Source organism: Bubalus kerabau, chromosome 20 (assembly GCF_029407905.1).
Source record: "Bubalus kerabau isolate K-KA32 ecotype Philippines breed swamp buffalo chromosome 20, PCC_UOA_SB_1v2, whole genome shotgun sequence".
Classification (NCBI taxonomy): Eukaryota; Metazoa; Chordata; class Mammalia; order Artiodactyla; family Bovidae; genus Bubalus; species Bubalus kerabau.
Genome location: NC_073643.1, coordinates 57,033,602 through 57,530,000, shown reverse-complemented (window position 1 = coordinate 57,530,000; position 496,399 = coordinate 57,033,602). Strand labels below are relative to the sequence as shown.

The 496,399-nt window shown below is 46.5% G+C and overlaps 3 protein-coding genes across 29 annotated transcripts; 2 read left to right on the top strand and 1 right to left on the bottom strand.

Moving 5' to 3' along the window:
* The first annotated feature begins 17,931 nt into the window (after positions 1-17,931).
* On the top strand, positions 17,932-18,984 carry LOC129634850 (60S ribosomal protein L5-like). Its single transcript, XM_055557223.1, has one exon. It carries the CDS (start codon positions 18,001-18,003, stop codon positions 18,892-18,894), a length of 894 nt encoding a protein of 297 aa, XP_055413198.1. The 5' UTR covers positions 17,932-18,000; the 3' UTR covers positions 18,895-18,984.
* Positions 18,985-47,288: 28,304 nt separating this feature from the next.
* Positions 47,289-210,003, top strand: VGLL4 (vestigial like family member 4). Of its 19 annotated transcripts, none has more exons than XM_055557382.1 (7): positions 47,289-48,830; positions 62,550-62,626; positions 163,140-163,334; positions 173,317-173,506; positions 203,931-204,153; positions 206,920-207,040; positions 207,372-210,003. In XM_055557382.1, exons 2-7 carry the CDS (start codon positions 62,563-62,565, stop codon positions 207,635-207,637), a joined length of 1,059 nt encoding a protein of 352 aa, XP_055413357.1. In that variant the 5' UTR covers positions 47,289-48,830; positions 62,550-62,562; the 3' UTR covers positions 207,638-210,003. The 19 variants fall into 19 exon arrangements, with proteins under 19 accessions (XP_055413357.1, XP_055413366.1, XP_055413351.1 ...); XM_055557376.1 differs by lacking the exon at positions 47,289-48,830 and adding an exon at positions 49,064-49,220; XM_055557383.1 differs by lacking the exon at positions 47,289-48,830 and adding an exon at positions 49,651-49,904.
* A 755-nt stretch (positions 210,004-210,758) lies between these two features.
* Positions 210,759-484,079, bottom strand: ATG7 (autophagy related 7). 9 transcript variants are annotated; one of them, XM_055557371.1, is made up of 20 exons: positions 483,985-484,079; positions 461,773-461,945; positions 461,253-461,307; positions 450,434-450,551; positions 448,668-448,745; positions 444,807-444,923; positions 443,419-443,568; positions 430,021-430,109; positions 428,325-428,446; positions 423,642-423,732; positions 422,735-422,879; positions 411,062-411,220; positions 405,076-405,270; positions 403,430-403,633; positions 402,874-402,989; positions 397,425-397,500; positions 386,994-387,134; positions 380,476-380,556; positions 334,169-334,291; positions 210,759-210,986 (listed from the first exon to the last, which is right to left on the bottom strand). In XM_055557371.1, the coding sequence occupies exons 2-20, from the start codon at positions 461,930-461,932 to the stop codon at positions 210,954-210,956; spliced, it is 2,253 nt and encodes a 750-aa protein (XP_055413346.1). In that variant the 5' UTR covers positions 461,933-461,945; positions 483,985-484,079; the 3' UTR covers positions 210,759-210,953. The 9 variants fall into 9 exon arrangements, 7 of the variants coding, with proteins under 7 accessions (XP_055413346.1, XP_055413344.1, XP_055413343.1 ...); XM_055557369.1 differs by lacking the exon at positions 210,759-210,986 and adding an exon at positions 240,530-240,867; XM_055557368.1 differs by lacking the exons at positions 210,759-210,986; positions 386,994-387,134 and adding exons at positions 329,189-333,383; positions 339,912-340,046.
* Between the last annotated feature and the right edge of the window lie 12,320 nt (positions 484,080-496,399).

The window sequence follows — 496,399 nt, the reverse complement described above, 5'->3', positions numbered from 1 at the left end:
TTCCATAGTTCATCAGGCACTCTATCTATCAGATCTAGGCCCTTAAATCTATTTCTCACTTCCACTGTATAGTCATAAGGGATTTGATTTAGGTCATACCTGAATGGTCTAGTGGTTTTCCCTACTGTCTTCAATTTAAGTCTGAATTTGGCAATAAGGAGTTCATGGTCTGAGCCACAGTCAGCTCCTGGTCTTGTTTTTGCTGACTGTATAGAGCTTCTCCATCTTTGGCTGCAAAGAATATAATCAATCTGATTTCGGTGTTGACCATCTGGTGATGTCCATGTATAGAGTCTTCTCTTGTATTGTTGGAAGAGGGTGTTTGTTATGACCAGTGCATTTTCTTGGCAAAACTCTATTATATAAAATATAAATATAGATATATATAATATTATAATTATATATATAATATATAAAAGATGCTTACTCCTTGGAAGAAAAGCTATGACCAACCTAGACAGCATATTAAAAAGCAGAGACATTATTTTGTCAACAAAGGTCCGTCTAGTCAAGGCTATGGTCTTTCCAGGGGTCATGTATGGATGTGAGAGATGGACTAAAGAGAAGTCTGAGCACCAAAGAATTGATGCTTTTGAGCTGTGGTGTTGGAGAAGACTCTTGAGAGTCTCTTGGACTGCAAGGAGATCCAACCAGTCCATCCTAAAGGAGATCAATCCTGGGTGTTCATTGGAAGGACTGATGTTGAAGCTGAAACTCCAATACTTTGGCCACCTGATGCAAAGAGCTGACTCATTTGAAAAGACCCTGACACTGGGAGGGATTGGGGGCAGGAGGAGAAGAGGACGACAGAGCATAAGATGGTTGGATGGCATCACTGACTCAATGGACATGGGTTTGGGTGGACTCTGGGAGTTGGTGATGGACAGGGAGGCCTGGCATGCTGCGATTCATGGGGTCGCACAGAGTCGGACATGACTGAGAGACTGAACTGAACTGAAGATTAACAAATGTATAGAGACGGAAGTGGGTGAGTTATCTGGGGCTGGAGGTGGGTCGTTGGGGAGGGAGGGGATTTGGCAGTGACAGCTAAGAGGTGAGAGGTTTCTTTTGGAGTTATTGAAAATGTTCTAGGGACTTCCCTGGTGGTCCAGTGGCTAAGACTCCATGCTCTCAATGCAGGGGGCCTGGGTTCAACCCTTGGATAGGGAACTAAGATCCCACATGCCACAACTAAAGATCCCGCAATGAAGATCAGCGATCCCAAGCGCCACAACTAAGACCCAGTGCAGCCAAATGAATAAAACTTAAAAAAAAAACCAAAATGTTCTAAAATTGATTGTGGTTATGATTGCACAACTCTGAATATACAAAAAACCATTGAATTATACTTAAATTCAATGGTTTAAGTTCATTAAACAGTAAATTGTATGGTATGTGAATTATATCTCAATAAAGCTTTTAAAAACAAAAGAAAGATTGGTCTCAAGAGAAGGCCCTTGAGATAGCCTCAGAGGAATGGTGGGGGTTACAAAGAGAAACAAGAGAGATAGGACAGAAAGACCGGAAGAGTTAAGGAGTTGACAGAAAACAGGACTTTGGCTTTCTTTTTTTCGCCTGAGAATTTAGAGATTTGTTTGAGGGTCTCAAACCAGAGATGCCTCTCACCTCTAAGCCAAGCAAGCCAGATTTTAGGACACAGAGACAACTCAAAAGGGGTCTGTTCCATTTGCTTGCCCTCCAGTGTGATGCCAAGAAGTGCCTGGATATGACAAACTATACCGCTTCCAGCCACCTGCTGGAAGATAGGATTCTTCAGCCTGTCCCGGAGCCTGTGTTGTCATCAGAGAGGCTGCTGGGACCTTTGAGTTGAGTGCCTACACATCTCACCACATGAGGAAGCAAGACTAATACAATGGCCTGTCGTGACATCCAGCGACATCCGGTCTTACCACAGTCGTAGACTGAGAGCCCGGTTTCTCAAATCTCTTACAGAAGCTGGAGAAGCCAATATGATTCTTGAGACTAGAGGGACTTTTAAGAGAGAATTTGCAGGGACGACGTATTTTCCTCTTTTGCCACAGATAATCATCCGGCTAAAGGCCCCCAGACCTCCAGTCCTTGGGCCAGTACGACAGACGGTCTGTGGATGCAGCTGCCTCTGTGAAGAAGGAGGACGTCACACTGGGGATGTAAGCCCTGGGGGTGGGGGGTGGTGCCCTGGGGAACAGACCCAGAGAAGGGGATCAGCCTGTAGGAGGTGGAGGTGGGGCTGCTGTCAGGGACACCCCCTGGAAGGAAGCGGGGGCAGCGGGGGCAGGCAGAGGGAGAAGCCGGGCTGGGACACGGCCACAGTAGAGGCCTCAGCTGGTCTTCCAGGGGTGCTCTGCGACCGGGTGGCCTTGCAGAGTGCTCCCCCATGGCAGGTCCAACAGGAAGCCTCAGCCGGGAGCAGTCAGCAGTTCTGACAGTTGAAGGGAGGTTTCTTTTTTTCTTTTTTCTTTTTTTTTGGAAGCTAATTACAATATTGTGGTGGTTTTTGCCATACATTGACAGGAATCAGCCACAGTTGTACATGTGTCCCCCATCCCGAACCCCCCTCCACCTCCTTCCCCATCCCACCCTTCTGCGTTTTCCCAGTGCACCCGGTACACCCTGTTTCATGCATCAAACTTGGACTGGTGACCTATTTCACATATGGTAATATACATGTTTCAGTGCTCTTCTCTCAAATCATCCCACCCTCACCTTCTCCCACAGAGTCCAAAAGTCTGTTCTTTATCTCTGTGTCTCTTTTGCTGTCTCGCATATAGGGTCGTCATTGCCATCTTTCTAAATTCCATATATATGTGTTAATATACTGTATTGGTGTTTTTCTTTCTGACTTACTTCACTCAGTATAATAGGTTTCAGTTTCATCCACCTCATTAGAACTGATTCAAATGTGTTGGTTTTAATAGCTGAGTAATATTCCATTGTGTATATGTGCCACAGCTTGCTCATCCATTCGTCTGCCGATGGACATCTAGGTTGCTTCCATGTCCTAGCTATTGTAGACAGTGCTGCAATGAACATTGGGGTACACATGTCTCTTTCAATTCTGGTTTCCTCGGTGTGTATGCCCAACAGTCGGATTGCTGGGTCGTATGGCAGTTCTATTTCCAGTTTTTTAAGGAATCTCCACACTGTTCTCCATTGTGGCTGTACTAGTTTGCATTCCCACTGGAGGGATGTTTCTGAAGAGAGATCTGAATGGTGCTGGCTTCTCCTTTTTCACTGTAAAACCTCAGAGCCCCTGTAATACAGGACAGACATTCAAATATCCACTGTCTATACTTTTAACACATCTCTTTAGCACTTTTCTTCAAAGATCTCACAGGCCTGTGCAACTCAGCCTGGTGTCCACTAGACATGGGGGCATAGTGCCCTTGACATTTGTCTGCTCCAGAGTGAGATGTGATGTGAGTGTAGAATTCATGCCAGATTTGAAAGATTTATTGTGGAAAAAAAAAAAGAATGTAGAATGTCTCATGAGTAATGTTTGATATTGATTACTATTTATTGTATATTGAGATGGTAAAATTTTGGACACCTTGGCTGGCACACCCTGGTTTCTTTCTGAATTGGGATGAAGGCTGTTCTCTCTTCATGGGATGGCCAGGAAGAATGCTACTCATTTCCTCTAGTCACCCATGCCTTGCCCGTAGGAAGCCCTCAGAACAGTTTGTTGAGCAAAAGGATGAAGCGGGAACACCCCTCCTTGCCTTAATTCCCTCTTTCAGATGTTGCTGTGCCATTCTGTTGATCAGCTTCATCACAGATGGGAAAGAAGAGAGATTGTGGGTACATCAAGTGTGTGAAAGAAAGAGTAGCTTACTGGGGCGTTGTGATGTCATTCAAGGAAAGCAACTGGGTAAAGATCATCCAAACACAATGGCTTTGTGCAGTCTTTGTGCAGAGGCTTAACAGCTATAAACACATCTCTGAAAGCTTTTTCATGGGCATTGTCTGACTTAAGCCTCGTAACAGTGCTGTGAGGTGTATATCATCCTCATTTGCACATGAGGGAACTCTCATCTCCCATCTGATGGTTGACTGCTCACAGCCAAGTCTCTCTGGTTTAGATCACCTGCCTAGCCCTGTGGGATCTGAGGTTTTGATCCTCCCCTGTTCCTTGGCCAATTACATAATTTCATATTGAAAAATTGATGGAAACCAAATGAGTAGGGACCAATCTATGTTTTAGCCCAAAAACCTTGATTGAAAATTTTAACCAAATGCATTTATATTGTGAGCTAAATATTTATTTAGACTTGATTCGATCCCTACTACAGGAGACTCCATTTCAGTTTCTTTTGTAACCACACTCTAGTTGTTTGACACCACCTTTTTATGCATCCTTCATACCTCAAACATAATTTTAAGGTTTCCTATTTGGGAGGACCAGATGCTGAAAGCCATTTGTTTTTCAAACCTTGGAGCTCTTCCAGAACCTGAAGCTGATCGAAGCATGTCACTGAACTCACTGGGAGGTGGCCTATCTTCCAGTTGAGCAGGTGAGGGAGGGGTTGGGGTCATGTTTTCACTGCTTTTGTGAGGAGCACGGCCACAGCCAGCACAAGCGCAGAGCTGCCAGCGGCTTCATTTAACTAGAGCAGCAAACATACGTTTTCCAGATATTTTTATTCAAGACCAAAAAAAGCAGATTTTTTTCCAGTGAAAGAATGAGAGTTTTCGAAATGTTTAACTCATTTCTAAATGTAAAATACTTTTATTTTTAAAATATGCAGTAAGCATATTTTATGATGTTTCCATCAGAATATTTTTATGCTTTTTTAAAAAATATTTTTATGATGTTTCCCTCAGGTTTTCATGTGAACTTTAAGCTACAGGATTATTTTCTGCAATTACATACGTACATACAATTATGTAGCCACCTCTCTTCTCAGTTTCTTTCCTTTTTACTCACAGAAGAGAAAGCATTTCTGCTTTCCAGTTTCCAAATGATATTTCCACATAGTATTAAGTTATCTAAAGAAAGGAGCTTCCCTAGTGACTTGGACTGTAAAGAATCTGCCTGCCATATAGGAGACGCAGGTTCGATCCCTGGGTCGGGAAGATCCCCTGGAGGAGGAAATGGAAACCCACTCCAGTATTCTTGTGTGGGAAATCCTGTGGACAGAGGAGCCTGGCGAGCTACAGTCCATGGGGTCACAAAGAGTTGAACACAACTGAGTGACTAACACTTTTAGTTTTCATCTAAAGAAAATACCTACACTTTCTATGCCTATTGCTATCAGAAGCTTAATTATTGACTGAAAGTGACTGTGTGGCTTAACAGGAAAGACGTGACCTCTGGGTGGTCATCAAACCTAGAAAGGGGTCATCAAATCCCACCCCTTCTTCTTTTCAGCTAACTGGCCCCAGGAGATCCTTTATCCTCTAAAAAGTTGGGTTTCCTCTTCTAGTAAATAGGGATAATGCCTACTTCTCAAGGGTCATCATGAGGCTCAAATTACCTGACTGTGGTGGCATAAAGCTGATGTATAACGTCCTCTCTGGTGCGCTGCAGTGATGACGAGGCAGGGTGGTGTCATGGAAAGAGCTCAGCATCTGAAGATGGGAGAGGAAGGAAGACAGCACTCTTTAAGTACCTGCTGCTCTCCTGCCCCTGCACGTCACATAAGCTACATCATTTGCCCTGCAGTAATCCTGCCAGGTGAGTGTTAATATTCCCCCTTTGCACTCTGTTCTTTATACCTCTTAGATTTAAGGTCAAGTTTCCATTTTGCCAGTTGCTATGTGGCCTTGGGGCCAACATTTATTCTAAGTCTCAGTGTTGTTGCTGTTCTTTAATCTGTAAAACTGCAGTGATGTTAATCCTGACATCACATAGTAGCACCTCAACTGCTTTTTTGGAGACACCCAAACCCAGCAGCTCCAACACTTGGGCCATCTGATGCGAAGAGCCGATTCATTGGAAAAGACTTTGATGCTGGGAGAGATTGAGGGCAGGGGGAAAAGGGGTGACAGAGAATGAGATGGTTGGATAGTATCACCAGTTCAATGGACGTGAACTTGAGCAAACTCTGGGAGAGAGTGAGGGACAGGGAAGCCCGGCATGCTGCAGGTAGCAAAGAGTTGGACATGACTTAGCAGCTGGAACAGCAACAACAAAAGCCTTCTTAGAGCGAGACAGACCAAAAATAAAAAAGTAAAAGTTCAAATGGTTACCTTTGGGATCCAGGGGGATAACGTGCATAGTAACACCTCGCTGTCAGTAGGAGTTGAGTAAAGACATCTGGATGTGAATCAAGTTACTTGCACCAGCACCCTGGCTTGACTTTGTTTTAAAGTGTCTCAGCACACACATCTAAAGAACCCGCCTGCCAGTGCAGGAGACATAAGAGACATGGGTTCGATCCCTGGGTCAGGAAGATCCTCTGGAGAAGGAAGTGGCACCCCACTCCAGTATTCTTGCCTGGAGAATCCCATGAACAGAGGAGTCTGACCGGCTGCAGTCCATGGGGGTCACACAGAGTCTGACATGATTGAAATGACTTAGCTCACACATCTCTTAAAATCTGTAGCAGTTTATACAATGGAGACGGGACCACAGAAAGGCCAGATCCTGGCCACCTTGCTGAAATGGTAATGCTGCCTGAAAAACATAGTTGAAGAGTAAGTTGTACACATTGATGGCAGAAAACGCCAGGATGGTGGCAGGAATTGTGATCCTGATGTTGAATGTCGGAGGTCATTCAGAGACAGCAAGGAGAAAAGTGTTCTGGCTCATGGCCTGAACCTCAAAAAGAGAAAGGTGGGGTCCACGGGCAGCTGTGGGAGTCAGGAGGTCACAGGCTCCATCCCCTGGGCCAGTGGCGTGTAGTCCCTTCACGGCAGGTGCCTGCCCCACTCTGTCCATGGCCCAGCTAGTCCGTCTTGTGCCCTCCCGGCCAGCTGGTCAACAACCACCCTAGAACTCAATGACTGCAGTCATTGTTGGTGGAGGGCCGGTCTGTGTCAGCCTGGTTTGATGGAGAACTTTCCAGGTGCACATTTAAAGGGAAGGAACATCCTCTGACTCCCAGGGAAGAGAAACAGACAGCTCCCCGCTGGGATCTCTAAGGTGCTGAGAGAACTCTCCCGCGCTCTGTTCATCCAGAAAGTGTTCCTGCCTGTAAGTTGAGCCTTCATGGAGTCGGAACCAGGGTGCTCAAAGCTGTTTTCAGTGACAGAGCACCTGGAAGTCAGCTTCCTTTGCAGGAGGTGATGAAACACCTGCATTTCTATGTCTCATAAGAACCGTGGTTGAACTCAGAATACACCGATGAACTTCGCATGTAGTTGGGCCAGAAACATTCTGCTTGATTGAACATGCACACTTATGTGAAACAAGCAAACCACAGCCTCAAGCAGACTGGCTCACGGAGGAGACGAGCTGCTGAGGCTCCAGACAAGCTTCCCCAGACTCTTCTTCCAAGAGTCTCCACTGCGTTCATTTCATTTTCAGTATTCATTTGCCAAGAGGTTTGGATGCTCTGCTAGTATTTGATAGTAGTCATCAAAGAAAAATGTCGGGAGAAAAAGTTAAAATTGACTAAATTACTAGTCGTTAGCCTGGTGGGCTGCCGTCTCTGGGGTCGCACAGAGTCAGACACGACTGAAGCAACTTAGCAGCAGCAGCTTTTTTATTAGCAAATCAGAAAGAAAAAAATATTGTATTTGGGGGACTTTGCAGTCAGAAAGACCTGGGTTTAAATCAAGAGTATTCGTTATTGGGACAGTGGGCAAGTTAGTCAATCTCTTGGAACCCACTTCCTGTTCTTTGAGATGGAGATAATACCTTCTTGGCAGGATTATTTTCCAGTTTAGCGTTAGTGTTTGTAAAGCACAGCACCTGCTCCATAGTATAAGGCTTAACAAATGCCAGGTATTGTTAATACTCTTGACACCAGAACACTTTGTTCAGCTCCTGGAACACCAGTGTTCCATTAGGAGGGAAAGGCTGAGCTGGAAAAGGCCTCGAGGATAATGAATTGTATCCCCTAACTGCTGCCGCCCCCCACCCTGCCCCCGCCAAAGGAAGCAACACAGACTCAGAGAGGAGCCCCACGGTCACACCGCAAGTTTGCAGCTCATCAGGTATAGAATCCCAACCTCAGCTGCTTCCCCGCCACACTGCGCGGATGCCTTCTACAAACCCAGCGGCTTTCGAGAGCAGCCCTTACTGCGCCTCAAGGCCGCCAGCTGTTGCCTGCGATTTCTTCTCCTCTGGCCACCCGCCAAGGGCAGAGGATACGCAGTGATTCCCCAGGGGACCCGCGACCCGTCCCCGCTCCCCAGCTCCTGGTGGCCGTGTCTGTTAAAGGCAACACTCCTCTCCAGGCTGTGCCCACACGTCTGTGCATCTCATTCTGTTTATTCCTCCCACTGCGGCTTCTCTCTGTTTGGAGAGTTTGTCAAGGAGGCTGCCTGCCCTGGCGCCAGGGCACGGCTCGAGACACTGCTATCGGGCCAGGCTGCAGGTGGGAGCCGGCTGCCCGCCTGGGGCTGCAGACAGCAGGTCTGGGCAGAGGGCAGGGGATGAGGGGTGGAGGGAGACCTGTTGGCACTTGCCTGCGAGTCTCCAGGGAGAGAGAGACATCTGGCACAGGGCAGGCAGAAGCAACACAGAGGAGCCCAGGTGCACCTTAGGGACCATACAAAGACATCACTATCTTGAACACCATCTTTATTATGTAAAACACAAGCCCTAAGCTTTAAAAGGTGTCGGTGGGTGCTCCCCCTCCCACCGCATTTCTGTTTCCCTTCTGGGTTCACAGCTCAACAGCGGCGGCCGGCCCGCCAATCACCTCCCTGAACTTCTCTTATGTCACCAGCAGCCAATCAGAGGCTGTTGAGTGTGCGATTCCCGGGTTACTACCCGGTGGGTTGACTTAATCCCAGCCAAGACCGAAGAAGCTTGACAGTTTTCGTCAGCAGGCTGAGCCTTTTAAATGGCTTTCTGAAAGCCTGCATGTTTTTCTAGGGTCACTTAGAAACCTTCTTGCATCTCCACCCGCCTGCTGACACCTCCGCATACCGAGATGGAAAGCTGGTTTGTAAAGCCTGCAGCAGAGACCGAGTGCAGCCCTGTTTCCTCCTCTGCAGCTGCCAGCTCTGGTCCAGGACCACCTGGGCGTCCCACCTCTGGGTCCCCGGGGGTGCCCTGGATCACATGCTTCTCTAAATCACCCAGACTAGACCCTTCTGTCCCACACCAGGTTATGCTTTGCCAGGACTTCCTACCTTGTCATCCAGGCGCCTCCTTCCCTTGTCGGGATTGTCCCTGGTTTAGGGTCCATATGTCCCACGTGGCTAACACAGGGGACAGAAGGGGAACTCCAGTGGCCTGAAGCAATGCTGTGCTTCGGCAGTCTCGGGATTCCACCTTGCCTTGTGCCGGTTGCTGGCTGGGGCTGGACTGGGGTGGGAAGCAGAGTCCTGCTCTCTAGCCCACCCCATGCTAAGGACCTATCTCTTCTGGAACCCTGATGGTAGCCTCTGCTTCAAATAATACTCCCCTTGTTTGGTTTTGATTTTCACCACAAATGAGAGAACTTCTGGATACTTAGGCGTCTACTTGCTTTCATTCTTCCCCTGGTCTGATCTAGCAGTCAATAAACCATGGCCCTCCAGACAAACAGGCTCCTCCTGGTCTTGTAAATAAAGCTGTGTTCGGACACAGCCAGTCTCGTACATTTAAGTATTGTCTGTGGCTGCTCATGCTACAGCAGTGGCGTCGAGAAGCTGGGATGAAGATCATGTTTTGGGAAGGCCAAAAATATTTATGATTTGACCCCGCAGAGATTTTGCCAACCTCTTAAGTCATCTAGCAGGCTGCCCCCACCCCTGCCACCGCAGCTGATCTCTTAAAGCTGAGAGTCAATTGCACCATTCTTTTGTTTAAACAAAAAAAGTCTCCCAATTTACACTGTGTAGACAGAGGCTCCCTCCGGCAGCTCCACACAGCCAGGCTCTCACCCCCACCCCTCTCGAATTCGCACCCTCCGCCTCTGCACATGATCAGCTCTGATGTCACGCCTTCGCCCAGCCTACAACACCCTTGTGCTTTCTCCATCTGTCAGGCCTCTAGACATCCTTTAACACCCAATTCATATGTCATCTCCCCTATGCACCCTTCCTGGATGCTCAGCAGAATTAATGGCTCCCTGCTCTGTGCTCTTTGGACAGACAACTGCCATTGTGCTGACCATATGGGATGGCAGTGATGTCTTTATGTGTTTGTCTCCCCCGCAAGACAGTGAGCTGCTAGAGATCAGGGACCCTGTCGCATTGCCTTTCTGCCCCTGCCAGGAATCAAGATGAATCATCCAGATGATAAGTCAGAAACAGACCTTCATAAATGCGCCAGGAACCTGACTGCAGCATCTTATCCAGGCCGCTTCTCACGGTTGATGGTAGGGTTCTTTCCTATCTCTGGTAGCTGGAATATCATAGGTGCTCCAGAAAATGTCTTAATGAGTGAGTGTGTATATATATATATATTTTTTTTTTTTCTTCTAATCTAACATCAAAATGCGGTAAACACATTGTTACATTTCCTTTATCATCAAGTGCCTTCAGGACTTTGAAAAGTAGTTTGTCTCTACCCAAAGATATACAAATGGCCAATAGCACATGAAAAGATGCTCAGTATTATTAACCATTAAGGAAATGGCAAATCAAAACTACAACAAGTCACTTCACACCCACTAGGATGGCCGTAATCAAAAAGGCAGGTAGTAAGTGTTGGTGGGATGTGGAGTAGTTGGAACCCTTGTACACTCTGGTAGGAACGAACCATGGTACAGATGCTGTATAAAAGAGTTTGCTAGTCCACCGAGTTACCAAATGACCTAGTCCCATTCCTGACTATGTGCTCAGGAGGGATGAAAACACACCTCTGCACAAAAACACACACAGCAATATTCACAGCAGCATTATTCATGATAGCAAAAAAGTAGAAATGCTATAAATGTCCACTGACTGAAAAATGGATAAGTGTGGTGTCTCCCTTACAAAGAAATATTATACAGCCTTAAAAAGGAATGAAATTCCAATATTGCTATGAGATGGATGACCCTTGAAACATTATACTAAGTGAAAGAAGCCGGTCACAAAAGGCTGCAGAGTGTAAGATTGCATTTATATGAAATATTCAGAATCCGATCAGATCAGATCTGTAGCTCAGTCGTGTCTGACTCTTTGCGACCCCATGAATTGCAGCACGCCAGGCCTCCCTGTCCATCACCAACTCCTGGAGTTCACTGAGATTCACATCCATCAAGTCAGTGATGCCAATCCAGCCATCTCATCCTCTGTCATCCCCTTCTCCTCTTGCCCCCAATCCCTCCCAGCATCAGAGTCTTTTCCAATGAGTCAACTCTTCGCATGAGGTGGCCAGAGTACTGGAGTTTCAGCTTTAGCATCAGTCCTTCCAAAGAAATCCCAGGGCTGATCTCCTTCAGAATGGACTGGTTGGATCTCCTTGCAGTCCAAGGGACTCTCAAGAGTCTTCTCCAACACCACAGTTCAAAAGCATCAATTCTTCGGCGCTCAGCCTTCTTCACAGTCCAACTCTCACATCCATACATGACCACAGGAAAAACCATAGCCTTGACTAGATGGACCTTTGTTGGCAAAGCAATGTCTCTGCTTTGGAATATGCTATCTAGGTTGGTCATAACTTTCCTTCCAAGGAGTAAGCATCTTTTAATTTCATGGCTGCAGTCACCATCCACAGTGATTTTGGAGCCTAGAAAAATGAAGTCTGACACTGTTTCCACTGTTTCCCCATCTATTTCCCATGAAGTGGTGGGACCGGATGCCATGATCTTCGTTTTCTGAATGTTGAGCTTTAAGCCAACTTTTTCACTCTCCACTTTCACTTTCGTCAAGAGGCTTTTGAGTTCCTCTTCACTTTCTGCCATAAGGGTGGTGTCATCTGCATATCTGAGGTTATTGATATTTCTCCCAGCAATCTTGATTCCAGCTTGTGTTTCTTCCAGTCCAGTGTTTCTCATGATGTACTGTGCATAGAAGTTAAATAAGCAGGGTGACAATATACAGCCTTGACGAACTCCTTTTCCTATTTGGAACCAGTCTGTTGTTCCATGTCCAGTGGAAAACAACAGAATGGGAAAGACTAGAGATCTCTTCAAGAAAATCAGAGATACCAAAGGAACGTTTCATGCAAAGATGGGCTCGATAAAGGACAGAAATGGTATGGACCTAACAGAAGCAGAAGATATTAAGAAGAGATGGCAAGAATACACAGAAGAACTGTACAAAAAAGGTCTTCATGACCCAGATAATCACGATGGTGTGATCACTGACCTAGAGCCAGACATTCTGGAATGTAAAGTCAAGTGGGCCTTAGGAAGCATCACTACGAACAAAGCTAGTGGAGGTGATGAAATTCCAGTGGAGCTATTTCAAATCCTGAAAGATGATGCTGTGAAAGTGCTGCACTCAATATGCCAGCACATTTGGAAAACTGAGCGGTGGCCACAGGACTGGAAAAGGTCAGTTTTCATTCCAATCCCAAAGAAAGGCAATGCCAAAGAATGCTCCAACTACCACACAATTGCACTCATCTCACATGCTAGTAAAGTAATGCTCAAAATTCTCCAAGCCAGGCTTCAGCAATATGTGAACCGTGAACTTCCTGATGTTCAAGCTGGTTTTAGAAAAGGCAGAGGAACCAGAGATCAAATTGCCAACATCTGCTGGATCATGGAAAAAGCAAGAGAGTTCCAGAAAAACATCTATTTCTGCTTTATCGACTATGCCAAAGCCTTTGAGTGTGTGGATCACAATAAACTGTGGAAAATTCTGAAAGAGATGGGAATACCAGACCACCTGATCTGCTTCTTGAGAAATATTCATAATAGGTAAATCCATAGAGACAGAAAGTAGACAAGTGTTGGCGTAGGTTTAGTGGGGATGGAGTTTGGGAGAAGAGTTTGAGAGAAGAAGAAGTAGCTGCTAATGGACAGGGAGTTTCTTTTTGGGGTTGATGAAAATGTTCTGGACTCAGTGGCGATAGTTGTACTGCTTTGTGAATATACTAAAATAATTGAACTACACACTTCAAATGGGCTTATTTTATGGCAGCGGATTGTAAGCATGTATGTGTGTTTTAAGTACTCTTGTTGAATAGAACTAAAATTGGTGCATTCTACCAATTCGTTATCCTGGTTGGGAAATGGCACTGTATTTTTTTCATTTGCTATAGTTGATGTACAGCATTATATAGGTTTTGGGTGTATAACATAGTGATTCACAGTTTTACAGGTTATACTCCTTTGATAGTTACTATGAAATAGTGGCTTTCCCCCCTGGTGTTGTACAATATATCCTTGTAGCTTATTTCATATAGAATAATTCATACCTTTGAATCCCCTACCCCTGTTGCCCCTTCTCCCTTCCCTCTCCTCACTGGTAACCACTAATTTGTTCTCTGTATCTGGACGTCTGTTTCTTTTTTTGTTGTGTTGCTATATTTACTAGTCTGTTGTATTTTTTTAGATTAAGTATTTGTCTTTCTCTGTCTGACTTATTTCATTTAGCATAATACCCTCCAAGTCCATCCATGTTGTTGTAGATGGCAAGATTTCATTCTTTCTTATGGCTGTGTAATATTCCAGGGTGTGTATGTGTGTGTGTGTTTATCACATCTTTTTTATTCATTCATTCATTGATGGACACTGAGGTTGCTCCCATATCTTGGCTATTGTAAACAATGCTGCTATGAACATTGGGGTGCAAATATCTTTTCAATGTAGTGTTTTTGTTTCCTTCAGGTATATACCCAGGAGTGGAATTATTGGGTCTTACGATAGGTCTATTTTTAGTTTTCTGAGAGATATTCATACTGTTTCTACAGTCACTGTGCCAATTTGCTGTCCCTGTAATAGTGCACAAGAGGATTCCCTTTTCTCCCCATCCTTGCCAGCATTTGTTATTTGTATTCTTTTTTATGATGGCTATTTTGACTGTGTGCGGTAATCTTGCATTGTGGCTTTGATTTGAGTTTCTCTAATGATTAGTGGTGTTAAGCACTTTTTCATTTGCCTGTTACCCACTTGCATATCCTCTTTGGAAAAACATCTATTTAGGTCTTCTGCCCAGTTTCTACTCAGATTGTTTATTTATTTATTTATTTATTTTTATGATGTTGAGTTGTATGAGCTATATGGATATATTGGATGCTGCTGCTAAGTTGCTTCAGTCGTGTCTGACTCTCTGCGACCCCATAGATGGCAGCCCAGCAGGCTCCCCCATCCCTGGGATTCTCCAGGCAAGAACACTGGAGTGGGTTGCCATTTCCTTCTCCAATGCAGGAAAGCGAAAAGTGAAAGTTAAGTCGCTGAGTCTTGTCCGACTCTTAGCGACCCCATGGACTGCGGCCCACCAGGCTCCTCTGTCCATGGGATTTTCCAGGCAAGAGTACTGGAGTGGGGTGCCATTGCCTTCTCCGGGATATATTGGATATTAACCCCTTATTCATCATATCATTTGCAAATATGTTCTCCCATTCTGTAGAGTGGCTTTTCATTTTGTGGATGGTTTCCTTTGCTATACAAAAGCTTTTAAATCTAATTAGGTCTCATTTATTTCTTTTTGCGTTTATGTCCTTTGCTGTAGAAAACAGATCAAAAACAATTGCTTTATGTCAATGTCAAAATTTGATTTATGTCAAAGAGTGTTCTGCCTATGTTTTCATCTAGAAATGTTATGGCTCTGGCCTTACTTTTGGGTCTTTCATCTATTCTGAGTTTATTTTTGCATATGGTTAGAGAATATTCTAATTTCAGTCTTTTACTTGTAGATATCCAGTTTTTCCAACATCATTTATTGATGAGATTGTCTTTTCTCCGTTGTATATTTCTTCCCTTATCTTAGTTTCCTTGACCCTAGGCTTGTGGGTTTATTTATGGAATTTCTATCCCGTTCCACTGACCTGTGCCTCTGTTTTTGTACCGGTGGCATACTGTTTTGATCACTGTAGCTTTGTAGTAGAGTCTGAGGCCAAGGAACTAGGTTCCTCCAGCTCTGTACTTCTTTCTCAAGATTGTCTTGGCTATTCAGAGATCTTTTATGTCTCCATACAAATTGTAAAATTATTTCTTCTAGCTTGAACTGTAGTTTTGCAAGGTGTTACCACTGGGTAAAAGATACACGAGATCTCTCTCTTTTATTTATTACGACTGCATGGAACCTACAGTGATCTAAAATACAAAGTTTAATTTAAAAACATACTGGATCTTTTCCCTGTTCCTCTCCTCCCAAAATAAGAATGTCCCAGGAGCAGCATGTCCCTGTTCTTTCAATGATGTTGCTATTTGATGGCATCTCTCACTTGTTGGAAACCACAGGCCTAATTCACTGACACTATGAATTTTTCAGGAGCTGACCAAAGTATTGGATGCACCAAAAATGTTTATTGACTCCAAAAGGTGGAAAGAAAACCACAAAATCACTGACAAATGTTTAGATGTCTAACAAACTATGATCTTACATCAAACATCAGCTGTAACTCAACTCGGCTAGTGTCCTTCTGTGTGTGTGTGTGTGTGTGTGTGTGTGTGTGTGATACATCCTGAATATTTAATGTGAGGTATAGTTCTCCAAGCCAGGCTTCAGCAATATGTGAACCATGAACTTCCTGATGTTCAAGCTGGTTTTAGAAAAGGCAGAGGAACCAGAGATCAAATTGCCAACATCCGCTGGATCATGGAAAAAGCAAGAGAGTTCAGGAAAAACATCTATTTCTGCTTTATTGACTATGCCAAAGCCTTTGATTGTGTGGATCAGAATAAACTGTGGAAAATTCTGAAAGAGATGGGAATACCAGACCACCTGATCTGCCTCTTGAGAAATCTGTATGCAGGTCAGGAAGCAACAGTTAGAACTAGACATGGAACAACAGACTGGTTCCAAATAGGAAAAGGAGTTCGTCAAGGCTGTATATTGTCACCCTGCTTATTTAACTTATATGCAGAGTACATCATGAGAAACGCGGGACTGGAAGAAACACAAGCTGGAATCAAGATTGCCGGGAGAAATATCAATCACCTCAGATATGCAGATGACACCACCCTTATGGCAGAAAGTGAAGAGAAACTCAAAAGCCTCTTGATGAAGGTGAAAGTGGAAAGTGAAAAAGTTGGCTTAAAGCTCAACATTCAGAAAACGAAGATCATGGCATCCGGTCCCACCACTTCATGGGAACTAGATGGGGAAACAGTGGAAACAGTGTCAGACTTTTATTTTTCTGGGCTCCAAAATTACTACAGATGGTGACTGCAGCCATGAAATTAAAAGATGCTTACTCCTTGGAAGGACCAACCTAGATAGCATATTGAAAAGCAGAGACATTGCTTTGCCAACAAAGGTCCGTCTAGTCAAGGCTATGGTTTTTCCTGTGGTCATGTATGGATGTGAGAGTTGGACTGTGAAGAAGGCTGAGCGCTGAAGAATTGATGCTTTTGAACTGTGGTGTTGGAGAAGACTCTTGAGAGTCCCTTGGACTGCAAGGAGATCCAACCAGTCCATTCTGAAGGAGATCAGCCCTGGGATTTCTTTGGAAGGACTGATGCTAAAGCTGAAACTCCAGTACTTTGGCCACCTCATGCGAAGAGTTGACTCATTGGAAAAGACTCTGATGCTGGGAGGGATTGGGGGCAAGAGGAGAAGGGGACGACAGAGGATGAGATGGCTGGATGGCATCACTGACTCAATGGGCATGAGTCTGAGCGAACTCCAGGAGTTGGTGATGGACAGGGAGGCCTGGCGTGCTGCGATTCATGGGCTCGCAAAGAGTCGGACATGACTGAGCAACTGATCTGATCTGATCTGATCGTTTGAAACCCACAGGTGACCTGGTTTAGAATCCCGTCTTTACCTCTTGCAGCTCTGTGGCTTTGGCTACGTTTCTTAACTTCTTTGAGTCTCGACTTCATTATCTGTGAGAAGAAAGTTACAGAATCTGCTCCACAACAGTGTTGTGAAGATTAAAATTACATGTATAACTAGTCCATGCGAAAGCCTCAGTGCGGCACGTGCCCCATAGTAAGGCAGTTGTTACAGTAACACCCGGGATGCTGATTGACACTCTGTTGTTCCTTGACAGATATTTGTAGGTCACTGGGGCTGATGCTAAAAGCCTCGAGCCCAGTAGGTCCTTGGTTTGCACTTGACAATGGCTTTGTGCTTAACCAGAGCCAGAGGGACCACTTCTGTTGCGGGCCCTGCTGGAGGAACACCTGAAGCAGGAAAACAATGGCCTGGTAACAGTGGAGGCTCCAGCTAACATTGTTTTATGAAAACTACAAAAACGGTGTGGAGAAACCTCACGAGGGGTGGAGCCAGCTAAGATTTGCATCCTGAGGTCAGCTGGTGGTTGACTGTGTCACAAAGCATTTCATACAAATCATGATCCGACAGCAACGTGGTTTTCCTTGCTGAAACACAGGATACCTGTCCTTTAAAAGCTATTTTTAGAAATCTGTGATTTGTGGTGTCTGACCTGTAAAAAGGCTTGCATACGACTTAAGTCAAACATGGTGATACATTTACTCAGTCGTCTTTATTGAAAGGCGTAAGCTTATGTGCCGTGGGACCCCGCTATAGCCTTAAAGCAAGGCTGGGCTTTCATGTTGCGTCACCTCTGGGATCACTGTTTGGGACACCTCTGCAAACGTGTGTCAGGGGCTGACACCTCACTGAGCACCAAGGACATAGAACAGCAGCTCTGACTCTCACAGGACCAGACATATACGTGTAAAAGACAAACAGTGATAAAGCAAAACAAAACAATACAGAATGGAAAAAAGTGGACATCTTCAAGGAGTAAACATCAGTGATTCTCTGAATGTTTTATCTTGTTAGAGATAATGTTGCAAGAAAAATGATCATGCCTTTTCTCCCCCGGAGCCGTGCTGGTTCTGCAGCTCTGTGGCAAGCCGCGGAGTCTGGGTTCTGATCCGCAGGATGGGGTTTGTTAAAGTTGTCAAGAACAAGGCCTACTTCAAGAGATACCAAGCGAAATTCAGAAGAAGGCGAGAGGGCAAAACTGACTACTATGCTCGGAAACGATTGGTAATCCAAGATAAAAATAAGTACAACACACCTAAATACAGAATGATTGTTCGTGTAACGAACAGAGATATCATTTGTCAGATTGCTTATGCCCGTATAGAAGGAGATATGATAGTTTGTGCAGCTTATGCTCACGAACTCCCAAAATATGGTGTGACGGTTGGCCTGACAAATTATGCTGCGACATATTGTACTGGCCTGCTGCTGGCCCGCAGGCTTCTTAATAGGTTTGGTATGGACAAAATTTATGAAGGACAAGTCGAGGTGACTGGAGATGAATACAATGTGGAAAGCATCGATGGTCAACCTGGTGCCTTCACCTGTTATCTGGATGCAGGACTTGCCAGAACTACTACCGGGAATAAAGTTTTGGGGGCCCTAAAGGGAGCTGTCGATGGAGGCTTGTCTATCCCTCACAGTACCAAGCGGTTCCCTGGTTATGATTCAGAAAGCAAAGGATTCAGTGCTGAGGTACACCGAAAGCACATCATGGGGCAAAACGTTGCAGATTACATGCGCTACCTGATTGAAGAAGATGAAGATGCTTACAAGAAACAATTCTCTCAGTACATAAAGAACAACGTAACTGCAGACATGATGGAGGAGATGTATAAGAAAGCTCATGCTGCAATACGAGAGAATCCAGTGTATGAGAAGAAGCCTAAGAAAGAAGTTAAAAAGAAGAGGTGGAACCGTCCCAAAATGTCACTTGCCCAGAAGAAAGATGGGGTAGCTCAGAAGAAGGCAAGCTTCCTTAGAGCTCAGGAACGAGCTGCTGAGAGTTAAACCAAACCACCATTTTCTATCAAGATTTTTCAGTAAGACAATAATAAACTTATTGAACAAGCCAAAAAAAAAAAAAAAAAGAAAGAAAAATGATCATGAAGGTCATATTCATGTTTCTAGCTCTTGAAAAGTATTGTTTTAGAAAAACAATAGAACAGTAGAAATGCGCTGATATACTAAGGCAATACAGAGATCAGAAATGAAAAGATCAGGGTTGTGTTACAGGCTCTGCCACTTACCTACTGTGCAACTTTAGCCAAGTCCCTTAACTTCTGTGGACTTCAGTTTCCTTATTGGTTAAAAAAAAAATGAATAATAATAGCCACCTCACTGGTTTGGTGTGAAATTAAGTCAGAGAGATGGAATCTGATTCATTCATTCATTTATTCTTGGCTGTGCTGGGTCTTTGTTGCTGTTTTCTGGTTTTTCGCTAGTTGCAGCAAGTGGGGGCGACTCTCTGCTGTGGTGTGTGGGTTTCCTACTGTGGTGGTGGCTTCTCTTCTTGTGCAGCATAGGCTCTGTGGCTTGGAGCTTCGGGAGCCGAGGCACGTGGGCTCATAGGCTAGTACTTGCGGCTCCCAGGCTCTGGAGCACAGGCTCGGCAGTTGCGGCACACAGGCTTAGCCGCTCCCCGGCATGTCAGATCTTCGCAGACCAGGGGTCTACCCCGTGTCCCCTGTATTGCCAGGCAGGTGGAATCTTTTTTTCAAATATAAGTAACATTGTAGGAAATTAGAGAATGTTCTCAGTTGTAGGCTGTTGACAGATAACCAGGACCACAGAGTCGTACCATTTCCAAAATGCATTTGGTTTTCAGGTTTTAGGCCAAAGTTAGAACGTGAAGTAAAAATTCCGGAGCAGTAGAAGGAGACCACTCGGAGAAGGCAATGGCACCCCACTCCAGTACTCTTGCCTGGAAAATCCCATGGGCGGAGGAGCCTGGTAGGCTGCAGTCCATGGGGTCGCTGAGGGTTGGACTCGACTGAGCGACTTCACTTTCACTTTTTGCTTTCATGCATTGGAGAAGGAGATGGCAACCCACTCCAGTGTTCTTGCCTGGAGAATCCCAGGGACGGGGGAGCCTGGTGGGCTGCCGTCTATGGGGTCGCACAGAGTCAGACACGACTGAAGTGACTTAGCAGCAGAAGGAGACCACTGCATGAACCTACTTTATAAACTTCCTGTTTCGTTTTTCTAGAGATTTAGGACATTCAGGTGATAAAAGGAGAATGTGTGTCTCCACGGGGAGGGCCAATGTTCATCGGCTAACAGTGAACGTCTGACGTGCTGGGTTAGGAGGGTCGTGCGGCAGGAGAGTTTGACCCACTGTAGTGTTTGCTCTGGGCAAAGAAAGGGCAGTCAAGACTTAGGTGTTCACTGGCCTTGCATGTCTAAAGAGAGGGATACCGTGTTAGCTCAGGGAAGAGAAAACAAAGGTGGATTATGATAAATCTATAAGACGGCAATAGGAGGCTAATGGTAAGCCACTCAGCAAGCATTGAGTGAGCCCGTCTTGTGCCAGTTGCTTATTTCTCAGTGTTCTAAACAACAGGCCTTGGAGTCAGTAGTGAAAGTCACTCAGTCGTGTCTGACTCTGTGACCCCGTGGACTATACAGTCCATGGAATTCTCTATGCCAGAATACTGGAGTGGGGAGCCTTTCCCTTCTCCAGGGGATCTTCCCAACCCAGGGATTGAACCCACGTCTCCCACATTGTGGGCGGATTCTTTACCAGCTGAGCCACCAGGGAAGCCCAAGAATATGGAGTGGGAGCCTATCCCTTCTCCAGCGGATCTTCCTGACCCAGTAATTGAACCGGCGTCTCCTGCATTGCAGGTGGATTCTTTACCAAGTGGACTATCAGGGAGTCAGTAGACTGAAGTGTAAACGCTGGCTCTGCTACTTGATCTGTGGCTTCAGGCAAGCAGTGAAATCAGCCACGTTCAACTCTTCTAATCCCAGGTAATGAGTGGGCTGACGGAGGTGTGTGCAGAGGGCCTGGGAAGCTTCTGGCCAAGCTGATGTCGTAAGGTCATGCTCTGAGGCTCTCCCCTGCTCCCAACATATGAAATGGCGATAAAGTATGAAAAGAAAGAGAAAAAACATAGCCACATGAAAAGACATAATAAATACCTCTGTGGAACATAGATGGAACACAGTGATGAATGGGCCGGCAGGGCTCTGAGTGGAGGAGCGGGCAGAGGCGACCAGGAAGTAGCCTTTTGTTCAGTGACAGGAGAGGCCAGGGCAAAGGCCAGCTCAGGGCCCCTGGGGAGGGAAGAGTGTTCTCTTTGTTCACGCAGGTGCACATACACACACACACACCTGTGAAAGGTGGCTGAGAAATCCACAGCTCTTTGGACATGTGGCTTATGAAGGGGTGTTCCCTGGGAGGCGGAGGGGCTGAGGTCAAGGCCAGCCTTTCCAGTGACTTGTGCCTGGATGTGCATGTCCCCCCAGGTGGGTGGAGAGCCCACCACGGGGACCCAAGCCACCTCCATGATACTTGATTCTGGACTAGGAGCCAAGGGTCTGGACGGAGGCCACAAGAAACCTGTACAGGGAAGAAGGAAGGAGTGAAGCAGAGAGACTGGGGTGGGGGGAGGGTGGGGGGGTCAGGAGGGGAATTGCAGCCTCAAACTAAGCACACAAACCAGAATCCCAGAGTCTATAAGGAAAATCGACGCTAAGACAGAGCCAAGCAAAATACAGGCCCTTCTGTCGGAAAGCTTCCTGGGAGCGCAGTGACTTGCCCATCCAGAATGACTGCCATTGTGTATTGTGGAAATATTATCATTAGGCCCATCATGTGGGTTTTCTGCTGGGGAATGTTTTCTCAAACCTGATTTATAGAAGTCAGTTTTAGTCTAGATACTTAACCCTGGAGACAGGAGGAGCGGGAGTGGAGGTGGGGGGGGATGAATGTTTTCTGAATTACGCACTGCTCTTGTTTTCCACACACTTTCTCAGTAACCCACACTCCAACTCTGGAAGCCGGGTGTTCTGAGTCCAGGGCTGCCAACTGAGGCTCCAAAAAGACTTCAGTTGCATTTATTTCCCCTGGAGCCCAGGAGGTGGTAAGGTGGGAATTTGAACCCATGTCTGGCTGTTCTAATGCTCTTTCCACTTAAAAATAGAGACTGGGTGACATCTTTGTTTGTATTCCTGGCACCTAGCACAGTGTAGGGCACATGAAAGATGCCCAGTAAGTGTTGGCCCAAAGAAGGGAAGCCCCATCGATCAACCCACAAGCTCCTTGTGGGCGATCCCTCCTTCCACTAAACAGTACAGACAGGAGCCAACTGAATCCACACACAGGCCGGTGGATCCCTGATGAATGTCTACTGTGGGAAAAACGAAGAGTAGTTGCTTTTCCATCATTAGACTCTTTAATCTCACCCAAGCCCGCTAATCCTCACTGTTAGATCTCTCACATCGTTTAGTCCTCTCCACCCCCCACCACCCACTTCCCCACCGGGATGCCTTGGTTCCTCACCCCTGCAGTGCGTCTCCCCTCCGTCCATCCCCACACTGCAGATACCGTCATCCCTCCCCGGTAAAATCCATCACCCTGAAAACAAAAAGCCGTAAAACCGTTCCCAGCTTAACGTGACCTAGGAGTCCCTTACCATCTGCCTTGACCGGGCCTCCTCCTTGCCTAGAAGTGCCCTCCATGCGGCTCTCTACCCTTCAGGCACCTGGATTTGTCTCTGTTCCTCAGACCTGGCTGGCTCCTACCTTGGTACACGCTCTTCTTTCCTTTGGTTACCTGCTGCACTTCTGCTGCACCCCCAACCTCAGCTGGACATGGACTCTGCAAGGCAGCCTCCTCTGTCCACCCAAGACTGAGCTGAGACCCATGCTGTGGGCACCCAGGGCTCTCTGTTCACTTCCTTCCAGAACTCCTAATACAACTTTAACTATTTCTTTAATGTCCCTCTCCCCACCTGGACTCGTTTCCTAGCCCCCAGGGGCTCTCCCATCCTTCACCAGCTTCTCCTGAGCACCTTCTCAGTGAGTGGGCATGTGAGAGATGCCCGTGAACACATGTTGGATGTTGGGCTGCATGCATGATTCTCACGCCACACTGAAGTGGTGACATGCCCAGTGATTGAAGGGAAATGACACAGAATTGCTTCTAAATCGCAGATTCAGAGCAAAGATTAAACAGGCCTATGATTTACTTCTGAGTGACTTTTAGCTGGGGTTCTCTCGACGATCTGAAGAGTAAGTTTAAGAGCACTGTCATTTCCCTCTCTGCAGCTGGCAGTTAATCAGCGCCAGTGGGGCCCGATTCCCACGTGGGAAATAAACAAGGTGACATCATGGTGACATACTCCCAAGGGACTGTGCAAGCTGTCCATTCCGTTTGCTGGCTGGAAGAGTCTGTCCTTGCTCTCTTGGGCTGCTCATCATCTTTGTACAGCTTCTGACTCTATAAGGCCTCCAGGGATGGGTGACAAACTTCAGTCTCCCGGTTCCTCCACCCTCCTCACGACCCTCATGATCTGGCCCATCCTTCGGGGTGGTGGCCTCCGCTGTACACACAGAGCTCCAGGGAAACAGCGTCTCTGCACACAGGCTTTCAAACTGAGCACACTCAGATTTCCCCCCATCCCTTGGATAGCAACATCCCAGCTAACATCAAAGTGTGTAAAACTTCCCCACTTCATCCCTCTCTCATTTAGTGGTGGGTCTTATGCTTATTGAAGAACAAAGATAGATTGCAGAGTGCAGTGTTCCACACGCTATAGAGATGGATTGCACTCTGCGATCTGGGTGGCCGTTTCACCTCCTTTGCGTCAGTTCTTCTTTGAAAAAACAGGAGAGTAATGGCTCATGGGGTGTTTACAGAAGTTTTAAGCTAATAGATGTTCAGAGTTATAATTATTCCCAGCAAATAGCTAATCACTAAGTGTTAACTGTTTCTATTACTTTAAAAAAATATTCTGGGCTGTGCTGAGTCTTCGTTGCTCTATGAGGGCTCTCTCTAGTTGCGGTGAGTGGCTGCTCTTCCTTGCGGGGCATGGGCTTCTCACTGCAGTGGCTTGTCCTGCTGCAGAGTGCAGGTCTCGGGCGCTCAGACTCCCGTAGTTGAAGCACGGGGCCTCAGTAGTTGTGGCGTACAGGCTTAGTTGCTTGGCAACATGTGGGATCTTCCTGGACCACCTGTGTCCCCTGCATTGGCAGCTGAATTCTCATCCACTCTACCACCAGGGAAGTCCCTACTCTTATTCTTATACTGTACCTCTCGTGAGAGGAATTGTGGTCTGTGTATAAGGACATGGGCTTTGGAATCCAGAAGGCTGGTTTTCTATTTTGACTCCGTCACTTACTGGTTCTGTGACTTCAGGGAAGTTATTGAACTTAGAGCCTCCCCTTGATCGGAGTAGGATAGAGATGAATACCACTGACCTCAACAGTCATCGTGAATATTCACTGAGAGACTGTCTGGAAAGCACCCGGGGAAGGTCAGACACAGAGGAGACACCCAGTAAGTGATAGCTCATTTCCAGTACGTAATACACGAGCATCGCGCTCACGTTAGCCTGTCGCGGGCAGTCGGAGAGGAGGGACAGGCAGGTAGCAGCCCACGGACTAGCTAGCTGCTCAGTGGCTCTAGCATCAGGACCGACGTGTGTTAGTGTCTGGGAAAGAGTGTGTGTGTGGTAGTCACTCAGAAGTGTCCACAGACTGTAGCCCACCAGGCTCCTCTGCCCATGGGATTCTTCAGGCAAGAATACTGGAGAGGGTTGCCATTTCCTTCTTCAGGGGATCTTCCGAACCCAGGGATCGAACCCAGGTCTCCTGCATTGCAGGCAGATGCTTTGCTGTCTAAGCCACCAGGGAAGCCCAATAACATTTATTGGGAAAGAAAAGAAAAGTAAAAGGTGCTCAGTCGTGTCTGACTTTTTGTGACCCCATGGACCGTAGCCCATCATAGTCTGTCCATGGGATTCTCCAAGCAAGGATACTGGAGTGGGTTGCCATTCCTTCTCCAGGGGATCTTCCCGACCCAGAGATCAAACCTGGGTCTCCTGCACTGCAGGCAGATTCTTTACTGTCTGAGCCACTCAGGAAGCCACCTCCACCTGCAATATTGAGAAAGAGAGCTAACATTTATTGAGCACCTACTGTGTGCCAGACACCTTAAATAAGACCATTTGAGCCTCAGAAAGACTCGCAAGGAAGGGATTGTCTAGTTTCCAGATAAAAAAGTAGACAGAATGTTTGCTCAGGTCTCACAGTGAGTGAACAGCATGGCTGGAGGTCTGCCTCAGAACTGTGCAATGCCTGAAACGCGGCTCTCCTTGTCCTTACAGAGTGCCCAGGCATGGATATGACAGAATACCTTACAGAGTACCCAGGCATGGGACGGCAGTTGTGAGGGTGAAGAGGGCGTGGCCAGGAGGTGGGCAGAGGGGAAGTCACTGCAGGCGTGAGAACTGCAGGGAGAAGCTGGAGCTGCAGAGGCTCTGGGGGGTCCAGTCCTCTCCAGGAGGCGACAGAGGAGGTGGGAGAGGGGCGTGGAAGAGGGGCCGTGGAAGGTCCTGCGTGGCGGTGAGAGGAGGGCATGGGGTCGGGGCTGGCCAGTGAGGGCACCTGGTCACACAGCTCGAGAAAGGCGCCTCCTCTGCAGGTTGAAGCCACACTCCCACCTGGGGCACTCAGGGACCTCACATGCCTTTCCTCACAACCCAGATAGCTGCCCTCTTTGCATATCTCCAGTCTCTCCCTCTACCCCAAGGCTTCCTTTTGTTTTCCTGGTTTAGGCATCTGCCAAGGTCAAGAAGATCAGGGCTGGGGACTGGGGGAAGGGAGAAGAAGTGGCTCCCACCAGCCCCACTGGGAGGAAGTCAGACTTTTCCTGGTTCATCCCGGGGCAAGTTCAGAGTGCAGAGCAGAGTTGAGGGAATGGGACTGGGGTCGGGGGACGCTGAGGGGCCACTGCAGCTGCCCAGGGAGAGCTGTGGTTCTCTGGTCGTGGGCTGTCATGAGGTAGGAGAGTAAGGAAAAGAGAGATGTGAGACACCCTTAGAAGGTTGGAATAAATCAGTCACTGATTGGCTGTGAGAGGTGAGATGGAGGGAGGGACTCATTCAGGTCTCTAGGCATTCAGGTCGGGGGAGCAGGGAGCCTGGTTACCTGCTGGAGAGATGGGGGTGGAGCCAATTGAAGGGGAGGCTGCCCAAGGGCTTTGCACAAGTTTAAGGAACACCAGGGATAGAGGGGGGTGTCTAGCTGCATCTGATTCATGAGTGTGAAACCCACGAGAGCCTTTTTTTTTTTTTGAATGTAGGTATTCATTTATTGGTTGCTGCACATGGGCTGTCTCTAGCTGCCTTGGGTGGAGGCGGGTCTCTAGCTGGGGTGCACAGGCGTCTCACTGCAGTGGCTTCTCTTGTGGACGGGGCGCAGGCTCTCGGCCTGTCGTTGTGCTGCTCGGGCATAATTGCTCCGCGACACATGTGATCTTCCCAGACCAGGAACTGAACCCATGTCCCCTGCACTGGCAGGCAGATTCATAACCACTGGGCCACCAGGCAAGTCCCCAGGAGAGGTCTTAATGGCCAGCTGAGATGAATCAAGATTTCTTCCCCCGAGCAAGTCTCCTCTGGAAACTCCTGGAAAAGGCTCTTTCTCTTCCTCTGGATGTTGTGGTATGAGAGTGTGTGACCCAGACCTGCGGTAGCCATTTCACTGCCACAGGGGCAGAGCTTGGAACCAAAAGACAAATTAGGCCCCCGGGAGGGAGAGCTGGGGGAGGGGGAAACCAAGCCCCGGGTGGAGCCCGTCCCCGCCGAAGCTTCAGTTCTCCGGCTCATTACACGAGAGGGAGCCTGACTGGGGCAACCTGGATGTTAGCCTGCGCATCCCCCGAGCTGACAGTGAACCAGGCCTCTGTTTGATGTCTAGGCCCTTCAACAGGTTTTACTGAAGCGGGGTGGGCGTCTCAGCCACCATCACAACCTGTCCGTGTACTTGGAGGGTTAGAATCTGGGCCTCAGACTGTTGGAGCCTAACGTGGGCCTGATTCTGGGAAGTCTACCTTTTACAGTCTATACCGAGAAACCTACTTAGATATAGACACTCTGGGAAGTCTTTTGTCTGTGGTCACACACCAATGTCAAGATGTTCCAGGATCCAGGATGGCCTCCATAATCTTCACAACCAAAGTCAGGTCTTGCCATCGTTAGAAACCAACCTGGGAACAAGCAGAGCCAACAGGGCTCAAGCTACGGCGGGCCTGAATGGACATGGGCTCTCGCTTCATGGCCTGAGAGCTGTACATCTGTTTCAGATTGCATATTGTGTGTCTGTGCTCTGATTCCCAGCAGCTTCCCATGTTATGGAATTGATTTGCACTGCACACCACTGTCAATAAAAAGAAGTAAGTGTTTGAAAAAGAAAGACAGCCTGCCAGCAGATCCTGACCAACTGTTGTAACAACGGACTGTCTGTCCTGTGTAGCTTGAAGCTGCACAGAATTCAAGGGCCTCTCCTGGGGACCCTCATCACTGCAAGCCAAGAAAACAGGCTTTGGTGGTGGGACCCACAGTACATGACCACAGGATTCCAGTCTCTAGGTTTGTGGTCTGAAGAGCATGGACTTTGGAGACAGACTTGAGTTCAAGCCCCAGTTCCACCACAAGGAAGTTACTTAACAATTGCAAACATGAATATAATCAAACCTACTTCTTGGGTATTGAGGATCAAATGGTAAGAAGTATCATTTGAAGGTGCCCGGCAGGCCCCCTCTGGGATCTCAGATTTTTGTAATGCCAGATAACAGCCACAGGGTTGAATCTCAGGCTGTCCACCATACCATCCAAGTGACCCCTATAGTAGCTCCCCACAAAGAGAAAACTCTCAAAAATGTCAATTTCTGCTCCTTTTCTCTATCATTTTACTGTTCAGTATAAGAATACCCAAAACATTCATAACTTCAGTATGAGACATTCTAATTACTTTGGGGCTGAAGACTGAGATCTAATGTGTGAAATGTTAATACTGAATATACGTGCTCATCTGTGTCCACTGACATTCTTTCAACTGGACTGACATATCAGTTAGGTCTGATTTAGGTGCACAGCTCAAGGACTTCTGACAAATGTATGCACATATGTAACCACCAATCAAGGCATACATGATTTGCACCAGGAAGTTTCTTCATGCCTCTTTGCAGTCAGTCCCTCCTAAGCCCTAACCCAGGAAACCACTGACCACATCTCCACCATCAGAAATCAGACGTGTCTTCTCTCGAATGTCCTATAGATGAAATCACACATTTGGTCTTTTGTGTCTGGTTTCTTTTTTTCACCATCATGTTTTTGGGATTCATCCCTGTTGTTGCATGTATTAGTAGGTTGTTCCTTTTACTGCTAAGAAATAATCCCCTGTGTCACAATTTGTTTACCTATTTACTTGGCTTCCCTGGTAACTCACTTGGTAAAGAATCCATCTGCAATGCAGGAGACCCTGGTTCGATTCCTGGGTCAGGAAGATCCACTGGAGAAGGAATAGGCTACCCACTCCAGTATTTCTGGGCTTGCCTCGTGGCTCAGCTGGTAAAGAATCCACCTGCAATGGAGGAGATCTGGGTTTGATCCCTGGGTTGGAAAGATCATGCTGTACAGTTATAAACTTGGCTGTTGTGTATGCCTTTGTGTGAAAATCTAAAGCATCACTGCCTAAGTATTCATCATGTAGGATATTGGTAGATATTAGGCTTATGTGATAGGTCTGTCCAAATGAGGTCCCTGTCAGGAGGCCAGAAGTAAGACCTAAACACAAAGGCAGCATCAGTATCAATTCTTCACAGACTGAGAGTAGGCCCCCAAGTTAATATCATGAGAAGAAGAGCAAAAGATTAGTCCACAAAATCAAAGTAAATAAGTGAAATAAAGACTTTACTCAAAATGATGCACTTAATTTCAAATAAACAAAAGCAGAGATAATCAGATGGCTACCCACTCCAGTATTCCTGGGCTTCCCTCGTGGCTCAGCTGGTAAAGAATCCACCTGCAATGCAGGAGACCTGGGTTTGATCTATGGGTAGTTGAGGGACATTTGTTTCCAGCTTTTTTGCTATTATAAATAAAGCTGCTCTTTGTGTGCAAGTCTTTCAGTAACATTTCATTTCTCTTGGGCATGTATCTATCTGTAGAACTTCAGAGTTATGTGATAAATATATGTTTAAATTTTTAAATGTTTCTAAAAAAAGTGCGCAACAGTGTGTGAGAGTTTCAGTTGCTTCACAGTCTTTGCTGACACTTGATACTCTTTTAGCCATTCTAGCAGGCCACTCCAGTACTCTTGCCTGGAAAATCCCATGGACAGAGGAGCCTGGTGGGCTGCAGTCCATGGGGTCGCTAAGAGTCGGACACGACTGAGCGACTTCACTTTCACTTTTCACTTTCATGCGTTGGAGAAGGAAATGGCACCCCACTCCAGTGTTCTTGCCTGGAGAATCCCAGGGACGGGGGAGCCTGGTGGGCTGCCATCTCTGGGGTCGCACAGAGTCGGACACGACTGAAGCGACTTAGCAAAAGCAGCAGCAGCAGCAGTGGAAATGAAGTGGTAACATTGTGGTTTGTTACTAACTTTTTTAAAAAGTTGGTGGGAAAATGCATACAACGTAAACTTTTACCATCTTAACCATTTTAAGTATACAGTTCAGTGGCATTAAGTACAGTCACATTTTGTGTAACCCTTACTGCCATCCATCTCTAGAACTTTCATCTCAGGCAACTGAAACTCCGCCCTCATTGAATCCTCCTCATTAGTATCTCCTCATTCCCCCTGCCCCCAGCCCTGGGCAACCACCGCTGCACTTCCTGTCTTTGTGAACCTGGCTAGCACTCTAGTTCCTCATGTAGTGGACTGTTCAGTCTCAGTGCAGAGTTCCCGTGTCTCTACTAACACTTGTTGTTTTCTGTGTTCCTTTTTTTTTCTTCTTTTTTTTTAAAAACAGTCATCCTAATACGTGTGAGGTGCAGCTCACCGTGATTTTGATTTACGTTTTCTTAATGGTTAGTAATGTTGAGCGTTTCTTTCAGGTGCTTATTGACCACTTTTAGAGGATGAGATGGCTGGATGGCATCACTGACTCGATGGACGTGAGCCTGAGTGAACTCTGGGAGTCGGTGATGGACAGGGAGGCCTGGCGTGCTGCGATTCATGGGGTCGCAAAGAGTCAGACACGACTGAGCGACTGATCTCTGATATCTTCTTTGGAGAAATATCTATTGAATTCCTTGGCCAATTTTTAACATTGGGATGTTAGTTTTCTGTTGCTGTTGCCACTAATTTTTCAACTGTCCTTCTCTTAGTGATGTCATTTCATTTTATAGATGGGGAAGCTTTAGTTCAGAGTGGCCAAGTGACCACCATGGTACTAGTCACAGGCATTGTTCTTATGTCATCAAAGATAAAAATGAGCACTCGTTTGGATAATCATTTGAAGATTGATTCAACATATACTAAGGGCAATAGAAGTGTGACACAGGCTGGGGATACAGGTTTACAAGTTCCTGGAGGGAGACAGATAAATAAGCAGGCAATGTTAGTACCATGTGATGAGCACCACGACTGGGGAAGAACATTCTGCTCTGACTACTTGGGCAATTGAAAAGAGTTGAGCAGAGCTGGAGGACTAAGCATAGGAATGGCTGGCAATGAGGCTGGAAACGGAGATTGGTCACAGTTCCTAGTTGTAAACAACAGAATCCTCTCAAGCTTGTTTAAGCAGAAAATAAATTTGTAAAAGAAAATTAGAACATCCCCAAGAGGACCAGAGAATGGGGCTTGGAGGCCACAGAACTAGAAACAGTGCCCAAACCACCTCCACGGGGCTTTCAGCAAAGATTCCACTGCCACTGCCCTGCCCATATAGTCCCCAAAGCTCCCTGAGTGTGGTGGTGGAGACACCCAGAGCCCACCAGTGCTGGCCCCCAAGCCACTCACCTCCGCGCTCATTCTGGTCTTCACATGATTCCCCGGAGTGCCGGCTTCCTCACACTGCTCACTGGTGAATGAAATCTTGCGTGGCTGTGTCTGAAGGACAGAACCTGAGCTCCCTAGATACAAGTTGGGAAAATGACTGTTTCTGGCTTCTGTCTTCGTTAGGCAGGACTCTAAAGGAGGGGAAACTCCCCAGTCATAGACAGGGTTTAAAAAGCAGTGGGCAGGTTCACACAAACACTTGTACAAGAACGTTCACAGCAACTTTATTAGTCACAACCAATAACTGGAGAGAGTCCAGATGTCCTTCAGCAGGTGTTTAATGGTTAAACAAAGTCTGGTCGGTCCGGTCCATGGAGTATTCCTCAGCAGTGAGAGGAACGGGCTATTAATACACACAACAGCCGGGATGACTCTCCAGGGAATGACGCCGAACGAAGCCAATCCCCGAGGGCTGCACACTGGGTTACTCCATTGATATGACATTTTTAATCTGTATTTATTTGGCTGTACCAGGTCTGAGTTGCAGCACTCAGGATTTTCAGTCTTGGGCCCCCTGCTTTGGGAGAGTGGCATCTCAGCCACTAGACTGCCAGGGATGTCCTGATGTAACATTTTGAATGAGAAAATCTTAGAAAGCAGATTCGTGATTGCCAGGGGTCAGGTATGTGAAAAAGGCTCAGTGGAAGGGAGATGGGGGTGGTTATAATGATGGATAGGCTGTTCTGTATCTTGACTGTGGAGGTGTATACATGGACTCATGGACACAACTGAGTGACTTCACTCACTCACTCACCCCCTCTCCCACTCACCCCCTCTCCCACTCACACACCCAAGAGTGCAAGGGGAACTGGGAACTCTGGGGAGATGGGCGTGTTGTGTCCATGCTGGGATCCTGTTCCGTTACTGTGCTGTAGTTTCATAAATGTGTTGGCATTGGAAGGAACTGGGCAGAGGGTACATGGGGTCTCTGTGTATCATTTATTACAGCTACATGTAACTTACAATTATCACTATAAAAACATTAAGAAAAAAATTAGCAATGGGAAGCCAGAAAACACTAGGCATTTGGGAGTTTATGTTAAGAGCAGTGGGGAACTATTGAGGAATTTTAAGCAGCAGTGACATGTCTTCATTCAGCACCTATTTTCTATGCAATGGTAGGATAATGTGGTCCTGGTTTAAGCTACAAGTGTGACAGTCTACTTTAAAATAAAATTTAAAAGATCTTAAAAAAAAAAGCAAACAAAAAAAACCCTGATATGGTTTCCCAGAGTCTCCAAGAAGGCAATTTTAGGCTCAATATGTGAACTGTGATTCCTCATCCAGAAAAAAAAAAAAGAATTAATTCTCTCATTCCTTCCACAAGCGTTTCTTACGCACGTCCTATGGGTCAGGCGCGGAGCCAGGCCCTTCAGATTCTGTGATGAGTAAGACAGCCCTGCCTTTGTCAGATTGCACTGTTAGACCCTGGGGTTGGGGGGGGGGGAACAATGGCTCAAATAAGAACTTATGTGAAAATTATGTAACCTGAAAGTTGGGGACAAAGGTCCAGAGCGGGTGCAGTGGCTTCACAGCATCACGTCCCAAACTCCTACTGTCTTTCCGCTTCACCATCCTTGGCAGGTGCCTCCAGGAAGGATGAGGAGCTGAATCAGCAAGCGCCTCAGTTCCCCCGGGAATGCTCCCCCAACCCCAGGGCTGCATCCAGAAGCTTCTGTTCCCATCTCACTGACCCTTCCCATCTCGAAGGGAGCTGGGAATGAGGCACATCGAGAGAATGGATGTTGATATTGTTGTTTAGTCACTCAGTTGTGTCGGACTCTGTGACCCCACGGACTGCAGCACACCAGGCTTCCTTGTCTTTCACCATCTCCCGGAGCTTGCTCAGACTCATGTCCCAGTCGGTGATGCCATCCAACCATCTCATCCTCTGTCATCCCCTTCTCCTCTTGCCGTCAATCTTTCCCAGCATCAGGGTCTTTTCTAATGAGTTGGCTCTTTGAATCAAGTGGCCCAACTATTGGAGCTTCAGCTTCAGCATCAGTCCTTCCAATGAATATTCAGGGTTGATTTCCTTTAGGATTGACTGGTTTGATCTTTTTGCTGTCCAAGGGACTCTCAAGAGTCTTCTCCAACATCAAAGTTCAAAAAGCATCTATACTTCAGCACTCAGCCTTCTTTATGGTCCAACTCGCACATCCATACATGACTACTAGAAAAACCATAGCTTTGACTATATGGACCATTGTTGGGAAAGTAATGTCTCTACTTTTTGATATGCTGTCTTATGTTTGTTACAGTGTGTTTTTTTTTTCCCAAACAGCAAGTGTCTTTTAATTTCATGGCTGCAGTCGCCATCTGCAGTTATTTTGGAGCCCCCCAAAATAAAGTCTCACTGTTTCCCCATCTATTTGCTAAGAAGTTATGGGGCTGGATCCATGATCTTAGCATTTTGAACGTTGCGTTTTGAGCCAGTTTTTTCACTTTCCTCTTTCACCTTCATCAAGAGGCTCTTTAGTTCCTCTTCACTTTCTACCACAAGGATGGTGCCATCTGCATATCTGAGGTTATTGATGTTTCTCCTAGCAATCTAGATTCCAGGTTGTGATTCATCCAGCCCAGCATTTCTCATGATGTACTCTGCATAAAAGTTAAGTAAGCAGGGTGACAATATACAGCCTTGATGTACTCCTTTCCCCATTTGGAACCAGTCCGTTGTTCCATGTCTGGTTCTAACTGTGGCTTCTTGACCTGCATACAGGTTTCTCAGGAGGCAAATAAGGTGATTTGGCATTCCCATCTCTTTCAGAATTTTCCATAGTTTGTTGTGATCAACACAGTCAATGGCTTTAGCGTAGTCAATGAAGCAGAAGTTCTTCTGGAACTCTTGCTTTTTCTATGATCCATTGGCAATTTGATCTCTGGTTCCTTTGCCTTTTGTAAATCCAATTTGAACATCTGACGTTCTCGATTCACGTACTGTTGAAGCCTCACTTGGAGAATTTTCAACATTACTTTGCTAGCCTGTGAGATGAGTACAATTGTGTGGTAGTTTGAATATTCTTTGGCATTGCCCTTCTTTGGGATCAGAAAGAAAACTGACCTTTTCCAGTCCTGTGGCCACTGCTGAGTTTTCCAAATTTGCTGGCATATAGAGTGCAGCACTTTAACAGCATCATCTTTTAGGATTTGAAATAGCTCAGCTGGAATTCCATCACCTGTGCTAGCTTTGTCCGTAGTGATGCTTCCTAAGGCCCACTTGACTTTGGACTCCAGGATGTCTGGCTCTAGGTGAGTGATCACACCATTGTGGTTATCTGGGTCATGAAGATATTTTTTGTACAGTTTTTCTGTGTGTTCTTGCCATCTCTTCTTAATATCTTCTGTTTCTGTTAGCCCCATACTGTTTCTGTCCTTTATTGTGCCCATCTTTACATGAAATGTTCCCTTGATATCTCTGATTTTCTTGAAGAGATCTCTAGTCTTTCCCATTCTATTGTCTTCCTCTATTTCTTTGCATTGTTCCCTCAGGAAGTCTTTCTATCTCTCCTTGCTGTTCTCTGGAACTCTGTGTTCAGATGGGTATATCTTTTCTTTTCTCCTTTGCCTTTTGCTTCTCTTCTTTTCTCAGCTATTTGTAAGGCCTCCTCAGACAACCGTATTTAGTGACAACTAACTAGTTTCATCCGCCCTTGTGTGTGATGGACATACAACACATGGCCTGCAGAGCTGCAGATCCAGCCTTGAGGCAATTAGGGAAGACTTCACAGAGAAGGAGGTCTTTTTTTTTTTTTTTCCCCCAAAAAAATATTTACATGTTTATTTGGCTGTGTGAGGACCTTTAGCTGTGGGACCTTCAATCTTCGGTACAACATCAGGATCCTTAGTTGAGGCTTGAGGGACTTTTAGTTGCGGTATATGAACTCTTAGTTGTGGTATATGGAATCTAGTTCCCTGACCAGGGATTGAACCTGGACCCCTGCACTGGGAACAGAAGTCTTAGCCACTGGATCACTAGGGATGTCCCAGAAAGAGACCTTTTGAAGACATGCTCGTAGAGGGACCTGCATTGCAGGCACCAAGCCTGGGAAAAGCACCTGTCGTGTGTAAGACAGAAAGGAAAAGCTAGTGATGTTGGAGCATAAGAGTGTTTTAGGAGGGTTGGGAGAAAAGGCTAGAAAAATGGGCTGAGACCAGAACAGGAAAAGCCTTGAATGTCATGCTAAGAAGTCTGGACTTGGTCCTCTAAAGCAGTAGTTATCATCTGGGGATCTTGTTAAAACACAGACTGCCGGGCCCTGCCATCAGACTTCCTGACTGAGTCTGTCGGGGTTGGGGCCTGAGAATTTGAGTTTCTTCCTGCTGATGAGGGGACCCCATATGGAGAGACACAGGTGTCAGGAATAGGACAGAAGTTTTCAAGCAGGGGAATCGTACGATCAGTTTTCTTTAGAAGGCTCTTCAGTGGAACTAACCCAGGGACCGAGTGACTTCCTGCGGTGTCAGTCCCTCAGATACAGCAGCTCCCTGGGTCAGGAAGATGCCCTGGAGAAGGAGATGGCAACCCACTCCAGTAGTCTTGCCTGGGAAATCCCATGGACAGAGGAGCCTGGCAGGCTACGGTTCATGGGGTCGCAAAAGAGTCAGACATGACTTAGTGCCCAAATCACCACCACCACCATATTTGAGTGACAGGGGAACAAAGACATTGTAAGTCAACTCTGAGAGTCCAGGGGAATTTTCATTCATCAGTGGGGGTCCACAGATGACTTAAGGCTAGGCCAGGATTCTGGGTTAGAGTCAACAGAAAACGTCTCTGGTTAATATAAGCAGAAACAGAGTTTATCTGGTGGATCTTTGTGGTCAAAGAAGAGATGGGGGGCTAGAAATTCAGAGTCAGAATGTGGTCAGGAGCTTGGGAGGGGAAGAAACCCTGATTGTCCTGGCACTGCACGCACCACTTCAGCACAGGCGCTCATCCCAGGACTCTTGACACGGATGCCACCACCAGCCTTCACATCACTCTCCCAAGAGTCAAGTTCCTAGGCAGGAACATTGCTCGTTCCCCCACCTCCTGGCTGCCAGGGAGGGGTCATATGGCTCCTTTTGGCTTCTGTAGACCCAGCCAACGGAGGAAAAAAACGTAAAAAGTGAAAGTCACTCAGTCGTGTCCTACTCTTTGTGACCCCAAGGATTCTCCAAGCCAGAATACTGGAGTGGGTAGCCTTTCCCTTCTCCAGGGGATCTTCCCAACCCAGGGATCGAACCGGGGACTCCTGCATTGCAGGTGGATTCTCTTCAATGCCAATGGAGAATCTCCTCCAAATAGGATCCACCTCTAGATGTTGGGGAGCCAAAACCCAGTGCAGTATACATACTTCCCCACAGACCAGAGGACATGGGCCCAGTTCTAGGATGTCCGCATTAAATAGGACAACTTCAGGGGCATAAACTAGAAAGCCCTGCCCACATGTTTGCAGTTACTGCAAGCAGGGTCCATCGGCGAGGTCCCACTGTGATCAAGAGCAGAGATAAAACACACAGCCTCCACCGTGGCTATTTCTGTTTCATGGCCTCACTGCAGTGGGCAGATTCAGGAGCGAACCACGCACGGTAATTGAACAGAGAAACCGTGTCTTCCTGTGGGGGGGGGGGGGGGATTTTTTTTTTTTTCCATTTAAACCAATGTTTTCTGATGTTTATAGAAACAAGCCAATAAAAGGTCTATGGCTCAGGTTTTGGAGTTGAAATTCAGAAAATATCGTCTTTATCATGGAAGCACTTTTCTGTTCCAGTCCTCCCGGGCTGATCACACAACTGGTTTTGCTGGGAGCAGGAGCTCTGGGCAGTGTTGGTCTGGGTCCCTGGTGGCGCTGGCTTCAAACGCGCCCCCGCAGCGCTCCACATGTGGCTGCAATTAGCTGTGCGCAGAGCTACTGCAGGAGGAGAAACTGTAGGTCCTGTGTTTCGCAGCAGGAAGCTGTGACCCTTTCTCATTTTGGTTGCAAATCCTCCACTTTGAAGGTGTTTCATTTGGGGAACTGCACAGGAAGTCCTTGATTGTATGTTACTCTCTTGGCAAAGATTTCTGCTCCCGGAAATAGGAGTGTTTTTGTCCTTCCTTCTCCAGTTACATGAAGGGGTTGTGGGGCGGGCGGTGGGGAACCTGTGTTTTGGCTACTGCTTGACCTGCCCCGCCCCCCCACCACCCACCTCTCTGACCTCGTCTCCACTAGTCTCCACTAGTCTTCCCATCCTACCCCACCCTGGCCACGCTGGCCTCCTGGCTGGGGTTGGAATGCACCAGGCACTCTTCCACCTCTGTCTTTGTACTTGCTTGGTCTTTCCCCAGCACATCCTCCCCTCGTTGTTTTTGTTCAGTCCCTCAGTCATGTCGACTCTCTGCCACCCCATGGACTGCAGCACACCAGGCCTCCCTGTCCATCACCAACTCCGAGAGCTTGCTCAAATTTACGTCCATCGAGTCAGTGATGCCATCGAACTATCTCATCTTCTGTTATCCCTTCTCCTCCTGTCCTCAATCTTTCGCAGCTTCAGGGTCTTTGCCAATGAGGTGGCTCTTCGCATCAGGTGGCCAAAGGAGTGGAGCTTCAGCTTCAGCCGCTTCAGCATCAGTAGGGACGCAGGATTTGCTCCTTGACTTCCTTCCAGTTTCTGATGGTGTATTTCTTACTGTGGAGCCTTCCTGCTTCTGGTAAGACCAGCCCTCACCTTCCTTGGTATTTTCCTCACTCGCCCTGCCCTGTTTCTCTCCAGTGTACCTGACACACTACTCTTACTTCTTTGTTTGTTTATTACGTATCTTCTACGAGAATCTGTCTTCATGAGGCAGTGAGCACGACGTCTTCTTCCTTGCTAATCGCTAGTGGTCAGTGCGTAGTAGACACACAATAAACTGTTGGATGAGTGGGTGCAGGAAATAGTAAAAGCTATCATTTCACAAGTAGCAGAATTATAAACATCATCTCTAAGGGGAGTGAATTGATGCTGATGCAGTTAGTGCAGTGAGGGGCCCGCACCAGGATCAGAAGCCACAGGGTAAAGGGGAAATAGAGCATTTAAATCTTTACCTTTGACTCCTCCTCTGCAGTTCCAGCTCACGTACCCAGCAGCCTTTCCAACAGTCCCTTTTGGATGTCTTAGCTCACACTACATACATCCCAAGTGGAATTCTTGATTCCTCCTGCTGCTGGTATAAATCTGCTCCTTCCAGAACTTCCCAGTTCAATTAACGACCACCCTTCAGCTTGCTCGGCAAAAACCAAGGCATCACTTTGGGTACCTGGCTTCCCTCTAGCCCCTACATGCCATCCACCAGAACATGACAGAAATGCCCAGTTGGCCACAAAGCTGTGTCCCCTTCTCCAGATGGGGAGTGGCTGCACATACCAGGACATTTCCTAGCACCCATCATTCGGGTGAGGCCACGTGGCTCTCACTATGGAATATAAGCAGAGTGATTCAAGCCGTAGCCATGCCCCTGAGTCCTTCTCTCTGCCTCTTGTCTCCATCTGTCCGCTGGAGGAGGAGCATCCTGAAAAGATTCTGGGGCCCCAGGGGTTGGCAGAGTCTCAGGGTGAGGATCCTGGGTCCCCGAGTCACCACCTGGAAGAGAAGCCACTTGCTCTCCTAGAACCGCTCACCGTTCAGACCTCACGTGAAAAACCACCAAGTTTTCGGGCTCGTTTGATTTAGTAGCTGGCATTACTTTACCTAGTGCATCCGTCTCCAAACCATATCTCAGATCTGCCCACCTGTCTTCATCAATCTCTTATTTTATTCATAGCCTCCATCCTCTCTCATCAGAAAGGTTGCAGACCTGTCCTAACTTAGCCCCTCGCTTCCGTCCCTGCCTGCTACAGACTGTGCTCCCCTCCCCCGATACCTATGTTGAGACTGCTCCCCAATGTGAGGGCATTTAGAGCAGGGGCCTTCTGGAGGTGATTAGGTCCTGAGAGGGAGCCTTCATTAATAGGGTTAGTGCTCATATGTGAGACCCTAGGGAGCTCCCTGCCCTTTCTTCCATGTAAGGGTACAGCAAAAAGAGGCCCATCTAAGAAATAAGAAGCCAACGTTGTTCACTGTCGTTCAGTTGCTCAGTCATGTCTGACTCTTTGTGAACCCATGTACTGCAACATGCCAGGCTTCTCTATGCTTCACTATCTCCCAGAGTTTGCTCAGACTCATGTCCATTGAGTCGGTGATACCATCCAACCATCTCATCCTCTGTTACCCGCTTCTCCTCCCGCCCTCAATCTTTCCCAGCATCACGGTCTTTTCCAAAGAGTCAGTTCTTCACATCAGGTGGCCAAAGGATTGGAGCTTCAGCTTCAGCATCAGTCCTTCTATTGAATATTCAGGGTTGTTTCCTTGAGGATAGACTGGTTTGATCTCCTTGCTGTCCAAGGGACTCTCAAGAGTCTTCTCCAACACCACAATTCAAAGCATCAATTCTTCAGCCTTCTTTATGGTCCAACTCTCACATCCATACATGACTACTGGAAAAACCATAGCTTTGACTATACGAACCTTTGTCAGCAAAGCCAGGCTTTGCAGACACCAAATATGCCAGTGCCTTGACAGTGGACTTCCCAGCCTCCAGCACTGTGAAATATCAGTGTTTGTCATTTAAACCACCCAGCCTGGAAGGACTAAGACCTCCCCTCCCTATAGTTTACTCTCCACACAGACATCAGAGAGAGCTTTTAAGAACCCAAATGATGTCACCCCGGTCAAATAGCTTCCCTTTGCATATGAGATTAAGTATGAACTCCTTGGGAGAAGGCAATGGCAACCCACTCCAGTACTCTTTCCTGGCAAATCCCATGGACGGAGGAGCCTGGTAGGCTGCCGTCCATGGGGTCTCTAGGAGTCGGACACGACTGAGCGACTTCACTTTCACTTTTCACTTTGATGCATTGGAGAAGGAAATGGCAACCCACCCCAGTGTTCTTGCCTGGAGAATCCCAGGGACGAGGGAGCCTGGTGGGCTGCGGTCTATGGGGTCGCACAGAGTTGGACATGACTGAAGTGACTTAGCAGTAGCTTAGCAGTATGAACTCTTTACCATAGCCTGTCCACTTCCCCAGCTTCATCTCAAACCTGTCTTCTCCCCCATTATGGTCCAGCCAGCCAGGCCTTCACTCAGTTATTCAAATAGGGCACACTTGCTCCTACCCCAGAGCCTCTGCACTTGATGTTCCTTCTGCTTGGAAGTGTTCCGCCCAGATTGTGGCATGACTGGCTTCTTCAGGTCTTAACTCAAATGTCACGTCCTCAGGGAAGTCCACCCTGATCACACCATCAGATTGATGCCATTCTGCTGCCACAGCAGGTCATTCTCTATCTCATTCCCTGTTTTATTTTCTTCATTGACCTCATCACTATTTTAAATGATCTCTTTTGGGTTAACTTACATGACTCAGCTCGAGTTTCCTGGCTAACTGTCCTCTCCCCACCTCCCCCCCCCCAGCACCTCCCCATTAGAGTATAAGCTCCATGGGAGCCGGACCTTGTCTGTGTTATTGGTAGTCGAATCTTCAGTATCTCTAACAGTAAATGGCAAACGGAAGGTGCTCTAGACAGAAGCAAGGGAAGAAAGTAGGGAAGGTGGAGAGATGGAGGGGAGACAGGAAGACTTGCCCTGATCGGATCAAGGCTCCTCACAGCGCAACCCCAGATCCACACAAAGCTGCTGGTGAGGAGGTGGGCTGGGGAGGTACAGGCCTGGCAGCCTTTCCGAAGCAGGCTCAAAGGGTCAGAAATGATAGCGCCTACCAACCCGGTCATCACCTTCCTGTTCCTGGGATGCTCTCTCCCCCTTTGGAAGGAAAAAAAAAATACCCTTGCCCTTTTTTTTTCTCTCTGCACATAAACCTGATTTATTTTGGACCCAAACCCATTTCCCCTGCTTCCAATAAGTACTGGGAAGGTTATAGTACCTCCTCATCTGTATAATTTAGAAGGATATGAAATTGTAACTATACTATAAAGAAGATGCACTTTGTCCAGGATGACTAGTTATTTATACGAATCAAAGTCTTCAGAAATAGTTTTGTACCTTGCGGTGCCCTAAACACTAACACAGTCAGCTTCCTGGGCGCTCCAGGGCTGCATGCAGTGGGGGCACATTGGGCTTTGAAACAGGACCCTCTGGTATTGATTATGGGACTGTCCCAATGTATACAGATACTTAAAAAAAACAAACTAATACGAATTCATCAGCCCAAGCAAGTCTGACTTGGATTTCTAAAGCTGTCCTAAGCAGTCAACTGTAGGGGCTTCCCTGGTGGCTCAGTTCAGTAAATAACTTGTCTGCCAACCCAGGTTCCATCCCTGGGTTGGGAAGATCCCCTGGTGAAGAAAATGGCAACCCACTCCAGTATTCTTGCCTGGGAAATCCCATGGACAGAGGAGCCCAGTCGGCTACAGTCCATGGGGTTGCAAAAAGTACGACACGACTTAGAACTAAACAAGAATAACAAGAAAGTAATCAACTTGAAGGGTTGATCAGATGAATAATGAAGTGGAAAAATACAGCCATTAAAGAAATTTAGTGTTTTTAAAAGTACTTTATAACTTTCAAAATCCTGACCTTTTTTTTTTTTTTTTTCAGTTAGGGCTTTTTCTTTTTTGCTACTTTTACTGAGATGTAATTGACATAGGGCACTAAGTCTCAGGTGTATAGCAGAATGACTTGATTTACATATACTGTGAAATGATTACCACACTGAATGTGGTTAACATCCGTCATCTCGAACAGATTTTTCAAAAAGGAAAAAAGTGTGGGTTTCTTTTGACTCACGACGAGAACTCTTGGGATTGACTCCCTTGACAACTCTCAAATACACCACACAGCATGTGAACCATGCTGATCATGCTGCGTGCATTGCGTTGCTAGTACTCACATGTCTCATAACCGGAAGTTTGTACCTTTTGACCACCTTCATGCAGGCCCCCATCTCCTTCCCCCCACCACCTCTGCTAACCACACATCTGATCTCTTTTTTATGAGCTTGGTTTCTTTCTTTCTTTCTTCCTTTTTAAAGAAGATTCCCCATATAAGGGATTTCATACCATATCTATCTTTGTATCTGTCTGTCGGTGTACATCTTATAAGAACCTTCTAAGTAGGACTGCTCCCTGAAATATAGGTGAGAAAATGAAAGGGTAAGCAGGGTCCATGTTTTTGTTCAATGTCACACAGCTATAAAACGGTAGAACCAAGGTTTGAACTCTGGTCTGTCTGATGCCTCAGTCTCAGCAATTCTCGAGTGCCAAGGGATTCTCTATCCTCTGACAATGTTGAAACTGATGTTAAGACCCTAGTAAATTCCACCCTCAGAAGAAAAACCCAGGCTTCTTTTTGGTGAAGCTTCTCAACTCAAATGATTCTCCATCTGAGAGGCAGGTAGTTAACTGTGGCCAAGCTCTGGCTGGCCTCAAATCCAGCATCTGCAACATTCTTTTCTATGGAAAATAGCTCTTATTATCTCTGGCACCAGCCTGCCAAAGTCTGTCTTGAAGCAAGACAGCAAGAATAGATTGCCAAGCAGAATTGTTCTTATAGTATTGGAAGGAAAATTCGCCATGTGAGGACAAATCCAATCTCTGGATCAGTGTTAAACCTCACTTAGCGATCAAGGTCTGAGCAATTGTTCTGGCCATAAAGCTGGTCTTGCTTAAGGGGATCCATGTTCTGAAAAGAAGTGACCCACAGAAGAAAGCTCACCACTGACTCCTTGACAGGTTTCGCAGGGTACCTCCCCCGACCCTGGAACATGACTCTCCCTCGAATCCCACATGGGGCTCGGGGCTCAGTTTCCTACCACTCACAATGGCCCCGCCACAGGACTCCACCCAGGTGTGTGGGGGGTAAAATCCCTGCTGGGTCATGGAGGAGGTGAGGCTCACTTCTGAGGGGCTCTGAGAAGGGACAGAAGAAAGGGGACTGAGTGCTGATTTTGTGGCTGGCACTGTTAGGGACCTTCACATGCATCTGCCTAGAAAGTGTGCACGTGTTTTCACCATTCATAGCTCTGTTAGTTCCCGTGTTCCGATCCTAAGACCATAGCTCTGAAATCCGGGAAAGCAGCTCTGGGTCTGAGTTCTGACTGCCCGCCCCAGAATGATGGTGCAACGAGAGCAGTGTGTTCACTACTGTGGCCCCAGTGCCTCCAGCCCTGCCTCCTCACACACAAGAGGGTCTCAATACTTGTCTGTTAAGTTGAATTACCCCTGCGCCGCTTACTTAGCCTCTTTAAGGCTTCTGTCTCCTCATCGGTAAAGGTAGGAAAAATAAAACCTAGATCATAGGGTTTTCAGTTATACTTTACATTGTGAGATTGCTGTAGATGCATATACGGTTGTAAGAAATAACATGTAGAGACTCCAGGAGTCCTCTCCCCAGGTGGTAGCGCCTTGCAAAGAGACAGCACAATGTCACAACCAGGATGTCGACACTGATCAACCCATTGATCCTATAGGATTTCCCTTCTAGGATTTTTACATGGATTAAGTGCAACTCTGTAGGCATCATGTTTAGCAGAGCATGTGCTTCCCTAAACGTTTGGTGCAGATTTTAACTCAGCAGGCCTCAGTGAGCCTGAGAATCTGTGTTACCAGTCACCTCCCAGGGGCAGTCTGCTGTGGTGACTGGCTAAGGATGTAGACTCCAGAGTCCAGACTGTTGCTGTTTAGTTACTCAGTTGTGTCCAAATCTTTGGGACCCCATGGACTGTAGCCCGCCAGGCTCCTCTGTCCATGGGAATTCTCCAGGCAAGAATACTGGAGTGGGGTGCCATTTCCTTCTCTTGGGGATCCGTCTTCCTGACCCAAGGAGCAAGCCTGCGTCTCCTGCATTGCAGGCAGATTCTTTACTGCTGAGCCACCTGGGAAGCCCCCAGAATCAGACTGCCAAGGTTGAATTCTAGTGGCACCTTTATTATCTTTAGGACCTCAGACAAGTTATTTAACCTCTCTATGCTTGGGTTTCTTCTTTTACTTCATGTGGGTATTTCTGATCCCTACCTCATAGGGTTGTTGTGAAGCTTAAATTAGAAAATTGTCTTAAAGCACTTAGAACAGTGCCTGGGCCATAGCAAGTGCTCACTAAGTGTTAGGTATCATTATCGTTTTGTGGCTTTCCAAATGGCGCTAGTGGTAAAGAACCTGCCTGCCAACGCAGGAGGTGTGAGAGACGCGGGTGCCATCCCTGGCTCGGGAAGAGCCCCTGAAGTAGGGCATGGCATGGCAACTGACTCCAGTATTCTTGCCTGGAGAATCCCATGGACAGAGGTCACAAAAAGTTGGACATGACTAAAACAACTTAGCATGTAGCATCATTATCATCTTAGATTCTTTCTTATGCTATACTCTCTCATTGAAATAAGATGATTGGGGTTTTTCCAATGGTTACTTAGGCCCCCGGAAAAGTAGAAATTTACCTATTTTCTGTGAGAGAAGAGAAGATATTGCTAGAAGGGATTTAAAGAGCTCTTCTAGACCAAATATGGTAAATGTCTGATTCATGAATTTTTCTTCCCCACCCACAGCAGAAATTACTAATCAATCTTGACATTCTTTTCTCATTGAACCTCAACAATGGCTTCAGAGGCCTTCCCTCTGAAGACGAGGGCTCCCGGCACAGCTGGTGCTCAAGACGAAACCTGTCTGCCAAAACTGCTGTGGTCTAAGCTCCTCCCAGTAGTGGAGGTTTAGCCCCAGGGCTACAACCTGACTTCCAAGGGCTCACAATGTCACCTAGAGACGAGTCTGAACTAGAACCCACATCCAGGCTCTTGGCAGAACAGGATGGAGTGAAGACAAGAAAGGAAGACCAGGAGAGATCATGAGAGCGCAGGAGAGGCAAAGCGACCATGGGTGAGAAAGACTTTCTTTACAGACAGGTCAGTGCACGGAGAAGAACCGTAAGAGCCTCTGTTCACTGTGGCCATTTCAGACTGGCAGCCACTGGCGTTTCCCTTGTTGCCCCATAAACTATGACGTTGGATGACACAGTGAAAAAATGAAGTACTTATTGGGAACAAAGTGTGCAAACGAAAGCTGTCTTTACTAACTCTGCGTGCTAAGTTGCTTCAGTTGTGTCTGACTCTTTGCAACCCCATATGCTGTAGCCTGCCAGGCTCCTCTGTCCATGGGATTCTCCAGGCAAGAATACTGGAGTGGGGTGCCATTTCCTCCTCCAGGGGATCTTCCCCACCCAAGGATCAAACCAGTGTCTCCTGTGTCTTCTGCATCGGCAGGTGGGTTCTATACCATTAGTGCCACCTGGGAAGCTCACAGTCCTAACTGGGGAGCCTTAAAAAGTCAAAAGGAAAAAATGGCAAGGCAGAGAGACCTTACTCGCACCTAACTGAACTCCTGAGGGCCTTCCCAGTGTTATTTGCGTTCTATCAGTCTTGCTGGCAGCATCCCAGTCTTGACGGCGTGGCTGTGTGCTCCACCCTGCACCTCTGCCTCTTCCCACTCTCAGTTCTCATCACTGGACCGTGCATGACTTCATGAACCCTCGTGGACACACATCTTCAAGGGAGATCCAATTGCGGCCATTTTTGTGGATTGGTAGGAAGACAGGAATCAGGTTCTTTGAGCAATTTGATCTATAAAAGTATGAAAGAAACCAGTTACGGGGGCCGGGGGCAAAAGCCAAAAGGGGTAGTAGGGACAGGAATAAGGGAACCGACGTGACGAGGAGGCTCCTTGACGAGGAGGTCGATAAGGAAGAAGCAAACAGGGAGGAGGCACAGAGAAACCGGGAGGGAGTCTAGGGAATGACTCTGTGGCCCTTGGAGGAGGCAGAATCGTGGTTCCTAGAGCAGCCTTCTCTTGTACTTTCTTTTCCTTTTAATTTGTTAACCTGGAAAATTTCAAATCTATGTAAGGGAGAGCAACATAACAACCCTCCTACCCCGCCCCCCCGTACCCACTGCTCGGCTTCAACCATCAGCGACTCAGGGCCCATCTTGTCTCTTCTCTGTCTCTCCTCACTCACCTTCTTGATTATTTACTTTTAATAAACTTCTGGTGCATTTATAAAATCTTTGCTGTGAAACACATTCTTATCAGAGATCCATGCACAGCCGAACTTATTTTTTTTTTTAGTTACTTAAGTAGTTTTTTGTTTTTGTTTCAAGAAATTTGCCCAATTTTTCTCTTTTAACTCCATATATATATATTTTTTTTATTGTGGTAAAATATGCAAGACATAAATTTGCTGTTTTAACCGTTTTAAGCGTATAGTGCAGTGGCATCTATGTTATTGTGCAACTGTCACTTAAGTAGTTATTTTTTTTAAGTAGTTAATTTAATTTTTTTTTAAGTAGTTAATTTTAATAGTGAACCCGTGAACCCACCAACCAAAAACTAAGACTTTGACAATGACTTGTATCTAACCAGTGGTTCCTCCCACCATCTACCCCTCGCAGGTCTCCTCCCCTGGTAACCATCATTCTGAATCTTCTCATCATCCTCCCCTCACTTCTGTTTTACATAGTTTTATTGCAGGTGAAGGCACGACTGTAATTATTCTTCATGCTATTTGTAACATTACAAGTAGGATGTTATGCAGTGTGTAATCTTTGGGAACTTGCCTTTTTCACCGACTACTGTCAGGATTAGTTTCTATCGCTGCAGGCCACTGTAAGTCACTGGTCGAGGCTGCTGTCTATGTTCCCATGTGTGGATAGTCCGCGTCTGACACTTCACACCTCCAGTGCACTTCTTTCTCCCTGTCTGACAGCGCCTTGAGTGTGTCGCTCATCGGCATGACCGAGACATTCAGACTGAGACCGCCCTGCTGAGACGTGGCCAGGGCAAAGTTGCCCGAACGCTGATGTAAGGCAGGCCGTGAGATTAATCCTCGGGAAGGTCGAAGACCGGTCACCTCCATGAGAAAAGGCCTTCTCTCCCCATGCTTTATCTGCAGAGTAAGGCTCCCTCCAAGCAGTGATGGAAATTAAAGAGGCAGCTTTAGGACCTCCACACTGACCCAGAACGGAAATCATTTAGCAGCACACAAATGGCAGAGTTGTCATACAGACCAAATGAGATAATGATATGTGGGGACACTTTGTAAGCCCCAGAGCCGTTTTATACATGTGCAGTTGCCATGACTCATGCGCATTATCTGGACAAATCATTGCCCTCTTCCTCCACGACTGCGGTACCCCAGCAAGACTAGATTTAAGGAAGAGAGCCGGGGAGAGATGTGAATGTTCATTGAATCTTCTGCCTGCTCTTTAGTCCATGCAACAGCTCTTCAAGTTAAGAATTGTGTCTTTTACAGATGAGAAAATGGCTTGACGACATGCCCAGAGTTCTAGAACTAATAGAGGTGGGGTTTGGGTTCAAATCCAGGTCTCTTCAAATCCAAAGCGCCTTCTTCACTGTCACACTTCCCCAAATCTGCTCCAGCAGTCCTCACCTTTCCTAATTTGGCAGGATGAAAACCTCCTCTTTATCCTTCTCAAGATCTTAGGTCTTCCTAGTCTGAGACTACTGGTGAACTAAAATGGAGTCTTAAAGAAAAAAAAAAAATCTTTGAGAAGACCAGGAGCCTTCCCAAGCTTTAATCTGTGCATTTACATCTGGAAACCAGGAAAACAGGCACAGCTATGCTTGGGTCAGACTGTCACCTGGGTCATCCTATGTCCACTAGCCCTGTGTGGACAGGAGGAGAGTGCATTTCACAGGGCGGGTGCAAGACCCTGACTCTGGTTCAGGCAAGGCTTCCACACTGTTTAGGTCCCTGATGGCTCAGTGGATTAAGAATCTGCCTGCAATACAGGAGACACAGGAGACATGGGTTCGATCCCTGGGTTAGGAAGATGCCCTGGAGAAGGAAATGGCAACCCACTCCACTGTTCTTGCCTGAAAAATTCCATGGACAGAGGAGCTGGGTTGGCTACAGTCCAAAGGGTCGCAAAGAGTCCCACAGGACTGAGCGCATAAACACCGGGGCAATCTCACTGTAACATGGAACTATTAATACCCGTCCTGCCTCCCCAACGGGGGCTAAGATCAAGTGAGATATTAGGCTGGGGCCTGATATAACTGGATGAGGTAAGAGATGGAAAAACAGTTTGAAACCTGCAAAGCATTTCCCTCCAGTGTTAATGTAAGCTGGCATTTGTTTTTGTTATCATTCCCTCTCAGCGGAGCCCTCTTCCCAGGGCAAGCTGTATAGTAGGAGCTCCCCATAATGACTGAGGTTTGAGAACAGCCAGAAGGCACGGGCACCACGAAGCCATTTAAAGCAAACCAGAGGAAGTCCAGTCCCTGACTATTTATTTTATGAAGTTAGCGGCTGGATACGTTAAGCAAATGTTTTCTTCATTGTGGCAGTCCGCGAAAACAATGGGGCAAGGGCAGCCCGGGTTGGGGGAGGTACCCCGGGGAGGCTCAGGCCTCCACCCCTCCTACCCCCAACCCCGAAGTCTCCGGAGAATGACAGGAAAAAATTAAAGACAGGGCTTTTCTTTTCGCGGTCACATGTCTGCGCTGCTGCTGTAATCAGAACCTGCACCAATTGGAAACGTTTCACCTCCTCCTCCTCCACGCCCCTCCCCCGGCACGTTTCGGAGCCGACCCGGTGGAGGACTCCGGGGAGTTTGCCAAACACAGCAAACACTGGGGCGTGAGCGGCCGGAGGGGGCTCGGCCTCGGATCTCTCTGCCTTCCTCCTCGGTTCCCTCCCTTCCACACTGTTTTCATTTTCTAGGACTTCCTCCTCCGGGCGCGGGAGGGGGAGGAAAGACGCTGCCGTGCGCCCGGGGTGTGTGTGAGTGTGTGTGTGGAGTATGCGGTGTAACATGCTGTAATGGGAGGGAGCCGAGCGGCGTCTGAGAGCCCTGGACTGCAGCGGCCGTTCTGATCGCCGGAGCACCTGAGCACACGCCTCCCCGAGCAAGGGCGACCTGTCCCTTCAGGTACGCGCGGCGGCCGGCCCGTCCGGGCTGAGCGGCTGGGTGTGTGTGTGTGCGGGTAACGAGCCGGCGAGGCAGCGCCCCAGGTCGGCGGCCGGTAGAGCGCGGAGCCCGGGAGGCGCCGGCGTGCGCGGCGCTCGGGCGGCTGTGCCGGCGTGGACGCCGACCCCCGGGCTCCCTTGCGCGCGGGCAGCTAGGCGAGCCGGTCGGCGCGAGAGGCGGGGGCCCGCGCGGGTCTGGAGCCGAGGGCGGCGGAGGTGCCTCAGGTCCTGCTCGAGTCCGCGGGCACTCGGCCGGCTGCATGGCGGTCGTGCGCCTGGGAAGTAAAGGGGCGGCGGGTACGGAGTCGGCCTCCAGTGTGGTCGTCGTCGTCACGACTGCGGTGTCCACCAGGTGGGAGACCTTACTGTGTGCGTGTGTGTGTGTGGGGGTGCTGGCCCGCAGTGGCGGGCACCTGGGCACGCACGGGAGGGTCTTCTGCGTTCCCGCTCCCTGGGCCTTTGGAGTCCGGTGTGTGTCAGAGGCTGGTACCCAGCGCGCGCTGCGCGCCGGCTCCACGCAATCCCCGGGGTCGCGCGCCGCCCCGGCCCCCGGCGGACGTTGGCCGCCCGAGCGCGTGGGCACCCGCCGGTGAGGTGCAAGCTGCCTCCGGGCGCGCGGCGGAGGGGGGTGGGGAGAGGAGCCTCTCCCGGGCGCCCCAGGCCCCGCCCCCGCCCCCGCCTCCCGGCCGGCTCACCTGGGCCGGCGCCCCACCTGCCAGGCGCTGGGGGCGGGCCCGGGGGCGTGGCCTTGGCGGGCCCCGTGGAGCCCGGCAGAGCCCGGGCGAGGGCGGGCGGCGCCTCATTCCAGGGATTCCTCGCGCTCCCGCGCTCGCGTCCGCCGCCGAGCCGGCTCTAGGCGCGCGCCGCCCGCGTGTGCGTTTGGGTGTGCGGAGCGGCGGGGGTCAGTGCGGAGCGCGGGCGCGAAGGCGCCTGCGCGTGGGCGCACCCCTGGAGTGCGCCCCGCGGTCGCGCCCCTGCCTCTGCCCCCAGCGGGGCCCGGCCGGCCCGAGGTGGGCGCTCAGGGAGCCGCCCGGCGGTGAGTGCGGGAGAACCGGGCCGGGTGAGGGTTGGCTTGCGGGGAAATCAGGGATGGGCTGACTCGGAGCGGGACGGGGGCGTCCTCCTGGAAGGACTAGGTGGCTTGTTCTTGCGGGGCACTTCGAGGCTCCCGGAGGGAGAGCTCTAGCGTCTGGAGTGGAAGGTGTCTAGGAGTCGGCGGCGAGGCGGCGGCCAGCGCCCTGCAGCCCCATGGTCGTGGCCGCCGGCTAAGGACGGCTGTGGGGCGGGATCGCAGAGCTGGGCAGCCGGGACCGGCTCTTCCTCTCTGTATACTTCCTGCCCCCTCCCCAAAACAAGACGGCACACTCTTCCTGCAGCGAATGCAGGCCTCGCCGCCAAGCAAAGGTCTTTTCGTTTTTTGTTTTGCGTAAAGTCTCCTTTTATTCATCACTCGGAGACCTTTAAATATCTTAGGTTAGGATGACAGTACTTGCTGGGGCTATTAGTCTTTACGCGCGCTAACGGCAACTGCTCGTCTGTTTAAACCAGGTGATTTTTTTTTTTTTTTCAATCAGTTTCACTTTGATCATTGGTGCTGTGTGTTTGCTAGTTGTATTTCCTTCTCTGCGGTTAATAAGAACCAGGAGCCTGGGGGGCGGGGGCGGAGGCGGGTCTTCTAGTTTCTACCAGCAGCTGGTTGCCCCCTGTATTCGAAAGGTACTGTCTCCTGTAGTTTGACTTTTTTCAAACTCAAGCCTACTTTGATGAAAACGAAGGCTCGCATCTGTTTCCTCTGAACATTCAAAGACAAAGGCAACAAGTGTTACTTCTATTAGTATTGGAAGGTCAGTTTTGCGTTCCATTTTAGCATACCAAAAACTTTTAACTCTTTCTCTGGCGTCAGAGTCCACAGACTTGTAATGTTCATTGTTTCCTGCTTGGAGCTGATGAAGTCTGCGCATGAGCCTGCGGGGCGTAGCGTGGGTCGTTTAAAGAGCCCTGAGGGGTCAGCGTCTCAAGGCTGTCCTGGGGTGGGGCGTGTTCTTGAAACAAGTTATCTGTCGTCTGTCTCTCAATCTCAGTGCTCTCATTTAAATAATGGATTAGGAAATACTTAGAAGTTTGTTGTCTGTAGTCTGGACAATTGTGTGTGTGTGTGTTTTGTGTTTCCTGTTGCGTCTGGCTGAAAAGTCATCTCCCTCCTAGTAGAAATGATGTAACCCCCTCAATTTGTTCTTTGACTTTGGCAGTGGTTTAATCCCAGGCTGATTGCCCTGGCCACTGTTTTCTCACACTTCTGGGCAGCCAGCCTTTGCTTTCCATTTGGAAGAGAATGCAAACTAATTTTTATGTTGACCAAAACACAATACAATTAAGAAGATAATTCTGCTATAAATAACCATGAACTGCATTCCAAAACTGTGAATGTTGCAGTAGAAACAACTCCCCCGGGCGTGCTTCTGGAGACTTGAACTCAAGAGTTATCCTTGTCACCTACTCAGTTTTGTGACCAGAAGAATTTCCTGCTAGTTAACAGTTTGCGCTTCATTTTCCTCTGTAAGAGCATGATAAAATCTGTTCTGATATATCAGTTTCAGGAATTACAGGGAATAGTGTGCTTTGAAAAACATTTTGTGTTATGCTATTTATAAAAGTCTTTGAAGACTTCAAAGAGCTTCATAAACACCGTTGTTGCAACTTCTCCCTGCTGATTTAGAACTGCCACTCTACCTTGTAAAGATTGTAACCTCTCTTACAAAATGGTATCTTTGGAATGAACACTTTCCCTTTCTAATGGTCTGTTTGGTAAGAGTTCCATAGTGGGAAATTCCTTTTCACTCCTTAGGGAGCCGGCCTTGTCATCATCTTCTGGTGGTTGCCAAAACAAATCCTAAGGACGATTTTACTTTGTGTTTGTTCCAAGTGTCTCTCCTCCATAATTTTGCCGTGCTACTTTCAGTTTGCCTTAATTAAATCGTAAGTACTCATAATAAAAGCTGCTTTCCAGACTTGAGTATGACTTAAAAATGAGTCGCCATAAGTTTAGGAGGTAGAAGTCAAGTACACTGGGAAAATGCTAATGTAACTAAAATCATGACACTGTGTGTCAGTGTTAACATACCAATTTGTTTCTTGATTGTGTTAGACAAGCTGTTGCAGCTATAAGAACCTGGTGAAAGAGTTTGTTTTGTGTTGTTTTTTTTTTTTTGGTGGGGGGTGGGGGTTAAGTTTCTGCCAGGTATGTTGACTGAGGCACGTCTGTGATTCTTTTAGGGAGCCTCTCTGAAGTCTCTGTGAGCTTAAGAGAAAAGGGGATACGACTGATCAGTCTCTAGCCATTTAGGATCTGTCCACATTAAAACAGATAAAAACCCAACAACTTAGAAATCAAACTGCCAAATGTTAATAATATAAACTGGCATGGTAGGGAAGGAAGGCGTGTTTGCAGGTAGTGCTGAAATCAGAAAAATCAGTGTTTGCAGGTGTCTGAGGCCTGATAACTGGATACAGTTGATCCTCATTATTCGTGGATTTCTGTATTTGTGAATTTGTCTCCTCAGTAAAATTGATTTGCAGCCCCAAATCAGGACTTGAGGCAGTTTCATCCTAGGCACAGGGGTTCAGCATTCACTAACTTAAGAGTTCTCAGAGGCTTTACAGAACATGTCAATGGCAAATGATGAGAACTGACCATATTTCCATATCTGATGCAGATAAGGAAAGGCCTTTCTAGTGATGCAACGTGTTATGGGTCAGAAGACTTTTCTAGGCTGCTGATAGGTGGGGAGTGGAAATTTTGGCGCAGTGGGGAGCTCGACTCGTGGAAAGTTTGCCAACTTGGGCTGTAATGTAGGTCACGTCACTCATTCCTGGGGGTGACAGATCCCTAAGAGGACCTGTTAGCACTTCTGAATAGGAGATTCTCAGTATCCTAGGCAAACAAGTGACAAGAACAAGCATGTCCAGAGTAAACTGAAAATGCCTATGAGGTGCTGTGGAAGGCTGAGGTGTCGAAAATAGGTTCACAGTAGCCTAAATATGAGAAAAGAAAAGATAATTCCTGCATCTATTGGACAACCATGTTGAAAATCGTGGTAATTGGTAGTTTACTCCAAAAGTCCAGATTTGAAATTTCATTTTCCCTCCTTGGACATGGTGGTGTTAGTGTGGGCCCCCCTTACAGGCATCTTCCAGTGGGTTTTTTGTGCAGCTGGGTGACCTTCAGCCAGCAGTAAGAATTTTGCACTGGCATTGAGCAGCTTCACCCAAAGGGTGTGAAATACACGATAACCTGCGTTTGGTTTCGCAGCTGTAAGTCTATATAGGTGGCCCTCAACAGGCGCATGGTCGCTTCCGTACTGTCCATGTGTTTGCACAGCTGACACCGATGCCAAACTGTATTATAGTAGCTAAGGGTTTTAGTTATTGTTGGCCAGGTTGTCACCAGAATCATCAAGGTGACGAAATATCACCCCCCCACCCCTCCCCGGCGCGGGGGAGGGGCGTTGCTGAGGGTGCCCATAGACTCAAGCCTCGGACCACTTTAGTATCAGAAAAGCTAAGATGGTTGAGTTGAGTGCTCATGCAAAGATTTCCATCCAGAGTGGTACCTGTGATTCAGCCCAGCTGGCTGTGTTGATGACGTGTTGGGAGGTACGGATGATCAGGAGACAGAACTGAGTTGATGGCAGGCACCTGATCCTGGTTCCTGATACCTGAGATGTCCCACATGGGGAGAAAGAGATTGGAGGCCGCCCAGCCTATGGATCTGCCCTATTGAGCGTTCACGGGGTGGGGGAGGGGGGCACGTTAAAGCCTTACAAGAGGTATACACCCCTGTACTAACTTAGTTTTCTAGAACAAGGGGAGCAGCACCAACAGAGCTGTTTCTCATCCTGGGGCTTATCCCCTGAAAGAAGCCATAAGTGAAGTGAAGTCGCTCAGTCGTGTCTAACTCTTTGTGATCCCATGGACTGTAGTCTACCAGGCTTCTCTGTCCATGGGATTTTCCATTGCCTTCTCCAGGGGATCGGCCTGACCCAGGGATCGAATCCAGGTCCCCTGCATTGCACGCAGACGCTTTACCCTCTGAGCCACCAGGGACGCCTGAAAGAAGCCATACTAGGGGCCTTAAACAAATATGTTTTTAATTCCCTGGAAATAAGCATAGAACTCATAGAAGTATTGTTTATACTTCAGACATTTCAACCGTCAAATGAATTTTCAGAAAACATTCTGTGTAGAAGTAAGGAGTTGGATACAAGGGGAAGTGAGGCAAGTCCTTCTCACATTGTAGATGTATACATTTCAGGAAGACAGGTCCGTAAATCAGGCCCAGGACACGTCCCGATAAGAGAAGTTGGACAAGCAAAGGATCCATCCATTTATACTCTGTCTTTGAAAGTACGACCATTGAAAGAGTATTATGAATAAAGACTGGCTTTCTGTTGGGGAGTGTGGCATACAATTTAACGTTGTAAGAACTACAAACAGCAATGTGAAATTTTTCAGATATCGTTTACTGAACCTTCAGAGTTATCCCTTGTAGTTTAATAGCAGGTTGTGTTGAGCATGACTAAGTGGAAACCGACCTTCCTGATACTGAACCTGTTCTTGGAGTTTGAAGTCCTCAGGGCTTATGTTAATTCCTGTGCAGCTGGAGTCCCAAGAATCCTTTGGCATTGATGCCAGATTCATCTGCCCCACTCTGCCCAGCCGACTTGGTGCGAGAATCTTCTTACCTGCCTTGGTTACTGTTCATGGGACTCTGCTTCTCTCTATTCAGAGGAAGTGAAATACATCCTGGTTTTCGTGTTCCCAGGAGGGGAGGGCTTGCCTTCCTTTGCTTTCTCCAGAAATTATCAGATGGTTCCTCGTATGCATCTCAAGGTATGGGGGAAAGAGCACAGGGCTAGAAGGCTTGCTGGAAGGTATTCTTTATTTTTGGTTTTGATTGTGTGTTTTGTCAGATAACTTAAGCTAAAACAACTGCTTTCTCTCCAAAAGGTCTTGATGAAAATTAGCTGAAGAATTAGTAGCAAAAGCATTGGATGGTGAGTCAGGAGACTTGGATTTTAGAGTTAGCTTCTTTAGGAAGTCAGCTTACATTCTTAGCACCTTGGTTTTTCATCTGTAGAAAGCTATAATCTATTTGGCCAACTCATGGTGAGAATCAGTGAGGTAATGTATGTGAGTATGTCATGAAAAGCACAGCTGCACAGCTCTGAGGTGTCATCTGTGACAATGCCAAGATAGTGCTCAATTGCCTTTACTGGGCATTTTCAGTTATGAGGTTGTATCATTTAATTCCATTCACTGGGCATTTTCAGTTACATTGTTATCATTTAATTCCATTCAGTGGGCATTTTCAATTATCTTATATCATTTAACCCACATGCCAAGCTTGTGACCTTATGAAGTAGGCAGCCTTGTTAAGTTTTCTTTAAGTGAGCAATGGTGGATCCAGAGAGGTTAAATGACCCCTGCAATTGGTGCTAGGCATTTGAAGTATGGAACATCATAGGCTGAGTAAGTGCTATGCTAAGTCACTTCAGTCGTGTCCGACTCTGTGTGACCCCATAGACAGCAGCCCACCAGGCTCCCCGGTCCCCGGGATTCTCCAGGCAAGAATACTGGAGTGGGTTGCCATTTCCTTCTCCAATGCATGAAAGAGAAAAGTGAAAGTGAAGTTGCTCAGTCGTATCCGACTCTTAGCGACCCCATGGACTGCGGCCTACCAGGCTCCTCTGTCCATGGATTTTCCAGGCAAGAGTACTGGAGTGGGGTGCCATTGCCTTCTCTGAGGCTGAGTAAGTAAACGTATTGAAATATAGGGCTCAGACTTAGGTTTTCTGATGCTGAAATCGCTGTTCCACTAATTTAACAGATGGTAAAGTGTAAGAAGGAAACAGTGTTACACGAATGAGAGAGGCTTCTAGCAAGAAGACCAGAGGCACAGATCTGCGAATTGAATGTTAACAGAAAGAATGCATGTGTTGCCCGAAGTTACTGGGGCCCCAGTTGGACACACTGTGGTGGAGAAACAGCCAGGAGGTGAATTCACGTCTGCTTGATGTGCCTGAAGCTCTGCCTGCGTGTGGTCACCAGAATCTGGTGGCGATTCAGTCTGAAATTTCATTTCAGTCAGCCTCACTGAGCTGCACGGCCAGCCACATGGACCGCAGAGTGCTCCACCTTCAGTGTAGGTTGCTGCTGGGGCAGCGGCTTCACGTTGCCTTTTCTGTAGTCTCTACACAGTGTTTAGCAGACAGGAGACACCCAGTGAAAGCCTCTGACTTCTGGAGGGTCCCAGGGGCCGCACACCTGCTGCCGTGGTGAGATCCTTCATGCTGTAGGCTTGGCCTACAGTTGTGTTTATTAGCTGAGGCTGAGCTCAATGAGCTCAGGAAGTGGTCCTGATGGAGTGAGGATGGGACAAGGCCAGCAGGGATTCGGGATACTGAAGAGTGTGCATCTGGGAGCTAGATGTGCCATCAGGGTCCCAGGAGAGTGATGTCTTCCTGTTTCGGGGTTTTGGCCAAGTGATGGCGTGGCAGGAACATTGGGGGGTTTGACTGAGCCTCTCCCCACCTTCACCAGTTTCCACCTTTAGCCGAGACTCGTGGTGATGGTGGTTTAGTCGCCAAGTCATGTCCAACTCTTACGACTGCACGGACCCCCCAGGCTCCTCTGTCCATGGGATTTCCCATGTGGGAATACTGGAGTGGGTTGCCATTTTCTTCTCTAGAGCATCTTCCCAACCTCAGGATCGATCTCAGGGCTCATGCGTTGCAGGCAGATGCTTTACTGGCCGAGCCACCGGGGAAGCTGAGACTCACACTCTTTGCTGTATTACAGTGTGGTTGGGCCACTGTCACTGAAGGAGCTGTGCAGTGAGCCAAGCCTGGTGCTGGATTGTTTCACCTTGGAAATCTCCTTGGAAGACTTCCACGACATATCTTGAACTTCTGTTCCCTTGCCTGAAAAAAAAAAAAACAACTAATACACCCCATAATTCTATTCCCACAATGGGGTTCATGTCCTCTTGTGGGTCTGGAAAAAAAAAGCTTCCTTGGTGGAAACCCAGAATAATGGTGTTCACATTTAGAGCTGAGCTTTTCATCAGCACTGAATATCCCTACATTTTAGTAGCTTTATCATTGATAACCTGTGTCTGCCTGCTTAGTTGCTCAGTCACGTTTGGCTCTTTGCGACCCCATGGACTGTAGCCCACCAGGCTCCTCTGTCTATGGGATCTCCAGGCAAGAATACTGGAGTGGGTTGCCGTTCCCTCCTCCAGGGGATCTTCCTGACCCAGGGATCAAAGCCGCATCTCCTGAATTGGCAGGCGAATTCTTTACCACTGAGCCACGTGGGAAGCCCCTCATTGATACCTTTTCTTAATTCTTCACAATAAGTTGAAAGAATGTATTATTGGGGATAAGGAAGTCTCAGAAAAGGAATATGGGCTGGCAGAGAAAATACCATTTCCTGGGGCAAAAAAAAACACCAAAGTATTTGTTCTCCTCATGATGAGGTATGTTCATAATTGACAACAACCACACAAAAAAGAGGGTGAATGGACTGGACCAGAAATGGGTTGCAGGGCAGCAGATCCCTTGTAGATGGACTTCATGTCTTTATATAGAACGACATTCCTCTCCCTTTAACGGGGTTATTACTGTCTTCTGGGTGTCAGCGTTTCAAGTGATTATGTTTTTGGTGATCATGATGCTGTAAAACCCATCACGGAAATGGGAACACTTCACTGGTGGGTACTTATATTAATTTTCCGGATGTCGCGTAATCTTTTGCAAAAGTTCGTAGGTGATTTATGGGTTCATAAAGGATATAAAATAAACCAGACTCGTCTCTCCACTGTTTAAAACTTCAGACCATTCAAGGACTTTTCCCTAGGAATAAGATCTCAGCTCCGTCACACCCCGCAGAGGACGAGTGACCTGGCCCATGCCACCATCCCGCATTGCCCCCATCTCCTTGGCCATGATCCCAGCAGCCTCCTGCGTCCACAGGGTCAGCTTGGCCTGTCCCCTGCCTCCCCGTCACAAGCCTAATGGCTCTCATCCTGTGGGTCTCTCATCCCAGAGAAATCTTCTCTGTCTCAAGTAGTGGCCAGTGCCCTTTTTCTGGTGCGTTTAGCATTATTTGCAGTTTATTGTGTTCATATATATATTTTCAATGCATATGCAGTCTTTTAAAAACTGTTAATTTGACTTCATTGGGTCTCAGTTGCGTCATGAGGGATCTCTCATTGACGCACATGGACTCTCTAGTTGTGGCACTTGGGTTCAGGAATGAAGGCGTGTGGGTTAGCTGTCCGACCAGGGATCAAACCGGTGTCGCCTGCATCACGCTGCGGATTCTTAACCCTTGGAACATCAAGGAAGTCCCCTGTTCACGTATGTTTTGACAAATAGTTATTTTAATACATGAAAAGCTCTTTCACTTCTCCTAACACTCTGTGAGGCAGGAAATATCAGCGTACCCGTTTTACGGGTGAGGACACAGATGTAGAGCGACTTCTCAGGTCACACAGGAAGTGGCTGAGCCCAGGCCGACTCACAGGGTTAGTGACCCCCCGGCCCCAGAGAGTCCGCTCTCCAATCCCCACGGTGCCATCATGCTCATTTCCAGTGGGGTGTGACCCTCTCTCAAATACTGTAGCCATAGTCCTCCCCCCCGCCCCCCACCCCCGCCACGTTACTCACATGTTTCACTGGGTGTCCTGGGCTGTGGATATTGTCTGAAATGTAAATTTCAGACGTCTGTTTTGTTTGACTGTTATCTTCCGCCTTTCCTTGCTGAGGTCTTCTGTGCCTGCATAATGCCTGGTCCTTGGTCCTCATCTCCCTGCTGTGTCCCCTGTCGTCCTTATCTCATGCCTGGTTCCCACAGAAGCCTGCCCTCTGGCCCGCCAGTGACTCCTGACTGCACCCCTTCCGGTCACACCATCCTCCCGTCACCTGCTAAACCATAGCATCCCTGACCCTACTCCCCCAGCCCGCTCAGGGGCTCACCACTGCCCGCTGGTTGCCTGCTCCAGTGACTGGAAACCGGTCTGGCCAGCCGTGGGCTCCCTCCTGGGCCTCCACCCACATCTTGCTTCCCAGACTTTGCTGCTGCTCCCCGACGAGACTCCCAGTCCTGACCGGGCTGATTCGTCTCCCTCCCTGATTCTCATTCCTCCGCTGTGCCTTCCCTCAGGCTGTGGGTCCAACAGGACTGTACACGTAAGGATCAGGGTACTCACACTCAGGAAGTATTCAGACCGTGTGATCCAGGTGGCTGGGAGAGGTCTGCGAGGAGAGACTGCCCAAGGGAGAGGGATGGGAGGGAAACCTTTGAAGTGGCTTTTTTAAGGCACACACACACACACACGTTCACGGGGTAAACGCTTGAGCTGACAATGATCTCTCTTTTATCCCACACGACACATTTTACTGTTAAATTTTGCCTTTTGTTACCCTGTTCCATGTACTTCACGAACGAGGTTGTAATGTCTTAAAAGCAGGCGTGATCTCTTCTGTTCCTCTGTGACCTGTCTGCTGAACTCAATAGTTGTGTAATAAAAGTTGGTGGGTGGCATTAATAAGATTGCAGCAGATGGCAGGTGCTTCGTAGGGGACCTTTAAAGCACCTAATTTCTTATCTACCTACTTTGAACCTAAATCACTTGGGAAGAATAAGCATAAATATGTGCTCTTCCGCATGCTTGAATTCTGGACCTACTTCTGTGTGTCCTTTGGTATCTCTATGCTTCGATATTTTGCCTCTGGGCAAATACTTTGTGTAAGAGGCATATGTTAACATGTATCTTTGGGTGTTTAGAATTTTGAAAGAGTTGTCCTTCAGCTTACTGAAGCAATTAATTTAGGAATTGTGAGCCTAAATACCGACCTACAGAGTAGACTGCTTATCAGCATTTACTTAATCAAAATAAAAGACTTGCAACTCACACCTTTCCTGAATAGGGAGCTGGCTTGGGTGAACAGAGTAACTGAATTTTCGTGCGTTCAGCAAGCCTTTTCCTGTCAATGTGTCCCAGACTTTCGTTTTCTCCACCTTTGAGCAAGTTCCCGATTCTTAACTCTGGAGGTGATCTTTTCTATTGTATAAGAAAGATGAGGACTGTGCGTGTCATTCATTTTTCTCTCGAGTGCCTCTGAGTTGACTTGCTCCCTCCTTGTCTCTGAAAAAGAAGAAATTTACTATTTACGTGTCCTCCCTGCCTCTCAGGGCCTTCTTGGACTCTCCTCTTTCATGTTGAGACTGGAGTAGGTTGCCATTTTCTCCTCCGGGGGATCTTCCCGACCCAGGAATCGAACCCGAGTCTCCTGAAACGTAGGCAGAATCTTTACCATCTGAGCCACCAGGGAAGCCCCATTCATTGCGCTCTGCCCATCACATCAGATCATCCCCTGCCTTCAGCTTCCTGTTCTGCAGATTGTGTCTGTAAGCTGCTATCAGGATAACTTTCCTGGAATAGCACATCGATGGCCAACTCATTGCTTGGCTCAGAGATTTCAGTGGGTCCTTCATTGACACAAAATCCAGCCCAAATCCCGTGAAAGCCCTCTGTTCCCCAGTGACGTGGCGTCAGTCCAGATTTCCATCCTTGTCACTCACTTCCTGGCCCCACACCACTCATCTTGCTGATTTGGCCGCTGGTTCTTGAGTGTGTTCCACTTCTCTCCTTCCCTTCTGTATTTGTCCCTTCATCCTTCAGAGGCTCACCTCACCTTCTGTTTTCTCCACAAAGCCTTTCAAAATTTGTTGGAATTTCTACAGGATTTTTTTTTTTTCAATAGCACTGTTTTCGCACTTAGCGCATTTCTTCCTAATCCTTGACTTCTCTAAGTATCCCCTAAGAGATGTTTCAGGTTAAAAGAAGGGCCAATGAAATTTGAGAGATTTCAAGTATATAGGACTGCCCTCCCTACCACCTTCGCCCATGCAGAAGGCACAGCAACCCATCAAAAGCCCAAGAAGGAAAAGAAATCGCTTGATGTGGTTTATTCTGGTGTTTCCCAAACTTATTTATCATAGAAAAAAATTTTTCCTCACAAAATATGAACATCCAGTGAAACACTTGGGGGAAAAACTCTGCCTTAAACTAGCTTTCTTGTTGGCATGTCTACTGTATAAATTGAAAGCTCTTTGAAGCCAACTGCTGGGCTCTGTTTATTTTTCCTGCCTTGGTACGTAGTCAATAAAGTTTATTGAATGAAATCACATTGCAGGATCACAAGTGTATGTTTTTTTTTTGAGGCCTGACGTATGAATACTGTAAAACAAAGCTGCTCTGCTCTGTCTAGTACTAGCCCATACAGTTTTGTTCAGTCTTTAAGCCGTGTCCGGCTCTTTTTGACCCCATGGACTGCAGCACGTCAGGCGTCCCTGTCCTTTGCCATCTCCCAGAGTTTGCTCAAATTCATATCCGTTGAGTCACTGATGCTATCTAACCATCTAATCCTCTGCTGCCCGCTTCTTTTGCCTTCAGTCTTTCCCAGCATCGGGGTCTTTTCAAATGAGTTGGTTCTTCGCATCAGGTGGCCAAAGTATTGGAGCTGCAGCTTCAGTCCTTTCAGTGAATATCCAGGGTTGATTTCCTTTAGGATTGACTGGTTGGATCTCCTTGCTGTCCAAGGGACTCTCAAGAGTGTTCTTCAACACCACAGTTCAAAAGCATCAATTCTTTGGCACTCAGCCTTCTTTATGGTTCAACTCTCACATCAGTACATGACCACATACACAGTAGGTACTCAGTAAAGGCTGAAGAATGCTGAATAAATGCTGAGTGTATCTAAAGGGTGCACTTAAGGTATTTTTTCTCAGTTGAACTGACAGGATCTATTTTCCTAATAACTGTGAGTGCATGCGTGTGTGTGTATATAGTTTTAAATCTCAAACAGGAATTTTTCTAGGTTTTCCACCACCTTCAGCTCTTCTTCAGTGTTTGCTTTTATAGCTGTGCTGTAATTTAAGAAAACAGAATTAAAAATAAAAATCCAAGTTTTATTAAAAAGCGTGATAGGTGGCAGTGATCGCTACAAAATAATGACATTTTAGAATAAAGATCCCTTTTGGACTTAAAATGCCCTTTAACTCAGCAGTGGAATTCACACAATTTTCATGACTCCATTGCATATTTTAAGCTCCACAGCTTTGTAGCGTCTCTTAGCTCAGGAGGCAAAAGAACAGAGCGATTCAGTCGTTGTAATTTTTGTTAAAACTAACAAACCAACAACCACCACCACCGCAACAGAAGCGTTGCTGGCGTCATGCTGTGCTCATAGAGTAGCCTTTGTTCTAAGAAGTGATTTTACTGGGTACGTCTGGACAGGCCTGCTGTTATACGTACATGTAAACATTTATAAGCACAGATAACATGGCACGAATATTCACAACCTGCCTTCTTTTAGTCCTGACTTGAGCAGCCTCCTGGAATTGGCACGGTTCGGCTCAGTGGGCAGAATGGAGTTTAGCCCCTTTCTCGGTCTGTTCCCGAACCGCGTCTGTTGGCTTTCGTCCCGGGCCAGAAAAAGTTTCATCTTCAGCCTTGGGATCTGCATCTAATGGAGGAGTCACCATCTCATGAGTAACTGCCAGAATTCTAGAAGAATCTTTTGAATTCCTTTTAAATTCTTCTTTTCCCTTCTAGGCTCCAACCAGGAATGGAGACCCCATTGGATGTCTTGTCAAGGGCCGCATCGCTGGTACACGCTGATGACGAAAAACGTAAGTCAGGAATCCATTCTAAGTGCTTTGCACCTCTCCCCCCTTGCCTCCTGCAACGTCGTAACATCAGGTGTTTCTCCACATGGTTTTGGGGCTGCACGCTGTGAACCTGGCTTGTTTTCTTCAGAGATAACAGCTTGGCGTCCTTATTTTTGTTTTCAAGAGCCAGAACATGTCAGTCTTGTAAATGATATCTTTGGATTCTAGGGCTTCAGCTGTTAACCTCAGGAAGTCCTTTCCTCTGCAAGATGCTCTTAAGCGGGACGTGGAGTACAGATGCTCCTTCCATGTGTCTCTAGAACTTTCGATAAATAGGTGTTTGTCAATAGACTGATTGACCAGCAGAGGACTAGAGACGTGAAGACTCATCCAGAATCATCTGTCATTGGAAGTGTGTGTATAATGGGAAATAGTCGTGCAAATCCCACCTGTACAGCTGAGAGAGGGCACATACTGGGGTGGGGTATGCCCACATACTGGGGTGTGGTGGGAGAGGTGTAGAAGAGGGGAGAACACCGATGTTGGAGGGTTGCTTGCCACTGTGTTAAAGCTATTTTCCTGCTCCTCCTCAGGCACCTTTGTTTTTAAATGCTATTGTTCACTGTTGATATTTGCAGAAATGACCATTTTCTGTGGAAGCTAGGTCGAGGGTTCTTTTTTCTAAGCCCTGAAATGCTACTAACAAAAGATTTTTTGAGGTGGAACTTTCATACATGGTAAGTTCTGGAAGGAGGAGCAACTCTCTGGGTTAGTTCTTGACAAGTTTGGCAGCCGGAGCGCACGTTCCTTGAGACGTGAGATCTGCTTTTACACTCGCTGGTAGGACTTTTGTTTGTCTAAGCCTCAGCTCTCTCGCTAGTCACAGGAAATGGCAAGAGCTGCTTCCGAAGTCTTTGTGAAGATGACCTGGGCCACTGTGTGTGTAGAGCTTGCCGTAGCCTCAATTGCTGGGGCTGCTGCCGTGCCCTGTCCTGCGCGCGCTGCGTGGGGCCCTCTGGTGGGACCTGATCTACTCCTTTATGTTGTTACAGCGTCTGCAGCGTCGCCCCCTCTGCTGCCGCTCACGCACGACCATCTTTAGATGAGTGATTGCCTGAAATAGCCGTTGAAGTTTGTTTTTTTCCCCCAGCCTTTTACATAATGTACATCTGTAACTATCCCTTCCTAAGTAACTGAAGCTCAGGGATGTTAAGCATCATACCCAAGGACATTGAGCTCCGCAGTGGCAGCTCAGGTTGTAGACTTTTTATCAAAACAACAGCAACAAAAACCCCTTTATGCTGCTAAGATTGCAGCATGTGTTACTGACTTGAAGAGCTGGTTACAGATTTCTTTAAACATTACTATAGCCAATTTAGAAGCTTTTTTTAAAAAAATATAAGACAATATTTTGAGTTTCTCTGTTTTGTGATGTTGAGTTCGGATCAGTAAAACAGCATCGTGTTTGTGCATATGAAAAATAAGTGATGCCCTTGGAGTGGCTTTTGTGTCCTGAGTGTAGAGAGGGTGAGTTCCTTCTCCTTCTCTACTACGTTCTTGGGTCCCCTCCCAGAGCCCAGCTTTAGGATCTGTCTGCTCAGCCTGGAGGCCTGAATAGCGACCAGTTGTGAGAGCAGTACATGTGGATAAGGGGCATTTCTGGGTGGGCAAGGGCAGTCCTGCCTTCATGGAGCTTGCGTTGCTCGCTAGTCGTGTCCAACTCTCTGCGACCCCCTGGACTGTAGCCCACCAGGCTCCTCTGTCCGTGGGATTCTCCAGGCAAGAACACTAGAGTGGGTAGCCATTCCCTTCTTATGGAGCTTATGAACCGATTTCTGCATTGAGTCTGGCGGCTGTGAACTGTTCAGCAGGGGAGGCTGGGCGTGCTTGTGACATAGACGCCAGGTGGCTGCGGTGCCTGCAGCGTGGGGGAGCTGTTTTCACAGAAACCGAAGGATGCTGCCAAGGGAGAGAGGAGTTCTACCTTCCTCCTGCGATGAACACAGTATTAGTGCTTTAAGAGGACGGATGGATGCCTGTGTAGGTCAGAAGGATCACAGGGTAGACTTTGTTCTGGGCTCCAGTTGGTTTAAGAGTGGGCCGGCGTGGTTCTGGGGTCCCCTCTGTAATGGTTTCAGCATCTCTAGACCACTTTTGACATTTAAAGATGGGGGAAAAAAAAAGTTCAAAGATGTCTGTAATTGTTATTATTAACATGGGCAGCATTTTTGAGAAACTGTTTTGCTATGGTGCTCTGCACTTCACCCACAAGAGAGCAGAGCCCAAGAACCAGAAATTCACTGTATTTTTTTTTACCTAGCAGTGTAAGGGCATGAAACGTCAGGCATTAAGTTCACAGCCTTTCTGTGGATTTCTTCAGACCCATTTGAGCTTTTTCAGCCTGATTCAGCGCTCTCTGCCCTAGATTAATTCTGTTTTAGCTTCTGTTGTAAGTTGCTCTTATACTTCACATTCTCCTCAACTTTAAAAAAAGTCTTGTGTATGTAATCTGATGTGGGTGTCTTATTACAAGCAGAAAAATGTTCTACTACTAGAGATCAGGTTTCTAGCTCATGTGGGTGACCTCAGTGGTTCTCTTTCCTTTTGCTGCTGGGGAGCCAGAGACTTGGGCATTTTTGAAGATGCTATTGTTTTAGCATTTGGAGGAGAACAGTATCTGTTAGGAGCTGAGTACTTAATGCCTGATAGCCTTAAGGCTTCGTTATGTCTACCAGTGAAGAATCAAAGAAATACCTTAACCGTACACTGCAGAGATAAAGTCAATAGTGAAATGGTGGTTTTGTGGAAACACAATAGCTACTTATCTGGATGGCCTAGAAGGAATACGCTTACTTAAAATAATCATTTCACTGCTCATGAGACATTGATTGAATCAGCACCCTGAGTAATCCTGGAAGGTATTTAATGAAAATGCAACACGATGGCCAATTTTCCATGTGCTTGAAGAATCTCTCTTTGCAGGGATTATCAATACTGGTGCTGGGAGCACACACAATAGCGTGTGCTCGGCGTGTCCAACTCTTTGCGACCCCATGGACTGCAGTGATTTCCCAGGCAAGAAGACTGGAGTGGGTTGCCATTTCCTCCTCCAGAGGATCTTCTTGACGCAGGCATCAAATTCACATCTCTTGGGCCTCCTGCATTGGCAGGAGGGTTCTTTACCGGTAGCACCACCTGGGACCTCAACCTTTTACCAAGCCCATTTTTTAGGAGTCAAACTTTTGAGGAGAGAATTCGAGGACAGGACGCATAGGCACCGATGTTTATATTAGTAACAGCACCTGGGTGTGTCTGTACCGGGACACGGCACTTCACCATGATATGTACAGAATGTTTTCTTTTTGGTAATTTTGTTTTTATGTGTCTTGATTATGAGTTCTTTTATCTGTTGACTTCCTCAGGCTGGAATAATTTTAAGGAGCGTGTAGCTTTCTTTTTGAGGATTCTGGTGGCGGGGACAGTACCTTTGTTTCATCTAACGAATACTCATATGATCTGAACAAGCCAAATGAGGTTAGCGTGAGTGACTCACGGAGAGCGGTAGGGAAAAAAGGTGGCTTTCACAGTGTTGCTGTTGCATCTGCTCCTAGAAATTCAGTGACTCCTTGTGTGGTGAAGGTCACTGAACACTGACTAATTGATGAAGCATAAATTACCGCTATCCTTCCAGGGAAAGCATTCCTGGGAGCACTGCCTTTTTGTTATCATGGGGACTGATGCCCCAGATGTGTGGACATTTGCATTATATAGATTCTGTTTGGAGGAGGAAATGGCAACCCACTCCAGTATTCTTGCCCGGGGAATCCCATGGACCAAGGAGCCTGGCAGGCGGTATCCATGGGGTCACAAAGAGTCAGACACGACTGAGTGACTAAACAACAAACAGGGTTCTGTTTGGGGCTTCCCTGGTGGCGCAGCCATAAAGAATCTGCCTGCAACGCAGGAGACATGAGACTCTGGTTTGATCCTGGGTGGGGAAGATCCCTTGGAGGAGGAAATGGCTACCCACTCCAGTGTTCTTGCCTGGAGAATCCCATGGACAGAGGCGCCTGGAGGGCGAGAGTCGGACACGACCAGAGTGAGCACATGGATTCCAGCTCGTCTGCACACCCTTCATGCCCCAGCGGTTAGTCAAAGGTTAAATCATAAACCTATCGATTTAACAGTAAAGAGGAGTCGCGCTCGCACTCTGTCTTCTCCGATGGACTTCTGTCCTCCCGGGCGGCCAGCACTGCCTGCCAGTCAGGTCACCGTGTGTGTAGATCCTGGTGCCATAGGCGGTGCCTTCCTGTGCCCAGAGCAGCTGGGGCCGCCCCGCGTCCTTTCTCTCTCTCTCCATTCCTCCCGTCTTCTTGTCTTTGCTCTCCACACCTGACACTGTGGCTTTCCAACATTTTGGCCAGGGCCCAGAAGAAGAAAAGCTTTCACTTTGTGACCCTCGGACTCATACTGACATAACTGATAGAACAACTTCATGAAACAGTTCTTACCCTCACTCTTGCACAGTTATAGCTTGAGTTGTCTGTATTTCTTTGCATTTTACTTTGTCTGAGTAAAAATTGGGTCGTGACTCATTATGTTGACTTGAGGATCTGCAAATGAACTGGGTGGGACCTGTAGGTGAAAAAACAAGAATTGGTTTTTTATCTCCTTCCTTGGATAAACTTGTTTCTGGCTCCTCCGTTTATGTCCTGGGGAGCTTGACTAACCGCTGGGGCATGAGGGGTGTGCAGACGAGCTGGAATCCTTGTGCGGCTGGACAGGGTGACGTCATCACATTGTTCTCGGTCAAGAGCCCTGGAGGCCTTGGCACACCCACTCAGAGCGAACAGGACTGCCCCTTTAGAAGCCGTTCTGCCGTAGCCTAAGGCTGTCCTCTTCTGATTTTTAAAGTCAGTGCTCAAGAAAGCGGTCACTCTCCTTCAGTTAAGTCTGTTTAGGTCCCTCTTGTTCCCCCAAAGCATGCTCCATTGAGACTGCCCAGTAGACCCTGATGGGGAGCATGCCGATCAGATCCTTTGCAGCCTAAGGTGATGGCTTTGGTCACTGCATTTGTGCTGTGCATCCTTTGTGTTCTAGCACCTGTAGAGACACCATGTATCCAAGACCTAGGCTTTCTGTGGCCATGATTTCCAGAGAGAGGAGGGAAGGAGTCTTGGTAAGCATTCTACAGTTGCCTCCCCAGCATGGGTCCCTCCCCCCAGGTGTGAGTTACTGAGTCACTGGTCCAGTAATACTCCTCGGGGACTTCTGGATCTGCCTCTTTAACCAGGAGGGGCTGGATGCTTCTAGGTGTGAGATGAAGTAATTCTTGGGCTATTAAAGTGACCGCTTTAACCAGGTTCTCCAGTTGTTCATGGATGTGTGCTCAGTTGCGTCTGACTCTTCTCAGCCCCCTGGACTGTAACCAGCCAGGTTCCTCTGCTTTGAGATTTCCCAGGCAAGAATACTGGCGTGGATTGCCACTTCCTCCTTCAGGGGATCTTCTCAACCTCGGGACGGAACCTGGGTCTCGAGAGTCTCCTTCATTGGCAGGCGGGTTCTTTACCTGAAGCGCCACCTGGGAAGCCCCCCCGTTGTTTATAGTTCTCTTCCTATTTCCTTCTGTCTCTCTATATGTACGTATGTATGTAGTGTTTGTATATGTGTACACACACACATATATGTGGGTTAATTTGACAGCAAATGGCAGATATTATGCCTCTTTACTTTTTACACAAGTACTTACGTATGTATTTCCTATGAACAAGAACATTCTCTTGCATAACCACAGTTTGGTTATCTTTATTACAACCTGACTTAAATATACATAAGCATAAAACTGGGCATAAAATCTTTACGCGCATAGTTCTTTTACAACTTCATAGCCAGAACTTGAACCTACAATTTAAACGTAGCCCATAAAAATTCGCCACGATCCAGCAGATGACGATAAATCCAGCTCTGCTAGCGTGTGGCGCCCGGCACTGCTGCGCCGCGGTCGGTCCCTTTGACGTCACCCTGCCCGTCCAGCCGTGTGTCCTTTGCCACAGCTCCCCCACCACTTTATCTCTGCAAACTCTCGTAAAGTATTTCCCTGCATGCGTTATGGTGGCATAAACCGGTGTGCTTTTAGCGCAGAGACCTCCGTTTCATACTAGGTTTGTTTCTGTCCTTTTCTTATGAGACCCGGGGGGAAAACACAAACACACTCACCAAAATCGTGTGCCAGCATTATGGTTATATAAACGGTGGGTGTCTCATTCAGGATATGCTTATGTCAGATTTTTTTTTTTAAGTGTTCTCAGTGAAATACCAGCGCAAGTGAAAACTCCTCCCGGACCCCCCAGCATTTGCCCGTGGACCCCAGTTACAGGGTCACTGCATTATCATTCTCACAAGAGCCCTATTCAGGAGGTACTGTGCTCAGTCCCAGTTTATAGACAAGGAAACAGAGGTGTACAGTGCCTAAATAGCTTGCCTAAGGATGCTTAGCTGGTCCTGGCGCTGCTGAGGTTTGAATTCGGGAGCCTGACTCTGAAGTCTGACCTCTCGTTCCTCTACTCGGGTGTCCTCAGGTGGAAGGCATTGAAGACACAGCTGTGGATTAAAAATGAAACTGTGTATGCTCCCTCCACCAGTAAGTCAGCAAGAAGGTTTTCATTTGGAAAAGGCTTCCCAGCCAGTGAACCAGCATTTCCCGAGTGTTAGTAGCTGTGATCAGCCACACGTGGAGGATGGGTGACGGCCCCAGAACTTCTCTGTACGCTGCGCTTTCTTTCCCTGTGAGTAGCTCGGTCTGCTCAAGGAGCGAATCTCAGCTCTTGCTGACATGGGCTGCTTGCAAAGAAACAGGATGCCTCACTGCCAAAGTGCCAGGCAGAGACGAGGTGACCGCTGTCCAGAGACGCTGAGTAAGGGAATAGGTTGGACTTGAGAACCTAAGGTTTTGTGGGTCTGCGTCAGTTTCCAGACTTGTTCGAGGCGAAGGTTCTTCTCCATTCTGCTTCATATTCCAAGCGTGGACCATTTGGTGCTTATGATCAGCCTCTAATAAACATCTGTAGATAATAAAGTAACCATGGGAGTAAAGGCTCATCTCTAAGGAATTAAGTTATTGAACACGAGCAAAAATGATTTTGCTCTAATTATCACCATTACTGCCAAAAACGTACCGAGTCAACGGAATATCATGTCCCTCTCGATAATACTGTAGACTTTGCAAAACTTTTGCAGTAAGCTGAGTAGGAGGTGTCAGAGGGGAAAATGAAGCTTTAGGACTTTGGATGCCTAAATCAAGATTAAAGTAAAAAAAAAAAAAGCTTGACGTGCTTCTCCCCCCTACCTCAGTACCTTCATGTGCAATCACATGCTGCTGTGATCATCAGAATGTTGTTGTTTTGTTTAATTGTAAGGTGTGTCCGACTCTTTCGACCCCATGGACTGTAGCCCCCTGCCCCCAGCACTTAATAACTGGGTGTCAGCTGTTGCTGGGTGGTGCATAGTCCTCCAGGGGATGAAACCACTGGTCCTGGAGAGCTGTCTTCTTCTCTGGCTTCATGTTCCCACGCCTTTTGATTCTCAAAATAAGGAGACTGAATTCACTGCCTTTTGTTTGTTAGGAAGCTTTCAATTGTATATTGGCGTACAGCCGATTAACAATGTTGTGATACTTCCTGGTGCAGAGCAGAGCTGCTCGGCGTACATGTGCATGTATCCATTCTCCCCCAAGCTCCCCTCCCTTCCGGGGGCTGCCACACAATATTGAGCACCATTCTCTGTGCTGTACAGTAGGCCCTTGTTGGTTATCTGTTTAAACACAGCAGTGTGAACCTGTCGATTCTAAACTCCCTAACTGTCCCCCACTGCCGGTAACCATAAGCGCCTTCTCTAAGTTTGTGAGTCTGTTTTGTTTTGTATATAAGTTCATATCTATCATTTCTTTTTAGAGTCCCCATATAAGGGATTGGGTAGCCATTCCCTTCTCCAAGGGATGTTTCTGACCCAAGGATCGAATTTGGGTCTCCTGCACTGCAGGCAGATTCTTTACCATCTGAGCCACAAGGGAAACCCTACGTAAGGGATATCATACGACAATTATCTTTCTCTGTCTGACTTGACTTCACTAAAGGTTGGAGTTACTAATGTTTTGTGCGTTCAGTTATTTACCTTTCATGAATAGTGACAGTGAAAAGGTCATTCCTCAGTAGCCCATTTTATTACACTTTAAAAAGCTGCATGAAACAATAGGCAGGATATATTAGGAGCTTATTGAAGACACGCTCTAGATGTGGTCAGAAGCTTTCATCAAAGTGCTTCCTAGGGTGGGCATCTGGCATTTAATCAGAAGGGCTGCCCTCCAAAAACAGATTACAAATGTCTCTGCTATTTTTGTGGTTTTATATCTGACCAAATTAGCATATGAAATGTTAGCAGTGGATCTCACTGGTGGAAATAATGGCCTGTTAACTAGCATAATGGTTGTTGGAAATAGATTCTTCCACTTAATAGCTCTTTAGACACTTGAGAATACTTTATTATGTTAACTTTAAATGAATATTTTTCAACCTTTAGAAATCCTTGCTTTTTCTCAATACACATAAAAACGTTTTTGAGCTATTTTAATGTCATTTGCAATTAAATTGAAAATATCAGAGTCAAAAATCCTTGGCTGAAATAAACACTGACCTTTTTTCATTTGATACCTCCTTCCTCCGTTGCCGTCCTCTCTTCCCCTTCCTGTGCCTTGCGAAGCCTTGCCCCAATCAGCATCTTGTCCAAACATCCGCAGCACTAGCTCCCCTTCTTTGTCGGGAGTCTTTTAACCATCACGTGAGGTGGCTGTCTTCTCCACACCCCCCGATTCATCAGTGTCCTTCCTGTAAGGTGGGACATGCAGACCTAAACAGTGCTCTGTGTGTGTGTGTGTGGTCTGGGTACAGTGCACCCAGGACCACCACCAGCTTTGCCTTAGTCAAGAGTTCTTGGGGGTGAAGGGACAGAAGAGCGTGGACACCTGAAGCAGCCAAGTGTGGGAGGGGAGGGCCACGGGACCCCTGGAGAACAGAGCTCTTCCTCCCTTTCAGCGGGCAGCCCCTCACCCAGTTCCTGCCACCGCTGTGCCAGAGCTGGTTCCTGGGATGCACCTGGTGGGCTTCCTCCCATCCTCACTATCACAGTGGGAGCTTGAAATCAGCCCTGGTGGGAGTGCTGACACCAGACCATGGCTTTTCTGTTTTCGCTCCCTACAGAGCCAGTCCTTATCACTGGCTCCAGCTGACTACTTTTACATGTGAATGTGGAGCCCTGATTGTTCTAGACAAGTGAAGCCTGGATTTTATGTGAAATTTGTAGATATTTACAATTCTGTATGAGGCCATCAGGAGTTCCCTTGCCAAGAGGGAACCAGTAAGTATGAAGCTAGTGTGTGCTTTCTGGTCTAGTCCCAGTAGTTCTATTAATACAACCAGATTTTTTTTTTTAAAGCAGCTTGCATCATCTTTTCTTCCCTCCCACTTTGTAGTTGTGAATTCCTGTAGCAATTCTTTACGAACTCAAAAGGGAGATATTTAATATTAAAACAGCTCCTGGAATCTTTCATGATCTCGATGTGGAAATGAATTTCCATATTTGTATATTTTTCTTCCCTTCCAGACTTTTTATTCTTAAAAGAAAAATGGCTGCATCTTTTCTTCATCTTTTGTTTTCTTAAAGATTTATGTAGCATACTTACAAAATGCTTGTTGACTTGGCATTTTATGTGGATATAATTTGTAGAAGCAATACATATGGGATTTACACTTTTAGAGAAATCGAATCCAGTTTGAAAAATCAAACTGTTACCTCCTCAGTGGCTTTTCGATCTATTGTAACTGCTTTTTTATTGGATCACGCTCTTGATTCCTTGTAAATGAAATGAGTAAATCTTCTTTGCATTTGAAATCTGGGGAAGTTAGCATTTCTTTCTCTAGGACTGCCTTTCTCATCACATTTTTTACATACGTTTGTTTTTTTCCCCTGTGAAAAATATTGCTTAAATGTCCCTTCTTTTATGGAGCTTTACTTGTTTAACTAGGCTATAATCAGTTTTTATTAGTGAACTAGACAAGGCAGAAATCTGTTTTGTTTTGTTTTTTTTTCCCACCAATAAGTAGGAGTTGAGAACGATGATTTTTTTTTTCAGTTCCCAGCGAAGTGTTAGCTTTAGGGTGCTCTAAATAAAATTAAATTACATAGGAATGTTTCATTTTGGAATTCAGGAGGATCAACTAAATTTTTGGAGTAAAACGGTAGCCTGAACACATGTATCAGGCTCCTCTCTTACCAAAACTCTGTAAGATGATGACAAAACAGACATTAAGAAAAATCTCTACCACTGCTGGAAAACGAGAATGGGTGTCTACCTTCATTACTCCAAAAGTTATAAGGAATTCCTGGGAAACTGAAAACAGGTGGGAGTAGATTGACAAAAGGAAGCAAAGACAAAAATAAAAAATCATAAGACACAGGTGCAACGGTGAATTAAAAGCAGAACTTAACAGTGACGAGCAACTGCCAGTGAGAAGAGCCCTGGAGCAAAATTCAGGAAATTAAAGTATTCCATTTATAACAGTGACCCCCCCACACCCCTCCCCCCTCCCCACCCCAGCCAAGAACTTAGCCTGTGCTCTCGAGAAAGTCAACATCCTGTTTTCGAGGGTTCCCCTAGTGGGTTTAGGGACCTGAGCGAGGAGCAGAGCAGAGCTTAAAATCACGGTGGGCGCCCACAACACACAGGGTGCTGGGGAAGGAAGCCTGAGCCTTCTGTAGGCAGTGTCTGCTAAAATGCTTCACACCAGAGGCAAGACTTTCTTGTTTTTGGCAGGTTTGTTTTTGTCTCCCCACCTGCCTGCTGCTTGGTCCTCACTCCCATACCCTGGAAGAAAGCCAAAATTTGATGCATCCTATACTCTTGCCTAGAGCCCTAAGGTTGAGCCTCTCCGTGAATGACCTCATGCCAGAAAGGAAGCCTGCTTCACGTGCGCTTGTGGATCGGCCCAGTCTTTTATCTTAAGTATGAATGAATATCAAGGGATCGTTGAACATTTGAGTAAAACAAATTGAGAAAGAAAAGGCACGAGTCAGCACACTCGGGAATTTAGGAGGTGTGTAAATATATCAAATAAGGGCTTCTTAGGTGGCACTGTTGGTACAGAACCTGCCTGCCAACGGCAAGGAGATGTAAGAGACGCAGGTTCGATCGCTGAGACTCCGCTCTGGGTTGGGAAGAGCCGATGGAGCAGAGCAGGGCAACCCACTCCAGTGTTCTTGCCTGGAGAATCCCATGGACAAAGGAGCCTGGTGGGCGACAGTCTGGGGTCACAAAGGGTCGGACACGACTGAAGTGACTTAGCATGCATGCACACATTAAGTAAAAATAGTCTGCTATGAAAAAGATGATTTAGAACAACAAAGTTTATGCAAAGTAAAGCTATGATTATTGAATTTGAAAGATTAAAAAGATCAGCTAGGTAATCAAATAGATATGATTAAAGACAAAGTTAGAGATCTGGAAGACTGGCAACAAAACGTTGTACAATTAGGTAAAGATACTAGGATCTTACACATGTGCCAGATTGAAGTTCTGGTGGGGTGAGGCCAAAGCAATATTGAGAAGAGAAGGCATTTATTAGGAAAATAGGAAATAAGTGACTCAAACGGACAACCAAAACAATAACAGCAGAAAAACTGATATCTACTCTTTATAAAAACAAAAAGGAACCAGCAAACAAACAAACCCCAAACTTTTTTTTTTTTCTTAATGTTGTTTAGTCACTAAGTCGTGTCCGACTCTGCATCCCCAAGGACTGCAGCATGCCAGGCTTCCCTGTCCTTCTGTATCTCCTGGAGTTTGCTTAAACTCACCACCTCATGCTTTGTCACCATGTTCTCCTCCTGCCCCAAGTCTTTCCCAGAATCAGGATCTTTTCCAGTGAGTCAGCTCTTTGCATCAGGAGGCCAAAGTACTGGAGCTTCAGCATCAGTCCTTTCAGTGAATATTCAGGGTTGATTTCCTTTAAGATGGACTGGTTTGATTTCCTTGCAGTCCAAGGACTCTCAAGTCTTTTCCAGCACCACAGTTCATCAGTTCTTCTGCGCTCAGCTGTGTTTATGGTCCACTGCTCACATCTGTGCATGACTACTGGAAAAACCACGGCTTTGACTAGACGGACCTTTGTTTGCAAAGTGATGTCTCAGCTTTTTAATACACTGTCTAGGTTTGTCATAGCTTTTCTTTCAAGGAGCAAGCGTCTTTTAATATTATAGTTGTGGTCACCATCTACAGTGATTTTGGAGCCCCCCAAAATAAAATCTGCCACTGTTACCATTGTTTCCCCATCTCTTTGCCATGAAGTGATGGGACCAGATGCCATGATCGTTGTTTTTTGAATGTTGAGTTTTAAGCCAGCTTTTTCACTCTGCCGTTAGGGTGGTATCATCTGTATATCTGAGGTTGTTGATATTTATCCCAGCAATCTTGATTCCAGCTTGTGATTCATCCAGCCTGGCATTTCGCATTATGTACTCTGCATTTAAGTCAAATAAGCAGGGTGACAATATACAGCCTTGACATACTCCTTTCCCAGTTTTGAACCGGTCCGTGTTCCATGTCCAGTTCTAACTGTTGCTTCTTGACTTGTATATAGGTTTTTCAGGAGGCAGATAAGGTCGTCTGGTATTCACATCTCCTTAAGAATTTTCCACAATTTGTTGTGGTCCACACAGTCAAAGGCTTTAGCATAGTCTCAACACAGCAGAAGTAGATCTTTTTCTGGTATTCTCTTGCTTTTTCTATGATCCAGCGGATGTTGGCAATTTGATCTCTGGTTTCTCTGCCTTTTCTAAATCCAGCTTGAACATCTAGAAGGTCTTGGTTCACGTACTGTTGAAGACTAGCTTGAGGAATTTTGGGCATCAGCTTGCTAGCATGTGAAATGAATGCAGTTGTTTGGTAGTTTGAATATTCCTTGACATTGCCGTTTTTGGGATTGGAATGAAAACTGACCTTTTCCAGTCTTGTGGCCATTGTGAGTTTTCCAAATTTGCTGACATACTGAGTGCAGCACTTTCACAGCATCATCTTTTAGGATTTTAAATAGCTCAACTGCAGCTGCATCACCTCTACTAGCTTTGCTCGAAGTGATGCTTCCTAAGACCCACTTGACTTTATACTCCCAGAATATCTGGCTCTAGGTGAGTGACCACACCATCATGGTTATCTGGGTCATTAAGACCTTTTTTGTACAGTTCTTCTGTGTATTTTTGCAGCCTCTTCTTAATCTCATCTGCTTCTGTTAGCTCCTTGTCATTTCTGTCCAATGTTTCAGTTTCAAGGGAACAGCAAAGTGATTCAGTTGTATACTGAACATGTTTGTTACTAGAAAACTAGTCATCCTTTATAAAAGAAACAGTCTTGTTGAGGTTTATGTATTTGAGAAACATTTAGAGAGGTCAAGCTAAGATCAGTGAACAATAAGAGTCAAAAACTGTGAAGGTCTGTAAGCTCCTGGGCTCTGTGATAGAGAGCCCAAGTAAAGAAATGTGATCTAGCCGGTTCTGATATAATTCTTCCTCCAGTGAACGCAGTGCGGAGATTTTACAAGAGTTCATTCTTTCAAAAAATATTATCGAGGGCCAGGTTTGTATAGAAAGGTATGCTAGATTTGAATAGAATACATTGAAATGTACAAGACACAGTATTTGCTTAAAAACTAGCAGGATCGATGTTAATAAACACTTTGTTTTCACTTGCTGCTATGGCAATCAGTGCAAACTTAGCGGCTCAGAAAACCACCTGTTTATTTTATTCTATTGATTGACCTTAATTTCGTTTCTCTAAATCTTCCTGAATTAAGCAGTTTGACTTAGTACTGTAGGTTCACTTTTCCTTGTTATTTTTTTTGAACTTTCAGAAGCGTTTCAGAGATACATCACAAGAAACTACTTTACCTTCGTGTGAAAAGATCATTTAAAAAAATCTTTCTGTATTAAGTTTTGAACTTTTTTTCCTCTAAAAATGGATCAGTCTGAAGAGGTGTCCTTCCTGATAATTCAGTGTGAGGGCAGACCCTGCTTGCCTGTGTCCACAACGCTTTTGTGTCAACATATGCTTCATGAGCAAAAGGAAAGCTTTGTTAATATTTGCATCATAGCTGAGCATATGCTCCATCAGCAGCATTTTAACAAGGGTAAAGTAGTCTTGAGACTTGCTGAAAACCTAGCAGTTGTAATTGTGCAAGACTAGATGTTATTCACTTACTTTTCAAGAGTACAGAATTAAAAAATAATTATTAATTGTCCTTGAAGTATATGCATAGAACATATCTAGAGGATGAGACAAATTTTGTGTTCTTCTCTGGAATTGGATATTTTTCATGGTATTGAACTTGAATTTCGGTTCACGTTATGGAAATTACATATGTATGGTATGGATAATTTGATAAATTAACGCCCTACTATTAACAGGATGAAAGAATAGCACAGTGAAAGCTTATCAGTTAGAAGGTAGTCAAAGAGTAAAGGAATGGCCTATTTCTGGACAAGAGAGAGGGGTTTTAAAATTTTTGATTTTACCCTTAATTTGAATATTACTGGTTAATCATGGCTGTTTTTGAATAAGAGAAGAGAATGGCAGCCCACTCCAGTATTCTTGCCTGGAGAATCCCGTGGACAGAGGAGCCTGGCGGGTGACAGTCCATGGAGTCACAGAAGAGCCACTGAGGGGCTACTAACACTTGGCACTTCTTTTTTTTTTTCAAGAGAGACCGGTGAGCCACTAAATATTTTACAGCACGGTGCTGTGAAGTGCCAACGTCTTGTTTTGGCATTTGACACCTGTTATTCCACAGAAGTAATTGATGCAGAAAAATGTTACCTAATGGTATGGACCTAACAGAAGCAGAAGATATTAAGAAGCGATGGCAAGAATACACAGAAGAACTGTACAAAAAAGATCTTCACGACCCAGATAATCACGATGGTGTGATCACTCACCTAGAGCCAGACATCCTGGAATGTGAAGTCAAGTGGGCCTTAGAAAGCATCACTACGAACAAAGCTAGTGGAGGTGATGGAATTCCAGTTGAGCTATTCCAAATCCTGAAAGATGATGCTGTGAAAGTGCTGCACTCAATATGCCAGCAAATTTGGAAAACTCAGCAGTGGCCCCAGGACTGGAAAAGGTCAGTTTTCATTCCAATCCCAAAGAAAGGCAATGCCAAAGAATGCTCAAACTACTGCACAATTGCACTCATCTCACACGCTAGTAAAGTAATGCTCAAAATTCTCCAAGCCAGCTTCAGCAATACATGAACCATGAACTTCCTGATGTTCAAGCTGGCTTTAGAAAAGGCAGAGGAACCAGAGATCAAATTGCCAACATCTGCTGGATCATGGAAAAAGCAAGAGAGTTCCAGAAAAACATCTATTTCTGCTTTATTGACTATGCCAAAGCCTTTGACTGTGTGGATCACAATAAACTGTGGAAAATTCTGAAAGAGATGGGAATACCAGACCACCTGACCTGCCTCTTGAGAAACCTGTATGCAGGTCAGGAAGCAACAGTTAGAACTGGACATGGAACAACAGACTGGTTCCAAATAGGAAAAGCAGTACATCAAGGCTGTATATTGTCACCCTGCTTATTTAACTTATATGCAGAGTACATCATGAGAAATGCTGGGCTGGAGGAAGCACAAGCTAGAATCAAGATTGCCGGGAGAAATATCAATAACCTCACATATGCAGATGATACCACCCTTATGGCAGAAAGTGAAGAGGAACTCAAAAGCCTCTTGATGAAAGTGAAAGTGGAGAGTGAAAAAGTTGGCTTTAAGCTCAACATTCAGAAAACGAAGATCATGGCATCTGGTCCCACCAATTCATGGGAAATAGATGGGGAAACAGTGGAAACAGAGTCAGACTTTATTTTTCTGGGCTCCAAAATCACTACAGATGGTGACTGCAGCCATGAAATTAAAAGACGCTTACTCCTTGGAAGGAAAGTTATGACCAGCCTAGATAGCATATTCAAAAGCAGAGACATTACTTTGCTAACAAAGGTCCATCTAGTCAAGGCTATGGTTTTTCCTGTGGTCATGTATGGATGTGAGAGTTGGACTGTGAAGAAGGCTGAGCGCCGAAGAATTGATGCTTTTGAACTGTGGTGTTGGAGAAGACTCTTGAGAGTCCCTTGGACTGCAAGGAGATCCAACCAGTCCATTCTGAAGGAGATCAGCCCTGGGATTTCTTTGGAAGGAATGATGCTAAAGCTGAAACTCCAGTACTTTGGCCACCTCATGCGAAGAGTTGAATCACTGGAAAAGACTCTGATGCTGGGAGGGATTGGGGGCAGGAGGAGAAGGGGACGACAGAGGATGAGATGGCTGATGGCATCACTGACTCGATGCACGTGAGTCTCAGTGAACTCCGGGAGCTGGAGATGGACAGGGAGGCCTGGCGTGCTGCGATTCATGGGGTCGCAAAGAGTCGGACACGACTGAGCGACTGATCTGATCTGATCTGAGTGCTTTGTAGCAGACCCGGTGCTACTGGTCGGGCCCCCAGCCCCGCCAGCTCTCAGCCAGTGGGAGCCCCCCTTCCAAAGCCACGCCCCTTCCCTGGGTGCAGCGGTGGCTGATGGGTAAGGCGTGTGCTGGTCCAGCCAGCCCTCTTGGCCTCTCTCTGAAAGTCGCTGTGGCTGCATCCCAACCCAGTTTCTCCCTCAGTTCCCATGTCCTCCCTTCCCCAAGAGAGGTGATCCTGAAGACTCCCCGGCAAACTTCTGCGTGCCGTCTCCTGGTCGTCTGCTTTCTGGAGCACTCACCTTGCATTTTTGCCCTTTCATACTGTTCATGGAGTTCTGTTCATGGGGCAAGAATACTGAAGTGATTTGCCATTCCCTTCTACAGTGGACCACGTTAGATAGCACCACCGACTCAGTGGACATGAGTTTGAGCAAACCCAGGGAAATACTGAAGGACAGGGAAGCCTGGCATGCTGCAGTCCATGGGGTCGCAAAGAGTTGGACACGACTTAGTGACGGAGCAACAACACCTTGCATTAAACCCCTGCTTCCTTTTGAGGACTTCTGTGCAAACAGACGCTAATTTAGGACCTCAGGACTTTTTTTTTTTTTTTTAATACAGATAGAATTTTGATTATCCTCTTGATCAGTTCTCCCTCTAAGGCAGAGGTGCCCTAGCAATGTTCGTGATGTCCATTGATGTACATAACAGTGTTCCTGATGTTCTCTATCCTCTGCTTGAATGTAAGGAAGAGTTAATTACTTCACTATGCTGTCAGTTGTTAAACACTTCCGGGGGTTTAGACAGCTTTATTGTTAAATGGAAATCTACATCGCTGTAACTTGCATTCCTTGAGTAAGTTTCTACTTCCAGCTTCTCAGAACATTTATCCCTTGAAATTGTTCCAGTTTCCATCCTTGAGATATTTGAAGAAAGTTATCACATTCCCTTTAGGTTTTCACTCTAATCCTGTAAGAGATTGATCCCTGGGTGGAGAAGATCCCCTGGAGGAGGGCACAGCAACCCACTCCAGTATTCTTGCCTGGAAAATCCCATGGACAGAGGAGCGTGGCGGGCTGCAGTCCATGAGGTTGCAAAGAGTCGGACGCAACTGAGCACGTGTGCATACACACACACACACATATAACATAAAGCAGGGTTCACTTTATCATATTGTACATCATATCCCTAGTACTTATTTGTCTTACAATTAGAAGTTTGTACCTTTTGACCAGCTTCATCTAATTCCTCCTACCCCAACTCCCACCCCTGCCTCTGGTAATCACCAATCTGACCTCTTTTTCTATGAGTATTTGCTTTTGAAGTATAATTGACCTATGACCCTGTGTTAGTTTCTGGCACACAACATAGCGATTTGATATTTCTGTATGTTTACAAAGTGATGACCACAATAAGTCTAGTTACCATCTGTCACCATTCAAAGATACCACATTTTTATTAACTCTTTTCTCCACAGTTTCATACGTATGACTCATTTATTTTGTAACTGAAACTTTGTGTTTCCTTTTTTTTTTTTTGAGAAATATAGTTGATGTATAATAATATGTAAGTTTCAGGTGTACAAGAGAATGAGTCACTCTTTTGCAAGGTTATACTCCATTTATAATTATTATAAAATATTGACTCTCTTCCCCGTGTTGTACATTGTAGCCTTAAATCTTATTTATTTTATATGTAGTTTGTACCTCTTAGTCTCTCACCTATTTTTCTCACCCACCCCTGCAGTCACCTGTTTGTTCTCTGTACCTATGACTCTCTTTCTGTTTTCTTAGGTTTGTTTATTTGTTTTGTATTTTAGATTTCACATATAAGTAAGATCATATGGTATTTGTTTTTCCCTGTCTGGTGTATTTCAGTTAGCATCATGTCCTCCAGATTCATCCATGTTGTTCCAAATGGCAGGATTTTTTTCTTTCTTATTGCTGAGTAATATTCACATATCTATAATGTAATACCTTAGTGTATATACTTGTGTATGTTCTCACTATATATGTCTCGAAGTAATATATACAAATACGTAGTTATATTAATATGTCTTACCTTTTCACATTAGCATCATATACATATATACATACTTATGTGTGTGTATATATACATATATATGTCACATTTCCTTTATCCATGCATCTATTTTCCGATACTGAAGTTGTTTCCATATCTTGGCTATTGAGGTAATGCTGCGTTGAACATGGAAGTGTAGCTATCTCTTTGATACTGATTTCATTTTCTTTGGGTATGTACCCAGTAGTGGGATTGCTGGATCATATGATAGTTCTATTAATTTTTTGAGGCACTTCCCTTCTGTTTTCCGTGGTGGCTGTGCCAATTTACATTCTTATCAACAGTGTACTTGGGTTCCCTTTTCTTGACAATCTTGTCAATACTTGTTATCTCACCTTTTTGAAAATAGACATCCTAACAGGTGACATCTCTTTATGGTTTTGATTTGCATTTCCCTGATGATAAGTGTAGTTGAACACCTTTTTATATACTTGTTGACCTTTCATATGTCATCTTTTGGAAAAGTGTCTATTCAGGTCCTTTGCCCATTTTTAAATTGTTTTCTTTGTTGTTGGTGGTGGTGTTTTTTTTTTGTTTGTTTGTTTTGGTTTGGTTTGTTTTTTGCTACTGAGAATTATACTACTAAATATTAACCCTTTATACTATATAAAGGGAGTTACAGAATATTAATCCCCATTGTTAACTCATAATATTAACCCCTTATCAGATATATGGTTTGAAATTTTTTTTTTCTCTTCCATGGGTTGCCTTTTGTTTTGTTGATTGTTTCCTTTGTTCTGCAGAGGCTTTTTTTTTAAAAGTTTGATAATAGACTCGGTCGTTTCTGCTTTTGTTGCATGTATTTTTGGTGTCGTATCCAAAAAATATCAGTGCTGAGACCAATGTCAAGGAGCTTCTCTCTCTGTTTTCTTCTAGGAATTTTATGGTTTCAGGTCTGAATTTAAGTCTTTAATCCATTCTGAGTCGGTTTCTGTGTAAGGTATCAGATCAGATCAGTCGCTCAGTCCTGTCCGACTCTTTGAGACCCCATGAATCGCAACACGCCAGGCCTCCCTGTCCATCACCAACTCCCGGAGTTCACTCAGACTCACGTCCATCGAATCAGTGATGCCATCCAGCCATCTCATCTTCTGTCGTCCCCTTCTCCTCCTGCCCCCAATCCCTCCCAGCATCAGAGTCTTTTCCAATGAGTCAACTCTTCGCATGAGGTGGCCAAAGTACTGGAGTTTCAGTTTTAGCATCATTCCTTCCAAAGAAATCTCAGGGTTGATCTCCTTCAGAATGGACTGGTTGGTTCTCCTTGCAGTCCAAGGGACTCTCAAGAGTCTTCTCCAACACCACAGTTCAAAAGCATCAATTCTTCGGTGCTCAGCCTTCTTCACAGTCCAACTCTCACATCCATACATGACCACAAGAAAAACCATAGCCTTGACTAGATGGACCTTTGTTGGCAAAATAATGTCTCTGCTTTTGAACATGCGATCTAGGTTGGTCATAACTTTCCTTCCAAGGAGTAAGCGTCTTTTAATTTCATGGCTGCAGTCACCATCTGTAGTGATTTTGGAGCCCAGAAAAATAAAGTCTGACTCTGTTTCCACCGTTTCCCCATCTATTTCCCATGAAGTGGTGGGACTGGATGCCATGATCTTCATTTTCCGAATGTTGAGCTTTAAGCCAACTTTTTCACTCTCCACTTTCACTTTCATCAAGAGGCTTTTGAGTTCCTCTTCACTTTCTGCCATAAGGGTGGTGTCATCTGCATATGTGAGGTTATTGATATTTCTCCCGGCAATCTGGACTCCAGCTTGTGTTTCTTCCAGTCCAGCGTTTCTCATGATGTACTCTGCATAGAAGTTAAATAAACAGGGTGACAATATACAGCCTTGACAAACTCCTTTTCCTATTTGGAACTAGTCTGTTGTTCCATGTCCAGTTCTAACTGTTGCTTCCTGACCTGCATACAAATTTCTCAAGAGGCAGATCAGGTGGTCTGGTATTCCCATCTTTTGAAGAATTATCCACAGTTGATTGTGATCCACACAGTCAAAGGCTTTGGCATAGTCAATAAAGCAGAAATAGATGTTTTTCTGGAACTCTCTTGCTTTTTCCGTGATCCAGCGGATGTTGGCAATTTGATCTCTGGTTCCTCTGCCTTTTCTAAAACCAGCTTGAACATCAGGAAGTTCATGGTTCATGTATTGCTGAAGCTGGCTTGGAGAATTTTGAGCATTACTTTACTAGCGTGTGAGATGAGTGCAATTGTGCGGTAGTTTGAGCATTCTTTGGCATTGCCTTTCTTTGGGATTGGAATTAAAACTGACCTTTTCCAGTCCTGTGGCCACCGCTCAGTTTTCCAAATGTGCTGGCATATTGAGTGCAGCACTTTCACAGCATCATCTTTCAGGATTTGGAGTAGCTCAACTGGAATTCCATCACCTCCACTAGCTTTGTTCGTAGTGATGCTTTCTAAGGCCCACTTGACGTCACATTCCAGGATGTCTGGCTCTAGGTGAGTGATCACACCATCGTGATTATCTGGGTCGTGAAGATCTTTTTTGTACAGTTCTTCTGTGTATTCTTGCCATCTCTTGTTAATATTTTCTGCTTCTGTTAGGTCCATACCATTTCTGTCCTTTATCGAGCCCATCTTTGCATGAAATGTTCCTTTGGTATCTCTGATTTTCTTGAAGAGATCCCTAGTCTTTCCTATTCTGTTGTTTTCCTCTATTTCTTTGCATTGATCGCTGAAGAAGGCTTTCTTATCTCTTCTTGCTATTCTTTGGAACTCTGCATTCAGATGTTTCTCTTTCCTTTTCTCCTTTGGTTTTCGCTTCTCTTCTTCTCACAGCTATTTGAAAGGCCTCCCCAGACAGCCATTTTGCTTTTTTGCATTTCTTTTCTATGGGAATGGTCTTGATCCCTGTCTCCTGTACAATGTCACAAACCTCATTCCATAGTTCATCAGGCACTCTATCTATCAGATCTAAGCCCTTAAATCTATTTCTCACTTCCACTGTGTAATCGTAAGGGATTTGATTTAGGTCATACCTGAATGGTCTAGTGGTTTTCCCTACTTTCTTCAATTTCAGTCTGAATTTGGCAATAAGGAGTTCATGGTCTGAGCCACAGTCAGCTCCCGGTCTTGTTTTTGCTGACTGTATAGAGCTTCTCCATCTTTGGCTGCAAAGAATATAATCAATCTGATTTCGGTATTGACCATCTGGTGATGTCCATGTATAGAGTCTTCTGTTGTGTTGTTGGAAGAGGGTGTTTGTTATGACCAGTGCATTTTCTTGGCAAAACTCTATTAGTCTTTGCTCTGCTTCATTCCGTATTCCAAGGCCAAATTTGCCTGTTACTCCAGGTGTTTCTTGACTTCCTACTTTTGCATTCCAGTCCCCTATAATGAAAAGGACATCTTTTTTGGGTGTTAGTTCTAAAAGGTCTTGTAGGTCTTCATAGAACCCTTCAACTTCAGCTTCTTCAGCGTTACTGGTTGGGGCATAGACTTGGATTGCTGTGATATTGAATGGTTTGCCTTGGAAACGAACAGAGATCATTCTGTCGTTTTTGAGATTGCATCCAAGTACTGCATTTTGGACTGTTTTGTTGACCATGATGGCTACTCCATTTCTTCTGAGGGATTCCTGCCCGCAGTAGTAGATATAATGATCATCTGAGTTAAATTCACCCATTCCAGTCCATTTCAGTTCGCTGATTGCTAGAATGTCGACATTCACTCTTGCCATCTCTTATTTGACCACTTCCAATTTGCCTTGAGGGTCCAGTTTCATTCTTTTGAATGTCCAGAGTCAGTTTTCCCAGCATTGTTATTGAAGAGACTACCCCTTCCCCATTGGGTGTCCTTGGCACCTCTGCAATAGGTTAATTGAACTGTATACACATGGGTTTGTTTCTGGGGTCTCCACTCTGTTCCACTGATCCTTGTGTTTGTTTTCATGCCAGTACTCCACTGTCTTGATTTTTCTAGCTTTATTTAAAGTTTGAAATGAGGAGTGTGAGCCTCCAGCTTTGTTTTTCCCCTTTGTGGCTCTGGCTTTCAGGGCCTCTTGTGCTTCTGTACAAATTATAAGATTATTTTATCTGTGAATAATCTCTGGAATTTTGATAGAGATTGCTTTGAATCTATGAGTAATTGCTCTGAATAGTGTGAACATTTTAATAATGTTAGTTTCTTCCAATCCATAAACATGAAATATTTTTCCCTTTGTCTTGTCAACATTTTTTTTTTCAGCGTCTTACAGTTTTCAGTGTACAGATCTTTTATGTCCGTGGTTAAATTTCTGAATCCTTTATCGTTTTTTAATGTGAGGAAATGTGTCCAAATACTTTAATGGTTGTATAATATTACCATCCAGCACATGGGCCAAAACTGAGGCTCCTATATTGTTGTAGTTTAAAATTATTTCTAATTTTTCCCTTTGATACTTAATACTGCAGTGAATATCATTTATTCAGGCAGTTTCTTCATCCTTTTCCCACCCTTTTAGTGTTATTTCTTTATGGTGAGTTCCATGACGTGAATTACTAGGTCCAAGAATCTATATATGCTGTTATCTCTACTTCTGTCCTGGCTGTTCAGTTCGGTTCAGTTGCTCAGTCATGTCCAACTTTTTGTGACCCCCATGGACTCCAGCACGCCAGGCTTCCCTGTCCATCACCAACTACTGGAGGTTGCTCAGACTCATGTCCATCAAGTTACTCATGCCGTCTAACCACCTCATCCTCTGTCCCCTTTTCCTCCTGCTTTCAATCTTTCCCAGCATCAGGGTCTTTTCTGATGAGTCAGTTTTCCATATCAGGTGGCCAAAGTATCAGGACTGATTTCTTTTAGGATGGACTGGTTTGAGCTCTGTGTGGTCCAAGGGACTCTCAAAGTGTTTAGCACCACAGTTCAAAAGCATCAATTCTTCCGTGCTCAGCTTTCTTTATGGTCTGATTCTCACATCCATACGTGACTACTGGAAAAAACCATAGCTTTGACTAGACAGACCTTTGTTGGCAAAGTAAATGTCTGCTTTTTAATGTGCTGTCCAGGTTGGTCATAGTTTTTCTTCCAAGGAGCAAGCATCTTTTAATTTCATGGCTGCAATCACCATCTGCAGTGATTTTGGAGCCCAAGAAAATAAAGTCTGTCACTGTTTCCATTGTTTCCCCATCTGTTTGCCATGAAGTGATGGGACCGGATACTATTATCTTAGTTTTTTGAATATTGAGTTTTAAGCCAACTTTTTACTCTTTTCACTTTCATCAAGAGGCTCTTTAGTTCCTCTTTGCTTTCTGCCATAAGGGTGGTGTCATCTGCCTGTCATTATTGATATTTCTCCCGGCAACCTTGATTCCAGCTAGTGCTTCATCCAGCCCGGCATTTTGCATGATATACTCTGCATATAAGTTACCCTGGCTGTCCTGGGTTCTTTTCTTTTTTAAACTTTTCTCTGGTTCCTAGCTTTATCACAATAGAAATGAATTTTCAGTTAAATGACTTTTTAGTAGGTGGAATTAATAGTTTACTATTTACAGTTTATTGTTTCATATGTTTTAGTTTATTATTTCAAGTAGGTGTATAATTTTGAAAATGGGATTTTATATATCAGTTTTTTCATCATGCCTTGCTGTTCAGTTGCTAAGTCGTGTCCAGCTCTTTGCGGCCACAGACTGTAGCCCACCAGGCTTCTCTGTCCATGAAATTCTTCAGGCAAGAATACTGGAGTGGATTGCCATTTCCTTCTCCAGGAGATCTTCCTGACTCATGGACTAAACTCAAATCTGCATTGCTGTAGGCAGATTCTTACCACTGAGCCACCAGGGAAGCCCTTCGTTGTGCCTAGCACAGTATAGAAATAGGCATTGAGTTTGATTGATGGGTTGAGAAAAGATAATTTTAGAAGGGGACCTAGTTCTGGGCAAAGATGACACAGTTTTATTGCCATCAGATCAGATTGTCAGTTCTAGGCATATGAGTTCAGATTGTCAGTTCTAGGCATATCAACTCCGTGGGAATGGATCATCTCTGAAAAAGGGAAGGCTACCGCATTCGAGGCCGAGGTCGGGACCTGCCCTGGGGAGAGGAGGAGGCTGCCACTCTCTAGTGAACATGGTGATAATGGTGTGCGTATTGCCGCGTCTGATTCCGCCATCCATCCATTCGTCCAGCACGTCTCTAGCGAATGCTTGTGACGTGTCTGATGTCATGCCAGGTAGTGAGATGGAGAGCGTCATCTCTGTCTGAGCAGGACTTTGCCCCGTTGTCTCACAGCAAGTTGGTGGCAGGGACGGGGTGAGAAATCAGACTTAACTGATTGCATCATGCATATCCTCCTATCCTCTCCACTGTGCTGTTCCCAGCATGGGTCTGCTAAGTCACTTCAGTCATGTCCGACTCTTTGCGATCCTGTGGACTCTTAGCTCACCACGCTCCTCTGTCCATGGGATTCTCCAGGCAAGAATACGAGAGTGGGCTGCCATGTCCACCTCCAGGGGATTTTCCTGACCCAAGGATCGAACCTACGTCTCATATGTCTTCTGCACTGGCAGGCAGGTTCTTTATCACTAGCGTCACCTGGGAAGCCCATTTAACAAGCCAGCTTTTTCTCATTTTCAGTGTAGGTGGACATTATTAAATTGACTACTTGGAGTTCATCCTGCAAGTTTTATATAGATTGGTTGATGAGCTTGGTAGAAGTGCTGCGGATGAGGGAAAAAATTGCCCATGGCGTCCACCGCGTCTGAGGTGTCCTCACTGTTCTCCCTGCTGCCCTTCTGGAGTTAGTCTTAGAGTATTCTGGGATCTGTTAATACATTTTGGTGTAGTCTGCCTTGCATCTGGTTTGTCACCAGGGCAGTCTGCTGTCTCCCCCAGGCACCATGCTCACCTAGAGTATTTTTGTGTAGTACTTTAAATAAAATTTTAAGTTGAGTATTGTTATTTCTCTTAGTAGGTATAAATTTGGCAGTGTTTTGGGATATTTGATTATCATACTGCTGTAGAAAATAGCACATGGTTGTCATAGTAGGGAGCATTTATAAATGAGATGGCATTTCTTAGGAATATCCCTTGGCTGTTGATTTTTTTTAATGAACATATCAGTACTTAAAATTCCTTGTCATGAAAAATTTCCTACATAACAAGTAAGGAGAACATCTTAATGGATGTTTCAACTGGATTAGGAGGAGCTGTTGAGAATCACAGCTAAACAAAAAGCCCCTTTAAGAGGAAAGAAGTGTTGCCAGCGGGAATGGCGTTCCTGTGGAAAGATAATTAGTGCTTAGATCAGAATTAATACTGTGTGTCTTTGGAGTGAAAATGCCGTGATATTAAGGATTTAGCTATGGGTCTGAGGCATTTATTTGATGTGAATCTTTAAGGAGCCTCTAGAGAACAACCATCTGAGAACAGTGGCTTTCCTTGAAGCAAGCCCATAGAAATGTCAATTTAAATTGTAAACAATATGGCTTCAACATTAAGTGAAATTTTTAAACAATGACTTCTTGTGTATTCTTTCCCTCACATATATTTCTGCTCATTATTGCATTAAAAAAAAAAGTAAGAGTCTACTTTTAAAAAAAAAAATCTAATTCATCCTACTCAGAGCCACTAATGGGATCAGTAGTTTTGCTTAGGAATTGATTCTAAGACAGTAATCTGAGGCTTGCAGCATGATGCTTATGGTGGTATCACGTGATATTGAAAAGAAACTAAATATGTAACAATAAAACTACCCATATGTTAGGACACTAATTCTGCCAGAAATATGTCTCATGTATGTAGAAGCGTGCATCAGTTTTAGCTGTGGTTATCTTTTGAGCCATAATATTGGAGATATATAACCCCTTTATAGCTGGAAACTCATTCTTGGAGAAATTTCTTAAACAGTTTCGTTGGTAATTCTTATTATTGCTGCTTTCCCCCCCCCCTTCTTCTGGCAGTTTTACTCGTCAGATGTTGGGCTTCCTGGACTGGTCCTCTTATTTTTTTTTTTTCTATTCCCTTCTCCCATTTTTCCTTCTTGACTGTTTATTTTACTTTCTGGAGGACTTTTCTCAACTTTATTTTCCAATTCTTTGATTATTTTTCAAAACTTCTGCTCTCATGTTCTTAGTTTCTAGAGCTTTTCTGAAAAATGCCACCGTCTTTCAGGATTTTGTATCTCTGAGGTAACTGACAGAGTGTTGCAAAGAGTTCTCCTTCAAGCTGCATTGTCTTCATATCCCCCATTTGCTTTTGGGGTCTGATTTGGCCTCTGTCCTCCACCTTAGTGGCTTTTCTAAAACATCTGCATGTCTGCTCATGGTTAAGGTCAGAGAAGAAAGTACAGGGTTAAATAAAAGGCAAGGGAAGCCGGGGATGTGCTCTGAGCCCCACCGTAGAGGGATCTCTGGGGGCCACCTGTCTGTCAGGAGAACCTCCAATCTCAGGATCCTGGGTCTTTTCATCTTGGGCTCCCCAGAGTTTAGACCACCGGCTGGTGGCCTTCTGGGAGCCGAGTCGGGGGTGCGTTAAGTGGCCTGCCAGCTGAACTTGGCTCGGGGCTCATAGTGCTGCAGAAAACCGTGACGCTTCCTACCCAGCCCCGCTGTTCACTGTTCCTTTAGTCTGCATTTGTAAGGACAGTCTTACTGAGATGCCGAGATACCATGCAATTGGCCAGTTTAAAGTGTGCAGTGCAGTGGTGTTAGTATGTTCCCAGAGTTGACATTTGCCGCTTTCTCTGAATACGCCTTTTTAAAAGCTGAAATATCAGTATATTTGACATATGGCATTGTGCACATGTAAAGTGTACAGCGCGTTTGACGCATTTACATGCTGTCACATGATTGCCGTTGTAAGGCTAGCACCTCTATCGTTGTTGTTCGGTTGCTCAGTCGTGTCCGACTCTTGGTGACCCCAGGGGCCACAGCACACCAGGCTTCCCTGTCCTTCACCATCTCCTGCAGTTTCTCACATCCGTTGAGTCGGTGATGCCATCCAACCATCTCACCCTCTGTCGTCCCCTTCTCCTCCTGCCTTCAGTCTTTCCTAGCCTCAGGGTCTTTTCCAATGAGTTGGCTCTTCTCGTCAGGTGGGCAAAGTATTGGAGCTTCAGCATCAGTCCTTCGAATGAATATTCAGGGTTGATTTTCTTGAGGATTGACTGGTTTAATAGCACCTCTGTCACATCACATAAATATCGTTTCTGTTTCTGTGATGGGAGTAATTAAGATCTATCTTCTTAACAAGTTTGGTGATTATGATACATTACTGTTGTCTCTGTTCTCTGTGCCGTGCCTTTGATTTCCAGGACTTACTGTCTACTAGTTGCAAATTTGCACCCTAAACACCATCCCTATTCCCGGGCCCCAACCACCGGTAGCCATGACTTGACTTCTCCTTTTTTGTTTGGCTTTGTTAGATTCCACATGTAAGCAAAACCTGCATTTCTTTTTCCAGCACTTATTGCTCCCAGATATCACATTATGTGCTTATCTCTCTCTGTTTCTGGAACACCAGCTGAGTAATGGCTGGGACTGTGGTCACTGCCGAGCTCCGGCATCTAGAACAGGACCTGGTCCGTGGAGGCTCCTGACCGAGTGTGTCACCATGTGGAGTCCCACTTGGAAGGCTCGTATGGGCTTCCTCCCCTTTCCAAACCTCTTGCCTTTGGTCAGGGATAAGGAGGCTGGTTGTTGAAGTAGAAGAACGTTGAACTATTGATGGAGTTTTGGATTAAATATATTTCAGAGAGCTGTTTCACTGCTTGCTCTGGCAGTAAGTAGTGTTATTTTACTTAACCTATTTTTTTTTGTATTCCATTTTTCTTAGTGGGACCAATACCTGTTCTGCCTGCTTCCCATGAATTGATCTTGTGAAAATGCTTTAAAAAGTATACAGTGCTGTTACAACTCAGGGCATTTAAAACTGAGGGACAAATCCGTTGACTTGTTTTCAAGCTCTTCTGAAAGTTGGCAGTTTTTTTAAAAGATGATTTTGTTTATTTATGTGTTTTGGCTATGTTGGCTCTTGGTTGCTCTGTGGGCTTTTCTCTAGGAAAGCGGTGAGCAGGGGCGACTCTCGAGTTGCAGTTCACGGGCTTCTCACTGCGGTGCCTTCTCCTGTTGCAGAGCGCTTGCTCCAGGCATGCAGGCTTCAGTAGTTGTGGCTCCAGGGTCTCGAGCACAGACTCAGTAGCTGTGGTGCACGGGCTTAAGTTCCCCATGTGGAGTCTTCCTGAATCAGGGATGGAACCCGGGTCTCCTCTGTTGACAGGTGGATTCTTTACCACTGAGCCACCAAGGAAGCCCCTGGCGTTGTTAATGGCAATAGAATCCTGAAGGCAATTAGAGTAAGTAGCGTACAAGCTGAGTTCATGAATAGCAGCAGAGTCTCTTTGGGGATCAAGGCAGGCAATGGAGGGGATATTGTGATAATATTAACACGATATTAGAAAGGGTGGAGTACATGATGTTTATTTTCTGGGTGTTTTCTTTTAAAAAAGAAACTTTTAAGTGGCCTTATTTGTGTAGTTAACTTAGTGACAGCTAGAGATGGTGCTGCAATGCTCGTTAACAGCCGGCTGCGGTGTTTTGTTTTCAACCTGAGGTCAACTCACATGAACTTGAAAATGTGCACTTAAAAAAAAAATGGGGTGTAGGTAAACGGGATTCTGAGATTCCTTCTTTCCAAACAGATTATTTGGAATTGAAGTCCCTATTGAGTGACACTTACGGATAAATATTTGTCAGTAATCGTGAATCCTCAATTTGGGTTTTTTCAGGCCTAGAAGATGGAGGACTTGGTCGCCAATGCTTGAAACTAAGCCTTCCTCTCCATCCCAGCCTCCTCCGGCTCCCTCAGGGCTTTTTCTCTTCCCCTTGGTTGAACCTCATGTCGAGGTTCATTATCTGTCACTGAGCCACACAAAGCTCAGCCCTGATTAGTCTGTTTATCACATGTAACCCCCGTCTCCCGTCCGTTCCCCGTAAGCCGCCATCCTGGCGTGTTCAGTGCAAGTGTCTGCGTGCGGCAGTTTTGCTCTCTCTCTTTGCCTTTTCTCTTTTGAGTCATCCTTTCCGCACATGTGTGTTGAACACCTGTCCTGATGTTGGCGCTCTTCTGGGTACCAGGACACAGCAGCGAACAGTCCCAAACCCCGTCCCTCGTGTAGAAACATGGCCTGCCTTCCATCTGGCATGCCGCTTGTAATTGCCTCCAGTATAAAATAAAAGTATATAAGGAGACAATCTGTGTATATCCTGACAAAAGTTTATTGGTCCTTGTTCATATTTTAAAAAGTTAATTTCATGTGATAAATTTTTCTAAAAAGTTAGGCGTTAATTCTTTGACTTCTGAGTGATCGTCCACTGATTTTCTTTTGTCCTGCTTGGGTTGTTGGCATTTGAGAAAGAAGAATTTCCTCCCTCTACTCAACAGTGGAGGTTTGCTGTGAAACCTGGTAGAATAGATGAGGGCATATTTGCTGCTATAAATTCAGTTCTGTGAGTAGCGGCCCGAGAATTCACTACTGTGTTTGCTCTTTGTTTTACATTAAGAGCTCTGCATTCTTTCTTTTCTTATAGAAGTTTTTATTGGTAACTTGTTTGGTAAATGTTTATGAATAGAGAGCTTCTTTTACAATTTTTTTTGAAGGAAAAAAATGTTTTATTTTGAATATGTATATTTGCAAAGCAATTAGAGAACAAAGTAAATTCTACCATCAGAAATAACGATTGTTAAAAGATACTTTAAAGTACATGCATAGAGTGTTTTAACCACATTGGTTTGCTTTGTAATTCCTAAACATACGGAATGAATTTCCAAAGTTAATAAACTAACTTTATTTATTTAATTAATTTTTTTTTACTTTACAATATTGTATTGGTTTTGCCATACATCAACATACATCCGCCATGGGTGTACACGTGTTCCCCATCCTGAACCCCCCTCCCACCTCCCTCCCCATATCATCCCTCTGGGTCATCCCAGTGCACCAGCCCCAAGCTTCCTGTATCCTGCATTGAACCTGGACTGATGATTTGTTTCTTATATGATATTATACATGTTTTAATGCCATTCTCCCAAATCATCCACCCCCCCCTCCACAGAGTCCAAAAGACTGTTCTATACATTTGTGTCTCTTTTGCTGTCTCGCATACAGGGTTGTCGTTACCATCTTTCTAAATTCCATATATATGTGTTAGTATACTGTATTGGTGTTTTTCTTTCTGGCTTACTTCACTCTGTATAATAGGCTCCAGTTTCATCCACCTCATTAGAACTGATTCAAATGTATTCTTTTTAATGGCTGAGTAATATTCCATTGTGTATATGTACCACAGCTTTCTTGTCCATTCATCTGCTGATGGACATCTAGGTTGCTTCCATGTCCTGGCTATTATAAACAGTGCTGAGATGAACATTGGGGTACACGTGTCTCTCTCAATTCTGGTTTCCTCAGTGTGTATGCCCAGCAGTGGGATTGCTGGGTCGTATGGCAGTTCTATTTCCAGTTTTTTAAGGAATCTCCACACTGTTCTCCATAGTGGCTGTACTAGTTTGCATTCCCACCAGCAGTGTAAGAGGGTTCCCTTTTCTCCACACCCTCTCCAGCATTTATTGCTTGTAGACTTTTGGATCGCAGCCATTCTGACTGGCGTGAAATGGCACCTCATTGTGGTTTTGATTTGCATTTTTCTGATAATGAGTGATGTTGAGCATCTTTTCATGTCTTTGTTAGCTATCTGTATGTCTTCTTTAGAGAAATGTCTATTTAGTTCTTTGGCCCATTTTTTGACTGGGTCATTTATTTTTCTGGAATTGAGCTGTAGGAGTTGCTTATATATTTTTTAGATTAGTTGTCAGTTGCTGCATTTGCTATTATTTTCTCCCATTCTGAAGGCTGTCTTTTCACCTTGCTTATAGTTTCTTCTGTTGTGCAGAAGCTTTTAATTTTAATCAGATCCCATTTGTTTATTTTTGCTTTTATTTCCAATATTCTGGGAGGTGGGTCATAGAGGATCCTGCTGTTAATGTACGTCAGAGAGTGTTTTGCCTATGTTCTCCTCTAAGATTTTTATAGTTTCTGGTCTTATGTTTAGATCTTTAATCCATTTTGAGTTTATTTTTGTGTATGGTGTTAGAAAATGTTCTAGTTTCATTCTTTTACAAGTGGTTGACCAGTTTTCCCAGCACCACTTGTTAAGGAGATTGTCTTTTCTCCATTGTATATTCTTGCCTCCTTTGTCAAAGATAAGGTGTCCATATGTGCGTGGATTTATCTCTGGGCTTTCTATTTTGTTCCATTGATCTATATTTCTGTCTTTGTGCCAGTACCGTACTGTCTTGATGACTGTGGCTTTGTGGTAGAGCCTGAAGTCAGGCAGGTTGATTCCTCCAGTTCCATTCTTCTTTCTCAAGATTGCTTTGGCTATTTGAGGTTTTTTGTATTTCCATACAAATTGTGAAATTATTTGTTCTAGCTCTGTGAAAAATACCGTTGGTAGCTTGATAGGGATTGCATTGAATCTATAGATTGCTTTGGGTAGTATATTCATTTTCACTATATTGATTCTTCCGATCCATGAACATGGTATATTTCTCCATCTATTAGTGTCCTCTTTGATTTCTTGCATCAGTGTTTTATAGTTTTCTATATATGGGTCTTTAGTTTCTTTAGGTAGATATATTCCTAAGTATTTTATTCTTTTCGTTGCAATGGTGAATGGAATTGTTTCCTTAATTTCTCTTTCTATTTTCTCATTATTAGTGTATAGGAATGCAAGGGATTTCTGTGTGTTGATTTTATATCCTGCAACTTTACTATATTAGTAAATATATATAGCTGTAGTAATTTTCTGGTGGAGTCTTTAGGGTTTACTATGTAGAGGATCATGTCATCTGCAAACAGTGAGAGTTTTACTTCTTCTTTTCCAATTTTGATTCCTTTTATTTCTTTTTCTGTTCCGATTGCTGTGGCCAAAACTTCCAAAACTATGTTGAATAGTGGTGATGAGAGTGGGTATCCTTGTCTTGTTCCTGACTTTAGGGGAAATGCTTTCAATTTTTCACCATTGAGGATGTTTGCTGTGGGTTTGTCATATATAGCTTTTATTATGTTGAGGTATGTTCCTTCTATTCCTGCTTTCTGGAGAGTTTTTTTTTTTAATCATAAATGGATGTTGAATTTTATCAAAGGCTTTCTCTGCATCTATTGAGATAATCATATGGCTTTTATTTTTCAATTTGTTAATGTGGTGTATTACATTGATTGATTTGTGGATATTGAAGAATCCTTGCATCCCTGGGGTAGAGCCCACCTGGTCATGGTGTATGATCTTTTTAATGTGTTGTTGGATTCTGATTGCTAGAATTTTATTAAGGATTTTTGCATCTATGTTCATCAGTGATATTGGCCTGTAGTTTTCTTTTTTTGTGGCATCTTTGTCAGGTTTTGGTATTGGGGTGATGGTGGCCTCGTAGAATGAGTTTGGAAGTTTACCTTCCTCTGCAATTTTCTGGAAGAGTTTGAGTAGGATAGGTGTCACCTCTTCTCTAAATTTTTGGTAGAATTCAGCTGTGAAGCTGTCTGGACCTGGGCTTTTGTTTGCTGGAAGATTTCTGATTACAGTTTCAATTTCCGTGCTTGTGATGGCTCTGTTAAGATTTTCTATTTCTTCCTGGTCCAGTTTTGGAAAGTTGTACTTTTCTAAGAATTTGTCCATTTCTTCCACGTTGTCCATTTTATTGGCATATAATTGCTGATAGTAGTCTCTTATGATCCTTTGTATTTCTGTGTTGTCTGTTGTGATCTCTCCATTTTCATTTTATTTTATCTTCATTGCTGCTCCAAGGCTTTCTCTAGTTGCGTGGACCTTAGTTGCTCCATGGCATATAGGATTCTTACTTCTGACACCAGGGATCAAACCTGTGTCACCTGCATCGGCAGACAGATTCTTAACCCCTGGACCACCAGGGAAGTTGCAGTCAGTCAGTTCAGTGGCTCAGTCATGTCTGACTCTCCGCGACCCCATGGACTGCAGCTCGCCAGGCTTCCCTGTCCATCACAAACTTGCGGAGCTTGTTCAAACTCATGTCCATCAAGTTGGTGATGCCATCCAACCATCTCATCCTCTGTCATCCCCTTCTCCTCCTGCCTTCAATCTTTCCCAGCATCAGGGTCTTTTCCAATGAGTGGATTCTTTGCATCAGGTGGCCAAAGGATTGGAGCTTCAGTTTTAGCATCAGTCCTTCCAATGAATAATATTCAGGGTTGATTTTCTTTAGGATTGACTGGTTTGATCTCCTCGCAGTCCAAGGGATTTTCAAGAGTCTTCTCCAACACCACAGTTCAAAAGCATCAATTCTTTGGTGCCCAGCTTTCTTTATGGTCCAGTAGAGAGCTTTTATTTCTCATAATTGGCTGTCTCTGCAGGTCTGTGGGTTAATTAGAAAATGCACAACTGAACATGCTAGGGGACTTGGTGTCAAGAGCAGTGTATCTTTAAACCTGTTTGGTTCTCTGTGGTCTCACTTGTAAAAGGGAGGGGCTGCAGAAAGGTTGTTTGCAAGTCTTGCTCTGCTAAGAAATTTAGCAGAGCCTCAGCAAGGGGACGAGGACAGAGATCAGGATGCAGATGTGATTCTATTGCAAAACTTTGACAGGTGATATCTGTACAGACTGACTTGGAGACCCACGGCTGTGCAGAAAATTCATGTGTAAATCCTAAGAATTTTCCAGGATATTGAATGAGAATGGAGATGTTTTTAAAAATAATAGGACAGTAAAAGCTACAACAGGAAGGAAAAAAAAAAGCACTAAGTAGAAGCATATGTTTCCTCTTGAGCTGTTTTAATGCTGAGAGGACAGTCTTAGAAAATCAAGTTACTACGCAGATGCCTGAAAGATCTTTGCATCCTAAATCCCTTTGAAGTTGACCTTCTGAATTCTAGTTTTGTAGTTAAGTAGCCTTCTTGCTTAGCAAAGAGAACCCTTGCTCACTCTTCCTATGGGCTGATGATTTGAAGCCATCACAAACCTTGAAAACGCACAAAAATTCTTGCCGGTTTTCTGATACCAGCATTCTGTGACATGATACAGTGAGCCACTGGGAATATTACAGAATTCAGAGCAATACGAGAGGTTGGTGACAGGGCTTCACCTTTCAGCTATAAGATGAATGAGGTCTGAACGTCTCAATGTGAAGTGTGGTGACTGTAATTGATAACTCTGGATTGCATAGTTGAAATTTGCAAAGAGAGTAGACCTTAAATGGTCTCATTTAAAAAATGAGGCGAGCTGATGGATGAGGTAATTAGCTGGGTGGGATCCTTTCACAATATACACGTATATCAAATTACTACAATGGACACTTTAAATATCATACAATTTTATGTGTCCATTATACCTCAGTAAAGTTGAAATGAAAATAAAGAATTTAGAAAAGTTGCCAGGAAAGAAATCTTTCTCTGCTTTGTAGGAGATAAGCAAATGGCAAAAGAGATTTCATATACCAGGCAAATAAGAACAGGGACTCAGCAATTATGTCACATGGTGTAATGACATGGTAGACCAGGAGATGAAAATTGAAAGAAATTAATTAAAAAAAAAAGATCGGATTGGTGAGAATCAAGAACTTTGCTAGAATTTTAGGCAAATATCCTATTCTTTTTTTAAAAAATGCTAAGCATTTTGAGAACCTATTTTTAAGAGGCGTGTGGCTGGGTTCCTGGGCTCTGAGCCAGGGTCTGGCTGCATGGAATTTTCCCAGTTGAAGCTGAAAAGAAAAGTGAATTTTTAGATTATGTATTTTCAGAATGTGGCGCTTTTGGCAGCTTGTTGCTGTGTAGAATACATTCTCTGCCTCTCTGCTTTCCATCCTGTCCACGGGGTCGCCTGAGAGCTTGTGAGAAACACAGGCTCATGGTTCGCACAGTGGGGCTGCTGGTTGAGAGGTGACATCGTGAGCACTTTCCCAAGCGAGTCCTGTGCACACTCAAATTTGAGAAGCACAGCCCCGCACATGGGTTTATCTGGTGGTGGTAATGGTAATGAACACGCCTGCCAATGCAGGAAAAATAAGAGACGTGGGTTCAATCCCTGGGTGGGGAAGATCCCCTGGAGGAGGGTATGACCATCCACTACAGTATTCTTGCCTGGAGAATCCCATGGAGAGAGGAGCCTGGTGGGCTACAGTCCATGGGTTTAGATGACGAGCAACAGGCATGCACGCATGCTCTACATCAGGGTAAAATGTTCTCTTTATTTCCACATTTTCTTTGTTTGGGGAGAGGGGAGTAGAAGAGGCAACTCAATGGTTTTCTTTTTCCCAGGATGAGGTATCATCAACTAATTTTTGTATATACTTAAAGCTCAACATTCAGAAAACTAAGATAATGGCATCTGGCCCATCTCTTCATGGGAAATAGATGGGGAAACAGTAGAAACAGTGTCAGACTTTATTTTTTTGGGCTTCAAAATCACTGCAGATGGTGACTGCAGCCATGAAATTAAAAGACACTTACTCCTTGGAAGAAAAGTTATGACCAACCTAGATAGCATGTTAAAAAGCAGAGACATTACTTTGCCAACAAAGGTCCAGCTAGTCAAGGCTATGGTTTTTCCTGTGGTCATGTATGGATGTGAGAGTTGGACTGTGAAGAAAGCTGAGCACCGAAGAATTGATGCTTTTGAACTGTGGTGTTGGAGAAGACTCTTGAGAGTCCCTTGGACTGCAAGGAGATCCAACCAGTCCATCCTAAAGGAGATCAGTCCTGGGATTTCTTTGGAAGGAATGATGCTAAAGCTGAAACTCCAGTCCTTTGGCCACCTCATGCGAAGAGTTGACTCATTGGAAAAGACTCTGATGCTGGGAGGGATTGGGGGCAGGAGGAGAAGGGGACGACAGGATGAGATGGCTGGATGGCATCACGGACTCGATGGACGTGAGTCTGAGTGAACTTCAGGAGTTGGTGATGGACAGGGAGGCCTGGTGTGCTGCGATTCATGGGGTCGCAAAGAGTCAGACACAACTGAGCAACTGAACTGAAAGTATACAGTGTGGTGGTTTGGTATCTTCATACATTGTGAAATATGACCGCCATTAATTAGTACATCCATTATCTGTTACCACTTAAATTTTTTTTGTTGTTATATATTCTTAATTGAGATGGTAAAATGGTATTGCAATGGGTTTCTTGCAAAAAATTTAATATGTTCATTTAAAGCCTCATTACTTCATACAAACATCATTTGTGCTTGAGGCCAGACTGTAACCTCCTTAAGGATCAGAGGTGGTGGTGGTGGTGGGGTCTCCTGCCTCAGTTACAGTACTCTGCCCCTCTCAGTTGTATTGCCCATCTAACCACCCCTTTCATTCACACCACTTATATATGTGTGTGTGCTAAGGCCCTGCAGTTATGTGTGACTCTTTGCCACCCCATGACTGTAGCCTGCCAGATTCCTCTGTCTGTGGGGATTCTCCAGGCAAGAATACTGGAGTGAGTTACCATGCCCTCCTCCAAGGGATCCTCCTGACCTGGGGATTGAACCCTCATCTCTTATGTCTCCTGCATGGGCAGGTGGGTTCTTTACCACTAGTGCCACCTGGGAAGCCTATATATATATATATATATTTTTTTTTTTTTTTAATTAAAAAATTTTTGCACCACTTATATTTAAAGATTTAATGATTTGGTATTTCCTACAATTCTAATTTTGGGGCTTCCCAGATGGCATTAGTGATAAAGAATCCACCTTCCAATGAAAGACTTGGGTTCGATCCATGAGTCAGGAAGGCCCCTGGAGTAGGAAATGGCACCCCACTCCAGTATTCTTGCCTGGAAAATTATATGGGAAGAGAAGCCTGGTAGGCTACAGTACATGGGGGCTGCAAAGAATTGGACAAGACTGAGCGACTGAACAGCAAAATTCTAATTATACCTTCAAAGGATATTTTCCATCACTTAAAAGAATGCCATTAAAAGTCAGAGAATCTAGAGGAGAATGTATAGATTTCCAGAGATGCATTTTGAACAAAGAAAATTCTGTCTCTGATTTGCTTTTCAGAAAGCATTTAATTAAATGCCTGTTTATTCCAAGCCATGTGCTAGATGCCAAGGCTACAAAGATGAATCATGTTTGGCCCTGCCCTTGTGGGGCACACTGCCTGGTGAAGGAGAAGAGACATTTAAAAAGACATCACACTTCAGAGATGCAGCTGTGCTGGCGGATGAATGGAGCCAGAGAGAAGAGAGATCATTTCAGCCTGGTTGGTGTTGAGTCAAGGACAGGGTGTGGGGAGGCTGGGAGTGCGTTTGTTAACGACATTTGAGATGCAGGAAGTTTTTACAGGTGCAGAAGAAATTCTAGGTAAAGGAAGGTGTAACCTGGCATCAAGTCAGTACAGTGCATAGGTGAATTTGGAGAAGGCTGGATAAGGTCGTGTGACCAGATCGCAGGTGATGGGGTCCCTGTTGGGAGTTGAGTCCTGAGGGCAGGTCCCCCCACTGGAAGCTAAGTTACCTGAGGGCAGGGCCCTTGACTGCATCCTTGCTGCCCGCCCACTGTAGAGCAGGGGGTCCACACGTGTTTAGTGATTTAATGGGAAGACGGCTGCAATTCAGTTATGAAGGTCCTCCACTTTTTGCTAAGGTGTTTGGGCTTTATCCTCTGGCTGTTGGAGGTTTTCTAATGAGAGAGATGACAGGTTTCGGGGTATCTTGTAACTCTGCCAGCTGGACAGAGGGGTAGAGCGGTACTCTGCCACTGTGTTTACCTAAAGAGCAGGTCTGATAAAATGGTGGGGCTGGGGCTGGTGAGCCCCCAGGCGGTGCCGAGGCTGCCGCAGCCTTGCTTTTAGTAGCAAGAGGAGAACGGATGGGATCATGTCCGTAAGGAAGCGTCCAGGAGCGATAGTGGGTATGCTGCATTTTAGAAATAGTGGTTACTCTAAAGGGCTGTCTTTGGCATTTAGAAGATGAGAGTGCAGCTGTTTTGATGTTTAAGCCTCTGTTCCCCTTCAAGGTACTTCTCCTCAGCTTGGTTTGTTTGCTCCTTTTCGTTTGTCTGTTTATATCTGGAAGAAATGGATTGCTTCCTGTGGCTTTGGGATGGAAACTAGAGACCCTCATGAAATGTGCCCCAGATAGATTCCTGATTGGTAAGGAAGCTTTGCTAATTGCAGAGAAAAGAAAATGCAGCCAAGTGATAATGATATTTAGAGAGTTTTAAAGGAAATGACTTTGAAAAAAAAATTTTTTTTTGAGCTGGCTTTGATGTTTGGTCACTTCCCATTGTCTTCTATGCGTTTATTCGTGATACCACAAATCTGTATTGTGGCCCTTCTAGGTGCAAAGTCTTATAGAAAGTGAATCAGTAGGCCCTGAATGGTTGTATAGTATAGCAGGGAAGAGTAAGCAATCAGCTGAATGATGAATTGTGAGTGCGTATGTACATGTTCTATAGATACATGTATATATAAATAGGATCTGTTACTACTTACCTTTATGTCAGGTCAGAAGTAACATGAACCATGAAAAGAAGATAGATAATGTGTTATGTAAATTCAGAGGAAAGATTATCAGGAGACTCATCGATCTCATTTTGCTCCATGTTAGTCATTGAATGAAGCTCAGTGGTTCCTGTCATTCAAAATCACACTTTCTGGCTTTAGGCAAAGAGAACAGTGAAGATGAGATGCTTAGTTTAGGACTTGATGAATTTGAAAGCCTTTGTTGTTGTTCAGTCACTAAGTCATGTCTGACTCTCTGTGATCCCAGGGACTGCAGCACGCCAGGCTTCCCTATCCTTCACCATCTCCCAGAGTTTGTGCAAACTCATGTCCATTGAATTGGTGATGCTATCCAACCATCTCATCCTCTGTCATCCCCTTCTCCTCTTGCCCTCAACCTTTCCCAGCATCAGGGTCTTTTCCAGTGAGTTGACTCTTCACGTTAGGTGGCCAAAGTATTGGAGTTTAGCTTCAGCATCAGTCCTTCCAATGAATATTCAGGGTTGTCACTCAAAATCACACTCCTTGGCTTTAGCCAAAGAGAACAGTGAAGATGAAGTGCTCAGTTTAGGACTTTGTGACTTTGAGAAGCTGCAGGGTACTGAACAGAAGTGTCAAGCATGCAGGTGAAGGAGGAAACAGTGGTCCAGAGAGTCAAGCTAGAGATGTACATTTGTTTGCTGTCCAGTTTGAAGGGATTGTTGTTGAAGTGATTACAATCTCTGGGTGAAAGACTGTGGAGACAAAAGACAGATGAGGATAGCTGTTTGGAAAAGATCAGCTTCAGGGGGTGTCGAGTGAGAAAGTGGGACCAGGGAAGCACTCGGGAGGGCTAAGGTACCAGAGGAGAGCACTGCAGAGGCTTCGAGAGAAATGTTGTTATGGAGAGGGGTCAGCAGTCTTTGCCGCAGAGAGGTTACGGAGAAAGTGAGAACTGAAGACTATGTTATTAGTGATTTATGGGAATAAATAAATTTCCCATACATGTATATGAGTCTCTACAAAGAATAGAGTGGGAATAAATAGAGCTATAGCAGTGTTAACATTTTGTACGTGACTAGTATTGCAGCGAATTTCTTTGTAGGTTCGGTGTCATGGAGCTTTAGAATCTGTAGGTTTGTAGGTCTATGTTGATAACCGTTTATATTAACAGCTTGCGAGACCTCTTTGGCTCTGGATTCCAAACCTGTTTTCAATGTGAGTAGTCATACCTAAATACATGTTTTTGAAAATCTTGCATGGAGGCCAAAAAGCTTAGAGTCATTTTTGACTCTATTTCTCTCACAGACTGTCTACCAGCAAATTCTGTAGTTCTACCTTCTAATATATCCCCAATCTGACCGCATTTCACTACCGTTATTGCAACTCTAGCCCGCAGACACTCGTGTTTTCCTTTGATTTCGGCTGCGCTGGGTCGTTGTGGCTGTGCAGGCGTTTCTCTAGTTGCGGTGAGTGGGAGCTGGCCTTGGTTTTGGTGCCGAGCGCGGGCGTCACTGGTTGTGGTGTGTGGGCTCATAGCTGCAGCTCCCAGGCTCCACAGCTACAGGCTCAGGAGCTGTGGCTCAGTTGCTTCTGGGCACGTGGGACCTTCCTGGACCAGGGATTGAACCCGTGTCTCCTGCAGTGGCAGGTAGATTCTTGACCACAGAACCACTAGGGAAGCCCATATTTTTTTTAAATTGAAGTGTACTTGATACACAATATTATATAAGTTATAGGTATGCGATGTAGTGATTGACACTTTTTCAAGGTGACATTCCGTTTGTAGTTTATAAAGTATTGGCTTTATTCCCTGTGTTGTTTGTAGTTTATTTTATGCCTAAATAGTTTGTACCTCTTATTCCTCTAGCCCTACGTTACCCCTTCCCTTTCCCTCTCTGCACCAGTAACCACTAGTTTCTTCTCTATGTCTGTGAGTCCGCTTCTTTTTAGTTATATTCACTAGCTTGTTGTTGTTGTTGCTTTTTTTAGATTTCACATACAAGTGACATCATGCAGTAGTCATTCTTTGACAGAGTTATTTCACTTAGCAATATACCCTCCAAGTCCATCATGTTGTTGCAAATCACACATTTCATTCTTTCGCGTGACTGAGTAGTATTCTTCCGTGTGTTTGTGTGTGTGTCTCTCACAACTTCTTTATTTGTTCCTTTATTGATGGACACTTAGGTTGCTTCCATATCTTGGCAAGTGTAAATAACGTTATGGATGTTGGGGTACATGTATCTCTTTGAATTAGTGTTTTTGTTTCTTTTGGATATATACCCAGGAGCAGAAGTGCTGGGTCATATGATGGTCCTGTGTTTAGTGTTTTTGAGAAACACTCATTTCTTCCCTGGATTATTGCAGAAGCTTCTCAGCTGCTGTCACTGCTTCTAACCTTGTTCCCTTTCAGCCTTAACCAGAATAGTGGTCCTTTAAATATGTGAATCAGACAAGGCGGGGACATCCAGAGTGGTATGGCCTGAGACTAAAAATGTAAAGCTGATCATTTTGCTGCTGTATTCACTGTCTTTCCATCTCATGTAGAGGTAAGAGCTGATGCTCTTATGCAGTCTCTGTGCAAACTGATCTCCTTTCTGTTCCTGGGAAGCTTACTGCTCTCCCGCCTCAGGGCCTTTGCACAGGCTGGTGGCTCAGCATGGAATGATGTGCCTTCAGGTATCCTCCTGGACTACACCCCACCTTCCTTCATGTCTCCTCTCAGATGCACCTTCTCAGAACAGCCTTTCTCGTCCCCCGCCTCTCCACCTCCCTGCGGCTGCAACCCATGACTCGACTGCACTTTCATGCTCTCCTTACCCTGTGTATCTCTCACATACACTAGAATGTATGATCCATGAAACCTGGTGGTGGTTTTTTTTTTTTTTTAACAGTTTGAGGAATGTCTTTCATACTTTATCATTTTTTTTAAACTGTTGTCACTGAAGTATACTTGATTTACAATATCGTGTTTAGTTTCAGGTGTACAGCGTAGGGACTTGTTTTGTTTTTGCCGATTATATTCCATTATAGGCAGTACAAGACATTGGGTATATTACGTGTGCTCTACAGGAAATACACAAAAGTACAGTAAATACTCGTTGCTTATCTGTTGTTTGTATAGTGGTTAGTATCTGTTAATCCCTTTCTCCAAATTTGTTCCTATGCTCCCCGCCTCCCCATAGGTAACCGCCTCCCTATAGGTAACCGTAAGTTTGTTTTCTATGTCTGTGAGTCTGTTTCTGTTTTATGTAGAGGTTCGTTTGTATTATGTTTTAGATTGCACGTATAAGTGATACCATACAGTATTTGTCTTTCTCTGACTTGACGTCACTAAGCCTGCTATTCTCTAGGCCTATCCATATTGCTGCAAATGGCATTATTTCATTGTTTTCTTTATGGCTGGGTCATAATCCATTGTACGTATCTAGCACATTTTCTTAAGCCAGTCATCTGTTGATTGATGGGCCCTTGAGTTGCTTCTCTGTTCTGGCTGTTATCGATAGAGAGAGCAGGGGTTTCCGTTGCCCTGGGTTCCGTGTGGAATCTCTAGTGGCCTAGCGCAGTGCCTGGCCCCTGGCAGGCGGTCAGTGATGGCACGTGCTGACTGCGGGAATGCGCCCTCTTCCTCCCTTCAGGCTGGTGCTGGGGTGGGGTGGGGGTGGCCGTCGCCAGGTGCCCACGTGGATGGGTGGGAGCCCACGGGCAGGATGTACATGGGCGGGAAGGGGCTGCTCTCCCAGGGGCCGCATCCTCAGCTCCTCCCTCCTTCATAGCTTCCTGCCCGCTCAGAAGTTACTCATCCTCCGGGCCTTGGGCCGGCAGCGTGCTGGAAATTGGCTTTGGCAAAACTTGAGAGGTACACGAAGCCATGTTGGGATTTGAATACGGTGGAATTTTAGGGTAAAATGAGCACTCTCAGATCTCCGTCGTTTTGGGAAGCAGTGTCTGGAACTTCATTTCAGAATTGGTCGGCTATTCTAAAAAAGTAACAGGAGACATTCAAGAAAACCTCCCACAGTCGCATCAAAGGGCCTGCGCCCTGAGAAGGTTGCGGGAAGAGGCTGCTGAGCTCTGAGGGTAAATGGAATGGGAACACACTTTGGCTAATTGAGGCTGTGACTGCCTTGTGTTTGGGGTCAGTTTTGTTTTCTGAGCAAGAATTCTATGCATCGCAGGGATCTGGGGCAGTAGAGATCGAACACAGAAGAAGCACACTTTGGAAAAATCTCAGGGATTAATGTTTATTCTCTTCTACTTATTTCTGGTAAGAATCATGTTCTCTTTGAAGAAATTGTTTCCTGTAATCACCCTTGACAAGCCTGTCTCTATCTGCTGAGTCTAGACTAGAGTCTCTTTTATGTGGGAAGCCTGGAGGAGGGGATGGCAACCCACTCCAGTACTCCTGCCTGGAGAATCCCCTGCACAGAGCAGCCTGGCGGGCTACAGCCTGTGGGGTTACACGGAGTCAGACGCGACTGAAGCAACTCATTAGCACGCATGCATGCATCGCCTCTGGGCGTATCAGAAACCCTAGAGGAGTTTTTACAGATGACACTGTGTGTGTGTACGTGTACATATGTGTCTTCAGAGACGGTGATACAGTGTACTTCTGTATCTCCTGGGGTGAGACAAATGACAGAAAAGAAGGGATTTAAAAATATGATGCACGGTTATTGTCATTTGCTTGTTGCTCATTTATTAGAAATGAGAAGATACATTAAAAAACAATCTCAAAAACCTTCTGCTCACAAAATTACTCACACTTAGTTTTGACGCGCCAGCTTCAAACATTTTCCCAGACAAGTGTATAATATATCACAAAAATAGAATCCTATGTACTATTATTTATATGTTGTTAACTAGATATACAGTCATATACACTATATATATGAAATAAAAATGGAATCACAGATACATAAACAAAACTGGAGTTTATAGATATTGCCTGATTTTTTTCACTTAGAATTATTGTGAACACTTTTTTCCATATCACTAAATATAGACCTACATTATTGTTTTTTAAATTATTTTTTGAAATGTTTACTTATTTTTGGCTGTGCTGGGTCTTTGCTGCTGTGCATGGGCTTTCTCTTGTTGCCAAAGTGAAGTCGCTCAGTCGTGTCTGACTCTTTGCGACCCCATGGACTGTAGCCCACAAGGCTCCTCTGTCCATGGAATTTTCCAGGCAAGAGTACTGGAGTGGGTTGCCATTTCCTTCTCCAGGGGATCTTTTCAGCCCAGGGATTGAACCCAGGTCTTTCGCATTGCAGGCAGATGCTTTACCATCTGAGCCACCAGGGAAGCATCTCGTTGCTGTGAGCAGGGTTATTCTCTAGTTGTGGCTCTCGAGCACAGGCTCAGTAGCTGTGGCACATGGGTTTAGTTGCTCCGTGGCCTGTGGGATCTCCCCGGGCCAGGGATCAAACTCCCATTTCCTGCATTGGCAGGCAGATTCTTGACCCCTGAGCCCCCAGGGAAGTCCCTGTATGTGTTTTTTATGGCAGCTTGCCAGATATGTGGTAGGTATAATTGTACCAGAGCACAGTCCAGCGCAGCCCTTAGCAAGGGGCAGATGCTGTGCCCCAGTGCCCCTGGACCCTGTTACCAGGCAGTGGTCACCCCTGGACCACTGGTGTCCATCAGCCGCCAGTAGTGGTCCTCTCAGCCATTGGTCGGTGCCACAGTGGGCCCCACCCACAAGCTACCAGCTGTTAGTGAGCAAGGGTTAGTGAAGCCCTTCAGCCAGTGGTTGGTGGAGTGGCGGTCCTCAGCTGGAGAGCGAGGTCAGAGGCATCCTGCTTGGCCTTCTCACTGGGGCCCTCCAGCTCAGTGGGCCTTGGGCCAGCGGGCGAGCTGGGGGCCCCAGGGAACAGGCTGGGGGCTGTGTCCTGCAGGGCTCCAGGGCCCTCGCCAAGGCCTCAGGCCCAGGCCCAGGTCTTGAGGCAGCGCGAGCCTCTCCCTCCTCCCCGCCTCTGCGAGCTGATAGCATTGGCAGTCGGCCTGGGGCGGGGCGCAGTCTGCAGGACCCCCGCCGCTTCCCGATTGGTGGCCTAAGGAGCCTGAGGGCCAGTTGGGTTGGGCGCCTGGCCTGAGGACAGCTGGGCAGGGTCGGGGGACCTAGCCCTCAGGTTAGCTGCCAACTCCACTCTGCCTCTTCAGCCAGGATTTCAGCCTCAGTCCTGATCGAGGGCGACAATCATGCCTCAGGACCTGGCCTTTCTTCAGGACAGAGAATTGCATTTGTTTGGTGAAGATTTATAGGAACACTGTTACCTGATTGTGACCCGACCTCAGGAACAAAGGCTCTGATACCAAGAAGTCTGCAACAGCTACCCAAGCTGCTCCGTCCCCACCCTTCCTAGAAAAGGGCTTGGTGAAAGCTTTTGGGAAGTTTGAGGTTCTTAAGGCAAGAGCCACCCATCTCACCGCAGGGCCCTCAATACACCTGTCTCTGTTCCAAACTCACATAGCAGTTTGGGTATCATTTTGGTCTCACTGAGCATCTGGCACACAAACTTGCTTTTCGGGAACATAATCGTTTTTCTTCAATAAAATTCTGAGACATGTGGTCACATACTTTTGTCTCTGATTTGTGAAGATGTTACCTGAGTATTAAGACTAAGGTAGAGAAATCTAGTCCTATTTAGCTATACTTTAAAAGAATTGCAAATATTGGGGAAAAATACCTGAAGCTGGAACTGTCATAGCAAATTGGGAGAGATGGTTACTAGTTATTGGTATATATTGGCTTAAGCTTATTACCTGCTTTATGTACAGCCCTGGGCTAAGGTAATTGATCTTTCCAGAAATGACTTGCTTTAAGCATTAGTGAAATTGAAGTCGCTCAGTCGTGTCCAACTCTTTGCGACCCCATGGACTGTAGCCTATCAGGCTCCTCCGTCCATGGGATTTTCCAGGCAAGAGTGCTGGAGTGGATTGCCATTTCCTTGGCAGGCCAAGTTATCTGTATAGTTATTGTTCTACATGTGCTTTGATCTGAGTGTTTATTAAAATATTTGTTCTGTGATTGTCTTCCAAGAAATCAAAAAGTATTTATACTTAGTAACTGCCAGTTAACCAGAGGACTTACTTAATACTCTTTTTTTATCCCAAACTTCAAATAAATAGGACCTCACTGCAATTGCAAGTTTACTGCAATTGCTTCTTATGTTCAAACTACCCAAGATAGTTAAGCCTGTGTATGCCTTTATCATTGAGTTTAGATGTGTAGGTAATGTAAATTGACAAGATTTATCTTAATGCTGTTACATTGCTAAGTTGTGCCTGACCCTTTGCGACCCTGTGGCCTGTAGCCCACCAGGCTTCTCTGTCCATGGGGTTTCCCAGGCAAGAATACTGGAGTGGATGGTCATACCCTCCTCCAGGGATCTTCCCAACCCAGGGATCAAACCCGCGTCTCCTACATTGGCAGGTGAATTCTTTACTGCTGAGCCAACAGGAAAGCCCTTGGCCATCATTACCCTGATACTGTTTTTCTGCAATGGGTTGGTGGGCTTTAGGATTCTTGGTCAAGACTTTCTCAGATTGTAAGTACCAATCCAAAGCCTTCCCCACCATGGCTGCAAAGGGGAGTCAACCTTCAGAGGGTAGACTAATGGCCCAGGGCCTTCTCTGGCCTTTGCTAGCCTCCACATCCTCTCTAGCCTTGGTCACCAGCACAAGTCACAGAAAGTGGGCCCCTGACAGGTTTCTGTGTTCCCTCAAACAAGGTATTTAAGACACTTCATTATCTTATCAGAAATACTTAGTTTTAAAATACCATGAATCGCTAGGGTTAGATTAGAAAATGTTACACATCTGTGAATTCTCCAAGACTAGGTGATTTAAAAGTCGACTTTAATATAAAAATAAAATATTTAATATTTACAGTTAAATTTATTAAGATTTAATTTTTCAAATTCATTTTCTAAATACAAAATGAACCCAAAACTGGACCCTGTATTTAATAAGCAGATTTTTTTTTCAGCTACATGGCTAAGGTAGTAATAGTATTCATTATCTTGATGATCTGATAGTAGTTTTTAAGGAAGCTATTTCTAAACATGATTCCAATGCAGATTTACTTGGCAGAATCCCACTCGCCAACTGGATTGCAGTTATCAGATCGTTTACTCTGTGGATTGTGATGCATATGAGTTCTCTGTTCAGACAGGTCCTACCAGTTCTAATTTTTCTGAAATACACTTTGAAACTTACCTAGTAAATAGGATCAGTGCTCTGTGGGTTTTTTGTTTGTTTTTTCTTCTGTTTATTTCAGTTGTTCCTGCTAGTGAGGAACAAAGGAATCTACAGGAGAGAATTAAGGGGAGGTAATCTTAGAAGGAAGAAGTAAGTGACTGAACAATCACTACTAAAGAAGTGTCAGATCATATAGGAAGCCTTGTACTGGCCAGGTTTCTCCTGAAATATTGTGCTAAGTTGTTCATTACTTATAAAAGCATGTCAGTAACAATCAAAATTCACATGAAGGAGACTGTGAATGGAAAGATGGTGCGGGGGTGGGAGGGTGGTGGTGAGGCTGGTGAAATCCCTTTTCTTCTCCAGAGACTTGTGAGAAGAGTTGGCTGCTGAATGACTGGTCTCCTCATTTTAGGTGAAGGATTAGGCTTATCTGTGTTGCTCCAGGAGACCCCACTAGGATCTGTGGGCAGAGTTGATTTCAATTCTCTGAAAATAAGAAATGTCTAACATGAAGAATGGTCCAGCAATGGAAAGACAAGCTCCCAGGTGAGAGAGTGAGCCCCCAGAACTAGAGCTGAGAGGGACTTGGTCTTCTGTGTAGTGATTTTTTTTTTTTTTTTTTAATGCAAGCAAGCTGATCTTAGTAAAACCTGAGAAGTGATAGGACACTAAATGTTACAAGTAGATAGGGAAATTCAAATTCTAAACATTTAAAGAGAAATATGATCTCCCTAGACAAACAAACAAGTAAACCATCCTATTTAAAGTAGAATCCCAGGAGAAAGCTTTGTTGAAGTCAGCCAGTCTCAGTTTTATGATGACAAGGTATCAGATAAGTATAAATCAATAAAACGTCCTCACTTCAGTCTGTCTTACCCCTAGGGTCCTCAAGATAGCTTAGCTATAAATCCTCTACTTCTGTCTCTTTCTGTAAAGCAAGATGTATGGCTAGCCAAGTGTTTTATGTATATATTTTAATAAAAAATATTTTATTTGAAATCTTAAGAGGAAATATAAAACAAGACAGAATAATGTAAAAAGAACGATGAAGCCCTAAGAATTCACACCTGCCTGTTGTCTTAATACAACAATTTCTTGAACTGTGACGAGGAGGTGAGATTTGGAAAGCCCGCAGGTCCCTTCCACTTCTGAAATGTTAGAATTTTATAATTGGCTAGTGAAATTCCCAAACCAAATGCTTAGTCAGAAAAGTCTGTTTCCTGTCATTTAGTTAAAAGGAATTTAAAGAATTTTCTAATAAAATCTCTGATGGCTTTTGCAGTTCCTTCCTGCAATGACACAGTAGTTCACTTGAGCCTGGGTTGCGTCCCAGTGCTGTGAACATTCTCCCATCGCCCCAAAATTTTTACAGAAATTTAATATCTTTATTAATGTACCTAAGGATGTAGATTTACAAAAGAGAATATCTGTGTGAGAATTCTATTATAACATTAAAGTAACAATGAAAAACTACAACGTCTAAGAAGTTGATGATGTTAAAGGAAGTGGATTTCTGTGATTTATCCAAATGTTTTATTCACCTAAAGATATAAAGATATATTTATTAAGTGATTCATCATAGCAATGTGTGTAGAAACAAAAAAAATATGATAGTGGATAATGTTCTTGAATATTTATTACTGGTATTTTTAAATTTTGGAAAGAGCAATTAACATGAAATCTACCCTCTTCACAGATTTTTCAGTGCCCACTAGAGTATTGTTACTGTACGGACAATGTTGTACAGTAGATCTCCAGAACTTATTCATCTTGGTAACGCAGCCTTCATTTCCCTTGTCCCCTCGCAACTACTGCTCTTGGTTTCTGTGAATTTGACTGTTTTCGATTTCTCATCTAAGTCCTGTAACAGGCTTATTTCACCTAACATACTGTCCTTCAGGTTCATCCATATTGTTGTCAATGACAGGGTTTTCTACTTTTGAAAGTCTGAATTATATTCCATGTGTATGTAGGTACCACATTTTCTTATTGTGTAAAGAAACAGAAGGAAACAGGCAAGGATAAAAACTAGAAACCGTTTATGGATTTGTTGTTGTTCAGTTGCTCACTTGTGTCTGGCTCTGAGACCCCATGGTCAGCAGCACGCCAGGCTTTCCTATCCTTTACAGTCTCCTGAACTTGCTCAAACTCATGTCCTCTGAGTCAGTGATGCCATCCAACCATCTCCTCCTCTGTCGTCCCCTTCTCCTCCTGCCCTCAATCTTTCCCAGCATCAGGGTCTTTTCTAATGAGCTGGCTCTTCACATCAGGTGGCCAAAGTATTGGCGCTTCAGCATCAGTCCTTCCAATGAATATTCAGGGTTGATTTTCTTTACGGTTGACTGGTTTGAACTCCTCGTAGTCCAAGGGACTCTCAAGAGTCTTCTCCAGCACCACAATTCAAAAGCATCAATTCTTCAGTGCTTAGTTGGACCTTGTTTATGGTCCAGCTCTCACATCTGTACACGACTATTGGAAAAAAAATAACTTTGACTAGACGGACCTTTGTTGGCAAATAATGTCTCTGCTTTTTAATATTCTGTCTAGGTTTGTCATAGCTTTTCTTCCAAGGAGGAAGCATCTTTTAATTTCATGGCTGCAGTCACCATCTGCAGTGATTTTGGAGCCCAAGAAGATAGTCGGTCACTGTTTCCATTGTTTCCCCATCTCTTTGCCATGAAATGTTGGGACTGAATGCCATGATCCTCGTTTTTTGAATGTTGAGTTTTAAGCCAGCTTTTTCGCTCTTCTCTTTCATCTTCATCAAGAGGCTCTCTAGTTCCTTTTCACTTTGTGCCATAAAGGTGGTGTCATCGGCATATCTGAGGTTATTGATATTTCTCCTGGCAATCTTGATTCCAGCTTGTGCCTTATTCAGCCCAGCATTTTGCATGATATGCTCTGCATATAAGTTAAATAAGCAGGGTGACAATCAATATACAGCCTTGACGTACTCCTTTCCCAGTTTTGAACCAGTTACTTGTTCCATGTCCAGTTCTAACTGTTGCTTCTTGACCTGTGTACAGGTTTCTCAGGAGGCAGGTAAGGAGGTCTGGTATTCCCATTTCTTGAAGAATTTTCCACAATTTGTTGTGGTCAACACAGTCAAAGGCTTTTGCAAAGTCAACAAAGCAGAAGTAGATGTTTTTCTGGAATTCTCTTGCTTTTTTGATGATCCAGTGTATGTTGGCAATTTTATCTCTGGTTTCTCTGCCTTTTCTAAATCCAGCTTGAACATCTGGAAGTTCTTGATTCACGTACTGTTGAAGCCTAGGTTGGAGAATTTTGAGCGTTACTTTGCTAGCGTGTAAAATGAGTGCAATTGTGCAGTAGCTTGAACATTCTTTGGCATTGCATTTCTTTGGAACTGGAATGAGAACTGACCTTTTCCAGTCCTGTGACCACTGCTGAGTTTTCCAAATTGCTGGCATATTCTGTGCGGCACTTTCACAGTGTCATCTTTAGGAATTGAAATAGCTCAGCTGGAATTCCATCATCGCTCCTAGTTTTGTTTGAAGTAATGCTTCCTAAGCCCCACTTGACTTTACACTCCAAGATGTTTGGCTCTAGGTGAGTGATCACACCATCTTCGTTATCTGGGTCACTAAGATCTTTTTTGTACAGTTCTTCTGTGTGTTCTTACCATGTCTTCTTAATGTCTTCTGCTTCTGTTAGGTTCATATCGTTTCTGTTCTTTAATTGTGCCTATCTTTGCATGAAATGTTCCCTTGCTATCTCTAATTTTCTTGAAGAGATCTCTAGTCTTGCCCATTCTATTGTTTTCCTCTATTTCTTTGCATTGATCACTTAGGAAGGCTTTCTTATCTCTCCTTGCTGTTCTTTGGAACTCTGCATTCAGATGGGTGTATCTTTCCTTTTCTCCTTTGCCTTTCGCTTCTCTTCTCTTCTCAGCTATTTGTAAGGCCTCCTCAGACAGCCATTTTGCCTTTTTGCATTTCTTTTCCTTGGGGATGGTCTTGATTACCACATCCTGTACAATGTTATGAACCTCCATCTGTAGTTCTTCAGGCACTTTGTCTATCCAAAATGATCCCTTGAATCTATTTATCACTTCCATTGTATAATCATAAGGGATTTGATTTAGGTCATACCTGAATGGCCTAGAGGTTTTCCCTACTTTCTTCAATTTATACGTTAAGATGGTGGTATTCTGGGTGAATTTTTACTCTTGTATATTAAGCTGCTACTAATACACTGTTTCAAGAGCCATATATATTAGATTGGTGCAGACATAATTACAGTTTCAGACTGTGAATTTTAAATCATTATAACTAGGCTCATACACATCTTTATTAATCAAAATAGGAAGCATTATAATCAACACATTTTTGCCAATGAGAAATAAGTTTGTTTATTCCTGTAACATAAACATGCCTGCTTCGGGATTCGACAAACTCTTGGAAAGCATTTTCTGGCTCCTGCTGGTTGTGGAAGCATTTTCCCTGCAAAAGGTTGTCAGGATGCTTAAAGAAGTGGTAGTTGGTTGGTGAGAGGTCAGGTGAACTTGGGCAAACTTTGGGAGATGGTGAGGGGCAGGAAGCCTGGCGTGCCGCAGTCCATGAGATCGCAGAGTCAGACACAACTGGGTGACTGAACAACAGCAACAAGTGAACATGGCGGATGAGGCAAAGCTTTGCAGCCAAATTTGTTTGACTTTTGAAGCATCGGCTGTGCGACACACGGTCAGGCGTTGTCCCGGAGAAGAACTGGGCCCTTTCTGTTGGTCAGTGCCGGCTGTAGGTGTTGCGTTTTCAGTGCATCTCATTGATTTGCTGAGCACACTTCTCAGAGGTAATGACTTTGTCGAGATTCAGAAAGCTGTAGTGGATCAGACCAGCCGCAGCCCACCAAACAGGGACCATGACCTTTTACTGGTGCATTGGCTCTGGGAAGTGCTTTGGAGCTGCTTCTTGGTCCAGCCACTGAGCTGGTTGTCATATAAAATTCACTTGTCTCCACATGTCACGGTCCGATCGAGAAATGGTTCGCTGCTGCGTAGAATAAGACTTCAAAGCAACAGTTCTTGGATTTGTGTTTAGTTCATGAGGCACCCAGTTACTGGGCTTTTTCACCTTTCCAAGTTGCTTCAAATACCGAATGACCGTAGAATGGTCGACCTTGAGTTTTTCAGCAACTTCTCATGTAGTTGTAAGAGAATCTGCTTCTTTGATCCACTCTCGATTGGTCGCCGTTAACTTTTGATGGCCGGCTGCTGTGCTCCTCATCTTCAAGGCTCTTCTCTCCTTGGCAGAACTTCCTGAAACACCACTGCACCACACGTTCGTTAGCAGTTCCCGGGCCCCGTGCGTTGATGGTACGAGTTGTCTCCACTGCTTTATGACCCATAAAAGTCATAAGAAAGTCATAAGAAAAAAAGTCATAAGAAAGTCGCTCCAATTTGCTTTTTGTCTGACATCATTTCCCTAGTCTAAATATAATATAAACTGCAAGTAATAAGTCATTAGCAAAAAAAAAAATTAAAGCAAGTAATGTGCATTAGAATTATGTATAAAATAACCACATTTATTTAAGAATGTCTTTCAGTATAAAATGGCAAATTCAGTAATACAAAACCGCAATGCATTTTGCACCAACCTGAATATATATATTATATAATGTATTTTATAGTTACTCTTGTAACCTTGTTCAAAGTAAATATGAAGTTGGGTAGTACAAGTTCCTAAGTGTAGGACTTGTGAACTTTTCAGGAAGTTGTAAGCAGTGTGATCAGATTGCTGTGTGCTCAGGTGTCATGGGTAGCCTGTTACCATACAGTCTCAATTACTCAATGCCAGGTCCCCCGCTCTTGTTCCAGATTCTCTTAGCTGCCATTGCTGCCAGCCCCAAGGTTAAACTAGATGCAGAGTTTTAAACTTGAAAAGGACACTTCAGGTCCAACTCCTTTATTTAGTAGATGAGAGTGCTGAGCTGCAGAGAGAGGAGGTGACTGCCCAGGACCCCAGACTTGAGACTAGGAGCCAGACCAAGTCTGCAGGATCTTTATCACGTGCACTTTATTATTTCGCTGTGCAGAAGGGGTGAATCGGACTCTGGCTGCCTCCCTTTGAGGGAATGGTCTGCGTCCAACTTCTATTCTTTTGGAGCTGTTTGGATGGAATTTATACCTAAAATGCAATGGAAAAAGAAATAGCAAATTTATTCTCTTACATTATGGTTCAGCATTGAAAAATTAAATCTGTCATTTTGCTGGTCTCAGAAATAATATGTAAAGAAATAATGTGTACTAATAGATCTCTCCAGAGTTTTTTTTAATCGTGTGCTTCAAGTTCTAATATAATTTTGAAACCTGAGAATTGAGTTGGATGAATTAGTTGTGATTTTCACTTTTTCTTTTGCTTTTTTCTCTCCAAACTTATTTTATATCCTGGACTGACCTTCAAACATTGTTTTTATTGTATTATTCCCTCCGTTTCCCTAAAAGGAACTTATGGGACTCTTCATTACTGTGCATTACAGCAGAATCAAGCTTAATTTCCGTCTGATTTATTCCTGGTCCTCAACCTCTGGCTGACTTTATCTTTTCAGTTAAATTTTCTGTTACTTTGATCTCCCTGGAAGCCTTTGCTTCAGTAAAGTCATAGCTCATGTCATTTTGATTGCCTGAACACCTTTTGCTCTGCTCTTTTGCTTACCCAACCTTTACTGGTCCCCTCTTTAAAACCTCCTAAATACTTTCAGTGGCCCCAAATAACCTTTCCTTCTGTATTAAAACAGACAAACAAAAAAAAAAACCCAAACCCAATTTTATTTACCAGCTTTTGTTATACAATATGTTAAAAAAAGTTCAGTGAAGCAAATCCCTCCCATCTCAAGTTCCTAGTTTTTCTGAGGTAACCACTGGTAAGTTTCTTTTGGAGCCTTCTCATATTTTTCACTCATGAACACAAAATGGCTGCTTTATCTTCAGGCATCACATTTGCATTTAAGACAGTAAGTCCCGGAAGGGAGAAACAAATGATGTCCTGCGCCATATCTGACGTTGTTTGTTTAATAAGGCAAAAGCTTTCCCAGATTCTGTTTCTCTCATTGGCCAGATCTGTCTGTGTACATGACTACTCCTGGCTGTAAGAACCTCTGTTATGCAGAGTACATATTTAGTATGCTCAGCGCTTCCAGTGGAGGTAATAAGGAAGAAGGGATTTGGGAATGTATTTTGAATTAGCCACCAGATTGTGTCTACCATGCATAAAATGGTGATTATATGTTGGATTTTTGAGACGTTAACTTTACAACAAGTCATTTTGCTGTATTCTATTGTTTTGAATAATTTTCAGCTGTTTCTCTTTTGTTTTCGTGGCATATGTTACTTTAAAATTATGAAAACTACTCCTTTTTCTATTTTAGTAGTTAAAATATCTTCTATGAAGGTGCTTTCAATGTAGATAATGGAAAACTCAATTAAAATGAGTTTAAAGACAAAAGGAATTGATTAAGTCACACGGGGGACAGCGGGAAGGTAGGGCAGGGTTCAGGTGCAGCTTGAGTCGAAGGATCCTGGCATTTCCAGATTCTGGGTTCATTTCTGTGAGAGTCTCCTTGTATGTGGCTTTGTCCTTGGCTGGCTGCCTTCCTAGTAGCAGGATGGCCTCACCGTGTGCACCAGAGAAGAGTGTGTCTTTTGATAGTTCTCCTTGGCTTCTTTGCAGAAAGTCCACAGAAAACATGGGCAAGGTAACTGCTCATCCTGGAACCAACCCCCATGGTTTCCTGAAGCCTGTCCTTCAAAGACCGAATTGAGTTTTCATCCATGTCTCTGTTTCTTTTATTATCTTTTATTTTTTTTTTTTTATTATTTTTTTTTCTTTAGCCATGGACTTGATTGTTTGAATATTTGCAATTATTATTCTATACACAAATGTTAATTTCTTACAAAACTCTGTATTCCATATTGCTAGGTCACTTCACTCTTCATTTTATGTCACATTTCCATCAAGAACTATTTCCCCAAATCACCATCTGCCTGATTGTGTGTTGTTGTTGTTCAGTTGCTAAGTTGTGTACGACTCTGCGATGCCAGACACTAGTCCACCAGGCTCATCTGTCCATGAGATTTTCCAGGCAAGAATACTGGAGTGGGTTGCCATTTCCTTCTCCTGTTTCTTTTATTATCTTTTAGTATGGTGAGTGCGTGCTAAGTCGCTACGGTCATGTCCGACTCGTTGCTCCCCCATGGACTGTAGCCCGCCAGGCTCCCCTGTCCATGGGATTCTCCAGGCAAGACTACTGGAGTGGGTTGCTGTGCCCTCCTCCAGGGGATCTTCCCCACCCAGGAATCAAACCCACCTCTTTCATGCCTCCTGCATTGGCAGGTGGATTTTTCACCACTAGCGCCCCCTGGGAAGCCCCTTTAGTATGGTATCCATTTCTTGACCTAATTCCTCTTTCCTGTTTCTTCCATGAACTTTGTCCGGCTCTATGACCTCCCCTTGTCTTACTGTGTCCTCTTTAAGCTCTTATTGCAAAGAGGTTCAGTTCAGTCATGTCTGACTCTGTGACCCCATGGACTGCAGCACGCCAGGCTTCCCTGTCCATTACCAACTCCCAGAGTTCACTCAAACTCATGTCCATTGAGTCGGGAATGTCATCCAACCGTCTCATCCTCTGTTGTCCCCTTCTCCTCCTGCCTTCAGTCTTTCCCAGCATCAGGGTCTTTTCCAGTGAGTCAGTTCTTCACATCATGGCCAAAATATTGGAGCTTCAGCATCAGTCCTTCCAATGAATATTCAGGACTGATTGCCTCTAGGATTGTCTGGTTTGATCTCCTTGCAGTCTAAGGGACTCGCAAGAGTCTCCTCCAACACCACAGTTCAAAAGCATCAATTCTTCAGTGCTCAGCTTTCTTTATAGTCCAACTCTCACATCCATACATGACTACTGGAAAAACCATAGCTTTGACTAGACGGACCTTTGTTGGTCGAAGAGGTTATACCTTTTTTTTTTTTTTAAAGTCTTATAGAGAAATGTTGGTTCATAAATTTCAAATTCTTTGTAGTGTGATTTCTCTGATGTGTTTTCTTTTGTTGTTCAGTCGAGAGTCATGTCCAACTCTTTGTGACCCCATGGACTGCAGCAGGCCAGGTTTCCCTGTTCTTCACTCTGGGAGTTTGCTCAAACTCATGTCCACTGAATTGATGATGACATTGAACCATCTCATCCTCTGTCGCCCTCTTCTCCTCCTGCCCTCAGTCTTTCCCAGCATCAGCTCTCACATCTGTACATGACTGCTAGAAAAACCATAGCTTTGACTGTGAAAGTGAAAAAAGTGAAGATGTCCGTCACTCAGTTGTGTCCAACTCTTTTGTCTTCCAAGTTCTGTGTAGTCTATAGCTTTGACTACGCTGACCTTTGTCATATAGTCAAAGCTCTACTGCAAGATCAAACCAGTCAATCCTAAAGGAAATCAGTCCTGAACATTCGTTGGAAGGACTGATGCTGAAACGCCAATGCTTTGGCCACCTGATGTGAAGAATTGACTCATTGGAAAAGACCCTGATGCCGGGAAAGATTGAAGGCAGCTGCTTTAGAACACTTTGTTACCAGCCTCCATCCAGAGGGTCCTTCTCTTCCAGTCTGGCAGGAATTGATGCTGTGAAGTCAGTGTGCTCAGGTCCTTCTCACTTGCATGCTCAGTGGTGTCCCAACTCTTTGCGACCCCCTGGACTGTAGCCCGCCAGGCTCCTCTGTCCATGGGACCTCCCAGGCAAGAATACCGGAGCGGGTAGCATTTCCTCCCGGGGATCTTCCAAACCCAGGGATGGGACCCATGCCTCCTGCATTGGCAGGCGGATTCTTTACCACTGATCTGACGGGGAAGCCCTTCTCCCTCAGTATCTGAACAGATATGACCGATCAAGTAAACCACCACCACCACATAAATATTTTGAACCTGTAACGTTAATCAAACAAAAAATCCTAATGGGATAGAGACATGCTCACCTGAGCCGGGTAAAACTCACGTTTTGAAAGCAGCGTCCATCACAATTTGAAGCACAAAGGAACGTCCTTTCATAGTAGATAGAAACTCAGTAGGGGGAGGAGAATATGGCATTTATGGGATGTCTGTTAGTAGGAGCACTGTGCCGAGTGTTTGAGATTAAGCTGGGGGCCCCAGAAAGCTCTTGGTCTGCAGGGGAGGTAAAGCCACGCGTGACCAGAGCAGGCTGTGTTTAGTGTCCTGCTAAGAGTGCTGGCATCTGTGGGAGGAGCCGCCTTTTGGGGGTGGTGTCATCACCCCCCTTTTCCAGAGACGGAGAACTAGACCTGAGGTGTTAAGTTATATGCCTCAGTTCACAGAGGTAGTTCCTAGCAGAACCAAGATTGGAACCTGCATCTGACGAAGTCCTGGCTGCCAGGATTGCACATGTGAAGCAGTTTTTATCGCTTCAGTCACCTTGTCCACAATAATCGAAGTTAACTTCATAAGCCTTTGGAATAATCGATGAGTTATATTAAGTATTTTGTGTGTGTCCAGTGAAGTACTGTGTCTGGAAGGCCTTGTCCCTCAACCCTGCTTTGGGATTTTGTTCTTCTAAGGGTCCAGACAAATGCCACTTTCTTTATGAAGCTTACACGTGAGTCTCTTCAGAAAATAGGTTTTTCCCCTCCTCTGCCTTCTACTTTTTGTCTGTAATTCTCGTGGTCTGTCCCTAGTAATGAGCTCTTCAAGGACGGGGACCATATGGGCTTCATCTTTGGACCCATCCTCTGCGAGGCCAGTGGAGTGGCGCCTGGGTTAATGTGAAGTTGGGTCCATACTGTTTTTTGGGTGTCTTGCTTCCTGAGTATCTGTATATCTAGGGTTCTGAAGACAAGCACACAGTGTGTGCAGCCATGAATATTGTATCTGGCTTGGGTTTCACTTGTAGGTTTTTACCTCTTTCATGACCCTGGGGAGGGTGAATTTGTACCTAAGGCTTGGTGGTGGGAGTCAGGTGCATATGGAGAACACTGGTAGACAGCTCTGCCTCCGGGGCTCAGCAACCCTCTTTTCATCGTCTACTCACTAGAGGTAATAATCATAGAATTCTGGGTGGTACATTTTGTGTAGTGTCTTCTATCAATAGCCAAATAGCACGTTTTGGGTCTTCAAAATATTTTCACATTCGGGTACTAAGTGTACAGTTAGGCATTTAAAGCTTTTATAAGTGCCTACTGGGCAGCTGGTTCAGACTCTGTTCTTTGCGTTCAGTGCATTTACGAGTGAGAGTTGACTGTGTGATTTCTCTCTTTCATGAAAAAGAGTGGGCCACGTGCCAGATGGACAAGAGGAAAGGTCCAGAAAGAATTCATGTGTTCTTTTTCCGCTGTGGCCCCCTCAGTCTGTTAAAGCTGGCAGCTGATTCTTTCATTAATCATGACATTAAAACAGCAAATGCACCGCAGTGCTCTGGCAGAGGGTAACTGAAGGTTCGCTTCAATAAGAGGAAGAAGGCTCCTGCTGTGTGTGTCATCCCTCCAGAGGAAGACGTGTGGGTTACCTTTCCTGGTGGTTGCAGGTCACACGAGAAGTGGTTTAGCCTGTGCCCTGAGGATTCCTTCAGCGGGTCTGCAAAGAAAGTAACGCGTTCGGGTGTTGCTGTGGGGTTGTTGTTCAGCCGCTCAGTCGTGTCCGACTCTTTGCGACCCCATGAACTGCAGCATGCCAGGCCTCCCCGTCCTTCACCATCTCCCGGTGTTTGCTCAAACTCTTGTCCATGGAGTCGGTGATGCCGTCCAGCCATCGCATCCTCTGTCGCCCCCTCCTCCCGCCCTGTCTGTCCCAGCGTCAGGGTCTCCCAGTGCTGTGGAGTGGACGCCACCACGTGTGCAGGTGCCGCGGGGTGCTTTCTCATGTCTCCCTCTATCTTTTTAAAACTTGTTCTGCTGGGCATGATGGGGAAGAGAGAGCGGGGGTAGCATCTCCATCAATGCAGTGCAAATTGGCATTGCTGCCGCGAGCGCCGCAGTACTTCTCTCCTTGGCAGCCCAGGGCGCAGGACTGTGCCTGCCTCTTCCATCCTTGAGTAACCAGGGTGTCACAGAACGCTGAGAGGCTTTCAGAAGTAATAGGATTATACCCGAAACTCTCAGTAAAGTGGTTATGCTGCTTAACCCTCTGGTAACTAGCCTCCCCTGGAACTAGACGCAACTGGGAATTTTAGTTTTTTTCATTCTTTTTGGAGGGAAGAGCCAGATTGTTCTAGATAGCCCCAGTGTTCTCCCCAGAGAAATGTAGAACGGGCACTTGGGGCCTCTCACTGTTGTTGCTGTTGTTCATTCACACGTCAGGAAAATGAGCTATGCGAGATATCCTTCATACCTGTTGTGATGAGAAATGTCTCCAGCATGCTCCCCTCCCGTCTCTCTCTTTTTTTTTTTTTTTATTTGTTGCCCTGGAGGTGCAGCTCTCATTCACTCGCCACATCCCTTCAGTAAGAAAAACCAAAGGAAACTCATGAGCTCAGCAAAAACAACCCTAAATCATCATCACCATCATTTAGTATATAAAATATGCAACTCTTTTTGAGATTGCAAGTGAAAGTGGCTGGGTAAGGGTGAGGGGAGAAGGGGGAGAGAGGAACTGTCTAGAACTTGAGAACTTCAGGGCTGACTCAGATACTGTTAGAGGTGGAAGAGAGAAGAGTGTGTTTATGAAATGGGGTGCAGGCGGCCGGGAGAGGGGAGGGGAGGCCCAGGGTTGGGGGTGTGGGCAGACGTGGCGCATCTTGCTGCTGGCTGCAGAGTAAGTCCCGGACCCTGTTGGTAATGCCGGCTGCAGGACCTGCTTTTGTTTCATTTAAGTAACGCATGGGCGCAGGAGTAGTCTGTGTGATTTTCGGTATTTGACAGCTTGTAGGCTGAGAATGCTAAATTTAACTAAGTGCACGTTATGATCATCTTTGAAAAGTTAAAGAAAAGGTGTGTGCCCAGGTCCCCGTCCGGCTTGAATTACTGAGCTGCCAGGGGAACCACCGGCCTTTCCTTTCATAGAGGCCAGTGGGACGGCCTCCTTCAGCTGCAGGAATGGGCTAATTGGCAATAAAGCAACCTTTGCTCCCCCTTCTTTTTTATGGATGTTGTTTCTGTTTGAGGTTCTTTGGGGCTGGGTGGGGCGTTGTCTAGCCTGAACAGGCCCGCTTCTCGTGGGAACAGAGGAAGCTCCATCCTTAGGAAGCGTGGTGGCCGTCACCCCCGCTTTGTGGGCACCTTGTGGTGGGTCGCGGTGACCGCCGGGCCTGTGCTGGGCAGGGGAGCTTCCGTCTACCCCTATTGCAGACGAAGAGACCAAGGCCGGGAGATGACTTCCTTGATCACCACCCTGTGACGGTGGGTCCGAGCAGAATAAGACCCTGGTGGTTCTGACTCTGGGTTTGCTGTTCTCTCGTGCTGGGAGACCAGCGTGAGGTTCTGAGAGCTCAGGAAATTGGGGCTCCCCACCCCTTCAGCTTCCACCTTCCGTCTCCTCCTTTAGGGGAGGGGAACCACTGCTGGCTGCGCCTGGAGGTGGCCCTGGTCAACCGCCCACAGCCCTTTCCTGCTTTGGTTAGTCTCAGCACCCCACCTTCCTTAGGGTCCGAGTCCCTCCCCAGGCCTGGGGTTCCTGTCCCTGGGGTAGTTGGCAGTGAGCGCTTCCCTAGGAGGCCGGGATGTCACCTGTCCCACTAGCCCTGCTTAGAAGGCTGGTTCTGCAGAGCCGCCCAGCTGTCCACGCTCTCTGCCCCAGATGCCCCTAGACTGCACCCAGAATTTGGGGTGTCCCACTCCTCCTGGCTTTCCTGTGCCCAGCTTAGGTTCTAGAGTTCTTCCTTCTCGTTGGTTCTTTCGACAAATCATTCACCTACCGGGTGCCAGACACTGTGTCAGGTGCTGGGGAAGCAGTGGTTTGGAAAACCGGGGGCTGGGGGCTGTCAGAGGAGCCCACGGGCTCTGCGTCCTCCGGCGGGAGGGGCTTCGTGCCCCTGAAAACCCACCATCACCAGTCGGAACCGGACGCAGGGACCAGCGACCCTGCCCTGCTCCTCCACGGGCTGCTCTGTCTCGTGCCCAGGACCCCTCACACCGCACGCCCCTACCCACATGGGGGTAAAGAGGAATCCTGGTGTGCATGTGTCTGGTGTTTGTATAGCTGAGTGTTGCTAGTGGACAGAGTCTTAGTCCTATTCTGACCACAGAGCACCCATAGTTTAAGGAGAGAGGCTGAGAGTGAGGGGTCCATTCGCCCCTTCTGTGTCAGGCAGGACTGGAGCTGTCTGAATCTGAGTGAGGGAATCACTTCCCTGTGGGGAGGGAGTTAAGCTGTTTCTTGGGTTGATTGACTCACGTTGCGCCCACAGATCGCTCACTGGGGTGCCTGTGAACTCTGGGAGGTGTGGAAGGCAGGGGATGTGAAGCTCCGTTCAGAACCCCTAGGGCATTGCTCTAGGACCTCAGGGGCTGGAACTGTGTCAGGATGACGTGTGGACCTATTTTCAGACTGTACTCAGTGTAGTTCTTTTCCGGGTATCAATTCAAAGTATGTCTATCCGGGCCCCACCCCAGATTTCCTCTGCCAGATTTGGGGCCCCGCATCCATAGCTTCCAGGGCTTCCTGGTGACGCTAATGCTCAGCCAGGGCTGAGACCCTGTCTTCCTTCCAGTGGCTGCATTTCTGGTGAGTCTGTGACTGAGATGTCCTCACAGACAGAGCATGAGTAAGGAACATCCACAGGATGATGGCAGGGCCATGCTGGCAAATCCATCCTTGGAAAAACTGAATTGCTTGTGTTGTGAAGAGAATTTGATGGTATTGACCTTTACTTGATTTAATAGAATGTCTTCAACCAAAACATTTCATTTTATTTCATATTTCCAAAATAGAGTTGACTTTGTGGGGGGAAAAAAAATCTGAACCATCTGCTTGCTTTTTGAAGACCTTTTCATCCCTCTTTGGTGTTTTTTAGGTCAGTAATTCATCCAGGAAAATTTAAATATATACTCTTGTAGACACTGCATGCTTAGTTGTGCAGTCGTGTCTGACTCCTTGGGACCCCATGGACTGTAGTCCACCAGGCTCTGGGATAGTTCTGTCCATGGGATTTTCCAGGCAAGAATACTGGAGTGGGGTTCCATTTCCTCCTCCAGGGATCTTCCCGATGCAGGGATTGAACCCCTGTCTCCTGTGTGTCCTGTATTGCAGGCAGATTGTTTCCCCACTGAGCCACTGGGGACGTCCCATAGGTAGTGAGGCGTATCCAGAGAAAAATAAGACATGGGTCTAACTTTAAAGAGATGACAGTGTGGTGAAGAAGGTGAGTTTGTTTACCGTTGTTAAGGTACAGTTTTCTTACAGATGCATGTTAGCTCCACATTGCAAAGGATCTCGTTTCCTACCTTTTATTCAGCTGCTTTTTGCAGATCTACCATGAAACTCATCCCTTGCAAGTTAACAGTTATTGTGGACTTTAAAAACTCTTCTTACTTTTGGTTAAAAGTCAGATCCTGGGTAGAGTGGAAAACCAATGCTTCCGATCCCAGATCTACACTCTGTGTGAGTTTGGACAAACTTCTCAGCCTGATATCTGTTTCTTCATTTATAAAATGGTGATAGTTATTGTTGTCTGTCACTCAGTCCTGGCTGACTCTTTGTGACCCCATGGACTGCGGCGTGCCAGGCTTCCCTGTCCTTCACCATTTCAAACTTTGAGCAAACTTCACATGAATTTGCTCAAACTCACGTCCATTGAGTTGGTGATGTCATCCAACCATCTCATTCTCTGTCATCCCCTTCTTCTCCTGCCTTTAATCTTTCCCAGCATCAGGGTCTTTTCCAATGAGTTGGCTCTTTGCATCAGGTGGCCAGAGTATTGGAACTTCAGCTTCAGCATCAGTCCTTCTAATGAATATTCAGGACTGATTTTCTATTGACTGGTTTGATCTCCTTGCAGTCCAAGGGACTCTCAAGAGTCTTCTCCTGCACCGCAGTTCAAAGGCATCAATTCTTTGGCACTCAGCCTTCTTTATGGTCCAACTCTCACATCCGTACGTGACTACTGGAAAAACCTTAGCTTTGACTAGATGGACCTGTGTAGGCAAAGTAATGGCTCTGAGTTTTGTGCTGTCTAGGCTTGTCATCTGCTCTTGCCTGGAAAATCCCATGGATGGAGGAGCCTGGTGGGCTGCAGTCCATGGGGTCGCTAAGAGTCGGACACGACTGAGCGACTTCACTTTCACTTTTCACTTTCCTGCATTGGAGAAGGAAATGGCAACCCACTCCAGTGTTCTTGTCTGGAGAATCCCAGGGACGGGGGAGCCTGGTGGGCTGCCGTCTATGGGGTCGCACAGAGTCGGACACGACTGAAGCGACTTAGCAGCAGCAGCAGGCTTGTCATCACTTTTCTTCCCAGGAGGAAGCATCTTTTAATTTCCTGGCTGCAGTCACTGTCCACAGTGATTTTTAGCCCAAGAAAATGAACTTTGTCACTGTTTCCCCATCTCTTTGCCATGAAGTGATAGGACCAGACACCATGATCTTCATTTTTTGAATGTTGAGTTTTAAGCCAGTTTTTTTACTCTCCTCTTTGACCTTCATCAAGAGGCTCTTTAATTCCTTTAAATAGTTGTGAGGTTTAACAAGAAACAAGAGATGTGAGAACCTGGGCCTCCACCATGTGCCACGCCCAGCACGTAGTAAGAGCCCGTGTCTTTCTGTCCCTTCGGCTTGGGGAACCTGAAGACAGTAGGCAGTGGATCTCTTGAGCTGTACCAGCCATCGATTACATTGATTACCTGACTAAGGAGGATTCCAGGGAGGGTTTGCTGAGCTAGACCCTGATTTCTCAGCAGCGACATTACTACTGTTTTGGTCAGATGACTCTCAGCTCTGGGAAGCTGTCCCATGCGTTGTGGCGTGTTTGGCAGCATCCCTGGCCTCTGTCCACTAGATGCCGGGAGTCCTGTCCAGCTGTGACAACCAGGCATCGCCAGAGTTCCCCTGGGCTGGAGGATGCGACATGGCTCTGTTTGAGAGCCACCGGACTAGACCCCCTGCCTCTGTTCTGTGTGACGGGTCCTATCTCTCTGTCCCTTACAAACATTTAAGAGTTTTTGCTCTTGGTTAGAGAAGGGTGAAGTAGAACTGCAGTAAGGCTGCTCCGTACCTACCAGAGTAGTGGGAATGAAAAGATGGAAAGTGCTGGCAAGGTGTGGAGTGTCCTGAAATCCCATACGCTGCTGGCAGCAGAATGCACGCTTGTGCTTGGTCACTCAGTTGTGTCTGACTCTTTGCAGCCTCTTAACCATAGCCCCCCAGGCGCCTCTGTCCATGGGATTTCCCAGGCAAGAATACCGGAGTGGTTGCCCTTTCCTACTCCAGGGGAATCTTCCTGATGTCGGGACTGAATCAGTGTCTCCTGCGATTTCTGCATTGACAGGTGGATTCTTCACCACTCAGCCACCAGGGAAGCAGGCGTCTAAATTGGCACAAATGCTTGGAAAGCTGTTTGACAGTATCTACTTAAACTGAACGTATGCTTGCTGTAAGACCTAATGGATCTACTCCCAGATACGTGTGCTACAGAAATGCAGTCAATGCTCACCAAAGACGGGGACTAGAATATTTGTAGGGGCACAATTTATAACATCCTCCATGGAGAAACGACCTAAATGTTCCTCAAATGTAGAACAAAGTGTGGTCTGTTAGGGCACTGGAATACTACATAGCCATGAGAAGGGTGGCTCTTCACCTTCATGTAAAAATAAGGATGACATGCATAAATATAAAATTGAGTGCAAGAATTTAATCACACGGAAGTACATACCACATGATTCTATTTGTATTAAGTGGTCAAACTGATCAAATGCCCTTAAATATTAGGATAGAAGTTACCTCACAGGGTAGTTGCTGGCAGAGGCACCAAAATTCTCTATCAAAACAGGTATGGTGTCTCTTCTGGACTGGATCCTACCTAATTGGTTGAAAGGGTAATTCTGGAGGTAGAAAAAGGTGCTCAGTGAATGAAATACTGTGAAGGCAAATTGAACTGCTAGGTGAAGACTGAATCAGAAAGTGGAACTATCACGAACATTGACCTTCAGATATTAAATATTTAGGACTTTTCTTCCATTGGACTTCTCCTGTTTTTACTAGTTAGTTCTACCCAACCTGGCAAGAATATGTCTGTGGATAATTTGTAAGAATGTTAATATCGGAATAATATTTTATTTATGATGGTTCTTTGGGATTTACTGAACTAAATTTTAATAATGAAAAACCACTAAAATAATCATTTTTGTTCATAAGGAAACATTTGTTTCAAGCATATAAAGCACTAGTTTAAAACTAGCAAGAGATTTCTCCTTTTTTGAGAATGCTAATTAATTTTTAAATTTTTTAATGTGTTTTCTTTGACGGTGCCACACGGCCTGTGGAATCTTAGTTCTCTGACCAGGAATGAATCAAAACTGGGCCCCTTGGCAGTTGAGAGCACAGAGACCTAACCACTGGGCAAACAGGGAATTCTGATTAATTATATTCTCTTCCTCAGTACTGGTTCAGTCTGATTTATTTAAAACAGCAGTCCCAGTCTGCACTTTTAAATGCTATTTTTATCTTGTAACTATGTCACTTCAGTTGTGTCCGACTATTTGTGACCCTATGGACTGTAGCCTGCCAGGCTTCTCTTTCCATGGGATTCTCCAGGCAAGGATACTGGAGTGGGTTGCCGTGCTGTCCTGCAGGGAAGTGAACCCACGTCTCATCTCTCCTGCATTGGCAGGCGGGTTCTTTACCTCTAGTGCTGCCTGGGAAAATGTTCATCAAGCAGATTTCCAAGTCACTCATTTGATATCAAGTGAATTGGTTTTTGTTAGTATGTTATTTTAATTTTTACAAAGTTAAGTGAGAGTGGAACTGTTTGTTAAAAGATATGTACTGTGACTTTTTAGATTGAGAGGCTGATGGTGTTTAAACTCAGAAATCTGGCGGTTTGCTCTCCCAAAATTGTCTTTGCAACTTAATACTCACCCCTAGAGGGTGCTGTTGTATTGAAAGTTTAAATCCTGGTTTCAAAGAACCATTTTAAGTTTTTTAAAAAATATATGTATTTGTGTTTAAATCCCATTATATTACAGTACATTATCTAGTTATACTTAACAGAAGTTGAGAGTGTTTAGCTTAGAAATAGTACTATTTTATAAACAGTAAAGGTCAAGACATACAGCTTAATGGCATTTGCTATTGTGAAAAATTTTGACAAAACATTGCCAGCTTTCCGTCATCATTTCAGTGTGAGCAACTCCAAGTTAGAGAAATAAGCAATATTTTGTGATACATTTAGGAACTGTTTCTTTAAGAGAAAATCTAACAGAAAGTAATGCTTCAGGTCCAAATCCTTGATGTGTGAGGTGTTTTAAAATAACATATATTTGTATTGGTCTATGTGTTTTGTTTTGTTTTAATTCAACACTATGCTGTTGAAGAGCCACTGTTGAAGTGGCAAAGCAGTCGTTATAATCTGGTAGAGGAGAGATGCTAACATCATCTCATCATCTGCTTTATTTTAGAATTAAGTGCAAGTATAAACCTAAGAAACAGTGGAATAAAGAGATGAAGCCTAGCTAACCAGGGTTCTTGTGGGAGGTGGGATTTTTTAACTGAGCCTTTGAGGGGCCACAGAACTTTGTATTCTAAACGGTATTTAAAAGAAAAGAAAGTCTGGTTCCTTAACTCTCCTTTCTTACCACTCAATGCTGTTTGTTTTTACTTAAGCCCTCTTCTATGCTTTCCCTTCTCACCACCTTGTCGTATGAATTGATAGTAACATAAAAAATGACAGTACTTTGACCAGTGAAGCGTTTCACAAACATTATCATCACCATCATGTTGTTACTGTTCTTACTATACCGAAGAATGTATCCTCAGATACGGACATGCCGTTAACATGGTGTTTTTGCACATCCAACTTTTTGGTTAACTGATACTGTAGACCAAGTTATTATGATCAACTTGCTTTGTTCATTTGGTAGAGTCTTTTTGATTATTATCCACCTATTGGGTTGAAGTGATTAAAAAAAATAAATGTGTGGGAAGGAGAAAAATAAACTTTAAAATGAAAGCATTAGTTAAATATGTTGCTTAGAATTCTGGAAAGAGGAGAGGAGTGGAATCCACTGAGGTGGGGGCGGGAACCAAGGAGCCTGTCGGGTTATTTACATTTCCTGGGGTGTCTTTGAAGAAATTATTGTCAGACTTGACATTGAAATCTTCCCTGCTCAGCAAGTGTGCTAATGAAAGCATTTTATTTTTTAATAAGTGTCTGGAGAGTGGTTTTGATCATTTGGCTTTTATGCAGCAGCTCACAGTTTTGCTGCTGCTATTCTATACTGGTAGTCAAGTTTCTAGCAAATAGAACCACTTAACCTAGTAATTAGCCTGGGCTTCCTTCTGTCATCATTTTTCCATCATTATTCCACAAAGAGGCTGAGACACTGCCGTAATGAACATTTATGGAGCCCTTATTTTATGCTGTGGGGAGGTTGGTTTTCCTTTTCTCCCAATACTAATACATGAAATACTTAGTGGATAATAGAAGACAAAAGCATATGCGTACAGGTCCACGTTCCCTGAAAGTTTAAAGTACAGGGAGTTTCTCCTTGTAGGCTGCTTTCCTCAGCCCCCCAGATTGACTGAGATATAACTGACATATACCACTGTACTATGAAGTGAAGAACTAAAGAGCCTCTTGATGAAAGTGAAAGAGGAGAGTGAAAAAGTTGGCTTAAAGCTCAACATTCAGAAAACTAAGATCATGGCATCTGGTCCCATCACTTCATGGCAAATAGATGGGGAAACAGTGGTAGACTTTATTTTTTGGGGCTCCAAAATCACTGCAGATGGTGACTGCAGCCATAAAATTAATTAAAAGATGATTACTCCTTGGAAGGAAAGTTATGACCAACCTAGACAGCATATTAAAAAGCAGAGACATTACTTTGCCAACAAAGGTCTGTCTAGTCAAGGCTTTGGTTTTTCTTTGGCTAAGCGCCGAAGAATTGATGCTTTTAACTGTGGTGTTGGAGAAGACTCTTGAGAGTCCCTCGGACTGCAAGGAGATCGAACCAGTCCATCCTGAAGGAGATCAGTCCTGAGTGTTCGTTGGAAGGACTGATGTTGGAGTATTGACAAACTCCAATGCTTTGGCCACCTGATGGGAAGAACCGACTCATTGGAAAAGACCCTGATGCTGGCAAAGATTGAAGGCAGGAGGAGAAGGGGACGACAGAGGTTGAGATGGTTGGATGGCATCACTGACTCAATGGACATGAGTTTGGATAAACTCCGGGAGTTGTTGATGGACAGGGAGGCCTGGCATGCTGCAGCCCATGGGGTTGCAGAGTCGGACACAACTGAGCGACTGAACTGTACTATGGGCTTCCCTTGTAGCTCGGTGGGTAAAGAATCTGCCTTCAATGCAGGAGACCCAGGTTCGAATCCTGGATTGGGAAGATTCCCCTGGAGGAGGAAATGGCACCCCACTCCAGTACTCTTGCCTGGAGAATCCCATGGACAGAGGAGCCTGGTGGGCTACAGTCCATGGGGTTGTAAAGAGTCAGACACGACTGAGAAAGTGCAGATACACACCCATACACACACATGTGTGCTCATGTCTTCTTTGGAGAAATGTGTATTTAGATCCTCGGCCCTTTTCTTTTGATTTTTTTTTTTTATATTGAGTTGCATGAACTGTTTATTTTGGAAATTAATCCCTTGTCAGTTGCTTCGTTTGCAAATATTTTGTCCCATTTTGAGGGTTGTCTTTTTGTTTACGGGTTCCTTTTGTAGACTGTTCTTTAGGACAGATACCCTCATCATAAAGATCTTTAAATCTTACAAAGTTCTAAATGTTTGGAATTTTTTAGTCATTAGTTGTTAAATCTAAATCCAAAGGACATACCATGGTGTTAAGAGTTAGATATAATTTGATCCGTTGCTTTTGCTTCACCAGGGCGTATTTTCTCATCATGAGCCTGCTTTTTTAAAAGTGAGGTCCTTCCTTCTCCCTCACTTTGATTATATGAGACATATGGTCTTTGTGGGTAATTTAGAAATGCAGGAAACTTGAACAAATGCCCACACCTCCAAGATAGCCACTGCTAACGTCTTGGTGCACTTCCCAATCTTTTAAATACATCTGTGTGTATTATTTTTGTCTGTATGCGTGTGTATACTTATGAATACGTAAGCAACATTGGTGTTAGTGTATCTACTATTTTTATATTGTTTTTATTTGCTTGTTTTCAGTTAATATGTGTAGCTCTGTTATCACACGTTTTGAGTCTATTGTTATCTTCCTGTCATTATGTATTTTAGAAGGAATTATAGTGGTTCCATGCTTTTCTGTCATTGATATACCACAATTTTCATGCATTCCCCGATTTTTGGACTTCTGGCTTTCAAGCTTTCATTATTGTAAATGAAAGCATGATAAGCAGCTTTATGTAATTCTTGTGGACTGCTCTGTAGAAAGGTACTGCCTGCTTACATTTTCACTAGCACCAACACAGATGCCAGGGGCAGCTGACCTCACCAGCGTTAAATACGATTGAAATGTCTTTGTTGCTGGTTTAATCTGGCAGATGGAAAATCACTTACTTGTTTAAAACCGGTATTTTTTCCTATATTTTATTGAGATCGAATAGGCTTTTTAAAACTGTACTGCCCTTTGTCTCTCGTGTTCTTTGCTTGTTTAAAAATAATTTTTAAGATTAGATTTTTTATGGTTTTCTATTTTCAAACATGCTTTAAATATCAAGAATAGGTATCCTTCATTCACCATAGTATATGTTACAGGTATATTTTTCTGTTTTCTGTTCTGCCTCTCTATTTGGCTTTGGCGTTTTCAGATGTAAAAAAACAAAATTTATATATTCAAATTCTTCAGTAGTTTCCCCTGTGACGTCTTTCTTTAATTTTTTCAGGCATAGAAAATGTTTCCCCATTCCAAGTTAGATCTCATCTGAACATTTTCAGACAGCTTTTAAAGTTTTTTTTAACAGTAGAAACACTATGACGGTGTGTTTCGTGTTTCTTATTCTGTGTACAGTTCCACCCCGGAAATGTTCTTCCCTTTATGTTTGTTTATTTTTATTGGGGTATAGTTGATTTACAGTTTTGTGTGAGTTTCAGGCGTGCAGCAAAGTGATTCAGTTACACACATGCGTGTATATTTATAACCCCATGGACAGTAGCCCACTGACCCAGGGATGAACCTGCGTCTCCTGCATCTCCTGCGTCGCGGGTGGATTCTTTACTGCTGAGCCTCCAGGAAAGCCCTACATATATACACACACGTATACTCCTTTTCAGGTTCTCTGCCATATAGGTTATTACAAAATACTGATTATAGTTTCCCATGCTATACAATAGCTTTATGTTTTAAGCATCTGATAGATCATATTTCTTCATCCTTAAAAAAAAAAAACCTTCCACCTGATTTTCCGTGGATAAAATTTAGAACCATGCTTCGTTTCCTTAAGAACAGTCCTGTTGGTACTTCTACTGTTTGTTGCTGCTGTGTAGTTGCCAAGTCACATCCGACTCTGTGACCCCATGGACTGTAGCCCGCCAGGCTCCTCTGTCCAGGGGATTTTCCAGGCGAGAGTATTGGAGCGGGTGTCATTTCCTTCTCCAGGGGATCTTCCCGACCCAGGGATCGAACCCATGTCTCCTGCTTGGGCGGCAGAGTTTTTACCACTGAGCCACCTGGAAAGCACATTGATCCTTTAATTATGACAGTATGAGTCAGTGAATGAACCTGAGAAGCATCGACATTTTCCAGTGCTCGGATTTCTTAATGGATGTGTTGACCATAACCTGAAGCCTGATCAGAATCTAGGTGAGTGTTCCTCACATCCGAGGACTTGTCCCCAGTAGATGCTGACAGACTCCAGTCTGAGAATTGTTGAGTTAGATGATCCAGTGTGCGCTGGGAGTAAGGAGTAGGAAGGAGGGTCTGCCTTTGAGATGTGGTTATTTATTGAGGGCTGCCATGTGCCAGACTCCTGCACAAGCGGCCGTGCTTAGATGCAGAAGGCATGGCCCTGGTTTCTAAAGCCTAGGCTTGATTTGGATGGAAGCATGTCTGCAGGCAAGTGATTGCACAGAGCGGGGAGTGAGGACTTGGAGGACAGGGGTCCTGCAGGACAGAAGAGGCATGTGCTAAGTCTGGAGGGAAGAACAGGTGTTTGCTGGCAGACAGGCTGGAAGAGCCTTTCACAAAAAGGCAGCATGTGCCTGGAGACATGAAATGACACGGTTTTTGAGTGTTGCTGTGGGTAGTTCCACGCTTGAAGCAGAAGGCGGAAGATGTGGGGAGCTGGGCTGGGACAGGGCCAGGCACAGGGGCCTGACTGCCCTGCAGAACCAGCAGGTATGACCACCGCCCTCCAGCATGGGGCTTCTCAGACTGTCTGAAGATTTGCAGGAAGTGAGGTGACTCTGCCGGATTGCTATAGAAGTGTCTGCCTGTTCCCTCACCTCTTCTTTGTTTCTCTGAGCAGGGCCACACTGGTCAGCGGAACAGACACGATGAGGACTGGGGATATATATATTTTTTCCCATGGCTCATTCTTCCAAACACAGCTCACGGTGCACTTGTGGATCTGTGTCCACATGAGTGGCTGCCTCTCAGAGACTGAGACCACATTGTCGGTGACACTGAATCATTAAAGCGAAGTTGCTAAATATTTTACTTATACCTTTACCACTGGATTGTTTGAATCTGGTTCAATCATCATAGTTTAAAATGAAAACTTTTCTTCTCAAAATAAGTATATAAAATGAAGTATCTAAATCAAAGTATCTGAAAGCGGATGATTTTTTTTTCCCCCTCTGAGATAAAAGCGGTGGTTTTCAACTACATACAGAACTGCCTGGGACTCTTTAAAAGCAACCCCAGTGCTGGGCCCCAGCTCCTCAGATTATTTTGGGCTGCACCCTCAGGATCAGGACTTTTGAAAGCTCTGCCCCGATTCTCATGTGCCCGTCAGCTTTCTCTTGTGTGGGGTGCACGATTGAGAACTGATGTCAAAGAGGGTAGTACCATAATTGTTTTCCAGAATCACCTGCAAGGTTGAATCCAAACAAAAATTGTCAGTTGAACCCAACTCTGTACCTAAAGGTATTAAGTACAATAATATAAATCAGATGTGTATATTAGAGGCTACAAGAGTTTTCTTCTGACCTTCTCCATTAAGTACCATCAAGTATTTTAATTACAATTGATGATGTACCTATGTTTCAGATTCTAGACTATATAATCTAGTACAGATAAATAGCCTTATCAATTAAAGCTTGTGAAATGTTGATTGCTCTGTTGCCTACTTCACCTGCTGTTATTCCAGTTACACTGCAACAGCAACGGGCAATCTATTGGGTGTCTATTTATCTCCAGATAAGGGTCAATTAACATAACTTGCCCCAAACATGCCTGTTACCCAGAGTGCAACTGTTGCTAATCTTTTAACATACAAGCTGTTGAAATTACTTATTCAATTCTTATTTTAGAGTATTAGTGTTAGGTCTTGGTCTACAATATAGCACATCCCTTGATATTTTCTAAATCTCCAAACAGATACAGTAATATTAGTACAGAAACACTTCTCATGGTGACTTACTAGCTATTCATGGTGCCAAAAGCTAGCTGCCATCTCCAGAGAGAAAACTTTTTTTCCCCTTTATTTTGCTAGCATGATCTTCATGTGCTGAAGATTCTGAACATTCAGTGATTTACTGACTCAGTAAACAGCTTTTGGGCATCACTTGTCTGGATATTGGAATGTGACATTTAAGGTCCAGGTCCTACCAAGACAGAATGACATGGCAGCATGATACTCAGTTAGCCTCTGATACACATATGGAACAGCTTTGTTAAGTGCAAAACAAAAATAATTTTCATCTCTCCTACCCATTATGTCCCTTAGGCTTTCTATTTTGTATCTAAAGTCTTAACTTCCTTAAACTCTCTTTCTGTCTCTCTCTCCCCCTGCTTCTTGTGTTTTAGAAGGTTATAATATTAGGGAATAAAGCACTACAAGTAGTTCTACCAACTATTTTGGGAGCCATAGACCATTATTTAATCCCTCTGAGCCCCAGTTTCCGGTGCTGTAAAAAGGTGATACCACCCCTGGCCTGTTTATGTGAGCTGTTATGATGGTTATGAGAGAAGTTATATGTAAAGTATAAATGCAAAGTTGTAAAACAACTTTTAAAACAGAAGGAAAGAAAAAAGAAAAAGATTAAAAAAAAAAAAAAAAAGCATGGTCTGTGTACCACAGCAAAGCCGTTTGGGTTCCTGAAACCCAAAAGTGCAGCGGCAGCAGAGTTAAATTCCACGGAAGTTTTGCTTCCATGATGGATTTCTGACTTTTTTTTTTTTTTTTTAAACCCGGCTCCTGAGGGGGGGTGTGGGGGGGAAGGCGACTTCCTGGGTTTTCTCTTCCCTCCCCTGGTGTTGCAAAGCTGCAGGGCGGCTTCCTGTCCAGAGCCGTTCGGCCCAAGGCCCCTCCAAGTGCGGGGACCCCCCCTACCCCACGCCCGTCCCGGGCCCCCACCTCCTCTCGTTCTCCTTGCAAACACTCGCTCCATTTAGAGCTGGAGCCTGTGCAGAGAGCATCCTGCCCCTCGCGGCGCCCCGGGGATGCCAGTGAGCATGCTCCGCGCGCCGGGAGGAGGCCGGCCGTGCGCATTCGAGTCATTCCAGGCATAGCCGGCGTGTCGGCGCGGCGGACTCGCAGCGGGCTGTGAGCGGCGCGAGCGCGGCTTTGTCCTGGGAGATGGGCCGCGGGCTGCCCCTCCTCGCCCCGTTCTCCGCTGCAAGACACCCCCGTACGTTAGGCTTTTGAAAACGATTTTTCTTTTCCATTTTTTTTTTTTTTAATAAATGCTGGATTGACGATCCAGGACGCATACCGTCTGCACACGAGCCCTCGAAGGGTTTTCTTTCTGCAAGTTCGATTTGGTGTGCCTGTATCTCTCTCTCTCTCTTTTTTTTTTTTAAGGAGTTTTACTGACTTTGTTTTGATCCGAGGCCGGGCCTCCGTCTTCTGTGAAGTTTTTTAAAGAGGAGAGCCGGGAGCTCCTCAGCCGTAGTTGACTTTGGAAACTGTATATTTTTTTTTTCCCCGGGGGGCGCAAGCAAAGAGCTGGTTTTCTGTGCTAGCCCGATCAATGCTATTTATGAAGATGGACCTGTTGAACTACCAGTACTTGGACAACATGAACAACAATATCGGCATTCTGTGCTACGAAGGTAGAGACCGTCCCTTCTAGAACTGCCGCCCTTTTGGTTTTTGGGCAAGGCCACTCCTCCTCTCCCGATTCCGATCGCCTTCTGTGCATTTTGTTCTTATTTCTTGGGACTTTCAGGGTGCTCTGGAAGGCAAGCTGCGCTTTCCTCCGTACAGAGTGGTGGTGTTTGTGTCTCTTAGGCTTCAGGGTTACATTGGAGAGGGCTGAGGGGTGGGAGGCGGTGAAATATATACATTGTTAAAACCTTGGCTTTTTCCTCGCGACTCCTTACACTTTCAACTCTTGAAAGATGTATTTCTTTCCTTTTTTTTTTTTTTTTTTGGAGTCTGTTGGTGTTTTCTTTAGAGGAAGAACTTCTAGGACCCAAGCAAAAAGTTAAAACATGTCGGATTTTCTTTCTCTCTCTCTTTTTTTTTTGCTCTGATACTTAAACATACACCGTCTATTGTACAGTATTCCTGCTGTATTCCTACAGCCAATAAGCGCTTTGGATGTGCAGCTAGAGGGGAACAGAAAGTTACAGTGAATTTTTGTGTTGGGGAGCGATTGTCCCAAACAATGAAGTTTTTTTTTTTTTTTCCCTTCTATTCATTTCGGGGGCCCGGAAGGGCACCCATGTCATGGAGCACAGACTGGCTCTTTGTCTGAATTCCCATTTCCTGTACAGCTCCGGGAGGGTTCTGACATTGAGGGATGTTCCCTCCACACTCCATTCCCTTGTGGAAGCAAGCGATTGCACAACCCACCAACCAGTAAGCTAAATTAAAAAAAAAAAAAAGAAACCCTCTGAATTCTTATTGTTTATTACCTCCTACTAAACCGTGAGGTATTTCCCCACTGCTGGGTAGTATTTCAAGCTGTCTCTGTTAGTAGTAAGAAGAGAAAAGGCGATTTCTTAATCTCCTGGAACATTATCTACGTGCGATTTGAAAACGTGGTAATGGTCTGAATGTTGAGTAGTTGGAGACACTCCGGGGGAATTCTGCTGGGCAGGGGAAGTGTTTGTTTGGATTTTTGGTTGTTTTTTTTTTTTTTTTTGGTAACCACATGCAAATCTGATGCAGCAGGAGAAGTGTCCATGTTTTTGCTCTATAGTGAAACTGAGCATTTCTCAGGAAAAAGAAAACATGGAAGAAACTTGGGAGGGCTACCCGATGCACTTGTGTTTTCCATGTTAAAAAACAAAACAAAACAACTTTAGGCCTGTTGTCTAAGCACTCGAAAAGTTACCCTTTCCCCTTCAAGGAAAAAAAAAATTTCAATGTGTTTTTGTTTTTACTTTATTGGATAAACTTATATTTAAAGTTGCCTCTTTTTGTGGTTTTTAGTTTCTTTTAATCCTACTTGTACAAGGAAAGTGAATTTTGGTGAATTGCTTCCTTTGAATCTGCTATTTTAGGTATTATCCTGCTTCTACAGTCCCTCATTTAAGAGGCAGACATGTTTAGAGTGGTCTAAGCAGCAAGTGATGGGGCTTGTTTCCCCTGAAAGTAACAGATTACAGTCAGTGTAAAAGAATTTTTTTCTTTTTTTGGTGAACAAGAAATGGGAAACTTTTACGGGTACTTTCTGTGGGGTTGTCTTTGTCATTGAATAACAGGATACTTTCAAAACAATATAAAGCATAATAATCAGCCTAGGAGAGGACGATAGGGATTATTAGGAAATTGATACCACATTAATTTTTTTTATATCTGCAGGTGGTGAGGAAAAGTTTACAGAAAGCGGGTCCAGGTTGCTCTGTGGTATAGTGGATACACCCTACTCAGGAGTGGTCTCCTGGGCCCCCTCCTTAATCAGGAGGAAGAAGCTTTGCTTTTGAAAGTTGAGTAGATACGTGGGCCGATGTGCTGTATAGTCTGTTTGGTTTAAACATCTGCTGCTGTTTTCCTTATTATGAAAGTTAACATTATTTTAACACCAAAATAAATACACAGGAAATGAAGAAAAGCACAGCAAAATCTGAGTGGTGTTTATAGTGGGTTGTGTATGTCCTAGTGGTTTTCACAGCGTAAACACTGCACACATCTGCTCTGAACCCAAAAGGGTGTTTAGAAGATGGGCATACATCTTTGAAGATAATTTTTTTTTTTTTTGTAATAAGAAAAGCTGGAATAGTATTCTTCCTTCTAAATCCAACACTTTGAGAATATTCCTTTTAAACCCATCTGTGTTCCAGGGAAGTTATTCGGAAAATGGAATGTACAGTTGGTGGGCAGTGTTTGATTTCACTTACAGCCCAGGCAGGTTTCACGTCTCTTGAAACTTGGACAGATCCAATTTTTAAAAATTTTAGTTAAAAAAAAAAGTGTTGATTGTTCATTATTGCCTCGGTCCGTTTTACTCTTTTCTTTAGTTGTTTTAGCGTTCCACAAAATAAGCCATGTGTCTGCACCATCTTTCCTCAACGTCTAGCAGCTTATACATAAATAGGTCTGTTTTAGCCCGTTGTGTCATAGCATACACGGTCTTCCTAAAATCCCACATTCTGGGTGTAATCCAGATAGCTTAGATAAGGACCCTCTGCTTGGGATCGGCTCCTTGGCACCTGACTTGTACCGTAGAAATCTGGAAGCATAATTAAAAAGAGAATTAAGGGGAAAAACATGAACCACAAATAGTAGGTCTGGGTGGGGGCCTGTTGGGATAGGGGACATTGATTGTCATCAGGCAGGGAGAATCTGCTTGTGCCTGACTTCTGGAAACTACCTTCCTTGGTGATAAGCCAGTTAGCACACTGAAAGTGAAAGTCACTCAGTCGTGTCCGACTCGTGGTGACCCCTTGGACTATACAGTCCATGGAATTCTCCAGGCCGGAATACTGGAGTGGGTAGCCTTTCCCTTCTCCAGGAGATCTTCCCAATCCAGAGATCGGACCCAGGTCTCCCACATGGCAGGCGGATTCTTTACCGCCTATTAGCACACTAGGCTTAGGTATTAATGTCTTTTCAAAAAGCTCTGGTTTATTACTGAAGTCTTCAACAGTTACCCATTTCATCATTTGTTACCCTTCCTACTGTATGTTCAAATTATACCCATTGAATCCCCATTTTGCCTCTGTCTCTGAAAAGGAGCCTTCATTGTTTTACCCCTCTGAGCTCCTGAGAATGCACCGCTCGTAGATTGAAAGCGTCCTGAAGGCAGGGCTTTGTCTTGGTCACCGCTGTCCTAATCCCGAGTTCTGGCACGGTGCCTGGTGTGGCCCATGGCCCTCAGGAATCGATGGGCTCAAAACGCCACGAAATCTCTCCCATCAGCAATTGTGGTCGTTACTGTATAATTTAGCACTTAATTGTATACTGTCTCGCCTTCTTTAATTATCTGATTATTTCCAGGGCTACCCAGGGCCTTAGATGTTCCTTGCCTTGTTTTCGCCAAGGAAGCTGAGGTCCTGAGTGGTCAGTTGTCTGTCCTAGATTATTCCTCAAGTTTGTAACAGAACTGAGTGGAGGAGTGGACCCAGTCGGTGGTTTTGACTGGTCTGTTCTTCTGTACCAGGTTTCCAAAATTCTGTGGCGTGTCCTCGTTAGTTACTCGTACCCCTATTGGTGTGAGGGAGCGCGGACTGTCCTGGGGACCGTCACAGTCCTCTGCACACGGACAGCATCTTTTGGGGCGTGATGAACAGGTTGAGTCCGACCTGGATTCTTCCTTGCTCCAAAACTGGTTGCTGCTCTAGGTCCCCGTCCTGCCCACCAACCCCCCACCAATTCCGCGCGCCCCCCCCCCCCCCCCCGCCCCCCCGACCCGTCGCCATGATCAGGGAAGGTGGGAACCAGGACTCTAGGCGAGGAGCCCCGTTGGCATTGGCCCCTCCTTGCTTCCCTGGCTCGGAGCTTTGCTTGACTTTTTTTCCCCAGCCGTGCAAAGGAGGCCCTGTGTAGATGCCAGTTCCCAAAGTTTCCTCAAGGGAACAGGGAGCTGGTTGACCATGGACTCTTCTCAAGATGGCTGGTGGTTCTATTTACATAATTACTCCGCGCTGAAAGCTCAGGTCCTAATAAATGTGCTCATGGTTGGCCGTGGCTTTAAGCTGCTGTTAGTGATACTTTAATTATGGGTTAAGAGCCATTAGTGTGTAATTTGGTAGAGGAATTCTCCCCCCCCCCCCTTTTTAATTTAATGGTGTGATTTATATTGGGAGAAAGTAAGACTAGATTGCATCTTGAGATATTCTGGAAGCTTAAGAGCATTCATTCTAAGTTCCTGAACTTTCTTAAGCTGTTCCTTGTTTCAGAACATAATTATCCCCAGTTTCATCACAGGCTGCATTTAAGGTGATTTTCCGGAATTGAAAGGAAAACACAGCTTGGGAGTGAGAGACCCTGCTTGGGGGTGTGAGCAGGGCCCCAGGGCTGGGCGATCGCAGGATTTGTTTTGTTTTCTGCCAGCTTAACCAGCAGCAGTTTCATGGAGTCCTGCTTCCATTGTTCTTTGTCTAATGAACTCAGAGGCATCAGGAAACTTAGGAGCATGGGGTACCAGCCAGTGGAAAGGGGCACAGGGCAGAGCTGACGTGCGGTGGCTGGGTTCGTCCCCAGCCCCGAATTTCAGCGACCAGCTTCACCCAGGGGTGTGTCAGAGGTGGGACATCTGCAGCTGTTTTGCTGTGGAAATTCGTTCTACCATGCCTTTTAATTTGTTGGCGAGGGTCAGGAGTGAGGGGGGAAGTGAGGGGGAGGAGGGGAGGGCCGGGGGAGGCTGGGAGGAGCTTGGCTAAGGAAACAAGCCCAGGTGAGCCCCGAAGCAAGCCCAGGTGAGCCCCGGAGCTCTCTGGCCAGGATCTGGCCAGCTGGGCCTCCTTCTGCTTACAGTTTGAGGGGAGGGGGTGACCACCCCTTCTTCCTCCCAGCTCCCCTCGCCCTGCCCTCTTCTGGACGGATTATTGTACTTGGCTGTTTCTTGGAACCCGCACAAGCTTTGTTTTGGAAGGCGGATTTCTCTTCCTTCCTCCCTCCTTCCTTCCCTATTGTCTGCAGGCCTTCAGTTCCTACAGGGTGTTTGGATTAGTCAGCCTTGAAGGCAGATTTTAAAAAAAAGAAAAAAATGTGCTGTAAGGTAAGAAAGATTCAAAACCTCTCCTCAGTTCGGCTTTTTATTGTGAGGATGTTGTAGCAGAGTGGGTTGTGTCCTGAAGAAATCAGATCCAGCTTTAGCACCTCTCCATGTACACAAGGATATAAAACCAGTCTTACCAGGGCTTGTTGCTGACCGTATCTGTTTGATCTCTGCGTATCTGAATGTTTATTCTGTGACGGTTTATACTGTGTGGTCTCTATGTATATACTGAGCTCTCACTGGAGCTGAGCTGCAGTCTTGCTCAGTAAGGGCACTTTTGTCTCACAAAATAGTCCACCCTCCCCTTTTATTTTTCAATAAACTCATATATCATCCTCCTCCCCCCCCCCCCCAAAAAAAAAAAAACTTCACTCACTTTATTTTAAAAGCAGAGTTTGAAAATTTTATTTTCTGTTTGGCTGTCTGCCTTCCCAAATGTTACATGTTCTCCTAAGTTTTAAGGGATTGTTTCCATCAGTTTGCTTTCTGATCCTTTTTTTTTTTTTTTCTTTTTCTTTCTTTCTTTCCTAGAATTCTGTAGATTGTTTTAGTTTCAGGGTATTGTGTACAGGATATGTTTTAATCCTAACCATGTGAATCACTACCCGTTGAAAGAATGTTTATTTACACTAAATAAAATAGAAAATCTCTTCTTAAAGTTGTCTTTAATTTGTGACTATTTATATGATCTTTCCGAACTCTTAACATTTCACCCCCATCTGTTTGCAAAGATGTCTGTAAACATAACAAACAAGTATATTTAGTGAGTGAGTCTAGAAGACTCAGTGCTGTGCTTTGTCACCCAGCATCCATTCTCATAAACATGTATGGAATGCTGCTGCTCTGCTGAGGAATGTGTTAGGTCTCTGGGTTGATCTTTCTGTGTGTGTGTGTCTGGCTGGCTGTCCCGGTGTCCCTCTGTATTGCTCTCTGTCTCTGCGTTTCTCTCTCTCAACACTGTTTATTATGAAACATATATACACCTGAAAGTGCATAAAACACATGTGTAGTTTATAATTAAAAAAAAAAAACCAACCTTGTCATGATCACCAGGTGAAGAAACAGTCAGTCGCTCCCTCCAAGCTCTCCCCCAGGCACAGTTTCTCCCGACCCCAAGAGCTCATGGCAATCGCAACTTGCTTTACTTTGATACTTTTAACTACTATGTGCACCATTCCAAACAGCCTAGCTTAGTTTTGTCTGTTTTTGTTTTTTTCAGTACTCTCCTGTAATTCTTCTCTTGTGTCTCGTGTATGAGGTCCTCTAAAGTAGTGGCCACATCCTAAGAGGTTTTCTTCTTCCTGTGAATGAAGCCTGCTCCCGGGTGGGCAAGGGGTACCTCAGGCTGGAACATCCACGGAGGTGCCCTCCGCCCTCCTCACTCCCCTGTTTCTCCGCTGTTAATAGACCTGGTGACGCTTTGGCCTGAACTGATCTTTTTTTTCCAGCCAGTATTTTGGTCACAGTCTTCACCACCTGTTAAAACCCTCCACCATGCCGTGTGTCATGGAAAACTGCGTGTCAGAAAAATTCTGCTCAGTTTCAGAGAGTGCAGAGCAGGGAGGGACACTTCTGGAGGTACGTAGCTTAATTAGGACCCAAACAGAAACTTCGGTCCTGCGTTAATTAATAAGCAATTTGCTTAAAGGGCTGAGACTTGTCACAAGTCAGCTTTGTCGCCGCGCCAGGTTTCTTGGGATGGTGATCCAGGGACTTTCAGATAAACAGCGAAAAGCTTACATTGTTCCAGCGCTCAGACAATACTCGACATTGTATAGACAGGTCTGCCAGCGAGCAACCAAGGCTGAAACAGTTGTGGGTCAGCCTTATGCACCGTCTGAAATGGTAAATGGAGAAGGATCACCCATATGGATCGCTCTTGGCGTTTGGTTTGTGTCTGCTTTGCATGACAATCGTTGCCTGTTAATTCTTCTTGGCTAATGATTTGATTTTAATAGAGCGAATTCCAGAATTTAATGGCCCGATGCAGATGTGTGCTGCCAAGCTCTGGAGCGCTGTTTACACTGCCCCCACTCCAGCTGGACCCAGCCCGCCGCTTCCCTGAGAACAGCTGATGAGTGCCCATCTCTGGATGTTCGCCTCCTCCCCTCTCTGGAAACAAGCATATCTTTCCTTAGGTGGCAGCCCGATTAAAGTGACAAGGGATGAACCTAAACTTCCATTTCATTGTCCGCAGCTTTCTCCTGTACCCTGTCCTCTCCCTTTCTTACAGCGTGTGTCCTTTTCAGCTGTTGTTTTTCCGATGAGCCACTGATAAAAACGATTGGCTGACCCCGCAGAGAACCCTTGTTTTATTTCCCTGATGAAAAGCACTGACCTCTTTGCCATTGCTTACAATCACCCAGGAGAGTGACTCGGGCAGCTTCTTAAAGGAATATGTAATAGCTGTGCCAGGCTTGACGTTCTGTTGAGTGGAGGGGTAAGAGGGACGGAAAACAGCAGTTGTTCTCTGTCTAAAACCTAAGTGAGGTTTTCGAGCCCCGCCCTGCAGAACTCCCAACTGGGAACAGTTCAAACCAGGTACTGGAGATGATGGTAGAACCCTTTTTCTGTTAGAGGCTTTATATCAGTAAAGAAGGGGAGAAAGAAAGAGGGGAAAAGGAGCGGAGTGAAATAGAATCCCAGGATGAGCAGAAGACACCAAGTATAACTCCTGGTGTCCAATATTAAATACAACACATTACTTATATATATATATGTGTGTGTGTATGTATAAAACATGAGTGAAAGTCACTCAGTAGTGTCCAACTCTTTTTGAGACCCCATGAACTGTAGCTCACCAGTCTCCTCTGTCCATGGGATTCTCCAGGCAAGAATACTGAAGTGGGTAGCCATTCTCTACTCCAGGGGATCTTCCCCACCCAGGGATCGAACCCAGGACTCCCGCATTGCAGGCAGATTCTTTACCGCTGAGCCACCAGGGAAAGCTATGTAAAACACTACATAAATACATAAAATCCACACACACACACGTGTGCATAGTGTACGTGGTTTTATATTGTGTCTAACAGAGAATGGGAGAGAGCTTTCCTGTAGAGGTGGAGGAATCCTTAGACACCATTTAAAGAGAAAGCAGAGGGACCAACACGACTCCTTGGCTTTCCCACCTGCAGGCTCTTCAGGATCCAACTCCAGCCCTCTGTTCCTGCTCACAAGTCCCCACCTTCTGGCCTCCGGGACGTCTCAGTGATAGGTGTCTTTCCTGGTTCCCCTTCCTTTCTTCCTCTTCTGGGTCTCCCTCTTTGTCATCTGCTCACACTCAGGTCTCTCCCAACTTTAAAACGAGAAGCCCAAACCCACCCCTCAACCTTGTGTTCTCGTCCTCACTATTAGACCTTCTCCTTGCCATCCATGTCACGGTGGGGAGGAAGGTCGGTGTTCTGTCCATCCGCTGCTCAGCCGGCTGGCATCTGATATCTGTTCCCGCCACTCCGCTGAAGCCCCGCTGGGCATGGGCGCACAGCGCTGCCCTGGTGGCACATCCTGTGAACAGCTTTTAGTCCTTAGTTTGAGTCTGCGTCTGTGGTGCTGACTCCTTCCATAACCTTTACAGTTTTTCATCCCTTGGCTCAAAGACGTGCCACGTCCCCACTCCATCAGGAATGGGGTGCTGCGTGAGGCATCAGCAGGGCCTGTGTGCTCCTGGGCGTGGGTAGGAGGGTGGATGAGAGGAGGCGGGCCGAGAAAGGTTTGTGTGTAGCTTGAGGACGAATTGGGAGGAAACAGAAATAGGAGAGGGCGTGAACCTGCAGTGGTTAGGGCAAGGGGTGGTGGTAACCCGAGTTACTGCAGGGATGGAGGAGGGGGCGGCGGGGAGTGGATCTTGGATTTGGAGAGAAGCCTGAGGGGACGTGGTTCTGGATGGGAGCAGCGGAGCAAGCAGAGAGCAGGGAGGACAGGGAGGCTGCCCCAGCCTGACCCCAGCCTCTGGCATTTCCAGCTGGAGGGACGGTGCCGCCACTTGCAGAGAGAGGGAACCCCGGGCTGTGAGTTTCCCGAGTGTAGTCTCCAGTATGTTTAGTTTGAAGGACTTTGAAATGAGTATATGGGTCTAGATCTCAGAGGAGCGGGCTGCTGCTGAAGACCGAGACTTGGGATAGAGAGTAAGAGTGGTCACTGAGGAAGAAAGGCTAGAGGAAGAAGTCGCAGTCGCCCTGGGAACCCTTCCCTTAGCCTGGTCTCCGACGGCTTACTGCATCATCACTAAGAAAACGGCCTCACCAACGCCGCCTCTAATTGTGTTCCCTCTGGACCTGCGTCCATGATCCCTCACTCTGCCCTCCAGCCTTGTCCTCCACTCATCCATTGCCCGGATCCTGTCTTCCGCCAACCCCCAAGCCGCACCTGTGGTCCAGATATACGCAACCCCATCCTTTGAGCGAGCCGCTGCCTCTTGCTGAGATTCCACCTGCGCCAGGCCTGTGTCTTTCATCTCTTTGTTCTCAACACCGAGCACTGTGGTGTCTGCTTCTGTGAGAAGGGACTCCATCCACTGTCTATTCATTAAAGATCAAGAAACACTGGAGTTGTGTGATTAGCCCTGGGATGCTCAGCTAGTGGCTAAGACAAATGAGTTTGTCAATTCCTAGCAAGTTACTCGTAGGGGAAGGACAGATACCAGGGGAAAGAAGAGGTATGAAGGTTTGGTTGAGGGAAATCTTTAAGACTCAATTTCTTTAGAGAAACATTTTGAAGTGGGCTGGTTGCTTGGAAATGACTTCTTCAACTCATCTCGTTTTCTAGTTACTTCACTTTGGTTTATGAAGTGAACTGTTCATTTCTGGGGAAAATATTTAATACCAGTTACCTGCAAGGTGCTGTTTTATGTACTGGGGACATAGCTGTCAGCAAAATAGACAGCAAGAGACCTGAGATTTTGGAGCTTAACCATGGAGGTGAGAGGCAAACAATGAAGATGTAAATCAGATAATTACAGATTATGAAAAAGTGTGATTGTTACAGGTTGATGTCTCTTAGCCGACTTAATGGTTTATGATAGTTTTATCCATTTTTAACAAGTGACTGGTTTCATTTTCAGACTTTGAGTGGATGATGTTTCCCTCATTGTCTTGTGAGGGACTTAAACGTATGTTGGGGAAACTTGAAAATGATTTCCTTTGGGATCCTAGAAGTGTGAGGTCTTCTACCTGATCTATTAACTGTGGTCATAGTCAGACTGTCTCACACTATCGTACCTGTCTATTATATTGGGACCTAATGTTTATTGTAGCATTATCAACTTAAACCTCAAATGGTTAGATGGTTCATTTGGGTCCTAATAGGAATAAAATATATATTTAGAATGACAAAAATTCAGTGAATTAAAAAAAAAAAAAAGCCTAGGTAATCAATGGATTAGTTGTATGTTTTTCTTTAAACCTCTGTAGTCATACCTTGAAAGATATTGCCCTGTCTGGGATAGGTCCTACAAGACCCAAGGGGAATTTTTATTGTGAGGTCTTATTTTGTGATAGCAGAGTATTTGGGGAGGGCTAGACTAAGGCTCCCCACTCCAGTACTGTTGCCTGGAGAATCCCATGGATGGAGGAGCCTGGTGGGCTGCAGTCCATGGGGTCGCAAAGAGTTGGACACGACTGAGTGACTTCACTTTTCACTTTCATGCATTGGAGAAGGCAATGGCAACCCACTCCATTGTTATTGCCTGGAGAATCCCAGGGACGGGGGAGCCTGGTTGGGGTTGCACAGAGTCGGACACGACTGAAGCGACTTAGCAGCAGCAGCAGACAAAAGGCTGGTTTTGGACTTAATATGGGCCATGGACTGGAGGGTCCCACCTCTTTGGTTTCCTTTCTTCTTTTTTTGATACTGAGACATAATTAATTATGGTGAAATTTTGAGGGCATGGCTTCATGAATGTTTCCCCTGTGTTTATACCTTTTGTAATTACCACCCAGATGAAGACATAGAATATTTCCATCATCACAGGAAGTCCCTTCTTGCCTCCTTGCCAGGCAGTACCCACCCCCCAGCCCCCGCTGGAGGTAACCACTGTTTTGGCTGAGTGGTTATAAATTATTGATAGTTTTTCCTGCTCTTTGGCTTCATGTATATAGAATCATTTGAGTCCAGCTTCTTGTGCTCAGCATGGTATTTCTGAGATTCATCCACGTCCCTGCCCAGGTCAGGGGTCTCTTCTTTGGGATTGCCCTGCTGAAGTCTGTTACATGAGCATATCACAGTTTGCTTCTCTCTTAAGGTTGAAGGGGACATTTGCCTTGTTTCAAAGTTTTTAACATTATGAATAAAGATGCTCTAAACATTTTCTTTTCCCTATGGTAAAAAGATACATAACATGAAATCTGTTATTTTAGCCATTTTTAGGGTACAGTTCAGTGGTTTTCAGCATATTCACTTTGTGGCTCAGCCTCCAAACATTTTGATACAAGCCTTTTCGTGGACTCACGTGCTCCTTTCTCTTGGGTAAATACTTCTGGGTTTAATTGTTGGGTCATTGGGTAAGCTTAACTTTTTTTAGAAACTGCTCAACTGTTTTCCGGAGTGGTTGTACCATCTGACGCTTGCACCCGCGGCGCGGAAGTGCTCCAGGAACTCTGCGTCCTCCGCAGAGCGTGGTGTTGCCAGTCTTAAATTTTAGCCCTGCCGGGGGTCTAGGACAATAATGTCTCAGTGTTGACTGCAGAATCTGTTACTGGAGTACCCACTGTGACACTGCTCATTGGGCTGCTGCGCTGTAATACACAGTCTCTGCATTTGATGCATCGATGGTCTCGGAGGCTGGAGTATGTATATTTGTTGTCTAATTTCAGGTCAGAGGTAGTGATGCTGGATTGTTGAAAGGAGGGCTTATTTTTCCAAGTGGGTAAATCCACAGCCGTGGAAGCCAGCGGGCAGCCACATGCAGAGAAGGGAGCAAATGGCAGCGTGGCACCGAGGACTCTTTTTTGGGAACACTGTGCTCCAGTGTACTGCTCTTTGCTTTAGGTCGTGTTGGGTAGTGATTCATCCACCCACTGGCCTGTTGAAAGAAAGCTCAGGGTTTAAGCTCTCGCAGCTCCAGTGTGATTTATCTCCTGATTTGCCTATCATCCCCTTTACGCTTTTTCAATCCACTGCCCTCCCTGCCCCCCCCCCAACCCCCCCATTTAGAATGTCCTCCCTGCTTCTTTCCAGCAATGTGAGTTCTGTTCACGTTCCAGCCTCCCTTTATAAAAACTTTACCTGAAACTTTTTATAGGCAGAAATTGTACTGTAACCTGTTAAATTCGCAATCCTTGGCGAGATGCCTTGCCCTCTTTCAGTGCGTGCAGTGTTTATATTCTTTCCCTTTGAATGTCCATGGCGTTTACAGCCTGTAATATTCATTTAGCAGTTATATCACCTTGTGTTTTGTTATCTTTAATGTAAATAAAGCGTGACATTGAAAGCAAACAAACGTTACAGCTTCCATCTAAATAAGGTGTTGAAGCTTGTCTGCAAAATAGTTACCTTGGAAAATTACCACTCTTAACACTATGATGATCTCATTCCCAGAACATTGTTGGTGTTTTAGAAGTTGCCTTCATGGTCTTGAGATGCAAAGGCCATGAAGGCAGCTTTGGAACACTTTGGACAGTGGCCAGTAATTAAATATACACAGCAGACACTCATAGAGGACTCTTCCTGTCTGCCATGCTCAGTTCGATGTAAGTGTGTCTATAAAATGACGAGCTGGTTTTTCCTTTGTCATTCTAAAGCCAGTTCCACAAGTGGAGTTTGAAAATAATCTTTCAATCAGTGACAACTTTCTTTGGAATAAGTAGGCTAAAGTCATTCCAGAATGATTGTTTTGAAAATGACAACACTCATGTGCTTGCTTACCAGAAATTTTTACAATTTGGTTTTATTCGAGTATCTCTGTTCTTGTTGTGACCGTGCCAAGCACTGGGTGAGCACAGTGACTTGCGATCACACAGCCCTTATTTTAGAGGCTGAGATAACTTGACTGTTAATGCTGGGTAGACTGACAGCCTCTGGCTTTATCTGTGTTCTGGTGAGCTTCGTGCACTCATTTGAATGTTGGTGAAATTCTAGCAACCTGCTCTTCAGCTCACTTGATGGAAGATTTGAATGCTAACCTAGTTTGCCTGTGAGGGATTTTTCTGTAGAACAACTCCCACATTTCCCTCACAGACGGGGGACGATCAGAGCTCCTAGGGGCCACAGTGGTGTACAGAGCGCAGTTCAGGGAGTGTTTGTGGCATCTTTTTTAAATAAATTTATTTATTTTAATTGGAGGCTACTTTACAATATTGTATTGGTTTTGCCATACATCAACATGAATCCGCCACGGGTGACCAGCTGTGTTCAGTCTTATGGTAATGAGAAAAAAAGAAAAATCAAGTTCCTGTGCTTCCCAGGGCTTATCTTTTAAGTAGCAAGAGAATAAGAGAAACTTCTGGTGACGCTGGGACTCACGTCTCATAGGGGAACTCATGTTGTTTTGATTTTGTGGCCTGTGTGTGTGTGCGTGTGTGTTTCATGCCATTTATTACTTCGGGTGTGGAATATTTCCTTTCTGCATTTCCTTCATCTCACCTTGGTTACACTGCAGCCCTGACAGTTGCTCGACTAACCCTTCCAAGGCCCAGAGTTCACCGGACGTTGCCTTAAAACGGTAGAGAGCTGCCGTGTTGACTGTCCTCCATGTTGGCTCTGTTTCTTCTATAGCTCTTTAAAGATGATAGTTTTTTTTTTAATCTAGTATTTTTTTCACAGCTTTATTACTGAGATATAATTTACATACCATAAAACTTCCCCCGTTTGAAGTGCACAGTTGAGTGCTTTTTAGAACACTCAGACTTTCACATAAATGGGATTCTATAGCATTGTCTTTTGTGACTGGCTTCTTGCGCTTCGCATAAGGAGAGGCTCACTCTTGTTGTAGGAGGGGCCAGTACTTCATTCCTTTTTATGGTTGCATACCAGTCCCTTGGATGGATAGACCAAAAGATACTGTTTTTTAAGAGGTGGTAATAGCTCCTGGATGAAGGTTGGGCTGAGAAGTTACTCGGACTATGATGTCTCCTTCAGCTCTGAGAAGCAGAAGAAAAACATGCCATTTTGTCTGCTGATCTGCACTCGAACTCCAGCGAAATGTCCTGGTCCTAGTCCTATGGGATAGTCCCCTGGAGCAATAGCATGGTTTATTTTCAGTGTCTGAGTGATAATTTCTGCTCCCAGGAAGACCGACAGTCTCTGCCTTTGTTGTTCTGTTCAGTTTTGCTCACTCATATGTTGCATAGGGCTTCCCTGGTGGCTCAGTGGTAGAGAAAGACTGCCTGCCAATACAGAAGACACAGGTTTGACCCCTGGGTCTGGAAGACCCCCCTGGAGAAGTAAATAGCAACCCACTCCATTATTCTTGCCTGGAGAATTCCATGGAGAGAGGAGCCTGGAGGGCTGTAGTCCATGGGGTAGCAAAAAAGTCAGATAGGACTGAGCGACTAAACGACAATGTTACATAAATGGTTCTGGAGGAGGGAGGTAGATTCCTTGCCATTAAATACTTTGCACTTCAGCTGTGGTGTTTTATTGGTACACCATCCGTGTGTGTGTGTGTGTGTGTGTGGCAGTGAAACTGGATTTTCTATTTTGGATCTCTAATTTTACATGATGTCTGTTGGTAGATATATCTATATACATTTAGAACATTTCTGTATCAAGTTTTCTACATATAGATAGATAGATGGAAGGAAGGTCCGTGGCACTTTCAAAGACTTCAGAACCAAATGTCTTTCACCCTCAACCGTAATAGATAAGCAGCTCAGTGTCCTCTGGTCTTCTTGTCGGGGGTCAGATCAGATAGACTGCCTCGGAGGCCTAATTACAGGGTAAGAGAACTGTGCTGCCAGAGGTCAGGGGCCGCCCCTCTGTCCTGAGGTGGCCTTTGAAAAGCAGTCTGGGGCAAAAGAAGAAGCCTCTGGCAACTGTGGAATTTTTGGAGAGAGAAACCTTTGGAAGGCAGCATCTGATTCTTTATAAATTATCTTACTGTTTTATTTCTTAATGTATGAATATCTCAAGACTGAAATGAGATGCCTTAAAAGGCGGATCCTGGTAAAGGGCTTTTGACCTCCCTCCTCTGACACCGGTTTCCCCCCGGGGCTGTTCTCAGCTGCACCCACAGCTGGCCTGAGGGTGATCCCCAAGGCCCTGTGGCCTGCATTTCATCCTGGGGAGCCAGCCAGGAGAACTTACTCAGCTAGCTGAGACTAGTGTCTGCAGAGTATCTCTAGCTCCCTTCCCTGCCCCTCTCAGTTCTCTCAACTTGGAGAGGTTTATGAATTGAACTCCCATCAGCAGAGCTTTTATGGAGCATCTCGGTCCCATTGGAAGGATGTCAGTAAATGCATTACGGGGGACATAGGCCGCAGATGGTGTACCCGTGCTCCTTATGGGGAAACCGAGGCACCGGTGAATGTCCCCTCACTAAGGTTATGACTGCTGAAAAGGTCAACGGTTAAAAGACTTGGTAGAGAAGTACATCACAGTTTGAAAACAGGGTCTCCTGAAGGTGGTTTTAAATGTTTGACCTGTGATCGTTGGCTGGAGGAACCAGGATGGGCCTGAGTCTTGCTCTCTGGGCATTTCCTCACCAGACGCTTGAGCCTGGAGATGCTTGGTCCTTAGGTCTTCTCTTCCACCATTCACATCGCTGTCCAAATACCCCTTAATTAGTTGAAACATTCGACTGATCAGAATACTGGTTGACCGTAGTATTGATCAGTTTTGAAAGTGGAAGAAGGACAAGTTGGAGATACACGCCAGTGTGCTTGGAGACATCGGGGAGTGGCGCTTAAATGACAGATTTTTAGGGTCCCTGGACAACACTTTCATTTGGACTGGGTTAGGGCTTTGTGTTTTAAACAAGCATTTCAGGTGATTCTGATTCAGGACCACACTTGGAAGAACCTTGTACCACAGTGGAGGTAGGAGCACCGGGATGGGAGGCGATAAGGGCGGTTTCCAGGGGTCAGTGAAAATACACCGAGAAGCACTTCTGGTTTACGTAGGAGCTTGGTAGCTCATGAGCAGACTTAATCAAAAGCTAATTTACTCCCAGGTCTTCAGGAATACGTTTGTCACATGAAATCAGTTTTACCTGGTAAATATTCAGGATCAGCAACTTGGACAGAAAGCCCTGTGAAAGAGAGTATAATTCCTCTTTACGCAGCACCTATTTTTCACTCTTGACTAAAACAAAATCCCTTACTGCTTCAGCTTCCTAGACCCTTCCTCTTACTCCTTCCAGTGCCTTGACAGTGTCCCAGTTAATGATCCATGGTCTCAGTGAAGTACCCTGATAATATGGGGGTGAATGTGGACGCAAGGATTTGGATGTGGATGAGGTGGCTTCCCTTTCTCCATCTCAGATTATCGTTTCTGGATTTTGAGCACCTTTGGGAATCAGGATAGGTTTAATGTGAGAATCTTTAGTGACTGTCCATCCAGTCGATGTCCAAGGAAGGTTGATGCATCAACCATTGAAGTTATTTGCTGAAATATCAAGTGCTTAAGTTAAATGAGTCATCGAAGTCTGCACATCCCGGAGTGAGTGCAAGAAAGAAAGGCATGTCCATCAGGCCTCAGCTCTCAAGGCAGCAGATGGGAACATCTCAATTACACGAGCTCACATCTGTCTCTCTGACTTGACTGGGTCTGTGCCACCGTATGCTGTGGAATTACCCATTCCGAAATCCCTGGAAAGCATGGTTGAAGTGAGACTGACAAAGAGCTAGACCCTCAAGGTTAATGGCACAGAGAGAACAAGAGGCATGGAGAACTCACAGCGAAATACAAATGTCAGTGGTTGCAAACCACTCATCCATTTAATTTGCTGGAAGTTAATATGGTCTAGTAGACCCCAAATGAAAATGTTTCAGTATTGCTTTATTCCTTCATTAGTCTAATTCCAATTGACCTTGTGTCAAGGCTGAAACAATTTAGAAGCATACTAGCATGGGCTCAGTTTTAATGACTGTTGTCAGCGTAGTTTTAAAGAAAATAGGTTGGCAAAACACATGTAAGTTCTTAAATCTATTAATAGTGTGACATTGTGTTTCTTTGTTTTGTAAAACCATTAAAATAAGGCTCTGGGAGATGGCTTGAATTTCTGAAATGCCAGAATGTCTATGGTGAATATCACTGTTATTTATTATTTAGGAGTTTGCTACCCGGGTGTTTCTGGTGTGTGTTTAGCAATGGCTGGGGCCTCATTGTACATAGGCTGGCTTATCAAAAAGCAAGAGGGAAAGATAGTGGCTTTTAAGAGAGCATTTGTAATAAAAGTTGCATACCTTATGAAAGAGGTTAGAGGAAGAGTCAGGCTTTTGTTTCTGTGCCTGAAGGAGAAGTGTAAAAATAGATTTGAATAAAAAGACAGGAGGACCACAGAATCGAAGGACACTTTTACACATCGAATATCTGGTAGGGGACTTGAGTGTAGAATGTAGAAAAAAACTCTTACACCTCAACAATACACAGACTGGTAACCCAGTTAAAAAATGAATAGAGGATTTGGGGAGAGGGGAGGAGAGGGTGAGATGTATGGAGAGAGTAACATGACAACTTATATTACCATATGTAAAGTAGATAGCCAATGGGAATTTGCTGTATTAAAAAAAAATGAATAGAGGATTTGAACAGACACTTCTCCAGAGATATACAGATGGCCAATAGGCACATGAGAAGATGCTCAACATCATGAGTCATTAGAAAACCGCAAGTTAAAACTGCAGTGAGATACAACTTCATACCCACTAACATCAAACTGGGGGAGATGAAACCCTCCTGTGTCACTGGTAGGAATTTTAAATGGTGCAAACTCTTTAGAAAACAGTTTGGCAGTTCCCCAAAATGTTACAGACAGAGTTGCCATTTGACCCAGCAATTCAGTTCTGAGGTATACAGCCAAGAGAATTGAAAACATGGCCTCACGAAAATCTGTCCACAGATTTTACACCCATAGCTGCATTATCTTAACCAAAAAGCAGACTCAGGCCAAGTGCCCATCCCCCGATGAATGGGTGACTAGAATGTGGCATATCCCATACGATGAAATATTATTTGGCAGTAAAAACGAACGTGTTGACATATATTACAACATGGATGAACCCTGGAAACGTTATGCTGAGTGAAAGGGAAAGAAGTCTTCGTATGTGATTTCAGTTCTAAGAAATATGTCCCACATAGGCCAGTCTCTGGAGACAGGAAGGAGGTGAATGGTTGCCAGGGGGTGGAGGGTGGAGGACAGCGTGGGGAGTGACTGCTAAGGCTGTAAGTTTATTATTATTTTTTTGGTGGAGAAGTGGGGGGGATGAACTATTTCCCCCCTCAGATTGTGGCGATGGTTGTACAACCCTATGAATACGCTAAAAGCGCATTAGAATCGGGCAGCGTTAAATGGGCATGACTTTTATGGTGTACGAATTAAATCTCAACAAAACTTTTGTAAGACTTGGAGGTTTGGAGTGGAGAACGTTGTTCGTTACTGTTTCTCTATTCATTTGATTTTTAGCCAAGTTCTGTGGGTGGGCATTTGCTCACATGAAAACGTTGTGCAAAGTACGGTAAGCTGGAATCTGAGCCTCGCCGGGACCCGTAGTCCATTGGCTGGGTGTCCGGCGCTCCGGGGACCTTCCGTGCTGAGCGTGAGGCACCTGTTCTCACGGAGCTGACAGTCGACTACAGTGCTTTCCTTAAATCACTACTAGCTATCTTAGAAGAAGCAAATTGGCGTCGTGCATGCTGCAAGTTAAGACGATCCTCACAGAGAATGAATGAATGGTGTGCATGTCGGGGTCCGGTGTTTGCAGCCTGGGGGAAAGGAGAGGAGGGGGTGGAATTCCAGATCAGCCAGGGCAGGTGCGCACACGGCCACGTGTCCGCATGCAGGTGCTGCTTTCCGGCTCAAGGTTGGCCACTCTCGGCCCCTGGGGTGAAGTCCACCCTCTATTCTTGAGCATAGCCAGTGAAAGAGGCCGCTCCAGGACCTACATGCAGGGCTGTTCCCGTGGGGCTAGTCTGTTTGGAAGCGGGCAGAGGGAGGGCTCACCGGCCTGATGGGCAGCTGCCTGCGAAGCCAACCCAAATTTTTAACTCATGGTGATTGATTTTAGGGGGCTTTGGAGAGGCTGCCCCCCAACACCACCACCCATGGGCTTTCTTTTCTCCGCCTTGTCGCGTCCTGTGCTTTCACTGGGTCTCTTGTGCTCCAGAGGCTCAGTGGCACCATGCTGTTTCCCAGCGGCCTGTGCCCACTGGCAAACTCCTGCGCATCCTTCAAACCCCAGATGGTGCACTCTCGTCTCCATTAAGCCTCTCCAGAGTCCTGTGACCTAGGTCAAGTTGCCAAGCCACTTTTTGCTTCCATTTTGCTCTTCTGAAAGATGAGATTAATAGATTATTAACCTACTCCGTAGGAAATTAGAAAGATGGAATGAAATTCACATACATAAAGCTTTTGGAATCCCTCTTGCCCCGCTAAGTAAATATTTGCTCCTGAGTGGTTACCCATCCTCCTGATTACTAATCTCAGGCAGAGGGCGTGGCTGCCTCCTCTGCTTTCAGGGCATTAGCACACATGCATGTCGGTCACTAACAGTACATTCTAGGGGAAACTTGTAAATTCCCCAAAAAGTCTGCCATGTGACCACAGCTGTACAGATAAGGTTGTTCCTGTGTTAAAGGGAGTGTATGTGTTGGGGGGTGATTCACAGTCACCTCTTTTAATAGTCACTCCACGGAGTCCGTCTGAGGAAGGAGATTAGGCTAAGTGACTTAAGGGCCCCTGAAAGTATAAGCCCTTCCTTTCTTGTCCACAGCAGCATCTGTCTGTCTGTCCAGGTGCCAGACGTCGTAGAGGGAGCCGATGGGGTGAGCTGAGGGCACTGTCGTGGGTTCAGACATGGACCGGGTCACCCTGCTTTTTCTCTGCTCCTGCCCAAGGGTCTTTAGCAAGTCTGGGGAGGGTGGGGGGCCCTTTGGCCTCAGCTCAGTAAGGGTCCTGCATTCAAGTCCTGGGAAGCCAGACTTCCTGCTATGGCCAAGTCTCTCAGAACGAAGGTTTATTTCAGGACACACCTCAGGGCATAAGGAAGAACTGTTCAAATATAATTGTACAACGGCTTTAGACAACGTGCTTCTTCCACCGTCCTTGAACCTCGTTACACTGAACAGTTTTCATCTGTGGGCATGCGGACCTGATGTACACCACCTCCACCTGGTAGTCTGGGGGTTACCTCCTCCCCTGTCCCTGCAGCAAGAAAACATTTGAATCTGTGTCCTTTGTCACATTTCTGCTTTGCATAACCCCCTCCCAGGTACCTGGCCCTTGGGAGGCCGCCTCCTGCCCTGGGGCCGGCTGGCCTGTGGCCGCCCGCTGTTTGTGCACCTGAGCTCAGCTGCCCCTTTGAAGTGCAGAGCAGGCCTTTCATCCCCCTTCGTTTTTACTTAATGACAGCCTGGTCTTTGATCCGCACCATTTTCTTTCTTTTTTTTTTTTGCTTCATAATGAGTCGCTTGGAGGTGAGGAGCGAAGGTCCGCCCCCAAAGGCCACAACTTTTATGAGCACCTTGGTTGTTTGACCTTCATATCTTGAGCAAACATGCCCGAGGGAGTCAGCCCTTCTCGGCCTCTCATTGATAAAATTCGCTCACCCGATAACTGACGTAAACTTGAAAGGAGAGATGGGGGTGGAGAGGGAATGAGAAGCAGAGGAAAATGTCCGTAAACCACTACCCCCCCCCCACACACATTTGAAGCTATCTCATTCAGGGGAGCCCCCTGCCCCTTTCACACTAAGCAGCATGTGGGCCTTTCAGGTTTTGGGAGCACAGTCAATTCTCCATGCTGGTGGAATATATTTGTTCTCAATTTAACTTTTATGGCTCTTTAGATTATGATCTAACAGTCTCTTGGAACTTGGTGATATGAGAAGTTCTCCTTGGTTGGATATAATTTTTATAAGGATCTTATAAGATTTTATAAGGAAATCTGAAAGGTTTCTAGTTAATATGAAAATCTAGGGGACGAATGTGCAGTAGCCCCTGCAAAAAGCAACTCACAGATCCCCATATTCTTTGGTTTGGCTGCTGCTGCTGCTAAGTCGCTTCAGTCATGTCCAACTCTGTGCGATCCCGTAGACAGCAGTCCACCAGGCTCCGCCGACCCTGGGATTCTCCAGGCAAGAACATTGGTTTTGCTACATTTTTTTTTATTTGAAATAGAAATATGTTTTGATATTAAGTACTCTTCTCTATGTATTAAATTAGCTGTGTGCCTCACCAGTAAATCTCCACTAAGTGTGTTCTAATGCTGTCTCAAGCTGGTCAGTCCACTTTCAGACTTCAGTTTCAATAGCCTCTTAGTTTTTGGTTGGGGCATGCAAACATCTTTTAATAATAGCTTATGCAAACTGTAATTATTGAAATAAATTTATGTGTAAAAGGACTCCAAAATATACTGTGTACTGTGAAAAAAAACAACATAATTGTGTATTAGCTTGACATCAATTTAATGAATGATGGCATGTTATAATAAGATTGTTCTATTTTAACATAGAACTTACATTTCATACGAGTTTGTTTTAAACCCCTGTTCCAAATTTTTCTTTTATAAATATGGATCATTATTTGAGGTGTTTGATGTTTGTTCTTCATAAATCAGGTGATACCCACAAATAACTACTGAATGAATGTTGATTAATCGTGGATAATTGGACTCCCTTAGCATAGTCCCTGCCACTAAAATGATGGACATCAATATTATTTCAAGAAAATTTGGCATACTGTTTTTTTTTCCTCCAACAATTAAAAATCACCTTACAGGAATATTAAAAGTGCCCACTGACATAACAGAAATGTGGATATAGAAGATGAATTAGACTTTGTCAGACCAACCTGTGGAACTTAACATATGGAGTTATACTGTCTTTTTTTTTTTCACTCATATATCCATAAGCCAGAAAACAGCATAGCTCTCTGGCTTTTTCACTTTTAGTTTCTCAACATGTAAAGAAATCCAGACCAGCATGAGTGCTGGGGGAGTGATTTAGGAGCACGAGGAGGGCAGCCTGTTTTGAGAGGACCAGGCGAAGGCACCCGTTACAACACTGTCCAGCTCTCTGCCCTTCCCGCGAAATGTCCCTTGAACGGGCCTCCTCTTCCCCGTTGTGCGTGTACGACCGTTGGAGCCCTCCACCCCCGTGTGCACGACTGCCCCGTCCCTGGCTCAGGTGTGCCCATCGCGGCGTCATCAGGCGCCCCTTGTCTGTGTCACCTCTTCCAGTGGCTCCCCGCCCAGTTGTCTGCCGTGAGATCTGAACTCTGCCCGTGCCCAGAGCCCTGTACTATCTGACCCGTTGATCTCCGTAGCCTTACCTCTTAACCAACAGATGAAACAAAGCCCTTTCTTCTACTTAGATGGACCTCTCACACACAGGATACCATTCCTGCTTGCTGCCTTTATTCCCACAGCCGTCCCCAGCTGGAATGCCCATTTCCATAGTTTCCAAGTGTCGAAATTCTACCTGTTTTTCGAATTCCACTCCTGAGTATATTAGAGCTAGAATTGATGTCTTCCTCATATGAAGTGTCCATAGCTTCTCAGTTTTTCTTTTTTACCTGTAATTAGTGTATTTTTATCTTCAAATTACTATTTGAAAACTTCCTCCATTTTACTTCCTAATATGGTGATCGTTGACAGAAACTTTGTAGCAAAAGTCCTCTGTAGTCCTCAGCAATTTTGCGGGGGGGGGGGGGGGGGGGGTGGGTAACAGTTTTATTGAGATATGATTCGTATACCATACGATTCATTCATATCAAGAGCATCTCTTTTGTTTCTGCTTTTCTTCCTTACCTGTTATTTGTCTCCGTGACTTATCACTCCTGTGAGAACTGCTGTTCCTTGAGGCAAAGACCAGATCTCAAACATCTTTGTGTTTCCCTTAGTGGGGCATAGTTCTTGCTCCGAACATGGCAGGCATGAAACTTCTTTTGAAAGAACCACGTTTCTTCTTTTCTTCTGCCAGTTCTCAATCCCATACCTTCTTTAGGAGGGGCTAGATTCTAAACCACTTCGCAATTAGAAGCTCCAATACTTGGGCCACCTGATGGGAAGAGCCAACTCACTGGAAAGACATGCTTGAAAGGTTGAGGGCAAGAGAACGGGGCAGCAGAGGATGAGATGTTGTGTTGGAGAGTCCCTTGGGCTGCAAGGAGGTCCAACCAGTCCATCCTAAAGGAAATCAGTCCTGGGTGTTCATTGGAAGGACTGATGTTGAAGCTGAAACTCCAATTCTTTGGCCACCTGATGCAAAAAACCGACTCATTGGAAAAGACCCTGATGCTGGGAAAGATTGAAGGCGGGAGGAAAAGGGGATGATAGAGGATGAGATGGATGGATGACATCACTGACTCAGTGGACATGACTTTGGGTAGACTCTGGGAGCTGGTGATGGACAGGGAGGCCTGGCGTGCTGCAGTGCATGGGGTCACAGTGTCGGACACGACTGAGTGACTGGACTGAACTGAAGGAGATTGAGAATGACAGGATGTGTGGCGTGTTGTGGTGCTTCAGTCGTGTCCGACTCTGTGACCCCGTGGACTGTAACCCGCCAGACTCCTCTGTCCATGGGGTTCTCCAGGCAAGAACACTGGAGTGGATTGCCATTTCCTTCTCCAGGGGATCTTCCCAAGGCAGGGATCAAACCCACATCGCCTGTGTTTCTCCTGCATCGGCAGGCAGGTTCTTGACCACTGAGCCACCTGGGAAACCCAACAGGATGCTCACGCCCATGTGACTATGAAAGGTTACTTTTTTTAAGATAGAGAAATTCTGTGAGCATCCCCCTAACCAAGCGGTGGAGCTTACCGTCACCCGGGGTGGGACACCGAGGCATCAGGTGCTTCCCATGTGAGGCCACATGCTGTGCACAGCTCCTCTCGTTTCCCTGCCAAAAACGTTCACCTTGACTCGAATCACAGGGAAGTCATCAGACCACCAGAAACTGTAGCGCAGTTCATTGGTCTGGATCCCCCGGAGGAGGAAATGGCAACCTGCTCCAGTATTGTTGCCTGGAAATCCCATGGACACAGAGCCTGGAGGGAGACAGTCCATGGGATCGCAAGGATGGACATGACTGAGCACTCACACATGCATTTAAAGATATCATTGACACAGAAGAGGAAGAAAGACAGAAAAAGTTGCTAGGAAATTAGAGACTTGGCAGCTGTCAGCCAGTGTCTTGATTCTTGATTGGATCCTAGATTCTGTCTACTTCATCCCCCCCTTTTCTGAGACAGTCCAGTTGGGGAAATGTGAATCTGGACTGGATATTAGATAACGATGTTATGTCAGCTTTAGCTTTCTTGGGTGTGATGATGGTTCTGTGTCTATGAAGGAGACTCTTCTCACTTTGAGAAGACAGTCGAAGTGCTTGCAGTATGATGTCTGCAAGTTACCTTACAAATTATAGCAATTACACACACACAAAAAAGCTGGATATGTGTAGACAGACAAAATGAATCAAGGTAAACGGAATGGGGTATTCACTTTTCATTTAAGTTTCCAGTAGCTTTAAAATTATTTTGACACAAAGAGTTGGAGAAAATAGAAATATGTCCTTGGGCACTTGGATCCTTGAGTGATAACGCTGACAAAGATCTTCCTTTAAACTGCTTATTTTACCAGTCTTCACGGGGATTGGGCGCTTAGATCACATGGGTGCCTGAGTTCCCGTGCTGTGCTCACTCTCGGCATCGTGGAGTCTTTGAACTCTGTGTCCTGTTTTAATCCTCGGAAAATTCACTCTGGCTTCTGAACCCAGCCCGTGGAGCAACGATAAGGAATCCGGTGGATTGCCGCCTCTGTGTGGGCGGCAGAAGGGCTTTCTGAGATGCTGGACTTGGGGTGTCTGCCACACCCCAGCGACTTGCAGGCTTCCGCTGTGGCGGGGGTTCGGAGCTGGCGTGAGATCCCGTGTTGGGGTAGGCGGGCCCAGCCTGGCCTTCAGGAGTGCGTACGGCAGTCCTCGTGTGAATTCTGCGTTGGTTCCTGGGAGCCTCGTCGTCTTCCTTCAGGTCTGGATTATTTCTGGGAACGAGACTGTACCTGTTTGCCTCTCGAGAGACTATAGCAAACACGATGGTGTTGATCAAAATATCTGTAGTTTGGGAGCTTCCACCTGGCTGTCTTACAAGAGATGCTTCTGGGCCGGCAGGCCACGTTGGGGTTGGGCTTGGAAAGTGGGGGTGGCCGCACTGGTCACGAGGAATTCTGAGCACATTCTGGGGGAGTGGGCAAGGTGTCCGGAACCAGCGAAGGCATGGAGTGTGCCTGGGGGGAGGGGCGCTGGAGCCCCGGGCGCTGTGCCAACTTTCCCGTGTGATCCTTGAGGCAGGCTGGGGCTGCTGTGTGGGTTCATGTCCTTTTAACACACGTGGCGGCAGTCCAGGCAGTCAGGTAGCTGCCCTGAGATGGCCCGCCGCCTCCCGGTGGTCAGGTGGGGCACCTCCCTGACCCATTTTCTGGGGCGCTGATCTACCATTTAGTTGGCTGGACACGGCTTACCTGCTGACCTCTGGCCAACAGCGGGAGTGGCGCTGGAGAAGTCCCCTTTCATCCTCTCTGTGGGAGTCGTAGCCAAGGATGAAACTGAACAGGTGGCTGTTCTGGGGTGGAAACTTCCTGCAAATTTCCACTGATGCTCACTATGATCTGTCAGGGTAGCTGAGGACAGAGGTGCGAGAGAGGTGGGAGAGACTTGGCCAAGATCACACCTGTTTACTTATTTTTTTTTTAAGTGTTTATTTATTTCTTTGGGCACACCAGGTCCTTGGCTTCAGCACGCGGGAGCCTCGATCTTTGCTGTCACGCGGGGTCTTCAGTTGCAGCATGTGAACTCTTATTGTCTCACGTGGGATCCAGTTCCCCGACCAGGGATCGAACCCCAGCCCCCTTCATTCGGAGCATGGAGTCTTAGCCACTGGACCACCGGGGAAGTCCCAAGATCACACCTTTTGAAAGGTTGCACTCCATTTATACTTATTTTAAAACAGGCCATCAATTCTCATGCAAATTAAGTGGGAGAGGAACCTTCAAGTTTTCTTATTATTGAGTAGATTGCAAACTGATTTGGAAGAGTATTGATCTCTGGAGATAAAGTTTATAATTTTTTTTGATTGATTGATTGATTTGGAGTATAATTGCTTTACATTGTTGCCACACGGTTATTTTAAATGATGTAGAACCTGCTAGGTAAATGAACAGCAACATAGGAATGCAAATATAGCAATTTTTAAAAATTTACTTTAAAATATTTTCAGGGCTTCCCTGGTGGCTCAGACAGTAAAAGAATGCGTGCAATGCAGGAGATCCTGGGTTGGAATGGTCTCCTGGAGAAGGGAATGGCTACCCGCTCCAGTATTCTTGCCTGGAGAATTCCTTGGACAGAGGAGCCTGTTGGTCCACAGTCCATGGGTCACAAGGAGTTGGATGTGACTGAGCGACTAACACTATTTTCAATTAGTGCTTTTTTATTTGGGGGGCAGGTGTTGTTGCGATGGTCTCTGTTGCTGGACACGGGCTTCCCCTAGTTGCAGCGAGTGGGGGTGAGACTCTGCTGCGGTGCTCGGGCTTCTCATGGTTTCTCCTGTTGCCGAGCACAGGCTCTGGGACACGTGGGCTCAGTGGTTGAGGTACGTGGGCTCAGTTGCCCTGCTGCATGTGGGTCTTCCTGGACCAGGGGTTGAACCCATGTCCCCTGGATTGGCAGGCAGATTCTCATCCACTGTACCACCAGGGAAATCCCAGTTAGTGCTTTTTGATATCAGGTTGTTATTTCTCTTTACCTTATTAAAGCATCCGAGTGTGTATTTAGAATGGATATTCGGGAATTACAGAATTCTTATCCTTTCTGTGGGATTTCTTTTTACCCCTTCTCTTACCTTTAAAGAATGACAGATGTTTGAAACCATTGGAAGCTGTCTACACTGTCTACTCCTGGCGCGCCAACAGCTGGAGTGAGCCCCCCACCCCACCCCCGGCCGCATCTCTGGGACCCTCCCCTAATCTTGTGCTTTTCAGAGAGAGCCTTGGTGTCCCCTTTGCAAATATTCTTGCTGAGACACAGCTCACGCTGTGTCTGCACTTTTCCTGGTCACAAGCCAGGAAGTCCACTTGCTTTCTGCGCAGCCACCTGTCCCCTCCCCTCTCGGGCAGGTTCTAATCTGGAAGTGGCCTCGAGGAGTTACACTGCTTCACCTGACCAGTCCCACTAGGTTAGGTCGGTTGGGTTAGACCAAGTGGTGGAAGCGGTTCTGTCCCAGAGCTGTTCTGTCTTTGCATCAGAGCCAGGTCTCAGCCCTGCCCTCACCTTCCCTGCTGCCTTGTCTTCCCTCCTCCTGCCCTCCTTACCTCAGTTAGCTGGGGCTCCTGGGTCAGGGTACCCCAGACAGGGGGCTTACACAGAAGATAGCTGCTCACTCAGTTTTGGAGGCCGGCCTTTGAGATCCGAGTGTCGGCAGGGTCGGTTGCACGCGAGGCCTCTCCTCTTGGCTTGTAGATGTCTGTCTTCACGTTCACGAGGTCTTCCCTCTGTGTGTCTGCGTCCTCATCTCCTCTCATAAGGACATCAGTCGTGCTGTCTGGGTGCCCTCCCATATTACCCTGTCTCCATGTAAGTCATATTCTGAGTACTGGGGTGTTAGGACTGCAACATACGAATCTTGGGGGCACGATTCAGCCATCAGGCCCCCCTTCCTGCCCACCGTCCCCTTCCACTCTCTTTCCTGCTTCCTGCCTTCAGTTGTCTTCCTCCCAGTTCCTTTCCTTGACCTGTAAAGCATCCTGCACAGCTAGAAAGATCATGAAAGCTGAGAAATCTAAATGCCCGGTTTCTCCTTTCAGCCCTTCTGTTAATTTGCTTTGTGACTTGAATTATTTACCCATTCTTCCTGCCCACCCCCCTCCAGTCCCCGCACTGTGTGGCATGTAGCACTGCATAGCATGCAGGATCCTAGTTCCCCAACCTTGCATCGAACCCGTGCCTCCTGCAGTGGACGTGCGGGGTCTTAATCTCTGGGCCACCAGGGAAGTCCATGTCCACCCATTCTTGAAACATTGATTTTCTTGGCTGTAGGATGTGAGCTCTGCTTCCTTCTTCTCTTCCCTTACAGGACTGTAGTCAGGAGAACCCAGAATAAAAGCTCAGATTTTTAAAGGATTTTAAAATAGGATATGTACCGAAGTGGTTCGCCATTCCCTTAAGATACAAGAGGGTCCTGACAAAGTATCTTGCAGACATGTCTACAAGATTATTTGGAGTGCTTGGAATTCTAATGAAAACAGCGTGTGTTTCAACTCTGCAAGTTTTACAATGGTATTGTTACCCTTAATTATATTATTAGCAGTCACTCGTGCAGGTTGTGGGTTTAGTCGTGCCCACCCCTCCAACAGTCTCACTGAGCTCAAACCGAGCTCAGTCAGGGGTCTGGCAGAGACCTCCGCCCACGCCCACGTCCTGACTGACCGGACAGGAGTGACCTTTAGCCGAGCTGTGGGCTCCAGACGTGTGATCGGGCTGCAGGGTCAGAGCCGCGTATCTCGAGTGACGGTGGGAAAGGCACTTTGGGGGACACCCCCGGTGAGGGTGGGGTGGGGTGTGCGAGCTCTGTCCCTGGGTTGTAGAGTTGCATGCAGTCTCTGCACTGCATGCGGGCAGACGCTACGTCACATCTTTTATCTCCGCTGGCTCACCCGGGTTCCATCGTGTTGCCCAACAGCCCTCCGTTGCAGAGAGCAGTCAAGAATAGCCACAAGTTGAACCGTTGGAGCATAAGTGGCTTCGCTGTCTCCTCCCCCGCTGCTGGTCCGTGAGACAAAGAAGTATTCTTTGAGAGAAAAGGCAGACGCCCCGCCTGCCGGGCCGTGGGGTTGGGAGATGGGTTGTGACATGTGGAGCGCGCTTGTTTTATCAGGTGCCCCCCTGCCAGCAGGGTGACGTCAGCTGGTCGCCGTGGGCTGTGGTCAGACGGGAGATGGAGCCCACTGCCGAGCTTGGGGGACCGGGCAGTGGTTTTTATACTTCTTTGATTTAGGTTCCGACACGATAAAATGGATGAGGAGGAGAGGAGAACATAAAATCTCGGACACAGCCAAGATGTAAATTGTGGCAGAAAACTCTCTGTTCATGAAAAATCCTCAGAAGTTACCAGTACATGTTAGTCGCTCAGTCATGTCTGACTCTTTGCCACCCCAAGGACTGTATGTAGCCAGCCAGGCTCCTCTGTCCATGGAATTGTCCAGGCCGGAATACTGGAGCGGGAGAAGTTATAGAAGGAGACTCCTTAAACACAGACACTGTCATTTCAGCCTTGCGCTGTCTGACTGGTCTCCACAAAGCCACAGGCAGCCCCATGATTTTGATTAATCTCCCCTGAGTTAGGCCACAGTCATCAGTGCGGCCACAGAGCTGGTGAGGAAGAGGCGTGATGGGGAGCTGACCCGGTTTTGGTGCCTGCCCTCGCGTTGTCCTGGGGTCCATTTACCTCTCTGAACCAGCCCAGTTGCCTCTCCCGTGCTGAAGGTCTGAGTCAGACTCAAGGCTGCGATTTTGTGGACCAAACTGCCTTTCTCCCAGGCCTCCGTTGACTAACAGCGGCTTTCTTGTAGCGCCGAAATAAGGAAATGAAGCTGGACCGCCGAGCCTGAGAAGGGTTCTTGGTTGTTAACTACACCCCCTTCAGCTGAGAGGTGAACTGTCAGGATCTCAGTTGCATCTTTTCCTCCCCGCTCGTGTCCACTGTGCTCTGTAACAGTTGAGTGTTTCTCCATGCACCGCCTTTGGAAGATACATGTTATGGAGCAGAGATGAGAGCCAAAGGGGGGCCCTCAGGATGAGCTCATGGAACCACGGAATCTTACAAATGGAGGCTCAGGGGGTCTCCCAGAGGGTGCAGTGGTAAAGAGCCCGCCTGCCAACGCAGGAGGACCTGGGTTTGATTTCTGAGTTGGGAAGATCCCCTGGAGGAGGAAATGGCAACCCACTCCAGTATTCTTGCCTGGAGAATCCCCTGGACAGAGGAGCCTGGCGGCCTACAGTCCACGGGGTCGCAAAGAGTCGGACACGACTGAGCAGCTAAGCATACAACGTTAGGAGACAGCCACTGTTGTGAGCGCCCTGCAGGTAGGCTCTGTACTGGGCCCGGTCTAAGATGGACCATTGTGTCATGTCCCCCAAAGAAAGAAACAGTCCTGTTATCAAAAGATGCCAGCTGACAATGGACAAGGGTCAGTTTTATTATAGTGTAGGAAGTCGGGAGTCCTAGAAGCCTTTAGCCGTGGCAGGAGCATGACTCAAAGCTGTGGATTCCTGGGGCTCATCTGTCTCCCTTGATCTCTCTTCCCTTCGTCCCCATTCTGACTTGGAAAGCAGGATTTTCTTCTAATATCTCACCAGAATCATTATATAGCACATCATAAAGCTAAGTGGTTTTCTTTTTTCTTTCTCTCTGTGAAGCTTTTTTTTTAAAATTTGAAATTAGTATATGCTGACTCTTGTGAAATCTTGGGCCAAAATCCTTGCTCATCTTCAAAATTTGGAGAAATAATTAAGGAATACTTTTGATCCATTTACTGAAACCACTATCATGACTGGAAACAAGAGCTAATTTTTTTATCCATTAGGCATTGTTCTTCGGTAACAGATACCTGGATAAAATTATCTTCTATTTAACAGGCCAGATAACAGTTTGAGTCGAGCTCCTTTCGTTATAATTGTAACCTCTTAAAAAAAAAAAAGTTAAATTGACAGTTGTAGCTAAGCCAACTCAGAAACTTAAAATACCGGGTTCCTCAGACAGCTCAATGCCCTTCTCTTGTTTGTTCTTGACAAAGAAAGATCATTTCTCCTTTTTCAAATTACCAAACCATTGTGAGATTTGGCATACCCATTAGCGCAAAAGAAAAAAGCCTTTTATACCCCAAGATAAGTTCCTTTTGGTGTGTATTCTTTTCCTTCCCTGCTTGTGGTCAGAGTCTGTATAAAAATTTCATCATCTGTTTTTTTTCTGGCGGCACTTCGCACAGCCTTCGGCATGTAATAGACACTTAAACACCGTCTGATTAAAAGCTGAGCTGGAGCTTAATAGGATTCTGATGAACCCAAGTGCCTGCATAACCTCAGGCTCTTCTGCTTTGTTTTTGCTTTTTACACTTGATAAATATTTAGAAAGTTATCTGACTGTGACATAGTAGAGAGATAGCTATAATAACAAGAGGTTTATTTTTATTTCAGGGACAATTAATGGATGCTTGTTCTTATTTAACAGTGAATTGTGGAGACAAGGATCTCATAACAGTGGGATCTTCTTTCACCTACTTATAAATACAGCTTTGGGGGAATATAATTCACATTATCATACCATTTGCCCATTTAAAGCACACGAGACGGTGGATTTTAGTGTATTTACAGGGCTCTGCGGACTACACCACTTTTCGGAACATTGTCTTATCGTTCCCAAGAGAAACCCTGCCCCCCCCAGCAGTCGTGTCCCACCCCCGACTTCTCCCAGCCCCCAGTCGACTGTCTTTTATTTATTTTAAAACGAATCTACTTTCTGTCTCCACACACTCGCCTGTTCTGGACGTCCCGCAAAATGGAACCAGACAACACGTGGCCTTTCGGGTTGGCTTCTTTCACTCGGGGTCCTATTCTCTAGATTCTCCCGTGTTGTGGCGTGAATCAGCGCTTCCTTCCTTCTCACAGCTGAATAACGACATTCCATCCTGCGGATGGACCACGTTTTCAGTATCTGCTCAGCGCTGGGTATGTGGGCTTGGGGCTGTGAAGAGTGAAGCTGCTGTGAACGTTCCTGGGTGAGTTGTGTGTGATTATGTGTTTTCATTTCTCTCGTATCTCTCTACCTTGGAGGGTGGTTGCTGGATCTGTGGTTAACCGTTGGAGGAGCTGCCCCACGTGGTTTTTCCCAGCACCTGCACCATTTCACGTTCACATCAGGAAGACACGAGGGTTCTAAGCCGTCCACATCCTTGCCGGCACTTGTCTTCTGTCTTTTTAGCCCAGCCCTCCTAGGGGCTCTGAGCTGGCGTCTCACCGTGGTTGTGTTTTGTGTTTCCCTGACGGCTGGTTGGACTTCCCAGGTGGCGCTAGTGGTAAAGAACCCGCCTGCCAATGCAAGCAGACCTCAGAGATGCAGGTTTAATCCCTTGTTTGGGAAGGTCCCCCTGGAGGAGGGCATGGCAACCCACTCCAGTATTCTTGCCTGGAGAATCCCAAGGAATGAGGAGCCTGGTGGGCTGCTGTCCATGGGGTCGCCCAGAGTCGGACACGACTGGGGCGACTATCACACACGACTGGTTATGTTGAAGATGTTTCCTCGTGCTTGCTTACTCGTCATTTGTAGACCTTTTTTGGAGAAAGTTCTATTCAGATCCTTTCCTGTATTTAATTTGGGTTATCTTTCTGTTACTGAATTTTAAGAGTTCTTCATATAAATACATACTCAAATTGATCTTTAAAAAATCCTTATTCTACTATTTTTTAATCTTTAACATATCCCCAAACTCTGTACCTGGCCATCCTGGCCTCATACACACATTGTCAGGATATCGTGACCCTCTGCTGTGTGGAGCACATTGTGGTCTGTGCTCCGAGGATAGGAAATGAATACAGTGTCCCTTACTTCAAGGGGGCACAAAACCAAGTGGGAAGGGCCATAGTGATACATTTCTGTGTGTCAGGAAAAGAGGTGACTTTCAGATCGAGGAATCGAGGAAGGCAGCCTGAAGGAGGTGGCATCTTTAGTTGGCCTTATGTATCGGATTCAATACCAGAAGATTAGGGGGAGAACTCGGGTAAAGATCGTGAGTTCTCTGTGTTGTGTGGTGACTGGTTAACTTTTAGGGCTGAGATTTTTCAAAGCCTAGAAAGAGGAATACTTGGGAACACACATGGGAAGCATACTTGGGACCAGATGTTGATTGTGTGCACTGGAGCAGCCTGGATCCTGTTTTGTCAGTGCCTGGAGAGCCCCGGCTGTTGGGGTGAGGGTGGGGCCAGTGCCTGGAGAGCCCCTGGCTGTTGGGGTGAGGGTGAGGCCGTGCGGAAGGCTGAGTCTGCAGAAGGTGCAGGGACCTTGTGGGCGGGGTCACGGAAGGCACCACTGCTGTGTCTCCCTCTTAGAGACTGACGCGTGCTTTAGAAAGTCAGGAAGGGACTCCTGGGAGAATTGTTTAATCTCATGGTTTCCAAACGTATTTGACCGTAGCTTCACTTTTTTTTTAAACCGTGTAAGATCGGAGGTCCATACTTTGGGTTTTGACGTCTTAGTTCAGTATTTCACAACTAATTGGTAAAGGGCCCGCCTGCCAGTGTGGGAGGTGTCAGAAGAGGGAGTTGGATTCCTGAGTCCAGACAATCCCCTGGAGGAGGAAACGGCCCCCCACCCACTCCAGTATTCTTGCCTGGAGAATCCCATGGACACAGGAGCCCGGCAGACTTCAGTCCATGGGGTCACAAAGAGTCAGACACAACTGAAGCGACTTGGCACACAGCACAAGGTCTCAGTAAATGTTGGCTGGTTGGTTACCTAATAGATTAGAGGATTGTGGACCACAGAATTGGGTGTGAAGGAATGTGAGATGTTAGCTGGTCCGGATGGAGGCCCAGAGTGGGGGAATGTTGGTCTGATTGGCAGTGGCCATGGCTCTTGCTACTGTTAACCCGTTCACGTGTGACCTTGAGTGGGTCACACCTGTCACTCAGAGGAGTCCAGTGCTGATGGCAGGCACGTCCCCATCGTCTCTGGAGGATCCCCACGGGGAGCGGGACCACCCGTGCTTCCTTTGTGGGTCCTCTACCCGCCAGTTCCCCCATCTCCAGTGTTGTCAAAAGATCCATTCCTGTGGACCAGGGCACACACCAGCGCCTCCGTTTGATGAACTTAAACGCAGACAAGCCCAAGAACTTGTACAAGGGTGGGAGTTGGGGAGTGCAGCGGGAATGCAATTCTTACCCCAAGGGTTGTGCTTCTCGCGTCACGGCGAAGGCTTGTGTAATGAGCGACTCCTTTTTTGGGGAGTGACTCTTCCTTTGTTGCTTGGTGGTAGTTCTCCATGGCAACTACTGTTGCCACACATCTGGCATCTTAACAAAATGGCTCCCAAAGCCCAGGGGTCTACACGGAGTCCTCCTCAGCCCGCGTATCCTGCCAAGGACGTGGAGGAACACTGGGCGGAGTGCGCGCTGGCGCTCGGCCTTGTGGATGAGGCTTCGTCTGCAGTTGCTGAGTTCCTGGGGGTCTTACCGGGGCTCCTCCAGAAGTTAGCCGCGCTGCTGATGCTCTGTGGAGGAGGGGCCGACTTAGGGTATTTTCTGGTTTATCGAGGTACAGATATCAGCAGTGCTGTTTGTTTAAACCAGAAATGACTTAACAGGAAGTAGAGGGTCAACCAAAATCCTGCTGAATTTCTGAGGGTAACCAGCCAGCCCAGGGCTTGTTTTTTTTTAGGTATTTTATTTAAGATGGAAAGTTCCAGTTTGCTTCGGGACCAGAACCCTTAAAAGAAATCCTGACAGGAGGTGGCTTATGGGTGACCGTATGTTTGCTAGTTTATATCCTGCTGACTAAATTGGCAAAATTTTTATTTTTCCTGGTCAACACGAAGAAGGTGTCTTGTGTTTTCTTAACTCCCCTCACTCCCTTCCCTAATGGGGTCATGCTTGTCGTGTGTGTGGAGCCAGCGGCTGTTGGAACTGTCCACGCATCTTTGATGACACGAACATTAGTCTGGCATCAAAGGTTGCCTTTCTTAGGTTCCGCAGGCCTTTATCCCAATATGACTCTCGCACGGTGACCCAAGTGGAAACAGAAATGGTCGGGCCTGAGAGGCCAAATATCAGAAGCACAACAAAGGGGTTATTATTTGTGAGAATTTTAGGTAAACCCTCCCCTTCTCCCTCCCCCTTCCATGACTTAGAAAACTTGAAGTTTGCTCTTAAAAGTAACTATTACTCTCACTTATAAATGTTAGAAGGTACATAACCATTCTTATAATGAAAGGTTATGATTATTTTAATTCATAAGGAGGCCTAAAGTTAGCTCTTCGCTCAAAGCCTTTCTGAAACAGGAATGAAAAACACCCAAGATGCCGAATCAGATCGAAATGTGAACTCTGATGCGAGTGTCTGGCTTTGGAAATCTTTTGAGAACCACACCTGTGCGCTAGCTTGTGACAAATTACACACAGAAACTTAGTGCTGATCATAATCATAGTGTTTGTAACATGCAGGTTTCAGTGTACTCTAAGAAACAGTTTATTTCCCATTAAACCATGTATTTTTGTGTATTTTAACATTGGGGGCAAATATGCGAACTGTGAGCCCATAAAATTTCCTTATTCTTAAAAAAAAAAATAATATGCCAAAAACATAATAAAAATGTAACAAGCAAGAGAAGTGAGGTGAGTGTTTTAATGATGCTACAGTTAGGTCATACTTTTACAGAAACGCAGTTGAATACCCATGAGTCAAAAGACCTTTCATGTTTTCAGTTAACTCCTGAGATGGTTCATGGTCAGCACTCCCTAGTTACTTTACTGCAAGTTTTTATTTTAAACTAGACCCTAAAAAGTTGCTGAAGGGGAGAGGATGGTTATGTGATGTGATGATGGAGGTGTTAGCTTTGGGGGGGTGATGCTTTTGCGGTCTGTAAGCGTATCAGATCATCACGGGGTTCACCGTGAACCCGTGCAGCGTTATATGTCAATTATATCTCAGTAAAGCTGGGGGAGAAGAGAGCAATTGTGCTGGGAAACCATGTTTATGTAGAAAGTCTCATGCTTGGCAGCTCACCGCAGGCCTGGGCCCATTCTGAGCACGCCAGGGCGGCCCATCACGTTGCCAGCAACTTCCCCCCCGGGAGTTGTGGGGCGGGCGGGAGCATCTCTCCTGCCTGGTGACTGGTGACATGTCTCTGTCTCTGCGCAGGTGAAGCTGCTCTCCGAGGGGAGCCCCGGCTGCAGACCCTCCCGGTGGCCTCGGCCCTCACCGCTCACCGCACGGGGCCCCCGCCCATCAGTCCCAGCAAGAGGAAGTTCAGCGTGGACCCCGGCGACGACGACCTGGACTGTGATGGTGATCATGCTTCCAAGATGAGTCGCATCTTCGCCCCCCACCTGTAAGTGCCCCCCTTCTCTGCAGCCGGCCCGGCTCACATGGGCCTGTGGGGAGCTTCTCCGGCCGCTCTGTGCCGACTCTGAAGGGAGAAGGTGCCTGCTAGTCCCTCCCGCTCCCTGCCTGGAGGGGCCATTTAACGGGTTTTAATAACTTAGGGGAGGTGACCTCCTTCCCACGTGTCTGCCGTTCGTGTGCATTCCCCACCAGTGGTAACTTGCCTCAAGCGGCTTTGGGAGGTGATAGGGGAGACTTGCCTCCCTTGCTTGGTCCCTGCCAGGTGCTTCTTTGGGGGGGGACCGGTCCCCGCTGAGTGTCCTTAGGGGCCGGGGCAGTGACCAGAGAGGCCAGCGCCTGGACCCTGGCTGGGAAACGGGCGGCTGCCTGAGATGTAGGCATGCAGGCTCACCAGTGTGTTCGTGGCACACAGCTGAGACCTTCCCATGGCAGAGGGTGGTTTTTGTGTTTGGGTCTGAGCAGGCCGGCTCCTGCCCTCCGAGAAGCGGTCTACAGGTGGCCGGTGGTTCTGGGGCTGGTTTGGGGGGGCGCTGCTCCCCTGTCTGTGCCTGCGCCCTGCAGGCTGTACGCGAGTTGCCTCAGTGTCCTCTTCTGTTGAGATGAGAGCTGGACTCTGTGTGACATCACCACATTTGTGCTGGGAAACCCGTGTGCTTCCGTGTGCCCTATTTTTGCTCCCCCCACCCCCCCCCCCATTGTGTTTCTCACACACACACCCTGCGGACGGAGTGGATACTGCTTCGTATGTTTGCTGGACTCAGAGACCCCCCTGCTGCGGGGAGGCTGTTCTGGCTGTCACGCGAGGGTGGGTATGGTCAGAGTCTGGGGTCTCGGCGGAGGACGGAGGTGAACGGCCCTGTTCCTTTCCCCTCTACACGCGTGAGTTAGCGCACAGCGATCATTCAGGATGCTCGGCTTCCCTAGTTCTTCCGAGGATGCTGCTGTTTGCTGGCAGGAGCGTGGAGCTCAGAGTCTGGAGGGGACCTCGCGTGGTCCGAGGGCGCCGAGCGTGCCAGCAGCCCTCGGCATCTCCTGCATTCCAGCGCGCTGGATTGTGTGTGCAGTCATAAGACAGCCTGACAGTGGTATTTATCCTCGGTAAATCACTGTAGTGTTAGTCAGAGGCTGAGCCTGCAGTCTGGAGCCCTGGAATTTGCTACGATCAGGAATCCAGCAGTAAGGCTCTGCACAACAATGACCTCTTGCAAACAGGGGAGGCTCATAACTTAGATGCTCGGCGTTCAACTGTTTGCAGTTCATTCTTTTGTCACCAGGAATCCTCTCTTTCCCCAAACCCAAATAAGAGATATTTGATCTTTTTTTTTTTTTTTTTTTAAAAAAAAAAAAGGGAGTTGGCTGTGAGATAGTGTGTTTTGTGATCAAACATGCCTTAGTTAAAATCCCAGGTCTGCTACTTACCAGCATGGCTTTGGACAATCACTTCATTTATCTGGGCCCGATACCCTTCTCTACAGTGGCGTGGCTGTAAGTTCGTGTGTAGAACAGTTGTGAGCAGTAGAGTGGAAATATGCACGGAGTTGGGCACAGTGTAATAGACAGTTGATGAGAGTTACTGCTTTTATTATTACAGAGTCCATTACTCAGATATCAGGGATGATGGGAAACCAGAGCACGGTTAATGGCGAATGTGATGTTTGAAAGTCATAACTGGGTTATGGGTTCAAATTCATCCCCGCTTCCTTATTTCTCAGTGGGAGTAGGTTCCGTTCACACAGGATGAATGCTGAGCGCAGTGCCTGGCAGCTAGTAAGCAGAGCTTCCATCATTACTGATATTATTAGACTGTCAAAGCATTTAGAAAATGATCTTGTGGTTGCACATATGACCTTGATGCACCGGTTCTGTGAGGACACTGTAAAAATTTAAAGTGCCGGTAATAGACAAAGAGTTGTGGAGTTCACATGCAACTCACAATTGATGTCCTCATACCATAGGTTTAGAAGAACAGAAAAGGCAGCGCCCCCCAGGCCAACCCCCCTGGACGAAAGATGTGCAGCGTCACTTGTTCACCGAGGGGTAGCTCCTCATGTCAGGAACATTACTGAGGTTTCTGTGCCTGTCTTCTAAGAGCCGAATGACTAGTTTTACAGGCAAGTGTAAAAGATAACTTCCCTTACGGCTCCATGGGGTAGGGTAGCTAGGAAGTGCGTTGCTTGATTTGGTGAGACTTTTGCCATGCATGTTTTCCAAGAGCTGGATGATTAGTTTTGGAGGCAGGTTTAAAAGATACTTCTCCTCTTAGGACTTCATGAGGTAGGATGCTTAGTAAGTGCGTTGCTTGATTTGGTGGAACGTTTGCCATTTAAACTGTAGTGCATCCCACTCCTTTTTATTTCCCGTGCCTGAACGTTTTCTATACTAAACTGCAGATTCGTATGAAGAGGACAGGTGCTCAGTTGCGTCTGACTCTTTGCGACCCCACGGACTATAGCCCGCCAGGCTCCTCTGTTCATGGGATTTTCCGGGCAAGAACACTGGAGTGGGTTGCCATTTCCTCCTCTAGACATGTGGCGAGGAGGGGGTCTCAAAGATGTATGCTTGGCTGCATTTCACATAACCATCATATTGAGTTATTTTCCACTGGAGCGAGGGTAAGCTTGAGGCAGGGTAGGAAGCTACAGAGTATGACTAACTGTCTTCTGCTTTCTTTAGGGAAGGAAGGGGAGAGGGCAGAGGTTCCCCTAGTGATTTCTCCAGAATTTGGAAATTGAGAATTCCAGGTCGTTTGAATTGCTTATTGAAAGGGTGACCCTGAGAATATTTTTGGTTTGTTTGTTTGTTTGTTCTGGTTTTCTTTATTGCCTAAGAAAAGCGTGAAGATCATGAATGTCTTGCTTGGGAAGTGGAAAGTACTCTGTCTGCCACTTAGAAAGAAAGTGGATTAAGGTATTAGGCAAGTGTTAGGGTGGGATTCGTCTTCGAATCAATTTCCTAAATCATTTCATCTGTGACCCTGGTTTTCAAGTGTGAGCTGATGTGGACGAGCTCTCCTGTCACCTGTCTGTCATGCGTATGGACTCCAGGGCTCCTTTTTTCTTAGGTGAGTTGTAACTCCCTGATTTTGGCAGATAAGAGCCCCTGCAACTGCCTCATGTGTCCTTCTGAGATGAGCCCCTCCGCCTCCTTGAAGCCCTTTGTTGCTTTCTGGCAGACCACATGCTTACCTTGTAAGCTTTCTGCACCAGCCATTCAATCAGCCATTTCTCGGGGCCGGGCAGAGCGGGAGCGGGGGCTCCGATTCTGTGCAGTGGGGAAGGGTCTTTAGAAGCCGAGATCTGGGTGCTGAGTGTTAGTGTGATGTCACTGCCTCTAGACGTGACTTGTCTCGTGTGTTAATAGTAGACAATGGCTGCTTGTGACAGTTCACATTTCACTTTAAATCAAGTTAAAAACTCAGTTCCTCAGTCACACTAGCCCCATTTCCAGCTCTATAGCCACACGTGGCTCTTGGCTACCACATCAGACAGCACACACACAGAACATTTCTGCCATCACAGAAAGCTTGGTTTCTAAACTCAGTGGAAGGAGCTGGGGAGTCCTGGGTTCACTTTAATACTGCAATTCTAATCCAACTCCGCAGAGCTCTTCCTCCCCTCTCCCAATCCATCATCATGTCTCCATGATTCCAACATCGACTCCTTTAGTGTTCCGTCCTGCGGTACATGTCAGAGTGGCAGAATTGCTGCTCCCTTGCCATTCTGAAAAACAAACCTGCTAAGAAGAGTTTAAGATCTGTAGATTTTTTCCCCACCCTGTGCTGAGGAACTCTTTTTGTATAGAAGAACTATACAAAAAAGATCTTCATGACCCAGATAACCATGATGGTGTGATCACTCACTTAGAGCCAGACATCCTGAAATGTGAACTCAAGTGGGCCTTAGGAAACGTCACTATGAACAGAGCTCCTGGAGGTGATGGAATTCCAGTTGAGCTATTTCAGATCCTAAAAAATGATGCTGTGAAAGTGCTGCACTCCATATGCCAGCACATTTGGAAAACTCAGTAGCCACAGGACTGAAAAGGTCAGTTTTCATTCTACTCCCAAAGAAAGGCAATGCCAAAGAATGTTCATACTACTGCACAATTGCACTCATCTCACATGCTAGCAAAGTAATGCTCAAAATTCTCCAAGCCAGGCTTCAACAGTATGTGAACTGTGAACTTCCAGATGTTCAAGCTGGATTTAGAAAAGGCAGAGGAACCAGAGATCAAATTGTCAACATCTGTTGGATCATCGACAAAGCAAGATAGTTCCAGAAAAAAATCTACTTCTGCCTTATTGACTATGCCAAAGCCTTTGACTGTGTGGATCACAAAAAACTGTGGAAAATTCTGAAAGAGATGGGAATACCAGACCACCGTACCTGCCTTCTGAGAAATCTGAATGCAGGTCAAGAAGCAACAGTTAGAACTGGACATGGAACAACAGACTGGTTCCAAACAGGGAAAGGAGTACGTCAAGGCTGTGTATTGTCACCCTGCTTATTTAACTTCTGTGCAGAGTACATCATGTGAAATGCTGGGCTGGATGAAACTTGGGCTGGAATCAAGATTGCTGGGAGAAATACCAATAGCCTCAGATATGCAGATGACACCACCCTTATGGCAGAAAGAGAAGAAGAACTAAAGAGCCTCTTGATGAAAGTGAAAGAGGAGAGTGAAAAAGTTGGCTTAAAACTCAATGTTCAAAAACGATCATGACATCTAGTCCCATCACTGATGGCAAATAGATGGGGAAACAATGGAAGACTTTATTTTCTTGGGCTCCAAAATCACTGCAGATGGTGACTGCAGCCATGAAATTAAAAGATGCTTGCTCCTTGGAAGAAAAGCTATGACCAACCTAGACAGCGTATTAAAAAGCAGAGATGATTTTGCCAACAAAAGTCTGTTTAGTCAAAGCTGTGGTTTTTCCAGTAGTCATGTATGGATGTGAGAGTTGGACTATAAAGAAAGCTGAGTGCTGAAGAATTGATGCTTTTGAATTGTGGTGTTGGAGAGGACTCTTGAGAGTCCCTTGGAAGGATTGATGCTGAAGCTGAAACTCCAATACTTTGGCCACCAGATGTGAAGAACTGACTCATTAGAAAAGACCCCAATGCTGGGAAAGATTGAAGGCAGGAGGAGAAGGGGATGACAGAGGATGAGATGGCTGGATGGCATCACCAACTCAATGAATATGAGTTTGAGCAAGCTCTGGGAGTTGGTGATGGACAGGGAAGCCTGGTGTCTTGCAGTCCATGAGGTTGCAAAGAGTCAGACACGACTGAGTGACTAAACTGACCTTGCCGAGGGTGTAATTACAGTAGCCTCTTTGAAGTATTAATACCAACTTCAAAAGTTACTTTCCCACCCCTTTCAGTGTTGTGTTTATTAAAATCTCTGTTTGTTGGCACTCAATTGGAGATTTTTTCCATCCTTGTTGATTTCACTTTTTGAATATGTAAAATATTAGCATGCTTCTAGAAGCCAAGACTGTGTAATCGTATCAGCATATATGTAAGTCATTCTGCTGTATACCTTGAACTTTCACAGTGATGTTTCGTCAGTTATATCTCAATAAGACTGAAAGAAAAAAAAGTCAAAACCATACTGAAAAGTACTAGAGAAGTATTATTCCCTTCCCTGTGTCTTTCACCACTTTTGTTCCCTCCCCCTGAAGGTGATTACCCTTCGTGTGTGTGTGTGTGTGTGTGTGTGTAAATAAGCAGGTATGTGAATGTTTTCTGTCCCTTTATTTCTCACACACACAGTGTCATATTTTATATATTCACGTGAGCTCAGGTATTTTCAATGATGCATCCTGGACATCTCTTCATGCCAGGTCCTCATTGTTGTTCATGGCTGCATAGTACTTCATGGCCTGCACGTGCCAAGGTTGGTCCAGCCAGTCCCCTTTGTTCAGATGTTTAATTTTTTATAATAATACTGTTGCAGTGGATAATGTTGCCCATTTGTGACATCTTGTGTATTTGTAATACAGTTTAAAACTCTTGAGGGCTTAACAGTTGATGCATGCTAAATTTATACTGGTTTTGAGACTTGGTGTAGGCTGCTTGGCTGGTAGAGCCTGGTGAGAGCTGTGTGCTGAAGAGTGCCATCTACCCCCTTTGCACCTGTGTGTGTGAGTGATGGGTGTATGACCTGTTCACTCGGTTACCTGTGAGAGGAAGGGAATGTATATACTGAGTGCTTCCTCTGTGCTGACCCTCCCTCTGCCAGACACTGTGTGTTACCTCATTTAACCCTCACAGCCAATGTGTCCCTTTAAGATGGGGGGCGGGGGGTATGTGTGTGTGTCAGAAGCTGAACTTGAGAGGATAATGTGTCCAAAGTGACAGCAATCGAGCTGGGATTAAGCGCAACACTGGAAGCAGTCATCACGTGGTCACGTCACACCTGCATCTCACCTGAGACGGGATGACATGCCGCTAAAAGTCGGAAGCACATCGTTGGGGTGACACTTGAGCCTTCTCGTGTGTGACAGGTGCTAAATCATCTCTGTGTTGAACTGAGAATGAGACCCCCTATCCAGAGACTGTGCGTCCTGAGCTCATACCCCAGTGGGAGGAGGAGCTCTTTTTGATCAGTGGCGTGTACACGTGCAGAGTAGTTGCCCCTGGCCTCCCAATGGGGCAAAAGCCCTAAGCGCCCGCTGAGGTCAGAGCCTCGGTCACTGGCCTGGTGCCGTGAGGGCTGCGCCCGCCCAGCCCGTGTTAACAGTTCACGCTGAAGGAGACAGGGCCGCGCAAAGGACCCCCGGCCCCCCTGGTGGTGCTGCTACTCTGAGCTCCTGCCCAGGGTGACCCGTGGCCCCCGAGACTGTCTCCCCGCCACGGCCGTGCTGTCGAGGTCTCCCTCGAGTCTGAGGGAGCCGATCCCGTGTGTCCTTGAGTGCTTCTCCAGGGTAGGGTTCTCTGCTGCTGGTCTCCTCCCTTCTCTCCTCTTCCTTCTCCCTTGCTTATTCTCTTTTTTTTCCTCCCTTGGCCTTAGTCACTTCCCTCCTGACCCCATAGGAATGAACAGAAAAAGGGGAGGAAAACCAGGCTCAAAACCAGTAATTCCTACAGAGTGACCAGCAAGTTGGAGGAAGCCCTTTGAAATCAAGTTCTGGGCATGTAATAGCAGCTCTGCTAAAACAAAGAAGCCTCACTGATTACGGACTAAAATGAGCCTTTTCCCTGCAGTAGGGTTGACGGTGTAGATGGCACCTCAGTGCTCAGGAGCGCCTAGTCCAGTATCTCCATATTCCTTGGCAGCATCGCCACGTTTCCTTTGTGTCTCCATTTCTTGTATCTCTTTAGTACCTTTAGTGGGGATGTGTATGGACATGCGTTACCAAGGGACTGTTCATTCCACAAACTTCATGAACGTAAAGGAAGCAATTCCTCATTTCAATTTAAAACTAGACCCGGAGGGAATGGAGACTGCAGCGGCCACTGTGGAGAACAGTATGTATGTGTGTGTTGGTCGCTTAGTTGTGTCTGACTGTGCGACCACTGTGGACTGTAGCCCCCAGGCTCCTCTGTCCATGGGATTCTCCAGGCAAGAAGACTGGAGTGGGTTGCCATTTCCTTCTCCAGGGGATCTTCCGGGGTCTCCTGCATTGCAGGCCAATTCTTTATCAACTGAGCTACGAGGGAAGCCCAAAATCAACTGTAGTGTAATTGAAACAAAAAACTGCCCCTAGAGGAAATTGAAACGTTGGGGCTATTTTTGTACCTTGACATACTAGCAACTAGGGCTTTAAAGGTAAGCAGTCACATGTATTTATTATGTAAACAGTAATATGTATTTATAGGCAGAGCATGTTAGTGCTGTGTCCATGTCTACATAAGCCTTGGAGAGGGTCAGACTTCTCATTCCTGAGAGTGGTGCTAGATCAGGATTCCCAGGATCCAGAGAATCACAAGAGCCTTTGTATTAGGGCTTGGTCATGACCATGACTGTCTGTCAAGCCTGATTGTGTACTGAGCACTGTGCTGAGTGCTCCGTGGGCGTGATCACTCCGTGCGTCATCTCAGCTCTGAGATCCTGTGAATGCCCCTCTTTCGCAGGTGGTAAAACTGAGAGGTTGTAACTTGCTCGAGGTCACAAAGCTAGCTGGTTGGTAACAGGGCCAGGAATCAAAACCCAGGCTGGCTGTTCCTGCAGCCAGCACTCTTAGGAACCATCTTAGAGCCATACTGAAAGGCACACATGTCCAGCAGCTGTGAATTGGCTGATATAGGACATTAACGCCTTGTGGTTTGGGATGATGTGCTGTGTGTGCATTCTCAACCCAACGGAAGGATTCCGGGCAATGGCAGGCGGAGAGTAGGCACCGGGGCAGCAGTGGCTGGGTGCAGGGGCCTCGGCGAGGAAGGGCTTGTCGTTAAGTGAGAGAGCGAGGTGGGTGCATCTGCCCTGCATGGCGAGGCTTCCCTTCAGGGGTGCTGCTGCTCACCCTCCCACTGAAGACGCCTAATGGAACGGGGTCTCTGTGCAGGTGAGAGCCCCATGCGAGCCGGGAAGGGTTTCTTCCTTCATGCTCAGGAAAGGGCTCTTGGAATCGTGTTCTTGTTTAAGGTCTCTCTGTGTGCTCAGTTGCTCAGTCATGTCTGACTGTGACCCCATGGACTGCAGCCCACCAGGCTCCTCTCTCCAGGGGATTCTCCAGGCAAGAATACTGGAGTGGGTTGCCTCTTTCTCCTCCAGGGGATCTTCCCAAGCCAGGGATCAAACCCACATCTCCTGTGTCTTCTGCATTGAAGGTAGATTCTTTACTTAGTGAAGGTGAAAGTCACTCAGTCGTGTCTGACTCTTTGCTACCCCATGGACTATGTAGTCCATGGGATTCTCCAGGCCAGAATACTGGAGTGGGCAGCCTTTCGCATCTCCAGGGGATCTTCCCAACCCAGGGATCGAACCCAGGTCTCCCGCATTGCAGGTGGATTCTTTACCAGCTGAGCCACAAGGGAATCCCAAGAATACTGGAGTGGGTAGCCTATCCCTTCTCCAGGGGATCTTCCCGACCCAGGAATAGAACTGGGTCTGCTGCGTTGCAGGCAGATTCTTTACCGGCTGTTAAGGGCTTTCTACCAGGGAAGCCCTGACCCGCTGAGCCATCACCAATATTATCAGACCAATAGAAAGTGAAAGTCGCTCAGTCGTGTCCCATTCTTTGCAACCCCATGGACTATCCAGTCCATGGAATTCTCTAGGCCAGAATGCTGGAGTGGGCAGCCTTTCCCTTCTCCAGGGGATCTTTCCAGCCTTAGCCTAAAACATTCAGGCCAGGGCATTTTATAATCTGCTTTAAATACATGAAGACACTTTTTCTTTCCTCTCTCCAGATTCCATAAATCAAGAATTCTCGAAATAGAATCCCTCAAACTATGTGCGTTCTCTGTCTCCCACATCCTTCTTGGCATCGTCTGAACTTGGGAAGTTTTAGCCCCCAGATTCTATCTTCTGCTGTGCACTTTCAACACACAGGCGTGCGTGTCTTCCCACAAGTGTTCTGGGGTTTAAGAGGATATTTTATGGCCTTTAGTTTCAGTTATCCTAAATAACTAACTCTGAAATCCTCCTTAGTGTCTAGCAAGTATGTGTATTCATTTTGAAAGGAACAGGAGAAGGGAGCCTGGATCTGTAATGAAGGCTTTGGTTCAGGGAGGTGGAGCCTAAAAAGTGCTTCTGGTGGGGCTGACTTGGCCCTGCCCTGGGGGTGGGGTGGGGTTTGCTGCCTGCCTGGGGTGGAAGCAAAGGTGGTTTTCCCGCTGCTCTGCAGGCCCTTAAAGGCACAGCTGTGTGCTGCCTGCAAGTGTTTTGCTAATGAAGTGTGGTACCTTTAAAGAAAGGTCACGGGCCTGACCTGTGTTGTGTGGGTTTCTAGTTTGTCAGGCTGGAGGCATTTTCTCATTTTCACAGTTCAGCCGAAAACAAAGACCTCCTTATCCGAGCCGGGAGCCTTGCTCTTAAGAGCTGACATCAGCCTTTTCCCAGCAGGCAGCGTTTCTGCCTTAAGAGTCTTTGCCGAGAGCTGGGCAGGCCGACGGCCGCCCTGCCCTGGGTTTCTTCTGGCCGGATGAGACGCAGGGTGAAGAAATGCCAAGCGTGCCAGCAGTCAGGGCAGCAGAACCCAGCGCTGTCGTCACGGTCCCTTCTTGTCTGTTCTGCGGACCTCTGGGCGCCTCCGTTTCACAGAGCTTGTGAGCGTTGGGCCGAGGACCTTGAGAAAGGAGGACTGGTTTCCTAGAGAGGCGTTGAAGAGCCTTTGGGGCCCGTTGGGGAAGCCTCATTAGCATGTGTAAAGACACTGTTTAAAGACGACTCTAAAGTGGGGGGTGGGGGAGTGTTTTTGGGTGGATGGATTAAGTCAGAGGCGTTTGTTGAGAAGTTGAGGAAACAAAACCACACAGGGTTTGGTTCCCCCTCCTGCCCTGACTCTCCGGGTTTTCCGGGCGCTGTTTGCGTGAAGATGCTTCTGAGCTGGGGACACCGACAGCAGCCCTGCGTCCATGCGGTCGGACCATCGGCCTTGCTGCTCTGAGGACGCAGAGCCAGCCTGTCATGAGGTCAGGGCCTGGCACTCCTGCCTGAGGACCAGGAGGACTGCTCAGAAGTGGCCTCGCATGAGAGTCGGGGTGCTTCCTGGACTCTCTCCTAGGATCTCGCCTATAAACCCGTTGCCTTCTGCGTCCCTGCGTGTCCAAGCCCTGAGTTCTGAGTGTGGGGTAGTTTCTGTTTCATAAACGGCAGTGCGCGGTCCCCTAGCGTCTTTGCTAAAGCTTTGGGTTCAGGCACGCTTGCTGTCTGCTCTGCCTCCACCCCCGTCTGTCTTCCCACTCCTCTGTCTCTCTCTCTTGAAATTTCTCCCCAGATTGTCTCCAAAGTATGATTAAAGAGCTCCGTGTTGCAGTCAAGGGGTGGGTTAGGGACGTAGGTCGGAATCCCGCCAACCAGCGGATCCAGATTTTGGGCCCGCGTCTCTGGCCGCACCAGAGGCCTGCAGGAAGCGGAGTTTGCTCCCCTGCACTCTCCTCTGACTTCTCTACCTCCCGCCTGCCTTCCCTCGAGGAGAATGCAGTGACTAGCCGCACAGAGGATCCGGATGGGGCAGACCAGCTCCTAGTGGGTTGGGGCACTTACTAGGGGGCCCGTCGTCAGCTCCACCCTCTTTGCTCCCCCAGCCTGTCCCTGTGGTTGAGCCTGTCCAGGGAGGGTCTGGGCTTTTCTGTCTCCTCAGGAGTTGTATCCTCAGGACCGCTCCGGGACTTGGAGCACCGTTGCCCATTGAGGACCATCTTGCCTCAGTGCTCGAAGGATGGGGAGAGTGTTCCCCATCCAGAGTTTGGGAAGCACCCGACCCGGGCTCCGGGTTCTGCCCATGTGGTGGGCGTGAGGCTGGCTCTGAGAGTCTGGGGTGCAGGGAATCTCCAGCGTGACTCGCCATGGGATCCCCTAGTCCTTTGTCATGAGCCCCGTCAGCAATATCCTAGGGAGCATGCCTGCCAGGCCACGTGGGCGTCTTATCTGGTCTCAAAGTGATGTTACAGACGCGCGCGCACACACGAGGCCCGGGTGCCATCGGGCTTAGATTGGTGACGGTGCGATCCCTTGATTTGGGGTTGCTGGGTGCCAGCTTCCATGCTGGGTCTTCCAGGGAGAGTCCCTGAGGCCGGAGACATGGGGGAGCCCAGCCCCTTCTCCCTGACGGCGTGCCCCTCCCCGGCCTTCCGACGCTGGCTTCTCCACTCTGAGCTGTTTCCAGGGAACAGAGCATCTCCCCTTCCACATCCGCACCCCAGTCCAGGGCTGTGATCCTGAGCGTCAGCGGTCACGGAACTTCCATCCGCCCCTCCCTGGTGCCCTCACGACCCCAGGCCCGGGGGGACCCCTTGCCCGGCTTCCTCGCCCCCTCTCTTGCCCTCGCAGGCCCCCCTCCTGGTAATCTGGCTCCTGCACCTAGGCGCTCTCACAGGCTCGTCATCACCGCGTGTTCCGGGCCCTATCCTGCTTACTGCACCAAACCCTGGAGGGAACACACGGGCCAGCTCCCGGCGTGAACGCCCACTAGAGGTGGAGGGTTCCCAGGCCTTTATGCCTGGCCGGGGCTCAACCTCCGTGCCCATGGAGCTGTGTGTCCCCCGCTCCCCCCACCTGCAGAGCTGCCCCACTGGCGTCGACCTTAGAGCTTCCTGTCTCCGCCAGCGCTTAGCCAGGCCTGCCCCTGTCTCCACGGCGGGGTGTTTCCACTTGCCCTGGAGTCACCGCCGTCTCTTCCGTCTGCTTTCCCACGTGTGATCATCGCTGCCCCTGGTGAAATCTGGTCGCCCTGGATGTCCTCTGGGAGGCTCCTGGCCGTGGCCGTGGCTTAGACCCCCGTTCCCACGGCAGCGCCCTCCTTACTGGTCTTGGCACTTAAATGCTAAGGAAGGTTTCTGGAGCTTTCCTCTCTGCTCGGAACTCTGCCGGGGCCCCTAGGCAGCCCCAGGGAACTCTGAGCAGACCCCCGCCTGCAGGAGCTTCTGACCCGCTGCTGAGGCACGCCCACCCCCGTCCTCGGTCCCTGTTCCTGCCTCCTCCTCTCGGCAAGGGGGGTTCCTGCTGCGTCGCCGCAGACGCTTCTGTGTACAGAACAACACTTTGCTGCTTCTGACCCAGGTCTGTCCCACCCACACTCAGCACGGTGCCGCAGGCCTTCCAGGCACTAAGGAAGCGTTCACAAGAAACGTGTCACTCTGAATGCACTGTCGACATCCTTCCCTTTGGAAGGGATGGTGAGAATGACTTTCAAACACTTAATAAGTCCTGAGTGGCACCTCTTCTTGTGCCTGTGTTTTTTTCCTGTGAACCCTTGATGTTTAGTTCAGAGACCCACCCCCCTCACCCCTGGGACAGACTCCCATTCCCGCTGCTTCCCCTGTTTTCTTTACCGCTCCTCCCCGCTGTCTCCCCACAGTCTGCGCCCCCCACAAGCAGAAATGTGCAGGTCCCTAGTATCTGGGCACATGCACGCTTCGTACAATCTGGATCACTGCCTCTCCTTGAGATGCAGGTTTTGGATCAAATGCTCTCACCCCAGTTGTGGACTGAGAGTAATAAGCCTCCGGAGTTTACTGTGTGAATGAATCCCCCCTGCTCTTCTTTCTGTTTCTGCCTATGCACCTCGCTTGGATCCCAGTGTGGGCATCGGGTGAGATGTATGGAAGGGAGAGATCCAGTTCAGATGGGGGCCTCTCGCAGGTTAGGGGGATGGCTGGACCCTTCTTCTCAGTGGAGAGAGTTAGTTCTGTCCACACTAGAAAAGCAAGCAAACCCCTGCCCAAGTGTTTACTCCTTCTGGAGTCTTCCCAGATCTACCTAAAAGGTTCTCAAAGCTAAAATGTTTTTCAGCTATCTTACAATAGAACTGTGGTGTTTATTTGTGGGAGACCACTTTGGGTATTGGGCTCTCTGGGATCAGTGATAAAGAACCCGCCTGCCAATGCTGGAGACACAGGTTTGATCCCTGGGTTGGGAAGATCGCCCAGAGAAGGAAATGGCAACCCACTCAGTATTCTTGCCTGGAGAATCCCATGGACAGAGGAGCCTGGCAGGCTACAGTCCACGGGATAGCAGAGTCAGACATGACTGAGCAACTGAACAGCAACAACTTCGGGTGTGTTAGCCCCAGAGCAGGTTATGTCAGGCAACTAACGCGGAGGCTCCCTCTTCTCCGAGACACAGGAGCGACCTTGGCAGTAGAGACGTTGGTGAAAGGGGTGATGGCCACGTGGCTCCGTGATCAGCCTGTGTGTCTTGAGCGCCTCTGTGGAGGGCGTGGCCGTGTTTATGGGTGGGCAGTGGCTCTAGCTCCTTTTTGACAGTGAGATAAAACCCAGGCTCTTCAGGGTGACCTGCAGGGACTCCGGTGATTTGTCCTAAACGCCCTTGCCCAGAATTATTCTCCTTGGATGGCTTCCTTGGACTGTCAGTCCTCACAAGTCTCCGTGACTACGGTTATGTTAGGAAGACACCCAAACGCCCGCCTTTGTGCCAGCTCCACACGGTGTGGGAAGAGACCTCCCCAGACCCACGGTGGGCAGCCTGGGCGGCCCTCCCGCCGCGAAACGTCCGTCTTGAAAGCAGCACTGTCACTGCCCGGGGCATCTTAGCGTGTGTGGCGTGGCGCTTACCACCGTCTCCTGGGCTCCCCTTCACACCCCTGGCCGCCGTACTGTAACTGATCATTCTAAGCACGCCACCACATCTGGTGGTCATGTGACCTGCTGTCCTCCCAGCGCCCCTCCCACCAACTTTGGGAAGAGTTGGGATCCACAGACAGAAAACAACCAGTACCGTGCAAACACATGTGTCTTCACTAGTTGTGACACCCTGCGGCCCCGTTCGCTTTCTGTCTGGTGTGTGCAGTAGACAGGGATGCCAACTAACACCCCACGTGTGTTCGCCTTCAGCAGTGCCTCCGTGGGTGTTTTCTTTTCAATTCAGGGTGCAGTTAGATAGGGTTTTGTTGTCGTGCCTTCCAGTGGTCTTTGATCGAGGATAGCTTTCCCTGTGTTGCAGGGTGGGTGGTTGAGGGGCGAGGGAAGCAGGGACCTGGGCAGGGATGACCCTGGGTGTCCCTCCTTCGGAGGTCACCCTTTGGAACCAGCTGGACCCACGGCAGGGAGCCTGTCTGTCCACACTAGGAGTGATGACATCCTACGTGATAAATGAACCACGTTTCAGGATGTGAGTGGCTGTTACACAGGAGGGGTTGGGGGGGAGCGTGAGTTCAGAAATAATGGGGAAGGGAAGTCAAGTTGGAGGAGGAGGCGAAGCAATTGGAACAGGACACTGTTGTTCAGTCGCATCTGAGTCTTTGCGACCCCATGGACTGCAGCACACCAGGCCTCCCTGTCCATCACCAACTCCCGGAGCTTGCTCAAACTCATGACCATAGAGTCGGTGATGCCATCCAACCATCGCATCCTCTGTTGCCCCCTTCTCCTGCCCTCAGTCTTTCCCAGCATCAGGGTCTGTCAGGAACAGGACATGGCTGAGCAGTAAGAAACAGACGTAAATGTCCCTGCGAGCTCCAAGATAAAACTCAGCACCTTTTCCTGTACTTCTGTTGCTGCCCAAAGGCTCGTTTCTTTTTCTAGCCAACAATTCCAACACTTTTACTTAAAAAAAAAAAAAAAAAAAAGAATTAAAAAAACCCAACAACCCAGCACCTTCCCTCGTTCACAGCAGAGGAGGGGCATTGCCCTTGTCCTCTCCTCCCTAAACCTGCAGAACTCTTAATAGACCACTTTCCTGCGAGACCTCAGTCTCTTAGAAATAACTCATTCAAAGCTCAGGTGACCGCTATTGACTGTGGGAACTCATAGCATTTCGGGGAGCAGGGGAGCTGGAGGGTAGGGTTGGGCTTTGACTTTTCAGCAGCACAGTGCTCCTGCTAAGTCACTTCAGTCGTATCAGACTCTGCAACAGCATGGACTATAGCCCACGAGGCTCCTCCGTCCATGGGATTCTCCAGGCAAGAATACCGGAGTGGGTTGCTATTCCGTTCTCCAGGGGATCTTCCCGACCCAGGGATCGAACCCAAGATCTTAGATCTCAGTGCAATGCCTCTGGTGTCGGCAGGCAGGTTCTTTACTACGGCTGCCACCGGGGAAGCCCACTGGATGTCTAATTTGAGTTTCTGAGCCCCGATGTCAACTCCGTGGTGCTGCTGTGATGGAGGTGGGCGAGGATGTGGGACCCAGGCTGGTGACTGTGGGTTCTCTCACCTGAACTTGGAGCGCCTGGTGGGGCGGGGTGTCCCCAGGCGGGCCTCTTGCCCAGACTCGGGCGCCTTCCTCCTCCGGTTGCCCCTGATCCCAGGGCTCCCCCTCCTTTTCTCTTATTGAGCGCTGGTTGTTTGCCTCTTGTTTCGTTTCCAAGAAGTGTAGCAGAGTATCTTTCCAGTAGGTTCTCCACTGTGCCTCAGCTAGCAAGCCTTGTTTGATGTTGCTTGTGACCAAAAAAAAACTTGTTAACAAATGCAGACACTGAGGCTGTTTACAGGGTTGCTTTGTTTGTGGTCTTTCTGCGGCTTCTCTGGGCTTCCATTCTTGCTCACATCTCACATGGCCCTTGTCTCTAGAAGTGGGGTTTCTGGGTTGGGTGGTGCCCGTTTCTGCCTCCCTGCGTCCTGCCAGCTCATCTCTTCTGGGTTTGCTGACGGACATTCCCACGGGCAACTGTTTGCATGTGTCCATCACCCACAGCATCCCGGAGGTGACCTTTCGTTAACTGTTAATTTTTCCAGGTTTCATGGGAGAATCATTGTTCTAACTTTCCTTTTTTCTTTCTTTCTTTCTGCTACTAGGAAACTTGACTAATCTTTTCATATTTTTATTGGCCATTTGGATTTCTTTTGTGATTTCTGTCTTTTTTTTTAAGTAGCATGTGTATCTGTCTATTGGTGATGTTACAACTTCATATTAGGGACCCTCCATCAAATGAGTTAGGAAAATAACCGTCTTCCTAAGTTAAATTTGCTTTTCAACTTTACTGTGTTTTTGAAATAGATGTTTTTTTAAATTGAGAAGTGGTCAAGTCATTGAATCTTTTTTTTTTTTTTTAATGGAAAAGCCTTCTAAAGTGTTTGAGAAGGGACCAGAATGCTTCGGCAGGCGCCTGGAAACATGCGTCTGGGCTGTGTTTTGCTGGTGGGGATGACTGCGTCTGCTTGCTGCATGTTGGTGGTGGGACCAAGAGGTGCGCAGCGTGGTGTGTTTCCTTGCTTGCTTCCTTGCCCAGCACGTTCTGGGAGCCTGCTTTGCTTGTGGCACTGGGGGCTGTGGGAGTGTGTGGAGGAGTCTGCTCTGGGCCTGAGGACATTTCAGGGGTGGCAGTGTGGTACCGCCACCCCAGCGGGGAAAACAGGATCCTGGCCAGGGTTCCCGATTGTTTGCCTGTCCACCCCCCACTCCAGGACACTGAGTGTTGAGCACTGCGAGTGGCCAGCAGGCTTTTGGCATTTGCTGTAACGGTCTCTCGTTGGTACCATGAGCATGCTATGAAGTCAGACATTTAAATTCTGTTTTTATTTAACCATTTTACCAGATGTTTCCTGTGGTTTGACAGAGGTACCGTTTACTCGAAAGTTCACACTCCTGAGATCTGTAGTGTTATGGACACTGTTGCTATAGACAGTGATTCTGTCGGGGCTGGATTTGGAAGACCGCTTTTGCATCATTTTTGGGTCGAAGATGTGTTTTTCCCCGGAACGCAAATGCCATCTTCATCATCATCACATCATCTGTTACCGTTGTGATCTCCGGTTTATAAAAGGCCATAACGGGCTGATCAGCATTTATTCCCATAAACACCACGGTGCCGCCGTGGGCTGTACTTTCTGTGAGCCGGACCCAGGCATGCCTTGGTTTTGTCTGTAAAACTCACCTGGGGAGGAAAGAACTCAGGTTTGGGGGCGGGTGAAGGTCTGACCTGGCCCGGCAAGGGGACTGAGGCTGGGGGGGGTGTGTATGTCAGCGGAGGCGGGTGGTCCGTGACGCAGGGTGTGGGTGAGGACGCTGCAGACCTGTGCATCCTGTGCAGCCACCCCAGACCAGATTCTGCAGGAGGAAGTCTGTTCCTACAGACCCCAGCTCAGGGAACACGGGGCGTTCTGACCTTCCTGCTTAGAGGGGCCCTTGTGGGCCATGCTGCTCCTCTGAGCACCACCCCCCCCCCCCCAGCCCCCCAGCCTCTCGTGGGTTCCATTCAGTCTCCTTTTCAGAGACGTTTTTAAAAGGCCAATGTTCTGGAAGACCGAGGAGACAAAGGAGGAGGAAATGGCACACTGTCATCCTGACGACCGAGCTCTCGCGATCGGGGCAGTAAAGATGCGGGTCACCTTCTGGAAGGACACCCTCCATCCTCCATGCAGAAAGCGCCCAGGAGCCCCGGGCGGGCCCCGCAGCCGGCCCCCCGCCCCCCATACACACACAGCGCGCCACCTCCCGCGGCAGGGACTTTTATTCTGACGGGCCTCCCGCCCAGCCCGTCCTGCGCAGGACCGCCTGCCAAGTTTGGGAGGCCCACGGCTTTCTTGTGGGAGGACGCTGGGCTGTCTTCATGCTCTTTGGCAATGATTAAAGTGAGGTTAGTACCAAAAAAGCCCTTTCATTTTATTCCCTTATCCTTGCTTTTGCAAACCAGATGGCAACCCTGTATTTTCAGCTGTAATTGATTTAAACTCCGAAGGCAGCGAGGCCGGGCGAGGCGGCCCTGCCTCTGCTCCCTCTTCCTGCTCATCCCTCTGGCCTGCCAGGCGGCCCCGTCCCAGAGTCACATCCCCACCGCCCCTCAGCGTCCGGTTTCTTCTGCGAGGGGGCCGGGACTCTTAAAGGGGCCGCGGCCCCACTGCCGACAACACGTGAAGGCACCTGGGGAGTCCTTGCAGGAGCTGCCTTCCTGCGGTGGAAGCAGGCAGGTTTCAGGTGACGGCTGACGTGTTCGTGTTTCAGGCCGGCTGTCACGTGACTGGCTGCAGCCCGCAGCTCCGGGGAAGACGGGGTGCTTGTCCTTCCCACTCAAGTTTGGCCGCTCGGATTGCCTCCAAAAGGAGGTGGGGGTATGTTTTCAGTTTAGCGTGTATTCTTAAAGAAAATTACAAGGCAAATAAAAGCACTTGGCCACAACTGAAGTCTGGAGGCTCTGACCTCAGCTATGTGACCACTTCCCTCCGCGGGGAGGGAGAGGAAGCCCTCCTCTGCGAATGGATGGAGGGCCCGGGCGTCCACTGGAGAGGAGGCCCCTAGCGGCCTCAGGACGCAGGGCTCTCACCACCTAACTCCACGAGCAGCCCCCTCCCCCTGGCCCTGGGAGGAAGCTGAGGTTCCCATGGAGATGAGGAGCCTGCCTCCAGGGGCTCTCACCTGTCCTGTCCACAAGCCCGGCAGTTCCCTCGGGCTTGGGTTTCCGTCTGGTCATTTGGGGATCACGTTTGCAGGGCAGCAGGTTGAGGCCGTGGATCAAGGCAGATCTGTCAGCTGTTCACTAATGTTACACGAATGGTCGTTGTTACTAACACTCGCCATCCTTGGATGACTTGAAGTCATTTTTAAAGGCCCGTAGTGAAAAACGAGAACCACAAATAGGGTGTTTTGTGAGTCTCCAAACACTCAACCCTGACTGTAGTCCCTGTGTGTGTGTCCCTGGGGCCTTGGGCTCGGGTGAGCTGGCGATAGATGGATGGTCTTTGTTTATTTAGTTCTTGTGTCAAATGCTTACATTATTCCCCAGCATTTGTCTTGTGGACCACGTGGACTGTGTTTACAGAGATGTGTGTTTGTGCTGTTGTTGTGGGCCAGACCTATGGTTCTGGAAACCCATCGTTTTTGTCTCGTAGTGAGGGACACTACCACCAATGATTAGTCAAAACGTCTAAGGACCGAGAGTTCAACACAGAGTTACCATGTGATCCAGCAAGTCCTCTTGTGAGTATAGACCCAAAGGAAGTGAAGGCATCTGTACACCTGTGTTCACAGCCCCCAGAGCAACCCAGTGTCCGTCAAGGAATGAGTGGGTCCGTGCAATGGAATATTGCTGCTGCTGCTGCTGCTGCTAAATCGCTTCAATCATGTCCGACTCTGTGCGACCCCATAGACGGCAGCCCACCGGGCTCCCCCGTCCCTGGGATTCTCCAGTCAAGAACACTGGAGTGGGTTGCCATTTCCTTCTCCAATGCATGAAAGTGAAAAGTGAAAGTGAAGTCGCTCAGTCGTGTCCGACTCTTAGCGACCCCATGGACTGCAGCCTACCAGGCTCCTCCGTCCATGGGATTTTCCAGGCAAAGTACTTAAAAAAGGAACCCAGTTCTGGCAGCTGGGTTGTACCCATGGATGTACCCTGAAGACCTTATGCAAAGTGAAATGTGCCGGTCACCAAAACACAGATAGTGTGTGATGTTCTTCAGTGGGGACTCATGTTCATCGAAGCAGCGAGGAGAAGGGTGATTGCAAGGTGGTTGAGGAGAGAGGATGGAGTTCATATTTAAGAGGTACAGAGTTTCATTTCGGAAAGAGGAAAAATTTCTGGATGTGGGTGACGGGGATGGTTACACAACAATGCAGGTGGGGACTTCCCTGGTGGTCCAGTGGCTAAGACCCCATGCTCCCCATGCAGGGGCACTGGGTTCCATCCCTGCTCAGGGAACTAGATCCCGCAGGCCGCAGCTGAGGGCTGGCGTGCCACAGCTGAGAGAGCCCTGTGTGCTGCAGTGAAGATTGCAGACCCTGAGTGCCACCATTAAGACGAAGTACCAAAAAAAAACCAGTGCCTGTATATTTAATGCCACCAAACTGTGTATTTTTAAATGACTAAATATTGAATCTTACGTGTATTTTGCCACAATTAAAAAAAAAAAGATTAAAAGAAAACCTTCCAAAGACTAATGATTAACTTCGGTTCAAGTGAATAAACAGTAATGAATTTATTATGTGTTCAGCCTTTGTAGTCCATGCTCAGCTGGGTTGAAGAGTGTGTAAAGAACTCGGAGGACAGATGGTCAACTCTCAGGCTAGGATGTTTGGGGCTTCATGGTGGGGAGTGGTCCTCATGTGAGGACCTGGGGAGGGGTGTGTGTGTGTTGTTTTTTTTTTTTTTTTAATTTAAAAGGTGATTGGGAGTCACCATTCCCACTTGATGTGGGAGGTCCTTGTGAAAAGGAAAGGGGTGTGTCACTCAGGGTATTGGGTGATGGCCCTCCTGGGTTCTCTGAAGACATTTTTAGGATCATTAACTCAAGAGTTGGGGCGGGGGTGTGATGCCCTTTCAGGGTTGAACAGTCATGGTTCTCCTGGTTTCCTCTTCCGAGTGCCAGGTTTGGGATTAAATATTTGATTTTTAATAGCCAGATGCTACTGACATGACAGTAAAACTAAGCAGACACTATAGGGAAAGTCAGTCCTGAGTTCAGGAGTTTGAAAATGAGAATATTTATCAAGAAATGCATTTTAATAAGTTGGGAAGTGAAGTAAGCCTTCCACATCGGTTTTTTGCAAATCCCCTTGGGGACTTGCTTAGAGAATGGAGATTGGTGATTCGTAATTTGCCTATCAGTTGTCCATTGATTAGTAGCCTTTCTTAGTGTCCAGGAGTCCTTGAAATAATCTTGAAGAAATTCTAATCATGTTCTTACCCTGTAATTGAAGTAAAGAAAATAGCTCAGCTGTCCTTTTCCTCTGGTTTTCAGAAAGATAAGAGTTCAGCCAAGACCATGTGGCTGGCTGCTTAGAGAGAATTATTCACTAAATGCTTGAAATGTATACACTACATAATCTGCTGTCAGATGGAGGATCCCAAAGGCCCTTTAATAATCATACTGCCATAATTGATAATTATAATAACTGTTTTAAAGAATATTTGGTAGATGCCTCAGGATGTTTTATTAAATGAACATTTAATCACTTTATATACTCAATACTTAAATTCTCAAACGTTTTTAGTAAAGCTTTATAATAATTTAATTCAGTAATTTATTTTTCCTTGCAGAGTTTCTGATGTTAGTCAGGGTTGGTGGGTGGTTTTGAAAGAAAAACTGGCTTTTAAATTTTTGTTTAGTGTTAAATGAATGTGTTTAATTAGAACTTATCCTCTACTATCAAGAAGTCCATGGCTCCAAAATAAGACAAAAAGCTCATGTAATTCTATGTCCACTGCCCCCCCCCCCAAATTTTAAAAAATGGGCAGATCTGAATAGACATTTCTCCAAAGAAGACACAGACGGCCAAAAAGCACACGAAAAGATGCTCCACTCTCAGTACTGACCAGAGAAATACAAATCTGAACTCCAACAGGGTGCCCCCTTGATGCCTGTCAGAAGAGCCGTCATCAAAAATATCCAAAGAAAAAGTCCTGCAGACAGCGTGGAGAAAAGGGCTCCCTCCTAGACCACTGGGGGAAACACAGGTTGGTAGAGCCACTCGGAGAACAGGGTGGAGGCTGGTTACAAAACCAGAAGGAGAGCTACCGTCTGATCCACAAGTACCACTGCTGGGCACAGGTCCTCAGGAAACCGGGGTTGGAAACGAAACTTGGCGGCGCAGAGTTCATTGCACCACCGTTTACAAAGAGCAGAATACCGGAGCAACCAAGTGTCCATCAACAGATGACAAAGAGCAGAATACCGGAGCAACCAAGTGTCCGTCAACAGATGACAAAGAGCAGAATACCGGAGCAACCAAGTGTCCATCAACAGATGACAAAGAGCAGAATACTGGAGCAACCAAGTGTCCATCAACAGATGAACGGGTACAGGAGGTGCGGTACTTGTGTGCGATGGAATACTACTCAGCCATAAAATAACAGAGTGATGCCGTGAGCAGTGACGTGGATGAACCTAGCGATTATCGTACTAAGTGAAGTCACAGAAAGACAAAAACACGGCACCCCTCACGTGTGGAATCTAGTTTTCTTAAAATTGATACAAATGAACTGATTTACAAAGCGGAAACAGACTTACGGACATCGGAAACAAAAGTACGCTTACTTAAAAGGGAGACATGGTAGGGCAGGGATGAATCGGGAGCTTGGGATGAACACACACCCACTGCTCCTCGTAAGACAGGTAACCCAGCAAGGGCCTGCTGTACAGCACAGGGAACTCTGCTCAATATTCCGTGATAACCTCTGTGGAAAAGAATCTAAAAAAGAATGATTCTGAGTGTATGCAGCTGAATCATGCCGCTGTGCCTGAAACTAACACAGCATCGTAAGCCGCCTGCACTGTAGTAAAATTAAAAGAAAAAGCAGCCCACGGGGTAGTGTGGAGCTGCTTACTGCCAGCATCAGGGCTCCCCCGGTGGCTCAGCTGGTAAAGAACCTGCCTGCCAGTTCAGGAGACGCAAGAGACTCGGGTCCAATCCCTGGGTCAGGAGAGCCCCTGGAGGAGAAAGAGGCAACCCACTCTAGTGTTCTTGCCTGGAGAGTCCACGTGGACAGAGGAGCCTGGCGGGCTGCAGTCCATGGAGTCACAAACGGTCGGACACAGCTGAACACAAACACACACGAGTCGGACACGACTGAACACACACACTGCCAGCGTGGGAGCTGGATGCTGGGAACACGCTTGTGTTCAGGGGCAGGAGCACAGCTGTGTGGGTCGTGAAGGATGGGAGGAATTGCCACAAACCAGACAGCACAGGAGGAAACGTGCGGGTCCGTCCTTGACAGGCGTGCGCACATGATGCAGGAACTCGTTTATAATCTCTCTCTTTAGCCAGTACATCACAGTATAGCTGAGTGAAAGAGGAGAAAAAGAGCGGAAGGATTTCAGGAGACTAGACATTGCTATGGGACCAGGCTGTTGGAGGAGAACCACTGCATCTTGGGTCCTGTTGTTGTAGGTGGAGTTCCAGTTGACTACAGGTCTTGGAGTTATCCTGATTTCAGTATTCAGTTCTGTTGGCGTTGGTTCTTACTTCCTTTTGATTTTTGGTTCAAAATATGCTGTGCACATTGAAGGGAGTTATCTGTTCTTTCGATTTCCTCCAGAGTGTTATATAGTTCTGGGTACCACACTTAAAGTTGAAGGGCTTCCCTGGTGGCTCAGACAGTAAAGAATCCGCCTGCAGTGCAGGAGACCCAGGTTTGATCCCTGGGTTGGGAGGATCCCCTGGAGGAGGGCATGGCAACCCACTCCAGTTTTCTTGCCTGGATGAACCCACTGGGTAGAGGAGCCTGGCGGGCTCCAGTCCATGGGGAGTCTGGTTCTGGGTACCACACTTAGAGGTGCATGCTGATTGGGAGAGCACACAGAGGTGGGTGACGACAGGATGGTATGGTGTTGACGGGGTTAGGACCGTTGGCAGGGATGCTTGTTGGCGCAAGAGGATCCTGGGCGTGGCAGGGTGGACGCAGAAGCAGTTTTCTGGTGGCTGGAAGAAGAAATAGACTTCCTTGGGTTTTTTCCAAAGAGCAGACTGTCAATCACAGAATTATACTGGAATGTAGTCTCCATTCATTGTAGGGGGTGCCTTTCATTGGCACTTTGCAGCCGTGGAGTGAACTGAGTGAGCTCCCGGCCCTGGGGGTGTCTGAGAAGTCGCCCTAAGGGGTCACGCAGGTGCGCTTCGATTCACACCCCTCTCCCATCGGTTGTCCGCAACCACCCCACCACAAAGCTCTCTTCCTCTGACCAGGATGACGCATCCAGGCTTTTCCCCGTAAACAGTATGCGGTGTCTTCCAGCGACTTGTCACCGAGTATGGAGTCAAGGCTAAGAGTGAGCCTTCCAAAGAGTTGGAATGGAATTAGAGAGGGGGCCCAGCTCCCACCCAGAAGGGGAGTGGAGATGGCATTGAAGGTGTTTTCAGACCACCCCCTTCCTGGTGGCAGGGCCTGGGATCGCTTCTCCAGTGACCCCTGAGCCAGACGCTGCCCTGGAGCTTCACGGGTTCCTGTCTCATTCAGTCCAGTTGGTGCAGGGTTTTCCTAAGAATCTGTTTGCTTTTTGGTTGGTCCACTTATGATTTGGGTGCTCGTGCTGACTTGGAGAAGGCAATGGTACCCCACTCCAGGACTCTTGCCTGGAAAATCCCATGGACGGAGGAGCCTGGTAGGCTGCAGTCCATGGGGTGGCTAAGAGTTGGACACGACTGAGCGACTTCACTTTCACTTTTCACTTTCATGCGTTGGAGAAGGAAATGGCAACCAACTCCAGTGTTCTTGCCTGGAGAATCCCAGGGACGGGGGAGCCTGGTGGGCTGCCATCCATGGGGTCGCACAGAATCCGACACAACTAAAGCAACTTAGCAGCAGCAGCAATAGCAGCTGACTTGTGGGAACGTCTGAGCAGGCAGCGTGCAGAGGTCCGTGTGTCCGGAAGGGCCGTGTCTCCCCTCTGAGTCCCGGGCTGGCAGGTGGCTTCCGTTGTCCTGTGGCCTGAGCCCTGGGTACCACGTTTCTAGCCCGAGGAAGGCTTTCCCCGGGGAATCTCAGCGTCAGACTGAGGGTGTGCGGGAGCTGCTGGCTTGACCCCAGCAAAGCTGCTGCAGACACTGTCCATTTTAAGAGCCACCTCAGACTTCCCTGGTGGTCCAGTGGTTAAGAATCCACCTGCCAGCATGGGGAGACACGGGTTCGATCCCTGGTCCGGGGGGAGACTGCACATGCCGCTGAGCAACTGCTGAAGCCCAAGTGCCTAGAGCCTGTGCTCTGCAACAAGAGCCGCCACTGGGCTGAGCAGCCCGCACGCCTCAACTGGAGAGTGGACCCCGCTCGCCATGTGCACACAGCAGCAAGGGCCCCACCCAGCAGAAAAGCAAAGGGAGAAAAAGCAGGCGCTCTGGGCTGTCTCCGTGGGTGGATCCCCTGTGTCACCCTGCCTCTGTCCCTTGCCCGGCCGCCCCACGTCCGTAGCCCTGCCCCTGTGAGAGGCGAACCCCGTGGGCGCTGCAGACGCTGCGGCTGTCGGGCAGGAGGAGAGACAAGACGCCTCCATCCCTCCTTGGGTGCCCGGACTCTGTCCCATGCCAAGAATACGAGAGCTGCTTGTATCTTTTTTTTTAAGTGTTGTTCATTGAGAAAATGCCTAATGACAAACATCACTTACACATTTAGTAGCAGTAGGAATGCTAAGTTAATTTGTGTTTTATTGGTCTCAGCAACGCCTGCGTTCATTTGAAATGAGTGAGCGCACACATGGGGCCCACGTGACGTGGTCGGGCCGCAGGCAGGGCCGGGCGCACGAGGTGTCTGTGCGGGGCCGCCCTCCTGCTGCCAGCGCCCGCTGCCAGGCCTGGTGCGGGAGGGCGGGGAGCTTCAGCAGTCGGGCTCTCGGCGTGCACCTCTTTTCTAAAACTTTGGTTTTTCCCTCTTGTCTCAGCTCATGATGGGAAACATGCACAGGCTGTTCCAGTGGAGGAAAACTGTTCCCTTATTTACGTTGAGTCGAGCTGTTAGGAGGGCTTCCTAGGAGGTTAAAAAAAAACCTGCCTGCCATCACAGGAGACGCAGGTTCGATCCCTGGGTTGGGAAGAGCCCCCTGGAAGAGGAAATGGCAACCCACTCCGGTATGCTTGCCTGGGAAATCCCATGGACGGAGGAGCCTGGAGGGCCACAGTCCATGGGGTAGAGAGACATGGCTGAGCACAAGCTGTTAGGAGAGTGGTCCCGCGTCGCGGGTCTCAGCAGTCAGGGAGCCCCGACTCCCCAAGTGAAGCAGGTTTCTGAGCGCCGGCCCTGTTCTGGGGCTGCAGCACGTGGGCACCCGGCGGCCTGGCCCCGCATCCCCGTTGGGTGTCCCTGGTGACAGGTGTCACAGATGACACAGTCTTCCCCCTTGGTCAAAGGCAGGGCTGGGCGGGCTCCCCCGTGCCCTGCCAAAGCCGGGTGGGCTGGGCACTGCAGCAGGGTCCCGGGCCCCTCTGTGTCCTGGGGAGCGGGGTTCTGAATGCCAGTTACTTCTCAGCTGTGTCCGGCCCGTGACACCCGGCTCACCGTTGAGTATCCCGGACAGCGTCTCCGCCTCACCTCCCAGCCTCGCAGTGCTGACGCCTTTCCTCTGAGCCCTGTGCCCTGCCGGGCTGTCTCGCCCCACACCTCCCTGCTTCCTGTCTGAAACTGGTGCTGAGGGGTGACGACACCCGACTAGGACGTCGTGGTCACACCCCCACGCCCCCCTCACAAGGAGGAAGGAGGGTGACCTGAGTCTGGATGACCTGGGGGTTCGTTTTGAAGCAGGACGTGGGCTGAGGGAGAAAAACTAAGGATGGGGGAGGTGAAGGGGGAAAGCGCTTCACAGCTCTTTGTGCCTGGTGTGTAAATGCTCCTTAAATTCTGCTTTTTCAGAAGAAAAGTCTTTTCCTGCTGGGCATTTCCTCTGAAATTTCCTTAATTCCCTTTCATTCATCACATACCGTTAACTGGGTCCCACATGATTCAGTTCAGTTCAGTCGTTCAGTCATGTCTCTCTGCGACCCCATGGACTGCAGCACGCCAGCCTCCCTGTCCTTTGCCAACTCCCGGACCTTGCTCAAACTCATGTCCATTGAGTCGGTGATGCCATCCAACCATCTCATCCTCTGCTGCCCTCTTCTTTTGCCTTCAGTCTTTCCCAGCATCAGGGTCTTTTCCAGCAAGTCGGCTGTTCACATCAGGTGGCCAAAGTATTGGAGTTTCAGCTTCAATATCAGTCCTTCCAATGAACACCCAGGACTGATCTCCTTTAGGATGGACTGGTTGGATTTCCCTGCAGTCCAAGGGACTCTCAAGAGTCTTCTCCAACACCACAGTTCAAAAGCATCAAGTCTTTGGTGCTCAGCTTGCTTCACAGTTCAATCCTCACATGATACATCACATGATACCTGTCCTTTAACAGTTCACCTAGTGAATGGTTGTTTAAAACTCTGTGCTGTGCTCAGCTCCAGAGAGCGGGCAGGGCGTGGAGGGTGAGGACCTCCGGTCCCACTGGGGAGGCTGCCGTGTCCCCCGGTGCTGTGACCCCTCGTGCACACACAGGTCCCTGCTGTGTCCTCCAGCCCCGTGGTTTGGGGGTCAGGGGGCCTCCCAGAGCTGAGGATGGAGACGGGGTGAGGCGGGGGCTGCCTGGGGCCTGCCGAGCGCCCAGTTGCCGCCCTGCCTCCATCTCTCAGCCTCTCAGGCTGAGTGTTCATTGGCTCCACCTCGGGCCTCTTCTCTGAGATGCTGGCACCTGCTGCCGGCCTGGTCCCTGTCCTAAACCCAGCACGTCAGCCAGCTAGGGCAGTGTTCTGCACCCCGTGGCCACCCCGCCAGCTCAGGGGTGTTCCTGAATTATGGGAGCCCAGGATGGGGTAGGGGACACAGGGGCACTGAACTGGGTCCAGGAGCTACGGCCTGTGGACCCCAGGGCACGAGAACATTTCCTCGAAAGCACTAAACTGCTTCATTCTGCTTCCCTCCCTGGCCTAAGAACTCGGAGCCTGTTGGTTTAGCTAACTGCTGAGAATGGGAAGACAGACCTTCCCAGGGGTTTGCTGTAGCTCTGGGCCCCGTTGGTAAAGGGCAGGGAGCCCTGCGTTCACGAGGGTGCGTGCTGAGGGCGTCCCGCACGGTCCCACTGCCTGGGGCCAAGCATGTATCCCCTGGGGATGCGGAGGCCAGAGCAGCAGCTCGTGGGAGCCTGGCCCGGACGCTCTGTCCCAGAGGACGGTGTCCCCTTCCTACTCGCGAGCCCCTTGCTGCCTTCTCTGTGGCAGCGCCCTCCCCGGGGTGAGGATGGGCCCCTGGGGGGTGGACCCGGGACCCTGAGCCTCGTGTTCTCGGGCGGTCCCCAGCACCCACCACCTAGGAGGCCTCTGGGTCCCTCGCGGAGCAGACGTGTCCCTAAGGAGGGTGGAGGCGCCGCGGGTCGCAGGCAGGAAGCATGTGGTTTTGGGTCCAGGAGCACGTGACTCCCGGGAAGCGGCGGAGCCCAGGGGTGATTCACTGGGGGAAGGAAAACGACGTCTGTGTCCAAGCTCCGGGAACCGGGAAAAGGAGCTTGGAAGTGTGAGTAATGTGTAATTTACTAAAATTAACCAGCGACTTCTTCAGACGGCTTCTGGGTGTTTTCGGTGTCTTTTCTGGTCCTCGATGCCCGCTGCATCCTGCCTGCAGGGGCCTGTCTCCCCTGTTCACTCCTCCCGCACCCAGGGTGACGTGGGACAGACCCTCTGCTGCTCGGGCACCCTCCCCGGAACAAGGCTTCAGTCCCTGACCCTCCAGACCGGCTGCCCGGTTGGGCTGGGTGGTGTCTGGGGCCTCAGTTTGTGTGAGCCTCCCTGCCAGCCTTCTGCCCACACCTCCCCTCTGATGCCCGGATCGTGAGCCCCTGAGCAGGGCTGTGTCTTCCTCCCATAACCATCACAAGATAGGGACTTGGTTAGTGTTGGTGGACAGGCACGGAGCCTGAACTGCACGGGGGCTTGTCCCAGTGACGCGACCAGCCCGCGACCTCTCAACAGTTTGTGATGTGATGTCTAGAAACCTCATTTTTTGGGGAAATTATGTCAGGGAGGCAGTTGAAATAGAACATCAAACACTAGAGGGAAAGTATCAGTCGGTCGGTCGTGTCTGGCTCTGTGCGACCCCCTGGACTGTAGCCGCCAGGCTCCTCTGTCCGTGGGATTCTCCAGGCAAGAATACTTGAGCGGGTCGCCATTTCCTTCTCCAAGGGGATCTTCCTGATGCAGGGATCGAACCCGTGTCTCCTACATTGGCAGGCAGACTCCTGACTGTCTGAGCTACATTAAGGGAAAAACACCCTGTTCAGGAAAAGCCCACTCACCTCAGGTCGGAGGGCTGGTGTCGCTGCTGTGTTGGCGTCCGTGGTTACGACTGTGGAGCCTTCTGCATAAAGGCCAGCAATGTGCTCTGAATCTACACAGGGAGACGATACGTTACGGACAGGCTGGTTTCAGAATTAAGGGCTTTTTTTCCCTTTTCTTTCTCTGGTCTCATAATTCTTTGGAAGTTGCCGGGATCTGTGGGACGTGTATCGAGCGTCTCGTCTGGACTGTCTGACTTGTCTGTGATCGTCTTCATGGGCTGCAAGTTTGTCCTCTAATCGTGTCTAAGTGACTCTGTCGAGTCCACCAGAGGATGGGGGAGCGGGTGAGGACACCCACGAACTGCACAGCGTGCCGTGTTCGGCCAGGTTGTGCTGCAGCTGATGAGCTGAGCTCACGGGTGGCTTGTTCCGCCCGCACGATTCCGCACACGTGTAGCCTTCGGTCCCTGTTCGAGACCCTCCCAGGTGGCCCCCATGCCCACACGGCGGCTGAGGACACCGGCTCTGGGGATGTGCTGGCAGAACCAGACTGGTCTCCTGCATCACCGCCCCACCTCCCCAAGCCCCAGTGCCATCCTGATGGGCACAGACTGCATCTGCGGGACAGCTGCTCAGGCCCCGGGGCCTCGCCCTCACCCGCAGTTTCTCAGTGGTCATGGGCAGGGCACTGGGCATGAGGGTGCCAGGCCGAGTGGGCTCTCAGATGCCCTGGGGGGCTCCAGGGACACAGGAAGGCAGGCTCACTAGCGGGGTGAGGGGAGGGTGGCTCTCTCGAAAGCCTGCGTGGGGCACTCTGGCAGATCCAGGGCCAGAGCCAGGCTCACCAGTTGGGGGCTGTCGGTGGCCCAGGTGTGTGGACGGTCCCTTCCTGCTGGTGCCATGGAGCGGACCCCAGACCCTGCAAGGGCACCGCTCCCCAGCGCCCACGCAGGCTAGCGTGCCGGCCCGATTCCCTGCGGGCTATTGGAGGCGCCCCAAGGTGGGGTGATGACGGTGTGGTCCCTCCCCATGGCAGAGAAGGCTGGAACGATTGGTGTGAGCAGGGCCATGGCCTCCTTCCCTACCCAGAAGCTGTCAGGCGTTCCCATCTGAGCGCGTGCTGTTCTCTTTTCAGGAATAAGACGGCCAACGGGGACTGCCGGAAAGACCCCCGGGAGCGGAGCCGCAGCCCCATCGAGCGGGCCGTGGCCCCCACCATGAGCCTGCACAGTGGCCCCCTGTACACGTCCCTGCCCAGCCTGAGCATGGAGCAGCCCCTCGCACTGACCAAGAACAGCCTGGACGCCAGCAGGCCGGCCGGCCTCTCGCCCACCCTGGCCCCGGTGGAGCGGCAGCAGGTACGCCTCTGTCGGGGGGGGGCGGGACCCCATCGCTGGGCTGTGCCGGGAGCACCAGCTGTGTGGGTTACTCCGCGTGTGGGCCCCGCTCCTTAGGCTGAGCGGCCTCAGAGAAGTGGTAGTGTCTGGGGGGCTGCTGCTTCGCTGCTTCTCATGAGGAGGGAATGGCTTGGACTTGCCGTGTTTCTTGCTGTCTTCCTCAGCAGCTCTTTCGGGATCAGTGTGATGATCCCAGGGGCACTCTAACACGAACCCCTTACGAGGCCACACGGCTGGAGTTCAGTAACAGGCTGCTCTGCTCGGGGCTGGGGCCCTAGGAAGTCTGGTCAGAACCCTGTCATTGGCAGACAGGGACTGTGATTGGCAGACGAGGACTGTTTTTAATATATACATACATAAAGGAAAATAAGGGAACTAAGTTGTCAATAAACACAGACTGTTTGGTAGGAACAGAGACTTAAAAAACAGGCTCCTGGGGGAAGAGCTGATAAAGGGAGGCATTAACCGTGCAGTTCAGAAGTACGGCGTGAACCTGTGGTTCCTCTCTCTGAACCTCTGGGGCCCGGGGCCCAGCAGATCCTCAGGGTTTGCGCGAGACTCCTGGACGCGGATGCGAGCATGAGGAGGTGCCGGAGCCAAGCTCAGCCTCCAGGCTGCTACTGCAGCCCCTGCCCAGGCCTGCTTCTGACCCCATCTGTGCCCCCTGCTCGTGGGTGCCCTCAGGTGCTGGGTGAAGTTTCACTGCGGCTCCCAGGAAGGCTGATGAACAGTTGCGCTTTCTGCCTTAAAGCCCCAAATCACGACCCTGTTTGTTTCCTTTTTTTTCCTAACAAAACTGGGTATATAGACAGCTGCTTTGTGTAAGTAGTGTGTTAGAAGCTGGTCAAGCAAGATGCAGGCGCTCACACAGTTCGAGTCTGGAGGAGTCAGGTAATCAAGTGAGCCAGACTGCTCATGTATCAGCTGGGGGGAGTCAGGGGGAGCTACCAGGTAGGGAACACTCACCGGTGCTGCAGGAAGGAAGGAAGTTATAGCTAGAGGCCCCGGGCATCTCCCGGAGCCGTGGGTGCAGCCAGGCTTCGGAAGGGCGGGCCGCACCGGGCCTGAGAGCTGGACGGGAGGCCGGCCCCCTTCCTCCCCTGGCTCCAGGCCATCTCTGCATCCTTCTCTCTCGCTGCGTATGGATCGCACGGCCAGCTTGGCGTGGCTGTCCCCCAGCTCCCAAGTTCCCCCCGTCTCCTCCCGCCTTAGCCGCAGCCCCGTCTGGAGGGTGGGGGGCAGGTTACTCAGCGAAGGCATGTGGGGAGAGCACAGACTCAGCGGTTTGAACAGACCCTCCAGAAGCGACAGGATGCCTGGACCTGACCACGGCCAGGCCCCCAGACCCATCTTAGGGCGCGCTCCAAGCCCGTCAGGTCCTATTCTTCCCATTTCACAAAATGAGCTTAGAAGGTGAATGAAGGTCCTGCCTAACGAGTGGGCACCTCGTTCTCCGAGGCCCTCCGAGTCTCAGAGCCACGTTCCCTCCTTTCCACTGTTTCTGTCCCCACGGCAAGGTGTCACATCGGCTCCTGGTGGCTCTGCTCTGCTGCCGACTTGCAGAACCATCAGTAAAGCCCCGAGGTCTTTGTTCCCAGGCTGCTGCTGCTCAGCCTCACCTCTCAGCTCGGGTGTGTGCTGTTCCTTGTTAGACCCGGAGCACACGCCTGCTCTCTCAAATGGAGCCCGATCTGCATCACAGACCTGCCCACTTCCCATCCCTGGAAGGTCTGCTCTGCAGGCCTCCACAGGAGCTACCGTCCCAGCTCGTGACGGGAATGCCAGGGGTGGACAAGCCCCGATCCCCTTGCTGACCTGCTGCCGTCACTCGGCCTCGGCTGACGCCCAGCTCCTGCGAGCTGTCTGGCCGCCTCTGTCTTGTCGGGGGCTATCAGGACCCTTCCTGGCTGCAGCCTGAGAGTGAGGTTGGCTCACAGGTGTTTTCGTCCAGGTCAGGGGATGTCTGGTAGGGTCCCTGCTCGGGGGTGGCTTCATGCCTCACAGAGGAGGTACTTGAACAGGGTCTTGAAGGGCAGGTGGAGGTTGCCAGGCAGGCAGCGTGGTGGTCTTGGGGAAGGCCAACAGGGTAACGCTGGTGTGTGACTCATACACTGGGAGAGGCTCCTCCATCTCAGTCGTCACTTGCATGGTCGGAATAGAGATGAGCAGAACTGGGAGTATCTTGGAAGGTCCTAGAATGGCTCAGAATCTCTGGGGTCTGGGGGACACACTCTGGGTGTCCCTTTGCAGGGGCCCTCCCCCTGCCGTCTGCCCGCTGGTCTCCCTACTCGGTGACCGTCTCATTTCAGCCCAGCAGCCGAGCCTCTGTCCCCGGCTCGGCGACTCACATGGCTGCTGCTCAGAGCGGGCCCGGCACACCTCCTCGGCGCTTCTTCACTGTGGATTTGGGTCCTTGAGCTTCAGAGTGGGAACCACGAGGCGGGGGAGGGGCTTGACCAGATCTGCCTTTGGGCCTGGAGAGGTCTTGGGTGGGGGGGGGGCGGTGCTCGGCGGGAAAGGGGTGCTGGGGAGAAGGCCCCATGCGCACTGATGGGGGCTCTCCCGGTTCAGTGAGTGCCCGGCCAGGCTGAAGGGCACGGGGGTGGCCGTCCTGCCTCGGAGCGGGGTTGGAACTCAAGGGGGGGGGGTGGCCGGGTGGGGTCCGCATCGCCCCCCTCCCCCCTCCCCCCTCCCCGTGCTCGCCACTCACACCAGCCTCCCCCGCAGAATCGGCCCTCGGTGATCACGTGCGCCTCCGCCAGCGCCCGCAACTGCAACCTCTCGCACTGCCCAGTGGCGCACAGCGGCTGTGCGGCCGGCCCAGCCAGCTACCGGCGGACCCCGAGCTGTGAGTGCCCACGCGTGCCCCCCACCCCCCAACAGGGCGGGGGACTCAGCACCCCTTCCCCTCCTGTTCCCGGAACGGCGGCCTCGGGGCCCCTGTGGAGGGAGGCATTGTCCCAGCACAAAGGCGCCGGGCTGGGCGGGGGGAGCAGCCCAGTGGGCCCCGCCCTCCAGGCCCCCCCCAAGTCCGGCCTCAGGGTGGTCGTCACCACCGCCCTGTGTGCGTGAACGTGCGCGCGCACGGCCCCGGGCAGCAGGCGCAGAGACGGGACCCGCGCCGGGGTCACCCTCTGTGCGGTCCCCGCTCTGACTGCCATCCCCCCACTGTCCTCCAGCCACCTGCGACCCCGTGGTGGAGGAGCACTTCCGCCGGAGCCTGGGCAAGAACTACAAGGAGCCAGAGCCGGCCCCCAACTCCGTGTCCATCACGGGCTCCGTGGACGACCACTTCGCCAAGGCCCTGGGTGACACGTGGCTCCAGATCAAGGCGGCCAAGGACGGCGCTTCCAGCAGCCCCGAGTCGGCCTCGCGCCGGGGCCAGCCCGCCAGCCCCTCGGCCCACATGGTCAGCCACAGCCATTCCCCGTCCGTGGTCTCCTGAAGGGAGCACCACCCTCCGACACCACTTCCATCTGCATGGTTTGCCTGAGCTTTGAACAGACAGTGCTTAAAAAAAATGGAAAAATTGGGGGAAAAAATTTGGTGGGAGAGGGAGGGGTGGTTTATTCGCAAAAACCAAGTGGTGGGGTTTCTGTTGTGTTTCGTTACTTGCTTAGTCTTCGTCCTCGGGGCCCTCAGACACGCTGGCGGCGCCGCGCGGGGCACCTCTTGTCCACGCACGCCCGCCTCGGTTACCAAAGACGCCTGGACCAGGTCAGCGCCCCGCGAGGCCGGGTCGCCACGGCTCGCGCTTTCTCAGTCACAGGCCAGGCCACTGGCGACCCAGATGCTCTGTGCTTTTTCGTTCGCTTCTCGAGACCCGGGCGTGTGCGGCTCCGCTTCCAGCCTGCGTGTGTGCGTGCTTGTGTGTGTGCGTCTACTTGAAGAGAACAGGACTGTCGTGTCTGATTTGCACTATGGGAGGAGGACTCGAGTGGCCTGCCTGACAGCTTTGTGCGAGACGCTGGTGCTCTGAGGGCAAACTGCTGAGAAACAGAGGGTTTCAGGATGACATTTGTGACCATTTGTGTTTTTTGTTGTTTTTTAATTTAGACAAAACCGCTTTGGAAAGGGGAAGTCTCATGCAGGTTATAGGTCTTTCTCTGTCTAGATTTCAGGTGCTTGCAACTGGACTGCAGACTCTTACCAATCACGGGCATTTTACCTTTTCTGAACACTGCAGTTTGTTAGGCTAGAGCTGAAGTTGGAGGAGCCTGTAGTGCTTTAAACAGTGATGCATGTTTTAATGGATAAAAATAGCTGGTTTCTATTAACTGTATAGACAGTAAACAAAAAAATCCTTAATACTTAACTAGCTTCTTTTCAGAATGCGTTTTATTTTTGTCAGTTACAGTCCTAGATATACTTACTGCTGGTACAGTTGTACTCTAAGATTTGTATTTGATGTCCACGTTACTCCCTGGCAGGCCCTGGACGCGGGCGGGCGAGTGGCTGGTCGGCGGCTGAGTAGGATGCTGGAGCGGTGGCCGCAGGCTGACAGCATCGGCTATTTTCTGCCTCCCTGCCTGCTCCCGCGCTCCCAGGGGAGTTGGGACTGGTGTCTCCCAGCTTCCCTCTTGATACAGAAACTGCTCTGCTCCCTTGGCCGGACAGCCGATTCCCGACAATCTGACGCGGTGTTTTTGTGTGCTTCCTCTCGTACGCTGGGGCCAAGGCAGTATACATTCCTCTGACTTTATACAGTTATTACTGCATTTATTATCGTTTGCTATAGTCATAGCTACTAACTAGGAATTAGGCGAAGAAGCAAGCATGACAGACCCAGCTGTGGATGTTCGACAGCTGCTTTTGTGTCCGGGAACCTTTTCTTGGGCCCCGGCCCCTCCCGGGCGCCGCCTCCCGCCCCGCCCACCAGGGCTCTGGGTGCCTCCTGGCCTGGTCGTCAGTAAGAGAAAGATACAGGTTGGCTGGTGACTTTTACACAGTTGGCACTGGGTGACCAGGCGGGCGTTGGGTTCCTGGGGCTGCAGGTCTTTGAAGAGGCAGGAGGAAGGCGTCGCGCCCCCCCCCCCCCCCCCCAACCCCGCACGCATTTCCCTCCCACTTCACTGGGCTTCCAGGCTTTTGCATCCAGGCCCCTATATTTTCTGTAGGAAAAAAAAAAAATCATCAAGAACACTTTTTTTATATAGGTAACTTTAAGACCATCATTACGCTGTGCGTAAAGAATGTACAGAGAAATTTGTAGGTATTTTTTGAAGAACAATTAATTTGTTAATGATATGTAGCTATTTAATTTTTCCCTTTTCCTATTGTAATCATTCATATTTTTTTTTTGTTTGGAAAAAAAAGTTGATCTTTTTTTTTTTTTTTCGTCTTAGATTTGTCTGTAAAAGTGCAGGAACACAGTTATTCTATGAGAACACTGCATCTGCCTTAATAGCCACTAGTTTGTTATTGCTACAGGCTACTGAGCGTTGCCCAGGAAAACGACCCACTGCCTGCGGCTCTGTGCAGAACAGGCTCGGCGGGCGCCTGCCAGCGAGGACATCGCTGGGGAGGGGGAACCGGAGCGCCAAGGGCCGGGTCCCTGCTGGGAGGGGCCCCGGGCAGGGGGACACTCCCCGGCCTCAGGGCACAGAGAGGTTCTCCACAGAGCCAGGCCATCCGCAGTGCGTTCAGACCATTCTCTCCATGTTTGTAAATCTGTAATATACCATTCTCTGTGGCCTGTTTTTCCTGGAAGAAGAAGAGAAAAAAAAAAAAAAAAAAGGTTTGGCAGGCCATCTTTTTTTTGTACTTAAAAGTAGCCTTAAGAACAATAATAAAGTGCTCTTAAACCACAAACTGTCAGGGTGATCCTTGGGCCCTGGGGATGGTGGGGTGGGCTCAGTGCCTGGGGTCCAGTGGCCTCTGGTTTAAGCCCCACGTCGGCTGGAAAACTAATTTTCAACTCTCAAAGAGAAGCATCATTTAAAACCTACAGCAACCCAACTCAAGACTCATCATTGACTTTGCTTCCTTGCCCAAGATAAAAGGGCCCCCGCTCCTGGCTTCCATGCCCTGCTCGGTGGCGGCCACAGAGGCGCAGCCCCAGGAGGAAGAGTAAAATCAGCCTGAGTGACCCCAGCAGGGCGCCTCCCCCAAACCCTCTGACCATCCCCCTGGCTGCATGGAGGCAGACCCACCACCCACTCTGCCCCTCCTGGAGTTGGGGCCTCCAGGCGGAGGTGGGACCTGGGAGCAGGCCCTCCGGTGAGGTCTGGGCTTTCTCTGGGCCTCTGGAGGCCCCAGGGCAGGAGGGCCCCGCCCGGGCAGCTCCAAGGAAGGAGCCCGGTCTCCTTCCCCTAGTGCAGCGGAGGTGGGGAGCTGCAGCCTGCGTCCCTGGAGGTCAGCTTCCCTGGGCCGGTGTGGCCCCTTCTGTCCCACCTCCCCTCCAGCCGGCCAGGCTGGGGCCGCAGCCCCCACAAAGGCTGCTGAAAGGAGCCGGCTTCTTGCTCCCCACGGGTCTCTTGGCCACCTGCCCCCCGCCGTCACTTCCCCCACGGGGGTCCCGGCCAGGAGGAGCGCGGCCCCCCCTCCAAAAGAAAGAACCGCTCGTGAAGGGGACCAAGTCCCAGGTCACCGGCAGTGCCATAGCCAAGGTTATTATTGAGCTCAGAACCGGTGGGATGAGGAGCTGTCAGAACGGAGGACGCCAGCGGCTCCCGGCGTGGAGGCAGGCCAGGCCTCTAGCGGTGGGGACGCGGGGCCGTGTCGCAGTCCTGGGGCGGCGGCCTCGGAGCGCAAGGCGCGTGTCAGATGGTCTCGTCGTCACTCATGTCCCAGATCTGCGTGGAGAAGGGGAGACGCTCAGTGTCCGCCCGCCACGGGGCTGTCTCAGAGCCGCGTGGCTGCGGCCCCGGCCCCCCATCTCCACCGAAGCGCCGCCCTGCTTCTCGTGGAAGGAAACCAGGGAGCCGGGCACCCAGGGGCCGCTGGGGTGTGGCCGGGCTCTGCCGCGTGGATCCTGTCGGCCTTCCTGAGGCGGCCCTCGCTGCTGACCCCGAGGATCGAGAGGAGCTCAGGGGCCCCGGGGGCTCCCCACACCCTGGGAGGGGCTCGTCCCTGACCCTAGCCCCACAGACTTTCCAAATTCCTAGAATTGGTTGCAAAAGGCCACCTCCGTGCTCAGAGAGCTGAGAGAAGGAACGTGGTGTTTACAGGAGGCTGGCCTGGGAGGCAGGGAGGCGCAGCCAAGGTAAACATCGACATCCACAGCGGCTTGGCTGTCAGTGTGGGGACCATGGAGAACATACTGCAAGAAGGACATGTCCTCCGAGGACCACTGCCTGGGGCCGAGCGCTGGTGGTGGGTGTGCCTCACACATACCCCTCCCTGGTGCCCACCCCCTGCTGCCCGAGCACGCTGCAGTGAGACTACGAAGGCCCCGCTGTCTGAAGGCGCGAGGACCACATGCACAGGCTGGGCTCCCCCGGCTCAGAGCAGGCTTGGGCCTGCCCTGTTGGGTGGGACTGGGGGGGCGCAGGGGGGTGTGGGTGCCATTCCAACAGAGGCTGCACCCAACGCTGCCCCGGTTCCCACCACCTGCGGTGGGAAGAGCTGTTAGAGGGCTCGTTGTGCACTTACTCTTCGCTCTCATTCCGTGTACACACACGCCTGTGGAGCCCTCCCCGTGCCACGTGAAGCCAGAGGCTCCCTCCTCCACGACTCACGACAGCCCGTGGGATACCGGCGGAAACTGGCTCAGAGAGGGGCATCAGTTAGCCCTGGGTCACACAGCAAGTAAGGAGCGGGGCTGGGAGCACAGGGGAGCGGGGGTTAGGAGAATAAAGAGGGGGCCGCGACCAGATCAAGGTGGGCGGCAGTGACCCCGCAGGTCAGGATGTTCCACCCCCTGCCCAGGCTCGGGGCACGGGGAGCGGGTCCTGGGAGGGGGACACGACCCACTCTGTCGCCCTACTGTGTGGTCTAGTGGGGAAGGGCCTCTGCAATTAGCAGGGGAGACAGCAGGCCTGAGCATGGGTGGTGCGGAGGGGTCCAGGCCCTGCCCAGAAGGTTCGGGGGTACAAGTAAGGCACCCAAGGGACGCTGGGACTCTGCTGAAGGGGAGGTGGCATTAGGCATCCTTCTCTAAGCCCAAGATGGGGTTTCTATGAGAGGGCAGCCCATCCTCTGCCATTGGCTGCTCTCTGGAGGGAGTCTGAATTGTGAACCCCAAGAAATTTCAGGATCAACAAACATATCATAAGACTTAACATATAGATGCTAAAAAAAAGCCAAACTCACAGAACCAGAGGCTAAACAATGGATGGCAGGGCCTGGAGGAAAGGGGAGATGGTCAGGACACAAGCAGTACCAATTCCGAGGACAAATGCAGTCTGCGGACCACGAAGGGTTTACGTGGGCTACAGTCTGTGGGTTGGTAGATTTGGTCAGAGTGGTCCTGACTGTGGTCTCCAAGACCACTCTCTAGAGTATACAGGACCGCATTGCCTGTACTCTGCTGAAAGACTGCCTACGGTCTGAGGACCATGCTGCCTATAATCCCAGCACCACTCTACCTACAGACTGCAGACCAGTCCGTCTAGAGCCTGCAGGAGCCTCTGCCTACATCTCCAAGACCACTGTGCTTATACTTGACACTGACGGTAGTCAGAGTAGGCCTGTAGGTTGTAGGCAGAGTTGTCCTGATTGTCGTCTACAGAGCACTCTGCCTGTAGTCAGAAGGGGCCTGTGAATGTGCTCTTAATGAATAAAGGTGGTAAGAAATTGACAAAGATTTAAAAAATCTTAACGCTAAGTGCTGGCAAGGGTGTGAATAAACACTTGCAAGAGAAGTATAAATTGGTGCCAGAGATTTGGCAATATGTAACACAAAGCTTTAAAAATCCCTGTAGCCTAAGGAAGAGATAAATGATGTTTTTGTAAGATGATGCAAGTTTACTTAGAAAACCCAAGAAAATGCTTCGATGAGTACAGACAATAATGAGTATTCAGTAACATAGGAAGATACCAAATTAACGACTCAGTCACAGCCTTCCTGTACACAGACAGCATCCAGTTAGAAAACATGATGAGCGAGAGGAACCCAGTATAAGAGCAGGGAAAGAGGTCAAGTCCTGGGAAGTAAACCTGACGTAAAATGTACAACATGTCTATGGAAAAACTTCAGAACAGTCCTCACGAGACCTGCGTGAAAGCACCCTGGGAGAAACGGGGACGCACCCTGTGGTTCTGCACGGGGCAAGTCCGCGTCAGCAAAGATGTCCCCTTTCCTGAGTAAACGTAAATCTAACACAATACCAATTTTTAAAAAACTCCAGTATCTTTCCTGGAGCTAGACAAGCTGGTTTTAAGTTTATGTGGAAAAAAAAATAAGGGACCCTTTGAGTATGAAAAGAACAGCGAGGAGGCTCCCCTACACTGCGTTTGAACATCATCAAATCTGTAATTTAGACATTGCGGCAGCAGAACCACAGGCAGATGGGCCAGGGGAACCAAATGGCCGAGAAACAGGACAGGATAGCATGTCCAAAGACATGTGGAAATCTACTGTTTTAACCATAAAGGTCTGGGAAATGTGATCTCAAATCATTAGAAAAATATGAGCTTTTAAATGATATAAGGACCACTGGAGAGTCATTTCCAAAAACATAAGATTGATTCCACGCCTCACTGTATATCCAAATCAACTCCAAGTGGAGCAGAGACTAAAATTTTTTTTTACATCACTTGAAGGTAAAAAAACTGTTCAAATACTAGATGCAAACATGGGTGAATTTCTGCATAACCTGGGAGTGGGCAGCCTATAATTAAAGTCTATGAACAACAGAAACAGATACACGGATTATGTAAAAACACACAGGAGGAACTCTGCTGGAAAAGCTCTGGAAGCAGAGCTGAAAAGACGTGACACACACTGGGTGAAAACATAAGCCTGTACCAGCCCCTCATGTGTGAAAAAGCTCTTCTAAAATCAAGGAGGTAAAAACCAATAAACTGATTAAAAAAAGAAAAATAGGCCAAAGACACGGGCAGTTTACAGAAAAAGACTTGTAAATAGCTTCAATACATAAGGTGTTCAGCCTTACTTAGAGTAAAAGAAATGCTAAAGCTTTGTAGGACACAGTTTTCAGAACGTCTCTGAAAGATACCACCATGAAACTGAAAAGGCAGGCCACAGGCAAACAGCCACGCTGTACATAAAGAGGAAGTGTATCAAAATATACAAAGAACTCTTCCAGCTCAGTAATAAAGAGACAAGTAATCTGATTTTTTTTTAACATGGGGAAGATTCACCAGATATTTAACAGCAGAGGAAATATAGTACTGATAAGAACCTGAAAAGATGCTCAGCATCCTTAGTGTCCAGGGAAGTGCAAATGTAAACCACAACGAGATGGCTGGAGGGCACTTGCAGAGATGCTCGACATCACTGCTGCTGCTAAGTCATGTCCAACTCTCTGCGACCCCACAGATGGCAGCCCACCAGGCTCCCCCATCCCTGGGATTCTCCAGGCAAGAACGCTGGAGTGGGTTGCCATTTCCTTCTCCAGTGCATGAAAGTGAAAAGTGAAAGTGAAGTCGCTCAGTCATGTCTGACTCCGTGCGACCCCATGGGCTGTGTAGCCGACATCACCGTTAGAGACGCATGAATCCAAACCACAGTGAGGCATCGCCTCCCGCTGGCCAGGACAGCCACTGTCAAAACTCTACAACTGCCGGAGAGGGTGCGGAGAAAGGGCCCCCCCGGTACTGCTGGTGGCAGGAAACTGGTGCCACGTCTATAGAGAACAGTATGGAGGTTCCTTAAGAAACTAAAAATCGGATTACCGTATGATCCAGCAGTCCCACTCCTGGGCATATGTGCCCCGTGAGGACCATACTTCCCAGAGATACATGCACCCGCAACGTTCACCACAGCTCTACTCACAGTCCCCAGGACACGGAAGCGACCTACATGTCTATCCACAGGTGAATGGACAGAGAAGATGCGGTACTCAAAAACAATGGGATATCACTCGGTCATGAAAGGGGAATGAAATTGGATTCTTTGTAATGACAAGAATGAACCTAGAGTCTGTCATACAGAGTGAAATGAGTCAGAAAGAGAAAAATATGTATTAATGCATACGTATGTAGTCTTCCCAGGTGGCGCACTAGTGAATAACCCACCTGCCAGTCCAGGAGATGCAGGAGACGCGGGTTCGATCCCTGGGAAGACGTGGGAAGATCCCCGAGAGTGGGAAGCGGCTACCCCCTCTAGTATTTCTTCCCTGGAAAATTCCATGGACAGAGGAAGCTGGCAGGCTACAGTCCATGGGGTTGCAAAGTGTCGGACATCACTGAATGCGCGCGCACACACACATGCAATCTAGAAAGATGGTATGACTCTATTTGCAGGGCAGTAAAAGAGACACAGACGTCGAGAACAGACCTGTGGGCACCATGGGGAGGTGCTGGGACAGACTGAGAGGGCAGCGCTGACGTGCACACGGCCCGCGTGAGAGGCAGAGCTGTGGGAAGCTGCAGTGCAGCCCGGGGCGCTCAGCCCGGAGCCCCGGGACAGCCCGGAGGGATGCGAGCGAGGGGGCTCGAGAGGAAGGGGAGGGGTGCGTGCACAGAGCTGACTCCCTGCTGTGCAGGAGACACCAACACGACACTGTGAAGCAGGTATAATCCCAGAAAAAAGCCCTAAATATAGAAACTTAGGATCCAACAATCCAGCTCCTGGGCATCTATCTGGAGAAAACTAATTCGAAAAGACACACACACCCCAGTGTTCACAGCAGCATTATTTACAACAGCCAAGATGTCGTAGACATCCTCCTCCGCTGGTGGAGGAGTGTGTAAAGAAGATATGGCACATACATGCGACGGAGTATTAGTCACAGAAAACGAAATAACGCCATCTACAGCAGCATGGATGGACCTCGAGATCCTCATACTGAGTGAAGTAGGCCAGAGAACGACGAACATCACATCACCTATTAAAATATGTGGAATCTAAAGAAAACGGTACAGGTGAACTTACTTACAAAACAGAAGAGTCACGAGTAAGGGACTTACTTTCCCAAGTAAGTAGGTTACCAGAGGGGAACGGGCGTGGGAAGGATAAATTCGGACATGAGGACTGACGTATACACAGGACTACATGTAAAAGCTAGCTAACAGGGCCTGCTGCACAGCTCAGGGAACTCCACTCAGCACTCGGTGGTGTCCACATGGGGAAAGCGTCTAAAATAAGAGTGGGTGTATGTAGAAGTGACTTACATCACTGCCCCTGAAGCTAATATGACAACGTAAGTCAGCTACATTCCAGTAAACATCTTTTAAGAAAGGAAGCAAGCCACGAAGAGCCAGCGCCCCTCGCCTTCTGGAATGGCCGAGGTGAAAACCTGTGGCTGGCAACGCCGATGGTTGGTGAGAACGGAGGGCGGGGCGGCCGGAGCTCAGCCAGCGTTGCTGGTGGGGCTGGAAGGGGCACGGCCGCTCCGGGGGAAGGCCTGGAGATGGGGAGCCCACACGCACAGCTCCCCTGTGCCCCCACAGGGCACAAACACAGGCTTGCAAAAGGATTGTGCCAGAAGGTTCACAGCAGGCTTGGTTTGTAGCAGGCGCAGCCTACACCCAACCCATTGAGAGGCAAACAGGGACACCACACAGCGGACGCCGCCCACCATCGAAGGAACCCGCCTCCAAGGCACGGAGCCGCGTGCACACATCTCAGGGTCACTCCGCTGAGTCACGGGAGCCTCCGGACACAAGACTGCACGCTCCATAAATCCATTCACGGGAAATTCTGGAAAGGGCAAGACTTATCTGCGGCGACAGAAAGTAGATCGTTTGCCACACTCACCAAACTACACACTTGAAATAGGTGTGCTTTACTACATGTAAACTGCACTACAACAAAAGTGATTACAAAAAAAAAGCTACACAGACCGTTTCTCATCACTCAGACTGACTCAGATTGGCAAAAGCCCCAGAGCTTCACAGTGCGAGTACTGCGGGAAACCGCCAGGACGCAGTCCTTCAGACCCACGGACGAAAGTGCAGCGATGCTAACGGAATCATACACTGGAAATTAAAGCAGATGGCTACCTCTTAGGCGCGGGCGGAATGGACGCGCGGCTGCTTTGAACATATCTTTTTCACTTTACAATCAAGTAAATGTTTTGCATATTTAAAACACCAAAAACAAAAATAACCGAAAGCACAGGCAGGAAACCAAGAGACCCGGGTTCGATCCCTGGGTCGGGAAGATCCCCTGGAGGAGAAAATGGCAGCCCATTCCAGTATCCTGGCCTTGGAAATCCCATGGGCGGAGGAGCCTGGCGGGCTACAGTCCACAGGGTTGCAGAGGCGGACACGACTGAGCGCGCACACACATAAGATGGGCTCAGGAATGAACAGACGTTCCTCCAAAACAGACAGATGGCCGAGAAGCACCGGAAAAGACACTTGATCATCACTAGGCTTCGGGACAGCACAAAGCAAAGCCTCAAGGAGATAGCACTCTGCACCCATTCAGTTCAGTTCAGTTCAGTCGCTCAGTCGTTTCCGACTCTTTGTGACCCCATGAATCGCAGCACGCCAGGCCTCCCTGTCCATCACCAACTCCCGGAGTTCACTCAGACTCAAGTCCATCAAGTCAGTGATGCCATCCAGCCATCTCATCCTCTGTCGTCCCCTTCTCCTCCTGTCCCCAGTCCCTCCCAGCATCAGAGTCTTTTCCAATGAGTCAACTCTTCGTATGAGGTGGCCAAAGTACTGGAGTTTCAGCTTCAGCATCATTCCCTCCAAAGAAATCCCAGGGCTGAACTCCTTCAGAATGGACTGGTTGGATCTCCTTGCAGTCCAAGGGACTCTCAAGAGTCTTCTCCAACACCACAGTTCAAAAGCATCAATTCTTCGGCGCTCAGCCTTCTTCACAGTCCAACTCTCACATCCATACATGACCACAGGAAAAACCATAGCCTTGACTAGACGAATCTTTGTTGGCAAAGTAATGTCTCTGCTTTTGAATATGCTATCTAGGTTGGTCATAACTTTCCTTCCAAGGAGTAAGCATCTTTTAATTTCATGGCTGCAGTCACCATCTGCAGTGATTTTGGAGCCCAAAAAAATAAAGTCTGACACTGTTTCTACTGTTTCCCCATCTATTTCCCATGAAGGGATGGGACCGGATGCCATGATCTTCGTTTTCTGAATGTTGAGCTTTAAGCCAACTTTTTCACTCTCCACTTTCACCTTCATCAAGAGGCTTTTGAGTTCCTCTTCACTTTCTGCCATAAGGGTGGTGTCATCTGCATATCTGAGGTTATTGATATTTCTCCCGGCAATCTTGATTCCAGCTTGTGTTTCTTCCAGTCCAGCGTTTCTCATGATGTACTCTGCATATAAGTTAAATAAGCAGGGTGACAATATACAGCCTTGATGTACTGCTTTTCCTATTTGGAACCAGTCTGTTGTTCCATGTCCAGTTCTAACTGTTGCTTCCTGACCTGCATACAGATTTCTCAAGAGGCAGGTCAGGTGGTCTGGTATTCCCATCTCTTTCAGAAGTTTCCACAGTTTATTGTGATCCACACAGTCAAAGGCTTTGGCATAGTCAATAAAGCAGAAATAGATGTTTTTCTGGAACTCTCTTGCTTTTTCCATGATCCAGCGGATGTTGGCAATTTGATCTCTGGTTCCTCTGCCTTTTCTAAAACCAGCTTGAACATCAGGAAGTTCACGGTTCACGTATTGCTGAAGCCTGGCTTGGAGAATTTTGAGCATTACTTTACTAGCATGTGAGATGAGTGCAATTGTGCGGTAGTTTGAGCCTTCTTTGGCATTGTCTTTCTTTGGGATTGGAACGAACACTGACCTTTTCCAGTCCTGTGGCCACTGCTGAGTTTTCCAAATGTGCTGGCATATTGAGTGCAGCACTTTCACAGCATCATCTTTCAGGATTTGAAATAGCTCAACTGGAATTCCATCACCTCCATTAGCTTTGTTCGTAGTGATGCTTTCTAAGGCCCACTTGACTTCACATTCCAGGATGTCTGGCTCTAGATGAGTGATCATACCATCGTGATTATCTGGGTCGTGAAGATCTTTTTTGTACAGTTCTTCTGTGTATTCTTGCCACCTCTTCTTAATATCTTCTGCTTCTGTTAGGTCCATACCATTTCTGTCCTTTATCAAGCCCATCTTTGCATGAAATGTCCCCTTGGTATCTCTAATTTTCTTGAAGAGATCTCTAGTCTTTCCCATTCTGTCGTTTTCCTCTATTTCTTTGCATTGATCGCTGAAGAAGGCTTTCTTATCTCTTCTTGCTATTCTTTGGAACTCTGCATTCAGATGCTTATATCTTTCCTTTTCTCCTTTGCTTTTCTCTTCTCTTCTTTTCACAGCTATTTGTAAGGCCTCCCCAGACAGCCATTTTGCTTTTTTGCATTTATTTTCCATGGGGATGGTCTTGATCCCTGTCTCCTATACAATGTCACGAACCTCATTCTATAGTTCATCAGGCACTCTATCAGATCTAGGCCCTTAAATCTATTTCTCACTTCCACTGTATAATCATAAGGGATTTGATTTAGGTCATACCTGAATGGTCTAGTGGTTTTCCCTACTGTCTTCAATTTAAGTCTGAATTTGGCAATAAGGAGTTCATGGTCTGAGCCACAGTCAGCTCCTGGTCTTGTTTTTGCTGACTGTATAGAGCTTCTCCATCTTTGGCTGCAAAGAATATAATCAATCTGATTTCGGTGTTGACCATATGGTGATGTCCATGTGTAGAGTCTTCTCTTGTGTTGTTGGAAGAGGGTGTTTGCTATGACCAGTGCAGTTTCTTGGCAAAACTCTATTAGTCTTTGCTCTGCTTCATTCCATATTTCAAGGCCAAATTTGCCTGTTACTCCAGGTGTTTCTTGACTTCCTACTTTTGCATTCCAGTCCCCTATAATGAAAAGGACATCTTTTTTGGGTGTTAGTTCTAGAAGATCTTGTAGGTCTTCATAGAACCGTTCAGCTTCTTCAGTGTTACTGGTTGGGGCATAGACTTGGATTACTGTGATATTAAATGGTTTGCCTTGGAAACGAACAGAGATCATTCTGTCGTTTTTGAGATTGCATCCAAGTACTGCATTTCGGACTCTTCTGTTGACCATGATGGCTACTCCATTTCTTCTGAGGGATTCCTGCCCGCAGTAGTAGATATAATGGTCATCTGAGTTAAACTCACCTATTCCAGTCACCCATTAGGCTGGCTTTAATCAATCAGCCAGGCAGTAGCCAGTGTTGGCAAAGGCTTGGGGAAACTGAATGCAAGACGGTGAGGCTTCTTTGGAAAGCAGTTCAGCAGCTCGTCAGACAGTTCCCAAATCACCCAGAAACCCTACTCCTGGGTGTAAACCCAAGAGAAATGAAAGTCCACTTCCACACCAACAGTAGAGCATGAATGTTCACAGCACTATTCATAACAGTGAAAGAAACCACCCAAATGTCCACCGAGTGGTCAGTGGAAAACGGGGCCCCTCCCTGCGGTGGAGTATTATTTGGCCAAACACCTGCCTACACTCCATCTTCTTGAGAGTCTGAGGACATTGGGGAGACCGTCCCCTTTCACACGGAGTTCCCTCAAGTGCAGAGGGACTTCTGTAACCCACCACAGAGGCCGAGCCACTAAGAGAGTGGAGGCTCTTCCTGCTTTATTTCACCATGTCCTTACTGCTGAGCGAAATTCCTTCTACAGAAAGGGACAGAAGCGTGTGCCTGGACTCCCATCCTGTTAGGCGGGCATGCAGTGAGAAGCCCCACGGCCAACAGCAGGCACAGGAAGCATGGCCAGCCCAGGGCAGAGGAAAGGCCAGGCGGGGCGCCCTGGATCCCTGGGCTCCCCGCTCTGGCCCCCGACCCTGTTCAGAAAGCTGAGCCTGCATTGTTCCGGCCCCCCTGGGAGAGGACCGGCTGCAGCCTGTGCTCCGGCCAGCTGGGGGGCCTGGGCGGTCTCTGACAGGGGTGGGGGGGTCATCCTGTCCCCTAGCTGTCATCCTGCAGCAGGGACAGCCCGCCCAGAGGAGGTGCTGCTGCCCGCAGGCCAGTGTAGGGGTGTGGGCGGGAGGGGGACACCCAATCTGGGGAAGGGGAGCCGTCCAACCATCAGGGCGCACGCTGGACCACACGCACCGGAGGGCTCCAGGTCTCCTGGTCCACTCTCCCGGAGACACGGACGCGTTTCAAGGGGCCGTTCGTCACGCGGTTTCAAACTTGTGTCCCATTTCTGGACCACACTGCCTGGAGCCCGCAGACTAGGGTTTTTCTTTGGTAAACACTGTAATTATCCCGTAAATGGCACAATTATATTTGTGCGTGTGTTAAAAGTATTCATTTGTTCAATGTAAACATTTAAAATAGGCCACAGTTTTTGAAACCTAGTTTTAGAGTTTCTATTTTTCTTAAGATTAAAAATAAAAACCTGTGGCTCTCTCTGTGCAGCCCTGCTCCCCACACCCCCTGGCTGGCACCCTCGGAGGCACGAGTCTTCCCACTGGGAAGATGCGGGGGTTGGGGGTGGCGAGGGGGGTCACTGGACAGCGCTTCCCCAGCAGGGGTTGAGCCAGGGTTCTGTCCACTTGGGGGGAGAAGGAAGGTCCCATCATGGATCCACGTGGCTCGTGCTAACAGCCATCCATTCAGTCATTTCCTTGCGCACACGGTGGTCCTGCACAGACGGAAGGAGGGCAGGGGGCCCCTTCATTTCCTGCCTGTCCAGGTGGCCAGGACTTCTCTCACGAGACCTGTGGAGGCTGGGGGGCTGGGGGGCCAGGGAGGGTTCCCTGCTTACCAGCCTCAGCATCCCCCATCCTCAGCTCTGTGTTTTAGTCTGTGCCTCTGCCTGACTCCCCAGAGGACTGGGCGCTCCTGAGGGCAGGGCCCGGCCTGTGGGACCCCTGTGCTCCCAGCCCTGCTGGAGGGCCTGGCCCAATACGTAGCTTCTGAATGAACAAGATTCAGAACCGTCTGCTCCGGGAACGGAACCACTCTTCCACAGCAGAGAAAGGAGAGGGGAATGTCGGGTGTGAACAGAACACCCAAGCATCAAGCAGTAAAGAAAGGGTCTGTCAAGCCTCCTACGTGGTTGCTAGGAATATAAGTTGCTGTGGCCACTAAGGAGAACAGTATGGAGGTTCCATAAAAAAAAAAAAAAAAGCACAGAGAGAGCCACCCCATGACCCTGCGATCCCACTCCTGGGCACATACCTGGGGAAAAACATGGCTAAAAGGGTACATGCACCCCAGTGCTTGCAGCGGCGCGCTTCCAGCAGCAAGACGTGGAAGCGCCCTAGAGGCCTGCTGACAGAGGAACGGATGAAGAGGATGCACGCGTACACAATAAAATGCCTCTCAGTCATTAGAAACAATGCGATAACGCTGCCTGCAGCCACACGGAGGGACCTGGAGAGTGTCACACTGAGCGAAGTCAGGCAGACGGAGGAGAGAGATCATGCGACATCCCTTATACATGAAATCTAAAAGGAAATTACACAAATGAATTTATCTACAAAACAGAAACACACTCACAGAGAACAAACTTATGGTTACCAGGGGGAGGACGGGAGGGAAGGTGCCAGGGGGTGGACTGGAGGGAAGGTGCCAGCGGGGAGGACTGGAGGGAAGGTGCCAGTGGGGAGGACTGGAGGGAAGGTGCCAGGGGGAGGACTGGAGGGAAGGTGCCAGGGGGAGGACTGGAGGGAAGGTGCCAGCGGGAAGGACTGGAGGGAAGGTGCCAGCGGGAAGGACTGGAGGGAAGGTACCAGCGGGGAGGACCGGAGGGAAGGTGCCAGCGGGGAGGACTGGAGGGAAGGGACAGCTGGGGAGTTTGGGCTGGACATGTACACACGGCTATACTTAAAACGGATAACCAGCAAGGGCCTGCGGGATAGCACGGGGAACTCTGCTCAGTGTTGTGTGGCAGCCTGGATGGGAGTGGAGTTTGGGGAGAATGGACACATGTATGGCTGAGTCACTCTGCTATGCACGTGAATCATCACAACCTTGTTAATCGGCTCCACGCCAATATACAACTGCCTTTTTTTAGCCCTCAGCCCACTGCTTTGCCGGGCATCCTGGCAGGTGAAGCGCTTGGCTCCCAGGCGCACGGGCTGGTGCGGCAGGGCTGCGGGCGCTCCTGCAGGCAGGCGGGCAGTGGAGCCACCTTTGAGACCAGACCACTGATGCCTCATCCCCTCCCTGGGAGCCCCCAGCGGGCCCTATGCCAGGCCCTGGGGGTGTGGAGTGGTGGGCAGCTCTTGCTTGTGGACTCCCAGAGGCCTGGAAGTGGGCTTAGTCCTGGCCGGGGATGAAGCTGTGTGTGAACAGCAGTTGGGGGCTAACCCAACTGCTGTGCGGCGCTTCGCAGCACACGCCCCTGGGGAGGGGCGCCAGGTAGAGGCTCAGGCAGGTCCTGGGTTCCCATCCAGTGCTCCAGTCACACCAAGGGATAACCCTGCCCTCTCTTTCACAGTCAGCCCAGCATCTGAGTGCACAGCGCACACACGGTTTCCCCGGGTGCACCCTGGGGTCGAAAGCTGAAGACCCTTCCGCCCCTCAGACAGGGGCGACTGGTGGGAACTGCCTAGGCTGCTGGTGGAGCAGACTATGTCCTCAGGGACAACAGATGGGAGAGGGAGGGCTGCGGGTTCAGGCAGGAGGCCAGGGCGGAGGGGGAGGGCCCCCGCAGGGGACCCCACGCCCGCATGGGACAGCCGGGCTGGCGTGTCATGGACCATCCCAGCCCCTCACCCACCTCCGTCCACCTGCCTTTTGCCCTCCTTCAGGGAGATGAAATGACCCTGCAGGCCCCCTCCTCCGGGATGTGCACGCCCCCTGGGGCACCCCACCCTGGTGCCTCCCCTTCTGAAAGACAACCTCCTGCCACTCCAGCCTCAGCCCGAACACTCAAACCTCCTCTCACCTGGCCTCTGCTGGGCGCCAGATGTGGGGAGGAATTAAAGCCTGACCCTCTTCCCGGGGAACCCTGACCCCAAATTCAGGCTGGAGGAGGCGCGGCTAGAACTCGCGGAACTCAGAACTCGGGAGTGTCCGAGGCTAAACTTCTCAGCAGCCTCCCCCTTTGCCTTCCCCACGGGCACCAGATTCAGGGGCCCTCTGGGCACTGCCCCTTGGTTCCAGGAAGGAGACTAGGTTTTACTAGAAAGAAACTGTGGTGGCCAAGGCACCTGGTAGGCTGCGAATAAGGACTTCACTGCATACACCGGCAGGTGACGGTCAAAGGGACTGATAATGTGTATAAAACAGATAACTAATGAGAACCTGAGGGCTTCCCTGGTAGCTCAGATGGTAAAGAATCCACCTGTAATGCAGGAGACCCCGGTTCGATTCCTGGGTCAGGAAGATCCACTGGAGAAGGGAAAGGCTACCCACTCTAGTATTCTGGCCTGGAGAATTCCATGGACTGTGTAGTCCATGGGGTCGCAAAGAGTCGGACATGACTTGAGCAGACTTTCACTTTCAGTAAGAACCTACTATACAGCTCAGGGATCTCTATTCCATGCTGTGAAAGTGAAGTCGCTCAGTCGTGTCCGACTCTTTGCGACCCCACGGACTGTAGTCTACCAGGGTCCATCCATGGGATTTTCCAGGCAAGAGTACTTGGAGTGGGTTGCCATTTCCTTCTCCAGGTAATCTTCCCATCCCAGGGATGGAACCCTGTCTCCTGCATTGCAGGCAAACGCTTTATCGTCTGAGCCACCAGGGAAGCCCCATGCTGTGGGGTGAGCTAAACAGGAAGGAAATCCAAAAGAGCTGGCTGCAGTGGCAGCAGGAGCGGGGACTCTCCCCGGGGTTGGGGGACGACTCTGTCCGGCTGCAGCCCCCACAGCTGATCAAAGCCCACAGAGGGGCGAGGCAGGACTTGGGCACAGCCTGGGCCACACGGCACCTCTGGGGGCCTCTGTCCCCCCAACCCCCACACAGGTGCTCTGGGCTCCAGGTGACAAGAGGTGATGAGAATAGCCTTACACCCCAGAACCAAGATCCAGAGAAAAGAGCCAGCATGCTGGGCCGGCCCTCGCGAGTGCCGGGGTCGCCTGGCTGGTCCTCACCTTCCTGCTCCAGGTACCGAGAACACAGCAGACATGGGACACAGACAAGGGACAGGAGGGGGCCCTGGAGGGGGGCCGGGGGCCCGTCCTCTCAAAGGAGGCTTGGGTGGGAAGCGGAGAGAAGAGGCTGCTGTGAGTGGTACCCAGGCTGGAGGCACAGAACTCAACACCACCACCCGCTGACAGTCCCCCAGGCTGGCATCCACCTTCTCGGGGCTGCTCCGGCGTTGGGGGAAGAAGGACGTGGGTGGGCGGGCAGAAGGTACAGCCCACGGTGGGCAGGGGGCTCAAGCCACCCCTTGGGCCAGAAAAGAGAAACCGCTGGCTGGGGCTGCTGTCCTAGTCCTTCCCCCTCACACACACCCCGGGGGAGGAGGGCATCCAGAGAGCCTGGTCCAGCACCAGAGGGAGGATCAGGCAGGTGGTAAACATGCTTTCAGGCAAGTTTTAATGATACGATAAAATGATCAGAAGTGTCTGAAATGAAAGGAGAAAATAAAACTGTATGCTTAGTCTGACCCTGGGGCTTGCAGGGGAAAAAAAAGAGCCAGAAGCAGAAAGCAGATTGTGTAGTGAAAATCATGGGTGTGAGTTTCATTCTCGATTTGAGCATTTTTTTTTTATAATACTCGGGAAGCTCAAATGGTAGAGAGTTCACCTGCAGTGTGGGAGACCTGTGTTTGATCCCTGGGTTGGGAAGATCCCCTGGAGAAGGGCACGCCTACCCACTGACTATTCTTGCCTGGAAAATCCCCATGGACAGAGGAGCCTGGCACGGTACACCCCATACGGTCAGACACAACCGAGCAACTCACACTTTCACTTTATGGGGCTGACCTGTGACCTCTGTGATGGGGAAAATGTGTGGTGTGAAGAGAGGGGATCCTGACCCCCCTCCCCTGCCCGGCGTGTGGAGGTGAGGGCGGGGTTCTGGGTGCCAGGACTAGCGCTGCTGCTCTCTTGCGCTTTTTGCTCCCAGAAGTGCTGAGGAGTGAAGGGAGACAGCCTGGAAGAGGGGGCTCCCTCCCTCCGGGCATGTCCTTAAAGGAGCCCAGCATCTAAGAGCCCTGAGGGGGCTTTATGGCATAAAGACGGGGCCTAATTGAGCGCTGTTGCGGGGGTCGGTGGGGTCCAGGGATGAGGACGGGTAAGGAGCGGCGGCCTCGGGTTCCCAACCCCTCGTCTGGAAGGAGGGAGACTAAAATAGCAGGGAGTGACTAACTTCAGGGTGTGGACTCCCTGCTGCATTTGGGCAGGAGCAGGGACTTATTCTGGGGACGACGTGAAGGAAGGGGGCATGTGGGGGAAAGCAGCCAGGCCCCAGGCTTGTTTGCTTTCTTCCTGACTTCAAAACACATTTTTCAAATTAGGTGGTAAGAACACAGGGCGATTTCTGTGGCACCAAAATACTTTCTTTCAAGATATGATTTATATGTTTGACCCACATTTTAAATGAAATGATTATTGAGATAAATGGCTGTGCTGGAGGCTGCAAAATGGTTTCCATTATGTAGTTCTTCTTTTCAGGGCCTCAGAAGACTTTCTGAAGAGTGCCCCATAAAAAGGCGGGCGCTCTGGCATTTCTGTTCTCTGCCTCAGAGGGCTTTCGGGGTCAAACGCTGGGGAAGGGGAGGCGGGCGGGAGGCAAGCCTGTGAGCTCAGAGCTCCAGCGTGAGGTGAATGCAGCATCTAAACAGATGCAGGAGAAGCGACTTGGTACCAAGAGGAGAATTCGGAAACTAAATCTGCAAACGCAGGTGCCCTGGGCATCAGAACAGGGCCAGGTGCAACCCCTGCAGGAGTCTCCTGAGTGCTGGCGTCTGGGCAGGACCAGCAGAGGCCACAGATGAGACAGACGTGGACCCCCTGGACTTGGCACCAAAGAACAGGAACCTGAGTGTGGTCCGGAGATGAGGGTGGATCACAGCCGAGAAACAGACCCCTCCCCACATACACGGGTCAAACGACCTTCAACCAAGCTGCCAAAGGAACGTGGTGGGGAAAGCAGCGCCTTCCCACCACGCGGTGCTCAAACAGCTAGATCTCCTCATGGAGAAAAATGAACCTGAGCTTTATCCCAAATCACACACAGAAATGAATCTGAAGTGAATCATGGACATATATGTAAAAGCAAAAGGCATCTTCTTTAATTGATGAGACATAGATGTAGGCAAAGAATTCCTAAGATACCAAAAGTATAGACCATAAAATAAAAACTAGACCGGATTTCATCAAAATTCAAAGCTTTTTCTCTTTTAAAGACAATGCTAAAGAAATGAAGAAGCAAGCCAAAGATACTGAGAAAACACATGCGATGCAGACAGATAAGTGACAAAGGACCTCTGTCCAGAAACTATAAGGAACTCTTATGACTCAATCATAGGAAGATAAATTACCCAGTGGAAACATGGTCAAAAGATTTGAGAGACGTGTCATGAAAGAATACAGACAGTAATTAAATACATGAGAAGATGGTCAACATCCACTGTCATCAGAAAGCTGAAATAAAACCCATGTACCCACCCAAATGGCCAAAATTAAAGGGAAAGCCAGCTTTCAGAGTTGAAAACAACAGAATTCTCACGCTTTGCTGATGGAAGAGATGGCATACACCTTTGATACACAGTTCAACAGCTTCTGAAAAATGAAATATGTACCCCACAAGACAGAACTAAATTCAGATATCAATTAAATAAACTCCTATATACTGACAAAAACTTAAATATGAACTTATAATGATAACCCAACAATTCCAGTTCTAGGTAATCACTCAGACGAATGGAAACACATGTCCACACGGAGATCTGTTCAACAATCACACATCGGAGCTTTATTTTTAATAGTCTCAAACTGGAAACAAATACTCATTGATAGATAAGTGAATAAACAATTATGATATAAAATGGGATATTCTTCAGCAATTAAAAAAAAAAAAAAAAGGATAAACTACAGACCCATGCAAGGAAATGGAAGAATCTCAAAATTTTACTGAACAGAAGAAGCTACACAGAAGAGTATTCAATATATGATTCCAAAACACGACCCTAAAATTTGTATGGAACCACAAAAGGCCCCCAGATAGCCAAAGCAATCTTGAGGAAGAACAGAGCTGGGACCATCACACTCCCTGATTTCAAACTACACCACAGACTACAGTAATTAAACCAGCACGGTACTGGCATCAACACAGACACAGAGGCAGACGGAGCAGCACAGACAGCTCAGAAAGAAGCCCCTGGGTTTATGGTCAGGTACTACTTGACAAAGGAGCCAAGAATACTCGATAGTGTTTTCAGTAAATGGCGTTAGGAAAACCAGTAAACCACACGCAGAAAAATGAGACTGGATCCTTATCTTGTACCACTCACAAAAATTAACTCAAAAGGGATTAAAAATTGACACATAAGACCTGATACAAAAAACCTGATATGGAAGAAACTCCTTGACATTGGTCTTGGCAATGGTCCTTTTTATATGATACCAAAAGCACAAGTAACGAAAGCAAAAATCAACAAGTGGACTACGTCAAGCTAAAAAGATTTTGCAGAGCTGAAGAAACTATGAAATAAAAAGGAAATCTACAAATGGGAGAGAAAGCATTAGTCACTCATTCGTGTCCAACTCTTTGTGACCCCATGGACTGTAACCCACCAGGCTCCTCTATCCAAGGAATTCTCCAGGCAAGAATATTAGAGTGGGTTACCATTTCCTTCTCCAAGGGATCTTCCTGACCCAGAGATCGAACCTGGGTCTCCCTCACTGCAGGCAGATTCTTTACTGTCTGAGCCACCAGGAGAGCCCGAGAATGGAAGAAAATATTTGCAAATCATATATGAGATAAGGGGTTAATATCCAAAATATATAAGGAACTCATACAACTTAGTAACAACCACTGCCACCACCATCACCACAGAACTAAACAATAATCTAAGCAATCTGATTTAAAAAATGAGCAGAGGAACTAAATAGACATTTGTCCAAAGACATGCAGACGGCCAACAGGTACCGGAAAAGATGCTTAACATCACTCGTCATCAGGGAAATGCAAATCAAAACCACAACGAGGTATTACCTCATACTTGTTAGAATGGCTAGCATCAAAGAGACAAGTAACCGATGTTGGTGAGGATGTGGAAAAAAGGGAATCCTTGTACACTGTTGGTGGGAATACAAGTTGGTTCAGTTTAGGATGGAAAACAGTTATGGTAGTTCCTCAAAAAAAAAGTAAAGAAGAGAACTACTTTCTGATCCACTGATTCTACTCCTGGGTATCTATCCAAAGGAAATGAAAACAGGATATCAAACAGATACATGCGATCCCCTGTTTACTGCAGTGTCATTCACAAGCAAGATACGAACACAACCTACGCGCCTGTCAACAGATGAACAGATAAAGACACACACACAGTGGAGTATAGTCAGCCGAGAGAGAGGGAAATCCTGGGGGCATGGTGCTCAGTGGTGTGGGCCACACGGAGGAAGACAGACACTGTGTGATATCACATAGGTGGAATAAAAAAGGCAAACTTGTAAGGACAGAGAACGGGGTGATGGGTACCAGAGGCTGAGGGCTGGAGCAACTAGGGAGCTGGTGTTTAAGGGTACAAACTTGCAACTAGTTGATAAATAGGTCCTGAAGAGCTAACGCACAGCACAGGCATGATACAAAATGGTAGTGTTATGAACTTTGAAGTTGCTAAGAGGCTAGATCATAATTGTTCTCAACACAAACAAATGAAAATTCTGGGACATGAGAAGGGGGGAGGTCTAGCTAACACTAACACTGTAAGAAATAAATTCAAATCAACACGTTGTATACAAACTTATACAACGTTTCATGTCCATTATATCTCAGTAAAAATAAATTAAAAAAAATAAAACAAAAAATGTGGCTGCCTTTATATGAAATCTTGGGAAATACACATGGAATCCGTAATGACTGACAGAAATCAGACCCCTGACTGCCTGGGGGTGGGTGGTGTAGGAGTTCAGTGTCAGGGGCCCCGAGGAAATCTTCACCTTTCGGGGTGATTAGACATCGTCCACATTTTGACTGTGGTGGTAGGTACACACGTGTAAGTTTGTCAAAAATCACAGGGAAGTATACTTTTACATACACTTCACTCTGTGTAAATTCAACCTCAATACATTTGATATTTTAAAATTCAGCAGAAAAAGCTAAAAGGTGGGACGTTCACAGAATATAAATATATGCTGTGCTGTGCTTAGTCATTCAGTCGTGTCTGACTCTGCAATCCCATGGACTGTAGCCCACCAGGCTCGCTCCTCTTTCCACAGGATTCTCCGGGCAAGAATGCTGGAGTGGATTGCCATGCCCTCCTCCAGGGAATCTTCCTGACCCAGGGATTGAACCCAGGTCTCCCATACTGCAGGCAGATTCTTTACCATCTGAGTCACCAGGAAAGCCCAATGTTTATAATAATTGCCAAGATATACAATTTAAGAGGAATACTGTGGCTTTTCCAAAATGGCCAAGAAGGCAGAGGGTAGGCAGTTCCCAAGGGGTTGGGGGGGCCCTCCCGGGGGGGCCCTCCCACCTTTTCAGCACTCAGACTGTCTCCCAACCGCCTGACCCAGTGTAGTTTTCCAGCCACTCTGAACGTAATAGAATCACTTCAGCCCAGCGTCCTTGCTTCCACAGCTGGTTGGCAGCCCTTCTCTTAGCCTGACTAGGACCTCCCCTTTAGTCACCAATCAACACCCCGCGTTAGCCCGGGGCTAACGAGCCTGGCCTCTGACGCCAGACTTCCGGGACCACATCCCACTTACTAGCTGGGTGACCTTGGGCAATTTACCTAATTTTTCTGTGACTGTTTTCTCATCTGGAAAATGAAGACAGAAACAGCATCTTCACAGGGCTGTGTGACAAAGACTCGAAAGTGCCCAGAACAGTACCCAACATCAGGTAACACAGTATGTGCTGTTATGTGTCTGAAATTATTGGGAACACAAATTAACAACCTGAAAGAGAAAAAAAAAAAAATCCCCATTCACATCATGAGTGTTTCTTGGTCAGCTCTTAGAAGTTGTGAGTAATTGATCTCATAGAAGAGTCTAATTAAAGCTTTTCCTGCTGAAAGTACCTCAAAGCTGCTTCCTCCAGAGATGTCACTCCTTCACCTGCTTACTCACAAGAATTATGAGTTAGATCTAACTCTGTAGAGTTAGAGTTAGTGCTCCCGAGTTCAGATCTGGGCTCTCCCACTCAAAAGCTCTGTGACCTCAGGCAAGGTTTCCTACTGTGTATGAGACTCAGGTGCACAGTTATCCTCACAAGAGCTCTCAAAGGTAAACACGCCACGGGTGGAGAGCACTCACCCAGGACCTGGCGACAAGCGGGCCCTTAAGAAACGTTAAATCGATCCCAGTCCAACTGTGCTGAGGCCACGGGAGCACGGGCCCTTTCTGCTCCTGGCTGAGGATTTCCTAACGGACGTGGGATTTACGTAACACCTCCTTCATCGCTGCATCCAGATCCTTGAGGGAGAATGGGGCCTCAGACTCAGAAATCAGGAAAGAAACCGATGCTCTCTGTGGAGGAAGTATGTCTGTATGTGAGAGGTGGACCATAAAGAAGGCTGAGCGCCAAAGAATTGATGCTTTCGAACTGTAGTGCTGGAGACTCTTGAGAGTCCCTTGGACTGCAAGGACATCCAACCAGTCCATCCTAAAGGATATCAGTCCTGAATATTCACTGGAAGGACTGGTGCTGAAGCTGAAGCTCCAATACTTTGGCCACCTGAGGCGAAGAGCTGGCTCACTGGCAAAGACCCTGATGCTGGGAAAGACTGAAGGCAGGAGGAGGAGGGGATGACACAGGATGACATGGTTGGATGGTATCACTGACTTGATGATGCTCAAGTTGAACAAAATCTGGGAGATGGTGAAGGACAGGGAAGCCTGGCATGCTGCAGTCTATGGGGTTGCAGAGAATCGGACACAACTTAGCGACTGAACAACAATGACAGTAACAATCCATCCATCCACTCATCCATTCTACAAACACGGAACACCCTCCGTGTCCCGGGCCCTCTGCTGGGCTGTGTGTGTGCAGCCTCCACCCTCAGGAGGCCTCCACGTGTGTGACACTCCATCCTAGTGGAGGCGACAGGACACTGAGACACGACTGGAGCCAAGAAAATAGCTCCAAGACACGTGAGTGCCACGAAGGTGCGGTAAATAAACACAGAGTGAGAGGCAGAGCAGCAGAGGAGTGCTTGCCGTAGACAGGGATTCTTAGGAGGCCCTGTGAGGCAACATTTCAGCTGAGATCTGAGAATCGGGAAGGCGCCGGCCCACCGGGTGGACAGAAGGGGCTCCGGGTGGCGGGAATGGCAGGTGCAGAGATCTGAAGGCGTGCGTGCTCCAGGGACTGATGGCGGAGCCCATGGTCAGGGTGGGAGGAGCTCAAGGCAGAGGCTCCATGAGGAGGGGGGGCCCATCCATGGTGAGGAGTCTGGCTCTGCTCTAAGCCAGTGAGCTTAAGTGGGAAGCAGTATGATCACAGAGGGTGCCAGGAGAAGCAAAGAGCAGGGTATGTATCTGAGGTCTCATCTGGAGGGAGACCCCCCGCGGGCTGATCGTGAGTATCTAAGATCGGAGTTCTAAAATGTTAGAGCTGGAGACGATCTCACACATGGCAGGTCCCCCCAGACTCGCCTCCAGTCATGGAAGGGAGACCAAGGCCTAACTGAGGTCACAGGTGGAGCCGGGCATGGAGCCCCAGACTAGCAGGGTGGTCCTGGGTCTAGCTGCAGACCTGGTCCATGCCTGATGAAGGAGAGGTGAGGGGTCCGCCTCCCCGGATGCCCCCCACCAAGTGCGCTCACACAAATGTTTACCCTGAGAACGAGGGCGGTGGCCTCCACGGAACACAAACGCCCTCCCCGTGTACCCTGAGACTCTGCACCTCCTGCGGAATGGGGGTCTGGCTTCCCCCGCTGCGGCCCTGGAGCGGTCCTGGAAGGCACAGCCCTGCCCTGAACCCCGGGCTCTGTGGCCAGGACAGAACTGCTGTGCTGAGGGTCACTGCTGCTGGCGCAGGGGGTGGGCACGGTGGGCCCCCACCCCCGGCCCTGCAGTCTCGGGAGGCTGGCTGCCCGGTTCCCCAAGGTCTACAGGTCTATGTGGAGCTGGCTCTGGTCACTGACAGCCGTCCATAAAGACATTTCTGTCGCTACCTGACTTTCCCTGATGAGCTACTTCCAACTCACCACAAGGTGCGAAGTTCCCCTTCAGTCCTGCGCGCCTGGCCCCTGGGAACAGTCCCTCCAAACCCCCCACCCCTACAACCTGGGACCAGCTCTGCGAGGCCCTGTGGACCTGCTCAGAGGAGGCGTCTCCCTGCCCTAGCTGCCAGTTTGGGCCCGTCTGGGTGGGTGGGGGGCTCGGCGCCTCCCACACAGGACCGCCTCTTCTCTGCGGAAGAGAATAAGCTTTGGGCTCATTTTTTCTGGTAGGATCAGAAGAGGTTCTTTAAGTAGGACCGATGCATTTCAGCCTGAAAGTGAGGGAGCGAGGCGGGTGGGAGCCCTGGTCTGGGGCGGAGGGCGGCAGTTCTGAGCTGCTCTAGATTCTAGAAGGCCCCAGGAAGGCCAGCTCAAGAACGGCCACACGGCTCCCCCGGAGTCAGAACGAACAGCGCTTCATTCCTGGCCCCCCCATGTCTGCGCCAAGGACCTGGCCCCTGTGGATTCGAAAACCGAGACAGCTGAGCCCTCCACAGGGGGTGTGTGCGGGCCTCGGACGCTGGACCCGACTGGGGAGCTGGGTCCTCATGCTGGGTGAGGACCCTCATCAATGGGCCTAAGGGCCCCGCAGGGTGCCGTCCCGTTGCCACCTCCCCCAGCCTGTCTGGGGGCCTGGGAGACCCTCTCCTCCCAGTGCGCTCACCCCTCCACCGGCTCTGGGAGGGCTGGGACAGCAGAGAGTTAGGGTGACGGAAGCTGGGGCTGCACCTTAGGGTACTGTGAGAGGTGCCCCCGGGGACAGGGAGCTGGCTGAGTGGGGACGGCCCCTTCCCCAGCTTCCGGTCTGGCCAGGAGGGTAAGGCACGGCAGGCAGGCTGTCTGACAGGCGGCCCAGGGCAGTGGCCAGAGTTGAGGGACAGAGGGCTGGGCACTCCGCTAAGGCTCTGCACTGGATGATACCCATCTGAGCCCTGAAGGATGGAACATTTTGGAAGGCAGGCCAGCGTGACCTTAAGGGAGAAGTCAATAGGCCCTTTACGGAATGCTTCCTGGAAGAGCTGATTCACAAGGGAGAGGGGGATGTTAACTGTGTTAACTGGAAGCATGGGGGTGACACCAGGCAGTCGAGGCTCAGGGATGAGGAGTCGGGGGCAGGAAAGGGAGGGTGAGGGCTTCTGCGTGGGGCTCGAGAATGGAGAAGCCTCTGGGCTGCTCGCGGGTGAAGGTCCGCTGAGCTGGGCCACCCTTCCGCGGCTGGGGGCCTCTCTGAAGATCCCAGGGTGGCCAGGGACATGGCAGGCGGTGACTGGGGCCTGTCCCCAGGTGCTCAGCAGGCCCACGGGCCAGGCCCCAGAGAGAGCAACTGCCCACTGCAGGCTGGGGGCCTGCCGCACTGGAGAGGTGACAAGCCCCTCGGCACACCAGGTCACTCAGGGCGCGATCACACGGCCTGCGAAGGGAGCACTTGGGACACGGAGGCCAGTCCCTGCTGGGCGGCACGTCGCCGTGGGCATGAAGGGCGCCATTCAGGAGGGCTGAGCTTGCCCCCCCCACCAACTCCTAGCCACGGGGGTCCGGGAGGTGCCTCCTCTTCTGCGAGGGCGTCCAGGCCTCGGGGCAGCACGGGGCTTGCCGTGAGCAGAGGACGCGGGCACAGGCGGGGCCTCTGTGCCAAGACAAACAGCGTGCGAGGCGACAGGGACCATGCCTTTCTTTACCTTGGCAGCAGCCTGCCCTCACCTAAATATAGACGCCTGTGCGGAGGCTGCCGGGGCGCTGGCCCGGCCCGCCTCCCGGCAGAAGGGCTCAGGCGTCCAGGCTCTAGGGGCTTTGCACAGAGGGTTGCCGGAATCTCAGGTTCCTTCCTTCTGTGGCCTGACCATCCTCGGAGGCGGGGGAAGCCGAGAGCCCACCTGCCCGCCGGCCGAGGGGCACAGCCACGCCGACAGGCTGGAGGAGAGGGAGACCCGGAGTCCCCTCCCGCCCTGCAGCCCCCACCCGGCTCCAGGCTCCCCTCTGGTCCGTCAGTACTTTTCCAGCTTGCTCGGCTCCACGGGCCCAATTCCCGACCTTTCCTTGGCGGCTGCGCATTTCTGATGGTGGGAAATTTGGGCCTTGAGACGCGCTCCAAGTTTTTTCTAATTGGCCGTAACTTGAAAGAGTTTAGAAGTTGCAGACAGAAAAAGAAAGAGTGGTTCATTCCCTTCATTTTTTTTTTTTAAAACCTACTTTGTAAACCATGTTCAGAGTTTTCCAGCCTCTTCCATTTCTCTTTTTTCTCTTCCTCGGCCCGGTGACGAACAGGTGCTATGTTCAGAAAGCTGTGTTTTGCTTAACGGAGAAGCAAGACAATGGTGGCAGAGAAGAGGAACATCTTCAAAGAGTCAGCTCCCCTGTGACTTCCCTCCCGTGTCACCCCTCTTCTCAGAAAGCAGCTTGTGTCATGACGGTGTTTAGTCATTTTAGAGAAGTTTCTGCCTCATGCGTGTGTGCAGTGGCTACTATTACAGATTGGGATTTTTTTCCTCTGTGGTCCCAAACTACCAGGAGAAGAAGGTAAATCTAAGTTCATGTTGGGAACAACATCAAACCCAAGCAGAGGCAGAACAGAAAGCAAGCTCATGTGTGGGCCTAACTCCTTAAAAATCACACTTAAAAATCGCTTTATCTTTCTTAATAAATTATTGCAAGCTGGACTGGGGGAAGAAAAAAAAAAAGGCACTCCAGAGGAGGCTGACAATATAAATAACCACAAGAGATCATTTTCTTCGTTTTTGTTGGCGTGGGTCTTGCTGGGTTTAAATGAACACGCACAGTGCTGATGAGAGGCGCTGAGGAGGGCTGCAAGGGCGGGGATTGGCTCAGCTGGGTCCGGCCCAGCCTCCCTCATCCCTGCATGTGGTGCTGTAGGCGCTGAGCTGCTCCCAGACCCAGGGACCCCGAGTCCAGGGGCCCCAGGTGAAGGGCACATTCCAGGCTCTGCCCGTCTAGGGCCCCTTCCTCCAGTCCTCCCCCGGCCTGGGGCCTGCGCCCCTCGTCCACCCTCTGGGAGACGGTCCAGGTGAGCATCTGGTACCGAGCTGGGTGTGCGAGCCAACATGGACACCGGGGTAGGGGGGTGGGGACGGTGTGCAGACGAATGGACTAACTCGGGCTCCTTGGAAGCCCTCTCACCCTACGTACAAAGAGGGCACGTCTCCCTGCCTGCTGCCTGCCTGTCAGGCGCTGCTGGTGAACCTGCCACAGGTAACCAGGTCGGTCCCCCACCCATGGGGAGACTGTCATTAACCGTGGGCGAGAAGCCCGTCTTTCATTACCAGCTCACGTCCTCCTTGAAACCCCAGCTCGTGCTTCAAGATGAGCCCCTGCACCCTGTTCTCCTCCTCCTCTCTCCGCCCCCCACCCCCCTACTCTGAACTTCCGGCATATTCGGTGCAGATGATACGCTCCTTAAGACCAGTGTTTGCGGCATTGCACACAGCGCTCGGCACCAATACATCACAAGCCAGGCGTAAATCAACCATCAGGCTCAGTAAACGCTGCTGAATGAGGGAATAGAAGAACAAGCCTATTCTTAGCAGATCAGCGAGGTACACTCTTCTTACCACCCTGACTCTCAAGCGTCCGGAGGGCAGGCACCAGCTGCCCCCTGCGGTCTCTGTGTCCCTCACAGCGCCAGCCTTGGTGATGCACTGGTCTGCCTGATGGTATACAATGGCATTTTTGTTTTCCTAAGTCTTCAGTGATCACTTTCTATTACTATTACTATTTTCTTGGCTGTGCTGCACGGAACATGGGATCTTAGTTTGCAGACCAGGGACTGAATCTGTGCCCCCTGCAATCAAAGAGGGGGGGCGTCTTAATCAGTGGACCACCAGGGAAGTCCCAGGGATCCCTCTCTAAAGTGATAATTCTGGGGAAGATCAAATTATTAAATTTGATTAAACTTAATTTTGAGGACTGAATTAAAATGACGTCAACAAAGAGACGGGGAATACCAGGCCACCTTACCTTCCTCCTGCAAAACCTGTATGCAGGTCAAGAAGAAAGAGAACTGGACATGGGACAATGGATTGGCTCAAAATTGGGAAAGGAGTACGTCAAGGCTGTATATTGTCACCCTGCTTATTTAACTTATATGCAGAGTACATCATGAGAAATGTCAGGCTGGATGAAGCACAAGCTGGAATCAAGTTTGCCGGGAGAAATATCAATAATCTCAGATATGCGGATGACACGACTCTAATGGCAGAAAGCAAAGAGGAACTAACAAACCTCTTGATGAAGGGGAAATGAGAGTGAAAAAGCTGGCTTAAAACTCAACATTCAAAAAACTAAGATTATGGCATCCAGTCCCATCACTTCATGGCAAATAGATGGGGAAACAATGACACATTTTATTTTCTTGGGCTCCAAAATCACTGTGGATGGTGGCTGCAGCCATGAAATTAAAAGATGCTTGCTCCTTGGAAAAAAAGCTATGACCAACCTAGACAGTGTATTAAAAAGTAGAGACATGACTTTGCCAACAAAGGTTCGTCTAGTCAAAGCTATGGTTTTTCTACTAGCCATGTACGGATGTGAGAGTTGGACCATAAAGAAGGCTAAGCACCGAAGAACTGATGCTTTCGAACTGTGGTGTTGGAAAAGACTCTTGAGAGTCCCTTGGACTGCAAGGAGATCCAACCAGTCATTCCTAAAGGAAATCAGTCCTGAATATTCATTGGAAGGACTGACGCTGAAGCTCCAATATGTTGGCCACCTGATGAGAAAAGCCGACTCACTGGAAAAGACCCTGATTCTGGGAAAGAGTGAAGGCAGGAGGAGAAGCGGGCAACAGAGGATGAGCTGGTTGGATGACATCACTGACTCAATAGGCATGAGTTCGAGCAAACTCCAGGAGAGAGTGAAGGACAGGGAAGCCTGATGGGCTGCAGTCCATGGGGCTGCAAAGAGCCAGACATGACTGAGTGACTGAACAACAAAAAAAGTATCCGTGTGTTTGGCAAACAGCAAGCATCAGGTAAAGGTTAGCTGCTGCTCCTCTTCTTAGACCACTGAAAACCATTTGATGAAACTTCAAAATGGTTTGTTGTCAGGGTGGAGCTTCTTGAAAGCCGACGAACAGGCTTGTAGACCATCTCGTTGTTGGGCTCAAGCACGTTCACAAATGAATGAGCGCTGCTGGTGGCTCCAGCAAAGGACTGGGGCGAGAGGAGGGGCTGTGAGGGATGGCTTTGCCTCCCCAGGCGGGCTGCACCCACCCCCGCCCTTCACACACAGGCCGAGAGGAGGCACCAAGTGCCCAGTGACAGTAAGGCCCCTCCTGCGGCGGGCTGACCACCCCCTACTTCTCAGGCTGACTGGGCAGGAGTCCAGGCTCCCCACCCTTGTGCTCGCCCTTGCCCCTCACCCCACTACACTGAACAGGCCCCTCGCACAGCCCCCCTGGTCCCTGGGCGCCAGGATGACTTGGTTCTAATCTAGACAGGCTATAACCCAGCAGTTGAGAGCACTGGCCTGGGAAGGTGAAGCCAGCCAGCCCTGCCCTGCAGCAAGGAGGTACTCACCAGGGAGCACAGGGCAGGCAAGGCAGTTCTCATTTTTACGAGCAACACAAATGTGCCGAGTTCCTATTCATTATTAAGAAGAATCAGAGAGACCAAGATAGCGGCTAGATGGGGGTCACACATGGAGGTGGTGATGGCGGGGTGGAGGGGGGACACATTTCATCATGTGGTCCAGGTTGCACACTAGTTGGAAATATTCTGGATTTTTCCTGCATTTCTGTTTATAGCTAAGGCAAATCATTACGTCACAATTCAAGATCCAAGTTTCTCAGAAATTCGATGAAAGGAGGTCTGGAAGTGACTCCTGGGCAGAGCTGGGGCTCAGGCCATTACGAACCTTTAAATTCAAAAGGCCGCACTTCCTAAAAAGCTTATCTGAGGATGCTCAGCACATCGACTGGCAACCCATTTGGTGGAAGGACGCCCAGCCGGGACTCTTCCTGCTCAGAACGTGCTGCTGCTTGCAAGGCCTCACTCGCCCTGTGAGCAGCTCTGACAAACGAATGAGTTGTTCAGGGCAGACAGTCTGTTTCGTCACGTCTGCTGAGGCAGGAAGGACATTACAACACACCTGTTCTCTCTCCGTCTCCTTGGGGCATCCAGGTCTCATGCCCGCCTCTGTCTCGCCCGCACTAGCCAGGGCCAGAGGGTCCCCCACCGGCCAGCACCTCCCAACTCAAGAGGAGCATGCCAGAGGGAAGTCGGCGGAAAGCAGGTGGTGGAGGATGGGCACTGCGGGGGCAGAACGGGATGGGGCGGACCGAGGCTGGCTGATGGGCACACAGCCGCCCGGGCCCCACACTCCTGCTGGATGCGCACCCTCACCCAGGCCGGCTCTCAACCTGTCCTTCCTTCCATCCCTGCCCACAGGCCCTCCTGTCCAGCTCCCCAGATACTGGACCCAATAAATGATTGACAGTAAAGCAGAGATATCACGTTGCCGGCAAAGTTCATACAGTCCAAGCTATGGTATTTCCATGAGTCACATACGGATGTGAGAGTTGGACCATAATGAAGGCTGAGTGCTGAAGAATTGATGCGTTTGAACTGTGGTGCTGGAGAAGACTCTTGAGAGTCCCTTCGACTGCAAGGACATCCAATCATTAAACATCTCAATAGATGCAGGAAATGTGTCTAACATTCACTCGTAATTTTAATAAAACTACAAAGCTATAACCAAAAGGAGGTTCCTTAACCTAAAAAGCTACGGGGAATATTATGATAAATGGAGACACTTTGGAAGCATTCTTAGTAGTCAGGAACAATTCAATGAATCTGCTATTAGGGCTTTAAATCAACATTATTTTGGCAGCCTTGGCCAAAGTGGGGGGAAAAAAAAAAAAAGGAAAAGAAATGAGGCATACGAATTGGAAGAGAAGAGCCCAGACTATTGCTGTTTGCAAAAGATATGATGACCTACATAGAAAATCTGAAAGAATTCTCAAACTATTAAAACTAATATGAGACGCCCACTGTGTTGTTATACATAATCAACATACAAAAATCAATTTTGCTGAATACCGATAATAATTAGCACTTTGAAAAAAAAATGTAACCCAAAGAGTCAGGGACATTACTAGCAATCGTACTGTTTATAAATTAGTAACTTCAAATGTAGTCGAAACTCTCCCATCAAGGAGCTCCTGCGTGCAGGTCGTGGTCCAAGAATCCCCCACGCTGCCCGTGAATCCCGGAGCCGGGGCAGAGTCACCGCGTTTCTGTCAGCACCGTGCTCTGCAGTACTGGTGCTGCTGCTCAGTCGCTACGTCGCGTCCGACAGCAGCGCCGTACGGAGGACTGAGTGTGACCCTGCGGTAGAACAAGAAATACGCTAGGGCAAGAAGGAAAGGTTCAGGGACTGCTGACAGGAGCGGGATTGCTTTCGAGGGTGATGAAAATCTTTCAGATTGACTGCGGTGATGGTTGTAACAACTCTGTGAAAATACTAAAAACCACTGACCCGTACACAGGAAGTGGGTACACTGTAAGGTGTTTGAATAATATTTCAATAAAGCTGTTGTTATTTAAAAAACAAACAAACAAAAAAAAACAAACAGGGACTTTCTTGTCTGGTCCAGTGGCTAAGACTCTGCTCTTGATGCAGCGGGCCTGGGTTCCATCCCTGGTCAGGGAGCTAAGACCCAGCGCAGCCAGGTAAATAAATAAAACATAAATATTAAAGAACAGCAACAAGAAAAAGGAAAACAAAAAAGAGTTTCTCTAGGCAAACATATCTCAGAACTGACAGTAACATGTCACCTGCTTAGTACAATTTTCCTAAAGGTTTACAGTTTTGTTTTTTTGTTTTTTCCTTTTCTGCTTTAACCTCATAGTAATCTGTGGCAATTGTTGGCTCCCTTGGGGCTTTATTTTAGAGTTGGAGAGGCTGAAACACAGCACTCAGGTTGGCCTGTGGAAACTCCATGGAGTTGACTCTTGCTTGCTCTAGAAAGTGAGGAATCTAAAGACAGAAACAGTACTGGAGGATTAAAGTTGACAGCTTTATTAAGGAAGGAAAAAAGTGAACGGGATGGTTAGGTGGCGAACTCCCTGAGTTCTCAGGCAAGAGTTCTCTTTCATCTTTGGCCTAGTCAGAGTCTAGCCCAAAGAAGGGGTCAATAAATACTTCTTTAATGCATAAATGAACAAGTAAGTGGGTGACTAAGTGAACAAAGAAGGAAGGAATTTCCTAAGTGGTACAGGCGCTAGGAGCACCTTCTGTTCTAACATTTGGTCCTGGACCCAGGTTCCTGACTTAGCTCCTAAATTCCTTGTAATTTCCTGAGTGACAGGAGCGTCTTTCATCCTAATGGGGTGACTGGTGGTATCCTCCTGGACGGCTTCAAGATGGGGGCTGGGCCCCAGAAAGACCACGCCATGATCAGAAGCTTGGAACTTCCAGCCCCGCCCCTCATCCTCTGGGGAAGGGCGAGGGACTGAAGGTGGAGCTAATGAGCCATCGTGGGGGACTTCCCTGGTGCTCCAGTGGTTACGACTTTGCCTTCCAATGTGGCGGGGGCGGAGGGTGCGGGTTTGATCCGTGGTCAGGGAGCTACTAGGATCCCAGAGGCAGTGCCTCATGGGCAGAAAAGCCAAGACATGGAACAGAAGCAATATTGTAGCAAGTTCACTGGAAGCTCTGAAAATGGTCCACCTCAAAAAAACTTAAAAAAAAAAAAAAAAAGACTCTGTGCTCTTAATGCAGGGGGTGTGGGTTTGATTCCCAGTCAGGGAACTAGATCCCACATGCCACAGCTGAAAGGTTCTACGTGCTGCGACTAGGACCCAGCCCAGCCAAATAAGAAATGAATAATTAAAGAACAGATCATGTCTACATGACAGCGCCTCCATAAAAGTCTCAGAAGAAAGGTCCTTGGAAACCTTTGGAGCTGGTGGTGCTGGGAAGCGGGAGGGGCAGGAGCCCCTTTCCCCAAACTGTGCCCCACACGTCTCTTCCACTTTGTTGTCTCCGAGCTGTGTCCTGGCACCCTGAGCTCTGTGAGCCCTTCTAGCAAATTGTGAAGCTGAGGAGGGGAGTCAAGAGAGCTCTCAGTTCACAGCCAAGCCAGACAGAAGTTGTGGGTCACCTGAGGAGACAGTCTTGTAGCAGGGGGGAGAGTCCTAGGTCCTGAGTCCTAGCTCAGTCTCAGGCCTGAGCCCTTACCTGTAGGATCTGATGCTACCTCCAGGCACACGGGGTGTCAGAATGGAACTCAACTGCAGGACACCTGGCTGGTGTCTGTGGAGAATTAGAGAACTGCTTGGTGTAGGGGGGAAAAACCTACAGGTTTGGAGTACCAGAGTCTTCTGTCAGTAAGGAGAAACGGTAAGACGGTTAGATGGCATCACCAACTCAATAGGCATAAATCTGAGCAAACTCTGGGAGACAGCGGAGGGCAGAGGGGCCTGGCGTGCTGCAGTCCATGTGGTCGCAGAGAGTCACACACGACTTAGTGACGGAGTGACAACAAAGGAGAAACAGGAGTTCTTCCTTTCACTGGGTCTAGTCAGCGATCACAGTAGCTTTTTAGATCCTCCAGTCTTGTGATAGAGGCAGAACCTCTATTTTATACACAAGGAAATACAGTACAAAATTTCTCAGTACCTGGTCATCTGGTTCCAAAAAAAAAAAAAAATTGGCTATACTTGCATATTCATACCTGCTGGGTGAAAGAATGCTCAACCCATCAACAACCGACTGAGTCTCGATTCAGTACAGGGACAGAGACCAAAATCCACCCAGGATTTCCTATGACCCTCTGGAAGCCAGTCACTCAGGCTGGTGAGGAGAGGACCCTGTCCCCTCCTCATCGAATAACTCGCGTCAGATGTGAGCAGACAGAGGGGTAAAGGCCCCGTCAGGCCACTGCAGCCCCGAGGCAGCCACGGAAAACGCAGGATACATGGAGCCGGCTTCTGTGCTGTCATCTGAAGTATCTGCTCGCTGACAGACCGTCGTGGTCGGAACGATTTGCAGAGTTACAGACGCCCCACCTGGAGGACGCCAGGGTAATGGGCGGCCGCTACAGACTCGGCACGCGTGGTATTTATTAGGGAGCGTTAAGGACAGACCGTACATTCTAGCAGAAGTCTTCTGCCTTTCTGAGAGACGGGAGCAGCTGCCACCACTTCACAGGGTCTATGCCCCGCCGCAGCTGCAGGGAGCCCCAGCCCGTCTGCAGCACTCCAGCTCGCGTTTCCTGTGCCATCAGCAGCTGGGAGGAAATGCCTTCCTTTGTTTTACCTGCTTCAGGTTACCTGAGCCATGGTTAACAGGGTGGGGTGAGGTGGGGTGTGTGTGAGCCATGGTTAACAGTGGGGGAGAGCTGGGGTGGGGTGAGGTGGGGTGTGTGTGAGCCATGGTTAACGCGGGGGAGCGGTGGGGTGGGGGGGGTGTGTGTGAGCCATGTCTGTGTCTGTGTGCATGCGTGGCTCTTGTGGTGATGATACTCATGTGAGAAAGCGAGACAATGTTTCAAACTGCCTTTGAACTGAGACTTTTAACAACTGCTTTCTCTGTTTTGGCCTGGGGCTGCACGCTGGAAAAGATAAAAGCGGTTCTCTCAGCTCAGCTTTAAATCCCAGAGTCCCCAGGGCCAGCGTCCACACAAGGGGGCCGCTGGGGGCCTGTGCCACCACGGCCCCCTCCACGGCCCTGGCTGATTTTCCCTCTTCTCTTCTGGTTTTTCCATGTTCGCTGGATTTAGCAACTGTTGTTTTAGTTGTAATCAGAGGCCGAGTGCGGCCCGGCCATCGTCACAGCACAAGGTACTATGCGATCCCTCTGTCACTTGCTGGGCGCCAGCATCGCCGGAGCACGTCCTTGGGAGCGTGTGAAAGGAAATCGGTGCCAGGCCCGTGCCGTAAATCAGGCTACGCCGGGACCCCGCCCTCCCGAAGGCAACGCAACGCTTGGGGCTCCCTGAGGACGATGGAAATCCAACACCGGGGTGCGCACCTCTGCCTAGAGGTGGACTGGGAACGGGCCACGCATACGGTGACAATTAACAAGCATCCTCCCCTCCCCTCTCAAGGCCTAGAGTTGGGCGAGATGGATGGGCCTCATAGGGGGTGGGTCACTGGGACAGAAGGAAAGATAATGTTCAGGAAAGAATTTTCTGAAGATCATTGTAACGTAAATGGACACCTACCAGCAACACACCTCAAAAGGAGAAGGGAAAAGGTGCTCATTTTATTTTATAGGTCGAACACGTACAAAACGACTATCACAGCTCCTGCTGATCCTCACAACTCACGGACGCTGTCGGAAAGGACTTACGCTGGGTGTTACAAACACCAAGGAATCATTTCCTAGACCAGCGGACCCCAACCTTTTTGGTACCTGGGACCATTTCGTGGCAGACAGCACTCTCTTTTAGCTAACTGCTCTAGCTTTGAGGCTCACGTCAAGTTTCTCCCCACGCTGCAAGAAGCACCCAGCTGTCATTTGGGGTTCAGGCCACTTTGGGAATGTGAAGGCTGTCAAATGTTTACTCCAGGATCTAACGACTCCCAGATGGCCATCTATATTCCAGGTTCTGCCTGAAGTCTGAGCGTCAAAGGAAACAGTGGTAACAAAACAGTGACTTGCAGGAAGATGGCACCTTCCCTGGGTTTTCACACAAACTTTGTGCTGCATTCAGCTCCGTCACAGCACAGCTGTACCTAACCAGCCGTGCCGGCTTCGTTCCCCCGCTTCCTCTCGCACACCCTCCCCCTTCGTGCACCCCACCTGCTATCTGAGCAAGACCCCTCACCCCCCACAGCCCTTCCCCTTCCTCCTCACCCCAACCTGGTCACCAGGGCCTGGACATTCTACCCTCTGCCGTCATCCACTTTTTTCCAGCCCTCTCTTAGCCAAGCCACTGTCCCCCTGGGCCAGTCCATCATCTCCAGTCTGTCCTGCACTCTGGGGTCACTGTCCTGAAGCAGGGAGCTCATCATGTCACCCTGCTCAGAACCCTCCGGCCCTCCATAGCTCTCCATGCGACGTCCCCGTGTCACAGCTGACCAAGGTCTATGTGGCCCAGCCGTCCAGCCTCAGCCTCCCAGCCCGGCTCCGAGCTCTCCTGGGCCAAGTCACACATGGTTGGTCCTCTGCTCTCTCACCGAGTCTGGGCCCTTCCACGTGCAGTTTGGGGCCTGCAATGGTCTTCTGGCTTCCTTTCTCTTTGCAGCTCTTTCTGTCACGTCTCAGATGTGTCTCTTCCTCAAGAAGCCGCTGGAAGCCCCCAAGGCCAGTCAGCTCCCTCCTTGGACTTCTTCTGGGAGCGGAGGAAGAATCATAGTTCCTCCTTCTCCTTGGGCGCTGGCTCTGTCTCCTCAGCCAGGCAGACGCCCTTAAGGACAGGCATGGCGTCTATTTGTTCTCCACTGCCCTAAAAATCCTCTGTGCTCTGCCTTCCTATCCAACCTGTCTCCACCCCAGCACCTGGCAACCACTGAGCCTTTTACTGACTCCATACTTTTTGCTTTCTCCAGACTGTAATATTGTTGAAATCATACAGTATACAGCCTTTTCAGACTGGCTTCTTTTACTTAGTAACATGCACTTAAGTTTCCTCCCTGTCTTTCTTTTTCGGGGGGATGTATTTTTAAATTTTTCAAAATTCTTTACTGGAGTATAGTTGTTTTGCAATGTTGTGTTAGTTTCTGCAAAATGGACAGGCCATCCAGATACACATATCCCCCACCTTCTGGACTTTCTTCCCATTCAGGTCACCACGATGCATAAGGCAGCGTCCCCTGTGCTCTGCAGTATAGTCGTGCTAATCATTTTATGCATACTATCAATGGTGCGTATGTATCCACATGTCAATCCCAGTCTCCCAATTCCGCCCCCCCCTTCCTCCTCTGTTCTCTACATGTGTCTCCATTTCTGCTTGGCACACAGGATCATCCACGCTGTTTTTCTAGATTCCACACGTGTTAACATGTGATATCTGTTTTTCTCTGACTGACTTCACTGTGTATGACAGTCTCTAGCTCCATCCACGTCTCTACAAATGACCTGATTTCACTCCTTTTTGTGGCCGAGTATATGGGTCACATCTTCATCTGTTCCTCTGTTGATGGACCTTTAGGTTGCTTCCATGTCCTGGCTCTGATAAATGGTGCTGCTATGGACACTGGGGTACATGTATCTTTTTGAATTACAGCTTTCTCTGGGTGTGCACCCAGTAGTGGGATTGCTAGGTCATACGGTAGTTCTATTTTTAGTTTTTTAAGGAACCTTCATAGTATTCTCCATAGTGGCTGTATCAGTTCACACTCCCACCATGAGGTTCCCTTTTCTCCACACCTTCTTCAGCATGCATTATTTGAATATTTTTTTTATGATGGCCATTCTGCAATCCCCATCAAATTACCAACGGTAATTTTTGCAGAACTAGAACAATAGAATTTACAATTTGTATGTAAGCACAAAAGAGCCCAAATAGCCAAAGCAATCTTGAGAAAGAAAAACAGAGCTGGAGGAATCAGGCTCCCTGACTTCAGACTACACTACAAAGCTACAATCATCAAGATAGTACGGCACTGGCCCAAAAACTGAAATACAGATCAATGGAACAGGGTAGAAAGCACAAAGATAAATCTATGCACCTACAGTCACCTAAACTATGACAAAGGAGGCAAGAATACACAATGGAGAAAAGTAGTGATGCTGGGAAAACTGGATACTAGACAGCCACATGAAAAAGAACCAAGTTACAACACTCCCTAACACCATACACAAAATAAACTCCAAATGGATTAAAGACCTGAATGTAAGGCCAGACAGTATAAAACCCTCAGAGGAAAACACAGACAGAACAGTCTTTGACATAAATTGCAGCAACATCTTTTTTGACCCACCTCTTAGAGTTATGAAAATAAAAACAGAAATTAAAAATGGGACCTAATTAAACTTAAAAGTTTTTACATAACAAAGAAAACATAAATGAAATGGAAAGACAACCTTGAGAATGGGAGAAAGTATTTGCAAACAAAGCAACCGGTGAAGGATTAATCTCCCAAATAGTTTATGCAGCTCAATAGCAAATAAACAAACAACCCAATCAAAAGAAATGGGCAGAAAAAACCTAAACAGGCATTTCTCCTCTGTGTCTTTTTCATGGCTTGAGAGCTGACTCCTTTTAGCACTGAATAATATGCCACTATCTGGATGTACCACAGTTTGCTAACTCATTCACCTAGTGAATGAAGGACGTCTTGGTGCCTCCAAGTTCTGTGGGGTTTTGTATGGACACAATTTTGAAAATCATCTGGGTAAACATGGAGCAGTGTGACTGCTGGATGGAGGATAAGGGCATGCCTAGTTTTGCAAGAAACTGCCAAACTGTCTTGCAAACCGCCGTTCCCACCAGCAGTGAAGGGCAGCCCCTGTCGTTCTGCACCCTTGCCAGCATTAGGTGCTGTCAATATTTTAGATCTGGGCCATCCTCGTGGGTGTCGTAGGGCTTCTCTGGTGACTCAGTGGTGAAGAATCTGCCTGCCAGTGCAGGACACACTGGGACACTGGTTCGATCCCTGGGTCGGGAAGATCCCTCGGAGCAGGAAATGGCAACTGTCTCCAGTATTCTTGCCTGGGAAATCGCACGGACAGAGGAGTCTGGTGGGCTGCGGCCCATGGGGCGGCAGAGAGTTGGACACGACCGAGTGTGGCTGCTACACTACATAGGTGTGTGATCGTATCTCATTACTGCTATAATCTACGATTCTCCCATGACAGATGATGCAGGGTATCTTTTCATGTGCTTCTTTGCCATGTGTATATTTTATTTGGTGAGGTGGGGTATAGGGGGGAGTCATCTCAGAGCCCCAGCATCTGACACTGGTTGGCACAGAGCCAGCGCTCAACAACATCAGCTTAGGAAGTACATCTTATGCTTAAAAAACAAAAAGGAACTGTGAGCTGTCCCCACAACACACACCCCTGTGCCTTTATTCTGGGCACAATCCACTGTAGGACCACACTGTAAGACGGGCCACCCGGCTGTCAGGACGTGAGGTTTCCCATTGCTGGCACTGCCCCATGCTGACTTCAAGACCCCCCCACCAACATTCTTTTGTTCAACCTCTCTTATGGCAAAGATGGTCTTTAAGTATGGGTCAGGCTTCCCTGATAGCTCAGTTGGTAAAGAATCTGCCTGCCATGCAAGGGACCCTGGTTCGATTCCTGGGTTGGGCAGATCCACTGGAGAAAGGATAGGCTACCCACTCCAGTATTCTTGGGCTTCTCTTGTGGCTCAGCTGGCAAAGAATCTGCCTGCAATGCAGGAAACCTGGGTTCGATCCCTGGATTGGGAAGATCCCCTGGAGAAGGGAAAGGCTACCCACTCCAGTATTCTGGCCTAAAGAAGTCCATGGTGTCACAAAGAGTTGGACATGACTGAGCGACTGTATTTAAGTACACAAGACAGTTTATTGTCTGATGTTTCATGAAGCCGTAAAATCTTCGAGCAGGAGTATCCATCACTTTAAAGAAATAATTATTTATGAAGCTTACATAGTGCCTTGGGCTGCAAGGAGATCAAACCAGTCAATCCTAAGGAAATCAGTCCTGAATATTCACTGGAAGGACTGATGCTGAAGCTGAAGTTCCAATACTTAGGCCACCTGATGCGAAGAACTGACTCAGTGGAAAAGACCCTGATGCTGGGAAAGATTGAAGGCGGGAGGAGAAGGGGACAACAGAAGATGATGGTTGGAGGGCATCACTGATTCAATGGATATGGGTTTGAGCAAGCTCTGGGAGATGGTAATAGACAGGGTGACGGACAGCCTGGTGTGCTGCAGTCCATGGGGATGCAAAGAGTCAGATACAACCAAGTGACTGAACAACAGAAAAACAAAAACCAACCGACTTCTTGGTGAATGAGTATTACTACGCCTGTGTCTCTGGGACCACCTCCACCACTTTCGAGTCCCTCATCACCTATAGTTAAGATGCTGAAGAAAACTGCGCCGTGTCTCACCTCAGACACGGACACTCAGAAAAGTGGCCGGTTGTATCATGTATACATGAATTAAGATTGAAATGCAGTTTCTATCAAGTCCTCTCAGGAACACTGACCAGAGACACTTGGCTGTCTCTCTCATGGGGGGAGTCCTCTCCTCACCATTCCCCCCGGACATGCCAGCACCCAGATCACACACTCTCTCATGGGGGCTCCCCCAGAGCCTGTATCAACCTCTCCCCTCTCAGAATTCTCCACTGACACCCTTAGTCCTTTACTGCTGAACACCACACACACACACATACACAGACTAGTTGCCATGCCTGTTTAGTCTTTCCTGCAGGACGGGGGGCTCTATATGTCTCTGTGTGGCTGGCCGCGTGCGTGCGTGTGCACGCGCGCACACACACATGCGCGCGCGCGCGCACACACACACACACGCACGCTCTGACTGGTCGCCATGCCTGTTCAGTCTTTCCTGCAGGACGGAGCTCTGTATGTCTCTGTGTGGCTGGTCACGTGCTAAGCCAGAGGCTTGAGGAATCCACATCTGCCCTGAGACTCTTACACGCCGACTGGTTCGACATGCCCGACCCAGTCCCTTGTCTTGCCAGGGACAGAAAGGCAGTGGCACTTTGGGAGCTTGAGTCGTCTGACAGCCAGTGGCGCACACAGCAGAGAGTGCCCGAGGTGCAGTCAGTGCTAGAGACAAGAACGAGGGCGTTTTCTGCAGCAGGCAGGCCATCTCTAACCGCCCTCTCCCCCTGGGAAAATCACCGAGTCTCTTCTGTTGAAGGATTATGAATTGAGCACGAGAAACTGCTTATTGATCTGAAAGTGGAGGATAAAATAGGCATCTCAAGGAAAAGGACTATAAATGCCCATCTTTAAAGTTCATCTTCTTTCTCTTACCAATTCTGAAATGGGAAGGGAAAGTTGCTCAGTCGTGCCTGACTTTCTGAGACCCCATGAACTGCAGCCCACCAGGCTCTTCTGTCCATGGGGATTCTCCAGGCAAGAATACTGGAGTGGGTAACTGTTCCCTTCTCCAAGGGATCTTCCCAACCCAGGGATTGAACCCAGGTCTCCTGCATTGCAGGCAGATTCTTTAATATCTGAGCCACCAGGGAAGCTCTAATTCAGAAATGGGAAGGGAAAAATTCCACTAAAGAGCTGAAAGTGTAGGCTGTAAAGTCCTGCTTGACTTGCCCAGACTCAAACTTTGACTCCATCACTTTCCCTAGGCGTGGGAGCCTGACCAACAACTTCATCTTTTGGAGTCTCACATTCCTCTCTGTAAAGTGGGCATCAGAGATCAGTAAAGGTTGCTCAGTCGTGTCCGACTCTTTGCAACCCCACAGACTACACAGTCTATGGAATTCTCCAGGCCAGAATACTGGAATGGGTAGCCTTTCCCTTCTCCAGGGGATCTTCCCAATCCATGGATGGAACCCAGGTGTCCCGCATTTCAGGTGGATTCTTTACCAGCTGAGCCACAAGGGAAGCCCAAGAATACTGGAGTGGGTAGCCTATCCCTTCTCCAGTGGATCTTCCTGACCCAGGAATCGATCCGGGGTCTCCTGCATTGCAGGCGGATTCTTTATCAACTGAACTATGAGGGAAGCTCAAAGCGGGCATAGTAATACTTGTGAGAGCGTGGCTGCCGAGATTAGTAAGACAGAGCCTGTGAAGCACTAAACACAGGACACAGTCGGTGCTTCTAGAAGAGGAGCTATGACGTGTATTCTCACTCTTACGCACGCTACTTTTCACAAGGCATTTAAAGCATTAATACATCGCTTCACTTGATCTTCCGTTATTCTGAGATGGAACATTAATCCCACGCCAAGGCAGAACCAAAGCTCAGAGCACCCCTGGTGACTTGGTTTTGTGGTCCCTTTGGCCAGACAGCAACGCCAGGCTCTGGGGCCTGTGAACTCTGGGGTGGAGCTCCAAAATTGAAAACAGCCTCTTTACTTCCAGCACTTGGCCCAGGAAGGGAAATGGGGTCCAACACTTAGGGCTGGCCGGGGGGTGGGGGCGGAAGAGCTGGGAGGGGGTCGCTCCAAGACGCAAGCCGGCTGTAAAGTTAAGAAGACGCTCAAGGCCACTGGGTGGGGGAAGCCACAGATGCTGGCACATGATCCGAGGGAGTGATGACTCCAGATGGCATTCTGCCAACCGATTTAACGTCTACATGGTAAGCTATCAATTCTACCCCCAAGCCTGGAAGCTGCACTGCCAAGAACAGCATGGTCAGAAACACAAGTTGAAAAGAGAGCAGAATCCGTTTTTGTTTCATGTGGAGAATTTGCTGCTTTCAGCATGAAAACCTGGGAAAAGGATGCAAAGAAAGGCAAGCTTCTCCCAGCTGACGGCAAATTACTGTGGTGGGCGCGGGGGGCGCCCACAAGGAGGGGGAAGAGCGCTTAAGGCCAGCATGTCCTCCTGGAAGGCCTGACTAGACCCACGACCTCTACCTCACTTGGGGTGGGCATGCCAGGCTGGGATAGGGAGAAAAGTAGGGGACCTCGGGGGAGGCAGTCTGGTTCATAAACTTGGGGCAGGGCTGAACGTACAAAGACAAACGAGGTAATACCGTAAAATAGATGTTTAGGCATGAAGTGGGGGGAAGTGATCTGCTTGAGAGCTGGCGGATGTCTATTTCAGACAAAGCAGCCAGACTCTGAGATGCTGGAGGCCCGATGGGCGGGATAGGTGCCATTCCTGGGCCGGATGAAAGATGATCCTGAAAGTGGCGGAGGGGTGGGGAGGGGTTGGGGTGGGGTGGGGTGGAGAAGATATAAGATTTCAGGCAACTCTGCATCAGGCACGTACCTCCCTTCTGATTTCTGTGGACGCCAGCTGGCTGGGGGGAGGGGAAAGGCAGGCAGGAAGAACCAAGAGATCTCCCCAGCAGTGGAGGGAAACGGGAAGTCAGAGGGAGGGGGAGACGTTCTAGGTTCAAAGAAATCAACTTAGAAAGCTTCCTTTATAAAAATAGCCCCTGCCCAATCCTAGCCTATTTATATCACCCGTCCGAGATCACTATCGGGACCCGGGCCTGCATCACAAGACCCAGTGAATAACCCTCCCAAGTGTGGAGCGCTGGCTACCTGATTTACGAGAGGGCATCTGACACGGCGGTGGAGCAATGGAGTCAGGGACAATGTGAGCGCTGGCACCACACGGGGCACTGGCAAGTGGATCCCACTTTACAGAAATAGATAGGTTCCTGAAAAGTTGGCCCGAAAGTGAACTCAACTAATGGGAGTCATATTTTCCTAGTGAAGCACATTTTAAAACTAGAGATGGATTAGGGGAGGGATGGCCAAACAAGCAAACAAAACAAAACAGCGGTGATCCTAAGACCAAACAAAAGTCATCCTTCATTCAGCAAACTTGAACACGGCACTCACTTAAAAAGCCATTATAAATGCTCTTAAAACCCAAACGATTTGTTGGCAGACATATGCCCAGCGCCTCTGACACACAAGAGACTGCACCAGGCTTTGGGGGGGCTCCAAAGACCTCAGTGCCTGCCCCTGGGGAGCTCACTGGCAATCTGGGACTATAAAGAAAGGGATACTAAATATCCACGTTATCTCCCCCTGGATGGAGACCAGGGGTGTGTGAGGGGTCGCCTGGCCCTTTAAGTGCTATCTGGCCTTGGAACAGCTCTGTCTCCATCCTGCCAGGAGAAGCCGACCAAGCTCGCCTCTAAATATGTCTTTTCAAACCCTCCGTTTATAAGTTAAAGGCTGCTGGCCATGTGGTACTGCGTCATAACTGCTATTTATTTAACTTGAAAAAAAAGAAAAGAAAGAAGAAGAAGAAACAAAAAAAACAACGATCTGGGCACTTTATAAATAAGAAGAGTTAGGGTACTTAATAGCTTTCTGAGAAGTCAAAGGCCTGAACAACCCAAGGGGTTGTTATTTCAAACTTTAAAGGGCATTTGCTCAGGGATCTGTTTGGGAAAGGCCTGCCTCCTCCTACTCGATGCTCTCCTGCACACAGAACACTGGTCACTGGTGACAAGAACAGATGCCTCACTTGTTATTAGCTCCACAGCCGCAGATCGGGGCATGCTGGGTTTGCGCTAAGCAAGGGACAGCACAGTACTGGCACCAACAAAAACGTCTCTGGGCTAACGGTGACGATGCTGCCAGCAGCCACGGCCATGTGACCAGGACTGGGAACAGCGGCTCGAACTGTGCTACATCCCTCAGACACCGCGTGCCCCAGGAGCTGCTACCACACCGCGGCCTGTTAGTAACAGTGGAACTCTTCCTGGCATTTTTGACTTAGACCTGAAAGTGTACAGAATAAACAGTACACTTTTTTTTTTTTTTTGAAGAAACACTTTTTGTTTCATGATTATCAATGAAGCTATGGCAGAGACTGCTGGTTCTCCTAAACCCATTCTTTCTGCCTGCGATGAAGGAGGCCCGGGTTCAATCCCTGGGTCAGGAAGATCCCCTGGAGGAGGGCATGGCAACCCACTCCAGTATTCTTGCCTGGAAAATCCCATGGACAGAGGAGCCTGGCAGGCTACAAAGTCCATGGGGTGGCAAAGAGCAGGACACAACTGAGTGACTCACTTTCACTTCTACAGATAGAATTCCTTGCTGGTTCTCCCAATATCCATTCTTTCCTTCTTCCTTTTACAGACAGAATTCCTCCTGTTAGTTTTTTACTAGCAAGATACATGGCTGCCCTGGAGACTACATTTCCCAGCCTGCCTTAAAATGCAAATGACCATGTGACTAACAGTTGGCCAATTCGAGGCAAGCAACTTCCGGGTCATGCCCTTTAAAAGGGAAATCATTTGCCCTCAGCTTCCTCTCTTTCCCCCTTTCCATATTCTGGAGTGTGGACCTGGCAATGCCAAACCAGTTTTGACAAGACCTAGCAGGGTTTCTTAATTCTGAAATACACAGATGGCAAAGGGGTCTATTTACACAGAACTGTTGGCTATAAACTTGGATGGGGAAAATGCTATATAACTTTATTTTCACTAACTTCTATCTGAAGTTAATTAGTTCCTTCAGGTAGGAGGAAAAAAACACAGAAGTATTAGCAAGATCCAGGACTCTGTCAGCAACATACATTTACAGATAACCTCATATCACATTATACTTGTTACAGATTATTGTAAAATATTATATAAACTCATCAATAATGTGAAATTATAGTTGTCATTATACTTGCCCCTAGATCATTACTTGATGTCTTAACAAAGCAGATGCTGCTATATTATGGGGCTTCCCAGGTGGTGCTAATGGTAAAGAATATGCCTGAGAATACAGGAGACACAAGAGATGTGGGTTCAATCCCTGAGTCAGGAAGATCCCTGGAGTAGGGAACAGTAACCCACCCCGGGAGTCTTGCCTGGAGAATCCCAAGGACAGAGGAACCTAGCAGGCTACAGTCCACGAAGCCGCAAAGAGTCAGACACGACTGGGCGACCGAGTGCACACATGACATGAGCTTGTTTCATTTTAAAAATTACTTTGGTAATTGTATTTCAACACAATTGCTTTCCTTCATAATTCTATGTATTTTATCTTACACATTTAAAAATACTACTCTGTGAAGTGCTCTGTAGGCTTTGCCACACTGTCAGGATTTATGGCACACCAAAGCATGTCATGAAGCCTTACCTAGGGACTGGCAGAGTCTAGGGACCTGAGTTCCTTAGGACTATATAAGGAACTCAGGCCCATGGATGACCTTTGCAGAAGAGCCACCCTTCAAGTTGTGAAGCACTCCTCTAGAGCAGGGCTGCCCAACAGAATGATCACAGAGATGTTCTATACATGCTGTTCAATACAACAGCCTATAGTCAAGTAGCTAAAGAGTGCTTGAAAGGAGGCCAGTACAACTGAGGAACTAAATTTTATCTTATTTTAATGCAAACAGACACATGTAACTAGCGGCTACCATACTAGATAACACAGCTCTAGACTGTTACATGAGAAAGAAACGTATTTCTGTCTGGCTTGAACTCTGACATTGTGGGGACTCCCTGTTACAGTACTACGCTTAACCTGTATCTCAACTAATAGACAAGTTCACCAGGAGTCAATAATAACAAATATACTAGGGACAGAAGGCACATGTGTAGACACAAACTCAACAGGTAAAGAAACTCACTAATTGAAACCAAGATTTACAATAAGAATCTTCTATTTACAAAGCATTCCCATGCACCTTATTTCAGCTGACACCTCTGACCACCCCGTGTTTACTGCACCTATCTTACTCTCAAAGGGTCAGGGGACTTTGTTGACATTACAAAGATGGTAGACCCAGATCCTCCTGCCACACCTCTCGCCTTCTGGCACTTCACATGCCTCTAGATGGTAGTCCGCTGTCAGAAGTGGCCCAGCAGCTGCAGAAGACCCGCAGCCAGCACTTGGCCACCCCAGCCCACTCCTAGATGTCCATTTGCCTCTAGGGCACGCACAGCTGCCGAGCCCTTTTTCGGGCCCTGTGAGCTTTGAGATGCTGCAGGCATCTGAATTTCCCAAATTCCTGGCAAACGGCCCGTTTCCTTCGGAATCTACTATCTTGCAAGGACTTCTGAGTTCTGGGAACAGTGGCTGAAATACTCTTCTCAAGCCCAGGAAAGGGCCTGGAAATGCCACTGCCTTTTCAGCAAACTTTACTGCCAGGGTCAATTCAATGACAGCTCACTTTCTTCCTTTTGGAATCAGTTCCAAGAACGCTATTGTTTTAGAGCAACAACCAAACATAGTAACAGGTTATAATTTTATCAGTTAACAAAAGGGCCAAGTCTTAAATTCTAAACAACAAAGACACCAAAAGAAGAAAAGCCAATACTGAGGTGTGACAACACATCTGTCTATTCCCTAGCCTATAGAACTCCCACGTATCCTTCAAATAAAACCCAGTCTGTCCACTCTCATGATCACTTCTTCCACATCACTTTGCCAACAAAGGTCCATACAGTCAAAGCTATGGTTTTTCCAGTAGTCATGTACATATGTGAGAATCGGACTAAAGAAGGCTGAGCACTGAAGAATTTATGCTTTGGAACTGTGGTGTTGGAGAAGACTCTTGAGAGTCCCTTGGACAGCAAGGAGATCAAACCAGTCAATCCTAAAGGAAATCAACCCTGAATATTCATCAGAAGGACTGATACTGAAGCTGAAGCTCCAATACTTTGGCCACCTGATGCGAAGAACTGACTCGCTGGAAAAGACCGTGATGCTCAGAAAGATCGGAGGCAAAGGGAGAAGGGGGAGACAGAGGATGAGATAGATAGCATCACTGACTCAATGGACACGAATCTGAGCAAACTCCAGGAGATGGTGAAGAACAGGGGAGCCTGGTGTGCTGCAGTCCATGGGGTCACAAAGAGTCAGACATGACTTAGCAACTGAACAACAACAACCACATTGTTTTATTCTTTTTAAAAGGTTTCATTTGATTACAAGTCACAAATACATATGAGTAAAGTTTAAAAAGCCAAATAGTCCCAAGGCTTGTTACAAAAAGTAGCAGGCCTCCATCTTCCACTCTCTGTGGTGTCACCTGGTACTATTCAAGGAATGTTTTACCTCTACATGTGAAAATAATATGTCTACAGTACTGGGACAGAAGAAATATACATTTGGTCGCTCAGATGACTGGAATATATTTCTCAAACCTATTTGGTCTTCATCCACGGTTCCTAGTTCACAGCTCCCCCAAACCTTGGAATTCACGAGTGATGAGAGCAATGGGAGGATCTCAGAACATTAGATCCCTTGTCCTCAGTTTCTGAAAACTCTTGAGAACCATAAAGGTGAAATGGTCATCTGTTTGCTCATAACAAGTCCCTTCCCACCGTGACTGGTTCGCATCAGTAAGGTGACTTTCGGAAATCTCTTAAAGATGGGGTCCAGGGACTGGCTGCTAGGAGAACTAACCACGAAGAGAGGGCTGTAATTTTCCGTTCCACTCCCTGATTTCCAGCAGGGGGAAGAGGGCTGGAGGCTGAACCTTTCACCGATGGCTAATGATTTCATCAGCCGTGCCTATGTAATGACGGCTCTGTGAGAACGCAGGAGGAGGAGACGTGGACAGCTTCCACGGTTGGTAAACCAGGCTGCTTCCATGTGCCACTGCCGGGCCCCAAACTCCACAAGGACACAGCTCCTTTGTTTAGGACCTCGTTCTATGTTATGTCTTCATCTGGCTCTGGATTCATCCCCTTTAATATCCTTTGTAATAAACTGATAAGCTAGCAAGCTGGTTTCCTGAGTCCTGTGAGCAGCTCTAGCAAATTAATTGAACCCAAGGAGGGTGTTTTGGAAACCGCCAATCTGCGGCCAGTCGGTGAGAAGTGGGCTTGTGACTGGCATCTGAAACAGAGGGCAGTCTAATGTTTGCGTGCATGTTCAGTTGTGTCTAACTCTTTGTGATCCCATGGACTGTAGCCCCCCAGGCTCCCCTGTCTATGGGATTTCCCAGGCAAGAATACTGGAGCAGGTTGCCATTTTCTACTCCAGGGGATCTTCCTGACCCAGGGATCGAACCCTCGGTCTTCTGCATTGGCAGGCAGATTCTCTACCTCTGTACCAACCTGACCAAACCCTTAACCTGTGTGAGTATCATGAGAACTGAGTTAACTGCAGGACACCCAGTGGGCAGTGGAGAATTGCTTAGTGTGGGGAAGCTATCACCCCACATTAGTATTGGGCACAAAATCTTTAATGTCTGTATTGCTATTTCTTGGCTTCTTGATGTTTTTTTTTTTTCAGGTTTAAGCATTGTTGTTCAGTCCCTAAGTCATGTCCGATTCTTTTCGACTCTATTTCTCTTTTTGGTAAATGAGGATTTCGCTCTCTTCTGCTCTTAAGCACTCCCTTACCCCTGTGATCACAAACCGATGGGATCAATATCTCATTGCTATATCTAGGTGAACTGTGTAATACGGTAGGATTACTTTTTTTTTCCTTCTACATCACTGTTTTCTCTAGAGTTAACAACTGTCTTTTCTATTCGTTTGTTTCACTTTGTTTATAAGTGCTTATCCATAATTTAATCCCCAACTGTCTGCCAATTATCTAAATCCCTATATGCTCAGACACATTTAGGTATGCAGGTGATTCCACTTCCTTAACAAAATCCGTGCTGGAGCCTGGCAACCTGATCTGGTCTGTTCTAGCTGCTCTAAACGTTTCAGGCACGGCTATCGTCCGAGCCTTCCCTTTACCTTTACTCCGTTCACTCTCTCCTGCCTGCCCACTCTCTATATTCCCTGTCTTCTTCTTCCTGGGTTTACTCCTTTGTTTTTCTGGAGTTCATCCTTCAGTGGTCTCCTCAGAAAGGGTAAACAGAAGGTAAAGTTTTCTAGATCTTAGGCATTTGCAAATATCTTTAATTTAACTTCACACTCAATTTACAATTCGGCAGGATACAGGATTATAGGTTAGAAATAATTCTCCTTCATGGTTTGAAAACACTGCACCAGTAACCTCTGGTTGCCATTGTAGTTGCTGAGGAGGCAGAAACTATTCAAATTTTTAAAATTCTTTATATGTGACCTTTTCTTTCTTTAAACTGTACATACTTTTTGACCCAACTGTTCTGAAATTTCACCATGATGGGCCTTGAGGTTGGTCTCTGTTCTGGGCAGTCAGTTGGCTTCCAGTCAAGATGCTGTGTCTCTCAATTTTCGGAAATTTTATTTAATTCTTTATTTCTTCTGGTCTGTTTCCTCTTTCCTTCTGGAATCTCTACTACTTAGATTTTGGCCCTCCTGGCCTGATTCACTAATTTGCTCCCCTATTTTCCATTTCTTTCTCCTTTTATTTTAACTTCTGGAATGTATTCTGAATTTAATTATCAGATTCTTCTATTGAGTTTTAAATTTATATTTTTAATTTCTGAGAGCTTTTTAAAATTATCTGAATATCCATTTTTATAACTTTTTATTCTTCTTTCATGAATATAGTACCTCTTTCATCTCACTGAAAACCTAAATGACAGTGGAATTTTTAGTAATACATAAAATTATCATCCCAAGGCATACTCTATCTCCTTCCAACTTAGTTTAGTCTCTGTCTTTCAAGTCAGATGGCAAGAACACTTGGTTTGTGCTTCTGTTAAGGAGGCACTCAGTGTGAAGCCCACCGCGGACCTCACCATAGGGCCATCTGGCTGAGCTGTCTGTCATGTCACAGAGCGCCTTACATTTTCTGTTTAGTGCTGGTCATATTCCCAAGAGAAAGATCACCCATGCTCCTGTCTGGAAGGTATTTAAACTGGAGGACTGTGGAGTGGGAGCCCAGGGTGAGGAGGAGGTCTGACCTCTCTGTATTTGATGTGTAAACATTCATTTAACCCATCTTTGCAGTGATACATCCTATTTTCAACTTGGATTGAGGCATGCTAGTCTAGAAATCTTATTTTACTCTGACCAGAGAGTAAACTTTCAGTTTCTTAAACAAAGTTGTCCAGAGCTAGGGTGCCTACCATGCGGGAGACTCGGGTTCAATCCTTGGGTCAGGAAGATTTCCTGCAGAAGGAAATGGCAACCCATTCCAGTACTCTTGCCCGGAAAATCCCATGGACAGAGGAACCTGGTGGGTTACAGTCCATGGGGTCGCAAAGAGTCGGACACGACTGAGTGACTTCACTTTTACTTTTCAGGGTGGGGATCTAACTGCTTCTTCAGACAGACCTTCAACTCACTCTCTGTTTTAAGTCTCTTGTTTACTTTTCTTTCAGATGTGTCTACTGTCCCCATATCCTGCCTCTGGGTGGTTCTGAGGGAAATACTGGCTTTCTCTATTGGCTGGCTGGCTTAGAATTTAACATTCTTGTTGTCCATCTGTTTTGGTCAGTTCAGGTTGCTATGTCAAAAACACTATGGATTTGGGAGCTTCCCTGGTGACTCAGTGGTAAAGAATTTGCCTGCCAACGTGGGAGACATGGGTTCGATCCCTGGTCCGGGAAGATTCCACATTCCGCAGAGCATGAAGCCCATGCACCACAACTACTGAGCAAGTGCCCTAGAGACTGTGCTCCACAACGAGAGGAGCCACCGCAATGAGAAGCCCAGGCACTGCAGCTAGACGGTAGCCCCCGCCGGCCGCAACTAGAGAAACGCCCGCACAGCAACAAAGACCCAGCACAGTCAGAGGGAGAACAAAAACAAGAAACCACAGACCGGGGGCTTAACCAACAAACATTTATTTCTCATAGACCTAGAGGCTGCGAAATCCAAGATCAAGGTACCAGCAAACTTGATGTCTGGTGATGGCCTGCTTCCCCTTTCTCACTTTGCCCTCACATGGAGAACGGGCAAAGGAACCCTCTGGGTTGCTCCTTTAGAAGGGACTAAGCCCATTTAGTCCCCATTAGGGGCTAAAGTGTCAGACTTTATTTTTTTGGGCTCCAAAATCACTGCAGATGGTGATTGCAGCCATGAAATTAAAAGACGCTTACTCCTTGGAAGGAAAGTTATGACCAACCTAGATAGCATATTCAAAAGCAGAGACATTACTTTGCCAACAAAGGTCCGTCTAGTTAAGGCTATGGTTTTTCCAGTGGTCATGTATGGATTTGAGAGTTGGACTGTGAAGAAAGCTGAGTGCCAAAGAATTGATGCTTTTGAACTGTGGTGTTGGAGAAGACTCTTGAGAGTCCCTTGGACTGCAAGGAGATCCAACCAGTCCATTCAGAAGGAGAGCAGTCCTGGGTGTTCTTTGGAAGGAATGATGCTAAAGCTGAAACTCCAGTACTTTGGCCACCTCATGCAAAGAGTTGACTCGTTGGAAAAGACTCTGATGCTGGGAGGGACTGGGGGCAGGAGGAGAAGGGGACGACAGAGGATGAGATGGCTGGATGGCATCACCGACTCAAATGGACATTGAGTCTGAGTGAACTCCGGGAGATGGTGATGGACAGGGAGGCCTGGTGTGCTGCGATTCATGGGGTCTCAAAGAGTCGGACATGACTGAGCGACTGAACTGAAGCCCATTTGTGAAAGCCTCACCCTCATGACCTAATCACCACCCAAAGGCCCCACCTCCAAATACTATCACGTTGGGGACTGCATTATAACATATCAATTCTGGGGGGACAGTCTGTCTATAGCACCGTCTTTCCAGATTCCAAATTATTTGCTGCTGTTGTTTGCTCTTCCATATCTCTGCAAGTTTTAAAAGATATTCCTTTTACTGTGATTTTAGGAAGTTATAGGAGGAATAATAAAAAAATGAATATGCTTCATCAACTCTTTTTTTTTTTAGTATTCACATGATTCATGTTTCAGAAGGAAAAAAGCATATATAATTATGTATCCCTCCCACCCTTGGGGACCAGCCACCCAAGAGTCCCCTCTTAGGAAGAAGCCAATGTTACTGATTTCTGGAGTCCTTCCAGCCTACTTTTATCATTTTAGATCCTGCTCTATATTATCAGCATAATAGGTATCACTTTAGACTCTGCTTTGTTACTAAAGTACTTTTCACAATACACTAAGAACTTCTTGAGAAAAAATATAACAAGTCTAGCTCCTCGGGGGAGGATTAGAACAATGATGAAGTTTACTTTATAGTTCCTTCCACTTTATGTACATTCTCCCCTCTTTTATGGCTCAGTTCACTACCTCTGACACTAAGAAGCAATCACAAAAGCTTCTCCCTAGCTATTATTAAACTAGGTCTACAAGAAAGGACCTGATAAATTGTTGTTATGTGAATGACTAATACAGCCTACTCTGCCAATCTTCCCCAAAGTGGCCAAATTTTCAGAGGAGATGAAACGTAAGGGCAAAGGAATCAAACTCCAGCAGCTGCCATTTCGAAACTTGCCTAAGACAACAAGTCAGTTTTGCCAAGACGTGCTGTTACCAGGACTATGCTTACCAGGAAAGTAAGGTTAAGTCAGAGTGGACTCTCAATACTAGACAATTTTAAGCCAAGCAAATGCCAAAGAGGCTATCTCTTAATATTGTGAGCAACAAAGCTCAATAGGCTAATTTAAACTCTCATGTTGTTATTGTTGCTATTTAGTTGCTAAGTCATGTCTGACTCTTTTGCAACCCCATGGACTGTAGCCTGCCAGGCTCCTCTGTCCATGGGATTTCCCAGGCAAGAATACTGGAGTGGGTTCCATTTTGTCCTCCAAGGGATCTTCTTGACCCAGGATCACACCTGCATCTCCTTCATTGCAGGAGGATTCTCTGCCACTGCGCCACCTGGTAAGTGTTTTAAACTTTCTTACATTAATGCTAAATAATAGTCATTTTCCATGTAAATGATAACGGGAAACATTACTGAATAACAAAATTACCTTAAAGTAAAATTCAATAAAAACAATCCACAGATCATGCCTTCCAAAATGAGTATAAAGACATATACCCCAAACCAAGAAGCAAAATGCTGACTTCCAGCTCGACTGTAATAAAGTAGATGGTATCAGACTGACTTTCTTGCCATAATAAAAACTCAACAAATACATAAAATAATTGTTACCAGACTCAGAGAGCAACCAACACAGGACCAGCAGAGAGCAATGGTTTTGATGGAAGGACAAGGCAAAAGGTCAAGTTTGATGCTTTTAAGGAGGCTGGGATTTGAAGAGCAGGGATGCACGAAACTTAGAAAAGGAACCCAGAAATCTGCATGGAAACTTCCCTTGATACTTGGTTCACTTGGGCTGCAAAGCGAAGGGTGAGACCCCTAAAAATCTGGGAGAAAGTACATGCTGGGAAGCTGAGACAGGGTGAAAATGCCAAAAGTACTGGAGAGATGCTGGGTTTCAGCCCAAGTCAGAGTGGAAGACACAGGTGAATACACCAGACATTTTCAGACCTCCTATAAGACTATCAACCATACTGAGGATTTAAGGGGAATGTTAAAATAGATCTACCCTAACAAGCAGATGTTTATAGAACTAAAGTGAACTTCCAGTAACTTAGATGTTATTAGAACAAATTTAACAACTGTCTGAACAAATTTAACAACTCTTTAGAATACTATAACTTAATCTAGAGTAAAACTATCATTTACATTGTGTGACATATACTAAAAAATTACTAAGTATACTCCCTGGAAAAAAAAAAACCTATAAAAAAAGACTAATAATCAAGAGATAATTCAGTGATTAGAAGTAGATTAGAGATAATCCAGATATTTGATTTAGCAGACAAGAACCTCAAAATAACATAATTAATATATTAAAAAAAATAGAAAAGCTGGATGAAAAGATAGAATATTTGAACTGAGAATTTCTTTTCAGAACTTCCTAAAACAATAACTGAAATTAAGAACTCACTGAATGAATTAAAAGTGGACTGGATATAGCAACAGATAGGAATAGTGAGCCAGATATAACTCAGTATTAAGTATCCAAAATAAAGCACAAAGGAAAAGAAAAAAACAAAACAAAACAGAATTACAACTGCATCTAAAAGAGAAACTTACACTCTGAGAACCATAGGACACTGATGGAAGGAAACTGCAGACATCACAAAGAAATGAAGAGACACCATGCTCACAAAGTGGAAGAATTAATATCGTCAGAATTTCATCACTACCTAAAGCAATCTACAGATTCAGTCTGGTCCTATCAATCAGATCAGATCAGTCGCTCAGTTGTGTCCGACTCTTTGTGACCCCATGAATTGCAGCACGCCAGGCCTCCCTGTCCATCACCAACTCCCGGAGTTCACTCAGACTCACGTCCATCGAGTCAGTGATGCCATCCAGCCATCTCATCCTCTGTCGTCCCCTTCTCCTCCTGCCCCCAATCCCTCCCAGCATCAGAGTCTTTTCCAATGAGTCAACTCTTTGCATGAGGTGGCCAAAGTACTGGAGTTTCAGCTTTGGCATCAGTCCTTCCAAAGAAATCCCAGGGCTGATCTCCTTCAGAATGGACTGGTTGGATCTTCTTGCAGTCCAAAGGACTCTCAAGAGTCTTCTCCAACACCACAGTTCAAAAGCATCAATTCTTCGGTGCTCAGCCTTCTTCACAGTCCAACTCTCACATCCATACATGACCACAGGAAAAACCGCCCCTATCAAAATACCCATGACATTTTTCATAGAAGTAGAACAAATAATCCAAAAATTTGTATGAAACTACAAAAGACCCCCAAATAACTAAAGCAATCTTGAGAAAAAAGAACCAAGCTGGGCGTATCCCACTCGCTGACTTCAAACTACACTACAAAGCTACAGGAACGCTGTGCTGCGGCACCGGCACAAAGACACGCACAGAGGCCAGCAGAACAGAATACAGAGCCCAGACATAAACCCGTGTGCGTACGGCCAATTAATCTACAGCAAGGGAGGCAAGAACATAAAATGGGGAAGGGAAAGTTTCCTCAATAAATGGTGCTGGGAAAACAGGACAGTTACATGTAGTCAATGAAACTATGCCACTTGCTTACACCACACAAAAAATAAAGTCAAAATGGATTAAAGATTTACATATAATACCAGAAACCATAAAACTCCTAGAAAAAAACAGGCTGTATTATCTCCAACATTGTTTTCTTTCAGCAGTATATTTTTGAATCTATCTCCTTAGGCAAGGGAAACAAGCAAAAATTAACAAGCAGGACAATAAAAAACTAAAAAGCAAAAGAAACCATCAACAAACCAAAATGGTAACCTACTGAATGGGAGAAAGCATTTGTCAACCACATGTCTGATAAGGAGTTAATATCCAAAATAACTCATACAATTCAATGTAAAGTATGCAAACTATCTGATTAAAAAATGGACCTGAATAGATTGTTTTCCAAAAACACAGAAATGGCCAAACACATGAACAGATTCTCAACGTCGCTAATCATCAGGGAAACACTAATCAAAATCACAATGAGATGCCACCTCATGCCAGTTAGAACGGCTATCCAAAAGACAAGAAACAACAAGCGTTGGTGAGAAGGCAGAGAAAAGGAAACTCTCGTGCACTGTTAGTGGAAATGTACATTGATACAGTATGGAAAATAGTATGGAGGTTTCTCAGAAAATTAAAAATAGAACTATTATCCAATCCAGAAATCCCACTTCTGGATACTTACCCAAAGAAAACAAAACACTAATTCAAAAAGATACACATATTCCCTATATTCATTGCAGCATTAATTACAATAGACAGGATATGGAAGCAACCTAAGTGTCCATCAACAGACAAAAGGGTGAAGAAGAGGTGGTACACGCACACAGACACACACAATGGAATATTTCTCAGGTATAAAGACGAGTGAAATTTTGCCATGTGTGACAACATGAATGGACGGAGAGGGTATTAGGATAAGTGAAACAAGTTAGAAAGAGTACAAAAAATACTGTATGTTTTGGCTTATATTTGGAATCTGGGGAAAAAAGCAAATAAAACAAAAATAGATTCATAGATACAGAGAACAATCTAGCGGTTGCCAGAGGTGAGGGGGTGGGAAGATAGAAAAGAGTAAGTGAAAGGGATTAAAAGGTACAAACTACCAGTTATAAGTAAGTCACAAAGATGCCAAGTACAGCACAGGGAAAATAATCAAAAATATTGTAATAACCTTATATGGTATACAATGTATAAAATTATTAAATCTCTATGCTGTATACCTGAAACTAATACTGCAAGTCAACAATACTTCAATTAAAAAACTATATGTATTTGAATTTTATCATATACATTTTATGTTATAATCTTTTTTTAAAAAAATTCATTACCATGTTTCAAGCAAATAGCTAGCTATGCTAAAATATGGAAATTTTATACCCTTCAAAGCCAGAAGAATATGAAACTGATCAAAATGCAACAGTGATAATAAAATCAATTAGTAGCATCTACTTTTCATTGGATAACACATGAAATAAGTGATACAAAAAATGAATTGTTTTACTAAGAATTTTTAAGGTTGACTTTATTATTTTAATATGTACTTATATAATATTATACTGTTTTTTGAGGATATTATATTTCAATAAGCCACAGTAAAATGTCAACCATTAAAAAAAGAAAGTAATATAGACTTGAGGCATGATCAAATGATCTAACATTCATGTAAGTAGACTTCTATACAAGAAGAGAGAGAACAGGAAAGAAACCAAATTTGGAAAAATAATGGCAAATAATATTCCAAGCCTGAAGAAACATATCTACCCCACAGATTCAAGCTTACTGATCCTCAGGGAAGATAAATTAAAAGAGAACCAAACCGAGGGACACTACTAAGTGATAAAAATTTTAGCAAAGATAAAAATTCTGTACCCAAGGAGAATGTCCTTTAAAAAGGAATGCAAAATAAAGATCCTTTCAGAAAAACAAAAACAGTATTCATCATTTCTTGCAGAGAACTGCTCTACAAGTAATACTACAGGATATTTAATATGGTGAATGTATTATAGGCACTTCTTCAGGCTCAAAGGCAAGTGATCTGATATGGAAGTATACAATTACAAGAAGGAATCCTCAGCTCTAAAATGGTAAATATATAGATGAACATAAAGACTATTGATTGATAAAAGCAACAATGATAAAGCCTTGTGGGTTTTATTACTTACAGAGAAATAGAATATTTGGCAATTATAGCAAAAGAAACCTGGCGAAAAGGAAACAAAACACACTAGCTCAAGTTCCTCGCCCTGTTTGAAAAATGGTAAAGTAAACTGCAATAGATTAATTTGGAAATTTCTACAATAACCAGTAAAAGATTGATATCTAAAAGGTATAACAAAAATGTCAATAGAAAAGATAAAATAGAATTTAAAAATTCATGACTAGTTAAAATGAAGCCAGAGAAAAAGGAATAAGGAAAGAAAATATAGAATGAACAAATATAAAACAAATGACAAGAAAATTACACCCAATTATAGTAGCAATTACATTAAGTGGAAACAGAGTAAAAAACCTAATTAAAATAAACAACTGCAACTAAAAATACACATTAAATACAGAGACAAGTTGAAAGTAAATGATTTATACCATGCAAACAATTTTTGTTGTTATGTAAGTATTAGATAAACAGATGTTTCAGTAAGAGGTATTATGAGAAATAACTGGAAACATTTCTTAATAATTAAAGGGTCAATGAAACAGAAAGGTATCACTAAATACGTATGCATCAAACAATATAGCTTTGAAAGAAATAAAACAGTTGAGAATAAAAAAACAAAAGATATAGATAAATTTACAGTCTACAGATTGTAACACACCTCTCTAACTAACAGAGTAAGACATGAGAAATCAGTAAGGGGATATAGAGGATGTGAAATGACTAATCAACTTGAGATGTAATTTACATATACAGTATACTATATGCAATAATAGGAGAATTTAGATTCTTTTCAAGTACATATGGCACACTTACCAAAGTAGATTATAGTCTTATTCATAAAGTATACCTCAACAAATCTCAAAAGATTAAAATCAATGTTTTCTGATCACTGTGAATGAAATGCATTAAATGAATGAATGAAACTGTAACAACAGAAAGAGGAGAAAATGTCCAAATGATTGGCTATTAAGCAACACGTGTAAGAAACTCACAAGTCAAATAGGAAGTCACAATGGATAATAGTGAAACTAGGATATACCAAAACTTGTGGGACGCAACAAGGCAGCACTGAGAGGGAAATGGTAGCTTTATATGCAATGCATATAGCAGAAGAGAAGGAAGTTTAAAACTATGTATTGCCAGATTTCAAATTTCTCATCATTTGGGGAGTGTTTAGTCTAATAATCTCATAGGAGAATATGCTGGAAGACTAAATGCAGAAAGTAGCCTGAACACATACCCACTGTTAAATCACTTGAATAACAAATAATTTCTAAAAGAAAAAAATTCTTAAAATCACTAAAATAAAATGGGCTGCTCTCAGAAAACTAAAAAAATCTATGGTCTGACTTCTAATACAAAAGCCTAGAAAAAGAATCAAACTGAAAAAAGGAAGGTAAATATAAATATAGGAGCAGAAATCAATAAGAGAACACAGAAATAACAGAAAATGAAGAAAGACCAAAATAGGCTATTCTAAAATAATACTAATTCAACAAAGTTGCAGGATACAAAATCAATACTCCAGAACTAGCAGTATTTCTACATACTAAAAATGAAAATCCAAAAAGAAAATTAAGAAAACAATTCCATTTACAATATCATAAAAAAAAATACTTAGGAATAAATTTAATCAAGGCAGTGAAAGACCTTCTCTACAATGAAAACTACAAAATATGTTGCTGAAAAAAGATATAAAATTCTTTATACAATTTACAAAAAATCTTTATAAAAAAGATACAAAAATCATATTGTATACTTAAAATAAGTGAATTTTATTGCATGCTAATTGTACCTCAATGAAGATATATCTTAAAAGATGTAAAAATTGGAAAAGTAGTAAATTAGTCTGTATTCACACATGACAAATTGCAAACACTGAAAATCTAACAGAACTGAAAAATAACTAGAATATATAAGTGAATTTGGAAAAGATTGCTGGATACTAAGTCAACATGCAAAAATTAACTGTCCTTCTATATTCTTGAAACAAACAGGAATATGAGTTTTAAAAAGTGCTATATATAAAAGCATCTTTTCTGTTGTAATTAACAGCCGTTCTCATTGAACAAGCACATCTCATCTTGTCAGATACTGTACAAAACCCTTTACACATGTGGCTTTCTTTCCTGAATCTCCAAACAACTCTGAGAGGTGGGCATCATTAATTTCATTTTACAGATGAGTTAATAGAGCCCTAGAGGTGTGGGCCTTGACCAAGATTACGCAGCTCACAAGCAGCAGTCAGGCCTGGGGTTCAGGTTTATATGATCGACAAAGCCCATAGTCTTCTGATGTAAGTATCCAACCCAGGGATCCAACCCAGACCTCCAGCACTGCTGGCGGACGGTTCACCATCTGAGCTACCAGGGAGTCCTCTGATATAAGTAAGTATACACATAGGCCAAAGGGACAGATGTGAAGAAGACAGACTCACTGAAGACATTACTTCAAGGCTACCTTCTCTGTTTTCTCCTCTCTATTCCCCCACTCCTTCCCTACATTTCTCTTCTGAGACTCTCTTGTTAGATTGAGAAATGTCTATAACCCCAAGTAACTGGCACAATACCTGATACATAGTTGAGACTGAATAAAAAGTTAGCTCAATAAATGGACTCAGCCACAATTCATGTTTTTTAACAATCCATGTTTTTAAAACTGTGATATTTTTCTGGGTGGCTGCACCATTTCACAGTGTACAAATAACACGTGAGAGTTGCAGCTGTGCTACATCTTCACTACCACCTGCTACTGTCTGTCTTTTACTGTGGCCATCCGGTTGGTGTGCCATGGTTTCTCACTGTGGCTTTGATTTCCACCTCCCCTGGTGAAGGCAATGGCACCCCACGCCAGTACTCTTGCCTGGAAAATCCCATGGACGGAGGAGCCTGGTAGGCTCCAGACCATGGGGTCGCGAAGAGTCGGGCACGACTGAGCAACTTCACTTTCACTTTTCACTTTCATGCATTGGAGAAGGAAATGGCACCCCACTCCAGTGTTCTTGCCTGGAGAATCCCAGGGACGGGGGGAGCCTGGTGGGCTGCCGTCTATGGGGTCGCACAGAGTTGGACACGACTGAAGCGACTTAGCAGCAGCAGTAGCAATGACTAACAGTGTTGGGTATCTGAAAAGGTGCTTACTGATCATTGGTGTATCTTCTTTGAAAAAATATATTCAAATCATTTACTTATATTCTACTCAAGTTTTTATTGGTAAGTTGTAAGATTTATACAACTTAGATTCATTGGAAGGACTGATGCTAATGCTGAAGCTCCAATACTTGGGCCACCTGATGCAAAGAACTGACTCACTGGAAAACATCCTGATGCTGGAAAAGACTGAAGGCGGGAGGAAAAGGGGATGACAGAGGATGAGATGGCTAGATGGCATAACTGACTCAATGAATTATGAGTAAACTTTGAGTTTGAGTAAACTCCAGGAGTTGGTGATGGACAGGGAATCCTGGTGTGCTACAGTCCATGGGGATGCAAAGAGTCAGACACAAATGAGCAACTGAACAGAACTGAAGATTTATACATTATGGATTTGAGGCCCTAATCAGACAGATAAATAATTTACAGATACTTTTTCCCCATGCTGTGGGCTGTCTTTTCACATTCTTAATGATGCTCATCAAAGAACAAAAATTTTAATTTTGATACAGTCCAATTTATTTATTCTTGCCCTTTGTTTCTTGTGCTTTGGTGCCGTACGTAGAAATGACTGCCTAATCCAAGGTCATGAAGATTTACACCTATGTTTTACAGTTCTATGTTTTTTAGTTCTTACATTAAGATCAATATAAAGTTAATTTCTGTATATGGTGTGAAGTTAAGGGTCCAACTTCATTCTTTTGTGTGGGGATGTCCAGTTTTCCCAGTATCATTTGTTGAAAAGACAACTTATCATCCATTATATTGTCTTATACTTCTGTCAAAAATCAGTTGATCACAAATGTATGGGATTATTTCTGGACTCTCAATTCTAATCTATTGATCTACATGTCTGTTAGTACCACAGGCTGAAGGTGAAGCTCCAATACTTTGGTGACCTGATGCCAAAGAACCAACTCATTAGAAAAGACCCTGATGCTGGGAAAAAGTGAAGGCAGGAGGAGAAGGGGAAAACCAGAGGAAAAGATAGTTGGATGGCATCATCGACTCAATGGACAAGAGTTTAAGCAAGCTCTGGGAGAAGCGAAGGAACAGGGAAGACTGGTGTGCTGCAGTTCATGGGGTCGTAAAGAGTCAGACATGACTGAGCAACTGAACAACAACAAATGTCAGTTATTAACACTGTTGCATTGGAATAAGTTTTGAAATGAGGAGGTGTGAGACCTCCAACTTTCTTTTACCCATTCTGAATCCCTGCATTTTTTTATGATTTTAAAAATCAGGTGTCAATTTCTGTTTAAAAAAAAAAAAAGGCAGCTGAAATTTTAATAGAGAATATGTTGAATTTGTAGATCAATTTAGGGGCCACTACCACTTTAATAATATTAATTATTCCCATCCATGAACAAGAGATATCCATGGATGCCACTTACTTATGCCTTAAGTTCTTTCAATAGTATTTTATAGTTTTCAGTATACAAAGCTTATACTAACCTTTGTTAAATTTATTTATGACATTGCATTCTTTTTTGATGCTACTGCATATTGAATTACTTATTAAATTTCATTTTTAGATTGTTCATGGCAAGTGTATAGAATCAGAATTGAGCTTTGTATATTTGCCTTGTATCTCGCAACTTTGCTGAACTCATATTATTAATTCTAATACTCACTATGTGGGTCCTTAGGATATTCTATACATAATATTATGAACAGGGACAGTTTTACTCTTTCTTTCCAATAGGGATAATTTTTGTTTCTTCTTCTTGCCTGACTGCCCTGGGCCTCTGTCCTTTGGATGTGACTTGTTAGTTCTGAGAGTTTAATTTATGTTTTCTGGCATAGAAGATCACTCTAGATCTATAGTTATTTCTCCAGAAGCTCTACTGTTTATAGAGCTTTTGTTTGTTTGTTTTTTTGGCTGCACAACATAGCCTGTGGGATCTTAGTTCCCCAACCAGGGATCAAACCTATGCCCCCTGCAGTGGAAGTGTGAATGTTAACCACTGGACCACCAGGGGAGTCCCTGTCTAGAGATGTTTAAGATAGATTACCTTCTCTGGCATTACATCTCTACAATGGAGAGGGAACCCTGACATTCAAGATCATCCAACTAGCTCTGATCCATGATCAGCAAATTATTTGACTTTAACTTGGCTTTCTATGGAGAATGTGCCAACCAGAGGATTTTGATGAAAAGACTATCACACTTCTGTTATTCTCCAGTAAGTTCATATGTACCAGCTTTGGATACTCTGCAAAAACCATGTTTCCAGGCCTTCATAATTGACAGTCAGACCTTGATCCATGCTTGAAACTGCCCAGCTTGAAACCAAGCTGAGCAGTCAGCTGGCAGCCTGAGAAACCTCTCTCTCATCACGTCTGTAACAACTGGATTCTTCAAGGGCAGAGAAGCAGCTGAAGCAGGCTCAGCAAAGGCGTCCTGTCATGGTCCTTCTGTCCCCTTCTAAAGATCAATGCCAGTTAAAGCATAATCCCTCTTCAGAGTTCACTGGCTCTCTGTATTAGCTCTGAGAAAATAAGAGAAGTGAAAGGCAAAGGAAAAGGAAAGACACCCATCTGAATGTGGACTTCCAAAGAAGAGCAAGGAGAGATAAGAAAGCCTTCCTAAGTTACCAATGCAAAGAAACAGAGGAAAACAATAGAATGGGAAAGACTAGAGATCTCTTTAAGGAAGTTAGAGATGCCAAGGGAACATTTCATGCAAAGATGGGCACAATAAAGGACAGAAACAATATGAACCTAACAGAAGAAGAAATTAAGAAGAGATGGCAGGAATATACAGAAGGACTATACAAAAAAGATCTTAATGACTCAGATAACCACGATGGTGTGATCACTCACCTAGAGCCAGACATCCTGGAGTTCAAAGTCAAATGGACCTTAGGAAGCACCACGATGAACAAAGCTAGTAGAGGTGATGAAATTTCAGCTGAGCTATTTCAAATCCTAAAAGATGATGCTATTAAAGTGCTGTACTCAGTTTGGAAAACAATTTGGAAAACTCAGAAGCAGTCAAAGGACTGGAAAAGCTCAGTTTTCATTCCATTCCCAAAGAAAGGGAATGTCAAAGAATGTTCAAACTGCCACACATTACATTCATTTCACATGCTAGCAAAGTAATGCTCAAAATTCTCCAAGCTAGGCTTCAACAGTATGTGAACTGAGAACTTTCAGATGTTCAAGGTGGCTTTAGAAAAGGCAGAGGAATCAGAGATCAAATTGCCAACATCCATTGGATCATAGAAAAAGCAAGGAATTCCAGAAAAACATCTACTTTCGTTTCATTGACTATGCTAAAGTCTTTGTGTGGATCACAATAAACTGGAAAATTCTTAAAGAGATGGGAATACCAGACCACCTTATCTGCCACCTGAGAAACCTGTATGCAGATCAAGAAGCAACAGTTAGAACCAGACATGGAACAATGGACTGGTTCCAAATTGGGAAAGGAGTATGGCAATGCCGTATATTGTCACCCTGCTTATTTAACTTATATGCAGAGTATATCATACGAAATGCCAGGCTGGATGAAGCACAAGCTGGAATCAAGACTGGCAGGAGAAATATCAATAACCTCAGATATATAGATGACACCACCCTTATGGCAGAAAGTGAAGAGGAACTAAAGTTTCTCTTGATGAAGGTGAAAGAGGAAAGTGGAAAAAGTTGGCTTAAAACTCAGCATTCAAAAAACTAAGATCATGGCATCCAATCCCATCACTTCACGGCAAATAGATGGAGAAACAATGGAAACAGTGACAGACTTGATGTTTTTGGGCTCCAAAGTCACTGCAGATAGTACTGCAGCCATGAAATTAAAAGACACTTGCTCCTTGGGAAAAAATGCTATAACCAACCTAGACAGCGTATTAAAAAGCAGAGACATTACTTTACCGACAAAGATCTGTATAGTCAAGCTATGGTTTTTCCAGTAGTCATGTACAGATGTGAGAGTTGGACCATAAAGAAAGCTGAGCGCCGAAGAACTGATACTTTTGAACTATGGTGCTGGAGAAGACTCTTTCGAGTCCCTTGGACTGCAAGGAGATCAAACCAGTCAATCCTAAGGGAAATCAACCCTGAATTGAAGGACTGATGTTGAAAGTGAAGCTCTAATTTTTGGCCATCTGATGTGAAGAGATGACTCACTGGAAAAGACTTGGACGCTGGAAAAGATTGAGGGCAGGAGAAAGGGCAGCAGAGAATGAGCTAGTTGTATGCCAACATCCATCAACTGAATGGACATGAGTCTGAGCAAACTCCAGGGAGATACTGAAGGACAGGGGAGCCTGGAGGGCTGCAGTCCATGGGGTTGCAAAGAGCTGGACACAACTGAGTGACTGAACAACTATGTATTGATACAAATACTGCACCTATTTACCTTTCATCTGATCCCAGTTTGACAAAATGAGTAGAAACAGAGAAAGAGTAAATAACCAAAGCTGCCCTCTGTCTGTCAATCAGCATTTTGCTTCCTCCCTGACAGAGTGGTGGTGATGTAGTCGCTAAGTCGTGTCTAACTCTTGCGACCCCATGGACTGTAACCTGCCAGGCTTCTCCGTCCATGGGATTCTCCAGGCAAGAATACTGGAGTGGGTTGCCACTTCCTTCTCCAGAGGATCTTCCCGACCCAGGTCTCCTGTGGCTCCTACCTTGCAGGCGAATTCTTTAACCGCTGAGCCACTAGGGAAGCCCCCCTGACAGAGTAGCTTCCTTCAAACCCATCCTTTCCTTTGCTCTTTTCTGCTACTGCTGTCTCCTCCAGCCTCCTAAACAGGCCTCCAGCTCTCCCTTTGCAACTGATGCCTTTCCTGGCTGCCAAAGGCATTTTCTCACAGTCCCTACAGCCCCTCACACCTTCAGGATAAATTTTATTCAAAATGTTCCTCGGCCTAACCTCAACCCGCCCACCTTCCAATCTTTCCGGTTCATCTCTATGCGTTACCACATATGTGCCCTATCTTGCAGTTACCCGAGTGAGGCAAAATCTGTGCCTTTGAACCTGCTGTTCTCCTTGTTCGTTGTCTCTGTTCAAGTCCTACTATCTGTGAAGTCTTCCCCAGCCCCTAAACTGGAATCCTCCCATTTGACACACTATACTCCTGGTTTATGTGTATCTGGTGGCCTTTAGATAATCTGTACAGTTATAAACATATATATGAGCAGTTGCCAGCACCAAAACAGGAGCTCACTGAAGGCAGGTTGTAACCTTTCTATAGCATGATATTGGAATAAGGTGACTGGCCTAGCAACTGGAGTTAAAGAGGATACGCCTTGTCTAACCCAGAAGGAAGAAATACATCCAACCTGCCATCAGTGCAGGTGCCTGGAAGGCAGGACAGCGAAGGAAGCCAGCAGGGCAGGCCTGCAGCTCAGTGGCATCCATGTCCGCAATGATTCCTCCACCGAAAGGCCACTTCCTCTCCTGGGGTGTGTCCCCTGTCTAGAGGGCTGTGACCGGAGTTCAACGAGGCATCGTTCAGGTCGAGTGTGACCTGCCGCCTTGGCTGTACAGAGAACAGCCTGCCCGAGTCCACCCTGGGCGGTAAATCAGTGGGCAGCCCTGACACTAAGATGCTCTCCAAGAGGACCACCTCCTCCCCCACAAGAAACACCGAGTTCTCTACGTTCCAAGTGAAATCTTGAGTTTACTTTCAAGGGGGAAAAAAAACCTCCCAGGTGACTTTAATGTACCACTCTCTAAGTTAAAAACCCTGATGGAAACCAACATGTCACCTCTCAGACAAGCTCCCACTTTCATGAATCACAAGTTTCTGGAACAGAGACCTAAACCAGTCGTTTGGTGTGTTGATCGATGAGGGGTAGGTGTCAGAAAAGAAAAGACTCAGACCCTCAAGGACAGGTACTGTGTGCACAAGGACAATCGTTGGGGCATTATTTTTATCCAAAGGTTGGGAACGACCTCAGTGTTTTTCAACAGAAGAACGGATGGGTTTCCACATAAATTCATGTGGTGGCAACAGCAGAACTGGAGCTACTGATACAACAACAGCATGTTTGTCATTGCTGTTCAGTTGTTAAGTCGTGTTGGACTCTTTGCAACCCCATGGACTGCCGCCTGCCAGGTTCCTCCGTCCTCCACTATCTCCTGGAATTTGCAACAACATGGAAATATCTCAAAATACAAGCTCTTGAATGAAAAAAAAAAAAAAAGTTTAGTTGTGGAAGGTTTCTCTGACACCATCTAGATAAAGCATCAAAATGTGGAAAGCGAGGTTCTAGACTGTGCAGAGAGACAGCACCCATGCCGTCAGCACCAAATTCTGGGCGGGGCTTCCCTCTGCGGGGAGGGCGGGGGAGGGCCATGGTGGGTGGGGCTTCTGTTAAGCCCCGCCCTTCACTCGGTGGCTGAGGGTATAGTACGCAGGCTTTGAAGATCTTCACTAAGTCCTTATGCACCTCTGAAGAAATAGCCCGGAATACAGTTAGTGGTTACGAGGGCTTCCTTGGTGGCTCAGTGGTAAAGCATCTGCCTGCCAAGGCAGGAGACACGGGTTCGATCCCTGATCTGGGAAGATCCCACAGGCCGCAGAGCAACTAAGCCCCTACACCAGAGCTACTGAGATCATGCTCTAGAGCCCCGAAGTTGCGACTACTGAAGCTGACGTGCCTAGAGCCCATGCTCTGCAGCAAGAGAAACCACTGCAGTGAGAAGCCCACGCGTGGCAACTAGAAAAAACCTGCGTGTGGCAACGAACCCAGCATAGTCATAAATAAATCAAGAAAAAAAATTTTAAAGTTCCTGGTTAAGAGAAAGCTCTCAAGCATTTTATGTAAAAAGCTCCAGCCTTAGGATTGTATCCCTCACGAATTTATCAGTCTTTTCCTGGAAGGAGGTGAATCAGGTTCCTCGCCAGCCCTTGCATGGACAAAATATGATTTTTCATGAATCTTCCATCCCTTCCTGTGGCCCTGCCCTTCCTGCCTCCTCAGCTTTAAGCTGCACTCTGCCCTTTTCTCTTGGAAGCAAACAAGTGCCCCTCAGTGGCAGCACCAACTGTCCAGGGTCAACCTCTCTGAGGCCTGCGGCAGGCCCCGGAACCCCAGCTCCCTGAGGGCTTCTCGGGCTGCCGCGGTGTTGTGGAAGCACCCAGAGATGACCTGGGGGACCCCTGAGATGACTCGGAGGAGTGGGAGCACCAGCTGTGTTAGCCAAGTCACTAGGCCTCTGCTGACCCGAGTGTCTTCACTTGAGCAGAACGACCAGTCTCTGTGTCTTCCGGCTCTGAAATCGCTGGCACCACCAGCCACATCCGAAAAGTGCGCTTCACTCCCTGGGGGCAACTCCAGGGTCAGTGCCTCTCCCCCTGAACGTGGACTCTGACACTGGGGCATCTCCGTGGCGTCGGGGTAAACAAGCTATTTATTAAGAGTATTCCGCAGAAACGCTCTCCCACACGCCTGAGTCACAGTGAAAACAGGAAGCCCACACCTTTTTCTTCTGAGGACTGTCCCATGTGCCCACCACCTTCTCTCAGCTGTATAAACGCCTTCTGGAAACCCCACGGGGCCAAGGCCGATGGGCTGCTCCATGTGGCCGGGGTGGGGTGGGGTGGGGTGGGGAGGGCAGGAAGCACGGAAGCTGCTCAGAGCAAAAGAGGAGCCGTCCGAGAGCCCTGCCCCAAGAGAAGACATCTCCTAAGCCGATTTTGGCACTCCAGACCTCAGGCAGGCTTACTTACTTACGGTACAACAGTGAAACTGAACACAGGACATACAGTTAAAAAATTTTTTAATTTTTTACTAGTTTTTTTTTTTTTTAAAGATTAAAATGTCACCACATAGATCAAGATTCCAAAGTGAAGTCTTCCAGTCACTGTCCCCAGACATCTAGCTCCCCTCCCCAGGAGCAACCACTCTCAGTTTCAAGCATATCCTTTGGAGATAATTCACGCACGGACAAGCCTGTGAGCATAGGACCACACACATCTTCATACATGTGATTTCAAAAGCAGACTCTACATGTTCTGTACCTGGGCTTTTTTGTAAGAAAATTTCTTCTTTCACTTTTGAAAAGTTTCAAACTTAGAGAAAATTTGAACGAGCACCTCTATACGAGTTACCTAAATATGCTAATATTTTCCTGCAGTTTTCTCTTAATAGAAGTTTATTTTTTCCCCTTTGAACCTCCAAAAAGTATACTGCTGGTACCATGACACTTGTCTTCTGAATACACCAGGATAGAACCTCTAAGAGTAAGGGCTACCTCCTGCAAAGTGAAAGTTGCTCAGTCATGTCCAACTCTTTGTGACCCCATGCACTATACAGTCCATGGAATTCTCCAGGCCAGAATACTGGGGAGGGTAGCCTTTCCCTTCTCCAGATCTTCCCAACCCAGGGATCGAACTCAGGTCTCCTGCATTGCAGGTGGATTCTTTACCAGCTGAGCCACAAGGGAAGCCCAAGAATACTGGAGTGGGTAGCCTATCCCTTCTCTAGCGGATCTTCCTAAACAAGGAATCGAACTGTGGTCTCCTGCATTGCAGGCTGATTCTTTACCAAATGAGCTATAAGGCTGTGCTGGGTCTTAGCTCTACCTCCTATAGAGCATAATAACATGATAATTAATGAATATTAACATTAATTCAATAATATCACCTATGGAGTCTATATGGAGTCTATATTCAAACTTCCCTTGCTGTCTCAAAAATGAAACTTGCTTTTTAAAGTTAGCCCTATTGATGCTTTTGAACTTTGGTGTTGGAGAAGACTCTTGCGAGTCCCTTGGACTGACTGCAAGGAGATCCAACCAGTTCATCCTAAAAAAGATCAGTCCTGGGTGTTCATTAGAAGGACTGATATTGAAGCTAAAACTCCAATACTTTGGCCACCTGATGCAAAGAGCTGACTCATTTGAAGACTGTGATGCTGAGAAAGATTGAGGGCAGAAGGAGAAGGGGACGACAGAGGATGAGATGGTTGGATGGCATCACCGACTCAATGGACATGGGTTTGGGTGGACTACAGGAGTTGGTGATGGACAGGGAGGCCTGGCATGCTGCGATTCATGGGGTCGCACAGAGTCAGACATGACTGAGCGACTGAACTGACTGACTATATCCTGGAGATTTTTTCTGTATCATTGAAATCAAGACTCCTCAATATTTTTAATAACTAAATAAATAAAAAGAGTAACATCTCAGTGGTCCATTGGCTAAGACTCTGTGCTCCCAATACAAAGGGCCTAGGTTTGATCCCCAGTCAGGAAACTAGATCCCACATGCCACAGCTAAGACCCAGCACAGCCAAATAAATAAATCAATATTAAAAAAAAAAGATTAACATCTAAAGTGCTTACTGTGTCATGCACTTTTAAAAAGATTTTTTTTCTGCTATCCCAGGGTTAATTTTTGTGTTCTTTTTATAACTTCATAAATTTAGTGCATAATTTCTTTTGTTTTCATTCATTTTGTTATTCATATAAGAACTTTGGGGAAAAAAAAAAAAAAGAACTTTGGTGGAGGTCCATATAGTCAAAGCTATGGTTTTTTCCAGTAGTCATGTATGGATGTGAAAGTTGGACCATAAAGAAGGCTGAGTGCCGAAGAATTGATGGTTTCAAACTGTGGTGCTGGAGAAGGTTCTTGAGAGTCCCTTGGACAGCAAGGAGGTCAAACCAGTCAATCCTAAAGGAATCAACCCTGAATATTCACTGGAAGGACTGATGCTGAAGCTGAAGCTCCAATACTTTGGCCATGTGATGCCAAGAGCCAACTCATTGGAAAAGATCCTGATGCTGGGAAAGATTAAAGGCAAGAGGAGAAGAGGGTGACAGAGGATGAGATGGTTGGATGGTATCACTGACTCAACAGACATGAGTTTGAGCAAACTCTGAGAGACAGTGAAGGACGAGGAAGCCTGGCGTGCTGCATTCATGGGGTCACTGTGTCAAGAATATTTATGTGTTGAATTCTTACATTATTTTCCAAAGAGTCTAGAGTTCCGATTTTGATTTCCTCACTGACCTAAGGAGAGTTTTAAAATTTTCCTGTGATTTTAAAAAAATTTATATATATTTTTTTAATTTATAATTTTCCTTTATATGACACAGTGATCTGATTATTTTTCTTGTGCTACTTCTCCTTTTTTAGTATGTACTGTGGTTTTCTCAGTGTCCTACTATGTGGTCAGTTTTTGTGACAACTGAAAAGAAGAATGCTTACCAAATTAATCTACTTTTTTAATGAAGGAAGAGCAGTTTCTCTAACTCCTTCCTCCACATCAAGTCATGTGAAAAGTCAAACATTTTTATATTTTTGGCATGGGGGTTTGAGACATTTCATCCTCACCACTGCCATGCAATTGTGTTCATATTGGTCTTACATGGCATGTCATTGCTAATGAATGAAAGAGGCTTAGTAATGAAAGGGAACTTAAAAGGCAACCAAGCCAACCTTCACTCAGTATAGGAATTTCCTTCACAGCATATGCAAAAGATGTTCAAATGGATTTAACTTGAATTACTGCCATGCCAGGGACTTGCCAGGTGGCTTAGTGGTAAAGAATCCACCTGCCAAGCAAGAGATGTAGGTTTGATCCCTGGGTCAAGGGGATCCTCTGGAGAAGAAAATGGCAAGCTGTTCTAGTATTCTTGCCTTGGAAATCCCATAGGCAGAGGAGCCTGGTGGGCTGCAGTCCACGGGGTCACAGAGTCAGACACGACTGAGCGCCTAAACAAGTGCAGCCAGGGGCCTCGGCACACTGCTGAGACTGTGGCCTCTGGGGCCTCCGTCAGACACTCAGGGTAAAGATGGTATCAACTGCCTACCTGCCATGAGGACTGCGTCACCCAGCGCACTTTGGGGACACACAGGAGAAGGAAGACACGATACTTGTGCTCTAGGAGCTGTGGTTCCCAAGCTGCCTCTGGGCCCTGCAGTGAATTTCCACCATGGGGCATTTAAAGTTTTTGAAACATGATACACAACATCTGTCGGGCCCTGCAAAAACCACCAGGTCAAAGGAGTTTACAGCGTCCACGTTAGTTTGTGCTGCAATCACTGTGATGATCTCATATCTTTGTAAAACTAGGGGGTTTGGCAGTTGTTTTATAAAAGCAAGTGTTATGTGAAAATCCACACAGAACAGCAAAAAAGTCTGGCAACGTCCCATCTCCAAGGTTTGGGAAGCTGTGCAGTGCCCAACAGGAGTGTACATCCTGTTAATAAATAACTGGTTATTTCAGAATAAAATGATATTGTCTTTCAATATATGTGCAATTTTTTTACTCAGGTTTTGTGCAATTTAGACGCAGTATTTTTTTTTTTTTTTTTTCCCAGATAGTTACTCAATTGTTTGGACATAGCTGCTCATTAAGTTGTCTGGTCCTAACTACTTAATAAATGGAACTGTTATGTTTTTCTTTTGGCCTGGGGGCTCTGTGAAATAATTCCTGAGACTCTAAGAGCACCATGAACCAAGAAAGCTGGAGAACTCTGGCGGTTCATGGCTGAGTTTCAGAGACCAGAAGTCACACCAGTGATGAATAGTTAGGCTTCTCCGCTCACAGAGCCAGCAGACACTTCAGGAGTTAGACTGGGGAGAGCACAGCTTAGCACAGAGTCCAACCAGTGGGACAGGCCTGCCCGCTGAGCGAAGGGAAGGGCTGAATACAGACAGGAGACTGGCCTTTACAAGAGCAAAGAGCACTGGGAATGAAGATGGCCTGCTCTGGAGACGGTGAAGATGCTGTGGCTTGTAGGAGTTGGGAACTCTGATCTGGGGCAGCAACAGTGGGATGGAGTTTGGTCACAGGAGTGATACACTAAAAAAACCAGTGTTTGAGGAACATCAGTCCCAGAGCTGCAGTGGATGTACTGGCGGGATGGGAAGGCAGGAAACTCTATCACCTGAAAAAGCGATTCTCTGACACGGCCCACGCCTGACCTAACACAGAGCAGGGGGCAGTCCCTTCCTTCAACCCCAGCACGACACGGGCACCACGCTGCAAAGTTCCCCAAACTGCAGCTCCTGGTCGTAGGAACTACAATCCTTGATTGTGTGCTTGGAGAGCTGCGGTTTCAGGATCCTCTCTAACTGGGGGATGCTGGAATCAAGTTTTTAGAAATGTCTGCTTGGAGACCACTGCCTTACTTCTAGGAAAGTAGCTAAAAAGAGGGAGTAAACATTGAATGGAGAAAAAAACTACTGGATAGAGATTTGGAATCGAGTCTTGATTTGACCACAAACACACCAAAGACTGGGCCTAGATCCTGGCTTCTTTACTCTTTAAATGAGGGCTCTACGACTTGAGATGCAGAGAAATACTGAATCGCCAAAGAGGACTCAAGTCCACCTGATGGCTGAGGTTCAACCTCTCTGTGTAGCAGCAAGTAGAGCCAAAGACTGCGGTTTTAATACTTCATTCCAATTTGCATGCAGCGTTTATATCCACAAAGGGCTCTATATTATTGAAAAATCATAATCTGGGCTCCTGTAAGCTATTTTTGCTGTAATAGCAGTGAACATACATACATAAGTGCAAAGTCATTTTAGTCGTGTCCAACTCTATGTGACTCCATGGACTGTAGCCCGCCAGGCTCTCCTGTCCATGGGATTCTCCAGGCAAGAACACTGGAGTGGGTTGCTGTGCCCTTCTCTGGGGGATCTTCCCTGACCCAGGGATGAAATCTGTGTCTCCTCTGTCTCCTACATTGGCAGGCAGGTTCTTCAGCACTGAGCCACCTGGGAAGCATGTGAATGTGTACAACAGCCTGGAGCACTGGCAGAGACTTCAGGGGAACAGTATCAGCCTCAGGGCCACAGCGGCCCTGTGATGGTGAGTCACAGGCCACATTTGAAACAAAAATCCAGCCGCGGATCTGTTCAGTGTCTGGAGGGAGAAGCATGATCTGTACGACCTGCGTTAAGACAGAGTAGGAATATATCCAGGTATGACGGGGTGAAGAGTATGGAAAATCAGGTGATAGAAAAACTCAGAGCTTGAATAATTATGAACATAAGAAAGAAAGTGTTAGTCGGTCAGTCGTATCTGACTCTTTGTGACTCCGTGGACTACAGCCCGTCAGGCTCCTCTGTCCACGGGATTCTCCAGGCAAGGATACTGGAGTGGGTTGCCATTCCCTTCTCCAGGGGATCTTCCCGACCCAGGGATCGAACCCGAGTCTCCTGCATTGCAGGCGGATTCTTTACCGTCTGAGCCACCAGGGCCACACTGGAAAGGACGTTAGGAAAGTCCTCTGGCTTTTTGTTTAATTCGAGTAGTAACTTTATTTTCCTTTCTAGCTTTAGGAGGACTGGTAACCCAGTCTTAAAGAACTAGCCTGTAAAGCTCTCTGGATTCTTTACTCAAACTGGGTAGAGACCCAGGAGGATGGGGTGTGGGACCCCTATGGAAATGGGATCATCAAAGGTCAGGACTCAGTGAGGAGTCACAGAAGCAGCCTCCGGCTTTTTAAATACCCCCGGGCATCCGTCCTTTTGGCAGCCCTCAAACACCCTTTCAGAGGCACTGGTCTGGGCAGGGGAGAACACAGAGCCCGGCCTCCACCATCCCCAGGGAAGGCCAGGGCACACACGGCCACAGGGAGCCCCCAGATGCAGCGGTGGCAGACTTTGGCTGCAGCAGGGAGTCTGCGGCTGTCTCACGGAGGAGAAGGATGGGGGAGGAAGAGGACACATGCTCTCACCCTTGGGAAGCTCTCAGCCTGACTTCCCTCCGTGAGTCTATGCAAGCAAAACTCCCCCTCTCGCCCCTGCCCCCAGGTCAGCAAGCCCATTCACAGATTAGGAAGTGACCCGCGCACACCCGGGTGAGGATCGGGGTGCGGCAGGGGAAACGCTGGGAGAGAAGGCCGTATCCTGTTTAACTTGGCCTTGCCGATGCCAAGCCCTTTCCCTGTGAAAGTTTCTTTAGTTAAAAGAGTGATAACATCCTCCTTCCAGCAGCTTCTGCTGTCACAAAATGGGCTATTCTCCATTCTTGTGAAAACATGCTCCCATCACTCAGCCTTGTCCGTCGGACAGGGAGGAGGCCCTGACGGACTCTCATCTCAGGGCCGCCATGTGCGAATCGCCTGGAAGCACAAGTGTGATACACAGGGCTGGACTCGCAGGCAGCGTTACATCCTGACAGTGCAGTGTCTGCCGTGTGCAGCCTGCATCTCGCTGGTGCTCGTTCAGTTCCATTCAGTCGCTCAGTCGTGTCCGACTCTTTGCGACCCCAGGGACTGCAGCACGCCAGGCTTCCCTGTCCATCACCAACTCCCGGAGCTTGCTCAAACTCATGTCCATTGAGTCGGGGATGCCATCCAACCACCTCACGCTCTGTTGTTCAGTTAAGGGAAAATGAAGGGTGAACATGGGAAGTTAAACTAAGCCAGATGAAGAGTGTCAAGTGGCTGGAACTAAGGAAGCGTTCTCGAGTGCAGGAGACAAACAGGCCCGGGTTCGACCCCTGGGTGGGCGAGATCTCCTAGAGAAGGAAATGGCAACTGATTCTTGCCTGGGAAATCCCATGGTCAGAGGAGCCTGGCGGGCTACCGTCCATGGGGTCAGACGTGACTGAGCACGCACACACCACGCCACACTTATGAACAATGGCAGAACGGACAAGAGGCACCCAGGGCTGTTAGAAGGTCGGCCACCAGGAGTGAGAACTGAAAGCTGCAGGGAGTTCAGAGGGTTAGTGTGAGTAGAAACCCTGGGGCCACATGCGGCCATGGCTGGAAGAGTGAGCCCAGTTCCTCCTGTCCTAAGGAGGCGCCTCTCCCCCCAAGTCGGGAACTTGCCCGTCTGCAGCAGGAGCGGCTACTGAGAGGTGTGGTGTGGGCACCTGACTCTCCACCAACTGGCAGAGCAGCTGTGGGGTCGGGGCGTCCACCACCCACCTGCCTGTATGAGACCACACTGGAGCTCAGTGTCTAAGGACTTCAGTGCCCAGCTGCCCTTAGGATCAGGCACCTTACCGAGGTTTTACCCCCATAAAACCCTCCGCAGCACACGGTGGAAGGTCTGCAGCAGCGAACCTGGCTGCCTCTCCAGCCTGGGGCTTCCTGTTGCCCGCCCCCCTTTATCAATGCCAACTTCCCTTTCATGATTTCCCACCCCTCGCCTCACCCCATGTGTGTCTACCTCCGAGCCTTCAGTCACCCGGAAGATGCCCACATGTCAAGATCCAGGAGGATCCCTGCCCCGTTCCCAGGCAGCCCAGCCCAGGTCAGTGACCCGGAGCCTGGACTGTGGTTCACTGCACACAGACAGTCCTTCCCCTCTGCACGGGCACGAGCCCACCTACTCCATCCTCCCCGACAACCTGAAGGGCGGGTTAGGGAGAGACTCTTCTTTGTAATTCTCTCTACTCCTGGCTTGGCCTCTGGGGCACAAGCCACCCCCTGCCCACACACACATACAGTGGGGACAGCCGTCGGGTGTCCGAGGGCAGGACCAGGCATCGTCTGTTCCCTCCTCCTTCGCCTAACCGCTCATGCTTCTATTTGAGGATGCTCCTGGTAACAGGGTCCTCGATCCTGGTCCTCCACGACCCTTGGCTTCTTTAGGTGTAGGTTCTGGCATTCGGTTCCTAGGGATGGAGCTTCATGGGGCAGAAGCTATCTGTCATCTGCCATGCCCCTCACGCTGCTTCACTCGCGCTGTGCTCGTGAGCACTGAAAACCTCTTTTCATGGCATGGGTGCCACTTATTGCATCTCCCCCATCCTATGCTCGGGGAGACTTCTGTTTTTAAGATTTAAGGGCTTACACTCGTGCCTACTGTGTTTCAGCACTTAGCTGCAGCCTCACATCTGTCATGGTATCTTAGACCCTGATTTCAGTGTTCTTCCCTGGCTGAGCATCACCCATGCTTTTGGTGGATGGACCAGTGTCATCCCAATCTAGGTCAGGGATAAAAATGCTGAAAGAGACAGTTTTGAGGACTGAACCTTTTTGGCATATCACCTTCCCTTTAGGCCGTGAACTGCACTTTGTCCAATACTGCGCATATGATATCACAGGTGCTTAAATATAACTGCTGAACCACAGCAAATTCTGCTCCATAGCAAAGAATATTATCACTTATTTTCATGGTAATGGTGAATTCTATCTTGATTCTTCCCTGCTGGTTTCATCTTCACCTTCTCTCTCTAAGCTTCTCTCTCTCTCTAGCCCTTGGAACTCTGGGAACGTCGGGAGGCCTGCAAAGCCCAAGGAAGAAACACTGTGTCCACAGCATGTTCCTTCAGTCATTCTGTGGAGTCTAACCCGACTGGCCGCACAGCCAGTCTGTAGAGAACCCACTGTCTTAAACCAGATAACATCTGTGGATCCTCTCTGTTCCTGTTTGGCTCCAACGTCAATAAAATAATAGCTTCTTGCAGATATCTTTACTGTATAGAATAAACAAACTAAGTTCCACTTTTAAATATGAGAATTTGAGTATGGCAGGGCATGCCGAAATGGGGGTTTCTATCAGCCTCCCGTAAAATAATCCCATAGTATTCCTCAAGATGGACAACGGTAAGGTGCTGAAAGTGGCATGCAATGTTACCAGTCCTCGTCAAATGCACTTCTCACCCCCGAGAAAACACAAAACATAAGCAGGGGAAAGAAAAACTCTGCTCCGACAGAAACGGAAAGCTGGCATCTGCACATGGGGAGCTCAGTGGACACTGGACGATTCTCAGAACCACGGTCTTACCTGGCTTAGAAAACAGTCCACCGTGAGGTTTGAGCGCCAGAAAAACAGGACTCAGGTCCCAGGGGGTGGGGGGTGGGGGGGCGGTGGCTGTCTTTCTTCTCTTCCAGATTCTGGGATTGAGCATGACTGACCAGAAAGGAGGAAGACAGGTAGAGGGATGGGGGCAGAGGGTGTATGGAATGTGTGTGGGAGGGGAGAGCAGGAGAAGCATTTCTAAGATGATCTCTACTTTCTCTTTGGTCATAATAGGCAGTAATTAATTTTGAATTCTTAAATGATATTAAGGAGGTTGTGAGAGCTGGACCATAAAGAAGACTGAGCTCTGAAGAATTGATGCTTTCAAATTGTGGTGCTGGAGAAGACTCTTAAGACTCCTTTGGACAGCAAGATCAAATCAGTCATTCCTAGAGGAAATCAACCCTGAATATTCATTGGAAGGACTGATGCTGAAGCTTCAATACTTTGGCCACCTGATGTGAAGAGCTGACTCATTGGAAAAGACCCTGATGCTGGAAAGATTGGGGGCAGGAGGAGAAGGGGACAACAGAGGATGAGGTGGTTAGATATCATCACTAACTTAGTGGACATGAATCAAGCAAACTCTGGGAGACAGAGGAGGACAGAAGAGCCTGGCATGCTGCAGTCCATGGGGTCGCAAAGAGTCGGACACAACTTAAGAGACTGAACAACAACAAGTGAAACAGGAAGCAGAGTAGGCCTGAAGGGTGGGCACAGGTGGAAAAAAGCTGGGAACCCAAAGTAAGGTGACTAGTCAGATTAGTCACCCCGGGGGGCTGGGCTGGAGAGGGTTGAAGGCACATTCTGGAGTAACTGGAAATGTTCTGAATCTCAACTTGGGTGGTATTTGCACAGGTGTACAGATGATAAAAATTCCTTGAGTGGTACACCTAAGATTTATACATAACCAAGATTTAATTCTACAGAAATTACATAATTCTCAATAAAAAGGTTCAAAAAATAATACAAGGGTTGAGCAGCACTGGCCTTAGCTATTAGCTGGCATTAACTCATGGAAGCGTGTTTACAAGATGTAAAAGGACATTATTGAGAGGCTGGGAAACTACCACCAATCAAAGAAACCTTCCGCCAAGCTGGATGTTAGCGCTTGGTGAGACCACTGCAAGGCCAGGCTGTCTCCTGCAGCCAGAGGAGCAGCACAGATCCAGAGGGAAGCGGGTGACGGTCGCCAGACACAGCTTTTCAGACCTTGGGGAAGGCGGCCTGCTGGGGCCGAAAAGACACATCTTTCTTTGCTGCTGGCTCTGACTGAGGGACACAGAGGTCAAACCAAAGGGGATCAAGGGAAAGAGAGTCTAACCCAGGGGAAAGGTGGTGGGTCTGAGAAGCGAGACAGTGATGGGCCTCAGGTTCTGAGAGAGCTAGAGGCCCGAACGCTGGCCACTGAGCATCGCTGTGTTCCCACAGCCGCTGCTGGCACCTGGCCGGGGGCTCAGGGAGGGCCGTTTCCTCTCACACAACATTACTCTATTCATATCATCAACTGCCCAGCCCAGTGCAAAGGTCGGCAGGGCGGAAACCAGTCTAGAGAGTGACCCGAGAGGGGACCCGGGCAGCAGGAGGAGAGGAGGGTTTCAGGAGGTGGCTCGCAGGCTCCCACACCGTAGGATGAAGGGCTCACTGGAGTCTGGCTCGGACATCTGCCATGTTATGGTCCTGATTGTCATAAAAGCCTCACAGATGTCTGCGTGTTTGGCCCAGCAACCCCACAAGGTGGGCGTCTTCATTCCCATTTTGCGGATAAAGACGTGGCAGCCTGCAGAGAGGAGACCACTGACCCTGTCACACCACCGGCCGAAGACAGAGGCTGGAGCCAGAGCCTGCAGGCCATTTACGCAGACCTGTCTCCATTTTCGCAGACCTCAGGACAGGATCTGAATCTCTGTTCTCCAGGCTCAACAGAGCTCTGGTCATGTTCAGGCACTGCAGTACGGACGTGAAGTCCAAGGCCTGACTCGGGAGCGCGTTTACGGATCGTTAGCTGAGACTCGGTTTTTATTCCTGTTTTAGAGGATAATTATTTATTAACTAAGACCTGGTAAAGTATTCTGACAACAGGAGAAATCGGTGGAGTCATGGCCTCAGTACTTGCTATGTGAAATACAAGACATGTGAATTCTAGGTTTCTGGGGGGAGTCACACACATGTATTTCGATACAGTATATATGAAAACTTTAGCATCAGTCCTTGCAATGAATATTCAGGGTTGATTTCCTGTAGGATTGACTCATTTGATCTCCTTGCTGTCCAAGGGACTCTGAAGAGTCTTCTCCAACACCATAGTTCGAAAGCCTCAATGCTAAAGCTGAAGCTCTAATACTTTGGCTAGCTGGTGGGAAGAGCAGACTCACTGGAAAAGACCATGATGCTGGGAAAGACTGAAAACAAGAGGAAAAGAGGGTGGCAGAGGATGACATTGTTGGATAGCATCATTAACTCAATGCACATGAGCCTGAGCAGACTCTGGGAGACAGTGGAGGACAGGGAAGCCGGGAGTACTGCAGCCCATGGGGTCACAGAGAGTCGGACATGACTGAGTGACTGAACAACAGTGATATGAAAACTTGTAACATACAGCAAATAATTTTTCTTATAACTGTACACTACATATAACAAAAGCTATCATTTGAGCCATTTTAGAGTGACATGAAGTATTTTGCATGGTGGTACAACCATCACCACTACCATCTCATCATCCCAAACTGAAACCTGCACCGTTTTTCACAAGGACTCCCACTGCCTGTCCTCAGATAGTGGCTTCCAGGACTCTGCCCAGAGCGCAAGTTTAGGAAATGCTTGTTGAAGAAGAGTGAGATTTACAGGTGCGCAAGGAGACCGACTACTATATTCTACAAATAAGAGAGATTAAAGGGAATATTTTTTTCCATAACTAAAGACTGAGAGCAGTGTAGCCAAGAAGCATTAGGCGTGCTTTGTGACTTGTTCACACTTCCGGCACTGGCCCTGACGGTCCATTGTGACCAGGCCCTTCTGCCCTCTGTCGACGCCAGCAGGTGAGGGTGACACCTCATGACGGGGTGGGCGAGCACGGGCCTGGCCGGCCGGCGCCTGGGACTGGCTGCTGAGCTGTCACCGAGTGGACTGGCCCATGGTTCTCATCTGGGCAAGCCTCCTTTGATGGATTTGTGTGACTTGGCAGGGACCCTGTGATGGAAATTCACCGAGAAGCCTGGATTTCAACTCCTGGTGAACAGGGCTTTCAGAGGTTTTCTGTAGAGACGCAGCCTGCAGAGAAGGCAGGGATTCCCAGTCCCATTTGGGTGAAGCTGGAGAAGCAGAAAAGCACCGATTACAGGGCCTCTTACTGACCCTGGTGCTGCAGAAGCATGGAAAGCCTGAACACAGGGGCCCTTCTGCTGTCGCATTTCCTAATCCGGTAGAGGCACACAGCCCTGAGGGGAAAGGGCTGGGGAGGGAGGCTGCTTGTTGGAAGGAGGTTAGCTGGGTTTTCAAAAACTGACCAAGGGACCAGGCAGCCACGCATACAGCAATGGCCACTGTGCCACTGGCTGGCCTCCCCTGACTTTCTCTGGCTAAAGAATAATTCAAGAAACAAATTTTGCTGGAGAAGAAATTATCCATTTGGATCTGCTCTCTGTGGGTTTGTGACTCATCTGAGACAATTGCTGTTCAACAGCTTTTCCTATGCTTCCAGGAGGGACACGCCTTACCCGGTGCTTCAGACTCGAAACCCTGGGCTGGGAAAGGTGATTCTGAGCTGGTGGACTTGGACTGATTCAGAGATGCTTGGTTCCAAGAGAAGGAACCGATAAATATCTGGGCTTTGGAAGTAACTTCGTGATGTTTGGATTCTGGGCTGGCACCAGCCTCTGGGGTTTAAGCACTCTGCTGTCATACGCTGTGCAGCCTTTCCAAGAAAAACTCTATAAAATGAAAATACTTTATTGCCGTGGCCTTTGACTTCTTGAGAGTCACACAAATACTGTCATCACGCGCAACATTTAATTTAAACTCGGTTCACCTAAAGAAAAAAAAAATGAGTTCTGAATCCGCCCATCTCCCTTCTTAAAAGAGCACCCAGTTTTCTCTATGTTGTCACTGTTTTGTTTGCTGTGAGCCTAACTGTTATTTCACATATGTGAAAAGAGAGTTGGCATCAAGTCCATATGAACTAAACTGCTGGCAAAGGCGATGCTGGAGCTTGCCATTGAGAAGATTAGATTCCCAAGAAACTTCTCTAGCAGTGTCCAACATCCACAAACTAAAAAAGTGTGTGTGTAAATACACACATGCTCACTCGGCTGAAAGACGCTGCCGCCCTTCCTCCGAGTTCAGGTAGCGTCCTATTGGTGGTTTATGTCACCCTCAGCGTCAATATCGCAGTAGCATAAATAAATACATAACAAAAAAAATATATGCGCTGATTAAGATAAATAGGAAATAGAGAATTTACTTTATTCAAGTATGAGGTTGCCCATTTCAACTAACTTCCTTATTTGTTTAATAAATAGGATGATTCACACTTTCCCCATAAGTAAGACTGATTCGATCAGGTTTGGAGCGGGGAGGCAAGAGACGAGGGTAGGAGGCACACTTTTTAAAAAATGTTCAATTCAGGTTTTCCTTTACTTTAAAGATTCTTTTTTTCTATTAAAGTGTGCTATTTTGCAGACTTGTTTTGCCTTTGGGCTCACAGATGCAAATATGGAACTAAACCAGGAGAGAAATGGAAAATTTCATCATCCAGAGTTGTGGTAAGTGGTTGAATACAACCAGGTAGTTGAAAACTGTGCTCCCTGAAACCCTGGAACCTGAGGCCCCCGTGACAACGCAGCAATGGTGGCCTTGCCACCAGAGCAGGCGTCTTTTATCTGTGCCTGTCCCTTCTCTTCAGGGCCCTGCCCACAGATCACACTACTGGGGTCTTTGGGGCTCAAGCATGACTACAGGTAAGGTGGGACAATCATCTGAAACTCTGACACTTCTACAACGCAGTCTCACAAGGTTGGAATATTTCTAAAAGAAAGATGGAGACCCATACTTTAGGAAAACATGTAGAGAAAAGCTTGGATCTTTCAGATTTTCATATTCCCCTTCTAAAATAATCTTTGTTTTTCTTAGTCACTGGGTACCAGCTGTGGGAACACACTGATGTCTCTGACAGGACTGTTAACCACAGCTCACCCAGGGATAACACATGATCCAGGCTCAGCCAATCACATGCTGCCATTTCCTCGGCAACAGCAATTAGTCCAGGGGGTGGGTGTATGACTCAGGGCAGGACCAATCAGAATCCTTCCCTGAGACTGACTGCTTTACAAATGATGGAAGACACATGCTGCTTTCCACTGGAGTTGCTCTGCTTGGAAGCTGGGAAATCTGGGGCTACTGAGGGCCATGGTTCCTGCCACAGGGGGAAGCTGGAAGGCTATCCTCAGGCTGAGAGATGGAGAGAAAGTCTCAGAGGGACTGAAACCCAGTTCCTAACCCTGAGCCTGGTTCCTGCAGCTCTTCCTTTTAATCCTTTTTTTAAAAAATTTATTTATTTTAATTGGAGGCTAATTGTTTTACAATATTGTAGTGGTTTTGCCATACATTGACATGAATGAGCCTGGTTCCTGCAGCTCTTCCTTTTAATCCTATGCGCTGTTCCAATAATGTTCCAACTCTATAAGCCAGGAAATTTCCTCTTTGCTAGGCTGGTTAGGATTAGGGCTTTGACACAACTCAGAGTTCTGAAAAATACAGGGGCCCTTCTTAACTTGGAGATCACACTGTGACTGACTTCTTCAAGTGATTATAAGTGATTAATGGCTTCTCAGCTGACTGTTAATGAAAGCCACTTATTTTCTCTGCCAACTTTTTGTTAGTGGCATCTCATATCAAGAAATAAATGCTGAAACTTATAAAGTTGGGGGGGGAGCTTGTTTTAAAAATAAAAGCAGAATTATATTAATATACTTCTACCCATTTAGCATTTCTCAGCATGTGGGGAAACATTCATTACTGAATATGTTTACTGATTCAGGAGTTTACAGCACAAAAATTCTTAAGCACATCTTATTTTGTCACGATTGTTCATCTGCCTTGTGGAACAAAAGAGGCCAAGAACCGGAATGGGGAAGAACGGAAGAAAAGCTTCCATTCACAGGAGAGCCTGATGCTTCCTGTCCGTGTATTTAGATTCAGCGCTTCCCCTGATCCAGGGCTGAACGTCTCGGAGACGCTGGCAGGTACAAACACGCTCCCTTTTAATTATACCACCAAATTGCCGCAATAACTGATTGCCAGCTAAATAATTACAATCAAGTGGTCATTGTGCATAACAATCATTTAATGAGTGCCATCCGCAAACACTGTAATAATAGAGAGCTTTAATGAAGAAATCTGGAGAGAGGCCAGGGTTTTATGGAGGTTTGCTTAAAGGGAGAGAGAGCCATAATCTGTATTTAAGATTAAAAGAAGCCTTTAATCCATATGCTCAGCATTAAACAAGGGAGTGGAGTCATGTTTTGATCAAAAGTTACTGCGGGCATAAAAGAAAGCAATGTAAATGTTCTTTTAGGAATTAAAAATAAAAAAGGCTCCAGTAAATTATATTGAGGAAGTGTTCGTAACCATTTGCTTTGGGGAAAAAAAAAATGAAAAGGAAAAACATCTGATTTTCATTTTGGACAAGAATACTTAGCTCAAATAAAATACAAGGGAATAGGGTTTTATTTAATTTGTATAATATCACTAAAAATAAGGGAGCTGCCATTCAGGCTCCCTTGTACCAGTAATCATTCTCCTACTGAATCTATTTTTTACCCTCACTTTTCTAGGCCGGGTCTGCATCTTTGGGAGGTGTAATTACATCCTCACACAAAGTCCTAATTGAAATGGTTTTGATGATCTCAGCTCTAGCAAACAGTAGTTCTCATCGGAGGGAGGAAAAAAAAAACAAAACCAAAAATCTCACCACATAAAACTCAGATCCACTGGCAGCTACCAGCACTGCTGATGCAGGAGTATTGGCCTAACAAATTAAGACTGCGATTCCTAGAATTGCAGTCATTCTCTACGAAGTGATATGCAGCCTGGCCAATGATAAACACCAGAGCCTCCAGATTTTGCTAGTGTTGACTGCTGGGAGAGAACTAAAAGCAACATCAGTCCTCTCAAGGAGGAATAAGAGGGGAAAGCAAAAACCAAACCAAAACAGTGTCTAGAGATATAATAGCTGTAGACCAGATCTGGGCTCCAACAGCTGTCATCAGTGTTAAGCCCAGGATACAGGAGCAGCACTTGACCCTGGTGAGGGGCCCACAGAACATCCCAGCCCCCAGGAAATCCTGATGATGGCCTGGGGCCGTGGAAAGACTCCAGAGCAGGAGGGAAACACGCCGCATCTGGGATCCTTCTTGTCCCAGGGTGGATGTTCAGGACAGAACACACTGCCCTGGAGCTCCTGAGCTGCCCCAACCTGTCCAGGTTCTCGGGTGTGTGTGTGACAGAGACAGAGGAACCAGGGTTAGGAAATGGGGACAGGAAAGAGTCCTGCCAGACTGCCTACCTGGGGTCGAGGACACAGGTCAGGACAGATTTCCTAAGATCACTTCAGCTGAAGATTGATGTAGGAGAAGGTGTAGGATTTTAATTTTGACATCAGGACTTTTCCTGACATTCTTAGTTAAGGATATTGATAAATTCTCCTTCAAGAAGTCCTCGGTTTTGAACTCGCCTACACTGTGGTGGGAATGGAAGCTGATGCAGCCACAATGGAGAACAGTTATGGAGGTTCCTCAGAAAACTAAAAATAGAGTTGGCAAGTAAGACATCATTTTGCTGACAAAGGTTCGTATAGTCAAAGCTATGGTTTTTCCAGGAGTCACCTACGGATGTGAGAGTTGGACCATAAAGAAGGCTGAGCACAGAAGAATTGATGCTTTCAAACTGTGATGCTGGAGAAGACTCTTGAGAGTCCCTTGGACAGCAAGAAGATTAAACTAGCCAATCCTAAAGGAAATCAACCCTGGATATTCATTGGAAGGACTGATACTGAAGCTGAAGCACCAATCCTTTGGCCACCTGATGTGAAGAGCCGACTCACTGGAAAAGACCCTGATACTGGGAAAGACTGAAGGCAAAAGAAGAGGGCAGCAGAGGATGAGATGGCTGGATGGCCTCACTGACTCTCTCAACGTGAACTTGAGCAAACTCTGGGTGATAGTGGAGGAGAGAGGAGCCTGGCATGCTGCAGTCATAGGGTCACAGACTTAGACACAACTTGGCAACTGAACAACAAAATGATCCAGCAACCACACTCCTGGACATATATCTGGACACAACTAGAATTCAAAAAGACACTTGCACGTGCATGTGCACAGCAGCACTAATCACAGTAGCCAAGACCTGGTAACAACCGAAACGCCCATCAACAGACGAGTGGGGAAGACGTGGCGCACGTATGTGTGGAATATCACTCAGCCATAGAAAAGAATGAAATTAACAACTGAAACGCCCATCAACAGACGAATGGGGAAGACGTGGCACACGTATGCGTGGAATATCACTCAGCCATAGAAAAGAATGAAATGATGTAATTTGCGGCAACATGGATGGACCTAGAGATTATCATACTAAGTGAAATAAGGCAGACAGAGAAAAGACAGATGCCATATGATATCACTTATACATGGAAACCAAGATACGACACATACAAATTTACCTCTGAAACAGAAATAGGCTCACAGACTTAGAGAACAGACCTGCAGCTGCTGGGGGGTGGGGCGGGGTGGGGGAAGGCCTGGGAGTTTGGGATGAGCAGATATAAACTATTACGTATAAGATGAATAAGCAAAAAGATCCTACTTGTATAGCACAGGGAACTATATTCAATAACCTGTGATGAACCATAGTGGGAAATACGAAAAAGAATATATATATACACATGCAACTGAATCACTTTGCTATGTGGCAGAAGTTAACACATCACCGTCAACCAGCTATATACTTCAGTAGATAAACAAAATGGAGAGAAAGGAGTCCCTGAGCTGCAGTCTGCGCTAGGGGTCTATCTGACCGCCTGTCGGAAGCCGGGGAGCAGCCCAGAGCACCAGTGCCGCCTGCAGCATTGACCGCGGGGGTGTACCCGGTGCGGGCTGCCCTGTGATGGGTCCTCCGAATGCAGGCTCTTCACCAGCCACCTCTAAGTCACCCTGCCAAACTCCAGCGGCCTTCCACGCGCCCCCCAAGTCTCTCGGGTCACTTCAGGGAGCTGGGCGCCTGGCAATCAGGCCCTCCTGTTCCCTTCCCCTTCTAACCCCTGGTCGGTATCTCGGTTCTCTCCACTGCACCTCCTCCTCCATAAAAGGTGGCTTCAGTAAGAAAAAAAAAAAACAACCCAGCTTTTGAGGGTTTTGTGAGCCTGTGAGGACTTGATGGGAAATGCAGTGTGACTGGCACTGCTGAGTGCTCCACACGTGGGGTTGTTACTGGCACACCACTGTCTTCAGGAGAAAATCCAAAGCCAGATCCTGTGCCAGATCTGTGATAACACCAGTGATTCAAACAACATAACGTACTTCGCCCGGCCACTCACACCCGAACATCCTTGCTTCAGCCCGTCTGCACCCAGTCCAGTCCCCACACCGCAGCCGAGGCAGAGGGAAACGTCCACCCTTCCCTGTCACCTCTTGATTGATGCCGGCTCTTTCTCACGGCCCCCAAGAGCCCATGTCACTTGCTCCCCACCGCGCCCCTCACTCCCTACCACTCTCACGGTACTTTTGACACGTTGGCCACATTGGCCCCCCGCCCCCATTTCTCAGACTGAAGGAGCTTGTTTCCAACCTAGGTCTCTGCCTGGGGTGATCACTCAGCCTCCCGGCTTCTCCCCTGGGTGCTCCTAGGTGTGGCCGCCTTCTCTGGGTTCAGGTCTCAGCTCAGAAGCCACCTCTGCACAGGGACCATCACCCACCTGCCAGTCCAAGCTGGGTCTAACTCCTGACTCTATGCCCTCCTCTCCCCTCCCCACTCCAATTCACTGTAACTCAACAGCACCCTGTTTTGTTCTCACCTTTGTGCTCATCGCTACCTGAAAGTTTCTTTTTTTGCTTGTTTGTGAAACTAGATGCAAGCCCCGGGAAAACATGTCTGCCTGGACTACTACTGCACCCCCAGTGCTTGGAAGGAACCCAGGATGTAGGAGATGCTGAGTGAACATGCTGTCTACCCCCAGAACATCATCCGCAGGCCACCACCTCCCAGGCACTCAGCTGCAGCTGACCTGCCCTGCACGGAATTCAACCAAGGGGCAGACGACTGGGGCACAGATAAAAATCGAGCCTTGGCCACTGTCTTCCCAGATCAGATGTATCATGAAGGGCTTGTAACTGGGACCAATGCTTAGCAGCGACTTCACAGGACCCAAAAGGCAGTGGACCTGAGGGTGAACACGTGTGTAAAGCTATCTGGGGCTGACCAATGTTTCTGGGTTCAAAAGAAATGTGAAGACACATATATGTCTCAATTTACAGCAGAGAATAGACTAAATAGCGGATCAGCACACTGTGAAACTGGGGCCAAGGTCACATCTAAAACAAAGCCTTGGTTTAACATTTACATATGTGCCAGCTGGGTTCAGACAGAAGGAACCTAACTGGCATATAACCTTAAATTCTTAACCTCTCTTTAGCTTAAATCCCACATCTTTTAAGTGGTGAGAATGATACCCATCCCTCAAAGGGTTGCCATGAGAAATAAATAGGATGATTTGCAAAGGAGGCCTATTGATGTACTGAACAGAAAGTAGGTACTCAAAAAAAAAAAAAAAAAATCTAAATCTCCATCTGGGTGGGTGGTAGGAGCTCAGAAAACACTTCCTAGGTGACAAGCAAACGGGTGCAAAGCATGCCAGGAAACCAGCACATGAAGAGTGGCAGGGAAAAGGCAAGGTAGCCAATGGGAGACATGGAACAAGGCCAGGATCTGGGCCATGATGGTTTGTTATTATGCCTCACGTAAGAAGGGCATGCCGATACACATGCTTCACGGCCTGACCACAGTGACACGTGGCAGTCAGAGCTGAGCATCAGTAGGAAAGTCACTGAATGTGAGAAATCATGGGCTAACCGCAGGAAGAAAGTGTGTTCCTGAGAAGACTATTTATTTTTATGTTATTATTATTATTTTTTTTTTTTGTTATGTAGCTTGCAGGATCTTAGTTCCCTGACCAGGACTGAACCCAGGGCCACAGCAGTGAAATCGCTGAGTCCTAAGCACTGGACTGCCGGGGAAACTTCCAAACTGTTTCCTTTAAATCTACACAGTATCAGAGAACTCGTGGCAGGATTCCACTTTCAAAACCACTGGGCATGTGAGTATTCCGTGATCTTACCAAGAGACACAGGTCCTCATGCAAGCATGCTGTGCCCACACCTCTCCGTCTGGTACTCCAAGGCCCCGACACAAACCCGGGGGCTGCTGTACCCATCACAGAGGCTAGGGTGAAAAGTCAGTCAAAGGCAGCAGTCGACTGGCTAGTCTTATTAATCCCAGGGGACAGATATTTACCAAAAAAAAAAAAAAAAAAACGGGAGAAGACAAGCCACCTGCCTGGGATCCATCATCCCATCTAGCTCTTGGAAATAGAAGGAATGTCAGAAGTATCAGCAGCAGAAAAGAAAGGAAACGTAACCACAGCAGACAGGGAGCCCTGCCCTGGATCAGCCTGCATCACCACCTCTGGGACAGTCATGCCAGCTTCCTAATGTCTTACTGAGCTCTCCCTGACTCTCAGCCACGTGATCTGCGTGGGTCATTCACCCCACGCACCACAGTGACAGGAACACATCCTGCACCTGGGCAGGGAGAGCTACCCCTGTCCCACCGTGGTGAGCGGCCCACCAGTAACCAGCGAAGCAAGACAGGACAGTGTCGCCGGGAACAAGGCTCCCTTTCCATGAAGTTGCTGCACCTGGGGCTCCCGGTGCCAACTTGCCCTCTTGCGGAGAGAGGCTGCCTGAGAACCAAGCGATGCAGAGACCAGCCAGGCAAGGGAGGAGGCAGAAAGGTCATGGCTGACATTCTCTGAAAACTCGCATCTAGTAGTGCCTAAGGCTAGCACTATCCATGAAAGTTTTCAGTTAGTTGAACAAATCAATCCCCATGTTTGCTTGAGTCTCTTTGAGTTAGTGTCTAACTTTCAACCAAGGAGGCCTGACTGATATAGGAAGTAATCTTGTAGACTTTAATCCTAAAGGACTTCTCTAAAGAGGCAGCCTGTGAAGCACTCTTCTGAGTTCTCTTAAAGAAAAAAAAAAAAGAGTAGAACATGTGAGACACGGGGGGTGGGGGGGGGGGTGGGGGGGGGGGGCACCACTGGCTTTTCTTGCGGCAGCAATTGCATTTGACCAAACATAGACGGAACATCAATGAGACGTGTGCTGTGAGGCCGCTGTGGACAGAGGGGACCTGCTAGTGACCGTGTCGCTGACCTTCCACCCTCACCTCCCGTCAGAGTCAAAAATTCGCTCATTCTTTCAAAAATGTTTCTAGTATGTGCCAGGTATTATGGTAGGTACTGAGGACATGGAGATGCTTAAGACATGGTTCTCATTCTCAGGAAGCTAATGATCCAGGGTGACGAGTGTGAGAAGGGACCCTTCAGAAAGGATCAGTAGGTGCTTCCCAGGTGGGGAGAACAAGAGCTGAGGGGTGGCAGGGAGCACAGGTGGTCCAGGGCGGGAGGATGGAGCTCGGGAGGCAGGCTGGAGCCGGGCTCGTCTGCCCTGAGGGACTGATTGGATCCTGGAGCCAAAGCTGAGCCTCTGAGTAACTGTGTCCCTGAGTAACTGTGTGTGCCACTCAAGGTGGGGTGACCTGTGTGGAGGGCAGACTGGAGGGGGACGGAGACTGTGGTCACTGATGGGAAATGACCATGTGGACTCTGACAGAGAATAGCCAGACTGGAAGAGAAGGCAAGAGTCTACAATCCTAACTCAGAGAGCACTGAAAACCAATGGCGCTCAGATGACTTGAGAAGAACTCTGCTCCGGGGGATTGTTTGCATCTTAGAGGACAGACTGAGTCAGAGGAATCTGGAGAGAGGTCATAAGTTCCTCAGACTCTGGATCCCAGCAGCTCCATCTGGAGTTCCCTCCCCACCCCTAACCCCATCTGCCCATGGGGCTCGGCTTCAGGTAAGGCCCAGGTCTGGACCCGCTGGCAGCTTGCTGCGTGCCCCTTCACTACGGGATCCTACACCTGAATTTTAGACCTGATCACTCATGACATTTCTCTGAACCCCAACTTCCTCCTCTTCAAAATGGGAACACTCGTTTACCACAGGATAAGGATTAAACTCTTAGTGCAAAATTCAGGCTTAAATTGAAGGAGGTAGGGAAAATCACTAGGACATTCAGGTATGACCTAAATCAGAGTCCTTATGATTATACTGTGGAGGTGATGAATAGATTCAAGGCATTAGACCTGGTAGACAGACTGCCTGAAGAACTATTGACGGAGGTTCTTAACACTGTACAGGAGGCAGGGATCAAAACCATCCCCAAGAAAAATAAATGATAGAAGGCAAAGTGGTTGTTTGAGAAGGCTTTAAAAATAGCTGAGAAAATAGAGAAGCAAAAGGCAAGAGAGAAAGGGAATGATATACTCAATTGAATGCAGAGTTTCAGAGAAAAGCATGGAGAGATAAGAAGGCCTTCGTAATGAGAAGAAATAGAGGAAAACAGAATGGGAAAGTCCAGAGATCTCTTCAAGAAAACTGGAGATATCAAGGGAACATTTCATGCGAAGATGGGCACAATAAAGGACAGAAACGGTATGGACCTAACAGAAGCCAAAGAGATTAAGAAGAGGTGGCAAGAAAACACAGAAGAATTATACAAGAAAGGTCTTAATGACCTGGATAACCACAATGGTGTGGTCACTTATGTAGAGCCAGACATCCTGGAATGTGAAGTCAAGTGGATCTTAGGAAGCATCACTATGAACAAAGCTAGTGGAGGTGACAGAATTCCAGCTGAGCTATTTCAAATCCCAAAAGATGATGGAGTTAAAGTGCTGCACTCAATATCAGCAAATTTGGAAAATTCAGCAGTGGCCACAGGACTGGAAAAGAATGCCAAAGAATGTTCTAACTACCGTACAACTGTGCTCATCTCATATGCTAATGAGGTCATGCTCAAAATCCTTCAAGCTAGGCTTCAATAGTACATGAACCGAGAACTTCCAGACGTACAGCCTCAGTTTAAAAAAGGCAAAGGAACCAGAGATCAAATTGCCAATATTTGTTGGATTATGGAGAAAGCTGGGAAATTCCAGGAAACGTCTAGCTCTGCTTCACTGATTACACTTCACTGACTGTGGATCACAACAAACTATGGAAAATTCTTAAAGAGGTGGGAATACCAGACCACCTTACCTGTCTCCTGAGAAACCTGTATGCAGGTCAAGAAGGAACAGTTATAACCAGACATGGGACAACGTTCAGGTTCAAAACTGGGAAAGGAGTATGACAAGGCTGTATATTGTCACCCTGCTTATTTAACCTTTAGGCAGATTACATCATGCAAAACGTTGGGCTGGATGAAACACAAGCTGGAATCAAGACTGCTGGGAGAAATATCAACAACCTCAAATACGCAAATGATACCACTCTAATGGCAGAAAGTGAAGAGGAACTAAAGAGCCTATTGATGACAGTGAAACAGAAGACTGAAAAAGCTGGCTTGAAACTCAGTATTAAAATTAAGATCATGGCATCCGGTCCCATCACTTCATGGTAAACAGATGGAGAAAAAGTGGAAGCAGTGACAGATCTCATCTTCTTGGGCTCCAAAATCACTGAGGACAGTGACTGCAGCCATGAAATTAAAAGATGCTTGCTCCTTGGAAAAAAACCTATGACCAATCTAGACTGCATATTAAAAAGCAGAGACATTACTTTGCCAACAAAGGTCTGCATAGTCAAAGCTATGGTTTTTCCAGTAGTCATGTGCCGATGTGAGAGTTGGACCATAAAGAAGACTGAGCGCTGAAGAATTGATGCCTTTGATCTGTGATGCTGGAGAAGATTCTTGCGAGTCCCTTAGGCTGCAAGGAGATGAAAGGAAAACAGTCCTGGAAGGACTGAAGCTGAAGCTCCACTACTCTGGCCACCTGATGCAAAGAGTTACATTTTGGAGAAGACCCTGATGCTGGAAAAGACTGATGGCAAAAGGGGAAAGGGCAGCAGAGGATGAGATGGTTGGACAGCATCACTGACTCCATGGACATGAGTCTGAGCAAACTCTGGGAGACAGTGAAGGATGGGGACAGGGTGTGCTGCAGTCCATGGGGCCACAAAGAGTGGGACACAACTTAGCGACTGAACAACAGTAAGAACAACAAAAGGATTAAATACGGCAAGTTTCACAGAGTGCTCTGCACAGAACTGGCATGTGATAAACAGTGCATAGAAGCTGCCAGGCTCCTGTGGAAGACGAAGCAGGCTTCACTACGCACTACAAAGACACAAAGACATCCTCATGCCAAGCAGTGGCTTCTCCCTTGCCAGGATTTCCAGAGCTTAAACAGAGTTTTGTTGAAAGAACAAGACAGAAACACTTTTTGTGGTAGTTAAAGCACGTGGACATGACCTCTGAAGGCCCCTAAGAACTCCAGTCAGGCTGCTGAGAAAGGGGCGGGAGGAGAGGCATGTTGGTGCTACTGGAGGCAGAAATGCAGCTCTCCCCCTGCAGGTCTGGGTGAAAAGGTCAAATGGACCCTGGTTCCTCGTCTGAGAGTGCGGGAACGGCTGGGGAAGGCTTTGTGACTAAAGCAAGGGACTCTCGACGAACAGACAGGCTTGATGGTGATGCGGCTTCACTGTATCCTTAAAGCCAAATCCGTGGACATATCTTGTTTGCAGAACTTCTTCAACCAAGCCCTCTGCTGACAAGTCAGGACTTGGATTCCAATGGGCCTGGCTTAACTGTTCGTGCAAAGAGCAAACTCAGTAAGAGATGAGCGAGCCGCGATGTAGAAGTCCAACAAGACTGGGCAGCTGTGCACTGCTTCAGCGTTTCCATCCTCAACCCACTCACAAAGAGCTCTGAGTGCCAGGGGGCAGAGCTGCAAAGAATGAGGCCAGAGAGTCAAGAGCTCTTCTTGGGGTTCACATGGCTTGTGGCCTTGAACCCCACCTCTTTGGGGGGAGGGGGCTAATGAAGGCCGTGACACTCAGAGCCTGAACATTTACCTGTCTACACTGCCTCACTCTGAGTGGCCGTGGGAAACCCTGGGATCTTCAGTGGTTTCCCTCGTGCTGAGTAGATAAAAGCCAAAGAGGATGCTCTGGGCAGGGGGACTCCTCAGATGATCTGCACCAAATCCAAATGGTTAAAAATAATTTGCTAAATACCTTCCTAGATAAATTGAAACCCAAGACCTTTCTGAGTCCTGTCCAGCCCTGCCTCAGAGGGCGAGCCGGGCTGAAAAGTCCTGCTCTTTCCTTGCTGAATCCCTGAGTCAGACTTCTGCCTGTCAATCTTCTGACGTCATAAGTCAAACTGTGCCACGGAAGGCCGGGTAAGCAGCTTCAGGAAACAGAAGCCCGACTGTAAGCACACAGGTATTTCCAAACAGAAAACAACTCTGCCCAGTTGCTAACTCGGCTACTGTATATAAATTTAGCCATGACACCAGGAGGGGAATTTTTTTTTTAAAATAGAAGTCAAAGGTCAAAAGGATAAACTGCAGTAGCATGGCACTCTCTATCCTCGTCAAGACATATAAATGGTAAACAAGACATAATAAAGTCTTTGCCCTTAAGACTGGGTGCTGGAGTGGAAGACAGAAAACAAACACAGACTGCAGATGGTGATAAATGCCATATAGAAAATCAAACAGGGTAAAGGGGATAGAGAATGCCTGAGGCACTATTTTCATGTCCAAAGAAAAATATACAGATGAGGAAACTGAGGACAGCAGAAGTTGGGTGAATTGTTCAAGGTCACAGCTAGTAAGGAGTGAACTTAAACTCGGCCCGTCTGAGTCCTCCGTTATTCCTAACAGCTACACCATGCTATCTCGTTAATATCCAAAGACATCAAACAATTTGGAGAATAGATAAGGTGAGAGGCCACCTTTATTTTTTTTAAATAAGTGTCTCCTTTAGGGTCAACAGCAAAATTCCAAGAGCTATGAACTCATATGGGTAGGCTGCTGGCACCATTTTGACAGCAATGCTAAAAATATTTGAGATTCTATATGCGATATTTAACATACTTTAAACCTTAAAGCTACTCTCTGGGATGGGAATTGTGTGTGTGTGTATGTTTAGTTGCTCAGTCATGTCCAGTTCTTTTCCGACCCCATGGACTGGAGCCCACCAGGCTCCTCTGTCCGTGGGATTTCCCAGCAAAGAACACTGGAGTGGGTTGCCATTTCCTCCTCCAGGGGCTCTTCCCACCCAGGGATCAATCTGCGTCTCCTGCATTGGCAGGAAGATTCTTTACCATCTGAGTCACCTGGGAAGCCAGAGATGGGAATTACTGTTCTTATATTTCATAACAGGACACTGAGGCTCGGAGAGTGTAACCTGTTGAAAAATCACAGAGCTTTAAGTGTGGAAGCCGCAGTCCAGGCCCCATGCCTCCAAGTGCACTGCTTTTTCCATTACACCATGCTGCCTTCCAGAAGACTCCCCAAAGAGCTGCGTTTTTCTCCCACTGGGAGAAAGGGCAGTAACGATCTTGGCAGTGCAGAGAGAAAGGAGTGACTGTTTTGCTTCTCTGCCAAGTATTCGTGCCCTTTGCAATATGACTTGGATACGACATCCAACCCAGCGCTAGCAGCTAAGCATTCTAGAATTTGCTTAAGGATTTTTTTTTTCCACCTTCTCCGTATGGGGTCCAAAATTAAAAGGGGAAAAGCACATTTATGTCTCATTCAGAATTCAAAAAGTAATAAATCCTTCAAGGCCCTGGCAAGTTTCTCTAATCCACTGTAATCATGTTTCCTTGTATAACAAGTCTTGTGATGTCTGAGGCAGCGTCTCGCTATAGTAACGGCAGCCTGGATGCTGGAGCTTCTCTTCTCAGGCCTGGGGGATTACTCCATTTTCCACATTAGGAATAAGCCGCAGACTTTAGGTTCTAAAACGGAGCCAGAAACGCTGACGAGGATCCAGATGCCCTAAATATAATTAGAACTAAATTTGACTGTCCCCTGTGAAAGGCACAAATGAAAAGAATGTCGCAGCTTCTAGAACACAGATCCAGGAAGCAAAGCTATGAGTAGGGCTGACAACAGGCTTCTTATGCACTTGGAGACCTTCCAAGTCTCCCCTTCTTCACATCCTTGGCTTTGTAACTTCTACAACAGCCTCATATTAGGGAAGGGGGCTTCCCAGATGGCTCAGTGGGTAAAAGAATACGCCTGCAATGCAGGAGATGTGGGTTCAATCCCTGGGTCGGGAAGATCCCCCGGAAGAGGGCATAAAAACCCACTCCAGTATTCTTGCCTGGAGAATTCCATGGACAGAGGAGCCTGGTGGGCTACAGTCCATGGGGTCGCAGTCAGACACAACTGAGCAGCTAAGCACAGATGGGACACACATTAGAGAAGAAGGCTGTACTACAGATTCATCCTAATAAACCACATTTTCATGGAGGCAGCCTTTTCTTTTGTTAATTTACTTTGTTATTTAAAAAATTTTTGTATCAGTGTATAGTTGGTTTACAATGTTGTGTTAGTTTCTGCTGTGTAGCAAAGGGAATCAGAGGTAGCTTTTATGTTAATGATATTATTTAAACTTTCACAAGTTGATTTGATAAGTAACGGGTAATTTATCTCTATGGTCAAACATTTACTTCTGTTATTACCAGAAAGACATCTATTAAATTCCTGAATGGAAATGACACCCTCTCATTAGACCACTTGACACGAGCAGCGTGGAACAGTGTAGACATACGTGTCTCACTTCAGATTGTGAGTGTTAACTGGAATGACCGTGACAGTGGTCCCATTTTTGAGGGCTTACTATGTGCCAGGAACTGTGTTCGGTGCTGTAAGGACATCATCTTAGTGTTCAGAATCCCCTGACAAAGTTATTACTATTTCCATTTTACAGTACAGGGTCTACAGTACAGGGTCTCCACCTCAGGAAGGTCCCACCACTTGCCCAAGGTTGCACAGCTTGTTAATGGTGAGCTAGAATTTGGCTTCCCAGGTGGCCCAGTGGTAAAGAATCCACCTGCCAATGCAGGAGATGGACGAGACATGGGTTCGATCCCTGGGTCGGGAAGATCCCCTGGAGAAGGAAATGGCAACCTACTCTAGTATTCTTGCCTGGAGAATCCCATGGACAGAGGAGCCTGGCGGGCTACAGTCCATGGGGTCACAAAAGAGCTGGACATAACTGAGCGACTGAACACACAGAATTTGTATAGAGGGGATTAGACTCTAGAACCTGTTCTGGAATAAAAGGTCAAACCCTCTCCCCACTGCAGAAGAGTCATTGCTTCTAGCTACTGTCATTGAATCTTCCTGAACTAAACTTGATTTTCATAGAAATAACTTTCCTTTGTGCACTTTTTTTTTTTCCACTTTGGGGATATTTACTCAAATGGTACAATTACAACCATAAGTCCATCTAGCGTTTCCAGGTTTGGCAAGAAACATGAGTGACTCCTGGAGAGCGTACGCCTCACCCGGTGGGAGCAGAAAAGCATGGGGCGTCCTGGAAACCAGCCTGCGGGCTGGGAGTATCCCGCCTCCCGTGGGCACCTGGACCAAGGGGGCGCAGAGTCTATCAATCAGGAGGGTCAGTGAAGGGAAAGCCGGTGAGGGGAGCCTCACTGAATATGTATTATTTTTGAAATGCGCATCACGCCTCTCGCTGCTTAAATCACTTCATCATCACTCTCTTGGTGCAGTCAGGTTAGTACCAACACTTTCAGTTCTGCTTGCCCAGCACCTCCCATCTCCTGGTAATGGCCAGTATCTTCCTCCCCTCATGCCAACCATGTTCCTTTTCAGACCCCACCTCTCTGGCTCAATCTGGCTGACCCCCAAATAAGGAAGAGATGCAAGCTGGGCAGTGAGTTCTGGGTTTGGGCCGGGGGATGGTCCGCGTCAGGTGCCTGAAGCTGCCAGTGGCCACGCTTCCTGCCTGGAGGAAGACGCCCGTCTCCAGGGAGAACACCTGTTCGTGCTGCTCCAAAACTGCAGCTTCGCCTGAGGTTTGCTGGACCCACCTTTCCTTTCATTGTGTTCAGTGCCCCATGACTTCCCTTCGCCTCTGATGATTCAAGCTGAGGGTGTGTCACTTGAAGCCAACAGTGTTCTGGATAATTTAGAAAGGGTACCAGCCAGGCAGAGTCTAGATGTAGACTCTATCTGCATCTACCAAGTCTAGATGCAGATAAGGATGAGAAATACTCCTTCTGGGGTGAGAAAAAAAAAAAAAAAGTTCACTCACAATTGCTATTACAAGGTGGTAAAATGACTGGTTTAACAAAGCTGAGGGTTTAGGGGCTTTAGGGAAGCACAGATTATTGGAGACACTATTTCTTGCAGCATTACTAAAGGGGCAGCGAAGAGATGCTTCTGTGCCAGTTGGTTCACCCGGAAGCAGATAAGGACAGCAGAACTGCCATATAACACCCTAAAGGGAGGCCACTTGCTTCTGGTCAGCCACTTGAGTCCTTTAGAAGGAGGACACTGAATTTTCTGCTGCAAACTCAAGTCAGCAGCTGTCAGGGAAATGGAAGAGTTGGATAAATAGGTAGAAATCTACATACGGGGTGGAGGATGGGGAGCCAGGGCCCCTCATAAAGGCCCGGAACTCAGGTGCAGGCTGAGGGCGGGGGACCGCCCAGGGCCCCAGCAGATTTCTTACGTGGTGGGTGACTGAGCACAAGGTGAAGTGTACTAATAGCAAGGTGAGCATAGCTATTAACATATCATCTAGAGGAGTCTCGGCGAAACTAAACGTCTCTAGAATGTTAACTTCCACAGTGACAGAGCCTTCACTTTCTTCACTGCTGTGTTCTCAGAGGCTATGTCCATGCCTGGTACTTTGCAACTGTGCAATAATGTTTGCTGAACGGATGAATGAAAGAGGTTTACAAAGTTCTTTGTGTGCACTTAGTTGCTCAGCTGTGTCTGACTCTCTGTGACCCCGTGGACTGTAGCCCGCCAGGCTTCTCTGTCCATGGGACTCTCCAGGCAAGAATACTGGAGTGGGTTGCCATGCCCTCCTCCAGGGGATCTTCCTGACCCGAGGACTGAACCTGCATCTCCTGCCTTGCAGGCAGATTCTTTAACACTGCGCTGTCGGTGAAGATGTCTTACAGTGAGTCCTCAGAGGAGGAGCAGAGACTCTTAAACCGCTCCTGAAGGCACTTCCACTTAGACAAAGGCACAGTGAGGGCTGAGGAGGTTTAACACCTGAACCCACTGTGTTACTTGGAGCTGTCTCCTGGATTTTAGAACAAGAGCACCGGACGAGGTGATGTCCAAAGTGTCCTCTCGGTTGTCATGTTTTGTTTCTTGGTGATTAGGCACAGTATCAAGCTTCATGATTTTCTTAAAACCACTGAGAAGAATCCTCCTCAGGCTCAGTGTTAAACTGAAGAGCAAGTGTGGGGTGTGAGAGATGAAGTGCCGTCCTGGGCGTCTTTGCTCCGTCATTCACCGTGCAATCTCACACCACAGGCTGGGTCTCCTCACCTGCCTCTCAGTGGATGTGGGATGCCTGTCTTCACAAGGCAGTGAGAAGGGAAAATACTCTGTCAATTAGGCCAAAGCTCTCTCTGAAATCAAATCAGCTTCAAAATGACTTCGTTTGGGGTTCTTCAGCCCCAGTGGTGGGTGCCCTTTCTGACTCCATCACTGTCTCCTATGGTTGTCATACGTCTGGAGAGAACATATTTCCTAGTTTACACAGAGATGCTGGCTCATCTCTGGCCTTTCTGCATCTGCAGAAAGGCCATCTCTGGCCTGTGAACGTCCGACTCCACCTCCCCAGATCCCTGGCTTCATCCTTCTCAAAGTTCTTACTCATAGCCAACCTTGAGAAATACTGACCAATCATGACAGACTCCATTTCATCTTCTGTTCCTGGGTGAGTAACTCATCAAGACCCGAAGAGACAGCCTGCTAATGATGGCGCTGTATGCTCAACGAATATGACAGTTGCCCCAAAATCTTGGGGACGCTGGCCCTGCCAAAAGTGAAAGTCACTCAGTCATGTCCTACTCTTTGTGACGCCATGGACTGTAGCCTGCCAGGCTCCTCTGTCCATGGGATTCTCCAGGCAAGAATACTGGAATGGGTTGCCAAGACCTCCTCCAGGGGATCTTCCCGATCCAGGGATTGAACCCGGGTCTCCTGCATCGCAGGTGGATTCTTTACCGTCTGAGCCACGAGGGAACCCCAATGGCTGTCAAAACATACTCCCTCACAGGGCCCATAGACAGGACTGAATCGGGTTTGGGTTCACTGGCACTGTGATGCCTGTCTGCCCTTACCACACCACTTCATAAGCATTACCTCACTGTATGGAAATGATTTGTTAAATTTATATGTCTGTGGCTACAAAAAAAAATTTTTGGAGAAAGAGACTTAAGACTTATTCATCTTTTTATTATGTATCTTGTACAAAGAGAGAATTCAAAAGATTGTTGTGCAATGAATTAAGGAACTATGTCAATTATGTGAACCACTCCATTCTCTTCTCTTCTTGAAGGAAAATCATCTCAGAAGCCACAGGGTGCAGAGGGAAGCCCTGACCTTGAACTAGACCATGGCTGGCAAAGACACACACTCGTGCTTGCCCACGGCAGATGTGACGACTCAGCCATGAACCTCTCTCATCACGTCTGAACCAGGCCTGAGACCCCTTCTCAACACAGCTTGCCAGGCAGCCACCCTCCTGAATGAGTCGGTTGGCACCCCTGATGCAGATGAAAGATACTTGAAGACAAGGTGGTGGGTGGCGGATGTATGATGTGGCTTCATGAACACTGAGATGAGGGAAAGAATGCCTAGACAGAGCCCACACTGTTCCTTTAAAACGCAACATGCCACCTTAAAACAATGCGAGAAGAACCACTTAACTCAGTGAGCAACAACTGACCCACCCAATTGGGTAGCGTGGCTAAGGTGGCTGCCTAAGGTCTACCTGGTAATTGTTCCTTTAAATGAGACGCTCTGTCCTGAGATGGCTCGGACCCTGGGAGTTGAGCTGTGTGACTGGTGCCAAGTGAAATCTCTGCATGATCTCAGAGGTGAGAGAGGCAGCACGGTGCAGTGGGTAAGACCACAGGCCTGAGAGCGCTGTTCCTACCTCACAGAACGGTTTTAAGGATTTGATGTGTTACTATTAGATAAGGAGCTTAGAACAGTGACTGGCACATAAGTACGAAAAAGGTAAGCATCAGCTGCTATTATTTAGTGCGGTGGTCTGGTGAAAGTCCCCCCAAACAACAAGTAAAATGGCCATCATCGATCATTAACTGATGGCTATTGCCTTGGTGATATAAGAGGCTCTTCGAACAGGCCTGGCAGGCTGACAAACTGCCTGCATTCCTCATTGTCGCCGTCCACAGCCCGTCACCCTGGCTGTTGTCAGACAAGGAAGACGGGGCAGCCCAGTACCTCCCTATTCGCTCTGGCTGCCAGGAACCACGGGCTTAACACTCCATGTTCAACTCTGGGAGTTTCCCTTAGTTTATGTTTCCTAAAACAATGACTCTAAGAACACAAAACTTGGCTCTTGTCCTTTTAATCTCATCCTAAAGGCTTTTAGATTCAGTTATGCCTATGGTTTTGACTGTAACGATCTTAAATATCCTTTTTAGAATCAGGTAGAATGTACATAAATATAAGGAAAAAACATAACTGTCAGAGTCTTCATGCTGAATGCCAGCCAAGACATGAGTTTGAGGTGACATATTACATTTTTGCATATTACACGTACCACAGTCCTCTTGGAAAACAGGGCAAATCTTATGTAACATTCTGCAGAGACAGCAAAACAGACTCATTTTATGGTCGTGGTTCATCATTAAAAATGTCACACACACACCTCTACCCTACATTTCCCCAAGATCACTGCTCCTTCGACAGAAAGTGAAGCTGGAATCAGAGAAGCTATCAGCTGCGCCAAAGACAGATTGTTGTTGAAACCAGTTTTCTTCTCATCCTCTATCCTGATTCGCAGAATCAAAGAGCTCACTGACTGCAATTCTCTCACTTTACAGAGGACACTGAGACCCAGAGAGAAGCGACTAGCTTAAGGTCACAGAGTGGGTTAATGGTTGAGCTGAAAGTCAAACCTAAATCTGTCAGGCTTCTGTTCTAAGACGCCAAGATTCCTCTCTAGACAACTTAAATAGAAAATGACGGTGTTTACTTAGTCTTTAATTTTGAAATTCTTGAAATTTGTTGTTATATTATAGCAAAATAGAGGGCTTTAAAAAAAAAAATCAAGGCAATAGATCCATAAAAAAATAGATCAAAGTTCTCTGGGAAATATTTCTGTTGCAAAAAGGCTTTACTGTTAAGGCCTTTACCGTGCGTCATTCACGTAGAATCACGGGCCCATTCTAAAACCAGGAAATCGGATCGCTCATTTATCCAGTGTACACTTAATGGTTAATTACTACATAAGGCAATGTGCTGGATCCTGAGACTATACTATTAAGAAATGTCCCTGGGGACTTCCCTGGTGGTCTGTGGTTAAGACTCCGTGCTACCAATACAGCGGGTGCAGGTTCGATCCCTGGTCGGGGAGTTAAAATCGCACATGCTGTGCAGTATGGCCAAAAGATTAAAAAAAAAAAATCTTCAAAAAAATTTTGTGGCCTCAAAAAATCCTTCCTGACCCAAGCCTCCAAGTGGCCAAGAACAACTGCTACGAGGGGCATGAGCTGAAAGCTACCTGTCACTCCTGAGCTAGTACAGTCATCGCGTGTCTATTAAATCCTGCACAACGTGAGGTTATTATACTTGCTGGAACCCTGATTTCCTTCCACTAGAATGTAAACTCTTTCATGCATTTAGCACTGATTAAACTCGGAAGAACAACTCTTGTAGGTGCTGGGAGAACCCCTGATAACAACGCATGAAGGACCAATTATACCCCCAAGGAGAGACCCCGGTTGTCTCCCACGTGAAATGTCCCTTTCATCCCTGGAAGCTCAGCCCTCTGCCTCCTGCCCGTCATCACCCACGGCCGCCATCTGCTGCTGGAGAATCAACAGAGGTGCCGCGCTCCTCACTTCAAAGCCACTGCTTATCATACCCAGTGATTTACCAACTAGAGAAGGACCAGTTACTGACAGTGCCGCTGCCAGAGTACAGTTCTTCCTAGCGGAAGAGTTAGGGGAAAAAAACAACAACAACAAACTTTTGATCTCGCCTTAAGGTGGACCCAAAGGCAGCTGCAGCACCTCCCTTTTATAAACCTGGCATCGGTCCTCCCCTTTGTGGAAGCGGTTCTTCTCCAGGTTTGATCAAGGGAGGAAGAGCAGGAAGACAGCTTTTCCTCTTAATGGCTTTTACTGTGTCTGTAAACATTGTAATTGTTGGTGATAAGTGAGCAAGGGCCCTGGGAAGTCCCACGCAGGGAGGTACGGTCATGCCCCAGAGCTGACCTGTTTCCACAGCACAGGGCGCTGCACAGTGTCGTCTGGAAGGAGACACGGTGGAAGCTGAGCCTGCTTACTGCCCCGAAATACACCCATCTCGGGCCACTCACACCTGGGGCGGCTGTATACTAAAGTCCTGCATTTGCAGACGGGTCCCCCCCTCTACTCCTGGGGCCTGGAGAGGTCGGACACTGTTAGAAAAGAGAGTAGAAGCAGCTAAACAGGAAGAGGTGACAAAAATCAGGGTTAAAGAAGGAAGGGAACTTTGCAAGTCTCTGCCTCTTTGTACAACATTTTCACATCCAAGGAGTGGTTGTGTTTCTGGTTGGGAGACATGGTGGTTGGGGACTGGGTGGAGTATAAAGAAAAATGGGCTTATTTTTCCCTCCCTGCCCCCAAGAGTTTAGATCCCCTAAGGAAGGAAAGATACAGCGTCTTGGAGGCATGTTCTGAGTCTTGTGCATGTCTGTATCTCTGTAGCAGCACTGTTCTCAAGAGCTTTCTGCAACGATGAAAATGTTCTCTGTTCTGTCCAGTTCTACCAGCCACCTGTGGCTACTGAGCACTTGAGATGTGAAGGGTGTGACTTTAGGATCTGAAGCTTTTTTAAATTGAATTTCCACCAATTTAAATATGCAGTTAAAGAGCCACATGTGGCTAGCGGCTGCTGTATTGTACAGTGCGGTCCTGTAAGATCCAGCACCAGACTAGGTTCCTCATGAGTGTTCAATAAACATCTATTCAACTGAATGAGACTTTGTGCGATAAATACATACTGAGCCAGGCACTCTGCCAGGTGCTGGGGCTGACTGAGATGCTGCCCCTGAATGAGTTGGAACTCCTGGTTGTGAGCGACAGGAAACTCAACCTTGCTTCTGTTGTTCAGTTGCTAAATTGTGTCTGACTCTTTGCGACTCCATGGACTGCAGCAGGCCAGGCTTCCCTGTCCTTTACCCTCTCCCTGAGCTTGCTCAAACTCATGTCCATTGAGGCGATGAAGCCATCCAACCATCTCATCCTATGTGGCCCCCTTGACCTTGCTTTACTCAAGGCAAAAGGAGAGCTCGCTCACAGGCCGAAAGAGCAAGATAATGGCACCCTCACGGCAGCTCAATTCGGGTCTCAGAGGATAAGGCTGTGACTGTCCTCACCCTCTCCCTCTCTCACCTCAGAGAGACTCAACTCTCTTCCATGTGTGGTTTCCATGTGCAAACTGGCTCTCCACTCAGGAGCACTAGAAGGCTGCCCAGGGCCCAGAGCTCATGCTGGCAACGCCCCCAGTCCTAGCCCCGCCTCCCAGCCCAAGTCTCATTGGATCCCACGGCTGTCACTCGGTCATATGCCTATTTCTGCACCAATCATCATGACCGGAGGAATACGAGGGAGTGAGTATCCGGGCCTTCAATTACAGACTCCAATCATGAGCCAAAGGGGTTACTCCACTAGAAAAAGCACATGGGATGAGAGCAGAGGTCCAGGATGGGCTCTTAGACTAAAATCAATAGGGAAAGAGGGAATTTTGCTAAGGAGCAAAAAGAACATAGATCCATTCTAGTCTCTACTTCAAAGGGCTCAGTGTCTCTCTAGGGAAATTTTAAATAAGAATGCTGGTTGGTCAGATCTGCTGGCCAGATAGAGAAGAAAGTACTAAAGAGGAAGAGCTACATTTGGCAAGGTCTAGGTTGAAATGTTAGTAACGTTTAATGACACAGAATTTCCTCTGATGCTGTCTACTTTTTCATAGATAAGTCTCATGAAACCCGTGTGGCCAAGGTGCCACCTGTGAGACCTAGATGCCTGGAGGAGGGATGGGGGCCTGCTGTCTGCAGCCTTGCTCAGATTCGGGGTTCCGAAGTCTCCCTCTGTGCTCCCCTGTCTCCCGGCTCAGGGCGTGCTTGGGCCTCAGAAAGTCCTCCCGTGTGTGGATGCAGGCGAAGCAGACGCAGCTCGGCCCACCCAGGGAAGGGACACACATTGCCAATTCACACAATGCAATGTGAATTGTCTATTTTCATAAGGGCTACTCCGAGAAAGATTATTTGTGGGCAGGATGACTCATGGGAGAGCCAGATGAATTCGCCCCACAGAGAAGACAAAGGGCTTGGAACATCGCTGAGATGAGAGAAATTAGCCAGAACAGCTGCAGCACTTTAGGGTCTTTTAAATAGCCTCCTTCTCCACCCATTTCGAGCTGTGCTCTCTCACTCATTAAACACAGGCCGAGGTTTTCCTTTTGTTGGCTCCAAGGGCTAGCAGAGGTTGGGAAATATTCTTTTCAGCAAGCGCATCTTTTTATCCCTCTGAGCTCTCTGGGATTATCTCTTTTTTTTTTGAGATGATGATTCTGGATTACTCTGAGAACTACTCTGAAATTTCTTGGCTTTTTTCTAGGTGGGAAAAAAAAGTTAATAAAGGTTGTGGACCACACTTTTCATGTCTCAAGGACGGTCAGGGCTCAGGCCACATGGCAAGAAGGCCCATGACTCGATCTGTTCTCTTCTCCTGGGATCCAGAAAACTTGCAGCCCCCCTCAATGTCAAACTGACCACCCCTCCTTTAACTGTACAACGAATCTTCCAGTTTGAGCATGGTTCTCTTTAGGCAGGGCTTCTCTCGTGGCTTGGTGATAAAGAATCTGCCTGCAATGCAGGAGACAGAGGAGATGTAGGTTTGATCCCTGGATCAGGCAGATCCCCTGGAGAAGGAAATGGCAACCCACTCCAGTATCAGTGCCTGGGAAATCCCACAGACAGAGGAGCCTGCTGGACTATTGTCCACGGAGTAGCAAAACATTCGGACAGGACTGAGCTGCTAAACAATAACAACTCTTCAGGCATGGGCTGTAGGTACTCCATGCTTGGTAAGCAAGGAAGAGCTGTTTGTTTTCAATATCCTTTCTGGATTTTAACAGACTGCTCAGTTCAGCGGTAAGTGGGCCTTGTCCCCCGCTGGAATGGCACTGTGCTTCCTGGAGCCCAGGAGGCTGGACACTTTCAGCAGACAAGAAGTGGTCCTCCCGTGGGCTGGCAGTGGACACACAGTCAGTGCTCAGTGAATGCTGATGAATTGTGGAACACTGGTGGCAACTTGGAGATGCTACTGTGCATAAAAAATACTGAAGAGAATGGGTCTGGACACTAGTATCTGCAAATATTTGTGTTTCAGAAAAGTGTTCATCTCCTCTCTATAAACCTCAGTTCCCCAGTGCTAACAACTGTTCAACCCTAAGGTGACTCGGCTTTTAAAATGGTCCTTATTATGGATCTCAAGCCTATGTAACAACTAGTTAGCTGATTATGTAAACACAGCTTGGAAAGTGGCCCTCTGTTCCTCAAGGTTAACTCGCTGGGCTCTAACAGATCACATCAGCACGAATGAGTTCGCTTTTTAGAATGCCCTGCTCTTACTCCTTTCAGCTGTGTAATGTTCTGCCTTCTCATTCATTTTATTTTATTTTTTATGTCAAAAACTATTTTATTACAGCACTGGTGGTGATAATAAAATCAGAAATAATCTAAACATCCATCAACAGAGAAATGGGAAGACAGCACGAAGTAACATATATACAAGAGAACATGATACTAGAGTTAAAAAAAAATTTTTTTTTAATTTTATTTTATTTTTAAACTTTACATAACTGTATTAGTTTTGCCAAATAAGCATTAGACCTATATTTAGCAACATGGACAGGTCTTTAAAGCATCGGGTTGCATGAAAAATTCAAGTTGCAAAACACAGCTTGTGTAACTTATGTACTGTTTGTAAACACCTGGAAAATACAGCTCACTCAATACAAAACACAGAAGAGAGGGCACTAGTAGCAGAGGTTTCCCTTGGGAAGGCGAGGGCAGTCAAGGGGGGCTTCATCTGTAACATTTCTTTTACCTTAAAGAAAGAAAAGCTTGAAGCAAATAATACCAAGGGCAGTACTGCCTGGCATGAACGTTAAGTGTCTGCCACATTCATGTTTGTTGCTGCTTTTCAAGTTGACAGACTTTAAGGGAAGCTTCAGGTTTGCAGAACATTGAGCAGAGTTCCACGTGTTGTCTCCTCAAGCCTCACAGTTTCCTTATTATTAATCTCTCGCGTTAGTGCGGCACACTTGTTACAGCCAATGGGAACACTCGTGATACGTTATTATTAACTCCAGTCCGTATTTCACATTGGGGTTCACTCTGGTTTTATCGTTCTGTGGGTTCACATGTGCCCATCACTACAGTGTTGTACAGAATATGTCATGAAAATCTCCTTTGGGCCACCTACTTAACCCTTCCTTCCTCCTCCTGAGCCCCTGACAACCACTGATCTTTAAACTATTTCTATAGTTTCACCTTTTCCAGAATGTCATATCATCGAGTAATTACACAGTAAGCAGCCTTTTCAGACTGAGGCCTTTCACTGAGCAACATGCATTTAAAGCTCCTCCACATCTCATCTCTTTTTACTGCTGAATAATATTCCACTGTATGAATGTATCTCTGTGTTTTTTATTTTTAAATCCATTCACCTACTGAAGGACACTTTGGTTGCTTCCAGTTTGGGTGGCTATATTATACAGCTCCCCTAAACACTCAAGTGCAGGTTTTTGTGGGGACATAAGTTCCCAACCCCTTTGAATAAGTACCTAGGAGCACAATCCTGAATCATAAACTAAGAACAGACGACTTGTTTTGTAAAAAGCTGCCCGACTGTCTTCAAAAAGGCCTGTGCTATTTTATTTTACATCCCCACCAGCAACAAGTTCTCATTCATTTTAAAATTAAATTTGTTGAGATACAACTCACATGCCACATAATTCATAGACCATACGATTCACCCGTTTAAAGTGTAAAGTTCTGTGGTTTACATGTCTTCATGGAATTGAGAAACCATCACCACTATCTAATTCCAGGACATTTGCATCATCCCCCAAACACCCAGGACCCATCCTGATTTCCCCCAGCTCTCCCTTCACCCCCACCATCTCCTGACAACCACTCATCTGTTTTATGTCTCTATAAATTTGCTTATACTGGATATTTCATATAAATGGAATCTCATTCATTAAAAACAAAAAAATTCTTGTTATTTTCTGGGGCATGCTAGCTTCCATGCCAGATGCTGGAATCACAGACTGGAGTAAAACCTAGCGTCTGCCTTCTAGCTGCTCACAGTCCAAGAATAAACATTTGCAGACCTCCCAGGGCTCTCTCTTGGCCACAACAGCCACACTCGCGTTAGCTGGCTGAGGCCCGTGTACCAGTCGGACGCGCGGGCCAGGAGGCCCGTCACTTCCCTTTGGGTTCAGTGATGCTGGGTAGATGCTACCCAGGGATCCACCTCACTGGGTGCTGATCAGGCCTACAAATGTTCCCCTTTATCGCTACTGATCAAGCAGATAGACTTGACCTATCCTTTTCAAAAGACACCCTCCTTGGTAATGACTCAGGACTTTTAGCCTGTTTTCAAATACACCCAGTTTGTCATCTTCCTGCCATTAAGATCAAAGGAATGTTTCCCCTGGGTTTCCAGTAAGGTGCTTGAGATGTTCCCCTGCGATAATGACTGGACTTAGCACACATCAGAGTGGGTACACTGAGGTCTCCCTGCAGATCCTGAAATAAGGCTAGCCTCGGAGAATGGAATCAGTAGAACTGACACGTGCTGGAGGACCCTGGCCACGTGTCGAAGTCAGTCTACTGGAGAGATTGTAGAAAAGCAGTTGAGGATATGGGGGGCTTCCCACATCAATCAAAGTGACACAGGAGCCATGTCAGGAGACACATTTTAACTAAGAAAGCGAAAATCTATGCAACTCTAGAAGATTGTTCATAGGTGGTATCAGGTTCCACATGGAGTCTGAAAAAGGGAGCCCAGGGTTTCTGCAACCATTTGTTCGTGTGTCTGCCTTTGTCCAGAGATTAGCAAGATGATCTTACTGGAAAGCAAAACCCTTCAGCTCCTGGGGGATCACAGGTCCATGAGGTGATCATGAAACCTCCCAACTACTAACTGTCTCCCCATGTATGGACAGGAAGTGGCAAACAGAACAAATGTGACACTGTGTTTTATATATCAGTTTCTTATGAGTTTAGCTATTGGGAGTTAGTCTTCAAGCCCTGGCAAGATTGAGTTTCTGACCCAAAAGGGTAGGACACATGCACCGTGACGATCCACCAAAGCACCTATCCGGAGAAGACAGGTTTAGGAGAGGTGAAAACCATGGTCCAACATACAGGGCCTGCCATTTAGAACAGGAATTTAACTAACTCTAAGGCAAGTCCAAGAACTAGATATTGTAAGGTAATAGTTAAAAACCCAGGTTTTGGAGCCAAATGACTTGGCTCCGACACTTACTAGCTACGTCAACTTGGGCAACTTAGCCTTAGGCACCTTGATTTCCTCATCTGTGAAATAAAATGCTTGTGAAGACTAAATAAGATAACCCAAATAAATGCTCACTAAGACATCTGGAACACAGCAAGCTCTCAGAAGTTAGCTATCACATCACCATCGTCTGAAGGACGATCAGACCACCCTTTGAGATGGGGAGCCCCCCGGAGTTCAACTGGCAGAGATCTCTCAACTGAGGGCCAAATATAAACTCGATGTCATCGAATTTACAACTCCAGGATTTCCAATGAGCTCTAAGCCCCTAAAGCTCTTACATACAATTCAAAACAAGAATGTGGTCTCAGCAGTTGATGCGTCTTTTTTACATAAAACCTTTTCTTGCCATCCAACCGATGGATACTTTCCTGAGGACTTATGTGCACAGCACCTGTTAGCCGATGAGAATGGGAAAGGTGGTCCTTTCCTTCAAGAAGCCGAACATCTAACTGAGAAGAGGAGATGAGAGAACCAGTGATGCAAGCGCGCGTGCTGGATTCAGGCTGTCCATTCGGTGCTTGCCTTTTTATTGGAGGGACAGGGTAGTCTGTGTCCAGAATCGCTCTATTCTAAGGAACTCGAGGAGTGTGTTAGTAAACTAAGCTGCGATCAGTCACATTGCCTCTCCCTCCCTCTCTCAGTCTCAGTCTCTTCCCACTCCCTTCACGGTACAACAAAGTAGTGTGACGGCTCTGTGACCTTTCAATCTCAGACTCCCAGGCGGTGCTGGCTGGGCCACGGCAGCACTGGTGAAGGCAGACATGCAGCTTCTGTGCTTTGACTTCCTGGCACAGTAAAGGCTGCCCATTATTTACTTGTAAAGTGAAAGTGTTAGTTGCTCAGTTGTGTCTTACTCTCTGCGACCCCATGGACTGTAGCCCACCAGGCTCCTCTGTCCATGGAATTCTCCAGACGAGAATACTGGAGAGGGTAGCTATTCCCTTCTCCGGGGGATCTTCCCAACCCCGGGATCAAACCCGGGTCTCCCACATTGCAGGCCCATTCTTTACCATCGGAGCCACTATAAAGACTGCTCTGATGCCCCCCTCCTCTCATCTGTAGACTCAGTGAGAGAGAAAGAAAGTGGGCTTTCTTTATGTGACCCAGGAGGTTATTAATATTCACTGACTGAAGTAGGTTCACCCAAGGCTATTACAATCAGCATATGTAAGAAAAACCCCTGATCTTCTCTTAAAGCACCACCTCCACTCTCTAGTGACACTTTCTTTTTGTGACATTTGAACCACAGTTCCAGACTTCCTTTAGGTTCCCTGGGATCTGGCTGCTGCATTTTAAGTATATTACTCTCCCTTAACACATCAGGTAAGGGAGAGAGGCCCCGGGGGTCTGTCCTGCACTCTGGACGAGCAGCCGGGGCCAGCGACAGCAGGAGGCTCCTCTCAGTGGGACAGTCGCCAGTTTACTGATTGTTCTTTTGCCTTGAGAAATTCACAGCACCTTCGGGCAAGAGGGGACAGCAGTGTGGTGTTTATTGAAATCTACATCTGGTAGCAATTTGTCCAACAGCAACCAGCTTCCCCTCCCCCCCGTCCTTTTCTTCAAGTCAGTGATCCACAGGGGCCCATAATGCTCCACAACTGTTCATCTGTGTGAGGCCTGCACCACGTTGTTTATGTTCCTAATTACAGATCTGGGTTTATCAACAAGTTTCAGCACGGTAAGGACTTTTTTTTAGACTGCAGTGGAGACTGAGGGCTCGTATCCTGAGGCAGCGATGTGGACTCGCCGTCCCCATTTGGGCTGAAAGAGGCGGCCTCACGCTGGCCTCTGGCCCCACGCTTGGCCAGCACAGATGGCCTGAGCGGTCCCCTTCCCCACCCTATGAGGTGTGGCCTCTCGATGCTGCACAGACACTTGGGAGAAGGGAGAGCTGAGCCCTAACTGACAATGAGAAATGGCTGTGCTGTGGAGAAAGGAGCAGCCCAAGCTCCAATCTCAGGCAAAACTCCTTCTTCCTTTAGGGGGTGGTGGTGAGGGAAGCTGAGCAGCTAGTTGTTTGCTGAAGGACTTGCTGAGCAGAGAGTTCTTTTATGGAACCTGTAGTTTGGTGAGAAGATGGCGTAAATCTAGAAAGCAGAATATGTCAAGCTTGTGTGTGGGGGGGAATATCTGGTAACTGGAATGCCCATATTTACAGTGAAGACCCCAGAAAGCAGAACTGTTTAGGAGGGACAAGAACAGACAGAGCAGGGTGGACTTGGGATGGGCTTCTAAACATGTGCCCAGCTATGCGTTACCAGTCTTGGGAAGGTCTGGCCTGTTCCTCTTTGGATCCACACCCAGCGATGAAATTGGAAAGGGGTCAATAAATTATTTGCTGACCAACAGGAGCCAGGCTTAAGTATGAACAATATTACTAAAAATATACATTATAGAATATTCCGCATCCCCGTCCCTCTGTGCTCTCCCAGAACTAAGGTGAGAAGCAAGATGGATCAAATGAAGATTTCAGAACCGAGAATCAATTTAATTTTACAGTATCAAAACATGGAAACCCCCCAAGTACAACACAGAGCAGCTGTTATGTTTGCAAGTGAGAAGGGTCAGCTGTAAAAATACAGCCCCTAGGATCGAGGTCACGGGCCAAACGGCGAACACACCTCCCAGGCTCCCAGGACCCTCTGCTGCGGTCAGGAAGTCTGGGCCAGCGGCTCTCCACTTCCTCATCCCCACTTTCTCTCTCACAGGCTGAAAATTCCCTTCTCCCCGACAAAATGCACTCCTGTATCTTAATGCTTTTATAATTCAAAGTCACACACAAACTGCCGAGGAGGAGAGGTTTAGGACGGGACAAGCTGTTCAGCATGCCATTCCACGGGAGACGACAGAATTTGGGGGGTGGCGATGGTGGTGGGGGAACAACTTGATGGCTTAGCTGATCAAGGTCATCTCAGTGGTTTAAATGTTGTATTCCCATTTGGCTTCCCGGAGTCCCATTCCTACCTCCTCAAAGCCGCAGGCGCTGGGGACCCTATGGAGGGGTGGGCTGGCCATCAGGACTGCCTCCATCAGACCAGCATGCCCAGGAGATAATCTCAACTGGAAGAGGCCTGTGTGGGGTGGCAGGACAGCGGGGATACTGCCTAACAGAAGTGTGTCTCCTCACATAGAGATGAGGCTGCAAAGAGAGCTTAACAGATATGCTCAAGTTTCTAAACCAAGGGACTGATGCTTAATTGTTATTTCAAAAACTGCTTATATATAAAGATACAAACTTAAGGAGAAAGCAAATAATGGCTTAAAAGGCGCCTTTAAAACCCTGTGAACTATTGGGGAATTTTGAGTTCGTGTTGGATTTTAGGTGGTGTTATGGAATTACTGTTCTTTGTTCTGTGATGACGACAGCATTCCATTTGCACAGAAGAGTGTCTGTATGTTTACCAGATTCAAAAAAAAATTTAGGGGAGGGAGTGTCACTGTATACGGAACTTGCTTTCAAACAGTTCAGGAAAAGAGAAAACGTGGGAATACGCATGCGATGTGTACGGAAAGAAAGAGCAAGAGATAGATAAGCAGGTGTGGCGAAACATGAATAGACGAATCCAAGAGGAAGGTATTGGGTATTCATTTTACTTTCCTGTAAGATTTTATGTATGTTTGAGACTTCTCACACACACACACACAAATATCTGGGGGAAAAAATAAAATCCTGTAACAAAGAGTGAAATTTTAAAGATTCAGAGCCAGGTTGGGATTTGGATCTTTCCAATGCCCACTTCAACTTAAACAACAGACCACAGGGCACTCCTGTCTTCCTTTCACCCCTCCATCAGGGGCTGATCCTGACTTTCTCCTCCTAAGGAGCCCACAAGGGAGGCAGTTGACCAGTGGACTCTGTGGTGTTACAGAAGACTCTTGAGAGTCCCTTGGATTGCAAGGAGATCCAACCAGTCCACCCTAAAGGAAATCAACTCTGAATATTCATTGAAGGACTGATGCTGAAGCTGAAGCTCCAAAGAGCCGACTCACTGGCAAAGACCCGACTCACTGGCAAAGACCCTGATGCTGGGAAAGACTGAGGGCAGGAGGAGGAGGTGACAGAGGATGAGATGGCTGAACGGCAGTTAAAGCAAACCCAGGGAGACAGTGAAGGACAGGGAAGCCTGGCGTGCTGCAGTTCATGGGTTCGCAAAGAGTCAGATACAACTCAGCAACTGAACAATGGCAACTCAACAAAGTATTTACTGGCTCCCGGTGGCAGGAGAAAGAGTTGAATGAGGTGTGCAGAGACCACGGCTTTGAAAACGAAGGCACAGTAAGAATGGAAGAAATCGTTGTCACATCTACACCAAGTTCACTCTTACAATGGGCTCGTTGTCACAAACAGAAAATCCCCACAACCACCAGGACCCAGACAGAGAGAGGAGGAGACAGAAGCCGGGGAGCGCCAAGCATGTGCCTTGGGGCCATGCGCTTGCTTTCTCTTCAAAAATATTTAATGGAGAAAAAATTTACATGCCACACAATTCACTCGTTAATGTGAATTATTCAAAGGTTTTAGCACATTCACAAGGTGCAATCATTATCACGATCCAAGAAGGGAACACTAATCAGAAAGAAACCCTTACCCAGAAGCAGTCACTCTTCATTTCCCCCCAGGTCTCCACACACACCCCACTTCCCAGCAAAGCCTAATCTGCTCTGACTCTATGGACTGTTCAATCCTGGACATTTCATACCAATGAAATACTGTAACAGGTGGCCTTTTGTGACTGGCCTCCTTCACGCAGCATGAGGATTGCAAGGTTCATCCTTCATCCACGTTATAACATGCGCCTTTCTTTTTTATCACCAAATAATACTCCACTATGATTCCAAGCATCACATCCGCATTTGACTGGTCCGCTCACCAGGTGCGGGGCTTGTGGGTGGTTCCTGCCTTCTGGCGATTATGGTAAAGAATGCTGTTATAAACGTGTGTGTACGAGTTTCTGTGTGAACAGTAGTTTTCATTTCTCTTGTTTATACACCTAAAAGGGGAAGAACAGAGCCATATGGTAACTCTATTTAACTTTTTGAGGAACTGCCAGACTGCTTTCCAGAGTGACTGCACCATTTTACACTCCGAGCAACAGTGTGTGAGGGTTCCAATTTCTCCGTACCCGCCAACACTTCTTACTCTCATCTCTTATAGTCATCTTAGTGGGCCTGCAGTGGTATCTCACAGTGGCTTTGATCTGCATTTTTCTGACGGTTAATGATGCCAAGCATCTTTTTTTTAATGGACTAATTGGACATCCGTATATCTTCAAAAAAAGGTCAGTTTAAATCCATTGAAGTCACTCAGTCATGTCCGACTCTTTGCAACCCCATGGACTGTAGCCCACCAGGCTCCTCGGTCCGTGGGATTTTTCCAGGCATGAATACTGGAGTGGGTTGCCATTTCCTTCTCCAGGGGATCTTCCCAACCCAGGATCGAACCTGGGTCTCCCACATTGTAGGCAGATGCTTTACCATCTGAGCTACCAGGGAAGGCTGCCTTAAATCCACTGGCCACTTTTAAATTGGATTAGTGATTTTTTGTTATTGAGTTATAAGAATTCCCTATATAAATATTCTGGATATTGGTTTCTAATCAGAAAAATGAATTTCAAAAAAAAACACAACACCTTTATTCTCTAATTCTTTTCCTTTCTTGATAGTGTCCTTTGAAGTACAAAGTTGCTAATTTTCATGGAGCCCAATTCCCAATTAATCTGTACTATCCTTTGTTAGGTGCTTTCTTATTCAATGCTCACAGTTAATTGTGCAGAGTAGAGATTACTGATCCCATTCAACAAATAAGGAAAAGGAAGCTCAGTGAAGCAAATGACCCAAGGTCTCACAGGGGGCCACTGCACATGGCCCTGCCCTGCCACACGAGTGAACAGAGCAGTTGTGGCCATTGCTCGGAGCTGGGCCATGAATTCAGGCCTTCTGGACCAGGCCAGGTTCAGGCCTTCATACACTCCGGGAGTGTTACTGTGCAATATGGCCAAGTTTTAAACAGACTCCTCAGATAGTACACATTTAACATTCTAAGGATGCTGCTGTTACTTAAAACAAGGGGATCTGGCGAATCTGTCTTTGGAAGTTATATGAACACGTAGTGAGTTGGGCATGTTTTATAAACATACTCAATTGTAATGAGGGGAGGTCTGAGTTTATGATGAAGCCAAAAGTCCTGGATACCTAAGTCTGGAAAAGGAGGTAAGTTATTCGGTTGGATTGCACCTTTTAGGATTTATATACATGGTGACACACACACCAACCAATACAAAGTATGAGAAGTCATTTAAGATTAAAGGGAGATCTAAGTCTCAGAATTGTTTCTAGCAATGGCAGCCCGATATGAGAGATGCCAGAGGACACTGATACACTGTATGAGAAGGAATCACACGGACACGTTTGAAGACATTCTGATATAAAAACTGGCCATCTTTGTACTTCTCAGTCACACCAGAACATTGAATCAAAATTACTGAATTACTGGAGCTATAAAGGATTTCACATTTCTTCCAATCTCCTTAATTTAAGTGATGTAATCGATGCACCAACTGTGGACTCAAGTCCTCACAAGAACACTAGCAGAACAGGGACTAAAATTTAAGGAGGATGCAGTGTCCATGTTCTAGTTCTTATTATCAGCTGTTTGAACTCTGCTTTTAGCATTTATGGCTCTTCCCCTCTCTCCCCCACAGACCTCCAAGTGGGTTGTGCCATCCAAGACGCCTCTACTAAAGGGTGTGGAAGTGTGCCCGAGGTTCACGGTCCATCTTCCAACTGGCTCGTCCCTAATACCAGCTTATTTAAACATCTCAGGTCCATGTAGATAACTCTGACAGCAAATAAAAGGGGCTCATTTTATGAAGTGAATTCTGAAGGGATACTGCCAAGCCTTATTTCAAAAGCCAGGCTCCAGTTTCCAGTCTAAGAATTAGATGGCTTTCTGCCTGCTGTCTCTGCCTTTCCCCTCTCACTTAGGAAAGAAGGCCAAAGCTGAGCCTCGAGGGACTGCTTCATAAGGAAAAATCGATGCAGGGTACGGAGTCAGGATGGGCCAGTGCAGGTTGGAAGTGGGCTAGCAGAAGGCTTGGGAGAAGAGACGCTGCTTCGCGAGCGGGTTAGGTCAGTCCCCAAGGCCATTTCCCTCCACTGGAAACAGGTTTAAGTGCTGACACGGGGGTTTCCCACAGCTTCTACTAGCCTCCAAAGGCATATTTGTCATCGGAGGCTCTTGATGAAGCTGTACATAAATATCTGACTGTTGTTAAATACAAAACAAAACAAAACAAAAATATTCCACGGGAACCAAATCAAAACCAGCTGTGAGGGGGAGAGGCCAAAAACTGTGTCAGTGCAGAAGGCCCAGCAGAAACACTTGTTAACTGTGCTATTTACTTTGCTGAATAGTAAACTGTCATGCCAATGAAGTCGTATCACATGACTACAATGTCTTTCATATGACTCTCCAGCTATGGGAGAAATGGGCATTTTATTTTCTAGAATTCTGGATTCTGTAGTGGATGAGTCAGAATCTGAGTTTTAATTCAGAATCAGCCCATCGGCCCAGGCCTGTTCATTGCCAGTCATCAAAATTAAAAAAAAAAAAAAAAAATTATGATTTTTACATCCTATGGTATATAGCTGGTGTGCTAAACTTACTGTTTAAATGATCATTCATTAATCCCTAATTCTGCAGAAAGAAAGTAGTGCTTAGCAAAAACACAGTTCTTTTAAAGGAGTGCCATAATTGCAATCTTAAAAAATAACTGTATGACACAGCATCAAGTAAAACGTGCGTGCGTGCGTGCGTGTGTTAGTCTCTCAGTTGTGTCTGACTCTCTGCGACCCCATGGACTGTAGCCTGCCAGGCTCCTCTGTTCATGGGATTCTCCAGGCAAGAATACTGGAGAGGGTTGCCATTTTCCCCTCCTGGGGATTTTCCCAACCCAGGGATCAAACTCAGATCTCTTGTATTGTGGGCAGATTCTTTACCATCTGAGTCACCAGGGAAGCCAAGTAAAATGTAGCCTAAAATTAATGTTGGAATCATGAAACTTGCCAACTTTCAAAAATGAGAATGAACTATTTCAGGCAAGTTGGGTTATGGAATTTTGGAATTTGAACATCTCAAGCATATACCAATATAGCTTGTTTTATTAACTCCTATAAATCAGTGTTTTCTCTCTCTGGTTAGATAGAGTTTGAAACTTATTTGGCATTTCCCACAGCACAATGTTGAACTCTCAGTTGGAACTAAAGCAGTACATGTGAACTGATACTTGATGAAAAATAACCCTAAGAAGGAAAGTCACAGCAAATTTTATGAAAAGATGGCTAAGTCATTCACAAGTTTGATTAGACTCGGCCTTTTTACAACAAGCTCAGCAATTTAAAGAGTATGTGGTGAGCACGTCAAGGGCTCCGTGACTTGGATGTCTTGTGTTTCATCAACTTTAGGGTCATTTCCTCTGGTTCCAACTGGGATAAACAATCAGCTAGGAGCCATGGGGGACTGGGGTCCATCTTTAAATATGCGAGACCATTCTCAACAGGGTCTTGAAAGTAAAGGTCAGAACTCTGTGCAAAATTCCCTGTTCAGAGAGCAACATTTTAAGAGGGTAAAAAGCTAAGTGGGGCCTCCCAGAGTGTACTTACCAAGAGCTAAACTGGCTACAAAGAATCTAGCAATCTCTGCCTAAGACCCTTTCCTTATGAAAAATTTATGAGGTGGGTGTTTTAAATTTTTCAATCTACAACTTGAGATAAAATTAATTCATCACCACATATTTTTCATTTAAGTATTTTTACTGCATCCTTGGTCTATAGCTTCTCTTCACTGTACTAAATGAAACAGGAGGACTTTATCTGCTAAACCAAGCTACCAGTTCTATTCTTTTTCTCCAAGCTGTATCTCCACCCTGTCTCTAATACCATCTAGTTATTTTCACTCATTTATTCCACTACCTCAAAATCATCACAGCCCAAGATAAACTGACCTGTGACTCTGGCACCCCCTCCCCCAACTGCCAGCCCCCTTTTTGCACCTTGCTCCTCACCCCTCTTCCAACAGACCCAACCTGGCGATCTGTCTATTCCTCTCAACAGCACTATCATTAAACTAGTACAAAGGCCATCATTTTTGGATACTCGATGACGGGAGGGAGGTGAGTGCAAAAAACTCCATGGGTCAATCTCACTAAACATGGTAGATTCTGTCTTGAATCTCTCTCTCAACCCATTCTCTCTGTGCCCCTTTCAATGAAAATACAGGGATCTATAATCTCTAGTGGGATCAGTTTTGCATTCCTCCTTCATAAAGGGGCCATATCTGGGGAGACAGACCACAGATGTTAAGGGAGACGAAAAAGTTTAATAACAATGAAACATTTTCTTTCTTTAAACTGAAAGGAATTACCCTGCTACAAAATGGATGAACCTAGAAAACATCATGCTAAGTAACAGACATCAGACACAAAGGCCTTAACTTTGGTTTCAGGCTCTTGAAAGTGAAGTCGCTCAGTTGTGTCCAATTCTTTGAGACTCCAGGGACTGTACCCTGCCAGGCTCCTCCATCCATGGGATTTTCTATGCAGGAATACTGGAGTGGGTTGCTATTTCCTTCTCCAGGGGATCTTCCAGACCCAGGGATCGAACCTGGGTCTCCCACATTGCAGGCACACTCTTTACTGTCTGAGCCACAGCAGAAGCTCATTCAGCCTCTTGATGAAGGTCAAAGAGCAGAGTGAAAAAGCTGGCTTAAAATTCAACACTAAAAAAGCTAAGATCATGGCATCCAGTCCCATCACTTTGCAGTAAATAGGAGAGGGGAAAAGTGGAAGCAGTGACAGACTTTATTTCCTTGGTCTACAAAATCACTGTGGATGGTGACTGCAGCCATGAAATTAAAAGATACTTGCTCCTTGGAAGAAAAGCTATGACCAACCTAGACAGTGTGTTAAAAAGCAGACACATGACTTTGTTGACAAAGGTCTGTATAGTCAAAGTTGGTTTTTCCAGTTGTCATGTAATGAGAGGGTAACAGGCAGGATGCCTAGGGGCCCCCAAATGGAGGAAATAGGCTGCAAATATCAGACATTTTAAAAAAATCTCTCTTAAGCGGCAGGAGGAAACAAACTACAAATATCAAGATTTTTCTCCCTTTTCTATACAAAATTAAAAGGAGGTTTCTTTTAAAATTCTGTGTTGCCATGATGACACCTGGTTCTACCTGAACTTAACTTTTCTCAAACTTTGAGCTAACCAATGCATTTTTCTTATGGAAATGTTTTTTTTAAGCTATGTTAATGAACTATGTACTTCCTTCAGTCAGTTCAGTCGCTCAGTCACGTCTGACTCTTTGGAAGCCCATGGACTGCAGCATGCCAGGCCTCCCTGTCCATGTATTTACCTTAGATTGGTTTGCCTAAGACTCAGAACCGACTTGACAAACCAGTCTGTTTTATTCAACAAACCAGTATGTTTTATTCAACAAACCAGTATGTTTTACTCATGCAAATGTTCTCTTAAGCCATGTTAATGAGACTATGTTATTCCTTGGAAATCCGCCTGTCTCCAAGATATACAAGATATATATGAATCATTTTATGGTCCGGGATGACTCACCTTGTGCCCATGTTATCTCAAAATCCATGCTGCAGGTGAGAGGCCTGGTGTCACTGAGTTTTGAGACACTTCCTTTCTCTAATTAGCAGCCTGCCAGTAGGTATGTAACATCCTGCTAAAGGCTAGCAGGGGGGCACTCTTTCTGCCTGCTTCTGATGTCTATACGTCAGAAGTGTTTTCTATCTCTTTTATACTTTAATAAAACTTTATTACACAAAAGCTCTGAGCGATCAAGCCTCATCTGCTTTTGAACTGTGGTGTTGGAGAAGACTCTTGAGAGTCCCTTGGACTGCAAGGATATCAAACCAGTCCATCCTAAAGGAAATCAACCCTGAATATTCATTGAAAGGACTGATGCTGAAGCTATAATACTTTGGTCACGTGACATGAAGATCCAGCTCATTGGAAAAGACCTTGATGATAGAAGAAATTGAAAGCAAATGGAGAAGGGGGCAGCAGAGGATGAGATGGTTGGATAGTATCACTGAGTCAATGGACATGAGTTTGAGCAAGCTCCGGGAGACGGTGATGGACAGGGAAGCCTGATGTGCTGCAGTCCGTGGGATTGCAGAGACAGACACGACTGAGTGACTGAACAGCAACAACACGTGACATATCCAGGACAGGAAAATCCACAGAGACAAAAGGGAGGTTAGTGGTCACCAGGACTGGAAGGAAGGAGGAGGCGGCAGTGAGGAGTGACAGCTCAGTGGGCACAAAGCTCCTTTTTGTGGGGATGAAAGGTACTGAGCTCGACAGTGACGGTAGCAGGACTGTGCATGTAAAAGGCAATGAACCGGGCATGCTGAGGGGGCGAACTCCACGCTGCGTGACTTGTACGTCAATGAAGCTAGTTTTGAAAAGTGCATTCGGGGCTTCCCTGGTGGCTCAGTGGTAAAGAATCCATCTGCCAAAGCAGGAGACACAGGTTCAATCCCTGATTCGGGAAGAGCCCACAGGCCATGGGGCAGCTAAGACCGCGTGCCACAGCCACTGAGTCTGTGCTCTAGAGCCTGGGAGCCGCAACTATTGAAGCCCGCGTGCCCTAGAGCCTGTGCTCAGCAACAAGAGAGGCCACCATAGTGAGAAGCCTGCGCACCGCAACGAAGAATAGCCCCCCTCACCACAACTAGAGAAAGCCTGTGCGAAGTATCACAGACCCCGTGTAGCCAAACAGAAGTAAACAAACAGTCTCTGATATCAGGTAACTCCAACTAAATGCTCAAGATCTGAGTAACATATTTTAGACTCTGGCCTCTGAGACCTTTATTCCAAGGACACCCTGGCCCCCCTCTCCTGTTGCACTCCCCCACGCTTTCCCTGCCCAAATCTTTTCAGAGACAGCCTACTTATGCTATCCCAACTAACTGGAAAATCCGGTCCCTTCCAAGGAAAGCTTTTTGTTGACATAGTTACTCCTCCAGGCAGGAGTAACAGTTTTCTCAGCACCTAATATGCAAATGTCGAAGGCGTTTTTGCTGACACTCGAGTTCAGTAGTCGCGTCTCTGCTGTGCACACTGTGAGCTCATCTCACTAAGTTTTGTATTCGGTTACGAGCACACTGCCCTGCTAGTGAGTTTTCAAAAGATGTTCAGTAAAGGCTTTCTTTTTTTGCAAAACTAGCATTTGTACAAATATTTTATAAACCATGTATAAAATGATACTGTCACATACAATTATCTGGTTGAATCTTTTGCAACTGCGATGTTGATGAATGAAACCAGTGAGTCCAAGAAGAGAATTAACTGGGCATTCTTCATTGCATGGCTTCCCTGGTGGCTCAGAGGGTAAAGCATCTGCCTGCAATGTGGGAGACCCTGGGTTCAATCCCTGGGTCGGGAAGATCCCCTGGAGAAGGAAATGGCAATCCATTCCAGTACTCTTGCGTGGAAAATCCCAGGGATGGAGAAGCCTGGTAGGCTACAGTCCATGGGGTCACAAAGAGTCGGACACGACTGAGTGACTTCACTTTCTTTCATTGCATTGCTAAAACAAGTTGGGACTTTTCCATATGGGATGCAGAAGTTTGTGTCTTTATTACTGAATATCTGTAAATGTACTGAGAGTCAACTGTGCAAATCAGCACACGGCCTTTACGCGGGTATGTGGATATCTTTTGATATTCATATTTATTCACACACACCTTTTTCACAGTCAAGTAGAACAACATAGGCAAGACAATGATTTTTGCTGCCAGGAGGTCTGCTGGTAAGCATTCTTTTTTGAAAAACATAGTCCTATTTCAAGTTTTTGAAGAAAAAGAATAACCCTTTTCTAAGATAGGGGTTGCAAACTCCAATACCAGTAAGAGTCATCAACTGAAAAGCATCTTCAAAACAGAGCACCATCACTTAAGAATATCTTTCGGGCCAGAAAGCAACAGCAGTGTTCGTCTCCACGAAGGGAACCGGGTGGTGAGGGACAGGTGTAGAATGAAGGTTTCCTTCCCACGCAGTCTTTTTATGCCTTTAAAACCTTGTATCAAGCACATTATTTAATCTATAAAATTGGCTTTTTGGCTCCAGCTAACTATCACTATTAAGGAATGCTGGCCTGGGGTTGCCAGATCGGATCTTTCAAAGAAGTTGGAAATGGGAAAACTCACATTTTTATGTAAAACTCATAATTTTTAAAATGTTGGCTTCATTCAGAATTTAACACATGGGAGGCCAAACAAAACACACGTGTAAGCCATATCTGGTCACAGGCCAACCAGTTTACCATCTCTAATCTAAAACCTATGTGTGGCCATGACTGCAAAACTATAAATGTACTTTACTGGAGGAAAACTTCAGAAAGAAAACTCAGCCTGTGGATGAGGTCACTTCCCCTTCCTGCCCTACCATCTCTCTGCTGTTGCTTTCTTAAACCGCTCCTTCTCCTTCTGGGTCTTCGAAAAGGCAACTGATGTTTGACCAACTAAAACGCAAAACAAGCCAGGTTTGATCAACGAATATACCCTTTATCCTAGCATCCGGTCTGTTTCTAAAGAGTGAAACATGGTAGGCACCAGCGATGGGGTCGATATCAAGTTGCAATTCTTCTAGGCAACCAAAGAGAAGTATGTGAATTATTTCTAGGTGGGTGGAAAAATTCCCCCGCCAACTAGTCAAATGCCACTAGTCCCTCACCATCAGCCCTGCTCAGGAGACGAAGTGCAGCCTTGATCAACCTAACATTCCGAACCTTCTCTGGGAAGCCAATCACAGTGCTGGGGAAAATCTCACCATCTCTTAATGATGAGAGACGCCAGTCATCTGCTGAGAATGAGGCTAAGAGACTCTGTGGGGGCCTGATCACAGGTCCCAAGTGGAAGACTGCATCTGCTGGACGCCCAGAGGACAGCAGGGCAAGACGAAGAAGAATCGCCCTCAGTTCCACGACAAGCACTAGAGAAGTGCCATCACGCCTCATGGTGAGGTGAAAACGCTTACTTCCATCTGCTGAGAGCTTCGGGAGATTTCATTTGGGTATTTCTGTGTGGTATTCCTACACTCGGTGATAGGTCCACTCTTATAAACAGCAGTCTTCACCACTAGCTAGTCCAGTGTTGGGCTGGCCCACCATTCACTGACCCCTGGGGCCTCCCCCAGTAGTGAGGATACACAACCCCAGACGGTAATCAATGAGCAGGACTAGGGGCTGATGGTAACTCTGCAAATGTCCTACTCCCAAAGGACATAGGCACCCAAGCGTTTCTTATGTTACTTGAGGAAATGCTATGACAGGCCACGTTTTCCTAAGAGCTTCTTTACCCAGGTTACTGTGGGAGAGGGCTGAGTCGGGGGGATGTGTTGATTTAATCTCATTCATCCATCTTGAGGGATTCCCTGGTAGCTCAGACGGTAAAGAATTCCCCTGCAATGCAAGAGACCTGGGTTCGATCTCTGTGTCAGGAAGATCCCATGGACAGAGGAGCCTGGCGGGCTACAGTCTATGGGCTCGCAGAGTCGGACGCGACTGAGCGACTAAGCATCCACCTTGAAGAACTGTTTTGCCAAGTGACCAGGCAGTGCCACACATACACAGCATACTATTTTCTGAGAACAACGAGCATTTGGAAAAGCAAAATGATCATCCACCCTGTAATCCCAGTCTTTAAAAAACAAACAAACCATGACTGTAGCAACCCAGGAAATTAAGATTTGCAAAATATTCTAAATGGCAAGCAAAACAAAACTCTCTTAGGTTGTAACTGAGAAGGCAACCTCATGGTGGGCTTCAGCGGCCCAAGAGGACGGATTCGCTTGTGAAATAAAAACCAGGCGTGTTCTTGCTGAACATGGCCAGAGTCCAGTGTCTTCCCTGACTTGCATTTTGATGTATGGACATCACAGCCAACTCTGCATTGGCCACAGGCATGCTGCCCCATAGAAAGAACCTGGATGCTTGGAAATCAATAGCCCACAGTTTCTTCATCAGCAGTTTTGTGCATTTGGCACCCACCACACAACAACCTGCACACAGCAGCATCCAGCAACTGCAAAAGGCTCGTTTACTCACCACCAGCAGACTGACTTAGCAATTTAGTTCTAAGGAAAACATTCATAATTAACCACTTCCTTCCTTTTCTGTAAATCTGAATATCAAACAGGTTTTAGACACATCTGTCTTCTGAACAAGATCTTTGTCTTAAGTCTTACCTCAGCAGCCTGGGTCTCTTGATGCAGCAAGGTAAGACCGGTCAAGTCCTCTAAGAAGGAATGTGAAGAATTAAACACCTTCGCCAGGAAATTAAATCCTTCTCGTTCATACTGATCAAGAACCTGTAAAGACATTTATGAGTGAAAGTGTTAAGTCACTCGGTCATGTCCGACTCTTTTTACCCCATGGACTACGGCCCTCCAGGCTCCTCTGTCCATGGAATTCTCCAAGCAAGAATACTGGAGTGAGTAGCCATTCCCTTCTCCAGGAAATCTTCCTGACCCAGGGATTGAACTGGGGTCTCCCGCATTGCATGTGGATTCTTTACTGTCTGAGCCACCATGGAAGTATATTAGATATATGTTAAGGGGGAGGTAGGATTTAAATGCATATTAAAATTAAAAGATTTTTACTTCTAATAATCACCTGTCAAAAAATGGAACTAAAACAAGAATTAAAAATTAAATATGGGAAAAATCAATCTGTTAGGCAAAAAACTGTGAGGGTTTAGTATTTATCATTTTCCTTTTCTTAGAACGACAATACTATCTTCCAATTCAGATGACAGTATTTCTCAGACAAAATAAGTTACATGCAAATTCACTAAAAATTCTAGAAGAGTAGAGGTTGCTGATTCTAAAGTTCACTTTTTAGGAGAAAAGTAATAGGCAATTATTTCCTTGTGTATTGACAGATGAATGGATAAAGAAATTGTGGTACATATATACCATGGAATACTAGCCATAAAAAGGTATGAATTTGAGTCAGTTGGAATCGGGTGGATGAACCTAGAGCTTGTTATACAGAGTACAGTAAGTGAGAAAGAGGAAAAACAAATGCTGTATATTAATGCATATCCATGAAATCGAGAAAAATGGCACTGACGACCCTATTTGCAGGGCAGGAATAGAGACACAGACGTCAAGACTGGACTGAGGGACGCAGCAGGGGAAGGCGAGGGTGGGGCAAATGGAGAGCGCAGCACTGGCCTATATCCACTACCATGTGTGACAGAGACGGCCAGAGGGGAGCTGCGGCGCGACACAGAAAGGTCAGCTGCACTCTGCGATGGCCCAGAGGGGCGGGCGAGGCTGCTGCTGAGAGGGAGGCTCAAGAGGCAGGCGGCACGTGTATATTTATAGCAGGTTCACGCTGCTGTATGGCAGAAACACAACGCTGCAAAGCAATTATCCTCCAATTAAAAATAAATTAATACAGGAACAAACAAACAAAACTATAGGCAAAAGAAGAGCCAAGAAAAAAATTTTTTAAGAATAAAGGGAAAGGAAGGGACAAAAGGTGGGAAATGAGACCCACCAGTTAGTCAAATGCATTAAAAATGATTTTTTTAATGTAAAAATGAATTTCATCAGGCATATCACAAAAAAGTTGCCCAAACAGCCAATAAACATATGAAAAGTTGCTCAACATTACAAGTGACAGGTAAAAACCACAATGAACGGCTACTTTATAGCTACCAGAGCAGCTAAGATGAACAAGACAGAAAACACCAAGTACTCACAGGAGTATGGAACAACCACTGTTCTCATGGGAAGACAAAATAACCACCTTAGGCGTTTAATATTTATATGCCCTGTGACCAAGAGATTCTTAAAGAAGGCTGAGTGCTGAAGAATCAGTGCTTTTGAACTGCAGCATTGAAGAAGACTCTTGAGAGTCCCTTGGACTGCAAGATCAAACCAGTCCATCCTAAAGGAAATCAGTCCTGAATATTCATTGGAAGGACTGATGCTGAAGCTGAAGCTCCGATACTTTGGCCACCTGATGCGAAGAGCTGACTCATTGGAAAAGACCCTGATGCTGGGAAAGATTGAAGGAGGGAGGGGAAGGGGACGACAGAGGATGAGATGGTTGGATGGCATCACTGACTCAATGGACATGAGTTTGAGCAAGCTCTAGGAGATGGTGAAGGACAGGGAAGCCTGGTGTGCCCATGGGGTCGCAAAGAGTCGGACATGACTGAGCGACTGAACAAAACCAACAAACAAAAAAATGTGCACAGAGGTGCATCAGAAGACCAGAACAAAAGCGTCCACAGCAGCACCATTCACGACAGCCCCAACAAGGAACTACTCCAGTGTCCATCAACAGTAGGCTGAATTAACAAACTGTGGCTTATTCATGCAATGGAATAACACAGACATGCAAATGTACGACAGCTACAAGCAACAACATAGATGATTCTCACAAACTACGTTAGACAAAAGAAGGGAGAGAAGTGTACACTACAGGATTACAACACTGTGAAGTTTTTAAAAAATGAACCTGTGCTGTTAGAAGTCACCAGTGTGGTTGTGCAGTGAGGGACTGGAACTGGAATAGGGCACAGAGGAGGGTCTGAGGTGCTGGTAACTTTTTCTCTTTTATCTGGGTTCTGGTTACAAAGATACACCTGGTGAAAAACTATCAAGCACTTTTTCATATATACATTGTCCTTTGATCAAAAGATCAAAAGAGGGACTTCCCTGGTAACTTAGTAGATAAAAACCTGCCTGCCAGTGCAGGGGACAAGGGTTTGATCCCTAGTCCAAGAAGGCTCCACATGACACAGAGCAGCTAGGCCTGTGGACCACAGCTGTGAACCTGCACGCCCCAACTGCTGAGCCCTTGTGCCCTGGAGCCTCTGCAGCAAGAGCAGCCGGCACAACAAGAAACCCCCATTCGCGGCAGCTAGTGAAAGCTCACACAAAGCCACAGAGACCCTTTGCCAAAAGCAAAGGAATTAGCTAATTTTAAAAAATATCAAAAGATACGAGATCGGTAGTCTTTTTGAGGAGAACAATATAAGAACATGACTGCTTAAAAGTGATTAGCACACTTAGGAATTCAATGATCACTGTGAATTACAGAAGGCACACGGTGAACCAGAAGGCCTTGGAAATTCTCTCAAAACTCAGAGTAAATAAAGAGACGACTGCTTCAGATACACAGCAGACACTGATGATACATCCCGGAAATCAACACATGAACGGAAAGGTTGGAAAAGCAATGACACGAAATAGAGAGAAAAGAATTTTAAAAAAATGTCTCCATGCAGAAATGAAAATGTAGAAGTCCTTCAATCCAGCAATTCCACTTCAAAGACTTGTCAAAGAATCTTTGCTGTTGTTAAGGCTTGCGGACTTGTGATCCCCTCCCCCCTTACAATATTCTTTAATACTGAGAGGGTAACAGGCAGAAAGGCCAGGGGTCTCCAAATGGAGGAGACAGGCTGCAAGCGTCAGACATGTTTTCTCTCTCTCTTAAGCGGTAGGAGGAAACAAACTACTAGTGTTATATTTTCCCCTTCTCTATACAAATTTAAAGAGACGTTTCTTTTCAAATTCTGTGTTGCCATGACGACACCTGGTTCCACCTGAACTTAACTATTCTCAAACCTTGAGCTAACCAATATATTTTTCTTATGGATATGTTTGTCTTAAGCTATGTTAACAAACTATGTATTTACCCTAGACTCTGTCTTCAAGTAGGTTGCAAACCAGTATGCAAACAAACCAGTATGTTTTACTCATGCAAATCTTCTCTTAAGATATGTTAATAAGACTGTATTTGCTTGGAAACCTACCTTTCTTCAAGATTCATGTCAATCATTTTATGGCCCGTGACAACTCACCTTGTGCCCATGTTACCTCAAAATGCATGCTGTGGGTGAGGGGCCTGTGCCATTCTCTAAGTTCTGAGACATTTCCTTTCTCTAATTAGCAGACTGCTAGTAGCTATATAACATCTTTCTAAAGACTAGCAGGGGGCACTCCTTCTGCCCCCTTCTGATGTCTGTGTCAGAAGCTTTCTCTATCTCTTTCATACTTTCAGTTAAAACATTATTACACAAAAGCTCTGAGCAATCAAGTCTCGTCACTGGCCCCGGACTGAGTTCTCCTCTGGAGCCCAAGTATCCCGGCGTTTTTCTTGGTTCAGCAACAACCTTTCAATATTCAGCTATTTTTTCTTTTACAAGGTGAATATTTTAAAGAAAATCTGACGATGAGCATGTTGACTCTTCAGTGGCATGCCCACCCCATCCCCACTTAAATCCTGCTTGTCGTTGGTCAGTCGCTCAGTCGTGTCCGACTCTTTTCGGCTCCATGGACTGTAGCCCGCCAGCCTTCTCTGTGCATGAGATTTTCCAACCAAGAATACTACAGTGGGTTGCTATTTCCTTCTCCAATATTTCACTTGCATGGGCACAAAGGCTGATGTGCAAGGATACTCACAGGAACACCATTTGCAACAACAAAAGATTTGAAATAACCACCCCTTTAAAGGTGCTGACTAACTAAACTGCAGTACATTTACGGTCAAAGACATAATCAGGATGCATTAAAAGAATGAGGCATTTCTACAGTACTGATATCAACTGACTTCCAAGACAGAGATGCATTAAAAAGCAATATCCAGACCATGAATTTAGTACTGATGCTTTTAAAATAAAGGTGGCGGAGAGGAAGTAAGGGAAATGCACATATGCAGGGGCTTGTTTTTGCATATAGTATCCCTGGAAGAACAGACACACACACACCCACATGCCTGATGACAAGTAGTTGCCTTTGTATAATCTTTTACACGACTTGAGTGCTTTAAACCATGTGCACATATTACCTATTCATATAATATCATAAATCTCAAAAAAAAATTTTTTTTCCTTTGGTGCCAGAGAAAGGTCTTAAAAGAAAAGGATGAAGAACTCTAATGTCCTAATGAGGAAGTTGGAACTGGAGGGGAGCAGTGGCTCCTCGTGGGCACAGCAAGTGTGTAGGTAGGGACCAGGGAAGTGGCCGCAGTGCTAAGTTAAGAAGAACAGGGAGCTGGGTGCTGGGGAGCTCTAGGGTCTGGACAGTAAGGCCCAGGGAGGGCCAGTCAGCTCTGGGGTCAGGCGGTGAGGTCATCTGCTGCCAGAGAAGGGGATGTGGTGGGCCATGGAGCTGGAGGAGGGTAGTGATGGTCTGGGACAGCAGGGTGGAGAATGGGAGAGGGGCAGGTGGTTAGTGGTGCACAAAAGTGCTGACAACCTAAAACCCCCATTTGGGACAAAAATTTGAGTTTGGGGAGAAAGATAAATAACAAAAAGAAAGATAAATAAACAATCCATCAAAGCTTGGGGACTGGCCAGAAAGGGTCAAATAATTTGAGGCGCTAGTGAGTAATTAAAAGACAGTTGCTTCTTGGAAGGAAAGCTATGACAAACCTAGACAGCATATTAAAAAGCAGAGACATCACTTTGCCGACAAAAGTTTATATAGTCAAAGCTGTAGTTTTTCCAGTAGTCATGTATAGATGTGAGAGTTGAACCTAAAGAAGGTTGAGTACTGAAGAACTGATACTTTTGAACAGTGGTGCTTGAGAAGACTCTTGAGAGTCTCTTGGACAACAAGGAGATCAAACCAGTCAATCCTATAGGAAATCAACCCTGAAAATTCACTGGAAGGACTGATGCCGAAGCTGAAGCTCCAATACTTTGGCCGCCTGATGAGAAGAGCCGACTCATTAAAAAACTCCCTGATACTGGCAAAGATTGAGGGCAGGAGGAGAAGGGGGCGACAGAGGATGAGATGGTTGGATGGCGACACCAATTTAATGGAGATGAGTTTCAGCAAACTCTGGGAAATGGTGAAGGACAAGGAAGCCTGGCTTGCTGCAGTCCGTGGGGTCGCAAAGAGTTGGACACGACTGAACGACAGGAGTGAGTAGTCATGAAGGGATCTGAGGTTGTTGAGCACAGACCTGCAGGCGGGAGGCACGGAGAAGAGGAATCCTGGAGAGCTGGAGGAGCAGGGGGTGACTCTTACATGCCAAGGCATCAACAAAGTGCAGTCTTTGGCCGATTAGCCACAGGAAATTAATCTGACAACCCAATGCCTGGATAAAAAAGCATTTAATAACTGAATTCCTCAGTAATTACGAGATTCCTTACAAACCAGAATGTTATCTCAGGAAAAATGTGCATAGAAATTAGGTGACCCTTTTCAAAATGCCAAGAGCTCTGTGTTTAGTGACCATCCCATTTTTTTTTAAGAGAGATGACATTAATATCGCTATTTTTTATTTTTTAATTGGCATATAGTTCATTTATAATGTTGTGTTAGTTTCAGATGTACAGCAGAGTGAGTGGTTCATACGTATCTATTCTTCAGATTATTTTTGCTTATAGCTTATTATAGAATACTGAGTGGAATTCCCTGAGCTATATACAATAGGTCCTTGTTGGTCATCTATTTTATATATAGTAGCTCATGCATGTTAATCTCAAACTTCTAATTTATCCATACCCCCGTTACCATAATCATAAGTTTTCTCTGTTAATCATAAGTCTTCTCTGTCTGTGGAAGTCTATTTTGTAAATAAGTTCATTTGTATCTTTTTTAGATTCCACATATACGCAATATCATATGATATTTGTCTTTCTCTGTCTCCCTTCACTTAGTATGATCATCTCTAGGTCTATCCAGTGATCACTTATTTCTGAGTGAACTATTCAACTCATTAAGCAGCTTCTTTGTGCCAGGTTTCCAGTAAGGCAAAAAAAAAAAAAAAAAAAAAAAAAGACATGGGAATGAAAAATGGACAAAAACTTTGATAAAAAAAAAAAATCTGGAGTAACTCCAGAGATGACTCTTTGTTGGACCTTAATTAAACCTGGAGATTTCAAGCCTGTGTTTCCACAGATAATTTTGTAGTGCTACAAATCTGGACGAAGTGGAAAAAACGAATGGCCAGGGTAGAATGAGTGAAGGCCTTCCCCATAATCAGGATGTACAGAAAGTTTGATGCTGAAACATTATTAATAGCTCTGGCTTGAAAAATATGTGGAAAAACTTAACCCTCCAGGGGCATATTTAATCATGCAAGAGTTTTCCAGTATTCCCTTTATGTGCTGGGAAGTTAATCTGTGTTACGAGTATAAGCAGCTTATAAAATGTAGGAGGATTTTTTTCCTCCTCCACAAACAGCTCAATCTTAAAGCAGAAAAAAATGTGTTTTAAATTATCAAAAAAAAAAGAGGAAAAAAAGTATCACGATGAATTTGAGCACTGCAACCTGTCATAAAACATAAAACATATAATACCTCTTAAGTAAATTATATAATATGTGGTCTTATACACATTACATTTTGGAAGGTTATAAGTATTCTAAAGATACTAGGTTATAAGTATTCTAAAGCTTATAAGTATTCTAAAGATTATAAGTTTATAAGTATTCTAAAAGGTTATATAAGGTTATAAGTATAAGAAGGTTATAAGTATTCTAAAAATTCTAAAGTTTTTTTTCAAGATCTTTCTGTGTTGTTAGGTGTTGTCATTATAGACTGCCTGAACTGGCTAAATCTGCTCCTGCCCCTAAAAAGGGCTCTAAAAAAGCTGTGACCAACGCCCAGAAGAAGGACGGCAAGAAGCACAAGCACAGCCACAAGGAGAGCTACTCCGTGTACGTGTGTACAAGGCGCTGAAGCAAGTCCATCTGGACACTGGCATCTCCTCCAAGGCCATGGGCATCATGAACTCCTTTGTCAATGACATTTTCGAGCGCATCACTTGCGAGGCATCGTGCCTGGCGTGGCGCATTACAACCAGCGCTTGACTATCACATCGAGGGAGATCCAGACCGCCGTGCGCTTGCTGCTACCTGGGGAGCTGGCCAAGCACGCCGTGTCCAAGGGCACTGAGGCTGTCACAAAGTATACCAGCTCCAAGTAAATATAATATGCCTAGCCGCTGTTAACGGAGAAGGCAATGGCACCCCACTCCAGTACTCTTGCCTGGAAAATCCCATGGACAGAGGGCCTGGTGGGCTGTAGTCCATGGGGTCACTAAGAGTCAGACATGACTGAGCTACTTCACTCTTTCACTTTCTAAAGATACTAGGAGAGTTTGCTAAGTAGAGAAATAATAACTCCTTTAAAGATATGGATCCTTTCCTGATGGACACAATTTTCCTTACTTAACTACGGCAACCCACCCCCGTATTCTTGCTGGGAAATCTCATGGACAGAGGAGCCTGATGGGCTACAGTCAGTGGGGTCACCAAGAGTCGGACACAACCAAACAACAAGGCCATGCTGCTCTCCGTGGCACGCTGAACTGCCATGGGGATTGAAGAAAACACTCTGCCTCACTGTCTTGGTAATAGGGAGCTGATCATTTTTAAATATCAACTAGATGGTTGGTAACTTTGTTTCTATTTCTGTATATGTCAGTGATATAAACCAGATAATGGATAAGCAAACAGCTTCCTATGGAAATGCAGCTATCATCTTAACTAAATCAGTTGCTGTTAACTTCCTCTGTTTAGACACAGGCTTTACAATGTCAAAACTTTAAAAAGGAGGACAGTTCTGAGTTCAAGATACATAATAGCAGGGGATGATTTATGGGTGCAAGAGTGAGAAGTACAAACGATTCAGTACAAGACAGGTTACAAGGACATATTGTACAACATGGGAGATACAGCCAACATTTTGCAATAATTGCAAATAGAGTATAACCTTTCAAAAACGTATAAAAATTTTTAAAAAGTGAGTCCGAAAAGATAAAAAAGTCTGAAATGAGATTTTAAGGTTAACTAGTTGTTTCCTGTAAACTGATCTAATTTCATAATGTAAATAAAAATAGAAACAAAGTTTAGAAAACATACCAGTATGTCAAAAACTAGAGTTGCCGGGAGCCAGTGTGAGGAACTCCGCCCGTGGCAAAGGTCATGAGGAAGGAGGCTTGGCATATGCAAAGGCGGGATGGAGCCTCAGGAGTCCCCCTGGAAATTCTCGAGCATCTACCCCCAAAACCAGAGTCTGCCTACTTTCTGCTTTGTGCTCACCTACACCTCTGACTTTACGGGGGGCTGTCCCCCACTACCTCTCTCTGAAAAAAGAGTTAGCTTACAGCTCCAGTTGATAAAGTTGCTGGGCGTGATAAGCGTGTTTTAACCTACAAACTCCTCTGAAGGTTATTCCGGCCACATGTGATCGTTCACAGCGTTCCAACCATGAGAGGCATGAGATGTTCTAAACTGTCTAAATACAGATTCCTTTGAGCAGTTAAAAGATTGATTAGAAATTGCATTGGTGAAGGGTTTTTCACTTGTTGGGCCAATGTTTGCTGCTAAGTTTCCATATCCCTTACCTACTGTGTCCCTGGCAGTGTATTGATTAATATAATTGGTGTAAGTAGTAGCTTTAATGTTTGTAACCTTGGACCCTTGAGTTAATTCTTTTTCTTGTTATAGCCCACCACACCTTTGCCCTATAGGAATGCAACTTTATCTAATGCTTTTGGAGGGTGGTGCCTGACTAATCACCTTTAGAGAAAAATAAGTTTTCTGAAGAAAGGGTCTTAAAATGTTAACAGGCCTCCGGGCCAGAAGATGATGCAAATCACCTAAACTTTTGCATATGATAAGTTTGCAGGAAGAAAGCCTGGCTTACTGCATGACTCTATCCCTTCCCCCATTATCTTCTATGCATAACTTAAGGTATAAAAACTACTTTGGAAAATAAAGTACGGGCCTTGTTCACCGAAGCTTGGTCTCCCCATGTTGTTCTTTCTCTCACCTTCTGGCTGAATTATTCAGCCTCTTTTCTCCACTGAATTTCCTCACTGAGCTATCCTTATTTAACCACTCTTCATATCTTTAATTAACGCTTAATTGATCTATTGTTTCCTGATCACCGAAGCCATCTCCCCTTCGAAACCCCTGACTCCACTGTGGCTGGACCCCGGCAATAGCATTAATCAGGATAATACCTGGCATGTCAAAAACACACTACAGATAAGTCTCTTGTTCTTTTCCTAATGTCACTGTATAGTGTCCATTTTTCTTAGGAATCCAAATCTAAAATGGGTACAATGGTAATTTAGAGGATATGGGAGATTTTAAATCAAAATGTTAAATAGCTTTCAAATTTCAACAATGGAATAAGAGTTCCGAACACTTCACGGATTTTAACTGAACTTCTTACAGTGCAACACACAACTGTACTAAAAACAAAGCCAAATAATATCGTATCTTGGTGTTGTCACATACCAAACTCAGAAATCTACTGAGGTTAATTGAGCAGAAGGAACGAAACTGAAAACTGGGAGACAATATGCAATGGGCAGTAATTTGCCAACAGTGGGCAAAACTTCGTCTTTCTGAGTCTGTCTGCTCATCGCTACAATGGGTTTGTTTGTTGCTTAGTTGCTAAGTTGTGTCTGACTCTGCGATCCCATGGACTGTGGTCCACCAAGCTCCTCTGTCCATGGGAAGAATACTGGAGAGGGTTGCCATTTCCTCCTCCAGGGGATCTTCCTGACTCAGCGACTGAACCTGCGTCTCCTACATTGGCAGGAGGGTTCTTTACCACTGAACCACTGGGGAAAACCTACAGTGGGGATAAAACTCCAAGCCTATCTGTCCACTTAGATTAAAAAAAAAAAAAAGATTTTATGACTTCAATCACTAAGAATGGTTTACAAAGGACAATAAAAGTGCTATTCCTTTATTACCTTTTTTGCACTTATTCTCATGATACAATTACTATCAGCTAATAGGGTGTGACACATACAGAAAACAGAGGACAAAATGACACACAGTGACATTAGAGAAAATATCAGAGTAAGGGGCTCTGAGAACACTCTCTTCCATAAATGAGAATACTAACAAACCCTGAGGCATATTTATTTAAGAAAAGCAGCTGTAAAAATAAGGTTTGTGGCATTTTAACTTGACCAGTTCCCACCCCTTTTCCCCTTCTAGCTTGACTGTAGCCTTGAAAACCAACACACCATCACAGTGAAAACTAGGCTGGTAGCCGCGGAGGAGGCACATCGGAGCTCTGAAGGAGCTGTGACCCCATGTTCAGAAAACTGCCACCTGTTTGCCACTCACTTGCTGCTCAGTTGCTGTCTTTATTTGACTTGACTCAGAAATCACCATATGTGAAAACCTTTTTCCAGGGACCAGTTGTTGAAAAGTATCAGGAGCAACTGTTGTTCAACAGTGTGATCTGCTGAGGTGGTAAGTGACAGTTAAAGCAACAATAAGCTTAAAACAAAAAGCTTAAAAGGAAAATCTGGTGAATCCCACAATCTTAGGAATCCAGAAGACTACACAGAACTAGGTGCATGCCTTAAGTCACACATGCCCTCAGGAAAGATCTGAGAAAGCCTTAAGCTCTCACCTCTAGCTGATCAGGAGGATCTGGGCAGGTAGGAGATGAAGGGTAAGGCAGAGTCCCTAACTGCCCAGGCGAGCACTGAAGACATGGCCCACCACACACAGAGCCCCCAACAGAGAGTGGAAAGCTTACTGGTTCTGTTAGGGGAAGCACACTGATTGAAGTACAGGTGCCCCACCCTGGCCAGGCACCATAGTAACCACTTGCATGAGTTGTTTTAGGACGAGAGATCCTGATAAGGAATACGGAACTAATAAGCCACCAACCGGGTAGAGTTCGGGAAAGGCTGAAAGGAGACACCACGTGTCCATCCACTTCCCAGAATCCCTCTGGCTAGCATCCATCTTGGCTGAGCATGCGCTCCACCAGGAAAGACTCTGAATTAGAATGATTGGCCAAAGACCACCCGGAAACTAATCCCATCACCATAAAACCCGAGGAGCCATGCGGCAGAGCAGTTCTCCTGGGTTCCCTTACCTTACTGCTCTCCACCCGGGTGCCCTTTCCCAATAAAATCTCTTGCTTTGTCAGCACATGCGTGTCCTCGGACAATTCATTTCCAAGTGTTAGACAAGAGCCCAGTTTCGGGCCCTGGAAGGGGTCTGCCTTCCTGCAACGGTTCCAGGCATTTCAGGAGATCTCTGTCCAGTCATTAGATAGCCACTAAGTTAACTGAGCATAAAGGGCCACACAGGACAAAGACTACAAACCTAACGAGATTAGTTTAGAGAAGTCACTGAATAACAAACAACAGGAGCAGCAAGGAATGACAGCAAACCCTGGAGAAGGAAGAAAATCTGATCCCAGAGCTTCTGCGTTATATTGTTGAAAACGTCCAGCTATCAACAGAAAATTACCAGTTATGCAGAGAAACAGGAAAGTATGTCCCCCACACAAAACAAAAATGAAATCAGTCTATAGAAACTGTCCCTGAGGAACCTACTAGACAGACTTGAAAATGACTATTTTAAGTATGTTCAAAGAACTAAAAAAATCATGTGTAAGTAACTAAAGGAAAGTACGAGAATGCTACCTCACCAAAATACAGAATACCAATAAAGGAAAACCAAAAAAAAAAAAAGAGAGAGACATTCTGGAATTGAAAAACACAACTGAAAAATTCATGACTCTCAACAGCAGATTTGGGTTAGCTGAAGAAAGAATTACTGAACATGAAGAGAGGTCAACTGAGACTAGCCAGTTTCAAAACTCTTTCAAAAAATTGCAGAGGAAGGAACACTTCTAAACTCATTCTATGAGGCCACCATCACCCTGATATCAAAACCAGACAAAGACAACATAGAAAAAGAAAATTATAGGCGAATATCACTGATGAACATAGATGCAAAAATCATCAACAAAATTCTAACAAAGAGAATTCAACAACACATTAAAAAGTTCAAACACCATAATCAGCTGGGTTTATTCCAGGGATGCAAGGATTCTTCCATATATACAAATCAATCAATGTGACATACCATATTAACAAACTGAAAGATAAAAACCATATAATAATCTCAAGAGATGCAGAAAAAGCCTTTGACAAACTTCAGCACCCACTTATGATTAAAATTCAAAAAATAGGCACAGAAGGAACCTACCTCAACACAGTTAAATCCACTTATGGTAAGCCCACAGCAATCAGTATTCTCAGTGGTGAAAAACCAAAAGCATTCTCTATAAGATCAGGAACAAGACAAGGGTGCCCACTCTCACCAATATTATTCAACATAGTTTTGGAAGTCCTAACTATGGCAATCAGAGAAGAAAAAGAAATAAAAGGAATCCAGATTGGAAAAAAAGAAATAAAGCTCTCACTGTTTGCAGATGACATGATACCATACACAGAAAACCCTAGAGATACTATCAGAAAATTACTAGAGCTAATCACTGAATTTAGCAAAGTTGTGGGATACAAAATCAATACACAGAAATCACTTGCATTCCTATATACTAACAATGAAAACTCAGAAAGAGAAATTAAGGAATCAATCCCATTCACCACTGCAACAAAAAGAATAAAATATCTAGGAGTAAACCTACCTAAGGAGACAAAATAAATGTATACAGAAAATTATAAGGCACTGATGAAAGAAATCAAAGATGACATAAACAGATGGAGAGATATTCCATGTTCCTGGCTTAGACGAATCAATATTGTGAAAATGACTATACTACGAAATGCAATCTACAGATTCAATGCGATTCCTATCAAACTACCAATGGCATTTTACACAGAACTAGAACATAAAATTTCACAATTCATATGGAAACACAAAATTCCCCGAACAGCCAAAGCAGTCCTGAAAAGGACGAATGGAAGTGGAGGAATTAACTTTCCTGACTTCAGATTATACTACAAAGCTACAATCATAAAGACTCTATATAGTACTGGCACAAAAACAGAAATATAGACCAATGGAACAAGATAGAGAGCCCAGAAATAAACCCATGTACTATGCGTAGCTTATTTTTGACAAAGGAGCCAAGAATATACAATATAAAAGAGGCAAAGATAGCCTCTTTAGTAAGTGGTGCTGGGAAAACTGGTCAGCTACATGTAAAAGGATGAAATTAGAACAGTTCCTAATACCATACACAAAGATAAACTCAAAATGGATTAAAGACCTAAATGTAGGACCAGAAACTATAAAATTCATAGAGGAAAACATAGAATACTCGATGACATAAATCAAAGCAAGATCCTCTATGACCCACCTCCTAGAGTAATGGAAATAAAAACAAAAATAAACAAGTGGGATCTAATTAAACTTAAAAGCTTTTGCACAGCAAAGGAAATTATAAACAAGATGAAAAGATAATCCTCAGAATGGGAGAAAATAATAGCAAATGAAACAACTGACAAAGGATTAATTTCCAAAACATACAAGCAGCTCATACAACTCAATACCAGAAGAACAAACAACCCAATCAAAAAGTGGGAAAAAGACCTAAACAGACATTTTTCCAAAGAAGACATACAGATGGCTAATAAACACATGAAAAGATGCTCAATATTGCTTATTATTAGAGAAATGCAAATCAAAACTACAATGAGATATCACCTCACACTGGTCAGAATGGCCATCATCAAAGATTCTACAAACAATATATGCTGAAGAGGGTATGGAGAAAAGGGAACCCTCTCCCACTGTTGGTGGGAATGTAAATTGATACAGTCACAGTGGAAGACGGTATGGAGATTCCTTAAAAAACTAGAATTAAAACCACCACATGACCCAGCAATCCCACTCCCAGGCATATACCCTGAGGAAATCAAAACTGAAAACTACACATGAACCCCAATGTTCACTGCAGCACTATTTACAACAGCTAGAACATGGAAGCAACTTAGATGTCCATTGACTGATGAATGGGTAAAGAAGCTGTGGTACGTATATACAATGGAGTATTACTCGGCCATAAAAAGGAACACATTTGCGTCAGTTCTAATGAGATGAATGAACCTAGAACCTATTACACAGAGTCAAGTCAGTCAGAAAGAGAAAGATAAATATCGTATACTAAGGCACATATGGTAAGTCAGTGGGTATAGAATCTGCCTGCAATGCGGGAGATCTGGGTTCCATCCCTGGGTTGGGAAGATCCCCTGGAGAAGGGTATGACAACTCACTCCAGTATCTTGCCTGGAGAATCCTCAAGGACAGAGGAGCCTGGTGGGCTATAGTCCATGGGGTCGCAAAGAGTCAGACACAACTGAGCAACTAAGTACACACAGTAACTCATATATACGGAATCTGGGAAAAGATGGTACTGATGAATTTATTTGCAGGGAAGCAACAGAGAAACTGACATGGAGAACAGATTTATGGACATTGAGGGGGGGGTGGGTGTGCAAGGAGAGGGTGAGATGTATGGAGAGAGTAACATGGAAACTTACATTAGCATATGTAAAATACATAGCCAATGGGAATTCGCTGTATGGCTCAGGAAACTCAAACAGGCTCTGTATCAACCTAGAGGAGTGGGATGGGGAGGGAGATTTAAGAAGGAGGGTACCTATGTATACCTATGGCTGACTCATGCAGATGTTTGACAGAAAACAACAAAATTCTGTAAAGCAATTATCCTTCAATTAAAAAATAAATTAAAAACATTAAAAGTGATGGAGAAATTAACACATTCCAAGGTAAAGAGAAAACAGAGAATTAATCACTAGAAAACCTGCCCTGTCAGAAAAATTAAAGGGAATTCTTCTGACTGAAATTAAAGGATACTGGACAGTAACTCAAATCCACATGAAGAAAACATTTCAGGGAAAAGTAACTGTATAGATAAATACAGAAGACTAAATATATTTCTGTTGCAATTTTTTTTCCTATGTGATTTAAAATACAAATGCATAATGCAATAATTATAAGTCTATGTTATTGTAAAATATATAAAGATGTAATTTGTGTGACAGCAAGCACAAAGGAAGGAAAGAGAAACAGATATTACAGGAGCAAAGTTTTTGTATACTAATGAAATTAAGTTGATGTTAAACAAAATTACATTGCTAGAAAATAAGATTTTAATTGCGATTTTCAGGACAGCCACTGAGAAAATAACTGAAAAAATTTATTATAAAAGAAAACACAGGGCATGAAGTACAAGAAAAGTAATGTGGCATGTCAGAAAATATCTAGTTAACACAAAAGAAGGAGGTAATAGAGAAATATAGAAAGAAAAAAAAAGATGTAAGACGCATAGAAAACAAACAGCAATATTGCAAATGTAAATCCTATCTTATCAGTAATTACATTAAATGTAAACGAATTAAACACTTCAACTAAAAGGCAGACATAGCAAAATGCATAAAAAAGCATATCCAACTAAATGTTGTCTACTTGAGATGCATTTTAGATTCAAAGACACAAATAAGCTGAAAGTAAAAGAAGAGAAAAAGGTATTCCATGCACTTCCAATTATGCAAGACAAGTATTAATAAGTTCTAGAGACCTAATGACATGGTAATTATAGTAAACAATACTATATTGTTTACTTGAGTTCTGCTAATAGGATAGATTTGAAATTAAACTTCTCATACATACACACACACACACACATACATGCACTTGTTGGAGATGATGGATATGTTAATTAGCTTGACTGTGGTGATAATTTCACAATACATACATATTTCAAGACATTAATTTGCATACCTTAAATACATATAATTTTATATGTCAATGATATCTCAATAAAGTTGTCGTGTTTTGCTTTGGGGGCCATGCAGTGTGGCTTGTGGGATCCTAGTTCTCCCAATCAGGGATTGAACCCTGGCCCCAGCAGTGAAAGCACCGTCTTAACGACTGGACCATCAGGGAATTTCCTAAAGTTATTTTTTTTTTTAAATAAATGCAAATGGTAGCCAAAAGAGAGTTGGAGAGGCTATACTAATATCAGACAAAATAGACTTTAAAATTGTTAATAGAGACAAAGAAGAACATTATCTAATGATAAAAGGGTCAGTCTATCAAAAATGTATAATAATTATAATCATACATGGACCTATCAAACAGCCCCAAAATAAACAAAATAAAAATTGACAGAATTGAAGGGAAAAATGTAAGTAAACAACAGTTAGAGAAGTCAATACTGTACTTTCAGTAATGAATATAACTAGAGAGAAGATCAGCAAGGAAACAGAAGACTTGAACAAAACTATATGCCGCCTAGATTTAGCAGACGTCTACAGGATACTATACCCAGTGAGGGCAGAACACATATTCTCCTCCAATATGCACGAAGCATTCTCCAGGATATACAATGTGTTAGACCATAAAAAATGAAGTCATGCACTATATGTTCTCCAGCTACAATGGAATGAAATTTGTTATCAATAACATAGAATTTGGGAAACTCAGAAATATGTGGATATTAAAAAAACACACTGCCCCAAAGCAGTGAATCAAAGTGAAAAACCACATGGGAAATTAGAAAATACTTTGAGATGAACAAAAAAATTAACACAACATACCAAAATGTATGAGATGTAATGAATGCACTGCTTAGAGAGAAATGTATAATGGTAAGTGTCTATAATAAAGAACAGTTTCAAATCATCAATTTTACCTTTCACCCTAAGAACAAAACAAAGCAAAAATCTAGCTAAATACGAAGCAAGCACAAGGAAGGAAATATAAAAAATTGAGCATAAGTAAAATGTTGGTTTCTTGAAACATCAACAAAATCGACAAATCTTTATCTAGACTGATCAAAAATCTGAAGACTCAAATTACTAATATTAAAGGTGACAGAGGGGACAATACTATCAATAGTAGAGAAATAAAAATGATTACAACACCATGAACCACTGTACGCCTAGATGAAATAGACAAATTTATAGAAAGATACAAAGAACCAAAACTGACTTGTTGGTGAATTTTACTACACATTTAAAGAATTAACCAAACTTTCACAAACTCCCCAAAAACAGAAAAGCAGCAAACATGTCTTAACTCACTCTCCGAGGCCAGTAGTATCCTGGTGAATGAGAAAAGACATCACAAAGAAAAGCTCTTATGAACATAAATGCAAAAATCTTGAGTGAAGTACTAGCTAAATGAATCCAGCAACAGAGAAAGAATTACACACCTTGAGAAAGTGGGATTTACTCCTGGAAAGCAAGGCTGGTTCAACATATAAAAATGAACTTACGTACTATACCATATTATGATAATAAGGAGCAAAAACCACATGATCACTCGAGAGACACACGAAACACAGTTAACAAATTCCAAAACCCTTTCATGACAATGAACACGCAAATGAGGAACAGAAGAGAATCTCCTCAACCTGCAAAAGAGCATCAGTAGTCATCAATATCACACTTAATGGTGAAAGACTCAAAGCTTACTCACTAATGTCAGGAACAAGACAAGGACGCCCACTTTCATCAACTCCATTCAACATTGTATTGGAGGTCTGACCCAGGGTAATAGGCAAGCAAAAGAAATAAAAGACATCTTGACTGAATTAGGGGACTTTTCTGGCAGTCCAATGGTTAGGCCTCAGCTATTTTACTGCTGTGGCCAGGGTTCACTCTCTATATGCATGCTGTGTACAACGTGGCAAAAACAAACAAACAAACAAAGAAAACCCACTGAATCTAGATTTGGAAGGGAGACATAAAACTATCTCTATTTGCAGATGACATGATCTTATACATAGAAAGGTCAAAGGAAACCAAAATAGATTAAAAAACCACCTTAGAACAAAAATATGTACAGCATGGCTGCAGGATACAAGAGCCATATTAAAAAAAAAAATCAAATCTATTTCTGCACATATGGTAGAAGCCAACACAATATTGTAAAGCAATTAACCTTCAATTAAACATTAAAAACTTAAGAAACATTAAAATACGTAGGAATAACTGTAACAAAATAAGTATAATGCATGTACACGAAAAAGTAAAAAAATCCATTGAAAAAAATTAAAAAACAAAATAAATACAAAGACATCCCAAGTTCACAAATCACAAAACTTAGTACTGGTAAGATGGCAGTACTCCCCAAATTGATCTAATATTCAATGTAATCTCAGATGGCTTTTAGGAGGGATGGTAGATATTGACAAACTGACCCTAAAATTCATATAGAAATGCAAGGCACCTAGAATAGCCAACATAATCCTGAAAAAGAACACCGTTGGCGATCTCACACTACGTGATTTCAAAACTTACTAGAAAGATACAGTAGTTGATACTATGGCTTACTGGATGGACATAAGGATTGACATACAGATCAACAGAATAGAACTGAAAGTCTAAATATAAACCCTTTCCACTTTTTTTTTTTTTTTTTACAAAAGTGACGCCATTTAATGGAGGAAAGAATCATCTTTTCATCAAGTAGAGCTGGAACAACTGAGCATCTACTTGCAAAAGCTTGAAGCTAGAACCATAGCACAGACCATATACGAAAATTAACTGACAATAGGGTATCGGCCTAAATGTAAGAACTAAAACAAATACACTCAGAATAAATCATAGTAAATCTTCATGATCTTGGGTGGGACACAGGTTTCTCAGTTATGACAACAAAACCATAGGCAACCAAAGGAAAAAAAAAATTAGGACTTCATCAAAATTAAAAACTATTGTGCTTCAAAGCACAGGTTAACAGAGTGAAAATACAAGCTACGTGAGAAAATATTTATAAATTATAAATCTGATGAGTTTGGTGTTCAGAATATATAAAAAACTCTCATTAACATATCAATAAAAAGACAACTCAATTTAAAAATAGGCAAAGGAATTTAATAGACATTCCTCAAAAAAAAAAAAAGCTATAAAAATAGCCAACAAGCACATGAAAAGATGCTCAACATCACTGGTCTTTAGGGAAATGTAAATCAAAACCACTAGGAGATATCACTTCATGCTCAGTAGGATAGTTATAATAAAAAGGAGACAATAACAAGCGTTGACAAGAAAGAATGGAGAATCAGAGCCCTCCGACACTGCTGACGGGAACTTAAACAGTGCAGCTGTGTGGGAAACAGTTTTGGCAGCTTCACAAAACGTTAAACATACAGTGTCCATATGACCCGATAATTATACTCCTAGGTACACAACCAGGAGAACTGAGAACATTTATTCACACTAAAATTTGTACACAAATGTTTATAGCAGCATTATTCACGATAGCCAAAAGTTCTGTAATAGCCAAATATTCATCAATTGCTAAATGGATGAAAATATGGTAGATTTGTACAATGGAATAGTATTCACCCATGAAAACAGATGGAGTGCTGACACAACAACCTGGAGGGACCTTGAAAATATTATGCTAAGTGAAAGAAGCCATTCACAAAAGACCACGTGTAATCCTCTTCATATGAAATGTCCAAAACAGGAACACCCACAGAGACAGAAAGCGCTTGCCATGGTCTGGGGAAAGGCTGTGACTGGGGACAGACCTTTGTTTTGGGGGTGAAACTGTTCTGGAATTAAGATAGTGTGATGTTTGCACAAACTTGTAAATATACTAAAAAAGTCGATGAATTTTTACATTTTAAAATGGTGAATTTTAGGGCATATGAATTTAATCTTAATTAAAAAAAAAATAAAGACAATGACAGGGTATCTATAAAGCGGCCTGAGTAATGCAAAACACTACCTGGATGGCTGGTGGAAGGGAGGGAAAAAGGGATGAACTTAATCCTGCCCCCATTAATCCCTGGACTGCTAGGGCATGCTTACTCAACATGCGTCATTTCCAATTAGAGTTTTTCAGAGCTAAATAAGCACCAAGTCTAATTTATCATTTTAAAAGATTAACAATGCTTCTGAAGATTCTTGGGAAAATAAAGAAACACATATGGTGAACAGAAAGGGAGAGAAATAGAACGAGTAAGTTCACTTGAGGAGGTTTCATAACCTTCAAGTTTTAGGGACTAGAAGAGGATCAAAGAACTAGAAGAGAGCTTTTGTAGAAAAGTTAATCTGGTCACCATTCCCCGAAAAATGGGAAAAAAAAAAAGAAAAAGAAAAAGAAAATATGCCATGAGCAACTTTATCCAAATCTATAAACTAACTCTTTTTAATTCTAACATAAAAACAAAATGAGATTTTCTCAAATAATTTGACTTTACAAACTTGAGCTGGTTAAAAAAAAAATTTGAGCTGGCTAGTGAACAGGATATTATAATGACCAAAATATTTACAAATGGATGCTCTGACCAATTAAGCTACTCTTGTAAAGCTCGTAAGTTTGAGGAGGGCTTGTTTTTATTGGGGTAAAATGTACATGACATAAGTGTATCATCTTAGTGCACAGTTCAGTAGCGTCAAGTACATTCACACTGTTGTGCGATCATCACCACCATCCATCTCTAGAACTCCCTTTATTTTGAAAAACTGAAACGCTATATGCATTAAACTCCCCATTGCCCCCTGCCTGGCCCCTGGCAACCACCACTCTACTTTGTGAGTCTGACTACTCTAAGTACCTGATTCAGTGAAGTCATACAGTATTTGTCTTTTTGTGACTGGCTTATTTCACTTAGCCTCATGTCCTTTTTTTATTCATGTTGTAGCACGTTGGAATTTCCTTTCTTTTTTTAAGGCTTAGTAATATTCTATTGTATGGTCAGACCACGTTTATCCATTCAGCTGTTGATGAACACTTGGATTGCTTCTGAGTTTTAGCTTTTGTGAGTAATGCTGCTATGAACAGGGGTGTTCAGGGGTGTCATCTCTTGTCAAGGAGATAACCTAACATCTGCCCTAACACACAGCACATACAGAACTATTTCTGAACTTGTGATACTGGTTCTTTGGTCTCAGGTTTGCTTATACAGTAACATTTTGTTCGTTTGTTTTTATTTCTAATTTTGTTAGATCATTAGCACTCATTAACTTCTAAAATTAAGTCAGGGAAAAGGAACCAGGCTAGCTTACAAACTTAAGTATTAACTAACAATAACATATCATAAGAAGGCTTCCCTGGTAGCTTAGCTGGTAAAGAATCCGCCTGCAATACAGAAGACCTGGGTTGGATCCCTGGGCTGGGAAGATCCCCTGAAAAAGGGACTGGCTACTCCACTCCAGTATTTTGGCCTGGTTGCAAAGAGTCAGACAGGACTGAGTAACTGTCACTTCACTTAGCAAAGGAAAGACTTTCCCCCAATTAAAAGCAAGTAAGTTATAGGTGGAAAAAATATTTTAAAATATATGTTAAAAGTTTACATTAGGTACAAGTTGTATTTCTTAAATGACTTTTTATCCTTTAATATCTAAACAGAGGAATTGGACAAGAACTATCCTTTTTCAACATTTTCTTCTGAACACAAACAAGCTGAACTGCCTACCATTTCAGAAACAGACAAAAATCCTCTCAACTACCTCTTTTACTACCTTCCCCCAATGTCTTTAACAGTAAAAAATATCCCTGAAAAATGCATCTATTTCAGCATATGAGGAGCGGAGGAAAAAGGCACCAAGAGGGGTGTAACTGCATCTTTTGTCATACAAATCTCACTTTAAAACGGAATTTTTAGGGATGTAATTTTTCTTTCTCAGTTATCTTTTTAAACCAAATGTGTGTGTGTTTTACCTGATTCTAACATCCTGGATATATTCTTTAAAGGATCATTTGGAGGATTCCAAGACTTAAAATACATGAAAAACTTAATATAACAAAGTATAACTTTCTAAAGACATTCTTCAAAATAAATCGCAAAGCACAAAAACTACAGAGCAGAGATTCTCAATCTGGAGCCTGTGTCAGAATCCCCCGGAGGGCTTGTTAAAACACAGAGCTGGGGTCCACCCCCAGAGTCTGTGATTAATTAGGTCTAGGGTGGGGTTGAACCAGTCAATCCTAAAGGAAATCAACCCTGAATATTCACTGGAAGGACTGATGCTGATGCTAAAGCTCCAATACTTCGGCCATCTGATGGGAAGAGCCCACTCATTGGAAAAGACCCTGATGCTGAGAAAGACTGAAGGCAGGAGGAGAAGGGGGTGACAGGATGAGATGTTGGATGGCATCACCAACACTCGATGGACATGAGTTTGAGCAAGCTCCGGGAGTTGGTGGTGGACAGGGAGGCCTGGCGTGCTGCAATCCACGGGGTCGTGGAGTAGGTCATGACTTAGAAACTGCAGGACAACAACAAGGGTGGCATCTAAGAGTTTGCATTTTCTAGTGAGTTCTCAGGAGAAGGCAATGGCACCCCACTCCAGTACTCTTGCCTGGAAAATCCCATGGACGGAGGAGCCTGGTGGGCTGCAGTCCACGGGGTCGCTAAGAGTCGGACACGACTGAGCGACTTCACTTTCACTTTTCACTTTCATGCATTGGAGAAGGAAATGGCAACCCACTCCAGTGTTCTTGCCTGGAGAACCCCAGGGATGGGGGAGCCTGGTGGGCTGCCGTCTATGGGGTCACACAGAGTCGGACACGACTGAAGTGACTTGGCAGTGAGTTCTCAAATCACAGGGATGCTGTGGGGTCCTTTGAAAAAACCTGCTATATCCAAATGGGAGCATATTCTCTTGAGACTCAAGAAGCATGCACATTCCCTTTAAACTAACTTTTAAAAGTCACCTTTAGCTGTTCCTCCAAAAAGAAATTACTCTATGGGATAGTACTGTTTAGTTAGCAGTTTTGGTCAATCCCTTTAATAAATTCTTTATGGTACAAAGTTTTTAGTACCCTTCCACAGAGAGCCAGGTCTCATTAAAAGAACTTACTATCCCAAGTGACTTTTGTAATGTGTGAATTCTGGTTCAGCAAATTTCTTTTAATTTGGAGGCTGATAATTATACTAGCACATATTTGGCAAGCAAGCTCCACAGAAAAATGAGGTACTTGATTATATTATTTTACACATTTTTCTCTATCTCCATCTGCATGATCCTTGAGCTTATTGCCATAAACCAATAGGCATTGGATTGAAATAGCCCACACACAGATTTGGTTTGATACATGGAATACTTGGGGCAAGGGGAAGTTGTGCTTGATCCAACACTTAAAAATCAGGTGCTTTCACATTAAAATTCAGATATCCTCCATTCTTAAAAAAAAAAAAATTCAAGATCTGGTAACGTTATTTCCAATTTTGCAAGTAAATACTCAGCCAGAGTCGGGCCACAGCTGCCCTTCACAGAGAATTCAAGCTCTAGCTGGCCACAGTCTCCATTCATTTCCTGTCGTCTTCTCCACTGTATTTATCAGCCTAGCCTCTGTTGTTCAGTCACTCAGTTGTGTCTGACTCTTTGTGACCCCATGGACTGTAGCAAGCCAGGCTCCTCTGTCCAGGGAATCTCACAGCAAGTGTATTTAAGTGCCGGGCATAAGAGGAATCACATAGTAAGTCTCAACTTGAAGAAGTACATATTAACTGGCTCAAATTCGGCGTGGTGCTTCTTTGGACTCGGTCTCTTATGGCCTAAGGTTGTTGACCAGTGGGATCTTCGGGCAGGCCACCTCTATTCTCTGGAAATTCTTAGGAACCTGCAGGCTAGGATGAACAGTCTCTGAAAAGCAATGTGTCAGGCTGATACCCTTCCTAGGTGGCAAAAAGAACAGTGTAGATGATGGGTGTGTCTGCAAAAACCTGCATGCAGAAGGCCTATTTATTTATCATAAAAAATTTTTTTTATTGGAATTTAGTTGCTCAGATGCCTATTTATCATCTTAACCCTTTTTCATGTGAAATAACACAGAAAAGTGAAAATGGAACACAGCTTAAAATACTGTTGAGTAAACCTCTATGAGCTTTCCTGGTGGCTCAGATAGTAAAGAATCTGCCTGCAATGCAGGAGACCCAGGTTCGATTCCTGGGTTGGGAGGATCCCCTGGAGAAGGAAATGGCAACCCACTCTGTTACTCTTGCCTGGAGAATCCCTGTGGACAGAGGAGCCTGGCGGGCTACAGTCCATGGGGTTGCAAAGAGTTGGACATGACCTGAGCAACTAACACACACACACTAAACCTCTGTATAACCACTACTCAGTCAAGAACATCAGAATTCTCTACAAAGCCAGCTCCTAATCACGACACTCAACTTGCCTTTCTGAGGTAAATACTGACTCATAAGGGCTTCCCTGGTGGATCAGTGGTAAAAATCTGCCTGTAATGCAGGAGACGTGGGGTCAATCCCTGGGTTGTGCTGCTTTTCTGACTTCCTGAGATAATATTTTTTAGTAATTTGGGGTCTTTTTTCTTTTAAGGCCATACATTTTTCTACTACGTACTGTTTACCTGCATGCTATAAATTTCATTTTATTTTTTTAAGCTATAAATTTTAAATGAAATTTTATTATTTATTTTTAATTTCCATTTTATCTTTAATTTATTAGTTATTTAAGGTTATATATTTCAATTTCCAAATATATGATTCCATTTATTACTGATTTCTAGCATAATTACATTGAAATCAGAGTACATATTAGGTATCATATCAATCTTTGAAATCTGCTGAGGCTTTACAATTCAGTGTCATAAATTATTGTAAAATATTATGTGCCCGCTTAAAAAGAAAATGTACTTCACAGTTTGGTCCAGTTTGGTTCACCAGAATGTGTTTAGTAATTAATGCTGATCAAATTTTCAATAAACTTTACAGATTTTTTTCATATGCTTCTTTCATCAGTTACTGAGAAAGGCCTGTTAAAAATTTCCACTGTGATTATGTATAATATTATCTATTTCTCCTACGGTTCTGTAAAATTTTGCATTATATACTTTGCAAACATGTTATTTGTTATTGTTGAGTTGCTAAGTCGTGACTGCCAGGCTTCTCTGTCCATGGGATTTCCCAGGCAAGAATCCTGGAGTAGGTTGCTGTTTCTTTTTCCAAGGGATCTTCCCAACCCAGGGATCAAACCTGTATCTTCTGCACTGGCAGGCTGATTCTTTACCTCTGAGACATCCAGAAAGCAAGTATGTCTATTAGGTACCGACAAATTTAAAATCTATCTTCCTGGTGAATTAAAACTGATCATAAAAAAGTAACAGTGATACACAATAATGCTTTCTGGCTTGAAATCTATTTTATCTGATATTAACATAGCTACTCCAGCTTTCTTGTGATTAGCATTCATATTGTACACATTTTTACATCTTTTTATTTCTAATCATTCTGTATCCACAGATTTAATATACACTGTATAATATATAAAATCTAGACTGAAAAACCTTTGTCTTTTAACCATTAACAGTCAATTTATGTTTAATATAATTACTGATATTTGAATTCGTCTACCATCTCTTTTTGTGTTTCATATATTTCACTTGTTCTATGTTCCTTTTCTCTTCCTTTAAACTCTTTTCTCATTAGTGTTCCCTTTGTTAGTTACAAGTTACAAAAGTTTCTATTTGTTTAATTTTTTTGTATTATAACGTTTATCCTTGACTTATCCAGGTGAAATGTTAATTGACACCTTACTAACCCTCCTCCAAAACAATGTACAAATCTCAGAATAGGCTAATTCCACTTGCGTCCTCCAAATCTGTATGCTATGTTTGCCCTGTATTTAAAAGAATTCACCATGGTATTATCTTACCCAGCCAATGTTCACTTAGTTACCCACATACTTATCACTATTTCTTTTTTTTTTTAACTATACTTTTGACCACTCATTTAGATTTCTTCTCTCCTACTTGAAGACCCTGATGCTGGGAAAGACTAAGGGCAGGAGGAGAAAGGGGTGATAGAGGATGAGATAGTTAGATGGCATCACTGACTCGATGGACATGAGTTTGAACAAACTCCAGGAGGTAGTCAAGAACAGGGAAGCCTGGAGTGCTGCAGTCCATGGGGTCATGAACAGTTGGATACGAGCTGGCAAGTTAACAACTTGAAGACTACCCATTAGGAACTCCTTTTGGGCAAACAGCTGGTGGTAGACTCAGTTTTATCTATATAAAATAGCTTAACCTTCACTTTTATTTCTTTCTTTTCATTCCTGAACATTATTTTCTGCTGCGTTTAAAATTTGGGGCTGGAAGTTCTTTCTTTCAGCACACTGAAAACATTATTTCACTGCCCCTGGTTTATGTTCTACAACAGAAAAGTCAACTGTCGTGTAACCATCACTCTTCTAAACTTCATGACATTTCCCCTCCTTACTGCTTTAAGATTTATCTTTGTATTCTGCTTCCAGAAGTTTCATCATGATGAGTCTAGGTGTCAATTTAATTTTATTTATTCTATTCCGGCTTTATTGGGCGTCTTCTATCTTAAGCTTGAGGCCATTCATCTATTTCAAAAACATTAAGCAGTGATCCTTCCACTATCTCACTCTTCTCTTTTCTAGGACTCCAACTACAGGACAGGCCTTCCTCCATCCTCTCCTACCTTCGCTTTTATATATATATTTTTTATTCTCTCTCTGTGCTTCTCTTTGAATAGTTTCCTCTGATCAACTCTTATGTTCACTGTTTGCTTTCCAGATGGGTCCAATTGTCTGTAAACTTGTTCACTTTCTTTTACATATTGAGGTCTGGAGTTTTTTAATCTGCAAAGCCACAATTTAGAGTTTTCGGTCCTTGATGAAAATAAACTTTTATTTCCTTGAATACTGTAAACATAATATTTTACACTCTGCATCTGGTAAGTCCAATATCTAGAACTCTGAGTCTATTTCTGTTGTCTGTTGCTTTTGCTGATTCTCACCTATGGTGTCTTCTCTTTTTGGGTGCCTGTTTACCTGTAATTGTGGCCAGGTGTTGCAACTGAAAATTTGCAGAAATAATTGGAGAACTAGAATTATTATGCCTGTCTCTGAGAACATTTCATTGCTTTTGTCTGGTACCTATGGGCATTAGCTAAATGGAAATCATCTTATTCCAAGTAAGCATTATGGTTTCTGGGCTGCTCAAATAACATGAATTGAGCTGCAGTCAATGTGAGAGCTGGTTTGCTACCAGTTCACCCTATCGTTAGACATTTCTTCAGGGAGTCCCAAACCAAAGTAAGGAATATTTCACCAGGTTTCCCCGGTTTCACAGACTCAGACTACAATTTTTATCTCCCTAACTCTGAAAGGACGCCAAAGGTGAGCTCAGACTCGCAACTTCCTTTTTCTGATTAACAAATGCCCACAGGACAGAAGTAGCATCAGGGCTAGGTTCAGTCCTCTTTGTTTACATTCTCTGCCAAATCTTAACTCAAATCCATACAACTTACTAGTTCTTAAATGTTCAACATTAAGTACATTTTTATCCAGCCTCTTTCAGTTCAGTTGCTCAGTCATGTTCGACTCTTTGTGACCCCATGGACTGCATGCAGCACACCAGGCCTCCCTGTCCATCGCCAACTCCCAGACTTTGCTCAGACTTATGTACATTGAGTCAGTGATGCCATCCAACCATCTCATCCTCTCTCGTCCCCTTCTCCCGTCTTCAATCTTTCCCAGCATCAGGGTCTTTTCAAATGAGTCAGTTCTTCACATCAGGTGGCCAAAGCACTGGAGTTTCAGCTTCAGCATCAGTCCTTCCAATGAATATTCAGGGTTGATTTTCTTGAGGATGGACTGGTTGGATCTCCTTGTAGTTCAAGGGACCCGCAAGAGTCTTCTCCAAAGCCACTGTTCAGAAAGCATCAAAATTCTTTGGCGCTCAGCTTTCTTTATAGTCCAATTCTCACATCCATACATGACCACTGGAAAAACCATAGCCTTGACTAGACGGACCTTTGTTGGCAAAGTAATGCCTCTGCTTTTGAATATGCTGTCTAGGTTGGGCAGAGCTTTTCTTCCAAGGAGCAAGCCTCTTAATTTCATGGCTGCAGTCACCATCTACAGTGATTTTGGAGCACAAGAAAAGAAAGTCTGTCACTGTTTCCATTGTTTCCCCATCTATTTGCCATGAAGTGATGGGACCAGATGCCATGATTTTAGTTTTCTGATTGTTGAGTTTTAAGCCAACGTTTTCACTCTCCTCTTTCACTTTCATCAAGAGGTTCTTTAGTTCTTCTTCACTTTCTGCCATAAGGGTGATGTCATCTGCATATCTGAGGTTATTGATATTTCTCCTGGAAATCTTGATTCCAGCTTGTGCTTCTTCCAGCCGAGCATTTCTCATGATGTGCTCTGCATAGAAGTTAAATAAGCAGGGTGACAATACACAGCCTTGACGTACTCCTTCTCCTATTTGGAACCAGTCTGTTGTTCCATGTCCAGTTCTAACTGTTGCTTCCTGACCTGCACACAGATTTCTCAGGAGGCAGGTCAGGTGGTCTGGTATTATCTCTTTAAGAATTTTCCAGGGTTTGTTGTGTTCCACACTAGCCCCTTTAGGTGACTTCAATAAGAGAGATGCTTGAATTACATGCCTGACCACTAACTAAAGTAAAACCTCCTAGCATTCTGTTACATATTATAACCTTGGTACATGTCTTCAGCATTATGCTAGGCTTGAGTATTATGTTAACCAAGAACTTCCAGATATCCAAGCTGGGTTTAGAAAAGGAAGAAGAACTAGAGATCAAATTGTCAACATTTACTGGATTATAGAGAAAGCAAGGGAATTTCAGAAAAACATCTCTCTCTGTTCCACTGACTACGCTCAAGCCTTTGTGTAGAACGTGACAAACTGTGGGAAGCTCTTAGCTCATGGGATTCCAGACCATCTTATCTGTCGCCTGAGAGACCTGTATGTGGGTCAAGAAGCAACAGTTGGAACCCGGTGTGGAACAATTGACTGGTTTATGATCAAGAAAGGAGTACGACGGGGCTGGCTGCTGTCACCCTGTTTGTTGAATTTATATGCTGAGCGCATCATGAAAAATGCTGGGCTGGATGAGTTACAAGTTGGAATCAAGATAGGCAGGAGAACATCAACAACTCAGACATGTGGATGATACCACTCCACTTGCAGAAAGCGAAGAGGAAACTAAAGAGCCTTTTGATGAGAACAAAGGACAGGAGTGAAAGAGCTGGCTTAAGACTAAATATTAAAAAAAACTACAATCATGGCATCCAGCTCTATTATTGCAGGGCAAACAGAAGGAGAAAAGGTGGAAGTAGTGACAGATTTCCTCTTCTTGGGCTCTAAAATCACTGCAGATGGTGACTGCAGCCATGAAGTCAGAAGATGATTGCTTCTTGGCATGAAAGCGGTGACAAACCTAGACAGCGTGTCGAAAAGCAGAGACATTACTCTGCCGACAAAGGTCCGTATACTCAAGGCCATGGTCTTCCCAGTGGTCACGTATGGTTGTGAGAGCTGTAAAGAAGGCAGAATGCCAGAAATTGATGACTTCGAACTGTAGCGCTTGAGAAAACTCCTGAAAGTCCCTTAGATCAAACCAGTCAATCTTAAGGGAGATCAACCCTGAATATTGACTGGAAGGCCTGATGCTGAAGCTGTAGTATTTTAGTCATCTGATGTGAACAGATGACTCTTTGTAAAAGTCCCTGATGCTGGGAAAGACTGAGAGCAGAGCGAGAAGAGGCTGGACGGCATCACTGATGCAATGAACATGAACTTAAGCAAACTCTAGGAGATGGTGAGGGACAGGGAGGCCTGGCATGCTGCAGTCCATGGGGGTTGCAAAGAGTCGGACACGACTGGGCGACTGAACAACAGCAGCAACAGCACGGCCTTTGCTTGACAACACCTGCTCCAAGGTGAAAAGCCCTGTGATATTCTTTGAAGAGGAGTGACAGTTCTTGTTGGTAGCAACCTACCCCTATAATGCAGAGGAACTATGAAGGATGAGATTTCAAGTTAGTTTCCTTCCATCAACAGATGTATGAATAAAGGAAGATGTTTATATGTATTTGTGTGGATACAATGGAATATTACTCAGCCATAAGGAAATGAAATCACGCCATATATAGTTATTAATACACGGTTAGACCTAGAGATTATCATACTAAGTGAAGTAAATCAAAGCAGAAAGACAAATACTATATATCACTAACATGTGGAATCTGAAAAATAGTACAAACGTATTTACAAAACAGGCTCACAGACATGGAAAACAAACATGGCTACCAAAGTGGAAGGTGGGGAGGAATAAACTTGGAGTTTGGGATTAACAGACACAAACCATCAAATATAAAACAGGTAAACAACAAGGACTTACTGTATAGCCCAGGGAACTACACATAGTATAATAATCAATAATGGAAAAGAATTTTTGAAAAGAAGATAGATACAAATAAATGTATTACCAAATCACTGTGCTGCACATCTAAAACTAACACAATATTATAAATCAGCTGTTCTTCCAAAAAAAGTTATAGTTCCTGTAATGTGTTCACTCTATGACCCCGGACAAAGATTTGTCTGCAAAATTGGGTAGGGGAAATAATACTTCCTTACGTATCAGAGTGCTGAGTGAGTGCTTGGTTACTCAGTGATGTCCGAGTCTTTGTGACCCCATAGACTAGAGTCTGTCAGGCCCCTCTGTCCATGGGATTATACAGGTAAGAATACTGGAGTACTGGATATTCCCCACCCAAGGATCAAACTGGTGTCTCCTGTGTCTCCTGCATTGCAGGTGGATTCTTTACCCATTGAGCCATCGGGGAAGGTAGAAGACCAGATCAAAGAACACAAAAGAACTAGAAAAAGCCTGTAAAACTAACTAAAACTACAATTCTCTTCCCTCCTTGCTCTGCCCTACGGATGAACCACTCATGCACGGCCTAGCTAATTCATCACAGCAGGCTAGTGCTTGACTCATAACTCAGGTCAGTCATCACTGGCTGGCAACATTCCGCAAGATGCAGCATTCCAGGCGCCAATCAAGAGCTACCTGTTGTTACACCATCTATATTTTAAAAACTCCTGTATACTGACTGTGCACACATATGACGTACACACACACACTTAAATACTGTAGGTAGATAGTACTTCAGGTACCTTAATTAAAAAATGCCCACTCCAGGTGTGGTTCACATTAGAAAGACTAGCAAATGCCCAACCTTCCGGGTCAGGTTATCATGTCAACTACGGCTGTCTAAACCTACAGGAGAGGGTTCCCAATGAGAATACAGAAGGATAAATGTAACTTCTCTGATCAATAGCATTCAGTACACATAAGGTTGGCTGGAATAGTTGTAGAGGGGCAGTCAGCCTTGTATATATATGTGTGAGTTGTTAAGAATCTGGCAAACCAGGCAACCAAACACTCATGCAGCAGCGCTCTGGGCCTGGTTCTGGACATTTCACAGAGAATCCCATCACCTGACCCGATGGAAAGGTTAGCCATGTCCTGGGATGAGAGTGTGTCTGCATCTGTTTCTTCTGAACTGCTGAGGTGGAACACACAGTGAAAGCAAAAGGCTGGGGCTTCGTCTGTAAGAGGCTGAATGACTAACTTTGTGCCCGCGTGCATGTATGTGTGCTCGGTCGCTCAGTCGTGTCTGACGCTTTGCGACCCCGTGGGCTGTAGCCCGCCAGGCTCCTCTGTCCATGAGATTCTCCAGGTAAGAGTAACAGAGCAGGTTGCTGATTCCCTCTCTAGGGAATCTTCCAACCTAGGGATCGAACCTGGGTCTCCTGCATTGGCAGGTGGATTCTCTACCACTGGAGCCATCAAGGAAGCCCAATGAATGTTCTTATATATGGCAAAAGTTGGTCTGAGACTTGACTTTATTGTTACAGATCAAATGGTAGCATGATATCCTCTAATCGCTGGAAGTTATCGATTTCTACCAGAAAGATTTGCACTGTCAGAAGCAGGGAGACCGTTGGCTCAGTTCACTTTGCAACAATTATTGATGCATCCGATTTTCCAAATGAAGCCTGTTGGAACAGAACCTCAAAGCAGGACCATCACGCTGATCAAGCTGATGCACTAACTTGCCAGCCTGGACACTCTAAGAGAAAAGCTGTTCCTCTTCAGTGGGAAAACCACAGGAAGCTACAGAGACGGCCTTGGGGTGTGGGTTTTTCTGGGCCTGGGAGCCTGCCAAAAATACCATCATTCCATTTCTGGCCCCTAGAACGCAATAATACCCAAGGCTTTTTTTTTTCCCCTTTTTTTGCCTCCAGGAATTCCCCTAAACCACCTGGACGCAGTACTCTGCTCAAAATGATGTCACTTAGACAGTATCTGTATTCACAGGAATACATAGGAAGCAACTCTCGTACTTCCTTAAGTAAATGCAAAACAGACGCATCTGTGCTTTCAAAACAGCACTTGTTTTGGATCCCTAACAGCTGTATGTCCCTTCCCTTCAAATGTTTTTTTAAAAAAATTGAAGCTGAAAATTTACCCAAATAGGAGAGTGAACTATGTTTGCCATGAACAGTTTCTTGAGGAAAACCTCTGAAGCCCTCGCTCCCCTCTCCCAGCCTGCGTGTGGCTGCTGGAGGGAGGCAGCACCAGCCATGGCTCCAGCCCACGCGATATTCCCGACGACGCCTCTGAAGTCACGACCCCGAGAAGCACCTCAGCGTGCTCCTCTGGGTATCAGAATTCCCCTTTAAAAAGACAAGTTCCCCAAGGGTAGTCAAACCAACTGCTTCATCAAGGAGCTTAACCCATCTATTCTTTTTTTTTTTTTTTAATTTTTCTTTTTTTGGCTGCACTGGGTCTTCGTTGCTAGCTTTTATCTAGTTGCAGTGAGTGGGTGCTACTCTCCAGGTGCAGAGCACGGGCTTTTCATTGCTGTGGCCTCCCCTGTGGCAGGGCACAGTCTCTAGGCACAGGGCCTCAGTGGTTGTGGCACATGGTCTCAGTTGCTCCGTGGCACGTGGAGTCTTTCCGGACCAGGGATGGAACCTGTGACCCCTGCACTGGCAGGTGGACTCTGCTGTGCCATGCCACCAGCGCGGTCCCCAATCCACCCTTGAAACTGTTGAAAACATAAAGTGGACTCTTCCCCTCTGCCCCCAGATGAGTACACTGGAATACTCCAAGTGTGAGGTAAGCCTTCCACCTCACTGTCTGAGAGCTGCTTTTAATACAGCAGGTAAATGAACTGGGAGTCCTGGGCTCTCGTGTGACTTCTCTGAGTCCAGTGATCTCTCCACCTGATAGACTGGGAAGCCCCCTTGCTAGCCTCTTCACAGGAAGCCTGAAAGGGAGACTGGGAAGACATCCATCAGGGGATGCCAAGGAGGGTGGAAATGCCGCCGCCCAGGCAGCTGATGCACTCAGCTCCCGTTGCACTGGCCTCCAACCCACTCACAGCTCCAGGAAGAGGCAGGAGACGGGCCTGTGAGCAGCAGTGAGGGGCAGGGATGAGAACCCACAGACAGGGCCTGGTGCTGGCACAGAGCTGACCTCCAGACCCTCCAGGCCTTGCCTCTAAGAGCACAGCGAGACGCAGAGTTCAGGGGGAAAACAGGCAGAAGCCTTTCCCCAAGGTTCGCATCAGCTCCTCTCAAGCTGTGGGCCCAACCCTGGCCACATATACCTGCAGAGATCTCCAGGAAATGAGAAGATTCACCCCTGCCCCGAGTGCACAATCCTGGGAATGTTAAACCTCATTTCATTTTGGTTAATAAATGGAGCCCTGGGTGGATAGCCTACTGGAAAAGAAAAGAGAAAAGGAAAGAAAAAGACAATCTAACAGCCTGCATGTTTAATATTTGCTGACCTCCTAATTTTTTTTACAAATTTTTACAAAAATTGCTCTTTTTTTTTTTTTTTTCAATTCATCTCGGTTTTCTTTTTGTCAACTTCTGAAGGTGGAAAGTTTGTTATGTCTGTAAATTACAAAGTGAGCGCATTTTTAAAGGACAATGAGAATGGTACCTGATCTCCGCTTGCACAAAGGAGCAATCAAAAAACATTTACAGAAGGACGTGCCTGGTGGTCCAGTGGTTAAGAATCCGCCTTGCAATGCAGGGGACGTGGGTTCGATCCCTGGTCTGGGAACTGAGATCCCACAGGCCTTGGGGCAGCTAAGCTCGCACACGGCAACTACTGAGGCTGCCATACAACTCGAGAGCCCATGAACCGCAGTGCAACATCCTGCATGTCACAACTAAGACCCGACACAGGCAAATAAGTAGGAAAACTAAAGCGGGGGGATGCGGGGGGGAGACATGTACAGAGCGGTGCTGCATCCAGACACTTGGCATACCTGCTTCTCTTTAATCCTCACTGCCACCAAGGAAGAACCATAGGTCTTCTCCCCCTGAGGAAACTGAGCCACAGAGACTTCCAGACACTTGCCACAGGTCACGTGGCTACTAGGTGGCACTGTCTTGAGAGCCAGTGCTCGTTTCTAGTGCACGAACCCTGTCCAAGTGGCCTGTTGCCTTTCTGCCAGGCCTGTATACCTGGAGTTCCCTGGGACAGGAACTCACACGCGTTCAGACCTGCAAGCTGTCTGAAGCCTCTGCCATTCTTTAAACATCACTGACTCAATGGACATGAGTTTGAGCAAACTCTGGGAGATGGCGAAGGTCAGGGAAGCCTAGCATGCTGCAGTCCACGGGGGTCACAGAGAGTTGGATACGACTGAGCGACTGAACAACATCAACAAAAACTTGAAACATTTTTTTTTTTCAAATGGCTCATTCCCTTTATTCACGACACACAGCTTCAAGCTGCTTTTGGCCTTTTCCAAAAAATCAAACCCACCCTCAAAGGTCAAGAATTTGCCACTGCTGAGGCTATGAGGAGAAAAATATTGTGAGATCTGAAGCAATTTCCCAAGAAGAACTTGTCAACTGTTTTGAGTTACCACAGCAAAGCTGAAACAAGTACACACACCCCCTGTGCTGCACCCTCTCCCCACCTGCCCCCAGGGGTCCCTGAAACAGCCCATTTCTGGGGACTTTCAGTCCTTTTGCAGAGAGCATGATAGGGTGACGCGGGTCTCGTCTTTCAGGTATTAAGTAAGTGCCTATTGGAATATTCTCAATAATAGGGAGCAGTGAGTGATTAGGCAAAGAACACCAGATGTTGTGAAATAAAACTCATATTCCTTCAGCAGAGCCAAGTGGCACGCGTGTGTTTTTGTTCTCTTACTTATGGCAACCCACTCCCGTATTCTTGCCTGGAGAATTTCATGGACGGAAGAGCCTGGTGGGCTACAGTCCATGGGGTCGCAAAGAGTCAGACCCGACTAAGCAACTAACACACACACTTATATATACTGATCTACCAGGAAACCATTTTGCTGTCATTTATTTTTTAGTTTTTAAATCCACTTGCATTGTGATTGAAGTCAAGTTCGTCAGGTCAGACTGAACTAACAGAAAATCTGGATGTGGGCAGAGTGGCAAGCCCACGGCTGGTTTTCTGCTCAGGCTTCCTTCTCAAAGAAAGAGCAACATGGAGTTGATGTTCATGCTCAGGACAGGTGAGGGGTCTTTAATGCGACGGTGCATCACTGCCACTCACTTCAAACCCCTAGTTTTGCCATCATCTCCCTTCGGGGTCCTTCAGGTAAATGTTGACATAAAACGAAAGGGAAATGTGAAGTTCAACCTGGAGCTGGGGGAAAACCCACATTCTCTCTCCCGCCTTTGCAAACAACACGAAAATGTACTTCTGCCTGGAATTCCATTTGAAGCTGGAGTGCCAGTAAAGGTCTTAAAAATATCCATGTGCTTCAGTGACTCAAGTCAACTGCCAAGACACCTAGGCTGCCTGGAGTTCTGACTGCGGGCTGACATTCACCACGGCCGGCAAAGCCGTCCTCGGGGGGAATGACCGCGTGTCCCAGCGATGCTGCTTTCCATACGATGCTGCCCGGCGTCTGCTCACTCAGTGTCAAGACAATTCTTATAATGTAACAAACTCTGCCATGTCTGCTCTCCCACCGACTGTTCACCTTTGGCACGCCTGCAGCCCTTCCAGGACCACAGAGCGGATATCTCCCCAGTTTTAGTCTGACAGCTATAAATTTAAGATGTCTAACTTCAGTGTGTGCTTTAGCCAGCCCTTAAGATAACTCCAGGAAACAGGAACATGCAGTGTTTTCTTCCGTGTTAAGAAAAATAAAAAACCTTAATAAAACTTTTATGCTAGAAGAATTACTGAGAACTAGGAAAGGCCAGACACTGTAAAATTTCTCACTATGATCACATACGATGTGATGTAAACAAGTTATAACAACAGTAACTTCGGGAATAGGACGTTCTCAAATGGTTCTTTCACATTTTCTAGGGCAAGAAAGGCTGCAGTGATAAGTACTTTTAGAAATACCTGGACAGGATATCGGAAGACCTTTCAGAAAATAATAAAATGGAGACTTTTAAGAATCCTGCAGGAGAGCAAGCAAAAGCCTGCAAAGAGCTCACTGCCAGAATGCGTCCTTTCAGAAAATGTTAAGTCATCTTTGATGAATCCCAAAGGCTCTTTGGTTTAATATACTTTGGAAATGGTCTTCCAACACAATAACAAATCATCGAAAGCATCGACTCAAGTGAATGAGGCAGTAAAAGCTGGGAAGCGGCTCAGCTGAACCAATACCCAGAGCATTGGGATGTACCGTTTGATTCCAATTACCACGTACAGCCTCATGATAGATTGTGCCCACGAACTGGCAGCCAGAGGGTGTCTGCCCCCACACCTCAGCTCCCTGCCCGACTCAGCCCTGGGGGCACAGCCCACCTTCCCGTCCCTCCCTGTCGTGCTGCTTGTTTATTCAACTACAAAGCACTCATTCATTTCTCTCACCATTCAAAGCGTATTTCATCAGTTCCTACTACTTCCTATGAAATGGCTATCCCTTCCAAGCTTAGGAACATCTCTTGGGAAAACACGTTTAAATAAGTTGATACGCCTGACGCACAGAATTGTGTGGTGTCATTTTCCTACCTCGTCCAGAAAGATACCATCAGAAACTTCACAGGCTATCTTCTTGACCTCTGTATCATCCCAAAACGTTTCATGAAACAAAAGCTCCCAACATTTGTTGAATAATGGTTGTGAAAATAAACACCCAAATATATATTTACATGAGTTTAAGTACTCAATTTAGACAGTTTAATATATATATATAATTTTATTTCCAGCTTTCCTGATGGTTCAGACAGTAAAGCGTCTGCCTACAATGCGGGAGACCCGGGTTGACTCCCTGGGTCAGGAAGATCTCCTGGAGAAGGTAATGGCAACCCACTCCAGTATTCTTGCCTGGAAAATCCCATGGATGGAGGAACCTGGTAGGCTACAGTCCGTGGCATTGCAAAGAGTCGGACACGACCGAGCGACTTCACTTCCGCTTTCTTTTATTCCAACTGTGTCTGTACAATATAAGCATGAATGTCCATAAATGGTTTCCCAATTCAAGCTGATGGTGTCCTTATGTCTTGGAGTGGGAACCTATCCGTTCTCCAGCGGATCTTCCCAACCCAGGAATCAAACTGGGGTCTCCAGCATTGCAGGCGATTCTTTACCAGCTGAGCTACTAGTGAAGCCCTCTTATTTTAAAAAACAGCAGTTACTCCCATGTTCTTCCCTCCCCCGCTTACAAAGGTATGAGGGGTAGAGGGAGGAGGGGAGACGATGAATGTGTTACAGAAACAAGAAGGAACACGAGCAGCTGGCAGCTGGGGCTCTTTGCCCATCAGAAAACAAACCCATGGGCCACTGGAGTAGTGGCAACGAACTCCTAGAACCGAGCAGGGTCAGGGTCTCCTCCCTCCCCCACCTGGATGTAGCTCAGCCTAAAGAAAGTAGCTGACCAAGTGAGGCCACAATCTCCAAGCCGTGGAACAAAACTCAGTGGTAGAGCAGCCCAGGCGTCTCCCTTTACTACAGCTGAGGGAAAGGACTCCCCAGAGAGAGGGGGCTACTTTCCCAAGCCGCACAGAGAGCTCATGGTGGGGCTGGGGCTGGCAACACCCACACCCTGCAGTGTCTCGTCAGGAGAATGGGAATGTCATCCCAACCCCCTGCCCACCCCCAAAACCCAAAGAAACCTCAGAGCAGGGATGCCTTCCGAGGATCCACAGGCATACTTGAGGGACTTCACAAAGCCAATGAAATCGTCTACCAAATTGTGTGTGGCTTCCATGTCTCACGGGAGCAGGGTTTATACTGCCTTCATCAGTCTGAAGGAGGCCCAGAACCACGTATCAATAGCTGGGGAAGGCAGAAAGGCTAAAAGCAAATGAGATTAATTCCAGACTGAAAGGAACCCAGATTTTCAGTAACATGAAAACTACACTTGAGCTAGGCAGCCCCTGGAACCTTCTAAGGAGAACACAGCCCTAAGTTTTCTGGTCTGGTTGTTAAAAGAAATACTGTGAGGAAAAAAAAAAAAAGTGTTTGGACAGGCAAGGCGGGTCTTTGACCTTAAGTGACAGGGAAAGCAGTAAGCACTGATTGGGTGGTCTCAGAAGACCACGGGTTAGATGTAACCAGCAAGGCTGAGTTCTCTGGAATCACAGGGGAGGTTTTGGCATCAACAGTCGTCAGGGACCACGATGGAAGGTTTCTGCGGCCTCTCAAAGCCAAGGCAGCCTGCACTTTCAACCAGGGCTTTCACTGTACCTGCTGGGCAACAGCTAGCCCAGGAGGGGAGCCACAACCCGGGGAGACCTAGCGCAATCACAGCGGTCTGTGTTTTCCTCTTGTTTCTGATGTCGACATCAGTCCCAGGAGCGGGCAGAGGCCTTGCTACTTGGTCACAGGGAACTGGATACACGTCAGCCATTGCGATTTCCCTGGGAGACAGAAAATATTTTCCCCGCTCTATGGATGAGGAAATTGAAGCAAAGGGAGAACCGTCCAAGGCTTTTCAAGGAGGTGAAGAGCCAAGAGCTCTGAGGTTAGAGGCCTGCAGCTAAAACACTCCATACTGGCTCGGGCTGGATGTTTCGCCTCCTTTTGGGATCTGAGCAGTTCTGGGGGGTTGGGGAAACCCTAGTTGCTAAGGACAAGATGTGGGATACAGTTTTACACAACGCGGCCATACATATGGAATCTATCACACATTAAAACAGAAGACTCGGGGCCTCGCTGGGTAAATGAGATAGAAAAAGGGAACCTGGGGGTTACTCATCATTTTCCAAATCAGAGATTTATGTCCCTTTTGGAAAGGAGGAAGGAAAACCTGGCTGCAGCCCAGTTGTGAGTAGTAGTTGCCACTGAGAGGCTGCATGCAAAAATTCCTGGCCTGCGTTGTGGAGAGCTCTTCCGATTGGGCTCCTGCCAGTTCTTGTAAGTGGTTAAGATTTAAAACCCTGTATCAGATCAGAGAGGCCGAGAGTGTGCTTGGTGCAGCAGCACAAACTCCTCTCTCGAAAGCTGATATCAGGCTCATAACAGCAGTGCTCAGAGAGAAAAATTGCCTGCGCATACCCATAAAACACAGGCTTTCCTGATGGCTCAGACCGTTCAAGAATCTGCCGGCAATGCAGAAGACCTGGCTTCCATCCCTGGGTTGCGAAGATCTCCTGGAGAAGGGAATGACTACCCACTTCGATATTCTTGCCTGGGAAATCTCATGGACTGAGGAGCCTGGTGGGCTACAGTTCTCAGGGTTGCAAAGAGTTGGACACGATTGAGCAACTAACACTTTCACTTCAGTCTAAAATATAGGTGATTTTTAAGTCCAGAAGGGCAGACATCAACACCTGACAATGATCTGTATGGCTAGGATATAGTGAATTACTTCTTTATCCTTAAATATACTTGTTGATTTTTCTGCAATGAAAACACATTGCTTGGGGACTAAAGAAAAAAGCAGGGAAAGGAAATGTAAAAGCTAGCAACGTCGAGGGTCAACAGGAAGCCAGAGCTTATCTCATCCGACTGACTCATGTAACCGAAGAAAGGGAAGCGGGCAGAGTGGGGAGCACCATGAAAACCCCCGCCTGTCTTCCTGGGCCCCTACCCCCATGCCGGGGCTGCAGCGGCTGGACTCCTCAGGCTAGGAAACCCCCTAAGCCCAGTGCTAGGTGAGAAAGAGCCTCAAGGGCCAGAGGAAATACAGCCAGATTCCACCCAGGAACCACCGAGATGGAAACAACTCACCAAGACAAGGGGAATGAGGGAATGAGGTGTGCCACTCCCCAGAACGCCTTCAGAAACGTGTTATGTTCTCTTGCCCCGGCTGTTGCCTGTATGATTCCCCGGGCCTGGAATATCTCCCCCGTGTCCTCTCTCCCATGGATCTCTACACATTCCTCCTTATCCTTTAACGTCAGCTTAGAAGCTGCTGAGAGGCCTTCCCGGGTCTTCCCCATTTACAAAGCTAAATGGTACCAGGACACCCCCACTAGAGGATATCCTGCAACTTGCACGGCATGGCAAAACACGAAAACAAGAGGCTATGCCTTGACTCTGGAGCACATCACAGTGTTAGGGAGATTAGTATTGGTTTATAGGTCTCCCTCACTCTTGGCTCAGTCAGTAAAGAATATGCCTGCAACGCAGGAGACCTGAGTTCGACCCCTGGGTTAGGAAGATTCCCCTGGAGAAGGAAATGGCAACCCTCTCCAGTATTCTTGCTTGGAGAATCCCATGGACAGAGGAGCCTGGTGGGCTACAGTCCATGGAGTCACAAGAATCGGATGCAACTTAGTGACTAAACTGCTCTCTTGTTAGTGTTCTCTGAAGGCAGTGGCTGTTTTAATCATCTCTGCATCTCTGGCACACAGCAGGGACTCACATGTCCGCTGAGTAAACGAACATCTGCTGACAGACAGTGAGAGTCCCATTTCTCCTTCCAAACCTAGCCTTTGTCTTTTTGTCCCAACAGCGCATTAGCAGAACTTTTAGGAAACAGGTTGCTCTGGGGTAGAGGTTTTTCTTAAAAGATTTTTAAATACTTGAGTTTGATGTTGACGTTTCATACTTCTTCAATTAACAAAGAAAAAAGAAGTGAGAGAAGAAAGGTAGGATTATACAATATCAAAAGAAAAATGACAGCCGGGCTCTGCCGAAGGCAATGAAAGCACAGTTGACCGTATGATGATGCCAGAGCTGACATTCACTCTTCTTCGACCAGCCTTTGTCCTCAAGACGCACACATACAGGTGCACATACAAAGCTAATAACAGTCACTTTGGGAAGTTTACTCATAGCCCATCAACAGAAGAGCCCATCATACTGAAAACACCAGAATGAGTATAGTATTAGGGTTGCTAATGGCTAATTAAAATCTGAAGATCAGGTTTCTGGGCACATCTTGCTACATCTGGGCACTAGGCAGTCCCAGATGGTATGAGAGCTGAGTTTGGGGCCTGCTTCCTCATAACAGGCTGTCCCTGCAACATTGCCAAGGTGCGGAGTGACGGAATCGTGCAACCACGGCAAGAGTTCCCTGCCTGCAGTCTCCTCAGGCATGGCCCTGTTCCTGACTTGGAAGGTCCGAAGGAAGGTTCCAGTCAACTGCTGGGTCCCAGAAACAAGGCTACGGTTCCATCAGCACCAGAGGGGACCTAGTTTTAATCCTTGGGAAAGAGAATGGTCACAATACTCAGCATATTGCTCCCCTCCCCCAAGACTGTCTCTGAAGGGGCACAAGGAAACTTTCCGGGGTAAGGGATACACTCTGTGCCTTGACTGAAATGTACGTTACATGGGTGTATGTGTTTGCCCAAAGTATAGAATTAAGTCTCTTGAGATTTCTGCATTTTGATCTATGCAAACTATACCTAGAAAATAAGAACCGTGCACAATGATCAAATTCCAGGTGGTAGGCTTACTATCTGCAATGGGATGGACTAGCAATTTTGGAACTACTTTCTGTGTAGTTCAGTGAATCAGCCAGTGTAATGGGAGCCAGGTTTCTTACCGTGGGGGAAGGTAGTTACTAACACAGAAAGGGGGACATTCTCACTACCAAAGGGGGGTAACTTCATCATGTGCCTCCTGACATGAGGACACACCATGTCAAAAATTCATAACTTGAATTTTCTTCTCTCTCTGCCAAAAATTCATAACTTGAATCTAGTCATAAGGAAACAGCAGACAGATCCAAATAGAGGGAAATTCTACAAGATAACTGGCACAATGTCAAAGTGTTCAAGTTAAGGAAAGATGAAGAAAAGCTAAGGAACTTTTCCAGACTGAGGGAAGCCAGACAGACATGACAACTAAACGCCTGATCCTCCTGACTCGGATTCTGGTCTGGAGAAAATGCTGATGAAGGACACTACTGGTACAAATAACAACCCCTGAAACGCAGGCTGTGCGTCAGGTAACAGTATTATGCAAACATTTACCAGCCTGCATTTGATCAGTGCATTCTGCTTAGGTAAGACAGGAATCTTTTTCTGAGGAAACATACACTGATGTATTTAGCTGTAAACAATCACAATGTCTCCAACTCATTCCCAGAGTTTCAAGAAAAAGAGGAGGAAGATTTCCCTGGTGGTCCAGTGGTTAAGAATCCACCTGCCGATGCAGGGGACACAGGCTCAATCCCTGATCCGGGCACTAAGATCCCACATGTCACAGGTCAACTAACCCCATGAGCCACAACTGCTGAGCCCACGCACCCTGGAGCCCAAGCTCTGCAACCAGGGAAGCCACCACAATGAGAAGCCCTGCGTTGAAGAGTAGTCCCTGCTCGCTGCAACTAGAGAAAGCCGGAGCACAGCAACGAAGACCCAGCATGGTAAAAAAACAAAAAAGAAAGAAAGAAAAAGAGGAGAGGGAGGGAGGGAGAAGATCACATATACACAAATGCAGAAAAATATAAACAACGGGGAGATCTGGGTAAAGCAGTTCCTTGTACTATTCCCACAGCTTGACTGCAAGTTAAAAATCATATCAAAGCAGAAAGGTACCCCTCCAAATACCCTAACTTCCCCCAAATTATCTAGGTGAAAAATCTAAAGACAACAGATTAATTCAAAGTATGATGAGAAATCCTTTCAAGAATATTGGTTTCAAAATTATACTTTTCCCTCTGGTAGCAATTCCACAAAACTATTTGGCTCTGAAAACCTTAAAAAAAGAAAGAAAAGAAAGACACAAACCTTGAAATAGGGTTTTTTAAATTCCAGTGACAGATACTATCTATCATTTTAGAAAGTCTTACAAGGCAATGCACAGAAATCAGAATGAAAGCGACTCCTCACTGCCCTCCTCCCTTCAGATCCTCCAATATTTTTTCTGGAAGATGGAATAATTCACCTGGCTGCACGCCAAGCTGAAATCAACTAGGGTAAGGAACAATGTGAGTGTAGATGATCTGGCTTCCCTGACACCTAAGTAGGGAACTGTACTCTTCCCCAGCTCAGGCCTTATAAAAAGCCTATGTTTTATTTACATAAATAAGGTAATGAAGGCATTATTACTCAGCACAGTTTATTCTACCTCTCCAATCTGTCTGTTTTTATGGTTAAATCAAGACACAAGAATGGCCTTGTGTGTGTGTGTGTGCGCGCGCGCTCAGTCGTGTCTGACTCTTTGCAACCCCATGGACTGCAGCCCTGGACCAGGCTCCTCGGTCCATGGAATTTTCCAGGCAAGAACCCTGGAGCAGGTTGCCATTCTTCCCGATCCAGGGATCAAACCCACATGTCATGTGTTGGCAGGCAGATTCTTTACCACTGCGCCACCTGGGAAGCCCATTCTATTTAGTACTTTGCTTTTTAAAATCATAATAGTACTTCATGGAAGTAATATCAAGACACAAGTATGGCCTTAGTCCTATGGGGGGTGGGGAGGAGGGGGGAAGCAAAAATACTGAAAAGTACCAAAGGAAAAAATTACTTCATGGATGTCAAAGGAGAAATTTTTAAAAGTCATTTTTAGCCCCAAAGAATGTTTGAAACAAAAACAACTATGATATGACTCAGTATAAAAAAAAAAATCATGCTAATATGCATTAAGAAAAATTCATACACACAGAGATGAAAATGTAACTGCATCTGTCATTTCAAAGTATTAATGCTGGGTCTGCAGATAATAGAGAATGACATTCTCCTAAGCAAATGAGTAAGGTAGCCAAGTAAGTAAATGCTGGGATTCTACTGTAAGGAAATACATGCAGCCATGAAGCAACCTTTTCAGCAGAAAAGAAATGTGATACCCGGACCACATGAAAAGTGATCGCTCCGGGAACAGCACAGCTGTTAAAACCCAAGGCAGTTTGTATTCAGTCGTCCAGCGTGTTTATGTAAAGCAGGACTCTCAGAATGACCACTAAGAGGAAATACTTTGCTAACAAAAAAATACTATCTACACTTAATTCAAGGCTCAGAATAAGCGTGAAAGAAAAATGCAAAGCTATGCACTTTCAAAGAATATGAGGGACCGCAGCTAGTGGATATGCTTGTGATCCTTTTATAAACAGTATCTCTGGGGCTAATTTAATTAGAAATAGAACAAGGAGAAAAAAAAAAATGAGTGCTTGCATTTCACTTAGAGAACCTAATTATCTTCACCTCATTTGACTAACTAGACCTAGATAAAGCCACAGAGAAGTCTCTGACACTTGTGTCAAACAATTTCAGTATGAAAATGAATACTGCCAAGTTATTTTGAGACCAATTAGCTCAGACACTCAAAGGGAAAAAAAAAAAAAAAGGTACTGTGCTGAAGAGCACATAATCCTAAAACCTGCATTTCTGAGGACGAAAGTGCACGCAGGCAGACATCCTTGAGGCCTTGGCTCAGGCACAGAGGTATCAGACGCCCTAGAGAACCCACGGAAAGTATGAGCTCGTGGATAACCACCTACAAATGGTAACGTTTAACTCTCAACATGGACACTTGGGATGCAGAGTGATAAAACCAGAGCTCAGTCTACTTTTGAAGAAGAAAGAAAGAAAAAATTACTCGAAGTTTTTGAGCATCTAAAAATAATCAAATTTATCAACACTGTTGGTCAAATCTGAGTTAACTTTTTAGAGAAACCGGTCAAGATGGTGCTTCTCCTAAGATGAGACCTAAGTAAAATTTTCAAAGACAGCTTGTCATCTCAGAGTACAGAGACTTTACTCAGAATTCAGTCCTGTTCAGACTGATGTAGGCTACACAGCAAAGAAGTCCCAAATTATAACTGAGAGGCTGGAGTCTGGGATTAATGACCCCAATGCCTAACACTTGAACATGGAAGTCTTACCAAGAATCTTGAGTTTTAAAAGCCAGGTCAAATCACTGGGCGTTAGAAGGCTTAGAGAGCTTTCCAAAAGGAAGTCAGCTAGAACACACAGTGTATGTGTAAAAATAACTCAGACTATCTCAAGGCCTATTAAAGACAAATGAGATGCCATCACGGTAGGTTTGAGATACATCGGCCGGTTCCCGTTACAATGGGGGACACATGAGCTGTGTTTTTAGAGCCTCTGGAAAGATCAAAGCTGAATGGGCCCTTTTATTGGCTCCCCGTCCAGTCCCCTAATCTCTGTTTACTTTTTCTTTGTCATTATGTGGAACTCCAAAAGACACACCATCAGGACCGCCTGGTCTCCCTCATCCTCTGAGCAACACTTAAAAGACTGCTCTGTGATGGTCTGTGCGAGCTAGGAGCCCTCGGGGGAGGAACAAAAACGAGAAAAGTTCAAATTCGAGCCCAAATCAGCCTGCTTGCTGCAAGGACTGACACAGAGCTGAAATGATCTAATTCAGTCTCTCTCACTATACTACAAACCAAACTTTCTCAGGCTGGTTTCCCTGTGAGAATGAACACAGATAAATGAAACCATAACCCCTTCTGGTTTGGTTTTTTTTTTTCCAGACCCTCGCCCTCCCCAACGAAAAGCCCTCGGCTGGTTTCGGGGCCTCTGGCTAGGAAGGCTGACCGGGCTCATATTAAAAAACAAGTCCCGCCAATGCAGAATGACTTACTTTGGAAGAACAAGCCGTGCATTTGTCAAAGGCCAGGCTGACAGGAAGGACGTTATCAAACCGTGACAGAAATCCTCGTATCTAGAAACAAACAAACAAAAATTCACGTCAAGCCCCAAACGACACAGCTGTGAAGGACATGTGTAGTTTCTGGCAAGAAGTGGGGAACAATTAATCTGTGCTCTTCACACAGGTTATGAACAGGTTACTAACGAAAATGGAGCTCAATGTACTTTAGTATCTGTGCTAAATAAATCAGTTTTGAAGAACTATATTAGGTCCTTTATTCCATTAAGAACTGGCACAAGCTTTGCACATATCCGAGACCTAAATACAAACTGACTCCAAAACATAAAAAGCAAGCTGAAAAATCTATTGTGTTAATAAATGTCTTCAAATATATAATCAGCCAACTAGTTTATTATGGCAGTTCTCACATATGTTACAGTGAATGTAGGATAAATGTGCACTTTTAGGATATGGCATTGGATGGGGCCTCACAAGGTAAGAAGGTCTGTGAACAACAGAAGGTAGAAATGGTCCTAAATGTTTATTGAGTTACTTGCCTGACTTGGAACCCACAGAAATAAAATGCAAACATTACTAAAAGTATGGGAAAACAGCGCCACCCTGAGGATAAAATTCTGAACTACATCTGATTTCCACTTACAGGGTATCAGCCTGGGACAGAGGATGAGATGGTTGGATGGCATCACTGACTCAATGGACATGAGTCTGAGCAAGCTCCAGGAGTTGGTGACAGACAGGGAAGCCTGGCATGCTGCAGTCCATGGGGTCACAATGAGTCGGACACAACTAAGCGACTGAACTAAGCCTGGGAAATCCCATGGACAGAGGAGCCTGAGGGCTACACAGTACATGGCGTCACAAAGAGTCGGACACAACTTAGTGATAGATTTTCACTTTCAGCTATAATCACTAGATAGCAAATAGAGGGGGAAGTGACAGATCTCGGGTTCCAAAATCACTGTGGATGGTGACTGCAGCCATGAAATTAAAAGATGCTTTCTCCTTGGAAAGAAAAGCAATATAAACCTAGACAGTGTATTGAAAAGCAGAGACATCACTTTGCTGACAAAGGTCTACTGTAAAGTCAAAGCTACGGTTTTTCCAGAAGTCATGTACAGATGTGAGAGCTGGACCAGAAAGAAAGCTGAGCACTGTAGAATTGATGCTTTCGAATTTAGGTGCTGGAGAGCAAACCAGTTTGATCAAACCAGGTCAAACGAGCTGCAAGGAGATCAAACCAGTCAATTCTAAACGAAATCAACCCTGACTCTTCACTGGAAGGACTGATGCTGAAGCTCCAATACTTTGGCCACCCGATGCGAAGTGCCAACTCATTGGAAAAGACCCTGAAGCTGGGAAAGACTGAAGGCAAAAGGAGAAAGGGGTGGCAGAGGATAAGATGGTTAGATAGCATCACTGGCTCAGTGGACTTGAATTTGGGCAAACTCCGGGAGACAGTGGAAGACAGAGGAGCTAGGCTGCAGCCGATGGGGTCGAAAAGAGTGGGACACGACTTAGTGACTATACAACAATAAGATATAGTCAGGTTTCACAAACTATGATTCAGGTAATTTATTCAGATATTATACCTCCAGAACTACACTTATACCAAAAGAAGAGTTTAAACTTTATCATTTGTTATCGCTGTTCAGTTGCTCAGTCACGTCAGTCTCTTTGCAACCCCATGGACTGCAGCACACCAGGCTTCCCTGTCCTTTATATTTATCATATTATTAAAAATACATCTGATGAAATCTCTCAAGACTCCAGAGGACTCAACATTTATAAGAAGCCAAACAACACGAATCTTGTTCCCAGTTAATTTATTTGATCTTGATGACTGTCCCGTTGATTCAACTCTGGCTGAGGAGGGTGAACAATGTTGGCTCAGGCAAGCAGAGTGACTGCGCTAAGATTCAGAAGTGGGTCCCCAACTCCAAACCTGCCTGGGCTCCCCCGTCCCTCCCTCTCAGGACGGCACAGCTTGCATCTTCCATATGAGGGCTCACCACACATCTGACAGCCTCACTGGAGCACAGCGCAACCACCAACGCCCCCGCCATCCCACCCCTAGTTCTTGCTGCCTTGAGCCGCCCTAGCAATTCTCTGCTATCCGCCCCCCCCCCCAAAAAAACCCCAACAAAACCTGGCCAACTTTTTATGGAGACAGACCTCCTTCACAGCGTGGATTAACTCCACTGCAACCACCAGTCTAGCTGCATTTGCACTTATCAAGGGAAAATCTCACCTTAAAGGAAATGCCCACAGCAATCTTTTAAATGTCGTCATATATATGTGATGAGATCTCAGTGTAAAGCAAGATCGAAAGCGTGGTTGGTAGAAATGATAAATTCGACAGCTGGGATAAGTAGTTGGCCTCGCGGTGAACCTTTGAAAATGGGACAGTCGTGAGTTTCCTGTGTCTTGGGAAGGTGGTGACCATTTCCTAGGCCAGTTACTTGAGGCCCAAACAGGGCCCTGAGTCTGCTCTCGGCTTAACCAAAACCGGAGACGGCAAACCAGCAGCAAAGACTTTACCGCAGACCGCAAACGGACATGTGGACGTCCTCGTGAGATCTTGAAGTGACAGGACTGAAAAAAATTCTCAGAGCGAGTCTCCTCATATCTCACTGGCTTTCACATTAAATTTACCTAGAAAAACATTCATCGTATGTAGCCTATTTTCCATGAAAATATTCACTGCCATGGCCTATATGTCAATGGTTCCATATACGCTTCATGAAAAGGTTTCCTGTCTTTTCTTTCATATAGCTAAGATCAGACTTCATGTTGTGCAAAGGAATAGTGGTAATTTGTGAGACGACTGGAGGTGTGGAGATAAAGGCCATGGGAAGGGAGAGAGTAGAACCAATTAGGAGCAGAAAGGGAGAAAAAAGGAGAGGAAGGAAGGAGAGAGAAAATGTCAACAAAAAGCATAGATGGCCAGCGACAGAAAGGAGCCATGGTGAACGGAGCGCCTGCGCAGGGGTCCCCACACCATTGTTTAGCACCCAGACAGCTCTCTACCAGGGAGCTGTGACTCACTTTCCCAGGAAACGAAGCAGAACAATATCTGTGTGTGAGGCCTTGCAAATTGCCTATGCTGGTATCAGAAAGCTCAGAACTCCAAACTAATTGCAGTTTTAGGAAATGTAAGAGACGAAAGCCTCTTCTCACACCGGCTGTGATAGACTCCTAACAGGGCCCTCAACAGGAGCGTGAGCTCCCAACACTCTGGGGTGGCCTGAGTCTTCTAAGACTCAGCTCTGAGGTGTGCCACTTTCTCTCCGCTTCCTGTGCGTGCTCAGTTGCTCAGTTGTGTCCCACTCTTCTGTGACCCCATGGACTGTAGCCCGCCAGGCTCCTCTGTCCATGGGATTTCCCAGGCAAGAATACTGGAGTGGGTTGCCATTTCCTTCTTCAAGGGATTTTCCAGACCCAGGGTTCAAACCCACTTCTCTTCCATTTCCTACATTGGCAGGTGGATTCCTTACCACTGGCGCTACCTGGGAAGCCCCATCAGCTTCCTGTGAAGTCGCTCAGTCATGTCCAACTCTTTGCAACCCCACGGACTGTAGCCTACCAAGCTCCTCCGTCCATAGGATTTTCCAGGCAAGAGTACTGGAGTGGGTTGCCATTTCCTTCTCCAGGGAATCTTCCCGACCCAGGGATTGAACCCCGGTCTTCCACGTTGCAGGCAGACACTTTACCATCTAAGCCACCAGGGAAGCCCCATCAGGCCTAGGGTGACCAAATACAGCAGAGAATTTCTCATGCTGGCACTTACGGGCCCCCTATCTGGGCCCATCCTGCCTTTCTGATTATGCCTTGCATTCAATCTTTTCACAGGCTTCATATATATAGCTACTAAGCTCAAAGCCAACTCCCCCCAGACTATCTGCCATTGCTGGCCTTTGTTGTTCGTTCACTCAGTCATGTTCAACTCTTTACAACCCCGTGGACTGCAGCACGCCAGGCTTCCCTGTCCTTCATTATCTCCGGGAGCTTGCTCAAACTCATGTCCCTTGAGTCAGTGATGCCATGCAACCATCTCATCCTTTGCTGTCCCCTTCTCCTCCTGCCTTCAATCTTTCCCAGCATCAGGGTCTTTTTCCAATGAGTCGTCTCTTCACATCAGGTAGCCAAAGCATTGGAGCTTCAGCCTCAGCATCAGTCCCTCCAACGGATATATTCAGGATTGATTTCCTTTAGGATTGATTGCTGGCCTTACCTCATGCCAAACTGTGACTCACAAGCTCTCCCTTTTGCAAGCAGCTATATATCCAAATCTCTAGCTTCCTTAAAAGCCACTCAAGCTCAAACACATCCCTTTCATAAATCCTAAAAAGCAGAGACACTACTTTGCCAACAAAGGTCCGTCTCATCGAGGCTATGGTTTTTCCAGTGGTCATGTATGGATGTGCGAGTTGGACTATAAAGAAAGCTGAGCGCCGAAGAATTGATGCTTTTGAACTGTGGTGTTGGAGAAGACTCTTGAGAGTCCCTTGGACTGCAAGGAGACCCAACCAGTCCATCCTAGAGGAGATCAGTCCTCAGTGTTCATTGCAAGGACTGACGTTGAAGCTGAAACTCCAATACTTTGGCCACCTGATTCGAAGAGCTGACTCATTTGAAAAGACCCTGATGCTAGGAAAGGCTGAAGGCAGGAGGGGGAGAAGGGGATGACAGAGAATGAGATGGTTGGATGGCATCACCGACTCAATGGAGATGAGCTTGCATAAACTCCAGGAGTTGGTGACAGGGAGGCCTGTCGTGCTGTTGTCCGTGGGGTTGCAAAGAGTCAGACACAACTGAGCAACTGAACTGAACCCACCACTTGACTTAGGGATCATGCTTTCATTACATGAAATTCTTTTGGGTATTTATCACCAAAATACCTTGTGCAATAGTTATTTCTTTAAAAAAATAACATGGGTATTGAGATTAACATTCATGTACCATAAACTTCATCTTTTTAGAGTATACGATTCAGTGGCTTTTAGAATATTCATCGAATTTCGTAACCATCAGCAATATCCAACTTCAGAACATTTTCATCACCCTCAAAAGAAACTTGGAACCCATAAGAAATTAGCCCCCATTCTCCACTTTTCCCAGGTGCTGGCAACAACTAATCTACTTTCTGGGCTTCCCTGGTGGCCCAGGCCCATCCTGCCTTTCTGATTATGTCTTGCATTCAATCTTTTCACAGGCTTTGTATATACAGCTACTAAGCTCAAACCCAACTTTCCCCCCAATCTGCCATTGCTGGCCTTTGTTGTTCAGTCTATTTTCTATTTCTAGAAAACAGAAATCTACTTTCTATTTCTACTGATTTGGCTAATTTGCCTATTGACTATAAATGGAATCATACATGATTGGCTTCACTTGGCATATTGTGTCGTGTGTCTGTACGTCATTCCCATTGCTAAATACTATTCAGTTACATGGATACACCATATTTTGTCTGTCCTTTCATAAGCTGAAGAACATTTCTGCTGGGTATAAACGAGTGGAATCAATGAATCACAAGGTAAGTAAAATACACATTTAACAGTTTCAGGACCCAAGTGACTGCACCATATTTCTTTTCTGCAACAGGGTTATTTTTCCACCTTTGTCTTTTGAGAATAGCCATTATTCTCATGAATGTGAAGTGGTATCTCACTGTGCTTTTGATTTGTATCTAATAACTAGTAGTATTGAGCATTCGTTTCATGTGCTTCTTGACCATTTATATTATCTTTCTTTGGAGAAATATCGATTCAAATTCTTAGCCAAATTTTATTAGAATTTCTTTGATGTGGACCATTTTTAAAGTCTTTGTTGAATTTGCTACAACATTAATTCTGCTTTATGTTTTGGGTCTTTTCACTGCAAGGAACTGTGAGGTCTTAGCTCCCTGACCAGGGATCAACCCTCACCACCCCCTCCACACACACACATTGGAAGGCGAAATCTTAACCATTGGACCTCCAGGGAATTCCTGTTGGCAAAAAAAAAAAGAAAATTTAAATACTCCCTTTTTTGGCTGCGTTGGGTCTTAGCTGCTGCATGTGCGATCTTCACTGCACTGGGGCGTGGGGGCTTCAGTTGTGGCACGTGCACTCTCTAGTGGTGCAGCACGGGCTCAGGACTGAGGCACACGGTTTCAGATGCTCTGCCGTATGCGGACCCCAGCTCCCCAGTCCTGGACAGAAGCCGAGACTCCTGCATTGCAAGGCAGATTCTTAACCACTGAACTGCTGGAAAGTCCTGGCCACATTTTAAATTGGGTTATTTTTCTTTTTATTGTTGACCTGTTTAGAGTTCTTTATATAGGCTGGATTTAAGTTTCTTAGATATATAATTCTGCAGATGGGATTACAGATAATCCCATTCTGTGGAGAAAATAGGTTTATTCTGATAAAATCATATATAACGAATCACTTCTCAATGTCATGAAGACTGACTGTGTTTTCTTCTAGTTTGATAGTTTTAGCCCTTACATTTAGGTCTATGATCCACTGTGAGGTGACTCTGAGGTGATTTTTGCATGTGGTGTGCGTTAAGGGTCCAAGTTCATGCTTCGCACGTGGAAATCCAGTTGTTCCAATATTTTGTTGGACTCTTCTTCCCCACAATGAACTCTAGAAATGACCATAAGGTAAACGGATTCATTTCTGAGCTCTCATTTCCATTTTGTTAATCTATATATCTATCCTTGTGAAAGTGCTACACTTTTTAAAAATGTGGACCGTTTTAAATGTCTTGATTGAATTGTTACAATAATGTTTCTGTTTTATATTTTGATTTTTTTTTTTTGGCCAGGAGGCATGTGGAAACCCTGACCAGGGATCAAACCCACACTCCCTGCTTTGGAAAGCAAAGTCTTAACCACTGGACCACCAGGGAAGTCCCTATTCTGTCTTGATTACAGTAGCTTTGTAGTAAGTTTTGAAAGCGGCAAGTGTGAGTCTTTCAGCTTTGTTCATCTTCAAGGTGACTTTCACTATTCTGGGTCCTGTGCCTTGCCATATGAATTTTAGAATCAGCTTGTGTAGTATACTTACTTAAAATTGTATTCTTTACCTCACTTGCTTTTACAGGGCAAGACAGAGGTCAAACTATTTGCATTTGTCCATAGCACAGTGATGTGCACATAATATATACAGATTATTAATTATGAAATGAAAGAATGAGGAAACACACACATCCAAAAGAGTTATTCATGTCTGAAATATCCAGAGAAAACTACAGCCCTGGCGGCTCGGCTGGTAAAGAGTCCGCCCGCGATGCAGGAGACCCAGTTTAATTCCTGGGTTGGGAAGATCCGCTGGAGAAGGGATAGGCTACCCACTCTAGTATTATTGGGCTTCCCTGGTGGCTCAGATGGTAAACAATCTGCCTGCAATGCAGGACACCTGGGTTCGATCCCTGGGTGGGAGGATCCCCTGGAAAAGGGATCGGCTACTCACTCCAGTATTCTGGCCTGCAGAATTCCATGGAAAAAGGATCCTGGTGAGCTACAGTCCATGGGGTCACAAAGAGTTGGACACATCTGAGTGACTTTTCACTTTCATCCAAAATGAACCAAAAAAAAAAAAAAAAACAACAAACCCCATCTTCCCATCATTCACATTTTCCAAGTAATTTGAAACCCATCTCCATCAACAATGCTTTAAATTCACAGTATTACAAATGCACTGAGCTCACACAGTATGCTCTGTATTCCCTAATATCTTACAAGAAATGCTTAGAATTTAAGAAGTAGAGGTTGCCGCTTAAAATTTTAGCACCTTCCATAGATAGGCATTGAAATCTCAGAGCAATCTAAAATCCAGGCACCTGATGCAAAACCTGAATAAACATATTGCACCTGTTGAGAGAGGCCAGGCACCAATTCACAGCCAAACAAGTAACAAGGGGATGTCCTGATGGTCCAGCTGTTAAGAATCTGCCTTCCAATGCAGGGGACAGGGGTTTAACGAGCCCTGGCCAAGGAACCAATATCCCACATGCCACAGGGCGGGACAACTAAGTCTATGTATTGCAGTGAAGAGCCCGGGCAGCTAAATAAATAAAATAAAAAAAAAGCATAAGAAGTTTGCTCTATACACTCACCATCACCTGTAAGACGTCAGAAGACCTAGGGAATCTGTCAGCAAGCCTCTAGTTCTTTTCGCGTTTTCTGTGTACAAGCCCATCACATCCAGCTACTTAAGCCACATCTAAACTAATGCCTAAATGACAAGGCTTGACAAAGTGATCTCTCCATCCACACAAGGCCTCCTGACACTGCTCAAGACACAGACTTCCATTTCGGGGACTGCACACTGCTTACCCTAAACTCTTAACCGATTACTAATATCTGCTGTCAATCTTTCCTTACAGGGGAATGTGTTAAACAGCTATTTTTTAAAAATCCGATTCAACCCATAATAAAAACAAGCATATGACAGAAAACAAAAGCACGAACAAAAAATCATCGGTACTCCCACAGCATACTTACACCCATTTTCCTATTTTTTAAATATAGTATTTACATACTTAACTTCATTTTAAACAGCCTCCCCTGAATAATACTGGCTTCTCATTATTCCCCTTCCCCAGAGAGCGGGAAAACTGCCAATTTCACACACACACACACCCCACTCCACCTGCCTCTACCTAGCTTTGTGGTTAATAAGAGGTATCCTTTACTTTGCCTGCATCCCTGCATGCTTTATTTTTTTAATTTACACTGATGACATTTTTTCCCCTTTAATACTGAAAAGAACAAAGAAAATATTAAAATGGTCCGTATGAAAATCAGACCATGGGTATATTACCCTGGAAAAGGCACAAAGTCAACTTTGGGGGTGACGGAAGTGCTCCAGGTCTCGTGTGCGGCAGCGGTGGCCACAGAGCACACACCCGTCAAGACTCATTAAGCTGCAGATGTAGATGAGTGCATTTGACCACACATATATTGTACCTCAAAAAAGATCAGTTAAAAAAAAAAGTTAACCTTACTAACAGGTTCCGAACGGTACCAAATGAAAAGCATAAAGTCCGTAGTGCTCCCAACCCCTCTGCCTCAAAAAAACACAACAAACCTTCAGCATTAGTTTCCTGTGTAGCCTTCTAGAGGGAAAAAACACTGTTTTATGGAAAAAAAACAGCTTTACAATATGTGTCTCTGCTGTGCTGTGCTTAGTCGTGCAGTCATGTCTGATTCTTTGTGACCCCATGGACTACAAGCTGCCAGGCTCCTCTGTCCCTGGGGATTCTCCAGGCATTACCATGCCCTCCTCCAGGGGATCTTCCCAACCCAGGGATCGAAGGTCTCCTGCATTGCGGGTGGATTCTTGACCCTCTGAGCTCTCAAGGAAGCCTGTTTCTTTGCTACCCCCTGATTATTTAAAAGCCCCACCCCGGAAAGATGGCTTCTAGGAGGACAATTACCTGCAGCTTCCTGGCTCTGTGCCCTCTGTCACCCCCGGCCCCACAAAGGGCAGAAGCAGCTTGAGTTGAAATCCTCTTGTCAAACACCAGTGAGATGAGGCGCTAGGTCATATTTGGGTTTGGCTAACAGGTCCTAATGCGAAGAACTGACTCATTTGAAAAGACCCTGATGCTGAGAATGACTGAAGGTGGGAGGAGAGGGGGACGAAAGAGGATGAGATGGTTGGATGGCCTCACCGACTCAATGGACGTGAGTTTGAGCAAGCTCCAGGAGTTGGTGATGGACAGGGAGGCCTGGTGTGCTGCAGTCTGTGGGGTCGCAAAGAGTCAGACACGACTGAGCGACTGAACTGAACAGGGCCTTACGCTCCCGTCTTCAGGAGGAGTAAAGGTGCACGAGATGACGTACAAAGCAAAAAGCCGCAGAGCAGAGCCTGTGGAAGCTCCACGGCCTCCCTCCTACCCCAGGTGGGTGGGTCCCAGGACAGTGGGGGGCGGCCCCACCCATTAGGCGCACCTGTGCATGTCTAATTAGCCCCTCTGGCTGTGGGCGGGAGTCTGCCTGGGACCAGAAGTCAAGGCCCCTTTCCAAAGGAGAGCGAGTGTCCGTGGGAGTACAAAACTTAAAATATATGTTCAAAGACCAGGATTCGGCCTATAACATGACAGACTATGTACTTTGTCCCATAGGATGCCATCAAGAAGCCGTTTTTACAGACTGAAGCCGAGTCGTCATTCTCAAAATGCCAAAGGTCCCTGGAGGCTGTCGTGCAGTGGACCTGGAATGGGGCTGGGGATTCTGACATGGCTCCCAAGGAGAGTCTGGTACCAGATGTGGGAGCCCCTGGATTAGGCTTGTCTTCCACTTAAAGGCTCAAGGGCTCCAACTCTATACCCAGATCCACTAACACCTCCTCCGGTCTTTCTCTGTGCAGCAACCAAACCTGAAACCTGACCACGTCCCGGCTCAGCTTATGGCTTTTCAAGGGCTTTCTGCGGCCCCTGGGTACGTGGCCTGTGAGGTCCTGCCTCCCCTGCTACCCCCAATCCCTCCACAGAAATGACGGCTCCCTCCCAGCCTAGGAGGGCTGTCCCGGCATCACGTGGAAATGGTGGTGGGGGGATGGAGCAGAGGACCAACATTTATCACACGCCATCCCTGTGACATCCCTGGGGGCTCAGCGGTGAAGAATCCGCCTGCCAATGCAGGAGACACAAGTTTGATCCCTGGGTGGGGAAGATCCCCTGGAGAAGGAATTGGCAACCCACTCCAGTATTCTTGCCTGGGAAATCCCATGGACAGAGGAGTCAGGTGGGCCACAGTCCATGGGGTCACAAAGAGTCAGACATGACTAAGTGACTAAATAACAACATCCATGTGCTGGCTCTGTGGAGTGTTTTCACATACTCCCCTCACAGTGGTCTCACTACCATCCTGTGACCTCCCTCGTATTTCAGACAAAGAAATCGAGGCTAAGTGAGTAGCTTGGCTTGCCCAAGATTCCACAACCACCAAGTAGCAAAGCCAGGGATCTGAGTTCTGTTCTTTCTCTCCAAAGTGTAGGGGGAGAGCTGAAAAGCAAGGAGAAGGTAGAAAGAAAAGAAGGAAGAAAAAAAAAGACCAAAGGAACTAAGAAACAAAGAAACAGACACCCTCCCAAAACCAAAAACTCCATATGAAGATGGCTGCTATCAGGGTCTGAGTGGATTTAACTATCTTTGGTCATTTATGCCCAATTGGCCATAAAATGAATAGATCAGGAATAGGAACGGGTCCCCTGCATTGGGCCACCCCTGGTGGTATTTACACCTAAGCTGAGTTAAAAGCAGCGTGGAACCCAAGCCCACCTCGCCTGGATGGGAAGTGAAGGTCCAAGGCCAGAAACAAACAGAAACAGCTGCGCTGAGAGGCACAGCCGCAGCCACAGTGGGGCCTCCTGCTCTCACCTCACACAGGTTTCCAGCGGCCTGGCAGTACTTCTGGAGCTTGGAGTTTGCGTAAGTAAGAACTAAATCCAAACTCCGTGAGGCTCTTGGATGTTCAAACGAGTCTTAACCAAATTCAATGCCAAAACAGAGTTGAGCAATTTCGAAACCCTAGGTGCACCACAGAGGTCTTTGTTTCGGACAATGACTCCAACTACCACCACTGAGCCACTGCTCACTCTCAGACAGGCCACCGGGGAGCAGAAGCAGCAAGCTGGAAATGAGCCAGCGTCGTCCTTGGAAAAACAGTGCAGGATGGGAGTAATCCCTCCAGCCCTTCCCTACACACTCACTGCTTCCGGAGTTCTATAAGATTCCTTGTAACTTCCTTTTTAGGAGGGTAGATAAGCTCCCACTTTACCATTTTAATGAAAAGTGAAAGAAGAAGGGCCTTCCCTGGTGGTCCAGTGGTTAAGAATCCACCTTGCAATGTAGGGGAAAGTGGATTCAATCTGTGGTCAGGGAACTAAGATTCTTCACATGTGCATGCCTGACTCTTTGCGACCCCATGAACTATACAGCCCACCAGGCTCCTCTGTCCATGGGGATACTCCAGGCAAGAGTACTGGAGAGGGTTGCCATGCCCTTCTTGGGTGTGCTAGTGTTTAGAAACTATAATTTAACCTGTACATGAATCTCAGTGTATTATTATGCCTTTTCCAGTAAAAATATGAAATTCAGAAAGGATCAGTAACATCCCCAAGGTCACACTGACAAGTGGCAAGAACTTCCTCAAACCCCTTCTGTCAAATGAGCTGATGAAAATGAAATGAAGAGGCAAAGTTGGGATTCTAATTGGATCTGTATCATCATCGAGCCTTCAGGTTCCCTGCCATGTGGGCCTCCCACACAGGACAGCCTTATCAGGTGAGCAAAACTTGTGGGGCATGAGTGACCTTCTTCAACTGATAAAATTATACCTAAGCTGGAACTTCCCTGGTGGTCCCAGTGGTGAAGAATCTGCCTTCCAATTCAGGGGATGAGGGTTCGATGGCTGGTCTGGGAAGATCTCACATGCCATGGGGCTACTAGGCCTAAGCACCACAGATACTTAGTCTGTGCTTTAGAGCCCGGGAGCCACAGCTCCAGAGCCCACAGGCCCTAAAGCTCGCAACAAGAGAAGCCACTGCAGCGAGAAGCCCACGTACCGCAACTAGAGAGCAGCCCTTGCAGCAACGACGGCTGAGCACAGCCAAATATAAAATAAATTTTAAAAAATTAAAAAAAAAAATACAGACACCTTATTAAAAGGTAACGGCCTGAGAATTTGTGGGGAACAGCCTGCACAGACAGGCCTGTGCAGCTGGAGCCCACAGCTCTAGCTCAGCTTTCGTCTGGGTGGGGAGATTTCCCAGGCTGGTCCCTCCCTGGGTCCTGCCCTAGTTTGGGCTTTGTCCTAGTTTTCTGAAATTAGCTAAAAGAAAGAACTCAAGAGCCCAAAAGAACCATGGGGTTGGCAAGAGCAAACCCCTAGGAGGGGCATACCCCAGGGTCTTCATTGAGCAGTGCCTGAGGACCGAGAGTACCTTCGCACAAAGACTAAGAAGGTGAACAGCCCGTCCACAGTCAGATGAGAGCAGGACAGCTAGACTCAGGACCGTGCTGTTCAGACGACCACCGAATCGCCACGACGCTTTCATTCTCTGAGGGATGTCCAGTTAGATGACCAGGAGCTACATCAGCTGCAAATTTCCATCACAGCTGTCTCACCAGTCTGCACACCAACTGCCTGGCGACGTCAGGAGTGGCTTCTACATTTGATAACTCCTGAACTGCGCCTCCCACCAAAGAACCAGAATAGGAGGGGTCTGACCTCACAGAACTCAGTCGTGACCCCAGGAGCCAGGAAAAAGACAACCTTCTTTAAAAAATAAAATTAAATAAATAAAAGATCCCACTCATTGAGCAGCAGAGGGAACGACAGTATGCTAAGATTGACAGTGATCAATCTCTCTATAGAGTAAAGTTCTCTCTACAAAAGAAGCCAGACTCCAAAGAGCGTGTACCATATCGTTTACAGAAAGTTCAAAATGAGACAGAAGTTTCCTGAGGTGTTCAGAGTCAAGAGATGCTTGTCTCTGTGTGGGATGGAGGCCATGATAACTGGAAGAAGCATGAAAGGGGCTGTGGGGGTGCTTGGCAAGATTTCATTTTGATGCGTGTGCTGGGCACACACATGGTATTCATTCTATGATAATCCAAGTTGTACACTGCATGATCTGTGTGACAGTGTGCATTTTATATGTGGATAAAAATGACAAACTGAAAACACATTACAGACAGAAAGGGGCTTATACTCATGACTGTCTGCTTGTAGAATCCCGTCTACATACAATGGGCTGGAGGCTTTTTAAAAAGCACAAACCCATAAGCCTATTTTCTCACCTTCAAATGGTTTCTTCACGGTTTTCAAATGCAGAAAGAGGTTTTGGGGTTTTTTTCCCCCCAGGCTGGGTATCACTGAATTTTAGGGCCTTCATGAAGCCTTTTCCTGCACTTGGCCAATCTCTGGATGAGCCAAATCCTGCCTGTGGGCCCACAGAGAGACTAAGTCACCCCCAGGCCTCCCAGGTCTGACCCTGGGGAAAGCAGAGACATGAGAGCAGGAAGAGAAGCAAGCTTCCCCAGATTATACAACCGACTGGCTAGTGGGTGGGCGGCCTTGGGATTCTCCGCTTGAGGACTATCACTTTTCTACTATAACTCATTCCACAGGGGCCAATTAATAAACGCTCTCCTTTGGGGAATGGAGAAAACCGAGCCCGGGGAAAACATGGGCCGCCCTCTGTATACAGAGCACACAAAGGGGCTTGGGAGTTCCTCTCCAACAGGAAGTCGTTTGTCTGGGACTGCCAGGAAGTGGGGGCGGGGGTGCTGAATCTGCACTGCACACAGCCCAGTGTTTTGATGGAAATGACAGTCTCCTAGTCAAAGCACCGTTGCATACATGGACTCACTCCACTTCAAAAAGAAAAAAAAAAAACAAAGAGGGAAGAAATTTAAAGCCTCTAAATAGGGACCACACAACCCTGAATAATCGTAAAGTTCTTTCTCCACTGTCTTTTTTAGAAAGTGGCTAAAAATAAAGGCTTGACACTTGAAATAATGTAAGCAAGCAGTCACCCGCACGCACTGGGCCTTTCCCATATATGGCTGCGTTACCCTTCAGCCTTTGAAAAGGCCAAATGAAGAGATGGCCAACAACCAAAATAATCCTTCAGACGTTTGAAAACGAGGAGAAAGAAGTGCAAGAGTGGGTGACTGACAAACAATCGCCAGGCTCCATGGGGGTGAGTAACGCTGAGAAGGATTAGTTGCTATAGTACTTGAAAAACACGGGCACGCATTTTGAGACGGGAGCCCTTCTATAAAGACTCTTTTTTGCCCTCTGGCCTCAGCACCGAGAAAACTACAACTGTGGTCATTTAACATCAAGGACTTCAAGACGGAAACTGGTGCGGGGCGTGACCAAAAATTTAATTAAGGCCCTCCTCAGCGTGAAATCTGCAAAGGAGGTGTGGGCACACGTCAAGGGCAGCACATGAGGAAGGCGACTTGTGAAGAGGGGCGAGGGTGGGCATTCACGTGAGCACGTCCCCAGCAGAGGTCGGCTCTGGAAGCTTGCTTCCTCATCATGGGGCTCACCACGGGGTCTTCTGGGTCCTACTTGAGGGGTTTCTTCAGAAAAGGTTAACCCATTCGTGTCGCACAAATGCCCTCCTGAACGAGGGAGGCTGGAAAAGTCGCATTTGCATGGTGTTTCATGGTTTACAAAGCCTCATTGTTTTAGACAATTCTGGACACAAGGTCCAGCACCTGGTGTGGACACTGAGGCTCGGGAGGTGAGTGACCTAACGTGAGACTGGGGCGGGCGGCTTGTGCAAGTGGCCCAGCGTGGTGACTGGAAGTGAAGGGAGAAGACGCCTGAGAGTCCCTTGGACTGCAAGGAGAGCAAACCAGTCAGTCCTAAAGAAAATCAACCCTGAATATTCACTGGAAGGACTGACGCTGAAGCTCCAATACTTTGGCCACCTGCTGCAAAGAGCCAGCTCACTGGAAAAGACCCTGATGTTGAGAAAGATGGAGGGCAGGAGGAGAAGAGGGCGACAGAAGACGAGATGATTGGCTAGCATCACCAATCAATGAACAAGAATCTGAGCAGACAGCTGGGGACAGCAGGGGCAGAGGAGGCCAGTGTGCTGCCATCCACGGGGTCACAGAGTCAGACGCGACTTAGTGACTGAACGCCAGCTCCCAACCTGCAGGCCAGGGCAGCTTCCACTCAAAAAGCCTTGACACGGCCCTGGTCAGAGCGCCATGCTGAGGTTTGGATTTCGGCATACCCACTGCCTCTCTCTGTGAAAGTGGGCAAGTATTTCCTGTCTTCTGATGCAGACCCTCAACCAGAAAACGACAGGGCAAGTGTGGGCAGGCAGAGAGATAGGCGAGTGAGGTTGGCGCGTGTCACCTGCTCTCTGCGCCCATCTGGGGGTCTGTCCTCACGGCCCCCAGACAGCACTGCCGGGCACGCACGCTGCTGCCCTCAGAGACGGCCCTCCTGCTACAGAGCAAAATACGCACACGCACAGAGCTCAGAGCCATGCTTCCAAGGCCAGAAAACCTCCAAGAGCATGGTCACAAACACTGGTGCAGAGGCAGCACAAACTTAACTTTTTCACTCTCTTTCACTCTCCACAGGATGGGCCTTCCTTAGGAAGCCTCAGATTCTTTTTCTGAAAAGATGTCCCACTTTTTCGTGGCACTGTGTACTTCTAATGGTCTTACTGTGCATGCCCAGAAAGGCTGCTCTTTGGCTAAGGAGTTAATAATAATAATAAACAACAGCAACACAGCTGGCAGCATCCTTTACTGAGGGCTGTGACACCCTAGCGGAGAGGGCAATGGCACCCGCGGCAGTGTTCTTGCCTGGAGAATCCCAGGGACGGGGGAGCCCGGTGGGCTGCCATCTATGGGGTCACACCGAGCCGGACACGACTGAAGCGACTTAGCAGCAGCAGTGACACTCTAGGGCTGTCACCGAGGACTTTCTATACCCCACCTCTCCTCTCTGCCACTACCAGCTGAGGTCGGTGTTTTGGCCCATATTTTACAGATAAGAAAACTAAGGCTCCGAGTTTGGTGACATGGCCAAGGAAGGCCACCTTAATAACTACAGGGCTGGGATTGACGCTGCTCTCTGGTTGGCTCCAGAGCCTGTTCTCTCTCATTCTACTCCATCCGGGAGCCCTGAGTCAACATGATAAATACTAAATCAAGACTGGATAGTACTCTTCGTCCAGGGTTTCTTCTCGTCACCATTCTGCAGCCCGAGATCCCCTCCCGGTGCTCATAAAACACCGCCACTGATATTCCAAGGAAGCAGGAGCGCCAGGAGGGTGGAGGAGAGGTGGGCTTGGAGGACGGCATGGTAAGGTGACCCCCAAATACTTTCCTGCTGCACCACCGGGAGGGGGCCTGGAGTTGCGACTTCATTTCCACTCACTCACCTGGTGAGGCACGAGGCCGAGGGACGTTGGTGGCTCATTCATGCGGTCGTCACTGCTGCTGGCAATGGCGTAGCCCCTGAGAAAGGGAAACGGTGAGAGCTGCTCATTTCAGAGAAGTTTATGTTTAATTCCCGTGAGGATGATCGAGAGGAGGTCTGCGGAGGATTTATAAGGATAACTGAAACACCCTTTGCTAGGCATCATAAGCCAGGGAAACAAAAAAACATACAGAAAAATACTAATTTTCCTGGGAGGAAGGTAGAATAATTAAAAAAAAAAAGGCCTGTGTTTTGAAGTTAGAAAGACCAGAGCTTGTGGCCACAGGCTACTTGCCGATAAATATTAATTCTCGTTGTCTAAAAGAGTCTTGTAAAACACCACAGCACATTGCTGACGTTTTGAAACAGAAACCGTTCCAACCTTAACTTCTTGAGGTGATGCACCTGCTAGTGCATGCAGGAAGGAGAAAGAAAAGTGAGGAATTAATGCAGCACCACGGATGCGCTCCACCCCAAACCACTGTGCGGAGTCTCCTTTTGTCACAGAAGACAAGCGACACGGGCCCTGGTTCTAGCTCGTGACGACAACAAAGGTGGCCGAGTGGCCGACGTGGGGTTGGTGTCAAGGACTCGCAGCCAGCTCTGAAAGATTTTACCCCAAATGCTTCCTGTCTGGGGGCCACAAGAAAACGCAGGTGCCAGGGAGATAACAAAGATGAGAGGAAGACAAGAAAAGCTGCTTGTTTGCATTCAACTCGGAAGCAGTTATACTAGTTATGTATGCAAGGAGATCCAACCAGTCCATTCTGAAGGAGATCAGCCCTGGGCGTTCTTTGGAAGGAACGATGCTAAAGCTGAAACTCCAGTACTTTGGCCACCTCATGCGAAGAGTTGACTCATTGGAAAAGACTCTGATGCTGGGAGGGACTGGGGACAGGAGGAGAAGGGGACGACAGAGGATGAGATGGCTGGATGGCATCACTGACTCGATGGACGTGAGTCTGAGTGAACTCTGGGAGTTGGTGATGGACAGGGAGGCCTGGCGTGCTGCAGTTCATGGGGTCGCGAAGAGTCAGACACGACTGAGCGACTGAACTGAACTGAACTGATGTTACCAACACTACAGAGGCTGTCTTTCCAAGGACGCAGAAGGACTCTGAGTTACACAGTAAGTGGAATGGGCATGTCAATTTCTAACAACCGGAAAAACAAACCTTTCAAAAATTCACTTCTTCCATGTCGGTATTACAAATAGCATATCTTAACAGAGTGCTTAAAGACAGAGTTTGCAGCCAAACTGGGCCGAGCTAAATCCCAGGGTTACTGCTCACCAGCTATGTGAATTTCAGCAACATGGTTATCTTGGCTATGCCTCTGTTTCCCCATCAAAAATGGGACACAAAAAGGAAAGAAAGAAAGAAAATGGGACAGACAACAGTTCTTTCCTAATGTTTGCTATGAGGATTAAATGAACTACTATTTGTACTGCGCTTAGAATAAAGCATAACACAAGGTAAATACTATGTCAGTACTGAACATATATAAGATAAATCACAGTGTATCTGTCACACAGTCAGATGTAAATGTGTTTGGCTCCAGTCTGACTTTACCATACAACCTTGACAGCGCTGCCTCTAACAGATATCGAGAAACTCTTAAATGGTTGATTAATTTTCTTTTTCTTTCCTTTGTTGTCTTTCCTTTCCTTTTTTCCTTCCTTTTTTTTTTACATTACTCTTTTTAAATTAATTTTTGTCTCACTTTTATTTGCTAGATGAAAGATGAATTACTTCTACTGTTTGTAAGTCATAAAGGAAGATCGTCCTTGCTTGGAGAAGCAGGGTCTCTGGACCATAGCTGCGCTAGTTTCTGCGTCAATGATGTGGCACAGACACAACGTGCTGCACACAGAACCTACCAAGAGCCCCAAGGCCGAGGCGGAACGAAACACGCCAGCCTACTCCTTTCCTTTCTCTCACAAGCAAGCCTAATGCGGTAAGTGCTTAATAAATCAAAAAGCTGAATAAGCTGAAAACCAGTTTTATAACAGGTGTGGCCTTGGTAGACTCGGTGGTTAGGACCAGCCCTCCCATTGAGAAGACACGGCAAAGCTAGACGAAGTACAAAAAAAAAACCTGTGTTTGAAAGCATCGGAGAGTACCCAAGGTAGGGGAGAATTACAGAGCCAAGGTACATGAGAGGAGAGAAGCCCACAGAGGTAACCTAGGCATTTGCCAGGGGAGGTTCACCCAGAAAGCGACTGCCAGTCTCCAAAAGCAGTGGCCACTGGATCAGAGGCTGAACAGTCATCCTGACCGACTCATGGGGCTAATGGTACAGTCTACAGCTAAGGTCTGCCCATAGGGAGGAGCCATGGAGAACATCCTAGGCTTCAAGTTGGGATCATGGCGGGGATACATCCTCAGACTAAGGGAGAGCCTGAAAACAGACAAGCGCTAACTGGATAAGATGGTCTAAGATGGCAGTCCACTTGGCCCAGCAGTTTTCCAAGAAGAAATGGAAATCACAACATCTGTATAATTCTTCACAAAATGGCCAGTACTCAGTCAAATAGCCAAGCAGATGCAAAAATTGAGGAAATTTAAACACTGATTGGATATGTGATAATATTAGGGAACTGCCTTTGTTTTTAAATGTAAAAACAGTGGAGATACATACCAAATAGATACATTTTTATGACTTAAGTACTATGTCTTAGATTTGCTTTAAAGTAAGTCAGTGGAAGAAGAAAAAACATGGACAGTAGTACAGATAAATGATGACTGGTCATGTGTTGGTAATTTCTGAAAATGGATGGTGCATACAAAGGAGTTTTTATATATACACAAATGGCTTGTGTGCATGTATACACAGAACATAAATCTTTTTTCATATATGCTTTATTTTTCCATAATAAAAAGGCTTTGTTTTAAAAAAAAACAGGTATATGAGGAAATAAAAACAATAGACAAGAGGAGCACACTCATTAGAGATCTCACATTAATGGGCATATCTGATAAAAATTAAAAGGAAAACATGATTAAATGTTTTCAAAGAATAAAAAAAATCACAATTTCAGCAGAGAACAGGAAATGTGTAAAATAAGATCCAATTATTTCTAGAAATTCTAGAACTGAAACATATAATAATGAAATTTAAAACTCAGTGGATAGTTTAACAAACAGACATAGAAGAAGAGAGAATCAATAAACTGGAAGATAAGCCAAAAAGCAAACAGCCAGACTGAAGCAAAGAAAGACATAATGATGGAAAACACAGAAAAGAGCATCATCGGGTTCTAACATGCAGCTGGGGACTCAAAAGGAAAGAATCAAAGCAGAGGCAGAAGCAAGGCTTTAGGAGATAATGGCAGAAAATTTTCCACCGTGGGTGAAAAACATCAAGCCGTGGATTCAAGAGGCACTAGAAAGCACAATCAGAATAAACACAGAAATAGGTATATAATAATAAATACAGATTTAGTAAATATTTCCAAATTCTGAAAACCAAAGACAATGAGAAAATCATAAGAGCAACTGAGGGCAGGGGAAGGAGAAAATCCAACTGTACCAAAGGAGAAGCGATGAGATGAACACCTTGCTCCTCAACAAGGATAACGGCAGCCAGAGACAACAGGATTATGTTGTCAACATACGACCAACCTGGACAGCTTGTTAAAAAGCAGAGACAGTACTCTGCCAACAAAGGTCCATCTAGTCAAGGCTATGGTTTTTCCAGTGGTCATGTATGGATATGAGAGTTGGACTGTGAAGAAAGCTGAGTGCCAAAAAATTGATGCTTTTGAACTGTGGTGTTGGAGAAGACTCTTGGCAGTCCCTTGGACTGCAAGGAGATCCAACCAGTCCATCCTAAAGGAAATCAGTCCTGAGTGTTCATTGGAAGGACTGATGTTGAAGCCGAAACTCCAATACTTTGGCCACCTGATGCGAAGAACTGACTCACTGAAAAAAACCCTGATGCTGGGAAAGACTGAGGGCAGGAGGAGAGGGGACGACAGAGGATGAAATGGTTGGATGGCATCACCGACTCAATGGACATAAGTTTGGGTAAACTCTGCGAGTTGGTGATGGACAGGGAGGTCTGGCGTGCTGCAGTCCATGGGGTCACAAAGAGTCGGACATGACTGAGTGACTGAACTAAACTGAACCAGTATAGAATTCTGTACATGGCAAAAATATTTTTCAGCATAAACATAAAACAAAGGCATTTTTAGACAAAAAAAACTAAAACATCTTTGTCACTGGCATTTCTAAAGGAAATGATAAAGGGTATTCTTTCAGCAGAAGGAAAATGACCTAGGATGGAAGCTCAAGGACATAGAAAGAAAAGTTTAAAAATGGAAAATAACACCAAAATTGAATGAATCCAACTATGTAACAGTATCTTCTAGGGTTTAAATATATACAGGATATATACTCATTTTTAAATGAGTGTGCAGACACTGCTGGGTGCCTGCCCAATGTCCATTCTCCTTTCCTATCTTGTCATAGTTTTGTTCAGAGGCAATGTGCCCAGCCGAAGAGCAACATTTGTCCGTCTTCCTTGCAGTTATAAGGGTAAGGTCAAGTTATACACGAGTTTTAGAATCAATGGATAAGTCTTCCTGGAGAGCCATTTAAAGGGCGTCAGCCTCGGGGACTCCCCTGGAGGTCCAGTGGTTAAGACTCCATGCTTCCACTGCAGGAGGCACAGGTTCAATCCCTGGTTAGGAACTAAGATCCCACATGCTGCAGAACATGGCCCAAAAAAGCGGGGTGGCGGGGCGGGGGAGCCTCAGTTGAACACAACGTGCATCCTTTGGTCACTGCTTTCTTCTTAACTGGAACAGAGAAGCAACCCTGAAGGCAGAGCACTCATCCTGTGGCCACAACAGGACAAGCACAGGGAGGAAAGCCAAGAGCGGCTGAGCGCACGATGGAGACACAGTCTCGATGGTACATGGGAACCCCTGTCTTGGTGCCTGCCTCTGAGCTTCTTGCTGCATGAGAAAAATGAAGCCTCGCCTCCATCTGACTAAGTCACTGAAGATGGATCTGTTACAAACACAGTCAAATCCAACTTCTATCATACGTGATTCATGTATTGCCTTTCAAATGCTTAGAGCTACGAAGATCAAAAATAATATATTAACAGAATGAAAGCAGGAAGGTCCTAAAGCCCCTATGAAAATTTTTATCTTTCCTTATCATCAATTACCAAACAACCCTAGGAGAGTTCAGTTCTACAAGGACGCAGAGACACAGCTTCAAAGATCACATGACAAGTTTACCAGCCCAAAGGATCAAACCAGGTTTTTTTTTTTTTATTCTTGTTTTTTTGAGAGTGGAAAGAACAATACAATTCTCAGAAAAAAGTCAGACTGAGAAAAGGCCAAGGGAGATACAGAAGCTGTCTTTGTTTCAACAGCCATCTCTAAATGGGAAACTCACCCTTCTGGATGCTGCAAAACGGAAACCATCAACTCCACTGCCAGGGCCGCTGCGATCGTGGCTAGTCCCGGACGGCTCACAGTGCACTGCTGGTCCAAGGTCCGGTCTCTGGTTGACTGTGGAGAAGCAGGATTGGACGTGAGTGCAGAGTTCTGTTCCACCCAAGGTGAGCTATCAGGAGCATGCAACTCCCCCACGATAAGCTCCATCACACAGCCAGATGCTCACTGTTGGCAGAGATCAGTCAGCCTCACATAATACCATGTCTTGCGAGTCCCAAGAAAAACAAAATAGACCTGTTAGGTAACTAAATGAGGTAATACTCTAAAAACCCTCGAGTGCCCTGGAGACACTGGTGAACGGGGCACAGCTATCCACCGTCGATAATGCCAAGCAAGGCTCACGAGGGACAATGCCACCGCCCCAAATGAGACAATTTTTCTCTTTGTTAATAGACAATATTTTAAATAGTCTTAAAGGAAAGAGCTGGGTCTCTTTGCCCTAGTGGGCAAGATGGCTGTAGGAGATACTTGAAACAACAAAGAAATCCACTTACATCCCCTGGGGCCACCACATCGTTGCAGAAGTAGCAGCCAAGTTTGTAGCCAGGGATGTTGGCAAACAGCGATGAGCCCAGGAGGTCGGCAGACGCCATGGGGTAGCTGGGACACAAGTCCCCGGCTCCCTGATGCCTGGGCCTCTTCAGGCCGTGTCTCATGACAACGAAGGTGTCAAATCCCAAGGCAGCATTGATGACCAGCTGTGAGTTCCAAGGAATAAAAGACCAGAGTTAAGAGACACTTACATTTTAGGCCATGGCTAACTCCATATTGGGTCAACTTAAAAAGTCTGTTTTGTAATAAGTGTTTGTGTTCGACTGTAATTAGATTCTATAAGCTAATGTTGGTATTCGACCCTGAATATTCACTGGAAGGACTGATGCTGAAGCTCCAATACTTTGGCCACCTGATGTGAAGAGCCGACTCATCAGCAAAGACCCTGATGCTGGGAAAGATTGAGGGCAGGAGGTGAAGGGGGTGACAGAGGATGAGATGGTTAGACAGCACCGCAGACTCAGTGGACATGAATATGAGCAAACTCTGGGAGACAGTGATAGACAGGGAAGCCTGGCATCATGCAGTCCATGCGGTCACAAGGAGTCAGACACAGCTTAGCAACTCAACAACAATGCTGGTAACAGCTACCCAAGACTGAGGGCTTACAAAGTGCACAAGACTTGATAAGAGGTTAACACAAATTATCTCTGTTGGTTTTAAACTCCCAGCAAACATTTCTTATTTATAGAAGACGATGCTGAAAGTCAGATAGGTTATTTCTACACCTTGCCCAAGATTGCTTGTCTGGTAAGAGGGAAGGCATATAAAACTAAGTCTCCAGAGTTCTCAAAGCCATTCTTTGCAGCATTACGCTGTTGTTTGTCGTTTCTACAGATATTTTTTTCCATAAATCTCGTAGATTTTTTTCACGTTATATAATTCACCCTTCACACAGGTTTTCAAGGAAAGCTTCTTTTCATTTATAATAACTTCTGTTAGTCATAAATTGACTCATTCTCCCAAATGCCTGTTTACATAGAACACTGAGAAAAATCAAAGAAAACCACACCGGAAAAGACAAAAAATCACTCAGAATCTCACAGCCCCAACAATTATAATAACAGTTCGAAGTATTTATTATTTTCTCTCTCGCCCATTCCCCTCCTTTCTTTCTCCCTTTCTCTTGCCACCCTCATTCTTTGATAAACAGACATGGATATCTTCATATACATAAACATAACTGACGTAAGATATATATATATATATATATATATATATATCTCTTATTTAACTACATAGTATTTCCATCATATTAAAATTCTTTGACATTTCTATCATGTGTATGCACCCTGACCTACTGAACTATTCATTCTTTCGGCCCTTCAACTTGTCACTGGCCCGACTGTGGTGAATGAGCCAGAGTCTGCATCCTCTGGGAGCTCACATTCCACTGTGAGCAGAGTGGCCCCACCAGTACACGGGGCTCAGAGGGTAACATCTGGGCTGCATGATGGTGCGTGAGGCAGACGGTCTGCAGAGGAAGCCCTTGGCCTCGGGTCAGCAGGCCACACAAACACCCCTCTGCTCCAGAGGTGGGGGCGGACTGGGGGGCACTCCGCCCTGGGAGATGGGGGCCACGCTCTACCTTTCTTTTGCTGGCGGCGATGACGGCAGGCAGCCACCGGCTCTCCCGGGTGTCCATCAACAGGAAGACGACGTCGTGGCTGTTGATGAGCTGCTCCAGCTGTTCCACATCCCTGCGGGCCTGCTCCAGGGTGACGCTGGAGAAGTTCACGGGGTGCCCAGGCATGGGGATGCTCATGTTGAACCCTCTGGCGTTCTGGGGACACACCCAGAGAGGGGGGGCTTCTGAGGCAAAGGGATGGGTGGGATCTCAGAGCCTGCATCTCCCCATCACCTTGACCACATGGGGTCACTTACAACCTGACATCTCCCTATCACAACCACACTGCCTCAGCCTTCTGCCAGCTGAGTTCCCCACCTTCTTCACCTCTGTGACTCAGACCACCTGTCCTGGCATCTCGGGTCCCTAAGGCTGGACAGGGCAGCAGAGACACATGGATCTAGCTCCAAAGTGGCAGGGGGAGGGAGGGAGGCACTTCCCATGTGGACAAAACGAACACTGTCCAGAACTGTGTACCTTTGGCTCTTTCCTACAACCTGGGCCCAAGGAATGTCATCACAATGCCCTCGGCTTCCCCAAGGCCCTCGGTCCAGCCAAGCTGTCTCTCCACTTGTCCCCAGGTTGCCCTTCACTCTGCTTTTTAGTGTGGGACACCTCTAAACGGGATGTCACAACAGAAGAATAATTTAACAAATTCCCCTAAGATTAGGATGGCTGAGAGTCTTGCCTTAATTTTCTCAGGGGCCATATGCATTAAAAACAAACAAAACCCTCAAAACTGAAGAACTCTCCTTGCTGACTAACCAGAAAACTACACTTAGGAATGTGTAGATATTAGTCTGGTGGGGGTGCTGGGTGGCAGCAGAGTGTTGTGCCGAAGTGAAGCTTCATTTTCTGTCCAAAAGCAGGAGCTGCCCAGTGACCCGGGTTCTCAGGACTCAGGACTTTTCATGGGGCCTTTAGAAGAGCTCTGTAACTTACCTTTTGTCCCCTGCTGGCTCCACAATGTGTTGGCAGATGAACTGTGAGTCACATATGCATGCCAGTGAAGCCAGGGACACTGACGCTCCCCAGAAAAGAAAGTGTTCTAGAATCGCAAACTCCACCCTCAATCCCCTGCACAGCGCCTGCCACAGGGACGTGTGTGAAAGCACGAGCTTTTTTATTTGTCGAAACCCCTCACATACTGCGAAGACAGCTCAGGGGACACAGCAGTAGGTCCCTTTACAAAGTGAAATCTATTTTGTACATGGGTGCTATTTTCTTCGTTAAACCTAATATCTGGAATTCAAGAAAGGCACGGTAGTAATAACAGCAAAAATATCAAAAAGAATTGAGCAGGGGGGAAAAAAAGGTTGCAGGAAAAGATGCCAGGCAGAATGGACTTCACTAAGAAGGAAGGTTGAAAACAAGTCCATTTTAATGAGGACACCCCAAAGATACCTCTCAGGACCTCAGAATTCACTCCCTCATTCGTTCATTAAGTGCTGTGTATCTGCTGCATGCCTAACACTGTAATGGACGGTCAGAAAAGCAACAAGCACCGTAATAACAGCAATAACACCTTACTGTCGTCTTGACAACTGACGTGTTTTAAATGATGGTTGCTCGATCCACAAAGTTATTGCCTGGGAATTTTAACGACGCCAAGATTAAAGCATAATTACTCAACCTCAATTCTACCTTCTGAATAACTCAGACCCTCACCCCCATCTCCGTGGCCAACCTGAATGAATCTCTGCTTGCTGCAGCTCCAGCCATCAAGCCTGCGGAGGCGCACCAGCTCCCGGCCCGCCACTGAGGCCACGAGTCTGAGCCTGCAATTCAGCAGGCTGCAGCACAGTACTTCTCAGGCCTGGCTGCACATCAGAACCACCTAGAGAGCTGTCTAGATTCCTAATGCCCAGTCTTTTCCTCGGACCATTTCAACTGGAGTCTCTGAGAGCAGGCCCAGGGATGGATACTTTCTAAAACTCTCCAGATGACTCAAACGTGCAGCCAGGGCAAGGGATCATTTACAGCAAGTGAAGTACACGGACGGACCTCGCGTGTCCAGTTTGATGTGTTTTGACAAGCTGCAGATTAACCACTGCACACGCCCCCCAGGGCGCCGACTGTCATCCCAGGCAACACTCTCATACCCTTTCGCAGGCAATCCCCAGGACCTCTACCCGCAGAGTGTGAGAGCTGTATGCCCCTCACCCTCCCACCATCTAGCACCGTCAGTCTCCTAATTTTAGTCATTTCAGTGCGTGTGCAGGGATACGTCTTCAAAGGCCTGATTCACATCCTATGATGACTACTGTTGAGCATGACATTGTTCACTGGCCATGCACAGACCTTCCCTAGGAAGCCATGCTGGCCCAACCCTTCAGTCCCTTGAAAAAATTAAAAAAAAAAAGGTTTGCCTGTCTTATTACTGGGTGGCAGAAGTTGTTCATGTATCCTGGATATAGGTTATTTGCCAAATACATGTCCTGCAAGTAGTTTTAGTTTGGGCCAGCCTTTGTGTTCTCTTATTGGCATCTTTCGAGAAGCAGAAATTTTAAATTTCAATGAAGTCCTATTCATCCATTTTCTCACTTATGATCAGTATTTCCATGGTCCTAGGAGTCTCTGCCATCACAGGATCACCAGGCTGCTCTCTTCTAGAAGTGCTCTAGTTCCAGCTTTTATGTTTAGTTCTGTGGCCTCACTGGGGTGTCACCTAAGGGCTCAGAGTGGCCAGTGAGGTCTCTCCCTTCTGGATGGCTGGGACTCCAGTGCCTTGCAGCCTGTAGGGGCTCTGGAACCTCATTCTGCCCACAGCAGACTCACGGTGCTTCCTGCCCAGATTATGGAGTCCTGCCCTGAGAACGTACAAAGCCTCAAGGTGCTGCTGCCCAGATGCTCTTCTGGAACGCCTTCCCTGCACGGCTCGCACAGGTCTGATACTCTGTCCTGAAGTTTCAGCTGCCTGGCTGCTCTGAATTCTCATCTCTGTTTCCTCAGCTCACCGAGACCAACAATACCTCCTTGGGCTCCCCGTGGGCTCTGACACGAGCTAAAAAGTGCCTCTGTGCAACAAATTGGGACAAACACTTTCTGAGCCCACAGTCTCTCACTGCCTGCTGGTCAGCATCTGCTGAGTCACTTTACACAACATACCCGGGTGCAAAACCGGTAGATGCACCATGGTAGGAGAGCCAGTCCATCAGTCACTCATCAGGGTTGGAAACAGACGTCCAGAGATGGGTTTTAAAACCCTCAGTGTGGCTCTATAACCCTACATTTTATTGCCTCACCTTTGGGGGTAAATGGTAACCTCAAGCGGTTATTTGATTGATTCAAGGTCAGTTGTTTTCCTATTCAATGAATTCAACCCCAGGATTACGCGTATTATTTGTGGCTGAGCCGTTCTTTTCATGTCTTCTTCACTCAGACTAGCCTCCTGTCTGGGGCCTGGTGTAAGGAAGGTGATGAGGCAGTATCTATTGAATGAAAAACGACGCTAAATTGAACATACAAACAGAATCACATAAGCCTGGCTAGCCAATAAGTGAAATGGCTTCACAAGTTCTTTTCACGAATTTGATGCCTTGCCCTAGAACTTAGGTGGGCTCAGTGTTATCTATTATTTTTTAAACTTAATTAAATTATTTTTGGCTGTGCTGGGTCTTTGCTGCCGCACGGGCTTTTCTCTAGTTGCAGTGAGCAGGGGCTACTCTTCGTTTTGGTGTGTGGGCTTCTCTTAGGACAGAGCACAGGCGCTAGGGCACATGGGCTCAGCAGTTACGGTGCAGGGGCTTAGCTGCTTCGCGGCACGGGGGATCTTCCCAGACCAGGGATCAAACCCGTGCCCCTTGCTTTGCAGGCGGATTCTTCACCACTGAGCCACCAGGGAAGCCCCTGTGTTACCTATTATTCCTTATAAGGCATGAGGGATAAAAGCATATGAGACCAGGCTCCCCACAGTAAGGACTGCATAATCCAATAGGGAAAATGCAGTAGCATGATGTAGGTGTTGGAGAACAGGCTTGATCCTGGTGGGCTGATGCTTTCAAGAAGAGGGGAACCTGAACTCTAAGGCCCAGCATGGCCTGGCCCTTGCTGATGTCCTAGCTCCGAGTCTGTCTTTCTTGACCCCGTGCTGCAGCCAGCCCAACTTCCTTTCCGTTCACAGGGGCACAGGCTGCATCCTACCTCAGCATCTGCACAGGCCGCTCTGTCCACCCTGGTCTAGCTCTCGCCTGCGTTTCAGGGCTTAGCTTCCTCAAGGAAGTCTGTTCTAGGTCAGGTGTACCTGCTAAACATTCCCACAGCCACTGAGCTGCTTTGTGCACTTGCTGCAAGTGTAGCCATTCATGAAGTTAGTTTACTGGCCACATCCCCCACTAGACTCTCAGCTCCAGGCGAGGAAGGGCGAAGTTCGTCTGCCTTGGTCCCCAGGCCCCACAGAGAAGGCCTTAAATAAACGTATGATGAATGAGTAAGCCATAGGATAACCGAACAAATAAAACATGGGGAACTGCATTGGGTCACAGACCGTGGCTGGGATTTGAGTGAGCAAAAATCTCAGGCAGAGCTCAGATTCAAAGCCAGGTCTGTCTCTGATGATAGAATGGATTATTCTTCCTGACTATGCACTGCCCACCTCTAATAGAATTATGTGTCCATGCCCGTAGCCACATGGCTTTGCAGGACCTCCCACCAGGTAGGCAGGGTATCCGGACCAACCGTACTGAGTTGGGGCTGGTCCTGTGACCTGCTCTGGCAATGGCAATAGAGGACACTGCTGAGACTTTAAGAGACACAGGAAGTACTGGTAGCCTGACCAACTCCTTTATACTTCCACCTTCTATCATAAGGAGAGCAGGACCAGCTGACCACCGCTCCTGGAGCCTAGACTTCAACAGTATGACACAGAGCAGACTGGAACAGGACTGAAAGCCAGAGTCCGGTCCAGCCCAGCCACTGAGCCACGGCGAACCCGCAGACCTGTGAACATGAGATCAGTGTTCGTGATCATAAGCCACTTGGATGCTGGGAGTGTGTGATGTGTAATGTTGTCACAGCAGAAACGTAACTAAGAGGCCTCCTCAATGGCGGGGTGTAACTTATTCTTCTCTCTCTTGTCATCCAGCGCCTAGCTGGGTACAGAGGGCTCAGTCAGTCCCACTGAATTAAACCCAAGAGATGACATTCTTCTGGTGAAATGGACAAAATGGTCGAAGTCACTTTTAAAGCAGAGGCTGAGAATAAATGAATCTAATGCTCAGTGACTAAACAGAGAAACCTTAAGAAAGCAGGCTTCTTTTTTTTTTTTTCTATTTTTAAGCCAGTGCTGAGAGCCTCCTGTGGCACTTTCAGTAGCAGCAGATGCTTTGGGGACACCTGAGCTAACCTCTGTCACACAAATTGACGAGGCGTGCAAGACGCACAATGTCTTCTGCTGGATAACCTCAAAAATATGGCCAGATGTTGGACCAAATGAGCTGAACGACTTGCCTCTCACTGTTTTCAAAGTAAATGATGGATGTCAAGACCAAGCAGCAGCTAGAGTGAAAGGCTGAACGTTTTGCCAGACCTTCCTTGTGCAGACTATCTGATTTCATAAACCTGTACTAACCATCAGGCGTCCTGGCCATGAGGGAGGTAATATCCTACAGCGGATCCAGTATCCAAAGTGGATAAACCCTTCGGAACAAGGCAGTATCTAAAACTATGTGGACCCCCAAATCCCTCAACTCAGGGCTTTGTAACTTATGAAACATTTTGTCATACAGTCTCCATGGTGGTTTCACAGTAATATATGAGGGTTTTATTTTGTTCTTGTAATCCCCATTTCTGAGGTGAGGAAACACACAATGGGGCCCTGGCAGTAAGTGACCGATGTCTGAGTCTGTTCCCTCCATCCCGTAGGGCCTCCTTCCCACATGATTAACACTGAAACACTGACAGGCCAGGCAAAAAGCCCTGACGTTCTCAGCACCCAGCACCAACGTACCACTCCGGGGAATATCTTCTGCAGCCGGTCCGCTGCTGCCAGGGCCTTGGGCTTCCCACCCGCCAGGCAATCTTCAAATTCATACAAAGGCTGCCTCACAGGGTTGGAGTAGGAGATCTTGGCATTGTCTACGAACGTGATGTGTCTGACGCCCCAACCCTGCACGGAAAAACAGGAGATTATGGTGGGTTTCTGATGAACATTTCACAGGATGTCTCTCTGGAAATCTCTAAAAGGCGTTTGGCTTTGGGGCAGCTTGGGAACCTCAAAATACAGGAAACGCTGGAAATTGAATTGTGCAGAGTCCATTTTTGACAGATAGAACGTCAACTTCCTTTAAAAGACGAAATAATTATACACCCGGTGCCTTGCTTCCTACAGCAATGAGACTAAGAAATATGTCACTGCTGGTCTGACTAATACTTCACTATTTTTGACAGTGGCACCAGAGGAAGCTTAGGAAGGTGAGTCCCTGCTGCTGTCTTCAGAGGACTGGCAAGGGCCACCCAGGGACCTCACTCTCCCTGAATGAGTCAGTGGGCATACATAACAGCGCATCCTAAAATTCACTCAAAGCCTGAAATAGCTCCATGTATTAATAAAAGTGACTTGTAAGTTATTTCCAATTGTATAACATGATAGAAGATTTTGTACTATTTCTCAATGAGGCAAAGCCTTTATGAATATTCTGGAATGTAGGGGACAGCTCTACATTCTCAGAAATAGCTTTCATGACTTCATCCATTTCAATTAAATCTCAGAACTGAACAATTTTAAAGTTAGACAGGCTCCCTAAAATCTTTAGCTCCATTACTTTATTTTACAGATACAGAAACCGAAGCCCAGAAAAGATACGTGACTCACCGTGGGTCATAAATCTGGTTAATGGTGAGGAGGAAATGAGATGCCCAGGGTGCAGGAAAGAAGATGCCTCCTTTCTGGGGGGTGAGGTGGGATGCATCTATTTCAGCAAATCATAAAGAGTGGCCTAAGAGAAGCCCTGCTAGGACTGACTGCAGAGTCTGACTAAGAGTCTGATCTCTGTCTTATTTCAATATCCTTCCATCAGTTCAGTTAGTTCAATTGCTCAGTTGTGTCTGACTCTGCGACCACATGGACTGCAGCACGCCAGGCTTCCCTGTCCCTCATCAGTTCTCGGAGCTTGCTTAAACTTATTTCCATAGAGTCAGTGATGCCATCCAACCATCTCATCCTCTGTTGTCCCCTTCTCCTCTTGCCTTCAGTCTTTCCCAGCATCAGGGTCTTTTCCAGTGAGTCGGCTCTTCACATCAGGTGGCCAAAATATTGGAGTTTCAGTTTCAGCATCAGTCCTTCCAATGAATATTCAGGATTGATTTCCTTTAGGATTGACTCGTTTGATCTCCTTGCTGTCCAAGGGACTCTCAAGAGTCTTCTCCAACACCACAGTTCAAAAGCATCAATTCTTTGGTGTTCAGCTTCCATTATGGTCCAGCTCTCACATCCATACATTACTAATGGAAAAACCACAGCTTTGACTAGATGGACCTTTGTTGGCAAAGTAATGTCTCTGTTTTTTTTAATATGCTGTCTAGGTTGGTCATAACTTTTCTTCTAAGGAGAAAGTGTCTTCTAATTTCATGACTAAAGTCACCATCTTCAGTGATTCTGGAGCCCCCCAAAATAAAGTCTGTCACTAATTCCATTGTTTCCCCATCTATTTGCCATGAAGTGATGGGATTGGATGCCATGATCTTCGTTTTTGGACTATTGTGTTTTAAGCCAACTTTTTCACTCTCCTCTTTCACTTTCATCAAGAGGTTCTTTAGTTCTTCTTCTGTCTCTGCCATAAGGGTGGTGTCATCTGCATATGTGAGGCTATTGGTATTTCTCCCGGCAATCTTGATTCCAGCTTGTGCTTCATCTAGCCTGGCATTTCGCATGATGTACCCTGCAACTTATTTATAAGTTAAATAAGCAGGGTGACAATATAAAGCCTTGATGTACTCCTTTCCCAATTTGGAACCAATCTGTTGTTCCCTCCATCAGGGACACTGAAATTCAGTTAGTCTGACAAGTGCAGAGGCAAAGTCAACACAATCCATGATTCGGGGCTGAGGATGACGGGCCAGAATCCATCCTTTTGAAAGCATAGTTTAGATTGGCTGTGTGTTTTGAAGCCCACGGGTAACTCTGGTCTACTCACCCTGTTTCATAAGTGACTTTCACCAGCTGAGCATACCACCATGTAGGGGGAACAAAGGTATGGAAAATCCAAAAGTCATTTGTGCTTGGCTAGAGAAGGCGATGGCACCCCATTCCAGTACTCTTGCCGGGAAAATCCCATGGACAGAGGAGCCTGGTAGGCTGCAGTCCATGGGGTCGCTAAGAGTCGGACACGACTGAGTGACTTCACTTTCACTTTTCACTTTCATGCATTGGAGAAGGAAATGGCAACCCACTCCAGTGTTCTTGCCTGGAGAATCCCAGGGACGGAAGAGCCTTGTGGGCTGCCGTCTATGGGGTCGCACAGAGTCGGACACGACTGAAGCAACTTAGCAGCAGCAGCAGCAGGGTATGTTTATTTTGGGAGTATTTTTGCATTCCTTAAAGCAATGCTGAGTGGAGAGCAAGGAAGACAGTCTGGAAACTGCTAGACGGTAGAGGAAAGCTACATAAATGATAAGCTTGCTGCAGGTGAGTCACAGGCACGTGCACTCGCACACTTCACTGTCGCTTTCTTGGAATGCCATACAGTTTAATGGGGCTTCCCTAGTAGACCAGCTGGCAAAGAATCCACCTGCAATGCAGGAGACCTGGTTCAATTCCTGGGTCAGGAAGACCACCTGGAGCATGGACAGGTTACCCACTCCAGTATTCTTGGGCTTCCCTGGTGGCTCAGACAGTAAAGAATCTGCCTGCAATGCAGGAAACCTGGGTTCGATCCCTGGGTTGGGAAGATCCCTTGGAGGAGGGATAGCAACCCACTCCAGTATTCTTGCCTGGAGAATCCCCATGGACAGAGGTGCCTGGTGGGCTACAGTCCATGGGGTCACAAAGAGTTGGACTGAGAGACTAAGCACATACAGAATAAGAAGTGAAGTGAAAGTCACTCAGTCGTGTCCGACTCTGCGACCCCATGCACTATACCATCCATGGAATTCACCAGGCCAGAATATTGAAGTGGGTGGCCTTTCCCTTCTCCAGGGGATTTTCCAACCCAGGGATTGAACCCAGGTCTCCCACATTGCAGGTGGATTCTTTACCAGCTGAGCTACAAGGCTCCAGACTACTGGAGAGGGTAGCCTATCCCTTCTCCAACAGACTAAGCACATACAGTGTAATGGCTAATTGGCAAACATTAAAGAAAATTACAACACTCAATGCTAGTGAGGATGGGGTTTTAATGATTGAGAATGTAATACTGGTATTTTATTTCATTGAGAGTTCATTGATTGAGATTGTAAACTGGTATCACTCTTCTGGAAAGCAATCTGGCAATATGATTCTAGAATTTTCTACATGCTCATATCTATCATATCAACCTACTTCCAGCAATCTATCTTAGGAAATAATCCAAAATACTGACAAAAATGCAATCACCAAGATGTTCTCTGTAAAATAATTTATAGTTGTAAAAGATCGAAAGCAATGTTAATGTCTAAAAATAGGGGAATGTCTCAGTAAATCATGTTTCATCATATAAGAAGGCATATTCTATAGCCAATTTCTTGTTGCCAACATCTGATGGATCATATAAAAGCAAGAAGAGCTCCAGAAAAACATCTACTTCTGCTTTATTGACTACGCCAAAGCCTTTCACTGTGTGCATCACAACAAACTGTGGAAAATTCTTAAGAGATGGGAATACCAGACCACCTGACCTGCCTCCTGAGAAATCTGTATGCAGGTCAAGAAGCAACAGTTAGAACCGGACACGGAACAACGGACTGGTTCCAAATTGGGAAAGGAGTATGTCAAGGCTGTATATTGTCACTCTGCTTATTTAACTTATATGCAGAGTACATCATGCGAAATGCCAGGCTGGATGAAGCACATGCTGGAATCAAGATTGCCAGGAGAAATATCAATAACCTCAGATATGCAGATGACGCCACCCTTATGGTAGAAAGTGAAGAGGAACTAAAGAGCCTCTTGATGAAAGTGAAAGAGGAGAGTGAAAAAGTTGGCTTAAAGCTCAGCATTCAGAAAACTAAGATCATGGCATCCGGTCCTATCACTCCATGGCAAATAGATGGGGAAACGATGGAAGCAGTGACAGACTTTATTTTCTTAGGTTCCAAAATCGCTGCAGATGGTGACTGCAGCCATGAAATTAAAAGACACTTACTCCTTGGAAGAAAAGCTATGACCAACCTAGACAGCATATTAAAAAGCAGAGGCATTACTTTGCCAACAAAGGTCTGTCTAGTCAAACCTATGGGTTTTCTAGTAGTTATGTATGAATGTGAGAGTTGGACCATAAAGAAAGCTCAACACTGAAGAATTGATGCTTTTGAACTGTGGTGTTGGAGAAGACTCTTGAGAGTCCCTTGGACTGCAAGGAGATCCAATCAGCCTATATCATAAAGGAAATCAATCCTGAATATTCATTGGAAGGACTTATGCTGAAGCTGAAACTCCAATACTTTGGCCACCTGATACGAAGAGCTGACTCACTGGAAAAGACTCTGATGCTGGGAAAGATTGAAGGCAAGAGGAGAAGGGGATGACAGAGGATGAGATGTTTGGGTGGCATCACTGACTCGATGGACATGAGTTTGAACAAGCTCTCGGAGTTGGTGATGGACAGGGAGGCCTGGCGTGCTGTGGTCCATGGGGTGGCAAAGAGTTGGACACGACTGAGCAACTCAACTGAACTGATTCTACAGACATTAAAAAAGCATTTTAGGTATCCTTTTTAACGATATTATAAAGTGTTTTTTGTTAACTGATGAAAACAAGGGACATTTTTACATATCAAATAAAAAATTTAAATATATGTTAAACAAACACTGAAAGGAAACAAGTGATAAAGTAGTAGAAAAATGGGTCTTCTTTTTCTGCCTCATAACTCTTACACTGTAGAAATTTTCTATAATGGATCTATATCTATACTGACTTCATAATTTAAAAAGTGCTGGGAAAACCTATGTACCTAATTCTGGAAGTTAGGGAAAGAATGAAATAAATTCCCATAAAAAGATGAAGAAATGAATAAAAAGTAGATAGTAATTAATCTGGAAACAAACCAAAACAAAATTACACAAAAAAGAGATCAAGGATTTAGTTTTCTGGAAAGACAAGCCTATCTGGCAAGTCTGAATAAGAGGAAAAAAAGAGAAAACAGAAATATTCAACACTAGGAATATGGTTCAGGTGGTAAAGAATCTGCCTGCAATACAGGAGACCTGGGCTCGATCCCTGGTTTGGGAAGATCCCCCAGAGCAGGGAATGGCAACCCACCCCAGTATTCTTGCCTGAGACTCCCATGGACAGAGGAGCCTGTCTGGCTACAGTCCATGGGGTCGCAGAGAGGTGGACACGACTGAGCAACCAACACTACTGCTACTACAGAGAAGACAGGAACTTCCCTGGGGGTCAGGACTTAAGCTCTGAGCTTCCACTACAGGGATCCCACTCAATCCCTGGTCAGGGAACTAATATTCCACATGCCCTGTGGCACTGCCATACATAAGTAAACAGATAGTAAATAAAGATGGGAAAGATGGCAAGGGAATACTATATGTATTTTATATCAATTAATTTTCAAATTTAGATGAAATGATGATTTTCTAGGAAAACAACATGACTAAACTGACTCAAAAGAGCTATAAAATCTAAAAGGTCAATGACTGTAGAAACATCTCTAAACACTTCCACAGATCCCCTGCTCTCATTGCTAACAAAATTCCAAAGGCACCAGGCTGAGCTGGATTTATAACTGAATTTTACCAAACCATCAAGGAACTGATACTTCATACACTAAACCTGTCCTGCCACATAGAAAAAGGCAGAAAGTTTCATTTTATAAAAGTAGTGTAATTCAGCTATCAATGACACCAGAAAGGAAAAGAAAAACATTACTATAAACCAGTCCGACTTATTACCACATATGGAAAACTTAGCAGTAAAACATTACCAGTTGACATCCACTGTATATTAGAAGAATAACAAGCTACAAACAAATAAGAGTTTTTCCCAGGAATGCTCAGCATGAGAATACTTAGATCGTCTTGATAGATGCATTTGATGATAAAGCTTAACAATCATTTCTGATATAAACTCGCAGCAAACTAGAAAGAAAAATCTGCCTCCTTAACTTATAGAAGAACATTAGCAGAAACCAACATCACGTATCAAAACTAAAGGAAAAAACAAGAAGCTTCTCATTGAAATCAGTAACCAAATGAGGGTGCTAACTCTCGCCACTGTTCTTCACCATTTTTATGGAGTCCTAGTCAATCCAATAAGACAAGGAAAAGAAACCAATACAGATATTGGTGAGAACACTTATCAACCTAGAAAATTCAAAAGAATCAAACAAAAATCTATCATAGCCAAGAAAGTTTAGAAAGATGACTAGATAGAAGATAAACATTCAAAACTCACTATCTTTCTTATATATTCATCCCTGTAGGAGTCAACTGGAAAATTTAGTGGGAGGAACATATCTTTAAAAGAAAAAGAAGTTAAATATGTGAAAACTAATTAAAGGAGGCATGTGGGAAACCTATATAAATAAAATGCTACAAAATGATCTAAATAATTTAAGAGATATACAATGCTTCTGGAACTAAAGATCAATATTGTAAAGATGTTAATCTCTTCCAATTTATCTATATATTCATTGTAATTTGAATGAAAGCTATGAGTAATAATGCAGGAATGAACAAATAGAATGATGGAATAAAAATAGACTCCAAAAAGAGACTCAGGTATAAAGGAATTTAGAATTTAATAAAGGTGGAAAAATGAGATTTGTATCAGTGAATGAATGACATGAAAATAAATGACTATTTAAAAATGTTACATTGTTAAATTCCATAAAACAAAAAATAAATTCCACATTAATAAAGATCTAAACATAAAAATAGGAGTTCTGTAAACCATAAAGGAAAAGATTAACATATTCAATAACATTAATTTATTAATTAAAAATTAATAAATTTAAAAAACCCTTTACGTGGCTAAAGATAAATAAATGGAGAAAAATATTTGCATTACATTACAGAAAAACGGTTAATATCCATAAAAAAGGAAAAGCGTTAGGCAGAAGATGAGATGGTTAGATAGCATCACTGACTCAATGGACGCGAATATGCGCAAACTCCAGGAGACAGCAGAGGACAAGAGGAGCCTGGCGTGCTGCAGCCACGGGGGCCCCCAAAAGTCTGACATGACTCAGCAACTGACAATCCATATAAAAAGGTACCCCCAGTCAAGATACAAGAAACAGCCTAAAGGACATGAATAGAACAAACAAAATTCACAAAGGAAATCAAGTCTTTAATTAATCATTAATTAAAGAAATGCAAACCAAAAAGCTGTTTTATATTCTCTCTAACATAGCAGTTCTACTTCTAGAGTTTTTTCCTAAAGAAATTATCCCATGGACATGTAAAGGTATAAGATTGTTCATTTCAACAGCATCTCCAAAAGAGAAATATGCTGAAATTGTTTAAATGAACTGAAGCAAGTCATAACAATGGGCTTCCCTGTTGGCTTACACAGTGAAGAATCCACCTGCAATGCGGGAGACCTGGGTTTGATCCCTGGGTTGGGAAGATCCCCTGGAGGAGGGCAGGGCAACCCACTCCAGGATTCTTGCCTGGAGAATTCCCATGGACAGAGGAGCCTGGTGGGCTACAGCCCATGGGGTCACAAAGAGTCAGACATGACTAGGTGACTAAGCATAGCACAGCATATAACAAAATTCTACATGTACATAAAATGGAATAGAGAACCACAATTATTGCTCTATTGAGTTAAAAATAGAAACTTGCTATAAACAGGTTGCAATGATCCAAGCTTTGCAAATATAAATAACTAAGTAAGAGCAAAGATGACCAGTGCATCTCTGTATTTGCACACAGCTATGAAAATCACTTCATTACTTCATTCTCCAGAAAGAATGAAGGGATGGAGCCAAAGCAAAAACAATACCCAGCTGTGGATGTGACTGGTGATAGAAGCAAGGTCCGATGCTGTAAAGAGCAATATTGCATAGGAACCTGGAATGTCAGGTCCATGAATCAAGGCAAATTGGAAGTGGTCAAACAAGAGATGGCAAGAGTGAGTGTCAACATTCTAGGAATCAGTGAACTGAAATGGACTGGAATGGGTGAATTTAACTCAGATGACCATTATATCTACTACTGTGGGCAGGAATCCCTCAGAAGAAATGGAGTAGCCATCATGGTCAACAAAACAGTCCGAAATGCAGTACTTGGATGCAATCTCAAAAACGACAGAATGATCTCTGTTCGTTTCCAAGGCAAACCATTCAATATCACAGTAATCCAAGTCTATGCCCCAACGAGTAACGCTGAAGAAGCTGAAGTTGAACAGTTCTATGAAGACCTACAAGACCTTTTAGAAGTAACACCCAAAAAAGATGTCCTTTTCATTATAGGGGACTGGAATGCAAAAGTAGGAAGTCAAGACACACCTGGAGTAACAGGCAAATTTGGCCTTGGAATACGGAATGAAGCAGGACAAAGACTAATAGAGTTTTGCCAAGAAAATGCACTGGTCATAACAAACACCCTCTTCCAACAACACAAGAGAAGACTCTATACATGGACATCACCAGATGGTCAACATCGAAATCACATTGATTATATTCTTTGCAGCCAAAGATGGAGAAGCTCTATACAGTCAGCAAAAACAAGACCAGGAGCTGACTGTGGCTCAGATCATGAACTCCTTATTGCCAAATTCAGACTTAAATTGAAGAAAGGAAGGAAAACCACTAGACCAATCAGGTATTTGATTTGAATAAATCAAATCCCTTATGATTATACAGTGGAAGTGAAAAATAGATTTAAGGGCCTAGAACTGATAGACAGAGTGCCTGATGAGTTATGGAATGAGGTTCGTGACATTGTACAGGAGACAGGGATCAAGACCATCCCCATGGAAAAGAAATGCAAAAAAGCAAAATGGCTGTCTGGGGAGGCCTTACAAATAGCTGTGAAAAGAAGAGAAACGAAAGGCAAAGGAGAAAAGGAAAGATATAAACATCTGAATGCAGAGTTCCAAAGAATAGCAAGAAGAGATAAGAAAGCCTTCTTCAGCGATAAATGCAAAGAAATAGAGGAAAACAACAGAATGGGAAAGACTAGAGATCTCTTCAAGAAAATCAGAGATACCAAAGGAACGTTTCATGCAAAGATGGGCTCGATAAAGGACAGAAATGGTATGGACCTAACAGAAGCAGAAGATATTAAGAAGAGGTGGCAAGAATACACAGAAGAACTGTACAAAAAAGATCTTCACTACACAGATAATCACGATAGTATGATCACTAACCTAGAGCCAGACATCCTGGAATGTGAAGTCAAGTGGGCCTTAGAAAGCATCACTATGAACAAAGCTAGTGGAGGTGACAGAATTCCAGTTGAGCTATTTCAAATCCTGAAAGATGATGCTGTGAAAGTGCTGCACTCAATATGCCAGCACATTTGGAAAACTCAGCAGTGGCCACAGGACTGGAAAAGGTCAGTTTTCATTTCAATCCCAAAGAAAGGCAATGCCAAAGAATGCTCAAACTACCGCACAACTGCACTCATCTCACACGCTAGTAAAGTAATGCTCAAAATTCTCCAAGCCAGGCTTCAACAGTATGTGAACCGTGAACTTCCAGATGTTCAAGCTGGTTTTAGAAAAGGCAGAGGAACCAGAGATCAAATTACAACATCCGCTGGATCATGGAAAAAGCAAGAGAGTTCCAGAAAAACATCTATTTCTGCTTTATTGACTATGCTAAAGCCTTTGACTGTGTGGATCACAATCAACTGTGGGAAATTCTGAAAGAGATGGGAATACCAGACCACCTGACCTGCCTCTTGAGAAATTTGTATGCAGGTCAGGAAACAACAGTTAGAACTGGACATGGAACAACAGACTGGTTCCAAATAGGAAAAGCAGTACATCAAGGCTGTATACTGTCACCCTTTTATTTAACTTCTATGCAGAGTACATCATGAGAAACACTGGACTGGAAGAAACACAAGCTGGAATCAAGATTGCCGGGAGAAATATCAATAACCTCAGATATGCAGATGACACCACCCTTTTGGCAGAAAGTGAAGAGGAACTCAAAAGCCTCATGATGAAAGTGAAAGTGGAGAGTGAAAAAGTTGGCTTAAAGCTCAACATTCAGAAAACGAAGATCATGGCATCTGGTCCCATCACTTCATGGGAAATAGATGGGGAAACAGTGGAAACAGTGTCAGACTTTATTTTGGGGGGCTCCAAAATCACTGCAGATGGTGACTGCAGCCATGAAATTAAAAGACGCTTACTCCTTGGAAGGAAAGTTATGACCAACCTAGATAGCATATTCAAAAGCAGAGACATTACTTTGTCAACAAAGGTTCATCTAGTCAAGGCTATGGTTTTTCCTGTGGTCATGTATGGATATGAGAGTTGGACTGTGAAGAAGGCTGAGTGCCGAAGAATTGATGCTTTTGAACTGTGGTGTTGGAGAAGACTCTTGAGAGTCCCCTGGACTGCAAGGAGATCCAACCAGTCCATTCTGAAGGAGATCAGCCCTGGGATTTCTTTGGAAGGAATGATGCTAAAGCTGAAACTCCAGTACTTTGGCCACCTCATGCGAAGAGTTGACTCATTGGAAAAGACTCTGATGCTGGGAGGGACTGGGGGCAAGAGGAGAAGGGGACGACAGAGAATGAGATGGCTGGATGGCATCACTGACTCGATGGACGTGTGTTTGAGTGAACTCCGGGAGTTGGTGATGGACAGGGAGGCCTGGCGTGCTGCGATTCATGGGGTCGCAAAGAGTCGGACACTGAGCGACTAATCTGATCTGATGAAAATTACAGGGAAAGACGCTCCATAGCACTTGACAAAGTCTGCTTAATTCTAGGAATTGACCTGGGATGAGAGTGGAGGCAGATTTCTTGCTTCCACCTTATAACAAAACCATGTGTTCCCTTTATACTGAAAGACATACTGAGAAAAGAAAGGAGGGAGGGTGGGAGGGAGACAAGAAGGAGAAAGAAGGCACTCAGGCACAGTTGGTGGTCCCCTGGTATTCACAGGGGGTGGGTTCCAGGAGCCCCTGGAACCAGCCAAAGAGTCTTTTTTTTTTTTTTTTTTTTTGAGCCAATGAACTCCTGCTTGAAGATCAAGGCGGGCTGGAAAACAAATTTACTTAAAATGTAAACTTCAGTCAAAACTGAACGATAACCTGAGAGGGAAAAAAGAAAAAGAGGAAAAAGGAAGGAGGAATCCAATAAAAAGACCAAAAAAAAAAGAGAGATGTATGCTTGGCTGTTGGGGTTGTTTAGTTGGTTAATTTTTGGTTTGGGTGCTTTTTTTTTCCTTAAAAAACAAAAATGCCCTCCTACTCTTGGATGCGAAACCCACAAGTCTGGAGGGTAGACTGTGTAGTGAAAGAAGAGAAGCCACAGCTTGAGAGGCGCCATTCGACCCCTGCAAACTCACCATCAATGTCCGGGCTACATTACAACCCAAGGTGCCGGCTCCAAGCAGCAGACATTTGGCAGACACAACCTTGTCTAAGTCCAGAGTAGGGACCAATCTCCAACACATCAGCTTGAGATTGAGATCGACCGATGACTCAGCTAACCTAGAAAGGGAGAGAATCATTTATTTATGTAGCCAGTCACCCACTTATGTTCCCAATCTTGTCCTTTTTTAGAAAGAAAGTAGCTTGTATGAGAAGATAAGAAACAAGTAACAGAGGGAATCAGGATCAAAGGAAAATCAACACGAGGCTGGAGGGTAGGCGAGGACAGCGGTTACCACAGAGTGGTGCGTGCCGCCATAATCCTCAGCAACTGTACCGTGACGGGCCCCCATTTGATCCTGAGCTCCCAGGGGCCGGGTGAAACGGGAAGCCGGACTGGTTACGGGCATCATTATGTGCAGGACTAAAAGCACACCAGCCGCTTAAGAGGAAACCTCTTCCTAACACTGGATACAGAGAAATTTCTGTCCCCTCAGTACAGGGAGTACTTCCATCATCATTTCAGTACAAAACTGGTTTCTGTGAAATATTTCTTACCATGGCCTTCCCTGTAGGCTAATGGGACACAAGTCAAGGGAGACGAATAAAGGACAAAAAGGTGGAGGAAGTGCACATGTCTGAGAGGGCGGGCTTGAAGCGAGAGCGACATTTAGGATGTCAAGAAAAACAGACGCTGTTTTTCTGCCCTTCAGATATCCATCACTGATACTCATTCTCACAGCCAAACTTAAATCAGGAGGTGGCCAAGAGCGAATGAACACACTGATATCCGCCTTCCCCCAGCCCTGCCTGAGCCGGGCAATGCGCTTGGCCTGACAGAACCGGGCATGCGCCCCGGCGGGAACAGCTTCCAAGCTGTACCTTTTAGGGTCCATACACTCGCTGAGGTTCACCATCCTCGGTCCCATGCCTCCCTTCTGGTTCTTTTCCCATCCGACTGCCTTGGGACAATCTGGAGACAAATAAAACAGCGATTTCAGTGAAGGAGAGAAGAATGAAGAATGAGTCCAAGGAGCAAGATGGCTCACGCCTCGATGAGCTTTCAGTCCACATCTTTTTCAAGGAGGTGTGCAGGCCTGAATTTGCACCCACCTGCCTTGGCTGCCTCCTCGTGTCCCTGGGCCACGAGGAATCTTGTTTAGAGACCCCCAGACCCAAGCACAGTCTTCCTGAACAGGGGCTTCTGAAAGAGCCCTGGACTCTGCCCTGAGTTGCCTCAACTTCTACTGCTACTGGAGGCTGCTCAGAAAAACAAAGGAAAAAGAAGACCACACCTGGAGCGAGTCTCGGCCTGTGGAGGGGTCTTCATCTGAGGAAGCCCCGCCAGTGTGGCTGCAGCACACCTTCCCCCCAAGGTCAGCGTGCCCCTTGCGCTCCTCATCCTCACGCCACCCTCTCGCCCTGCCTCCCTGTCCACCACGGCGCGCCTACCTGTCTACAGATCTCAGTCCAGGGACTGCTCCTCTGCCAAGCTGTCCTCTCCATTAAGACTCCTCTTCCCTGGCTTCTCCCTTCTCTGCTGATCTCTTTTAACCTCTGCTATGCGGGCCTCTGCAACTCCAATTCCAGCCATTGTCAAAATGCCTCCCCCATGCAAAGCTCTGAGAGGATGAAGATCCTGTGGCCAATGGGCCTGGGAAGTGCTTCGTACCCTACCTGTGTCTCCATCTGCCCCCGCCCCCCCTGGAGAGTCCCTCCCACGTAGTGGAGATAAAGCTCGGAGAGATCTGCAGGAAAGGAGCCACTCCATTTGATTTGGCTTTGAGCTTCCCAATCTTAGCTGGCTCTCCGTAATTCCCTCCCCCCGTAACACCTATTAAAACCCCACAGGACACATTCAGGGAACTGCTGCTCTATTCCACTACTGCAAAATCCTCTCAAAAAACAAACAAACAAAACAAAACACCTTGAGTGCTCTGGGGAATACCTCAATGGAATCCTGGTTTCCTTGGTGGAAAACTGGTCTCGTAACTCCTGCACCAGGGGGCCACCCACGCTTATATGCCCCGCACCTGGGGACCTCAGTCACTTTCCCTTCCTCACTGAATTCCCCAAATTCAGAAGACAGTCTCAACTCCTTCGCAGGGAATTCACCCAGCCACCTACCCTTCCAGTACCACCTCCAGTATCTGCTTTAACTGACAGTCTCTGAAGAAACAGGAGCTTCTTGATTTAAGGTTCAGAGGTATTTTAGGACAATTGGCAGGAATTTTACATTTGTCACTACTTGTACACTGGCTTTCTTTGGAAATTCTCCTATTTTTATATTTCTATCAACACCCTATTTTCCTTTCCTTGGACCTATTAGCTTTTAACCTTTGTTTCCTAAAATAATATTGCTCAATATAACTATGGGGCCAAGGGGTGTTGATTTCCTTTACACAATTTTTTATTTCTGGGCTAGGATGACCAGTGGGAAACCAAGTAGCTTCAAAAGCTACCTGGCTGCAGGCATCTTTCACAGCAGGAAGCCAGAAAACAAATGCCCCTACCTATTCTAGTTCAGGTGCTATGGGCTGGTCCTTTTTTACATCACAAAAAAATTAAAGCTGAAATAATAGATTTTAGATCTTAAAGAGAAGAAGAACTCCAGAATTACTTTTCTGGGGAAAAAAAAGTTCAAACTTGTTACTGATTCACATTTTGTTTGATTTCCTTATTGTTCTTACATTAAATTAAAAAATGTTTCTTTAATACATGGCACAGAAATTTGACAGGAACTTTAGAAAGACAGTCTAGTACTATGATTAATAACTCCCATCTAAATTTGCTCCTATTACAGATAAGAAAGCATAAAACAAAAACAAAATGTCATCGCAAATTAAAACCTCTCTGTACTCATAAAATGTTAGAGCCATTTTAATGAAATCAGATGTACTTTAAACTTATTGATCATTTTTTAAAAATACTATGCGCTGTGCTCAGTCGTGTCTGACTCTTTGCAACCCCATAGACTGTAGCCTGCCAGGCTCCTCTGTCCATAGGATTCTTGAGGCAAGAATACTGGAGTGAGTTGCCATGCCCTCCTCCAGGGAATCTTCCCCACCCAGGGATCAAACCCAGGTCTCCTGCACTGCAGGTGGATTCTTTACCATCTGAGCCACCACGGAAGCCCCCTGCTTCCATCTAATCTACATCCATAAGACATACCCCAAACTGATGAGAAAAAAATTTTTAGGGGAAAATAAGGCTCTGTTCTCCCCTAGCTGGACAAAGAGGAGAGTTGGACAAAGCTGCACATCCAGGACAGGAACTGAAAGGAGGGGCCTCCCACTCTGCCCCTCCCTCAGCCAGCTGCAGGAATACTCGGGGTCAGCAAAGGAGAGGGAGCCTGGCTGCACCGGGAGAGCAGAAGAAGCTACAGGATGTTCAAAACTATTTCTTGTGAGACTGTCACTGCAACTATGGGAGGTCTCAGAAATGTTAAAAGATACTACCATACTAATAGCTTCAGTTCACATTACAATACAGAGTTTTATTTATTATGAAGTTTTATTTACAGCTAAGACAGAACATCAATCTGCATCAGGAACATTTGCCTTTCTTAAACTAAATCATCTACACTTGATATCAAGTATCAAGTATCGTGCTATAGAAAACTGCTTTCTCAAGTGGAAGTGCGTGGCGTATCCTGGGTTTGCCAGCTTCACCAAGCATCCGTGATATCGCGGGGATCAGAGAGTAATTCAGTGACTTTATCTTAAAAATGGAAAGAAAAGTGTCTCTCCCCAAAGGTGGTAGGCAGGAGAGGGTGCTAAATCAAACGCAAACATCCAAAGACGACGCACCAGAAACGACCCTGATGCTGGGAAGGGGAGAAGGGGGCGACAGAGGATGAGATGGTTGGATGGCAACACCGACTAGACAGACATCAGTCTGAGCAAGCTTTGGGTGGTGGTGAAAGACAGGGAAGCGCGGCATGCTTCAGCCCATGGGGTCGCAGAGAGTCAGGCATGACTGAGTGGCTAAACAGCAACAAGACAAGACAGCGGACAGACAAAAGATATCTTAAGGCTCCACACTCGCAAGTAAACAGCTTCCTCTTTTGCCTGACCAAGCAGAGATTTTAACACTCCTCATCCCCAAAACACACACTCACAGCAAGGCACACGACTCACGGACTGAAGAAAGCAAGGCGCCTTGGGGCAGTGTGGATGCCGCAGTACAGGAGCCAACTGAGCCATGTAAGTGTGTAAAAGTGCTTGGAAGAGCTTGCCGTACAAAGAAGCTGAAGGGGTCATCTTGGAAAGAGTTCTGGACTTTGGGTAAGATGGGAAATTACCATAAATTAGCATTTATGAAGCAATTACAGTACGCCCTCACAGCGACCACAGCAGTCAGGTCCCTCATAAGGGGTGTTCCACGAGATGGCTTCACTTCCTTTACTTCTACTCAAATTTGAGTTTGTTATTCTGTCTTTGTGATGTGTACCTCAAGACAGATATAGACATAAAAGCAAGACCATCTATACATAAACACACATCTCTCTCTCTCTCTCTCTCTCTAAAACATATCTGTGAGCTTGCATTTCCTAACTTATGAGGTGGGGATAAGATGAAGAACATTAAATGTGGAAGGAGAAATGGCACTTTTGCTGAGTAGTTTATTGGGAATAAGATCACACATAATATTTTGTAACAAATAAAAATGTTAGTGCATTAATACTTCATTCTTCCTGTAAGAAGGGCAAGGAATAAAGATTCTTTTGTTAACCAAAAACAAAAAATTAAGGGAAAAAAAAATCCTCAGGGCTGAAAAAACTGCCTTAGGGAATTTCCTGGGGAGAATCTCTGCCCTTTGTGCCAGGGACACATCCCCAGTGACACAGAGGCAAGAGCTGCAGCTCACCTCCACTGCCACTGTACAGGGAGGAAAGAAGAGTGAGGCCGGATTGGTTTCTGGGCTCCAAAATCACTGCAGACGGTGACTGCAGCCATGAAATTAAAAGACGCTTACTCCTTGGAAGGAAAGTTATGACCAACCTAGACAGAACATCAAAGAGTGGAGACATTACTTTGCCAACAAAGGTCTGTCTAGTCAAGGCTATGGTTTTTCCTGTGGTCATGTATGGATGTGAGAGTTGGACTATAAAGAAAGCTGAGCGCCGAAGAACTGATGCTTTTGAACTGTGGTGTTGGAGAAGACTCTTGACAGTCCCTTGGACTGCAAGGAGATCCAACCAGTCCATTCTAAAGGAGATCAGTCCTGACTATTCATTGGAAGGACTGATGCTGAACCTGAAGGTCCAATACTTTGGCCACCTGATACGAAGAGCCGACTCATCTGAAAAGACCTTGATGCTGGGAAAGATTGAAGGCAGGAAGAAAATGGGATGACAGAGGATGAGATGCTTGGATGGTATCACTGACTCAAAGGACATGAGTTTGAGCAAGCTCTGTGAGTTGGTGACAGACAGGAAAGCCTGGCGTGCTGCAGTCCATGGGGTCACAAAGAGGTGGATACAACTGAGCGACTGAACCGAACTGAATTGATTGGGTTTCTGATAAATGGTAATTATGTGCATTCTCCAAGGTGGCAAATTACCTGGGCTGAACGCCATCTCTGGAAGCTTCACTTCGAAGACGATGCTGTGGGTGACATCTCTCACCCCCTGCAGGGTGCGGTCCCGGAAGCAGACCACTTCCACGGACTGGAAACTGCCACTCCTGGTGTCAGCCCCGGATGTTTATGTTTCAGTTTTTTCAAGGAAGGAAAAGAGAGAGCTCACGTAAGAGCTTCGGCAAACCCAGCTGGAGAGGATTCCAGTCACTGTAAGCACACCCCCGACACCCTTGGCAGAAACAGCTTTCACCTCAGAGATTCTGAGCACATCCACATAGGCTTCCTTTGTCCAAGTGTCTAAAGGCTGGGTGTGGAACGGGTTCTGATTTTTTTCAGGTGAGTTTTACATAATGATTTCATATTGCACAGAAATAATTCTGACAAATGAATCTTGAATGCAGGGGGAAAGAAGCTCAAAAGACATTAAAAAGAAACCCCAAGACAAGCATGAGTTCCTCCAGTGCCCCTTCTCCCACAGGAGCTTACAGAGCGGGCGGTGGTGAGGAAGCCCACGGCTACACAGACTCACCACCAGGATAAGCACGTGCAACCCTATCCTTCTGGGGAAGGTCTATGATCTAGCTATCTCCAGTGGACATCGTTATCTAAGTAAAGCACACACAAATATAAATACCCAAATCCTAAATACACAGGAGCCTGTCTCATGCTTCCTCCCAGTCCTTAAACAGCCCCTTCAACAGTAACTCCTACTCTAACTTCTAAGTAGGGACTTCAGTTTTAACTTAGAAGGTCCAGCCTTCTTCACTCAACACTATGCTTTTTAAACTCATCCGTGTGATAAGTGTACCAGTAATTCACTCAGGCTGACTACAACACTGCATTACATGGCAGTGAATACTCCACCGTATGATCCATTTCACTGTCCAAAGAGACCTGGGTTATTCCCAGCGTTTGGTTATAAAGAACAACGCTGTGATCGGCATTCCTGTATAGGTGTCTTGCTTGCATCTGAGGGTGCATTTCTGTGCTTTATGTACCTGAGAGGGAAACTGCTGAGCTATAGATATTTCTAACTTTGGGAGATACTTCCAAACAGGTACCCAGTGATGTCTGAGGGTTCCGATTCACCCACATCGTCGACAGCACTTGGTGTTGTCATCTTTTTAAACTCAGTCTGGTAGGCATCTCATTATCTGGTGAGTGTGTGGTAGTATCTTTCGTAACAGCATCTTATTGTCTTTATTAACGAGTACTGTCTTGTTATATTTTATTTCCTGAATGACTGACGATGTTGGGCATCTTTCCAAATGTGCACTACCCTCCATTTTATTCAGTTTAGGGTCGGGAAAAAGGGAGGATGGTAGCAATAAGAAAATCCTTCCTGAACACAATGCAGCTGAAGTGGAGGCTAGAGAAGTTCAGGATGGGAATCCCCGAGCTGTGGGTCCTGCTCTACTCTATGCTGTCTTCAGCGCAATACAGTCAGAATCTGAAGGTCCGTAACAGACCTGCTTAGAGGCTCACCACCAATGGAAACTGGATCATGACAATTTACTGATTTGTTATCTGGTTTCTACACCAGCAATGACAAAAAAATCCATTTGGGAAAACAGAAATATAGACAGAGTCAGATACAAGGTCAAAAACATACAGTCAAAGACTGACAGAGACAGATAGGCAGACAGACACATACACACACGCACACACACGTAAATACCATCTGTGGGCTGCTAGGACCAAAAGGTTCCTCAAAGGCCATCCGGGGTACTGCGCTAAGTTACAGGGATCGTACACGCCAATAGTTATCTGTGAACAGAAAAGACTTCGAGTGAGGCAGGGACCATGTCAGATTCACAGCACAAACACTGCTAATCCCTCCCCTCTCCTGTTTATTTGGTTGTGCAAAAGCATCAACTATTAGACACTTGGTGAAGGGCTGGAGGAAAGAGAAGAAAGCAGAAGACAGAATGTCCTGGTGGCCCGGGCTGTCCAATTCGTCCCTTCACCCTCTGTGAGGAATCAGATTCATTTAGAAGGAAGACTAGGAGAAGGCAATGGCACCCCACTCCAGTACTCTTGCCTGGAAAATCCCATGGACCAAGGAGCCTGGTGGGCTGCCGTCTATGGGGTCGCACAGAGTCGGACACGACTGAAGTGACTTAGCAGCAGTAGCAGAAGGAAGACTGAAAGGAAGACGGGGTGGGGAGGGAGGGCAGCCAACCGTCAGGGCTCACAAAGAGAAGATCCTGTCTCAAAGAGATACGGTCTGTGAAAATTGCTAATTTTCACGTAATGAGAAAAGTCAAAGAAGGGTCACTACTGCTGTACCTAAGTGCAGAGTCACACCAAACTAAAAAGCCAGCCGCTGGCGATGCTGCTCGCCTGCTTTTCTTCCCTGCTTGCAGTCCTCTGCTTGAAGCTCCCCCAGCCCTGATCTCCATCTGGAAAGCTCTTCTTTTTAATGACGACTGCCCCAGTGGAGGCTGTTACCCTGTCTCTCTGCTTCCTGATCCCTCTGTACATCATACAGGACAGCTTTCACTTTTTCTGTCTCCTTCCTCTCAAAAAACAATGAGGTCTTAATTTCTAAATACCGTTCTCCAGTAAAAGCAATCGGGGCTCTTTGGACACATGAGTAATCCTAGGGCTAGAGCAAGAAAAAAAAAGGGGCTTCCCTGATAGCTCAGTGGTACAGAAGCTGCCTGCAATGCAGGGGACAAAGGAGAAGCAAGGTCAATCCTTGCATGGGAAAGGGATAGAGGAGGAAATGGCAACCCACGCCAGTGTTCTTGCCTGGGAAATCCCATGGACAGAGAAGCCTGGTGGGCTACAGTCCACGGGGTTACAAAGAGTTAGACACGACTGAGTGACTGAGCACACACAGCAGGGAAAACAGAAGATGAGCCTGGAGCACACTGCACATCAGACACTTAGAAAGTGCTGAATGAACAGAAGGCCAGGGGCACGGCAAGGGGCACCAGAGACACCTGCAAAGAGCTCTCAGTGGCCAAGGCTGGCACAAGGCGAGCAAGGAAATAAAGAACGTAGTACTGGACCATAACCCAACCCAAAATAAATACCTATGAGTCCATAATGACATAAACGATGAGACGAATATTTGAAGGTGAAGGGACAAGTCTTCCTTACAGATTTCCAAGCAATATATGTAGATACAGACCCTCCAGGGACAGAGCTTAATCCCTCTCCACCTTGAGTGTGGGCTCAACTTAGTGACTCGTTCCCAAAGAAAAAATAGTAGGGATAATTTTGAATATTAGAAAAACAAGGGAATTCCAGAAAAACATCTATTTCTGCTTCATTGACTATGCCAAAGCCTTTGACTATGTGGATCACAAGAAACTGGAAAATTCTTAAAGAGCTAGGAATACCAGACCACCTTACTTGTCTCCTGAGAAATCTGTATGCAGGTCAAAAGGCAACAGTTAGAACTGGACATGGAACAACAGACTGGTTCCAAACTGGGGAAGGAGTAAGTCAAGGCTGCATACTGTCACCCTGCTTATTTAATTTGTAAGCAGAGTACATCACAAGAAGGAACCGGCAGAACGAATCACAAGCTGTAATCGAGATTTCCAGGAGAAATATCAACAACCTCAGATATGCAGATGATACCACTCTAATGGCAGAAAGTGAAGAGGAACTAAAAAGAGCCTTTTGATGAAGGTGAAAGAGGAGAGTGAAAAAGCTGGGTTAAAACTCAACATTCAAAAAACAAGATCATGGCATCTGGTCTCATCACTTCATGGCAAATGGATGGGGAAACAATGGAAACAGTAGCAGACTTTATTTTCTTGGGCTCCAACATCACTGCAGATGGTGACTGCAGCCATGAAATTAAAAGACGCTTGCTCCTTGGAAGAAAAGCTATGACAAACCTAGACAGTATATTAAAAAGCTGAGACATCACTTTGCCAACAAAGATCCATATAGCCAAAGCTATGGTTTTCCCAGTAGTCATGTATGGTTGTAAGAGTTGGACCATAAAGAAGGCTGAGCACTGAAGAATTGATGCTTTCGAACTGTGGCGCTAGAGAAGATTCTTGAGAGACCCTTGGACAACAAGGAGATCAAACGAGTCAATCCTAAAGAAAATCAACCCTGAATATTCATTGGAAGGACTGATGCTGAAGCTCCAATACTTTGGCCACTTGATGCAAAGAGCCGACTCACTGGAAAAGACCCTGATCCTGGGAAAGACTGAGGGCGGGAGGAGAAGGGGACGACAGAGGATGAGATCGTTGGATGGCATCACTGACTCAATGAACATGGCTTTGGGTGGACTCCGGGAGTTGGTGATGGACAGGGATGCCTGGCGTGCTGCAGTTCATGGGGTTGCAGAGTTGGACATGACGGAGCAACTGAACTGAACTGAATCCTAAGTAAACAACAGACAAACCCAAACTAAGAGGCATTTGACCAAAATAACTGAACTCTTCAAAATTGTCAAGGTCACTAAAAACAACATAAGTCTGAGGAACTGTTAGAGACCAGAGGAGAAGGAGACATGACATGACAACAGAATGCAGTCTCCTGGATGGGATCCCTGCATGCAGGAGGATGCTAATGGAAAAACTGGTGACATGTGAACAAACTCCAGAGTGGAGTTAATGGTTATGTATTAATGTTGGTCTCTCACTTCTGACAAATGTACTGTGATGATGTAAGGTGACAACACTAGCGAAAACTCAAACAGGTGAGGGTAGCCTCTGCACTATACTTCAGCTTTCCCGTAAGTCTAAAATTATTCTAAGATAAAGGCCATTCGAAAACAAGAACAGAGGGAGCAGCTACAGAGCAGGCAGTAGCTTCCAGGTCTCCACGATGAGTTCACAGATACACAGCATATACCGAATGAAGGCAGGTGAATGGTGAAAAGATGGGAAGAAGAGAGGGAGCAGGAGCAGGGGGAAGGGGTGGTGAAAGGGTGGGTTAAAGGAGGGAGGGAAGGAAGGTGGCTGGCAGAAAACCATGAACTTATTAGCATCAGTTCAGTTCAGTAGCTCAGTCGTGTCTGACTCTTTGCGACCCCATGAATCACAGCACGCCAGGCCTCCCTGTCCATCACCAACTCCCGGAGTTCACTCAAACACATGTCCATCGAGTCGGTGATGCCATCCAGCCATCTCATCTTCTGTCGTCCCCTTTTCCTCCTGCCCCCAATCCCTCCCAGCATCAGAATCTTTTCCAATGAGTCAACTCTTCACATGAGGTGGCCAAAGTACTGGAGTTTCAGCTTTAGCATCATTCCTTCCAAAGAAATCCCAGGGCTGATCTCCTTTAGGATGGACTGGTTGGATCTCCTTGCAGTCCAAGGGACTCTCAAGAGTCTTCTCCAACACCACAGTTCAAAAGCATCAATTCTTCGGTGCTCAGCCTTCTTCACAGTCCAACTCTCACATCCATACATGACCACAGGAAAAACCATAGCCTTGACTAGACGGACCTTTGTTGGCAAAGCAATGTCTCTGCTTTTGAATATGCTATCTAGGTTGGTCATAACTTTCCTTCCAAGGAGTAAGCGTCTTTTAATTTCATGGCTGCAATCACCATCTGCAGTGATTTTGGAGCCCAGAAAAATAAAGTCTGTCACTGTTTCTACTGTTTCCCCATCTATTTCCCATGAAGTGATGGGACCAGATGCCATGATCTTAGTTTTCTGAATGTTGAGTTTTAAGCCAACTTTTTCACTCTCCTCTTTCACTTTCATCAAGAGGCTTTTGAGTTCCTCTTCACTTTCTGCCATAAGGGTGGTGTCATCTGTATATCTCGGAGAAGGCAACGGCACCCCACTCCAGTACTCTTGCCTGGAAAATCCCATGGATGGAGGAGCCTGGTGGGCTGCAGTCCATGGGGTCGCGAAGAGTCGGACACGACTGAGTGACTTCACTTTCACTTTTCACTTTCATGCACTGGAGAAGGAAATGGCAACCCACTCCAGTGTTCTTGCATGGAGAATCCCAGGGACCAGAGAGCCTGGTGGGCTGCTGTGTATGGGGTCGCACAGAGTTGGACACAACTGAAGCGACTTAGCAGCAGCAGCAGCAGCAGCAGCAGCATCTGTATATCTGAGGTTATTGATATTTCTCCCAGCAATCTTGATTCCAGCTTGTGCTTCCTCTAGCCCAGCGTTTCTCATGACATACTCTGCATATAAGTTAAAATAGCAGGGTGACAATATACAGCCTTGATGTACTCCTTTTCCTATTTGGAACCAGTCTGTTGTTCCATGACCAGTTCTAACTGTTGCTTCCTGACCTGCATATAGGTTTCTCAAGAGATAGCATCAACTGTATTCAATTTTCCACCCTTAGTACCAGGCTAGAGAATGTATGGAGGTGCGAGATGGATCATAAAGAAGGCTGAACGCCAAAGAATTGATGCTTTTCGACTGAGGTGTTGGAGAAGACTCTTAAAAGTCCCTTGGACTGCAAGGAGATCAAACCAGTCAATCCTAAATACTCATTACAAGGACTGATGCTGAAGCTCCAATACTTTGGCCATTGGAAAAGACCCTGATGCTGGGAAAGACTGAAGGTGGGAGGAGAAGGGGACGACAGAGGATGAGATGGTTGGATGGCATCACCAACTCAATGGACATGACTTTGAGCAAGCTCCAGAAGATGATGATGGACAGGGAAGCCTGGTGTGCTTCAGTCCATGGGATCAAAAGAGTCGGGCATGACTTAGGAAATGAACAACAACAAGTACCTGACTAGTTCCTCCCTGATGCCGCCACTCTTTCCGTTCTCAACATCCTAGGCTCTCCACTTACTGATGTTTTAACCCTGGGATTTTCCTGGGTGAGACGGTGAGGGCATGGTCTGAGAGACTGTTTCCTGTGAAAAGCATGAGCAGTCCAAGAAGGAGGCCCCCACCTCACACGCTCTCTGATTGGAGATGCTACCTTCCTGGAGTTTTCCTGGTCCAGCTGGCCATCACCACCATGGGGGGGCAACTCTTTATTCTGTTCCCCCATATAGACTGTGATAGATGGCATCTGTCAGGCTGACTACATTTAATAAGTCATCCTTGCTTCCACTTCACACTTTAAAAAATTTACCAAAGGCATTAATCACTCTTTCATCCAGCAAGAAAGAGGGGAGAAGGGAGAAGCTGGCATTCAATGGCTGTAACATTTGAAACAGCTTAGAGAAGAGAATGGCCTGATGGTGGGGGAAAAAAAAAGTACCGGCTACAGCCCAGTGGGTATGGTTCTAATCCTGCCGTTAATTGATTCTAAGACCTTGGGGAAGGTCTTCCCTCGCCTGTAAAATGAAATAGTAAAATAATTTCATCTCAAAGGAGTCCTTCTAGCTCCAGAATTTTAGAGCTTTATAGGCCATTAAAGAGAAAAAAAATATATATATAGGTTACAAAAAAACATAGACTATATTAAGGTTCATTTTTACCTGGTGTCTAAAGGCTCTTCAATTTTTATTTGGGAAGAACCTAGACATATCAATCCAGAATATGCCATTCATACAGAGATGCTGCATTTCAATTTTCAAATACAACTCCATAAACCTGGGCTGTTATCAAAGGTTCTGAGTTACTCTCATCTGATCTTCAGCAATTCCCGATACCTCTGTGCCTAAATTTCTCATCTACAGGGTCACTCTCATCTGCACTTGGCACGGAGACTGAGAACAAGAGAAGCACGCAACCAGTGAGAACCATAACAACAAAAATTCCATTGCAGTAAATCCATCGACCTCTTCGTTCAGTTCAGTCTATCACCGATAGTCATCTACCTTCAGCTTCAAAGTTATCATTTCTTAGCTGGCGGAGAAAAAGGAGGATAAGTTCTAGTTTATCAAATATTCTCTGGGTCTAGGTTTCATCATCTGAAACTGTAGAGCTGAGACTAAATGGTATTTAAATTATATAAATTAGAATGTGACATCAGATAGTACAAGTGGATGCTTAATTTCAAAAAATGAGCATATTTCTGACACTAAATACAAAGGCAACCAGGCAGGAAGGTAGTAAGAAAAAAAAATCCTTTTAGATAGGACCAGGAGTAAGTTTCTTAGAGCAACCTGACCTAAAAATGAGCTATAGAGAAGGAATGAACCACTAAAGAGAAATTTACCACTTATTTATAAAGGGAGGTTAGCTCAAATCTGTTTTAAAGGAACTCTTCTACCCACAGGAGGCACACATAAGTACGAAGAGCAAGCGTCCAGAGAGGAAGATGACAGAATCTATTTGACGCCAGGCTGAACACAATGAAATAGTCCTCTGATGATTCAAAAGTGACCCCAAAATCTTTCAGTGCTTTAGGAATCAAACCTACAAGCTTCATCACTGTAGGATTCAGTCCAAATGAGGCTGAGCAAGCCAGTTTAACTATTTGGGTAAACAGACTTCGTAAATGGCAGTCAGAAATAACCATTGGCTAGGAGATCTGGATTCTAGAACTGGCTTTGCCACAGATTCATTGTGTGAACATGGGCAAATCACTTCCTTTTACAAGAGAACTCAGCAGAAAGAAACAAAATGTAATTGCAAAAAAAAAAAAAAAATCTATTTAGAAGGTTTATGAAATAAATGCTCCTTTCTCCTTGGCTGAGAGCATACAATTCATTGAAGTTGTTCAGTGATGAGCTGGCTACCATCCACCCAGCAATTTGCTGAAAAAGTACAACGTGAGAAGAGAAAGAGGGCAAAATTGCCAACTTGAGCGTCTGGAGAAATTTCCACACTGCCATAAAACATGCTTAACTGACAAATGACTGTCTATTACCCACACACTCGATGTAACAGGATATGCACAAAGGGGATTATGTGTTTTAAAAGTATAGGAAAAAAGTTCCGAGATCTCATGTGTGGCGATGTCAGCGATGGAGACCAAAATGTGGATACCGCTGAATGAAGAAACAGCCCCTAACCAACAGCAGACCAATTACTGCTCCTTTGCTAGTGCTCTTGTCCTAAGATTTCACAACCTGAGAACTGAAGGCTGACGCTGTCAAAATGACAAAACGTTTCCCAAACATTCAATCTCAAAGAGCTGTTTTGGAGAAAGAACGAGACTCAGTCAAGCAAGCTTTCCCTGACGATGGGCAGTGGGGCAGCATCAGGGGCTGCATCAGCATGAACCCCGGAACAGCTGCAGCATCACCACCACCAGGACCCACACTGGAGGGCAAAAAGAGCTTAGACAAAGCCCATTTTCAGCCAGCCCAATGCATATAATACTCAGTGCTGCTCAGCGAGCACTGCTAGCTTGAGGGAGATCGGCGGTGCGGGCAGGAGTCACCAGAAGCAGCGGTGCGGGAGCTGGCCCCACAGGCGGGGAAGCCACCGGGTACTGGCCCTTCCTGGCTCTGTAGCACATGACTTCCACACACTGGAAACCCAAGAGTTGGCGGGGGGTGGGGGGCACGGTGGGAGAGCTGAGGCCACAGAAATAAGCAGACACCACGAAAGCACAGCACCCCCCAGCCCGAGAGCCTGCCGTCAGACATCGGCCAGCACACGACTGAGGATAAACCTTAACATGCCCAGCCTCTTAACCTAGTAATCCCACATCTAGAAATCTTTCCTAAGGAAACAAATAATTCAAAGTACAAAGAGGAGGGTAGGGAGGGTGGGATTTCATGCATAAAGAAGCTCCTAATAGTGAAGAATTACGAGAGACCTAAATGTCCGAAACTTGAGAAATTCATGATGATACTTATTTATTAAAAAGGATGTTGATGCAGAGTTTAGTATTATGCTAAAATAAAACATTAGTATAATCTGAGTCATTAAAATCTGCACAGGAGACTAAAAGATTTTCAGTAAATGGAGTGCTATGAAAACCCATTGTGGGCAGCATAAACCATTTTACGGAAGTCGCGGGTGGGGGGAGTTTTCTTCAAAGAATCATGAGTAAGTCTCACTCTGAAGAAACTGGGAAGAGAGGAAGTACAGGGGTGGGGAGAGGATGAGGCAGAAGAAGAGAAAGGAGACAGGAGTTCCAGGCATCAGCCCTGCAGGGGGAGGGCAGTCAGCACTTCTGAGGGGAGCACCAAGGGAGCGGGGGCCAGATTTGCACAGGGCCCGGGCCACGTGGGGGCCTCTGCATACAACACGGGGACCAGGGACAGATCCGCACAGGCCCGGGGCACGTGGGGTCCTCTGCATACCACATGGGGGACCCAGGGACAGATTCGCACAGGGTTCAGACCACATGGGGTCCTCTGCATACCACACGGGGGACCAGGGACAGATCTGCACAGGGTCTGGGACACGTGGGGTCCTCTGCATACCACACGGGGGACCCAGGACAGATCCACACAGGCCCGGGCCATGTAGGGTCCTCTGCATACCACACGGGAGAGCAGGGACAGATCCATACAGGCCCTGGGCCACGTGGGGTCCTCTGCATACCACATGGGGGAGCAGGGACAGATCTGCATAGGGCCTGGGACACGTGGGGTCCTCTGTATACCACACGGGGGACCCAGGACAGATTCACACAGGCCCGGGCCATGTAGGGTCCTCTGCATACCACACAGGGACCCGGGGACAGATCCACACAGGGCCCGGGCCACATGGGGTCCTCTGTATACCACACGGGGACCGGGGACTTATCTGCACAGGGCCTGGGCCACATGGGGTCCTCTGTACAGCACATGGGGCACACGAGACAGATCCACACAGGGCCCGGGGCATGTGGGGGCCTCTGTACACCATGTGGGGGACCTGGGGACAGATCCGCACAGGGCCCGGGGCACATGGGGTTCTGCACGCCACACGGGGGACCTGGGTTCTTAGAGCACAGGAGAGACAGCATTGCTCTGCCTCATTTGGAGAGTGACATGATCAGATCTGCTTTTCAGGAGACTTCCTGGGACGATATGGGGACGGACTGGATGGAGGCCTGAGCAGGCACACAGAGCCCACTGGGAAGCTACTGTGGGAAAGCAGATGAAAGACCATGACACTCAGGCTGGGCAGGTGGCAGAAGAAACGCAGAGGCAGCAGACAGAGGGAAGTTTAGGAGGTGAGATCCACGGATATGGTGCTGGTAGAGGATCGAGAGGCGGCCAGCTGGCTGCCCAGATTCCCAGCTCTCGTGACCGGATGGATGACAGTGTCGCTACAAGACGGCGATGCCCAGGAGAGGACCAGACCTGGGGTGAAGACCCTGAGATCAACTCAGACATACTGAATTCGAGGTGCTGGAGTAGGCAGCAGGGGGTTGGCTAATGCAGGCCAGGGTCCAGAGGGAAGTTCAGGCTGGAGACGGTGGTCAGTAGGGTTGTGGGCGCCAGGTTTCCCAGAAGAGAAAGCAGACTCAAAGCAGAGAAACCTGGGGCGATTCCAACGGCTCTCCAGCTTCTGTGTGAAGATACCACGACAGGGCTCACAGAGGAGCAGGGGCTTCTCAAGGGTCAAAGTCCCTGTTAAGAAGAGGAGGCAGGAAATAGAGCAAAACAGGAAGCTGGAGCACAAAGGCGAAGAATTCATGTCGAAAAGAATGCCTATTTCTCGAAGAACAGGATAAAAAATTTCAAGGACAGTTCATGACTCAAGGAACATGACAGAGAAAGTGGAATTATGTGAAAGCAAGTGAACAGGGTTCACACCGTGAGGCAGGAACGGTCTCGAGTGAAGTGAGAGCTAGGTTTCACAGACATCACGTCTCCAGAAAGAAAGAAAGAGTTGCTCAGTTGTGTCCGACTCTTTGCGACCCCATGGACAGTCCACAGAATTCTCCAGGCCAGAGTCCTGGAGTGGGTAGGCTTTCCCTTCTCCAGGGGATCTTCCCATCCCAGGGATTGAACCCGGGTCTTCTGCACTGAATTCTGTACCAGCTGAGCCGCCAGGGAAGCGCTCATGCCTTCAGGGCTCTGCTCCAACCCTGCTTTCCTGGGAAGTCTCCATGTTCACCAGCCTTGTGCTTGTCCATGAGGACCAGCAGCTCTCTCCTCTCTAAATTCACACACACACCATGTGCCCATCAAGTGTCTGGCATCACGCTACATGCGGAGCATGTGCTGTGGGGTGTAACACGGTCTTGGTGTGACCACTGCTCCGGGCTGATCAGGGATCCCAGTTGAGACGACCTGCGGCAAACCAGCAATGGCACGGAAGCCCCATCAGTGCCTGGAGAGGGGCCACTACGAGCACACAGAAGAGGGGTGTCGAACAGCGCCGGGACCGCGCCAGCGCTTCCAGGGTGTGGACTAGGAAGGGAGGGGGTGAGGCACTGGCCAGCGGCAGGAGGAACACCGGCCAGCGTGACCGAAGGCGGGAGATGGGGAGAAGACGAGGGCAGCAGGGGTGTCTGGAGGGCACAGCTTGGGGAACTTTAGAAGGCGAGGTGGGAGGGATGGGCAGGCGCCAAGTCTGAGGAGGCCCTGAATGCTGAGCCTTTCTAACTCTGTCTTGAAGACCACAGGAACCACAGGGGGGTTTCAGGTAGCAGAGGGACACAATCCAATTGCTGTGTGAGAACATGCATCTGGGTGGCATGGCGGGGGGTGGATGGGACACCCAGGACCACAGAAGGGAGGTCGGCCACGAGGCCATGGAGCTCCTGAGAGTCCACAGTCTGTGTAGCCTCTGGCAATCCTTCCGAGAACAAGACTGGACACAGAGGCACAGATAAACCACCAAGTATCGTCCGTGTCATCTCACTGGCCCGTCTTTCTGTGACTTGAATTTCTAGCTAACTTTCCACAAGTCGATGTCTCATCGCTCCTATAAGGACTCGGGTTCCACAAGAACAGGTGCAATCATATTTCACAATTTCTGGCTCACAGGAGGTGCTCATGATATGCGCTGAGCCATGCCGGGCTTTCCTGAGATACAGCCTTAACCCAGTGAAGGATGCCACGTCTGAATCAGGCGGTGGTTGGCCTCTGGATCAGGGGCCTCGCCAACTCACCCAAACCACTTCACAGGATACGCCAGAGAACTGTTCAGGCTTTAAAAACTGGCTGCTGCTGAGGAGGAAAGGAGTTGGACACATGCTGCCCACCTGCTGCAAGCTGGGCACTTTATCCACGTCATCGCATTTCTTCTTTGTCAGCAGTGTGGGGGTAGAGAGGAGCCTGGCAGACTACAGTCTATGGAGTCTCAAAGAGTAAGACACCACTGAGCAAGCATGCACACGCAGGTTACCACCACGGGACAGCGAGACCTGGGTGACGCAAGGGTGTGCGCATCCCCCAAGGTCACAGACCTACGAGGTGGCAACACCGGGAGTCAGACCTGCTTGATTCCAAATGGCAAGCAGGGTCCACCTCTCCCCCAGTGACATGAGAACGGACTGGAAGAAAGTGCATGGGCTTCAGAACCAGACAATTAAGCCGTTTGAGTCTCATTTGCATCAGAGAGAAAATGCAGGACTTCCTTGGTGATCCAGTGATTAAGAATCCACCTGCCAATGCAGAGAACATGGGTTCGATCCCTGGTCTGGGAAGATCCCCCATGCCTGGGGGCAACTAAGCCCGTGTGCCATAACTATGGAGCCCAAGGGCCCTCGAGCTGGTGCTCCACAACAAAAGAAGCCAGCGCAATGAGAAGCCTGCCCACCACAACTAGAGAGTGGCCCCTGCAAGCTCAACCAGAGATAGCGGGCACACAGCAACAAAAGAGCCGGCACAGCCAAAAATAAATAAAAACAGGAAACGCAGGTACTGAGAATACCTATGTCACGAAGTCATTACACGACAGAGCATGTGAAAGCCCCCTTTCAACTGCCAACTGTGGTTCTGGCAGAGCTGCCCTCTGGGGGAAGACCACGTCTTCACCACGCACAACCTGAAGTCCAGCCGCTTTCAAAGCCAGGCTGATTTGCCCCATCTGCTGTCACAATGGGGCCTCGAAGCACCAACGACTGGTCTTGCTGCTGCTACGTTAGCTACAGGTCTGCAAATCTGACTGGGGTGGGGCCTGGGGCAAGAATTATAATAAAAACCCAACCCTCAGTCAGCAATCTAAAGAGGGCTCCCTCTGACAAAGAAAATGCTAGTGTAGGTGAGAAAGAAAAAAATCTACTTTAAAATAAAAGGCACCTGAAGTTCAGGCCAAGGAAGAGCCAGGGCACCAGCAAGAGGCCTGTCTCGTCTCAGCTCTGACGTACCTACACGGCAACTGAAACTCTCCCACTTGATTTCAAACCTGCATTATACTCATCATCAATATTTTATTTTTAATTTTCAGTGTCTTAATACGGCTAGGACAGCTTCCTATCTATCTCATCACATCTAAAGACACTTACAGTACTCCTTCCCTCATTCAAAAGAGTTTTCCTGGGGGCCTGAGGCGAGGGCTGGCCACTACGCTGAGGCAGATACATGTGGGACTCGGTCTCTGCCCTCGGGGAGCTCACAGTCCAACAGCATGAAAGGCAGTGTGTGCAAGGGAGTGAGAAGGGGAGTGAGGCCGGGAGGCCGGGGGCAAGGGCAGTGAGCTCAGACGGGACAGGTCACACCTGAGACACCACGAGAAGGCCTCTCCATGGACGCAGGGCTTTGACAACGAGACAGTCTCGTAGCATCCCCAGGCAGGACCTGCTTTAGGAAAACCAAACAACACGAGGACAAAGACAGACACAGGAACGCTTCTGGGTCTGTCTGCTTAGGAGGACTGTCTGGTGAAAACCAGAGAAGTTTAGCGGGACCAATGGCTCATGAGGAAAATAGGGCAAGATGAGGCAGGAAAGGTGGACTGGGTGCAGAAGGAAGATGTCTTGAGCTCTTGATTAGTGAATGGCACAGGGAACGTGACGGGGCTGAGGGAGATCCTTGCGGGGTGGAGACCGTCACTGACCAGGAGCGAGAGGACCAGTCTGCACTGCCACGGTAGCTCTGGCAATGAATTAAAACATAGATAGAAAGTGTATCAGGAAGAAAAACTGAGGAAGTGAGGAATCCACAATTACTCTGAGGTGCCACAGAGCTAAGAAAACCTGGAGGAGGTCCTGATTTGGGAAGTGTAGGGGTGGGGGACGGTGAAGATGCAGAGATGTCCTGAAACCTTCTCTGGAAGGCTTAAGACACCTAAATGAGCCTGAATTTCGCAGTGGTCTATCGTAACATGAACATCAGATTTTCTTATTGGATAATAAAATGCTCCTCAAAGTTTCTCTGACCTTTGTCCTTTGACCCTGGAAGAAATCGCTGTAGTGTTTGAGCGAGGAAACCAGCACCGTGGTCTCGTCATACTTGATTAGGAAGTAAGGCAGTGCTGGGACTCCTTCTGTCTGACAAAGGTCATCATACGCATGCTCGAGGGCTTGAATCTGAAATCAGGAAACACTGAGTTATTCTCCAGACAACTACTTACCTAGCTCTGAGCTGAGAAAAATTAACATACAATAAAAGGTACTTTCAGGCCAGAAGACTGGAAATGATTGCTCACACCCCTGTTCCTCTCTTGTAGCAACCAGACCTAAGAGTGCCCCAAATCATACCACCTCATTCTGAGATAACGCATGGTTGAGCGTCTCAGACAGGAGCACACACAAATATTTTACGGCACCCTTAGTGTGATGGCTCCTGGTTCCCTAAGATGCCACCACAAAGGTTTAGAGAGTGTCCAGACACCAAGTCTCGCCTGTGATATCCAAGCATGAATCTACCATGGATGGATTTTGCCCTGACCCCTTCTATAACCTTCAGTAGCTCCCTTGAGACACGCTTTCTCTTACTTATCATACAACTGACTCATTCACAAAGCACAATTCAAGGCTGTTTATAGCACGTTCACAGGGATTTGTCACAATACTTTGAGAACATTTTTGATCCCATTAAGAGAAACCTCAAACCCATCTGGACTCAATCCCCAGGCCTAGTCTTTTGTTCCCACTTACAGTTCTCCCGAGAAAATTCATTCCACAGAACCACAACCTTTGATTTATCTTAGCAAATGAGCTTTTTAATTAACAAGGGCTCTCCCTGGCTTTGGATTTCTGGGCTTTAGTGAGTGACATGCTTCATGAATTCACGTCATCTTGACACTCAGCGTTTGCCTCGACGACAATCAGAATTTGGGGGCTGAGGGTCTGTCTTCTACCAACTTGATGGTTTTCACTGCTCTTCTGGGAACCACCTCTAAAGACCTTATTATCTTCCTTAAACTGCAAGGACTAGCTCTGTAGGGACCATCCTTAATGTAGAAGTTCTGCAACTTGGCACAAAGAAAGGGAGAAGTCTTCTCTTTGGTTGCAAAGACTCTCTTCACTGAGAGTGGAGATCACACTTTGGCAAATTCCCGCAGTCTTTCAAAGTGTTTCTGTAATTCCTCCCTACTGGCTTAGCATCTCCACACAGGTCACGAGGACCTGGACAAGTGCTGCTGACCACTCTTCACACACGCTTATCGAACACTGTGCAAGCAAGTCTGCTCTTAGTGCCGCCTTTGGAGGATTCCACAGAGACCGCCTCCTCACCCAGACAAGTGTCTTTACAAAGAGCTAGATAAACTACTCATGCACATTTAAACTCAGTTTGATCTGCATTTTGTTTTATTTGTTGATACCTGTTTTGGCAAAAACCATTGATCCAAGGCCACTGGCCCCTGAATGAGGGGTATGCTCTCTGGAAGGCAGAGAGCTGGGGAGCAGAACCAGTAGTAGAAATGGTACTTCTTTAGATCCTGGAAGAAACAAGACGACACATCAGAATGGCACAGTGATCACACGGAAACGCGCCTACTAACGCTAACTTCCCAACAGCTACGTGAGACAGAAAAACTAATGCACGCCAGATACGACCAACTTGTCAGAAACCGCCAACAGAACCCCCATGTTTATCTGAAATGTCCCCACACATTCACACTAATGTATCAGGATAGACATAATATATTTTACTGACCACTTCCTAATAGAAAGTATCCAAAAAGTAACTGATGTTGCTGTCATCATTGTTTAACATATAAAATCACCCCGGGAGGTAGCTGTTACCTGCCCATTTTATAGACAGAAAACTGAAGCTTAGAGAGGGGTGGAAAGCTTGAACATAGATACTAAGTGGCAGAGAGGAGAGTAGAATTCTACTTCCAAAATGTAAGCTCTTGTTCGTGGTACCAGGCGCACCCAGGGCCATCTGTGGAGGTGCAACTTCCCAACAGTCACCACTCTCGTCACAACTGAATGAACTAAGCATGCTACTGAAGTTATTAGAGCGTGCTGCATATAACCTGAGATAATACAACAGTGTTTTCAGAAATGTCGTACTGGTGAAATTCAAGTCAACAACTAAGCACTTGCTGTGTACAAGGCAAAATGTTAGATACTCCGGCAGTAAGAAGATGAAGAAAATTCAGTCCGGCCCTCAGGGAGCTCAGTCACTTCCGGGAACAGAGAGGAAACAAATACATGAGTAGCTGGATGAGTCACAGAAGAGGTTCCAGGAACTAGGGTGCACGGACGACAGAAGAGGTGTGCCTTCAGGGGTGTGCGCCTGCCCCCAGCCAGGGGAGGCGAGAAAGGGCCCGTGACTTGTGAGGCCGTCCCCACTCAGACCCAGTGTTCTCATCTCCGAATTTCTGTAGCAGGTGAGGCCTGAGTCACCATGTGGGAGGACCCTGTGGTTATGTGGGTACCTGACAGCTTCCCACCAGCCTGTTACCACTGACCACTTTGTAGTTTATGTCGCTACTTGACATTTCCTCTCGGATCCTGCCAGGAATCAGGAGGGGACGGATGCTTGATGACTTCTCACTGAGGTATGATTCATGCACCACAGAGGCCACCGAGTTGGACTGAGCTGGTGGTGGAGTGGGTAAGAATCTGCCTGCCAGTGCAGGGGACCCAGGTTTGATCTCTGGTCTGGGAAGATCCCAAGTGCCTCGGGGTTACTAAACCTGAGTGCCACGGCTACTGGGCAGCGCTGCAGAGCCCGGGAGCTGAGGCCGCGTGCCCTAGAGTGCGTGCTCCGCAACAACAGAAGCCACTGCAGCGAGAAGCCTGGGCACCTCCTGGGCATGAGAGAGTAGCCTCCACTCGCTGCAACTAGAGAGAGCCCACACAAGGCAATGAAGCCGAAAAAAAAGTCACCATGTTAAAGATGTTACAGCACATTAAGTGGTTTTCTAGTATACTGACTAGGCTGTGCCACCATCCCCACCAATTTCAGAATGTATTCATCGCCTCACAAAGAAACCCCAATAGCAGAAACTCCCCACTGGTTTATTAGTTAGAAATACCATTCACAGAAACTCTCCATTCACCTCACTCTCATCCCCTGGAAACCCCCAGCCTACATTCAGTCTCTATAGATTCGCCTATTCTGGACTTTCCAAACAAATGGAGTCATACTAGGTGCCTTTTTTAAAACAAACTTACACATAAACACATGTCCAGATGAAGAAGACTAGTCACTATAGTTTCCACAGTCTGTATTTCTGCCACTAACTGATCAACTAAGGACACATTCCCTTTAACAACAGCAAAGCGAAGTCCAAAATGGAAATTAATAAAGTGTCTGTACCTTGGAGTCCTAGAAAGAACAGAAAGGAAAGCAAAACACCTCTAGAGATTTTTCTCTCTTCCATGTGCTTAAATGATTTGTCATAACTGATCTTTAGCGAAAGGTTAAACGATTCAAGATGAAGGCCTTGGCAGTTTCTAAAAGCTCTTATCAGGTCATCTTCAAGAGTCAAAAGGCTTGAATTTCTTAGGATGCTTTTCAGGACACAAGAGACCTCGATTACATCAAACATAAAGCTCTTTGTGTCAGACAGGTTCCTAAAGACACAGACTTTTAATTTTTATAAAACGCAGACTAAGAATACTCAGTAGAAAGGGCAACATGGCCAACTCACATAACGACTCTGAGATGCCTTAAAACTTTAAGTGAGATCCAATGCTATGTTCTCATTAAACACAAGTTGTCCATTAGATTTTACTAGCTAAAACCCTTAATACAGAAGATGTATTGATGGTAAAGTAAAAAAAAAAAAAATTAATTAGCATTGCTTTTATTTACCCTTACAAAATTACCCAATTTACAAATGCCAAATGGTGTCTAGTAATCCCCTGAAGTGTCTGGCGCTTTTCTATCTCGCCACTGACACCCAGAAAGCACTTTAACTTGTCAGGAAACGTGCTCCTTGCAGGGCCCCCATGCCCGCCACCCCCCACTCTGGGTATGACCCCAGTTTGAATCCTCTCTTGCTCTCCCCTTTGCCTCAGGTGGTGCATCAAAGAGGCAGCAGGAGGAAGAAATGGAGGACAAGTTCATGGGGGAGGAAGGAAGGCAAGACTATATCTTGGCAAACCAAAAAAGAAAAGAAAAATGTAGGGAAGAGGATTAACATCCGAAGCTGATAAAGCTGGGGTGAACAACCGGCGCACTTACTACGTGTCCACATCAGTATGTTTACATGCCCACTCCAGTGGGCTATCTTCTAAAGAAATAAGCGGGAAGAGAAAATCAGTGTGGCTGACGATGTTCACTGCAACTTTTTTTAATAAGAGTGAATACTGGGGACTTGCCTTGCAGTCCAGTAGTTAAGACTGCTTCCAGTGCAGGGGTCATGGGTTCGACCCCTGGTTGGGGAACTAAGATCCCACATGCTGCGTAGTGCGGTCAAAAGCAAAATAAAATAGTGAATACCGAAACAACCGAGATGTAAAAAGGTCTATAGAACACACACTTGACAGAATACTATAATGTCAACATAATTATACAGGGCAAACAAGCTTTCTGCGGAGATATATGAAGATACACACACGCACATGTGTGTATACACGTGCATATGCCTGTGTGTGGGCTGGCACTTCTATTAAAAGCAATCAGCCCTCACCTTCTGCCATGTTCCCCATCACTGAGGCTCCCTCCCCCTGCTTCCCTGGGCAGCAGTTGTTCCCCTAATGTGATTTCTTCTCCTCTTCAAAGCTGCCCTTAAAGTTCACTTTAACTAGATCTCACTGACATAAAACATTTTATTTGTTAAAAAACAACAACAACACAGCTGCGTGGACAAGCTATGCAGGGTGACCCCCTCTCATCTAGAAGTCACCTGGGGATGGCTTAGATCCTTGAGTCGTCACCTGTTCCTTATGTCGATGGACCCAGCAACCGAGCTCTGCGGCGCTGAACTTAACAAAGACGTTAGCAGTGATGAACCCAGCTCCCGGAACTGGGCTTTGTCACCTCCTCAAATGACGAGAGCTGGGTCTCCCTGTCACATAAACCAGGCAAAGCCACCAGTGCGATTGCAGAGAATGAATTAATCTTGCATCAGTGAGAAACGCCAGCCACTACCGGGTCACTAAGCACCCAAGGATTTGTTTAGCAGACGTGACTTGAGAGAAGAGAGCAGACTGTCCCACCGGTGCCCTGGGCTCGGCCAGGGCAGTCCACAGTCCACACCCCGCTGAGCCCGCAGACTTACCGCAAATGTCAAGAGGAGGAACTTGTTGAGGAGCACAGGGTTGTCCAGGGCAGCCCCCGATTTGATGGATTCCCAGATCTGCCAGGAGGAGGAGTAGCGTCAAGGCAGGTCCCGGGGTCTCCTCCCACCTCCCTCCCAGGAGCACATGGAGCTGCGGGGCAGTGCGCCTTCCTCCCCACTGTCCAGAAGCATCCTTTCTCTTGCTGGGTCTCAGCATCAAGGAGGAAACCCAGCCCGTTCATGCCTTGGTTACTGCCTTCCACAGATGTTTACTTATTGTCAACTACAGAGCAAGCACATCGAGGCTACAGAAGAGAGAGGCACAGTCCTTGCCCTCCAGAAGCTAAGAGCCTGGGAGAGAGCCGGGCACCCATGTCTGTATGCTGCCAGGCAGTAGGGGATCTCGCAGATGGGCGGACAGTACCTAGGAGGAGCCCTGACCTCGGCTACGGACAGGCGAGGGGAAGGAGCCAGGGATGGGCTCCAGAGGCCGTGATCTGAACTAGGTACAGGGTATTTCTTAAAAGCCTTATTTGGGATAATCTTTCCCCGAAGAGAAAAAAAAATCAAGTCTATGGATACTCAGGAAGGGCTGTGACTGGAAGCAGAAGCAGGCCCCGGTCACACGTTTCAGGAACAAAGACTGGCGGCTAAACTTTGTGCCACTAAGCAAACCAGCAGCTGTGCCACCAGAAACCCCGGCACACACATGAGCGCAAGAGGGAAACAAGCAGAGAGATGGTCCTGCTGTGGAAACAACGAGCTTGGAGGAGCTGGAGCCCAGGACAGCGGGCCCTGCTTCTGACAAACCAAAGGGGAGGCTGAGCCCCGGACACTGGACGGGGCTGGGATTCCTGTGGGGAGCAGCCTGCTGTTTCCAATGACAGCCTAAGACCCAACACACTCTCTCGAGACCCACTCTCCTGACCCACTCTCTCAAGACGGCCTCTGAAACACGCAGGAGCCCCTGAGCAGTCACGCCGCAGCCGAGGAAGGCAACCATCGCCCCCCATCACAAGGGGCAGGAGGGATGCCTTCCTCAGGCCTGAGGCAGGGGACACCCCTCTCTGACCACGGCCCCCACATAAGTAAGACTTATTGGGGTGAAGCTCATCGATGAAGTGGGTGGCAGAGAGGGCGGGGATAAGCTGCCCCCCCCGCCCCACTTATTCCTCACACTAACTCAGACGTGAAGAAGGAAAGGAAGGACATTCCAGGCAGAGAAAAACATCGAGTCCCAGGGAGAAGGGGACCGCAGAAAGTGGTGAAGGGAGGAATGCTCCCTGATTTGCCGTGAGTGGTCAGAGACGGTGAGGGCAAGAGAGAGGGAATGGAAGGCCACGGGGCCGCAGAGGCCAGGCTGTGGGGGCCCCAGCAAGTCCCACGGGGCCTTTCCATTCAGCCCTGAGGACGCGGGAGAGACATGATAGGCTCTGACAGCGTGACAGCACTCAGGACTAGAAAGCCTCTTCGGGGGGCACTGGGAACAGAGAACCCGAATGCATGAGACACAGGCACGGAGCTGGCGCACTCAGAGAGGCTGAGCTAACTGGGGATAGCTGGTGAGCGCTTCCCTTCTCTGCTGTGACCTTCTCCTCAGGCAAGAGCCTGGCTGTCTCCTCCCTGACCCACCCATCACTGCAGAAGGCCCTGAGTAGCCTGAGTGCTGGGTATACGCTAGCTTCTGTGACAGAGTCAGGCACTTGGTCTGCAACTGTGTGCCTGCGGGACCGTGGACAACAGGTACATTGCGTTTCCCAGCTAACCTCGTTTGCTGCTTCTTCCAGAAGTAGCTTCTTGTCTGCAGCCTTGAAAGCCTCGAGTGTGTTGGTATTATACAGTGTGCCGACCGCTGGGCAGCAGCGGGCTGGGGTAGGCGCACTCCTGGGCACGAGAGAAACGTGGTTAATGGGCACAGCTGGGATGCGGAGAGCCAGCAAACGACAAACAAACCAGAAGACAGTTGGAGACAAGGACCGCACTGTACAGGGCAAAGAGAAGACTGGTTTACATTTCTTTGGAAAACGACAAATATCACTGCTTAAGGACTAAAAATGTGCATTCTACCCCCCAAAAGCCTCTCTATTCCCCTTCCCCTAATGTCTCTGCATGCTGTCTTTCCACTACCCACTGGATATAAGCTCTTTTCGTATTTAAAAAAATTCTTTCCCATCTTTAAACTGAAAGAGAGACGTTATTTAATGAGCTTCTACTGAACCTGGGTATAAGGTTTCGGTTCTGAAAGGAGTTTGTTCTCCCTCTTGAAGGATTAAGTAACTTGCTTAAGGTCACATAACAGGCAGAGCTGGGGTCTCAACTCAGAACTGTTGACTTGAAGGGTCTGTGTTGCCCACTTCCAGTCAAGCACTCCCAGATTCAGCACCCTGCTGCAAATCCTCCTCTTTCAGGAAGCCATCCATTCATCCCCCCTTCTCTGATCATGAGCACAGTTATTTTAGAGTGTTTCCAAGACCAACAACCACACCCCTTGGAGGACAGGAAGTGCTCCAAAGGCAGGGCATGCTGCCTCCTGACTGCACTGCGCCCCGGACACCTGTGTGGCCATGGCGTGCCACGGGGGTGTCACATTCCACACTGTCCCCTTCCCTGCGCCCCGGCCTCAGAGTAACCCAGGTCAGGAGAGGAGAAAGGTAAGATGATTCTCAGCACAACCCAGTGTGGGAAAACCTGGTGTCACCTCCGAAATGATTAATTTGCGTTTCAGAGGTTGTGTGTGTGGGTTCAGTTGCTCAGTCCGTGTTTGGCTCCTTGTGACCTAATGGACTGTGGCCCGCCAGGCTCCTCTGTCCATGGGCTTCTCCAGGCAAGAATACTGGAGTGGGTCGCCATTCCCTTCTCTAGGGGATCTTCCCGACCCAGGGATCGAACCCGCGTCTTCTGCATTGGCAGGTGGGTTCTTTACCACCGAGCCACCTGGGAAGCCCTTCAGAGGTTACAGATGTTAACTGAAGACAGTACTCATCTTATTACAAGATGCACACTGTGGTCACGACCACTGCAGAGAGGACGCTCACTGCTCACACCGACGGCAGCTCTTCAGACCCAGCGTTTCTCCCTTCCGAGTCTGAGCAGAATGGGGTTCGGGGAGGGGGGCTTAGAGAGCTCTAAACCCTCAGCAGGTGTGGAGGGTGCAACGGGTGCGGAGGTTCTGCCAAATGCTGTGTCTAAGGCTCAAATGCCAAGTCCTGGGAGAAGCAGCTTCCAAAGGCCAGAGCTTGCCTCTGGGAGCTGGCGAGTCAGCGGCTCCTAAGTTGTATGTGTCACCGCTCTACGAAAACAGAAGAATATTCCTCACTCGGGTGAGATGACATCAAGGACAGACTTGAGGAGAAAAGAAATCAGAAAAGGACAAGACTAGGCTGACAGGGAAGAAAAAGGAAGCGGAGCAGCTGGTAAACCAGGCTTCTGCAGGCAGACGTGGTTCTGCAGGCAGACATGGCCACATGAAATGACTAGGGAACTAGAGAGAAGGATGCTCTGATGGAATCCGGTCCCTCCCTCCCAGCGTCCAGACGTCCTGGGTGTGCGAATGCCGGGCCGAAGCCTTTCTGTGAGAGCAGAGAAAACTAAAGCATGAGAACCGAAGCAGTGGCTAGGACATCAGCCCTCGTGTGAGCTCATTAGTGAGTTTCAGAGGAGAAGCATTTTTCAAGGCTCAAGTGCCACCCGGGAAGGTGGCCAGAGGAAAGAACTTAAAATGTGATAGTGGGAGGGTAAGCCATTCCAGTAGTTTCTCCAGGTTCAAGTTCCACTTGTTCCAGAAAGAGGAGCCTCAGAGGAGGACTGCAAAGAGCCCTAGACTTGGAAACTAGAGAGTTTAGTCCAAATCGTGCACCTGGACATGTATGAGTTTAGTTTGCTGTGATGCCATTGCTGTGAAGTGTCCAGAGCAGCCAAATCCATAGAGACAGACAGCAGAGTCATGGGTGCCCAGCGCGGGGGACAGGCAGAAGGGAGGATGGGGAGTGCCTGCGAGTGCAGGGCTTCCCTCTGGGGTGGCGGAAATGTGCAGTGGCGGCGGCTGCGCCTCATGAACATACTAAGAAGTGCTGAATGTGCATTTTAAATGGGTAAATTGTATGGTACGTAAAGTGAAGTGAAGTCGCTCAGTCGTGTCCATCTCTTCACAACCCCATGGACTGTATCCTTCCAGGCTCCTCCTTCCATGGGATTTTCCAGGCAAGAGTACCGGAATGGGCTGCCATCTCCTTCTCCAGATCTTTCCGACCCAGGGATAGAACCCAGGTCTCCTGCATTGTAGGCAGACGCTTTACCGTCTGAGCCACCAGGGAAGTCCACGTGGTAAGTAAAGTATACCTCAATAAAGCTGTTTTAGAGAACTAGAATTAGACATCTTCCCCATGTCCTACAGCCTACAGTGAACTCTAACTAGTTAGTGAACACACTAACCCGAGTCGGGGAAAACATGGGATCCTACAAAGGCCTGAAGCCTGGCATGTTTTCTCTGGACACCAGGCCCTCAACATCGCTCAGCCTCACAGTGATGACTCAGGAAAGTCCGAGGGCTGTTATGGAACCTCTTGGGCAAAGACAGGCACGTGGCCAGATCCTCCAGAGCAGACAGGCGGTGACGGTGGCTGGGATGGAATGAATCTGGAGAGGCCTTTACCACGTGTGCGCAGTCTCATCTGCCCGCGGGGAGCTCTGGCATCTAAGTCACACTCAGTCTAGGGGCCCGACTGCGTGATCTCCTGCTTTCTGTAACCATCTCTGAGCTTCTGTTCATCACGTCCTCTCTTGGGGCCCATGGTGCCTTTCCACCAGCCATGCCACTTTCCATTTGGACAGCCAGGCCCTCAGACTGCTTGCAATTGACGCCAATGGCTATCTGAGCAGCCGGTCCATGTCGGACCTGAGTGAGGTGCTGGCAAGATGGTGGAGAATAGGAGGGCCCGTGCCCTGCACAGATGATCTAGCAAATGAGCCGTATTTCCTCAGCTACTGTTTAAGGTCTCGGAGCGCAAGGGTTATGCCTTCTATTTATCTTATTAAGCTTAGAAAAGGAAAATATGTCTTATCACTAATTAGGTAAATGCTGGGATTCCCTAGTGGCCCAGTGATTAAGAATCTGCCTTGCAATGCAGGGGACAACGCTCAGTCCCTGGTCCAGGAAGATTCCACGTACCACGGCGCAATTAAGCCTGTGCACTACAACTCCTGAGGCCACGTGCCCTACAGACCACGCTCCGCAACAGTGGTAAGCCTGCGCACCGCCTCTAGAGAGCAGCCCCCACTCGCCACAGCTAGAGAAAGTCTGTGCAGCAACAGAGACTCAGCATGGCCACAAGTGAAAAATTAATTAATTAAAAACTATTTGAAAAGATGCTATATATTTTAAAAATAAATAACTAGGTAAATGCTCCTCAAAGGAATTTTTTTTTCTAACCAGCTGTAAATCTGTACAGAGCTTGCCCACCAAAGTCTATTTCTCTCTCTTTATATAGAAGTAATGCTCTGATGCTTGTAGTTTGGCACCATGTCTGTCTCCCCTGCAAGACGGTGAAGCCTCGGCTCTGCCTGATGGAACGTGAGTGGGGTGATACATGCCCCCCAACCCCACGCTCACCCAGGCCGTTAAGGGTCTTTAAGAGAGTTGGGCGTCTCCTCAGATTTTCACTTTGGTTCTCTTGTGCCTCCTCTCTCTTGCCATCGGAAGGTGACAATTCTGTTCTCAGCAGCACACAAAGGCAAGCCCTCCAGGATGATGGAGCCACAAGACAGAAAAAGACTGGACCGTCTCCGCCCCCGACCCCAACCTGGACTACTGAGAGGGTAAGAAACAGACCCCCTCTGTGCTAGGGCCATTACATATCGGGGGCTGGTTCATCAGCATGCCAGCCTAAGACAGCTCCCTCTAGGGCAGGACAGTTGGTGCCTGATCAAATCAGTCAAGTGTGACTGATAATTCAGCCGAAACAAGGTAGATAACGGGATCCTGTGATGCCAACTGCTGGCAGAGATTCATCCGGCTTCCGGGATCTCAGAGTGAGAGCGGTTTCTCTGGTGCTGTGCAAAGCTGAGGTACACCCAGCATCTACAGATGAGGACTTGGGCTGTTAGCTCTCCAAACTGCACCTCTGCATCTTATGCTTCTATGTATGCCCAGGGCCCGGCACATTCTATCATCAAGACACAGCAGAAGCAATGAATAAGCATTTCTGAACCAACTATCAGCCCGCACGTTTGCTCCAGCACTGCATACCCTGTGATGCTAATACCTGTCTTCCACCTCCATGCAGAGCTCCTCCAGAGTCCCCTGTTTGCTTAAGTCTTTGTATTTCTACCACCTACACGTCTGTACACAAGAAACATTCAGTGTTTGATGAATAAATGCACAGAGGTTTTCCCTACAAACCCACGCAGATGCTCAGCAATAAATGCAAAGAAAGAACAATCAGGACAAAAACAATTTGGATACAAAGACCTCGTTTCTCCGGAGGAGCTCCAAGTGCTTTCAGTAAACTTCCTGACTGTCTCAGTCTGCCCGAGCAGAGGTTGTACTACACCACAGACGGTGGGGTTGCCAAACAACAGACGTTTATCCCTCAAGGCTCTGGAAGCTGGAAGTCCAAGATCAAAGTGCCAGCTCCTGGAGAAGAGCTTCTTCCGCTTCAGCTGTGTCCTCGCAGGGTAGAGGGGGTAAGCTAGGTCTCTGGGGTCCCTGTCACTAACCCCATGCATGAGAGCCCTGCCCTCACCACCTCCCAAAGGCCCACTTCTTCAGACCGTAACCCTGGGCCCTGGGTTTTCAACATACGTGCTTTTGAAGAACACCAACGTTTAGACCATGGCACCAACCATCCTAAGAAAGGGGCGTCAGAAAATCACAGACTTTTACAAAAAAGTTAAATTAAAAAAAAAAGAAAGGAAGAAAATCAGACTTTTAAAACTGAAAGGCACATTTAGAAGCTGGGAGCTGCATATTAGGAAACTGAAGCTGAGAAAATGAAAAAGACTCATTTCAGGTAAGGCAGTTAATCAGGGGCAGATTCTAAGCCATCGAGCTTCCAATCTAGAACTCCCACGTCATAATTCTTGCTCATCGCCCCCAGTGCCTACCATGGAGCCTCACGCAAGGTGTATATTTAACAGCTAACTGACAAATGATGACCAAGAAAATCGAGCCATCTGGGTGAAACCCATAGCCACGGGATCACAGACTTTATCTCCTTCAACTAAAATTTCTGGATTGTGAGGTTTAAGAAACCTGGATTTTGCAACAAGATCAAGCCTAACTTCTGTGAATAGTTTTCTTTTTTTTTTCTTTCTGTAATTAGTTGTGCCAAAGAATAAAATTACTGAAACTCAAAAAATAATAAGCTTTCATCTAGTGTCAGAAGAGACAGGAGCTGGCTTCCCTGGTGGTTCAGTGGAGAAGAATCCGCCTGCCAATGCAGGAGACATGGGTTCAACCCCTGATCTGGGAAGATCCCACATGCTGCAGAGCAACTAAGCCCTAAGCCCGGGCGCCACAACAACTGAGTCTGTGCACCCACGGGCTGCAACTATGGAAGCACATGCACCCCAGTGCCTGTGCCCGGCGACGAGAAGCCCCCGCGACAAGAAGCCCCCACGACGAGAGGCCCACACACCACAACTGGACAGGAGCCCCCGTTTGCCACAACTAGAGAAAAGCCCACACGGCAACAAGACCCAGCACAGCCATAAATAAATCAATCAAATTATACATTAAAAAAAAAAGAACAGACAGAAGTGAGGGCAGCTGGTGAGGAATGCTGGACCCTCCAGCTTATACTAAAACTGCTGCTGCTGCTGCTGCCAAGTCGCTTCAGTCGTGTCCGACTCTGTGCGACCCCATAGACGGCAGCCCACCAGGCTCCCCCGTCCCTGGGATTCTCCAGGCAAGAACACTGGAGTGGGGTGCCATTTCCTTCTGCAATGCATGAAAGTGAAAAGTGAAAGGGAAGTCGCTCAGTCGTGTCTGACTCTTAGCGACCCCATGGACTGCAGCCTACCAGGCTTCTCCATCCATGGGATTTTCCAGGCAAGAGTACTGGAGTGGGGTGCCACTGCCTTCTCCACACTAAAACTACACCACCCCATTTATGAGCCTCAGATAATTGAGGATTGTACACTGAATGCATTTTCCTCATTATTTTGTGACTGCTCCAAAAGTCAGTCAGTCTTTGCCGATGCAGGAGACAGATGACTAGGATTTTTTGCTTTGACGTGCAATCACAAGGATTTATTATGGAGCAAGAAAGCTCTGAAGGGAACAAGAAACATCAAAACATATCTTTTAAAGGTACAAAGACTAACATCATTTTCGATTCAAGTTGTGCAATTTAGTTTCACTATTTGATTGTGACAGAGGAATAAAATGTATTGACTTTTGAAGAGATTTTTTGTTTTCAAATTCTAGGGAGACTTTATTTGAAATACCCTACCTAATCTTTGACTAATCCAGTCCCATCACTTCATGGCAAATAGATAGGGAAACAATGGAAACAGGGACAGACTTTATTTTCTTGGCCTCCAAACTCACTGCAGATAGTGACTGCAGCCATGAAATTAAAAGATGTTTGAGCCTCGTAAAAAAAGCTATGACCAATCTAAACAGCATATTAAAAAGTAGAGACATTACTTTGCTGACAAAGGCCCATAAAGTCAAAGCTATTGTTTTTCCAGTAGTCAAGTATGGATGTGAGAGTTGAACTATAATGAAGGCTGAGCGATGAAGAATTGATGCTTTTGAACTGTGGTGTTGAAGACTCTTGAGAGTCCCTTGGACAGCAAGGGGACCAAACCAGTCAGTCCTCAAGGAAATGAACCCTGAATATTCATTGGAAGGACTGATGCTAAAGCTGGAGCCCCAATACTTTGGCTACCTGATGCGAAGACCTGACTCATTAGAAAAGACCATGATGCTGGGCAAACTGAGGGCAGGAGGAGAAGGGGATGACAGAGGACGAGATGGTTGGATGGCATCACCGACTCAATGGACATGAGTTTGAGCAAGCTCCGGGAGATGGTGAAGGACAGGGAAGGCTGGCGTGCTGCAGTCCAAGGGCTCGCAAAGAGTCGGACATGCCTGAGCGACTGAACAACAACAATAAATCTTTGACTATCTTCATATTCAGGTGGTCTTTACAAATACCTCTTCCCTCACACAGCAAACACACGAGGGAGCAGAAAAAGATGCCCCCCTCCTGGAAGCCCGTAATCTCCAGCTCTCAGTTATCTTAAAGCCTCTCAACATGCTTTCTGCTCTGCCGCCAGGCACAGAATTTAGTTCCTCACACAACCTAGTCAACACTTCCAGCGACCCGAGCACTGAACTCTAGCTTTCTGATTCTGCCGCTGTTGATCCTCTTCCCTTCCTGAAAACATCATTTCTGGTTCTTCTTCTCTAGCAAGTCACGCCTCTTTGGCGAGTTCTGCGTTTCTGCCCTCCCTGATCAGGTCCGTTCCCTGTCACTGCCCTTCCTTCTCCTCACGCTACAGCCTCTTCTTCTCTTACAGCCTGGACTCTGTCAACTCTAACTCAACATGTCCTAAACCAAATTTACCTCCTCCCCAAACTACATCCACCTCCTGGCTTCTCAGTTTCTACAGAAAATAAGAAATTGCCTCCAGCTACTCAGACTGCTGACTATGGCTCAGATCGTGAACTCCTTATTGCCAAATTCAGACTGAAATGGAAGAAAGTAGGGAAAACCACTAGACCATTCAGGTATGACCTAAATCAAATCCCTTATGATTATACAGTGGAAGTGAGAAATAGATTTAAGGGCCTAGATCTGATAGATAGAGTGCCTGATGAACTACGGAATGAGGTTCGTGACATTGTACAGGAGACAGAGATCAAGACCATCCCCATGGAAAAGAAATGCAAAAAAGCAAAATGGCTGTCTGGGGAGGCCTTACAAATAGCTGTGAAAAGAAGAGAAACGAAAAGCAAAGGAGAAAAGGAAAGATATAAGCATCTGAATGCAGAGTTCTAAAGAATAGCAAGAAGAGATAAGAAAGCCTTCCTCAGCAATCAATACAAAGAAATAGAGGAAAACAACAGAATGGGAAAGACTAGAGATCTCTTCAAGAAAATTAGAGATACCAAGGGAACATTTCATGCAAAGATGGGCTCAATAAAGGACAGAAATGGTATGGACCTAACAGAAGCAGAATATATTAAGAAGAGATGGCAAGAATACACAGAAGAACTGTACAAAAAAGATCTTCATGACCCAGATAATCACGATGGTGTGACCACTCACCTAGAGCCAGACATCCTGGAATGTGAAGTCAAGTGGGCCTTAGAAAGCATCACTACGAACAAAGCTAGTGGAGGTGATGAAATTCCAGTTGAGCTATTTCAAATCCTGAAAGATGATGCTGTGAAAGTGCTGCACTCAATATGCCAGCACATTTGGAAAACTCAGCAGTGGCCACAGGACTGGAAAAGGTCAGTGTTCATTCCAATCCCAAAGAAAGGCAATGCCAAAGAATGCTCAAACTACTGCACAATTGCACTCATCTCACACGCTAGTAAAGTAATGCTCAAAAGTCTCCAAGCCAGGCTTCAGCAGTACGTGAACTGTGAACTTCCAGAGGTTCAAGCTGGTTTTAGAAAAGGCAGAGGAACCAGAGATCAAATTACAACATCCGCTGGATCATGGAAAAAGCAAGAGAGTTCCAGAAAAACATCTATTTCTGCTTTATTGACTATGCCAAAGCCTTTGACTGTGTGGATGACAATAAAATGTGGAAAATTCTGAAAGAGATGGGAATACAAGACCACTTGACCTGCCTCTTGAGAAATTTGTATGCAGGTAAGGAAGCAACAGTTAGAACTGGACATGGAACAACAGACTGGTTCCAGATAGGAAAAGGAGTACGTCAAGGCTGTATATTGTCACCCTGCTTATTTAACTTATATGCAGAGTACATCATGAGAAATGCTGGACTGGAAGAAACACAAGCTGGAATCAAGATTGCCGGAAGAAATATCAATAACCTCAGACATGCAGATGACACCACCCTTATGGCAGAAAGTGAAGAGGAACTCAAAAGCCTCTTGACCAAAGTGAAAGAGGAGAGTGAAAAAGTTGGCTTAAAGCTCAACATTCAGAAAACAAAGATCATGGCATCTGGTCCCATCACTTCATGGGAAATAGATGGGGAAACAGTGGAAACAGTGTCAGACTTTATTTTGGGGGGGCTCCAAAATCACTGCAGATGGTGACTGCAGCCATGAAATTAAAAGACACTTACTCCTTGGAAGAAAAGTTATGACCAACCTAGATAGCATATTAAAAAGCCTCTGCTTTTTACTTTGCCAGCACAGGTCCGTCTAGTCAAGGCTATGGTTTTTCCAGTGGTCATGTATGGATGTGAGAGTTGGACTGTGAAGAAAGCTGAGCACCGAAGAATTGATGCTTTTGAACTGTGGTGTTGGAGAAGACTCTTGAGAGTCCCTTGGACTGCAAGGAAATCCAACCAGTCCATTCTAAAGGAGATCGGTCCTGGGATTTCTTTGGAAGGACTGATGGTAAAGCTGAAACTCCAGTGCTTTGGCCACCTCATGCAAAGAGTTGACTCATTGGAAAAGACTCTGATGCTGAGAGGGATTGGGGGCAGGAGGCAAAGGGGAGAACAGAGGATGAGATGGCTGGATGGCATCACCAACTCGATGGATGTGAGTCTGGGTGAACTCTGGGAGTTGGTGATAGACAGGGAGGCCTGGCGTGCTGCGATTCATGGGGTCGCAAGGAGTCGGACACGACTGAGCGACTGAACTGAACTGAAATGACTTGGGTAAGTCACTTCACCTTTGGACTCATAGTTTCCTCACCTGTGAAAGGGAAGAAAACCACACCTGGCAGGTCTGAAAGGATTATCTCTAGAAAATAAGTCAGTAATTAAGTCAATAAATGTGTTTCTTGTCTCCAGCAACTCTCCACGGTCCCCAATTAGTCAAAGACACCTCTGTGAGAACATTATGTCACATTTCCTTGCACATCCCTACTATGCCTTGCACAGTAACTTGTATATAGAAGTAGTCTAATAAATGCTCTTTGCTGCACCTAATAGGTAATAAATATGTGCTGAAATGGAGAAGGCAATGGCACCCCACTTCAGTACTTTTGCCTAGAAAATCCCATGGACGGAGGAGCCTGGTAAGCTGTAGTCCATGGGGTCGCTAGAGTCTGATACGACTGAGCGACTTCACTTTCACTTTTCACTTTCATGCACTGGAGAAGGAAATGGCAACCCACTCCAGCGTTCTTGCCTGGAGAATCCCGGGTATGGGGGAGCCTGGTGGGCTGCTGTCTCTGGGGTCGCACAGAGTCAGACATGACTGAAGCAACTTAGCACGTGCTGAAAAAATGAACCAGACAGTCCTGAGCACCCAGCACTCGTCTCCATGCCATGGAAGGTACAATAGAACCATAAGATGCTAGCCCTGCTCACCAGAAGCTTCTGTGGATGGTCCCGTGGCCCACCTATGACGAAAGTTAAGAACCCTCATTCCTTGCAAAAATCAGCATTCTCTACTTTAGATTTCGATGAAAAAATACTCACATGTCGAAAGCACTGAACTCCAACGTTAAGCGAGCTGGCAGCCCCGCAGAGTCACCTGGAAGGAAGCATTTACACATTCAATCATGAATTAGTCACAGCAGCCTTTGCAACAAAAACATGCATGGATCACTCTCTTCTGGTGAAGCCCAAAGGGCCCCATCCAATTTCCAGCCACCCAAGCTGAAGAAGGACACAGCAGCAGATGATGGCTTTTGTGAATCCAAGGTATTCCAAGCCAAGAATATGAATGCAAAGATTCACTGGGGAAAATGTTTCCAATCCCCTTCCCCAGCAATACTCAGTAACAGGTATTAACTCTTTCGATTAATACACTGTCTTCTCCTTTTCTTCTCCCAATAAGGAAAAAAGAAATGAACATGGGTCAAAAAGTCAGGTAGTAAAGTAGAAACCAGGGGATAGCATTAATGGTAAAAGTCAAGGACATCCCATTCTGAAGGAGAGCTGACCTACACTGGGCAGAGAAGGTAAGAGAAGAAGAATGGAGTTTCCTATCACCTACCGTTGTAGTAATAACCCTTAATGTCCTTGGGAGCTTCGTCTAGCCGGTACTCATTCAGCTTCTTCTGGGTCAACTCGTGCCAGAAGCCAACATCCAAGGCACTGCTGAAGGGGGCGAACTGCAATCTGGAGAGGCCGGAGTCCCCCATAACTGCTGCCATTCGTTATCGCCTGCTAGAAACGAAACACGGCAACAATGCACAGAATACGGTGAGAAAGGACATTTGTAATCACGCTTGAGACAGAGAAACAGAAAATGACCAGAGGTCAACAAGCTGCCTGAAGACACAGCTTTGGAAAGCACCCCAAGGGTCCTGGCTCCATTGCCACATTCAGCCTCTGGGCAACACAACTGACCCGCCTGGCCTTCCCTTCAGGGCATCTTTCTCGCGAGCCAGTCTGACTGACGCGCTAGTGTTATCCCTTCTTTGAACCATCCTGTGTGGCCCCAGGGAACTGTACAAGCACAAAAACCCGAAGTCCTGCCAGTGAGCAACGCCAGCGGTCAGGGTTCTGAGTGAGGCAGTGCTTGAGCACCCCAGCCAAGAAGGATGAAGAAGTTCCCCCACCCAAACCACAGTGTCAGAACTGCTTTGAAATTTCACATTTTATCCTTCAAATGCAGAAAATTTGCACTTCACTATGTTTTATTTTTTTAATTTTACTTTTTTACTGTAGACTTTTTACTTTGTATTAGGGTACAGCTGACAGACCTAGATAGTGTGTTAAAGAGCAAAGACATGAGTTTGCTGACAAAGGTTCATATAGTCAAGGCTGTGGTCTTTTCAGTAGTCATGTATGGATGTGAGAGCTGGACCATAAAGAAGACTGAGTGTGGAAGAATCGATGCTTTTGAACTGTGGTGCTGAAGAAGACTCTTGAGAGTCCCTTGGACTGCAAGGAGACCAAACCAGTCAATCCTAAAGGAAATCAACCCTGAATATTCATTGGAAGGACTCATGCTGAAGCTGAAGCTTCAATATTTTGGCCACCTGATGTGAAGAGCCTTGGTAAAGACCCTGATGCTGGGAAAGATTGAGAGCAGAAGGGGGCGGCAGAGGATGAGATGGTTGGATGGCATCACCAATTCAAATCATCAAATAAACTTGACCGTCTTGGCCAGTAGGCATACGTTCAATGTAATTCCCTGTGTCCCCTGCACACTCTCATGGGGGAGGGGACACAGACCCTGGGGTGATGGGGTGGTTGGGGTGGGGGGAAGCACAACCCTAGAGGAACTTGCAGTTCCAAAGGCACATGTTGATGAGGTCACTTGAGTCTCCAACTGCCCCAAGACAGATGAGTATGTCTGCAGTGGGATGTATGAACAGTCACACTAGAGGGGATAAATAAAAGACAGGTCATGTCTACTCAGATTCTGCGTGAGTTTTGGGCCAAGATTTTTTAAAACCTTTCGGTTCTCTAAACGTGTTGGATATCAGAGAGACAAGGAGCTCTGGTCCAATAGCAATTATATGGCAAAACGCAAGGGAGTACCACCTAAACCTGGTGAAAATCAAGGCAGAGGAGACGAAGGCAGGTCAGAGCAGGGGGAGGCCCCGAGCAGGGCCTGGGCACGGGTTCGCAACATCACATCAGCTGGCACTGAACAAGTGTTTCCACCTCCTGGTGGGCTTATTAAAAAATGAAGATGCCTCGGATCCACTTGCTGGGGGTGGGGGGAGGTGGGGGGAGAAAGGACAGAGAGGGTGGTGGGGACCTGTGCCCCAGGGGATCCTGATTCGAGTTTGATGCTATCTTGAAGCCTTCAGAACACCAGCACTCTTACTTCTGGAGTCAGAATTTGCCTGCCAAATGCAAGAGACGTGGGTTCAATCCTTGGGTCGGGAAGATCCCCTGGAGAAGGAAATGGCAACCCACTCCAGTGTTCGTGCCTGGAGAATCCCATGGCCAGAGGAGCCTGGTGGGCTACAGACCATGAGGTCGCAAAGAGCCGGACACGACTGAGCATGTACACACATGTGGACACAGCGACCTCTGAACCATTTCAAACATATTTAAATGCACCCTGGGCCCCTATGAAACAATCTCTGGCTTTTGTTTTAAAGGCTCTTTATAGCTTCGCGCTTGCAGAATGTTCACCTTTTTTGGGTCACTCCTGTGTTCACAGGCCCCAGAAAAGTTTGTGGGTCCTAGGCACCATGCCTTCAGTGCCCAGTGGAGAAACAGACCCTCATGCTGGTGGCCTGGGGCCCACCGTACGAGAAACACTGGCATAGAACACCCTCACAGTCTCCTGCTTGGTTCTGCGGGTTTCTCCATCGCTCCTTTCTCCTCTCTCCCTCTGCAACACAGCTGGCATGCTCCTTCTACTGCTGGCTTTTGAAAGCTTCCGTGCTCAGCCCTCTCCTTCGTCTATAAGCTTTCCCCAAAGCAAATTTTTCATTTTATACACCCATTTCCATCTAGATGCCAATGAATCCCAGGATGGTATTTCTAATGCTAACCTCCAACCGTATATTAAAGTGTCTTCTAAAGGCTGGAATTGAATTTCTCACAGGCATCTTCAGCTTGACAAATCGAAAACTGAATGTTCCTTTCACTAAAATTGTGTCCATTTTCCTATATGTCCAAGTTCATTAAACAGCACCATCATATAGCCACAAAGAAACCTCAAAGTCATCTTCAATTCTTCTCTCTCTCACATCCAATAAACCACTATGTGCTAGAGGATCAACAGTCCTCTGCCACGAGTTGAAAGTGGTAGTTACGAAGCATTGGCCGGGGCCAGGCACTGCAGCAGGGGTGGGCGCCTGCATTAGCGCCTCCCCAAAGCCCTAAGAAGCGACAGTTCCGGTTTCACAGAAGACGACACTGACGTTCAGAGAGATAAGAATCAACACCTCAGCAGAAGAGCGGTACAAACAGATCTCATCTGAAATCCTCTGTGGGATGGGGCATCAGACCCCCTACACATACTTCACAATCAACCACAATTTAGTCTTAAAAGTCGACAGTAACTCATTTTGATGACCTGTTAAGGTCACCAAGATGTTGAAGTACCACGGAATGTAGCTCGCCGAGCTCCCCTGTTCATGGAATTCTCCAGGCAAGAATACTGAAGTGGGCAGCCAGTCCCTTCTCCAGGGCATCAAAGGTCACCAAGATGAAATTTTACCAGTGCCAAAGACAAAAGAGAAAATTCTATTCCATACGGCCCCTGAGCAGCCAGGAAAAAGAGGACCACAGAAGAGAATGGACTAGAAAGTAATCTGCGTAAGAGGCACACTGCTGGGATTTCCCTGGCGGTCCAAGGGCTAAGACTCCGAGCTCCCACACACCACAAATGAAATCCAGCACAGCCAAATAAATAATATTAAAACAAATCAGAGGCCCATGCTTCATTTCTGACATATTTGGTCTTTGAGAAATTCTGAACAGAACCCAAGAGCCCATTTCACAAGAGGATGTGGTCGGTGTCCAGCCGCTGAAGTGGTGCCTTACTGGTTAGGGCGATGGAGAGGTCTTAAGCAACACCAGCAATGGGTGATTAGGAAGCTGCTGGAAACATCTGAACAGGATATTCGAGTAAAAAGCTATCGCCTAGCAACCTAGCCAACGTCTATGTCACAGTGTCCCTAAACTAGAAGGGAAGACTTAAGACCTAACGATAAGGAGGGAATCCTGGAGGAGGAGGAAGTGAGTCCCAGGTGCAAGGTCATTCGTGTGTAACCAACCTAGACACAAACAGTACCTGCGTCCTGAAAAGTCAGGCTTGCCCGGATAATCCCAAATGGTGCAGGGGAGACTTGAGGCCTCGGCTCAGCTTACAAGGCTGAAAGCTTATTTCCACTGATCATCAACGTTTTATTCAGGATGTGAAACCCAAGAGTTTCACACAAGATGGGATTGCATCACTTCCAGTGAAAGAGGAAAGGCTTTGAGGACTTGAGACTGTAATGAATAAGAACCCCAGCAGTAGAAGAGACCCAGTGGTAACCAAACTATCCAGTGAGGAGTTACCTGAAATAATGCAGATGCATGTCAAGCAATATGAACCCTCTGCATCTACCACCCAAACTTACCAATTTTAGCCTTTTCTAAAAATAAAACTAAGTCACACTCGGCAACTTAAACAAGTTAAGTGCTCGAAAACCACTACCCTGTGGCACCTTCCAGAAGCTCCTGTCCAGTGGGCCTAACCCTTGTGTCAGTGCTGTTCTTCACCGTCAGAGCCCACAGGACGCGTGTACAGTGGCTGCCTCCCGGGAAAGACAGTCCAGGGCTCAGAGACACAGCTGGGGACAGACTTACTTTCACTCTATGTCAGACTTACTTTCACTCTATGTCCTTTTTGCCTTTTGGGTTTTGTAACAAGTAAATAAGTAAAATAAGGAAAGACAAAAGCCCTGACCCAATGGCAAGAAGAGCGGGAATGAGAGACAGGTGAGAAGACCAGTTCAACTGTTTTGGTTCAGAGAAATAACATATGGAAAACCCTGATGCAAGAACCTGTCCTACTTATCTTTCTCCAGCAGCCAGCACAGTGCCTAGGATAGATTAGGCACTCAGAAGCTGCTGACATGAAATAACAGCTTTCTTCTCCCCCAAAGAGTCAATGGATGGATGCTGGCTTAAGATTCAACATTCAAAATATGAGGATCATGGCATCCTGTCCCATCACTTCATGGCAAACAGATGGGGAAATGATGGAAACAGTGAGAGGCTTTTTTTTCTTGGGCTCCAAAATCACTGCAGATGGTGACTGCAGCCATGAAATCAAAAGATGCTTGCTCCTTGGAAGAAAAGCTATGACCGACCTAGATAGCATATTAAAAAGCAGAGACATTACTTTGCCAACAATGGTCCATCTAGTCAAGGCTATGGTTTTTCCAGTAGTCATGTATGGATGTGAGAGTTGGACCATAAAGAAGGCTGAGCACTGAAGAATTGATGCTTTTGAACACTGGTGTTGGAGAAGAATCTTGAGAGTCCCTTGGACTAGCAAGAAGATCAAACCAGTCAATCCTCAAGAAAATCAACCCTGAATATTCATTGGAAGGACTGATGCTGAAGCTGAAGCTCCAGTACTTTGGCCACCTGATGAGAACCAACTCATTGGAAAAAACCTTGATGCTGGGAAAGACTGAAGGCAGGAGAAGTGAGCAACAGAAGGCAAGATGGTTGGATGGCATCACTGACTCAATGGACACGAGTCTGAGCAAACTCTGGAAGATAGTGAAGGACAGGGAAGCCTGGCATCTTGCAGTCCATGGGGTTGCAGAGTCGGATATGACTGAGCAACTGAACAACAATCAGGAGGCAAGATTTGGGCAGAGTTTAACAGTGGTAACCTGACTTGTTCAAACAGGATGCAGGCTGACCAGAAAGATGATGCATTTTCCATTAGTGGAAGTACTCGAGCACACATCAGGCAATCATTTCCCAAGTCATTTTGCACAGAGGTGGTCAGACAAGAACACGGGTTGGCAAGCTTTTTCTGAACAGAGCCAAGTAGTAAATACTTTAGGCACCGCAATCCGAAATAGTTTTCTGTCCTATTTTCTTCTTTTTTCACAACTCTTGAATAACGTAAAAAAAATCTTTAGCTCATGGACTGCACAAAAAAAGGCCTTGGGCTGGGTGTGCCCCACAGGCCATAGCTGGGCAAACTTGGACTAGATGATCTTCAAAACCTGTTGTTGTTTTGATCCTTGGAAGGTGCCGATAAGGCATTTTTTTTCTAGGATGACTGAGATTTGGGGCAGAATCTTCTCAGAGGGCAGGAGAGATGTGCTGAGGATGAAGCAGATGATGAGGCTGGAATCCTAAGCTGCATGAGCCATCTATGGTGCCAGTCTGTCTTGAGGGACCGGCGAATGTGGTATCCACAGACCAGTCGCACACAGATGGGAGCATCGCTAAGCCAAGAAGAAGCACCTTCGGTATTCACCCAGGCTCATCACACACAGGAAAGCCTGTGGCAGGAGCTGAACTCCACGTCCTCGGCAGGCGCACAGCCACACCCCTGGCGGGCTCCTCCACACCTTCTCCTGGCCCCTTGCTACTGCCTCCCAGCTTCTCCAGTGCCACCCTGGGGGGCCTGCCCCCCTCACCTCTACCCGACGCTGCAGAAACAACCAAGCCGCTCAGTCCTCGGCTAACTCGCCTGCCGACCTGCCTCGGCGCCCCTGTCTGAAAGGTGCTCTGCCCGTGTCCCTGCACGAGGTGACCAGCTCCAGAAGGCCTTGCGGCGCTGCTGCTGGCTCCACCCTCCCTGCACCTCTCCATTGGCCACTGTGAGCACCACTACCCCGCGGCCCCGACGGCGCGCACTGTGGGTCCCTCTGAATAAGCGCTGAAAATGAAATACCACCTCCATAGATCTTCTGGCATTTTGTTATTCAAGATGCTCAAGATGGACATATTTTGGCTTCGCTGCTTATCAAGTTAACTGGAGCAGAGGCGTTTTCCTGGAATGAGTCTGCCCAGCCCTTCTCCCTTGGCGCCTGCCGAGGACTAGAGGCAGCAAACAGCAAGCCAGTACAGGATTTCTGGAAAAGGAAGGAGTAAAACTGGTGGAGAACAACAACAATCATAGAGATTAAAAAACAAGCAGACCTACCTTGAGGGACACTAGGCCCTTGGTGGGGGAGAACAGAAAAACAGACCAGCCTGACTATGTGAACATCTCTCGCTAGGATTTTTCACTTGTGTGTTCTTGGGGTTTTGTTTGCTTGCTTTGGGAAAGCAGGGGAGTTTTTGTTGTTTTTTTTTAATGGTTCGGAGAAAGGATGCTGAAAGCTAATGTAGCTGGGAGCCGGGTCCTCAGTCAGATCAACTGACGTTGGGAGTTCCGGCCCCATCGCACACTGGCCCGGCCCAGGGTGGGTAACATTGCAGCCTGTGCCTCTGCTTCATCATCTGCAGATAATCATACCCAACCCATGAGGCTGCTGGGAGGGCTAAATGGGAAAGCGTGCGACACGCCTCTTCTGGTGTCTGGCTGAGAGCCAGCAGCCAGTCCAGGGCAGCTGCTCTTCTGTCTTATCGCCCCACCCTCCCCCGCCACCAGCCAAATGCGGTTGCCCTTCCCCACGCGCTCACCACCAGATCTTCCCGCGCCTCGAGCAGCCCTCGCTAAGTCTCCCTCTCTCACCAGAGCTCTGCAGACATGGCAGAGGTTTAGTTACAAGGAAACAACGGTCTCCTGCTATAGGTCATCCAGGGAAGTCCAGACAGGCGAGCGCTGACAGGTTGGGAGCGCGCTGTGTTCAGCTTCTCGGAGGCCACGCAGGGCCGTTCACTTAGCAGAAGTGCCGCCATCACCACAGTTTGGCCTTAAGGACCATCTCTGGGCCAAAACAATGGAGCGAAGAGAGCAGCTGCAGGGCTTGCGAGCTCTGACAGTCATTAAAATAAGCACCGAGGCACATGACCAAGTCCCGCTGACAAGCCGAGTATGTGCTTAGCTACTGATGGGTAAGAAGGCAGTGGAGACCACCAGGAGTGGGGAGGGGGGGCCTCTGGCATATGCAGCCAATGCCCATTTTGCTGGGTAATGATGCTTCTGCAACTTCATGAGTTTTGGAAGTCATTTGCCAGGCTGTTAAAGAAGGAAGTTTTTAAAAAGCTCTCTCTTCCCAAAAGGAGGCGGGTGCAAAGTTCCAAACTTAGAAGAAAGAGTAGGTTTTACCAGAAGATGAAAACTCGGGACTCCTACAGGGGAACCAGCTGGTACAGAAGCCTCAATTTCTTTTAAAAACAGCATCAGAGTCAAGATGTTCCCCGAGCCAAACTGATGATGTCTCTGCAAGACACCAAGTCACCCCAGATGGCTTTCTTGGTGACGGTACTATTAGGCGCTGATAGCTGATGTGAGCAGGCAGGATAACTGCTTGTAAGGTCGGGTTGTCCCTCTCGCCTCCTTGGGTCACCTCTGCCCTGGAAGGAGCCACATGATTTGCTACTTCAGGAGGTCAGCCGGGGAGCCGGCAATCGCCTCCATAGGCTGCAGACTAACCTTTAGTCTCCACAGTTACTTCTGGGACCTGTTCTTCTTTTGCTTCATCTTGTTTTCCCTGCTGTAATAACCTCAAACCTCCCCTGCGATCTGCTCTCTCGTTCGGCCTCAGATTTGAGAAAGGATGCCCTGGATACCAGTATTGTGGGGTACGGCAAGCCTATGAGAGTGGAGGCTGGGAAAACACGGGCAGGGAGGGAGTCAAAGAGATCATACAAGGAACGGGGCAGACACCATGCCCACTTTCGAGGCCTCTGCGTTACATCCGCCCATCAACCGTGTCAACCTGCTCCATCCTGTACCTGAGTGACAGCCATGGGATTTACCTAAACCACGAAGGAGTCCTCAGGTCAGCCAATAGCTAAAATCCGTGATGGTTTCCTAAAAGCTGCCTGAGGTATGAAGGATTGCGTCTGAGTAACAGTCTTCGTTTTCATTTCTGGTGATCTTTAAAAAGTTCTGGAAAATGAGAGGCGCTGAAAAACTGGGCCAAGCTATCACTTGGTTTCAGGTTTTCAAAATAATTTCCAAAGATGAGAATATAGATGGATTCTGTAGCCCACTGGACAGAGACTCTGCTCCCAGGGGAGGCATCACACAGGCCACTCTGGTTCCCACAGCACCTCTGTACAATAAGAAAACTGTACCACTCCCTCAAAACATTTTACCTCCTTTGAGAGAACTATTGTAATACATTAAGTTAGCTCAAGACATCTTTGCCCTTCTCTGCCAGAAAACCGTCATTACAAAATACACCCATGGCGCCCATGATCTGAACAGAACCCTCTCAGATGCGGCCCCTGCGCAACTGCATGCAGCCGCCCTGCGTGTCCACAAAGGCCACCACGGCTTCCCCGAGAACAAGCCGGGACAGCGTGGCTGCCCTGCTGCCGCGGTCACGGAAGAACCACGGACAAAGGCAACAGGCTACGGGGGCCTCAGCAAGGCCTCCGACAAGGCTTCTCCAGACGGCACAGCAGACGAGATGTGGATGCAAGAACTGACACAGTTAGAGGGACTTAAAACTGGTGAAATAACCTTCTTCAAAGGATGCTGGTTCAGGAATGAACTGATGGCAATCAGAAAGGAGCTGCCAGGGATGTCTTTGGTTCAGTCTTGGGGCCTAGCAGGTTTGTATTTTATTCTCTCTGTAAGTGAATATCCATCATATTCACAAAGCATTTCACGCATGCTGAACCCTGTGTGCTCCACCAAGACAGCGGAGCAAAAGGACACACACTCACGCTCTCCTGCGAGAACTCCAAAATGACAACTCACTGCTGGACAACTGTCAAGAGGAGAATGTTGGATCCCACCAAAAAAAGATACCCCTCGTAGCAAAGGAGAAGCCCCAGCAAGACGGCAGGCGGGGTGAAATCAAATTTAGAATCAAACCCCATACCCACCAGAGACACTCAGAGGGCTCAAACAAACCTTGTTGCACCAGGACCCAGAGACCCCACAGACACTGAACCAGAACTGTGTTTGAGTGTCTCCTGCGGAGGTACGGGTCAGCAGCGGCCTGCCGCAGGGGCAGGGACGCTAGGTGCAGACCTGGGTATGGCACAAGCCCTCTTGAAGGAGGTTGCCATTAACCCCACCGTAGAGCTGCCAGAATTTACTCAGGATTGGGGAAACACGACTCTTGGAGGGCAAAACAAAACCTGTGCGCACCAGGACCCAGGAGAAAGGAGCCGTGACCCCACAAGAGACTGAGCCAGACTTGCCCGTGAGTGTCCAGGAGTCTCTGGTAGAAGTCCGGGTTGGCAGGGTCAGGGGCACTGAGTGCAGCAGTGCATCATGGGACCTTTTAAAGGAGGTCATTATCTTCATTACCTCCACCATAGTCTGGCCTCAGGTCAAACAACAGGGAGGGAACACAGCTCCACCCATTAACAGAAAATAGGATTAAAGATTTACTGAGCAAGGCCCCACCCATCAGAACAATCCCACGCCATCAGCCTCTCCCATTAGGAAGCTTCCATAAACCTTATTGTTATCCATCAGAGGGCAGACAGAATGAAAACCACAATCACAGAAAACTAACCAAACTGATCACATGGGCTACAGTCTTGTCCAACTCAATGAAACTATGAGTCATGCCTTGTAGGGCCACCCAAGACAGATGGGTCATGGTGGAGAGGTCTGACAGAATGTGGTCCACTGGAGAAGGGAATGGCAAACCACTTCTGTATTCTTGCCTTGAGAACCCCATGAACAGTGTGAAAAGGCAAAAAGATAGGACACTGAAAGATGAACTCCCCAGGTCGGTAGGTGCCCAATATGCTACTGAAGATTGGCGGAGAAGTAACTCCCGAAAGAATGAAGAGACGGAGACAAAGCAAAAGCAACACCCATTGTGGATGTGACTGGTGGTGGAAGTCAAGTCCAATGCTGTAAAGAGCAATATTGCACAGGAACCTGGAATGTTAGGTTCATGAATCAAGGGTAAATTGGAAGTGATCAAATAGGAGATGGCAAGAGTAAACATAGACATTTTAGGAATCAGTGAACGAAAATGGACCAGAATAGGTGAATTTGACTCAGATGACCATTATATCTACTACTGTGGGCAAGAATCCCTTAGAAGAAATGGAGTAGCCCTCATAGTCAACAAAAGAGTCTGAAATGCAGTACTTGGATGCAATCTTAAAAACGACAGCGTGCTCTCTGTTTGTTTCCAAGGCAAACCATTCAATATCACAGTAATCCAAGTCTATGCCCCTTCTAATGCTGAAGAAGCTAAAGTTGAACAGTTCTCTGAAGACCTATAAGACCTTCTAGAACTGACACCAAAAAAAAGATGTCCTTTTCATTATAGGGGACTATAATGCAAAAGTAGTATGTCAAGAAACACCTGTAGTAGCAGGCAAATTTGGCCTTGAAGTGCAAAATGAAGCAGGGCAAAGGCTAACAGAGTGCTTCCAAAAGAATGCACTGGTCAGAGCAAACACCCTCTTCCAGTAACACAAGAGAAGACTCTACAGGTGGACATCACCAGATGGTCAATACTGAAATCAGACTGATAATATTCTTTGCAGCTGAAGATGGAGAAGCTCTATAGTCAGCAAAAATAAGACCGGGAGCTGACTGTGGCTCAGATCATTAACTCCTTATTGCCAAATTCAGACTTAAACTGAAGAAAGTAGAGAAAACCACTAGACCATTCAGTAAGGACCTAAATCAAATCCCTTACGATTATACAGTGGAAGTTATAAGTAGATTCAAGGGATTAGATCTGATAGAGTGCCTGAAGAACCATGGACGGAGGTTCTTGACATTGTACATTAGGCAGTGATCAAGACCACAACTAAGAAAAAGAAATGCAAAATTGTTGTCTGAGGAAGCCTTACAAATAGCTGAGAAAAGAAAAGAAGCAAAAGGCAAAGGAGAAAAGGAAAGATACGTCCATTTGAATGCAGAGTTTCAAAGAATAGCAAGGAGAGATAAGAAAGCCTCCCTTGGTGATCAATGCAAAGAAATAGAGGAAAACTATAGAAGGCAATGGCACCCCACTCCAGTACTCTTGCCTGGAAAATCCCATGGACAGAGGAGCCTGGTGCGCTGCAGTCCATGGGGTCGCTAGGAGTCGGACACGACTGAGCGACTTCCCTTTCACTTTTCACTTTCATGCATTGGAGAAGGAAATGGCAACCCACTCCAGCGTTCTTGCCTGGAGAATCCCAGGGACGGGGGAGCCTGGTGGGCTGCGGTCTATGGGGTCACGCAGAGTCGGACACGACTGAAGCGACTTAGCAGCAGCATACAATGGGAAAGACTAGAGATCTCTTCAAGAAAATTAGAGATACCAAGGGAACATTTCAGGCAAAGATGGGCTCAATAAAGGACAGAAATGGTATGGACCTAACAGAAGCAGAAGATATTAAGAAGCGGTGGCAAGAATACACAGAAGAACTGTACAAAAAAGATCTTCATGACCCAGATAACCATGATAACGTGATCACTCATCTAGAGTCAGATATCCTGGAATGTGAAGTCAAGTGGGTCTTAGGAAACATCACTACACAAAAAGCTAGTGGAGGGGATGGAATTCCAGTTGAGCTATCTCAAATCCTGAAAGATGATGCTGTGAAAGTGCTGCACTCAATATGCCAGCAAATCTGAAAAACTCAGCCGTGGCCACAGGACTGGAAAAGGTCAGTTTTCATTTCAATCCCAAAGAAAGGTAATGCTAAAGAATGCTCAAACTACCACACAATTGCACTCATCTCACACACTAGCAAAGTGATGCTCAAAATTTTTCAAGCCAGGCTTCAACAGCTTATGAACCGTGAACTTCCAGATGTTCAAGCTGGATTTAGAAAAGGCAGAGGAATCAGAGATCAAATTGCCAACATCCGTTGGATTATAGAAAAAGCAAGAGAGTTCCAGAAAAACATCTACTTCTGCTTTATTGACTATGCCAAAGCCTGTGACTCTCTTTGGAGAGTTTCCACCATAAACTGTGGAAAATTCTTAAAGAGATGGGAATACCAGATCACCTGACCTGCCTGCTGAGAAATCTGTATGCAGGTCAAGAAGCAACAGTTAGAACTGGACATGGAACAACAGGCTGGTTCCAAATCAGGAAGGGAGTACATCAAGGCTGTACATTATCACCCTGCCTATTTAACTTATATGCAGAGTATATCGTGCAAAACAGCAGGCTGGATGAAGCACAAGGTGGAATCAAGATTGCCGGGAGAAATACCAATAACCTCAGATAGTCAGATGACACCACTTATGGCAGCAAAGAACTAAAGAGCCTCTTGAGGAAAGTAAAAGAAGAGTGAAAAGGCTGGCTTGAAACTCAACATTCAGAAAAATAAGATCATGGCATCCAGTCCCATCAGTTCATGGCAAACAGACTGGGGAAAAAATGCAAAGAGTGAGAGACTTTATTTTGGGGGGCTCCAAAATCACTGCAGATGGTAACTTCAGCCATGAAATTAAAAGACGCTTGCTCTTTGGAAGAAAAGTTATGACTAACCTAGACAGCATATTAAAAAGCAGAGACATTACTTTGCCAATGAACATTTGCCAAAGACATTACTTTGTCAAAGCTATGGTATTTCCAGTAGTCATGTATGGATGTGAGATCTGGACCATAAAGAAAGCTGAACACCAAAGAATTGATGCTTTTGAACTGTGGTGTTGAAGAAGACTCTTGAGAGTCCCTTGGACTTCAAGGAGATCCAACCAGTCTATATCCTAAAGGAAATCAGTCCTGACTATTTATTGGAAGGACTGATGCTGAAGCTGAAACTCCAATACTTTGGTCACCTGATGAGAAGAACTGACTTGCTGGAAAAGATCCTGATGCTGGGAAAGATTGAAGGCAGGAGGAGAAGGGAACGATAGAGGATGAGATGGTTGGGTGGCAACCCTGACTCGATGGACATGATTTTGAGTAAGCTCTGGGAGTTGGTGATGGACAAGGAAGCCTGGCGTGCTGCAGTCCATGGGGTCGCAAAGAGTAGGACACGACTGAGCGACTGAATTGAACTGAACCTTGCTACAGCAAGGACATTCCTTGGTGGCTCAGATGGTAAAGAATCTGCCTGCAATGCAGAAGACCCACTTTTGATTCTTATAACCACATCTTACCAGTGACTTAGATAACAATACAGGTTTGCTTATTAATTCTACACTTGGGGCTTCCCTGGTGGGCCAGAGGTTAAGAGTCTGCCTGCCAATCCTGGGGACATGGGTTTGCTCCCTGGTCTGAGAAGATTCCACACACCACAGAACAACCAAGTCCATGCTCCGCAACTTTTGAGCTGGCATGCTCTAGAGCCTGTGCTCTGCAATAAGAGGAGCACAGTGAGAAGCCGAAGCACCGCAACTAGAGAGCGGTCCCCATTCGTGGCAACCAGAAAAGTCTTGTGAACAGCAACCAAGACCCACCCCGACCAAAAAAACCAAAATCTACACATGACAGGAATAGGAAGAGGCAATGACGCATAATAGAAATTTAGAATAAAAGATTCTGACCATCTGGAATGACAGGCCTATTTATCAAGATTACAATTTTCAAGTTGTTAAATGGAACTAAAGAGCATCTTGATGGGGGTGAAGGAGGAGAGTGAAAGAGTGGCTTAAGACTAAATATTAAAAAAACTAAGATAATGGCATCCGCCCCCATTACTGCATGGCAAATAGAAGGGGAAAAGGTGGGAGCAGTGACAGATTTCCTCTTGGGCTCCAAAATCACTGTGGATGGTGACCGCAGCCATGAAATCAGAATATGACTGCTTCTTGGCAGGAAAGCGATGACAAACCTAGACAGCGTGTTGAAAGGCAGAGACATTACTCTGCCAACAAAGGTTCATATAGTCGAGGCTATGGTCTTCCCAGTGGTCACCCACGGTTGTGAAAGCTGGACCATAAAGAAGGCAGAATGCCAAAGAATTGATGCCTTCAAACTGTGGTGCTGGAGAAGACTCCTGAAAGTCCCTCAGACAGCAAGGACATCAGTTCAGTCCATCTTAAGGGAGATCAACCCTGAATATTCACTGAAAGGACTGATGCTGAAGCTGAAGCTCCAGTAGTTTGGTCATCTGATGCAAACAGACAACTCATTGGCAAAGTCTTTGAAGGTGGGAAAGATTGAGGGCAGGAGAAGAGGGTGTCAGAGGATGCGATGGCTGGACGGCATCACTGATGCAGTGAACATGAACTTGGGCAAACTCTGGGAGATGGTGAGGGGCAGGGAGGCCTGGCGTGCTGCAGTCCATGGGGTCGCAAAGAGTCAGACATGACTGGGCAACTGAACAACAACAACAAAATTTTCATAGAGGTAAATCTAGGGCCTTAAGTCTCAGTCCACAAAAACACCTGGACAACCATGCAATCTGATACACTGGAGACAGATATATGGTAGACAGAAGGGTGTAGCTTCATGAGCCAGAGAGACCCAAGTTCAAATCCCACCTTTGAAACTTCCAGCCACACAGCCTTGGGCAAGTCCTTTATCTTCTCTGAGCCTACTTCCTCATCTGTAAGATGGGAAACCATCTGCAGTGCAGAATTATTGAGGATTCAACTAGAAAATGCATGAATCTGGCACACAGGAGGCACTCAAAAAGAACATACCATCAACATACCATCAATAAAACACACACCCAAAACATGGGGTTTCCTCATCGTTCCTTCAATAGACACTGGTTTGATGTACCAGCTGCTGCTGCGTAGCTACTTCAGTCATGTCCAACTCTTTGCAACCCCATGGACTGCAGCCCGACATGCTCCTCTGTCCATGGGATTCTCCAGGCAAGAATGCTGGAGTGGGTTACCATTTCCTTCTCCAGGGTATCTTCCCAATCCAGGGATAGAACCCAGGTCTCCCACGTTGCTGGCAGACTTTACCATCTGAGCCACCAGGAAAGTCCTGATGTACCAGACCCTGTGCTGAATTGCAGGACTCAATGGCAAAAAGCCATGGTTCCCGAGTTTAAGGAGCTAACAGTCTCAAGGTAAGACAGACCAGGAATGACAATACAGCAGGTTACAGGTAAAATGAGCACAGCTGTCTGGTGTAAGCATTGGCGCCGGATGTAATGGGAGGAGGAGGGAGGGACAGCTAAATTAGCCTGAAGAAGCAGGGGTGTTTCCCACAAAAACCCTCGTGCCCAGGCTTTTAAGAGAACCGGCAGTAGATTCTCAACAAGGACACCACTTGACATGCTGGGTGGGATAATTCTTTTTCATTTGGTGCTGGTCCCACACATTGTCTTTTCCTACTGTTTGGGGTTCTAGAAGTAAGAATACTGGAGTAGGTTGCCATGAGCGCAGCCATGAAATTAAAAGACACTTGCTTCTTGGAGGAAAGCTATGACAAATCTAGACAGCATATTAAAAGACAGAGACATCACTTTGCTGACAAAGGTCCATACAGCCAAAGCTATGGTTTTTCCAGGAGTCATGTACAGATGTGAGAGTTGGACCATAAAGAAGGCTGAGTGCCAAAGAATTGATGCTTTTGAACTGTGGTTTTGGAGAAGACTCTTGAGAGTCCCCTGGACAGCAAGGAAATCAAACCAGTCAGTCCTAAAGGAAATCAGTCCTGAATGTGCACTGGAAAGACTGAAGCTGAAGCTCTAACACTTTGGCCACCTGATGCGAAGAGCCAACTCATCAGAAAAGACCCTGATGCTGGGAAACACTGAAGGCAGGAGGAGAAGGGGACGACAGAGGATGAGATGGTGGGACGGCATCGCCGACTCAATGGACATGAGGTTGAGTAAATTCCGGGAGATGGTGAAGGACAAGGAAACCAGGCGTGCTGCAGTCCATGGGGTCACGGGATCAGACATGACTTAGCGACTGAACAACCACCACCATCACACATCGCAGAGTACCTATCATCCCTGGCACCCTCTTAAATGCAGCTGTGCCTTGTGGTTATATCACAAAGTAAAACAACTCCCCCCTTTTCCAAAAGTCCTCTGGACGGCTGAGAGAGGGGAGTGGTCGGCGGCCGCAGCCCAAACCAGTCCCACTGGATAAGGAAGGTTATGCTGGGGAGAGGGAACAGTTCAGGCAAAAGGAGGAAGCTTGTCTCAGTTCCATATCTGCAATTCTGGAAACACCCAACAGTCTCTGCAGAAGCTGAGAACGTTCTTATCCATCCATGTGCCCACTGTCTGCTTAATTCCTCTTCTCCCTTCAGATCTCAGCTCAACCATCATGAGAGGGGAGTCTTCCCTGACTCCCTCAACTCCCACTCAGGTCAATTTTCCTGCATCCGACCCACAAAGGGCACCACCACCTCCCCTCCAGAGCACACGTGCAGTGTGAACGCTGATCCTCCCTGCTAGAAGAAAAGCTCTTTGAGAAAGGCACTGTGTCAGCTTCTCATTTTCCTCCATCCATTGCTGTTTTCCCAGCGCCTGCCTCGGTCCTCGTCCCCCACAGGTGCCCAATAAATACTTCCTGATGACCGGATCTATGAACCAAGGAAACAGCATGGTCCGTCTGAGAACACACCCGAGTTCTGTGTGCTGAGAGGCAAGGTTCGTGCGCCACAGGAGCTGGAAACCACGCCCGTAAAGTAGGCCACCACCAAATCACGAAAGGCCTTCCATGAGAAGCTTCTGACTTGTATCTTAGCAAATACTGGGGGGCTCTGTTTGCTTTTTACATTTTGGGAGCACACAGCATATGGGATCTTAGCTCCCCGACCAGGGACTGAACCCGCACCCACTGTGGTGGAGCACGGAGTCTTAAGCACTGCACTGCCAGGGAAGTCCCGCAAAGATGTTACTTCAGAAAGGGCACTCCAGCAACAGTTAGGGCCAGACTGCTGCGGCCAGGCAAGCAGCTCGGAGGCCGGGCAGGAACACAGGCAGAAGTGAAAAGGGGCCTGACCTGAGGCAGGGGGAGAGGAAATGCAGATGATGAAAACGTCTCCAGTCAGTATCGAGGGAGGAGAAGCTGTGGAACTCTGACGAGCACCAGGAGGACGGGAGGCATGGTGTGAGCGGGAAAAGTCCAAGAGGACTCGCAGGGCTCTGCCTGGAATCAATAAATGCAGAAGGGGAATTCGAGAGTACAGACAGGAAGAAGAGTCGCAGGTTTCGAGAGAAGATGATGACCTTAGCTTGGGACTCGCTGAGACGGAGGGCTGGTGCTCAGGAGAGATCTGGACTCGAGAGCCAGAGCAGAGGTCACTGGCCCAGGGATGAGAGTTTATGCTGTGCATAGAGATGAGTGTGAGTATGAGACCGGGCCTTGGAGAAAACCAGGATTTAAGGGACAAAAGGAAGAAAAGAGCCTGCGATGAAAACTGAGGGGAAACAGCCGGAGACAGAGTTTGAACCAGGAGTGCTTTTTCACAAGTGAAGGGAGAGCATCAGTGTCAGACATACCGAGAATGTGAAGAAGAGAAGGAAGGGAAAGAGTTCAGGGGTTCTGGCAACACCGAGGCCTGGTGACTTTGAGGAGAGTGGTTTGGGGGGACGGCTGCTGCAGAAGTAGAATTTCAGTGAATGCTGACTTCAAGCAGCAGAGGTGGCAACTTGTCCGAGAAGTGTGGCTGCGACAGGGTAGAGCGGAGGTTAACAGGAGGGTGTTTTGTTTTTGCAAAAATGAAAGTAAAAACGGGGGGGGTGGGGGTGGGGGGGGATGGATAGTAAATGGAGGGGTTAGTTAAACAGGAAAGAAATGGGAACAATGATGGGAACCAGGTCCTGAGGAAAAGGAACTGATAAAGGGATCTCAGCACAAGTAAAGGAATTAATCTTAGAACAAACACCATTTTCCGCCCTATGGAATTAGAATAAAAGACAAAGTCATACAGTTGGCTGGATTTAAGTTTGTAATGATACAAGCTGAGAAGACTTGACTGATGGCTGCAACGCAGCGAAGTCAAAAGCAACAAAGGTGGCTGGGAAAGGGATGAACATGAGAGAGATAGGGAGGGATGCGTAGACAGCATCACACTGACTCTCAGACAGTGTGACGGTGTCGACAGCATGAAGTGTCCATGACAAAGCCTAGCAGAGTCACTGTGGGGTCTTGGGTTACGGCAAGGACAGTGAGTACAGGATTGCTCCGCATGGCCAGACTCCATGGAAAAAGGACTTGCTTTCTATGCCACAAACTCACAGAGAGACTGACACATAGGAACAAGTTCAAAGGAGGGTAAGCAGAAAGAAGGTGTGAAAACCCCAGAGGTGATCATTCTGAGGTCAAGTGGACTGGCTGACACCCAACCCGCCAAGATCATGGAGATGCACGTTGCCAGCCTGGTGACAGAGCAGCACCTACTGGTTCCCCCTTGAACACCCTGTGGCCACAGGACTGGAAAAGGTCAGTTTTCGTTCCAACCCCAAAGAAAGGAAAAGCCAAAGAATGTTCAAACTACCGCACAATTGCACTCATCTGACATGCTAGCAAAGCAATGCTCAAAATTCTCCAAGTGAGGCTTCAACAGTATGTGAACCGAGAACTTCCAGATGTTCAAGCTGGATTTAGAAAAGGCAGAGGAACCAGAGATCAAATTGCCAACGTCTGTTGGGTTATGGAAAAAGCAAAAGAGTTCCAGGAAAACATCTACTTCTGCTTTATTGACTATGCCAAAGCCTTTGACTGTGTTGGCCACAACAAACTGTGGACAATTCTTAAAGAGATGGGAATACCAGACCACCTGACCTGCCTCCTGAGAAATCTGTATACAGATCAAGAAGCAACAGTTAGAACTGGACATGGAACAATGGACTGATTTCAAACTGAGAAAGGAGTACATCAAGGATGTATATTGTCACCCTGCTTATTTAACTTAAATGCAGAGTACATCATGAGAAACGCTGGGCTGGATGAAGCACAAGCTGGAATCAAGACTGCTGGGAGAAACATCATAACCTCACATATGCAGATGACACCACCCTTTTGGCAGAAAATGAAGAGGAGCTAAAAAGCCTCTTGATGAAAGTGAAAGAGGAGAGTGAAAATGCTGGTTTAAAACTCAATATTCAAAAAATGAAGATCATGGCATCCGGTCCCATCCCATCACTTCATGGCAAATAGATGGGGAAACAACAGAAACAGTGAGAGACTTTATTTTCTTGGGCTCCAAAATCACTGCAGATGGTGACTGCAGCCATGAAATTAAAAGATGCTTGCTCCTTGGAAGAAAAACTATGACCAACCTAGACAGCATATAAAAAAGCAGAGACATTACTTTGCCAACATAGGTCTAGTCAAAGCTATGGTTTTTCCAGTAGTCATGTATGAATGTGACAGTTGAACCATAAAGAAGGCTGAATGCTGAAGAACTGATGCTTTTGAACTGAGGTGTTGGAGAAGACTCTTGAGAGTCCCTTGGACTACAAGATCAAACCACTCAATCCTAAAGGAAATCAGTCTTGAATATTCATTGGAAGGACTGAAGCTGAAGCTGAAACTCCAGTACTTTGGCCACCTGATGCAAAGAACTGACTCACTGGAAAAGACACTGATGCTGGGAAAGACTGAAAGCAGAAGAAGGGGATGACAGAGGATGAGACGGTTGGATGGTACCACCGACTCAATGGACATGAGTTTGAGCAAGCTCCGGGAGTTGATGATGGACAGGAAAACCTGGCGTGCTACAGTCTGTGGGATCACAAAGGGGCGGGCACAACTGAGCAACTCAACTGAACACACTGTGGGGCGTCACTAGAAAAAGCAGGGAGGATCGGGAGAAAGAGAGGAGGAAGACATCAGAGAATCTTTTTTCCATGAGCAAAAGTGGAAGACAGAGGTCATTCTGACTTCCAAATAAAATCTCTGAGGTCAAGGGTACTGACCAAACTACTTATCATTTTTATTTCCACGTAGAGGGTTCATTTTCCATCCTCGACCCCCAAAATCCTGACTCCCCCAGCAACATTCAACCAGTTACCAGTGCAGCGAATCTCACTTCCTTGTCTTTGAATCCACCCACCCCTCTCCATCCCCACAGGTGCTGCCTTGGTTCAGGCCCCCCTCCTCCGGCACCTGGACAACAGCAACGGGTCTACCTGTAGGTCCTTCCTGCCCACGCTAATCCGCACATCACTGCCTGGCTACTTTGAAAGAGAGAACACCATGGCACAACCCTGCTTAAAACTCCTCAGGGCTCTACTCTTCACACCCACATTTCGAAATAAAGCTGCTTAACATGTCTTAACTTGGCAACAGTAACTGCAGCAGTTTGTTGTTTACTGTCTACTAGTGCCCAGTGGTGGAGAGGGTGATCGCGCCCCACTCCAGGACTCTCGCCTGGAGAACCCCATGGACGGAGGAGCCTGGTGGGCTGCAGTCCATGGGGTCTCGAAGAGTCAGACATGACTGAGCGACTTCACTTTCACTCTTCACTTTCATGCACTGGAGAAGGAAATGGCAACCCACTCCAGTGTTCTTGCCTGGAGGATCCCAGGGATGGCGGAGCCTGGTAGGCCGTCTATGGGGTCGCACCGAGTTGGACACGACTGAAGCGACTTAGCGGCAGCAGCAGCAGTGTCAAGTGGCTAACATCCTCTAATTCACTTCTCACAGCAACCCTAGAAGGTGGGTTAATGTCTGCCCTTTGTTTTTGTTCTGGTTTTTTTTTGAGGGGGGGAGCGGGGATGTTTGGCTACGACATGAGGCTTGTAGGATCTCAGTTCCCTGATCAGGAATTGAACCCTGGGTCAAAGCAGTGAAAGCCCAGAATCCTAACCACTAGGCCACCAGGCAACTCCCTATTTGCTTCTTTTACAGATGAAGAAACTGAAGCTAAGAAAGTGAGTGACCAGCTCAAGCTCACAAACTAGCTCAGTGGCAAAGCCAGACATGGCACACAAGTACCTCAGCTTCCAGAGTCTGTGCTCCTCACGCTGTCGCCCACACAATCTTTCATGATCTGGCTTTCCAGAGTTGCCTCTTCCACAACTGGGCATTCCAGCTTGAGTGAACTCCTTGCTGGTCACTCATTGGATAGCCTTCTGTTCATGCCACTCCAAATGTCTGGGATATCGTCCCACCTCACTGCCCTCTTCACCTGACTTATCCTGCTCATCCTTTAGGACCAAAGCCTACTGATGCCTCAGCCTGACCTGCGAGCACTCTAAGTCCGCCAGCAACCCCCTACAACAGTTTCATACTGTAGCGCTATCTCCTTGACTTAAAAAAAAAATTAACTCGAGGACAGGGATGTGTACCTTCCTCACTTTGGTATCCCCAGCTTGCAGAGCACTGCTAGGCGTGCAGCAGCAGCTCGATCAGTATTTACACTTATTCTCTACCATGAGAAACTGGCTGGAACAGAAAACGGACCTTGCGGTTGCATGTAAGCCCTGTACTCAGCTCCTTAAAAGCGTTTCAACATCATGTCACAGGAAGGGAGGACAGGAGTTGGCCAGAAAAGACGCGCCAGTCACAGCAAAACCGGGCAAAGCCAGGAGAGAGAGCCCAGGCGTGTTTGTCCCCCGTGTGCCCACACAGGATGTTCAGAGCACTCGCTGCCAGGGGACAGGCGGGAATTACTTTGTTAATCAGCAAGAGCTTCCTAGTCGGAAGACCCCGGGCTGAATCAGCCTGAGGGGGACGTGACCGCAGACAGAAGGCGAGAGCCAGAGTCGGTGTGTCTCCCTAGAGGAGGGAGGCCCGCCTCTTGAAGGAGGCTCCTCAGACCCGCCGTGACCCTCGACCTCACCCCTCAGGCCCAGGGCTACAGAAACCGACCTCGCAGGACCCCTGTCCTCCTCAACGGCGCGGCTCACTTACCGCCGCCCAACTTCCGGCAACCGAGGCGCTGTCCGCGGCGCGCGTCCCGATGACGCACATGGCCCCGCCCCCGCAGGCGTTGGGGGGGGGGGTGGTGCGCGCATGCGCACAAGGACGCGCTGGTCGGCCCAGTGAAGGAGCCCCTAGCACCCGGCGGAGTGGGAGGAACCTGGACCCTGGGAAAGGCGGGTCATCAGGAGGCTGGTCACGGCCCCTTGGGAGAACCGGGGGACAGCCTCTCTATCAGAAGTGGCAATATGTATATATGGCCCTCAGGCTGTTAAAAGTGTCCCTTCTCCCCTTTAGTGATTTGAGAATGACAGGAATTATCACTTCCATTTTCCAGGCAGCATTAAATTTTGTATCACAGGGACCCTTAGGGAGGCACGTGTGGAGAGACAGGCCTTTTTTAATGCATTAAGTGAAGTGAAAGTCGCTTAGTTGGTGTCCGACTCTTTGCGACCCCATGGACTATATACAGTCCATGGAATTCTCCAGGCCAGAATACTGGAGTGGGTAGCCTTTCACTTCTCCAGAGGATCTTCTCAGCCCAGGGATTGAACCCAGGTCTCCCACGTTGCAGGCAGATTCTCTACCAGCTGAGCCACCAGGGAACCCCAAGAAGACTGGAGTGGGTAGCCTGTCCCTTCTCCAGCGGATCTTCCCAACCCAGGAATCAAACCGGGGTCTCCTGCATTGCAGGTGGATTCTTTACCAACTGAGCCATCAGGAAAGCCATTTAGGGCCGGATGAAAGTCAACAGTGACCAACCTCCTCTTTCTAAATCAGGTATTTTTCTCACAGCTTCCTGGTATCAAGGGATAAAGTTGTTCATTCCAAATTGTTTATTGAGAGTATACTATGTTGCAAGCATTGGACAGTGTTAAAGACACAACAGTGAGTGTAAACTTAATCTGACATATAAGGCCAGGACTCTAACGTAACTCTATAGAATACTATTTATTGATTATCTATCATAGTTCCACGGTTTCCCATCTCTAATTATCACAAAGGTACTACAAGGCAAAAATTATATCATGCCCATTTTACACATGAAAGAACAGAAGATATGAAAAGTTTTGACTTTTTGAAGGTTAAAGATCTTTGGGGCTATGATTCTAGTGGAAACATATTTGACTGCAAAATAAGAAAACAAATTCAGACTTATTAATGTGCTTCATCACTCAGTCATGTCTGACTCTTTGCCACCCTATGGACTGCAGCCTGCCAGGCTCCTCTGTCCATGGGATTCTCCAGGCAAGAATACTCGAGTGGGTTGCATTTCCTTCTCCAAGACATATTAAGGAGATACTTTATTCAGAAGATTTATTGCAGAGGGTGTGGTGGGGGACAGGAGGACTAGAGCAGACACCACGCCAACCAAAGCTCTGTAGGCTTCTCATTGGGTTCAGTCTCTCAGTCATGTCTGACTCTTGGTGACCCCATGGACCACAGTATGCCAGGCTGCCCTGTCCATTACCAACTCCCAGAGCTTGCGCAAACTCATGTCCATTGAGTCAGTGATGCCATCCAACCATCTCATCCTCTGTTGTCCCCGTCTCCTGCCTTCAATCATTCCAGCATCAGGGTCTTTTCCAATGAGTCAGTTCTTTGCATCAGATGACCAAAGTATTGGAGCTTCAGCTTCAGCTTCAGCATCAGTCCTTCCAATGAATATTTCAGACTGATTTCTTTGAGGATTGACTGGTTTGATCTCCTTATAGTACAAGGGACACTCAAGTCTTCTCCAACACCTCAGTTCAAAAGCATCAGTTCTTCAGTGCTTGGTTTTCTGTATAGGCCAACTCTCATATCCATACATGACTACTGGAAAAACCATAGCTTTGACTAGGCAGACCTATGTTGGCAAAGTAATGTCTCTGCTTTTTTATATGCTGTCTAGGTTGGTCATAGTTTTTCTTCCAAGGAGCAAGCATCTTTTAATTTCATGGCTGCAGTCACCATCTGCAGTGATTTTGGAGCCCAAGAAAATAAAGTCTCTCACTGTTTCTGTTGTTTCCCCATCTATTTGCCATGAAGTGATGGGATGGGACCGGATGCCATGATCTTCATTTTTTGAATACTGAGTTTTAAACCAGCATTTTCACTCTCCTCTTTCACTTTCATCAAGAGGCTCTTTAGCTCCTCTTCATTTTCTGCCAAAAGGGTGGTGTCATCTGCATATGTGAGGTTATGATGTTTCTCCCAGCAGTCTTGATTCCAGCTTGTGCTTCATCCAGCCCAGTGTTTCTCATGATGTACTCTGCATTTAAGTTAAATAAGCAGGGTGACAATATACATCCTTGATGTACTTCTTTCTCAATTTGGGATCAGTCCATTGTTCCATGTCCAGTTCTAACTGTTGCTTCTTGATCTGTATACAGATTTCTCAGGAAGCAGGTCAGGTGGTCTGGTATTCCCATCTCTTTAAGAATTGTCCACAGTTTGTTGTGGCCAACACAGTCAAAGGCTTTAGCATAGTCAATGAACCAGAAGTAGATATTTTTCTGCAATTCTCTTGCTTTTTCTATAACACAATGGATGTTGGCAATTTGATCTCTGGTTCCTCTGCCTTTTCTAAATCCAGCTTGAACATCTGGAAGTTCTCGGTTCACGTACTGTTGAAGCCTCACTTGGAGAATTTTGAGCATGACTCTGCTGGCGTATGAGATGGGTGCAATTGTGCAGTAGTTTGAGCATTCTTTGGCATTGCCTTTCTTTGGGATTGGAATGAAAACTGACCTTTTCCAGTCCTGTGGCCACTGCCAAGTTTCTCAAATTTGCTGGCATATTGAGTGCAGCACTTTCACAGCATCATCTTTCAGGATTTGAAATAGCTCAACTGCAATTCCATCACCTCTACTAGCTTTTTTCGTAGTGATGCTTCCTAATGCCCACTTGACTTCACATTCCAGGATGTCTGACTCTAGATGAGTGATCACATTATCATGGTTATCTGGGTCATTAAGATCTTTTTTGTACAGTTGTTCTGTGTATTCTTGCCACCTCTTCTTAATATCTTCTGCTTCTGTTAGGTCCATACCATTTCTGTCCTTTATGGAGCCCATCTTTTAAATGTTCCTTTCGTATCTCTAATTTTCTTGAAGAGATGTCTAGTCTTTCCCATTCTATTGTTTTCCTCTATTTCTTTGCACTGATCACTTAGGAAGGGTTTCTTATGTCTCCTTGCTATTCTTTAGAACTCTGCATTCAGATGGATATATCTTTCCTTTTCTCCTTTGCTTTTCATTTCTCTTCTTTTCTCAGCTATTTGTAAGGCCTCCCCAGACAGCCATTTTGCATTTCTGCATTTCTTTTTCTTGGGTGTGGTTCTGATCATCACCTCCGGTACAATGTTACAAATCTCTGTCCATAGTTCTTCAGGCGCTCTGTCTATCAGATCTAACCCCTTGAATCTGTTTGTCACTTCCACTGTATAATCGTAATGGATTTGATTTAGGTCATGCCTGTATGCTCTAGTGGTTTGCCCTACTTTCTTCAATGTAAGTCTGAATTTGGCAATAAGGAGTTCATGGTCTGAGCCACAGTCAGCTCCTAGTCTTGTTTTTGCTGACCGTATAGAGCTTCTCCATCTTCAGCTACAAAGAATATTATCAGTCTGATTTCCGTATTGACCATCTGGTGATGTCCCGGTGTAGAGTTGTCTCTTGTGTTGTGGGAAGAGGGTGTTTGCTATGACCAGTGCGTTCACTTGACAAAACTTATTAGCCTTTGTCCTCCTTCGTTTTGTACTCCAAGGCTGAACTTCCTGTTACTGTATCTCTTGACTTCCTCCTTTTTCATTCCAGTCCCTTATAATGAAAAGGACATCTTTTGTTTGGTGTTACTTCTAGAACGTCTTGTAGGTCCTCATAGAACCGTTCAGCTTCAGCTTCTTCAGCATTAGTGGTTGGAGCATAGACTTGGATTACTGTGATATTGACTAGTTTGCCTTGGAAACGAACAAAGAGCACTCTGTCATTTTTGAGATTGCACCCAAGTACTGCATTTTGGACTCTTTTGTTGACTATGAGGGCTACTCCATTTCTTCTAAGGGATTCTTGCCCACAGTAGTAGATATAATGGTCATCTGAGTTATATTCACCCATTCCAGTCCATTTTAGTTCACTGATTCCTAAAATGTCGATGTTAACTCTTGCCATCTCCTGTTTGACCACTTCCAATTTACTTGGATTCATGGACCTAACATTCCAGGTTCCTATGCAATATTGTTGTTTACAAAATTGGACTTTACTTTCATCACTAGTCACATCCAAAACTGGGGATTGTTTCCAGTTTGGCTTCATCTCTTCATTCTTTCTGAAGCTGTTTTTCCACTTATCTCCAGTAGCATATTAGGCACCTACCGACCTGGGGAGTTCATCTTTCAGGATCCCATCTTTTTGCTTTTTCATACTGTTCATGGCATTCTCAAAGCAAGAATACTGAAGTGGCTTGCCATTCCCTTCTGCAGTGGACCACATTCTGTCAGACCTCTCCACCATGAACCATCTGTCTTGTGTCGCCCTACATGGAATGGCTCATAGTTTCGTTGAGTTAGACAAGACTGTGGTCCATGTGATCAGTTTGGTTAGTTTTCTGTGATTGTGGTTTCCACTCTGTCTCCCCTCTGATGGATAAGGATAAGAGGCTTGTGGAAGCTTCCTGATGGTAGGGACTGGCTATGGCGGAAACTGGGTCTTGCTCTGATGGCAGGGCCGTGCTCTGTAAATCTTTAATCCAACTTTCTGTTGATGGGTGGGGCTGTGTTCCCTCCCTGTAGTTTGGCCTGAGGCCAGACTATGGTAGGGGTAATGGCAGTAACGGTGACCTACTTCCAAAGGACTTATTCCAGTGCTGCTGTATTCAGTGCCCCTGATCTCATGGCAGGCCACTGTTGACCCACACCTCCGCTGCAGACTCCCGGACACTCACAGGCTAGTCTGGCTCAGTCTCTTGTGGGGTCACTGCTCCTTTCTCTTGGGTCCTTGTCCACACAAGGTTTTGTTTGTGCCCTCCAAGAGTCTGTTTCCCCAATCCTGTGGAAATTCTGTAATCAAATCCCAGTGGCATTCAAAGTCCAATTCTCTAGGGGGTTCTCAAACCCTTTGCTGGATCTCCAGGCTGGGAATTCTGTTGTGGGCCCTAGAACTTTCCCAGCAGTGTGAGGACTTCTTCAGTGTAATTGTTCTCCAGTGAGTGGGCTGTCTGCTCGGTGGCTCTATGGTGGGACTCACACTGCGCCTCCCAGGTCTGCTGCACCCAGAGCCCCTGCCCCTGAAGCAGGCCACTGCTGACCTGTGTCTCTGCAGGAGACACTCAAACACTCAAAGGCAGGTCTGCGTCACTCTCTATGGAGTCCCTGTGTCCTTGTGTGCACAAGGTTTTATTTGAGCCCTCTGAGTGTCGCTGGTGGGTGTGGGGTTTGATTCTAAACGTGATTTTGCAGGTATCTCAAGGATTAGGCAAAAAGAGTTTTTCCTTGAAGAGTGAAGAAAGCCAGAAAGAACTAGATGTGGAAGAGTGGGAAGAAAGGGTGGCTTGACTGAACAGTAGTAAGTCAGAGGATGTTTTCGGTTGAGGCCTGCATGTTCGCAGAAGGAGTCATATGCTGACTCAGGCTCTGCATGTGTGCCACATTGCTTCAGTCATGTCTGACTCTCTGTGACCCCATGGACTGTAGCCCACAAGGCTCCTCTGTCTGTGGGATTCTCCAGGCAAGAACACTGGAGTGGTCTGCCATGACCTCCTCCAGGGGATCTTCCCAACGCAGGGATCAAACCCACGTTTCTTATGTCTCCTGCACTGGCAGGCAGATTCTTTACCACTAGGCCACCTGGGAAGCTCACTTTGGGCTGTTGTTCAGCTGTTCAGTCACTAAGTCATGACTGACTCTTTGTGACCCCATGGACTGAAGGATGCCAGACTTCCTTGTCATTCACTATCTCCCAGAGTTTGCTCAAACTCACGTCCATTAAGTTGGTGATGCCATCAAACCATCTCATCCTCTGTCACCCCCTTCTCAGAACTTCTTCCTTCAATCTTTCCCAGCATCAGGGTCTTTCCCAATGGGCTGACTTTGCATCAGGTGACCAGAGTACTGGAGCTTCACCTTCAGCATCAGTCCTTGCAATGAATATTTAGAATTAATTTGCTTTAGGATTGACTGGTTCGATCTCCTTCCAGTGCAAGGGACTCTTAAGAATCTTCTCCAACAGCACAGTTCAAAAGCATCGTTCTTCGAAAACATCTAGCCTTCTTCAAGATCCAACTCTCATATCCCTTCATGAGTATTGGAAAAAACCATAGCTCTGACTACACAGACTCAGGCTGAGGAAGTGCAAAAATGAAGGAGACTGGAAAAATGAGAGAAGTTTAAAATTTTGTTGACCAGCATTTTGTGCTATTGATCAGTGGAAACCGGTAGTTCGGGGAATCTTTTATATGGTAAAGAGTAGGAATTCAGAAGCACTGTGTGTCACCTTGCCACAGCTACTGAGTGAAGCAATCAGGAATCTTATGTAGGTCCTACGGGAAGAGGTGTTTCTTTGCAGTAAACCATTTCCAGAGGACAAACGAGTTGGGAGATTTCTTCACCATCCCTGTTTTTTGAGCATGCAGGGCTCAGGTAGAAGTCAACATTGTCATCTCTTTCCACTTTATCCCTCCTGTCCTGCCACTGCCCACTCAGACTGCTTGTGTCAGTCACACTAAACTGATTCTGGTGTTTAAAGCACACTCTGCTCTTTCATGTCTCCATCCCGACAACATCCTCTCTCTTTCTCTTAGGCTCCTAAACACAGTTTTGAAATGTGGTTGAATCTTAGACAAAATGTTGATGGAGAAAGAGGCCATACTGTACCATTCCACGTGCAGAAAGTTCTAGAATCAGCAAAACTAATTTATAGTGACAGAAGTCACTTCGGTGGCTGCCTGGGGCTTAAAGGAGAGCGTTATCTGCAAAGGGGCTTGAGAATCTTTCTAAGGTGATACAAGTCTTCTATATCTTGATTGAGATGGAGATGACATGGTTATACACATCTGTCAAAACTTATTGAGCTCTGCATTTAAAATAGGTGTATTTTACTGTATACATTGGGCTTCCCCAGTGGCTCAGAAGTAAAGAATCTGCCTGCAATGAAGGAGCCACAGGAGATTTGGGTTCAATCCCTGGGTGGGGATGATCCCCTGGAGTAGGAAATGGCAAGCCACTCCAGTATTCTTGTCTGGAGAATCCCATGAATAGAGGAGTCTGGCGGGCTACAGTCCATGGGGTTGCAAAAAGTTGTACACAATTGAAGTGACTGAGCACACGTCCATTACTGTATATATTGAATGTAATAAACTTGGTTTTAAAAAAGATAAGTGGAGATGTCACCTCCTAAGTGAAAATGTGCCTAACACCCACCTATCCCTGAGTTTCAGTTAATTAAGCATCTATGAGGCTGAGTTGAATGTAGTTCTTTATAAGATTTCCTCTGCTGGACTTCAAGATCCTTGTAATGAATCCTTTTTTTTTTTTTTCAGAGTTTCTGCTCTGCTCACAGTGATTCCTGCTCCTCTGGGAACTGTTGGTCCTCTGCTCATGTTATGCCAACTGGCTCCCACCTCCCTTTAGAGCTGATTGCAGCAGAGGTGGACATAAGATGATTCTTCACTCTAGCTTTGGAGTTTTGAACTGATGCTCATAGCAAGTAGAAATAGAATGATTCATATAAGTCAATGGCAGCATTCTAGTGGGAATGTCCTCGGATTCTGGTTGATGAGGTTCCAGAAGCTGACTTGGCTTGAGCCTTTCAGAAGTGAGGTCATCCAGAGTGCTCCTGGATCCCACAAAACATGCCAGTAGCCATTCACAACGTTTGTTTCTGTCACTTGCAACCCTGTAGTAGATCCATGGGGTGGAAACCATATCTGAGATGACCTCTATTGTCTCCTAAGGCCTGGTCCCAAGGACTGGCCCAAGAAGTGCTCAAAAGCATTTGTTAAATTATTAGATGAGGTCTGGGCATCCCACGTAGATGGTCACCTAGGTCACAAATGTGGCCTCCATGTTAGCAGGGAATTGGGGTGAGGCTCAGAGCAGATCCCCCCCTGCTGCCCAGTATTGGGGAGACAGACCACTGGAGCACCAAGATGGTGAGCCTCAAGAAAGAGGCATGACCAGGAGCCATAAAAAGACAGAGAACATTCTCAGACATAGTGGGGCAGCGAGGCCCATTACACTTATTCAAGACCACAGGGATCCAAGTCAGCGTACCTTCATCACTTCTCTTACAGCTCAGTTGAGGACATCACACATCCCTGCACAATGGGAACCATTGCACAACCTAGGTTTTGTAAGCCCAAGAAACTGTGGCATGATGTGCTGGCGATGTAGGTGCTGGGAGCCAGCATATTGCATATTGAGTGAGGATCTGTAATAGCTCAACTGGAATTCTATCACTGCCGGGAGCCAGCGTGAGGCACTCCGCCCATGACAAAGGTCATGAGGAAGGAGGCTCGGCATACGCAAAGGCGGGATCGAGCCTCAGGAGTCCCCCTGGAAATTCTCGAGCATCTACCCCCAAAACCAGAGTCTGCCTACTTTCTGCTTTGTGCTTTCACCTACACCTCTGACTTTACGGGGGGCTGTCTCCCACTACCTCTCTCTGGAAAAAGAGTTAGCTTACAGCTCCAGTTAATAATTCCTGGGTGTGACAGTGTTTAACCTACAAACTCCTTTGGAAATCCTCTAGCCTGCCTGAATAGGTTTTTCCGGCCACATGTGATTGTTCAGAGCCTCCCAACTGTGAGAGGCAGGAGATGTTCTAAACTGCCTAAACACAGATTCCTTTGAGTAGTTAAAAGATTGATTAGAAATTGTATTGGTGAAGGGTTTTTCACTTGTTGGGCCAATGTTTGCTGCTAAGTCTCCATACTCCTTACCTACTGTGTCCTTGGCAGTGTATTGATTGATATAATGGGTGTATAGAAATGTAAAATGCAGCTTTGTCCAATGCTTTTTGGAAGGCTGGCGCCTGACTTTGGAATAATCACCTTTAGAGAAAAATAAGTTTCTTAAAATGTTAACAGGCCTCCGGGCCAGAAGATGATGTCTATCACCTGAACTTTTGCATATGATAAGTTTACAGGAAAAAAGCCTGGCTTGCTGCATGACTCTACCCCTTCCCCCATTATCCTCTATGCATAACTTAAGGTATAAAAACTACTTTGGAAAATAAAGTGCGGGCCTTGTTCACTGAAACTTGGTCTCCCCATGTCACTCTCTCTCCCAAATTCCAGCTGAGTGTCCATCTGGAGCGCGGATGTCCTCTGCGACCATTTATTTGCCTGGGCTTCTAAGACCCACTCGAGAAGGTGTCTAAGGTGGGGCACCTTCCGCTATTCGAGAGGGCGCCTGCGGCCTCCGTGGTCAGAGCTAACCTGGTGTCACGGGTTATATTGATTTTCCGCGTAAACCAAGCCACTCAGCTTCTTTTCTCCACTGAATTTTCCTACTGAGCTATCCTTATTTCAGCCGCTTTTCTCCACTGAATTTCCTCACTGAGCTATCCTTATTCTATTACTCTTTGTATCCTTAATTAAAGTGTAATTAAGCAGTTATTCCCTGACCCTCGCCTAGCCGTCTCTCCTTCGAATACACTGGATCAGCCGGGGCTGCATCATTTCCTTATGGCTCTTCACATGCATCACAGCCAGGACAGCCCAGAATCTTCCTCGTCTTGCTCTTGAGACTTATGTTTCTCTCCTAGAAGACCCATCTTCAAAAGAGAGACAAGCAATCTTCTGCCAGCTAAGTAACCAAATGACCGATTTATCAAATGGCCAATCTGGAGACTGGTGGATTTTTCTGAATGGACATTTTGTAAGTGTAAGCAGATAGGTAGGGGGTCCCCAGAGAAAGAGAACCAGGCATTGGTTTCTTGACATAAGAAAAGCTATTTTTGGCCTTAGTCATTTTGTGATCTGAGTCTGGCCAGGAACAGGTCTCAGTAATTAATGATCTTAAGGGAACAACAACAGCAACAAAAATGCCTCCAGGAACACCTTGACTGTTATCAAGCAAGAAAAGTAATGATAAGCAAAAATAATACCTGTTGTAAAGACTCCCAGATCTGTTTCAATGGTAAATACTAGCCTGAAGTGCTTTATTGAGCTGCTTTGCAGAACTTAATCTGCACACCCCCCGCCCCCATCCCCCTGCCTTAGGAGCTCAGCCACCAGATCAATTGCAACCTGAAGGATGATGATGTTGACCTTTTCTGATTCTTGTGACTTCAATCAACACCCAAGCTCCTTCATGAATATGCAAACAACCCTAGCTTAAATCTTCCCCAGTTTTGCTGTTGGGGAGACACTGCTTTGGGAAAGATCTCTGGTGTTCTCCTTACAACAAGGAATAAGTACTTATTCTGCAAATAATACATCCTTCCTTCTCCTGCTCTTGGGTTTGGTTGTATCTTTTGGCTCAACATGCACCAAAAGGCAAACACAGCCTTTGAAGTAACATTAACTTAGCAACGTCAAAAATTTATGGCAATTTCTACTGGATGAAATGGATTTGCAAGCTTTTATAGATTTATATGATGATGTAATTGATGGTTTTCATATTGCCTTCAGACTACAAAGAAAGCTGAGCACTAAAGAATTGATGTGTTTGAACTGTGGTGCTGGAGAAGACTCTTGAGAGTCCCCTGGACTGAAAGCAGATCCAACCAGTCCATCCTAAAGGAAATCAGCCCTGAATATTCATTGGAAGGACCGATGCTGAAGCTGAAACTCCAATATTTTGGCCACCTGATGCAAAGAACTTACTCATTGGAAAAGACCCTGATGCTGAGAAAGACTGAAGGTGGGAGGAAAAGGGGACAACAGAGGATGAGATGGTTGGACGGCATCGCTGACTCGATGAACATGAGTTTGAGCAAGCTCCGGGAGTTGGTGATGGACAGGGAAGCCTGGTGTGCTGCAGTACGTGGGGTTGCAAAGAGTCAGATACAACTGAGCAACTGAACTGAATTGAACTGAAGAATGAAAATAAATGCTAAGGGTGGGTTTATTCTTCCTTTGAATATATTTAAACTATGAACACATTAGTGAAGAATATATTCTTTTATCCCCTCCCCTTTTAGTATAAAATAAGCCTGAATTCTAACTCAGGGAAGACAATTCTTTAGGACACTAGTCCACCTTCTTTTTGGTCCACTGGCTTTCAAAGTAAAGTCAGTATTCTTTGCTCCAACAGCTCATCTCTTGATGTACTGGCCTGTCATGCAGGAGCAGTAGGAGCTTGGACTCAGTAACACCCCCATCTCCCCTGGTTTCCTCGTGTTTTGACCCATCATTTTCCCCTCTTCACCTGCAGTCTCTTCACCTCTATTGCTCCCCTCTCTGCCACTTGGCCTCTCCCTGCAGTAGCAGTGATCTGGGGACAAAGCATATTGAACCTTCCTCAACACGCAGCAGTGAGGAAAAACAAAGGTCTGTCACTCTAACTTAACAACTTGCAGAAAACTGCTCTTAAAAAGCTCATCCAACATGCATTGTTGTAAACCCTGTAAATTGTTAAAAAGAAGCCAATGTTTGGTAAGCTTTGCACACTGGTCAGTGGAGGAATTGACTTCAAGCTCATCAGCTTTAAGTCCATAAAGAGAAACCCAAGGGGGTGGCTTCTTTTTAATCTAAAATGTATAATCAAGTTTTAATCTGTAATCAAGTTCCAAGAAGGCAGTTATTTTTGTATTTGGAGCAGAGAGCCTGGTTTCAACTGGATTTTGTGTAAGCCATCAGCCACTAATTCTTTCCTGAGTGGGCTAGGGCTGAGTTATGTCTGCACCCTCGCCCACTGCCTTTCATGAATTCAACAGTTAATTCAATCATATAGAGAGTTGGAGGAAGAACAAGTTGATACCGTGGAAAGAAAGCCCATTCCAGAATCAGGTTTTAGACTCGGTTCTTATTAACCACTCTGTGCTATGGTTTACCTATTTGTAAAACCACAGAAATCTGCCTCACAAGGTTGTTGTAAAGATTAGATAGAAGTGGTAAAGCATGAAGTATATGCTCAGTATACTTTAAAACTCTGAGTCCCCACTGGGTACCATTTACTCTGCAAGCACCGTAAACACCATACACAGTAATGCATGGAACCTTGTTTTTTATGCGGTGGCAGATTATCCTGACCATTTTTGTTCTTGTCAGATTCAAATCCAGATCTTGTTGACCAAGGTCTGAACTTGTAACCACTTGGCTTCACTAGATGCTTCAACTGTTCACCAATATCGGTAATGGGCACTTAGCCATTTGTCTTTGTGGGGTGTGTCTCTAGAAAGACTTAAAAGTGCTCCTTGGTCCAGAGGGGACCCAGGAAGCAAAGTCTTCTGGTTTCTGACATGGAAACAGACCAGGATAA

What these genes read in the sequence shown, in the direction of transcription:
- LOC129634850 (XM_055557223.1), top strand. Translation starts at nt 18,001, where the DNA reads ATGGGGTTTGTTAAAGTTGTCAAGAACAAGGCCTACTTCAAGAGATAC.
- VGLL4 (XM_055557375.1), top strand. Translation starts at nt 162,205, where the DNA reads ATGCTGGACTTGGGGTGTCTGCCACACCCCAGCGACTTGCAGGCTTCC. An exon ending in CCCCGGTGGAGCGGCAGCAG is followed by an intron (nt 204,154 to 206,919) that starts GTACGCCTCTGT and finishes CCTCCCCCGCAG; the next exon opens with AATCGGCCCTCGGTGATCAC. An exon ending in CTACCGGCGGACCCCGAGCT is followed by an intron (nt 207,041 to 207,371) that starts GTGAGTGCCCAC and finishes ACTGTCCTCCAG; the next exon opens with CCACCTGCGACCCCGTGGTG.
- ATG7 (XM_055557367.1), bottom strand. Translation starts at nt 461,932, where the DNA reads ATGGCAGCAGTTATGGGGGACTCCGGCCTCTCCAGATTGCAGTTCGCC. An exon ending in TGGAAGAAGCAGCAAACGAG is followed by an intron (nt 448,746 to 450,433) that starts GTTAGCTGGGAA and finishes TCCTCCTGGCAG; the next exon opens with ATCTGGGAATCCATCAAATC. An exon ending in GTCCTAGCAGCCCACAGATG is followed by an intron (nt 428,447 to 430,020) that starts GTATTTACGTGT and finishes GGCTGACACCAG; the next exon opens with GAGTGGCAGTTTCCAGTCCG.